Genomic DNA, 434,768 nt, shown 5'->3' on the forward strand with positions numbered 1-434,768 from the left:
GAAATAAATTGTTCCTATTACTGTTAACATGAAACATGTTTTGTGGCACTTTTTTTAAATTTTGAATTTTTTAACTTGGACTTTTACTAACATTTAAGATAGTCTCTGAACTTTTGTTATAGTAGGGCTAGTTCAATAATACACTGTTCTGTGAGTAGGTTCCACAGAAGAGTAAAGTATTTTTAAGAGATTTAGACCACAATAGAGAGATTACATCCAGTGTTTACTAAGTGGAGTTAAAAATGATTAAAATATTATTCCTGCCTTCAAAGAACTTATGGTTTTTCTAGAAAAATATAGCCCATATATTATTAGCTACTACAGAACAGAAAGTGATTAGATACTAAATAATTCAGAAAAGAGAAAATGTTATTTCCCTGGGGAAATAACATTTTCTAGGGTCAGTAGGTTTAAGTGGTCCCTTAAAGCAATGTTTCCCAAAATGGAATCCTAGACCTGAAGATAAAGAATTAAGAGTTCCTTGATACTTTAAAATTTTTGTTTTTATTTTAATGACAATATTCAAATTGTTTTATAAGTCACAAAAACAAAATTTTTTTCAAAGTGATAATTTGCAACTGAAAGAACTCTTGATAGAATTTGTCCCCAGTTTTCTCTGTCAGTGCTTTTCAAACTGTGGTCTATGGATTCCTGCCTGTCAGAAAATGTATTCTCTGGAATCATAAGAATTTTTTTTTTACATTTCTCAGATTTGAGAAACACTGCTTTAAAAGATTGATAGGATTTGAATATGTGGGTAAAGGAAAAGAAGCTTCTGATGAAAATCCCTTCTAGACATTGAAAATGTAGTAAAGAAAGGAAGTTAGCACAGCACTGACAGTGGCTTCTTGGGGAACAATCAAGTTCAGCTTGGGCTGGAGCATCAGATACAGGAAGAACAGTATAAGATCCAGAAAGGTGGGTCAGGTCCAGAGGGTCTTTATGCCAGGCTAAGACATAGAAATTTTTTTTCCATATAAATTGGAGTTTTTAGTTAGTACAAAGTAGTGTTTGAAAGGAATCAAACTAGAGTGAAGTAAATGAGCATGTGTTAATACTGACCTTAGCTATTACTGTTATTTGCAATCATTTCCAATGGAGCCAGCATGGTCTTTCTTCCCCAACTCCATGGAGTTGGTCGACGGTTGCACTAGGGTCATAGCGGAGGTATACGATAGACCTGGGATTAGACACAAAGATCAAGAGAGCCAAGTCCAAGGAGCCAACCTGGGGCATATAACCAGAAACTACCCTTATAGTGGCACCTGAGATCAAAGACCAGGATTCCAGTTGAGAAGCCCAGAAGTATTGGACGGCAAAGCCCCGAGTAAAACAGGAAAGAAATCAGGACATACATAGACAGCAAATCAAAAGGCCACCTGAAACCAGGAAGCATTGACGAGTAGTCCCTAGACAAAACTGTGAGAAGTAGGCCAAGTTTATTCTTAGTGACTCTGGTTGACAATTAAGCTGTTAGTTGATGATGGCTTAAGCCTGTGGTTCTGGGCCAGAACACGTGCATCAGCATTATCAATAGAGCTTAAAAATAATAATGAATGTACCAAACCCCCAAGCCCAGAGTACAGTGATACAGGAAAACTGCGATGAGCCTTCGACACCTCATTTTTTAAAAAGCTGTTCAGATGAATCTTAAATAATGCTGATTATGAACTATATGCCTAAAAGTATAAGAATAATGTATGTGTCTAGCCTCTAGTAGTACTCAGTAACTAAAAATTCACATAACCTTCGAGTATTACATTATCTAAAACTCCTAAAATCTGCAAACTAAAGGGGAAAAAAAACTATAAATGTGGCACCAATATAGACAACAGCGAATTTCATCATATGCTTATTTAATTGTTTGAATTCAACTATGTTTGACAAAAATGTAAAATGAGAAAGCAAAATAATGCCAGAGACTCTCACTGTTCCACTCTGTGAGCTTAGGCCTTGAAGGAAGCACAGATGGAAACATGAATCTCTTCTTCACCTAATCTCTGTGATTCTACAATGTGATTCCAGAAAGATTCTGGTTATATGTAGGCTTATATCTCTAAAACAACCCATCATATGCAAGCCAACTATTTCATCAGACTCAACTGAAGAAACTGAGCTCTTGCAACGCTAGAGGGGAAACTAGTTGGAGTAGTATGTGCTAAACCCTGTCCTGGGGCAAGCTGAGGGATTAGGAAAAATTTTTCTGGGAGGACATTGGTTGGAAGAAGTATGTGGGAGAAAACATGGTCTTTGCTGCTGTTTTTAAAGGAATGCTGCCCAAATGCTATGGCTCCTGATTTAAAAGGGAAGGAATAAATTATACAAAACCCTTAAAGATTAGTGACTCTGGCTTAAACAATAGCCTAAATTGTTGAAATGGAGCTATTCTAACAGAATTAAGAACTGACGAATTATATTCATTTGTAGGAGCCAATCAGAGCCTTTTAAATTATTTTAAAACTAATTAAGCAGGGTAACACAGTTAAAAAATAATGATGTGCCAGTGACTTGGCTTATGGTATCTGGATGTGCCATCTGAGCAGAATAATCAGATGAACTTAGTGTTCCTCATATGTAACCTAACAAAGTTTCTTTTGGCTGTCTTACCATTCGTTTCCTCAGTTGTCTGCTTTACTCTTTGAGACCACAACAGTCAGTGATGTTGAGAGTTTGAGAACATCAGACAAACGTGAAGTGATAAACAAAAAACATCAGATGTGAAATTATGCAGCAGAAAGTATTTGAAAAGTATTTGAATAATACATATATAAGGAAATTTAATTTTGGTCATCCTAATTTATGATGTTATATAATACCAATTACATAATTGGTATTAATCCTCGGGGGCCGGAGGGTGGTTGGAATGCTACTAGAGACTACTGTTAACAAGAGGGACTTCCCTAGTGGTCCACTGGCTAAGAATCCTCACTCCCAATGCAGGGGGCCCAGGCTCCATCTCTGGTCAGGGCACTAGATCCCACATACCACAACTAAGACCTGGCACAGCAAAATAATAAAATTTTTTTAAACGGAAATTAGACCTTTCCAACGAGCAGTGTTTCACAGTAATAGCTGAAGACTTAGGCAACTCAAAATGAGTATTGAAAATGAACATATCCAGAATGAGAATTAGAATCACAGTGGAACAGTTTCTCTATCAAAGGAGCCTAAAACATAGCAGTAATTATGTTTACAGATAGATAATGAAAATACACTCATAAGTCAGCAGACCCCAGATAGGATACAGCAAGACCTGTCTTAGAGGATTGTTTTAGAAATGCAAGATAACACACCATATTTTATCAATTCTGAGACACCATGGGTTCTAAGACATGGTCTTAGAACTGAGTAGATGCAGGCAGAATCATGATACTGTGAGATTAACTCCATCTTGTGTCATGTAAAGTGAATATCAAACGAATGGTAAATATAAATTCTAACAAGAACCAACAGTGTTTATTCAGTCATTGGTTCAACCAATATTAATTGAATATGTGCAGGAGCCAGAAATTTAGCAGTGGATAAAACAGAAAGGAAAATGCTTGCCCTTATGAAGTTGACATTCTAGTGGGAGAGGGAGGCAGTAAACAAGGTAAGTATATGGTACCTTCACTCTAACTGCAACGGAGGAAAAATAGAGCAGGAAACCTAACAGTGTAACAGAAGGGGGAGGGCTGCAGCGTTGGACACGGAGAACGGGGAAGACATACTGAGAAATGACATTTGAGTAGAGACCTGAAAGAAGCCAGGGGCAAAGCTGCGCAGGTATCCAGGGGAAGACAGAGTTTAACGATTTACCTTACTGAAAACATTTATGGTTTGAAACAGTTAAGGTCTCATCTGTTGGTAAGTATGCTTTGCTGATATACTTAATAAGTATTCTTATAACAAGTAGTATTAATAAAAACTATTCTTGGCTGATACTTAATACATTCTTACTAATAGTACTGCTCTAATTAATTATAATAAAAATTCTTTGTTCATATAGGTTCTCCTTGACAGGCAGAATATCAATTATTCATTAAATATTATTGAATATTATTGAGAGATTTATCTTAAAGTTGACAGGTACTGTTTCAGATTCTAGGGATTCCGTGTTAAATGAGATAGATCTACTCCCAACCCACACAGAGTTGCCAGATAAAATATAGGACCCAAGGTTAAAATGGAATTTCAGATAACACGTCATTTTCTAGTATAATTATGTACCTAATATTATGTGGAGTATACTTATGCTAAAAAAAAGTATGTTTTCTCATCTGAAATTCAAATTTAAGTAGGCATCCTGTATTTTTATTTGCTGAATCTGATCTCACTGAACCTACAGTCTGACCTTCTGGAAGCAGAGATGAGTAAATAAAATTAGTATACAGTGCACATGCTGTATAACCTGGGAAGCCATAAAATGGAAGACACTGGGACTCCAAGGGTGTGGAGGAAACCTGCCTGCCAACCAAGAACGTTCATCCCTAAGAGCAAGAAATAAACTTCTCTGTGCTTGAGCCATGTGTTTTGGATCCATTTGTCCCATGGTCATTTTGTAACACTGCCTACCCTAATTACCCTAGTGGTCATTCCTGAAATTGACTATCGTGGTCAGATTGACTCCAGAATCAGAAGTTGTCATGTAATGTACCAACAATTAATTTAAAACGTAAGTAAACATTTACATTTTGTAAATAAACAGGTAAAAATACTTGTACTGTAGTCATCATTCTCTCAGGTGCTGGTTTTAAAAAACTGGGGTGCCTGATGTGGGGTACAAACCCTTCAGTCGCTCAGTCGTGTCCAACTCTTTGCGACCCCATGAATTGCAGCTCGCCAGGCCTCCCTGTCCATTACCAACTCCGGGAGTTCACTCAAACTCATGTCCATCAAGTCGGTGATGCCATCCAGCCATCTCATCCTCTGTCGTCCCCTTCTCCTGCCCCCAATCCCTCCCAGCATCAGGGTCTTTTCCAATGAGTCAACTCTTCGCATGAGGTGGCCAAAGTACTGGAGGTTCAGCTTTAGCACCAGGTCTTCCAATGAACACCCAGTACTGATCTCCTTTAGGATGGACTGGTTGAACCCCGTTACAGTCCAAAGGACTCTCAGGAGTCTTCTCCAACACCACAGTTCAAAAGCATCAATTCTTCAGCGCTCAGCTTTCTTCACAGTCCAACTCTCACATCCATACAAAACCATAGCCTTGACTAGACAGACCTTTGTTGGCAAAGTAATGTCTCTGCTTTTATATATGCTATCTAGGTTGCTCATAACTTTCCTTCCAAGGAGTAAGCGTCTTTTAATTTCATGGCTGCAGTCACCATCTGCAGGGATTTTGGAGCCCAAAAAAATAAAGTCTGACCCTTCACTCCTCAGGAATAAGCACACTCATTCCTCTTTTTTCCTTTTCACTGCAACATTCCCTCCTAATCAGAGGTCGCTGCGCCAAGGGCGGGATTTACAGTGAGATTGTATCTCAGCCTTTCCTACCTGCTTCAATGTGGTTTCTCTCCGGTTTGCCTCATGTGAAGGGTTTGCTTTGCCAGTTTTTAGGTTTTTTCAGAGGAAATTATTCTAAAAACAGCTGTAGATAGGTTGTGAGGCAGTGAAATCAAGATCTTCCTATGTCACCATCTTGGACCAGCAAATAAAAATACAGGATGCCCACAGTCGTCATCCTAACAGGGCTCTAAATCTGAGTATTTTCAAGGCAGTCATGAGGGACATAAGAAAATTACATTATTTGATGGTTTCCCTAAGCAACTAACGCTGTACATTATTTCCAGCTACTAAAATATTATACAATTTTTTTCTTTCAAACAGTTGTAGAATGTAAAGACAGGTATTGTAGGCTCCAAAAATTACAAAAAATACGACATGATTTCTGATTTCAGAAAGTGTAGGGCCTAGCAGAAATAAAGACAGATAATACTAAGCAGAATATAATTAGTGCCAAAAGTGCAAATAGTATCTTCAATTGAAGTGAGAAATTCATTCAGACTAGAGAAGAGGAAGCATTTTTTTCAAAGCTTTACGGTTTTCTATCTTTATTTTTTTTGTTGTTCAAAGGAATTTGTCGAAAATTTACAAAATGCAAAAATAACAGAGAAAACCAGAAGTCACTTTTAATCTCACTACACAGATATAGCCACTGATAAATTTTAGTACATATCCCTTCCTTTATATTTTAAATAAAATTAGGATCCTTTACGTATATTTTTCTAGCCTGCTTTTTCTCCACCTGATATAATGTGGGCATTTTCCACTAATGTTTTAAAATATGACTTTCAATAAACGCACAGTATTCCATCTCATGGATGTATCATGATTTATTTTCTTATTACTAGATATTTTATTTCCAGATGTTTTAGTTTTATAGATAATTCGTCACTGAACAGCCCTAATCTTTGTAATAATTCAACAGCTATTATTTGAACACTGTTGCTGCTCTGGATGTTGGAGATATGTTGGTGAAAAAACAGTTCCAAATTCTTTCCTGCCAGGGGGAAAAAGAGGAGAGACAATAAATATGTAAACTCTGTGCCTTGTGAGATGCTGATAAGTACTCTGGAGAAAGATCAAGCAGGGAAGAGGAATAAGTAGTGGGGCTAGGTGCTTGTCTTTTAAACCCGTGCAATAGAGATAACTAAAACATGGAGTAGAATTTGATAAATGCCAAAACAGATACAAAATGCAATGAAGGACATTACCTAGTTGGTCAGGTCAGGAAAGAGAAACCCCTCAAATCAGCAGAGAACAAGGTAGACACCCAAAGCTACAGCAAAGAGAATTTCTTTTTTATAAAAGTTAATGACATACTAAAGTGAAGACTGAATAAAAGCTGTTAGATTTGAGGAAGCCACTGTTGACTTTTATAAGGAATATAAAGACAGAAGAAATAAGATGAATTAGATCACGGGGGATTTTAGTGAATGACTGAAGGCAGAGAATATAAACTTCTCTTTCTGAACTGAAAAAAGAGGATGGGATGTTAAGCTCAAAGGACCGAAGAGAACATTTATTTTAAAGTGAAGGAAAAACCTGAACATGTTTTTAGGTAGAGAAAAAGCAGGGGTAAACTGAAAGTGTGAGAGAGGTCTGAGGGTGGGGTAGGTGTTAGCAACAGGAAAGGACAGGCTCGGGAGCACAGGTGGGAATAACAGGGCATGAAAGAAGGTGCACTGACTTCTCTGAGACCAGAAATAATGACAAGACTGTGAACCATGCCCAGCCCAGTGCTCAGTGCGATGGTAACTGACAACTGGCTGCCCAGACATTTGGTCAAAGATTCCCAGTGTATGTGAGCGTGTTTTGGGATGAGAATATTTGAATGGGTAGCCTGAGTTAAGTCGATTGCCCTCCCCCAAGTGGGTGGACCTCATGGAATCAAAGACCTGAATGGAACCAAAAGGGACACTCCCCTAGGAGGAAGGACCTCTTGCCAGACTGCCTTGAGCTGGACTTCAGACTTTTCAGTCTTCCGGCTCAAACCAAAACACGGTCTTTTTGGGTCTCAAGCCTGCCAGTTTGGGGACTAGAACTGCACCATGGGCTCTCCTAGGTCTCCACTTTGCTGACTGTGGATGTCGGGACTTCTCAGGCTCCATGATCCCCTGAGCCAATTCTTTAAAATCAATCTCATTCTCTCTCTCTCTGTCTCTGTCTCTCTGTGTATGTATATATATGTGTGTGTGTGTGTGTGTGTATATATATATATGTATTTTGTGTTCTGTTTCCATTTGTTATTCCTCTGCAGAACCCTAATGTGCCAGTTCAGCCTTCAACTCTGGGCAATAGTGAAGGATAAGGAAGCCTGGCGTGCTGCAGTTCGTGGGGTAACAAAAGTGGTTCAGGACTTAGCAACTGAACAACAGTGTGCCAGTATATGGCAAATGTTTCGTCTGTGTTGAATGATAAAATCAATTATAGAGAAATTCAAAGGAAAGAATAAATACTGAGGGAGCCATGGGAAATGGATGGTTGCCCAAGCCAACCAGTGATACTGACGGCCAAGTAAACACTCCAGGGAAATCCCTTCATTGGCTGCTGCTGCCGCTTAGTTGCTTCAGTCATGTCCAATTCCGTGCAACCCCATGGACTGCAGCCTGCCAGGCTCCTCTATCCATGGGATTCTCCAGGCAAGAATCCTGGATACGGTTGCCATGCTCTCTCTCCTCCAGGAGATCTTTCGACCCAGGGATTGAACCTGGGTCTCCTGCATTGCAGGCAGATTCTTTACCAACGAGCTACCAGGGAAGCCCTTTCATTAGATAATATGGACAAGCAAGCAGATCTTCTGAGCTCTTCATGGGCAAGGATTCTAGAGGGCAGGTAGTCAGCCTCTAGGACATTCAACAAGCATTCCTGTAGGTAGTCAGAGCTCTGAATCAGGAATATGAAATCAAGGGAATGGGAAGAAAACAAGCATTTCATCAACTACTTGTGCAGGCCCTCTGCTAGCACTTCCCATGCCTGCAAGATGAGTGTTCTTCCTTTTTCAGAAAAGGAAACAAAGACCAAGTAATATTAATTAAGATAATCCAAGGTCACAAAACAATAGACTCAGAACCTGGATCTGATTCTGGAGGCATTATCCAGGGCAAGCCTGACAGTTGTCATTGACCCGTCTATGGGAGTTGGGGCTTAGGGACCGGCTTCCAATCCCTGTGCAGACTGTAGGAACTGGGATTGTTGTTTATCTAAGTCATATCTGACTCTTTGTGACCCCATAGACTGTAGTCTGCCAGACTCCTCTTTCCATGGGATTTCCCAGGCAAGAATACTGGCTGCTGCTGCTGCTGCTAAGTCACTTCAGTCATGTCCAACTCTGTGCGACCCCATAGACGGCAGCCCACCAGGCTCCTCTGTCCCTGGGATTCTCCAGGCAAGAATACTGGAGTAGGTTGCTATTTCCTTCTCCAGGGGATCTTCCCAACCCAGGGATGCCACCCACATCTCCTACATTGCAAGTGTTTTCTTTACCACTGAGCCACCTGTGAAGCCCAGGAACTGAGATACCTGGATCAAAAACAAGTCAGAGACTTGGACACAGAGGAAAACATAAAGAAGCCAATCAACAAAATATAGTGTAAGGAAGAAATCTGCTCATCAGAATATAACTGGAAGGATAACGGGGTGAGAGCTTCTAAGATATCTGTAACACTTTAATGTTCAATTCGCTAGTCTCCAAAGACTGGTGCTCTTAAACAGTGTGATTCTTTTGTATCAGAGATAAGTAAACTGAGGTCCAGGGTTAAAGATACCTGCCCAAGTGAAAATATATTGTAATAAAATTAAGGGAAATGTTTCAATAACCCCAAACAATTGGACCTTCCCATAAATACATAGTATTTAAAATCCAGGATTCTCAAAGCACTTTTAAATCAAATCATTAACAATTCTGATACCTATGTATCAAATTATTGTCCTATTTTCTATCAGCTAGGTTGCCTCCTCTCAAACACTAACTGAAAGGTCAACATTTTCTTTGCAGGTGAATCAGTTGAGAGTTGCATTCATCCGTGAATAAGAAACCTGAAAAACAAGGGTTATTTTTTTCACCTGTGTCAGTGGTAGGCTGTCCAGGCAGGCCTCATTTGTCCACTCTTTAAGTTTTATAATGTCATTAAGAACATGAGGCTTTCTCGGGTTTTTGTTCAGCCAGCCTTAATGTGTGCTTGTCAACTGGTAATGAGCTATTTCCACCTCATGCATTGTAGGTTTACTTTGGTAGACGTGATGGGAAGAAGAAAAGAAAGCATGTCAGCTGAACTGGCTTTCCCTTAGAAAAGAGATTTTTCTGGAACCACCCTAATAATTTCCTCTTAGAGCTGACTGTCCAGCTGTGTTCCACGGCCACTGTCACCTGTGCTGTGGCTGTACTAAGAGATGGGAGGGCACCCCATCGCCTCTGTAGGACTGTTGCCAGGTTAGGAAGAGCATGTGTGTGGCATCTACATCACGTTCTTGGTTCACAGTAGATACTGAAAAACCGGCAGCTCTTATTTTGTTAGAAAAAAATGAAATGAGTAGTGACATTGCCAAATTTCTTCCACAGTAATTATGAAGAAATGTAGAAATGTTTTCATACATGTATAGAATCCAATGTGGTAATGACATAATTTTCAGTAGTAAAACTCATTTATACTGAACTTCCGTTTGGCACTAAAATATTGGTATGCTGCTGCTGCTAAGTCGCGTCAGTCGTGTCCAACTCTGTGCGACCCCACAGACGGCAGCCCACCAGGCTCTGCCGTCCCTGGGATTCTCCAGGCAAGAAATATTGGTATGGCAACTTTTTAAAACTCATTTGATTAACCAGATTATCATTCTGGACACTAGTCAATAGTTTGTGAATATATGCACTGTAGTCTCAAAAGTTTTACATACGAATGACCTTTTTCTGTCTTGTGTTTCATGAGTTGGGAAGTATTTGTTTATTGTACTTTACTGCTAAAAATGTATTTTGGGACTTCCTCAGCGGTCTAGTGGTTAAGACTCCAAGCTCCCAATGCAGAGGGCATCGGTTTGATCCCTGGTCAGTTAACTAAGATCCAGCATGCTGTCTGGTATGGCCAAAAAAAAAAAAGTATTTTATCATAAGTAAAGCATGTTCAAATTGGTAATACGTTGAGAGAATAACATCTGTTGGACCATTAAAATTTTACCACATTTATTTGTATTATTCATACATTGCTAAATAGAGATCATCACTTTAAAAAGATGTCTCTGTAGAGATCATTTGGTTTCTGGTTTCAGTTGCAAGAATTTCTAGTTTGCTATAGGCATTGCCAGTAGAATGGCGGTACCAGAAGTTTTATATAAGGTACTTGATTTTTGTGAAGCAAGAAGAAAAAAGAGAAATACGTACTTCATAAGAAAATTAACCATTTTCACATACAAAAACTAAAAATATTAGCAGAATTTCATAGATATAAAAACACCTAGAGCTAACATCTGCCTCATACATATGGTTTCCATGTACCAGTCAATCCCATGATAAAAGCTGAAGTACAATCCAATATTGCATTATATTGAACTTTGATGATATAAATTGCTTTGAAATAGTAGGCAAAAAACAAACTTCACATAAAACCTTTGTCTAAATATTTTCTCTAAAATGAGTTGGATACGGGGGACTTCCTTGATGGTCCAGTGGTTAAGATTCAGTTCTTCCACTGCGGGGGCATGGTGAGGTCAAAAACAAAACAAGAATTAAATATGAAAGGGGTATGTGTGTGAGAGATAAAAAGAAGGGGATGTAGCCATTTAAAAGTGTATCTAGGAATCATTATGCTTCATGTTTTACAAATACTTTTATCTCTCAATCTTTACAACAACAACAACAAAAAATCTTTACAACAACCCTGAGTAGTTATTTCCCCAGTAAGGGGATCACCTGGAGGTATCAGAGCGTCCTGAACAGGGACTGAGAGCTGGGCTTCAAACACTGAGCAAACTCTGCAGCCTACATCGACTCCTCTAGTCCACGCCCTAAACACGAGACTGTCTCATGAATGTGACTTCGCCTCTCAGTTTTTTCATAGCAATTTTGTGACTTTTGGGGTTCCTTCATAGTTCAGTTGGTAAAGAATCTGCCTGCAATGCAGGAGACCCAGGTTCGATCCCTGGGTCAGGAAGATCCGCTAAAGAAGAGATAGGCTACTCACTCCAGTATTCTTGGGCTTCCCTTGTGGCTCAGCTGGTAAAGAATCCACCTGCAGTGTGGGAAACCTGGGTTCAATCCCTGGGTTTGGAGATCCCCTGAAGAAGAGAAAAGCTTCCCACTCCAGTACTCTGACCTGGAGAATTCACAGAGTCAGGCAAGACTGAGTGACTTTCACTTTCACTTTGTAACCTTTGATGTTAATAGATGTATTGTGGTTTTAATATTCAGATCTGTGAAATGTAATTTTGGTTCTAGTTTGCTTTTCAAAATACAACCCAAGACAATACAAGCAATGTAATATGAAGAAATGAGTAATTAGATGGTGAATTTAACCAGTTTATAAAGTTTGAGCCCACGCTTGCCCTGGCTTGCAAGACTTTTTTCTCTTTAATTACCAAAATACTTGATTCAGTTATCCAGTTAATTTTATATATGTATGTATATCTTCAAATTGCATTTTTTAATTGCCATATTCCACCAGGAAGTATGTACATGCTTTTTCCTTTTGAACTTTTTCTTGCTATTTTTCCCTTTGCTTAGATTTACCCCATCATCTATAGTTAAGCCTGTTTTATAGGTTTGTGTGCTTCTTTAAATTATTTCTTTAATTCCACCTGTTCCCAACTTCAATTCAGCATACATCCTGCGCTTACCTATAGTACCTGTGTCAACAGTATTATTTCATTGGCAACACTGTCACCACTTGAAGTCAGTCTCAGTTGTGAAAACGAATTTGTTTAGGCCTAACAGCAGCAATGTTGAGAAGATATTTTCAATATCTTTTGTAAAGAACTGAAATAAAACACGAGTCTCCCTTTAAGCCACTGGATCTTTTTGCAGACATTAAAAAATTTAAGTAAAGTGCACTTCATTTTTCTCACTAATGCATCCAAGAAGATCCTTTTATACTTTAAAGAGTATCATTTTCACTTTTATGAAGAATTCTGAAACCTATTAGCTACTCAGATCCAATAGTTTTTTCCTTCCCACAGATTGGGCTGAGCAAACTGCCCTGGCAAGAGGCCACCAGAAATTCCAGTTGCAGAAGACTGTAATCTTCCTTCACAAAAAGGCCTGGAAAGTGCCGCTGCTGCTAAGTCGCTTCCGTTGTGTCCGACTCTGTGCGACCCCATAGAGGGCAGCCCACCAGGCTCCTCCGTCCTTGGGATTCTCCAGGCAAGAACACTGGAGTGGGTTGCCAGTTCCTTCTCCAATGCATGAAAGTGAAAAGTGAGAGTGAAGTCGCTCAGTCTTGTCCGACTCTTCGCGACCTCGTGGACTGCAGCCTACCAGGCTCCTCCGTCCATGGGATTTTCCAGGCAAGAGTATTGGAGTGGGGCGCCATTGCCTTCTCCAATGCCCTATTCCTCTTAAACATCTCTAACCCTTACTCAAGAAAAGGGCAAAGGTTAAGTAAAAATGTTTGGCATAGTCGATTTCTTAAGAATAATAAAAATGCATACTCACACTATGGATAAACTTTTTAAAGTATGTTCTGCCTTATTTTCTGAGGTATAAAAATATTTTAAGGCAATTTCAATGAATCAGATTTCAAGAAACTACTAGAACATCTTTTGTGAGTTGCTTTCATTTTGTCTGAATTATGATATGTATTTCAACACTGCTCTACCAGAGTATGTAGGTTTGTCTGTCACTTCACAGCTGTCAAAGGGAAATTCTTATTTTAAATCTCTATATCATCATTGAATAGTTCTAATAATAAAAGGCCTAAATTTTAGGTCCTCAGGGATATCAAGGTATCTCATCTACTGTGTTGTTCAAGCTCTGGCAGCATGTTGTAAAACAGATATGTAATAAGCAATAGAGGGTAAGAACAAAACCTAACATTGTTACCTGGTGTTGATAGCACCTGAGATGTTGAATAAGATTATATAATATTTTGTTTAAGACAAGTAGGCTATTTTAATAAGTGAACCAAACTGGGGTGGGGAATTCCAGATATATCTGTTTCAGAATACATCTTATCATTGACCCCTTTTCCTCCTTAAGTAAATGTATTCCTCCTCCTACGTAGCTCAGAGCATTGTCGTAACATTCTTGTGAAAGCAGTCATTTAAAAATGGAGTTCACACAGACTTAAGATAAGGAACTTATGGTTGGGGGGATAGGGGGGTTGGGAGATGGAGGGAAGGGATAGTTAGGGAGTTAGGGATGGACATGGATACACTGCTATATTTAAAAATGGATAACGAACAAGGACCTACTGACCACATAGCTCAATGTTATGTGGCACCCTGGGTGGGAGGAGGGGAGTTTGGGGGAGAATGGATACATGTATGTGTATGGCTGAGTCCACTCACTGTCCACCTGAAACTATCTCAATGCTGTTAATTGGCTATACCCCCAATACAAAATAAAAAGTTTAAAAATAAATAAATAAAAATTACACAATACTATACTAGCTTTCCCATTAAAAAAAAAAACAAAACAGAGTTCAGAGTTCACACTGCAACCTTGTTAAGGTGATCAAATTGTGTGATGACCTTGGAGATAGCTCCAATTGAACAAAGTCTAGTGAAGTGGATCTAGCATAGCAAATACAAAACCCCCAAGCTTCTTTTTATTCTACTAAATATTTGTACTTGTTATGGTTTCCCTGAGGAAGGGTTTGGTGCTGGTAAAAGGGCAACAAGCCTGATGGTCTGAATTTGACAGCCAAAAATAAACATGGAAAAAATCCTGACTTTCAGATGCATGACTCTGAGATTTGGCCAGGCTGAAGTCACTTACCTTTGCACTGTAAAAAAAAAAAAAAAAAATTGCTAGATGGGTAAACAGAGTGTATCTTACTTAATAATGACTATCAAACAATCCAAGATATTTTAGGCTCAAAATTGTTTATTCACAAATAATGAAGAGGAGCATTAGAAACACACCTACAAAATTACCTCATGTTCATCACCTGATCCTTTTCTTTCCCTATCAGTTGTGCTGCTGTGTGTTCTTAAAGTTATAAATTTATAAAAATGTAGGAAACTTTTAGACAAGTTGTGAGATAGAGAGATGATAGAGGGAGAGAGTGTGTACGTATGTATTTTTATAAACATTTTTCCCCTAGTCCTTCTCAACTGGAGATGTTGACCTGGGAAGCGTTTGGAGATGAACGAGGGCGCTTCTGAATTCTCAGTGGTGGTGGTGGATGTGTCAGACAGCGCGCTGCTGCCGTTCAGGGCCAGAAGCTGGGGGCGTGAAACGTCCTGCAAGCGTGGAGTGTGCACTGTGAAGAAGTACACAGATAGGAGTGCAGGTGCTCCGAGTGGGCCGCAGAGCCACACGGCTTGAGTTCGAACCCAGCTTCTGCCTGTAGGATCTTGACCATCTTAACTAAGCGGTCTCAGACTCAGCTGCCTCATCTGTAAAATGAACACAGTGGTCATCTCTGCCTCACAGAATTCTGTTGTAAGGATTAGGCAAGTTAAAATATATAAAGTGCTTGACACACGGTAAGCTCTCGATGCTGGCTACGGCTACTACAAGTTCACTCAGGTCCTTCATTTTATGTTAATTGGAACTGGTAAGAGAATGAACAAATACAGTTTTTGAAACCCGCACCTCCTAAATTTAAAAATTCTCAGTCTGGAATCCATGATGTAGTAGAAGATATTTCTTGATGATGAGAGTCATAATGGAAGCACACTTTCAATCACTAAATGTGTTCAGACGAAGCAGTAGGAGAAGGTTAAGAGTAGGAGTGGAAAGCATTCTCAGGTCAAAGAAAATTTGTGTGGGCTGTAAAACAGTGTAAGCAGACACTCTACAGGGTGAAGAGATGCAGGGGAGGTCTGGTCAAATTATCACTGTGAGTTTGCACAGTGGTGATCAGAGCTGATGAGATGCAACCAAGAAGAGGTTATTACTGACCTAGGACCATGAGGAAAAATCAAATCCAGATCACAGTCAATTTGGAGGGTATCTGTGGAACACACTACACTCCCGTGGGGTCTGCAAGCCAAGAGCCTATCAGTGCAGACTGTGAACATCCTGAATAGTTAAATGCTTCTTTCTGTAAAAGAGGAGACTTCTCACTCTGCAGTTAATCTTGGATTTGTTGTTTGTGCGCAAGGGCCTTTCCTGTGTAATACTCATTTACACTATAATTCAGTATTTGAACATGTAAAGTAAAAGCCACTGAAAGCCAGTTTTACCTCTATTATTTATAAATCTAAAAGTGAGCATTAATCTTAGTGTTTTATACATACATACATTAAAAGAAACCACTGAATCCAAACAAGAATGAGGTTAGTGCCTGTGGGAAGAACAGAATAGCACATCACAGGTGGATGTAACACATTTTTCATAAGCACAAATTAAGCAGCCTGAAACAAAAAGATAAAAGTAAACCAACCACCCTTCCAATTTCCTAAATTGAAGTTCTGTCAACTGTCAGATGTTTAAAGTGATGATTCAAATGATCAAATGCTTTAATCAAAAATAGAATTGAGTATTAGCACCATTAATAGAAAACTTCCCAAAATAGCAATAGTAGTACTATGTTGATTCATTCTCTTTCAGAGACTGAGTCACAAAGTATAAAGTCTAGTAATTTGGAACCGATGACAAACTATCCCATTTTCCCTGTGTCTTTCTTGGTTCCTCTTCCTACTGTGTAAGTCTTCACACTGCTGAAGGTCCAATAGTTCTCCTTTATGTTCTCTGGCTGCACACTTGCATCTCACACACACACACACACACAGACACACTTTTTGGAGACTCCTTAGAGTCATCTTACTGGCATTACTGTGAATGTTTCTCAAACCTCTGTCTGATCATCCTTTCATTGCACTCCAGTCGTAGTGTTTCTGAAGGCTATGAGATATCGCCAATGAAACACAAAAATTCAACTGTAGAGACTTCCCTGGTGGTCCAGTGGCTAAGACTCTGAGCTCCCAATGCAGGGGGCCTGGGTTCGTTCCCTGGTCTGGAAACTAGATCCCACACGCCGTAACTAAGAGTTCACCTGCTCTAAAAGATCCCATGTGCCACAGTGAAGACCTGGCACAGCCAAATACATCAATATTTTTAAAATTCTACCATAAAATTCACATATTTTCCCCTCACATCTCACACCCATCAACACATCGGGTTTATTTTCCATACATCCAAACCCTGACCCTCTCTCTTGGCCTCCCGCGGGTCCACACCAGCATCAGGTCTTCCTCCGTTGTCCCAGTGGCCTCATCACCGCCATCCATGCTTCCACCCTTGCTGCGCTTCACTCTCCTGGACATAGGAGGCGAGTGGTGCTTTTAAAACAGAAGTCACATCCCAACACAACTCTGCACAAACCCTCCACTGACATAATTTCCCTGCAAGAAAGTGTGCTATCCCACTTCTGACACTGGGTTACCTGAGGAAAGCTACTTAACATCTCTGAGCCTCTACTGCCTGCTGGTAAAATGAGGACAATGATTTTCTTATTGGTGTACAGGGAATATACATGTTCGTTGTGACAGGCACAGCAGAGTGTGAAAACTGTACTTAATGCTACTGATCTCTAGGGAAGCCTGTGTGGCAATGAAATGAGCCATAGGATGTTCTATCAAACTCAGGAATGAGGACAGATCTACAGGGTCAGGTGGTAACTGAGAACCTCAGAGCATAACCACTCTGTGACTCTTAAGAAGGAGCCCTCGAGGAATTAAGTGTAAGGCAAACTCACAACCAGAAGATTAGTCCAGGACAGAGAGTGCTGATAGGACCCAATACTCCAGATCCAGGTCATCTACTTGGATGGTGGGATGCAAGTGATCACTAGTATTTTAAGTAGAGAGAATGCTCAGGTCTGGGAGTTCCAACTTCTTCCCTTCAGTAAGTGAACCCTGGAATTTTAGTCGAATACATGGACACTCAGAATTGATCCCATCCCCTAGCTTTCCTTGCCTCTGAGTGTTCCCTGGTCTTGGGATGGGAGCAGGAGGAATGTATGTAATTTTGAGGGTTGTAACTAAAAGAGCATGTCTTCCAACCCCTTTTCTTCATTTTGCTGCTAATTCATGGGGTCGAAAAGAGTCGGACATGCCTGAGCGACTGATCTGATCTGATCTGATCTGATGATTAGCTATCTTGGATCCTGATAAGGACCACATTCTAAGATAGTAGAGAAAACAAGATCGCCAAAACTTGTGTTAGGACAGCCAAATTAATATATAGCAGATGACAGGATTGCCTGTTAATTATCTAGCAGCAAGATTTTTTCAGAAGTAACTTCGGTACAAAGGACAGGTTATAACCTATGGACCCAGTCTATGCTGTCCCTGGGAGGCGCCAGCCCTGGCCCCTAGCTGTGACCTCACACTATTCCTGGACCTTATGACCAACAATGGCTGAACACTGCCCCAGCTAGAGCTACTGTGACTGAGTTTTCTTCTAAGGTTTGACGCACAGGGCTATCAGGGCTGACTCTGGACTCGTAGATTCTTTCCTAGACAAGCTTGATTGGGTGGTAGTGTGTGGTCACAGTCCTTAGCTTTGTTCCAGAGGCTCTCTCCTGACTTCTGATAGAAATTAAGACCTGGAGTCTTAGAATTCAGAGACCACTATCGTGAATAAGGAACAACCTATTGGTCCTATACATCACTGGAATGACATCCGATTTAATGCTGTACAGATCTTTGGGAGTCCCTTGGACAGCAAGGAGATCAAACCAGTTACTCCTAAAGTGAATATTCATTAGAAGGACTAATGCTGAGGCTGAAACGCCAATACTTTGGCCATCTGATGCAAAGAGCCAACTTGTTGGAAAAGACCCTGATGCTGGGAAAGATTGAGGGCAAGAGGAGAAAGGGGTGGCAGAAGATGAAATGGTTGAATAACGTCACTGACTCGGTGGCCATGAATCTGAACAAACTCTGGGAAATAGTGAAGGAGAGAGGAGACTGGCATGCTGTAACCCATGGGGTCACAAAGAGTCAGACACAACTTAGCGACAGAACAAACCCAACAAGAAAAGTCATTCTCCAGCAAGCATGGACTTTAGCCTGAGGTCAGCATTCACAAATTCCATATGCTAAAATTGAAAACAACTTTGTTATTAGATATTTTGAAATTCACTTTGGGTACCACGTGCAATGTGTAGATTTTCTCTATACTGCCATAATTCCAAAACTGATATATTCTGTTTCTGTCTCTTGTTTTAGGGGATATTTTTTTTACTGTGCTAAAATATACATAAAAATTTGTTTCAACCAATTTGAGTGTATAATTCAGTGGCAGTTAAGTACAATCTCACTGTGCAACTATCACCACTCTCCATCTCCAGAACTTTTTTATCATCCAAAACTCAAATACTATAAGTATTAAACACTAGTTCCCCGTCACTCTCACTTCCCAGCCCTTGCTAACTACTACTCTACTTTCTGTCTATGAATTTGACTACTTTAGGCACCTCAAACAAATATATAGGGTATGCAATCATACACTATTTGTCCTTTTCCGTCTGGCGTAGCTCATGGTTCATCCATATTGTAGCATGTGCCAGAATGTCATTCCTTTTTAAGGCTAACTAATATTCCACTGCATGTATAGACCACATTTTGTTAGTCCACTCATCCATCGATGGATACTCAGGTTGCTTCCATCTTTTGGCTACACAGAACCTTTTGCTGCTATGAAGATGGGCGTACAATATCTTTTCAAGGCCCTACTTTCAGTTCTTTTGGATATGTATTTAGAAGTGGAATTGCTGGATTAGGAAGTAATTCTATGTTTTTTGAGGAACCACCATACTATTTTCCATAGCAGCTGTACCATTTTATATTCCCATAAGCGATGCACAAAGACTCCAATTTCTTCACCCCCACGCCAATATTTGTAATTTTCTGGGTTGCTGTTGTTGTTTTTATGACAGCCATCCTAATGGGTATGAAGTGGTTCCAGTTTCACATTTTTAACGTTCTCAATTAGAATTTCAGAAACCCCTACCAGTCAGTACTGGTTTGCATCTTCTACCCTGACTGTATTCTTCGACAAAGTGGTTAATTAGGGAGTTCACTGCGGGATGGACTTTCAAGGTCACATTTGTCTATCGGTCTTTACATCTTAGTCCCCAAAGCTGCTTCCCCCATTTTCAGCCAAATATACTTATCTTATTTCATCAGTTTTACATAGTACATGTCTGAGTAAGATTTCACTTTATAAAAGAGTTCCTCAACTTAAAAGAAAAATTTGAAAATATGGTCCATACTCTCTAAGGTTCAGAAAAATTAAGTGATTTTCTGAGGTCTCTTAGCTCAGTAGTAGCAGAGTCAGAATTTGAACAGAAGGAGACATCCAGTGAGACAGAAGGTATGCCTAGTAGCAGTCATATTATGTGTGCATTCTGTCAATCATTCATTCATTTCTTCAACATATGTTGCATATACAATTTAACTGCAAGATTCATTTACAAAATAGACTAGATCAGTTGATTTTTGTTGTTGCTGTTGTTTAGTCGCTAAATCGTGTTCGACTCTTTTGTGACCCCATGGACTGTAGCCCGCCAGGCTCCTCTTTCATGGGATTTTCCAGGCAAGAATTCTGGAGTGGGTTGCCATTTCCTTCTCTAGGGGATATTCCTGACCCAGGGATTGAACCCACATCTCCTGCATCAACAGGCAGATTCTTTATCACTGAGCCACCTGAGAAGCCCAGTTGGTCTTTATATCCCACCAAGTTACCAAGGAGAGTGGTAAGGATTCAGAGGAATGAAACATGCTCTGATAAATACCATCATCTTAGCAGACAAGAAACCAACAATAATAATGAAACTTCACCCCTTCCTGCCAAGGGAATTACACATAAGAGATATATAGTTATAATGGAAAAGTACTGGGATAATTCTTTCTAGAGGGAGAAAAGTATCATAAGTCAAAATTCAGGGATTTCCCTGGTGGTCTAGTGGTTAAGAATTCACCTTCCAATGTAGGAGACCCGAGTTTGATCTCTGGTTGAGGAACTAAGATCCCACCTGCTTCAGAGAAACTAAGCCCACCCACTGCAAATACTCAGCCTGTGAGCTCCAGAGCTCAGCTCTTGGAAAGCCCGTGTGCCTCAACAAAGATCCCGAGTGCCACAACTAAGACCCGATGTGGCAAAACAAGTAGTTTTTTTAATAAATCAATATTTAAAAATAATAATGAATATTTCTGTGAAATGCACTACATTAATACTGATAGAATAGGAAACAGTTGAAGGAGGTATAGGCCATGCATGTAAGAAGCTTATAGTATAATAAAGGCCTAAGACAGTCTACAAACAGCCATGAGCAGAGTGACAAATACTTGAAAGACCAGGGTAAAATCAAAGCACTGAAAGTTTTTTTTTAAGAGACTTAAAGGAGAGAAAGACCCTATTTGGTTAGGGAAATCCAGAAAGTCTTTGTAAGGGACTTTGTAAAAGAGAGTCTAAAGGAAGAGGACTATGGTCTATTCTCTGAAAGGTACACAGATGTTGAACAAGCAGATCTTGGGGAATCAACAGAGGGAAGGCCAATTTAAGTAAAACAAAGTACATGCAAAGACACGAATGGGGAGGATTATGAGCTGTATCCCAGAACAAGCTGTTGAGAATAGGTTGTATATGGGCTAGCTGCAGGATAAAAGCCTGAACAGATGAGTTAGGAACACATGGTGGAAAGAGCCTAGAATGGAAAGCTGCAAAGTGTTATGTTCTACTAAACAGAAAGTGAAGGGGAGTCATCAAAGGCTTCTTAGAGCACTGGTTGTGAGAGGTAGGTTATGTGGACAAGCAGGTTCTCTGGGCCTCAGGTTGTCACATATGCTTCATGCCCTGCTACAAGCACTGCTTTAGGAATATTTATCTTACAGATTGTTCCCTCCTCTCAAATGTCAAGGAGAACAGAGGCAAAGATGATGGCCATATTAGTGTGACAACTTGGTGCAACAAACTCAACTATCTGTACATTAGATTGGGTACACAGTGGACAGGAGTTAGGGTAACAGTTAAGAATTTATTACAGTAGTCCAGGTAAAATGCTTTTAAAGACCCCTAACTACAACCTGGTCATGAGATTGAACACACAGCAGAAAAGCACACTTGAAGGAGAAGGTAGATGACTTTGCAACCAACCAATGGGGAAAGGGAAAGGTGAGGAAAGGCAGGGCACAGAGAAGCATGACTGAGCCTGCAAGACTGAGTCCCTGGGCAAGGATGATATTTCCAAGTGATGTAGTATGAGTTGGGAGGAGGAGGAGCCAGTTAGGGGCTGAGGTTGTGGAAGATTATGCTGGATTTGGGATCTGCGGATTTCAGAGTACCAGTGGCCATTCGGGTCAAGTTGTCCAGCAGGCAGTTGGATTAGGTGGAGGTCACGCTACATTCCTAGAGATTGTGCAAAGTGGTGAGCATTATTTAACCTATGGAGCAAGAGGTCTGCAGGATGCCCTTTGAGGATGAAGCCTTGAGAGGCTTCATCTTAAACCTGTTCTTAAACCTGGGGGAAAAGAGTCATGGAGACTCTTTAGTCATGGAGACTCATATAGGGGTAAGAAGGAGGTCAGCCATGCTTTGTGAATCCAGGGGTGTCAGATAACTTATACTAGTTCCTCCAGATTCCCTCTCCTGCTTCCTACTTTCTGCTCTCAGGCCCAAGTATGCCCCATATGGCTCTGTGTCTTTGGCTTTAAGATGTGTTGAGTCAAAGGGGAGTCTAGCAGGAGACACAGAGGAGGGAGGAGAGGGAGAGGTTGCCTTGGACTGGCTGTGATCTCCTCACTGCTTCTCTCAAAGTATTAGTACCTGCTATGCATGATTCTCCTTCCAGGCTCTGTAACTTTCCCTCACCTTGTCCCTTGGGGCCCAGGAGTGATAACTATTTGGCTGCTGCCATTTCTGAATTCATCCCACACCTTACGGCTCCCTTAACTCTACCTTCAGTTTTGTACTTAGCTTTTTATAACATTTATAACACTTAATAAGTTATCCTAATTTGAGTGTTCTACTTGTTTCCTGTTGGGACCCCAAATGATATACTTACTATACTTTAATATTAACAGTAAGTGTTAACTAGGGGTATGACTGGGAACACTGACATTGTCCTAACCCCTATCAATAGCTCCTTTTTTTTATAGGAATCAACAGCAAAATTTAATTTCAGTAAGTGTTAACTAAAGGTATGACTGGGAACACTGACATTGTCCTAACCCCTATCAATAGCTCCTTTTCTTTATAGGAATCAACAGCAAAATTTAATTTCAGCCATAATTCTACCTAGTTCTTCAACTCCTACTCAGAAATTGACATGCAATTGAATAAAGGGGACCTTTGCTAATCAAACTAAGCTGTTGTTCATTGTTTTTACTCACTAAGTCATGTCTGACTTTTTGTGACCCCACGGACTGTAGCTCGCCTGGCTCCTCTGTCCATGGGATTTTCCAGGCAAGAATACTTAAGTGGGTTGCCATTTCCTTCTCCAGGGGATCTTCCCGACCCAGGCATCAAACCTGAGTCCCTGCATCTTCTGCATTGGCAGCTTTATGGCTGAGCCACACCTAGGCCTAAAACCATTAGCACATTTTTGATAAAGATGTTGACTGATACATGAAGAAAGTAAACACATAGATAAGAGGGAAGCATCCTTGATTCTTGATACTCTCAAGATGGGCACAACTATCAGTCAAACGCTCTAGGAGTAAAAAAGAATCCCTGCTCTTTGGCTGTCTGAAACACTTAGTCTCTCCAGGAGGTCAATGGCCAGCCATTGTTGACAGCCGAGCTTCTCACAAGCTTCTCCACTTTCAGAGCTGTATCTTACACTGATTTCTCCAGCTTAAAGACGACTTTGAGGACAAGAATATCCGATTCCATATATCTACCTGAATCAACCCTAGGGGCCCATGGAAACAGATGAATTCAGGATTTAGTGGTCTTTTTAAGCCTCTAAATATTGGAAATATTTCAGTTGTGAGACTTATAGAAGGGGGACTTCCCTTGTGGTCCAGCGGCTAAGACTCCACGTTCCCAATGCAGGGGTCCAGGTTTGATCCCTGGTCAGGAAACTAAACCACAGCAAAGATCGAGGATCCCATATGTTGCAACTAACACCTGGCACAACCAAATACATTTTTTTTTTTTTAAGAAGAACTATAGAGGGAAATTTCAGTAATTCTGGGGTACAGGGAGCCTGGTTTCATTTCTGAAACTTCATCTGTCCTTGCAGTATAAAAAAAATATCTGAGAATGGGGTTTCGTGGCCTTGGCAGGGAAAAGTTTTAGATTTCGAGAGAGAAGGAAGGAGTCTGAGTTCGGAAACATGTCTAAGTGGTGAATAAGCACAGGCATTGAGGTTTTTAAGAGCAGCTGGGTTTGGCAAATATGAGGCTGTTCCTTCTCTCCCTTTTTGTTTTCTTCTCTCCTTTGCATAGTGAGGCAGGCTTCTGCGGTCTCTGAGTATTTCTCTGGTCACTGGTCAGACCCGCAGGAGAGCTTCTCTGATTCTGAGAAACACCTTGAGAATGAGCTGTTCCAAGAAGCTTCCAAGCCTTTCAGCATGGCAGGACCAGGGGTGGCAGATTTCTGATGAGAGATGGTCCTGCTTTCAGGGCTCTGCATCAAAAGTCATACGGCTGGCAGATGCTGCTAAAAAAGCAAGCACATTCCATTCAAGGCAGTGCTTCCAGCATACTGCAGCTGAAGAAGGGACATACTCTGGGTTAGAGCCAAGGCTGAGTGTTGGAGAGTGACTTCAGAGGTAAAGCTTGACCTCTCTCCCCTTAAAGAGGAAACTACCAGGAAGGGATTCTAAGCCATGAAACAAGTCACTAAGGTTGCTTTTACTATCCCCAAGCTCATGTCTCACAAAACTATTGTTAATCCTGGTCTCACCATGTAGCTTTAGGAATGAACACACTATCCTATGATGGGTATGTTTTAAGTTATGTCTTCTATGCATTTAGTATCTTCAACAGAAATGCACATCAAGATTTGCTATAAACAATCCTGATGAGGATAATCAAAAGTTGTGGCCACGTGACTTCCTAGTTTTCTTTCACTTTGATTTATATCTGCTGTGTTCTTTGAGATAACAGAGACTCCTATTTATTACTGCTAATTCCTTGACACAGAATCCCCCTGAAGGATATGTATCATTTCCCTTTTCTCCCAAACATACACGCATGTTAAAAATCATTCCCGTAAGTGGGGAAATTTATAGCAAACAAAAAATTGCTGCATCAGTTCAAGTTTTCAGAGAAATCCTGAAGGGACTGTACATTTAGCTAAGCTGTACAACAACGCGAGGCTAATTCTGGGGAAGAAGGAGGGAAAGCGTTGACTAGGAAAATGTAGATGGCAATAATTGGACAGTCTCAAAATGACAGCTCTGTGACATGAATGCAGAGTCAAATTCATTTTATTTATCGTTTATTTATCTTTGACTGCCTTGGGTCTTCATTGCTGCACGCAGGCTTTCTCTAGTTGCGATGAGTGGGAGCTTCTCTTCATTGTGGTGTGCGGGCTTCTCATTGCTGTGGCTTCTCTTGTCACCAAGCGTGAGCTCAGTAATCCTGGTGCACAGGCTTAGGTGAACCATGGCATGTGGGATCTTCCCAGACGAGGGATCGAATTTGTGCTCCCTGCATTGGCAGGTGGATTCTTAACCACTGGACCACCAGGGAAGCCCTAAATTTGTTTTTAATAATAAAATGTCTCATCTGCATTGTGTTATTAGGTCTGAGACAGTGCTCTGAGCACCTGCCATTGGACTATCTGATTTGGTCCTCACGTTAACACTCTGAAGTGTGGGTACTGTGGTTATTTACATTTGCTAGATGATGAAACTGTGGCCCAGTCACACAGTTTGCAAACAGTAGATCAAGTATTCAAATTTGGGTCTGTCTGACTCCAACATTTCTCCAACAAATGTATTTCATTTCTCCAACAAATATAAATTGGGCACCCACTCTAAGTCAGGCATTGGTAACAGGCAGACAGTGGTGTCTGTCTGCAGGACATTTATAATCTAGTAATGGTGATGAACGTTAATCACATATTTGGGTTGGAATTGTCATACACACCAAGAACAAATGGTAGAAGAAATTCTCTTATATATTGCAAAACCCAAGGTAATGCCTGTGTTGGATTCCCAAGAAATACTGCTTGAATGGTGGCCTAACCCTAGTCTTGGTAGAGGACCAGGAAGGCTTTTCTAAGGTCTTGAACCTTGAGACTTGAAGGATGATTTGGGCTGATTGGGAGGCAGGAGAAGCTTGCCAGAAAGCAGTGTTTTAAGCTGTCCACCTAAAGTACTCAATTCCAGGAAGAACCTTAGCAGTTAGAAGAGATACAAAGTAGTCCAAAGTTGAAGCATGGAGGGGTGGGCAAGTGTAAGTGAGGGTCAGTTCAGTTCAGTTCAGTCACTCAGTCGTGTCCGACTCTTTGCAACCCCATGGACTGCAGCACACCAGGCTTCCCTGTCCATCACTAACTTCTGGAGCTTGCTCATACTCATGTCCATTGAGTCACTGATGCCATCCAACCATTTCATCTTCTGTCGTCCCCTTCTCCTCCTGCCTTCAATCTTTCCCAGCATCAGGGTCTTTTCCAATGAGTCAGTTCTTTGCATCAGGTGGCCAAAGTATTGGAGTTTCAGCTTCAGCATCAGTCCTTCCAGTGAATATTCAGGACTAATTTCCTTTAGGATGGACTGGTTGGATCTCCTTGCAGTCCAAGGGATTCTCAAGAGTCTTCTCCAACACCACAGCTCAAAAGCATCAATTCTTCAGCACTCAGGTTTCTTTATAATCCAATTCTACAGTCCAACTCCAACTTTATAGTCCAAGGTTCAAGTGAGGGTAGCCAAGGATAAACTATAAAGGTAAGAAGGGTAAGCTATCCAGGGTCATGTCGCCATATAAAGATTTGGACTTCCCTGGTGGCGCATACATAAGAATCTGCTTACCGATGCAGGAGACACGGGTTCAATCCCTGGTTCAGAAGGTGCCACATGCCTCGGAGCAACTAAGCCCATGCACCACCACCTCTGGGCTCGAGTGCTCCAACTATTGAAGCCCACATGCCTAGAGCCTGTGCTCCACAACAAGAGAAGCCACCGCAGTGGGAAGCCTGTGCACCACAATGAAGAACAGACCCTGCTCGCCACAAGAGAAAGTCCAAGCAAAGCAACGAAGAGCCAGTGCAGCCAAACATAAATGGTTTTTTAAAACAGATTTTAATCTTGATTCTAAGAGCAACAGGTTTCCAGGTGATATTAATAAGGAGAATATCACCCATGGGTTTCCACTGATCATTCTTGCTGGAGTGCAGTAGTGGGAAGGTCAGTTAGAAATCTGTCACCATGGTCCAGACTTGGACTAGGATGATGGCAGCAGAGAAGGGGAGAAGTGAGTAGATACTTAGGAGGCAAATCCCTAGAAATGAAGGATAAGAGTGGGGAATTGTGTCCATCAGGGTGCCTGAATTAGTTATCTATTGCTGCAAAACAAATTACCTCAAACAATAAGTATTTAGTATCTCGCATAGTGTCTTGAAGGAGAAGGCAATGGCACCCCACTCCAGTACTCTTGCCTGGAAAATCCCATGGATGGAGGAGCCTGGTAGGCTGCAGTCACGGGGTCGCTAAGAGTCGGACATGACTGAGCGACTTCACTTTCACTTTTCACTTTCATGCATTGGAGAAGGAAATGGCAACCCACTCCAGTGTGCTTGCCTGGAGAATCCCAGAGACGGGGAAGCCTGGTAGGCTACCATCTATGGGGTCACACAGAGTCGGACACGACTGAAGTGACTTAGCATAGCACAGCATAGCATAGCATAGTGTCTTGAAAGTTCAAAGACCTGGGAGCAGCTTACCTGAGTGGCTCTGGCTCAGTCTTTCATGAGGCTGATGCGAAGTTGTTGGCATGTGTCACAACATTCTTAAGTTTTCAATGGGGCTAGAGGATCTGCTTTCAATCTTATTCACATGATTGACTGCAGGCCTCAGTTCCTTACGACATGGGGAATGCTTGATGTGAAGGCTGGTTCACTCCAAAGTGAATGATCAGAAAAAGAGAGAGTGTGCAAAGTGACCAAGAAGAAAGCTGCGGTGTTGTTCACGAGCAGTCTCAGAAGAGACACGCCATCACTTCTGCCACCTTCTACGGTTAACACACACCAAGTCTGACACGATGTGGGAGGGGACTACACAGGACATGAGGGGACTGCACAGGAGGCACAGCCTGCTAGGGGCCTCCTTGGAGGCTGATTGCCACTGTGCTCATTGTGAAAAAGACAGCACTTTCAAATGAGGGTAATTTGAGAAGTTGTGTCTATGTAAGAATCGTTTTGTCTTCTTACACAGGGACAATTTACAAAGGTGTATGCAAGGAAAAGAAAGACCACAAAGGAATAAAGACCACACTGGAAGCAGTAGAAGCTGTTATCACCCCCTACACCCAAGGGCCAAGAGGAGGGAGAGGTTGCTGGAACTCCGAAGGTGAGAGAATCACGGACAGCAGGCCCACCTTGAGAGAAGCTGAGTTATTTTGTCAGGCGACATGGCCAGTCATGTGCCTGGACATGCAGGGAGCTGACTGCTACCACCTTTCTCTAGCTATACATTCAATGACATCACATGGGTAGCCACGTAGGTTTTGGTTGGTAATATAGCAGAGATCCTAGTGAATAATATGAACCAGAACTTGTTTTTTTTTTTCCTTTCAGAGACCCAGTTGTTAAACATTTACAAGCACACTGCTGGACACAGCCAGCCTGAGGCAACCTCTCAATGTGGGAACTAAGAAAACTCACACTCACTCTCAAGTTAGGAGGAGGACCAAACTCAACCAGGAAGCCAGAGAACACAGGGGCCTCTTGACTCAATTAATTGCTCTTGACTTTCTCTACTCAAACCATCCGCTGGGGGAGACGGCAAGTAAAGGAGGGTGGAGCGTGGATCCAGCACACAAGGCTGCGTATCAAGTAGGATTCTCCAGCTCCGTCCGTGAACAACCATGTAGATGGCGATTCAATTCACTGGACACTTAAAAAAGACAAAGTATCACTTGTCACAATCTCTTTTAATTATAAATTTGTACCCATCCATATCCCTCCTGCTTCTCCACATCAGTGGGGGTAACTGGCAAACAGCTGAAAACTGGATTTTCTAGTAGAGTCAGAGAATGAGTTCATTTTTTTGTTTAACTTTTTTAAATAATAGAAATTGACTCTAATTGAGAGAATTTATTAGAAAAGTGTGAGAGAGCTCAGAGAACTGAAAAAGGACTTGAAGAACGAGGCTCACGAAGGCAGAAACAGGGCAACTCTGAATCACCCAAGTGGTAGGAAGTAATCAATGATCTCAGAGCACCTCTGATGAAGAAAATCCTTCTCCAATTTTTTTTTCCTTTCATAACAGTCCTTGAGTTATTCTGTTCAAGATGCACTGTCGGAGGGCTTCCCTGGTAGTCCAGTGATTAAGAATCTGCCTTGCAATGCAAGGGACACCAGTTCCATCCCTGGTCTGGGACAATCCCACATGCCACAGAGCAACTAAGCCCATGCACCACAACTACTGAGCCTGCGCTCTAGAGCCCAGGAGCCGCAACTACTAGGCCCACGCATTGCAACTACTGAAGCCCACGTGCCTAGAGCCTGTGCTCCACAAGAGAAGCCAATGCAATGAGAAGCCCACACACTGCAATGAAGAGTAGCCCCTACCCACCGAAACCAGAGAAAGCCCTCATGCAACAACGAAGACCCACCACAGCCAAAAACTAAAATAAATATATCTTAAAAAAAAAAAAGATGCACTGTCCTAGGGTAAAATTTGATTGGCCAGCTTCAGTCACTAACTACTCTTGGCAAGGAGAAGCCAAGGGTTCCTTAACAGGTTCACTGGGACTCACAGTAAGGAGCCAGGAATCCCCAAAAAGGGATTCATAAATAAGAACAGGACGGTGAATGGATGCTGGGAAGCCAAGGAGCAGCACATGTCCACTTCAGCCTGGGACGTGACTTTGCTCCAGGGTCCCTCCTCATTTGGCAGGTAGGGAAAAGAACAACTTTCAGATCATTACTGTGGAAGTAACGAGGAAATAACTGTTCTTTAAAAATCTCTAGGCATAATGTCAACAGTTCAGAAATGTCACACGATTTGACATTAAGAGAATTAATCTTGAAAAATCACAGATATGTAAATAAATGTTGGAACTAAAATAAATAGCATCCTGAAAGAAAAGCTGAAATGTGCTGATGCTTTAAAAGGAAGGTCAGATGCCAAATATCAAACCTGATGAAAAGATAAGTGTGTTCCAGTTGCATTCAGAGGAAGTGGAAAATCTAGAGTTAAAACAAAAATAGGCTGTAAGTACTGGGAGTCTGTGGGATGTTTTCTGGTATACCTCAGTTGTAACTATGAGCTAAGAGAAAATGCTTGATATTTAAGACCATGGGTCCCCTGACGTGCACTGCTCTGCTCTCTTATCCACTCATCTAAGCCCTGCTGTCAAGACCCTGCACACATGTCTTCTCTCAGAGCTTCCTGGACCAGCTCAATCCAGCCCAATTCACAATTAAATAGCACTTCTTGTTCCATGCACTCAGCACTTCCTAAATGTCCCCATAGGTTGTTTCACATCTTCTGATGTGTGTGCATCCTGATCCTCACCGAGTCCAAGAATGTTGGAGGCAGGATCTCTGTCTTATGATGATAATAAGTTGCCTGTGGAGCTTTAAAGTAACTTTTTAAAGCTTTGATCTTTCTTCCCTTTTCTAGTTCCTCTTCTGCCTTTACCCTGAAAGTGAGGACCTTAGCAAGGGTTTGCCTCTTCTCCCTCCTTTTTTCTACCTCACAGTGTTCTTGAGAGAAGTAATGAAAGCATGCGTGTAAGAGCCCAGACTTACACCCACGTTTTAATTTTGTTTGCTGGTCTTTCCCCTGTCAGCCAAAATCTAAGTGCATAGGAAGATCCTTGAAATGGTTACTAATATTGATGGTATTTGTTTCGTTCTGCACGTCATTCCTCAATGATCTCATCCACTTGGGCAGTTTCAGCTGTGATCTTTAAGAGGGTGACTTGCCATCTGCCTTCAGCTGATTCATCTTCCAAGCCCTGGGCCCATATTTCCAATGGGAAGTTCTGTAAACATCTCAGACTCAACACATCCTGAACTGAGCTCATCTTTCCATACAAACCTAATCCTTCTTTTTACTGAGGTACTTGATCACAAGTTATAACTGAGCTAGATGTGACTTCAGCTTGAAATACCAGAAATGTTCTAGCTCCAGCATCTCCCACTCAACTCTCTCCCATCCAATATCCTAGTAGAGAATACCTTGTGTTTCTAAAGTTCTTTTTTCTCTGCAGCCCCATATCTGACTTTCATTAAATCTCAACTGAAACCTTACAATAATGTCCTGGCTAGTCCCTCTATCTCTGCCCCGCCACCTCAGCCCATGCTCTACACTGTCATTAGAGTTCTTTTCCTACAAAAATGGTAAGATTTTATCAAAGACCAGCACCCTCCCCACATACATCAACGCTTTTAGTCGCCTTCTTACTGCATGTAAGCAGTCAAAGCTGTCCAACGTTTTCAGCCCCCACCAAACTTTCTAGCCTCATCTCCTCTGCAAACTCCAAACCTAATGCCGCCGCTATTTCACATTCCCAAAATATGCCCTCCACTGTCACACCGTTAATTCAGTTAGAGTTGCTTCCATTGTCTTCAATAGTCTTGCCATCCAGGATCTTCTTAATCTTACATCTTCTAAACCGCTTTACGAATTTTAACAGTTAAAATCAACGGTTCTTTTCAAGTAGTAAATACTCATTACCAAGAACTAAAAGTGTGTTGGGGAATTTACATACATGATCACAGGAATCCTCACCACAATTGAGTAAGCTGGGTATTACATGACCACAGTCCCTTACCCAAAGTCACGAGGTGAATTGTGCTTCCAAATTTAGGATATCTTGCTTTTTAAGAAAGACGATAGAGTGGACTGAGTCTCAGTTTCCCTATTTGTAAAGTGGAAAGGGTAAGAACTAGCGCGGTACTCACCTCGCGGAGTTGTTGTGAAACACGCAATGTGTTCCATCAGAAAAGTGCCTAATGAAATGGCCTTATTCAATGCATTTTGGGAATCTATTGACTTGTTATAATTCATAATACAGCAGCTATGAACAATGCCTTGGTAGGAAAATAAATGCATCAACTTGTATAGTTACCTAATTTGTATCAGAAAAGTAACCTGGATGGTAATAAGAGCCTTCATTTTGCTGGAAGTTGTGTTTCTTTTTCTTTCTTTACTTTCACTTCCTTCTGCTACTTACCACACCCTTTACTCAGTGTTTCCTACCAAAATCACAGGCCTTCTGCCACTGCAGTAAAAAACGGTTTCTTCAGTTTTCTGGCCCTGGAGAAGGAAATGGCAGCCCACTCCAGTACTCTTGCCTGGAAAATCCCATGGACAGAGGAGCCTAGTAGACTACAGACCATGGGGTCGCAAAGAGTTATTATTAATACATAATTTTCTCTGGCCAAAAAAAAAAAAGAAAAAATTATACAAGATAATTATTCCCTTCCTCTCTGACAAAAACACTTCATGATGATTGTGCTAATTTTAGGAAGTCATGAAAACACTACTAACAAACTCATCTCCTTTACTCTTCAATGGGATGTAGACAAGATCAAGAATGTAGTGCTGGCAGGGACCTTGAAGTTCAGCTGGTACATATGATCTGGGCTTATTTAATTATCTAGAGGCAAATCTCGTTTTATTGCACTTCTCAGATTTTATGCTTTTTACAAATTGAAAGTTTGTGGCTACCCTGCGTTGAGCAAGTCCATTGGCACCATTTTTCAAAAGGCATTTGCTCACTTCATGTTTCTGTCACAGTTGGTAATTTGCATAATATTTCAAACTTTCATTATATTTGTGTGGTGATCTGTGATCAATGACCTTTGATGTTACTATTGTAATTGTTTGGGGCACCATGAACTGTGCCCACGTAAGCGGGCAAACAGTTGATATATGTGTATATTCTGATTGCTCTATTGATGGATTAGTCCCCCATCCCTTTTCTCGGGCCTCCCTATTCTTTGAGACACAACATTATTATAATTAGGCCAATTAATAACCCTACAATGGCCTTCAAGTGAAAAAAAGAATTACACACCTTTCACTTTGAAATTGTCAGCAGGGTGACAATATACAGGCTATTTGTACTCTTTTCCCAATATTGAACCAATCCGTTGTTCCATGTCTGGTTCTAACTGTTGCTTCTTGCCACGCATACAGGTTTCTCAGGAGGCAGGTAAGGTGGTCTGGTATTCCCATCTCTTTAACTTTCCACAGTTTGTCGTGATCCACAGTCAAAGGCTTTATTGTAGTCAATGAAACAGATGTTTTTCTGAAATTCCCTTGTTTTCTCTATGATCCAATGAATGTTGGCAATTTGATCTCTGGTTCCTCTGCCTTTTCTAAATCCAGCTTGTACATCTGGAAGTTCTCGGTTCACTTACTGCTGAAGCCCAGTTTGAAGGATTCTCTTGATATGCTGAGTTATACTGATCGATGTCCAAATGTTAACCAACCTTGCATTCCTGGAAACCATCCCATCCCAACCACTTGTTCATGATGTATTATCCCTTTTTCTTATTGAATTTGATTTGCCAAAATTTTGTTAAGGATTTTTGCATCTATGCTCATGAGGAATATTGTCTGTAACAGTTTTCCTTTCTGTAACATCTATGCTTAGTTTTGGTGGTAAGTTAAGCATTGGCCTCATGAAACGAGTAGAAAATTATTCCTTCCTTCTATCTTTTCTGAAATAGTTTTTGAAAATTTGTATTATGTCTTCCTTAAATGCCTGATAAAATTTATCAGTGAAGCCATCTGAGCCTGGAGTCTTGTTTGTGGCAAGATTTTAAGTCATTAATTCAATTTCTTTCGTAGGTGTTAAGATTATTTGGGTTTTCTACTTCTTGTTATGTCAGTTTGATAAATAGTGTCTTTCAAGAAAGCTATTTCATCTAAATTGGACAATTTACAGACACAAGTTGTTTATAGTATCTCCTTTTATCCTTTAAGGTCTGTAGACTCTGTAGTTGAGCTCCCTCTTTTATTCCTGATGTTGCTGATTTGTATCTTCTCTCTTTTTTTGGCCATGCTGTGCAGCATGCAGAATCTTCCCCAGCCAGGAATAGACCCTGGGCAGTGGAAGATCCAAGTCTTAACCATTGGAGTGCCAGGGTTTCCTGTACCTTCTTTTTCCCCCCCATTGATCTTTTCAAAGAACCAACTTTTGGTTTCATTAATATTCTCTGTTTTTGTCTAGTTTTGAAGAAGGAATTCATAGGGCCTGGACTCCATCTTCTCTGGAGAAGGAAATGGCAACCCACTCCAGAACTCTTGCCTGGAAAATCCCACGGACGGAGGAGCCTGGTAGGCTACAGTCTATGGGGTCGCAAAGAGTCAGACATGACTGAGCAACTTCACTCACTCCATCTTAGGCCTGTTCATGCTGATCATGCTCAGCCACCTTTCCAATGGACTCTGAACTCTGTGTTTAGTGCCTATGAAAACAACAACAGAAGGATAAGACCCCCTCCAGACAGGGGAACCTTGAAGATAGTATCTAGGTTACTCATCGCCTAAGAGAAAACATACACTAATCACCCCTTCCTCCAGACAGGCCATACATTTTTCTGTATCTATCGGAGTGTAACCTCGGGTTTATTGATTATTGGTTAATTGTTTGACTGTTTGAGCACATGAGCACATAGCACGTGAATGATGGGGTTATTGGGATTGTATTTTCCTTGGTTTATGTAAGTCTCAAGGAATTTGGAGTGGGGGGTTCAGACACGTACACATGGGGTATAAAAGATTTTCACAAATGCTGGTCGGGGTCCTTGGCTAAGAGGAGACTCTGCCTTGGGCCCGCTGGTGTAATAAACTGCACTCCACTATCTGCATTGTCCTTCTGAGTGAGTTTGTTTCCCGGAATGCGTAGCTACAACATTTTCTGTTTCATTGATTTCTGCTCTTTCTTACTCCTTTCTTACTGCTTACTTTGAGTTCGTGCCAAGTCGCTTCAGTTGTGTCCAACTCTTTTTGACCCCATGGACGGTAGCCTGCCAGCCTCCTCTGTCCATGCGATTCTCCAGGCAAGAATACTAGAGTGGGTGGACCTTCTCCAAGGGATCTTCCCAATCCAGGGATCAAACCCGCATCTCTTAGGTCTCCTGCATTGGTAGGTGGGTTCTTTACCACTAGCGCTACCTGGGAAGCCCCCTTAATTTACTCTCATTTTTCTAATTTCTTTTCCCCCACCTTTACTAAGATAGTTGACATATTGTGTAAGTTTAAGGTGCACACTATTTTAAAATTTTCTTAAGGTCAAAACTTGGATCACTGATTTTAGATCTTTTTTCTAACAAACATTTAAAGCAAAAAATTTCACTCTGAGTACAGCTTAGTAGACAAATTTTGATATGTTGAGCTTAAATTATCAAATAATTCAGGATATTTTATTTCCCTTGTGATTTCTCTTTGATTCAGGGGTTATTCACACATATGCTCTTTACTTTCAAAATATTTGGTGCTTTTCTCTTTATCTTATTGTTATTATTGCTCATTTAATTCTATTATGGTTAGAGAACACATTCTGTAAGATTTCAGTCTTTTGGTATGTATTGGGATTTATTTTATGGCCCAGGATATGAGCTGTCTTGGTGAACATTCCTTGCATACTTGAAAAGAATGTGTAGTCTGAAGTTGATGAGTACATTATTCTATAAATGTCAGTTAGGTTATAGTGTTGATAATGTTTTTGAGATCTTCTACAGCCTTACTGATTTTTCTGGTTGTTTTTTTCTATCCATTACTATAGAAGTATTTAAAAATTTCCAACTGTGTTTATGTATTTGTCTATTTCTCCCTTTAGTTCTATCAGTTTTTGCTTCATGTATTTTGAAGTTCTATATATACAATTATGTATCATAGCAATGCATAATATCATTATAAAATATCTCTATGCCTCTTATAAAACTTTTCTTGAAGTCTATTCTTTTATTAATGTAGCCAGTCTAACTTTCTTATGTTTATATTTTTAGATGCTTTTACTCTACTTATGTTTCTGTTTTTAAAACGTGTCTCTCACATATAGCAAGTAATTGGGTGTTGCTTTTTAAATTCAGTCTTACAGTCTAACAATCTCTTCTTTTTGATCAGAGTGCTTGGCCAATTTAATGTAATTGTTAATCTGATTGTATTTTGGTTTACCATTTTGCTGTTTGTCTTATCTTTATTATTTCTTTCCTACCTTCTTTTATGTTAAACAACTATTTGTAGCATTTCATCTTAATTCTTGTATTGACTTTTAAGCCATATCTCTTGGTATTCTTTCTTTAGTGTTTGCGCCAGGGATTACAATCTTTCATTTCTCCCAATCTGCTTAGAGTAAATGTTAATTTAACTCTCATGTTGAAACATAGGAAACCTGTATATAAATATTGAGAAATGGAGTATTTCCTGCCATATCAGAAAACAAGGATGTCACAGTCATCAGTGATCCTAGTCCTCCAATGTGAGCTTCTGAGCCCTAAGGCTCTCAGGAAGAATACCTGCGATTCTACAGCCAGCAGGACTGCAGTCACTCCTTCTGTGAGCCCCAAGGGAGCTCAGGATGTGAAAAACATGGGATACTGGCTCCAGATAGCCGAGATGCATATGAAAGGAATGAGCCCAGACTCTTACATCTTCCCATACATAGAAAAGGGCTAAATTCCTTAACGTGGGTATCTGGGTTTTTTTTTTAACTTCCTTTAAGTCCTTTAACAAGAGCTTCCCTTGTGGCTCAGCTGGTGAAGAATCTGCCTGCCGTGTAGGAGGCCTGGGTTGGATCCCTGGTTTGGGAAGATCCCCTGGAGAAGGAAAAGCCTACCCACTCCAGTATTCTGGTCTGGAGAATTCCATGGACTATATGGTTGCAAAGAGTCGGACACAACTGAGCGACTTTCACTTGGGATATCTGGTTTTCTTTAACAATAATCTTTTGATGTTCAGATTACCTGCCCTTTGTTGCAAAACTTCTATATAACCCGGTTCCTACTCTCACCTCCTCAGAGTGGTTCTTTCAGGGTCACTTGAGATGTTGTTTCCTGGGCTTGAAGTCCTAAAAATTTCCACCAAATAAAACATAATTCTCAACTTTTAAGTTGTGAATATTTTTTAAGTCAACAATATATATAAACATATATAAATCTATATGTATTATAAACCAAAGAATACTAGACCCCAAGTTTGTGCTCTACCATTCCTGATTGATGGTGAGATATTCAATTTTAAACCATACCTTAATAGTTATAATCTAACCCAAGAAAGTCAAAACCAATTTCTCACTGGATTAAGAAATTTTCTAAAAAAGTTTGTGTCTTTATGCCATTAGAAAAGCTAGTAATGGGAAAACCTGAGCAGCTCACTGAGATTTATTCCTTGACTCTGAAACAAACATATGGAACATTTAAATTTCAAAGTTGAAAGAGAATTAAAAATCCTCTAGTCACACTCTCATTTTATACACAAAGAAGAGAAATCCAGACAACTAACATCACATACATCCATTTATTTAGTAGTTTACTTAAAATTTCACATTCTAAAAACATTTATTAACTGCTTCTTTGTCATTACAGATATAAAAGTGAGTAAACACTAAAAGTCATTGAATTGTATACTTAAAATAGGTGAGTGTTATGGTAGGTAAATTATACCTTATATGAAACTGTTGGGTTTAAAAATACATATATTTATTTATTCATTCAGGCTGCCTTGGGTCTTAGTTGTGGCATATAGACTTCTTAGGTGCCTACTTGCCCCACAGCATGTGGGATCTAGTTCTCTGATCAGGGATCAAACCCAGACCCCTCATTAGGAGCTCGGGGCCTTAACCACTGGACCACCAGGTAAGTCCCTGAAACTGTTTTTCAGTTCAATTCAGTTCGGTCGCTCAGTCGTGTCCGACTCTGCAACCCCATGAACCGCAGAACGCCAGGCCTCCCTGTCCATCACCAACTCCCAGAGTTCACTCAAACCCATGTCCATCGAGATAGTGATGCCATCCAACCATCTCATCCTCTGTCATCCCCTTCTCCTCCCGCCCTCAATCTTTCCCAGCATCAGGGTCTTTTCCAATGAGTCAGCTCTTTGTATCAGGTGGCCAAAGAATTGGAGTTTCAGCTTCAACATCGGTCCTTCCAGTGAACACCCAGGACTGATCTCCTTTAGGATGGACTGGTTGGATCTCCTTGCAGTCCAAGGGACGGACTCTCAAGAGTAAAGTTCAGTCCATCAAGGAGTTCACAATGTAAGATAGGCATAAACAATTACAAGAAAATGTGAACATGCTGTAACAGACCCGTATGCTTAATCACGTAACACTGGAGTACCCTGGGGCTCAGGCTTGTACCTCCTGTATTTTCTTTCTACAACCACTCCCTTCATGATCTCATTCACTGTCATGGCTTTAAATATCAATTGTATGTTGATGACTCCAAAATTTTTATCTCCAGCAGATGTCTCTCCCAAACTCCAAACTCACTAATCCAGCTGACAACCTGACATCTCTCCTTTAAAGGCCGTGTATACGTGCAAAGTCATGTCAGTCATGTCTGACTCTCTGCAGTGCTACAGACTACAGCCTGTCAGGCTCCTCTATCCATGGGATTTTCCAAGCAAGAATACTGGAGGGGGCTGCCATACCCTTTTAAAGGGGATTTTCCGAACCCAGGGATCAAATCCGCATCTCTCATGTCTCTTGCACTGGCTGGCAGGCAAGCTCTTTACTGCTAGCACTACCTAGGAAGCCCCATTTAAAGGCTCAGTTCAGTTCAGTTCAGTTACTCCGTCGTGTCCGACTCTTTGTGACCCCACTTTGCTTTCTGCCATAAGGGTGGTGTCATCTGCATATCTGAGGGTTATTGATATTTCTCCCGGCAATCTTGATTCCAGCTTGTGCTTCATCCAGTCCAGCATTTCTCATGATGTACTCTGCATAGAAGTTAAATAAGCAGGGTGACAATATATAGCCTTGATGTACTTCTTGCCCGATTTGGAAAGAGTCTGTTGTTCCATGTCCAGTTCTAACTGTTGTTTCTTGACCTGCATACAGATTTCTCAGGAGGCAGGTCAGGTGGTCTGGTATTCCTATTTCTTTAAGAATTTTCTACAGTTTGTTGTGATCCACACAGTCAAAGGCTTTGGCATAGTCAATAAAGCAGAAGTAGATATTTTTCTGGAACTCTCTTGCTTTTTCAATGATCCAACAGATGTTGGCAATTTGATCTTTGGTTCCTCTGCCTTTTCTAAATCCAGCTTAAACATCTGGAAGTTCATGGTTCACATACTATTGAAGCCTGGCTTGGAGAATTATCATCTTAAACTCAACATGTCCAAAAACAAATTCTAAACTTCACTTCCATATCTGCTCCGTCCACAATTTTCATCATTGCAATTCATTAATAGCTTCATCTTTCCAGTTGAGTGAAGTGAGTGAGTGAAAGTTGGTCAGTAGTGTCCGACTCTTTGCGACCCCATGGACTTATATAGTCCATGGAATTTTCCAGGCCAGAATACTGGATAGGGTAGCCTTTCCCTTCTCGAGGGGATCTTTCCAACCCAGGGATCGTACCCAGGTCTCCCACATTGCAGGCAGATTTTTTATCAGCTGAGCCACAAGGGAAGCCCAAGAATACTGGAGTGGGTAGCCTATCCCTTCTCCAGTGGATCTTCCTGACCCAGGAATCGAACTGGGATCTCCTGCGTTGCAGGCAGATTTTTTTACCAAATACTTTGGCATCATCTTTGACTTATTTCTCTCATTTACTCCATCATGAAATCCTACTAGCTCTTCCCTCAGCATATATCCAGAATCCAACCACTTCTTACCATCTCCCCTGACACAATCTTGGTCCAAGCCACAATCTTCTCTTGTCCAGATTACTGCTTTGTCCTCCAACAGTCCATATTCCATAAATCAGAGGAACCTTTAAGATTGTAACTCGGATAAGTCAGTTTTCATATCAAATCTTCCAAGGATTTCCTATCACATTCCTAGTAAAAGCCAGAATCCTCACAATGGCCTCCAGGACCCTACAAAGTCTTGGCCCCCATATCCACTCTATTATATCTTTCTGATCTAGTCTCTACTACTGTTCTTTCTGGCTTCCCTGGTGGCTCAGACGGTAAAGCGTCTACCTGTAATGCAGGAGACCTGGGTTCGATTCCTGGGTTGGGAAGATCCTCTGGAGAAGGAAATGGCACCCCACTCCAGTACTCTTGCCTGGAAAATCCCATGGACGGAGGAGCCTGATAAGCTACAGTCCATGTGGTTGCAAAGAGTCAGACACGACTGAGCGACTTCACCTCACTTCACTTCACTGTTCTTTCTGCTCACTTTGTTCTAAGCACATGGGCTTCCTTGTTGTTCCTCAGATAGTATTGGCAAGCTCCAACTTCAGGGCCTTTGCACTGGCTATTCCCTCTACCTGAGCGCTATTAGGTATCCCCATTTCTCACTCCTTCAAATCTTGGCTCATGTGTCCTCTCCTTACTGAAGTCTTCCTGATTACTCAATTTCAATTTGTAATCAATTTGTAACCTCCAACCTAAAACTGATACCCTTGTGCAGAGACTTGCTATGCTCTTCCCACTCTATTTTCTCCATAGGCACTTATCAGTTTCAATATACTATGAAAAATGCACTTATTTGATTCATAGTCTATCTCTATTAGGCTAAAAGCTCTATGAAGGAAGGCTGTTCCAAGCATCTAGAACAATAGGAATTCTATAAAATATTTGAAAAACTGAATAAACATGCCTTAGAAAAGAAAATGAGTATGTTTCCTTCTTCAACTAGGCCAGGTTTTTTTGTCTGGGTTTTGGGGGAGTGGGGGAGGGGAGCTGTAGCTAAGATGGAGGAAAAGGTTGCTGGCTATTAAGCAAGAGTTAACTGCGGAAGTTGTAGTTGAACTTAGTTATGAAAGATGATCAGGAATTTTCCAGACCAAGAAGATGGTGAAGAGTATTCCAAGTAGAAGGAACAACATGTGCAAGAGCAGAACATTTTGCAAATTTATGGCATGGTCACAAAAGGCCAGAGAGCTGGGTAGTTTCTCCATATACCAGGGAAGTATGGAGCAGGGAAAGTGATTTGGTGGGTCCAGAGAGGAGGCCTGGAGGGCTAGTCAGAATCAATCATGAAAAATGGAGGCAGATTCAACCCTGGTCTCCCAACTCTCTTCCTAATGCTATATTCACTGCTTTATACAGTTTCACTTTTCAGTCTAAAAGTTATTTTTCTTTTAGATATTGTAGTCTGATACCTTTACCACCCACATTTTCCTTTATAAATAAATATGCATTCATGATCCAGGACTGTGAGATTTATGGTAGGTGATTATCAAAAAATACCCACATTTTAAAAAGCAAAAAGCTGAAAGGGTGCTTTGAAATAGATTACAGATTTTTTATTACTTATATACAAAATACTGAAATAATCAAAACTTCCAAAGAAATGACAGTTGGTGTATTAGAAATAAAACTCTATAGGAAAAAAGTATCTGTAATATAACACAGAGGGCTGTGGAAACAGATGTTAAGTTTTCAGGGGACTGAAAAATATCCTCCAAATTTTTTGGTAACTGGCAACTGTTAAATCAACACTGATATTATATTGACTATTTATTATGTATCTGAATTGTTAAATTAGGAATGAAGAATAGGAAACTGTATGCAGTAAACTGATCATGGACTATAATATCATGTTTTATTCTTAAAAGTGGTATTTCTTATACTTCAGTTCTCCTTAACTTGATATGTAAACTGAAGATCCTGTACCTTTCAAACTTCATTAGAATTAAGTATTACATATTAAAAATATGCAATGGCAGAACAATTATACATATATTCAACAAATATTTGACAGCCTACTATGAGCAAAGAATACAATTTGGTTTTAGATTCCAAACACAAGACACAAAAGCAAGTAGCTATTTCTCTTTTCTTAAAATAACCATGAGGAATACACGGATCTATAGTGTAGAGAACAACCATTCAAATGAATCTGCAAATTTACAGTCTTGTTCAGTTTAAGACAAAACAGTTGTGAGAATCCACCTAAAGCCCTACGGAAATCAGACCACTCCCATTGACTTGTATGCACAACTGACTAAAACTTTGTTGAAAGCTGTATCTGCCTATATTTGCCTTCCAACAGAGATGTCACTTAACTTCCTTATACTGTAGTGAACTCAGCCTCCATCTAGCCCTTGGGAGCCTGAACCACTGTAATATGACCAATTTTCTATGCATTAACATATACGTCCGTAGTATTTTTTAATTGCATTTCTTATAATATATAGCAAGAGCCAATAGATATTCTGTCACTTTGACCTAGCAACTCTACTCCTGGGAACTTATCCAAAAAGAACTAATTCCACAGAAGCAAAAATCTAGATGCACAAAATCTTTTATTACAAGGCTACCTATAACAGCCAAAATCCAGAAGCAACCTAAATTTCTGTAACCAGAAAATGATTTACAAAAGTATAATACATCAACAACACATCCTATTATGTAATCACTGAAAGCCACAACCATGAAAACTGCAGAAACTTCAAAAATATTTTTGATAAACCTGAAATCAAAAGGCAGTAATTTTTCACATAGTACTGTAACTATAAAGGTATAAACCAGATCTGTGTATGAAAGATTAGATGATAAAGTGGAAAAATGAAAACAACTGTGTTGGGATGGAGGAATAACGAGTTTGTTTTACTTATAAAAATGTTTCAAGTTTCGTTTTGCATCAGCTTTTCAACTAAAGATTATGCCAAGCAGAATCAAGTCACACCAGGTGGATATGTCCAAATAGATCACACATAAAAGCTGATTTTTTATGGAATTGACCCATTTGTGTTTTCCTTACTATAACCATCTCTGTAGTATCATCATTTTTACCATTGTTTTCAACCTTGCAGAGCTGTTTCCAATAGACACATGTTGGGCCTCATCTCAAACCTACCAAGTCTGGAAGTGAGGCCTGGGCATAAGCATTTTATTGATTATTTTTAAAAATTGAAATATAGTTGCCATCAATACTATGTTAGTTTCAAATGTACTATATAGGGGTTTGATATTTGCATACATTACAAAATGAGCACCATGGTCAGTTTAGGAACCATCTGTCCTCATAGAAGTCATTACAATATTATTGACAATATTTCTTATGTTGACTATCACATGCCCTTGGCTTCTTTATAACTGGAGGTTGCACCTCTTAATCCCCTTCGCCTATTTTGCCCATCTCCCCACCCCTCTCCCCTTTGGAAACCACCCATTTGTCCTTCACATCTGTGAGTCTGTTTTCATTTTGCTTTGCTTGTTGGCTTGCTTTGTTCTTTAGAGTATTTTAAATCTATCTCCAGGCAATTCTGAGATGCAGCTAGGGTCAGAACCACAGATATCACTATGTAAGAGAACCAGTGACCTGAAAGGCAGCCTTTTGTGAAATTAAAAAAAAAAAAGCTTTTTAAACTACATTTTAAAGAAAAAACAAAAATTATAGTCAATGTTCAGGTGACATTTTCAATTTTCATTCCCTGGGATGTAGGAAAATGTAGCAAATGTGTTCACACAGCTACAACCCAAGGCATGCTTTCCTGAGGTCCTCAGAGCACACCAAACCAAAGGAGGAGGATCCTGGAGCCATCCCAGACCCGATCCTCAAGGCAGGACTCCTGTGGCCATGGTGACCTTGTAACATGGCAGCAAGTGGCTCTTGGGAATTTCCCAGAAGGCAAATATTTCTTTCTTCATTAAATTTATATGGTGTTCAAAACACTCTACGCGTTCCCTAGTTTTCATTTTGATTTCTAGCAATTTTCAGATACTCAGCTGCTCCCTGCAGGCGCATGAAGCTCTGTTGCCTCCAGCATCCCCTATGGCAGTGTCAGTAGAGAAGGGAGAGCTTTCTGGAGGCACAGGAGAAACAGAGTCCACCACAGTCCTCTCAGTTCTGCCCTAATGATGAGGCCTCTCAATCTACGTCTTCCAAAGTGAGCACCTTGCAATACATTCTCCTGTTGGCTAGTGGTGCTTTCCTTTCCTCTTTGATTTATAGGTTCTATGAATGGGCCATTATCTCAGAATATTAGAAGTTGGGAGGAACTTGCCCCAATTCTTTTAAGTTGAGAAAACCAAGGTCCAAAGAAGATAATGATTTTCCCAAGATCATATAACTTTGATGAGGCAAAGCTGCTTCCCTGCCTTAAAGTACACTCTTACTATTATTATCAGGAAACTTCTACGACCAACCCACAGGCTGCAGGGCATGTGCCTGAAGTTGTTCTAATAGTGAGGACAGTTGGCAGTGATTCACCCACATTCTCTTGCCCAGCCACCCTGTGACAGGTAACACATATCTGAGACATCTGCTGTGATATATTGAAATTGTTCAGATGGGTTATCCTGGGAGGGAAGCTAGGAGAGACTGAACCTCTGACACTGGCCCTGTTAACACAACTCCTAAGAGGAGGTGGTGTTTGAGTAGAAAAGGAGAGGCAAGAATTGTTTGTAAGCCTATGGACGTACCTTCCCTGGTGACTCAATCAGTAAAGAGTCTGCCTGCAATGCGGGAGACCCGGGTTCAATCCCTGGTTCGGGGCAATTCTCTGGAGAAGGCAATAACAACCCACCCACTCCAGTATTCTTGCCTGGAGAATTCCTTGGACAGAAGAGCCTGGTAGGCTACAGTCCATGGGGTCACAAAGAGTCGGATACGAATGAGTGACTAACACTTTCACTTCACTTTCATGTACCTTAGATTGCATGTCAACCACTCACCATAAAATACCAAGCACAAGTTAAATAACAGGATACAAGGCTTTTTCAAAATTTCTATATTCAGGCAGTTGCCAAAACATGACTGAGATATAGTCTATATTACCTGGAAGGATTTAATATTTGGAATTCTATATCTACTTTTGTTAGAGAAAAGATTATAGAATGTTTCTGCACAGCAGCCGACTTAGCGCCATATTGTTGGATGTGGCACTGACAGGCCAGACTGAACTGTGTCCTCCCTAAATTCACATGCGGAGGCCATGTGACTGTGTTAGAGATAGGGCTCTGAGGAGATGGTTAAGGTTAAATGAAGTCACCATCTCTGATCCCACACCCACTCCAGGATTCTTGCCTGGGAAATCCCATGGATAGAGGAGCCTGGTGGGCTATAGTCCACGGGGTCGCAAAGAGTTGGACACGACTGAGTGACTTTCACAAGAGACACCGGGGCTCGCTCGCTCTCTCTGCCACGTGAGAACACAGCAAGTAGGCAGCCATCTGCAGGCCAGGAAGGTGTTCTCATCAGAACCTCACTCTGCCTGGACTTGCAGCCTCCAGGACTATGGAAAATAAAAGTGTGTTGTATAAGCTACGCAGCCTATGATATTTTGTTATAGCAGCCTGAGCAGACTGCGACAGGAAATCTCCAAACATCACATGGACTCTCTGGGCTCGGTGTTCCAGACTCCCCAGCGTGGGCCCAGGAACACCAGGTGCTCCCTGCCCAGACCGCCAAATGTCCAGCTTTGGTTGGGAGAGTCCAGAATCAGTAACAGTAGTGTAAGTTCTGCCACCTTTGCCAGCTGTTCACAAGCAGGGTATTATGGAACTAGGTGCTTTCATATATAAACAAGAAAGCACAACTACACACCAGTGAATGCAATCACTCGTTCAACAAATAGTCACTGAATATCAACTATGTGTTGGGCACACAGGCATAAGGGATATGGTGGTAAACAGAACAGACGAAACTTCCTGTTCTCAGACAGCTGATCCTCTCTTGGGAGAAGATAGATGATAAATGAAATAAGTAAAATATTAATATATGATGTGCTAGATGATAAGAAAATTAAGCAGCAAGGAGGCTAAGGAATTCGCGGTGATTCTCAATAGAGATGTCAGGGGACATCATCTCACTAAGAAGGTGCCAGAGGAATAAAGACCTGAAAGAGGCAAAGGAGCAAGCCAAGCATATGTCAGCAAAAGAATATTCTAGAATGGTAGAAAGGACTGAGCCATGTTGTCAAACACCAAGATGGGCAGTGTGGCAGAGAGAGGAACTGGGGTGAGAGAGATGGTGTACAGATCACGCAGAGCTTGTCAGCCAGTCCATTAACTTCGTCCTCTACTCTGAGCAGAGCATCAGTACAACCTGCTTTACATTCTACCAGAATCTCTCAGGCTGCTGGGCTGGCAAAGCTGCTGTGGAGTAAAAGCTTGGAACATATGCTCTATTGGCCTCCTAGGGCTGTTGTAACCAGTTACCACACATTGGTGGCTTAAAACAGAAGTAATGTATTCTCCCACATTTCTGGAAGCTAGAGACCTGAAATCAAGGTGTCAGCACCACTGGTTTCTTCTGGATCCTCTGATGGAGAATCTGGCCCATGCCTATCTCCCAGCTTCTGGTGGTGGTGGCAACCCCTGGCATTCCTTGGCTTATAGCCACATCACCCCAATCTCTGCCTGCATCTTCATACGACCTTTTCCCCAATGTATGTTTCAGTGTCTGAGTCCAAATCTCCCTCTCCTTTCTCTTATAAGTACTCTAGCCATCGGATGTCGGGCCCAGCCTAATCCAGTATGACCTCATCTTAACTAATTCAATCTGCAAAGACCTTGTTTCTAAATGAGGTCACATTGACAGTTCCTATATGGACATGAACTGGAGGAGATATTATACGACTCACTATACATACCTGACATTAAATACTTCATTTAGGCTTATAATCTGAGAAAAACCAGCCTTTAAAAAAAATTCAATGCTAAATATAGATCCTACTGTTTATAAGAAGGAAAACATCATGTGAAATACTGGTAGATCCTTCCATAAGATGGAACTGGCTGAAAACAAATTATAAATAAAAACGCCAAAGTCCAGGTCTGAGGAACTAATCTGTTGGTTTTCTTTTTTTTTTTCCCCTAAGTAATAGTAAATTTATATGAACATGCACATATAAAAAGAAAACCAAAAAAGGCTTTCCACAAAATTACTTTCATTAATCACATTTTTAGCCCTGGCTCTGGAAGTGAGTGACCTTGACTCTGGCAATAGGGTCAGCAGTTCTGAACTCAGGTCTCAAAGATAAAGGTAGGGATGTTGTTGTTGTTGTTGTTTAGTTGCTAAGTTGTGTCCGACTATTTGTGACCCCATGGACCATACACAGCCTGCCAGGCTCCTCTGCCATGGATTCTCCAGGCAAGTGTACTGGAGTGGGTGGCATTCCCTTCTCCAGGGGATCTTCCTGACCCAGGGAACAAACCCAGGGCTCCTGCATTGCTGGTAGATTCTTTACTGACTGAGCCACCAGGAAGCCCAAAGGTAGGGTAGGGGGTGCCAATTCATTCCTGGTGACTCAAAAAAAAAAATTTGTTTTAAAGTTTTTATTTACTTATTTATTGATTTGACTGCATCTGGTCTTAGTTACACTGTGCAAACTCTTAGTTTTGGCATGTGGAATCTAGTTCCCTGACTAGGGATCAAACCCAGGTGCCCTGAGTTGGAAGCATGGAATCTTAGCCACTGGATCATCAAGAAGGTCCCTCCTAGTGACTTTTAAAAAAGGGACATGTTTGTGTCCCAGGAAACAAAAGTGTGGGATAAATTCAACCTCTGTAAATAAAAATAATCAAATTCTTAAGTACCACATCTCTTCCCCAGGCACATCCATTTGCCACCCTGCTCCACAAGGCCTTTGGAATCCAGTTCACTGAGGTTCAGGAAAAAATCTTAGGAGCGAAGGGCAGCAAGGGCAGCATGGTGCTTTGCCTCCTTTACCTGCCCGGTTTCCTGCAGCCAGCTGGGCTTCTCAGATGGCCTGGTCTCAGCACATTTTTACACGGCTGAGTCTACCTCAGAATAAAGTCATGGAATGTTTCTGGAGAAGCTATTCAGCACAGGAAGCTGCTTCGAAGCCACCAGCTAGTGATGTCTGGTGATCACAGGAATTCTCTCTTTTGTGTATTTCAGTCTTTTACACACACATACACACACACTTCACAGTCTTTAATGCATCGCCTCTTCTATACGCCACCCCCAACTCTTCTGGTCTAGCTTTTCCTTTTTTCCATACCCTCTCCCCACACATGAGCATTCGGTAACAGCCCCTCACCCGCCGCCAGTACCTAACCTTCCTGAACACCTGCACCACCGGCCTTTCCACGCGTGGAATGCTGTTCACCTGACACAATCCTGCCCCTTCCCATCCTGTGTGGCACATGGAGCTGTAGCCGGACCACACCTCAAATCAAATTGCCTCCAACATGGGCTCCATACACAATTCTAGGCCTGTTTGGGGGAGAGGCACCCGCGAAAGCCCCTATCTGTGTAGACAGACCTCTGCTGCTTCTCTCCACAGACAAGCCACTGCCCCCAGAGCCCATACTATTGGTATTTTAATATTAAGGCTAGACGGAAGCACAGAAGTGTGAAAGCCCAAACCTCAGCGAGGTAACCACTTTCATTGAAAAAATTTTTTCGGCATACCTTTTCATTAAGATTCACCCTCTCTTGACGAAATATCAGTTAATTCCCACCTTTTTTCTAATTTTCCTGGGTCTCACTGCCATTTTCACGTTGTCCTGAGTGCTCCCCCTGGAGAGAAGCTTGGCCTGCAAAATGCAGATCTGAGGAACTGAAGAAAAACGAGAGGCGCGGGGAGAAAGACCCTCTGCACAAGTTGAAGAGGGGCCTGTCCTGGCCACAAGATGGACAGGAGGATCAAGGAAGACGATGTGCTCCCCAGAGTTCAGCTGACTGAGAAACGGGCGCCGAGAGGGTCCACGAGGACAGCGGCACGATCTTCCTATATTTCTGCCAGAGGAAAATGGTCTCTTGCACCACGGGACTTATAAAATCCGGGTGAGCGCCCCCAGCGCAGAAAAGATCTGCTGGGAACTCCCTTTCTAGGCGCAGGACCCCCCAGGTAGGAGAAGCGCATGCGCGAACACGTCACGTGGTGTGCGCTTCAGACGGATTAGCTCCAGAAGCGGAAGTGGTTCTAGAGGCCTCCGGGGAGCTAGAACTTTGCAGCAGAGAAGTCTGAATATGTTTTTCTTTAGTATGCCACAGACTAGGGGCCAGTTATTTGGAGCATACTTAGAATTTAGGATGAGGTCACAGAGAAACTGCCTTAGTTTGCATTGAGTCCGTCTCAAAAAGAAATTTATTAAATGGTTAGGTCAGAACTGTGCTGAATCAAAAAGACTTGGGAGGATTCGTTCGTGAAGTACCATGTGTTGGCTTTAACTGGGTTCTCGTTGGCACTAGTCAACTGCAAAAGACATTTTGAGAAGCATCATATGTTAACATAAACAGAAAATTAGATTTTCTTGGGGAATCCTTATTAGTTTTGTTAGGTAACCGGGGAAGGGTCTAAGAAGGAAAAATACTTCGAATTTTCAGATACACAGGTTGAAGTATTTAGCCATGTAATGATGTTTGGAATTTGTTTTAGAATATTTAAACTTGCTAAATCAAAGATATGGGGTAGGGACTTCCCTGGTGGTCCAGTGGTTAAGAATTTGCCTTCCAGTGCAGGAGATACTAGTTTGGTCCCTAATTGGGAAATTAGATCCCACGTGCCAGAACTAAGATCTGGTGTAGACAAATAAATTTATAAATAAAAATAAATATTAGAAAAAAGATGTTATCTGGGGTTTGCTGTAAACCATTCCGGGGAAAATGTTGGTAGGGGAATAGATTAAAACAAGATTGAAGATTGATATTGCTAAAGCTGAGAAATAGGTTCTATTCTCAAATATTTTCGCATGTTTAAAGTTTTCATAGTGAACATTTGAAATGTACAACTTTCAATAGTGTGATTTAGAAAAAACCAAACACTATTGAGAGAATACTATTTCAATACATTAAGTTGTTCACACAAATAATAAAAATCTAAAATATAAAAAAAGATTCAGTCTCTTTTGCCCTCCCTTTGGTTTCATGCTTTTTCCTTTAAATGGTAGCATATTAAATACATTGCTGTATGCCTTGCTTTTTAATATATCTTTATGGATACATTGAAGAAGAAGTTGGCAACCACTCCGGTATTCTTGCCTGGGCAATCCCATGGACAGAGGAGCCTGGTGGGCTACGTATGGTCCATAGGGTCAAAAAGAGTCAGACACAACTTATCAACTAAACAATTGATGCATATTTTACATATGATATAATTCACCCATTTCAAGTGTAATTTTCAGTTTTCTTTTGCAAATTACCAAGTTGTGCAGCCATAACCATAAGGCAGTTTTCCATTTTTTCCATCACTTCAATAAGATCCCTCAGGCCCATTTACGATTACCCCTCTCCACTCTAACCTCCCTCAGGCCCAGACAACCTCCTTTGCGTCCTGATTAGCAACTGTGATAAAAATAATTCTTAGTATTGTCATCAGAGTCTGAACAGACTTGGCCAGTTTCCATTCCATCAGAGGAACTAGGCATTTCACAGTGGACTATGCCACATGCCGCAACTAAGTCCACCTTTTAAACTCCTGAGGTGAGGGAGACCCTTTTCCTCTGGCTGGGATACAGGACGTGAACAGTTTCAGGTATTGAAACAGTGTTCTCTCTGTAGTGTTTGGTTTTTCAAAATATAAATCACACTGTTGAAAATCATACATTTCAAACTTTCACTATAAAGATTTCAAGCATATAAAAATATTTGAGAATAGTACCTAAGCCCAAGGTAGATGTTATGGTAAAACTGCAGGATGGGAGAGGAGAGAGTAGGCCATGGGAACACATTAAATTGTGCTTGAACCTACAGGCTCTTTTGTCCCCAAACTATACCATAGGGGCTTCCCCCTAAACCAGCTTTGCCAAGAACAGCCTTTTAAAAAAGTTTTGAAAACTGAACGTCCCGGGTGGTCCAGTGGTTAAGAATCCACCTGCCAATGCAGGGGACATGGGTTTGATCCCTGGTCTGGGAAGATTCCATCTGCCATAACTAAGCCCCATGAACCACAACTACTGAGCCCGAGCGCCTAGAGTCCATGCTCTGCAGCAAGAGAAGTCACTGCAATGAAAAACCTGTGCACTGAACTAGAGAGTAGCCCCTACTTACCGAAGCTAGAGAAAGCCCACGCACAGCAACGAAGGCCCAGTGCAGTCAAGAAAACTTTAATTAAAAAAAAAACAAACTTGAAAACCAAAGTCACAGGGAAAATGACTACATGCCCAAATCTTCCATTTTCTTTAATTTTTAAAAAAGTAATTAAAAAAAAAATCCTGGATGATTGCAACCAAATAGGTTTTTCATAGGTAGAAAACAAAAGTTGCGATAAAATGACCGAATCACTATCCTCAGGTATACAGGAAAACACCTGCCACTGACTGTTTGGAATTTTTTTTAAAGAAAGGAAAAAGTCAAACCAAACAAAGGAATCAAAACTCACAGAAATCAAGTTCCAACTCCCATCAAGACTGTTTTGAAGAGCAGAGATCATAAAATGGAAAGAAAGGTGAACAAATCGAGTTGTAAGGCAATTTGATTTACAAAACAAACAACTCTTGCTGCCTGTACTTTCCTCAATGCTCTTTGAGAGGAAGAACACAATAGATCCTCAATGCAGTTAATATTTGCCTAAAGAAGTAGTAAATAAATGAGGGCCTATCATTTTCTAAGCACTATGCAAGAAATTTAAGGATCAAAAATGACAAAGATCTTGATCAAGAAATACAAGTACAGTGAAGAAGAAGATACATAAGCAGATAATTTCTATGTAGTGTGATAATCACTGAAAGTAATTTCAAGGTATAGAGATAGCTCAAGATGAACAGTAGTGAATACAGTTGGGGAAGGAGGAAATGATTAGAGAAACTGCATGTGCTCATATTCTCCAGGAAAGCAATGACCAGGAGAATGTTCTAGGTAGAGGAAATAGCTTCCCAAGTGGCTCAGCAGTGAAGAATCTGTCTGCAGTGCAGGACACACAAGAGACTCAGGTTCGATCCCTGAGTTGGGAAGATCCCCTGGAGAAGGAAATGGCAACCCACTCCACTATTCTTCCCAGGAAAAATCCCATGGACAGAGGAGCCTGGCAGACTACAGTCCGTGGAGTCATCAAGAGTCAGACAGGACAGCACAGCAAGTACTTTTTAGAGGAAATAGCATTTGCAAAGGGAGTGAGTAGTTCAGTCTAACTAGAGCATTAAATGTATCAAAATAGGTTTCTCCCCAGAGCCCTGGGGCAGAACCAAGGTGAAGGAAGTCCTGGGTGAGGTTAGAAGTGGGAAGCAAGAAACAGTTTGATGGTCAAGTCAAAAAGGTCGATGGGAAGTGAGAACTGAACACAATATAAAGGGTTTTCAACAGAGGAGAGACCAGGTAGTGTGAGCAACAGAGTGCGGAATAGTGGAGCAAATTTCTTGTCCTAGTTTATGTGCAGGAGCTCAGAACTAAGGATGTAGAAAGGTGGCAGGTATTGAAGTCACAGCTTTGATGGAATGAGGTGGCAGGTGAAACTATGTGAAAATTGTGGTAGGGCAGTAAATGTATTAGTTAGAAGGAAAGGAATGCTCTTCAAATATTCTGTTCAATATTCTGTGGATAAGGGTTAGTATATGGGTAAATGTGAACTTGGGGGGGATTTCCCTTGTTGTCCGGTGGCTAAGACTCCATGCTCCCAATGCAGGGGGCCCAGGTTCAATCCCTGGTCAGGGAACTAAGATCCAGTGCAGCTATATATATATATATATATATATATATTCTTCAATGTGGACTTGGCTGAATTTAAACAGCATCTCATAAACCAATAGAGAAACAAAGTAAAAGAGTAGGTATCAGGATTGTTTAGATGGGCTGGAAAATAAAAAGTGAAAGTGATAGGTACGTAGTCGTGTCCAAGTCTTTGTGACCCCCATGGACTGTATCCCACCAGGCTCCTCTATCCATGGAATTCTTCAGGCAAGAATGACGGAGTGGGTTGCCATTTCCTTCTCCATAAGATGGGCTTCGTCAGGATAAATTACCATCCTGTCTGATATACTTACAGACAGATCTTTGTGGATAAACCTGCTAACCCCACACAGATGTCTACTTTGACTCTAAGAGCAAAAAGAGTAAGAAATACTGCCTCTTGGAACACACTGGAAAATCTTTACTTAAAAGAGAGACAGCCTCTTCTACCCCTAAATTTATGTCACATTGCTCTTGCTACACAGAGGTCCTTTGGCTGACAGGACGTGGTACATATCCTCCTTTACAGGGTTCTTGAAAACCTTTTCTCAGTATTGGCCAGGATTTAATGATATAAACTGTAGTTGAGACTTGCCCAGACCAGAACACCACAAGATATGTGAATCATAGCTTCCCACTATCAAAAGGCATGTGATACACTGGTCATTGACCCATAACCTAAGAGAATATCTTTCTTGCAAGTGGAGAATCCAGTATGACTTTCATTAGAGTACAGAGATAAAGAGCTGGGTGTGGGAGCAGGAGCCTTAGGAGTGGGGGACAGAAAAGGGGAAATAAAATCTCTGACTCAGACAATAGTGAACTTAGAGAGAAAGGGACAGTCTGAGGTATGAGATTCAAAAGGGTGGACAGAGAGCAAGACCCAGATTACAATGGAAGTGGAGACCAAGAAGTCCCCCAACTGCGGTAGGCAGCAGAGGAAGGTTGCTAGAGACTCCTTTGGTCAAGTTCGAGCACAATTTGGGTGCTACCAAAGACACTGTTGTTGAAGATTTTCACCACGTATTTGAGGCTTGGAAAGCAAACTTAAAAAAAAAAAAAAGTTAGCTTAAGATATCATTTCACTAAAAAGATCTGGAGAATATCAGAAACCTTTTAATTTGTTTCAGGGGGAAAAAAAGTACAAAGCAAGTGATCTATTTCTGTACAAAATTGTCCTAATTCCAGAGAAATAACTTCAATGTCAACAAATCTCGTGGTCTTTATAAAGTTCTAAATTAATAAACTCCAGCTTTCCTGATAGCTCAGACAGTAGAGAATCTACCTTCAATGCAGGAGAGCCAGGTTTGATCCCTGGGTGGGGAAGATTCCCTGGAGAAGGGAATGGCAACCCACTCCCAATATTCTTGCCTGGAGAATGCTATGGACAGACCATGAGGTTGCAAAGAGCTGGACATGACTGAGCGACTCACACTTTGACTTTCACACACACTACACACACACGTGGCCAAGACAGGCCATAAATTTGAATCAAGGTCTAGCTTTCCAAAATAGCAGAGCCAAGTAGACAATCTCCTTGCAGAATTCTTTAAAAAAATATTTTTAATTTATTTGTAAAGTTTTTTATTTTGCGTGGGGGGTGACAGGGGAGGGAATGTGAGCATGTGCCATCCATCTCTATGACGCCATAAAAACTCGTAGACAAGATAATCACGTGGTTCCTTCGACTGTGAGATAACAAACCATGAACAGTTCTGTTTTCATGTGGATGTGCTCTTGATAAAGGAAAGACATTGAGGACTAGGTGACGGCAACTCAACGGTTATGTTAATGTCTCATTCAAGGAAAGGGAAGCAGGAAAATTCTGAATGCGACTTCATGATGAAGGTATAAAGTTGGCAGTCTGGGGACACAGAGTACTTATTTGCTTTATCTCAGCATTGCTAGAGCACACACTAACAATGGTATTCCACTTCTGAAATTCCACTGGTTCTGGAATTCCAGCAAAGGTCCCTCCAGGTCATTGTGTTCTCGCTGATGGGAATTGGGGAAGGCACTGCCTTTTCTTTGCATCATAAATTGTTTAGCAAACTATTCTTAAAAGCCAAACAAAAAAAATAATAAAATTCTATGGAAATTTTCTTGAGCTCTGATTTAATGTTTCCAATTTTTTTTTTTTTTCTGAACAGAACATCCTTAAAAATGAAAACTCAGTCAAAGCTTCAGCTAGTTGATCTTTTGGCAGGTTGAGAAGTCATGATTCAAACGGAAGAGCAGTCCCTTGCATCACCCTACTCACCCTGAGCCTGTAACGGAGACAAGACGGCCTGCCCTCTGGAAAAGGGACACCACCACACTCTGGCACATCTGCTTGTTCAGAATGTTCCCCAAATGTTAACAGCTGCAGCTGGGCCTACCAGGGGGATTCTTCAGTGACACAAAAAGCCTTTCATTCCAGTTCTCAGTGCTATTTGTGATGTTCAGATTCTTCCGTGGTTACTGTTATTCTTGAAGATTGCTTCTGGTTTGGAGCACTAATTAAAACCTGGGGCTCTCTTTTCCCTAGATCAAAGTAGTATTGTGCCCACAGAGAGTGGTATATAAGTACACTAACAGAGCTTTGGCACCGATAATCTCCCAAGTGGGAGGAAAACACCTGAGCTATTCAATACAAACCCACATTTTTAGTAAGTGACATAGCATGTCTCATATTTTCAAGTTTATATCCTTCTAATTTCAAGTCTTCATCCTACTTTAAATGTGCGGATTTTCTTTAATCTTATTAATGAAAAAAGAAACTATTAGGGAGATAAAAAGTTTAGCATTTTTCAGGGTATGCTTTGGGGATATTGATTCATTCACTTTATACCCCTTGGTGACATAAATGAAAAAGGATATCAAGCTAACTTGGAAATTCACAGAGTTTTACCCTCTCAGGCTTCTGAGCAATTAATTAGAACAACAGGGAAGCCTTTCATGAAAGCTGTATCTTCAGGCTCACCCTCATGTTCTTTTATCTGAACATACCGTGTTGGTTTCTAATTTCTTTTCTTTTTCTTGCTCTTCCTCCTTGTTAATGTAGGTTAACAGCCAATCAAAAAGCAAAGACATTTTCTAATATTAAGATTATGAAGCATTTAACATGATAAACTACTTTCCTAATTTCAAAATACTGCTTTTATGCAGAAAAAAATATCATCATGTAAGTTGCCCTCTTCAAACTGCAGTTAATATGATAATTAATTTCTTTGATTGTTCATTATCAATACATTTTATTGAGTTCCTAATGGGGTCATAGCAGTATGATGTGCTGCTGTGCTCAGTTGCTCGGTCATGTCTGACTCTTTGTGATCCCTTGGACTATAGCCTGCCAGGATCCTCTGTCCATGGAATTCTCTAGGCAAGAGTACTGGAGTGGGTTGCCATTTCCTACTCTAGAGGATCTTTCTCACCCAGAGATCAAACCCATGTCTCTTTGGTCTCCTGCATCAGCAGGTTAATTCTTTACCTCTGCACCATCTAGGAAGTCCATGCTCCTTTTTTTTTTTTTTTTAGGCTATGCGGTTTTACTTGCAGCAGGCATGATCTTCAGTTGCTGCTTGGGAACTCTTAGTTGCGGCATGTGGGATCTAGTTCCCTGACCAAGGGTTGATCCCAGGCCCCCAGCATTGGGAGCATGGAGTCCTAGCCACTGGACCACTAGGGAAGCCCCTCTATGCTTCTTTTGGGCCTGATATAAATCAGGGATCTATCAACAAGGGTCTTGTTGACCAGTGGAAAGTCATGTGGATGTGTGTGAAACATCATTACCAAGGTAGTGTTAGGTTTTGTGGTGGGGGCGGGGGTGTGCTCTTCCTCAGAGGCTGAAGAAGGGAGGGTGCTATTCCCCAGATGCTGGGAGTGATGATGACCCACAGCCTTCAGTGAAGTCCTTCTCCCAGGATTGCCCTCAACCCAAGACTGCCTTCCCCCAAAGATTATGCTCTGTCCCTGGAAGCAGAATTTATCCAATGACTGGTGGATTAGAGAGTAGGTGTTAGAGGTTTCAGGCCATGGCCTCGAGTCAGGATAACTCAGAAGGACCATCCCAGTTCCAGACAACCTGGAAGTTAAGTCACTCCTCCATCTGCCCCACTCTGTTCTACTCCCCAGGGCACTTCGCTGTATATTCCAAATGTATTTCTTTTCTTTAAAATTTTTTTACTTATTTATTTCCTTTTAGCGGCACTGGATCTTTGTTGCTGCAAGCGGGCTTTTCTCTAGTTGCAGTGAGCAGGGGCTACTGTTCGTTAAGGTCCATGGGCTTCTCACTGCCATGGCTTCTCTGGTTGCAGAGCACGGGCTGTGGGCACTCAGGCTTCGAGCAGTTCGGGCTTGCGGGCTCTAGAACACAGGCTCAGTAAGTGGTGATGCACATGCTTAGCTGCTCTCAGGCATGTGTGATCTTTCCGGACCAGGAATCGAACCCGTGTCCCCTGCAGTGGCAGGCAGATTCTTAACCACTGAACCACCAGGAAAGTTCCCCCAATAAATTCCTTGCATGCAAATTTGTCTCAGAACCTGCTTGGCAGGGAACCCAGCCACAGCAGCATCAAATGCTGATATAATGAAATTAGGATGCCTAAGTTTTGGTCTTGCGCCTGCCACTGTGGGGAGTAACCTGTCTCCACCTCCTTTAAAAAGAGACTAGATCTCCAAAGAGACATCTCTCTAAAGGTCTGAGATAATGGTCACAGTAAGCACTCAATCTTGACTGTTCTCAAAATTATAACTAATGTCAACTGAAAAGAATGTGGAATCAAAAATCAATGACCAGGAATCAATTTCAATTACTAATTTGCTTGGCAATACAAAATAGTTTTCCCCAAGTTATCTCCTTGACGACAGAAATACTCTTGTAAATCATCTCCAGTCTGAGTTTAACTCAGCAGCTTTCATTCCTTTCTTTTCTCTGCCCAGGTTTCCAGGAGCCCAGGTAAATCCACTCAGTCATCTCCTCTCTATCTGGAACCAGATCACTGATTGCAAAGAGGGTTTGTAGAAACCATCCAGAGTCAGGTATTTCAGAATCAGACAACATTGTGTTAGTATTCTCAAGTGGAGAAATTTTAAAGGGACTCCTTAAAAACAATTCAATAAATATAATAAGGGAAAGAATCATACCAATTTAGTAAGTGAAATATATTCAACGAGTCACAATATGGGGCTTCCCTGGTGGCTCAGACAGTAAAGAATCTGCCTACAATACAGGAGACCCAGGTTCAATCCCTGGGTTGAAAAGATCCCCTGGAGAAGGAAATGGCTACCCTCTCCAGTATTCTTGCCTGGAGAATTCCATGGACAGAGGAGCCTGGCGGGCTATAGTACATGCGGTTGCAAGAGTCAGACACAACTGAGGGACTAACACACACACACACAGTCACAATATGTGACGCCACTGCTTAAAAGTCCTAAGTCCTTTGTTTTTCACCATCCTCTTAGATTACATCTTCGATGTAGGTATTGTTAAAGCCATTGCAGTACCTGCCCTAACTCTATCCTCCTTGGTAGGTGTCTTAACAGAACATAAACTACCCTGAGAGAGGCAGGGTGTCAGTTCCTGCCACTAGCACCAAGGTGTTCTTGACCTGAGGATAAAGTCTTTTACAGTTTCACTTTGTTTCTTTATTTTCTCCTCCCTCCCCTTCCTTTACTGTTTTATCCATCCTGCTTTTTGGTCCCTCCCTCTGCGGTAAAGCATCTATCTACAATGTGAGAGACCCGCTTTCAATTCCTTGGTCGGGAAGATCCCCTGGAGAAGGAAATGGCCACCCACTCCAGTATTCTTGCCTGGAGAATCCCATGGACAGAGGACCTTGGTGGGCTACAGTCCATGGGGTCACAAAGGGTCAGACGCAACTGGGCGACTTGACTTTCTTTCTTTCTTTCCTGGTATTCCTCTTGTCCTGCATCTTTTCCTGTAAGGGTGTGCTTTACGTACCACATTCAACCACTGTTACTGGGATTATTTCTGCTCTTGTTCTGCCTGTTGTCCAGCTTGTCTACGTGGTGCTGAACTCATTTCCAAGTGCCCATCTCAGCATGAGGCTACCATCTCCTGGTGGTGTGGGGAAGGTTGGGGTAGTGAGCTATTCTGAGATGAGGTGTGGGGAGGTGTGATCAGGTGTGGGGAGGTGTAGAGAGGTGTGAGGAAGCATGGGGAGGTTTGGTTAGGTATGATAAAGTGTGGGGAGAGGTGGCAAGGTATGGTGAGGTTTGGGAAGGTGTGGTGAGGTTTGATCAGGTGTGGTAAGGTGTAGGGAGAGGTGGCAAGGTATGGTGAGGTTTGGGAAGGTGTGGTGAGGTCTGGGGAGGTTTGGTCAGGTGTGGTAAGGTGTGGGGAGAGGTGGGAAGGTTTGGGAAGGTGTGGGGAGATTTGGTCAGGTATGGTGAGGTGTGGGAAGGTATGGTGAGCTGTCAGGAGGTGTGACGAGGTGTGGTCAGGTGTGGTAAGGTATGGGGATAGATGGGAAAGTTTGGGAAGGTATGGTAACCTATGAGAAGGTGGTGAGTCAGTGATGCAGTCTAAGCATCTCGTCCTCTGCTGCCCCTTCTCCTTTGACTTTCAATTTTTCCCAGCATCAGCATCTTTTCCAATGAGTCAGCTCTTTACATCAGGTGGCCAAAGTATTGCATTGTGGTTCTATTTTTTCTAAACTGACTCCATGTGCAGTGGGAGAAACTATAACCTGCTCTGGAAAACCTATCTTTGACCAAAAAGGCCTAGCTTTCTGGCAATACTGTCTGGTTACCAGTTGACCCTGGGAAACAAGCCCATTCTCTGTGCATGTAATTTGTCTCCCTCCCATAGGGAGGGCTTTACATTAGGGCTGAATCTTGGTGGTGTACATTCTATGCATTTGGACAAATGTTGAATGACATGTATCCATAATTATAGTGTCAATGTAAGTTCATCAATTGTAAAAAACATACCACTCTGATGGAGGTGTGTGTTGTTTTTGTTCAGTCACTAAGTCATGTCTGACTATTTGTGACCCCATGTACTTCAGTATGTAAGACTCCTCTGTCCTGCACTATTTCCCAAAGTTTGCTCAAATTCATGTCAATTGAGTCAGTGATGGCTGTCTGGGGAGGCCTTACAAATAGCTGTGAAAAGAAGAGAAGCGAAAAGCAAAGGAGAAAAGGAAATATATAAGCATCTGAATGCAGAGTTCCAAAGAATAGCAAGAAGAGATGAGAAAGCCTTCTTCAGCGATCAATGCAAAGAAATAGAGGAAAACAATAGAATGGGAAAGACTAGAGATCGCTTCAAGAAAATTAGACATACCAAGGGAACATTTCATGCAAAGATGGGCTTGATAAAGGACAGAAATGGTATGGACCTAGCAGAAGCACAAGATATCAAGAAGAGGTGGCAAGAATACACAGAAGAACTGTACAAAAAAGATCTTCACAACCCAGATAATCACGATGGTGTGATCACTCACCTAGAGCCAGATATCCTGGAATGTGAAGTCAAGTGGGCGTTAGAAAGCATCACTATGAACAAAGCTAGTGGAGGTGATGGAATTCCAGTTGAGCTATTTCAAATCCTGAAAGATGATGCTGTGAAAGTGCTGCACTCAATATGCCAGCAAATTTGGAAAACTCAGCAGTGGCCACAGGACTGGAAAAGGTCAGTTTTCATTCCGATCCCAAAGAAAGGCAATGCCAAAAAATGCTCAAACTACCACACAATTGCACTCATCTCACATGCCAGTAAAGTAATGCTCAAAATTCTCCAAGCCAGGCTTCAACAATACGTGAACCGTGAACTTCCTGATGTTCAAGCTGGTTTTAGAAAAGGCAGAGGAACCAGAGATCAAATTGCCAACATCCACTGGATCATGGAAAAAGCAAGAGAGTTCCAGAAAAACATCTATTTCTGCTTTATTGACTATGCCAAAGCCTTGACTGTGTGGATCACAATAAACTGTGGGAAATTCTGAAAGAGATGGGCATACCAGACCACCTGACCTGCCTCTTGAGAAATCTATATACAGGTCAGGAAGCAACAGTTAGAACTGGACATGGAACAACAGACTGGTTCCAAATAGGAAAAGGAGTACGTCAAGGCTGTCTATTATCACCCTGCTTATTTAACTTATATGCAGAGTACATCATGAGAAATGCTGGACTGGAAGAAACACAATCTGGAATCAAGATTGCCAGGAGAAATCTCAATAACCTCAGATATGCAGATGACACCACCCTTATGGCAGAAAGTGAAGAGGAACTCAAAAGCCTCTTGATGAAAGTGAAAGTGGAGAGTGAAAAAGTTGGCTTAAAGCTCAACATTCAGAAAACGAAGATCATGGCATCCGGTCCGATCACTGCATGGGAAATAGATGGGGAAACAGTGTCAGACTTTATTTTGAGGGGCTCCAAAATCACTGCAGATGGTGATTGCAGCCATGAAATTAAAAGACGCTTACTCCTTGGAAGGAAAGTTATGACCAACCTAGATAGCATATTCAAAAGCAGAGACATTATTTTGCCAACAAAGGTCCGTCTAGTCAAGGCTATGGTTTTTCCAGTGGTCATGTATGGATGTGAGAGTTGGACTGTGAAGAAGGCTGAGCGCCGAAGAATTGATGCTTTTGAAGTGTGGTGTTGGAGAAGACTCTTGAGAGTCCCTTGGACTGCAAGGAGATCCAACCAGTCCATTCTGAAGGAGATGAGCCCTGGGATTTCTTTGGAAGGAATGATGCTAAAGCTGAAACTCCAGTACTTTGGCCACCTCATGAGAAGAGTTGACTCATTGGAAAAGACTCTGATGCTGGGAGGGATTGGGGGCAGGAGGAGAAGGGGACAACAGAGGATGAAATGCTTGGATGGCATCACTGACTTGATGGACGTGAGTCTGAGTGACTCACGTGACTCACGTGACTCTGGGAGTTGGTGATGGACAGGGAGGCCTGGCGTGCTGTGATTCATGGGGTCGAAAAGAGTTGGACAGGACTGAGCGACTGAACTGAACTGATGCCATAGTCTAAGCATGTTATCCTCTGCTGCCCCCTTCTCCTTTGACTTTCAATCTTCCCCAGCATCAGGATCTTTTCCAATGAATCAGCTCTTTACGTCAGGTGGCCAAAGTATTGGATCTTCAGCTTCAGCATCTGTCCTTCTATTGAATAATCAGGATTGATTTCCTTTAGGATTGACTGGTTTGATCTCCTTGCTGTCCAAGGGACTCTCAAGAGTCTTCTCCAGCACCACAATTCAAAAGCATCCATTTTTTGGCCCTCAGCCTTCTTTATGCTCCAACTCTTAACATCTGTACGTGACTATTGTAAAAACCATAGCTTTGACTATACAGACCTTTGTTGGCGAAGTAATGTCTCTGATTTTTAATACACTGTCTAAATTTGTCATAGCATTCCTTCCAAAGAGCAAGCATCTTTTAATTTCATGGCTGCAGTCACCATCTGCAGTGATTTTAGAGCCCAAGAAAATAAAATCTGTCACTGCTTCCATAGTGGTATCCCATTCTTTCAATTCATATTTAATTTTAAAGTTATTTTTAATTTTTAAATTAGGGCTCCTCCTAGTTTCTCTCTACATATGTTTTGTAAAACAATAATATTTTAAAAGAACCTTTATCATGATTGAATTAAAGGTGATGTTTGTTTGTTGAAAGCCTAACTCAACAGTGATACAGTAGATATTCATTAAGTGTTCAACCAGGCCTCATTCACCAAGAACTTTGGCATCTGGATCTTAGGCTCTGTCTTCATTCCAATGTCTGCCATTGACCTAGGCAATTTTCCTGTCATATAGTTGACCTACTCAGCACCCTAGCCTCCAAGTTCAGCTAAGGTTATCGAGCTACTCAAATCTAGCTCCACTCCTATTGGCTGTATGACCTTAGACAATAGTCTGCCTTGCCTAGAACCTTTAAAGCCTATAATTCCACTGCCTGGATCAATCTGGTTGTAATTCCAGTCATAATTCCAGTCTTATCTTCTGTGCCTCTGTAACCATGCAATTAGCATATCCATTGCAAATCATCACAACTGTAAGTTTATGACCTCCAACCACAGACAAATCCTCTGCAGTGCTATGCAGTCATCCTATGTGTCTTTAAACATCCACCTTCAACCTAAATTTCTAGATGGTGATTCTAAATCTTTACCACTCTCCTTATGACCCTTCTGCAGAAATCATCAGCAGATGGGAACTCCCTCCAGCACTTGCCCTTCTATCCAACTCCAAACATATCTTCGTTTATCCCTATCCTGCCCTCCTTCCAACTCATCGAGAGAGTGTTCCACCACTTATGCATAGCTACTCTGGATACCAACCTTTCTTATCGCCTCTGATGTTTTAGTCTTTTCATGTATCCATTCTACACTGTATCCCCTGTCTCTCTCCCTCCCTGCTGCTTTCTTCCCTGGACCTGTGAATGTGCTTATTCACTCAGTCGTGTCAGACTCTTTGCGACCCCATGGACTGTAGCCCGCCAGGCTCCTCTGTCCATGGGCATTCTCCAGGCAAGAATGCTGGAGCAGGTTACCATGTGCACCTCCAGGGGATCTTCCCAACCCAGGGATCAAACCCAGGTCTCCTGCATTGCAGGGGAATTCTTTACCATCTGAGCCACCAGGAAAGCCCAGAGCCTATGAATAAGCTCATGCTTTTTATCTTTAAAGAGAAAAAAAGGCCTTCTACCTTCTACACAAACTCTCTTTCCATTCACAGACAACCTTCTGCAAAGCCCAGTCTATGAAATCATCACTGCCTCTTTACAATCCTCCCTTTCACTACTTTACCCACCTTGATCTGGCTTCCAGCCCCATCTGAATTGTGAACCTATCCCCACAGATGGCAGAGGTGACATCCCTATTGCTCGATCCAATATAACTTTGATATACACACTGTCTCTGTGTCATTGAGCATTGACCACAGTTCTTTCTAAAGTCCCCTCTTCTTCTTTGGCACCTGTGACATCACTTTCTCCTGATTTCCTGCTTGTGTGTGTGTGCTTAGTCACTTAGTCGTGTCCAACCCTCTGTGACCCATAGACTATAGCCAGCCAGTCTCCTCTGTCCATGGGATTTCCCTGGCAAGAGTACTAGAGTGAGTTGCCATTTCCTCCTTCAGGGGATTTTCCTGATCCAGGGATTGAACCCTCATCTCCAGCATCTCTTTACCACTGAGCCACCGGGGGAGCCCCATCAAGATCCATGCAAGCACACAAGCTGGCGATCTGAGTCTGATACTCAGCTCTTGTTCAAATCCTCTCCTTTTGTCTTCTATTCTCAATTAGTAAAGGGCTTCCCTGGTGGCTCAGATGGTAAAGAATCTCCCTGCAATGCAGGAGACCTGGGTTTGATCTCTGGGTCAGGAAGATCCCCTGGAGAAGGCAATGGGTCCAGTATTCTTCCCTGGAGAATTCCATGGACAGAGGTCTGACCATGTACTATAGTCCATGGGGTCCCAAAGAATTGGACGTGACTGAGCAACTAACACTTTTTAAAAATCTCTTGAATTTGTCTCTTTCTCTCCAGTTCCTCAACTACTGCTCCATCATCTCCAAACTGGGCTGGTCTCCCTGACTACAGCTTTGTCTCTTTCTAGTCTGTCCTTCGTAAGACTGCTGGCAGCTGTCTTTGCTTGTTAAGGTAGCTTTCTCAGCAGAGTCTCAATCCTCAGCTTAGAGTCCTTAAGTGGCAAGAGTGTGTCCTTTGGGTAGTACTTACCTAAATTTATTTTACTTAATCTATTTGTAATCTATATATTTTATATTAAATTTATAATTGTAAAATATCAGGACAAGTTTGGTAGAGAACTATGGAACTCCCAGTCTAGAATCTCTTTCTCAGAATCAGGCCAGTTACTATGGCACTCGAGAGTTTTGTACTTAATAGTTCTCTGTTGCCAGTTTGATGAAATACACATGATATATCCATACAATTTAATGCTTAAATCAAATAATTTAAAATATATTTATTTCAGTTATACAAAAAGTTTAAAGTTCTCCCTCTCTCTATTTAAAAAAAAAGTTTGTCAGTACTTTTAAAAAATTATTTTATTTGTTCATTTGGCTGTGCTGGGTCTTCGTTGCTGCGAGGGCTCTCTCCAGTTGTACTGCACAGGCAGCTTCCCGTGTTTCAGAGCACAGGCTCTAGAGTGGGTTTCGGCAGTTGTACCACTTGGGCTCAGTCAGTAGCTGTGGTTCCCGGGCTCTACAGCACAGGCTTAGAAGTTGTGGCGCACAGGCACAGTCATCCCTCAGCATGTGGGACCTTCCCAGACCAGGGATTGAACCCGTGTCTCCTGCATTGGCAGGCTGATTCTTTACCACTGAGCCTTCCCTAGTGGGAAGATAGGATCCAACTCTTCTCATTGCTCTGGTATCTGATGTGAAAGGCAACCGGTTTAGTAATTGAAACACCAGGGAAATACTGAGTGAATGGGGACAGCAGCAGAGTTTGTATTATTTGTTTATGATTCTTTATATCTAAATGAGAAATCTTTCTCATTTGCCCTACCGATCCTTGGGTCTGAAGGAGAAGGAAGTAGATAGTAGCGGAAGGACCCAAATCTGTGCTCATGCTAAATATATAGTTTTTTTTTTTTTTTTTTTTTAATTGAGATATAATTGACATACAACATTATTTTCCTTTCAGGTACAGAATATAATGATTCAGTATTTTTATGTATTGCAAAATGACCACCACAATAAGTTTAGCTACCCATCACCACACATAGTAACAAATTCTTTTTCTTATGATGGGAACTTTTAAGATTCCCCTCGCTTACTAACTTCTGGGTATATAATAGAGTATTATTAACTATGGTCACCGTGTCTATATTTTAATCAGTATAACTTTTTCAATTCGTTATTTTTTTCGTTTATTTTTAACTGTACTGGGTCTTTGTTGCTGCTCAGGCTTTTCTCTAGTTGCAGAGAGTGGGCGCTCCTCTGTTCTGTGGTTCGCGGGCTTCTCGTGGTGGCTTGTCTTGTTGCAGAGAACTGACTCTAGGGTGCAGGGAATTCACTGGTTGAGGCTTCTGGGCTCTAGAGCACAGGCTCAGTAGCTGTGGCGCATGGTCTCAGTTGCCCCTCAGCATGTGGGATCTTCCCAGACCAGAGATCAAACCCTGTGTCTCCTGCACTGGCAAATGGATTCTTTACCAGTGAGCCACCAGGGAAGCCCCTTAATCAGTATAATTTTTAAATATGTTTTGATTTCTAATATGACCATTATCCCCTCTTTACTTTTTTTTTTTAATACTTATGTGGATCTTAGTTGCAATATGCAGGATCTTTAGTTGCAGCATGTGGGATCTAGTTCCCTGACCAGGGATTGAACGCAAGCCCCCTGTATTGGGAGGCCAGAGTCTTAGCCACTGGACCATCAGGGAATTTCCTTTACCTTTTTTTAAAAGACCATATTAAAATAAATTAAAAGACCACATTACCTTTAATTTTAACCCTCCTCTTGCTTTTCAAAATGTCCATTAGACTTATATGTTTATGCTAAATAATTCTTAGGTCAATAAAAAGAAAAGAGGTGGAGGGAGAATGGACATTCAGAATTTTTTTTATTTTGTTTGCCAAAAAGAAGACTGAAAAGCCATTTAAAAAGTCTTGAAGTGCTAACTGTAGAGCTTAAAATTCACTCCAAAAGCCAAGATCTCCCAGCTTTGAATTCCAGTTCCACCTCCCACAAGCTGGGTAAGCTTGGACAAGTTTCTTAACCTCTATGTGCCCTCAGCGGTAACACTGGGATAATCTTATTATACCGACTTAAAGTCCTGTTGTGAAGAATGAATGAGTAAATATATAAAGCTCTTGGCCTGGCAGGTAGTAAGTGCTTAGTAAAAGTTTTTCTTTTCTTTCCCTTTTTTAAGAACTTTTTTTGGCAGCCCTTTGCCACATGTGGGATCTTAGTTCCCTGACCAGGTATCAAACCTGCATGCCCTGCATTGGAAGGCAAATTCTTGACTACTGGCCCACGAGGGAAGCTCAGAAAGTGCTTGGTAAATGTTAACTCTTCTTAATGCTTGCTTAGAACATACACACCACGAAAACAAGAACTTCTGTTTTGGCCACAATCCTATTGGCAGCAATAAATATTTGCAGTTCAGTTCATTTAAGTTCAACAAATATTTATGTGTACTTCTGACATGCCAGACAGACCCCAGAGATGCAGTGATGAGTAAGAATTAAGCTTAGAAAGGAAGGTAGAGTTCTCTCTCCACTCTTTCTTTGCAAGTGCTGTTCCCTCTTTAATGTTCCCTGCCACTTCTTCACCTGCTTAATTCCTACCATTCATCCAATTCTTAAAACTTTTAGTTCAGACACTATATCCCCACAGAAAAGCTTTCCTGACATCCCAGGATGAGCAAGGAAACTTCCACAGCCCCTGTGGCAACATCTGTCCTGTTCTTAGCAGATGGTGATTTGTGTGTTTCCCACTGACTAGTTAGTAACCAGAGGCAAAGAAGGTGGATCTCAGCTCTGTGGCCTCAGTGCCCAGCCCAGGCTCTGCTATGTTATATGTGTGAAATGTATGGTAAAGAAACTAATGATGACGAAGAAACCTGGCAATCTTTCCAAGACGAGGGGACTCTTTTTGAACAGTTGTGCTATAGCCTTGGGATTTCCAGGTGGCTCAGTGATAAAGAATCTGCCTGCCAATGGTTCAATCCCTGGGTCAGGAAGATCCCCTGGAGGAGGAAATAGCAACCCAATCCAGTATTTCTTCCTGGAAAATCTCATGGATAGAAGAGCCTGGCGGGCTACAGTCCATGGTGTCTGTAAAGAGTCAAACACAACTGAGCACCTGAGCAGGCACACACGCTGTAGCCTTAAGAAGCGAAGATGGGACTTCCCTGGTAGTCCAGTGACTAAGACTCCCCGCTCCCAATGTCCAGGTTTAGTTCTTGGTCAGGGAACTAGATCCCACGTGCCACAACTAGGAGTTTGCATGCCACAACTCAAGATCCTACAGGCCACAACTGAGGCCCAGCCAGTCAAATAAATAAATATTTAAAAAAGAAGAAGAAGCAAAGATATGTGCTGCCCCGCAAACCTTGACTTACGAAATGTATAATAACAAAATAGACACAGACTCACAGACATGGAAAGCAAACCTGTGGTTGCCAAAGGGTGGGGAAGGACAAATTTGGGCTATGGGATTAACAGATGCAAATTGCTATGCATACAATAAATAAGTAACAAGGATATATTGTGTAGCATAGGAAACTGTGGCCGTTATCTTATAATAACTTATAATGGAGTATAGTCTGCAATTATAAAAATAATGGGATCCTTCTGCCATGCGCCTGAAAATAATATAACATTGTAGATCAACTATACTTCAGTTAAAAAGTTAATAAAAATAAAAATGACATAATAAGCCAAACTTTGTAAAATCTCCTTTTGGCCTAGGTACTAAGTTGTTCTGAAAGTTACATAATAGGAAATAACTAAGTTAAATGGAGAAAAATGAAAATAAAAAGTCACTGTTATTTCTGTGATAACCAGGTAAGCCAGTAACACAACCTATTTGGAAAGCCTGACAGGTGACTAAAAACTTGGGGCCATTTAGATACACCAGCATCCATGTTACTCCTTTATAAAACTGTAGGGGAGAGAGAGGAATTTTCCTATGTCAGAAGTGTTTTATAGAATACCTTTTAAAATGATAAAGGTGGGAGGTCCCTGGCGGTCCAGTGGTTAAGACTCTGCACTTCCAAAGCACAGTGCGCCGGTTCGACCCCTGGTCAGGAAACTAAGGTCCTATTTGCTGTGTGGAATGGCCAAAGAAACAAAAACAAATACATTTTAAAAATAAATAAAACGATAAAGGTGCTAAAATGTCCCTGGTTGCTACGGCAAAACAATAGATATGAATTAAAGTAAGCAAGTCATCTGGACTCATTGGAGGATTAACTGCAGTGTTTTGTTTGTTTTTTTATTTTTTTAAGTGCAGTGTTAATGTCTTCAGTGGTGAGGTTTACCAGAGACTCGAGCGTGCCTGATCTCTTAGCATCGTGTCCCACATCAACCTTCTCTTCTTCCAGTATTCAGAGAAGGAAAGACGGCTAAAAAGGGTTCCTTCCGCGGAAAAAGCCTCCAAATTTCTTTCCTGAGCTTCCTCACTTACTGGTGATCTTCCCTGTTTTCCTCCAAGGGAGGCACCTCCCCCATCACACATTCAGCCTCATTTCCAAAGAGCCAGGATCCCTTTGCCTTCTCCCCACCCAGCTGGAAAAGCCTGTTCGATCTGGAGTCAGTGAGGAAATCACCATAGAAGTAAAAATGGCCCGGAGAATTTAACATGTGATCCTGAGTTGGGCTGTTAGTATTTTAATAGATGAAGTCTTAAACCAAGAAAACGAATTCCCGGTGTTCAAAGTTTCAGGCATCAACAAGCAAGGGGTGGGAGTGGTTTTGGGGTCTTGCCCGTGGCAGCTGTCTCCTCCACGGACTTAGATGGCTGATGTCTCTTTTCAGTCTCGGTTTCTATTTTTAAAGAAGTGTCTCTTTCCTCTTCCATAAAAATTTGCCTGGGGTTCTGGCCCATAAAAACATTGCAATCACATGCAATGATTTGAGCAAAACCACAGTTATGAAAACCTCAGGGTAATCTCTCAACCAAATACTTCATATTATCCGAAATTATCCAAAATTAATACAGTTACCATCTCCCCCTTCCCAAAGCAGAGCAGAGGGAAAGGGGTTTTGAATTGAACACTCTTCGCTCAGTTAAAATCATTCTGGAAAGAAACCAGCATTTGATCAAGTTTAGACAAGACTCTTTTGGTTGTTGTTGAAGATTGTGGCAATGGTTTCATATTAGGCCTTCTTGCCCCTTTCCAATTTGTTTACAATCACTGCTCCCTCCCCAGGGGATTTGGAATGAATCATCAACTTTTCTTTTTCAAGTACACTATTAAATTAGGCTACAGCCTGGAACCAAACATTTGTTCTTACAAGCATTTCTTTCATGTCATCAGCTGTAATGGAAACCAGAAATTCAGTAGGCAGGCCTTATCTCTAGCAAAGCAGAAGGACGGACATCTAGGCCCACACTTCTGCTGTCATACACCATTTGGACAAATCTAAAAATCATATCTAAGGGCTGGAGAATTCATGCTGGAATTAGAAAAGGCCAACTTAAATTTATTTGAAAATTCATAATTTCTTGTAATTCAGAAGTGTCATTCATATTGAGTAAGAAGTTAAAAACAACTTCTTCCTCTGACTTTCAATCTTATGTAAGATGTTTTTTAAAGGATAGCCACACTTTAAAATAAACAGTGGTTTTTCAGTTCCAGCTTCAAGAACTTAAAGATGCTTTCAGTCTATTTTTCATTTCAGAAGACAGCAATTGTTGAATACAAAAATATCTAATTATAAAAATAGCTACCTTTTAGTGACATGTTATTATGAAAATCAGACCTTCACCAAAAGATGTAAATGAAATAACACATGAGGTGACCATTTATCCATTCAACTAAGGGTGTTATCACTAACCTGAGGATTCATGATGCAGCAATAAACCAACAAAAACCCCTGTCTTGTGGAATTTTATATTGAAGGGAGGGCTAGGCAGGATAGATTGTTAACATAATAAGTCAATAAATGTACAGAGAAACATATACATGTGTATATGTTGTATGAAATACATGTGTATATGTTGTATATGAAATGTGTAGAGAAAACAGAGTGGGAAAGGAGATTAGAGAGGGGTGCCAATGGGAAAAAAACATGGTTTTAAATAGGAGGGTCAAGGAAGGTCATAGAGAAATGTGATTCAAGAAAAGGACTCCAGGCAGATGGGAACTACCAGTGCAAAGACCCTGAGGCAAGAGTACCTGGCACACTGAGGGACAGCAAAGAGCCCCTTGCGGCCTGTGCAGAGGAAACAGACTGGAGGATCTGAAAGGATTAAGTCATAGAAGTAGGGCTGGGTTGAGCACATTATATAAGGCTTTATGGGGCATTGTGAAGATGTTGGCTTTTACTTTGAATGAGGTGGGGAGCCATTGGAAGATTTTGAACGCAGACGCAGCATGTGTGCTAAGTCGCTTCAGTCGTGTCCAACTCTTTGTGACCACATGGACTGTAGTCCACCAGGCTCCACTATCCATGGGCTTTTCCAGGCAAGAATACTGGAGTGGGTTGCCATGCTCTCCTCTGGGGGATCTTCCTGACCCAGGGCTCGAACCTGTGTCTTAACACTAGCACCACCTGGGAATCCCAGAAGTGATGTGACCAGACTTAAATCCTTAAAAGATTATTTTGGCTGGTGTGTTGCAAATGGATTTTAAAAAGAGAAGGATAGAAAGAGGAAGACTAGCTGGGTATATACTGGACACTCTGGAAATATTAATACTTGTCTACTACACACTGAATTTTTACATTAAGTTCCTTCTTCTTTTTTTTTTTTTTACTCATTTCAAGTTTTAAAAACTTGCTTCAATAACCTAAAAGGAAAAATAATCTGAAAAAATATATACATATGTGTGGACTTAGCAGGCACGCACACATGGATAACTGAATCACTTTGATATCCTAACTTTGAAACTAATACAATGTTGTAAATCAACTACACTTCAATTAAAATAAATGAAAGGAAAAAATCGCAGAAAAAATTGATTCATTTCTTTGTTTTCCATGTTATTTGGGATTGCAATTCAAACTTGAAAGCAGTACAATTGCATTTCTTTGAAACACTGAATACAGTTCAGACTTTTCACCATCGAGTCAAGCTGGTCTCTCATTTAACTTCCTCTTTCCCTTTCCTTAATTTGGGCAAAGAATGAAAAATAACACATTCTCTGAGAGCAGAAACAACTACAAATCAACAGAAGTAGACAAGAGTAACCTCTAATACTAATGGCTGTATTAAGTGTTTGACATGTACTAGGCACAGTACTAAATGTTCAACACGAATTAGTTCATTTAATCTTTTGTTTAAATTTATGTTTTAATTGGAGTATAATTGCTTTACAATGTTGTGCTAGTTTCTGCTGTACAACAAGGTGAATCAAATATATCCCCTCCCTCTTGAGCCTCCCTCCTACCACCCCCCATCACAGAATACTAAGCTGAGCTCCCTGTGTTATCATTTAATCTTGAGAATGACATGCTGAAGTAGGTACTGTTATCACTCCCATTTTCACAGGAAGAGAGAAGTTAAATAACCACTTGAGGTTACACAGCTGGCAAACGGCCAGGCCTGGATTGGGACTAAGGCCATGGGACTCAGAATCTGTGACCACCACAGTACATTACTATTACCTCCTAGCCGTCCACAGAAGTGTCCACGCTGAGAGACGGAGAGACAGGGAGGATCTCAGGAAACTTCGGAGAGTGATGCTGTAAAGTAACAATTGTTCACTCGGTTTTATCGTGGTCTGTATGGTTAGTGAGGACTTCTCTGGTGGCTCAGTGGTTAAGAATCCACCTGCCAATGCAGGAGTGGTGGGTTCGACCCCTGAGTCTGGAAGTCCCCTGGAGTAGGAAATGGCAACCCACTCCAGTAATCTTGCCTGGGAAATCCCATGGATGAGGAACCTGGTGGGCTGCAGTCCATGGGGCCGCAGAAAGAGTAGACACAACTTAGCAACTGAACGACAACAAAGTATGGTTAATGAACAAGTGGCATTTCTGTTTATAAATCAGTCTTCTGTGAGTTCAATCTGCTTCAATCAGCACCCTCCTCCCCTTCTGCCTCCCAGCTTCCCTTCCCAACTCCCCACTACCACCACTGCCCTCCCCAATCCCCCCCCACTGCCTGGAGCTTTATCAGTCCCGGGGCTGGACTGCACCCACTCCACTGAAGGTGCCACCTGCACCCAACAGCCAGCTCTCCCTCATTACACACCACAGTTCCAAGGGACTGTTCAGAGTTGTTTACAGCTTAATACAAAGGAAATGGCAACCCACTCCAGTCTTCTTGCCTGGGAAATCCTGTGGACAGAACAGCCTGGGCGGGCTATAGTCCACGGGGTGGCAAAGAGTCAGATATGACTGAGCAACTAAGCACACAAAATTATTCAGGGAAAGGCTAAAGTATTTTTATGCCATGCTTTTGATTTATTTAGGTTTCTTCCATCTATGTAAAGAGATTTAGTACACTTTGGGAATTTGATTTGTCATTTTGCACTCTGGTTGTTTGTTGCCTCTCAGGAATGTGTGGTTCTTATTTTATTTGCCATCTGAGGTAGGGAAAGCTGAGGTGGTGGACATTTATATTTAGTGCAGTTAATGTGGCATAGATTCCAGATTTATCTCTTGCTATAACTTGATGAGAAAATGGATTTGGAGTTTAAATAAACTGGTAATGGATAATATTAGAAAAATGCCGAAGAGTTTTCTCAGCTGCTTCTCTTTCTTTTTTGTGAACAGACTTTTTATCAAGTCTTTGCATTCCATCTGATTCCTTAGGGCTGCTCAGCACATTGTTGTTCTCATGTAAACATTTGATATATTTTGCACATATTGTGTATGTATATATGTATGCATTGCATAAGTAGTATGTGTTTCTTTTATTTAAAAAAAAATCCTGTTCTTTTATAGAATACAGTAGTTGCTTGCAGGGAAAGGAATGTGGTGGCTATGAAACAGGGCTGAAAAGGAAATTTTATTCCACTGTATATATTATTTTCTACCTTTTGAAATCTACATGATATTTGTGAATTATCTCTTCTAGTTCACTAATTGATTTACTTTTAAAATTAAACTATTTAAGATGAAAAGAAATTAATTCTTTCCTTATGTAGTGTCAAAAACATCATATTCTTTATGATGAATTTATTTTTTTAATTGGAATAATAAACTACTTGATAAACACTGTTTTAGGAAAGTATTCACCTCAAATGACTATCAGATAAATACTGTATGATCTCATTTTTATGTGGAATCTAAAAAAAAAAAAGAATCATACAGACAGACTGGTCATTGCCAAAGGTGGGAGTTGAGGATTTCCCTGGTGGTCCAGCGGCTAAGACTGTGCTCCTAATGCAGGGGGCCTGGGTTCGATCTCTGGTCAGGAAACTGGATCCCGCATGCTTCAATGAAGATTGAAGATCCTGCATGTTGCAACTAAGACTCAGTGCAGCCAAATAAATAAATGTGTTTTTCGTTTTTGTTTTTAAATAGGGGAGTTGGGAGTGGGTGAAGGGAATCACAAGGTACAAATTTCCAGTTATGAATGTCCTGGGGGTGTAATGTACAACATGGTGACTGTAGTTAATAATGTGAGTGAAAGTTGCTCGGCCATGTCTGACTTTCTGTGACCCCATTGACTGTGACCTGCCAGGCTACTCTGTCCATGGAATTCTCCAGGCAAGCGTATTGGAGTGGGTTGAGCTACTCCAGGGGATCTTCCTAACTGAGGGATCAAACCCAGGTCTTCTGCATGGCAGGAGAATTCTTTACTGTCTGAGCCTCCAGGGAAGCCTGTAGTTAATGATACCGTATTGCATATTTGAAAGTTGCTAAGAGAGTAGTTTTGCAAAGTTCTGGTCACAAGAAAAAAAAATTTGTAACTATATGTGGTCATGGAAGTTAACTAAATGTTAACAGTGTTGATCGTTTCACAATAGCAAATCACTATGTTCCACCCCTGAAACTACTGTAATGTTATATGTCAATTATATCTCAGTTAAGGGGAAAAAGATTAAAGTCCCCATGACCAGACAGCAGACAGCCAGGTGGGAATCTCAGTTCTGCTACCTTCCAGCTGAGCATCCTCAGATACACTGGGTAAGTGCTCAGTGCCTTAGGTTTTACTTGTCTGCAAACTGAAGATATGGGGTCTCTACTTCACTGGGTAGTTGTGGAGTTTAAATGAGTCTTATGGGTAAACCTGGTACATAGTTAAGACGTCTTAATAAATGTTATTACCTTCAAAACAAACAAAAAAACCCCCACAAAATTGTTTTAACCAAAGGTTTCATAAAAAAGATTATGGAGCCTCCCTCTAATAAATATTAAGCTGTATTCAGTTTCGTTCAGTCACATAGTCATGTCCAACTCTTTGTGACCCCATGAACTGCAGCATGCCAGGCTTCCCTGTCCATCACCATCTCCTGGAGCTTGCTCAAACTCACGTCCATCGAGTCAACGATGCCATCCGACCATCTCATCCTCTGTCATCCCCTTCTCCTCCTGCCTTCAATCTCTCCCAGCATCAGGGTTTTTCTAATAGAAATATAGAAATTTTAAATTCAGTAGAAGTTTTAACAATATATTCTTAAAACAAAATTTAAAGAGATTTTAAAGCAAAATCATGTTTCTTCACCTTGTATCAATAGCAGCAAAATACGGACACAGTAGCAGATACTGAAAAGCGGAATAGTGGGCAGTGTCCTACTTAGTGGTGGCAAGACTCTAGAAACAGTCCATTTAAAATGAGAAAAATATGAAGATGATGTGATCACCACATTTAAAAAAAACTGAGAAGACAAAATAATAAATACAAATATTGTCAAGGAGAAAGCAAAGCTATCATTTGAACATTGTATTATCCACTTGAAAAAAGAGAAATCCATCTAATATATTAGAAACAATGTTAGGTGGATAGTTACAAGACTTTAAAATTAGTCAATAGACTAGGAGCTGGGACAACTAGGTATCCACATGCAAAACAATGAAACTGGACAGTTACCTCACACCGTACACAAAAATTAACTGAAAATGGATCATAGCTCCAACAATCAAGAGTTAAACTACAATACAAAACTCTGAGAAGAAAATGTAGAACTGAATTTTTATGACCTCAAGTTTAGCAATGGCTTCTTAGAAATGATACAAAAGCACAAATGGCAAAATAAAAAATAGATACATGAGAATTCATCAAAATTAAAACTTCAGAAAACACGTGGGACAGAGGCTCAAGAAGGCTGGATCCATGTATAGTTTTGGTTGATTCACATTGTATGCGGGAAACTAACAATATTGTTATACTTCAATTAAAACTAGATTTTAAAAAAGGGCCAGGTCCCTTTCAAAAAAAAAAAAAGACACCATCAAGAAAGTGAAAAGAAAAACCCACAGAATGGAAGAAAATATTTGCAAATTATGCAACTGATTTATTTGATATTCAGAATATATTTTTAAAAACTCTGGCAACTCAACAATAAAATGATAAATAATCCCATTAAAAATGGGCAAAGGACTTTTCTCTAAAAAAAGATATAGTAGTCCCCCTTTACTTGTGATTTTACTTCCCACAGTTGCAGTCAACCATGGTCCAAAAACATTAAATGGAAAATTTCAGTAATAAACAATTCATAAGTTTTGACTTGCTTGTCCTTCTGAGTAACAGGATGAAATCACCCTCTGTCCTGCTCCACCCCATCTGGGATCATCCCTATATCCAATGTATCCTGCCCATTAGTAACTTAGGCTTAGTAGCCCTCTCGGCTATCAGATTGACTGTAGTTTATCAAAGTGCTTGTGTTTAAGTGACTCTTATTTTATCAATACTTCATAATAGCCCCAAAGTGCAAGAATAGTGATGCTGGCAATTAGGAAATGCCAAAGAGGAGCTGTAAAGTGCTTCCTTTAAGTAAAGATGAAAGTTCTTGAATTAATAAGGAAAGAAAAAATATTTGTATGCTGAGGTTGCTGAGATCTAGGGTAAAAACAAGTCTTCTATCCATGAAATTGTGAAGAAGGAAAAAGAAATTCGTGCTAGTTTTGTTGTTCCACCTCAGATTGCAAAAGTTAGAGTCACAGTGTGTGATAAGTGCTCAGTGGGGCTTCCCTCATAGCTTAGTTGGTAAAGAATCTGCCTGCAATGCAGGAGACTCCGGTTGGATTCTTGGGTCAGGAAGATCCCCTGGAGAAGGGATAGGCTACCCACTCCAGTATTCTGGCCTGGAGAATTCCATGGACTGTATAGTCCATGGGGTCACAAAGAGTCGGACACGACTGATTGACCTTCACTTTCACTTTAACACAGAAAAGGCATTAAATGTGAGAGAAAGGCCACATTCATGAAACTTTCATGACAGTTTACTGTTATAATTATTCCATTTTGCTATCAGTAATTGTTATTAATCCCTTGTGTGCTGTGCTGTGCTAAGTCGCTTCAGTTGCATCCGACTACTTGAGCCCACCAGGCTCTTCTGTCCATGAGGATTCTCCAGGTGAGGATACTGGAGTGGGTTGCCATGCTCTTCTCCAGAGGATCTTCCCAACCCAGGGATCGAACCAGTCTCTTACATCTCCTGAATTGGCAGGTGGGTTCTTTACCACTAGCTCCACTTGGGAATCCCTGATCTTTTTATACCTTCCTTTTAATTTTGCTGTGAACCTAAAACTGCTCTAAAAGTATAGATGGTTCCTAAATAGGATGGTTTGACTTACGATTTTTCGACTTTACAAAAGTTTGAAAGCAATACATATTCCATAGAAACCATACTTGGAATTCTGAACTTTCCTCTTTTCCCAGATTTGTGACCCTCTCCTGTGACGCTGCCCTGTGATGACAAGAGTAAATAGCCAACACACACACAACAGTGCTACCCAGACGCCCATTCTGGTTTTCTTTTTTTCTCCCTTCTGCACCCATTCTGTTTTTTACTTTCAGGACAATATTCAATAAATTATATGCTATATTCTATGTTTTATTATTAAATCAGCTTTGTATTAGGTGATTTCGCCCCACTGTAGGCTAATGTAAGTTTTCTGAGTATGTGTAAATTACGTTGGGCTAAGCCATGATGTTCAGTGGGTAGATGCATGAAATGTACTTTGGACTTGGCAGTATTTTCAACTTACGATGGGTTTACGGTGATGTAACCCCATTGTTAAGTTGAGGAAGATCTGAATATATGGAAGAATACATATGTGAGAATAATGGACATTTTGAAAAAGAGGCGACATTAAAGATAATACAGTCTTTAAAAACCTACAAAAGAGATAAGGGTCATATCGGATATAAAAACTCATTATAAAGCAATATTGATTAAATGTGTAGTATGGGCATAGGACCCACAGACAGAACAAACAATCAGAGTACAAAGTCTGGAAGCAGGGACTTCCCTGGTGGGGAGACTCTGTGCTCCCAATGCAGGGGGCCCTTGTTTTAGCCCTGGTCAGCGAACCGGATCCCACAAGCCACAACTGAAAGATCCCACAAGTTTTAACAAAGATCCCTTGATAGTCTCACAACTAAGACCAAGCACAGCCAAGTAAGTTTTTAAAAAATAATAATAATTAAAAATAAGTAAATAAAATAAAGTTATTTACAAATTTAGCACACATTAATGACAGCATTTCAGCTGAAAAGAAAAAGGATGGATTATTTTAGAAGTTTGGGATATTTGCAGAAATAATAGGAAAAAAATAAAGTTAGACTCCTACCTCACAGATACAATCAAAGTTTAGTGGGCTAAAGATTTAAATGTAACAGAAGTTTTCAATGAATCCATTAATTGCTAGCAGAAAATAGAACTTTTCTTAAATTATTTATATAATCTTGGATACAGAATGTCTTTCTTTTCAGCATTGCAATATAGGCAAAATTATAAAGAAAAAAAATTGACACATTTAACTACTTAAAAAAATCTTTATGCCCCCCAAAATTAAAGTTAGAGAAACCAGAGGAAAACTGGTTACAGTATAGTTCTATATGTAGAATACAGACAGATGTATGATAAATAAAGACAGGGCTCTTAAAACTCAATAAGATAAATATTTGAAGTCAATATTTTGTGTTCAGAGGCCATAAGCAGATATTTCACAGAGGAAACAATGTACATGATCAATAAACATTTTTTAAAAATTCAGACTCTCTAGAATTCAGAGAAATGCAACTAAAAACAAAATCCTACTTTTCATCTATTAGATTAGCAAAGATGAAAAAGAGTTACATACTCAGAGTGACAAGAGTGTTGTAAAGAAGATTCTCACCCACTATTGGTGGGATTAGAAACTGAAACAATTTAGTGGTGAGTTTTTAAAAGGCTTAAATATGTAACTACTCTTTGATGCAGAGATCCCACTTATAAGAATTTGTCCAGCTGCTGCTGCTGCTGCTAAGTCGCTTCAGTCGTGTCCGACTCTGTGCGACCCCCATAGACGGCAGCCCACCAGGCTCCCCCGTCCCTGGGATTCTCCAGGCAAGAACCCTGGAGTGGGTTGCCATTTCCTTCTCCAATGCATGAAAGTGAAAAGTGAAAGTGAAGTCGCTCAGTCGTGTCCGACTCTTAGCGACCCCATGGACTGCAGCCTACCAGGCTCCTCCATCCATGGGATTTTCCAGGCAAGAGTACTGGAGTGGGTTGCCGTTGCCCTCTCCTAGGGGGAAAAAAAGAACTTGTCCCAGGAAAATAGTTATTTGTACAAAGATTTATTTGCAGGGGTGTCTGCCTACATATTGTTTATAAAAGTAATTTTAAAGGAGAAAATATAAATGCTTCATACCAGGATATTGATTAAAGAAGTTATAATACGCCCATATTATAAAATGGCATGCATCTTTTCATTATTTTAATGGTGTATCTATTGACATGAGCAATATTTATTACATACTGGTAAGTTAAATTATAACATGGCACGAGTATATTTTACAAAAATTGTAATCACTATTATATGCACTGTCTTGGCAAAAGCCTGGAAGAAAATAAACCAGCAACATTGATTTTGGTTTATTCTGATGACAGGATTATGGATACTTTTTCATTTATCCCATTTCCATTTTTCCCCTAATCCTGTAATAAAATGATGATTAACAAAGAATGACAAAATTCAAAAGGAAATAAATGGAGAAATAACTATTACAAAATAAAAGAGGGTGCTGAAGACAGTCTCTTTGTGACTAAATCTCTGAATATAAGTTAGGCTACCTGAGTGCTATGGAAAAAAAAAAAAATCCTCTGGATTTCACCAAATGCTGACATGAAAGGGAGAGAAGAATCTGAATATTCTTTGTGAAATCCTGCCAGCATGATGCTATTTTAAAAATCATACTAATGGTCATAAAGGATCTTGAAGGGTAAAGGCTAAATAAATTATGATAATGGAAATGAATTAGCAGAAAGAATCTATGAGCTGAGACTTGTTGTGTGTTTGCTAAATCAACTCAGTATCAAAGGCCTGTTGTTTTGTTTTGTTTTGTTTTTTTAGATGCAGCCACATAACCCCTGCTGGGGAATTCTTAAGAAGAGCTGCCCAACTGGCTATTTCATTTCATGATTTACTGGTTATTTTTTCCAAGAATATTCGGACTGAAATAGGACTGCCTGTTGTTATATGTCTTTAAGAAATAAAAATAAATGCTAGCAAAATAGGATCAAAACTTCGTTCTCGCTATTGTAACACGTTCAGAGATCAGTTATAAGGAGCAAAGAGACTACTCTCTGTTACAGACAAAAAGCTGTGGGGCCAAACAGATATAAGGGAGAGTTTTTTCCTCCCACAAATGTATGTCCGACATGTGCAAAGTGCATAAAGCTATTCTCTATTTTAGGCATTTTCCACTATATTTACTTTTTATGCTGTGTCTTAATCTACACAAAATGGAGAGAAATCTGCACAATTAGGTTATTTTTTTTATTTGAATATGCTATTAACGAAGTCTCCTGGTGTCTTAAGTTGGGAACTAGGAAATAGACTCTAAGACAGAGATTATGGGCAGAAAGTCCATTGAGAACGACACGCATAAGGGAGCCAGGGAAGCAGAATAGGGGCAGAAGTTTGGGCTTAAGTGATCTCCTGGGGAGTTGGGGAGGTGAGACAGCTCATCCAAGTTGTCTTGTGGATAAACTGATGACCAAGAGGATTGGATCTTTGCAGTCTCCTTCCTTCATACCCATCGCTCACTGCCTTGGAAAGCATTCTAATCTTCTGCATTGCAGGCCAATTCTTTACCACTGAGGCAACAGGGAAGCCCAAAAGTGTCTTAATCTTGAGGAGAGCTGCTTTCTTCAGGCAAGTCCTTGGGAAGACTTCAGATCAGATCAGTCGCTCAGTAGTGTCCGACTCTTTTCGACCCCATGAATCGCAGCATGCCAGGCCTCCCTGTTCATCACCAACTCCCGGAGTTAACCCGACTCACGTCCATCTAGTCAGTGATGCCATCCAACCATCTCATCCTCTGTCGTCCCCTTCTCCTCCTGCCCCCAGTCCCTCCCAGCATCAGAGTCTTTTCCAATGAGTCAACTCTTCTCATGAGGTGGCCAAAGTACTGGAGTTTCAGCTTCAGCATCATTCCTTCCAAAGAAATCCCAGGGCTCATCTCCTTCAGAAAGGACTGGTTGGATCTCCTTGCAGTCCAAGGGACTCTCAAGAGTCTTCTCCAACACCACAGTTCAAAAGCATCAATTCTTCGGTGCTCAGCCTTCTTCACAGTCCAACTCTCACATCCATACATGACCACAGGAAAAACCATAGCCTTGACTAGACGAACCTTTGTTGGCAAAGTAATGTCTCTGCTTTTGAATATGCTATCTAGGTTGGTCATAACTTTCCTTCCAAGGAGTAAGTGTCTTTTAATTTCATGGCTGCAGTCACCATCTGTAGTGATTTTGGAGCCCAGAAAAATAAAGTCTGACACTGTTTCCACTGTTTCCCCATCTATTTCCCATGAAGTAGTGGGACCAGATGCCATGATCTTCATTTTCTGAATGTTGAGCTTTAAGCCAACTTTTTCACTCTCCACTTTCACTTTCATCAAAAGGTTCCTCAGTTCCTCTTCCCTTTCTGCCATAAGGGTGGTGTCATCTGCATATCTGAGGTTATTGATATTTCTCCCGGCAATCTTGATTCCAGCTTGTGTTTCTTCCAGTCCAGCGTTTCTCATGATGTACTCTGCATATAAGTTAAATAAACAGGGTGACAATATACAGCCTTGGGAAGACTTAGTTGTAAGCTAATAGCAGCCAACACTTCCAGCGGCTGGGGGTCTGAAGGTCTCCAAACTGAAGGGGGATCTGCGCTGCGTGGTATGGACTGAATGTTTGTGTTCCACCTACCCCCAAGCAATATGTCAAAACTCTAATCCCAAGTTGGGACATTTGGGAGGTAGGTAGGGTTAGATTAGGTCATGAGGATGGCATCATGGGATTAGTACCCTTCCATAAGAAGAGGGAGAGACACAAGTGATCGCTCTCTGTTTGGATGAACCAAGGAAAGCCATGAGAGAGTGTAACCAGGAAGACAGCTCTCACCAGAATGTGGCAACTTGATCTCAGACTTCAGCCTCCAGAACCCTGAGAGATATATGTTTCTTGTTTAAGCCATAGTGGTTATTTGTTTGGGCAGTCTGGACTTTTAAAGACACTATTGCATTGCAGCAAACACTATTACTAGTAACACCCTAATTTATATTAACATTGCAACATTTCCCAAGTTGTCCTGCTCAGGTAAACATATGAGAAGCAAATTAATAGTTGAAGGTAGAATTCTTAAGAAAGTAGCTCTGCATTTTAACCAAAAAGTACTTATTTGACTTCGAGAGTAGTGAAGTAGGAATAATCATTACTCTCTTCCTCTTGCCCTGTTATCAATCTAGATTATGTAGCAAGTTACTCTGTTAATAAAGAAGTGAACTTAGCACCCTAGAGAAGAAAGTTTGAATTATGTTTGTTTCCCTGTGTTTCCGTTACTGCACAGTTCTGTCCTTTTCCATCTTATTTTGGAGACTAAAAGGGGCGCTTAGGGACTTCCCTGGTGGCCCAGTGGTTGAGACTTCACCTTCCAATGCAGTAGGTGCAGGTTCAATCCCTGGTCAGGGAACTAGATCCCACATGCCCGGCAGCCAAAAATCCAAAGCATAAAACAGAAGGAATATTGTAGCAAATTCGATAGACTTTAAAAAAAATCCCAAGTAGGGGCGAAGACCACTTAGAGCAGGCTGCTTACATTTCATAGTAAATAGTGCAAAAGGTTTTCTATTTTTAATTTATTAAAAAAAATTTTTTTTTTTAAATTTTGGCTGTGCCATGTAACCTGTGGGAGCTTAGTTCCCCCACCAGGGATTGAACCTGAATCCAAGTCCCAGCAGTGAAAGCCCCCAGTCCTAACCACTGGACCACCAGGGAATTCCCAACACTGAACATGCTTTGATTTGAGTTTTATCTTGAAAAGTACAATAAAAATTGTGAAACTATGTTTATTTTTATTTACCAAAATATAGGCCATAAAGGTCTGTCTAGTCAAAGCTATGGTTTTTCCAGTAGTCACGTATGGATGTGAGAGTTGGACTATAAAGAAAGCTGAGTGCCAAAGAATTGATGCTTTTGAACTGTGGTGTTGGAGAAGACTCTTGAGAGTCCCTTGGACTGCAAGATCAAACCAGTCCATCCTAAAGGAAATCAGTCCTTAATACTCATTGGAAGGACTGATGCTGAAACTGAAACTCCAATACTTTGGCCACCTGATGCGAAGAGCTGACTCATTTGAAAATACCCTGATGCTGGGAAAGATTGAAGGCAGGAGGAGAAGGGGACGAAATAGGATGAAATGGTTGGATGGCGTCACCAACTCGATAGACATGAATTTGAGTAGGCTCCAGGAGTTGGTGATGGACATGGAAGCCTGGCGTGCTGCAGTCCATGGGGTCACAAAGAGTCAGACATGACTGAGCGACTGAACTGAACTGAACTGAGGCTATAATGATCACTACAGGCTCACTCTTAGAACAAAGAATAAGTCAAATGATTGACTGGAATTTTTGGACATAATTTTTTCCAACCAAATCTTATAGCACAAATGACATTTCCCCTTTATTTATGCAGCATGTAAATGAATGTGAACATTTAATCAAATGCTTGAGGGTTTTACTGATCCTACCATAGTCTCTCAGTCCTTTAATTAAAACTCGTGGGGAGTTGGACTCATCTTTAGAAACATCTCTGCTGTCCTCATTCTTCCGAATGTTTCTCTCTAGTTGTGGACGTTTTCACTTGAACATCCAAGAGACATATTCATCTTCAAGAGTCCAAGACAGACCCTTAGTTCTCAGTCTTCCCTGTCCCTTCCCCACCTCTATCCCATCTTCTCTTCTCCAACTGCCTGAGACTAATATGAGGAATTATCCTTGATTTCTTTTTTCCTTCTCTCACAAGTGACGTCCAGTTCATCAACACGTCCAACTGTTTCTGCACTCCCAACCCGACTCCTTCCCACCGCCTCCACTGCTCCATTCCAGAACCGTCTGCCCCTCCCTGAGCCATTTCACCACCTTCCTAATGGTCTGCCCGCTTCTCTTCTTTTCTCCCTATAACTACTTGCCACAGAGCAGCCAGAATGATTTTTAAATGTATTTAATTTTATTAGGCACAAACTTTTACATGGTTCAAAGCTTAACACACTATAAAAAGATAAGCCCAGAGAACTCTTGCATTCCTCACTCCAACCTTCAAATGATAGTTATTTCCACTGGTATCTTATTGTTTCATCCTTCTAGGATTTTGAAGGCAAATGCAAGCATTTGTACAAATGTATCTCTCACCTTATTACGTAATAAAAGGTAGCCTATCATGTAGACTGTTCTATGCTGTTCTAAATCTTGCTTGCTTTTTTTCACTTATTAATAGTTCATCCTAGTGCTCTTTTCATATTAGTACATAGAGGTCTTCCATATTTGTTTTTCCTGAAGCTTATGACACTGCTGTTTATTGAACCAGGCACCTTTTGCTGAACAAATAATGCAACAATGAAAAGTCTTATACAAGTGTCATTTCATACATGTGGAGCTGTGTCTGTGGGGTGAAATCACAGAAATACAATTGCAAAATCACATATGTTAGTGTATTTGCCAGTTTCAGAATGAAAATTTTACAGATAAATCTGTCACTTCCCCTGCTTAAAGGCTTCCCCTAATTCTCCATCCCAATCAGAATAAAAACAAAACCCCCCCTGAGGCCCACAAGGCCCTCCTTGATCTGATCTTTGCTTACGTCCTCAATATCAGTGTCTTTTCCCCTCCTTCACTGTGTGCTACGCCTTCTTTTATCAACCTCATGAAATTATCTTCCGTGAGATGTGCAATTTCACTTTGCAGTTGATTTCCATTGTGTTTGGATCAGATGGTCATATATGTGTAAAACCCAGTCATCAGCTTGAGACTTGACAAAGGAATTGTCCTAGAAGGGGAAAGCGGATGCTAATGTTTAATGGGGATGAGTATTACATATATATATATGTATTACTGTGGATTTTTTTTGGCTGTGCTGGGTCTTCCTTGCTGCGTGTGGTCTTACTCTAGTTAGGGTGAACGAGGGCTACGCTCTAGTTGTAGGGCTCAGGCTTTTTATTGTGGTGGCTTCTCTTGCCATGGAGCACAGAAATGCTCTAAGTGCACAGGCTTCAGTAGCTGTGGCACGTGGGCTTAATAGCTGTGGCTCGCTGGCTCTAGAGCTCGGGCTCTGTAGTTGCCCTGCAGGGGTTTAGTTGCTCCACAGCATGTGGAATCTTCATGGACCACGGATTGAACCCATGTCCCCTGCATTCGCAGGCATATTCTTACCCACTATACCACCAGGGATGTCCCAAGGCGGGTATTTATAAGTAGTCACTTAATAAGTAAACATGTCTAAGTTATGATTTTGGTTTTCCTTCATAGCTTCAAACTTCAGGGATTCAGATAATGAATGCTGAAATAATGAGGACTTTCTATCATGTCTTAGCTGTGTGACCACAGATTCTAGACACATAAAGGTGGAAGTCTAACCTTACAGACAAATGCAACACAGTCAGGAAAGAACAGTGGGCTCGAAATGGCAAGTGCTGTGTTCTGCCACCAAGTAAGCTGTGGGGGCTTAGGCAGGTCGTTTCATCTTTCTCTGCCTCATTTTATATGTATGAAAAGGAAGAAAATGGAATTCATCATGAGTCTCAACCTTTTCACTCTCCAGAGATTCCTTTTATTACCCCCACTCATTTTTATAATATGTTGAGAAATTTCATCTGCTGAAATTTCTTTGTTGTAATTTATGTTATAATTTTCATTGTTCACTGTTAGCATGTTCATTGTGAATTTATCAATAATACATATGATTTCCAATTCTGCTCAGCATTAAATAATCAGTTAACATTGGCTGAGTTGATATATTACCACCCAAAGCAAAAAACTTCACATTTTCATTTGTCTGGATAGCTCTATCTTGTTTAATTCCTAAGACTGGGAAACTATGGACCTGCCCGACAGTAAGTTTCCTTACCAGTCTGGGAGCCAGTGTTGTGTATACTCATCTAGTCCAGAGGATTTTTTAGATGTGCGTCATGGAACCCTTGGACTGAGAGCAGCAGTGAGGATGGGGAAGAGGGAGGCAAAGCCAGGAGTCTTAGGGTCCCCAAATCTATTTTATCCAGGGTACCTCCAGTTTTTTTCTGTCCTATATATTGTGTTCTGCTTGCTGCTGCTGCTGCTGCTGCTAAGTCGCTTCAGTCGTGTCTGGCTCTGTGCTACCCCAGAGACGGCAGCCCACCAGGCTCCCCCGTCCCTGGGATTCTCCAGGCAAGAACACTGGAGTGGGTTGCCATTTCCTTCTCCAATGCATGAAGGTGAAAAGTGAAAGTGAAGTTGCTCAGTCGTGTCTGACTCTTAGTGACCCCATGGACTGCAGCCTACCAGGCTCCTCCATCCATGGGATTTTCCAGGCAAGAGTACTGGAGTGGGGTGCCATTGCCTTCTCCGTGTTCTGCTTAGAAAGGGTTCAAATTATTAAAAATATTTTTTTTTCACATGGGGGTAATTTTTGTTTGTTTGTTTTTGGCCATATCACGCAGCCTGTGGGACCTTAGTTTCCTGGCCAGGGATCAAACCTGAGTCCCCTACATTGGAAGCATGGAGTCTTAACCACTGGATCACCAGGGGACTCTCTACACTATTAAAACTAATTTGAAAAATACGTCAATCAAACTCAATTATATACATGAGGATAATGAGGGACAGAAAAGTTAAATGAAATTTACCCAAGGTTACAGAGCTAATTAGTGGCCAAATATTCATTCAGTCAATCAACACATACTTCTTGAACACTGTGGAAAGAAAAATTATAAATATGAAACTTTGATTCAGTCTTGGTCTGAAAACAATCTGTGGGTTACAATAAATGTTTGATCAGAAGCATTTGAATGAATTTCGTTTTCATAAAGTGGTGGAGAATTGACATTGATGTGTGTGTTACTACTGTTCAGTAAGACAAGGAAGAGAGGACAGGAGAATATTTGCATTCTGGTGACCACAGGAGAGCAAGGAACAAAGAGCCCTGTTAGAAGACAGGCCAGGTGGAGTCCTATTTCAGTTTCAATCCTTAGGGGCTCTGTCTCTGATTGTCACACTATTGCTCCTTTTAGAGCCCACAGAAGAGGAGCCAAGAGCCCACCCCGTCGCCAAGATTATCCATAAAGTTTTTATTTTGTTTCCCAGATTCATCATGTTATTCTCGCTAAGCGTGGAAAAACTTATATGAAATGTGTTAAACTATAAGATAAATTTGAAAAAGTCAATTGATTGAATCTGTTCAACTTAAGCTGGTAATAAATTCACTGGCTTTATGATAGCTTGCCTACGACGGAGTATTAGGTAGGTTCTGTTTTCAGTTCAGAAGCTACAGGCACTCTGATTCTAGCTTTCTCCCTGCAAACAATTTGAAATAAAGGGTGTCATTGGCAGATTCAAAGACAAACATGACACAAAGCCTCATTATTTCTCAGCACCAATCAAGAGTCAGCCATTCTTCTAGGCATCGTGGACACAGCAATGAATGTGTGCAAAGAGTTTCCTGCTTCCGTAGACCAGATTTCTTGGTTTCACCAGGCTCTCAGCTGTGGCATGTGGGATCTTTAGTTGCAGCAGGTGGACTCTTGTTCCCTGACCAGGAACTGAACCCAGCCGCCCTGCATCGGGAGCAGGGACTCTTAAGCCACTGGACCATCCGGAAAGTCCCTAAACCAGATTTCTCCTGATTTCTAGTTCAGTGCTATTTCTGTCACATTATACAGATGGGAGACTCATTCTGCTCTTTTGCAAATACTTGTAATTACAGAGTATGCGTATGTCTTCTTCACATTATTTATTCATTTATTCAACAAAAATTTACTGAGTAACTTCTATTACCAGACTCTCTGTGCTAAGTGCTGGACACCCTGACATGAATTAGCTCTCCAGGTGCTCACAGACCTATGGGAACACAGACTTGTAGACAAAGTTCAAACCAGCATAATAAGTAGGATGGAGGGAGAGGAGCAAGGTACAGACGTACCATGTGGCAGCAACTGATCAACTCCCTCTTGTGTGACATCCAAACTTGGATAGGAAAGGTTAATAGAGGATTCCCAAGCCAACCAAGTATGGGAGTAGGAATGACTTCTACAAAGGTACAGAGACAAGACAGAACATGCAGATTCTCAGAACTATTTGCTGTTTGGTATTGATGGAGTTTGAAGCATGAGATGAATGAGAGGCAGGACATTTTTTTTTCTCAGGTTTAAAATGTCTTATTTCACGTCTACCTGATTAAAAAAAAAAAAACTCAAAAGTAAACATTATAGAAATGGGGAGGCAGGAAATTGACAAAATCTCTATGTAATGGCCTCTGTTTTCTCTATGAGTTAAGAGAAACAGCTTTTTTTTTTTTTGGAGACTAAGGAAGGCTGGTAGGAAGTTTGAAGAGAGGCTTAAAAGAGTTGCTGAATTGCTTATAAGATAGAAAGGATTAGGGAAAAAACTGAACGTCCATTAATGGCAGACTGGCTCAATAGATTATAGGTCACTCAAGTGGTGGAATACTATACAGACAGGAAAAATGATAGCCATGGACATGAGAAGAGGTATAAAATATCTTATTTAGTAAAAAAAAAAAGCAAGATGCAGATCTGTGTGTATTACTTTAACTTTTACATAAAAGGCAGTGGGAAATTAAAAATATTTTCTTACCTACATAAATATATCTAGAAGAATGCCTGAGAAAGAGACAGCTTTGGTTAATCATGGGAGGAGAAGGTGGGTGACTGAGGTACATGGTGGAGGCAGACACTTTACACTGTATAGTCTTGAATTTTGGACCACAGCAATGTGTCATCTATCCAAAGATAATATAAAAATGAAATCTCTAAAATGTTTTTAGTAAAATGAAAAAGAATACTTTCTGAGGGCAACGGAAGACAAAACTAAATTTTGGCGTCATGGCTACATTCCTCTGCAACCCAATACTTATGACCAACTTAGGAAAATACAAAGGGAAATCTTTATTTTCACCAGGAGAGCCTATTCGGGAAAGGTGATTTTTTTGAATCCTGGAGATCAGAGCTGGAGAGAGTCTATGGAAAAACCTAACCAAGTCTTCTGGCTTGGCCCTTTTGCAGCCCAAGCTCTCCAACCATGGCTTCTTCAGCTCATCTACAACATCACTTTGGTTACATCCAAGCAGCCCTCCACAAGGGCTTCCAATTCCTTTACTGCACCTGTTGGTACAAAGTGAATTAAAACAGAGCTCTGCTCTTCAGGAGCTGGGAAGTTAAAGGGCAATGATTATTACATGATACATGAACAAATAACAAACAAGCCTAACATTTTTGCACGCGAGTTATCAAATCAGGTTCATTCTCTCACAAGCAACCCCTTTTATTGCTAAACAAGTTCTTTATATACTTCAGGTACTGTCTACTGACCACATGGCACCAGGCAGGGGGGATGCAGTGATGATCAAACCACCGTCCCCGTGTCTGGGACCACACAGGGCAATGACAGGGAGAAACTTGAAGAGAACATCACCGTAAAGTGTGGTCCGTGCTATCAGGGAGGCAGGAATGGAATTCTGTGGGAGCCCAGAGGCCAGAGCAAGTAATTCTGCTTGGAAAGAGTTAGGAAGGGCTTCATGGAGGAGGACATCTGTAACCCAAGTTTTAAATGAGGCACTGAAGTTGAGGGAGGTTGAGAAAGACATTCCAGGCAGCACAAACACAGTGGGGAAAGGCAATGCAGCTCAGAATAACATGGTGCGTTCGTGGGTACCAACCCACTTGTTCTGACTCTGTGGCAGGTGCTTTTCTGGGAATGGCAAGCATCAGGTCTGGAAAGGCAGGTCCAGACAGGGTCACAGTGTCTGGTGTGCTGGCCAAACAAGTTTATACTTTGTCGCGTCAGTAAAACACCATGTTCTCAGCCGACAGGCTAGTTCAGCACTTTGCCTTTAGTGTCTAATCCGTTTGGAGTGGGTTGTCTTCTCTTGGCTTCTATAGTCTTGTTAGAGGTGGAATGGGGATGTGGAAGGCAGATTTGTAAACTTAGTGTTACCTTCCCCATTCTTCCTTTTTACTCTTCTGACACATCTAATTAGTCATCGAAGTCTATAACAATTCTGTCACAAATGCATTTTTTGTTTTTTCCTTGGATCAACCATTTAGTATGCATTTACCTGTGACAGGTAAGGATAAAGGATAAACGATAAAGGCTTTGTATAAACCCTCTTATTCAACCTTAAAATAGCTCTGTGATGTCATATTTTAGTGTTCTTGGTAACAGGCAACAGTTGTCTTAAACAGAAAAAGGAATTTACTGGAAAGGTATCAGGCAACTCACAGAATTTATAAGAAGGAAGAGGACTAGGTTCAGAAATGAGCCAAGGGAAGAAGCACAGCACAAAGCTGGGATCCAACCTCAGCAACAATTCCCAGCACATGTCCCGTCATGCCTCTGGATGCTAAGCTCACCACAGAGGCCTCAAAGATTCTCAAACTGACCACAGTGCCTTTGCATCACTACACCCCACCCCCCACCACCACAGAGAGGAGGAAGAGTATCTACTGGCTCTGCTCAGAGTCTGAGGAACAGCTTCCCTTTTGGGCTTCCCACTCCCATTAGGATTCATTCAAATTAGGAAGGATGTTTAGATAATTTGGGCTTCCGTGGTGGCTCAGTGGTAAAGAACATGCTTGCCAATGCAGGAGACAAGAGTTCAATCCCTGGATCAGGAAGATCCCCTGGGGAAGGAAATGGCAACCCACTTGAGTATTCTTGCCTGGAGAATCCCATGGACAGAGGAGCCTGGCAGATTACAGTTCATGGGGTTACAAAGAGTCGGATATGACTTAGCAACTAAATAACAACAGCAAACACAGCAAAAATGATACACACTCTTAAGTGCAATTTGTGGATGAGGGAATAGACTTAGAACAGGTAGGTTAGTCAAGTAATTCAGCTAGTCAGTCGGGGAGCCAGGCTTGGAGCCCGAGTCAGCTTGTTTGCAAAGCCAGAGTGTGATGCAGTCCTCTGCACTGCCTTTTCTAAAGCATCCCAGCTCAGTTTCACAACCCACACAGCGGTCCACGCTCCCATCACCTCGTTTGCATTACCGCCTCCTGCCTGATCTCCCTGCTTTGTGCTCCCTCGTCTCGGTTCATTCTCCACGCAGTTGCTAAGATAATATTTTTTGAGTACCATCCACATCACGTCAACCACTTGTTTAAAAATCTGTGACTCACCCCTTCGAGAGCCTTTCCTGATTAATATCATTCCACACTGATCACTGGGTAATCAGTCAAATAATGTTGCTATAGTGCCAGCACAGAAGTATAATTTATCCTGTACTAGCCTATCCTTATTAATAGTCTCTAGCTATTCCATTGATGTGTGACTCTGCTAAGGTCAGAGAGCCTGTCTTCTGCTGCTTTTGTGACTCTGATGACAGATACTAGGATCAAACACTGGGACTGTCCTTTTATTGAATCCTGGGGCTCTCCAGGAGAGTTGCATTACTATCATCAATATTATCATTTGCAGAGTACTTCTCGTTGGCTAGTTCATTATTAGCCTCCCTGACATTTCCCCAATGTCTTATGCTTCTCAGCTATGTATACTGTGCCCAACCTTGAGAAAGTGTGCTGCTGCTGCTGCTGCTGCTGCTGCTAAGTCGCGTCAGTCGTGTCCGACTCTGTGCGACCCCATAGACGGCAGCCCACCAGGCTCCCCCGTCCCTGGGATTCTCCAGGCAAGAACACTGGAGTGGGTTGCCATTTCCTTCTCCGAGAAAGTGTGCTATAAAATGGCTAATAATGCTATCAATTTTATTTCAGCTTTTGGAAACGTTCTTTACTCCGCCTTCAGAGACTGTTAAATTGAGGAAAGGTACAAGGTGGCATGTTTTTTTTCTGGGAGCTGGGAGGGGAGAGGAAATAGTATGGATATTTAGAGCATGTCCGTCCATTCCAATTCGGAATAATAAAGGTGGTATAAACGTGGAGCACCACATGCAGTTAGGGAACCTGGTTGGCCTGGTGACCAGTCTGAAGTTTGTATAGGAAAACCTCTTGCCTGGTTCCTGAACAGCTTTCATACCAAAACAGAGCAAGACCTTATGGTCCTTTCCTCCCATGCCCTCTGCCTAACTTTTGTGTGTGGAAAAACTTTAGCCAAAAAATAAGTTTAATCAAGGAAATGAGAAAATGCAAAAACAAAGGAAAACAGTCAAGGAGACCAAGTAATAATAGTTTAGTTATTAAGCATAAACAAGGCCCTTTAGTTCCTTTTCCAGGGCTATAGATAATACTCTGAGCCATATCCTGTGAGCTGTCTCATAGATACTGAAAAACCCACCAGGTGGAGGAAATTAACTCCATGATGACCAGACTTACGTAGCCATGACATAAGCTGCCACAGTTCTGAGAACTGACCTCAAAAAAATGGAAACAAACCGATGCTGGAAGCGAAGCCTAACTGTACTTAAAACAGTCACTGTGATGCTGGTGAGACCACCTATGACCAATTTCAAGATGACTGTCAGAGCTGACTGCTGTTTTTGTGTGTAGCTGCCTCCCTCTGTCTATAAAAGCTCTTGCCTCCTGACTGTAGGCAGGGAGAGTCAGCCTCTGGACAATGCTGACATCCAAAATAAAGCAAACTTTCCTTTCCACCAAAGTGGCCTCTTTATTGCCTTTTGAGCAGGGAGCAGCTGCAATGTCACTGCATTTGAGGTTTGAGGGGGTAGAAGGTGGGGGATGAATGGGCTGGAGAGGAAGGCAGGGACCAGATGATGACTGTTGTTTCAATTTGAGAGACGTGGAAAGCTCTCAAAGGTTTCAGGCCGTGTTAGGGAGTAGCAGGATCTGATGTGGGTTTTTGAAAGATCACTCTAGCAGTGACGAAAAGGGTGGCTTGGAGGGAGCAAGACTGGGGCCTTGAGAACAGGAAACCATGACACACCACCACTTCCTTCATCATTCCATTCAAGGGCACAGGTTATAGCTCCTTTTTGCACGAATCTCAAAAGAGAATCAGATTTAAAAAAAAACAAACTTAATCTGTAAACATACGATAATATCTAAAGTCTTCAGGATTTTATTCCCTGAAAGTAAGGATACATATTTTAGATACCCATAAAATTCTTCAGGGACTGAATGTAGGAGATCAAAGTTTGGATTATACTATTTCGTCTGTCAGTAACATGTTGGCCTCCTTCTGTTTCTCAATAGAACGTCTAGTTTGTTCCACATTCCCTCTGAACTCTTCTTATTTATTTGTTAATGTTCTCGTTGCTTGAGTTTTTTGTTTCTGCTTTTTTCTCCCTAGAGACAGAATGGCAGTTGAAGACAGAAAAATGTTGAGTCAATTGGCACAAAAGCCCTTTTCCCATGGTATCTCCTCTCTTGAGGGAAATTAAACTGATGGTAACCAGTTTTACTCAAGAGGAGGGATCTTTGGTAACAAATATTTGTCCCGATCTTTTTGGCCTCTAGTATTAACTGCCAAGCAAATTCTATTGATAGGAGACATACAGGTATGTGATTCTGCTCCATTTCACTTTAAACTGTTCTGAAAAGATATTAAGATTTAATCTTTCTGCTTGCTTGTCATTACTGAGCTTCTTCATGCCCAGCACTGTGCTTGGTACGAGGGACAGTACAATATGAGAGGAAAAGTGAGTCTCTGCTTAAGTCATACGGACTTCCCTGGTACTCTAGCAGTTAAGACTCTGTGCTTCCAATTCGAAGCGCACTGATTTGATCCCCGGTCAGAGAACTAAAATCCCACATGCCAAGAAAATAATAAAAACTGGAGGGGGGAGTGGGGAATGGGGTGGCGTGTAGTATAATAAATTAATTCTGAGGATAAGTGCTTTTCCTAATATCAAGTCACTGAGGCCTAAGCAGTAACAGTGTCCACATCTAAGACAGCTGTGTTGTTACTTAAGTTTATGAGTTTTAAAAAGTGATCAGATATATACAAAGACTTTCAGATGCCATTCTGCCCAGATTCTAGACCACAGATCTTCTGTCAAGGTCTTTGAGGACAAAATTGATCTAATTCATTTTTTTTTTTTTTTTTTTTGGCTGCACAGCGTGGCATATGGGATCTTGATTCCCTGACTAGGGGTTGAACCCATGCCCCCTACAGTGGAAGTGCAGATTCTTAACCACTGAACCACCAGAAAAGTCCCTGAAGATTTCATTCTATATTAACAGAATCATTTGTCTTTCTCTAGTGTATAATTTTAGATGGAAAATGGAACCAAACTCAGGCATTTATAGAAAACTGTGTAATCCCCCATCAAAGTTGCCATAACATATACAATGTCCATTCCATAAACTGTAGTTATATGTGAGAGTTAGAGACGATTCCTTCAGATGAATAAACCATTTTGTCCAAATGGCAATAAATTTCACCCTCTCCCCCTTTTCATTATTTCCTATGAGCAATGTTTATTCTCCAAAGATCCCATTTGATTTCTACATACATTCTTGTAAACATTATTTGATGCAGGAGATTTATAGCAAAACTGACTGCCTACCTGTGCACCAGAACCTGAGCATAGACCTGACCTTTATTATTATTTTTTAATATAAATTTATTTATTTTAATTGGAGGCTAATTACTTTACAATACTGTATTGGTTTTGTCATACATCAACATGAATCCGCCACAGGTGTACACGTGTTCCCCATCCTGAACCCCCCTTCCATTTCCCTCCCCATACCATCCCTCTGGGTCATCCCAGTGCACCAGCCCCAAGCATCCAGTATCATGCATCTAACCTGGACTGGCAATTCATTTCACACATGATATTATACATGTTTCAATGCCATTCTCCCAAATTATCCCACCCTCGCCCTCTCCCACAGAGTCCAAAAGACTGTTCTATACATCTGTGTCTCTTTTGCTGTCTCGCATACAGGGTTATTGTTATCATCTTTCTGAATTCCATATATATGCGTTAGTATACTGTATTGGTGTTTTTCTTTCTGGCTTACTTCACTCTGTATAATAGGCTCCAGTTTCATCCACCTCATTAGAACTGATTTAAATGTGTTCTTTTTAATGGCTGAGTAATACTCCACTGTGTATATGTACCACAGCTTTCTTATCCATTCATCTGCTGATGGACATCTAGGTTGCTTCCATGTCCTGGCTATTATAAACAGTGCTGCGATGAACATTGCGGTACACGTGTCTCTTTCAATTCTGGTTTCCTCGGTGTGTATGCCCAGCAGTGGGATTGGCAGTTCTATTTCCAGTTTTTTAAGGAATCTCCACACTGTTCTCCATAGTGGCTGTACTAGTTTGCATTCCCACCAACAGTGCAAGAGAGTTCCCTTCTCTCCACACCCTCTCCAGCATTTATTGCTTGTAGACTTTTGGATTGCAGCCATTCTGACTGGCGTGAAATGGTACCTCATTGTGGTTTTGATTTGCATTTCTCTGATAATGAGTGATGTTGAGCATCTTTTCATGTGTTTGTTAGCCATCTGTATGTCTTCTTTGGAGAAATGTCTGTTTAGTTCTTTGGCCCATTTTTTGATTGGGTCATTTATTTTTCTGGAAATGAGCTGCAGGAGTTGCTTGTATATTTTTGAGATTAATTCTTTGTCAGTTGCTTCATTTGCTATTATTTTCTCCCATTCTGAAGGCTGTCTTTTCACCTTGGTTATAGTTTCCTTTGTTGTGCAGAAGCTTTTAATTTTAATTAGGTCCCATTTGTTTATTTTTGCTTTTATTTCCAATATTCTGGGAGGTGGCTGACCTTTATTTTTAAGCCAAAATCTTAACACATCAACTCCTCTTCTCTGCTTGCTCACTGGACTCTAGAACCAGCAGTCCTCTAATGACAAAAGCAAGATATGAACCAGATGGAGTTCTGCCCTTGACTTCACAAGGGAGTTAATCACACCCAGAACCTGGCTCAGAGCAGGCACTGAACAAATATTTGCTGGAAGAAAGAATAAAGGACGATAATATCTAAGGATTTGTGAGCTTGAGTTTTTCTTGAGCTGATCGAAGGACTCTGATAGACTTAAGACCCTCGAATGACAAGCTGGGGATGTTATAGACTGGTTTCTGCTTTCAGTTGCTAATTTGTTGAGACCCACCCTGTTCTAGGAATAGTAGCCTCACTTCTTGACCAAATGCACTTGGGGGTTCCTCTGTTCTTGGTCTCTTAAGGAGCAAGTTCACTGGTCAGTCTCTGCCTCTCACTTCAGCCTAGGTCAGGTGTAAGGGTGGTCTGTGGTGTTACTAGTAAAGAGAAAGCCAAGGGGGTACAGAAACGCCCACGCTCTTCCTCCTCCTCTTTTCTCTCACTATTTCACCCTAACCGCCACCATTCCCCATTGGTTGTTTCCCACTTCCCCCTCTTTCTATTCTGTCCTCTTAGTTCCTCCGCGGAAAACTCCAGAGGAGTTGGTTTTCCTCTGAGATATAGATGAATCTAATTCTTGTTTATTGCTGGCAGGAAGTCAAAATGATATTTCCACTTTGGAAGAGAGTTGGGCAGTTTTCTTACAACAATAACATATTTTTACCATACAATCAAGCAACCTGGCTTCTTAGCATTTAGCCAAAGAAGTTGAAAACTTATGTCCACCCAAAAACCTGAACATGGATGTTTACATCCAGCTTTATTGATCGTTGCCAAGCAATGATCAGTAGGTGCCAAACCAAGATTTAGTAGGTGAATGGTACATTCAGACAATGGAATATTATTGAGTGCTAAAAAGAAATGAGCCATCAGGACATGAAAAGACATGAAGGAACTTAAGAAAAGCATATTGTTAAGTGGAAGAAGCCAATCTGAAAAGCGTGTATACTGTATGATTTCAATTATAAGGCATTCTGGAAAAAGCAAAACTATGGAGGCAATAAAAAGTTTAGTGGTTGCCAGAAGTCAGGGGCGTGGGGAGAGTGAATAGGCAGAGCACAAGTAATATTTAAGACAGTGAAACTATTCTGTATGACACTGTAATGATGGGTACATGTCATTATATGTTTGTCCAAACCCATACAATGTACCACACTAAGAGGGAACTCTAAGTTAAATAATGGACTCTGAGTGATAATGAGGTGTCCGTGTCAGTTCATCAGTTCTAGCAAAAGTACCGCTGCGGTGGGGGATGTTAGTAGTGAATATAGGCTGTACGTACGTGGGGATGGAGGACCTAAGGAAAATCTCTATACTTCTTGCTCAGTTTTGCTGTGAACTTAAAATTGCTCTAAAAACTAAAGTCTATTAAAACCATATAGTTAGAGGACAACAGTAAGTAGTGAGTGTTAGTCGCTCAGTCATGTCCGACTCTTTGTGACCTCATGTCCTGTAGCCCGCCAGGGTCCTCTGTCCATGGAACTCTCCAGGCAAGAATACTGGAGTGGGTTGCCATGCCCTTCTCCAGGGGATCTTCCTGACCCAGGGATCAAACCCAGGTCTCCTGCATTGTAGACAGATTCCTTACCATCTGAACCACTAGGGAAGAGCAGTTAGATGATACAGATATATATTAATAGATTAGATATAAATAGATAAAATTAGATATAATTAGATAAAATTTAATGAGATATAAATTAGATAAAATGAGCCTTTACTTCAGCCCTTTGGGTACATGAAAAACTGTTGTTAGCCCAAGCTTGCCTGGGTTAGAGAGAAGCAGGGAGGATTGAAGAGGAAGAGTAAGAAAGAAGCCGTGCAGAAGCCTTTGCTAGCTTCCAGCACAGGTGAGTAGGGAAAAAGTCACAGCCTGTGTTCTGTTACTCAATGGGCCGCACACACACACACACACACACACACAAAGACATTGGACTGATCAGAAATGCTGGATGCTACCAGTTGAAGAGTGAGCAGGCTGGCTAGTCTCTCACTCTGAGAAATGTAAGGCCATGGGAGATCCCAGTGCTCTATATCTTGGATCACTTTTCCTGTGCCCTTCCATTGGATTCCCAGGTCTGTGTTTTCCAGATTACTCCAGTCATTGAGGGCCATCTGCATTAGCAGCACCTGAAATGCTTTATAAAAATTCAGATTCTCAGATCAAGCTCCCAGGAAACCAAATTCAGCCATTCAGGGATAGTTCAGGAACTTTCAAAAAGTGCCCAAGGCACTCCAGTGCATCCGGGTTTTAGGAGCGAAAAAGAAAGACCCTTGCCGCAGGGGTCCTAGTGCCTGCTACTGGGAAGGGAATGGGGAAGGGAGGAAGAAAACAAGGGAGGCGGGATGTTTATCTGATGTTCTGGATGCCATTTAAAAGATACACTTTTGGATAAGCATCATTTGTATGGAAGCGCTATGCCAGGGGACTGTGATTTTTGCACTATAGGGATTTTGTGAGCCTGCCGAAAACCCACCAATGCATAACTGAGTCAGCAAGAAAGTTCAGAGTTCAAAATAATAGAATCTCTGTTCTCAGATTTTTACCTTTTGAAAAGTTGGAACTTTTGCTGAAAGATGATGTTGCCCTGGCTTGTGACCCAGTTCTTTTTTTCTTTTAAAAATTGATTTATTTGAAAAATCAAAATTAAAACAATTTTATTTATTTAGCTACACCAGGTCTTAGTTGCACCATGCGGGATCTAATTCCCTGACCAGAGATCGAACCTGGGCCCCCTGCATTGTGAGTAGAGCCTTAGTCACTGGGCCAACAGGGAAGTCCTCATGATTCACTTCTGTGAATGAGCTTTCTCCTTCGTTTTGAGAGCAAGTCGTCATCACCACCCCTTTCCTGCTATCCCTGTGTTCTCCATGAGGTTCCCTTCCGAGTCCTTCTCAGCTTCCCCCACTTCCTCGAGAGCAGCCCCGTGCCAGACCCTGGCCTGTTCTCTCAAATGAATGATCTTATTCATTTCACAACAACCCTGTGAGGTTGGGGCTGTAATTATTCACATGTTACAGAGGAAGAGAGGGGGGATCCAGCAGATTCAGTGACTTGCTCAAGGACACGCTGGTAAGTGGCTCCCCTCCTACCTTGCCCTCTAGTTCTGACACCTAGGACCCCGTCTAGGCCTCCTGGTCATAACACCAGGCCTTCAGATCCAGACCCTGTATTGCTTTTCTAAGTTGTCGCTGTAGATCTGAATGCCCTGCTCTTGAACCCAGTCCCGGAGGTGGGTGTCCCAGCTGCTTACTGACTGCCTCACAGGGCAGTATCCCAGACCTCTGTGCGTCTTTCCTCAGATGAGGCCGGATGCCCAGATCGCCACTGCGTTAGTGAAAGCCCCGCTCTTTTCTTGTGTTTCTTCTGTGATTCTCACACGGCTTCCACATGCACACTTCCGACACCAGCTATGTGGGGTTAGTTTCCCATCAAGCAATTCTCTGACCCCCGCTGGGTATCCTATATTTTAACTCCGCTAGTTAAATGGATAGTATCTATAGCACCAGTTCCCACAGGTTAAGGGCTCAGTCCCATGAGACTGCTTCAGATGCCCACTGCAAATAGTAAGTCCCCAGCCCCCGACCCCCAACTTCTGTCCACTTCGGCTGTAAACCAGAGGTTCCTACCAGCCCTCATCTAATTCAAGGGATTTGCTAGAGGGGCTCACAGAACTCAGGGAAACACATTTACTATTTTATTAAAGGATCTGATAAAGGATACAGATGAACAGCCAGATGAAGAGATGCATAGGCTGAGGTCCGGGAGGGTGCTAAGTGCAGGAGCTTTGGTCCCTGTGGCGATGGAGATCCATCACCCTCCTGGTGTGATTGTGTTCCCCAGGCTCACTGAACCCCTCTACTCTTGAGAGTTTATGGAGGCTTCCTCACGTGCTGCTGTTCAGTCACTCAGTCGTGTCCAACTCTTTGAGACCCCATGGACTGCAGCACTCCAGGCTTCCCTGTCCTCCACTATCTCCCAGAGTTTGCTCAAATCCATTTCCACTGAGTTGGTGATGCCATCCTTCTTATCCTCTGTGTCTTCTCCTTTTGCCTTCAATCTTCCCCAGCATCAGTGTCTTTTCCTCACATAGGCATGAGCAATTATTAACTTCACTTCCAGCCCCTCTCCTCTCATGGATGTGGGGGGTTATGGGGTGAGGAAGGGGATGTGTCTGCAAGTTTCTAAACATAGCTTGCTTTTTCTGGTGACCACACTGATTAGAACAAGAAATGCTCCTAGTGCTTATCACTTCGGAAATTGCAAGGCTCTTCAGAATTCTGTGTCAGAAACCAGGGCAGAGACCAATATATATATATTTCTTACTATTTACACCTGCCCAGCTTTCTGTCCCCAGACTATGTTGCTGAGGTTGAAACAGAAAAATCCATGCTGTTTACTATTAGGAAAACTTTGACTCCTCTCTGAGCCTTTTCCCTGGATGACCTTGTTCCCTATAGTTGGCCATCCAGGAGTGAGGAGTCAATCCAAAAAAAGTTGCCTTGGTCCAATTATTAAACCTAATTCCGTTCTTTTAATCCTCTCCTAAAAGTTCACCAGATGGCCGATACCAAAATTGGGTTGATTATATTCTTTGCAGCCAAAGATGGAGAAGCTCTATACAGTCAGCAAAAACAAGATTAGGAGCTGACTGGGGCTCAGATCATGAACTCCTTTTGACAAAATCAGAATTAAATTGAAGAAACTAGGGGAAACCACTAGACCATTCAGGTATGACCTAAATAAAATCCCTTATGATTAAACAGTGGAAGGGACAAATAGATTCAAGGGATTAGATCTTATAGAATGCCTGAAGAACTATGGACGGAGATTTGTGACATTGTACAGGAGGCAGTGATCAAGACCATCCCCAAGAAAAAGAAGTGAAAAAGGCAAAATGGTTGCCTGAGGAGGCCTTACAAATAGCTGAGCAAAGAAGAGAAGTGAAAGGCAAAGGAGAAAAGGAAAGATATACCCATTTGAATGGAGAATTCCAAAGAATAGCACAGAGAGATAAGAAAGCCTTCCTCAGTGATCAGTGCAAAGAAATAGAGGAAAACAATAGAATGGGAAAGACTAGAGATCTCTTCAAGAGAGTTAGAGATACCAAGGGAACATTTCATGCAAAGATGGGCACAATACAGGACAGAAATGAAAGCAGAAGATATTAAGAAGAGGTGACAAGAATACACAGAAAAACTATACAAAAAAGATCTTTATGAGCCAGATAACCATGATGGTGTGATCACTCACCTAGAGCCAGACATCCTAGAATGCAAAGTCAAACGGACCTTAGGAACCATCACTACGAACAAAGCTAGTGGAGGTGATGGAATTCCAGTTGAGCTATTTCAATTCCTGAAAGAGGATGCTGTGAAAGTGCTGCACTCAATATGCCAGGAAAATTGGAAAACTTAGCAGTGGCAACAGGACTGGAAAAAGTCAGTTTTCATTCCAATCCCAAAGAAGGGCAATGCCAAAGAATGTTCAAACTACTGCACAATTGCCCTCATCTCACATGCTAGTAAAGTAATGCTCAAAATTCTCCAAGCCAGGTTTCAACAGTACATGAACCATGAACTTCCAGATGTTCAAGCTGGGTTTAGAAAAGGCAGAGGAACCAGAGATCAAACTGCCAACATCCACTGGATCATAGAAAAAGCAAGAGAGTTCCAATAAAACATGTATTTCTGCTTTACTGACTATGCCAAAGCCTTTGACTGTGTGAATCACAACAAACTGTGGAAAATTCTTAAAAAGAGATGGGAATACCTGACCACCTTACCTGCCCCTGAGTAATCTGTATGCAGGTCAAGAAGCAACAGTTAGAACCAGACATGGATCAACAGACTGCTTCCAAATAGGGAAAGGAGTACAACAAGGCTGTTTATCGTCACCCTGCTTATTGAACTTATATGCAGAGTACATCATGAGAAATGCTGGGCTGGATGAAGCACAAGCTGGAATTAAGATTGCCAGGAGAAATATCGATAACCTCAGATATGCAGATGACACCACCCTTATGGTAGAAAGCAAAGAGGAACTAAAGAATCTCTTGATGAAAGTGAAAGAGAGTGAAAAAGTTAGCTTAAAACTCAACATTCAAAAAACGAAGATCATGGCATCTGGTTCCATCCATTCATGGCAAATAGATGGGGAAACAATGGAAACGGTGACAGTATTTATTTTCTTGGGCTCCCAAATCACTGCAGATGGTGATTGCAGTCATGAAATTAAAAGATGCTTGCTCCTTGGAAGAAAAGCTATGACCAACCTAGACAGCATATTAAAAAGCAGAGACATTACTCTGCCAACAAATGTCCGTCTAGTCAAAGCCATGGCTTTTCCAGGAGTCACGTATGGATGTGAGAGTTGGACTCTAAAGAAAGTTGAGCACCAAAGAATTGATGCTTTCGAACTGTGGTGTTGAAGAAGACTCTTGAGAATCCCTTGGACTGCAAGGAGATCAAACAAGTCCATCCTAAAGGAAATCAGTCTTGAATATTCATTAGAAGGACTGATGCTGAAGCTGAAACTCCAATACTTTGGCCACCTGATGCAAAGAACTGACTCATTGAAAAAGACCCTGATGCTGGGAAAGACTGAAGACAGGAGGAGAAGGGGACGACAGAGGATGAGATGGTTGGATGGCATCACCAGTTCAATGGACATGAGTCTGAGCAAGTTCCAGGAGCTGGTGAAGGACAGGGAAGCCTGGCATGCTGCAGTCATGGGGTTGCAGAGTCAGATACGACCGAGTGCCTGGACTGAACTGAGAAGCTCCGTGCCCTGCTGGAGCAGCAGCCCCCTTTCTGTTTTCAGTGATATCCAAACTGTCGCCTGTGGAACTCTGTGAAAACTTGTCAAGAAGTACACAGACATCTTCGAAATTTTTAGGTGCTTTTGTCTAAAACCAATTTTCCTGAGGATGTGCCTGCATTTATATCAGATGTTCTCCCATTTCATAAACTTTGTTGTTGCTGTTGTTTAATCACTAAGTCATGTCCAACTCTTTTGCGAGCCCATGGACTGTAGCCCACCCGGCTTCTCTGTCCTTTGGATTTCCCAGGCAAGAATAGTGGAGTGGATTGCTATTTCCTTCTCCGTGGGATCTTCCTGACCCAGGGATTGAGCCTGCGTCTCCTGCATTGGTAGGTGGATTCTTTAACACTGAGCTACTTGCTTTGCATGGAGTTGAAAATGGCAACAGAAAGATACTACTAAATATTGAGTCGGGGAAAAACTTTTGTACTGAGATATAATTGACACATTATTTTCAGGTGTACAATATCATGATTCAAGACTTGAATATATTGTGACATGATCACGCCAAGTCTAGTTGTCATCCACCACCACACATAGTTACAACTCAATTTTTCCCCGGCGATGAGAACTTTTAAGATTGACTCTCTTGACAACTTTCAAATATGGATTTCAGTATTGTTAACTATAGCTAGCATGCTGTACACTACATGTACACTAGGACTTATTTTATAACTGAAAGTTGTACATTTTTGACTCCCTTCACCCATTTCATCCATCCTCTGATTTCCTGGAGGAAACTTTAATGGTCAATAAGGCAACTTAACCCACAGATCTTTCTGGTCTTCCTTATAAGTATTCCTGATAAGAGAGAAGAAACAAGGGTATTTTGACTTAAGACGTTTTAGATTCTATAAAGTAGACCACAGCAATGCATTTGTCTTTTTGAATTAATGTTTTCATTTTCTTCAGAAAAACATAGAGGTGAAATTGCTGGATGATGCAGTAGTTTTATTTTTGTTTTTGAAGAATCTTCATACTGTTTTTCACAGTGGCTGCACCAATTCACATTTCCACCATAAGTGCACAAGGATTATGCCTCCTTGCCAACACTTGTTATCTGTTGTATTTTTGATAATAACCACTCTGACAGGTGTGAGGTGATATTTCATATGATATTGAACTCAACTACAGCTAATAATCTGTCTTACAAGATATATTTCATTTTATTTTTATAATTTTCCTCGAAATGCTTATTGATAATTATTTATTTGAATGAAAAAATGAAGTAAAATTTTTTTCTGACAGAAAGTAAGCATAATTTCCCTGATTCATCTGACAATAGGATTTAAATAACTAGGCTACAGGGTGATCTTCTTCTATAAAAATCTGCTGTTCTCAAAGTTGGAGAAAACTATATGTAAGCATGGGATGAGATAAAAGCACTTTATTAAAAAATTGTGCTAGTAAATATATACTCAATTTAAAACATTAAAAAGTTCCCAATTCTTTTTTAGTATATATGGTTAAACAAAATGTCGTTAAGTGACAAAATAACAGATAAAAATAGCAGTTATATAATATGTTTTGGTATATTTTAATAAATGTGCAAAAATTCGTTTCACAAGTCAGGTGGTTTCCAATATTTTGCTTTAAATAAAACCCATGAAAGCATCATAGAATCTGTCAGTAATTCATCAAAAGTAATATTGGATAATAGACAACTATAATTCATATAGCATAAAATTTACCATTTTAAAGTGTACAATTCAGTGACTTTTAGAATATCCATAAATTTGTGCAATCACTATGATAATTTTAAAACATTTTTATTATCTGAAAAGAAATATTGAACATTCCTTAGCCATCAAAATTGGTCCCCCTTCCTTCTTTCCCCCCCCATATCCCCCTATGCTATTAGCACTTACTAATCAGCTTTCTGGGTCTGCAGATTTGCCTATTGTGGGCATTTCATATAAATAGAATCTTACAATATTTAATGACTACTTAACAACATGCCTCCTGATGTGCCAGGTACTATTCTAAAAGGAATACAATGATAAGCAAGCAGACAGTTCTCTCCTTTCCCAGTGTTTCTCTTCTAGAAGAGGAAGACTAAAAAACCAGTAAGAAACACATGATTATCTTGGGCAGAAGTAAGTACTGGGAAGAAAATAAACCCAGGTGATATGCTCGGAAGTGCTATGAAGAGGTAGGGTTCATTTGGGAGTGTAAGACTGTTTAAGTAGCTAACATTGGAGCTGAAGCCACTGTTTAAGCAGCTAACGTTGGAGCTGAAGCCTCAGTGGTGAGAAGAAAGTAGCTGAAAGGTGAACCCCGTTGGTGCAAAGACTACCAGGAGGAAGGAGGTTGGTGTTTCTGGGGATTTCCAAACCAGGGCTTGGAAACTACTGAGCAGAAGAGGTGAGCTTGTAGAGTCATTTCATGGTAAGTGCAATGGTAAGGAGTTGATGTGTTTGAATAAGAGGAGGAACTGATCTGGTTTATATTTTAAAACAAAATCCTTCTGGCTACTGTGATCAAAATGGATTGTATGGGTTCAAAAGAAGAAACAGAGAAAGCAGTTAGACTCCATGTGGCAGTAGAGGCCAGAGATTATGGTGACCTAGGGTGGAGATGATACAAATGGAAAATTCAAGATACATTTTGGAGGTAGAGCTGATAGCGCTTGTTAATGGTCTGGATAGAACTGTGAGAAAAAGAAAAGGATTAAGGATAACTCCTAGGATCTTAGTTTCGAACAACTACATGAAAGATGTAGTAGATTTAAAGCTACTGTTGGGAATGTTTGCAACACCTATTAAACAGTTAAGTGACAATGTAGAGTAGCGTTAGATATGTGAGTTCAGAAATGTGGTCAGGGTAGAGATTATTACTGGAATCAAGAGCATATGGATGGTATTTAAAACCATTGCGGCAGGCTGAATAATGTCCCTTAAATATGTCTATGTCCTAATTCCTGGAAACTTAAAGAACCTATCGTGTATGAAAGCAACTTTAAAAATCTGTCACTTGTGCAACTTCTCTGGTAGTCCAGTGAGGAAGACTCTGCACTCCAATGCAGGGGGTCCGGGTCTGATCACTGTTCAGGGAACTAGATCCCACTAGTCGCAACTAAAAACGTACCTCGTGCCACAACTAAAACCCTGTGCAGCCAAATATAATCTGTCATTTGTAAGTCTAAAAACCACCACCCAAGGCAGGTTTTATTATCCTACATTTAGTAGATGGTCAACTAGAGGCTCAGAGAAGTGGAATGCCTTGTTCTAGGTTGCAAAGCTGGAAAATACCTCAACCTCCCTTCAAGTGCCTTACAGAATTTCTATGAAGTTGGAAGGTGGTAAAGAGACAGAGACCTATCACCTTGGCTGTGCCAAAACTTGCCCTATAAGACAGGTATTTCTACAAGGCCCATCCCGTTCTTTGTCCAGCTCTGGCATATTCTTTTTCTCCCCTCCAAAGCCCTTGCCAGCCCAGTCACACCACATAGACCAAGACCATTCCTCAGCCGGATCGATAACTGTGGGAGGCCTAATGGGGTTATCACATAACCAACGACCCCACAAGCCAGGCCCTGTGCCAAGCAACTGACATTCATTCAGTCATCACAATAACTCTCTCCATTGTTTCCAGTGCAAGCTAGAAGGGAAGGATCACTGGGGAATGGGAAGAAGGACCAAGGAGCATGGGTGCCTGAGTTCAAGTCTGGGGGGTGCTATAGGCCTAACTTGAAGCTACAGTTTAATTATGGGCTAGTAACACAGCCATCTAAGAAAACGAGGAGGTTGACAACACAGGTCATCTCTTAAGCTCCTTCGAAGATGCTTGCATGAGGTCTTTTCTTCCCCGACTCCTGGCGCTCCACTATTAAGGGCAGTGGCAGGAGTACAGCGATAGTCCGCTCCACCGAGGGCTGCCCTTTGGTTCTCTGTCTTAGAGGACGGTGCAGGCGGTGACTCCGAGGCCACCAAGCTCCCCAGGCCAGGAACGATAAGTAGGCGATAGGTCATCTCAGGACAAGGGAAAGGAAGCTCTGAAGAACTACTACTCCCAGGAGACCACGGGGTACCACTCGCCGGCCCGAGGCAGATGCGTGTTGGGAGCAGCTAAGCATGCTCGGTGGTCAGGCCCCCGCCCCGCGAGGGACAGATAACTCGTGCGCATGCCCAACCTCGCGCCAACACGTTCAAGCTTCTTTCCTTCCTGCGGGATTCTTTTCTTTCCGGCCTCGCCCAGGCTAGCTTTTCCCCGCCCCACCAACGCCCCCTTTTCAGGGATTTTTGCGGTGGGCGGGATACCCCAAGCGCGTTCCCAGGAGTGTGTACGCGCGCGTTCCCGGGAGATGAAAGAGGGAGGGCACTAAACACTGGGTGTGGAAGGTGACCAGGGGACCGCGGGTGACGGAAGGCGCCTGCGCTCTAGAGGCGGTGCGGCAAGGCTACGGGAATGGCGGAGGAGCGGGGCGGAAACGGCCCCAGAGGACTGGCGGCGCACGCGCATTGGGCCGCCAGCGCCCCGCCCACTTTGTCAGTTACCCCTCCTCCTCCTCCACCACCCTCCCGGAAGTGCAGCCGCCCTCGCGCCCACCAGCGGCCACCCCCTGCGGCAAGCCCCGCCCCCATCGGCCCCGCCCCCCGACTCTCCACCCCCTCCCTCCGGTGGTGGCGCCGGGTTGCAGCGCCGGTCGTGGCGGTTTCGTCGCCCGAAGCCGGGAGCGCGGAGTCGTCCCCGGGGAAGGCGGCCAGGCTATGATCGCGGGTCCCCGGCGGCCCGCTCCGGCCAAACAGAGTCTCTGTCTCAGCTGGTGCCTGCGCTCGAGCGGTCGTCTCAGCCCAATCCCGCGGCGCAGTTGGCGGCGGCGCCCCCGGCGCGCCCCCTCCTCTGATGGCGGCAGAGATCCAGCCTAAGCCTCTGACCCGCAAGCCGATCCTGCTGCAGCGGGTCGAGGGCTCTCAGGAGGTGGTGAACATGGCCGTGATCGTGCCCAAGGAGGAGGGTGTCATCAGTGTCTCGGAGGACAGGTGAGAACCGCTGCCCCCTCGGCCGCGAGCAGGGGCGGGACGGGCCGGCGGTCCCCGAAGCCCGCTTCTGGGGCTGTGCCTCCACGTCGGCGCGAGGGCGAGAGCGCTTGCCCAAGTTTTTATTCTAATGCGCATCCTGCTGGTGCCGGTGTCCAGCCGCGCAGTCGCCGCTGCTGCGTGGCTCCGGGACGCGGAGCCGGGACGGCAGCGTTCTGTTGGGGCTTGCTCGGGTGGCGTCCGCCGGGGCCAGGGTGGCCCTTGGACTAACGGTGCGCCGGCCACTGGACCTTGGTCCAGCCCTGAGGACAGTGGAGGGAGAGGGAGGCGCTGCCCGGCCCTGCAGGTGTGTGCGTGGGGAGGATGCTCAGAGCTCTGTAAGATAACTAAGGGGTTTTGAGAACTCTGGTACAGTTCTGAAGGCTCCAGACGGAGGAAAGCAAATGCCACTCCCTTCGCCCAGACATTCTCACCGAATCCAGATCTCCCAGACATCTTCCACTGAATTCAATAAATATTGCAAGTTGTGAAGAGTATCTGGGCTTGTGCCCAGAAGGAGAGCTGACTTCTCTCCTTTGCCCTATTTAAGCTCAAGGGGAAGCTCCTAGAACTTTTGGAGGGACCACTGCTGCAAATAGCTCTGGAGTTCCTTCCCTTTGCTTGCTTCCTTTTTTTTTTTTTTTTTGCCTAATTTTGCTTAATTTGCAGAAGTAGAGCCAGTTGTTCTGCCTGTAGTATTCTCCCATGTTTTTTAGACAGTGCTGTTTTTTTGTTTGTTTGAACTTAATGTCCTTTAATATGCAAAGATTATGCAGATGAAGCTCATTTCCAGAGGAATGAAGCTTAAATATAGTAGTAATAGTTTTGATCTGGAATTGTTGCTTTTATAGTTTCAACTCGTATTCTACAAAATGTCATATTGTAGAGGTGTATGACAAGGAGCTTTAGCCTTTAAATGGTAGATAGGTTTTCTTAATGTAATGAGGTAAAACATATTTTTTCTTGGTGACTTGTAAAATTTCAGGCAAAGAAAGGCGAAGCAACAATGTGTTCATACCGTCTTTATAGTCATTTCAGTGCTTTGCATGCAGTGTGGTCTCAAAAAATGTTTCTGACAGGTCTATTCATATCATAGATTCTTCAGTATAATTAGGATGATTACATATTAATGTCATATTTTTCTCTACATCGTACTCCATAAGATGGCCAAATGGTGCCTGATTCACTTCCTATACAGATCCAAGGGAAAATATTGTAAACATACCCCAATGGCAAGCAGTCTGCTAAAAACAGAAGAAATTCATGGGCTGTAATGGAATATATGGATGTAGAAACCACTTGAAATTCACAGAGAAGGCTTAAGAGTGTTTAATTTTTCCACAGAGGCAAAATTCTACTAAATAGGTTGCTTTTGGACCTAGAAATTCTTTGTCACAGAATTGTGTTTTTTTAAAAGAGAATATATCGATAGACGTCACTTTCCCTGTCTTTAACTACTGGAGATGAAACTGCTCATTCTAATTGCTGTAGGAAATTCATAAGTAAGTTTGTTGAATCAAGTAGGAGAGGGAGAAAGGTAATTAAAACCTAAGTGGCTTTAGTATTAGTTTTGGAACTTTCTACTTTGAAAGTAGAAGTTAGTTTTCCTAGTTTTCTTTTTTTTAAGTGTTCAAAGGGATCTTAGAGATTATTTGCTATAACACCTTCATTTTACGGTTGAGAAAATTTAAGCCAGAGCATTTATCTGCCCAAATTCATGTACCTGGTGGTGAAACCAAGCTTGGCTCCTGGTTTCTGATTTCCATCTCACTGTTTATACTAAAGGAAACAACTTCAGTTGGGGGTACATTTTAGAGTATTTGGAGACTCTGAAGTAGCATATATGAAAGAAAGTGAAGATGCGTTTCATTTGATTATGGGACAAAATGACTGCAGTCTTTAGCTATATATTAATTTTTACTCTCTCAGTTTACAATGTAAGTAATAGAAAATATTTTATAATGCAGTTAGTGTTAAAATAGTAAGTCTAGGATTTTTCTTAATGTATTTTCTTATTACTAAGGTCAACAAGTCTGTGTTTCTGTAGGTCATATAGTCACATGTGACAAGAACTTTGTTAGAGCTCAGTTTCAATCATGGCTTCCATTAAAAGAGAACTGATCTCTATTCTTTCTTTTCAAAAGCTGGTGTCACTGTCACTTGACGTAATAGTAAAGATATGAAGATAGAATATTGGATTTTCATCAAAACCTACCAAGCCATTTCCATTTACCACTTCAGCTAGACTCTAGTAGTTTTCATTCCTGAACTGTAAGGTTAAACCACAAAATAATGTCCTAGTTCTGAATGACAGTGTTTCACAAGTCCTTTTGAAACCTTGGTTTTCCTTTTTGACTTCTGATTCCTAATAGCCTTTATGATATCTTCGAAAGCAACATTTTCTATCTTTTTAAACAATGTTATTGGTGCTTGTTGTCCATTTATCTTCTCCATGAATTCCCTAAGGTGCTATGTGCGTCTTACTCATTGTAATATCTTAAGGTCTAGTGTGGTGGCCGGCACATAGTAGGCCCTCAATGGATATATATTGATGCCTGATCTTTTTGTTGTTCCTGAAAGCACATCTTAATTATTGTAGACATTTCACTGATATTTGTTGGAATGAATTTTATGAAAACCAATGGCAGTTTTGTGTGGACAGATGTTCGGAAAAGGATTGGACTGGATGGCCTTGAAAGATGCCTTAAGGCGCTTCCCTGGTGACCCAGTGGTTATGACTCCGAGCTTCCACTGTAGAGGGTACAGGTTTGACCTCTGACTGGGGAAGATCCCGCATGCCACACCGACCAGCCCAAAGTTTTTAAAAACATGAAGAAAAGGTGCCTTAAAATTTTGAAAGACCATGCATTGTTCGTTCATTGTGTCAACAAACATTTAAATGCCTTTCCTGTGTTCCATGCACATATGCACACTTCATTGGTGAAAATGACAAGGTCCTTTCAAGGTGCTCATAGTTTAGTGGGACGTCAGAGTGTGTGTGTGTAATTTTAGAAGAAAATAAAACCACAACCTCCAAGATTTAGTTCTGAAAAGAGAATTTTTACATGAGGAAGAATAGCTGGGTTCTACAGCCCTTCTTGTTCCTTAAATCGTACTTACTTTAGGGGATTCTTTTGTTTGGGCTGTAATACCACTTTCACCCTAAGGCTGCTGTCCATCATGGGTTGATAATATTTTAATCTTCAGGACCAAGAGTGGCTGAAAACCCTTATTTTCAGTTCATCTGAGCACAGTTAAAACAGCCTGCAACTTTACTTCATACCAAGGGAGAAAACATATGGAAATTGAAGAAATATAAAAATGGGATTTCCCTGGTGGTCTGGTGGTTGAGACTCGGCACTTTCACTGCCGTGGCCTGTGATCAGTCCCTGGTGGGGAACTCTCACAAGCTGCGGCCAAAAAAAAAAAAAAGGAAGAAGAGATAAAAACAATCTGACTTACAAGTATAGATTTCTGGTATCATAAAATAGAATTTGTTCTCAGAACTCACTGGCCTTATCTGAGCCTGTCTTTGCTTTGGTTGTAGCTAGATTCCATCTCCAAAGGATATGCCCAACTTGGGTCCATTGGGCTCCTCATTTGCTGCTTCTGCCTGGACTGTCTTTTCTGAGTGAATGTCATTTTAGCATGCTTTGCTTAGGAGTTTCCTCCCAGACATTTTGGCTGTATTTTGATCTAGACCACTCTCTAGCTTGCAGCTTACCAGGGTGTGTCCAGTGGAGCCTCTTCAGGTATTGAAAGCTAGAAGAGACTGCTCCAGGTGGTACCCAGCCTAGTCCAGATCTTTATCTTTGTAAGTTCTTTATATGCACATCTTCACACAAGTCAACAATCTTAGCATTCACACTGAGTTTCAGTAACTCTAGGTAGTTACTATTAAACAGTTATAGGAAATTGTTCCTTCACTAGGAGTGTATACCCATGCAATGGGTAAAAGTGGGTCAGGTTTTTATCCTATATAAAAGAGATGTGTTGAAGAGGGGATACCACCCAGTGGGGTTGTTGAAGAATCTCCTCTGCTTGTAATGGTTAGAGAAGAGACCAAGGAACCCTCTTCCAGATGGGTATTGCAGCATGAATAGGAGTTCATGTGAGAAAGCAAGGGTGTTGTAAGGGGCATTCTAGCTCGAGGGGGGAAGAAAAATCTCCCCGTGCATTGAGAAGCACTAGAATAGACTGGTTAAGAATGTAGTCAGGACTCAGTTGCTTGGTTGTGTCTGACTCTTTGTGACCTGATGGACTTGAACCTGCCAGGCTCCAGCAGGCAGCTTGAATTCAGAACTCAGCTCTGAGTGTCACACTTTGAGGAATCTGGAAAATTAGTGCCTCCAGAGGAATAATTATGATAGCAAACATTCTAGAAATGAGAAAAGAAGAGAAGCAAAAGGCAAGGGAGAAAAGGGAAAGATATACCCAAATGAATGCAGAGTTCCAGAGAAGAGCAAGAAGAGATTAGAAAGTCTTCTTTAGTGAACAATGCAAAGAAATAGAGGAAAACAATAGAAAGGGGAAGACTAGAGATGTCTTCAAGAAAATTGGATATATCAAGGAACATTTCATGCAAGGATGGGCACAATAAAGGACAGAAACAATAAGGACCGAACAGAAGCAGAAGATATTAAGAAGAGGTGGCAAGAATACACAGAAGAACTATTGAAAAAGGTCTTAATGACCTGGATAACTACAATAGTGTGGTCACTCACCTAGAGCCAGACATCTTGGAGTGTGAAGTCAAATGGGCCTTAGGAAGCATTACTATGACAAAACTAATGGAGGTGATGGAATTCCAGCTGAGCTATTTCAAATCCTAAAAGATGGTGCTGTGAAAGTACTGCACTCGATTTGTCAACAAACTTGGAACACTCAGCAGTGGCCACAGGACTGGAAAAGGTCATTTTTCATTCCAATCCCGAAGAAGGGCATTGCCAAACAATGTTCCAGCTGCCGCACAATTGTGCTCATTTCACAGGCTATCAAGGTAGTGCTCAAAATCCTTTAAGCTAGGCTTTAGCAGTATGTGAACTGAGAACTTCTGATGTCTAAGCTGGATTTAGAAAAGGCAGAGGAACCAGAAACCAAATTGCTAATGGTTTAGAAACCAAATTGCTATGATCTATCCACTGGATCATAGAGAAGGCGGCAAGGGAATTCCAGAAAAACATCTACTTGTGCTTCACTGACTATGCTAAAGCCTTTGACAGTGTGGATCACAACAAGCTGTGGGAAATTCTTAAAGAGATGGGAATACCAGACCACATTACCTGTCTCCTGAGAAGCCTGTATTCAGATCAAGAAACAACAGAACTGGACATGAAGCAATGGACTGGTTCAAAATTGGGAAAGGAGTTCATCCAGGCTGTATTGACACCCTGCTTGTTTAACTTATATGGGGAGCACAACATGCAAAATGCCGGGCTGAATGAATCAGAAGCTGGAATCAAGCCTGCCGGGAGAAATGCCAACAACCTCAGATATGCAGATGACACCACTCTAATGGCAGAAGGTATAGAAGAACTAAAGAGCTTCTTGACGAGGGTGAAAGAGGAGGGTGAAAATGCTTGTTTAAAACTCAGCATTCAAAAAACTAATATTATGGCATCCAGACCTTGGAAGGAAAGCTGTAACAAATCTAGACAGCATATTAAAAAGCAGAGATAGCACTTTGCCAGCAAAGGTCTGTCTAGTTAAAGCTGTGGTTTTTCTGGTAGTCAAGTTCATATGTGAGATTTGGACCATAAAGAAGGCTGAGCGCCAAATAATTGATGGTTTGAAACTGTGGTGCTGGAGAAGACTCTTGAGAGTCCCTTGGACAGCATGGAGATCAAACCAGTCAATCCTAAAGGAAATCAATCCTGAATATTCATTGGAAGGACTGCTGCTGAAGCTGAAGCTCCAATACTTTGGTCACCTGATGGGAAGAACTGATCATTGGAAAAGACCCTGATGCTGGGAAGGATTGAAGGCAGGAAGAGAAGGGGATGACAGAGGATGAGATGATTGGATGGCATCACTGATGCAATGGATATGAGTTTAAATAGGCTCCAGGAGTTTTGGTGATAGACAGGGAAGCCTGGGGTGCTGCAGTCCATGGGGTTGCAGAGAGCCAGACAAGGCTTAGAGACTGAACAACAACCACAAACATTCCTAAAACCTCTGAGTGACAGAATTTGAAACTCTTCTCTGGATAAAAAGGCCTGAGGGTGTGGTGGTAGGGTGTGATGGAGAAGGCTGTGGGGACAGGCCTGCAGGGGGTGAGGGTAATTGGGAGGGACAGTGGAGAACTGCCACCTTGTATGCCACTTGATTAAGGACCAGTTTAGGAACATCATTATCTGTGTTCTCTGTAAGCCCTAAGGGGTTAGGACCATATGGTGGGTAATAGGGAGTCATATTTGATCTCAGTAGACGGTCTGTCCTCCAGTGCCATCTTGTTCAGTCGCTCAGTTGTATCCGACTCTTTGCGACCCCATGGACTGCAGCGCGCCAGGCTTATGTGTCCCTCCCTGTCACAGAGGAGATAGCCAATTTGTATATTATGTTCATTGAATGAATTGATGCCATGGCTGATCTATCAATTGTTTGGAATGGAATGGGCCTGAGGAGGTGGTGTGTTTCCTGAAGTAAAGATATGTAAGTTGAACCTGAGAGAAGCTGGAAAGAAAGTGAAATTGGTAGTCACTCAGTCTTGTCCAACTCTGCGAACCCATGGACTATATCTCACCAGGCTCCTCTGTCCACAGAATTCTCCAGGTAAGAATACTGGAGTGGGTAGCCATTCCCTTTTCTAGGGGATCTTCTCGACCCAGGAACTGGACCCAGGTCTCCTGCATTGCAGGCAGCTTCTTTACCACCTGAGCCACCAGAGAGAAGGTTAGCAGCTTACTTTGGGACTGGCTAATGTTACAGCAAGGAATAGGAGTGGGAAGGGGCTGGAATGAGAGAGCTTTAGGATTTTAAAAAGTCTTTAAGGCCTTTTTTCCCCCAACTCTGAACTACTCTAAGAGGCCATGAGTACTTGACTGTTTCTTCTTTATATTGAGTATAGTTGATTCACAATGTTGTGTTTCTGCTGTAGAGCAAAGTGATTCGTATACATATACATATGTCCTCTCCTTTTTAGATTCTCTTCCTAATGGGTCATTATTGAGTAGAGTTCCTTGTGCCATTAAACAGAGGCTTGACACACTCAAAAATAAAAAAAAGTTTCAGTTCAGTTCAGTGCCTCAGTCATGTCTGATTCTTTGTGACCCTGTGGACTGCAGCACGCCAGGCTTCGCTGTCCATCACCAACTCCCAGAGCTTGCTTAAACTCATGTCCATCGAGCTGGTGATGCCATCCAACCATCTCATCCTCTGTCGTACCCTTCTCCTCCTGCCAGTAGCAGTAGGTTCTTATTAGTTATATGTTTTATATATAGTAATATGTATATATCAGTCCCAGTCTCCCAATTTATCCCTCCTCCCCTCCCCGCCTTAGTAGATAAGATTGTTATCTGCATCTGTGATTCTGATTTTAAGTAGGTTCATTTGTGACTGTTTCTTGAAAAGATAATGTTAAAATATCATTTGTAAATCCTCACACTATTGGCTCATACCATTGATTCTTTTCATTGTGAAATTGTACTGTCTTGGTCCTCTAGTTGAAACCGTTAGTTTCATTTAATACATTGGCTCAGTTAGTTGAGCTCATGGTATTTTATATACCATGCATTTTATAACACTTGAATTAAAATTTTTCAAATGCAAATCAACATTTTTCCCAATGTGCAAACATAGTTCTGAAAGTTGAGGACTTTCTGGAATGAGGTCTCTGGAGTGAGGTCTCTAAAGTTGACAAAATTGGAAGCCATCTGAACTGTTTTTTAGTTTGACTAAAAAGGTCTGTCTCATAAAAGCTGTGGTTTTTCCAGTAGTCATGTGTGGATGTGAGAGTTGAGCTATAAAGAAAGCTGAGCGCCAAAGAATTGATGCTTTTGAACTGTGATGTTGGAGAAGATTCTTGAGACTCCCTTGGACTGCAAGGAGATCCAACCAGTCCATCCTAAAGGAAATCAGTCCTGAATATTCATTGGAAGGATTGATGTTGAAGCTGAAACGCCAATAGTTTGGTCACCTGATGCAAAGAACTGACTCATTTGAAAAGACCCTGATGCTGGGAAAGATTGAGGGCAGAAGGATAAGGGGACAACAGAGGATGAGATGGTTGGATGGCATCACCAACTCAATGGACATGAATTTGAGCAAGCTCCGGGAGTTGGTGATGGACAGTGTGGCCTGGTGTGCTGCAGTCCATGGGGTTGCAAAGAGTCGGACATGACTGAGTGACTGAACGGAAACTTCTTTTTGAGTATGTCAGGCCTCTGTTTAATGCCAGAAAATTAGTAAACTTTCAGCTATGCACCAGAGACTCATCACTTGCTGCTAGTAATTGCTGGTTTCAAGGTCCCCAAATGGGAATCTGCCCCATATGATTTTGAAAATGAGACCTTTACCCTGAATTCAGAGCATGTGGCAGTCTTCATGCCAGCAGATCTGTCTGGAAACAGGCTGCCTCTGGGTCTCTAAAGGTCAAAATACAGATTGACTTTTTTTAATATTTAAAAAATTTTAATTGGAGGATAATTACTTCACAGTGTTGTTGGTTTCTGCCATAGAACAACAGGGATCACCCTTAAGTTCACGTATTTCCCTTCCCTTGTGAGCCTCCCTCTCACCTCCCATTAGTTCAGTTCAATTCAGTCGCTCAGTTGTGTCCGACTCTTTGCGACCCCATGAATCGCAGCACACCAGGCCTCCCTGTCCATCACCAACTCCCGGAGTTCACTCAGACTCACATCCATCGAGTCAGTGATGCCATCCAGCCATCTCATCCTCTGTCGTCCCCTTCTTCTCCTGCCCCCAGTCCCTCCCAGCATCAGAGTCTTTTCCAATGAGTCAGCTCTTCGCAGGAGGTGGCCATAGTACTGGAGTTTCAGCTTCAGCATCATTCCTTCCAAAGAAATCCCAGGGCTGATCTCCTTCAGAATGGACTGGTTGGATCTCCTTGCAGTCCAAGGGACTCTCAAGAGTCTTCTCCAACACCACAGTTCAAAAGCATCAATTCTTCGGCGCTCAGCCTTCTTCACGGTCCACCTCTCACATCCATACATGACCACAGGAGAAACCATAGCCTTGACTAGCCGGACCTTTGTTGGCAAAGTAATGTCTCTGCTTTTGAACATGCTATCTAGGTTGGTCATAACTTTCCTTCCAAGGAGTAAGCGTCTTTTAATTTCATGGCTGCAGTCACCATCTGCAGTGATTTTGGAGCCCCCAAAAATAAAGTCTGACACTGTTTCCCCATCTATTTCCCGTGAAGTGATGGGACCAGATGCCATGATCTTCGTTTTCTGAATGTTGAGCTTTAAGCCAACTTTTTCACTCTCCTCTTTGACTTTCATCAAGAGGCTTTTTAGTTTATAAGGGTGGTGTCATCTGCATATCTGAGGTTATTGATATTTCTCCTGGCAATCTTGATTCCAGATTGTGTTTCTTCCAGTCCAGCATTTCTCATGATGTACTCTGCATATAAGTTAAATAAGCAGGGTGATAATAGACAGCCTTGACGTACTCCTTTTCCTATTTGGAACCAGTCTGTTGTTCCATGTCCAGTTCTAACTGTTGCTTCCTGACCTGTATATAGATTTCTCAAGAGGCAGGTCAGGTGGTCTGGTATGCCCATCTCTTTCAGAATTTCCCACAGTTTATTGTGATCCACACAGTCAAAGGCTTTGGCATAGTCAATAAAGCAGAAATAGATGTTTTTCTGGAACTCTCTTGCTTTTTCTATGATCCAGCGAATGTTGGCAGTTTGATCTCTGGTTCCTCTGCCTTTTCTAAAACCAGCTTGAACATCAGGAAGTTCACGGTTCACGTATTGCTGAAGCCTGGCTTGGAGAAGATCACTATGGGAAAGCTGCTCAAGGAGGTTCCCTAAGGAGGCTCAGCTTCCAGTGATCCCCGAACTCCTGACGATTCTGAATTTCCTACTTAATTTACACGATCAACGCAGATTCTATCCAGGGCCTAAAGATCTTAATCAGGGTACATTCATCTGGATATCGCAAGGTAAGGGGAGATGTTTTGAGAGACAGTTTGAGAGACAGTTCTGACTCCTAAAATGAAGCGTCTGGGATTGTGAGATCCTGGCCAGCTATCTTGTATTTCAAGTGTTACTAAACTTACTTTGAAACAAGAAAAATAGGCTTTAAAATATCATAGGGCAGTAGCAGTCAGATAAGACTTTGGAGAGTTGATCTTTTTCCAAGCAAACGAAATCAAAACTTTAAAAATGGAAAAACTGTTTTTTCCTTGCTCAGCATCTTCCCCTGGCTTAGTTTTCACTGTGAATTTAGCTTTGAGAGGGAGAGATTTTTTGTTTGTTGTTGAAAGCCATTTTGATGTCATTAAAAAGTAACAGCTTTGGAGAAATTAAAACAGTACCATTTAGAAGTCAGTAAGTAAATTGTGATTTAAGACTATGTTAAGTATTGATCTACTGATACCTGGAACCCTAAACTGAAAAGTGAAAGTGTTAGCTGCTCAGTCGTGTCCAACTCTTTGTAACCCCATGGACCAGACAGCACGCCAGGCTCCTCTGTCCATGTAATTCTCCAGACAAGAATACTGGAGTAGGCAGCCATTCCCTTCTCCAGGGGATCTTCCCGACCCAGGGATCCAACCCAGATCTCTTGCATTGCAGGCGGATTCTTTATGTTTGAGCCACCACTCTAAACTGAGTTATATGCAGAATTACTTACCTGAAAAGAAAATGTCCATCAAGCCAAACTTTTTTTTTCTCAACTACAGTATCAGAATTTGATCTCTGATTCCTCTGCCTTTTCTTAATCCAGCTTGAACATCTAGAAGTTCTTGGTTCACATACTGTTGAAGTCTAGCTTGTAGCATTTTGAGTATTACTTTGACCAGAGATCAAATTGCCGCTATCCATTGGATCATAGAAAAAGCAAGAGAATTCCAGAAATACATCTACTAAAGCCTTTGACTGTGTGGGTCACAATAAACTATGGAAAATTCTTAAAAAGAGATGGGAATACCAGACCACCACCATACCTGCCTCCTGAGAAATCTGTATGCAGGTCAAGAAGCAACAGTTAGAACTGGACATAGAACAACAGACTGGTTCCAAATTGGGAAAGGAATACGTCAAGACTGTATATTGTCACCCTGCTTATTTAACTTATATGCAGAGTGCATCATGTGAAATGCCAGGCTGGATGAAGCATTAGAATCAAGATTGCTGGGAGAAATATCAGTAACCTCAGATATGCAGATGACACCACCCTAATAGCAGAAAGTGAAGAGGAATCGAAGAACCTCTTGATGAAAGTGAAAGAGGAGAGTGAAAAAGCTGGCTTAAAACTCAGCATTCGAAAAACGAAGGTCATGGTATCCGGTCTCATCACTTCATGGCAAATAGATGGGGAAACAATGGAAACAGTGACAGACTTTATTTTCTTGGGCTCCAAAATCACTGCAGATGGTGACTACAGTCATGAAATTAAAAGATGCTTGCTCCTTAGAAGAAAAGCTATGACCAACCTAGGCAGCATATTAAGAAGCAGAGATGTTACTTTGCCGACAAAGGTCTGTCTAGTCAAAGCTATGGTTTTTCTGGTAGTCATGTATGGATGTGAGAATTGGACTATAAAGAAAGCTGAGCACCAAAAAATTGATGCTTTTGAACTGTGGTGTGGGGAAGACTCTTGAGAATCCCTTGGCTAGCAAGGAGATCAAACCAGTACATCCTAAAGGAGATCAGTCCTGAATATTCATTGCAAGGACTGATGCTGAAGCTGAAACTCCAATCCTTAGGCCACCTGATGCAAAGAACTGACTCCTTGGAAAAGACCCTGATGCTGGGAAGGATTGAAGGCGAGAGGAGAAGGGGTCGACAGAGGATGAGATGGTTGGATGGCATCATCCACTCGGTGGACATGAGTTTGAGTAAGCTCTGGGAGTTGGTAATGGACAGGGAAGCCAGGCGTGCTGCAGTCCATGGGGTCACAAAGAGTTGGACATGACTGAGGGACTGAACTGAACTGGAAAATTGTTTCAGAGGTGTAAGCAACAAATAAGACCAAAAAGGAAAACAGAGTCCTCTACTTGTCTCTTGCCAGGGAGTGCTCTTTGTGCTCTCATGTGTCTTTAATTTAAGGAATCTTGGAAAAGAACTGAGACTGGGAGTCTGATCCCCGCTGAACCCTGCATTGACCTTGGGCACCTGGCATTTCAACACTGTAAACATTAGTTCTCCTTCTAGCAAAGGAGAGTGCAGCCTGTCTGTGAGTATGGCACTGTGATGACCCCACATCGGGATGAGACAAATGTAAAGTCTCCACACCTCCATGATCCTAAAACCTGGAGCCGGAGAAAGTGTTCAGAGGGGGCAGGCTTGCCACAGGCTTTATGAGATGGTGTAAAATGATGCTTTCCGGAGTCTTTGGCTGGTAGCCGTCCTTTATTCCTGGATGAAATATTAAAGAGGCGTCTGTTTTGTATCGATGCCTAATACCTAGTTGAACTGGATTCTCTACATTCTTATTTCCAGATGAATCCTTCAGTTTGAAATATCAGTACTAAACAGTTTAATCCTTCAGTTTGAAATATCAGTACTAAACAGTTTAGCTCTGAGTGGTTTTCTGGGCCCTAAGTCAGGTCCTGAATTGCCTAGAGTAATGCTTTTGAAACTTTTTGGACCATAAATCATAGCAAGAAGTATATTTGCATTTGCTACTGGAGATTCATAGACAGGGACATATAACACACATGTATAACCAGGACAAAAATTTGGTTAAATGGTATCCTTTCATTGTGACATGCACACTGATATTTTGTTTTGTCGGAGCCGTCATAAAATCCTAGTTGTGACTCATGCAGATGATTTCATGACTCAGAATAGGTTGAAAACACAGTTTTTTTTTTCTTTAAACTGTTTATTTTGTGTTGGGGTATAGCTGATTTGGGATAGTTTGAGGTGAACAGTGAAGGGATTCAGCTATAGATATACATGTATCCATTCTTCCCCAGGCTCCTCTCCCATCTGGGCAGCCACATAAAATTGAGAAACTGTTGGAAGTTTTGTACACTCTTTGTCTGTATGTAGTTTTGGTTTTCTAGGAAATAGAAATACATTAGAGTTCAACTCAGGGACGTTTACCCACCAGCCTACCTCACCCCTGACCTGTCTTGCTTTTCTGAATTTCCATAGATTAGAGAATTGACCTTGTCTCATTGGAAGCCTCCGGGTCAAGAGATAACTAACTAAGCCCTTTCAGCTGAAAGCCAAAGAGAGTTCAGAAGAAACCAGGAGTGCAGCAAATTGAACAGCTGTTGAAGTAGCTGTGTTTTGGTTTCCTGTGATGTGTTCATTTATTACTGAGTTAGGACTCAGAAATGATACATCTCATCTAAGTTATGAAAGTCAGTACTAACCTCTCTATATGACTGACTGTGCTTTTCTTTTTAGCTGGGTGGATATACCTGTGATATGGAGCTATTGGGGGATTTTATGTGTTGTCTATTAGTTATTAAATTTTTAATCTTTTCCTCAGTTTCTAAGGATCAGCTTATATTTTAAGTAATTATTATAATTACTTAATCCTCTGAAGGGTGTTTATATTTTAAATAAAGATAATATAACCATAATAAAGAATAATCACTCATGTATCTCTCAGAACAGACTATGTCGTATGTATTTCCCTCTAGCAGTTTTCCTAATGTAACTTTCAAAAATAGGACTGTAATCATACACTTTTCTGTTCTTGTCCCCTACTTAAAATTGTGCCACCAGGTCCCTAGTCTTTAATCATTTTAAGTGGCTGTATATCTTTCCTTCAGTATTCACCCATATTTATTGAATGCTTGTACTATATGAATTTGCTCCTGGAACTCACCATGAACAAGACATCCTACTTTTGAGGTATTGATTACTAGGGGACAGCATTGACGATTATCCAGCACCGACTGTCGGCTGTTTGTTTTCAGATTTTTTAAATGTTATGATGAACCTTGTTGTGTGTGGAGCTGTTTTTCCTTCCAGATTTTAGGTGATTTCTTTGGGAATAATTGTAAGAAGATTGCCATATTGCTTTCTGAAAGGCTTGTGCCACTTTATAATATTTACAGTGACACAGGAAGTATTAGTTTTCCAAATCTGAACAGCCACTGGTATTATTATTTAAAATTTTGGGGAAGGAGGTTAAATTGGGACATTGGGATGGACATATGCACATTGCTATATATGTAATAGATAACTAATAAGAACCCACTGTACAACCCAGGGAATTCTATTCAATACTCAATAATGACTTACATGCGAAAAGAATCTAAAAGAGTGAATATATGTCTATGTGTAACCAATTCACCTTGCTGTACACCTGAAACGAACACAACATTGTAAATCAGCTGTACTCCAATAAAAAAAAAAATTTCTTCACAATTTACTTAATAAATTATGGCACTTCATTGATGTTTAATTTGCATATTTGGAATGATTTATGAATATTTTTCTGTTTGCTTGTTTACTTGTTAATTTTTCCTTTTGTGAATTGTCTGTTCCTGACCTCTGTTTCTCCTGGTTCTCCTGAACAATTGTTTTGTTTTTTGTATGTATAGATATATTTTATAAATATAGTAAGAATACTAACCATATCTCTTTTATATATCCAGATATGTCTTATACTGTCCTGTTAGCCTTTTTATTTTTTATATAGAAAATGTTCACTCTTATTTAACTATCTATCCTTTTCTTAAATTGAAATTTCTTCCATCATTCCTAATTCTTTACCCAGAGATTCATTGAATATTCATTTGTCTTTCATCCTAGTCATAATTTGGTGAAAATATAACTTTTGATGTGTTTCTTCTTTTGTATGTTTCATCCGCATGGCTTATTTATTTTACCACTAGAGATTTGTATCTCTTAATCTCCTTCACCTATTCCACCCTCCCCACTCCCTTACACTTTTATTAATTATTGTAGCTAATGAGTTGTTCTTGCCTCTTTGCCATTATGTATCTATAATAATAGCTGGACTTTCTTTAGCCTGGTCTGCGAGTTAATGGGAAAAGCATCATTTGGCTCTTTCGCAAACTTCAGGATTTCAGAGTCTCTTTCTGCATCTGTGAATTGAGAACAATGATTCCTCTGAGGATTGTGGGGAGGTTTACATGAGATGACGTTCCTGTAGCACCTGGCATTGTACCTGGAGCATGGCTGGTGCTCAGTACAAGTTGGTTTTATTTTTTATGTATGGTACCACCATGCCTGTTGTCATGGTTTCATTAAGGCTTGACTATTTTAAGAATCGCCTTGGATACACAGAAGTGGGGCTGTGGAATTTTTGGTGGTTTGCTTTCTTATGGTTGAGTCCCTTTGTCCTTTCTCTAGATGTATCAAGGTGGGTTACTCTGTCATCTTTTTACTGCCACTTCCCAAGCTTGTCCTCCCTGAAAGTCAGGGGTCAGGGGAGGTGTGTGGCTGGTGGGTGGCGGTCCTGTGTTCTCTTTTGCAGACTTTTCTCTCTCTCCATTTGCCATCTTGTTCTGAAACGGTGTGTTCACTGCCCCCGTTGGCCTCCTGGGGGGCAAGGGCAGTGTATCCTGGGTCTTCCATGGGGAGTATTGGGTTGGCCAAAAACTTTGTTTGGGCTTCTCCGTAGATGGCGCGGAAAAACCCAAATGAACTTTTTTGGCCAAACCAGCATATTGAGGTGGTGGTTTAGTCTCTCCGTCTTGTCCAAGTTTTTTGCAACCCCATAGACTGACTGTGGCTGGCCAGGTTTCCTCTATCCATGGGATTTTCAAGGAAAGAATACTGAAGTGGTTTGCCATTGCCATTTCCTCCTCCAGGGATTTCCCCAACCCAGGGATCATACCTGCATCTCCTGCATTGGCAGGTGGATACTTTACCAACTGAGCCACCCAGGAAGCCCGATATATTGCAGTAGGGATGAAATTTTAACTACCCCCAGTTTAGCTGTCCTCCACCAGAAGACTGGACATTATAAATTGGCAACTAGTGGGCTGAGGTCCACCCTCAAACAGATTTTGTCTGTATGTGCTATGCTCTTAGAAGTTTGAATTGGTAGCCAAGTTTTAAAAATCTGGATTTCACATACAAATCCAGCTTGTTGGCTTCTCTTGACAAATGAGAAGATACAGCCGGAAGTCCCCCTCCTGCAAATCCCTGCTCTGCCCACTTGGCCCTGAGAGGCCACGCCCACGCTACCCCTGCTGCCTGCTGCCAGGAAAACAGTGCATGGTAACCGGAGAGCTTTCTTGGCTTCCTCTGAGTCTGAAAGGTATACTTCCCCTTTTATGGAGTCAGTGCTTAGAGGTTTTCTTTTCTTTTTTTTGGTATTTAGAAGAAAGAGGAGAAATTGAAAGATAACCAAAATGCCTATATTTCTAAAAAATTAGGTGGGGGTGGAGGGAGATAATTAAGACACCTTTATAAGAGAACCTGATGTTGCACACAGTAAATAAATGTATAAATAAAGAGAAGTATTGGGAAATTAGGTGTGGCAACCTATCCCTTTCTGGATGCCTTGTAACATTGTTTGGGGCCGGGAACCCAAGTCCCAGAAGCCTGGGTTTGACTCAGTAAGCTTAATTAAACTTTATTTTTGGGCTTCCCTGCTGGCTCAGTGGTAAAGAATCCACCTGCCAATGCAGGAAACACAAGTTCAAACCCTGTTCCAGGAACATCTCACATGCCAGGAAGCAGCTAAGGCCGTCAGCCACAGCTGTTGAGCCTGTGCTCTAGAGCCCAGGAGCTGCTGCTCCTGAAGCCCATCTCTGTGGGCATTTCTGCTTTAGCGACTGAAAATTTTTCTCTTGTAGAACTGCTCTAGGGATTAGCAATGCTCCGTGGGGCCGCCTCCTGCTCTCCTGACAGCTGCGTTCCCTCAGCTCACTCTAAATGTAAACATACTCACAGGCATTGACATTTTTCTGATTACCCCTCATTCTGGGATGCTTATCACTGTGTTTCTCAAGGCCTCCAGCTCAGGACTTAGAATGTGGTAGGCAAAACTGGGGCAATAGAGCCTTGTGTTGTGTGTTACTTTACAGTGAGGCCTCCCCCAGTTTATAGGTGGTGGTTTACTCAGTAAGTCGTGTCCGACTCTTGCGACCCCATAGACTGGAGCCCACCAGGCTCCTCTGTCCATGGGATTTCCCAGGCAAGAATACTGGAATGGTTTGCCATTTGCTTCTCCAGAGGATCTTCCTGACCCAGGGATTGAACCCGTGTTTCCTGTATCTTCTGCATTGCAGGCAGATCCTTCACCTGCTGAGTCATCAGGGAAATCCCTGGTTTATAGGGGTCACTCTGAAACTAGCTGTCAGATAGCACTAGGTGGGTAAAGAACCTGCCTGCCAATGCAGGAGAAGTAAGAGATGTGGGTTCGATTCCTGGGTTGGGAAGATCCCCTGGAGGAAGAAATGGCCACCCACTCCAGTATTCTTGCTTGGAGAATCCCATGGACTGAGGAGTCTGGTGGGCTACGGTCCATAGGGTTGCACAGAGTCGGACATGACTGAAGTGACTTAGCACACACGCACGCAAATGGTGGAGTGTCTTAGGTTTTTTTGGTACTGTGAACAGAAATCAACCTGGCAGGAAGCTCAGGTATCTTGCAGAATCCAAGGACGGGGATGGATTCAGGCCGTAGGAAGGGAACTAAAGACTGGAACCTCGCTGCTGCTCATGGGTTTGTTTGTATCTGCTTCATTCTTTTCTCTTGCTCACACTGGCTTCCTGTGTTTCTTACTTAGTCCACATGGCTGTCAGCTGCTCCCGAGTTTTACATGTTATAGTCTAGATGAGCAGAGAGAGATGATGTCAGGCTCCCAGTCCCAGTTGCAGAATTCCTGGGGAAGGGACTTACTGGTCCCCAGCCAGGTCATCTGTCCATTCTAGGGGAGCACTGCTGCAGGAATGTAATCACTGCTGCAGCCTGGGGATGGGGAGTGGAGGGCAGGTCTCATCAAAGAGGGGCTTCCCAGGTGACTCTGGTAAAGAAACCACCTGCCAATGCCCTAGCTGCGTGTTTGATCCCTGGGTCCTGAAGATCCCCTGGAGTAGGAAATGGCAACCCACTCCAGTATTCATGTTTGGAAAATTCCAAAGGAAGTCTGGTGGGCTATAGTCCATAGGGTCGCAAAGAATCGGACAAGATTAAGCACGCACATGCACTCTCAGCAAGAGATGTAAGGTCAACAATCCAGCATGTGCCCACCGCTTGGGTGGGGCAGGGCGGGGTGGGGTTGTTGTCCTGGTAGCCGCAGAATGGTGAACTCAGACTCTTGCTTTTCTCGTGATTTTCACTACCCTCTTTTCCTTGAGGTCTGCTCGTGTATATAGCCCTTGACACGTTCAGGTAGACATTTCTCCTCACTGCTTCGTTGGCTGATTTGACATGTTGACTGCTGCTTTCCTCTAGTGAATATAAAGTGAGGGCTGGGTAGACATTTCACAACTAGTGCTGAGCACAAAGCTATTGTTATTTGAGAAATTTCAGCACTGATAAGTGGACCCCATGTGGTGACCATATTTCTAAACTCCAAAACACATGGCAATGTAAAAGATTTTTTTTCCTGATGGATGAGTATAGATAGATGGATGAATATATATGGATGGACCGATGAATATGTATCGATAGATCAATGAATATATATATATATGTAGATAGATAAACAATATATTTTGTTATACATTTAGCTAACTGAAATTCAAAAATGACTTGAAACTAGACTGCTGAGCACATAAGGACACTGTCTTTATCCTATTTCAGGGAGGAGGCTGAAAAAACTCCAGGATATTAATGGTAATGAATAACAGTTAACATTTACTGAGTACCTGCCGTGTGCCAGACTCTGTGTTAAGCCCTCTCTCTGCCTTTTCTTATCTAACCCTCCAAATGATTTTAGGAAGCTAGTATTTTACTCTTATTTGAAAGACAGGGATCAGATGCAGCCAAGAAGCAGCAGAATGGGGATGTGCATGCCCCTGGTTCCTTGGACCCCACAGCCCTTTCGTTCATCCTCCCTGTGCTACATGAGCCCTCAGAGGTGTAGAGGGACCAGTGAGGAGCCTCCACGGACATCACAGCAGGCTGAACTTGGTTTTTCAGAGGAAAGCTAGCAAATCAGCTAACCAGTCAACAAGTGACAATACAAATTAAGTGAAAAAAAAAAAAAGAGCAGACATCCTTTTTGCATCTGTGCAATGCCTTCTTCATCTGCTCTAAGTATGGGTATTACAAAACTGTAGATATAACTATGAATGATATCAGGAAGAGCTATGCATTTCCTGATGGACAACAGGGTCTGTGAATGATGAGGGCCTTTTGGGCTCCGTGGGTGTGTTTATAGGCTGATCCTTCTCACATAACTGGACCTCTGGAGATAGGTGGTCCTTGTCGCTCTTTGTCCTGCCATCTCCAGCATGTGGCTTTCATCCCTGTGGTTGCCCCATGATTGAAGATGGTTCTTTGGCTTTCAGTGTCACATGTGGTCATAAATCCATCACAAGGCCACCTAGCTACAGGGGAGGATGGTACATTTATTTATTCATTGATTGATTTTTAACACTTTTTTTTTTTTCTTTTTGGTCATGCCACATGGCATGCAGAATTTTAGCTCCCTGACCAGGGATTGAACCTGCACCCTTTGCATTGGAAGTGCAGAGTTAACCACTGGACCACCAGGGAAGTACCAACACTAACAAATTTGGATACTGGGAAGACAAATAACTAGTGTGATCTCAAATGAGACCATTGTCTAGGTGAACTGCGCTGTACTCTTTGAACCAGTGTTGACTTTAAGCTTGGGAATAGCCTTGTCCCCATGTGGGGTCCATTTGAATTTTGTAGCCTGTTCAACTGGTGACAGCTTCTCCTCCTCCTCCCAGCTCTGCCCCTTCTGCTTAAAGCACTGCAGGACTGCCTTTGCTGCTTGGAACGGCTTCCCAGATTGGCCAAATGCTGGAATCTAAATCCTAGTATCAGGATTAGAAATCTGTGGTTTCTTAAAATCATGGATATAGGCCAGGGACTTTTAAGCTTTATTGTTGTTGTTTAGTTGCTAAAGGTATTTAACTGGTCATGGACCACCCTCATGTTCATCAATTATTCTGGCAAACAGAAAGACTATCAGGAAGTTTCCCCAATTCTTGTAGGCCTTTTAGAACCACCTGAACTCATTCATTTGCTCTTCTCATTTAGAATCAGATATTGAACTGCTGGAAGAATTTGTAATTGTCCAACCAGTGGGTGCTCTCTCACATAAACAGCTGTAGTGTAGTTTCTACCAATATGTTTTTTAAAATTTATTTTATATTGGGATATAGTAGACTTTATTTTTTTGGGCTCCAAAATCACTGCAGATGGTGACTGCAGCCATGAAATTAAAAGATACTTACTCCTTGGAAGGAAAGTTATGACCAACCTAGATAGCATATTCAAAAGCAGAGACATTACTTTGCCAACAAAGGTCCGGCTAGTCAAGGCTATGGTTTTTCCTGTGGTCATGTATGGATGTGAGAGTTGGACTGTGAAGAAGGCTGAGTGCCAAAGAATTGATGCTTTTGAACTGTGGTGTTGGAGAAGACTCTTGAGAGTCCCTTGAACTTCAAGGAGATCCAACCAGTCCATTCTGAAGGAGATGAGCCCTGGGATTTCTTTGGAAGGAATGATGCTAAAGCTGAAACTCCAGTACTTTGGCCACCTCATGCGAAGAGTTAACTCATTGGAAAAGACTCTGATACTGGGAGGGATTGGGGACAGGAGGAGAAGGGGATGACAGATGATGAGATGGCTGGATGGCATCACTGACTCGATGGACGTGAGTCTGAGTGAATTCCGGGAGTTGGTGATGGACAGGGACGCCTGGCGTGCTGGGATTCATGGGGTCGCAAAGAGTCGGACACGACTGAGCAACTGAACTGGACTGAACTGATAGTAGATTTCCAATCTTGTGTTAGTTTAGGTATATAGCAAAGTGACTTGTTATGCATATACATGCAATCTATTCTTTTTCAGATTCTTTTCCCATATAGGTTATTACAGAGTATTGAGTAGAGTTCTCTGTGCTATATTTGTTGATTATTTATTTTATATATAGTGCTGTGTGTTTGTTAGTCCCAGCCCCCTAATTTATTCCTCCTCTCCTTCCTCCAGCTTCCAAGATGACTTTTTTTCCCCTCTTGTTACTCTGAGTTTGTTCTTGTCTTTAATTCTAGCATAAATTGAGGCAATTCTCTTCAAACTATAAATCAAAAGCACAGGCAGAGACAAGAGAAGGCAATGTTGGATGGTAAAGAAAGCCAGATAGATCGGCCTGAATTGAACCCCAGCTCCTCCACTTACTAGCTGTATGACTCATCTCATCGAGGTTAAAATCATTTTTAAAATGTGTTGGTGTGGGGCTTCCCTGGTGGCTCAGTGGTGAGGAATCCACCTGCCAATGCAGGAGATGCAGGTTCGATCCCCGATCCAAGAATATTCCACATGCCATGGAGCAACCAAGCCTGTGTGCCACAACCATTGAGCCTGTGCTCTAGAACCCAGGAGCCACAACTGCTGAAGCCAGTGCGCCCTAGAGCCCTTGCTCCGAAACAAGAAAAACCGCAATGAGAAGCCTGCGCACCGCAACTGAAAAGTAGCCCCTGCTTGCCGTAACTGGAGAACAGCCAAAAATATTAATGAATAAATAAAAAATGTGTTAGGGCGCTCGTAATTATTAAAGTACAGAAAGAGTTGTGTGTAAAGGTTCTGGTGCATGATAGGATTTTTAGATGTTAGAAAACGCATTAATTCAGGGGTTTCCCTGGTGGTTCAGGGGTAAAGCATTCGCCTGTGATGCAGGAGAGGCAGATTCAATCCCTGGATCAGAAAGATCCCCTGGAGAAGGAAATGGCAATCCATTCCAGTTTTCTTGCCTGGGAAATCCCATGGACAGAGGAGCCTGGTGGGCTACAGTCCATGGGGTCGCAAAGAGTCAGACATGACTTAGCGATTAAGCAACAACAAGGGCTTCGACTCTGCACTCTCAATGCAGGGGCATGGGTTTGATCCCTGGTCAGGGAACTAAGATCCTGCATGCTGCAACTAAGAGTTTGCATGCCACGACAAACATCAAAGATCCTGAGTGCCGCAGTTAAGACCCGACACAGCCAAAATAAATAAGTAAAAATAAATATTGGAAAAAGAAAATACATTAATTCAATTGATATCTCCAGTTCAAAAACTTAGGAGATTTGGTGTTTGGCATAGTCTGAAGCATAGTGTCCGGCACATTACAAGCACTCAATAACTAACTCTGCATCAAATTAATAATCCAAGAATTTATGTAACTCTTTGTCAAAGTGGAGAAGAAATTCCCTAGGGGTAAAGTTGTTACTTCTGTTGCTTATTTATCTTCAGTTATACACCCGGGTCAGGTATTATTATAACGGATTGTTTGGGAAACAAGCACTTTGTAAATGTTAGTTATTATCACGACCCAGAAACTGGATTCTAAAGTAATAGAGCAGGAGATGCACCTGTCACTAGCAAACTGTCATTTGACCTTCTGTTAACAAAATATATCTTGTTTATGTCAGCGGAGTATGAGCGAGACGGTCACAACAGGCCTATAAATGTGGTATTGTAGTTAAGAGGACATGGAGCCCCTTTTGTATTTGGAATCATTTTGGTTAAAAAACATTGCAAATAAATATAACTCACAGTATGCCACTGTATTTTCAGTTTTTGGATAAAATTAGTATATACTTCAGCTGACAAAATTGAGCTGTTTGCCAGCATTGTCATTCTTAATTTATAATTCAAAGTACCTACCTGCATACAAAGTAGTCATTTTTCACCGTTTAATTCTAGTGGTTGTTAGTTTCTTTCCCACTGAATGGACAAGATAATTTATCTTGCTCTAATAGTCTGTGGCAGAAAGCAGAAGCCCCGCAGTGCCGGTGTTCATGTAATTCAGTGACTTCAACTATGTGAAATGTAACTAAAACCTAGAAAATAAGTAAAAGTGACCTGTAGCAGTCAAAATGTGATACAGGAACCCTGCTCCCTAAAATATGTATATTTTCTTCCTAGACATACCCTTCAGACACGTACTAATATACTGATGTTATACTGAAATGTGTTAATAGTTACTGAAATACCATATTTCATTGACTTGAAGATCCACGTTTTTTTCCTTTAAACGTCAGGATTAGTGGTTTCAAACAACATTAATTGTTTGCATAAGGTTCAGTGAGTTGGCTGGGGTGGTTGGTAGACCTGCCTGGACTTGTTTACATGACAGAAAGGCAGCAGCTAGAGAGAAGGGGAGCTCCAACCTGCAGGTACTTTTTCAGCTTCTGTTTGAGCCACGTTTGCTAATGTCTCACTGGCCAAAGCAAGTTGCACAGTCAGGCCCAAGGTCAGGGAGTGGGGTAGTAGACTGCCTGTTGATGCGAAGGGCAGTCACACCACAGACTGTGGCCACAGACACTGAGATGGGAGGGGTTTCTGAGTGTATTTTTTGCCAGCCATCTGCCATGATATTGCAGTGAAATCATAGTGTTTTATCTTTCTCAGTCATAAATAATGTATCTATGATTGATGATAGACTTGATTAAATAGGGTGTATATATTCAGTTTTTGATAGAAACAATTCATACTGAATGTCAGAATTTAAAATAATATAGAGGAACTTCCCTGGTGGTCCATTGATAAGGAATCTGCCTTCCAGTGCAGGGCACATGGGTTCGATCCCTGGTTGGGGAACTAAGATTCCACATGCTGCAGAGCAGCTAAGCCTGAGTGCCACGATTACTGCGCCCCCACACCTCAGCTAGAGGGAAGTGTGTTTGCGGCCGTGAAGAGTCTGTGCACCGCAATGAAAGATCCTGCAAGTTGTAACCAAAAATTTTAAAAGAAAATTAATTAATTAATTAAAGGGGCTTCCCAGGTAGTGCTAATGATAAAGAATCCACCTGCCAGTGCAGGAGACGCAAGAGACGTGGGTTTGATCCCTGGGTCTGGAAGATCCCCTGGAGTAGGAAATGTCACCCAGCTCCAGTATTCTTGCCTGGGAAATGCCATGGACAGGGGAGTCTGGTGGATGATAGTATATGGGGTCGCAAACAGTCGGACACGACTGGGCGGCTAAGCACACACATGAGAGTTAAAGTGCTTCCTCATTCCCTTTTCCCCACATCTCAAATCCTAGAGGCATCCATCAAGGACAGTTTGGTGTATATTTGGTGTGCTGGGCTGAACAGGGGCCCCCCAAAGATGTATTTTTTATTTTATTTAAAAATATTTATTTTAAATTAATTGTTTGGCTGTGCCGGGTCTTAGTCGCCAGCACTCGGGATCTCTGATCTTTGTTGTGGCGTGTGGGATTTTTCAGTTGTGGCATGCTCTAATTCCCTGACCAGGGATCGAACCCAGGCTCACTGCACTGGGAGTTTGGGGTCTTAGTTGCTGGACCACCAGGGAAGTTCCCATTTGAATTGATTTAAACCACTGAGTTTGTTGTAGTGGTTTGTTACAGCAGCAAATGCACATGTCTATTTAATTTTTTACTTTTAAAGGAATACTTGGTTATTAGCTAGAAATTCAAATAAAATGAAAGGGTAGAAAGTAAAATCCCCGATTTTCTTCATCAGGTATTCCTACTGTTAATAGTTTCTTATGCATTTACACGACTTCAGGAGTAGCCGTATTCATTCTTTCCTTTTGATACAAATAAGATCATATCAGACATGCTTATTTCTTACTCTGCAGCTTGCTTATCTAATTATAGTCTTGGACATATTTTTGTATCAGAATAAGGTGATCTGCCTCATTCAGTACTGTAGTTTATCATTCCCCTATTACAGAAGACTTATGCTTTTCTTTCTTCTGTTACAAACAATGCTGCAATGAAGGATCTTCAATAAATCTCATTGGCTGTTATCTAAAAATATAATTGCAAGCAATTAAATTACTACCTGAATGAATGTCACTGTGTGTGTGTTGGTGCAAGTGCATGCTACAATAAGGGTGGGGAAACGTGTGATGGTGGTGATGCTTTAGTCACTAAGTCGTGTCTGACTCTTGCAGCCCCATGGACTGTAGCCCACCAGGTTCTTCTGTCTGTGGGATTTCCCAGGTAGGAATACTGGAGTGGGTGGCCTTGTCCTTCTCTAGGGGAAATGTATATCTTCCCATTAAACTTTTCGCATATGTGTTATTTTAACTTTTTTTTTAAGTTGTGAAAAGCACCTAATACATAAATGTATAGTTAAAATGTACTATCGGAAAGGAAATACCCTTGTCAAGAAATTGAACATTTCTGATCCAAATTGGAAAAGACACGTGTCCCATTGTTCATTGCAGCACTATTTACAACAGCTAGAACATGGAAGCAACCTAGATGTCCATCGACAGATGAATGGATAAAGAAATTGTGGTACATATACACAATGGAATATTACTCAACCATGGAAAGGAATGCATTTGAGTCAGTTCTAATGAGGTGGATGAACCTAGAACCTATTATACAGAGTGAAGTGAGTCAGAAAGAGAAAGATAAATATCGTATTCTAACACATATATACAGAATCTAGAAAAATGGTACTGAAGAATTTATTTACAGGTCAGCGATGGAGAAACACACATAGAGAATAGACTTACAGACATGGGGAGAGGGGAGGAGAGGGTGAGATGTATGGAAAGAGAAACATGGAAACTTACATTACCATATGTAAAATAGATAGCCAATGGGAAATTGCTGTATGGCTCAGGAAACTCAAACAGGGGCTCTGTATCAACCTGGAATGATGGGATGGGGCGGGAGATGGGAGGGAGGTTCAAAAGGGAGAGGATGTATGTATACCTATGGCTGATTCATGTTGAGGTTTGACAGAAAACAACAAAATTCTGTAAAGCAGTTATCCTTCAATAATAAAAAAAAAGATATATATATAGAGAAATTGAACATTCCTGGCCTCTAGAAGGACCTTGTATGCCCTTTCTTGATTTACAGCCCCCAGAGGGAAACAGTATTCTGACTTTTATTACTGCCATTTACCTTAAGTAGAACTCTAACAAATTTGGCCATCTGGCTCTCAGAAAATTAGGATTGTGATCTAGAAAAGAATATATACATATATGTATAACTGAGTCACTTTGCTCTATACTTGAAACTAACACAACATTGTAAATTAACTATGCTGCTGTTGCTGTTAAGTCGCTTCAGTCGTGTCCGACTCTGTGCGACCCCATAGATGGCAGCCCACCAGGCTCCCCCGTCCCTGGGATTCTCCAGGCAAGAACACTGGAGTGGGTTGCCATTTCCTTCTCCAATGCATGAAGGTGAAAAGTGAAAGTGAAATTGCTCAGTTGTGTCCAACTCTTCGCGACCCCATGAACTGCAGCCGACCAGGCTCCTTCGTCCTGGTCGTGGGATTTTGCAGGCAAGAGTACCGGAGTGAGGTGCCAAAAAAGAACATTAGGATTGGTAAGGGTTGGTGGGGCTTCCCAGGTGGTGCTAGTCGGGAAGATCCCCTGGAGGAGGGCATAGCAACCCACTCCTGTATTCTTGCCTAGAGAATCCCATGATCAGAGGAGTCTGGCGGGCTACAGTCCATAGGGTTGTAAAGAGTCAGACATGACTGAAGCGACTTAGTGCAGCAGCACTAGCAGCAAGGATTGGTGTAAGTGTACAACTTAACAGTTATCCCTCAGCATTCGAGAAGGATTGATTCGAGGACCCTTGAGGATACAAAAATCTGCGGATGCTCAATCCCTTGTATAAATGGCACAGAGGGACTGTCCAGTGGCTAAGACTGCACGCTTCCAATGCACCGGGCCCGGGTTTGATCCCTGGTCAGGGAACTACATCCCACAAGCTGCAACTAAAGACCCCACATGTTGCATGTAAGACCTGGCACGGCCAAATAAATATGTATATTTAAAAATGGCATAGAATTTGCATGTAACCCACGCACATGCACCTGTTCATATCATCCCGATTACTTACAATACCTAATACAATGTAAATGCTCTGTGAATAGTTGTTGGTGATTGGCGAATTCCAGTTTTGCTTTTTGGAACTTTTGGGGAATTTTTTTCTAGTCCAAGGTTGGTTGAAACCCATAGGGTGGAACCCACAGATATGGAAGGCCAACTATCCTTGTAAGATTCCCAGAAAAATATATAATGTCAAATCTGCTTTTAATGGACAACAATCATGGAAAATATCTTTTTGTAGGTTTGTTCTTCGGATTCTTCAGTTGTCTGTGTTGCGTGTGTATTTGATTGTTTTTATTGTACGTGTATCAATGCCATTTTAGCTCTACCCTTTGCAAGTATCACTTTTAGAAATGATGGCTGAAACGTGGTTCTGCTTTTTGGCCTTCATCCAGAACTCATGAGTGGAGAAGAGCAGCAAAGAGGAATCTGGTTTGATGGTGAGAGCCTGTCAATTTCCCCCCCTACATTCATGATTTTAGTTTTGAGTGGTATGGAAAGTAAGAGAAGTCAACAAAAGCTAAAGCCATTATAATTGATTTACAATTACTCATGGTGTGATAATTTCATATGTTCATGATGAAGAATGCTTGTGTTAAGAAATAGTTATGTAGTTAAGTATGGACAAGGTAGGAATTTTGCTTTGTTTGCTGTGTTATCCCTAGTGCTTAGAGTAGTACCTGGTACACAGCAGGAGCTCAGAAAATACTAACTATAGAAGTATATATATATATAGGCTGTAAAACCTACTGCTGATGCTTCGTATTGACAATCTGCAGGTATTTGGAATATGTATATATATTCATAGTAGTTCAAGACCTCACATTTTATTATTTGAATGGTGGTCATTATTTGTTGTTGTTTAGTTGCTAAGTTGTGTTGGACTCTTTTGCCCCTCTATGAACTGTAGCCCGCCAGGCTCCTCTGTCCATGGGATTTCCCAGGCAAGAATACTAGAGGGGGTTGCCATTTCCTTCTCAAGGGGATTTTACTGATCCAGGGATGGAACTCTTGTTTCCTGCATTTGCAGGCAGGTTCTTTACTACTGAGTCACCTGGGAAGCCCTGTGGTCATTGTTTGCTGTGTAGTGACTTTTTTAAAAAAGAATACCCTGTATTTTGAGTGAATATATTTCATCTGAGATTTTGGGGAACTCTGCTTCCTCAATACACAACATTCTCCTTGAATGAATAATTCTTTAAAAAGCATATTATACTGTACAGTTTTTTCATGCTTTATCACTTGATCCTTACTACAGTACTTGTGAAGTACGGGATTCCTGACATTTGATTATCTGCCTAGTTGTCTACTTCATTTTTTCTTGCTGATGGAACCCCAGTTTTGCGCAGGTGCTCACCCCTACCCCACTGTGACTCCGAACTAAATTTTGATCAGTTTAAGCCTGTTATGAGAAGTTCCTTGCCTTTGCCAGGGATTGGTTTAGAAAGAGGCATGTGACCCATTTCTGGCCAGTGATGTGAGAGGGAAGGTCTGCTGGCAGAAGGCCCCTCCCTTCCCCACCTGCCTCGCTCCACACACACACAGGGAAGAAATGAGCTCAGTTTTTCTGCTACTTGTCTGGACTGGATGTGACCACTTGGAGCTGTTTTAGCAGTTTCGAGACTACAAGCAGAGGTAGCCTGAAAATACGCTGGATGCTGAATATGATGGAAGAGAAAGATGGAGAGAACCAGCTACCAAATGAACCAACCCTGGAGCAGGCCTGCTACTTGACTTCTTATTACCTGAGAATAAATTTCCCTTATTGAGAACATCCTGATATTGGTATCCTTATTGCCCTTTTACAGGCAAGGAAACTGAGACTCACAGATCTTTAAATAGAATGATCATCGTTAGACGGCTGACTTCTCTGTTGAAGCCGGGAGAATTGAAACGTGTGCTCTGGTTCCTCATCCAGGGCTCTTCCTGTTCCATGTGCAGCTTCTCTGTCAACAGCCCTGCCTCCCGGTTGGGAGGGAACTGGATTACCAAATTTAGGTATTTTTGTTTGAAATGCATTTTAGATAGTTCCTAGTTATTTTGTGGTTGATTACTTGTGACAAATACTGCTTTGAAATTCTCATGGATATTGTAATCTGCCTTCTTACCTTGGCTGACATAATTGAAACTTTATTTATAAATTAACAACTTTTACAATTGAAGTAAAAAAAAATTTTTTTTTACTGTTTTGCATATATACATTTCAAAATGTTTTTTTATACTCTGCCTGAGTTTGTAGATAGGTATTTAAAAAATTGTGTTAAATTCTGAGAAGTGATACGGTTCATCTGTAAAGGAATTAAAATAATCATTGACCAGCCTATTGGACTGAATGGGAGTAGGGGCTGGCTGGCTGGCTTTGGAAGCAGTATTGACATTTGTTAACGTGGAAAGGTATGGCTGACCGTATTCATGATGTTCTTTGCGCTACCATTTACAGACTGTCCTTGGACTTTCTTTTGTGTCCAATCCCGCTCTTCCCTCATCTTCTCTTCCCCTTACGGGTAGAGAGGGTAGAGAGAGTGATCAGTGGCCTGAGGTATATTCCTTCTTATTGCAGAGCCAAACTGGGCAGTGTCTAATCTGAGGAAAGGAGCTTATTCATAGTTGAAGAATTCAGTTAAAGCATATTTAATGTCATGTGAAAGACACTTTGATGGAGGAAGATTGGGTGTTTTTGAAAAGAAAATGATTCTTGAATGAACTTACAGTTATTAGTGGTGAATAGTTGTGGGAAGGATAGACTGGGAGTTTGGGATGCACATGTACACAGTGCAGTATTTTAAACAGATAACTGATAAGGAGATACTGTAAAAAAAAAATATTTGAAAAAAGACAGTGAAAAATAAAATTATCTTACAAAAAGAAAAGAAAGGTTTTCCTGCTGGAAGCGGTGACTGAGTCCCTTGCCTCCTGGAGACTGTGGTGTGTGTCTGCCTCCTCCCCTTCTTTCTCAGGCGGAAGCGACGGCCATGTTGCTAAGGACCTCTGTGTGGGGCGGAACCTGCTCTTCTCTTGGCCCTTTGGCTCCTTCCTTGGGGCTGGAGGGCTGACCAGCTGAAGTGAGCGGACTAAAAATAGGACCAGTTCTTTAGCAGAGTGGCTGAGTTCCCTCAGCTTGTTCTTTGCCTTCCTAATCTAGTAAAATATAGTACGTTGAAGAATCTGATCTTGGAGAGTGGTGGGATTTTCACTGGGCACCTTCCAGAATATTTTCTTAATTCTTGATTTCACTTAAAACTACAAGTGAACCCAAATTCTTGAGAATTACTAATGACAAAAATTAAAATTCAGTTTTGTATAATTATTAAGAATATCTTCAATGTATGATCCCCCCCACCATTGGAAAGCTTTTTGTCCTTAAAACTTTATTTCACAACTAGAATGAGCTGTGTGATGTCCTGATAAGGGTAACTGAACACCAGGATTAGCACAGGGTGACACCATATGTTGGTGATTATCAACTTCTCCTTAAGGGTCCTCTTGGACTTCTGTTTGAAGTGCTTAATGATTTGATTTCTCCTTTTAAAATTAAATAAACATGTGAGTGGAGAACTTCCCTTCAAACCAGCATAGCTGTTCTTCAGGAGACTATCTGGAGCCATGAAAATGGAGAGTATTTTAAGATCTATATGAAGATATTTGGCTTCACCATGACATGTAGTTTGGGTATTAACAGAAAACCTGCTGCAAATAACAGAAAATGTGACTCATTAATAGTCTCAAACAAATAAAGGGGTTATTTTCCTCTTGTTATTAATGTGAGAAGTCCAGAAGTGGGCATTTCACGATTGGTCAAAGCCATCAAAGACCCAGGCCTCTGCCTTTCCATTCGGCCATCTTTAGTCATCTTGTCACTTCGAAGTCTCAAGATGGCTGCTCTCCAGCCAGCATTGCGTCTGCCTTCCAGGCAAGAAGGAGGAGGAGGGCAGATGGCAAAAAGGCATGTACCAGCTGTGCCTGTTCTCTTTCAAAGAGCTTCCTGGAAACTCAGTTCAGTGACTTCTGCTTGCATCTCATTAACCAGAACTGTATCATACTGTCGCCCCCAGCTGTACACGAGGCTGGGAAATGCAGTTTTTTGGTGGGGCAGGTTGGCATGCTGAACACAATTGGAATTCTGAACACAATTGGAATCCTCTCAAGATAATTCAGATTATTCTAAGAGGACTATTTTGCCCCTAAACTAATGAGACTCGGGAAAAATAAAATAAATGAACATTAATTGAAAGCCTACTGCATACTAGACGCTGTGCTAGTTGCTTATGGGTGGGTTTATGTTATTTAAGCATCAGCACTCAGAAAGGTCATATGCACATTTATTTAAAAGGATAAAGTAAGTTCAAGGTGGATTTATAGAGGATTCATTTTTAATTTATTCTTTGTGGCAATGTTCTTGTGTTTAACCTATTAAGCTTGGAATTAATGTAAAGGACTATATCTTGAAACCCAGATACTATAATGGGGAATTTTTACAAGTTTAATTATATTAACTTAAATCAATGTGTTGAAGCATCCATAAATGGAGGCTTAGAGAAAATATTTGCAGTATAGATGAAAAGGTCTTAATATTCATAATAGATAAAAGCTTCTACAAGTAAATAATAAAAATTCACCTTATTAGAAAATGAAAAAATATGGAAAAGCAGCCATTTCTCTGAAGCAAATAGTCTGAAAAAGTTCGGAAAAAAAGCAATGCAAATGAAAAGAAATACTGAATCACTATGTCTTTGATCCCCAGCTTGGCAAATACTTAAAAAAACTGATAATAACCAGTTTCACCCAGATTCTGGGGAGAAAAAGCACTTTTATGTACTATTGGCAGTAGTGTTAGATTGATACCATTGTTTCAGAGAGCAGTTTGGTGTTATCTGTCAAAATGTGAAATGTACGTACCCGCTGACTTAGCAGGACCCCTTCTTGAGATAATGACATGATTTTACAAAGATGTTAATTGTGGCATTGCAATTAAATATAAATGTGGAACAAGCCAAGATGTTCATCAGTAGGGACATGTTTAAATAAATTATGTGATGGCCATACAATGTAATTATTTAACTGAAAAGTTGTCTGTGGACTATTAAGTAGTAATAGTAACCACTATTACTATATAAGTAATAAAGTATTTAACATGTATACTATTTTTGTGATACCTCTCCCTTTAAAATAAATCTATATATGTATACAAAAGAATTGGAGTAAGAGGTCTGACGATTTTTCACTTTTTATATGTAGACTTTCTATGTGTAGATATTATTTGAATTTTTTTGCAAGAGTGAATTACTTTTGTGTGTGTGTACATATTTTGCAAGGATGAATTAACGTTTTTTGAAAACCAGTAGAGACTTTTTAAAGCAGGATTAAAAAAAAAGGAATGTAAGCATTTTAAATTCTATAAAAATGCTAAAATGCTAATAGTGATTTTTATGGCTTGTCTTCTGGAAGTTATGGGGGAGCAGAAGGGGGCAAACAATGTGGTAGGGAGAAAACGGCCTGGATTAGTGAACAACCCGAATGATACAATATCGGAAAAGACATAGTATGTATCTTTCAATTACCTTGTATAGGACAGAATAGGCTAGATTATATTGCAGTGACAAACAACCTCCAAATCTCAGAGGCCTATGCCACAAAGATTTATTTCTCACTCATGGTTCATGGCTATTGAGAGCTGTTGATCCCTGGGTTGGGAAGATCCCCTGGAGAAGGGAAAGGCTACCCACTCCAGTATTGGCCTGGAGAATCCCATGGACTGTATGTAGTCCACGGGGTCGCAAAGAGTCAGACAGGACTGAGTGACTTTCACTTCATGTTTCACTGTGGGCTCTGCAAACAGAGTTGGGTTGGCTAACAAAGCCTCCATCCACTAACTTGGACAGTGCCACTCACCGCGTCGAGGCGGGGACTTGGCAGATCCTGCACTGGCTTTTATAAACCTCTTCCCAGAAGTGAGCCACCTCACTTCCACTTAACATCTCATCAGTCAAAGCAAGTCTCATGGTCATGCCTAAATTTAAAGAGGCTGGGGAAGAGCATCCTACCACGTGCTTGGGAGGAGGAGCACTGGGGGCTTTGGGAACACCCGGATGACTCTTACAGCGCTTCATAGGGGAACTATAAGATGAGCTTCTATAACAGTGTCTGGCACGTACTTATGTTTTTGTTTTAATGGATAAAGTAATTTACGTTAATCTAGATGGATATCTTAAGAAGTGTGTAAGAAATGACTTGCATATATATTGAATAACAGGCATTTGTTGACTTCACATTCCACTAAATTTGCTAAGTATAAAAAGATTTGTTTGGGAACAGGTACTTTTTTTTAAAAAATTGAGGTATAGTTGATTTTCAATATCTTATTAGTTAATTTTGTATGTAATATATTGTATGTAGTTGATTTTCAGTGTTGTATTGAATAATGTATTATTCAATATTGTATAAATCAGGTGTACAACATGATTCAAAATTTTTATCGATTATATACCATTTAATGTTATAAAATACTGACACTATTCACTCTGCTGTACAATATATCCTTGTAGATTATTTCTTTTATACAGAGTAGTTGGTACCTCTTTGTTCCTGACTCTCTTGCCCACAGGCACCTCCCCACAACCACTAGTTTGTTCTCTATGAGTCTGTTTCTATTTTTTATTTTATTTTTCACATTTCACACATGAGTAGTAACATACAGTATTTGTCTTTCTATGTCTACTTAATTCACTAAGCATTCACCTCCAGGTGTCCCCCCATTGCTGCAAATGGCAAAAGTTCATTCTTTTTAAGGACTGAGTAGTACCCCATTGTGTATGTGTACCATCATGACCCATTCATCTGTTGATAGACACTTAGGTTGCTTCCATATGTTGGTAATTGTAAATAATACTGCTATGAACATTGAGGATACATGATGCATCTTTTTTAATTAATGGTTTCCATTTTATTCCGGAGAAGGCAGTGGCACCCCACTCCAGTACTCTTGCCTGGAAAATCCCATGGATGGAGGAGCCTGGTAGGCTGCATCCCATGGGGTTGCTAAGAGTCGGACACGACTCAGCGACTTCACTTTCACTTTTCACTTTCCTGCATTGGAGAAGGAAATGGCAACCCACTCCAGTGTTCTTGCCTGGAGAATCCCAGGGACGGGGGAGCCTGGTGGGCTGCCGTCTATGGGGTCGCACAGAGTTGGACACGACTGAAGTGACTTAGCAGTAGCAGTAGTACACCCAGGAGTGGGATTGCTGGATTAGATGGCAGTTATTTCTGGTTTTTTGAGGAACCTCCGTACTGTTTTACATGGTGGTGTACCAGTTTATGTTCCCACCAACAGTGTGTGGATAGGTACCTTTAAGATTTTGTGATGATTTTTCATAAATATTTTGAAAATCCTCCTCCTTTTGCTCATTCTAACTCTATGAAGAAAGTGTTTGTTATAAAGGAAATTTCTATGAGGCTTTTGGTGTATTTTTAAAAAACTCTAATTTAGTTAGGTTTTAATTTATATAACAATAAATTCCTATTTATAGTATCAGGGATGCATTTTATAACAGGAACTCTTTAGCTATGCTATTGGCTGAGTGGGAAGGTACATTACATTAACAGAAAGGACATCTTTTTCCACAACCCCTTATACTCTTGAAGTCCAAGGGCAGAGTTCTTTTTATGTTTTCATTTTTTAAAATTTTTTGTTTACCATGGATTTTTTTTTTTTTTTTTTGGCATCAATTTTTGTTTTTTGGCCATGTCCCACGGCATGCAGGATCTTAGTTCCCCAACCAGGGATCGAACCGCCCCCTGCAGTGGAAGCGTGTAGTCTTAACTACTCGACGACCAGGGAAGTCCCCCTTAGAGTTCTTTACTATTGTGATGTCCATCATTTAGCCAGGAAGCTAAATGGAGTTCCTCTTCTTTCTACTCTTCCTTCCTTTCCCCATAGTGCATCCTGTTTTCTCATACTTAAGCAGACTTTTCAGGTCCTTAAATTTCTCAGGATGGGGTAAGATAAGACAAACGTTTCTCCTAGAATCTGAGAGGAGGCAGAAAATCCCTCCTGCTGTTTTCATCGAATGGTGGATTGAATCTCAAGAAATCACAAGAAATGTGTTCAGAGCCTGATATGTTTGAGATGTAGGCCAGCTTTCTAGGCCTTCCATTTTCCATGCTAACTTGCTTGATTGCTTGGTTTTATTTTTCTCAATTCTCTAGTTGTTAAATAGAAAACGTGCTTTGCTCTTTGTGTTAAGGAAATTGGATGATAAAGGCTGAAGCTGCCCATGTGTTTCTGTTTAATGATAGTGTCTCCTGCCATTAGTCAGCAGTCTTGGCACTGACTGTAGCACTCCAACACCTGTGAAGAGAGCAGTCATACCTCAGCTGATGTAAGAGTTTGTGGTGCCTCTTAAATTCAAGTGACAAGCACTTCATGAACTCAACAGAATTTTGTCTTGTCCTCAGGCCACTTGGGCTTAGTGCTACGTTTTGGCAGCGCTTCCTTGACAGTATCAGTAAAGAGAGGATATGAAAGATAATTAACATTCTTTTTGAGCACGTGGACTGTGTGCCAGCAGTGTCTTATTACGCTGGGCTCATTAGCAGTGTGCTCTAGGCCAACAGATGGCCTGTTTCTAAGACTAGTTAGTACCAGTGGCACTGATAATAAACTAAGGCTCAGCAGTACGGTGCTCTGCTGCTGGCCTCCGGGCTTCCCGAGGGCAAGGACTGTATCTCGTTGCATCACCGTGTAGTCCCACAGTGTGCGTCAGTCAGGTCAGTTCAATGAGGGGTTCCCCTGATGGTTCAGGGGCTAGGACTTAACGTTCCCAATACAGGGGGCCCCGGGTTCAATCCCTGGTCAGGGAACTAGACCCCATGTGCCGCCTCTCAGACCCAGCGCAGCCAAATAAATATTACTTTAAAAACAAAAGGTTACTTCAGTGCCTGTGTAAGTGGATGGGTGAATGAAGGAACCAGTGGACATAGTCAGTGGAATCACCTGGCCCCTAATTTTGAAGAGCTTCATAATTTGAAGAGCCTCATGATTTACAAATCATTAATGGATCTTGACATGGTCGATGGATGTGGAAATGGAGCATAACACCGCCTGACTGTCTTGTATGAAAGGAACCTGCCTGTCTGTCCCCGTCGTTCATGACATACTGTGCCCAACCCACACTGTGAGTATGTCGCATCAGCCTGTGACTAATTAACCCATATTCTCACAGAACGTTGCTGGAATTTCCCTGAACACAGAACATCCCAGTTCTAGAAGGTGGGAGGTTTGCCAGCACAAAACAAGGAAGGCTCCTCCCAGCCCGTGGCCACTGTGATCCTAGGAGAGGGCGTGGTGGAAAGGAAGGAGCTGTGCCCCGTTCCTGTAATCTAGACTGCTGGAACGTCTGCGCCTTCCATCAGACTAGAGAAGCAAACAAAATAAGTGATGCCTTTGGCCTCTCAAAACATGACCTGGGATGGTGAGCAGCAGAGCTCCAAGCGCGCAAAAGCAAACGTTACTGCGCTTTGTCTTGCTGACATTCATTCTCTCTCTCAACCCTGTCAGTTCCTTCCTTCCTCACAAGACCCACTTCTTCCAAAAGCAGGCAAAGAAAGAACTCCAGCAGAGAGTTTGCTTTAGTAGAGATTCTCCTTCTGGCCCTTCCAAAATTAAATAAGGAGCTCAGTTCCCTCTAATAGGACTGGGGACTGTTTTCATTAAACAAACCATTTTAAAATTTTATTTAAAAATTCATTAAACAAAAATTTCAAAAACCATTCATTCTATGGTTTTTCCATAGAATGTGAGAGTTGGACCATAAAGGAAGCTGATGCTTTTGAACTGTGGTGTTGAAGACTCTTGAGAGACCCTTGGACTGCAAGGAGATCAAACCAGTCAGTCGTAAAGGAAATCAGTCCTGTGTGTTCATTGAAAGGACTGCTGCTGAAGCTGAAGCTCCAATACTTTGGCCACCTGATGCAAAGACCTGACTCATTAGAAAAGACCCTGCTGCTGGGAAAGACTTAAGGCAGGAGGAGAAGGGGACGGGAGAGGATGAGATGGTTGGATGGCATCACCTACTCAATGGACATGAGTTTGAGCACGCTCCAGGAGATAGCAAAGGACAGGGAAGCCTGGCGTGCTGCAGTCCATGGGGTCACAAAGAGTCAGACAGGACTGAGCGACTGAACAACAACAACAACATCCTATTGTGGGTAATCAAAATAAGGATGAGAAAAAACAGTGGTGACTTTCAATACACACAGGCAGAGAGAATGGTTCCTTGTTTCTAATAGTCTGTAATAATCGCCCTTACAAGCCCCCTCCCGGTCCAGAAATGGGGGAGGAGTTTAACCATGGTTCAATCCACTACAGTTAGTGTGATGTAACAATTTTAGTAGCATTTAGGTAAAAGCTCACTTTGAGACATGTGAAGTGTTTTGATTCTTGTATTTCCCCTCCCTCTGCATTTCTCTCCAAGATGGCATCTGGTGAGGTGGAGGTGGGGGTGGAGGGGATGTGTAGACCCACCTGGTGACCTCTGGACCCTTTCTGGCTGTGCCCTGGAGCAGCTGCCCTGGCCCATCGCCTGGGCTGGAGGTGGCCGAGGGTGGCGTCCCTCCCTGGAGTCGGCCGCTGAAAACTCTTGCTGGTGGAACTCCTGTTTTGCTTGTCATGCTCCGTCACGCCTGGTGGGGCTCTTGGCGGGCTCCGCTGCACTTTGGCTCTTGCAGGCATGTTTCCCCGCTGGGTCTCTGCCATGTTCTTCGTCCAGCTCACAGCCTAGCAGGCTGACACCACCTTCCCAGGTGCTCCGGCGGCCTTCTGTCCACCCCAACCCGCGTCTTAACTTCCATCCCACATCCGCCCAGGCAGGATTTTCTGGGTCTTCTGGAAACAAAAGTCAGGTGAAAGTTAAATGCTGGCCGTTGTTCTGTTTGCCTTTGCTCTAGCAAAGTTGACTTTGCTGACTGACCCTGGTTTGGTGGGGTGGCCTGCGGGGCAGTCTTTCCCCAGAATCCTAAACGGGAGGTGGAGAGAAGCCCCCGCCCTCTCACCTGCCAAGGCGGGGAGGTTGGCACACGCTTACCCACCTCCTTCTGTGATTCCCGCTGCCCCTCTTTCCCACTTCCCTCTGTACCAGGCCTCCCTCCTATCCTCATCCTGTCAGATCCTAACTTCCTTCCCTGCTCCCCCCGCCCCCTGACTGTGTCATGTGGCTTGTGGGAGCTTAGTTCCCCAACCAGGGATCGAACCTGGGCAGTGAAAGCGAGCAGCTCTAAAAGTGAAAGTCGTGTGGTCATATCTGACTCTTTGCAACCCTGCGGGATAGTCAACGGAATTCTCCAGGCCAGAATACTGGAGTGGGTAGCTTTTCCCTTCTCCAGGGGATCTTCCCAACCCAGGGATCAAACCCAGGTCTCCTGTATTGGAGGCGGATTCTTTACCAGCTGAGCTACTGCACCGCCAGGGAACTCCCCCAGAACTTGCTTTCCATGTAAAACTCGATGAGCAAGTCCCATTGGCTTCAGTATGTTTACTGAAGTTAAAGGGATTTACAAAAGGACCTTTTCTCAGAATAAAGCCTGGAATTCCTACTGCGAAATCCTATGCTCCTTACCTTGCCCCCCTCCCCGCCCACTCCAATTCTGCCCTAACAGAAGCCTCACTGAGCCAGACAGTTGCCTTTGATAGGTTGGGGAGGGGAGGTGGTCATGTTCAGTACAAGTAATTAATAGCATGAAAATACTCTCTTCATTAAGTGTATAAGAATTAAAGGGATCTTATTATTATTGAGACTTCCCTGGTGGCTCAGATGGTTAGGAATCTGCCTACAAAGCAGGAGGCCTGGGTTTGATCCCTGGGTCGGGGAGATTCTCCAGAGGAGGAAATTCTACCCAGTCCAATATTCTTGCCTGGGAAATCCCATGGACAGAGGAGCCTGGCGGGCTACAGTCTATAGTCATCCGCACGGAGTTGGATGCAATTGAGCGACTCAGTTTTATTTAAGACTACTTTGAATCGAAGGGTCTGTGGACTTTATATCTTCAACAGAGTTGCAAATAATAAAGTGGGTGCTGCCTCAACTCTCTGCGTGAAAGTTTTAAAGTACATGGTGTGATGGTGGTCAGGCCCGTCCTTTTGTGTTCCCTCAGGCACACAGGGCAATTGCTATTAGAAAAAAATACAGAGATTAGATCAGTTCTAGAGTGACTACGTGGTACCAGTGACTCAAAATCTTGGGTGGAGGGGTTAAAAGAAAAAAAAAAAGAGCTTGAACATTAATACGATGATGATGAAACTGCCCCAGTTAGTAATACAGTAGAATTTTCTGTTTTTAAATCAACAACAACAACAAAAAAACAGACTTCCCTTGATCCTTTTTTCTTAATTTTATCTTTTTGCTCAATTTAATTAGATATGGAAAGCTAAGAGTGTGGCAGCGGCGGGGGGGCGGGTGGCGAGAGAGAACGAGAATGATGGGTTATTTAGCTTCATATAAAACAGTGCATTTTAGGTTTATAAAATTGCATTGAAATTGTACGTCATTATTATTTCCTGTTTCACTAGCCGTAGGATTAACCCCAAACACATTTATGCCGTGCTTTCTCCCCACTCCAGGAGGCCACATGCTAGCTGTGTGGGGCTTTTGTAGTATTTGCCTCCTTGAAGATGGTATTTGAATTGTAAAAGGATGTTTAAGTGGAGCACTTAACATTCCTCTCTGAGTTCCCAGTCCCTTCTTCTTTAGTTAGTTTCTTTGTTTTAATTCAGTTCAGTCGCTCAGTCACTCAGTCGTGTCCGACTCTTTGTGGCCCCATGGACTGCAGCACGCCAGGCTTCCCTGTCCTTCACCAGCTCCCGGAGGTTGCTCAAACTCATGTCCATTGAGTCGGTGATGCCATCCAACCATCTCATCTTCTGTCGTCCCCTTCTCCTCCTGCCGTTAATCTTTCCCAGCATCATGGTCTCTTCCAATGAGTCAGTTCTTCACATCACGTGACCGAAGTATTGGAGCTTCAGCTTCAGCAGAAGTCCTTCCAATGCATATTCAGGACTGACTTCCTTTAGGATTGACTGGTTTGATCTCCTTGCACTCCAAGGACTCCCAAGAGTCTTCTCCAACACCACAGTTCAAAAACATCATCTTTCTTTATGGTCCAATACATACATCTATATGTGACTACTGGAAAAACCATAGCTTTGGTGTGTTTACTAAAAAGACGTACAACTTGAGAGTTGCGAGTTAAGTTTTATTTGGGGCAAAATGAAGACTGCAGCCTGTGAGGCAGCATCTCAGATAGCTCTGAGAGACTGCTCCAAAGCGGCAGCGGGGGAAAGTCAATAATTAAGGTTTTGGTGAAGGGGGAGTTTAATACCATGAAGCACTCATTTTACGAAAGGTTTTTTGTTAGTCATGAGGATCTGATGTCACCATGAAGGGATTTAGCGCTTCTCTAGACATGAGCCATGAAATTAAAAGACGCTTACTCCTTGGCAGGAAAGTTATAACCAGCCTAGACAGCATATTAAAAAACAGAGACGTTACTTTGCCAACAGAGATCCGTCTAGTCAAGGCTATGGTTTTTCCAGTAGTCATGTATGGAGTTGGACTATAAAGAAAGGTAAGCGCCAAAGAATTGATGCTTTTGAACTGTGGTGTTGGAGAAGACTCTTGAGAGTCCCTTGGACTGCAAGGAGATATCTCCCACTAGTCCATCCTAAAGGAAATCAGTCCTGAGTGTTCACTGGAAGGACTGATGCTGAAGCTGAAACTCCAATACTTTGGCCACCTGATGCGAAGATCTGACTCATTTGAAAAGAAAGACCCTGATGCTGGGAAAGATTGAAGGCGGGAGGAGAAGGGGATGACAGAAGATGAGATGATTGTATGTCATCACCAACTCAATGGACATGATTTTGAGTAAACTCCAGGAGGTGGTGATGGACAGGGAGGCCTGATGTGCTGCAGTCCATGGGGTCGCAAAGAGTCGGACATGACTGAGTTACTGAACTGAACTGAGATATGAGGAAATGCGAGGATTGAGGTCACAAAATCTGTTCCTAAAAGCATGCAACTATCTAAAGACCTGTCCCACCAGATTCCCTGTAGCACAGAGTGCCTCACTCCACCCTGAACTCCCTCAGGGGTTGTTGAAGGTCAATAGCTCTAAAAGCTTGGGATTCAATCTCCGTAGAGGCAGATGGCAAATGCCTTTGTAGTTCAGTCGTTGGCAGTGCTCTTGGTAAGTGCCAGTTTGTAGTTGACAGTCGGCAAAGGAATGTCTCTGCTTTTTAATATGCTGTCTAGGTTGGTCATAGCTTTTCTTCCAAGGAGCAGACATCTTTTAGTTTCATGGCTGCAGTCACCATCTGCAGTGATTTTGGAGCCCCCAGAAATAAAGTCTGACACTGTTTCCACTGTTTCCCCATCTATTTCCCATGAAGTGATGGGACCAGATGCCATGATCTTAGTTTTCTGAATGTTGAACTTTAAGCCAGCTTTTTCACTCTCCTCTTTCACTTTCATCAAGAGGCTCTTTAGTTCCTCTTCACTTTCTGCCATAAGGTTGGTGTCATCTGCATATCTGAGGTTATTGATATTTCTCATAGCAATCTTGATTCCAGCTTGTGCTTCATCCAGCCCGGCATTTTAATTATTGCTCCTTATTTCAGTCTTGTGAATCTGTCTAAATCTGTATAAGCCCACACCCACTGTCTTGCAGCCACTGCTCCCATGATAGCCCTCTGGTGGGTAAATGATTGTTCTTTCCTGGCCAACAAGCACACATTTACAGTATCCTGTAGCTCAGGGGTTCCTGGCCTCCAGGATCTAATGCCTGATGACCTGAGGTGGAACTGATGTAATAAGAATAGAAATAAAGTTCACAAGGAGTGTAACACGCTGGTTTCATCCTGAAACCACCACACCACCCCGCTGTCTGTGGGAAAATTGTCTTCCACTAAACCAGTTCCTGAACTGAACTGAACTGAAACCAGTCCTTAGTGCCAAAATGGTTGGGAACCAAAGCTATAGACCACTGGTTGGTTCCAGAGACAGCTGTGCAACAGCTAAGCTGCCCTACGTATATGCTAAGTCACTTCAGTCGTATCTGACTGTAGCCCTTCAGGCTCTTGTGTCCATGGGATTCTCCAGGCAAGAATACTGGAGTGGGTTGCCATGCCCCTCTCCCTCCTCCAGGGGATCTTCCAAACCCAGGGGATTGAACCCACAGTTCTTATGTCTCCTGGCGGGTAGGTTCTTTACCACTAGTGCCACCTGGAAAGCTTCCAAGTTTTAAATTCTAAACCTGGGGGAAGTCAGTAACATGAAAATTAACCAGTAGGAATTTTAGGGTAACGTTCATTCATTTGTTCATTTACTAAACATTGTGAACAATATGCTTAGTACTGTGCTGGGCTGTGAGCATAAAAACACAGGACATACCATTCTTCCAAAGCTCACAGAGGCACCAAGGTAACCAGTTACAGCAGAGAAGTTAAAGTAGAGAAAAGTGATCCAAATTGCAACACTTCCGGCCAACAGCACGGCTTGTGGGATCTTAGTTCCCCAACCAGGGGTTGAACCTGCACCCTCATTAAAGCTCAGAATCCTAGCCACTGAACTGCCAGGGAAGTCTCTAAATTGCAACACTTTTAAAAGTAAGGGTACACTTTAAAATAGTTAAGATGGTAAATTAAAAAAATTTTTTTAATTGGAAGATAATTGCTTTACAATGTTGTGTTGGTTTCTGCAGTATGCAGCAACTGGAATCTGTAATTGTGTATATAGATCCCCTCTGTCTTGAGCCTCCCTCCCCTCTCCCATCCCACCGCATATTGTATGTTTTCCTTACAATTGAAAAAAAGAAAAGGGTTAGTAGTTTTTTTAGGCTAGGACCACAGGCATACACCAGGATAGTCCTGGGCGAGCCAAGTGAATGGATAGTGTAAGTCAGAGCTATGCTAGAAAGATGGAAGGGTCACGGGGTGGATGGGGTTGGTGGGGAGCAGGGAGAATGAGTGGAAGGCGAAAGCACACTGGCCTTACTTTCCTCATCTGTAAAATGGGTATGATTATAGCATCTAATCCTGGGGGTCTTCATGAAGATTCAGTGAGTTAATTCAAGCTCCTAGAATTCTGCCTAAGAGTTCAGGATATTTTTAAAAGTCTTTCCACCCATTTTTCAGTAACCACCTGTTACTTTCCTTGGTTGTAGATTTTTTTTTTTTTTACACAGTAACCTCTCAATAGGTGTTCGTGGTTTAATCTTTTCTTTAAAAAGTTATTTTACTTTATGCTTTATCTTTTGACTGTGCTGCATGGCACGTGGGATCTTAGTTCCCTGACCAGGGATCAAACCTGTGCCCCCTGCATTAGCAGCACAGTCTTAACCACTGCATTGCCAGGGAAGTCCCTGTGGTTTAATCTGTAGAACTCATCTAGTCTCATCAGTGAAGCCTCTTTTAATCTTCAGAACTCATCTAGTCTCATCAGTGAAGCCACTCCTCTCTCCAGCATGCCACAGGTCAGAATGCACATCCTGCAGACATTTGGAAGCTATCTTATTTCTCATCCCCTCTAGAAATTCAAGATATACTCTGGTTTCTGTCCTCCCAATCTTGTCATCATTTCTGTCTTTCCACAACAGGCAGTTTTATAGGCAACTCTTCGTAAAGGAATGGACCCTTGTTTAATGTAGAGAAGTAATTTTTTCACCTCCCACCCCATGCTTTTAAAATAAAGGGTAGAATAAACAGAAATAATTAGAAGACTATGCTCTCACTGTCACCTCATATTCCTTTCAAGAGCAGTCTTTGAAGTGGCTGAACCCCATTTTGAGATAGCGTAATTAGGGACGAAGGATTAGAGCAAGGATCAGGTTGGGAGACACCAACAGAAGTGAAACTGATTCATTTAATCAGAGACTACTCCAGGCACCTGCCTTTCTTGGGGTAGCTGTGGACAGATTACTGCCGGGTTCTGATAGGATGAATTTGCTAAAAGCAGGAGTTCAGATTTCATCACAGATACTCTAACCCTGTATTTCAGGCCTTGCCTGATTGTTATTCTCTGTTCCCAAGAACTGTGGTGTGAGCCGTCACTCTTCCACTTTTAAGACTCTTGATTTGCTTGTCATGTTCCATTCATTGCTGGGAGTGGCAGCAATCTTACGTGCTGGGATCTTGAATCTTGAACAACGGCCTTAGGCCGCCTTCATTCTGCTTTTTTTTTTTTTTTTTAATTTTATTTTATTTTTAAACTTTACAATATTGTATTAGTTTTGCCAATATCAAAATGAATCCGCCATTCTGCTTGTTTTAATTCCACTGGTGTTCAACAAATATTAGTTGAGTTCTTGATTGTATTAGGCACTATTCTAGGGAGGGGATACTATTTTGGGGGAGAAAGAAACAATGATCGTAATAGGTAAGTAAAGACAGTGTTGCAAAGTAATAAGCACTGTGGGGAAAAAAAACCAGAGCAGAATAAAAGGACTGGGAATGCAGCTGTAGGGGCAGGGAGGGAGTTGATATTCCACTTTTTTATAAATGAATGGTGAGGATGGTCCTCACTGAGAAGGCAGGATTTGAATCAAGACTGGAAAGATGAGGAGGTTAGCCATGGGGCCATCTGGAAGTGAGTCTTCTTGGCAGAGGGAACAGTTGGTGCAAAGGCCCTAGGGCAGTGGTCGGTGTTGGTTTTCCTGGTGGCTCAGACAGTAAAAAATGGTAAAGAATCCGCCTGCAATGTAGGAGACCCGGGTTTGACCCCTGGATGGGGAAGACCCCCTGGAGAAGGGAATGGCTACCTACTCCAGTACTCTTGCCTGGAGAATCCCATGGACAGAGGAGCCTGGCAGGCTACGAGTCAGTCGCCAAGAATCAGACGTGACTGGGCAACTAACACTTTCACTTTTCAATTTCAGTGTGGCAGGAAGGAGAGTGCTAAGAGATGTGGCTGGGGACTGTCAAAGGGTGAAAGATTGCATTGTGGACCATTGAGAAGATGTTGACTTTTAACTGTGGTAAAATGGGAGCCATTGCAGAGCTTTGAGCAGAGGAGGGACGAGATTTGACTTGTTTTAATAGTATCAACGGCTGTTGTGTAAGTGATAACTAGGTTCTGGGTGGGGCTAAGTGAGGACAGAAGCTGGGGGCCAGATCGCAATAGGAGAGGTGATGATGACTGACCTGTGTGATGATGGCAGAGGTAGTGAGAGGTGACCTGGATTCGATCCCTGAGTCGGGAAGATCCCCTGGAGGAGGGCATGGCAACCCGCTCCAGTACTCTTGCCTGAAGAATCCCATGGACAGAGGAAAGTGTCGGGCCACAGTCCATGGGGCCACAGAGTTGGACACAACTGAGTGACTTTCACTTATGTAATAAAAGAAAAAAATGTATGTTTATCTTAAAAGTAGTCATCTGTCCTTAAAAAAAAAAAAAAGCCAAAGATATTTATGACATACAAAGCAAAATTGTTTTACCCCACCCATGGCAGCCGCCACTCATGTTTGGTACCTATTCTTCAGTAAGATTCATTTAAAATATTCCTCAGTTTGGAGGACTTCAGAATTTCAGTACAAAAATGTCAGTCACTTATAGGATAAGTATCTCTGGACTTGAGAGCTAAGCACAAATATTATCGAGGCCAACTAAAATCCTGTGGAATTCAGCCAGGATGAGGCAACTCAGGCAGGGTATGGCCAGCCCTGGCTGAGGGCAGAATGCTGACAGCGCATGGTGAGGTGCAGCCAGAACTTCAGAAAGGAAACTGGTATCAACGGAGGGAATTTTCACCTGATGCAGCATTTAACACTTAGCCCTCCAGCCAGTTCCTTCCTTTGGATCAGCACTGTCATACCTTGCTAAGAATTAGTGAATTCTTCAGTCCTAGCTGGGGGGCCCAGAGTCCCCTGGCCACTACCTCAGACCTGCTCCCACCAGCAGCCTTCTGGGGAGAGTCTGCGGGGAGACAGATGCTGAAGGGGAAAGAATATTCTAGAATTTCACTTGAAAATCTCCAACTCCTAAGTAAGTGATGGAATGAGACCTGAGTTTGTCTTTAGAACATAAAATTCTTCCACAGTACAACCCAGATCTTCTCTTGTTCTTGACAAGTACTTGTGACAGCCTTGCTCTGTGGAAGGAAGACAGAGATACACCAAGCGTCTTCTGACATGCAAGGCTCATTAAATTGCTCCTTCCTCTTTCTCTGCTCCAAAGGCTCCTCTCCAGTGGCTCCAACCATTAATATTGATGGACAGTGAAATCGTTGTTGTTGTTGTTGTAAATTGTAGATGTTGATAGTTTGTTTAATTTTGTATATGAAGTATACTGCATTTCATAATTTATGTGCAGAATGCAGCAGGACCTAAAATAAAATGAAACCGGCCTAACAACAATTTCTATTTCAGTGAAGTTTTGGTTCACAGTTTGGTGTTTCCACATTTCTCTCTTCAGTGCCTCCTGTCACGTTACTGAAGACAACAATAACCAAAAAGGCAAAGATTAAATTCCATTCCTTGTGGTTGGAGAAGAGGAGACAGGATGACCTTACTTGATGGACCAGATGAAGGGCACGTGCCTGCTTTACTCTGTCATGATTTAACTGAATGGAATTTTCTTCCTTGAGGCTTTGTAATGTCTAAAAAGGACCTAAGAAACTGACTGACCAGCATTTTAAAAATAGGCTCATCACTAGAGATAGAGCAGCAGGATAAATTCTTTGCAGAGTTTAGCCCTCTTCAAAAGACATCTTTGTGTGCCCAGTGGAACTTTTCTGTTTATAACTGTGATTTTTTTTTTTTTTTTTTTTAACATTTTGACTACGATCTGAGTTCCTCTGCCAGGGATAGAACCTGCACCCCCTGCGTTGGAAGGCAAGTCTTAACCACTAGACTGATGAAGGTCCCCGCTGTGATCCATTTTGATGGTTTTAAACCATGCCTTGACAGTTTCCTTGTGTATCAGATTAGGACTTTCTCTAGAGTATTTCTCATGTATTCTTCGGTTTTGAAGTTGAAATTCTGAAATTCACATTTGTAGTTTTAAGCTATGGAGAAGCAGTCTTGGAAAATGCCTATGAAGTTAGCTGATTAAGTGATTCTCTAGGCTGGGAAGTAACTGACACACACCAAATGGATTGTGTAGGCTTCTCTTAGCCTGCTTTGGTCTAGATGCTTATTTTCTCTACAGTAGCTTTAGGAGCACAGATGGTTACTGGTATTAATGCAATACCTAAAAGAGTTGGAGCCCCTTGAAAACTGATGCAGTCTAACCATGAATTTGTTTTAATGTTGTCTTTATGAAATATGAGATGAATTGGGGGTAGATTGTATTTAAATTTCCCAATTTAACATGATTTTCGGAAAGGCTCTTGAATGATGGGATTCCTCATGGCAAATGCTCTCTTTAGCTATTCTTACTATTCTGTGTTTATCTGTAAAGTTTGTAGTCAGTGTCATGAGATAAAGGCATGTGAAAGGGAACTGTTACATTCTGTACAGATGTTACACACTACATAGAGGATAATCATTAACGACATAACAAGCTTTTTATATAAAACTATTGTGTGCGTAGTGGAGAATTAGAAAATTCTTACATACAACACATCACTTTAAAAGAGTTCTATTTGGAAAGCAAGGAGAACATACTTATGCCATTATGGCCAAGGAGTATTGAGCCCTTTTCTTCAGTAGTTCTTCTCTTTTTCTTTATATATATATATAAAGAATATATATATATATATATATAAAGAATATATATATATATATTCAGTTTATGCACATATTACATTCTTTAAAATATATGGAAAGTACAAAAGTCTGTAAAGCAGGATCCCACCATCTTGGAACAACCAGTATTAAGAGATTTTTCTTAACTCTTATTTTCTTCTGATTTTAGTATAGTTAAGATCTTTTAATATACACAGTCTTCTCAGCCTTGTATTCACCTGTCATGATTTCACTAGCACAGTGAAGGTGATAGGGTGGAAATATGAAGCCTGGCCACTAAGGATTTATTTGAGCTATTGAATCAACCTGGAACTGCCTGCCTTCTGGTCTTTTTGTTTAAATCTCTTTGATTGGGTATTCTGTTATTTGCAGCTTAGTTCGGTTCAGTTCAGGCACTCAGTCGTGTTTGACTCTTTGCAACCCCATGAACTGCAGCATGCCAGGCTTCCCTGTCCATCACCAACTCCCGGAGCTTGCTCAAACTCTGTGTCCATCGAGTCGGTGATGCCATCCAGCCATCTCATCCTCTGTCGTCCCCTTCTCCTCCTGTCTTCAGTCTTTCCCAGCATCAGGGTCTTTTCAAATGAATCACCTTCACCGTCGCATCAGGTGGCCAAAGTATTGGAGCTTCAGCTTCAGCACCAGTCCTTCCAATGCATATTCAGGACTAATTTCCTTTAGGATTGACTGGTTTGATCTCCTTGCACTCCAAGGGACTCTCAAGAGTCTTCTCCAACACCACAATTCAAAAGCATCAATTTTTCGGCGCTCAGCTTTCTTTATGGTCCACTCTCACATCCATACATGACTACTGGAAATTTTGCAGCTCACATCATCCTAAACTGAGGGAACTGTCTTGCATTAATTCATGCTTTCCATGTATAATTTCTTTTATAAATGTGAATGGAGAATAAATGTCTACAAATGGAATTTCTGAGCTATATTCAATATCTTGTAATAACCTATAATGGAAATGAATTTGGAAAAGAATATATATGTGTATAACAGAATCACTTTGCTATACACCTGAAACATTGTAAATCAACTATTGGAAAGTGTGTGTGTGTTAATGGATCAGTTGTGTCTGACTCTTTGGGACCTCATGAACTGTAGCCTGCCAGGCTCCTCTGTCCATGGGATTCTCCAGGCAAGAATACTGGAATGGGTTGCCATTCCCTTCTCCAGGGGATCTTCCTGACCCAGGGATTGAATCCTGTTCTCCTGGATTGCAAGCAAATTCTTTACCATCTGAGCCACCAATCAACATATTTCAATTTAAAAAAAAGAAAAACAATACTCCTTTTAACTGGGAGTGTTATGTCCAGTTTTTGTTCTAATTGTGGGTACTTTTAAAGTTTGTAAGTATCATTGGAGCAGTATCTGTGGATTCCCTTAAAACATATGCTTCAGCACATTCTTTCCTTCCTTCCTCTCACCCATGAATTTTGTTGAAATAATTAGAAATGTTTGTCCACACTTTTTTTTTAAATAATTTGCTCCTTCAGCATCCTTGTTGATTATTTCTCTCATGATGTCAACAATTAGCATACATAATTTAGACCACTCTAGTTTCATTAGTTTTACTGCTCACTACTACTTCTTTTATACTTCTGTATGCCTGCACTTAAGATTTCTATACTCCCTTAAGATTTTTTTTTCCCTGAAAAGATATGTGGAAAGTATATTTTTGAGTCCTTTTATGTCTATTAATAGCTTTCTTCTGCTTTATAATTAATGATAGGTACAATATTATAATTTAATAATAAAATAAAATAATTATTTTCATAATAATTAAAATTTTCAAATTCTTAGACCACAGTCTTTTTCCTTCTAAGTTCTGGAAATCTTACTCCTTTGTCTTTCACAGCCAGTATGGCAGCTGAGAAGTCCGATGTCCATCTCATTCATATTCCTTTTTCAGTTTTTATTTTATTTGGTGTTTAGTGGTATGTTTGTTTGTTTGTTTTGGGCTGCACTTTGCAGCATGCAAGAATCTTAGTTTCCCAACCAGAGATCAAACACATGCCCACCCATGGCAGTGAAAGCAGAGAGTCCTAACCACTCATCTGCCAGGGAAGTTCCTCTTTTGTATTTTTATCTTGCTTTTTTAAAAATTAATTTTCCCCTCTTTTTTATTTTTTAAAAATCTTGGTGGAGGTTCAGATTTTATTGAATTTTTCTCCTCCTGACATTGAGAAATTTGGGGAATGTGTGGATCTTTTATGATTAATCCTGTCAAGTTCTGAGTAGATCATTTTAGTCTGAAAAACTCATTTGTAAGTTGTTTCTTTCTCCCATTATTTATTTAATTACTACTTCTCCTTTACTTGTTATTTTTCCCTTCTGTTTTATTTTCTCTTTCTGAAATGCCTGTAATACACATATTGGATCCGTTGTGGAGGTGCTGTCATTTTTCACTGATAGTTTCCGCTTGGTCACTGTTTTCCTGTGAGTTCTGGGAGCTTTCACTGAACAGATCTTCACAGGCTCCAGAGTGGTTTTCTGCGGTAGCCAGTCTGCATTTCAGTGCCTCTGTTCTTCCGGCCACCAGTTTCACTTTTACCTTCAAATACTAGTTTCTATTCTTTTTTCATTTGCCTTTCATTTTATTAGAGATTCAGTGTTTTGAATCTCCCTGAGAACGTAAATTTCAAAATTTGTAAAGTTGTCTTGTTTCTTGCCTTTACCCTAACTGTTCAGAATGTGCCTCTTAAACATATGAATCTCTCTAATTTGTTAGCTTCTCTGCTCATCTGCCAAGTGAGGTCTAGTTTGTTCCGTGTTGGTAACTGAAATCTGCTTTGTCAGAGACTCTGTAGGTCTTTGTTCAGTTCTTTTCATTACCAGCAAAAAATAGGGGGAAAAGTTAGATGCTTGTAACTTCTCAGCAGCAGCTCGGAGTCCTGATAGCCTGTGTGGGGTAAGGCTGGAGCTGTGGGCAGAGGGACACAGCTGCAGGGCAGAGCCCTGCTTTGTTGCAGAACAGTCTTCCTTTTGTGTTGCTTTGGCAGCTCTGAGCCTACTGGGGTAGTTTCCCTTCCCCCGAGTAGCTGCCTGGTCTGGCACCCAGGCAGAAGCTCCAGGGTGGCTCTTTGTCCAGCGCTGGTCTTGCCCACCTCTACTTCAGGAGCTGTCCACCGGCTGTAAGAGGGGAGCTGGTGGACTTGGCCCCTCTGTGTGTGCGTGGAGTGATTAAGAGTTTAAGCCTGAGTTTTATAGGCATTGTATTCCAGTCTCTGGCTTGGCTGCTGTGTTGTTCAGTTGCTAAGTCAAGTGTCCAGTTCTTTGCTACCCCATGGACTGCAGCATGCCAGGCTCCTCTGTCTACGGGTTTTCCAGGCTAGAACACCGGAGTGGGTTGCCATTTCCTTCTCCAGGGGATCTTCCCCACCCAGGGATTGAACCCATGTACCCAGTACAAAATAAAAAGTTTTTTTTTGTTTTTTTTTTTAATGATCCACATTAAAAAAAAAAAAAGAATGAAAACCATCTCTGTGGGCTGGACCCCTTTTTGTGTTTCTAGTACTGATCTTGTTCTGTGATAAGCACTCTACATGCTTTTCAAAATGAAGGAAATGTAATACTTTGGCCTCATAATGAACAAAGATATTTAAAATATCATGGATCCAGGTAAGGGTCAATTAAACTTCTGTAAATTTACAATACCTTTTAGCATCATCAGAGAGGAAAAGGCTGATGTTTCTCACGTGTTCGGTACCAAAAAAAATAACTTTAGAGCAAGGAGGACTTTTTTTCTAAAATGTTTATGTACTGATCAACACAATCAAGTGTGTTGTGTTTGGATTAAGTGGGTTTCTTCCACACTAAAAAAGCAGAGTTGGAGGAGACGGTAGGGAAATATATATAGTTGCCCCGACAGGAAGCCCTAATCCTTTTCAATGGCATAAGAAGAGTTGAGAGATAAATTATGAAGTGATCATCATTTTCCATGCCAGCCTGTAAGAACAGCAGCTTTGTGTAACTGAGGGGATTTCACAGAGCAGCATGTTTTTTTGTCTGCTGTACCTCTAAGCGTATTAGATGTATCAGATCCAGACCTGAGTAATGCCCTGTGCAAGGTGCTGTAAATGCCTGTCAGCCATTTTCTTGGGTTCCTGCTTCCATTGTTGTCTAAATCTAGGTTTATTTGTCCTGCTGCTCTCATAGTCTGTTTTATTTCTCTTTCTGAGTGGTCAGACGACCTCAGGAATAGTGTGGTGGGTAAGTGAAAGTGTTAATCGCTCAGTCGTGTCCGATGGGACCGCCGTGGAGCCTAGCTCGCCAGGCTCCTCTGTCCATGGAATTCTCCAGGCGAAAATACTTGGGAGTCAGACTGCCTGAGGGTAACTCCTGGCTTTTTCCCTCCAAAGGGAAACACATTTCCTCATATCTGAAATGGAAACAAAAATAGGACCTCCTCTGCATGTTTGTGAGGATTAAGAAGTGAAGGGGGACTTCCCTGGTGGTCCAATGGTTAAGACTCTGAGCTTTCACTGCAAGAGGCTCAGATTTGATCCCTGGTCAGGAAACTAGGATCCTGCATGCCGTGAGGTGTGTCTAAAACAAAAATTAAAAAATGCAGAGTGATAAAAAATAAGTCTCTAGTAATATCTGCCTCTTTTTCAAAAAAATAAAAGAAGGATGCAAGTCACAATGTGTCTTCCATAGAAGGTGCTCAGGGTGTTTGTCTCTTAGTTCGGGAGAGAGAAAGATGGTGTCCCTGGTGTTTCTTAAAAGGGTACTAACCCCATTCCTGAGTGCACCACCTGCATGACCTAATTACTCCCACCTCCTAACACCATCACAGTGAAGATGAGGATTTCAATATATGAATTTGTAGGGAATCCATTTATTCGGAGGAATCTCTTGGGCTGCAGTCCATGGGGTCACAAAGAGTTGGACATGACTGAGCACACACATGCATTTAATTCTGAACCGTTATTATTATCCCTTCTACTACTTTTAGCTAGCTGTCTCAGATGGTAAAGAATCTGCCTGCAGTGCAGGAGACCCTGGTTTGATTCGTAGTTTGGGAAGATCCCCTGGAGGAGGGCAGAGCAACCCACTCCAGTGTTCTTGCCTGGAGAATCCCATGAACAGAGGAGTCTGGTGGTCTGCAGTCCATGGGGTGGAAAAGAGTTGGACGTGACTGAGCGACTAACACTCACTTTCACTTTCACATTTTACCTTACCGTAACCATACCACTGCTCTCCATTTCTCTGCTAGGGTCCCCATATCTGGGCAGTGCCAGAGTGGAACTCTCTTCTCAGACTCTGAAAGTTCCCTTGTACATTTTAATCTGGCTTAACTCTTAATGGAAAGGATTCTCACCAGAAGTTTCTCCTTCTTTTCTGCAAAGTGCTGGATGCCCACCTTTGTTTCTATCAAGGAGCCTGACAATTGTCTGTTGGGTAGTTGTTGCTATTTCTTGAAAGAGTTTGGCTTTTGCTGGGTTTTGCTCATGTTCAGGTCCATGGGTCGGTTAGCTTCAGCAGTCTTCACATTCACATTCATGCATGCACATTTACACTCACATACTCTGACTATAAGCATGCTTTAGACCGAAAACTTCGTTCTTTTATGATTATCCTTTGTTATCTGAGATAACATCTGGCCATCATTAACTGGTTATTATCAAAACAGACCTGTAGGGCATAAGCAGTAAAACTTGGGAAGTGACATTCCCAGAAGAGAGGGGCAAAGAGCTAACTGACCTTGACCCGTTTAGGCCGGATGGAATACAGCCAGTTCTTCGGCTTTGTGTTCTGTCTTCTTAATTACAGACAGCAAAATCATTGCAGCAGTTACCCAGGGTCAGTTAATTGAAAGGACTCACTAAGTATACTTACTTAAGGCTTTGATGGATAGAGTACAGCAGGAGAAAGAAAACACAGGTAAACATCAGGGAGGTCTGGAACATTCCAGGGCCTTTCTTTGCACGGAATACTTTTGTTTTTGGATCATGAGCCTTTAAGACCATGTGAGGTAACTTGGTCTAGACAAATAGATCAATGGAACAAACAGGATGGAGTTCAGAAAGAGACCCACACACATACATGGCTAATTGAGCTAATTGATTTTTAACAAAGGAGCAAAGGCAGTTTGGTGGAAGGATTCTTTTTTCAGGAAAAGGTGCTGGAACAGTTGATACCTGCATACGAAAAAAAGGAACTTTCCATGCCTCATACACATACAAAAATGAACACAAAGTGGATTATAGACTTCAGTGTAAAACCTAAAGCTGTAATCTTCTAGCACAAAATCATTGTGACCAGAATCTGCATTTTACAAAACTGCCAGGTTATTTGTATGCACATTAAAATTTGAAAAAGACTGCCTTATAAAGTGCAATATAAAGATGAGTACTAGTTGTACAGGTGGCGGGGGTTGGGGGAGAAAGACAGGCTTCAGCAGAGGGTCAGCACCCTCAGGGGCATAAAGATCTGATGAGTGAGGTCAGTTTCATTGAATGAGTTCACACGAGAGTTTTCAACAGAGTGCAGTGGAAATTTTTTTAAAAGGACAATATAATGTGCTTTTTGTTTCTAAAATTAAATTTATTCAGATTTTAGAATTCTAAGATCACGCTCTTTTTGTAAAATGAAAGCGCTCGCAAAATGTAGATTTTGCTTTTGTTTGAAATGTTTTTTTTCTTGGCAGAATAGAAACCTGGTAAGCCTGTATTTAATTCACCACCCTTTCAGGTTAGTGAGTTAGAGGACTAAGAACAGTTTGGTAGGGTATTGGACAGATGGGCCAGCGAAACGGACGGGGGTCAGATCCTGGAAGACCTGTTAGACCATAGAACCGGACTTGATCCCCACATCTTTGAAGGTTGTGACATAATTGGATTTGCATTTTAGAAAGTTGACTTCAGTGCCCGGTTGAAGGGATTAGAGAAGAGTGAAACAGGAGGAGACCAGGGAGGAGTTTCTCGAGGGTATCAATGCAAGTGTGACCAAGCCGATATTATAGATAGTATAGAGACAACTAACGGGTGTTAGTTACATTAAGGAGGTAGGATTGACAGGGTTTAGCAGTGTATTGGATGGAAGAGCAGTGTAGGCAGCAGAGAGAAGACTTTAGTTCCACTAAGGAAAATTGGCAGGAATTAGCAGCCGACTGGATGGAAGAGGTAACTTTACATAATTTAAATTATTCTCTGACTTTAAATTTTGGCCAATTTAGTATAACTAAGTAAGTGCAAGTCAGCGCAGTTCTCCAAACTCTTATATGGATTGATTTAAATGACTCTAGTGTAGAGTGATTGAGCATCTGTGCAGTGTAGTCCCTCAAAGACAAAGAGAAACTCATTAAAATGAGATCAGAGAGTTAATCCATCTTCACACTTAAGTACTCATTCATGAAAAGCTGTGTGAGTCAGAAAATGCTGATTTCATTCATTTTATTACAGATATAAGTCCTTGGGAGAATGCTGGCTAGTAAAAATACTGGATTCTGCTAACCTTTTCAGACTTTTTTTTGCAGGGATTAATTTTACATAGCATGCTTGCTTTACAGAATGGTTTTTGGTGGAAGGTCTACATGTTATGTTAGCCTTAGTTCAAGATTCTTATGAATTTCAGTATCTTTTTGCAAATTAATGAATTCTTAAAAAAATTTTAGAAAAGACTTTCATTTCAGCTATTATCTTACCTGACTTCTCTCCCACAAAAGCAAAACTGAGGGTTGACTGGTAAACAGAAGGTTCTGGGTTTCTGGCTTGCTCTCTTTATTTCATTAGTTTCCATGTAAGCTTTTCTATCGGCATGGCTTAAATCCAGCATGTTTTCCAAGGGCAGCCAAGCTATAGTGAATTACTTCCGGTAATAGATGTTTCTTCAACCAATATATAAAGAAATTTTGCTGTTTTAGGTTCATCTACACCTTTTACACCATGTACTTTGATACATCAAGGAAATTCTGCAGAAGCTTATGGGGAGGGTTTAATATGAAAGGAAAGTTAATGTGATTTTGATTTATGGGATTTATTAACATTCATGAGTATACATTATGTATCTCAAAAGCCCACAGGAAGAAAGGTTGATTATAGGAAGAGAGGATATCTGTATACTTTGGTTTTTCAAGAGAGCATGAGAATTTTTAACCATCCATGCTAAATCATCACTTTACATCAAGCAGAATTGTAGAGGGCAGTAGCTACTGTTGTATGTTTATTTGACCTGACAGAGTAAAGATGTATTATCATTGTCTTTTTGATTTTCCTGTTTTATCCCTCCTTTGTACTACTACAAAGCATGTCAGATGCATTTAAAATTTGTGAGAAGTATGAGTAGCCTTAGTTACTTTATAAAATAGCCTGGATTGTAAGGGCTTTTATGATTCCATCCAGAAACTGACTACTTGTTTCTTTGTCATAATGGATAGCAGATGGATGTTTGAAATAATGTAGATTATTTAATGTGGAATCTGAATTCATTTGTGCCATTTAGTGTTTTCCAGTAGTGAGGAGAATTTAATCACCTAATGAAATACACTTAAGCACTGCAGAAAATAGACATTTTACCCACTCTACTAACTTCAAAGCAGTCCATATGCTATTACTGTCTCCTTTATCACTGACATACGCTACTGTGATTTATATATTGAGAATATTTAACATGAGAACTCTGAAAAATTTTTCTAGAAGGATTATTCTGAGATATTGTACCAATGTCTTCTTGGCGTATACGTTTAAATAATTTATCCCAACCGTTTATACCTATTCAGGCATAACTTTTCAAAGTTGTTCATTCATTTTAGAGATCCACGAATTGTTATCTATTCTCTAGAAATAAAAAGTGTTTCATTTGCACGTGATTTATTGATACCTACAAGTGATATTAAACCAACACAGATTGCCAAGTGGACGACGTTCAGTACTGCTTGAATTAATATGCACTACTGTTTCTCTAGTCATAAGCTCTCTGTATTCCTAGAGGAGGTCATGCCTCTCTGTTACGTACAGTTATATACAGTTGTTGTTATGAGTCAAGGCCTCAAGATTGTTAATAATTTATTGTGGACAGTTTCAAACATATACAACACATGAAAATGACAATGTACCCATCACCCAGCTTCAGTATTCAGTCTTTTTTTTTTTTGGTAACTCAAGCATTTTATATATTCTTAAAAGTGTTATTTATTCTTAAAAGTGTTATTGCAGTCTAGTTGAATGATCAATCTTTTGCCAGTCTTGTGTTATATATCTCCACATTCCGTCCTTTGCTGGGTAGGGATGCTGGAATTCACTTTAAACGAATTCTGGATTAATGTCTTGTTTCACCTGTTAATGTCATAAATGATAAGTTGTTTCACATTCCACAACACGATTATCATACAGAGTTGAATTAATAATTTCTTAATATTATTTAATATGTTCAAATTTCCCTAATTGAATATATATATTTTTTAATGGTTGATTTATTCAAAGCAGTATCCAAACAAGACTCACACACTGAGTTTAAGTATTTTTAAAATGTAATGTATATATTTTTGATCACTCCATGCCTCACGTGGGATCTTAGTTCCCCAACTAGGGATCAAACCTATTTCCCCTGTGTTGGAAGCACAAGATGGTCAGGGGAGCCCCAGGACAACAGAGTTTTGATGTGATTTTTCCCACCATCTTCCTCTATAACTTTCATCAATTCTTTAATTCCTGTAGATTCCTAGCACCTTCACACAGTCATTGGGAATGGTTATGTTTTTGCTTCATTCATCTTAGGGTGTTTTGTAAAGGATAAAGAAAATTAGAGAAAGGCAGACAAAATGGATGGACTTTATGGGTTCTGCTGTACTCTATTTAATTCATTAGTGGAAATTACTTCCCAAAGCCATGTTCTGCTCAACTTGTGTCCATCTTATTCAAGGATAATTTCCAGTCACCATTGAATTATAAGAAAATTGTATCGAAAAATGTATAGGGATGGTCAGAAAGCTCATTCTGGTTTTTCTGTAAAACAGTATGGAATTTTTTTTTTTTTTCTTTTTCTTTTTGGTCTAAAGTTGTAGGGTATCAGGAAAATAGTAGAATAGCTGAGTTACAGTCACCGTCATGATCTGATCAGTTCAGCCAGGAAAGGAAATAACTTAAGATCTCCAGGATTCAAAAGGAACTTTTAAGGTTAAAAACTGTACTTTAAAACTCCCTTATTAGAGTTTTGGGGCCTGGGTTCCTGGTTGGAGAGCTAAGATTGCACAAGCCGCTGTGGTACAGCCAAAAATAAAAGAGTAAAATAGTGGCTAGCGGCATCTGTCGCAATCTGCCTTCATCATCAGCACGCCTCTCCGGGCTGGAAATATTGTCGTTACCTTTGACTCTTTCTCCTTCCCTTGTTGATTCCTTCTTAGTCACGTATCTAGGATTTGATTCTTCCTCTTTATTGCCCTTATTCCCCTGACACCACTGTATTCTAACATGTAGATCCCCATAGCAGGCTCTCACTGGTCTTCCAGCCTTTAATTTTCCTCCTGTCTAATCCAGGCTGCTCACTGCCAAAGCAGTCTTTTGAAAAACACTTCCCTGTCATTATCTAACTTTACCTACTTACTCCTGGTTCAGAAACTCTCCTTTGTTACTTTTTTCATAGGTTATCAAGACTAATTCTTCCAAACCCTGAGTTTAAGTTGAATCCTGGAAGGGTACCCTTCTGCCCTACCCTGCCGGAGTGAGCAAGTGTTCCTTTTATACATTCTTGGCCAAGACGCCCTCTGCAGACCTGTTCTAAGTAAAGCCAATCTGTCCACAGCTGATCTAATTGCTGTGACCCCGGCCGCTCTATGAAGACTACAGTTTCTGAGAGAGAGTCTTTCTGCTGTGTTTCTCTTTTTAAAGCTTAAAAAAATTGTTTTGTTTATTGTGGAAATATTAATAGACAACCATTTGTCTATTTAGCACATAAGTATACACTTGAGGGGCATTGGGTGTGTTCACAAGTCGCGCGGTCATCATTACTATCCGTTTCCCAAATGGAAATTCCATACCTGTTGAGCAGTAACTCCCCACCCTCCCCTCCCCTAGCTCTGATGTGTTTTGTTTGTTTGTGAAATTTTTAAAATTATTTTTATTTATTGGGCTGCATGGGGAGTCTCTGTCTTCACTGTGGCATGCAGGATCTTCAGTTGCAGCTTGTGGGATCGAACCCAGGGCCCCTGCATTGGGACTCGGAGTCTTAGCCTCTGGACCCAGGGAAGTCCCTCTGCTGTGTCTTTCAGGTGTAAAATTTTTGGCCATTTTGCTACCTGTGGCTGCCTTGAAAGGGAGTAGTTTATCTTTCTACAGATTCAGAAGAGCGGCAGCCAGGGGGATCCTGTGTGAGTCATTGCTCTTTCAGTCATTAACTCCCTACTGAGCGTTTGGCTGTAGGAAGAGTGGTGAGTGGGACGACAGGCCTTCCCACTGCGTACACAGTCAAGAACAATATTTAATTCTATATTGTTCCTCTAGTGATTCCATCACATGCCTCCTGATGAGTGATATTGATGAACACTGTCATATTGTTGACTTGCTCAAACCAACTGCTCAAGGCTTGTGCTCATGAGTCTCTGTCCTGTGAGGGGCTGTGACTTAGGAGCAGATGGGGTCTCTGATGCTAACTAATATCCAGAAACTGCCCAGCCTCAGAGCTCTGGGGCATTCCTGGTGCTTCCCTGTGGGCTGTTCTTCACCATCGCACTGGGAATGTGTTCATTTTTTTCTCTTTTCTCTTTTTCTTTAATGTATCTTTATGACCTTTTCCAAGCATCTCTCTTATGCTAAGTACTGTATGTATTCAAAATTAAAGTACTGTAGGTATTAAGAAAATCAAAGATAAAAATATTTAAAGATAAACATTTTGAAGTCTTTAAGAAATTACTTGTCCAGTGGGCAAAGGACTTGCTCACCGGCATTGATGGCTAATGTAACTGTCCTTACATTGGCGAGATACGGTGTGATCCTGGAGCTTAATTTTGCCCAGGAGTCCCAAAGGCTTGTAGGGGAATTATGCTCACATGGGAGAGCAGATAGCCAGGTAACAGTTGTTATGGGGAAGGAGTTTTGAAAATGGTAAAACCCACAACTGTGCCAGGGCAGGAAGGCTGTGCTTAAACATTAGCCACTGAGTTAAATTACTAAGAAAACAAAATATGCAAAACAAGTCTCCACTGCAGGTAAACTATTTGCAGATACAGAATAGTTTACCAGTAATAAAAGGACTCAGGGGCTTGTTTCTCTCAAGGCTCTTACTACTGATTGATAAAGATATCAATTACCTGTATTTCATGTGTGTTTGTAATCTCTCCTCTGACATCTGGGTTTGTTTAATCTCGTTTGGAGATTTCATTTTATAGATTTTTAAAAAGCAATGACAGGAGATCCAGGAGATACGGGTTCGATCCCTGGGTGGGGAAGATCCCCTGGAGAAGGAAATGGCAACCCACTCCAGTATTCTTGCCTGAAAAATCCCATGGACAGAGGAGCCTGGTGGGCTACAGTTCAAGGGGTGGCAAAGATTCGGACACGACTAACACACACACTCACACAGAAACCAATGAAGATATTGCCATTTGGTTGTGACTTTTAAAACTCTAAATGTAAAGGCTTTGGCGACCTTTGGTTGAAGATAAATTATCCAGCTGGTTAAAATGCCCTGGGGGGATTGGCTGTGGTTAGCGCCCCTTGATGAAACACAAGGCTGTAAATGATTGGAATGACTGTTTTGTTTTTAAAGCAGGAGTACCTTTCAAAGCTCAAGGTGTTGAACTATAAAACAGCCACATCTCTTCTCCAGCTGCTGATTGCTAGGTTCCTACAGCCATGGGAAAAGAAGTCCAAGTGTCTGTGGTTCAGCAGAGTTGTTTAGGTCCGATGTAGTGAGCTGGTTAATACTTGGAACTGAGCTGCCTGGCCCTGTGGTCTAGAATCTGGAGAGCTCCCAGCTTGAGCCCCTGTCTCTGAAACCCCCCGGCCGCCTTCATTCAGTCCACACAGCAGCCTCTGTCTATCCTGGGAAAAACCCTCTATACAGAAATACACAGTGTTTTGTAGAAGATTTGATTTAGTTTCTTTACTCCATGTGATCTGAATGCATATAATGAGAATCTCATAGTCGGTTCTTACTACGAATAACCATAGGGGGAAAAAAATCTTTCAGCTCTGTTTTCCAAGAATCTCCACGACATTCTCTCTGCATTAGAGGCATTTTTTTTCCCCCTTGAAGCAAGTCACTGTGAAAACTACCAAAAGACATTGACTCACATCCCCCTGCTCAAAGTTCTCTTAGTTTGCAGATTGATAGGGATTGCCTTTGTTAGTAAGGAGGTTGTAACGTGTGATCTAGTAGAAAAGTAATCCCTGAAAATTCAGGGTCTTCAAAACACAGTAGGATTCACTCCCCACCCCTGCACCTCCACCCCAAGTGGTGGCAAAAATAACAATTGTCCCCCTGGGAAATGAAGCTCATCGCTATGGTAACTAATGAAGGTTGCATCATTCTAGGGCACATTCTTAAAAGCCTGGATTTCGACATGGGTAGACACCCCGTCTTATTTTACCCAGTAGCTTAGCAACCTGTGGTCTCCTGGTTGTCACCACCTCCAATCTTCCCTCTTCCTACAGAAAAGTGACCTATATAGATGGTTTTTTATTGTGGGCACTGTGAATTTGGTTCAGTCTTAGGTATGTTTATAGTGACCTTATTTTCTGGACCAAAAAATTAGGACACGTGCGGGTTCTGAGAAGTAAGGGGCTTTTCTCCTACCTCCGTGGCAGCCCTCGCTGAGGTCTTCACGGATCTTTTTTGGTTCTGCATCGCTTAACTTTTGGTGTTATTCATGGCTTTGTCTTTAGCTCTTTTTCTTCACTAATGACTTACCTACTGCTTGTGTGTGGTGACTCCCAGATCTTAATTTTCAGCTCAGGCAGGCAGGTAGGTAGTTCACTAATTCAGTCTGCAGGCTCAGCAAGTTCAAGATGAAGTCAGCATTGCCCTCCTCAGGAATCACCTATTGAAGAATGGCAGCACCATTCACACAGCCCCCCACCTCCAGACAGCCCCCGGGGCCAGGTGCTTCTACAGCATTTCCCGGGGGCCAGGTGCTTCTACAGCATTTCCCGGCATGCTGTGTGTGCTCAGTCCGTGTCTGTGCAACCCCATGAACTACAGCCCGCCAGGCTCCTCTGTCCATGGGATTTCCCAGGCAAGAACACTGGAGTGAGTTGCCATGCCCTTCTCCAGGGGATCTTCCCCACCCAGTGTTTCTGATCTCCTCTCTAGTCCAAGGCCTCCTCCTATTTTGCTTGTTGTTCTGACCACATCCTCCAGTGTGGTTACTTTAGGGTAACCAGGCTTCTCCAGGCTTCTCCTGAGCAAACAAAAATATTCGGAGTTTGTGGCCGGCTGCTCACCCTCCATCAGCTTCCCAGCATCCTCAAAGTAAAATCAGACTCTTGAGGGTGGCAGAGCTCTCGAAAGCTTCATCCACCGCCTCCTGCCCCAGCTCTGTCACCGGAGTAAGATGCTCCCGGATGCTCCTGGACCAGTGCGGGCTTCTCCCTGCCGTGGATCTAGTGCACAGCTGGCATTTGTTTGTTTTTGTGCATTTCATGTACTAGTCCCTTTTGTTGTTGTTCAGTAGCTAAGTCGTGTCTGATTCTTTGCGACCCCATGGACTGTAGCACGCCAGACTCCTCTGTCCCCAGCTGTCCCCTGGAGTTTGCTCAAATTCATGTCCGTCTCACCCTCTGCCACCGCCTTCTCCTTTTGCCTTCAGTCTTTCCCAGCATCAGGGTCTTTTCCAATGAGTCAGCCCTTCGTATCAGATGGCTAAAGTATTGAAGCACCAGCTTCAGCAACAGTCCTTCCAGTGAATTATTCAGGGTTGATCTCCTTTAGGATTGACTGGTTTGATCTCCTTGCTGTCCATGGGCCTCTCAAGAGTCTTCTCCAGCACCATAGTTTGAAAGTATCAATTCTTTAGCACTTAGCCTTGTTTTTGGACTAACTCTCACATCTGTACAGGTTTTTAATAAAATGATTGTTGAATGAATTAATGATCAAAAAGTCAATGATTGGACTTCCCTGGTGGTCCAGTGGTTAAAATTCCTCCTGCCAGTGCAGGGGACTCGGATTCCATCCCGGGTCTAGGAAGATCCCACATGCTGCGAAGCAACTAAGCCCACGCGGCTAGAGCCTGTTCTTTGCAACAAGCGAAGCCCCCAGTTGCAACAATTAGAGAAAGCCCACTCACGGCAATGAAGACTCAGCATCACCAAAACAAACAAACAAAAAAAAGAGGTCATTGATTGAATGTGTAAGTGCACTCGTGGGGCAGTGGGGCAGAATTCCTAATTTCGAAGATTTTAATAGTTTTAGAAAACGCAAGTTGTTCCCATCCCGGCAGTTCATTGTCCCCACCAGGATAAGTGGACTTAAAGATGGCTAGAATGTAGAACAGAGGGTATATTCCTGGATAAGATGTGGAAGGGTGGACCTGGTGTGGTGCCTGGCTGTGTATCTCTGTATAAACATGCACACACACACAGACACGTGGGCAGATACACATTCAGCAACCGTGTCCAACTCAACTCCACTGGCAGCATCTGAGTATTAGCACTGGTCAAAACAAGAAAGTCAAACAGAAACCTGTGAAAATCTCATAAAGGAAGCAACCCCCCCGCCCCACACACACACACTTGATTGTACCCCTCTGTGTGATCATAATGGCTGCTGAGCTGAGGGCTGGCTGTGAGGAGTATACATCTGTCCTGGCTGAGGTTGTAGCTCAGACAGGCGCTGGATTCCGTTCTTTGGAATAACTTGGAGTGGGGGGAATGGGAGGCAGCCTGGGAATACCATTCCCTTTCTTATTTCTTTGGAGTATCAGTGGATGCTGGCACTGAGAAGGGAAGGATTTCTAGTCCCTTCCCATCATCTCAGCACAGTGTACAGATTTTTCGGTGTCAGCCCAACTCAGTTGCTGCCCTTCTGCCTGAGTTCTGTGCAGGTATAAATAGAGACTTCCTGACTAGGACAGGTGACCAGAGGGAGGAATTTTTGACCGGTCTTTCTTGTATGTCACAAATGATGAGCACCAGTTGGGGACCTCACATGGGGCTTGGCCCTGGGGCAGATGCTAAGTAAGATAAAATGTAGTTTCTTCTGACTGTATTTAGAGCTCAGTCATGGAGCCAACCAGCTCTGATCATAGGGGAGTTTTTGATAAATGCACAATTTATCTAACATCTATTTTAACCTTAAATTTTTTTTTAGGTCTGAGGAATAGTATTTCAGGACCATATTTTAAAGTAATTTTTACTTGTTGAAATGTGGTCAGCTATGTCCAAGGTATTTTCAAAATAGCCCAGCTGTTCAACTTACTGAGCCCCACTGGGGGGGCCTCATCTTGCTAGTTTTGAGATGAGCACTGCTTCTCCCCGATGTGTTTCTGCCTACCGCTAAGAACTTGGGGGAGAAGAGGCCAGGGGAGAAGAAAACAGGACGTGGCAAAGTGGCCCGGGCCGTGCTGTGTTGGTTTTCTTCTTCACCCCAGGACTTTGCGTGGGCGACGAATGCAGTTTCTCTGCATTTCAGCAGGTCATGCATTTTTTCTTCTCCAGGACACTGACCTCTACTGGTTTAACTCTGACTCTTAATCAACAGCTGTTATTTCTTAAAGATTTTTTTTTTTCAAAGAAAAAAGTTTTTTGTGTTGCTTTCAAAATATAATTTGCGAAAAAATGAACACTTGACTTACAGGCTTTGTATAGTGGAATTTACATTTATCTAAGAAATTTTGAGCCTTCCAAATCGTGCTTTTGACCTCTGGGATGCAGTGTCTTTTTTTCCTTTTTAAACTGCTGTTACAACTCTGAATATAAGAGAACAGGTGTTTTTATAGCATTTTATTTTTAGATTGTAAAATTTATCAGTTATCAGATACATGTTCATGTAAGGAAGCGAACATGTTAATATTTAGTGAAGACAACACAGAATTTAAAATAACTGCATCCGCTCACTAGTTACGGATAAATCACTTAAGCTGTGTTGGGCTTATACTTTTGTCTCTGAAGGATGGTTTCTGTTTCATAGGGCTTAAATGTATATGCAAAGTGTTTGAGGGGCTGTTATTTCTGTAGAAATGTTTGTTACTGTTATTCAAATTAAAGCTAATATTATCCTGCTACCTTTTTGACTTGTACAGCTATTTTAAAAAACCTTTAACCAAGTCTGTGCTAATTGTGTTGATTTGATGTGTACCTTTTTAACCAGGATTTTTAGGAACACTGTTACTTTAAAAACAAAAACGTGTGTGTTTATATATTTTAAAAATAATTTGTGCTTCTGAAAGACCGTTGGTTCAGCTAACACTAGAAGAGTGTAACGACCTTTGTGCTCATAGTGTAGCTGCTGCTGTGGACTTCAATATTCACAACCTAAAAGTTGAGAGTTATGTTTTATTTGGTGGTATTTTTAGGACTTCACGCCAGGAGACAGCATCTCAAGTAACCCTAAGAGAACAGCTCCAAGGAGGCAGGGGAGCAACCAGCTTATATAGAAATTTTACAATAAAGGCAGATAGTCTGAACATCAGATGATGATTGTTAATGAAAGAAAACCAGATATCCCAGGTTAACAAAGTTAGCACTTTTCTACGTATGGGAACATGCAAGAGTCTGGGCTCACTGAAATCGTTCCTTTGATATTGGCTATCGGGAGTCAGTATCCTGTGTCTTCACATCCTGAGCTTCCTCAGGGCTCACCGTGGGGCATGGCTACAGTCTGATGCCTGATAGATGGCAGGTATTTTTTCCTTCCTGAGTTCCCTCAGGGCTCACCAGCTCACCATCAGCAGTGGCAGCAGTTGCTAATGGCTGTGGCATCCTTGTTTACTGATTTAGCAGGAAGTTAGTGACTGTGCCAAAGCCTTTGACTGTGTGGATCCCAACAAACTGTGGAAAATTCTTCAAGAGATGGGAATACCAGACCACCTGACCTGCCTCTTGAGAAATCTGTATGCAGGTCAGACAGCAACAGTTAGAACTGGACATGGAACAACAGACTGGTTCCAAATAGGGAAAGGAGTATGTCAAGGCTGTATATTGTCACCCTGCCTGTTTAACTTCTATGCAGAGTACATCATGAGAAATGCCAGCCTGGATGAAGCACAAGCTGGAATCAAGATTGCCGGGAGAAATATCAGTAACCTCAAATATGCAGATGACACCACCCTTATGGCAGAAAGTGCAGAGGAACTAAAGAGCCTCTTGATGAAAGTGAAAGAGGAGAGTGAAAAAGTTGGCTTAAAGCTCAACATTCAGAAAACTAAGATCATGGCATCCGGTCCCACCACTTCATGGGAAATAGATGGGGCAACAATGGAAACAGTGGCTGACTTTATTTTTCTGGGCTCCAAAATCACTGCAGATGGTGATTGCAGCTATGAAATAAAAAGACCACTTGCTCCTTGAAAGAAAAGTTATGACCAACCTAGACAGCATATTAAAAAGCAGAAACATTACTTTGCCGACAAAGGTCCGTCTAATCAAACCTATGGTTTTTCCAGTAGTCATGTATGGATGTGAGAGTTGGACTATAAAGAAAGCTGAGCGCCGAAGAATTGATGCTTTTGAACTGTGGTGTTGGAGAAGACTCTTGAGAGTCCCTTGGACTACAAGAAGCTCCAACCAGTCCATCCTAAAGGAAATCAGTCTTGAATATTCATTGCAAGGACTGATACTGAAGCTGAAGCTCCAGTACTTTGGCCACCTGATAAGAAGAACTGACTCATTTGAAAAGACCCTGATTCTGGGAAAGACTGATGGTGAGAGAAGGGGATGACAGGATGAGCTGGTTGGATGGCATCACCGACTCAATGTACCTAAGTTTGAGTAAACTCTGGGAGTTGGTGATGGACAGGGAGGTCTGGCACGCTGTAGTCCATGGGGTTGCAAAGAGTTCTTGACACGACTGAGCAACTGAACTGAACTGATTCCATTTCTCAGGCTTCCCAGGTGGCACTATCGGTAAAGAACCTGCCTGCCAGTGAAGGAGGCGTAAGAGACGTGGGTTTGATCCCTGAGTTGGGAAGATCCCCTGGAGGAGGAAATGGCAACCTACTCCAGTATTCTTGGCTGGAGAATCCCACGGGCAGAGGAACCTAGAGGACTACAGCTCATTGGGTCTCAAAGAGTCAGACGCAACTGAAGTGACTTAGCACCTAGCACCACCACCATTCCCATTTCTCAGTGCCTTTATCTGTAACTCACATGTAAGAAGCTGCTCCATGTGTAATCGAAACTCAGATGATCTGTAGTAACTTTAAACTCAGTATACTGAAGTGAAACTCGCCTTGTTTTCCTGCCTTCCTCTCCCCGCCGCCCGCCCTTTGTTAGGGAGCAGCTCTGCACAGCCTAGTGGTGTCTGAAGGTGGATGCCTGGTTCACCCTGGGGCTCTGTGTAGCCCATGACATTAGTGAGAGCGTTTTTCTCAGGTTGAGACTTGAACCTCAGTCTTCCAACTGAGATCACTCACCTGGTGTAAGGAGATAATGAAGCTCAGGTCCTTGATGTCTCATTGCAGAAAGAATTCAGTGGGAGACGAAGTGATAGGTAAGAAGTGGATTTATGTAGAGAGAAACACACTCTACGGACAGAGTGTGGGCCATCTCAGAAGGCAAGAGCAGCCTCAAAATGTGGTCTGGTTAGCTTTTATGGGCTGAGTGATTTCATCGACTAATGAACGGGAGGGTTATTTCAACTATTTTTGGAGAAGGGGTGAAGATTTCCAGGAATGGGGCCACTGCTTTTTGGTTTTTGATGATTGGGCTCGAAACTGTCATGATGCTTATGGGTGTGTTATTCAGCGGGCTGATGTGTTACAATGAGCATGCTATACTGAAGACCTAGGTCTAGTGGAAGTCAACTCTTCCCCAAATCTAGTCAGTTTCTGTCATGTCCTCAGGGTATGTCATTCTGTTCAGGGTTATGACCTACCCCCTTCCTTCCTGTTTCATTAATAATCATACCCACCTCTTGAGATTCCCTTGGGCAGCAAGATCAAACCAGTCAATCCTAAAGGAAATTAGTCCTGAATATTAACTAGAAGAGCAACTAAAGAGCCTCTTGATGAAAGTGAAAGAGGAGAGTGAAAAAGTTGACTTAAAACTCAACATTCAGAAAACTAAGATCATAGTATCTGGTCCCATCACTTCATGGCAAATAGATGGGGCAACAGTGAGAGACTTTATTTTGGGGGCTCCAAAATCACTGCACATGGTGACTGCAGCCATGAAATTAAAAGACGCTTACTCCTTGGAAGAAAAGCTATGACCAAACTAGACAGCATATTAAAAAGCAGAGACATTACTTTGCCAACAAAGGTCAAAGGTCAAAGCTAGAGGTCGCAAAGAGTCTCGACGCACATGACTGAGTAACTGAACTAAACTGATTCACTGGAAGGACTGATGCTGAAGCTGAAGCTCCAATACTTTGGCCACCTGATGCAAAGAGCTGACTCATTGGAAAAGACCCCGATGCTGGAATAGGTTGAGAGCAAGAGAAGGGGACGACAGAGAATGAGATGGTTGGATGGCATCACCGATTCAATGGACATGAGTTTGAGCAAACTCTGGGAGATAGAGAAGGACAGGGAAGCCTGGTGTGCTGCAGTCCATGGGGTCACAGAGTCAGCCACGACTGAGTGACTGAACAACCAGGAAATGTCTCAGGATAACCAGCCTGTTGGGGATCTGGATGCCAGATTCTTTTATAGAACCAAGAGAAAAGTGGTGAGGAACCAACGTCAAGAGGCAGAATGGAGAGGGAGAGTCAGTGAGGAAGTAGAGTAAAAAGGGCCATTGGTTTTTCAAAACATCTCTGAGAATGGCCAGCCTTTCTAAGGGGTGTGTTAATCTCTTCTTTTCACAGGTGGACAGGGTCAGATTATCTCCCTGTGAGCTGATCAAAGGCACTTTAGTTAAACACTTAGGCAGAGGGGCAGGGTCCTCTGAGGCAGGCTGTTGCCTATAATAACAACAGCAATGAAAAGCAAGTGAAAGGAACAGTTCCAACTGGTTCTTTGGTTCCAATTGGCCATCCAGTTGTTTCTTCTCTGCAACATAACCCCCGGACAGCCAGGGAACTCCCTCATACTTATTTTCTAATGAGGGAATGAAATTGTGATTGAGCAGGACTCTATGGGGCCTTCCCAGGACAGAACCCTGCCCTGTATCCTCTGCTTTAGTTCCTCTCTGAAATACTTCGATAATAGTATCTGATACATACATACCGAGTTTTTTTTTTTAATAGATGTGAAAACTCCCACCAAATGGAAGATGTTACCTGCTTGATGGCCATGAGCTCATAACCCACATAATCACTTTCTATACATAATGGTTTGCATCTACTAACCCCAAACTCCCAGTCCACCCCTCCCTCACTTCCCCTCTGCCTTGGCAAACACATGTCTAGAAACGGAATGTTTTTAAATATTATAATGTGGTAACTGAAAGTCACAATCCCCCTCCTTTATAGAGATTGCTGTTGTTACTTGTTGAATGGTGCAGTTGTCTGTTTAGTGACTTTTCCAAGCTCTTTCTGCAAAGACTGTATTTCTTGTTGTATGTGATCATTGAAGTTTCTGTTCTTCTGAGGTCAACCAGTGATTTCATTAAGGAGAAAAAGGTCTTCCTTCCCTTTAAATTCTTTTGGCAAACACTGCCCTGGAAAGCCCTTCAGACCTAGAGAACTGAGAGAAAGGCCAGTTTCTTCTCTACTCCCTCAGTGAACCACTCGGCAAATCAAAACACACATCCCCCAGATTTGAAGGGCAGGGTTCCAGCACCCTGGTACCTGCAAGCCACTCTGTGAACACGAGCCACAGTCCCCACAGCTACCTGCTATGTGAATGGGACATGCATGATGGTAGCTGCAAGTAAGATGTGACATTTACTGCCACAAACCTGCTTCTTCATCCGGCATTCCCATGGATGCGCCAAGTGTCTAACTAGACTTTAGAATTCTGAAACAGTGATTCTGACAGTTCTTCCCAGCTCCATAATTGATTTGGTACAGGGACTGATTCTTGGAACTTCCTGTTCTATCATTTTCCATGATGGCACTCATGGAGATAATAGTCTCCATATTAAAATGTATTGGTGTATATTATGAAAAGAATTTAAGTGAAGGCTGATTAGGTGTATAAATAATGTATTTATTGAATTATTTCTTAGGAATTATTTTCCATTACACCTGTCCATCTCACAAATTGGCTGGTTGACCGAAAAGATGGAATTCTACAAGTGTTTGTAGTGGTGTCCTGATACATCACTACATCGACTCTCGTGGCCACACAGAGAAAGGGCACGTCCTCGTTGTGTCTGTAGTTAGTCCTTTCCTCCTATTGGGCGACCCACTGATTAACTGGGGAAGAAATCCAATACAGTTTAAAACTTAGTCTAAGGTAGTGACTTAAACAGTCTATTTAGATATTGTCCAGTTCTCTCTGAGATAAAAATGCTCAGTGTCCGCTTTTTACCCGGGATGGTGTGAGGGTATGGGGTGAGAGTTGTGGGGTATAGGATCTCCTGGCAGCCATGGGGCACTGTTCATTTCCCTTGGTTTGACATTGGCTACTCCCTCTGGTCTCTGGGGCAGGGTCCCTTTACCTCCTTGTTGTGTTGGCCCTGTGGGTGGGTGCTGGTGTAACCTGTGGTAGGGCCTTTCTGGTTGATAAGAACCTAACAGTATCCCCTGACAGCATCATTTTCTCTTTGACTCCTCCTCTCCGAGCTCTCGGGATGTCTTGTTGTTCAGTCACTCAGTCGTGTCCAGCTCTCTGTGACCCTATAGATTGCAGCATGCCAGGCTTCCCGGTCCTTCACAATCTCTTGGAGTTTGCTCAGACTCATGTCCATTGAGTTGATGATGCCATCCAACCATCTCGTCCTCTGTCCTGGACGTCTACCACGTGGGTAGATGTCCATCTGGTGTGGACCCTCATCCCCCACCTTGTTGCAGGATTGCCCTGTTCCCTGGTGGGTTCCACAGTCAGTCCTCTAGCTTAGTAATCTGAGTCTCAAGAGTTTTATCATTGCTTGACCGTGTTTGGAAAAACCCTCTTTGAGACAATGGCCTAGCTTGTAAGACTGAATTTACCAGTAAGCCTTCTTTGTGTGTCAGATGTTGGATATTGCTTCATTATCTCTTCCTGTGTTCTTCCCTAGTAAATCCCAGTTACTGCCCAGGGAGGTGAATGCTTCCAGCAGACTAGGGCAAAGGCCATATACTCCCAGAGCAAAACAACTACTAGAATAATTTTCGAACACTGTCACATGTGGGTATATAAATACATATGAGGATAAAATTTAATTATCCTTAAATATTTAATTATAAAACAGTCATGTAGTTCTAAATATATGCAGCCTTAAATTTAAGGAATATAGTATCTTTAGAAAAGCGTAAGTGGTGTGTATGTGCACATATATATAATGTGCGTGTGTATATGTATATATATAGTTAGGATCTATATATTCATGTGTTGTATAGAGATATGTTATAAACAAACATGTTATACATATTTATATGTGATATATATTATTTAATTATAGCAATATGACTTATGTCATGTACACACATGGAGTTGCCCCTTGAACAGTTGGAGGCATTGATTCTCCGTGCAGGTTAGAATCTGCATATAAGGCTTCCCTGGTGTCTCAGTAAAGAATCCACCTGCCAGTGCAGGAGACACAGGTTCGATCTCTGATTTGGGACGATCCCACATGCCTTGGAGCAGCTAAGCCCTGTGCACCCTAACTATTGCGTGTGCCGTAGAGCCCGGGAACCACAACTTCTGAGGCCAACGTGCCCTAGAGCCCATGCTCCACAACAAGAGAAGCCACCACAGTGAGAAGCCCGCACACTGCAATGAAGAGTGGCCCCCACGCGCTGCAACTGGAGAAAAGCCTGCGCAGCCACCACAGTGAGAAGCCCGCACACTGCAATGAAGAGTGGCCCCCACGCGCTGCAACTGGAGAAAAGCCTGCGCAGCCACCACAGTGAGAAGCCCGCACACTGCAATGAAGAGTGGCCCCCACGTGCTGCAACTGGAGAAAAGCCCGCGCAGCCACGACAGTGAGAAGCCCGCACACTGCAACGAAGAGTGGCCCCCACGCGCTGCAACTGGAGAAAAGCCTGCGCAGCCACCACAGTGAGAAGCCCGCACACTGCAACGAAGAGTGGCCCCCACGCGCTGCAACTAGAGAAAAGCCTGCGCAGCCACCACAGTGAGAAGCCTGCACACTGCAATGAAGAGTGGCCCCCACGCGCTGCAACTGGAGAAAAGCCTGCACAGCCACCACAGTGAGAAGCCCGCACACTGCAATGAAGAGTAGCCCCTACTCGCTGCAACTGGAGAAAAGCCCGCGCAGCAACAAAGACCCAACACAGCCATGGATAAATAGATCAAATTATGTTAAAAAAATAAAATCTGCACACGACTGTATAGTTGGCTTTCTGTATCTGTGGTTCCACATCTGCAGAGTCAACCATTCATGGCTTGTGTAGTACTGTAGTGCATTTTTGGTGAAAAACAATCCACTTATAAGTAGGCCTGTATAGTTCAAATCTGTATTGTTGAGGGTCCACTGTATGTATATTTAAGACCTTCTGTCAACTTTCCCATGACCAAAAATAGTGTGATTTAACACACCCATTTCTTTTGTTGCAGGACTGTACGTGTGTGGTTAAAGAGAGACAGTGGACAGTACTGGCCAAGCATATACCATGTGATGCCTTGTAAGTATCTGGATCTCTGTCTTTAAGAATCAGATGTGGACCCCAACTCCCCTTCCTTTCCAGATTGCCTGCTCTGTGTTCTCTTGAGTAGAGATGCATGAGGGTTGGGATTATCATTATAATGGAAAGGACCGTATTATATCATTTTAGCTCTCTGTGTAAAATGAGAAAATTGTTTTGAAACTGACTGTATATACACGGTTTCTGAGTAAGATTAATGGAAGGACTTCAATACCTTGGCTCCCTGATTACAGTTGTCTCCCTCTCATTTCCAACTTTTTGTTTAACTTTTTTGTAAAGTAGTTCCTTAGACAATTCAAAATTTTGTCCAGTGATTACATTTGTGAAGTAAACTTGTTCTTACATTATTGTTCTATTATTTGTTCAATTCAGGACATTCAGCGTTGAACATTCAGCTCTCAAAAGGATTTGCTGTGGATTGAAATGTTCTAATTAGAAGTCTGTCTCATTTCCCCAAAAGCTCCTATGAGAAATATGTCCTTGCACTGATAAATAGTGAATCTTTCAAATATACTTTTTAAAAAAGATGACTAATTCTTAGATTTTCGAACTGGCAGAAGTTCCCCTGCGGGGAGAGAGCTGCTGCCCGTGCCCCACAACCCCCTCCCCAGATAGGAAATTTCCTTATAGGCTATGGTTTTATCAAAATTAATGAAGTTTGGGTATCTTATTCCATATTTATTTTAGTGTAATTATTTGAATTCATTGTCAGTCATATTACTAAACATTTCTCTTACTCCCCTTCCTGCAAACCTTAATTGAAATTGTCATACTAGAAAAATGCCCTGGGCTTGTCGTCTGGGTCTCTGTACCCTTTGGCTTCCTGCAATGTGCACCTCTTTCCTTGATACCAGTATCCCTGTTTGAGTAGTACATGCCACGACATACAAGCCAGAAAAATTCATGCTGCACTATAGATGTGCTAAAGCTTACGCCTCTGGCAAAAGAAGACTGTAATAACTTAAGCAACAATTTTGCGTGTTTATGAACAAATACGTTATTAAGGATGTAATAGATTTCTGTGATTTCAGATTTATCTTTGAGGTTTGCATTTCTTTAGAATTGTAGTGAATAGATGATAACCGTGTAGTTGAACCAAGTATCCCACTCTACATTATCAAAAAATAAATTTATAATTCAGTATAGTAAGTCCCCTACATGCAAATGAGTTCCATCCTGAGAGCGCGTTCTCTTAAGTCCAGCAAAGTTAGCCTAGGTACCCAACGAACACAATCGGCTACATAGTACTGTACTGTAATAGGTTTATAATACTTTTCACACAAATAATACATAAAAAGCAAACAAACACAAAAAATAAACATTTAATCTTACAGTACGGTGCCTTGAAAAGTATAACAGTATAGTACGACCGCTGGCATGGGGGGGCACGTTTGCATCTTTGAAAACTCGCAACTTGAAGGTTTCGTATGTAGGGAACTTACTATGGTTAGATTCTCACCTTACTGGTTGTGCCTCCAGCAGACGCCAGTGCACAGCAAAGACCCAAGGTGAACTTTCTTTTTAAGTCTTGGCAGTGATGGGGCCTTAGGTAAATGGAAAAGGAAAGGAATTCTATGATTGATTTTTTTCCCCCTTATTTTTAAGTGGTATAACCAGTCTTACCTACGGCCTTTTGCATCACACTTGACATAATCTCCAGCAGGATGAGCTGGGGAAATTCTGTAGTCCAGCAAATTGAAGTTGACCCCAGAGTCATGTAATTTCCATGTGACTATGAAGACAGGAGAGGCCAATGTGGGCAGAGTGACGAGGGCTTGGGGATGGCGCTTAAGGAATCTCATTGAGATAGGTGTTGACAGGAACCTCATGAAGATGCGGGATCCTAAACAGTTGCTTACCAACCACCCCCACTCTCCAATACACACATCCATAAACATCTGATGTCACTCTTTAATGTTCTCTTTACTCAAATATCACGGAGGATACAGAGAAGCCTCGGTTGCATGTTTGTGCTTTAGTAAGCTGTATCCGTGAGTGACTAAAGAAAGCTGCTATAGCTCTTGCACCCGATATAGGCACTCAGTAAAGAAGTACTTAGTGCAGACTTGAATCTGCTAACAAAGATGAGTTTCCCTGAGAGTGTTATCATACATTTTCCTAAGTGACCGAACGTGATCTTTGAGAATGACCCTCTAATTATTTTGCCTGTGACTGTCTACGAAAGGGAGTAAAGAAGGGATTACTTTGCTGTCAACTTGTGGTCTGTGGACCGGCAGCATCAAGGTCACCTGAGAACTTACTAGAAATACAAATACTGGGCTCCACCTGAGACCTACTGAATGAGAATCTGCATTTTAAAAGATCCTGAGGTGATTTGAATGCCTTTTATATTTTGAGGTTGCCTTTTGGCATTTTCTCCAACATGCAGGAAATGGTTTTTCCAGTAGTCATGTGCAGGTTGAGAGTTGGACCATAAAGAAGGCTGGACACCACAGAATTGATGCTTTCTAATCGTGATGCTGGAGAAGACTCTTGAGAGTCCCTTGGACAGCAAGGAGATCAAACCAATCAATCCCAAAGGAAATCAACCCTGAATATTCATTGGAAGGACTGATGCTGAAGCTGAAGAATACTTTGGCCACCTGATGCAAAGAGCCAACTCACTGGAAAAGACCCTGATGCTGGGAAAGATTGAGGGCAGGAGAAGAAGGGGGTGACAGTGGATGAGATGGTTAAATAGCATCATTGACTCAATGGTCACTGACTGAGTTTGAACAACCTCAGGAGATAGTGAAGGACAGGAGAGCCTGGCGTGTTGCAGTCCATGGGGTCACAAAGAGTTGGACACAACTTAGTGACTGAACAACCAACATGCTGATCTATTTACGTATGTTTATATGAACACATGTGAAGGCTCATGCCTGTACAGTGTTGATTTGTAAATACATAGATATAAGTACACATTCTAGTTGGTCAGATATTTACTGTGCACTGACTCTACACAGGCCATCAAGCTGGATGCCAGAAGACGCAGGTGAACGGCGGGTGAGTGGTCAGGATAATTTCCATAATCTTTCATTGTTGGACGATCCCGTCTGTCGTGGAGGGTGAAAAGAACAGAAGCCTGTGTTCTTCACAGTTGATCGGAAATTGGCTTCTATATTAGGGATCATACGCATTCAGATAACATAGGAACTGATCTCTGAGCAAGATCTTTTCTTTACCTTAAGAGAGGCAGAATCTTATTGCATAAGGAAATAGGCTACATTTTCATGTCATTTAGAATGTATTCATTTATGAATTTCCACTTTTTTTTTTTTGGCAATCCTTTCTACTGGAAGTTGTTTTGTTAAGAGGTTACTCAATATTGTCCTTAAATAAGGGGTATGTGGTATTGGTTACAAAGGGGCTTCCCTGGTGGCTCAGATGGTAAAGCGTCTGTTTGCAATGCAGGAGACCTGGGTTTGATCCCTGGGTTGGGAATATTCCCTAGAGAAGGAAATGGCAACCCGCTCTTGTACTCTTGCCTGGAAAATCCCATGGACGGAGGAGCATGGTAGGCTATAGTCCATGGGGTCGCAAAGAGTCAGACACGACTAAGCGACTTTAATTCACTCACTAAGTGGAAAACTACAGTTTACTAGAGGCTATAATATGGACACCACAAGGAAATATATTGGGAAACAGTGGAAACAGTGTCAGACTTTATTTTTTGGGCTCCAAAATCACTGCAGAGGATGACTGCAGCCATGAAATTAAAAGACGCTTACTCCTTGGAAGGAAAGTTATGACCAACCTAGATAGCATATTCAAAAGCAGAGACGTCACTTTGCCTACAAAGGTTCGTCTAGTCAAGGCTATGGTTTTTCCAGTGGTCATGTATGGATGTGAGAGTTGGACTGTGAAGAAGGCTGAGCGCCGAAGAATTGATGCTTTTGAACTGTGGTGTTGGAGAAGACTTTTGAGAGTCCCTTGGACTGCAAGGAGATCCAACCAGTCCATTCTGAAGGAGATCATCCCTGGGATTTCTTTGGAAGGAATGATGCTAAAGCTGAAACTCCAGTACTTTGGCCACCTCATGCGAAGAGTTGACTCATTGGAAAAGACTCTGATGCTGGGAGGGATTAGGGGCAGGAGGAGAAGGGGACGACAGAGGATGAGATGGCTGGATGGCATCACTGACTTGATGGACGTGAGTCTGGGTGAACTCTGGGAGTTGGTGATGGACAGGGAGGCCTGGTGTGCTGTGATTCATGGGGTCGCAAAGAGTCGGACACCACTGAGCAACTGAACTGAACTGAACAAGACAGATAAGACCATATTGTGTGTTTATAGTCGTACAAGAAAAGTAGTATTCCAAATCCAGAAGAAAACAGAGATAATATCTTGTATGTGCAATATATGATTTATTTGCTTACTTTGTCCATTAAAATACCTTTAAAAAAAGTTGAACTCATAGAAACAGAGAGTAGAAAAGTGGTTGCTAGGGGCAGAGAGGTGGCAAATGTAAGTTCAGTTATAGGATGTGTGGAATCTGGGGATCTAGCGTAAAACATGGTGACCTACAGTTGATAATATGTATTGTAAGATTGAAATTTGATGAGAGAGTACAACTTAAATGTCCTTACCAAAAAAAAAAAGAAAGAAAGAAATATGTGAAGTGAATTAAAAATGCATTAATTTCGCATATATATGGAATTTAGAAAGATGGTAACAATAACCCTGTGTACGAGACAGCAAAAGAGACACTGATGTATAGATCAGTCTTATGGACTCTGTGGGAGAGGGAGAGGATGGGGAGATTTGGGAGAATGGCATTGAAACATGTATAATATCATGTATGAAACAAGTCGCCAGTCCAGGTTCGATGCACGATACTGGATGCTTGGGGCTGGTGCACTGGGATGACCCAGAGGGAGGGTATGGGGAGGGAGGAGGGAGGAGGGTTCAGGATGGGGAACACAGGTATATCTGTGGCGGATTCATTTCGATATTTGGCAAAACTAATACAATATTGTAAAGTTTAAAAATAAAATAAAATTAAAAAATGCGTTAATTTGATGGCAGGAATCCTTTCACAACATATATCAACTCATCACTTTGTAAGCTTCAAATACCTTATAATTTTATTTGAAAATTATACCTTAATAAAGTTGGAAAAAAATAAAGTCACAGAACCTGAAATATCAAACACTGAAAAGAAAAAAAAGCCCTTTTAATATGGTGTTTGTCACATTCTGAGTAGGATAGTAACATTTTATAGCATTGAGAAGCATTTGGAGTTGATTGCAGGGAAGGGAGCAGAAGACATTAGATGAGCAAGAAAGAATACTGAGGGCCAAGTTTGAGGGCAAAGAGTGAGCCTGAAAGGCAGAGTGTGATACGACTGCATGAACTTCAGAGAGTGGCTGGTGAGAGAAAGATGAGGAGCAGACGCATTGTAATCAAAAAGCCAACCACTGCTTTGGAGACATCCTCATACCCTGTCTTTTCTGAGACGTTCCCGCTTCCCTGGGCTTCCTTGGAGGCGCAGTGGTAAAGTATCCGCCTGCCAGTGCAGGAGACTTGGGTTCAATCCCTGGTTCAGGAAGATCCCCCGGAGAAGGGAATGACAACTCACTCCAGTTTTCTTGCCTGGACAATCCCATGGACAGAGGAGCCTGATAGGCTATGACTTGCTTCCTCTCCAGGAGGGATCTAGGAGAAACTAGATTTGCCTGGTTAAGGCTGTTTGCCCCTGAGCCAGTCCAGTTTTCCCAGGAATTTAGAGTTTGGAGTGGGAAATGCTAGTCTCCACATAGGCTGGTCCCGTGAGCTGGGAACACAGAAATCCAACAGCTTTGTGGCATTTGTGTGCATGAAGGAAGTGTGAATCACTTGGCTCCAGAGGGAGAGAAGCCTGAGCAAGTGATGCCTTCAGGTTTTCTTCATGCTCTGAACTCCCAGGCTTGACTCTGATTCTGCCTTGAGTTCAAGAGGTCCCTCTGTCTTACTGCCATATGCCTGTTTGCACTGAAGTCCATGTGTTCCTGCTGCTTGCCGCTGCAAGTGTCTGACTCAGCCTCACCCTGAGTGTATCCCTCCCAGTTCCTGTCTTTTCACTTTCTCCTGCATCTCTGTGATCGTTAAAGAGAAAATACTGAGCCACGCAGTCCAGTAGGTCCCTATTGGTACTTCTGAGGTTTTGAGCTGAAAACAGTATGGGAAAAGTGAGGGCAAGTAAAGATGAAAAGCAGAAAGAATTATCTTGTTTAATTTCTTTGGACAGTGCATTCAATGATTTTTAAATGTTTCTTCCATGCCACACACTGTGCACTGTGCAGTGTGCTAAGAATAAGATGTTTGTTTATTTTTATTTTGTTTTGGCCATGCTCTGTGGCATGTGGGATCTTAGTTCCCTGAGCAGGGTTTAAACCCGTGTCTCTTACATTGAGAACATGGAGTCTTAACCACTGGACCACCAGGGAAGCCCCAGGATAGAGTGTTTAATATGGGAGATGATTCCTGTCTTCATGGTATGTACAGTTGGGTTGGGGAGCCAGACCTAAAATGAGTACCACGGTGCATGGTGAGTTTTAACAGAAGTAGGTGTAATGGGCACATGGTCACAAGAGGTCCCTGAGAAAGTTCCATTTTATCTTTTTAGAATTTATTTATTTTTATTTTGGCTGTGTTGGGTCTTTGTTGCGATGCACAGGCTCTTCGTTGAGGCTCACAGGCTTTCTCTAGTTGCAGTGAGGGGGTCTATTTTCTAGTTGCAGTGCACAGGCTTCTCACTGCGACGGCTTCTCTTGTTACGGAGTCCAGTTAGGTGCGTGGACTTCAGTACTTGTGGTGTGAGGGCTCAGTAGCTGCAGTTTCCCGGCTCTTGACGGTCGGCTCTTGTGGTGCATGGGCTTAGTTGCTCCATGGCATGTGGGATCTTCCCAGACCAGGCATGGAATCCTATGTCCCCTGCATTGGCAGGCAGACTCTTAACCACTGGACCATCAGGAAAGTCTGGAAGGTCTATTTTAAACCCTGCTATCTGTAGAGAATTTGGGGTGACTGATGACTTGTTTTTTAGTTTCCTCTAAGCTGATGTTTGGCCACCTCATGCAAAGAGTTGACTCATTGGAAAAGACTCTGATGCTGGGAGGGATTGGGGGCAGGAGGAGAAGGGGACGACAGAGGATAAGATGGCTGGATGGCATCACTGACTCGATGGACGTGAGTCTGAGTGAACTCCGGGAGATGGTGATGGACAGGGAGGCCTCGTGTGCTGCGATTCATGGGGTCGCAGAGTCGGACACGACTGAGCGACTGAACTGAAGCTGATGTTTATGGATGAGTGAGAAATAAGAGTATGTCCTTATCAAATATTCTTTCAAAAATAGTATCTTCCTGACATTATCTCACCTGGTAGCTGGAAAGTAGCCTACTATGACAAGATCAAGTTATAGCCTTCCCAGCTGGGACCTGCCTGACCTTGAATACCAGGGAGGAACCTTCCTGAGGGTGCAGAGTTACGGTTTTAGTTATAGCTGTAAATGTGATTATTTGTTACAGGCTTCTCATAGATACCATTTCAACCACTATATTTCCATCTTACCACAGAGGGGAAAAGGCAGAGGAACCAGAAATCAAATTGCCAACATCTGCTGGATCATCGAAAAGGCAAGAGAGTTCCAGAAAAACATCTATTTCTGCTTTATTGGCTATGCCAGAGCCTTTGACTGTGTGGATCACAATAAACTGTGGAAAATTCTGAAAGAGATGGGAATACCAGACCACCTGACCTGCCTCTTGAGAAACCTATATGCAGGTCAGGAAGCAACAGTTAGAACTGGACATGGAACAACAGACTGGTTCCAAATAGGAAAAGGAGTTCGTCAAGGCTGTGTATTGTCACCCTGCTTATTTAACTTATATGCAGAGTACATCATGAGAAATGCTGGGCTGGAAGAAACACAAGCTGGAATCAAGATTGCCGGGAGAAATATCAATAACCTCAGATATGCAGATGATACCACCCTTATGGCAGAAAGCGAAGAACTAAAGAGCCTCTTGATGAAAATGAAAGAGGAGAGTGAAAAAGTTGGCTTAAAGCTCAACATTCAGAAAACAAAGATCATGGCATCCGGTCACATCACTTCATGGGAAATAGATGGGGAAACAGTGAAACAGTGTCAGACTTTATTTTAGGGGGCTCCAAAATCACTGCAGATAGTGATTGCAGCCATGAAATTAAAAGACGCTTACTCCTTGGAAGGAAAGTTATGACCAACCTAGATAGCATATTAAAAACCAGAGACATTACTTTGCCAACCAAGGTCCGTCTAGTCAAGGCTATGGTTTTTCCAGTGGTCATGTATGGATGTGAGAGTTGGAGTGTAAAGAAAGCTGAATGCCGAAGAATTGATGCTGTTGAACTGTGGTATTGGAGAAGACTCTTGAGAGTCTCTTGGACTGCAAGGAGATCCAACCAGTCCATCGTAAAGGAGATCAGTCCTGGGTGTTCATTGGAAGGACTGATGCTAAAGATGAAACTCCAATACTTTGGCCACCTCATGCAAAGAGTTGACTCATTGGAAAAGACCCTGATGCTGGGAGGGATGGGGGCAGGAGAAGGGGACAACAGAGGATGAGATGGCTGGATGGCATCACCAACTCGATAGACATGAGTTTGGGTAAACTCCGAGAGTTGGTGATGGGCAGGGAGGCCTGGCGTGCTGCAGTTCATGGGGTCACAAAGAGTCGGACATGACTGAGTGACTGAACTGAACAGAGGGGAAAAAAACAAACAAGCAAACATGAAAAGCACAGGCATTCCTGTTTTCATGGTTGAGTTATTTCAGATTTACTTTACCAACTAGCTTTGCTATTCATGGGGTCAGACAAAGGAGTAGAGGAGAGAGAGTGCAGGCAGGAGCCGGGGTGGCAGGTGTTTGAGATTTTTCTTACTCTGCAGAGTTGGGTATCATGTCTGGACCTTTCTTGCCAACACTTTCCCCATGGAGAAGAGTTAAAGCCACTTTGCTGCCAAAGGTACAGTGAATAAGAGTTTAAGAGGGTCAGAGTCTCAGGACTGAGTTGAGGATTGGCAATTGGAAAACCTCTGTGGATTCTGTCACTGCCGGGACAGACAGATGGAACTTACTTTGGCTCCTAAGTGTTTATGCATTTGTCCCCGAAGCAGAACAGAAGATGGCTCTTCAAAGGTGACTACAGATAAAAGGCATACCCAGTAAATAAAATGACCATTTTGTAGGATCTTCAGCTCTCTGCCTTGAAAATCCCATCTGGTGGGATGGCATTTGCCCGGGCTGAGGCTGTGGTTGGGCCCCTTCAGTTTTCCTACCAGTGTGGCCGCTTGACCATTTGCTCAGCTAACTTTGAAGTATAAGAACTCTACTCAGTGAAGTAAGTCAGGCAGAGAAAGATAAAGACCGTATGATTTCCCTCTTGTGGAATATGAAGCACCAACAAATAAAATAAATGAACAAACCGAATAAAAATAAACGCATAGATATAGTGAGAACAGATTAGTGGTTACCAGAGGGGAGGTAAAATGCGTAAAGGGGATCAAATGCGTGGTGACAGGTGGAAACTAGATTTTTGGTGGTGAGCACGCTGTAGCAAGCGTAGAAATGTTGGGGTGGCCAAAAAGTTTGTTTAGGTTTTTCCATAACATCTTACACTACCCTATGTAACGTTATGAAATGTATGTAATGTTATAAACCAATGTTACCTCAATAAAAATAAATCTAAAATTTTTAAAACTTTAAAATTTAAGTGAACACATAAATAGTAGTTAAACAATAAAGTGTAGGAACTCTAGTCCTCACTAAAAGCCTTCATTTTGAACTGACTGTTTTTCCAGTTTTATGTATTTTTGCATCAGCCTGGTTGAGAGAAAGGCTGTCTATTGTTTGTGATGTGTAGTATAAAGGATATATATGCAGTCGATTATTCATCTATATTCTGAGAGTTCCTGCTTCGTGTTGTCCTTCTGCAGAAATGCCTGCATTCATTGGGCTCTCAGCCCATACTGCTGTGTGTACACATGAAATGTTTTATCTGCCTCTTTAAACAAAATTTTATTGGAGTCTAGTTGATTATTTTGTGTCAGTTTCAGGTATACACCCAAGTGAGTCTGTTACACAAATACATATATCCAGTCTTTTTTAGATTCTTTTCCATATAGGCCATTACAGAGTCCAGAGTAGAGTTCCCTGTGCTGTGCAGTAGGTCCTTATTAGCTGTCTGCTTTACATACAGTGGTGTGTATATGTCAATCCCAGTCTCCCAGTTTATCCCTCCCCACTCCTCCCACCCCGGTGCCCATAAGTTTTCTGCATCTGTGTTTCTATTCTGTTTTGTAGATAAGTTCATTTGTACCCCTTTTTGTTTTACATATAAGTGATATCACAGGATGCTTGTCTTTCTGTCTGTTACTTTACTCGGTGTGACAATCTCTAGGTCCATCCAAGTTGCTGCAAATGGCATTATTTCATTCTCTTTTATGGCTGAGTAATATTCCATTGTATATATGCACTACATCTTCTTCATCCACTCCTCGGTTGACGGACACTTAGGTTGCTTCCATGTCCTGGCTATTGTAAGTCGTGCTGCCATGAACATTCATCTGCCATCATGCTCAGCGCCCCTTTGAAGAAACACTAAGGAAAATGACTTTTCAAGTAGGAGAGCCAGAAACCCTTGGCTTTCTCTAAGGCAGAACTTCTCATCCTGTGTTAACAGCATCCTGGGATGATCCAAATGGATTTCGGGCCCTGCAAATTGATCTGTTTAGTTGGGCAGGAGCAATCCAGTTATGGGGCCCCAGCAGTCTGTTCCATTTCCTCCAAGCTGTTTTGCTCATATCTAAGTTTCTGCGTGATTCGTGAGGCGAAAAAGGTTAGGAGAAGCAACTCTATGGACCTGATACATAGTCCTTATAGGTAAGGTGAAACATGGGCTCTGTTATATTCCCAACAGATCTTTCTTTGGATTTTCTTTCTTGGATTTGATATATTTTCCTCAGTCAAGACTTTTTGCTTATTTCTAGCCTTTTTTTTTTTTTTTTTTTCGTATCTGCTTTTAAAGCCATTTTCAATTCTTTGTGAAATGAGGTAGGGAATGCATGGAGTAAGTTATCTTAGTTAAGACAAATGAGAGATGCAGTTTGAACATACCGTTTGCATTAAATTCTGATAAAGATGCATTGTTTAATATTGGAGTGTTCATCATTGCTCGTAAGATAGCATTGTGCCGGGTAGGAAACTGGACTTTGATTTTCATGTTTGCTGCCGATTTGCTGACTCACTTTGGGCAAGTCCTGTCATTGTCTCTGCTCTGAACCTGACAGATAAGCTGTCCATTTTCTGTTTCTCAGATTTGCAGAAATATTTTGGTTATATGTCAAGTAAATATTTGTAAATTATTTTCAAGTTGTTGGTGTTTAGCAATATACACTGTCTTTGCTCATCTTAACCCAGAGGGATTTAGGAAAGATTGGCTGATTTGTGAGGTTGTCGTTGGATTGGTGTCGCATCTGTTGGAATTGTAGTCTTAGAGCAGCTTGAAATTGAGGATTTAGAAAATTAAAATGATTAATGTGTTCATATTGATATACTTACATTTGGGATGGAAATGAGTTAGTCTGTAATTTTCCCATTGGTGAGGTCCAAGGCTGGGGACGGTGGCGGTGGTTTGTGCGCTGTCCTGCCCTTTCTGCTGGGTTTATTGGAGTTTTGGGGGAAATTCACGTGGGAAGATGAATGACTGAAAGTTATTTAAAATAATGAATTTGGTGTTTCTGTTTTTATAAGATAGTGCTTGCTTGGGTGAGTTTTAAACAGTATGTTTAATTCAGCTGAGGAAGTTTGTTGGCTGTGGGGGATGTGTATATAATTCAGAAATGCTCATCCTATTGTTTAATTCATATCTTATTTCACATAACTTCTTGGTTCCTAATTGTGGCATATACTGCTCCTTTGTTGGTTTCTTTTTGGTATAGGTTGTATTATAGAACCATGTGTAGCAAATGACTTGTTTTTATTATTCACATTTTCCAAAATAATAATGTAATCTGATCTTTTGATTTTCTGTTTACTAAGAAGAAAAAGTGCCCAAGGAAGTTTGATATTTCACAGAATTGAAGAAGAACAGATTATCCAAGCTAAAGATAACAGATATTAATTAATCTGAGTGATTATAACATTTATTTACATACTCTGATTTTCATCTGACAGAGTAAAGCTTCCTATAGTCAGATCACTTTACTGTCACTTAAAACTTGTCTGGGAGAAAAAGGGACCACTGCCCATTCACCGTCATTTTGCTGATGTTACTTAGACTAAATTAAAACAAAACCAAGGGTTAATTTTAGTTGAGTTCATAAAATATTTGATTTAAATGAAAAATGCTTTTTCATGCTAGGCAATTGAAGTCCTAAATATAAGTGTTCTTAGTAAAGTAAAACATGGGCCGAATACTGTAAACCTAATAAATATTATTTTGTGACACACAGCTGAATGAAGTAGTGTCCGGGAATTAATTAAATTGTTGCTTTATGGTGGTGGGGTTCTCTTTGTATGCCTCTCTAGTCAAGGCCCTCCTATTGTAGAATCCTGACATTTTGTTTGTTTGTTTTTTACTTTATTTTTAATTGAAGAATAATTGCTTTACAGTATTGTTTTGGTTTCTGCCAAAGGATCCTGACATTTAACTTAACTAGGATGCCTTTAAATACCTGAAGTTTTATTCACAGAGTACTGTTCCTTATTTAAAGTTCCCACCAGCACATCCCAAGAAGATTAGTGTCTCCTGCCAAATAATGCCTTTAGCATAGTAAAGCTGTCAGAATGATGGAAATCCACAGTTCAACCTTCACTGGAACTTGTGTTTATTTGAGTAAAGTTCAAATGATCAGCAAAGGACAGGAAATAAATTAGTCATAAAATGAAAGAATTACAGGTTTAAATGATAGAAATGGGTAAACTTTCCCCAAAATAGAAGTATTTTGAGAATGCCTCCTCTCAACTTACATTTTTTTAGAAAGCAAGAGCAATATTTCTTCTTAGATCATCCATGGGATAAAGATGTTAGAAATCCAATTAGCCAGTTTCTCTCTAATCCATTTAATTTTTGCTCCCTTGAAGTTGACATTGGTTTCTTGTGTTCCCTTTGCTTAGGGCTGATGCGTGGTCAGCTGTTCAGTCGTGTCCAACTCTTTGTGACCTCCATGGGACTGTAGCCCACCAGGCTATCAGTATTTTACCCATGGAAAATCTCTGTTCATGGAATTTTCCAGGGAAGAATGCTGGAGTGGGTTGCCATTTCCTTCTCCAGGGGATCTTCCTGACCCAGGGATCGAACCTGCATCTTTTGCATCTCCCGCATTGGGAGGCAGATTCTTTACCACTAGCACCATACAGGCTCATATCCTGAGCTTTTCCCCCTTCAAATTATATGGTCATTAATATAATCACCCAGACTAGGGGTTCTCTTTCATTCTCCCTAAACTTCAAGTTGAACCCCTGCCTTAAACTACCAGATTTCATTTTTAAAAAACAGTATTACAGAAGTGTTTAAAGATAAGATTTTGACAGTCCACCAAGGTCTAAAGTCCTGACACTAATATGAGAGAGTATTATTTCCCATTACCCACAGACCTCTACAAATTTCTTTCCTGTCATATTTGTACTTTTCATGGTCTTGCTTCCTAAAATTTTGCCAAATATCCTTCTTTTGAGTGTCGTCGGAGAAGGCAATGGCACCCCACTCCAGTACTCTTGCCTGGAGAATCCCATGGACAGAGGAGCCTGGTGGGCTGCAGTCCATGGGGTCGCTAAGAGTCGGGCACGACTGAGCGACTTCACTTTCACTTTTCACTTTCATGCATTGGAGAAGGAAATGGCAACCCACTCCAGTGTTCTTGCCTGGAGAATCCCAGGGACGGGGGACCCTGGTGCGCTGCCGTCTATGGGGTCGCACAGAGTCGGACACGACTGAAGTGACGCGGCAGCAGCAGCAGTCCCAGACTGAGTAGGGAGATGGCCAGTCTTGATCAGACAACTTGGAAAATGAGACTTCTCTTGTTTCTTCATTAAAAAAAAAAAAGTTAATAATTCTATTTATTTATTTATTTGTGGCTGTGCTGGGTCTTCAGTGCTGCTCAGGCTTTTCTCCGGTTTTGGTGAGTGGGGGTACTCTCCGGTTGTGGTACCCGGACTTCTCATTGCAGTGGGGTTCTCTTGCTGCAGGGCACAGGCTCTAGGTCGCACCGGCTTCAGGAGCTGTGGCATGTAGGCTCACTGGTTGCAGCTCCTGGGCTCTGGGGCACAGGCTCCATAGTCGTGGCACACGGGCTTAGTTGACATTGGCATGTGGGACCTTCCTGGTTCAGGGATCGAAACCTGCATCTCTTGTGTTAGCAGGTGGATTCTTTACCACTGGGGGTGGAAGCTCCTTCCCGTATTTCTAGATAAAATGTATTTCAGCCAGCCACTTTGCTTGACGATTGGAGAATGCATGTTTAAGGTAGGCGAATAGAACAGTCTCTCAACCAAGTTCATCTCTTACATGAACTTTCAGCCGTCAGAAAGACCCAATTATTTCTTCATTGACTGGAGAATTATTAGCTGTTATAGCTGAATTCTTCTTTGTGAAATATCATGTTTTTGCAACCTGGCTACAAATATTGTGTCTAAATCATATTTTGTTTCTTTATTCCCTTATTCTTCCTTCTGCAGGATTCCCTCGACCATGTGGTCATAATTATTACTTTACTGTGTCTTATTATGCTTCCTCAGGCAATCTTGCCCTTTGATATTTTTTTGCATGGATGAATAGGGGCTTACTGTATATGGACCATGGCACTAGTCTTTCAGAGGTTGCTTTTTCAATTAATTTCTGGTTAGTTGAAGTTAGAAGGATCTCTGTGTCAATTTATCTACTCCCTCAACCCCAAAATGGAAAGACACTTACTATAACAACAAATGTGGGCATCGATATTTCTTTTTGTTTTTTAAGTAAGGTGGTTTATATTTATTTTTTTTAATTTCGGTTGCTCTGGGTCTTTGTTGCCTCTTCGGGGCTTCTCTTGTGATGGGGAATGGGCTTAGTTGCCCTTTGGCATGTAGGATCCTAGTTTTTCAATCCGGAATGGACCCTACATTGGAAGTCAGATTCTGAATCACTGGACCACCAGGGAAGTCCCAATATTTCTTTCAATCCACTTCTTTCCTCTTTGGCCCTGCATCGCCTGTGGGTAACCAACCCAGGGCCTCTTCCTGTGGGAATGTTATAATCAGGAAGTGGTTTGAAAAGCATCATAAGACTTACATACTGAAAGTCTTCACACACACACACACACACACACAAGTTTTTTGCAGGGGTTTTTTTGGTGTTTTACCATAATGCCTCTTTGAAAGAATGTTTACACTTTTGGGGGCACCTGGGAGGTAATATCTCAGTCTCTGTCAATCCCCCCCACATGAGTTCTATCATATGGGTTCTGCAACAACAGAACTTCTGTTAAAGCTTCTTTTACTTACTTAGGTTTTTTCCCTTTTGCATTCTGAAGGCATTTCTTACTATCAGTATAAAGTGATGTGAACCAAGGAGGTGACATTGGGGACAAGTTTTATATTATGGCTCCTATATATAGTTGGTGTCATAATCCATCAATTCCTTGATGACAGCTATAATATCGTACATATCATTGCATCAAATGTCTTGAACATAGTAAGCGTTCTAAATTTTTGTTGAAGAATGACAAAAAATTTAGTTAATGGGGATAAAATAAGGAATAACAAAATAGCAGTGTTGATTTAAGGGTAGCTTGCGCAGTATTGTGGAAAAAAAAGTCCTTTAAATCACATTCAAGAGATCAGTGGGTTTTCTAATTATTACATAACCGGATAGGAACTTTCAAGTAAATCATAGGAAATACTTTTACATGGTCAGGGAGGCAGCTGAGTGATGAGATTTTTCTTTATTATGTGTAGCCACTTGGACTGCAGTCCAATTTTGCTTCATATATGCATACTTATAATAAATTGTTAGATATTTAAACTTTTTAATAAGAATAGCAAAATAATAAGTAAAGACCATGTTATAGAAATACTCATGTCTCTCAAACTTAAGAACTGTGTTGAGTTTTTCCATGTGTATTTTTACGTATGTGTCCTTTATGTAGTACTATAATCAGTATAATTTTTTCTTTTGCTTTTTTCAGCTAACATGATAGTTTTCCATGGAATCATTAAATTTTAATCCTGCACACATGTTATGGGATTATGAGACCTGGCATCTTAGCATGTGTGTAGAGATTTTGCCAACAGAGTTTATAGGCCAAAGATGAGTAAGACTGGCTTTCTTAGGGCAGCACATTAAATATTGTTTGATTGCTTTTCTCCCAGCAGTGTTCTTTTGGGAGTCTAGTTTAAATTTGTGGCTAAAGCAAAAGAAGATATTCTGCTATATTGGTGAAAGTTTTGGTGGGGGGGTATGTTTCTATTTATTAAATATATCATGTCTCAAAATTAGAAAAAGTAAGTAGTTTTTGCAGTTCAGAGGATTTTGTTGTTGTTGGTCATGGCCCTTGTATAGAGAATCAAAAAGATGTTACCAAGTGTTTATGAAGTGGTTCTGTTAGTAGAACTTGAAGTGTGTGTGTGTTTTTTTTTTTTATAGTTTAAAGGTGTTTGAAAATAGGACTGTGTGTTTGAAATCTGTCTTTGAACCTCCTTTAGCTTTTTTTTTACCCTGTGTGACCTTGGTTAAGACATCTAATCATAACTTTAAAATGTGAATAAAAATATTTGATGTTGATTATGATTTTGATGATGGGTAATTCATGACCTGTAGGGCTACTGTGAAAAATTATGTTGAGGACGTCTATGGCAATCCAGTGGTTAAGACTCTTAGCTTCCAGTGGAGGGGAAGCGGGTTTGGTCCCTGATTGGAGTACTAAGATCCCATATGCCATGTGGTATAGCCAAAATAAATAAAAGAAAAGAAAAATGAGTGTAAGTTATGTTGAGCTTTGTAGAGCACCATTTCGATATGAAATAAAGTTGTCAAAAGACCCCCATTCTTACTAGTAAGCATAGAGAAGGGGCTGGGAATTGGAAACTGACCTGGCAATTTGGGGTTTCCAAGCCTGCTCCCTTCACCCAGGCGTGGTGGTAGCGAGGGGGTCAGTCCCACCCGGCAGGGAGGCCCCGTCCAGGTCTGGGTGAACTGACTCACCTGACTTCTTTTCTCTGGAGCCTGGCCCTGTGTTGAGCTGGTTTTCTTTTAGATTGAGACAAAGCCTCCAAGCCTTTCCCCAATTAGCAGCCTCCTGCCTCTGCTTTGAGTACTGACAGTAAAAGACTTCTGTTAGTCCACATGCCACAAATCAGTTCTGAATTAAAAAAAAAAAATAGATTTCTGTTCATTTGTGTGCAGGGCAAGGAGGGGGACGGAAATAAGATCTTTCTTTTATGTCCCTAGTTCAGAAAAAATGGATTATTTCCATTAAAGATGGGGTTTTCATGGAAGAGAGAGGTTGGTGACAGAAGGCTCACACAGCGCAGTGTTGTTAATCTACTCGAGCAAATTTAGACTGGTATTGACAGAACAGGCAAGACCATGCGCCTTGGAACCTGTCCAGTTTGACTGTCTTACTTGTTACAGTCGTTAAAAGGATAACTGAAAAACTCGGGGTTAGTGGTAAAATTATTGTTTTTACTTTTTGTGAGCGGGAGTTCTATGAACTGTTTGTCAGGAAATAGTGGGGGGGCGGGGAAAGTAGCCACACACTTTGAGCTAGTCAGTCACTCCTGAATCCACGAGCATCATCGTTTTGTTAATTTCATCAACATGTTCATTTCTTTCAGCTCCATGTTCATGCATGTCTTTTAACCCGGAAACAAGAAGACTGTCCATAGGTCTAGACAATGGTACAATCTCAGTAAGTACCCGTAAATAAGATTTCCAGTTGAAATACTTCCCCCTCCTGTGGACTATGTATATGTGTATTGTGATGAAAATTATTTATTAGTGGTTTTTTTTTTTCAAATTAGCAAATTAATTTTCTTGCCAAGTTAAGTCGAAATTGCAGTGCAGCAAATACTGGTAAGGTGCAGGGAGAGCTGTCATCAGTATCAAATGCCAATGACATTCAGCTTGATATACATGTTCACCTTCACGGCGGTTAGAATAGGGGCATTATAAGGCCATGGGGTGAACTACCTGGTTCTGGGGGTTGGCAAGAGCAAGCTGTGATGCCAGCAGCTTTGATGAGATGGTTAAGCCTGGCGCCATATGTGGCCCCATGTAAGTGACAGGACATGAGGAAAATGCTCTCCTAGACCTGGGTGTCTGATCTCAACTTTGATACTTGATGTTGACCTCCTTCTTTCTCCTGCTCCTTGGGGTCTTCTTTACTGTCCTCTAACATGTGAATAGAATTCTGTCCATTTGTACAAGTTTGTTAAGAAAGCACAGGACCTAGATTTAGTCTGTTGAGTAGATCCAGATAAACATTAGACCCATTGGTTAGAGATCTTGAGGGAACTGAATGATCAGAGATTGGAATTTCAGGTTTTACGACTTAAATCATCTTTTTATATATTTATTTTCAACTAGTATATTAACTAGTAACATGGTTGATCTGGTAAATTCTCCAGTGTTGTCTTTACTCGTGGGCAAGAGAGGCCCTGCTCTGGGACCTGGGAATTAGAGGACCCCTCTCTGGCACACCTCCCCACAGGATGAAGGATCTGAGGGGCCAGAGGTTGTGTCCAGCCTCAGCCCTCACTCCACTCACACCCATTCTCTGGGTACTTGACTCTGGAAACTTCCTGCCCCCAAAGAGCTTAGGGCCTGCTTGTAGGGCCTCCATGGGCCTTTTCCCTGGATCTGTCCTGAGGAGGATAAAACTAATAAGTGTGCCCTTAGCCTGAAGGGTGGTTCAGGGGCAGTGATTTGAGGTGGGTAGGATGTCCGCATGGGTGGACAAGGCCCCTCAAGGTGTCGGTGGAACTGGGGGAACTGGGAGTGGAAAGGGGCCTGGGTTGGCCCTCTCCTGTCACCGCACTATGACAGGGAACTTCAAAGGGCCTAAAAATTCTGACTTTATACCTGTGCCTCCAAGTGGTTGAAGGTATGTTTGTCTAGATTGGAGGAAGAGACCAATTGGAGGAAGAGACCATATCTAATAGTTTAACTTAACTTAAAACTTTTAACAAATTTAGATACGTGGAATGTGGGTCTTCCTTTCTGGTCTTGACCCAGCCCTGCTTCAGGGTCTGAAGAGGTGAGCCTGACATTTGCTATTTGATCTTTAGTGAAAACATTTGTTGGGTGGTTGTTATGGAAATTTTAAGAATATTTTAACAATATTGTTACATATAACAATCAGTCCTTTGCCAAATATTTACAGAAGTCCTATAAGAGCTAATGCATTTGGGAGGTCTGTAAACCCTGTTCCTTAGGATGGAATTGAAGGTCATGATACAGATTGTTGTCTTTTTTAAAGAGAGCCATTTGTAACAAGTGTGGTGTGTGCAGTATAAATTTACTTTTAAAAGGCAAGGAGAGATAATTGGATTGTTCAGTGAGCTGAAGTTTCATCACAAGAGAAAATCTGAAAAGATGAGCTGAGATCCATTTATTGCCAGCAGTTCATGCAATAGTACGTGTGACACTATCTGTGAAAAACCTTCTCTGTGTGTATAGCATATAAGAGATTCTTTGCATTTTGTGAAGTCAGTATTGGGGATTGATGGGTGCTGATAAATTTGGCTTTGAAGGCAAGACAGGTGAGCAAAGTAAGTTCTGGAGAGTTCTGGCTATTTATTGAATCATTATTCCTTTAGTAAATGAGATTGACAGAAAACTGGATCATAGTGAGGAACTGGACCAAAATGGTTCTCTGGATGTGTCAGCTTGGTGTCAAGATACCAAATCTCATCTTACTTGATCTTCTAAAAAAGATTAAGACTCTGGCTTGAATGAAATAATTTCCTTAAAATTCTCTCTTGTATATTGCTGAAGAAGATGAATTGTATACCCTACCTGTTTTCATCTGAAGAATTGTAAAGAGTTCTGTATTAGGGAACAATATAGTGAGAGAACAGGGTGTTTAATGTTCAGAATTCTCATTGATCACTACAATACGAGGTTCTTTACTAAAAATACTTACAGAATCTCACCTATTGAATAGTTTACTTGCTGGACATGAGAAATTCTTTTCAGAGACCGTAAATATTCTGTTTCCTAAATATACCAAATATATTTTAGAAGAAATACTATTGGTTCACTTACTTTAAAACACAGAAAGTAAATCCTTATTTCACTTTATTTTGCTGCATAAAAGAGATTGAAGAGGCAGTTAACCTTGTGTAACTGAGCAGTGTATTAAAAATGAAGTAGAGGGCTTCCCTGGTGGCTCAGTGGTAAAGAATCTGCCTGCTAATATAGGGGGAGACACAGGTTTGATCCCTTATCCGGGAAAATCCCACATGTTGTGGGGCAGCTAAGCCTCTGAGCCACAACTATTGAGCCAGTGCTCTAGAGCCAGGGAGCCACAGCTACTGAAGCCCCCATGCCCTGGAGCCTGTGCTCCGCAAGAGAAGCCACCGCAATGAGAAGCCCCACACCGCATCTAGAGAGTAGCTCCCACTCACCGCAGCTAGAGAAAAGCCTGAGCATCAGCACAGACGGAGCACAGCCAAAAATAAACAAACACATTCTTTAAAAAAATGAAATAGAGGTAACACAAAGAGAGACCATTCTTTCAAAAGTTTGGCCACAAAAGGAGAGGGTAGGAGAGAGAGAGTGAGTGCTAGAGCAAGGTGTGATGGTAGATGAGCACCCAGAGGGTCCAGAACAATGTGGAGAATTTAGGTTTGGGAAAGAGTGGGGAGACTTAATTTTTAAGGTAGGGAAAGACAAAGGCTGTTTTGAGATATAAGAGAGAAATGACCTTTTATTTTTCTCGTGAAGCAGCAAGTTAGATCACCTACTGAGAGAAGCAAAGCTGAAGGTGGTTTATTTTCATGTCCATAGCTTTTGTTCTTTCTGATCGTGTAGCCCAGAGCCTCCTTCCACCATCCTGGTCGACAGTCCCAGTTATCTCTCAAGGTCTTGTTCAAATGTCGTCTTTTCTCTCTTTCTTTTGTTCCTTTTTTCTTGGACTAGTGGTTCCTGAGGCCTCCCAATTAAAATTTATCACATGTAATACTCGGTCGGTTAGTTACATCATACTGCTTATTTAACCTATTTTGTGAAAAGTTTTAAGTCTGTCTCCTCCATTAAAGTGTTCACTAAGAAACTGGCCAGTATTTTATCCATCTCCTCTCCCATTGGATCTTAGCTAGTGTGGTTCTTTGTAGTACAAATTAGGGACTCAGTGAATAATTTGTTAAATAAGTTGTTGACTAAGTATATATCTGATCAGATCAGTCGCTCAGTCGTGTCCAACTCTTTGCGACCCCATGAATCACAGCACGCCAGGCCTCCCTGTCCATCACCAACTCCCGGAGTTCACTCAGACTCACGTCCATCGAGTCAGTGATGCCATCCAGCCATCTCATCCTCTGTCGTCCCCTTCTCCTCCTGCCCCCAATCCCTCCCTCCCAGCGTCAGAGTCTTTTCCAATGAGTCAACTCTTTGCATGAGGTGGCCAAAGTACTGGAGTTTCAGCTTTAGCATCATTCCTTCCAAAGAAATCCCAGGGCTGATCTCCTTCAGAATGGACTGGTTGGATCTCCTTGCAGTCCAAGGGACTCTCAAGAGTCTTCTCCAACACCACAGTTCAAAAGCATCAATTCTTCAGCGCTCAGCCTTCTTCACAGTCCAACGCTCACATCCATACATGACCACAGGAAAAACCATAGCCTTGACTAGACGAACCTTTGTTGGCAAAGTAACATCTCTGCTTTCGAATATGCTATCTAGGTTGGTCATAACTTTCCTTCCAAGGAGTAAGCGTCTTTTAATTTCATGGCTGCAGTCACCATCTGTAGTGATTTTGGAGCCCCCTAAAATAAAGTCTGACACTGTTTGCACTGTTTCCCCATCTATTTCCCATGAAGTGGTGGGACCAGATGCCATGATCTTTGTTTTCTGAATATTGAGCTTTAAGCCAACTTTTTCACTCTCCTCTTTCACTTTCATCAAGAGGCTTTTGAGTTCCTCTTCACTTTCTGCCATAAGGGTGGTGTCATCTGCATATCTGAGGTTATTGATATTTCTCCCGGCAATCTTGATTCCAGATTGTGTTTCTTCCAGTCCAGCGTTTCTCATGATGTACTCTGCATAGAAGTTAAATAAGCAGGGTGACAATATACAGCCTTGACGAACTCCTTTTCCTATTTGGAACCAGTCTGTTGTTCCATGTCCAGTTCTAACTGTTGCTTCCTGACCTGCATACAAATTTCTCAAGAGGCAGGTCAGGTGGTCTGGTATTCCCATTGCTTGAAGAATTTTCCAGTTTCTTGTGATCCACACAGTCAAAGGCTTTGGCATAGTCAATAAAGCAGAAATAGATGTTTTTCTGGAATTCTCTTGCTTTTTCTATGATCCAGCAGATGTTGGCAATTTGATCTCTGGTTCCTCTGCCTTTTCTAAAACCAGCTTGAACATCAGGAAGTTCACGGTTCACATATTGCTGAAGCCTGGCTTGGAGAATTTTGAGCATTACTTTACTAGCGTGTGAGATGAGTGCAATTGTGCGGTAGTTTGAGCATTCTTTGGCATTGCCTTTCTTTGGGATCGGAATGAAAATTGACCTTTTCCAGTCCTGTGGCCACTGCTGAGTTTTCCAAATTTGCTGGCATATTGAGTGCAGCACTTTCACAGCATCATCTTTCAGGATTTGGAATAGCTCAACTGGAATTCCATCACCTCCACTAGCTTTGTTCATAGTGATGTTTTCTAAGGCCCACTTGACTTCACATTCCAGGATGTCTGTCTCTAGGTGAGTGATCACACCATCGTGATTATCTGGGTCGTGAAGATCTTTTTTGTACAGTTCTCCTGTGTATTCTTGCCATCTCTTCTTAATATCTTCTGCTTCTGTTAGGTCCATACCATTTCTGTCCTTTATCGAGCTCATCTTTGCATGAAATGTTCCTTTGGTATCTCTAATTTTCTTGAAGAGATCCATAGTCTTTCCCATTCTGTTGTTTTCCTCTATTTCTTTGCATTGATTGCTGAAGAAGGCTTTCTTATCTCTTCTTGCTATTCTTTGGAACTCTGCATTCAGATGTTTATATCTTTCCTTTTCTCCTTTGCTTTTCGCTTCTCTTCTTTTCACAGCTATTTGTAAGGCCTCCCCAGACAGCCATTTTGCTTTTTTGCATTTCTTTTCTATGGGAATGGTCTTGATCCCTGTCTCCTGTACAGTGTCACAAATCTCATTCCATAGTTCACCAGGCAGTCTATCTATCAGATCTAGACCCTTAAATCTGAGAAATAGATTTATAATATCTGTATTATAAATGTATAATCATAAGGGATTTGATTTAGGTCATACCTGAATGGTCTAGTGGTTTCCCCTACTTTCTTCAATTTAAGTCTGAATTTGGCAATAAGGAGTTCATGGTCTGAGCCACAGTCGGCTCCTGGTCTTGTTTTTGCTGACTGTATAGAGCTTCTCCATCTTTGGCTGCAAAGAATATAATCAATCTGATTTCGGTGTTGACCATCTGGTGATGTCCATGTATAGAGTCTTCTCTTGTGTTGTTGGAAGAGGGTGTTTGCTATGACCAGTGCATTTTCTTGGCAAAACTCTATTAGTCTTTGCCCTGCTTCATTCCGTATTCCAAGGCCAAATTTGCCTGTTACTCCAGGTGTTTCTGGACTTGCTGCTTTTGCATTCCAGTCCCCTATAATGAAAAGGACATCTTTTTTGGGTGTTAGTTCTAAAAGGTCTTGTAGGTCTTCATAGAACCATTCAACTTCAGGTTCTCCAGCGTTATTGGTTGGGGCATAGACTTGGATTATTGTGATATTGAATGGTTTGCCTTGGAAACGAACAGAGATCATTCTGTCGTTTTTGAGATTGTATCCAAGTACTGCATTTCGGACTCTTTTGTTGACTATGATGGCCATTCCATTTCTTCTGAGGGATTCCTGCCTGCAGTAGTAGATATAATGGTCATCTGAGTTAAATTCACCCATTCCAGTCCATTTCAGTTCGCTGATTCCTAGAATGTTGACATTCACTCTTGCCATCTCTCGTTTGACCACTTCCAATTTGCCTTGATTCATGGACCTGACATTCCAGGTTCCTGTGCAATATTGCTCTTTACAGCATCGGACCTTGCTTCTATCACCAGTCACATCCACAGCTGGGTATTGTTTTTGCTTTGGCTCCATCCCTTAGTATATATTAATATAGTTGGTTGTAATAAGTACCTGCTTAAATTCTGAGATAGTTTATTTGTACAGTTCTCTTGCTATTCAAAATGATTTTCAGAATGGAACTAACTTCTACAGGGGAAGAAGTTATGCCAATAATTTAATTCATCCTGCATTTGAGTTTTCAGAAACGCCTTCTGTTTTAATGTTGAAAGAAGTCAGTCAGATTGTGCTAACTGCTATTCATGATGAAGTGGGACTTAAAAATTTTTTTCTGTCATAATGCCTTGTGTATTCTAATCAGCCAACAAATATGTAAATATCAACTGTGTGCAAACCCTTCTGCTCAGCTCTAACATGTGACTCCTGATGTCAAAGAGCTTGTTCAGCTTGGGGCAGAATGAAAAGTGAAGTTATGAAATAAATATTAATAACACAAAGTAAAAAAAAAAAAATACAGGAGGAGTACCACCACACTGGTAAACGTGATGGTGGCAAGCCAGTGAGGTCAGAAGAAAGTAGTGGAGAACAGTCTGGGGTGGCTCCATGGAGACTGATAAAGATAGGAAGGAAAAGGTATTTTAGGCACAATGAATGGCATGGGGGCGTGGGGGGAACTCATGCTCATCTTTATATTTTTCCTTCTTCATCCAAACTGTTAGGAGGAGTCCCGTAGTAGTCCAGTGGTTAGGAATCTACCTGCCAATGCAGGGGAAATGGGTTCGATCCCTGATCTGGGAAAATGCCACATGCCTTAGGGCAACTAAGCCTGTGCACCCTTGAGCCTGTGCTCTGAACCAAGAGAGGCCACCACAATGAGAAGAAAGAGTACTGCAATTAGAGAGTAGCCCTGTTTGCTGCAACTACAAAAAGCCTGTGTGCAGCAAGGAAGACCCAGTGCAGCCAAATAAGTAAATAAACTAACAACAGAAAAAACTTAAAAAAAAAGAAACCCAAAACTGTTAGGGAGCCAAGAGTTTTATTAAAATCTTGCCAAGATAAATACATAGTCACTGGAAAGTTTTTGAACAAGGCCCCAAGTTTATAAAATCTCTGTTCTTTGAAGATGAATTTCATATATGTGTTACAGGAAGTTTGATTATGATGAGTGGAAAGGATTGCTTGGTATAGTAATGAGCATTCAGAATAAGAGTTACTGTATAAAAGTAAATGATATTGACCATGTATGGATTTGATACTACCGTTTGGGTAGTTCTTGTGGTTACTACAGTCTTCGAGTTTGTATCATTTATCCAAGGGAATGAAAAAGGAAAGAGAACCTTTATTGAGCGTTACTGTGTACCAGGCACTCTGCATGCGCGTGTTCAGTCGTGTCTGATTCTTTGAGACCCTTTGGACTGTAACCCGCCAGGTTCCTCTTCCTCTGTCTGTGGGATTTTCCAGGCCAGAATTCTGGAGTGGATTACCATTTCCTCCTGCAGGGGATCTTTCCAACCCGGGAATTGACCCTCACTGCCTGCATAGCAGTCAGACTGCTTATCTGCTGAGCCACTGGGGAAGGCCCATCAGGCACTCTGCTTTACGTATACTCCCTCATTACAGCTTCAAAGTAATTCTATGATGTAGGTGATATTACTCACAGTTTTCGGATAAGACTGAGGCCTAGAGAGTTCACATGCTTCCCGGCTCACTTAGCCAGGAAATAGCTCCTAGTGGAGCTGGGGACTCTGTGTGCCTTGGAGCCTGGGCTTTGTCCTCACCCCACACTGCTGGTCAGGAGCCATTCCTGCCTCTGTTCAAGGCTTTCCCTCCTGCCTGTTGCCTCTTTCGGTTATGGGTCTGTTTGCTTCACCTGACTGTCATCTGCCTGAAGGCAGAGGCCACGAGCTTCCGTGTTGTTTCCTGGGCCACTATGGAAACTTTGTGAAAGGTCTGTTGAAGGAAAGAGCGAGGGCATTGCAGTTCCTGCCACTCAGGATGCTACAGCCACAGTTGGGCACTTAACCAGAAGGATAAAATTACTCTCAACAGTTGATGTGATGAGTGCACCTTATGTTTAAATGACAGGTTTAAGCGTATAGAAGAATTTGAGGTCCATACTCTGCTTCCTGAAATTAGTAAGATAGATACATGAAGCAAACAACTGAAAAACCTAAATAGAAATATTATGTGTTCCTGAAAGTTTGTGAGACTGCTGGAATCCTTGCAGTTCCTTGCCTGGTAGATGGGTCACTCCAGTCCCTGCCCGCATCTTTTTTATTTTTTTAATTAAGGGTTATTTTAAAAAATGATTATTATTTTTTATGTTTTGGTCATGCAGTGCAGGATGTGGGATCTTAGTTCCTTTACCAGGGGTCAGCCCCTTGCCCCCTGCATTGGAAGCTCAGAGTCTTAACCACTGGACCGCCAGGGAAGTCGCCCTGCCCACATCTGCACATCGCCTTACTCTCTGTGTCTTCACATGACCTTCTTATAAGTCATTGGATGGAGGGCTTACCCTCATCCAATATTATCTCGTTTTAACTAATTATATCTGCAGAGACCTTCGTTCCAAATAAAGTCATATTCTGAGGTTCCAGGTGGATATGGATTTTGGGAGGACAGTATTCAACCCAGGCAATAATGTTATTTACAGTGTCCTAACACTGTAACGTCCTAATGTTATTTACTGTGTCCTAACAGTTGCTTAGGAAGCAATTTTGTGAATGTATAAAATGATGCCTTTGGAGGTATCTAAAGATATTAATGTTCAAACTGGATTTAGAAAAGGCAGAGAAACCAGAGATCAAATTGCCAACATCCATTGGATCATCAAAAAGCAAGAGAGTTCCAGAAAAACATCTACTTCTGCTTTATTGACTACACCAAAGGCTTTGACTGTGTAGATCACAACAAACCAAGGAAAATTCTTAAAGAGATGGGAATACCAGACCACTTTATCTGCCTCCTGAGAAATCTGTATGCAGGTCAAGAAGCAATAGATAGAACCGAACATGGAACAATGGACTGATTCCAAATCGGGAAAGGAGTACATCAAGGCTGTATATTGTCACCCTGCTTATTTAACTTATATGCATAGTACATCTGCTTATTTAACTTATATGCATAGTACATCATGAGAAATGCTGGCCTGGATAAAGCACAAGCTGGAATCAAGATTGCCAGGAAAAATATCAATAATCGCATATATGCAGAGGATACCACCCTTATGGCAGAAAGTGAAAAAGAACTAAAGAGCTCTTGATGAAAATGAAAGAGGAGAGTGAAAAAGTTGGCTTAAAACTCAACATTCAGAAAACTAAGATCATGGCATCCAGTTCCATCACTTCATGGCAAATAGATGAGGAAACAGTGGAAACAGTGGCTGACTTTATTTTTTGGGGCTCCAAAATCACTGCCGATGATAATTGCAGCCATGAAATTAAAATACACTTCCTCCTTGGAAGAAAAGCTATGACCAACCCTAGACAGCATATTAAAAAGCAGAGACATTACTTTGCCACAAAGGTCTGTCTAGTCAGATCAGATCAGATCAGTCGCTCAGTCTTGTCCGACTCTTTTTGACCCCATGAATCGCAGCACGCCAGGCCTCCCTGTCCATCACCAACTCCCGGAGTTCACTCAGACTCACGTCCATCGACTCAGTGATGCCATCCAGCCATCTCATCCTCTGTCGCCCCCTTCTCCTCCTGCCCCCAATCCCTCCCAGCATCAGAGTCTTTTCCAATGAGTCAACTCTTCTCATGAGGTGGCCAAAGTACTGGAGTTTCAGCTTTAGCATCATTCCTTCCAAAGAAATCCCAGGGCTGATCTCCTTCAGAATGGACTGGTTGGATCTCCTTGCAGTCCAAGCCACTCCCAAGAGTCTTCTCCAACACCACAGTTCAAAAGCATCAATTCTTTGGCGCTCAGCCTTCTTCACAGTCCAACTCACATCCATACATGACCACAGGAAAAACCATAGCCTTGACTAGATGAACCTTTGTTGGCAAAGTAACATCTCTGCTTTCGAATATGCTATCTAGGTTGGTCATAACTTTCCTTCCAAGGAGTAAGCGTCTTTTAATTTCATGGCTGCAGTCACCATCTGTAGTGATTTTGGAGCCCCCCAAAATAAGGTCTGACACTGTTTGCACTGTTTCCCCATCTATTTCCCATGAAGTGGTGGGACCAGATGCCATGATCTTTGTTTTCTGAATGTTGAGCTTTAAGCCAACTTTTTCACTCTCCTCTTTCACTTTCATCAAGAGGCTTTTGAGTTCCTCTTCACTTTCTGCCATAAGGGTGGTGTCATCTGCATATCTGAGGTTATTGATATTTCTCCCAGCAATCTTGATTCCAGTTTGTGTTTCTTCCAGTCCAGTGTTTCTCATGATGTACTCTGCATATAAGTTAAAGAAACAGGGTGACAATATACAGCCTTGATGAACTCCTTTTCCTATTTAGAACCAGTCTGTTGTTCCATGTCCAGTTCTAACTGTTGCTTCCTGACCTGCTTTTCCAGTAGTCATGTATGGATGTGAGAGTTAGAGTCTAAAGAAAGCTGAGTGCTGAAGAATTGATGCTTTTGAACTGTGGTGTTGGAGAAGACTCTTGAGACTCCCTTAGACTGCAAGAAGATCAAACCAGTCAATCCTAAAGGAAGTCAGTCCTGAATATTCATTGGAAGGACTGATGCTGAAGCTGAAGCTCCAATACTTTGGCCACCTGATGCAAAGAGCTGACTCATTGGAAAAGACCCTGATGCTGGGAAAGATTAAAAGGCAGGAGGAGAAGGGGACGACAGAGGATGAGATAGTTGGATGGCATCACCGACTTGTTGGACGTGTGTTTGAGTAATGGAGTTGGTGATGGACAAGGAAGCCTGGCATGCTGCAGTCCTTGGGGTCACAAAGAATCGGACATGACTGAGTGACTGAACTGAAAGATATTAAAAGAGGACAATTCAGAATCCCTGTGGGGGACAGAAAAGATTAAATTGAAAGGGACCTTAATTCTTCTATCTAATGCCACCTTCCCCTAGATTATTGTAGTTGTTTAGTCGCTGCATTCTGTCTGACTCTTTGTGACCCCATGAACTGTAGCCTCACCAGGCTCCTCTGTCTGTGGGATTTTCCAGGCAAGAATACTGGAGCAGGTTGCCATTTCCTGCTCTGGGGATCTTCCTGACCCAGGGATCGAACCCAGGTCTCTTAGTCTTCTACATTGGCAGGCAGATTTTTCACCACTGAGCCACCAGGGAAGCTCTTCCCCTAGATTAAGTGATGTATATTGGGTAGGTCACATGTCAAGATAGTGGTGACAGAGCTAGGACCTTCTCGACCCCCAGACAAATTTTTTTCTAACCATACCAAACCAATTTCTTCACACATCTAGGACAGCGTGATTGCAGTGAATTGCCCCAGGATGATCACTAATGAATTGGAAGCTTGTGTTATTCCATGAATTTAGTCATTGCTAAAATAATTCTTTTAAAGCATTTGACTGTTTACTGTAACAAGGTGTCATGGATGAGTTGTTAATCACTACAGGTTGTAATAAGCCTGCAGGGGCTGAATCCAAAGGGTGAGGTCACGTTCTGTGGGGATGACAAGTAACCCATGTATAAAGCCCTTCAGCTGTACCCAAGCTTAGTGTACAGTCAGGACACTCCTTCTGGTGGGAAAGTCATCAGAAAACCTTCACCTTGATCAGCTCAGACACCACAGTGCTACAGCCAACTGGCTCCAGCTCATCAACCATCATGGTGCATTTCAGGATTTGTACTTACAGGAGAATTGATGTCACTTCTGGAATTTCGCTGCCTTCTAAGAACTTCCCAGGTGGTGCTAGTGGTAAAGAACCCACCTGCCAATCCAGGAGACATAAGAGACCTGGGTTCGATCCCTGGGTTGGGAAGATCCCCTGGAGGAGGGCATGGCAACCCACTCTGGTATTCTTGCCTAGGGAATCCCATGGACAGAGGAGCCTGGCAGACTATAGGCCATATGGTCACAAAGAATCAGATATGACTCAACACTCATGCACAGGATTGCTGGTATGACACCATGCATGAATAATATCCTGCTCATGAGCTCAGTGGAGGCTAGATTTGAAGAAAGTTTCAAGAGGTCCTGTGTTCAGAGACATGTAGATACATAATCTTCCGGGCTTCCTTTGAAACTCTCACACAGCTTATGATTACACTAGCTTAACTTATGATTCCCTCATTCTCCCATGGTTTCTACCACAGAAGACCATCTTTTCTGAGTTGTTTCATCATTCTATGACCCTGGACTTCTGGTGTGAGGAGTTCCTTTTATAGACTGTTAAGTAGCCATTTGGGCTTCCCTAGTGGCTCACTGGTAAAGAATCCGCCTGCCAATGCAGGAGACTTGGATTCAGTTCCTAGGTCTGGAAGATCCCCTGGAGAAGGAAATGGCAACCCACTGCAATATTCTTGCCTGGGAAGTCCCATGGACAGAGGAGCCTGGCGGGCTACAGTCCATGGGTTCGCAAAGGAGTTGCAAGACTTGGCCCCTAAACAATGAGATAGCCATTTTCTTCTGAATTTGTGCTAATAAGTTATAATAAACTTAAATATGTAAAAATATTTAAATATCATCATTAAATACACATCAGATCAGATCAGTGGCTCAGTCGTGTCCGACTCTTTGCGACTCCATGAATCGCAGCACGCCAGGCCTCCTTGTCCATCACCAACTCCCGGAGTTCACTCAGACTCACGTCCATCGAATCAGTGATGCCATCCAACCATCAGTACTGGAGTTTCAGCTTTAGCATCATTCCTTCCAAAGAAATCCCAGGGCTGATCTCCTTCAGAATGGACTGGTTGGATCTCCTTGCAGTCCAAGGGACTCTCAAGAGTCTTCTCCAACATCGCAGTTCAGAAGCATCAATTCTTCAGCGCTCAGCCTTCTTCACAGTCCAACTCTCACATCCATACATGACCACAGGGAAAACCATAGCCTTGACTAAGCGGACCTTTGTTGGCAAAGTAATGTCTCTGCTTTTGAATAGTTGCTTACAGTTTATTCATACAGTATAATTCACTGAAGGTGGTTTTGTCAAAGAAAACTCTGACAGTGGGAGTATTTGTTTGGGTCACAAACCTTGGAATCTCTTAAGAACAAGCCTGTCTCTTCCTATTATGTCATCTTATAGGTAGTTCAGTTCTCTTTTGTTCAGTATCTGAATGTTATCTTAAAAGCTTGGTCAAGTCGTACTGAATGCATATGCCAAGAGCACTCTTTGGCCCCCGATTTTTTCATGGCACCTCCATTACAATTATGAACTTTTGAAGGTCCCCTTGATCCCACTTTTAGACCAATTCTGTAGCATGAATACCCGTAGGAGCACCCAGATCGCCCTGCATTTTAAATCAGGTGCTAAGAAGATCCAGTAGAGTGTGTAGTAGGTTGAAATCATTTATATGTTCCCTACAGGAGGTATCTGCCACAAAAGGTGGCCTTATGAGGATCATTATATTACTATTTTATTTATTTTAAAAAAGTTTTTTTAGTTGTGCTGCTCAGCTTGTAGGATCTTCTCTGACTGAACCTGGGCCATAGCACCACCGAACCACCAGGGAACTCTCCATATCCATATTACTATTTTATTTTATATTTTTTAGAAATGACTTAAAAATTATGACTTTTTTTGTTTTTAATATTTATTTGGCTGCTCCGAGTCTTAGTTGTGCCTTGTGGACTCTTAGTTGTGCCATGTGGGGTCTAATTCCCTGCCCAGGGATCCAGCCCGGGCCTCCTGCATTGGAAGCATGCAGTCTTAGCCACTGGACCTCCAGGGAAGTCCCTTCTATTTTAGAAGGTGATCATCTTATCCTGGCCACATCAAACAGTGTATCTATGGTTCAGAAAGGAAATAGCTAGGAATTGATGAGTACATTATGTTCCAGTTACTTTCCCTTTGTCTTATTCCATAATAATTTCTGCCTACGCCTGGATCCTTCCCACTAGCTTTTTTTTTTTTTTTTAATGGCTATGCTGGGTCCTTGTTGCTGCACTCAGGCTTCCTCTGGTTACAGTGAGCTGGGGCTTCTCTCTAATTGCTGTGCTCGGGCTTTTCACAGCAGTGGCTTCTCTTGTTGCGGAGCACGACTCTTGGCACTCGGGCTTCAGTGGCTGTGGTGCCTGGGCTTCACTGTCCCCAGGGATGTGGGATCTTCCCGGACCAGGGATCAAACTCGTGTCTTCTGCATTGGCAGGAGGATTCTTTACCACTGAGTCACCAGGGACGAACCGCGCCCCCCACACCCTACCCATTAGCTTTTAAACTCAACTTTCTTGTTATTAAAAACAAAGTTTGTTTTTTAAGAACAACTCACTTCCCTGTTCACAAATGGTCTCTCTCTCTTCTCTCCTTATTATCGAACATCTCCAAAGACTTGTCTGTCGTCTCCTTCTCATTTCCTCCCTACCCCGTCTCGACTGAAAGCACTGCAGTCTGGCCTCCAGTCTCATCAATCAATCCAAACAGCTCTGACTGTGGCTACAAAAGATCTCTCCACGTGCATCTGCCTGACGGACGAGTTTGCGTCCTCATTGCGTGTGACCTCCCAGCAGCATTCTGCTCTACTGTTTCTTCCTGAAATACTCTTTGTGTCTATCCACGATACAGATCCCTGCTGATTCTCCTCCTGTTTGCTGTTCTCTCCTCTGTTTCTGAGCTCGGGACAGCTTTGGTTCAGTGTTGGGGTTTCTCAGCATTTGCCCTCCCAGGCCCCTGCTTCTCTGGGCAGCATTGCCCATGTCAGGGCTGCATTTGCTGCCCATGTGATCATAAAGTCCAACTTTCAACCTCTATCCAGACATTTTTTCTGAAATTCCAACTTCCTTCTTAATGTTTTCTGTCGAATATCTCAGAGGAACCTCAGATTCACCAGGTCTAAAATCAGACTCCTGGGGCCTCCCTGGCAGTCCAGTGTAAAGATTCTGTGCTTCCACTGCAGGGGGCGTGGGTTCAATCCCTGGTTGGAGAACTAAGATCCCACAGACTGTGTGGCATGCCCCCCCCCAAAATTTTTTTCTTTAAAAATTAAAATATTTCAGTAGAGTTATTTAAAAAAACAAAAACAAAATCGGACTCCTTTTATTCCACACACACCTGGTGTTTCCAGTGTCCCCTTTTTAAGTGATTCTGTGTGCGTTGCTCAGTTGTGTCCAACTCTTTGTTTGTGACCCTGTGGACCCCATGAAGCCTGTGAGGCTTCTGTCTCCGTGGAATTCTCCAGTTAGAAATCCTAGAGCAGGGAGCCATTCCCTTCTCCAGAGGATCTTCCCAACCCAGGGACCAAACCCAGGTTTCCCGCATTGCAGGCAGATTATTTACCATCTGAGCCACCAGGGAAGCCCCAGGCAACTCTGTGCATGAGCCAGGGCTCTTTGGATTTCCTTTTCTCCCCTTCTCTGACTCTGTCCAGCCCATTATTTGTGAGTTTTTCCCTCCTGAATACCTCTCAGCTCCCCACTGTCACCACCATCATCACCACCCCATCATCTCCCTGGAGCCCCGCATTGGTTGTTCCAGATGTGCTCTGCCTCCTCCAGCCTGTTTTCCGTATGGGAGCCAGAAGGATCTTTCCAGAATACACATTTTATCTCCACATACCCTCTGTCCAGCCTCTCTCGGGCTTCCCCTTGCTGTTAGCACCCCGGTCAGAATTCTTCCCATGACCAGTCTGCTGGCTCTGGCCCTGCCCCCCGCAGCCATGCTTTCCGCAGTGCCCTTCCCCCTGAGTTTGCGTCAGTCTCGGGTCCTTGTGCCCGGCCTGTTCCCTCCTTTCCCAGAGCCTCTGCCTGGGGCGTGCTTCCTTCCTCCCTTTACCTTCTCATCCTCCAGATTTCAGTTCACTTTTCCTTTCCTTGGGGGCATCATCCCCGATCTTCCAACAGTCCATGTCCCCAGATTATAAGTGTTCATAGCACTGAGCACCCCTCCTTTGTAGCCATTGTCAGAGTTTCTGTTTTATGCCCATTCGTGTGATTATCTGATTATTGCCTGTGTCCAGTATCAGCTCTGTGAGGCGGTGGCTGTGTCCGCTTGACTCTCTGTTACATTCCTGACATAGTAAAGTGCCTGGGAATTGGAAGTGCTTTGCATGTAATCTTTAAAAATGTTTCTTAAAATATTTATTTTGTGTATTTGGCTGTGTTGGGTCTTAGTTGCAGCACTCGGGATCTTTCATTGCAGCACACAGTCTGTAGTCGTAACACACAGGCTTAGTTGCTCTGAGTCATGTGGGATGTTAGTTCCCCGACCAGGGGTCACACCTGTGTTGCAAGATGGATTCGTAACCACTGGACCACCAGGGAAGTGCCTGCATATATTTATAGACTTAATTAATGTGAGTGCATGAATTAGCATAGTCCGTCAGGTTGACAGTGCAGAGGTTAAGAGCACAGGCTCTGCAGTCAGACTGCCGGAGTCAAGTCTCAGCCTTGCACCCATAAGCTGGGTCACCATAGGCAAGTTGCTTTATTCTGTGTGCCTCAGTTTCCTTATCTGTGAAGTAGGGATAGTAGTTGTATCCATTTTTCAGGGCTCTGATGAGGACTGTCTGACAAAACACATAAAGCTCTCGGGACAGCGCCGGTATGCAACAAGTCCCCGTCAGTACTCGAATGCTCCTTATCGACATCATTGTCACTCGCAGAAACATCATCAGTTGATGGGAACCAGTAAGCTTTGGTTAGAATCTCTATCCTGTGGATTTAGCAGGCCAGTTTCCAGGGGAAGAAGGGTCTTACGGCAGCATGCTCCTTAGGATGCTTCCACTCCTTCCTGGTCCCGTCTTCCATCTTAACCGCATCATGACAGTAATTCACCAGTGACTTCTAAAACACGGGCTGTCAAATACTGTAAAAAAAAAGTTTATTATCCAGGTTACTACCATTTGTCACCCTCAGTAGAAGGTGGAGCTCTGAGAGGTGACTGAAGATTGAAGAAGTTGTAGCAGCTCTCTCGTCCCAAGAGTCACCCTTCCTCCAGTGGATGGAGCGAATAGGGGAGGACAGGTGGCCAGCCATCAGGTCACTTTCTGTTCATTTGGGAATCTGGATTTTATAGGCCAAGATTTTCAGAGAGTTGTCTGTGGCCCTACATGGTTTATTTCAACACTGGGAATCAGTCTCATATCACAAATCTTTTCACCACTTCCATCTAGAGTACGAGAATCGTCTTCTCTGTGAGCACACACGTTTTGCCATTTGTTTGGTTTTGGCTGTGCTGGGGTCTTCATTGCTGCATGCGGTCTTTTCTGTAGTTTCAGTGCGTGGACTTCTCACTGGGGTGGCTTCTCTTGTTGCAGCGCACAGGCTCTAGAGTGTAGGTTCAGCAGTTGCAGCACGCATGTGGGATCTCCTCAGACCAGGGATCAAACCCGTGTCCCAAGTTGGCAGGCAGATTCTTAATCATGGGATCACCAGGGTAGCCCAGTATTTTGCTACTTTTTATTCTGAGTTCTCTCTTACACAGACTATAGATCCCAACCACAGTTCTCATATCTCTGTCACTGAGTTGTCAAAGTTCAAAGCCCAGAGGGGCTGAGGTGGCATTTCCATGTCCGTCACCTTTGAAGGCTTTCCTCCCAGGCACCTTGACAGCACCAGAGTCGTGAAAAATAGCCCTTTAAGCACCAAATGACATTTATTCCTTCGCTATAAAGCTTGAGAACTCACTAGAGCCAGTGTGTGCGAAGGAAGCCCTTATTCTTTTCCAGTCCCTACGGTGGCTGGCTGCTGCACCTGGTGTTACAACACCTCCTGTTCGATCGGAAGCGGGCTGCCCCCGACCATGGAAGCTTATGTTAGCAGAGAGGGGAGTAGCATTAGGTCTTTCCCGGCCCCTGGGATGCAGCGCTGGTGTTCACTGGTGGGCTTGTGTTTCTTTGTTCCACTGTGATTGGATGCTACTGGCCTAGGGTGGTAGTAACTCAGAGGGGTTTTTGTTTCCAGAGTGGGGGCCCTCCCTGTTTATTTAGCTCCTTCAGTACCGCACCTTGAACGCAGGCGCCACAATCCACTCATCTCCATCTTCACCTCCTTCAGGTGGAGGAGTGGTAACTCTGCTTGCTCCCAATTACCAGTGCAGGTTACATGTTTATAAATACTCATTTGGTGTAGGAAGAAAATGATCGGTATTAGACCATCAGCTCATTGAAGCAGCAGACACAGTTGCAGAAAGACTGCTCCCCATATTTGCACAGCTTCTCTAGCGGTTGTAGTCACTCAGGTCCAGCTAGTTTCCAGGACTGGTTGTTATTCAGTCGCTAAGTTGTGTCTGACTCTGCGAACCCCATGGACTGCAGCACGCTAGGCTTCCCTGTCCTTTACCACCTCCTGGAGTTTGCTGAAACTCGTGTCCATCGAGTCGGTGATGCCATCCAGCCATCTCATCCTCTGTCCTGGCCTGGGGAGCGGAGAAAACCATACGGCAGATTCTTCCTGCCAGAGCTTGTCTGTCATGGATGGGAGAGAAAGGAGCCAGAAGGGTACTTGCAGTTTGGTGGCGTGGCTGGGTAATTTGTGGGCTGTTTGAAATTTAGTAAACCCTGAGTTCTCTCCAGATTTCCTCACCGGCTCTTCGTTCTCTAGCAGAGACTTAGATACGGATGCTCCCCAGGGTTCTGCCTTGTGCTACCCACTCTTTCTTGATGGCTTAATTATCGCACACCTGCAGCTTTCAAGGCTGCAGCCCAGTCTGTCCTCCTGATGTTGAGCTCAGACTCCAGCTGCCAATTTGGCATTCCTACCTAGGGGTCTCCAGGCCACCTCTGATTTAGCATATTCTAAATAGAAATACTTCCTTTTTTCCAATATATGCTCTTTTCCCATATCCCTTCAGTAAATGGCATCATCATTAGCCATTTGTAGCAGCAGGCTATAGTCCACAGGATCACAAAGAGTCGAGCACAACCGAGTGACTAACAAACACACACAAGTAGCCCCAACCAAAAATGAGTTATAATACATCCACCCGTGTGCATGTGTGCTGAGTCACTTCAGTTGCGGCCGACTCTTTGAGACCCCATAAATTGTAGGGGTCCTACAGTTTATGGTCCTGCCAGGTTCCTCTGTCCATGGGATTCTCCAGACAAGAATACTGGAGTGGGTTGCCATGCCCTCCTCCAGGGGATCTTCCCAACCCAGGAATCGAACCTGTGTCTTTTATGTCTCCTGCATTGGCAGACGGTTCTTTACCACTAGCGCCACCTAGGGAGCCCTGTAATGTATTTGTATTTCCTCTCAAATCTGAGGTCGACCAGTTCCCTGGCCTGACTCACTACCTCAGCACTGCCTCCATACTCGCCCTTTGTCTCTTCCCAGGAGGATTTTGCAGGTTTCTGTCTGCCGCAGCATTTCCCTGGACTTTTGAAGTAAACTCCAGGCCGGTCCTCTTGTCTGTTGTTGCAGCCTCTGGCTACTCTGTCATCAGATATCCGAAGTTCTAGTATAATTAGGCCACTCCTCTGGGTTTAAACTCTCCATAACTTCCAGAAAAATAAAATCCAAACTCCTTGATTCCTGCCCACTTCGCCAGCCCCATGTATCACCACTCTCCTACCCAGGTTTCAGCCTTACTGCTTGCCCGTGTACGTGGAGTCACTTTGCTGACCTCCTGCCCTGAGAAACTCCTCTCTCATCTTTAAGCCTAAAGCCCCAAACATATTCTTCTGAGCAGGTTGCATGACCTCCAGGGTAGGTTAAAAGGCTGTTTTTAAAAAAAAACAAAAACAAAACTTGTAGCACACGTGGAAGTGAAAGTCACTCAGTCATGTCTGACTATTTGTGACCCCATGGGCTGTACAGTCCATGGAATTCTCGAGGCCAGAATACTGGAGTGGGTAGCCTTTCCCTTCTCCAGGGGATCTTCCCCACCCAGGGATGGAACCCAGGTCTCCCAGCCACAAGGGGAGCCCCACATACACATCCTCAATCCGTTGGGTTTTGTTGTTGTCGTTTGTTTTGTCTTTGGCCATACCCACAGCATGCTGGGTCTTAGCCCCCTGACCAGGCACTGAACCCACGGACCCTGCAGTGGAAGCTCAGAGTCCTCACTCCTGGTCCACCAGGGAAGTCCCAAAAGGCTCTTAAGAGTTTCCTAACACTTAGTGCTAACTTCTACTTCAGCATGTGTGTGATAATTATTAGTTCACATGCAGATTTCAGCTATATGATTATGTATTAAATGAGACAACACCTATATAGCTCCTAAAAGTGCCTGCCTGGTATGTAGGACATATTTAGTAAGTGCCGATTCCCTTGCTTTCTTGACCTCCCTTAGCCCAGCCGTGTGCAGGCAGGAGCTGTGTTCTGTCCGTGGGTGTTTCCAGGACCCAGTCCAGAGCTGGAATGAACTGGAACGTCAGCAGGAGTTTTCACATGAATCAAAACTAGACTGGTTGGTTTCTTCCGTGTTTTTACCCAGAAGGCCTTGCTCCTTTCATTTTCGTTCTTATAATCTAGTCACCCTCACAGAAGCCCTCGTTTCCCGCCAGCTCTCTGATATGGTGGAAGCTGGCGTTTTATTCTCTTCCCTGCCTTTGTCAGGTGGAGCTCGTTTCCCGCCAGCTCTCTGATATGGAGGAAGCTGGCGTTTTATTCTCTTCCCTGCCTTTGTCAGGTGGAGCTCACTCTGGATTTGTGGGGAAAATCACTGTTAACTCACTGCCTTCGTATAGCCAGGGCCAGACCTCCTGGTGACTGAGGTATGAGCTTGGGTCCCAGAAAGAACCGCATCTGACTTCCAGCCCTGTCATCTTTTAGCTGAATAATGGTGGATGAGTTGGTTCCCTTCACATAAGCCTCAATTTACTCACTGTGGACTGGGAAGAATAATGCATCCCTATGGGGTTGTGGCCACCTCATGCGAAGAGTTGACTCATTGGAAAAGACTCTGATGCTGGAAGGCATTGGGGGCAAGAAGAGAAGGGGACGACAGAGGATGAGATGGCTGGATGGCATCACCGACTCGATAGACATGAGTTGGGTGAACTCCGGGAGTTGGTGATGGACAGGGAAGCCTGGCGTGCTGCAATTCATGGGGTCGCAAAAGAGTCAGACACGAATGAGCGACTGAACTGAACTGAATGGAGTTGTGAGGATTACATGAGATAATTTATATAAGGGCCTCAAAAGCTGGTCCTTGTTATTTATACAGCAGAAATTCTGTACAAGAAAAGATGAATTTGAGTTTACGTTTTGATAATTTTTATCTGAAATTAAAGCGTATTAGTTTTCATGCAGTCGTTTGCAAAGATAATATTTTAAAAGACTTTTTAAACCAGTTTGTTTCTGGTGAGCACCATTTTTGCCTAGTAAAACTGACGTTACGGGGATTGGTTTGGCCAAAAAGTTGTTCAGGTTTGCCCATAAGATGTAATGGAAAAACCAGAATGAACTTTTAGGCCAACCCAATAATTTTTTTTTTCCAGTTTTACTGAGAAATTGACATATGTCACTCCATAAGTTTAAGGTGCAGAGCATGATGGTGTGATTTACATATACTGTGGAACAGTGACCACAATAGGTTCAGCAGACCTCCATCTTCTCATATTACAGATACAACAAAAAGAAAGGAAAGGAGAAAAAAAATTGTTTTCTCCTTGTAATGTGACTTAGCGTTAACTCTCAACTCTCATATAGCATTGTTAACAGCAACTAATGTTTGCTTTCTACTTTTGCTCATTGCTTGCTACCTGCATATTTATTGGTTTGAATAATGTTCAGGGCTAAAAATTTGTGAATTTCAATCCTGAAAAAGCTACTTAAACTTTTTAGCATTTAACATTTAGCATAGACCCAAGTGTCGAGCCTGGGTTGTGCAATCAGTTATGCCTGTGACCTTGGATAAGTCCTTTAGTTCCTCTGGACTTCTGTTTCTCTATCTAAAGAATAAGTCATTGTTCTAGGACCCTTACAAATTCTAAAATTTCAAGAAATCCAAAACTTACCAACCAAAGATCCAGACCTCTTTCACCAGCTGCTTTCATAAGTAGGAACCATAGTTGGCAGCCTTGGCTATCAGGCTAAACTTCATGACATCAACCATGAGCAATTTTCAATTTCAGTGGCAACTTTTTTGTCCAGAACAACATGGTCAAAATTTTTGAGCTTTTCTTTTTTCGTTTAAAAAATAAGCATTAACAACTAGACTTTATGTAAACTGGTCTCATGTAATTTGCTGTAATATTACAGCAGGACTTTTATGGGGTGTGGATGTTGTCTTCGGTGTTCAGTTCTTTGCACTGTGAACAGTAATTGGGGCCCCGAATACTTCAGTGACTTTCTTTGTGTGATACATCGGTGTTCTGGCTTCAGATTTTGGCCTTGAGCAGGATGTTCCCCATTCTTTGAAGCATTTGTCTTTAAGATTCTGAAATTTGCCAGAGGCAGCCTTGGAAGTGGTTACATTCAAATTTGTGTATCTTTCTTCTTTTACTTGCTCTCTCCCTTCCTTCCTCTTGGGAGAGATACTATTGAAAAACCAACTGGATCTGGTTACCTGCACTCTGTGTTTGGGGACTAGGGTGGGAAAGCACAAAAACATTTTATTATTGAAGTTAAAGAAAGGTGATAACGGGTAAACAAGCACCCAGGCAAACCTAGAGAGAGAGTAGCGTTTATGTGCTCACAGACCTTGAAATTCTGTTTTGTGTCTAAGCCTGTATTGGAAGGAGAATTTATTGAAAGAATTTGTAAATGCATTTGTGTTTCTTTGTAGGTGATATTTTGAATCTAGAGAGGCTAACAGCTGCTGTTGCCATACAAACCCCAATTATCTTTTCTCTTGCTTCAAATGCTTCCTAGTAATGTGACATGTTAGTCTTCTTAGAAATATGACTAAGGGTTTCTTACAGTTGAGAGCTGGGGGTTTGCAGCTAAAGGATTGCTTCTCACCACTTCTCAAAATACATATGATGAAAAAAGATTAGGGCCATTAGGCATTTCATGGAAGGTAGAAAAGGCTTTTACCCTCCCAGTTCCTAGGTAGAGGGAACGTTCCAACATTTGGTAGCCAGCAAAGCCTTTTTTCATAATGTAAAAACAAAAAGGAATAACTCAATTCTCTGGGCAGATTGACAGAATCTAAAGTGAAGGTTAATCAAAACCAAAAGTCAGGTCAGTCCCTGAACCCATTGTCCTCACTGTAGTCTGTGAGGTCAGAGCTGTTCAGTATTTTCATAATAATTCTAAGATGGTCTGTTCGCCTTTTTATTTTCATTTTCTAACAAGTGTGCAGATTGAATGCAAAAGCAGAGACCAACAGCCAGCTATCTTCTGTTAATGAGATTTGCAAAAATGGAGAACAACGCCATGCTTTCCACTTAAATTTTTTGTTTTGCACAACATAGATATTTTTGTAAAGAATGTTATTTATATTGCAGTGTAACAAATGTAATGTTGTTATTCTAATGAATTAATAGTTTACAGTTTTCTCCACTTTAATTTCTATTATGGGGGACTTCCCTGGCAGTCCAGTGGTTAAGACCTCCCCTTCCAGCGCAGGGGGTGCGGGTTCAATCCTTGGTTGAGGAGCTAAGATCCCACATGCCTCGGGGCCAAAAAAACCAAAACATAAATAACAGAAGCAGTATTGTAACAATTTCAATAAAGCCTTTAAAAACATTCCACATCAAAAACAAAATCTTAAAAAATTATGATACTATCAATAGATTCAACCCACGGGGTCCTCGATAATTTTTAAGAGTAAAGGAAACTAGAGACTCGAAAGTTGGAGAACTGCTAATTAAACAAATAAACAATTAAGGCACGAACTCCAAGCCAGTGATGGCTAAAATGTGGAGATAGCCGTGAGAACCTGGGAATCTTTGAATTTTGGGGTTCTTGTACAGAAAGGAAAAATAAAGCACATATTGAAAGAAAATCCAAAGAGAGAGCAAGATGTACTGGTAGAGAGAGGCTGAATGAGAACCCCATGGGGGAGACACAGACTCCTTCACTCCTCATTCCATGGACTAGTGACCTTCTAGAGCGGACGCTTGGCTCAAAGGCTGGGGAGGAGGGCCCTTATATGGGCCGGCTAGGGTCCTAGAGAGAAAAGGTAGTTAGACTGGTCAGCTTCCTGCCTTGACTTTGAAACTGAAGGTCAGTGGGTGAAGTTGAAGCTGAAAGGTCACATGGAAAAGGGGCCGGAGGGGCTGTGATGGCCACATGCAAGCTCTAATCACGAAGGAACAGAAGCTGAGTTGTTGGATGGGTTGGTTGAGAAAGGATAGTAGATTGCACCCAGAGGAAAAAAACAGATAATAGAGAGGCTTTGAGCCTGCAAGAGAGACAGGAGGCAAGTGTGGCTTCAGTGGTTAGTGTTTCCCCGTTACAGCCTTTGTCTCTTTACAGTAAATCCTCTTCTTTACTGGCAAACCAAAAGAGCCTGAGTGAAAAGTAGAGAAACACAAGTGTACAGATTACAAGGACCAGCACAGTTTATATGATTAAGATATGAATTTAATTCTGAACCACCTAGTAGCCAAGGGAACAAGGATTCACTTTTAATCATGAAGCCAGATAATAAAGAAGAAGGCAGCTATAAGGGTCATGATGAGTTTTCTAACACTGAGTTTATAATCAATCACCTTCTTATGTATGGAGGTTCCTTAAAAGATTAAAAACAGAATACCATAGTCCCACTTCTGGGATCCAGAAGTCCCACTTATGAGTATATATACCTAAAATAATTCAAAGCAGGATCTGGAAGAGAAATTCACACCCACGTGTTCATGGCAGCATTATTCACAATAGCCAAGAGGTGAAAGCAACCCAGATGTCTCTTGACAGATTAAAATTTTAGAAATTGGTATGTACCTATAATGGGACTTCCCTGGTGGCTCAGATGGTAAAGAATCTGCCTGCAATGTGGGAAACCTGGGTTCAATCCCTGGGTTGCAAAGATCCCCTGGAGGAGGGCATGGCAACTCACTCCAGTATTCTTGCCTGGAGAATCCCATGGACAGAGGTACCTGGCGGTCTATGGTCCATGGGGTCGTAAAGAGTTGGACACTACTGAAGCAACTTAGCACACGCAGAACATATACATATAATAGAATATTATTCTGGCTTCTTAAAAAAGGGAATTCTGACCCATGCTACAACATTGATGAACCTCAAGGACATTTTGCTTTGTGAAATAAACTAGTCACAAAGGGACACGTACTGTGTGCTTCTCCTCATGTGAAGTATCTAAAGTAGTCAAAATCATAAAAATAAGAACTAGAAAGATGCTTACCAAGGACTGGGGGGCAAGCTGGAAATTAGGTTTAATGGGTATAGAGTTTCTGTTTCGTAAGATGAAAAAATTTCTAGAGCTACGTTGTGCAGCAGTGTGAATATACTTTACACCACTGAACTATACATGCTGCTGCTGCTAAGTCACTTTAGTCGTGTCTGACTCTGTGCGACCCCATAGACAGCAGCCCATCAGGCTCCCCCGTCCCTGGGATTCTCCAGGCAAGAACACTGGAGTGGGTTGCCATTTCCTTCTCCAATGCATGAAAGTGAAAAGTGAAAGTGAAGTTGCTCAGCTGTGTCCGACTCTTAGCGACCCCATGGACTGCAGCCCACCAGGCTCCTCCATCCATGGGATTTTCCAGGCAAGAGTACTGGAGTGGGGTGCCATTGCCTTCTCTGGAACTATACATGCAATCCCCATCAATTTACCAGTAATATTTTTCACAGAACTAGAACAAAAAATTTCACAATTCATATGGAAACACATAAGACCCCAAATAGCCAAAGTAGTTTTGAGAAAGAAGAATGGAGCTGGAGGAAACAACCTTCCTGACTTCAGATTATACTACAAAGCTACAGTCATCAAGACAGTATGGTACTGGTATGAAAACAGAAACATAGACCAATGGAACAATATAGAAAGCCCAGAAATAAACCCATGCACCTATGGGTACCTTATATTTGACGAAGGAGGCAAGAATACCCAATGGGGCAAAGACAGCCTATTCAATAAATGGTGCTGGGAAAACTGGACAGCTACATGAAAAGAATGAAATTAGAACACTTCCTAACACCATACACAAAGATAAACTCAAAGTAGATTAAGGACTTAAATGTAAGACCAGAAACTATAAAACTCTTAGAGGAAACCATAGGCAGAATGCTCAATGACATAAATCAAAGCAAAATTCTCTGTGACCCACCTCCTAGAGTAACGGAAATGAAAACAAAAGTAAACAAGTGGGACCTGATTAAACTTAAAAGCTTTTGCACAGCAAAGGAAACTATAAGCAAGGTGAAAAGACAACCCACAGAATGGGAGAAAATAATAGCAAATGGAACAACTGACAAAGGATTAATTTCCCAAAATGTACAAGCAGCTCATACAACTCAATACCAGAAAAACAAACAACCCAATCAAAAAGTGGGAAGAAGACCTAAACAGACAGTTCTCCAAAGGAGACATGTAGATGGCTAACAAACACATGAAAAGATGCTCATCATCGCTCATTATTAGAGAAATGCAAATAAAACCACAGTGAGGTATCACCTCAGACCAGTCAGAATGGCCATCATCAAAGTCTTCAAACAATAAATGCTGGAGAGGGTGTGGAGGAAAGGGAGCGCTCTTGCACTGTTGGTGGGAATGTAAATTGTTACAGCCACTAAGGAAGATGGTGGGTATGGAGATTCCTTTAAAAAACTAGGAATAAAACCACCATATGACTCAGCAATCCCACTCCTAGACATACACCCTGGGAAACCAAAACTGAAAAGAACACATGTATCCCATTGTTCACTGCAGCACTATTTATAATAGCTAGAACATGGAAGCAACCTAGATGTCCATCGACAGATGAATGGATAAAGAAGTTGTGGTACATATACACAATGGAGTATTCAGTTCAGTTCAGTCCAGTCGCTCAGTCGTGTCTGACTCTCTGCGACCCCATGAATCGCAGCACGCCAGGCCTCCCTGTCCATCACCAACTCCCGGAGTTCACTCAGACTCACGTCCATCGACTCAGTGATGCCATCCAGCCATCTCATCCTCTGTCGTCCCCTTCTCCTCCTGCCCCCAATCCCTCCCAGCATCAGAGTCTTTTCCAATGAGTCAACTCTTCGCATGAGGTGACCAAAGTACTGGAGTTTCAGCTTTAGCATCATTCCTTCCAAAGAAATCCCAGGGCTGATCTCCTTCAGAATGGACTGGTTGGATCTCCTTGCAGTCCAAGGGACTCCCAAGAGTCTTCTCCAACACCACAGTTCAAAAGCATCCATTCTTCAGCACTCAGCCTTCTTCACAGTCCAACTCTTACATCCATACATGACCACAGGAAAAACCATAGCCTTGACTAGATGGACTCAACCATAAAAAGGAACACAACTGAGTCAGTTCTAATGAGGTGGATGAACCTAGAACCTATTATACAGAGTGAAGTAAGTCAGAAAGAGAAAGATAAATACTGTATTCTAACACATATATACGGAATCTAGAAAAATGGCACTGAAGAATTTATTTACAGGGCAACAATGGAGAAACAGACATAGAGAATAGACTTACGGACATGGGGAGAGGGGAGGAGAGGGCGAGATGTACGGAAAGAATAACCTGAAACGTATTACCATATGTAAAATAGATAGCCAACAGGAATTTGCTGTATGGCTCAGGAAACTCAAACAGGGGCTCTGTATCAACCTAGAGGGGTGGGGTTGGGCCAGAGATGGGAGGGAGGTTTAAGAGGGAGGGGATGTATGTAAACCTATGGCTGATTCATGTTGAGGTTTGACAGAACACAGCAAAATTCTGTAAAGCAATTATCCTTCAATTTAAAAATAACAATTAAAATTTTAAAAAAAAGTTAAAAAAATTGTTAAGATGGTTAATTCAATATCATGTATTTTTACCACAAGAAAAAAGTGAGTCACCTGCATGTAAATGAATGATTGAAGCAGTAAGTTATATATTTGACAATATGCAAAATGAGAAATTTACCAGCATTGAACTTCCCAACAAGATTTTGGTTTTGGATCAATTTCTGTTATGGAGGCATATGCAAGAAGAAGACATTTCTGTTCCCAACCAGAACTGTCGTACCTCTGTGATCAAGAAACATCATCCATGTCATGTATTCTGTCCTCAGTAATGGCTTTGCACAGGCTCATATATAAGGGTATCTCAGAGCTGTATGCTTTATAGCACTTTTGCTGGGTAGTTAAGCTCATGATATTCCTCCCTTTATGCTCCATCGTGTTGGCTGAGTTGAGATCCTGTTTCTTTCTTTATTTTTATTTTCTTGACCATACTGCATGGCATGTGGGATCCTAGTTCCTCAACTAGGGATTGAACCCATGCCCCCTGCATTGGAAGCTTGGAGTCTTAATCACTGGACTGCCATGGAGGTCCCAAGAGTTCCTGTTTATTTTTTGAATGATCTTGCTGGATAGTTGGACTTTTTTTTTTTTTTTTTTTAGGAGGGAGTGGAAAACCTATACAGAGACTCTGATTAAGTTTTCTTTGTAAAAATTAGATTTATCAAGTATTAAATCAGTTTATATGTTCTGGTATGCAACAAACACAACAAAGACTGAGTAGCGAATTATCTAATTTTAGACATTTCTATTCCCTTGAGTCGTGCTATATTTTAAGAAATAGATCATTGGCAAACTTTCAACTAAAGCAAGAAACTTCATAATTTATATTTATATATATATGTGTGTGTGTGTGTTTTATGTGGAAGATACCATGGTTCTATTATTAGAATTCTTCAGAATCTTTTTCATTGAACCTTAATAAGTGAGCAGGTGGACTTAGTGCTTAGTCCAGGTGCTTAGAAGAGTGTAACATTCACTCACTGTATAACTCAGAGAGGAGTGTCAGGATGACTATGGAAACAGTAAAAGAGCCAAGCTCATAGCTTTCTGATTTAATTATTATTGATTGTTCAAAAGGTCTTATATTTTGCAGTGGTTTAGCATCACTGAAAAATGTGGGGCGGGGGCAGCGGGGAGGAGGAAGAGAAAAAAGAAAGAAAGAAAGAAATATATTGGGTTGGCTAAAACATTCCTTTGTGGTTTTCTCTAAGATGGTTTGGAAAACCGTGAAGAAACTTCTTGTTGTTCAGTTGCTCAGTTGTGTCCAACTCTTTGCAACTCCATGGACTTCAGCATGCCAGGCTTCCCTGTCCTTCACTATCTCCTAGAGTTTGCTCAAACTCATGTCCATTGAGTTGGTGATGCCATCCAGCCATCTCATCCTCTGTTGCCCCCTTCTCCTCCTGCCCCCAATCTTTCCAAACATCAGGTCTTTTCCGATGAGTCTGGCCAACCCAGTACTTGGCACAGAGTTGGCGCCTGCTGCCTTGACCTCCATACAAAGTTTGGGTGTTTTTGCAGGGGTGCAGACACTTTCTTCTAGCTCCTGGGCCTGCCTATGCTCCTGTCATGCCTGCCTGATCCCTGGATGGAATCAGAAGCTGTAGCGTGGCACTGTCCATCATTTCCTGCATTTCCCAGAAGAATCCAGGACGTCCCTGGAACGTGTGTTGTGTAGGAGTCTCAGAATGACTAAAAGAAGAAAACCAAACATACCTTTCATTTGAGTGAACACAGAAAGTACTGCCTGTTGACCTCTTCCTTAGACTGACGAAAAGCTGAGGAACAACTTGACTTAGGTGAAGTGACCTCTGTAACCGCACAAGAGCCCTGGCATCCGCAGACGAATGTTTATAAACCCACAGAAAACAGTCGTCGTTCTTGTGAAATATGCCTTCGGAGGGTTGAGAACGGTGTGCATGTACCCAAGCGCGGGCCTCATTGACATGCTTTAATGACGGCATGTCGGCAACTCTTCTTTTCAGTATGATGTGGCCCAAAGAAAGAAATGTTACCATCTGACTGACTGATTCTGCAGGACATGGTTTTCATAGGAATTTAAAGAGACAAAGGGCGGAGGGGAGGAAAATTGACAGATGTACAGAGAAGCTGATTAGAATTGCTCCATTTTTATTTTTTTGCTGCATGCCCAGCCCAAAGCGCTGACCGTCAGTAACGGCCCTTAACATTGGAACGTAACCAGTCTTGCCGGGTTTTCTTCCTCTTTTCTTCTCTTTCCTTAATTTGATCTGAAACATGCCTTCTTCCTTTCCTACTAAATCTTACCAATAGAATGGTGCTTCCGTCCGCCTTGGCAGTTACGATGTGTTAAACGTCCCATGTAACCTCATACCCTGTCCTGTATTGATCGTCTCGCTGTAGCTGCCACAAATCAGGATTTTTACTGGGTCCATAATGTGATGGACCCAGGGTCTGTGATATCACTGTTTTTCAGTTTTAGCCCAAAAGCAGCAACCATAAATCTATCTTTTTTTTTTTAACTTGGTTTACCAAGGAAAAAACAAACAATCACAGAAATTAATGAAAATCTAAATATGATCTCAAAAAGCAGCATGTGAAACTTTGTTGAAGAAAATTATCCAATTTTGTGAATATACATAAAAGAAGACTTTTAAATGTCACTTCTTCCTGAAGTTAGAGATTTAGTAAAATTCCAATCAAAATTTTTAATATGATATTTAATTTTTGTCAAAAAAAGGTTATTATAATGATCATCTAGCTACATTTTTTAAGAAGAGAAACTAGGAGACACATAGCTTCTGTGTTAAGACATATTTTATATCTGCAGTAATTAAGTCATTTTCATTTTGACACAAGAATAGAATAGCAGATCAATAGAGCAGAGTTAGACAGCTCCCAAACAGACCCAATTATGTGTAAAAACATAAAACAGGCTAAAGAAGACATTATAAGTCAGTTGCAGATGGGAAAAGTTTTTAAATAAATACTGCTAAAGCAATTGGTTTGCTGCTAAGAAAAAGATCGATTTTAATCTTCACTTCATGTCCTACACCAAAATAAATTTCAAGAGCCTTAAGCAGCTTTAAACATACAAAATAAAGCTTTAAAAAAGAAAAATAAAAAACTAGAAGTAAACAGAGTGAGCAGTATACAGTCTCTAAGAGGAAGAACATATAAGCTTAAAAGAGTGGAAATCACAAAAGAAAATATCATATTTGATTAACATTTCAAAATTTCTCAATCTGAAAAAGCTGCTTAAATACAATTTTATGAAAACAACAGATGAGTTATTTAAAATATGATAGAGTATGGATATTATCTTCAAACTGTGATGCTATGCTAAGTCACTTCAGTCGTGTCCGACTCTGTGCGACCCCGGAGACGGCAGCCCACCAGGCTCCCCCGTCCCTGGGATTCTCCAGGCAAGAACACTGGAGTGGGTTGCCATTTCCTTCTCCAATGCATGAAAGTGAAAAGTGAAAGTGAAGTCGCTCAGTTATATCCGACTCTTAGCGACCCATGGACTGCAGCCCACCAGGCTCCTCTGTCCATGGGATTTTCCAGGCCAAGAGTACTGGAGTGGGGTGCCATAAGCATATAGAAATAAATAACAAAAACACTAAAATGCTATAGATAGCAGAAAAGTCAAAGAAGAGGAAATAACTAAAGTCTAATAAGTATTTTAGAGTGTTAAACATTTTTAAATTATATTTTTACCTAAGCATAGCAACTTTAGAATATTATTTAAAATTCATATTGGCTAGAATTGAATAAAATAGATTCTCTTTAGACACTGATGGAGAGGACATATTAATACAAACTGTTTAGAAAAAGCACTGGTAATATGCAGTGAGAGCTTTAGAAGTATTTGTGCCTTTATAGCAATAATTTCATTTCTGGAAAACCATTCAAAGAGACTCATCATAAAAACAGACAAAGATCATTTATAAAGATAGTCTTGTTTTTAATAATAAAATATTTTAATAAAATAATAAAAATATATTTTAAAATAAAAACTGGTGTTTTAGAAATTTAATGGTCAGAGACTAATTAGTTGAAATCTCAATATAGTCTTCCAATGGAATATTATGTAGCCATTAAACTTGTTTTCAAAGAATATTTAGTAACACGAGAACTACTTCAGTAGTACTACTACTATTCCAATTTAATGTGTTCTTATGTATACCAGGGAAAAGGTTGAAAAAAATAATTAAAATATTAACAGTATTTATCACTGGTAGAATTATAGACAATTTAAATTTCCTCCTTGATACTGTTCCACAGTTTTCATTTTTACTTGTATGATAAGAAAAATAAATAGTAAAAATAAAACAGTTCTTTAGTCTGCTTATTTCTGAATTTGAAATTCAACTAGATAAAAAATAAGTAAAAATATAGACTATTTGAAATTTTTCATCAAGTTTCATTGGAAGGATATACAAATAAATACAGAACTTTGGATAAAACACATTTTTTTCTCATCTACAAAACACTTACAAAATCATTACTATCTTCACCATGAAGAAAATCTTAACTAAATTCTAAAATGTAAAAATGTTACATGTTTTCTGAATATAAGCTAATAAAATTAGAAATTAACAACAAAAAACAGCCGTAAATATAACTTCTCATAAATTAAGAATTTTTTTCTAAATTACTCCTCATTTAAAGAGGAAATCAACATATAAATGATATATTTATTAATTCATAAAATAACACTGAAATTGTTTTAAAAGCAGCTGCTTTGTATCAAAACCTATGGAATACAGTCAAATCTATACCTTGAGAATTTTGCCATAAAAAAATTTTACTTTAGCATAAAGATGTATACATGTGAACCTAAGCATTCAGCTTCATTTATGAAAAAGTGATAAAGTAAGCTAAAAGAAGGTTGGAATAGAAAATTATAAAAGTAAATCTTGAAATTAGAGATAGAGAAAACAAAAAGACAGTACATAAAACCAAAAGCTGAGTTTTAGGAAGTACTGATAAAATAGACAACAAATTCCTAGCACATGTCATTAAGGAAAACTATAAAGATAAAAAGCAGATGATATTAAGTGTAAGAAAATAGATACAAGCATATTATATTTATAACCACCTAATTTTGCTGTAATGCAACATACATGTTTTTAAAAATTATTGGATGATGCATGATCACAGGATAAAAACCATAGGACATATGGGAAAAATTGGGTGTGGGAAAAATTGGGGCACGTTACTCAAAAAATTTTTCCAGAAAACAAAGTTTTGTTGGTGATATTTAAGAAATGAAGATAGGACACTGGTTAAAATGCTAGCATAGTTTTTATGCATGTGTTACATAGTTGAGGAATCCATAAACGTTATAATATATACATAATTTTACCTGGAAAAGACACAAAGCTTGCATGTGGAAGTGGACTTCAGAAAGGTCACAGTTTGTGAGTTATTTTGAATTAATGGAGGAGGTTAACTGAAATCAGAAGGCCAAGTTTTAACAGCAGATGAAGATAGGTGTGGTTCTCAGGCGGTGATACCCTGAGGTAGACGGTAGATGTTTAAGGGATGAGTGTGTGTGTGTGTGTGTGTGTGTACTGTGCGTTCCTGTGCAGCTCAGTTCAGCTGGGTTCAGTTTTCTATGCTCACCTAGTATTTCTGGAGGACAAAATCATGCGTAAGCACCTATGAAATCAGAGCTACGCTCAGATCATTCCCTAATATACCAATCCTGTTGAAACTAATTCATGTTTTCAGCATAAGTGGTGTAGCAGAACTGCCTGTATAAGAGAATGAAAGAATCAGAAGACGATATTAGTTCTGTAGTAATATATTTGAAAATTTGAAAATGAATGATTTTATAACAAAATATAAATTAATAAATTTGACTCGAGAAGTAGAATGCTTACATGGATCAATAGCTGTAATTGGAAATTAGAAAATTTTACGTAGACATGTCTGTGAAGAAGACATACAGATGGCCAAAAATCACATGAAAAGATGCTCAACATCGCCAATTGTTGACATGCAGGTCAAAGCCACAATCAGGTATCACCTCACACTGATCAGAATGGCCATCATCAGAAAATCCACATCAGTAAATGCTGGAATGGGTGTAGAATATAAATTGGTACAGCCACTATGGGGAACAGTGTGGAGGTTTCCTAAAAAAATAAAAATAGAGCTTCCATGTGATCCAGTAATCCCACTCCCAGGGGCATATATCCAGATAAAACCATAATTCAAAAAGATACATGCACCCCAGTGCAGCACAATTTACAATAACCAGGACATGAGGCAATCTACAATGAACATTTAGAATAATGTTATGGATAAAACATTAAAATGGATAAAGAAGGTGTGATATACATACACACACACACACACACACACACACACACACACACACACAATGGAATATTACTCAACCATAAAAAGAATGATATAGGACAGTGGAATATCACTCAACCATTAAAAAGAATGATATAGGATTTCCCTGGTGGCCTAGTGGATAGAAATTTGCCTACCAGCGCAGGGGACACAGGTTCGATTTCTGGTCCAGGAAGATTCCACTTGCCACAGAGAAGCTCAGCCCATGAGCCACAACCACTGAGTCCACGTGCTACAACTACTGAAGCCCGAGCGCCCAGAGCCTGTGCTCTGCAATAAGAGAAGCACAAAATGAGACGCCTGCGTCCTCCAGTGAGGAGTAGCTCCCACTTATCACAACTAAAGAGAACCGGTGCAAAGCAACGAAGACCCAGCACAGCCAAAAAGAAAGAAAGAAAGAAAAATTTTAATGTAAGAAAAAAAAGAAAGAATGTCATTTGCAGCAGCATGGATGGACCTAAAGATTTTCACTGAGTGAAGTCAACTTCTTATTGCACAACTCAGACTGAAATTGAACAAAGTAGGGAAAACCACTAGACCATTCAGGTATGACCTAAATCAAATCCCTTATAATTTTACAGTGGAAGTGACAAACAGATTCAAGAGATTAGATCTGATAGACAGAGTGCCTGAAGAACTATGGACAGAGGTTTGTGATATTATAAAGAAGGCAGTGATCAAGACCATCCCCAAGAAAAAGAACTGCAAAAAAGCAAAATGGTTGTCTGAGGAGGCCTTACAAATAGCTGAGAAAAGAAGAGAAGCTAAAGGCAAAGGAGACAAGGAAAGATGTACCCGTTTGAATGCAGAGATCCAGAGAATAGCAGGGAGAGATAAGAAAGCCTTCCTCAGTGATCAGTGCAAAAAAAAATAGAGGAAAACAATAGAATGGGAAAGGCTAGAGGTCTCTACAAGAAAATTAGAGATACCAAGGGAACATTTCATGCAAATGTGGGCTCGAAATGCAAAGATGGGCTCGATAAAGGACAGAAATGGTATGGACCTAACAGAAGCAGAAGATATTAAGAAGAGGTAGCAAGAATACACAGAAGAACTATACAAAAAAGATCTTCATGACCCAGATAACCACGATGGTGTGATCACTCACCTAGAGCTAGATATCCTGGAACGCGAAGTCAAATGGGCCTTACGAAGCATCATACAAACAAAGCTAGTGGAGGCGACAGAATTCCAGTTGAGCTATTTCAAATCCTAAAAGATGATGCTGTGAAAGTGCTGCAGTCAATATGCCAGCAAATTTGGAAGACTCAGCAGTGGCCACAGGACTGGAAAATGTCAGTTTTCATTCCAGTTCCAAAGAAAGGCAATGCCAAAGAATGCTCAAACTACCGCACAGTTGTACTCATCTCAGACACTAGTAAAGTAATGCTCAAAATTGTCCAAGCCAGGCTTCAACAGTACGTGAACTGTGAACTTCCATATGTTCAAGCTAGATTTAGAAAAGACAGAGAAAGCAGAGATCAAATTGCCAGTATCCATTGGATCATAGAAAAAAGAAGAGAGTGCCACAGAAACATCTGCTGCTGCTGCTGCTAAGTCACTTCAGTCGTGTCCGACTCTGTGCGACCCCGTAGATGGCAGCCCACCAGGCTCCTCCGTCCCTGGGATTCTCCAGGCAAGAATACTGGAGTGGGTTGCCATTTCCTTCTCCAACAGAAACATCTACTTCTGTTTTATTGACTACTGCAAAACCTTTGACTGTGTGGATCACAACAAACTCTGGAAAATTCTTGAAGAGATGGGAATTCCATCTGACCTGCCTCCTGAGAAATCTGTATGTAGGTCAAGAAGCAACAGTTAGAACTGAACATGGAACAACGGACTGATTCCAAATCAGGAAAGGAGTACATCAAGGATGTATATTTTCACCCTGCTTATTTAATTTATATGCAGAGTGCATCATGCGAAATGCTGGGCTGGATGAAGCACAAGCTGGAATCAAGATTGCTGGGAGAATAATTGATAATCTCAGATATGCAGATGACACCACCCTTATGGCAGAAAGAGAAGAACTAAAGAGCCTCTTGATGAAAGTGAAAGAAGAGAGTGAAAAAGTTGGTTTAAAACTCAACATTCAGAAAACTAAGATCATGGCATCTGGTCCCATCACTTCATGGCAAATAGATGGAGAAACAATGGAAATAGTGAGAGACTTTATTTGGGGGGGCTCCAAAATCACTGCAGATGGTGACTGAAGCCATGAAATTAAAAGACGCTTGCTCCTTGGAAGAAAAGCTATGACCAACCTAGACAGCATATTAAAAAGCAAAGACGTTACTTTGCCAACTAAGGTCCGTCTAGTCAAAGCTATGGTTTTTCCAGTGGTCATGTATGGATGTGAGAGTTGGACTGTGAAGAAAGCTGAGCGCCAAAGAATTCATGCTTTTTAACTGTGGTGTTGGAGAGGACTTTTGAGAGTCCCTTGGACTGTAGGGAGATCCAACCAGTCCATCCTAAAGGAAATCAGTCCTGAATATTCATTGGAAGGACTGATGCTGAAGCTGAAACTCCAAATACTTTAACCACCTGATGTGAAGAACTGGCTCATTGGAAAAGACCCTTATGCTGGGAAGCATTGAAAGTGGGAGAAGGGGACGACAGAGGATGAGATGGTTGGATGGCATCACCGACTTGATGGACATGAGTTTGAGTAAACTCCGGGAGTTGGTGATGGACAGGGAAGCCTGGCGTGCTGCAGTCCATGGGGTTGCAAGGAGTTGGACAATGCCTGAGCGATTCAACTGAAGTAAGTCAGACTGAGAAAGACAAATACCATATGATATCACAAACAAACTTACAAAACAGAAATAGAAACACAGATGTAGAAGACAAACTTATGGTTACCAAGGGAGAAAGGAGATGAGGAGGGATAAATTGGGAGATTGAGATTGACATATATACACTACTATATATAACATAGATAGCTAGTAAAGACCTATTGTATAGCACAGGGAACTCTACTCAATACTCTGTAGTGGCCTATATGGGAAAAGGATCTAAAAAAGAGTGGATATATATATGTATATGTGTAACTGGTTCACTTTGCTGTCCACCTGAAACTAACACAACATTGTAAATCAACTGTACTCCAATTAAAATTAATTTTAAATAAAGAAATTGGAATATCTGTCAAGAAGCTGCTATTTTTTAAAGGACTGGGAGTTCCTGATTTTATAGTTGAATTCTAATTCTTCAATCTGAATTGTTCATTATATTCCAGAAGATTTTTTAAAAGTTGTGTGTGCTCAGTTGCTCAGTCGTGTCCAATTCTTTGCAACCCCATGGACTGTACCCCACCAGACTCCTCTCTGTCCATGGAATTTTTCAGGCAAGAATACTGGAGCGGGTTGCCATTTCCTGCTCCAGGGGGTCTTCCTGACCCAAGGACTGAGCCTGCGTCTCTTTCCTCTCCTGCATTGCCAGGCAAATTCTTTACCGCTGTACCACCCGAGAAGCCCTCATACCACAGTTGATCTTAGCCAAAAGGCCGAAAAGCAGCCTTTTTAAAAGGTAAGATGCTTAATTCATTTTCTGAAGGTAAAGTGTGCCAGATACTGCTTTAAATATTTCATAAATATTAATTAATCCTCACTGCAGTCTTATGAGGCTATTACAGAGAAGAAAACTGAAGCACAGAAATCCTGAGTAACTTTCCCAAGATCATGTAACTAGTACATGTTTTAGCTGGGATTTTAACCATACAGTTTGGTTCCAGAGCCCGAGGTCTGAACTCTTACCTACCCTGTTCTTTGCTACCTTTAAACTAAAACTGAAGGAAGCTAGCTAGCTCTCTGGTTCCGCAGTGACTCTGAGTTGTATGAAGTACACCCCTTGAAAGGCCTAAAATCTGACTTCCCCCAGGGACTGCTAACAAGGAATAGGCAATGCAGCCTTCTAGAAGGAGGGGGAGGGGGAGTTTGGTGAGAGTTATAATCAAATTTTAAAGCAAGGGAGCAGAGAGTTGGTAGATAAATTCCCTCTTTACCCCGCTGTCCAGTGGGTTCTTCCAAAGTCTGGCATTTGTTCTGTCTGTCCAGAGACCTGCTGTGCTCTGGAGAACCAGCTGGGCTTCTTCATAAAGCACAGCCCAAATTAGTGACACGCCATTCATCTTTTTCTGCCTCACTTTGCTTCTCCCTCACTCAGACCATGGATACCACATCTCCAAACTAAGAAATAGCACTTAAGTTTCACCTCAGACACAACTTTTTAGGAAACCAGGCTGCAGCAGAATTTGAAGATGAAATTCCTAAAACAAGAAGTGTATATGGCAAATAAACATAGAAAAAGTGCTCTGACTCATAAGCCATTAAGATCATGCATATTAAACCATAGTGATAAAATAGACAATTTTATCTAGTTTATAAATATTAACAAAATATTTCTTTTACATTTATATAAAATATATATTTATATTTATAAAATAAATAATTGTATGTTAATTTGGCAAAAATTGAAAAGATGAGTAATATCTAATGCTGATTAGATATGGGCAAGTAGGCTTTTGTATGAGGGCCAGATGGTGGGGAAATGAAATTCTGCATACTTCTACAAAGTGATCTGGCAGAGTGTATTCAAATATTAAGTGTACACAATCTTTCAGCCAGCATCTTTGCAACATATGCATTAGTTCATATGTTTATACATTTGAAGACATTTCTTGCTGTATTGTCGTGATAGTAGAAAATAGGAGACAAGCAGAATGTCCATTTAATGAAAGATATTTGAAAAAAATATGGTATATCCATATTTTGGAGTGTGTTTTGCCCTGGAAAGATAGTTCTGATATACTACAAATGAAAAGAACAAATTATAGAATAATGTATATAATATGATCCTATTTTTATACTACACAAGAAACCAGAAAAAAAAAACCTATATGTTTACATAAGGGTTTTCTGTAGGGTGATAAAAAACATGTGGAAGGATACAATAGACTGTTAGCACTGTCTGAAAGGATTGAGATAGAGAGTGGAGATAATTACTAACCTCTTCCTTATATATACTGTGTGATTTGTATGCTCATCTATTACAGTGAACATTAAGACAGGTGTGATAAGAACCCAGCAGCTTTCCCTAAAATCAAATTTCAGGCAAGGGCAATAATTCCTTTTCAACCTTGATTCTTTCTTATGATTTCTTTTTAACATTGTTCTAAGAGTTCTCTAGATAAGGGAATAAGATTTTTTTTTTAAAAAAGGAAATAAAATGTATATTGACTGGGAAGGAAGAATTAAGACTATCTTTGTTGCAGATAACATGATGATCTATATAGAAAATCTCAAAGAATTGTAAAACAAAAACCAAAAAACCCCAAAATCTCTTGGAACTAATAAGCAGTCTTATTGAGGTTTCTCACTGGAAAAGACCCTGATGCTGGGAAAGATTGAGGGCAGGAGGAGACCAAGGGCAACAGAGGATGAGATGGTTGGATGGCATCACTGGCTTAGTGGACATGAGTTTGAGCAAACCCGGGGAAATAGTGAAGGAAGGAAGCCTGACAGGCTACATACAGTCCATGCGGTTGCAAAGAGCTGGACATGACTTAGCAACTGAACAACAACATTAAGATTTCAGGATTCAAGGTAATATACAAGTCAGTCATTTCCTGTGTACCAGCAATGAACAAGTAGAAATTGAAATTTTAAAAAAATACCATTAGCATCCAGAAAGATGAAATACTTGAGTGCAAATCTAACAAAATATGTAGATCTATATGAAAAAAGCCACAAACCTCTGGTGACTTAAAGAAGAACTAACTAAATAAAGAGGTGGTCCACGTTCATGGAAAACTCAGTATTGTCAAGAGGTCAGTTCTTCCCTCTTTGATCTATGGATTCAGTGCAGTCCCACCAACCACCCAGCAATCCTTGGAATTTACCCAAAGGAGTTGAAAAAGTATGCCCACACAAAAACCTGCCTGCAGTTGTTTGGTGGTGGTTTAGTCCCTCAGTCGTGTCTGACTCTTTGCAACCCCATGGACTGTAGCCCATCAGGCTCCTCTGTCCATGAGATTTTCCAGGCAAGAGTACTGAGGTGGGTTACCATTTCCTTCTCCAGAGGATCTTCCCAACCCACATCTCTTGTGTCTCTTGCACTGGCAGGCAAGTTCTTTTCTGACTGAGCTAGGAGAGAAGCCGCAGCTGTATTTGTAATTGCCAAAACCTGGAAGCAACCAAGATATCCTTTAGTAGATGAATGGATAAGTAAACTGTGGTACATCTTGTCAATGAAATATTATTCAGAGCTAAAAGAAACGAGCAATCAAGCCAAGCAAAGACATGGAGGAAATTTAAATGGGTATTAATGAGTAAAAGAAGCCAGCCTGAAAAGGCTGCTTAACATGATTCCAACTGTATGGCCACCTGGAATAAAGCAAAATTTTGGAGACAGTGAATAGCACTGTGGTGCCAGGGATTAAGCAGGAGAGAAAGATGAATAGGCAAAACACAGAGGACTTTTAGGGCAGTGAAAATACTCTGTATGATACTCCAATGGCAGACATAATGTCATTTTACATTTGTCAAAATCTACAGAATTTGAACACCAAGAGTGAAGCCTAGTGTGGACTTGGGGTGATAATGATGTGCGATATAGGTCATCAGGTCTAACAAGTGTACCACTCTGGTGGGATGCTGATGAAGAGGGAGGCTATGCATGTGTGGGGACAAGGGCTTTATGAGAAAATCTGGACTTGGGGTGATAATGATGTGCGATATAGGTCATCAGGTCTAACAAGTGTACCACTCTGGTGGGATGCTGATGAAGACGGAGGCTATGCATGTGTGGGGACAAGGGCTTTATGAGAAAATCTGTGCTTTCCTCTCAATCTTGCTGTCAATCTAAAAATGTTCTTAAAAATTAAATAAGGAAGGATAGAAAGATGGATAAAATAATTTTAAATGTGTATGTCTTTTATTAAAATTAATTTACTTATTTTGGATCGTGCAGGATCTTTAGGTGCAGATTGCAAACTCTGGTGGTAGCAGGTGGGATCTAGTTCCCTGATCAGAGGTTGTACCTGGGCCCCCTGCATTGTGAGCATGGAGTCTTAGCCATTAGACCACCACGGAGGTCTCTGTTGTTTTAATAAGGAAAACTGAAAATAATATAGACATTTGTCAACAGAAGAACATTCCAGTATATCCTATACAGTCGTTAAAAAGACTGAAGTTGATAAGTATGTACTTATCTGGAACGATGTACATGATTTGTTACCAAAAAATAATATTGTTAAATGATACTAATATTTTGTTTTATTACATATTCCAGTAATACTTTTCATAATAATTATCTCTGAGAAATAGTATCATAAGGAGCTTTTAAATATTTATCAGTCTTACGTTTCCTAGAATAGCAAATTGTCTGTTTGATCAAGAAAGTAATAATGAAAAAAAATGCTGACAGTTTCTGAAATTTTCTCCATGATTATGTATCTATTTTCATAGGAAAAACAAATGAACAAGAAATTAAATTCACCTATCCAGTGAACTGAGAATTTATTATATTTGTATATCTTAACCCTAAACACAAATCTACATCAAGCTGTTTTATTTTATATCCTGCCTGTTTCTGATAGGAGTTAATGTACCTTTTGCCCAAGCTAAAGAACCCTTTCAGTGTATTCAAAATAACATATGCACGATAAGAACTCAATGAACACTTGCCCAAATAGCAGTTGTCTTTAAGAAATACATTTTGTGTGTATGATAGGAAATTTGGGATGCTCTAAAGTATGGGGATGCTTTTGAACTGTGGTGTTGGAGAAGACTCTTGAGAGTCCCTTGGACTGCAAAGAGATCCAGCCAGTCCATCCTAAAGGAGATCAGTCCTGGGTGTTCATTGGAAGGACTGATGCTGAAGCTAAAACTCCAATACTTTGGCCACCTCATGCGGAGAGCTGACTCATTTGAAAAGACCCTGATGCTGGGAAAGATTGAGGGCAGGAGGAGAAGGGGACAACAGAGGATGAGATGGCTGGATGGCATCACCGACTCAATGGACATGGCTTTGGGTGAACTCCGGGAGTTGGTGATGGACAGGGAGGCCTGGCGTGCTGCAGTTCATGGGGTCGCAGAGTCAGACACAACTGAGCGACTGAACTGAACTGAACTGAAAATATGGGGGCACAGAAATAGATAGCTAGTGGGAAGCTGCTGCATAGCACAGGGAGCTCAGCTCAGTGTTCTGTGATGACCTGGAGGGGTGAGATGGATGGGGGTGGGAGGAACCTCAAGAGGGAAGCAATATATGTACATATAGCTGATTCACTCTGTTGTACAGCAGAAACTAACACAACATCGTAGAGCAATTATCCTCCAGTAATAAATATAAATAAAGAATGGGGCCCAGAGCTGAGCTATTCTTGCCAAGGATTAGGGGTGGTCGTGAACCATTGCTCAGATACGTACGTGCCTTTTTACCCACACTTACAAGCTCCTTATGGGAAAACTACTTGACTTCTCTAAAAATTAGTCTGCTCTCTTCAATTGTGAGCCTAGCTCTTCAGAAACCAGAAATGAATATTATGCCACTCCTTGAAGGAATAATGAAACGAATTTAAAAAATGACAAGTTGCATAATGTTATTACTGAGAAAAACATGGTGAAGAAAATCCATTTGCAGATAAGCTTCTTAAGGAGGGCTGGGGTGGAAGAGTCAGTACCCAGAGGGACTTGGTTAAGGTGTTTATCCTCTCACATCACCTTCGACTTTACCTTTGTGGCACCTAATCATGCACCTCTGAAAAACCACAGAAACCGTATGAACTCAGTAAATACCCGGATTGCAAGTCACGCGTCTGTGCGTCTGTCCTCCTACCGCCTTTCTTGAAGTCATCAAGGAGCAATCCAAATGTTTTGAAAAGATTCATTGTTCTGTTTTTCAGTTCCCATAAAGACATCATCAGTTTATTACTCTTGGCGGTTTTCCTTGTATTTGACAACCTATTGTTTAAGGATATATGGAAATATACTGTTTAAGAATGCACTGGGATGACCCCAGAGGGATGGTACGGGGAGGGAGGGGGGTTCAGGATGGGGAACACGTGTACACCCGTGGCGGATTCATGTTGATGTATGGCAAAACCAATACAATATTGTAAAGTAATTAGCCTCCAATTAAAATAAATAAATTTATATTTTTTAAAAAAAGAATATATGGACATCTCAAAATTTGAAATGCTGCTTTCAGATTTTGCATTTGAAAGAAATTAAAGGACTCAAAACCTGGCCTGAACTTATATACCTCTGACTGGCTTCTACCTATGGGTCTTTGTTTGTGCTTAGGTGAAGTATGCTAACATAAACACAAAATCACCTCTTCTGTGTCTTCACAAAGAGTATGTATAATGTGTTATATAGAAACTGATCATTTTGAGTAAATTTGAAACTGAAACTAACCTCATCAGATTGGGAGACACCTTTTACATATTTTGTTTCCACTATTTATTGACTATGTTTTGCATATCCATTTTTTCACTGTATCTTGACTCTCTACTGTGCCAAAGCACTGTGTCAGGTCCTCTGGGGGCACAGGGATGAGTAAGATGCAGCCTTGAGAAGCTTGTTATACTGGGAAATAAGACTGCTATTGGAAACCGAATCTTTAAAATAGCTAACTTATTTTCTTAGTAGATCATTACCATCCTGTTTGATCTCTGGCCAGAGACTTGCAAAATTTCAGCTGTGGTACCACCGAGAAAAAATGTAATTTGAATCGGATTTACCTTCAAAATTGGCCTGGATCAAAACTCTGAACTTGATCCAGTTTTCTTCTGATGTATACTTAAAAAAAAAAAATTAATTTCAGAGTTGTAAGGTTAAAAATTACGATAATTGCATTGGATCATAATTATGATTGTTACTTTTAGAGAGGAACAGAAAATGCTGAGTTGATTGGCAAAATACTAATGTTAGATGTAATTCAGTGATGATGTTTGCTTTATACAATCCAGTTTTTACCAAACATGTTTATTCACTTAAAGAATTTATTTTTGCTTAATATTTTCCTTCTCTTTTGTAGGAGTTTATTTTATCAGAAGATTATAACAAGATGACTCCTGTGAAAAACTATCAAGGTAGGAATTAGAGTAGTGTTTTCATTGCCTTAGACTTTGAAATGTTCCTTGACGGCTTCCGTGGCCACAAGAGGGGACTTAACTTAAAACAGTCGCTGGGAACAAAACACCGCAGTGCTTTGTGGTGAATATTATCCCGGTTTTGGAATCAAGAAGCAGAGGCCCAGAGAGATTGGCTGACTGGCATGTAGTCCCGTGGCCGGTACAGTTGCAGAGCCGGTTGCAGAACCAGTCCAGTTCCCATGTGACTCCTGTAGCCATGGCCTTTGTCCTTGGTCTCCCTGCTCCACCCCACTGCCTGCAGACCCTGCAGCAGACTTGGAGAGTGGGGCCGGGCTCGGGAGTGAGCTGCTTCCCACGGAGCTCGTTCCAGTTTTGGTTAACGGTTGTAAAGGGTTCATATTGTCTCAGGGAAGGCGTTCGGGTTTTATTGTGTCTTCAACATTGGCATTGTTCCATAGACCATTTACACAGTACAGATCAGGAGCAAGTTTTCACTAAGGAGTGTTTCCTCCAGGTCAACAGTGGCAGGGCCCAGAACATTAGAAGTAGACCTTGGAACATTTAGAGGTCATTTCATCCACATCTCATGACCTCATTCATGATCATCCGGCCTCTCCTCTTGAGGTATCCTTAGACATAGCAACCCTTCCTGATTTTAGAAAATTCTCAGCATTAAGTTCTTCATTTCTAGATGTTGAGCAAAAATTCATTTCCCTATGGGTTTATTCTTTTTTTTTCCTTTAATAAATATTTTTTTAATTTTCTTTTGAGCCTTTTATTTTGCATTGGGGTCTAGCCCATTAACAATGTTTAGGTAGCTTCAGATGAACAGTGAAGGGACTCAGCCATACATATACATGTATCCCTTCTTTCCCAAACTCCCCTCCCATCCAGGCTGCCACATGACATCGAGCAGAATTCCGTGTGCTATACAGTAGGTCCTTTTTGGTTATCTATTTTAAATATAGCAGTGTGTACATCACCATCTCTATTGGTTTATTCTTTTAGTTTTTTTTAATGTATCATTGATCATTTATTGAGTACCTACTGTGTTCCATTAACTGAAAATTATAATAGTGAACAAGGCATGCATAGTATCCATGCATCCCCCATGAAAATAGAATCAAGTAAATCTAAACACAATTAAAGCAGATCAAATTCAGTGATATAAAAAAGGGAAGTACATCACAACCAAGTGAGGTTTACTCCCGAAAAGAAAGAAAAGCAGGGACAGGTGTTTGTATGTCCATATCGTAGCTGCCTTATTCACAATAGCCAAGAAATGGAAACAGCCTAAATATTCACAGATGGATGAATGGGTAAACAAAATATGGTTTATCAATACAGTGGATTCTTATTTGGCCACAAAAAGAGACTGAAGTGCTGATACCCGTTACCATGTGGATGAACCTTGAAAACATGCTGAGTGAAAGAAAAGACCATACATTGTGTGATTACATTTATATGAAACGTTAAGAATAGGAGAATTCATAGCCACAGAAAGTCAGTTCGGGGTTCCTCAGGGATGGGACTAAGGGGATTGGAGGTATGGGCTTCTTTTGGAGGTGATAGAAATGTTCTGGAAATAGAACATTTCCCATAATGATTGCACAACACTGTGAATATACTAAAAATCACTGAATTATACACTGAAAAATGGTTTAAATGGTGGATTTTATATAATGTGGATTTTTATCTCTATTACCATTTTTAAAACAATCACTTTTAAAACAAATACCAAAAACAAAGACATTACAAGAAAGGAAAACTACAGCCCCAATTCTCTCATAAACTTAGATGTTAAAGTCCTAAAAGAAATACTAGCAAATCCAGCAACATGTAAAAAGAATTATACATGATGACCAAGTGGGGTTTATTCCAGATACGCAAAGCTGGTTCAGTGAAAATCAGTGTAATCAGTCATGTCAAAAGCCTAAAGAAGAAAAATCATACGATCATATTAATTGACACAGAAAAAGCAATCAATAACACCTGATTCTCACACATGATCTAAACTCAGCAAACTACAAATAGACAGGAACTTCCTCAACTTGAGAGAGAAACAACTGTTAAAAAAACAAACTATAGCTACATCATGCAGTTGACTCTTGTCCAACTGCAGATCGGGAAGTGCTGTAGTATTTACTGTTGAAACATACCTGCGTATAAGTGGACCCATGTAGTTCAAACGTGCCTTGTTCAGGGGTCATGTGTACATAATTGTGAGAAACTAGATGTTTCCTCCCTAAGATGAAGATCGTGGCCCCCGTTTAACAAGTACAGCCAGGCTTCGAGCCTAGGTTCCTGAAGCTTAGCGCTACGTATGTATCTTCAAATGGTTTCTTTTTGAATAAGAGAATTCTGTCATCTTAGAAAGAGTATGTGCTTTGAGTTTTAGGGTTTGTTTTTTGTTGGTTTTTGTATTTTCAGTAGTCATAGGCAGCCTGACAGAGAAAGAGAACCAACTTTGGCAGAGAGACTAGGGTTTTAATTCTATCCTTGTCACTCATTGATTGTATAGCTTTGAGCAAGTCACATAAGATTTTTGAGTCTCTGTTCTCCTCCTCAGACATAGGATGGTAGCTTGGAGTGCTGTAAACTCCCTTATCTTCCCACTGTCATCCCCTTGGACTTAGAAAGTAACCGGAAGAGGATCAACGGCGCCTTCTTGAAAAAAGGGAGCAAGGCGCTGAGGGCCACATTCTGCCTGAAGTAGGCTTGAAAGTGAATCATTAGAGAGTCAGCTTTTATTCCACCATTGGTGGGACTTAAATTGGGCATTTGATGACACAGACGTGACAGGAGTTTCTCTAGGAAGTCCCATCCTTGAGTTTAAAACAATGTTTTGATCTTGATGGTGGCCAATTCTCTGAAAGACAGGTACTGTGTAGAGAAGTTACAATATTATTGCTTCTATGCCCCTTCTAAATCCCTTTAGACTCTCCAGCTTCAGATGTCAGATTTTTAAACATCAGGCATTTGGTGAAATGTCTGTCCCAGAGGGATTCACTGTGGTTCTGGCCGTACTGTTTGGTCACCAGTCTAGAAGGGTGATCTTGCCAAAGCCAGGTTGTGTGTGTAAAAGAAAGAGGCCCCCCAGCTTTGCAGAGTCATTACAGTGACTGAGTGAGAGAATATCTTTCAGTCCTTGGCACTTGTTAGACGTTCAGAAATTGGCAGTGATATTGTTACTGCCGATAGAGCTGCATTGATCCATCCATGTCTCGTCCTATTTTCATGATGAAAATGGGAAGCTGATGTCTTCTCTGTCACCTCGTCACACTCAGGATGTCTCCTCTCACCCACCAGGCTGCCACCTCCTGGGCCCAGGTAGCCTGGTAAGGTCCACGTTCTGAGACTTCAATCTTTGTTTATTCCGGTCAGCTCTGTTCAGTGGCCGTGGACACCCCCATACCTCTCCCCCTGGAATTGTATAAGAAGAAGAAAGAAAATATTTTACTGATTTTATTTGGTACTTGAGAAGCCATGAGACCTTGACCAAACTCCTCGACTTGATCCTGCCTCAGTTTGCCCACATGCAAAGCAGGGAGAGGGGGTCGAGGGCGTGAATGGTGTCTTCTAACTCTGAAGCTCTGTGATGCAATACTTCTGTAATGGCGGCGCCCTTATTCCTGAGCGACCCTGGGAAATTTGCTCCCATTATCTCATTATGTATACTTTGATGTAGGGGATATTTTATTCTTTTTTTTTTTTTTTATGTGGCCCTTGAGAATAATTCTGCCATCCTTTCCAAGCTCCAAGCATTTGATTTGTCATGGAAGATTCATCTAGAACTTTGTTGTGGGTTTCAAAGCCAGCCTTCATCAAAAGGAGGACAGTAATGCTCTTTGCTTTTTTTCTTAAGCTTAAATAAACTGACCCAGTAACTTACTAGGAGAGTGTCGTTCCTAACGTGTTTTGCAGTCACAGTGATCTGGCTTTCTCTAGACCAGCAGTTCTAACAAGTCTAAAAGAGGTGACCCTTGACCCTTGGGTTATTGGGAACATTTTCTTATAGGGACTCGGATGTGGTCTTCTCTGGGGTCATGGCTGTACCCCTGATGAGAACCACCATTCCAGCTTGCATTTGCCATGATGATCTACTGTTTAGCTTACGCTGGGGCGGGGGAGGAGACAACCTTGCACCTCTGTGGACCATGCTGCCGGGGACCAGCCCCGGCTGATCCAGGGTATTCGAAGGAGAGACGGCGTAGGCGAAGATCAGGAAACAATTGCTTAATTAAATGTTAATTAAGGATATAAAGAGTAATAGAATGAGGATAGCTCAGTAAAATTCAGTGAAGAAAAGAGGCTGAAATAAGGATAGCTCAGTGAGGAAATTCAGTGGAGAAAAGAGGCTGAATAATTCAGCCAGAAGGTAAGAGAAAGAACGACATGGGGAGACCAAGTTTCGGTGAACAAGGCCCCGCACTTTATTTTCCAAAGTAGTTTTTATACCTTAAGTTATGCATAGAGGATAATGGGGGAAGGGGTAGAGTCTTGCAGCAAGCCAGGCTTTCTTCCTGCAAACTTATCATATGCAAAAGCTTAGGTGATTTGCATCATCTTCTGGGCCCGGAGGCCTGTTAACATTTTAAGACCCTTTCTTCAGAAAACTTATTTTTCTCTAAAGGTGATTGGTCAGGAGCCACCCTCCAAAAGCATTAGATAAAGTTGCATTCCTACAGAGCAAAGGTATGGTGGGCTATAACAAGAAAAAGAATTAACTCAAGGGTCCCAGGTTACAAACATTAAAGCTACTACTTACACCAATTATATTAATCAATACACTGCCAGGGACACAGCAGGTAAGGGATATGGAAACTTAGCAGCAAACATTGGCCCAACAAATGAAAATCCCTTCACCAATACAATTTCTAATCAATCTTTTAACTACTCAAAAGAATCTGTGTTTAGACAGTTTAGAACATCTCCTGCCTCTCACAGTTGGGAGGCTCTGAACAATCACATGTGGCCGGAAAAACCTATTCAGGTAGGCTAGAGGATTTCCAAAGGAGTTTGTAGGTTAAAACACTGTCACACCCAGGAATTATTAACTGGAGCTGTAAGCTAACTCTTTTTTCAGAGAGGTAGTGGGGGACAGCCCCCCGTAAAGTCAGAGGTGTAGGTGAAAGCACAAAGCAGAAAGTAGGCAGACTCTGGTTTTGGGGGTAGATGCTCGAGAATTTCCAGGCGGACTCCTGAAGCTCGATCCCGCCTTTGCGTATGCCGAGCCTCCTTCCTCATGACCTTTGTCATGGGCGGAGTTCCTCACGCTGTGATAGAATTCCAGTTGAGCTATTCCAGATCCTGAAAAATGATGCTGTGGAAAGTGCTGCACTCAATATGCAATATGCACTCAATATGCAATATGCCGGCTCCCGGCACCATGCCTCATTTAGAATGCTTGATGGGTTGTTTTCTTGTCTCTTGGTTTTCAGCGCATCAGAGCCGAGTGACGATGATCCAGTTTGTCCTGGAGCTGGAGTGGGTGCTGAGCACGGGACAGGACAAGCAGTTTGCCTGGCACTGCTCCGAGAGTGGGCAGCGTCTGGGAGGTTACCGCACCAGTGCTGTGGCCTCAGGCCTGCAGTATCCTTTGCTGGACAGAATCCCTTGGTGGGAACTTAGCTGTTGACTTCTTTCTTTCATGAGCATTCTGGGTATGTGCACTTTGAAGGTTTCGTGTTTTATTTGCTGAGCTGCCCTTCTGATTAAGATGCTTATAAACTGTCCTAACACGTAAATTGTCAGGGGTCCTCATGTAGGCGGGGTAAATCAATTTCGCCTGAAATAACAGTCCCTGCCGAGCAGGTTGTGGGTCTGCCGTGAGCAGAGTCTGACGTCTACGCAGCACACAGCCCAGATTTGTGAGCCTCAGCTGTCAGAAAGATTATGGAACACGGAGATAATGCAGTCTTTTATTTTTGTACAGAAATAATTTACACATAGGTATTAAGGTTGAGAACCCTCGCATTTTGGTGCCTGGCAGAAGAACCACAGGATCCCTATTCATTTTAAGAATATTTATTGAGAAGCTGCCATGCTGGGACCAGCGTAGGCTGAACACGGTAATGCTATGTACGAGTCTTTGTTCCAGGTGCCAGATTTTTCCAGAATGTGTAGAATGATACTAACTCTTATCTCCCAAGCTTCCAGGGTCCGTGTGCTCACTGCGCATACCTGCTAATGATGGGTGATCCTCACATCCAGCGCTCTGGGCACTTGGGCCTGACAAGTGTGAGACCTGGATGGGTGATGCTACCATTGTAAGAAGGAAGGGGCCCTGAGTTTCTTCTTTCAAAAGCATAGAATCTCTCCACCTTCTGACAAATGAGGAAACAGTTAGAAACAGATTACTTGTCTGCAGAAACAGGATGAAAGAATAAGACTTGCTTTCAGATTTTCATCTCATATTTATAAAATGCCTGTTCAGTAACTTGCAACCATCTGGCAGAGTACCTTGCTGTTTCCTTGCAGACATGTGGCAGTTGTTGTATTTGTGTGTGTGTGTGTTTAGGATAGTGTCACTCTTATTTTCCTACTGGAAGGGCAAGAGGAAGAAACCGAGAGTGGCCATATGGAAAGTTTTAAAAATAGCAAGTTACCAAGAAGACCAGAAGCAAGGGTGAGGAGGAATGGAAATCGAGATCAACTTATCTTTGAGAGGGTGGCTGATAAAAGAAACTCCATGCTTTACTTACTAAAAAGCCAGTTCAGACAAGCATAATGCTTGAATTGAAGTACATGATCTCTCCTGCCAGTAGATTAATGATTTCTTGTAGTGCTTAGATTAGATCTCCCCGAGAGATCATCCGTCCAATTTCTCATTTACAGATGAGCAGCTACAGCCCAGAGTGGATCCCATGCCTCTCTCTGCAGCCCCCTAGCTGGTATGAAGGAAAATCACCACCACAACCCAGGTCTTCTGCTGTGGACTGCTGGGTTTTCCCAGCAGTTAAACTGCATTACCCCTTTGAGAAAAGAACCAATGGCATCAATATAATTTGTTCTTAACATTCTGGCTTCTCTATCACTAGCCAAGCCTAGTGATGTATCTTCTGTATCACCTAACCAAGCCGGGGAGCATAGAAAGAAATACAGATCTTGCCCTTAAGAAGTTTATTTTTAAAACAATCTGAAAATGGGGGGAACCCCATAAATACACAGAATTAAACTTGTCCTGACTCTTATTATAGTCTTTGACTCATCTGTTCAGGCATCTCCAAAGGTCATCTTCATTTTTCAGCTGTTTCCTTTGGCCACACCATGTGGTTTACCAAGCAGAAAAAAATCATGTGATTGGCTAGCAGAAGCTTTGATGTGTAGTGAAAGCCTCAGGCTTCCTTCCCCCGTGCAAATGACCATTCAGTCCAACCTTGGAAGGGAGCTGCAATACTGCAGAGATGCCCTTCCAGAAAACTCCCTCCACCTCCCTAGCTCCAGTTCTGGAGTCACAGTGCCAGCCCTAGCTCCTGGGAGCGTGTATCTGCCTGGTACTTTCCCAGTGCCGTGCCCTGATGCATAACGACGCTGAATTTGCCAGTCTCATCCAGGAACCATGTGACTTTCCCAGGCTGCAGGGCTTTTCCTGGGAGCCGCCTGGTGCGTAGATTGCTAATAAGCCACCCATACAGCATTAAGGTTCACTTAAAATCCAGTTTTTAAACCCATTTGTTTCATGGGACCCCCCTCCTCCACCACCTCGCCCCCCTTGTCTTTCTGCCGTCTTCTATACTTACAGGGTTTTTTTTCAGGGGCAGGGCGGGGGTGGTTAGTGATAATGAAAAGAAGATCTGTTGAAATAACTTAAAATGTTCAGAATAATATTATGACCCCCATTTCTCTTCATAGTGGACGCTGGTGGTGTAGATAAAAATCTTCTACATATAAATTCATTCTCTCCCATCTGCATCTCAGTCATTCAAACAAGCCAACAGTGATAGGATAAGTCAGAGGGAATATAGCCTTTCTCCTCTTCTTTCGGGCCTCTTTGCGAAGTAAATATGCAAAGAAAGTAACCAAAATCCAAGTAGAGAAACAAAGGATGACAGGACGACTGACCAGTTCACAAATTGAATTATCAGGTTTGAAATCACCTCAAAATCTTTGTTGCTTTGGCTGAAGATCTGACGCTTCAAGTATTAAGTGAACTACCGTTTTGTGTGTGTGTGTTCAGTCGTATCCGGCCCTTTGCAGCCCCGTGGACAAGAGCCCACCAGGCTTCTCTGTCCATGGATTTTCCAACCAAGAATACTGGCGTGGGTTGCCATTGCCCCCTCCAGGGGGTCTTCCTGACCCAGGGATGGAATCTCCTGGGTCTCCTGCATTGGCAGGTGGCTTCTTCACCATTAGCACTGCCTGGGAAGCCAGACTATCCTATTACCAACAACAACAAGGACAGTAACAATAAGGAAGTGAAGGAGAGGAAAAAGAAGAAAATATCTTATATTTGCAGCCCCTGAGTGTTTACCTAGTGCTTCTATATAACGTTACTTTGTTCCCTAGCAAAACATAAAGACCTAATTCTCAATTTTCAGAGTAGAATGCATCAGAGAGGCTCAACAGGTTAAGAGACTTTCTTGAGGTCACGTGACTGTTAACCTGGCAGAACCAGGATTAGAACTTGGGTTTTTAAGTCTTTGAGCTAGCCCTGGGCCCAACTAGATACAGCAGAATGGAGCTGTTTCCCCAAGGTCCCAGGGCAGGTTGACTGTTTTCCTCCCCTACCTCTGTTGCTGGTCTTTACATTGATCTAGCCTCATCCTTCATTCTGTCATTGGACCAAGTTTTGGTCACATCTGGTCATGCTTCCAGAAAAATAATTTAGGTACTCTGCATCTTAAGAATTTATCCATGTTGGAGATATTTCCAAGGTACCACCCTCTTCTGTTTGTTCCTGTTTGGGAAAAGAATACTGAAAAGCTATTAAGAGTATCTTGATTTTCATATTTCCTCATGTCACACTAAATTCCAGTCACTCTGGCTTTGAGGTTTTACTATAATTTTATTTTAGGCCTCTTCCAAATAGCTTGTGTTACATCCATGTATGTGTGTGTGTGTGTGTGTGTTATTTCCCCAAAGTTGCGAAGACAGGCATCTGTTTTTTCATCTGTGTTCTTATAATTAATCAAGATAATTAAATTTAAGGCGATCTTATTCTTTGTAAATCCTAATATTGTTTTATGTATACCTGATAACTTTTCTCCCTATTCTTGAGACCAGGAGAATTTGCTCTACTTTGTTCTCCTTTGCTTAAAAAAATGTCTTAATATGAAAATTTTAAAACTCCGTATCAAATTGAAGAAGATAGTGTAGTAGACACTCATGTACTTACTGCTCCAATGCACTGTGGGTCTTCTGTCCCTATCTGTCTGTCTTTTCACTGGAGTAGTTTAAAGCAAATTCCAAACCTTATGGCTTCTTATCCTTACACACTTCATTATGCACCTCTCAAAAATATGAATCTTTTCCCAATAACCACAGTGCTGTCATTACTCCTAAAGTTGACAATCACTCCTTGATAATACTGAATAATTGATACATTTTCAAGCTTAACATACTGTTTCAGAAGTGGCTTTTTGCAGTGGATCTGTTTGAAATCAAGTCCAGACAAGGTCCGCACGTTGGAGGTGGTTGCTGCATCTCCTGAATTTCCCAGTCTTCCTTTCAGATTTTTTTTATTGCCACTATACGTTTGTTGAGGGGACTGAGTCAGTTCTCCTTTAGAGTCTCACGTTCTGAAGTGACCTCTGCTTCCTCGTAATGTCATATAACTTGTTCTTCTTCCTACCTTTTCCCCTAATTTTTCTGTAAGCTGAAAGTGGCCTCTGATATCTTGATTCAGTTCGGATTCAGCTTTTGGGCAGAACACTTGGTATTTGTACCGTGTGGTTCATTCTGCTCCTCATCAGGACACACAGCATGTCGGGTCATCACCCTTCCAGTGACAGCAGGATGGATCGGTGGTTCTGGTAGTGACAGCGGGGTCCCTGCAGGGCACTCTTCCCCATCAGCCTGTCCTTTATGGGTTCATCCACTGCTTTTCTTTTCCCAAATCCGGTCCTTTCATTAGGATTGCGAAAGGGTGATTTTGTAATCCTTTCATTTTTTTCCTACATTTATTAGTTGGATTTCTTCTATAAAGTAGAACTTTCCCTCATTGACTACAGCTGTTTGGTTATCCTGAAATACAATTAGTATAGGAAAAGCAACATAAGTTCTTAATTATTTCTCTTTAATTGCTCATTTTTTAGAGCAGACATTTAATGCCCTAGTTACCTTCAGTAGAGATTTGTTTTTTGAGCATTATTATAAACTCTTGGTTTGGTTTTTAATGATATATTCAGTATATTTCAGTAAACTGCTCCTCTTTTCCCACTTTCTTTCTTTTTAAAAATTTTTTTAAAATTTATTTTTTTTTCTTGGCTATGCCAACCAGCTTTATGAGATCCTACTTCCCTGACTAGGGATCAAACCTGGGTCCTTGGCAGTGAAAGTGTGGAGTCCTAACCACTGGATCACCAGGGAACTTGTTCCCCTTTTTTTTTTTTTTTTTTTCCTGATGCTCATGTTGTCCCATCTTTGGCCAGTAAGAGCCACATTATTTTGCCTCCTGTGTCTTTTTGATAGAACCCCACTCGCCTTTGGTAGCATTTTTGTTTTGTTTTTTTCTTACCAGACCGCAGCAGGTTTAATAGCGGCCCCAAAGATATGCCCAAGTTGTAACCCAGAACCTACAAAGAGGACCTGATTTGGAAAAACAGTCTTTGTACATGTGATTGTGGTTTTGAGATGAGATCAGTCTGGATTAAGGTGGGCCCTTGTTTGTGTTCAGCTGCTCCGTTGTGTCAACTCTTTGTGACCCCATGAGCTGTAGCCTGCCAGGCTCCTCTGTCCACAGACTTTTCCAGGCAGCAATCCTGGAGTGGGTTGCCATTTCCTACTCCAGCATTTTTGTTTCTTGACGCAACATGTTTTAAGCTCGTCTGGTATTTTCCCGTTCCAGCCCTGGAATCAGCCGTTCCTCTTAGTGAGGAACAGTACTCAGATATAGCTAGGAAATAAGTGTATGTGTATTTTTTAAAAAGGAAAACAAATCATCAGTTCACATAATATTTCTATTTCAGATTTCACCTTATAGAGTTTTTATTTCATTTTTGTACTTGATTCTTTTATCTTGGGCTGAAAACCTTAGTTCCTAAGCATCAGCATAATTCCTTATTTTGCTTTTCCCATGGTATATTTAGGGCTTCCCTGGTGGCTCAGTGGCAAAGAATCCACCTGCCGGTGCAGGAGACTTGAGTTTGATCCCTGGGTTGGGAAGACCCCTGGAGAAGGAAACGGCAACCCACTCCAGTATTCTTGCCTGGAGAACCCCATGGACAGAGGAGCCTGGCGGGCTACTGTCATGGGGTTGAAAAAGTTGGACATGATTTAGTGACTGAGCACTAGCATGGGATATTTGTTTCAAAATAATGATACAGTATTATAATAACAGGACCACTGAATGAGATTTTAGTTTTTTTTGCTGTTTTCTTTGTCCTGAGGATATATTCTACCAAGAATATACAGTTAAAATACTGTGTTTTAAAGTGATTTGAAATAATTATGTTAGCTCTGTGGTTATATCAGGAAGTTGATAGTAGCTGTATTCATTTTTCTTTGTTGTCAATTTTGGGGATTTTTTTTAATTATAAATATTTTTCATATGTAAAATAATTACAAGATTCCATCATGGAAATGACCTGATGAGAGAAAATTCTTACTACCACCCTCATCTGCTCAGTTTTTTTCTCCCCTCTCCGTAGGCAGCCATTTAAATTTTTAAAAATTTTTACACTTAAAAATGTTTTTCGTTAATTTTTTTGATTAAAAAATTTTTTTTTTTTTTAGTTTGTGTGTGCCAGGTCTTAGTTGTGGCACTCAGAACCATTAGTTGTGGCATGCAGGACCTGGTTCCCTGACCACGGATCAGACCTGGGCCCCCTGTTTCGGAGCCCAGAGTCTTAACCACTGAACCACCCGGAACGTCCCGACGGCCATTTTGATCAATCTTAATTTATCTTTCCAGTGTTTCCTTTCATAAATATAAGCACACACGCGCGCGCACACGCGCGCGCACACGCGCGCGCACACACACACACACTTTCTCTCTTATATTTCCCTTTTGCTCTTACACAAAGGTAGGGTAGCATGTAAACTCTCACATACCTCGGCTTTATTTCCCCACTTAATAAAATACCCTGGAAATTATTCCATGTCAAGTTTCCTAGCTGTGTCAGGTTCCTTTGGCCGAATGTATCGTAGTTAATGGGTTTCCCAGGTGGCCACTAGTGGTAAAGAACCTGTTGCCAGTGCAAGAGACATAAGAGACTCAGGGTCGATCCCTGGGTCAGGAGGATCCCCTGGAGGAGGGCATGGCAACCCTCTCCAGTACTCTTGCCTCGAGAATCCCACGGACAGAGGAGCCTGGAAGGCTCTGTAGTCCATGGGGTGGCAAAGAGTGGGACATGACTGAAGCGACCAGGCACGCATCATATTTTCTAAGTCCTCTTTTGATGAACTTTTGGATCGTTTCCAAACTTTAGCTCTTACTGCGTTATGGGATATCATTCCTTATTTTGACCACTGCATCTCTGGGGCAGATCTGTTCAAGTAGCATTGCTGGGCATTCCCAACCAGGGATGGCTTTGGGTTGTTACTGGAGACCAGTCACATAGGCAGCCTCTTCTTACATGGACCAGCATTCCAGGCTCCCAGAAGGAAAGCAGGTGTTTGGCACAAATTATATTGTTTACACAGTTAAGGCACAGTCAGCCACTATTGTCTGTTAAAGTGGTGGGAACGCTCCCAAAATCCAAGTTCCCAGACGCCATGCCAATCTTGAAATAGCAGCCTTTCAGAGGATACCAGTCAGGCCTGCTAGGTTTTTTTTTTTTCCTGCAAAGTACCATTTTCATTTCTTCAGCTATCCATTCATGTGTCTTGCCCATTTTTTTTTTAAAACTAGGTTTGTAGTCTTCTTCCTAACTGCTCTTTTTATATTAGAGATTTGGACCTCCTGTGGCATCAGGTGCAGATATTTTTTCCAGTTTGTCTTGTGCCTTGTTTATGGTATTTGCTTGTTGTTTGTGTTTTTGAATCATAGCTTTCCCCACTCCAAGGTTAGAAGGAAACTCTCCCATCTAGAACTTATATTTTTCATTTTTTTAATTTAGATCCCTCATTAGTTTGAAGTTCATCCTGGCATATAAAGAAATACAGATCCTGTTCTATTTTTCCAAATGACTGCTCAGTGTGTGCCGGCTTTATGTTTCACTCATCTTTTCCTTGTTCATTTGAAAAGCCAGATTTTTATCAGATATGTACTAAATTTCTACATGCTTTGGGGCTTATTTCTAGACTTTCTATTCTGTTCCTGTGGTCTGTCTATTTAAGTAGCACACTCAGTTAAAGAGACTACAACATGTTTTAACATCTAGTAGGGCTAACCTCCCCCAGTCACAATACCACATTACTCTTATTTTCAGAGTATTCTTGGCTCCTCTTGCTTGCTTATTTTTCTATGTGAACTTTAGAATGAATATATCCAATTCTAAGGGGAAAAATTAATTTTTGCAGGGATTATATTAGATTTATAAATTCATGTTGTCAGAATTCTCATCTTTATCATGTTGAGTCCCACTGTGCAGTAATACAGCATGTCTTCTACTTAGTTACTTCCGCTTTTTGTGTCTTTCAGCATTATATCCAGGTTCTCCTCGTGTGAGATTTGCACCTTTCTTTTACATTTATGCTTTTTTTTGGTGGGAAGGTGGGGGGCAGTCAACCCATCCACTCACTTTTGAGAAACAATCCTTAATGCTTACATGATAGATTTGATGTTGAAACCCGGCACGTGTTCATTGGTGACCAGTCAGGCCAAGTAACCATCCTCAAACTGGAGCAAGAAAACTGCACCCTGGTCACAACATTCAGAGGACACACAGGTGGGACTGAAAGCCGACCCTCCAAGTGCTGCTCTCACACCGACTGTCCCCTGCCGCGTGTTCTGATATTCACATGATGTGCTGTGAAAGTGACGAGGTACACTCTGGGCCTGTGTGATGGTAACACGGGATAGATGTAACTGATTGCAGCATGATTCAGTATGATGGAGGGTCAGAAATGTTCTCCATCGGTTCAAACAAAAGAGCAAACAGTCTGTTTCAGCAGTGGTGGTGATCTGGTTCTTTGTCATGTTATGCTGGAGAAAGCCGTGGTGGGCAGATATTAAATGAGACGTCGTTTGAGGCTGTGTGGCAACTGCACGAACCCTGGAAGGACAGCTCGGTCTGTGCCCTCCTTGGAGCAAGGAGATGGTGGGTGGGACAGACTTCTACTTCGAAGACAAGTGAAATGAAAAATAGATTTCTCACTGGTAGCTAGCCTACATAAAAAAGGAACAGGTTCCTCTTTAATTTTCCTTACTCTGGAGCTCTTTTCAAGACCCCTTTATGTTACTGGCCTGCTCAAGGTCATTTAAGCAGGGTGATAAACTATACCCACACTTAGCCTTTGAAAGACTTGGGTAAACAGTGATGATTAATTTTTTACTCGTGTTTTTAACATGTGATGTTGACCCTGGAAAATGAATCATTGCCTGTCCGTAGTTCTTAGCAAGCTTTTGTGTCTTCTGCGGTTTACCAGCCCACTGTTCAGTGTAGAACAGAGTTAATATGAGTCTAGATGTCTATAAGAACAAAAGTAGGTGAATGAGGATGTAAAATGGGATAGTACCTAGATCATAAGGGATTTCCTGAAGGCAAAAAGAGGAATGCTGTAAAGAGAAGATTGAATCTAGGGGAAAGATTCATCAAAGATCATCTTAATTATCTGTGCCTTAGGGAGGAAGAACACACAGAAACCTCCCTTGTGGGTAGAACCCAGGTCTCTTCTGATTGGATTTCTCTTTTTAGCCACCTTTACTCTGACCTGACAGGGACCTGAAACTGCCCCGTGTCGGGACTGTTTCCCCGCTGACCTCGGTCTCCTGATCTGTGGCTTCCCTAAGCCCTGTCTCCACCTGCGCTTGCTCTTGTCCTGGGGGAGGAGTCCTGCTTTGGACCCCTCATTCCCCAGCGTCCTTGGGCCCATCTTTCCTTCTGTCCCCCTCGCTTCAGCTGTGCATTCCCCAGCATTCTCAGTTTGGGGCTCCTTGACCCCCCTCCTTGGTAAATTTAACCTGGGATTCAGACTCGTGCACTCGTCTCCTCGTGCAGTCAGCTGCGGGGTCTGCCGGGGGTCACGGCCGGAGCCTCTGCCGACCGTTACCAGAGCCATCCCTCCAGCCCAGACCCAGGGGCTGCCTCACAGAACCCGGCTCCATACGCAGGACACCCCTCCTCTCATTCCCTCGGCAGCTTTTTTAGACCTTCCCCACTCTCCCCAGACCTCGCTCAAAGAAAAACAAAGGTTATCAGAAGCTTTCTTAAAATGTTTGGTTCTTGACCATCCCATCTTCCCTCCACAGTAAGCCAACTTCTCCTCCTCTGCCTCCTCATCTCTTGCCCTCCTGCCTCGTGCTGTCCTCGGCCCCAGGCTCTTCTTTCTCAGGGTCTCCACGCTGCAGGTTAATCCTTCGGTCTCCCTTTTGACCAACTCTTTGCAAGTTACTAACATCGAAACTTTTTTTTGCTTCTGGGGGAAAAAAAAACTAACAAAACCCCTCTGATCTCATCTTAACAGCAGTGCTGCTTTTTTATTTTTTTAAGTTGCAGTGAAATGTGCACAACCTAAAATTGACCATTTTGACCATTAACCTTTTTTTTACCTTTTTTAGGGGGGTGGGGAGGGGTTGTGCCATGCAGCACACAGTTCCCCGACCAGGAGAATCACTGGGAAGTCCCCACTTTGACCATTTTTAAGTGTGCAGTTCAGTGACAGTAAGTACCTTCACACTGTTGTGCAACCACCACCACCCAGAACATTCTTTATCTCGTAAAACAGAAACTGTGCCCTTGAGACACCAACTCACTCCCTGCCCCAGCCCCTCCCCCCAGGCCCTGGCAACCACCATCCTGCTGTCTGTCTGTCTGCATTTAGTGACTCTAGGCACCGCACATGAGGCGAAGCCTACAGATTGGTTGTTTTGTGACTGGTCTGTTTCACTTAGCATAGTACCTTCATGTTGGCACGGATTCTTAAAAGACTATCATTTTCCCCGCTGCTTCACTTTCTTCCCTCCCACTGGCTTTCCTGCCACCTGCAGTTTGGCTCGTTCCGTCACTCCGGTCACACTGCTGTCCCCGAGGTGGCCAGTGGCCATGCTTTAAACTCTGTCCTACTTAACCTCTCGGTAGCGTTTGACATTGTGGCCATTCCTTCCTGCTGCGACTGCCCTCGTTTGGCTTCTGAAACACATTCCGTCTCCGTTTGAAGCCTCTGAGGGCACTCGCTCCTCTCCTTTGGGGTTGTACTGGGGGATTCTGCCGGGACCTCCTGGGCTCTCCCTGGTTGACCTTGGCCACCACTCCCAGTCACAGAACAAAAAGGGATAGTCATCGTTCTCAAATTCCTCTCTACCCAGTGAGTGAGGCTGAAGCTAAACAGTGATTATAGTGCCTGGTGGCAGAGTTGGGGGAGCCACACCATGCTTGTCCATGAATATGGAGCGGGCACCTCGCTGGCACAGGAGTGGGAGTTGGTCAGGGAAGTCTCCCCAGGGGAGATGTGCCTTGGACCTAAGAGCTTAGGGGAGGAGTGAGAGTTGAGTTCATGAAAGAGAAGGAAGGAGAACAGTGCAGGCAGAGCAAACCAGCAGAGTCCAAGGCCTGGGGATCTGCAAAAGCCTGGTTCTCTTGGGAACTCCTACTAACTCTTTGGCTGGAACACAGAGTGTTGATGGTCGGGGGAGGGAGAGGGGAGAAGGAAGCCAGAAAGGAAATGAGAATCAGTTCAGATCACTGAGAGGATTATCCTGACATCAGGGAGAAATGGTTTTAAGTGAAGAAGTTAACCTGGTCGGATGTTTTTTTTGTATACTAATTTAAATAACATTATTCATAGTGTCCATAAAGTGAAACAACTCATGTGTTCATCAACTGATAAATGGAGAAATAGAACATAATATATCCATACAAGGGACTATTACTCAACAATACGAAGAAATTGTTGATATGTGCAATAATATGGGTAAACCTTGAAAGCATTCTGATAAGCCCAGAAGCTTCACCCCAAAGCAGTAGCTTCATTTTGCCTCTCCCCATTCCCCATGCAAAGAAAACCGTTCCTTTGTTTTTTGCCTACTCTGGAATTTTCATATAACCTGATTGGATGTTAAAAGATTGCTCTGGCTATAGAGAGTGATATGATGGAAAAGCCGGTAGGAAACTTTCCTTCACAGTGTGGCCGCAATGATGGGAGAGCAGGGAGTTGATGGACCCAAGGTAAAGTTTTAGGCAGTTAGCTCAGCAGGTATGGTGATGAACTGGAGAGTTCCCAGACTTGGTTTCGGCAAAGGTGGCTTTCAGCCCAAACTTCTGACTCTTTAATAGTTAGACGTTGTCCAGAGCACTGATCTGAGGGCTCAGAGTTCAGTATTGCTGCCTCCAGGTCAGAAAAGAGGCAAGCAGCTGCCTCTATTTGTGAGATGAGCCAGGGGGTGGTCCGAGGGTTTGTTTCATGTCTTCCAAGTTGACTTCCCTGGTGGCTCCGACAGTAAAAGCGTCTGCTTACAATGCGGGAGACCCAGGTTTGATCCCTGGGTCGGGAAGATTCCCTGGAGAAGGAAATGGCAACCCACTCCAGTACTCTTGCCTGGAAAATCCCATGGACAGAGGAGCCTGGTAGGCTACAGTCCATGGAGTCGCAAAGAGTCAGACACAACTGAGCAACTTCACTTTCACTTTTCTTTCTTCCAAGTTAGTTCCATGGGCTTTCCGGGTAGCACCAGTGATTAAGAACCTACCTGCCAATGCAAGAGATGTAAAAGACGTGGGTTGGATCCTTGGGTCAGGAAGATCCCCTGAAATAGGAAATGACAACCCACTCCAGTATTCTTGCCTGAAGAATCTCATGGGCACAGGAGCCTGGCAGACTATAGTCCATGGATTCGCAGAGTCGGACACAACTGAGAACCTTGATATTGTATCTTATCTTTCTGAAAGAGGGCAAAATATTTTCACGTGATTTCACCAGGAAGTATCTTAGAGGAAGAGAGGACATGGCCCAGAAAGGTCATTATCTAACCCAAAGGCAAATAAATTTAGCAGGTCACATTTCTTGTTGTTGTTTACTCACTAAGTCATGTGCGGCTCTTTTCAACCCACTGGACGGTAGCCTGCCAGGCTTCTCTGTCCATAGGATTTCCCAGGCAAGAATACTGGAGTGCATTGCCATTTCCTTCTCCAGGGGGTCTTCCCGACCCAGGGATCAAACCCATGCCTGCTGTATTGGCAGTCAGGTTCTTTACCGCTGAGCCACCAGGGAAACCCCGATCACATATCTAACTTATCATTATTCCTAGACAGTAGTACCTACCCAGTCTCTATCTCCCGTCTGGCTACAGCACTGCTGATTCATTTATAGGTAGTATCAGGGTGTCTGAGAGATTCCATGATGATTCGAGCATTGTGAAGCTCTTCCTATGTAGTAAGTCCATCTGGGCCTTGGGAGGTCCCAAACTCAGCCAGACACAATTGTGGACAAAGGGTCTATGAATGGAGAATTAGCTTAATCACCTCATTCCTTTACCCCCCAAAGACTTTAAGATGAGCCCAGATTCATTAAAGGCTGGTCTTTGGGATCTAATCAGTACAGATTCAAACTCAGAAGCAGATAAGTTCTTCAAATATGTGTACGGAGTCACAGCCATTCATCCATCACTCTCTGTCACAGTGCAGAAAGTCATAAAAAAATGTGAGTTAGTGATGGAATCTGCCTAATAGCCGTACCCGAAGGCCAAAACATGGCATTTACTAACCCATGGGGATTTAGTAAACTGACTTTATATTCTTACGCTCCCTCTGCTGGTTTTATTTCTGGAACTAAATGCCAACTATCATAGTTCTTTGATATTTCTGCAGAAATTAGAATATATTTCTACCAGGAAGTCATATACTGATTTGAACAAAGGGAAAAAAATCAGATTTTGACCATTGAAAATTAATAGTATCCATAAAATCTTTTTTTTTTCTTCTAAGAAATTTTTTGGTTAGTATGAACATATTGGAAACAGGAGGGCTTGAATGTGAACCTGCCAAAGTATACTACTTAATGGAAAATGAAATACAGACTTGTTCACTGACTGTTAGAAGTCTTGAAAGTAAAGTTTAGCTAAACAAAAATAAAACAAGAGCAGGCAAAGTTCAGTGCAAATGTGCACGTTCATATCATTAATTTGCAAGTTTAATTTTCGTTTGCAATGGAGGCTTTCACACCCAATAGACATGGATTTTCATCGAGAGTCAGTCAAGTCCTAGGGTCTCCATGTGACAAGGGCTGCCACACATTGGTGAATAAACTCAGCCTAGTGCTTGCTCTGTTCAACTCCCGCTCATGCAGTATGAGCCATTCAACCAATAATTGGAAATATGATGTGTGTAGCAAATGTTCTGAAGCCCCAGTGCTGCACATCGGCTGCTTTAGGGGCAGATAACAAGAAAGTTTCTTCTCATCCACAGAGTTAAAGGAAGGTTTCTAAGAAAAGTGGTGTTTAAACAACACTGTAAGGAGACTGATAGCTCAGTTGGTAAAGAATCTGCCTGCAATGCAAGAGACCCTGGTTCGATTCCTGGGTCAGGAAGATCCACTGGAGAAGGGATAGGCTACCCACTCCAGTATTCTTGAGCTTCCCTTGTGGTTCAGCTGATAAAGAATCCGCCTGCAATGCAGGAGACCTGGGTTCGACCCCTGGGTTGGAAAGATCTCCTGAAGAAGGGAACGGCTACCCACTCTAGTATTCTGGCCTGGAGAATTCCATGGACTGTATAGTCCATGGGGTCGCAAAGCGTCAGACACAACTGAGCGACTTTCACTTCACTAAGGAGACTGGGTGGCGGGAACATTCCAGACCCCAGATGTATGAAGCCAGTTTGAAGCCCACAGTGGGTAAGTGTGAATGGAGCCCATTGGCCCCTGTGGAGAGCCGGGCATGAGGGATACAGGCCAACCTTCTAGGCAATGTGACATCTTTCTCAGGCAGTGGGAAAACAGCGGTGGAGCTGAGGCAGGGTGGTGACGTGGTTTCCATGGTAACAGATCCTGTGGTAGCAGCCGGTGGGGGATTGAGTGGGGAGAGTGTATAGAAGGAAAGCTACTGTTGGAGTGCATGGATAGGGAGACTCCTGTCTCAACCGGAAGGACAGCATTGGGCGTGGAGCTAAGAGCAGGCATTTGAGGTCTGTCTAGGAGAGAGGGGTCAGCAGTGCTTGATGATTGATTCAGGGAGGTGTGGCTTCCATGTTTCTGTCTGAAACATTCGGTGGCCAGTGGTGCCATTTCCGGAAAACGGGAACGTTGGCGGTGACAGCAGGTTCAGGAGGGAATATCATGGTGCTTTAACCCGAACGTGACCAAGCAGCACGCTGAGGAGGTGGCAGGGGGTCAGCTGGAGGTCCCCTTGTGGATCTCAGGACGAGGTACAGCCTAGAGACTAGAGCAGGTCTACCTTTCCAGAAACACCCACCCCTGCAACCTGGAGGGAAGAGCAGTAACCGAAGGGTCCGTACTTTATTCAAGGACTCCCTTGGATGGCTCTCCTGCAGCCTTGCTTCACCCACGCAGCCTCACTGAGCAGGTGTGATTGGGACCCTCGTGGTGAGGTACCTGGTCATACTGGTAGACACACACCCGGCACTTGCGGGCCCTGACTTGTGACCCTCCACTTCGCCTGTAGCTTTTGAAAGATATATTGTCAGCCTCCAAAAATTAGTTCCCTAAGCATTTGGTACCATGTATTTAATTCCTAAGTGTTTATACTCTGATCTGGTGCCATGGTTGGGAATTTCTTCTCACTAAATCAGAATGGTGAATAGAGTTTTATGTATAAAAGTGTTCATCTTAGCAAAATTTATAATAGTGAAGAGTTGAAAAATCTAACAGTGAGTGAAATAAGGTGCATCCACATGCTGGAATATTATGCAGATTTACGGGAATGCCCTGTTAGTCCAGGGGCTAAGACTTCGAGCTTCTGATGCAGGGGACCCAGGTTCGATCCCTGGTCAGGGAGCTAGATCCCACATGCCACAACTAAGACCCGGCACAGCCAAATAAGTAAAAAGACACTTGTTTCACCATTAAAAAAAAAAATTCCATTTATGAGAGTATATACTAGTATAGACAAAACCTTGGCTTTTAAGAGTGAATTCATGTATGTTCAGTTACTCACGTTAGTCACGCTGTGGAGAGCCAAGGCGGGGAGAAGCATATAATAAAACACTGGGTGGGATGGACAGAAATCTGGAGTGAAGTACAATCACATGGAATAAATGATTTTTTTCAATTAAAATATCAGAAACTCCGGAAACCCACAACCACTGCAGTTTTGGATCTCATTCTTCATCTTAGTTATAGGTCACGAAGGATGAGGAGAAGGGTCTGGGTGTGGATGGAGTGGGAGGTGTGCGTGTCTGCACTGCTCGGAAAGGTGGACTTGCTGAGGGTGGGTCACTCTCCCTGCTGCCAGAGGTGTCAGGCGGAAAGCCCTGCTGCTTATCCGGAGGTCTGTCTGCTGATAGAGGCAGTGGTCTTCTCAGAAGGAAGCTCCCACCCCAAGGTGCTCCTGAAGCTTCTGTCCTGAGGGTTCATTGCTCTCATGTCCTGTCCTCCCAGGCTCTGCCACTTACTTAATGGGCCAAGTGAGTAAACATTCACTGACCCTGTGTGCTACACTTGGTCGCTCAGTCGTGCCCGACTCTTTGTGACCCTTTGGTCTGCAGCCCACCAGGCTCCTCTGTCCATGGGATTTCTCAGGCAAGAATACTGGAGCTGGTTGCCATTTCCTCCTCCAGGGGATCTTCCCAACCCTGGGATCGAACCCAGGTCTCATATGTCTCCTGAGTTGCAGGTGGATTCTTTACCCACTGAGCCACGCGCTGTGCTTGAAGACAAAGCTATAGGAGCGAAGTCTGCAGTGGGGACAGATTTGTAATCCAGCAGTTTGATCCAGTGCGTGATGACGGCAACAGAGCATGTGATGTGTCTCACCTAGATAGGAGTGTTGGGGGAAAGGCTTCCTGCAGGAGAGGGCCTTTGAGCTGCTCCTTGAAGAGGGTGGTAAAAGGTAGGACCTCTGCACTCCAGGCAGAGGGAGTAACCACGTCTTGTGAGAGAATGGCTCCACCAAACACCCTGTGTGTACATATTTCATCCTCAGAACTAACATTGTACATTTATGTTGGCGTAAAGTGTCTTGGGCTTCCCTGGCGGCGCAGATGGTAAAGAATCCGCCTGCAATGCAGGAAACCTGGGTTGGATCCCTGGGTTGGGAAGATCCCCTGGAGGAGGGCATGGCAACCCACTCCAGTATTCTTGCCTGGAGAATCCCATGGATAGAGGAGCCTGGAGTGCCACAGTCCAAGGAGTTGCAGAGTCAGACATGACTGAGTAAGTCAGCACAGCACAGAGTCTCTTATTTGGTTTGATTATATCCATAGAGCTTAGCACAGTGCCTGCCTTATAGAAGATGCTCAGCGCATGCCTGTTGAACTGATTTGAAGTGAATGCTGTGATTTTTTGATACAACTGATAAGCCAGCCTCCAAAAGAGATCCCGTTATAAGGCTGTTTACATAGAGATGGGATAGGAACACAAAGTGATTTTTATTATATCTCCCCAGTTGCATCCTGTTTCCTGTCTTGCAGCTTCTCCTTCCTTCTTTCCGACTCCTATTAAAGCCTGTGGTGTAACACTCTGAGCCCTGGGAGGGTCTGATGAATATGCTGCAACTTGCTTTAACCTGGTTATCTCTCTTCCTGCCTCCATTATCAAGAACTCCCCTCCCCTGCTCTGACTCCTTACAGCCTGATGTAATGTGGAAAAACTAGAGACTGATCTTATTTCTGAAATGTAGTTGATCTCATGATGGCTGCTGAGATAGCATGGGGACGTGGTGGTCCCCGCTTCGGGCAGACTCCACGAAGGACGCCGTCGCCGCGATGGCCCAGATGAGGCCTCCTGCGCTGTCATCACAGCACGTGTTGATGGCGTGTTTCCCGTGTCCCGGGCACTGTTCATTCTAGGCGCTTCTATATGTTCACTGGGCTCTCGCAGGAGCAGACGAGCGCACGTGCTTCTACTCTGCCATCTTGAACCAATAACTCATTGAATCTTAACAAAAGTATTATCATCCCTCTTTTATGGATGAAGCTTCTGAGGCTCAAGAGTATTAAAACAACATCCCCGAGGTGCTGTTATTTGAATCTAGAATCTGGTTCCAGAGCCTTGGCACTTCTGATACTGGAAACAAACTTCAGTTTCTTCACCATCAACCATTCTTGTCCCACAGTCACCAGCAAAGAAGGCCCAAGGGCCTGCTTCTCATAGCACGGTGCTGGTCGGTGTTGGGGTGTACTGGTTAGGGGGAGCTAATGCTATCTATCACTTGGCACATAGAAAGCCCTATTTAAGTATTTCCATGTTTATTTGGACAGAACACACACAGCCCGGCCAATGACGTCTTTAATTAAATAAGCCAAGTAGATTTCTTGCTCATGTGACAGTCCAGCGCAAGCGTTCCCATTCTTTTCTATATGGTGATTCAGGGTCCCAGGCTCCTTCCAGAATTTCTGTGTGCCCCAGGGTCTTGCAGTGCTCTGGGAGAAGTTTAAAGAGAAGGAGGAAAAGGGCCATCTAAACTGCCCAGGCCCGGAATGGATGCGTATGACTTCCACGTACTCTCTGGGTTCCCTTGCTGAGAACTGGTCACTGGTCCCCTAGATGCAAGAGGGGCTGGTACCTGGGTCCCTGCAGGACCACAGATTTCCAGGGAAAGCTGTATGTACAGAAGGGGGGATGTGGATTTCGGAAGACTGTTAGCTGACTCTGCCATGGATATTTAACAAAGTGAGTCACTTGAGTACAGTTGTGTGGGAATAAACATTTTGCACCATGGAATCCATATCCTGAAGTATTACATTCTCGGATACTGAAGGAAGGTTAAAAAGGAGGGTATATAGCATTCGATAACGGGGAGAGAAGGCGAGTTATAAGGAGAAAATATTCAGCTTTCAAAGGCTTAAGCAAGCACAGCTGAGGAGTTCCAAATAAGATTTGTGGATACGAAAAAAAAAAAAAAAAAGATTTCTTTTTCTTTTTTCACCCACGCTGTACGGCATGCGGGATCTTAGTTCCCCCGAGCAGGAATCAAACCTGTGCCCCCTGCAGTGGAAGCTCAGAGTCTTAACCACTGGACGCCAGGGAAGTCCCGAAAAAAGATGTTTGTGTCTTCATTCATCTGCTCCTTCGTTCTTTCAACAGATACCACCAGAGCCTGCCTGCTGCTGGCTCTGTGCTTATTGTGGAGACGGCGGGTGGGGGCGAGGGGCGGGGGGAAGAGCAGGGGAGGGGGGAGGGGAGGGGAGATACAGAGGGTGGTCAGCACAGGTGTGCTGCTGGGAGTGGTGTGTGTTCTTACAGGGATAAGAATACATACAAGTGGCTTGTTGTGCAGGTACCAGAAGAAGCTATTAAGCATAATCTAGATAGTGGGAAAAAATATCTCCTCAGACATTACATGAGAGAAACTTTCCTAAAAGCTTTTAGAGTGCAGTACTTCATTAGAACAGATTGATGATCTAAAGAAGAAAGTGTCAGATTGCAATAAATAAGAAGCAATTGTATGTTCTTTTGAGAATATAATGTTTTTCAATAAAAATGAGTAAAAAAATGAGTCTCACATTCTGAAGTATTCATAAGCTTTGTGCTCATCTTATCCAGAAGAAGTTGCTATTGTTCTTACTAGGCGAGGAGTTTGATTTATGGTGGGAACTGCTGGGGAAAAAGATCTGTTATAATATGTTACAGCCACGCCCCTGGAGCAGTGCTGATAGATGGCCGTCTGTGCTGCACACGACAGTGTGTAGAGCAGCCCTGTGTGCCTGGCCCGGTCGCCCTTACTGCACACGCGTGCAGCAGGCAGTGTTAAGCAGATATTAGCATCAATATTAGTGGTGGTCATCGTATGACCATCGTCCCCAGTTTACAGAGGAGGAAACTGTCGCTTGAAGATGTAAGTAATCTTCCCAGAACCTATAAGTTTAAATTCCCCAGGAGAGAAAATACATTTTAAATTCTGCCTAGCAACATCTGTATTCAAGAATTTTAAAACAAAAATAGCATGGTAAGAAACCATATTCCAATAAAAATTAATTTTAAAAGGAAAAGAAAAAAATCATTGCACTTTTAAATTAAAGAATGAAAAATCTAATTGAATTTTTTAAAACCCCATTTATTTCTCATCTCCTGTTGGCGGGCTGAGGGGTAGTCAACAGCAGCTTGAAAAAATTTGGTTAATAGTTCCGGACAGTGCAATATTTTCCATGCTTAGAACCATGTCTTTTTTTTTTTGAAGGTCAATTAATTGCCTTTTTCATTTCCCTTTAGTTTTTACAGTGTTTGATTTTTATGGTACATTAAGTTTGGGGGAAAAGATGCACAAAGCGTGGGACTTTTATTCTTGGGGCCAATTTTTTTTTTCTCTTTGGGGACTTAACTTGTTCTTTTCAACAAAAGTGTATTATGTGCCAGGAACTGCCCTAGATCTGAACTCCCTTGCTCTCACAACTTGACGATGAATAGCGTTGTCACTCAGTGCTTCGTGGCCAGCTCTGTCTGTTCTCTCAGGTGGGGTGACTGCTCTCTGCTGGGACCCTGTCCAGCGGGTGTTGTTCTCGGGGAGCTCCGATCACTCTGTCATCATGTGGGACATCGGTGGGAGAAAAGGAACAGCCATCGAGCTCCAAGGACACAAGTAAGGCTGCCGGTGCTTTTTTATCTTATTTTATGCTTTTATTTCTGGCTGTGCTTCTCAGCTCGCAGGATCTGAGTTCCCCAACCAGGGATGGAACCTGCGCCCTCAGCAGTGAAAGCTTGTAGTCCTAACCACTGAACCACCGCCAGGGGATTCCCTGCTGGTGTTTTTACAAAGAACTCTGGGAGAGGACTCCAGGCTGAAAGCTAGAACAGAGGCATGCAAGGCAGTCTCCGTGCCCAGAGCTGAGCGTGGGAGTAACATGGCAGGGACGCAAATGGCCACTTTGATTTATATCTGTACGGAAATATGTTTATTTATACCCTATTTTAGTTCACAGATGATTTGAGAGTGCTTACCAAAAAGCCATAAAATAAAATAATGCCAGTAAAGAAGTAAAAGGCAAAAAGGAGGACCAGGGAGAAGACCATAAGAGTAAATGTTTGAGAGGAAGGGCAAAAAAAGAGCTTCAAAACACAAGCCTCGAAGTCCTACAGAATTTCTGTAATTGAGTTCAAATGTGGCTGCAAGATTACTGGCAGCTGAAGGAGAAAAGGAGCGATCATATCCTCACCTAGTACATTCTGTCCTTCCCCGGACAGTTCCTGAGAACTCGCCTTAATTCATATCAGACTGTTCTTCCTTAAGGGGTGGATATCAGGAGGCCGAGGGGAACGGCAGAGAAAAGCTTAGTGCTGTTCCTGGGAGCAGTTCTCACACTTCGCCTGCTCAAGGAATCACTGAGGAAACTGCGAAGTAGATGCCTTGGCCCCGTCCTCTGAGGTCCTCACTGGTCTGGAGCTGAGGGCGCCGTGTCGTCACAGGCTCCCTGGGCAACTCTCTTGGGGACCCTTGGGCCTCACTGAGTCATCCTGCTTGTGCCACCCACAGTGCCTGGAGGCCAAGCCTGATCCTGTGGCTGGAAAGAATCTTCTATCTGCTTTAGAACTCCAAAGCTAATCCGAATTGTTTTTAACTTTTAAAGTTTCCAGACATATTAAAGATGACTCTAATATCCACTTCCCTGAGCTGGCTGGTTTTAAGTGGCATTAGCTCTGCTTACAGATCTGTCTGGAAACACTAGTTTTAAAAACTTCTCCCTGGGATTTCCCTGGCAGTCCAGTGGTTAAGACGTCACCTTCCAACACCAGGGCTACAGGTTCTATTCCTGGTTGAAGGGATGAGATACTACATGCCTCATGGCCAAAAAGCCAAAGCATAAAAACAGAAGCAGTATTGTAATAAATTCAGTAAGGACTTTAAAAATGGTCCCCAGGAAAAAAAAAAAAAAACTCTTAAAAGCAAACAAACTTCTCCTAAGTAGTTAAATTTATAGTTTGGAGTTATTAAATATGAGCTAATTCAATTTGGGGCTTCTCACATCGTTCAGTGGTAAAGAATCCGCCTACCAATGCCAGGGGCGCAGGTTTGACTACCTAAGCCTGGAAGATCCCCTGGGGTAGGAAATGGCAACCCCCTCCAGTATTCCTGCCTGGAGAATCCCATGGACCGAGGAGCCTGGCAGGCTCCAGTGCATGGGATCACAAAGAGTCAGACACGAACGAGCACACACAGACACAATTCAATTTTGGAGGGCCTATGCACGGACCATTATTTTTTGCGTTAGAGTTCAGTTTTAGAGACATAGCTATTAAGCCCTTCTCTCCCACATGAGAGAACAGATCAGTTGTCTGGGGCTACACCTGGCTTGTGGAGCCACTGGGACCTCAGTATCAGGTCCTTAAAGGAACTGTTCCCTTCTGTTTCTCTCCATGACAAAGGGACACATATAGAGGTCACGTAGAAGGAACTGACGTCATCCATGTAAGTGAAGAAAAAGAAAAGCCAGATACAGCCCTGCCTCACAATGGGTTTAGTCGCGGTGGACTCGGAGACCCCACGGAAGAATACTGGAGAAGGGGCATGCCATGCCCTTCTCGAGGGCGTCTTCCCCACCCAGGGATTGAACCCGAGTCTCCTGCATTGTCAGGCAGGTCCTTTACCTCTGTGCCACCTGGGAAGCCTTGTTTCATAACACACGGTTATTATTTAATCTGCCGAGTAATTCCTGCAACTTGGGCTCCTTCAGAGAAATAAAATACAGGCTTAGAATGAAGATCAGTAATGCTTGTTGGACTCATTCAGATTAGCTCATAATTAGCTTTATTTTTACCCAGTGGTTCATAAAGAGTGCTGGCAGGGCGAGGGTCAGTTCTCACCGCCAGCATCTCTGGGTGCGGCGTGTCCTCAGGCAACACGTGCTGGGAAACCTTCCAGTTGGGTAAGAAAGGAAAAGGCTATCAAGTGGAGATAGAGTCTCTCAGTCCCGGAGTAATGAAACCTAAACGAATAGGTCTTCCAGTTTCTAAGACATACTGGCTTGGACGTTGCGAAAATGAAGCAGACTATCCTTGGAGTCCACCCTGACGTCCATCCTGGAGTCCACCCTGATAGGATATCACACCTTGGTGGGGCGGGCAGGCTGGTGAGATCCAGAGCTGCCAGGCAGAAGTGCCTTGAATAGGAAGGCCTTGACCTGGTGTTTATTTAATTTAAGTTTAGTAATAAGGTGGAGTGTGTGAGGGGCTCCTTGTCACCGGTGGCCTCAGAGGGGTTACCCTGTTGTCGCCGAAGCAGGCGAGATGCGCTTCCTCAGTGTCACTGAGTTCACTCTGTGAGAGCAGGTCTGACACCTGAGCTGGGGGAGGGGAGCACTGGAGCCACAGACAGGAGGAGCATGGGGCTCACAGAGAAGGGCCCAGGACGTGCGGCTGGAAGGACAAGGCCCACGTTTCACAGCATCCGTTCCTTTGCCCTGAAAATTGACCACTGGATTCATGTTCAGTGATTCTTGTATTTGAGTAGCACCTAATTCAAGAAGGAAATGGCAGCCCACTCCAGTGTTCTTGCCTGGAGAATCCCAGGGACGGGGGAGCCTGGTGGGCTGCCGTCTATGGGGTCGCACAGAGTCAGATACGACTGAAGCGACTCAGCAGCAGCACCTAATATTTTGTCAAGGAGTTTTCAAAACACACAGACACCTCAGTTTAATCTTATAGTAACCCTGGGAAAGAGGGAGGTCAGATACCTTTTTTTTTTTTAAATGAGAATATTGAGCTGTGGGCTTCCCAGGTGGTGCTAGTGGTAAAGAACCCGCCTGCCAATGCAGGAGACATGAGACATAGATTTGGTCCCTGGGTTGGGAAGATCCCCTGGAGAAGGGCATGGCAACCCACTCCAGTATTCTTGCCTGGAGAATCCCACGGACAGAGGAGCCTGGCGGGCTACAGTCCATGGGGTCACAAAGAGTCAGACACGACTGAGGTGACTTAGCACACATGCACAAATAGAACTTCCATCCTCAAAGACCCCAAAGCTGGTAGCTTAGGACTCCCAGATCAGTGCAGTGGAGAAAGCTTCTGGAACCTTCTTTGTAGTCTGTGCTAGGCCCTGGCGGGGGGAAGTGGACATTGAATAACACACAGTCCCCACCACGCCCCATGGTGTTTTCTGTCACCATTCTACTTCAGAAGGCAAAGACTTTCTGCTTAGGTCTGAGGCTGCTCCTTGCTCGCCTACAATTCCTCATTTCCCTGCCTTCCCTCAGGATGACCGTTGGCGGCCCGAGTTCCCATTCGTGGACCAAATCCTTGAGTTCGGGCACCGGGGAGAGCAGACGGAACCTGAGGCCCCCTGCCCCTTGTGGTGGGGAGACTCCCTTCCCCTCTTCTAGAGATGTCCAGCTGTGGTGTGGAGGGACAGCTCCCTATGGCTTCCATCCCGGGTTCTGAGCTTTCACACCATCCTTCGGTGGGGAAACGTGACATTTATGTAGTCAGTTTGATTTGATGTGTAAAAAAATCCCATCAAAGCAGAGAGAGCTTTAGCACAAGTAAGTGATTGATGACAGTGAAAATGTCTCCAAGTCCAAGGGAAAAAAGCTAAGAAAGTATATTTCTCTAGCACAGTATTATCTGCATTTGAAGCATTGTGGTACTTGTACTTCCTGGAGCAAGTGAAACATGAATCATGGGCAAGCTCTGTGGAAAGAAGGCAGAGACAAAGTTTTCCACTTTCAGGGACCAGTTACATTTTTTTGAGAATCAGTTACCAGTTAGATGGATATGATCGAAGCATAAACCTGGACATTTATTGTCCCAGGCCCACTTTATCAAATCTGATCAGGAGACTTGGACTTTTTATATTCTTCTATAGTATCTATCATTTCATGACCAGGTTTATGATCACATTTTTTCTTTCAAATAGTGTTTTCTTAGGTCTCTGAGACTTGCTAGCAATTTAATTTAGTGGTAACTTGATTTGAAGCACATATAAGGAACTTGCCTGGTGGTCCAATGATTAAGACTCCATGCTTCCAATGCAAGGGGCCTGGGTTCAGTCTGTGGTCAGGGAACTAAGAGCCCACATGCTTTGAGGCCAAGAAATAAATTTAATAAAGTTCCTTCATAACAGTGGGCCAACACTGGGGGCTAGATCGTGTGTTAAGCAGCTTTTAAAAAATGTGTATGTGTGCTCAGTCATGTCCGACTCTTTGTGACCGCATGGACTGTATCCCGCCAGGCTCCTCTGTCCTCGGGAGTCTCCAGGCAAGAATACTGGAGTGGGCCATTTCCTTCTCCAGGGGATCGTCCCAACCCAGGGATCGAGCCTGCGTCTCTTATGTCTCCTGCATTAGCAGGCAGGTCCTTTTACCAGCTGAGTCACCAGGGATAATAAAATAAAATTAAAAATGAAGCAGAGGCAAAGGTCTGCGTGGTCCCTTGTGGTGGATTTCCCCACCAAGACTGGGATACACAGACTGCCTGAGGCTCTGTCACAGCCACAACCCACGGCACACACGGCCTGTGTCTTTGCATCCTCTTTCCACAATCCCAGCTCAGGGTTTCTCTTTTCCTGCTCTTACCACAAGGAAGACTTTTGTTATCAGCCTTCTCAAACTCTTTTGGTAAAGCAATAGGCAATTCATCAATAAATGTGCACTGGGAGGATTTGTGCTTTTCTCTTGTATTGAAGTCACGAAAGGAAGTAACATTCTCGCCTTCAGCTTCTTCTGGGTTTGGAGGAGGAGATCAAGGATGAATACGTATGAAAGCTTTCTCTCCATGCCCATCTGAGATTTAGAAGCGCTTCTTACTGTCACTGTGGAGAGTTATTAGGGCCGATGGAAAGAGATGTTTTTTCTATTTTTAACTATTTAGCTAAACACGTAATAGATCAAAGTATTAGCAACTAGTGTTCTCATAGGAAAAAAAAAAGTTCTCACAGAGGGTAGAGTTCTCTCCTCTGTAGAGGGTGGTGACTGAGAACTACCTCAGAGTCAGGCCAGGCTGTGTGTGAGGCAGCTCTTCAGCTGCAGGCTCTGTAGGCTTGGACAAGGCACCTCATCTCTCTGACCCTCAGTTTCCTCATCTCTAACATAAGTGTAATATGAACGAAAAGCCCTCAAAGGTTGTCAAAAACCGTAAATAATATAATGCATGTAAAATAATCAGCACAAGATTAAGGGGATATTAGTGACACTTGTTAACATCATTCTCATTAAGAAAAATGATAATAATCCATAAATCAAGCCTCCAGATAAGATGACTGTTTCTCTCTGATTGTGGTGGTGGTGGTTTAGTCGCTAAGTCTTGTCCGACTCTTATGACCCCATGGACTGTAGCCTGCCAGGTTCCTCTGTCCATGGGATTCTCCAGGCAAGAATGCTGGAGTGGATTGCCATTTCCTTCTCCACGGGATCTTTCTGACCCAGGAATCAAACCCAGGTCTCCTGCATTCTTTACCAACTAAGCTATGAGGGAAACCCCCCAATTGTTGCATTTCCAGTGGAAATATTGCCACGTGCGCCTACTCCTTCTTTGCCTGATATGTTCAGCCGATGTTCACTTAGCTCTGTCTACAGACGAGACTTTGTATTGGGCTCTTAGGACCCAGAGGTGACTAAGAAAAACAGACCCTGCCTCTCTTGAGCTGCCCTGGATGTATGAAAACAAGGGAAAGGTGGACAGCTTGCCTTTGCACTAGGAAGTAGGTAGCCTCCTGATCTGGATCTCAGGAGATGAATAGGTTCTCAGAGTTCTTAGGATCAGACAGAACGGCAGGAACTCAGGACAGTGTTTTCAGGTACCTGGAGGCCTCTCAGTGTGACTTGCTCCCCGACCTCCCCTGCTCCTTGGTGGCAGTTGTGCTTTAGGTGATTTAGTCTCTCAGTTGTGTCTGACTCTTTGCGACCCCATGGACTGTATGTAGCCCTCCAGGCTCCTCTGTGCATGGGATTCTCCAGGCAAGAATACTGGAGTGGGTGGCCATTCCCTTCTCCATGGGATCTTCCCAACCCAGGGATCCCGAACCTGAGAGTCCTGCATTGGCAAGCAGGTTGTTTACTGACTGAGCCACCAGGGAAGCCACCCCTCTGGTCCTTGGAGGTTTGGAAAATTCATGAAGGTGGGAGTTTCAAATCTAAGAGCCTGAGATTTCTGGAAGTAGGTGCATAGCTGATTAGATTTCACCAAGTGGGCTGAGACTTTCCATACTTTGGACAGTTTCATTTCTTTGGTATACAGTTAAGCACCACCCCCTACTCTTTGGGGATGGAGGAGGACCTAAGCTGACATTTAGGTAGATGTTAGCCTGTGTCTGAAAATCTGCTCCTATAGAGAATATGAAGGCTTCGCTACCCTTTTCTCTTAAGAAGCATTAGACTCAGGACCAGCTTCAGGGCATGTGACCTCTGCAGTCGCACAAGGCCTCATGCTTAAAATGGCCCCACCCTTGGTTTAATGCTCTGCTGTCATTATCTTGTAATTCTTTTATTTTAACAAAGTGGGGTCTTTATACACTCATAAGAGCATTTGCAGTGCAGTCCACGGAATGCTCATTGATTAAATAATAACCAGTTTTAAGATGCTTTCTAGTATCAGTGCTACCATGATGCCAGATGAAACATGAGTGCAAGAGGAAGGTATCCTTCACTCTTTTATCACCCTGGATCTGTAAACCTGGGAATGTTTCCTCATCTTGTTTTTAACTGCAAGGTGGTTGTATTTTGAATCCTTTAATCAAGAAGCCCCGGAGCAGCTTTATTACAAGGCTTGGGATTCCGCATTCATCATTGTGTTCTTCTGTGTGGGAATATTAACAGGACTGGAGTCCCATAAATTATGTATCTCTTGCTGAATGTTGCTGCCAGCTATGAGTGGCAAAGCAGTTCCTTCTGTAGCTTATTTGGTTTTGCAAGATCATTGATATGTATCAAGGTGCCTTAACAAATGAATTGTAGTTCAGATCACTGGGTGGTTATGAGTCTGTTCAACTAGATGGATTTTCCTTCTTGCCCCTGAATGTCACAATGGCATCAGTCCATCCCCTGAAATGTATGAAGCATTAATCACAACCAGGAGAGATAGAAAATTGACTTTGTTTTTTAGTGAAAGATTTTATATTAGTCATTAATTAGTAAAGGAACTAGTAAGATGTTACAGCCAGTTCAAAGGGAAATTCAAAGAGTAGAAACATGAAGAGGCAATGGAGAGTGCTGAAATGCATTTGTATTTTCACAACTGACTTCTTCCATGGGAGGAGCCGGGCATGGGGATTCATTGCATCTTCACTGGATAAGATTCATTTGCAATACTGTCAATTTCCTACAGTTTACAGAGTTATAAAATAGCACAATTAAAGATAATAACTCTGACTCCCACAGAGGCAGAAAACACAGAAGGATGTGTCAGATTACACTTGATATTCCATTGAAAAAGATACCCAGCAATCTCTTTTTACCCATTTCCAAGTTTTTGATCTGAGAGATCCTCCCCTCTTCTCACCTGTAATCATAATAATAAGATTATTCCTGGTCATAGAAAAACAGCTGGCCTCACAAAGTTTGACCTCATCATTTGCATTGGTGCAGTAAGAGTATTAATTAACCTATAGGCCATCTTAGTTGGCTTTGCAAATATGGAGATGTATGGTATTAAGCAACTATTAAGACCATGAAATTTACAAAAGTTTTTATAAGAAATCTTGGATTGGGCTTTTCAGAGCCTCTGTTATCTGCTATTCCATGGCTAGGTGGGCTGCCGTTTATGGGGTCGCACAGAGTCAGACACGACTGAAGCGACTTAGCAGCAGCAGCAGGAAGACAAGCCCAAGAAAATCATCAGTGTTCACCTATAATACTTATAACTTTGGTTGAATTCTTTGAGATTTTCAACATTTGCTAGTTTCTTGGCCTGGTAGCTTTCTTAACACCTGTAATGCCAGGACCCTGCAAACCAGGTACAGGACCAGTTTTCCTTTCGGGAAGCAGGACCACTTCCCAAGGCATTGGCCCCCTTAGTTGCTAAAGAGGCTACTCATAACTGTAGGTAAGGGCTTGGTTGCCCAGTGATATCCTGTGGATAGATTCTAATTAAACCTGTAAAATATTGCCATGAAAATCAAGGTGACAAAGTAACAGTTTCTGAATTCTGGGGGGTTTCTGAGAATTGGATATTATTCTTAAATGTTTAGATTTAGCTTACCAAAGCAGACTTTACTAAACTGTAGGTTCAGTTCAGTTCAGTTCAGTCGCTCAGTTGTGTCCGACTCTTTGCAACCCCATGAATTGCAGCACGCCAGGCCTCCCTGTCCATCACCATCTCCCGGAGTTCACTCAGACTCACGTCCATCAAGTCAGTGATGCCATCCAGCCATCTCATCCTCTGTCGTCCCCCTTTTCCTCCTGCCCCAATCCCTCCCAGCATCAGAGTCTTTTCCAATGAGTCAACTCTTCTCATGAGGTGGCCAAAGTACTGGAGTTTCAGCTTTAGCATCATTCCTTCCAAAGAACACCCAGGGCTGATCTTCTAGGTTAGAGACAGCCTAAAAAGTAAGAGAAAAGGCATCCTCATAGATCAAAAAAGTAGAATGTTAAAACAATAGCAACAGTATTCTAGACAAATAACGCCAGTAAAATTTCCCTCTTCAGTTCATTTGGTCCTGTGTTGTTAATTCTTGTTCTGCTGGATGTTGGTTTAGCAGTCTGCATTTGTAAATCCATTTACATCCAGACTAAAAAGAGTCCTGAAATCCAAGGAAATCCTGACTCAATCCATATCCCAGGGCATTTGTAAAGCCATCTACTTCCAGACTAAAAAAAGTCCTGAAATCCAAGGAAATCCTGACTCAGTCCACTATCCCAGTTTACAGACTGTTATGTCAGTCTAGTATTCTTTGCCTAAAGAATCTTTAAAATGCCAGTATTTAAAAGTACCTGGTGCATAGAATTGTTTTCCTCAAAATTCTGAGATTGTCCCTTCTGGCCTGTAGCTTGTGACAAAGCCTTCAGGCAAGCATCAAAATAATACAAATTTACCTGTAGATTATAGAAACTTAATGGATATTTTTTTACTGTGATAATATCAGAATTGAGAAGAGTGAAATTCTCTACTGATACTCCCTACATAACTATTTCCTGAGCAATTGATCAGTGTTTTCCCTGAAGGTAAAAGCATATTATGGACAGTGGAAGCATTGATAAAGCTCTAGGGTCTTGGCATGTAATATACAATCTCAGAAATATATTAATAATCTTTTAGCCATACTGACTTAACCTAGGGAAGACTAAGCATCTTCTCTAATCTGACAGCTCTTCCTATGCAACTCTTAGAATAGTAACACAGTAAACAAATTGATTTTTTTTTTTAATACCATCTCTATTTTTATGAGGCAAAGGAAACAGATGTGTAATTTTCCAGAACCCCGCTTGGAAATCTCAAAGATAGTTTTAGGTGTAAAAAATATCCTAAACAATTTTTTCCCCAAAAAATATAGGGCTCAACCTGGGAAGGCAAAACCAAAATTATTGTCAAAGGATACTTATCTTTAGATACTTAAGATAGGAGCACAGGTGCCTAAAAAAAACAATACTTGGCTATCTATATAATCAGAGTAACAAGAAGACTTGGGAAATAAATACAGAAAGCAGTACAGTCTTAAAGAATGTAGCTCTTTTTCAAAAGAGGGCCCTTGTTCTTCTTTTCATTCCTTAAATAATCAAGAACTTTTCAAATCAGCATAAAGCTGTGAAAAGGATTTTGGTGAGACAAAATCTCTGCTAGCTAGGCAGATTCTATAGAAGGTAAGGAATATCCTTTTGCATTGTAGTCCAAGGCATTAATCAGCAAACTAAGGAAGCAAGCCATCAAACCCAAGGGAATTATACCAAGATTTTAATGTATTTTGCAGCTTTTTTTTTTTTTAAGACTCCCAAGTATTATAAATCAAAGCAAGCAAAATTCACTTTCCATGTTTTGTCCTTTATTTTTCTCTTTGATATTCTGGAACAAATTTATATTTTACTTTAAAATTGCCTTTTTCATTCAAGCTCTCTCAAAAGTATAAAATGGAGTTTTCCAGAGGCTACATGAGTGACATCATAATGCCCACAGAAAGAGATGAGTGTCTGGCTCTCTCCTGCTAAGCCAGACATTAGAAAGACTTGCATAGATATTAAACAATGCCATTTTGCCTTCAAAATATTTTGTTTTGGAAAATACATTTTTCCCAAAACATATGTTATTTGGTTAAAAGGGAATGGATTCATCATTGCTGTTTTCCGATGGATCAGTAGTTTAAAATTTTCTCAGATTGATTTCAAGTATATTGATAGTTGTTCAGTTGCCTAGCCGTGTCCAACTCTTTGAGACTCCACAGACTGCAGCACGCCAGGCTCCCCTGTCCCTCACCAGCTCCCAGAGTTTGCCCAAGCTCATGTCCACTGAATCAGTGATGCCATCCACCCATCTCATCCTCTGTCATCCCCTTCTCCTTCTGCCCTCAATCTTTCCCAGCATCAGGGTCTTTTCCAGTGAGTCAGCTCTTCACATCAGGTGGCCAGTTATATTGATAGTTACCATCAGGCCACTTATATTAATAGTTACCACTCACTTAAACTAAAGCTCTTTGGTGTCCTCAAATAAGACTTGAGAATGTAAAGGGGTCCTGAGACTAAAAAGTTTGAGAACCACTGCTTTAAAACTACTCTCTCGTTTTTTCCCCTCCCCAAAACTACAACACAGACACAGTTGTATTTCCTTCTCATCATTGCACCTGGCATCATCTCAGTCACCCATTTTAATTCTAGTAATTAACCAAAGTAACTAACTTATTTTGTAGAGAAGACTGGGAGGACAGAGGATATGGATAATTGAGAACTTTCCATCATAGGGAGCATCTTAGCACAGCTCATGAAACGTGACGTCAGCTTCTCCTGCAATGTACGTCACTTTTACATCCCTCTAAAATGGTAAAAGAAAGGAACATGTTCATTTGACATGACTCATCTACGTTATGTTGGGCTTCCCAGGCGGCACAGTGGTAAAGAATCCCCCTGCCAATGCAAAAGACGCAGGAGATGGGGGTTCGATCCCTGGGTTGGGAAGTAGGAAATGGCAACCTGCTCCAGTATTCTTGCCTGGAAAATTCCATGGACAGAGAAGCCTGGCAGGGCAACAGTCCATGGGGTCAAAAAGAGTTGGACGTGACTGAGCAGACACGTGCCTAAGTTACAGTCTCTCTGTAGCACATAAAAATAAGCAAACATATATAATCTTAAATATTATGCTGTACAGTTGAAATTTCAGTAACTTATTTAGAAATGATCAAGACTTCCCTGGTGGTTCAGTGGTTAAGAATCCACCTTCTAAAGCAGTGGACACGAGTTCAATCCCTGGTCGGGGAACTAAGATCCCACATGCCAAGGGTCTACTGAGCCCTCAAGCCACAACTAGAAAGAAGCCTTAATGTTGCAAGGAAAGATTCTGAATGCCCTAAGGCCCGATGCAGCCAAAAATAAATAGATTAATTTTTTTTTAAAAAGAAAGAAATTATCCATTGTAGGTGTCTGGTGACTTAACCAGTTAGCTCAACTTACTGTGATTCCATTGTAAATTACCCGAGATCTTGGGAATTATCTTTAAGTTGGTATGCTTAAAACATAACTGTTATCTAAAGTTTATGAGAAAAATTATTTAATTGAACATGCTTATTTTTCATAATCTTAAATATTATATAGGCATAATATTAGCTTATTTGACCACTTATCCTATATAAATTTAGAAGAAATCAACCCAAGTAAAGCAAAATGTACATTTGCATTATATTTAACATTAACAAAGCCAGAAAAAGACATGGCTGTGTTTTGAAACTCATCACACTAGTCATTTGCCAAAGAGTTAGTTTTGTGAACTTGGGAGTCTTAAAATATCACTGAGTTAGATAGTATTTTCTGTAAAATAATTTTTATTTTTAAGCCTAGTAAATTTAAAGCTTTAGGGATTTAATTTCCTTATTTTCTGTGAAATTCAGAAATATTCAATTTATATAAACATTTGTTTATCTTTATAAGCAAGTGCTTATAATTTAACAGGTACCATAATCTAATTTATTGACACCTTCAGAAATAGGAAAGTGTTCCATACACAAGAGGTAAACACCCCCTGAATTTCAGACACAGGCACACAGAGCTTAACAGCTTCAGTCCTACAACTGGAGGCACGAGTCAAAAGAAAACACAAACACACACACACACAAAATCACCAATCCACATTTCACAGAGTTATTCTCCTTCCCAGTGAGCACAGAATTCTCAATTAATTTGAGCTCAAAACAGAAGAATATTCAAACAAAAACCGCCAAGAAGCCAGACTCCCCATTCTTTATCTCCCAAAGTGGAGTAGATCTCTGTCATCTTTTGGTGGTGGTCACTAAATTGTCAGACCCTTAAACTGGATTCCCCACCAAGAGGGAATAATTTGTCAGCCATGTACGAACCAGAAAGAAAAATAAGACACAAACTGAGGGAAGAGGGCATGAGAACTAGAGAGAGACACTCAGTGAACTCAAGTCTGTTGCTGCTGTGGATTCACCCCGGGAGCCGTGCTGGCGCCTCGCGTCTTAGGCAGCAGTTACCTGGCTCCATCAGGTGCCCGATGACCTTACAAATATAACATGAACAGATGGCACAGATTTTATTTAATTGATAATTAAGGAACCAGTACGATTATAAGTAGTTCAACAGCTTTTTTCCTTAAGTGTTGGTAATTGACAGAGACCACCTCTTCTTGGGGCCTTAGCATCTCACATGAGCATTTTAAAAACTCGAACTATGGTTGATTTATCATGTTGTGTTAGTTTTAGATATACAGCAAAGTGATCCAGTTATACATATACGTATATTTGTTGTTGTTTAGTCGATAAGTTGTGTTCCACTCTTTTGCAACCCCATGGACTGTAGCCCACCAGGCTCCTCTGCCCACAAGATTTCCTTGGCAGGAATACTGGAGTGGGTTGCCGTTTCCTTCTCCAGGGATCTTCCCAACCCAGGGATCAAAGCAGCATCTCCTGCGTTGGCCAGCAGGTTCTTTACCACTGAACCATTGCTGCTGCTGCTGCTAAGTCGCTTCAGTCGTGTCCAACTCTGTGCGACCTCATAGATGGCAGCCCACCAGGCTCCCCCGTCCCTGGGATTCTCCAGGCAAGAACACTGGAGTGGGTTGCCATTTCCTTCTCCAATGCATGAAAGTGAAAAGTGAAAGGGAAGTTGCTCAGTCGTGTCTGACCCTCAGCGACCCCATGGACTGCAGCCTTCCAGGTTCCTCCATCCATGGGATTTTCCAGGCAAGAGTACTGGAGTGGGGTGCCATTGCCTTCTCCGAGAGAAGTATATATATATATACCATGTGCTATACAGTAAATCCTTGTTGTTTATTTTATATGTAGTGGTGTGTATCTGCTAACCCCATAATCATAATTTATCCCTTCTCCACTTGCCCCTTTGAACATAAATCACAGCAATATTTTCTTAGTCAGTGTCCCAAGGCCAAAGAAATGAAAGCAAAATAAGCAAATGGACCTAATCAAATTTACAAGCTTTTGCACAGTAAAGGAAACCATCAATGAAACGGAAGCACAACCTATGGAACGGGAGAAAATATTTGCAAAAGATGCAATCAACAGAGGCTTCATTTCCCAAATATACAAACACCTCAGACAATGCAACATCAGAAAACAAACAACCCAATCCAAAAAATGGCAGAAGACCTAAGTAGGCATTTCTCCAGAGAAGACCTACAGATGGCCAACAGGCACATGAAAAGATGTTCAACATCGCTAATTATTAAAGGAGCATTTTGACTAATTTTAAATGTTGCAAATCTCAAGTACTCTCCCAGCGTTAGCATGTGGACCATTCCATTCCGGTCTCCAAGGTCTGCTCTTGGGTGCCACTCAGGGGTGAGCCTGCACGAGACTCACCGCCAGGCTTCCTGCCCTCAGGGCTCTCCCTGCCCTCGGAACGGTCACTGACTCTTCTTGCTTCTTCGGCAGTGACAAAGTCCAGGCCCTGTCCTATGCACAGCACACGCGGCAGCTCATCTCCTGTGGTGGTGACGGTGGGATCGTGGTCTGGAACATGGACGTGGAGAGGCAGGAGGTAGGTTCACAGAAGGCTCGAGCCACCCTTCCATGGCCACCAGGCTGGGCTCTGCACCTCCGACTCCGCTGAGGAACGCCTCAGCCTCCCCGCCTGCTCACTTTCTTTCTTTTTTTTTTTTCCGGTTGTGCTGGGTCTTCGTTGCTGTGTAAGCTTTTCTCTAGTTGCGTCTAGCTGGGGCTACTCTCTACTTACTGTGCGCGGGCTTCTCATTGCAGCGGCTTCTCTTGTGGAGCGTGGGCTATAGGGCACTCAGGCTTTGGTAGTTGCGGGACTCGGGCTCTAGAGCACAGGCTCAGCGGTTGTGGTGCACACAGGGGCTTAGTTGCTGTGCCGCATGTGGGATGTTCCTAGACCAGGGATCGAACCCCTGTCTCCTGCATGGGCAGGCAGATTCTTTACCACTGAACCACCAGGGAAGCCCACTTTTTTCTTTGAGAAAACCATGAAAATAAGACATGTTATGTCAGAAAATCAGAAAAACAATAATAGTAAAATAAAATACAATTCTAGTATGAAAGGAGCTTCCTTTTATAAGCCCCTCACAAAGTTGCACATAATACTCATGCAGTGGAGATTCGTAAGGAGGCTGAGACTAAGCTGTTTAGACTTCAAATCTGTTGCATGATTTACAAGTTCAGAGGAGAAGAAACATTTATTTTCAGGTAATTACAGCCGTTCGGCTTAAAGTGCACTATGAAAGCAGACAACTTGGCCCTTTATGTTATTGGGGGAAATGGCGGCTGGTGTGTGAGAAGTGGTATTTGATGAAGAATCCTAGTTTGGTATTAATAGAAATATTAGAAATAATTTTTTGTGTTTATGAGTCATATTCTAAACAGTTCTCCAGATATAAATATTTTTTATTTATAAAAATTTGTCATTTTTAAGCATTTATTTAAGTTTTGTTGTAACATTCTTTTTTCTTTTTTTCATTTACTATTTACACAATTTTTTATTGAGATAAAATTTACAGAACATAAATTTTGCCAATTTAACCATAACATTCTTTTTTCGATGAATTTGCTTTTTCATCGTTCAGCATCATAACAGCTGGTTTGTTTACTGAACGTCCCCTTTGACAAGTACTTTGAAGTTAACCATTTTCTCATTTCCCTAGATTAATGCTGGGTAAATTTTCCCTTTGACCATGTGTGTTCTAATCTGTGTCCTCAAAGGATACAAGAATTAGAAGAGCAACACTTTAAAAATTAAACAAAGGCCATTTCCCAACTTCTTTCCACAGCCTCACCCCAGTCTCATTTCAAGAGAGTCATTGCCGTTACCCACAATGCTGTGCCTTTCAAATGCCAGTAATTAAATGCTTAAGAAGATTAAAGTTTGATTTGCTCAAACTGTAAATCCACAGGAGTTCTATTAGTAACTAATTAAAATGATCCTTTCAGTCAGGAAGTGAGGAATAGTGGATTATTGCTTTTGAAAATACAATCTGGCCCTATTGGCATAAAGACAGCGTGTGCCGGCCAGGTGCATGGCGGCCTGCTTTGGGTGAGGGACAGTCACGCCCGGTGTGCCCAGGCTTCTTCCCAGGCCTGACTGACCAGACCCGGGGAGGGGAGCCGCTGGGCTCGTTTCCCTGTGTGCACACAGCCTCTGCCCTCGGTAGACAGAAGTCCAAGGAGGATACCAGTGCACTCTCCAGAGAAGGAAACCAGGCGGTCGGTCGGTGGGCAGTCCTTGGAGCCATCTTGCTCCAGTGATGCCTTTTGACATGCAGATATACGGGCACTTGGTACTTGTTGACTATTGTAAATCTTCTCGAGTGATTTAAAGCTCTAACTGAGCCGTGGTGATGGTCGCATCCATCTTTCGCGAGTGTCATATATGATAAGCGTGCAGCCTCCCAGGTGTGTCCGTGGGGCTGCCTACCTGTGGCAGGTGCCGTGCGGCGCCCAGCTCGGGAAGCCTGAGATGTAATGAAGCTGTCCCTGACCCGAAGGGCTGGTAGCCTTTCTGGAAGAAAAGACGTGGAGGGGAAAGCTTCCGAAAACGATTCGATGGTATAAATAAATCAATCACAGTTGATAGAGCATCAGAGCTGGGGCTTGTCACCATCGGCTCACCTTCCAGCGAAGGGTTGTGGCGAGAGAGAGAGAGAGCACTCTGACCAAGACGAAACACAGGAGTGGTCACATGCAGAGCAATGGACGCAGAGCGGATGGGGTGGCGGCCCTGAGGGCGGGCAGGTGGGAGAAGGCCTTGAGTGGCTGAACACAGATCTGTTTGACATCTTGATGTAGGTTAAACGTGTGTTTATACATTTAACAAAATCTGATTTTTTTACAATTTTATTATTTTTTAAGTATATATAATACACGTTCTTTGTAGAAAAATTACAGTGCTCGTTAACAAAGAGAATGTCAGTTACTCAGGGTTGCTGCTGAGTCGCTAAGTCATATCCCATGCTATTGCAACCCCATGGACTGTAACCTGCCCGGGCTCCTCTGTCCATGGGATTTCCCGGGCAAGAACACTGGAGTGGGTTGCCATTTCCTTCTCCAGGGAATCTTCCCCACCCAGGGACTGAAGAATCTAGTGGATTCTTTACGGCTTGGCCACTGGGGAAGCCCATCCATGATATCACCACCCAGAAATATCACTCTTCACATACTGGCAAACATCCCTTCTTACATTTTTCTCTGCAGATACACATGTTAGATTTTTCTTTTTTTGACGAAAAAGAGAATCATATTACACATGCTGATTTCCCCCCCCTTTTCAGAGCCCTACTCTCAGCTCCCTCCTCTTAGACACCCACTAACATATTTTATACACATCCTAAACCTGCATGCTTCCTTGTAAAATATGGGTGTGTGTGTGTGTTTTGTAAATCTTCCTTATTTTCCTACATCATAACTGTTCTGAAAAATCACAATATAGATAAGTCTTTTAGGGGTAAACTGTTGTCTTCAGCTAAGAAACTTTGTATTATTTTATTGATCTGTCTTTACATGAATTAGGGCATGAAAATTACCAAGCAAGTTGAAACTTACTTCTTTCCCTCAGGTTTTTTTTTTTTTTTTTTAATGTATTATCATTCTTTCTGTATCCTTGTCATTGCACTCTGCATTTTTAATTTTTTCGGTCATGCGGTACAGCTTGTGGCATCTTACTTCCCTATCAGGGATATGACTCAGGCCCACTGCATTGGAAGCTCATAGTCTTAACTACTGGACCACCAGGGAAGTCCCTTTTCCTCAGTTTTAATAAATAAACTTTCTTAAAGTGTCACCTTTTTGCTTTCTTTTTTTCCTCCTGAGAAAATATATAGCTTTAGGTTTGTTTCTGCTTAAAGCTAGGGGAGAACTTCCCCAGGTTCAGTTCCTGGTCCTGGAAGATTCCACGTGCCATGGGGCGACTAAGCCTGTGCACCACAACAATTGAGTCTGCGCTCTAGGGCTGGTGTGGAGAAGGCACTGGCACCCTCTCCAGTACTCTCGCCTGGAAAATCCCACGGATGGAGGAGCCTGGTGGGCTGCAGTCCATGGGGTCGCTAAGAGTCGGACACCACTGAGCGACTTCACTTTCACTTTTCCCTTTCATGCATTGGAGAAGGAAATGGCAACCCACTCCAGTGTTCTTGCCTGGAGAATCCCAGGGACAGGGGCTTGGTGGGCTGCGGTCTGTGGGGTCGCACAGAGTTGGACACGACTGAAGTGACTTAGCAGCAGCAGGGCTGGTGAGTTAACAACTACTGAAGCCCTAGAGTCCATGCTCGGCAACAAGAGAGCGGCCCCTGCTCGCTGCAGCTAGGGAAAGCCTGTGCAAAGCAATGAAGACCCAGTGCACCCAAAAATAAATAAAGTAAATTTTGACAAAAGAATATAAGGATTCTTTTTAAAATAAAAAATAAAGGTAGGGAAATGGACTAACCCTGCTGACTCCGACATGACAGTGGGCTAGTGCTTTTTGAGTTCCCACTGTGGTCGGGTCCTGTCCCCCCAGCACATGTAGCTGCATGCCAGTGTAATAAGCAGATGTATATAATTGTACACAGAGAGAATATAATTGTGTATGATCAGAGTATGAGATAATTGCATATGATCAGAGACTGTGAGATAAAGTCCTAAACCAACATAGCTGTCTGTGGTGTGGCCTCTACATCCAACCCCTCCAGCCTCAGCCCTTTACACCCTCTCCCACCCCCAGCCCTTCTCTCCTCACCCCTACACTGCGCTCCAGCCATCCTGCCCTTCTCTCAGCCCTGCCCTCTTTCAGCCCCGTGTGCCTGGCCTCCTGTCATCCATCCCCAGATCTCAGCTTGTTATCATTTGTCAGAGACAAGTCCTGAACCCCAGCCTAGATCATCCTGTTCTCATAGCACTCTGTGCTTCTCTGTCTCTGACCTTTGATCCTTCTACTGTTTCACATAATGAAAGTGAAAGTGAAGTCGCTCAGTCGTGTCCAACTCTTTGCAACCCCATGGACTGTAGCCTACCAGGCTTCTCCATCCATGGGATTTTCCAGGCAAGAGTACTGGAGTGGGTTGCCATTTTCTTCTCCAGGAGATCTTCCCAACCCAGGGATTGAACCCGGATCTCCCGCATTATAGGCAGACGCTTTACAGTCTGAGCCACCAGGGAAATTAACTACTATTAATATGATTATCATGTTTCATCTTCCCTGATAAATTATAAGCTCCATGATGTTAAATTCTTTTTCTTCCCCACTACATCCCCAGGACCTGACACGTCACGAGGCATTCAGTAAATATTTTTTAAATGATTGAGAAATCACATGTGTTTCTTAGAGACACATCCTGACTGCGTAAGTTTCAGCAGTGTCGATGCTTCCGCGATCCTCACTGCTTCTCACTGTCATCTGTTGTGTGCTTTGTTTGGCAAGACCCCTGAATGGTTGGACAGTGATTCCTGCCAGAAGTGCGATCAGCCTTTTTTCTGGAACTTCAAGCAAATGTGGGACAGTAAGAAAATCGGCCTGAGACAGGTGGGTGATATGCTTGCTTCATCAAAACGTTATCACCTAGAAATAACTTTACCTTGTGATCTTGGAAGAAATAACACCCCTGGGTGGGAGCTGTGATGGGGGTAAGTTATTCTCTTGGAGTCACTTTCTGCTGAATTTATTCCCTTTCTCTACTGAAGCTCATTCCTACTGGATTTAGTTTCTGTAGTGACTTGTTCCCAGTAGTTAAGTGATATGATTTTAGAATTCTAGTGGCATCTAGTGAAATATACCTTAAAATTAGAGGGGCCGAGCTTAGCTCAAATGGTACCAAACCATGAAATTATGTAAGTGATACTTATTTCTCTTTAATTTCACTTTCGTTCCTTCCATCTTAGTTTTAGTTATTTAGATCTACTTATAAGACAGCATTTTCAGCCTGATTCTATGGTTGGGTTTGGTCTGCCCCCCGGGGAAATCAAATGCCAGTCCACCCAGCTTGAGCACGGCCAACATGTAGACAGTGAATTGAGCCTGGTTTCATCCCAGTTCTTCTTCACCGAACAGCGTGATCTCTGGAGGTGGAACTTCCTCCGTAAACCCTCCGCACACCCGACACCATTAAGATAACCCAACTGGGGGAGGTTCACATTGATGATAACTGGAAAGAACCAAGACTGGGGAAAGGGGCGCTTGGGGCCGTGGCACAATCAGATTTACTTCCTAAACAGTCCTCATTCTGAGTAAACAGAATCCAAAAAGAAGAGCCTCTGGCACGCGCTTCCAACGCGCTGGGGCCCTCCCGTTGAGCATCCGCACCTGGAGGCTGTGGGTCACACCTGGGCGTACCTGGCGCAGCGGAGGCGCACAGGCGCAGTTGAGCACGTTTTCTCTTCCCTCCAGCACCACTGCCGCAAGTGCGGGAAGGCGGTCTGCGGCAAGTGCAGCTCCAAGCGCTCCCCGATCCCGCTGATGGGCTTCGAGTTTGAAGTGAGGGTGTGTGACAGCTGCCACGAGGCCATCACAGATGAGGAGTAAGTCACAGCAGCCTGCGGAATTGTCAAGGTTAAGGGACGAGGGCAACCCGAACGCTGTACCGAGCCCCGCAGCCATGAATAATGGCACCCTGGTTTCTGGTGGTTTCCAATATGGACCGTGGCAGGTGGGCAAAGCCCTCCTTTCCATCAGGAGGTGGTGTCCCCTTGTGAGGCAGGAGGAGAGAGTGCAGCGCTGAGAAATCATCTCTGTGCTGTTGTCAATCCCAGGGGTGTGTGCATTGAAAATAGATGTTCTTGGAGGAAATCCTCTGCCTGCTCATTTACTGGAGAATTGCCCGGGAATACAGGAGCCTGAGCTTCACTGTTAGCCGGAGCTGGTATCTTTGCAGGAGCGAATAAGCCCACGGGCCCCAGAGGTTTTATTTTCCAGAAAAAGCCAAGTCTCTTCTCCTCAGAGTCTTGTACCACCAGTTGCCCAGCTGCTGAATCTTGCTGGTTGGCCTTGCCCAATAACCCAGAACCTGAGATTACAGTGCTTTTTTTTTCGTGGGGGATGGGGGGTGCAGATCCATGTTGCCTTTTTCTTTTCTTTCTTTAACATTTAAAAAATTTTCTTGGCCATGCTGCACAGCACTTGGGTTATTAGTTTCCCAACCAAGTATCGAACCCTCACCTCTCCCATTGGATGCTCAGATTTTTAACCACTGGACTACCAGGAAAGACTCCATGTTATCTTTTTAATGTTAGCTGTTGCAAACTACCTTCCATGTAAACAGAGTGTTCTTCACCAAGTGTCCCTTTTAGTGAATTAGAATCTCATAGGGGACTTGTCTGCCCAATTCTCACCGCCGCCACCACCACCCCCGCCCCCATATAATGTAGTAAAATCATTTTAAGTACTAGATGGATGTCCTAAAAGCTGCATATAAATAGAAACATATTTCAGATGCACTCAAGGAGGTCAGCATTTAGAGGAAATTCTTGGCAAGTTAATAAAACAAAACATTCTTTTGCAGATAACCCTCATGTTAATGGAAATGTTTTTTATTCATATTTAATCACAGCAAATATAAATTAAGATGCCCTTGCATAAGTAAGCACTTATGTTCACTGATTATTTTCTGCTCATCATATGTGATGAAATTAATAAAAGAGTGCTTCTCATTAAATTAGGGAGCTGCGAGAGACTTTAGGGATATTCCTGTTGAATTCTTCATTAAAGACACAGATTCAGAGGGTCTAAGTGACTACAGATTAAACCTAATTCTTTAGTTCTAAATATTTTAAAGCAATCATCATTTTTAGGGTACTGAAGATCTGTTCTCCAGATTGAGCAATTAACAGCTGTCTCAGAGAGCCCACTGCTGAGGAGTGGGAACTTGAAACATGATTAGAAAACTGCAGCCTAATCCCCTATGTTGCTGTCCCACACCACTGGTTCTTCTGCCTCTTCCCCATGGGTACATTTTGCATTGCCTCTAGAGCATCTAGGCAGTTAGCAGCCTTCTTACTAAAAAAATGCAAGGCTTGAAAAAATAAAAAGCAAGTAGCAGTGTTTGTTTATATATTGTTTTACTTGTTAAAGCATTAGAATGCCACAGAAAAACCCAAGTCTGCACTTATACCAGGGTAAAGAGGAGAAAAAATAAATAGCCCTTAGATGAAAGTGGTAGTGTCTTAGGCATTTTAACAAATGTGCTTTTTTAAAAATGAAATAGACCAAAGTAGACTTTTATCAGCAAGTCCTTCTGAGATCAAACTTAGCAAAAGCACAGTGGGTTATTTTAAAGATTTGTTAACAGCACGGGTGGAGAATCTCACAGACTCAGTCAGAGCAACAAATTTCTCCAGAAAGTTTCTAAAGAAACTTCAACATCTCTTGACCATTTTGGACCGTCTAAGAATCCTTTCATTCTTTTCATCCCCAGGGAATAAAAGTAGTTCTGAGGAGCATCTCTAACCGTGAGGTCGTTTGAGCCATTTGGCTAAAAATTAGAGCTTACTGTCACTCTAGATCTTCTTCATGTATATACTCTGCCTTTCACTTCTGGAAACTTCCTTTGCTCCCTCCAGACGTGCGCCCACCGCGACCTTTCACGACAGTAAACATAACATCGTGCACGTGCACTTTGATGCGACCAGAGGATGGTTACTGACTTCGGGAACTGACAAGGTTATTAAGGTGGGACGCCATCGTATTTTCGAAGCTTGCTGTCTTTGTCCTTGTTCAGTCACTCAGTTGTGTTCAACTGTTTGGGACCCAGGGGACTGCAGCACACCAGGCTTCCCTGTCCTTCACCATCTCCCAGGGCTTGCTCAAACTCATGACCACTGAGTCAGTCCATTTCCATCTTTGGCCCTAAGTAAATGTACAGAAGCATCAAGACTATGTGAGGTGAGCTCAGAAACTTTCTCTTAAAGCTTACCCTGAGCAATGAGCATCTTTGAGAACCTGTTACACGCCATGTACAGTCACTGGCTATACACGCCAAAATGAGACCTGGCCCTCCCCTGAAAGGAGCCGCTAGTCTCCTGGGGACATACTCTTAAGAAGACAGTTAATTATTATTAACATGTTATTAACATATTAATTATTATTAACAATTATTAACATGTTCAGCAGCCAAAAGAGTAAAACGGATAAGGGTTACTGGGAGAGTTCAGGGGAGGAAGATGGTGCTGCTGGCCTTGGCTTTGTGAGGACAGAAGATTTTGAGCCGAGCATTGGATAAGGCAAAAAGTAATAAACAAGATCTTTTCCCAGTGAGATCAGTTAATCCAGAAGCAGTCCTCCAGAGCCTCTCTAAGAATTGTGCTAGGCCATGTGGATTCCCTGCCCGAGCCAAAGCCCAGGACTAAAGAGGCCATGCCCACGTCATTCTCTGAGGCTCCCAGTGGCAGAGGCTCGCCTGGGTTCACTGAGCCCAACTTCCTGGGCTCTTCTGGTTCCTTCGTGGAGGCAACTGCAGGATAAGGTGGTTAGAATAACCCTCTTTGGAAGCCACCAGTCCTAAGTAAATTCTGGGCATCTCGCTTCCTTTATTTTTGAAATCGAGACATCTCGTAGAACTGTTTGGAAGATGAGATGAGATACAGAAAGGACACATCTGGCTACCCATTTGTTGCCTTATAGTGTTACTTCCCTTCTTCCTTGAATAAATCTCATCTGCCTTTATTCTCCATCAGCTGGGTTAAAACTTCCAGCTGCCTTTGTCCTTTTTTTGAGGATTATGTTGAACTTTTTGATGGATAAGTACTACTGTATAGATTTATCCATGATGCTCATATAGTACTCAGTTCCTTGTTAAGTTAAAAAATGCACTTGAATTCAATTTTAAGGACTCCTTATACACGTTATATGGCTTCTCAACCCAGTTGAATGGTAGTTCATCAGCGCTCAGTTGCTCAGTCGTGTCCCACTCTTTGCAACTACCCCATGGACTGTAGCCCACCAGGCTCCTCTGTGCGGGGGATTTTCCAGGCAAGAATACGGAAGTGGGTTGCCGTTGCCTTCTCCAGGTGTTCATCAGGGATCTTTTTCTTTTTACAGTTGTGGGATATGACCCCAGTCGTGTCTTGATGCCCCTTCCAGGCGCCAGAAAGACAGAATTTACTCAAGAAACGGTTGTTCTAACCCCAATCACGACTGGAGCAGTAAAGCAGATGTGCGAGTGGTGGGAGAGAAGCCGAAAAGCTGAGCTGAGCTTGCGCATCGCCTGCACACGTGGCGGTGAGCGGTCAGTGAGCTCTTGTGAGGGAACTCTTTCAACTTGTTCATACAATATAAAAAGAGGATATTTTTTTAACAAATGGTTTATACAGTCTGGCTCTGCTCCCTTGTTTTGAGTATACCGAAAACTCAGTATGGGGTGTTTTCAGTTTTATATTTGTTGACACTTGGTTTTAGCTGTTTCTTTGTGTGTCGGAGAAATGAGGAGTGTATAACTATTCAGGGTACTTGGGGTCATTGTGAAGTAGTTTCCGTGATCCTCTCCCTTGGGCACATATCCCGTGGTCTGTGTCTTCCCCCAATTCAGCTTCCTCCACTGTTCCCCAGAGTGAACATATTCACAATTTATTTGCAGTGTGTCTACTTTCGTAGGAGTCCCCCTCCGTTGAGAGATCTGGAAAACCATCCTTGTGGTTTTCCCAGCTGATTTCTTAAATTGCCCGAAGGATGATCCATTTGTAATGTCTAGATCTTACAAGAGTGGAAATGACCTTATGTTTCTGCCTCAGTTTTTCTCTTTCCCACATTAAAAAAGAAAAAAAAAAATTGCTGTGAGAAAGCCACTCTTAGCCACGGAAGTAGATTATCAAACTCAGACCTTGAACTCTCAGTGCCTGGATCCTTTCTAACTCAGTGGGAGCTTTCTGAGCCTTTTGGGTTTTAGTTTTATTGACACAGCTCTCCTTTGCTCTTGATATTAAAAACAAGCAAAACGAAACAACAAAACCCTGTGTCCTTCAAGAATAGTGTCTTTAAGATCTGTGGTTCTGTGTGATATCACCTCTGAACTTGAACATGTTCATTGCTGTGAGGTTGTATGCTGCTTTATCCCTCACTGTCTGTATTTGCTTCCCCTTTCAAAACCAGATATTTAAAGATTTTTATCTTCGTGTATTTTATCAGAACACTTTGCACGCTTTAATACTCCAACTGTGTGATCTGAGACATAAAAGGTACTCAGGCCTACAGCTCATGCTGTGTGTTCCAGTTGGGAATGTACAGAAAAGAGGGGGATGGGAGGCTTTAGGAAATGAACCTGAAGAACCCTGATTTTAAGGGAATCCAATCAACTTGATAAACTGAGATATTCTTGTGTGTAGAGACCCCATTTGGCTACTTATTTTCAACCTGTAAAAGTAGAATTTAAATGAGCAGCAGGCGTGTGCTTTGTGCCCACCTCCTTCTCGGCACTTTACCTGGACCACCTCATTCATCCCTCACCCGTCAGGAGCATCAGGGGACCCCTGAGTCCTTGGGGTTCACACAGTTACACAAAGCCTTGCAGATCCACAGGCCAATGACTTGCCCTTCCCTATGTGAGCCCTACCTCCGCAGGGTCTTGTTCTCTGCTGACTTGACAATTGAGGGTGGTTGTAGTTTCTCCCCTCACGATCATTTATTACTTTTCTAACTGGGAGAAGGACTCCCAGCCAGACTTGGATAACCGCCCCCTCACCGCCACCCCAACACCGACCAGCTGTGCTTCCTGGTGACAGACCTCCTCGAGATGGTTCTGCTGCTGCAGCTTTGGGGCACAGGACAGTGGGTATGCCCCGTGCAGCCATGGTGCAGGACAGCCATGACCTGGGAAATCAGGGCAGATCAGCCCATGTGACCATACTCTGAGGCTGTGGACACAGACACACCATCCAGCAGCAGTTACCACTTGCCACTGAGCTGCCCCTTCCACCCTGCCCTTGCTGGCCATCAGTGAAAGCCATTATAACTCACCTGAGTCTCTTCTGCATGGTTGTGAGAGAGCTTTAAAAAGGGAATTCAATTTAAAATATTCAAATATCTGTTTTGTAGTTTACTGCTAGAACCTGGAGCCACTTACGGAGTTGTACATGATAAAGAACGATGTGGTAGACATGAGTAGTAGAAATGAATGGCTGTCCTCTCCCTTCCTTTGAGCATGGCCCGAATACAGAGAGGCAAACAGTGTCAGGGAGGCAGTGGGTCAGGTGCCCAGGAGACCCGACGTGGTTCCGAGTTGGGTCGAGATGAGCTCGGATCACGCCAGGGAAGCTGATTGTCCCCGTTGGGTCACATGTGAGCCTGTGATCACTCTGGTCTGTGAGCCCGCCCTTCAGTCCACCCGCCTCCCTCCCAGCGAGGCTGTGTCCCCAGCCCACGAGCCGCTCAGAGGCGGAGACCAGCGGCCACACCTCCTGGTGGTGAGCGTCGCGGCCAGCGACCACAGACGCGTCAAGGTACCCATTGCTCTGCTCTTTCATTTCTCCTCATCCGTGTAGGTGCTTTAGTTCGGTGAGAAGCACTTAGCATGCCAACTGTGTGTGTTTATAATACTGTGAATCCTGGAGTATTACATTCCCACCACCATTTGTGTAACTCATCGATATGTGTTGGTGTTGGGGTGCCTTCCAAGCATTTTATGGAATAGAGGCTTCATTCATTAGGAGCAAAAGCTGGCACCAGCGCTTGGCTTGTCTCCTGTCTGGGTTAACTTTCATCGTTCTTGTTTTACCCCACTGGAATTGCACTTTATATATATATATAATTTTTCTTTCTGCTCTATTGCTTCAACACACAGAAGCTCTGGCAAGTCAAGCCTAACTCGATCAATGCTGGGAAGTGGCACCCCGTACATACATGCTTGTGCCTTTTATTTGGTGGGGCAGGACCAATCCCATGCTCCGTCTCTCCAGAGAAATGACGTTCCTGGACCCTTTTGCTGCCTGGGTTGTCTCCACAACAGCACAAGTGGTTTTAGATGAAGTACTTGGAGTCATGTGTCTTTTTTTTTTAATGAGGTCAGTCAACCATGGTGTGTTTCTCACTGGATTGTTTGAATGTTATGCAAAGAATCGTAAAATCACAGAACTGGAAGGGACTCTTCAGGCCTCTAGAATGTTCCAAGCACAGTCACACCAAGCAGTTAGATATAGTTGAGGTATCGGCAAGGGGAATCTATAAGAATTTTGGAAGAACAGTTTCTTTTGAACGTGAACTCTTAATAGCGTGAGTGCGAGGAATGACTTCGAGGCTCAAGGCAGGGAGCCCTCAGAACTGGGTCTGGTCCTCTCGCCGCAGGCAAATCTGATACCTCCTGTGGCTCCGAATGGGTGGGCTCGTGCAGCAAGGTAGTCACTGCAGGCCTCCATCAGCCTAACCCACTTCCTGCGTTCGCCCCTCTGACCTCGCCAGCCTCTCAGTTTAAGTGGGATCAAGGGCACTGAAACTGCATCTTGCCCTCTGCCTGCAGGGGGCCCTGGCGAGTCTCCTCATCGCCCTTCCCATGAAATACCGCCTTTTCCTATTTTTGATACTCATTTTTTCAAAAGCCGAATTTATTTTTGCTTGACATTAATCAAATTTTAAAGCCTGGATTTTACCTTTTAAGCAAGGGTCTCAGTCTGAACTATGTATCAAAGTTACCAGACATAAATATCCATTAAATGAGATCCCTTTGGTTTTGCCTTTTCACAGTAGTTTAATTCTAAGTGACCTTGTCCACTAAGATTTCTGTTTTAAAATGAAAAAACATTTTGCCAATGCTTTTGGCATTTTCTTTCTCCTCTAGAACAAAGTTAAGTCGCATTTTTCTGGATGTGAGGGTGGCTATCTATCAACATGACAGGGAAACACAGAGATTAAGTCCATCCTGAGCACCGAGGGATCTATATCACCCTTGAGTCTCCTAACTCTCATAGTCCAGCCCTTTGCTGAGTGTCCACCACACACCAGCCTTTGAACCAGGCCTGGGGTCAGGAGGTCCATTCTGTGGCTTGGGCAGGGGCCACACAGACGAGTTGGTGTTCAGTCGCTCAGTTGTGTCCGACTCTTTGCAACCCCTGGACTGCAGCATGCCAGGCTTCCCTGTCCATCACCAACTCCTGGAGCTTGCTCAAACTTATATCCATGGAGTCAGTGATGCCATCCAACCGTCTCATCCTCTGCCATCCCCTTCTCCTCCTGCCTCAATCTTTCCCAGCATCAGGGTCTTTTCCAGTGAGTCAGCTCTCTGCATCAGGTGGCCAAAGTATTGGAGCTTCAGCTTTAGCATCAGTCCTTCCGATGAATATTCAGAACTGATTTCCTTTAGGATTGACTGGTTTCACGTCTTTGCTGTGGCTCATTTCTGTGCCACGTGGTGACTCTGGTGACAGAGGGCGTGGGGTCCCGTCCCAGGATACACAGGTGCTCGTGCACCCACAGGGGAGGGGAGAACCCAGAGGAAAGAACTCCAGAGCTGAGAGTTAAATGAAGAGTTGGAGTGAGCTGAGGAAGTACCTGAGTTTCCAGGCTGTGGAAGCAGTGCCAGCAAAGGCCCAAGACCTGCACCAGCCTGGCACTGGGGTCCCACCTGTGGTTGGAGCTCCAGAGTAGCGTGTGTGCAGCTGCAGTCCTGGAGCCTGCGGTCCTCTCATCACTATCAGATGGATGCTCATGGCCGCAGGGGGAGGGAGGCAGCCCACAGTTCACCAAGCACCTTTACCCAGAGGCTTGCCAGACGAGTCCAGTCCTCCCGCAGCTGAGGCCAGTATCAAAGTTACTTTTTCTTTGGAAACACCTGGAATTATCTTAAAAAGGACCCCTGGTTAACTAATTTTTGAACTTTGTTGTGGGGGCACAGCCACTCACCGGAGGCCATGAGGTGGGGCTGGAGACCACTGCTTGCCTGGTTTTGGTCTGGACGAGCTTGTGAGCTCAGTCGCTAAGTCATGTCCCACTCTTTGCGACCCCATAGACTGTAGCCCGCCAGCCTCCTCTGTCCATGGGATTCTCCAGGCAAGAATACCACAGTGGGTTGCTACTACCTTCTGCAGGGCTCCCTCTCCACCCAGGGATCAACCCCAAGTCTCTTACATCTCCTCCATTGTCCAGCAGATTCTTTATCACTGTGCCACCTGGGAAGTCCCTAGATGAGCTTACAACATACTAATCCCATTATTCCCTGGCTGCTCTCCTTTGAAAAAGGACAGCCCTTGACCTGTGGAGGAGGCCATTCTGGACAGCAGAGGCCCCGCCCACATGTGATCTCTCCGTGAGCAAGCAGGCCACTGCTGTCCACATTTGCCTCTGGCCTTCCATCGCTCCTGCAGCAGTGGGTCGTCTCAGTACAGTGTGGTAAATGTGATAAATGCTCACGGCAGGGGCACTCGCCAAGGGAAGGGAACATTTTTCTCAATTCAGTGACTGTAAAAGGGCTCTGTAGACCCAGCTGTGCAGAGCCCGGGGCCTCCCCATCCCACGGTGGGCCTCGGTCCTTCCTGGTACTTGTACTGCACCCACGGGCCTTTTTCCTCCAGTGCCCAAGTATCGCATGTCTGTAACTTAATTCAGGAACATCTATGTTCGTTTTTACACTTGAACTCAACTTGACCATCAAGAACTAGATACACACCAACCCTTAGGTTTTTAGTTTGTCATTTTGCCTTTCAAATTTATCCCTTCCACGGAGAAGCCTGTCTGGGCCTAACACAAGAAAGCAGGGTGTAAAATTAGATCTGTCCAGCACTGGAAGGGGATTCCTCCGTTGTGTTTCTTAAGCCAGGGAATTTTTGAACAGCAAGTCCATAGCCCCTTGTCTATTTATAGTGGAAAAGATGTGGAAAGGAGATTAAAAGTCTTGAGGAAAAGTTGAATTCGATAATCATGCTTAAGATCCCTTCCAATCTGTGATGCTACGATTCTATGACTGTTGTTACTCACTGGACTAATCTGACCATTACCAGTGACCTGCCTGCTCGTGGCTGACTTAACTCAGGTAAATGGGAGTGTGCCCCACTGCCTTTGTCTGGTGTCACATCAAGTAAACCGCTGCCTGTATTTTCCCATCTAGAGCCCAGGAGGTTTGAAAAAGGTTGGAGAAGGCAGAGGTCAATCATGGTACCATCTCATTAAAAACAGATACCTCAGAATGTTCACCTCTGTGGATCCAAGTGTATCTGACTTTCTTGGGAGAGAAAGGGAATAATTGCAGGTTGGCTTAAAGGTTAGATGTGGAATGCGACCTTGATATTTAGGATCCTTTCTCCTCCCCCTACACCCCCCGGCCCCGTCTTGGTTCTCTGGGAAGCATGAGAGAGTAAACTGTAACACAAAAATGGGAAATGGTTTGAAAGAAGTATTTCTCTTAAAAACACTCTTCCCTTCATTTAAATGGATGGCCGCCTTATGTTAGTAGCATATGAAGTATGGACCAAAATACTTGTGTCGCTGGTTACCGATGTATACTTACATATTTGTGTTTTACGCCATCTGCCTTTTTTTTTTTTCAATGTACTGTCATTTTGCAGAAGAAAATACATGAAAAGTACAAAAATTGTTACTAACTGGACAACTGGGAAGGTGCTAGCCCCACATTCATGCCTGCCTCCCACTGACTCCATAACCAGGGACAAGGACGCTTCCATCCTGCATGCCCATCAGCCTGCAGCCCAGTCGGAACCTGGCTGCCACGGCATGTTGCTTTACAAAATGTCTTGTCTTTCTTTATGAAATGAGAAAGGGGTCAGGCTGAGAATGTCATAAGCCCAAAGCTGGAAGAGGTTTCTCAAATGTGGTTCTAGCTGAACCCCGCTGGCATCGCCACGCCCTCTACCACCAGATTCCACCAACCAGACCAAGCAGTCTTGACATTGACTTCCTGAATGTGACTAGGTGGGAATGAGCCAGGATTTCCCACAACGTTAAATGTCTGCTGAATGTTGTGAATGTTCCTGAACTCTGCTCACTTTCCCTCTGTGCTTCCCTCTAACCAAAATGTGTGTGTAGCCATGACCTGTGTCAAGACCCAATGCAAGCTACCGCCACGGTTTAAAATAAATCTCTGTGGAAACCTTCCTGTGGTCATGTTATTGTTGTCGAGCTGTGCCCTGTGATCACATGCACCCCAGCAGCCCTGCGTCGGTATTCACCAGGGCTGGCTGAGTGGTCCTTTTTATCTTTCACATAGTGAGAAAAAAGTGAAAGTCACTCAGTTGTGTCCAATTCTCTGCGACTCCTTGGACTGTAGCCCACCAGGCTCCTCTGTCCATGGGATTCTCCAGGCAAGAATACTGGAGTGGGTTGCCATTTCCTTCTCCAGGGGATCTTCCCAACCCAGGGATTGAACCCGGGTCTCCTGCATTGCAGGCAGATTCTTTACCACCTGAGTAACGAGAGAAGCCCACATAAGGCTGCTTTAAGTGTGGTTGATAAGCTTTCCAAATGAAGTGAGAGAGGACTCAGGAAAAAATATAGCCAGGAAAAGCCTCTATAAAAACTCATGAGATCCAGGACTTCCCTGGTGGTCCAATGGTTAAGACACCAAGCTTCCAATGCAGGGGGTGTGGGTTTGATCCCTGGTCTGGGAACAGATCCCACAGGCCACGCGGCATAGCCTGCCCCCGCTGACAAAAAAAAAAAAAAAAATGCATGAGGCCTATTTATGGATAAATTTGTGAAGCAATCAATGACTTGTGCTGTGCTAGGTCGCTTCAGTGGTGTCGGACTCTGTGCGACCCCATGGACTGTAGCCCACCAGGCTCCTCTGTCCATGGGATTCTCCAGGCGAGAATACTGGAGTGGATTGCCATGCCCTCCTCCAGGGGATCTTCCCTACCCAGGGATGGAACCCACATCTCTTACATTTCCTGCCTTGGCAGGTGGACTCTTTACCACTAGCACCCCTTGGGAAGGGCCAGTGGGTGGGGCAGCTGAATGGCCCCCTCCTCCAGCCTGCCTGTCAAAGCACAGCCCCACCCACACCCAGCACTCCAGCGCCCCCTACTGTCCTTCAGGAAGGGAGAGATGCAGGCTGGTGGAGCCGGTGCTCACGGCCCTTCCAGGCAGATCCACCAAAAAGCCCCTTTCTTGGAGCTCTCTGGCTAAGAGCCCGATCTGAGCACCTCAGACACCTCCGAGGCCCGGCATGGTGGGACTGGCTGAGCTGTGCCCGCCCCTCCCCGGGTCCTCCTCCTCCGTTGATGCCGAGTTATGTTCATTTCCCCTTGAACTTCCAGAGTGTATGTAGAGCTTTCCTCCGGAGAAGGCAATGGCACCCCACTCCAGTACTCTTGCCTGGAAAATCCCATGGACGGAGGAGCCTGGAGGGCTGCAGTCCATGGGGTCGCTGAGGGTCGGACACCACTGAGCGACTTCACTTTCACTTTTCACTTTCATGCATTGGAGAAGGAAATGGCAACCCACTCGTGTTCTTGCCTGGAGAATCCCAGGGAAGGGGGAGTCTGGTGGGCTGCCGTCTATCGGGTCGCACAGAGTCGGACACGACTGAAGTGACAGCAGTAGCAGAGCTTTCCTAAATCTGTTCACCGATTGTGTTAGAGCTCTCCCTGTTTCACTAAGACAGAAAATGCAAATAATTTAAAAGTTTTACCGAACGGCAACACCAGATTGCCAAGTGCATAATTGAAGCCGCTTCTAATCTTAGCACCTGTAAACCAGGCCTCCAGTGACTGCTTGTAAATAAGCACTGACCCTTGGTTCCGCCTTGCCCCTGAAGCCTCAGGGCCAGGCCAGGGCAGTGTAGCATCCCCTCCTTCCCCCTCCCGGACCTGCTCCCCTGATACTGACAGTGACACGGAATCTTTAAGAAAATCACACTCACAAATCAAGGAGAGATTTACACAGAAGAAGCTACTGCGGAAAATGAAGGTTCACTTGCTCTCAGCCGCAATCATGTATTTTAAAATAAAAGTTTCCATCCTGGACTCCTCATTGCTACAGGGGGTAATCTTTAGGGGTTTTTTTCTCCCCCCATGAATTTTAGCACACTTGTCAGTTAAATGCTGATGTTAGTAGCTAACACGTATCACGTCTTTATGACACACCAGGCATTCTGCTAAGAGCATTACAAGTGGTAACTCACTGAATCGTTACAACCACCCCATGAGGTAGGGAGCACTCTAATCTCCACTGACAGGGAAAATGAGGCCCCCAGAGGGTAAGTTAACCCAGCTTCGGTCCCATGAGGCGGTGGTGAGTCAAGCTTTCAGTACTAGGCTTTATATATAAAGAACAGGACTAAATTCTGTGACTCCTGACGGAGAGGAAACCAGCTCAAAGCACAGCCATGGAAGATGGGCCGGTCTACGGCGGGGCAGGAGCAGTGGGGTCTCCTCGCTGGCCACTGGTCCGCACCTTGCCGTATTTCCTGAGGCAATTCCGGCTCCTTGTTGGGTCTAGCCTGGGCTATTTAAATCTCCGAGCCAGCTCTTCCAAGATCTCAATGAGTTTCTCCTCTTCGGCCGGTGAGGACGATGTCCTCGCGAGAGGCAAGTGTGTGGGCGCCGGTTTCCGGTCTGTAAACGTGAGAGAGAAACACAAAGTCACGAGCGGCAGGGCCGGGCCTCGGGTCAGTTGTGAGCGGCCACTGCCAGGGGTGGGGGCCCACACGGGAAGGGGGTCGGCCACCCCTGCGCTCAGGGTCCGAGGGGACAGTGAGGTGCTGCAGAAGGGAGGCTGAGGCCGGGCGGCAGGCTGAGCGCCGACAGCTGGCGACAGGACTCCAGGGGCTGGCTGGCGGCGGGCAGGGTCCCCAGGCCTGGGTGCTGGCTGGTGGGGGTCGGGGACCCGGGAGTGTGGCATATTTGGTCTGGCAGGTGATAGTGAGAGAGGGTACAGCCACCCTCCTGGCCGCCACAGGGTCCCCAGAACTCCATCACAGCTCACGCAAGCGTGGCCACCTCCGAGGCGGGAGGGGAACCTCCACCTTCTTTCCTCAGCCTGCCTGCTCTTAGATCTGCCTGTTGGGATCCCGCCTGGGTAGGGAGCAAACGCTGAACAGATAGCCACCCCCAGCAACAGAAAAGCAGAGATTCACTCCCAGGCCCTGGGCTCCGGCAAAGGAGCTTCCAGTCTCCGAGGTGCCCCACAGGTCCAGCCGTGCCCAAGACACTGAAGTCAGGGGTTACAACCCCAGGACTTACTTCATCCTCACAGGACCCACTGAGTTCGGGAAGGCGGATGCAAAAAGCCGGGAGTGCAGAGCCAGAGGTGAGGCCCTTCCCAAAATAACAGGCCAAGGAGCCGTCCCCCGAAGGCAGGCCAGCACATCAAGGGGAAGGGCGACAGCCCCTCCCCACATGACCGGGGAGAGAGGAGGGTCCACCTCCAGACACCCTCGGGCTGTGGTTCAGAGAGAAAGTCACCTTGGAAGAAGCAGCCGCTGGGCTGGGCGGTGGCAGCGGGGGCAAGGGCCAGCCACAGCACCGTGTCCGCGCCCTGGGCCTCGGAGCGCAGCCTGGCCCCCAGCCTGGCGTGGAAGCCCGGCATCGACAGCCGCACACCTGCGGGGAGGCACACACAGGGCCGTGAGGACAGCGCCCTCATCCTCAACCGAGTTGGCTGCTTTAATACCAAAATAACCACGCGGAGTTGGAATGAGATCACCAACTGCCCTCTTTCCACTTCAAAACAGTGTTCATGCAGGCTGTCGGCCCAGACAGGCCTGTCCCCTGGGAGCAAAATCCCCTGGACCTCCGGATTCCCATCCTGAGAAATGAGGGTCACACCTGGGGGCAAAAGGGGATCAGACTCCCCCCGTCCTGGGGGACCCATCTTCTCAAGGCTTCTGATCCTCCCAGGATCCAGGCTGAGTGTCCTCCGGGCTGTGAGAGTGTTCTCTGCTTTTTCAGCGAGGCGTGTTGGAACAAGGGAAGGGACTCTTTCCTCCCTCTCCCTCATCCTCCCCAGCACTGGCTGCAGACTGCACCACCCCACACACACACCCCCATTTGCCCACAGACCTCGGGGAACACAGAGTCTTTACAGTTAGCACTCTGGGAAGCACAACTATTCTCTCATGAAGCCAAAGAAAGAAAAGAAAGCAGAGAAAACAACATTGGAGAGATGTAATGAGATCAGAGGATTTCAGAGAAAGGATCATCTAAAACAAAATTTAAAAATAAACGTTTTTTTCTTTTTCCCTTTACAGAAACAGTACTTGCTTATTGTGGGAAAATTAGGGAATACTTCTGATGAGTAAACAGCAGGCATTTGAGTCCCCCGTTGGGCTTCCCAGGTGGCGCTAGTGGTAAAGAACCCACCTGCCAGTGCAGGAGACGTAAGAGACATGGGTTCAGCCCCTGGGTCGGGAAGATCCCCTGGAGAAGGGAATGGCTACCCACTCCAGCATTCTTGCCTGGAGAATCGCATGGACAGAGGAGCCTGGCGGGCTACAGTCCATGGGGTCAAAAGGAGTTGGACACGACTGAAGCGACTTAGTGCTCACACACACATCATACCACTCCGGGAGGACGAGTGTCTGTGGGCTCAGGCCCTTCCCCAGCCCTCCCTCTGGACACTGAGGCCCAGTCAGCAGCCTCTGAGAAGCCCAGTCTTGGCCCTGTGACCTGTGGACCACAGATGGCTGACCGCACCCTGACCCAGATGCTGGACTCAGGTGGTGACCTTGGAGCGCAGACTCGGCCAGCGCACAGGTTGATGTGAGGACCGTCAGGGTGATGTCCTGCGGGGATGAGAGGCTGGTGGTTCTCCACTGGCTGATAGAGCTACCTGGTCAGGCAAGGCTGGGCACGTCTCCCACCAGGAAGTGACACAAGATAAGAAGCCGCCCTCTCCCAACAGCCCTGGCCCGAGGGCCTCCTGGGGTGCTCGGCGGAGGACACCCCCCCTTTCCATTTACAACAGGAGGCTGCCAGATGTCCTCAGCTCCCCCCACCCCCAACTGGCAGGCGGGCCTGCTGCACCTCCCCCCGCCCGGTCTCTGTGGGATGCAGTGGGGCACGATGCACCCCCTTCTCCATGGGGACGTAGGTGTATCAAAAGTAAGACCAGAAGGCTCTAAGGTCTGAGGGCCCGATACCTGCATTTAATGAGATAGCACTGTTTGCTTCCCATAGACATTTATCCGCAGCAGTGTTCAGGGCTGAACAGATGTCCCGTGCAGGTGTTCCCTAATTTATCAACCTACTCTCCAAGCACCAGTGCTGGGACGAGCAACCTCATTTTCCACATCTCTTAGGATGAATTCCAAGGATGTAGATGCAGATATTAAGGCCTCTGCTAAACCAGCTTTCGGAAGGTGACAGCAAGTGTATGAGAGTCTGCCTCTCACTAGACTGTGGCCGGGCCCAGCCGGGACGTCCCAGCCCCTCTGTGTGCCTCAGTTTCCCCAGATGTAAATGGGCATGGTGGTAGTGCCCACCCCAGGAGGGGGTGAGGGCACAGGCGATGGTATGGAGACAGCGCTGGGAGCAGCTCTGGGCCCTCGTGTCCCAGGCGTTCTGCCAGGGCTGCTGTTTTCAGTTCCCTTGCTGGGGGAGGAGGAAAGAGCTACAGAGCCCAAGTGATACGCCGAGGTCTCAGAGGTGGGAGGGACTGACCCCGCAGAGAGTTCTGTTCTCCTTCCCTCTTTTTCCACGCTTCCAGAGAATTCCACCTGCCCCCTTGTGATTGTTACTTCCCCTTGTGCATTCACTATTTCAAGAAACCCGGGCAGTGGGAAGGTGGCCTGGCCTATCCCCACGTCCCCAGCATCTCCCATAACACTGGGTGTGGACCAAGCACCCTCTGTCCCGAGGGAGGGGTCCCCAGCCATACCCCAACCCAGGCGCCACCCACTCCCTGGGCCATGCACACGTGGGGCAGACTGACCACACCAGCTCTGCCTCTGAGGACCAGGCTTCTCCCTCTCCAGTCCCAGTCTGCCTGGCTCCCGCAGAAACGAAGCCATTCCTCATCCTCCTGATACCAGTTCTAGGTCATTCCTGGGGAGAGTCCGTCCTGCGGCCGCCCAGATATTTTTAGATGAAACGTGGGCGGCAGGGAACTTAAAGACCTACCTGGGGTGTCGACCCAGCCGGGATGCATGCATGAGAAGTGGATGGCCGGGTGCGCTCGGGCCCACCGCTCCGTCAAAACCACCTGCTGCCTCTGGACAGGGTGAGGGTGAACAGATGGGAGGGGGAAGCAGGGGGGCTGAGCGTGTGCAGAGCCCCCGTCCCCCGCCCTCCACAAAGTCAGATCGCAACTTCCTCTAGAATCATCGGCTCTTCACCCAGCGAGCTCTGGCTGTGACCCAAGGCTGCGTCCTGGCCCCGCCATCTGAGACGCAGACAGACCAGCAGCAGGAATGAGGCTGCCGGTGGCCTGGGGGCTTCGCCCTCCCTCCCCCGAGGAAAGTACACCCACAGCGCCCTCTCGCTGTTACCGTATCTGCTGCTGGACGCGAGTGTGGTGGGAGCACAGAGCACCCCCGGCCCCGTGCCCTGCAGGCACTGAGTGGGTGTCTGCGGACACGTGAAGGAACCTTGGAGTGTGGGAACCGTCCTGAGAGGCTTAGAGAATGCATCTGCTGCAAATTTCTTTAAAAATCGCCAAGTACCCCCACATAAAGCCTCAGCTGTGTGGAGGCCACTGCCCCCTCCCAGGGCGGTTAGATTACATTTTACAAAGAGCTCCACCTGGGCCCCATTTATGGAGTGAGTGCTTTGTCCCCAGGTTCCCCAGAAAATCTGTAGAGAAGCCTGGTGCCTCTGATTGGTGGGATGTTGAGTCATGACAAGTCACCCACCAGGAGCTGGTCTGGGGGTTGGTGAGCGAAGGTGGGGCAGAGAACCGGGGTACAGAGGGAGGGGGGTGGGACAGGACTCCTCTGTGAACAAGAGGGAAAGCTGTGGGCGAGGGCAGCTTCACAAACCACCAGGGAGCCCCCCACCAGGTGAACTGAAGGGCAGGAACGGTGAATGTGGCAGGTATACAGTCGGCTCCTAGAACAGCTGTGATAAGCTGAGACACAGAACTTTCTGTTCCGAGTGGCCATGAGACCAGACCTCTGAGCTTTCGTGTCTTCAGAACTGGATGTGCATCCCCCTCAGTGGGGCTTCCCAGGTGGCGCTAATGGTAGAGAACCTGCCTGCCAGTGCAGGAGACATGAGAGACACAGGTTCGATTCCTGGGCCGGGAAGATCCCCTGGAAGAGGGCATGACAACCCACCCCAGTATTCTTGCCTGGAGAATCCCTTGCACAGAGGAGCCTGGCGGGCTACAGTCCATGGGGTTGCAAAGAGTCAGACACGACTGAAGCAACTGAGTGCATACCCCACAAAGGGAGCCAGAAACCCAGCACGGTTCTGGTGGTATCCATCCAGCCAGTGAGCAGGGGCTGCCCAGGGGGAGAGAAGGGACCCCCTGGGTCCATTTCCTCTCTGAGCCACGCAGGACAAGGAGCCTCTGCTGGGTCCTGCTGTGGGGATCACCTGCTCTCACCACCCTCCTTGTGGGTCTGAGATATTCGGGAAGAGAGGTGGCAGCTTTTGTGGCTCCTCCTTGGGGTGAGCTGAAGCCCCGCACCTCCACCCTGGTCCAGGCAGAGCTGAGCTGGGCTTCTGATGGAGAAGAGGATTCTCTCTCCTGTGAGGGACATTCAGGTGCTCTGGGAATTAGATCCAAGCCATTGTGTATCCCAGAATAAGCCTTCCATGGAGAAGAGCCCAGGAGACCGTGTTGAGAACAGCCCCTCGCTTACTTTGTTCTGTGCATAGACCATGGTGCCATCGAACGCTGTCCTTTCTGACTGCGGGTCATCGGTGTTCAGTTTCTGAACCAACATTCCTCCAGAGGACACTGTTATCTGCAGTAAATGGAGATTTGTGAAGAAAAGTTCGTAATACCTTCCCATCCCCCTTCTCCATGTATCTGTTTCTTATTGCTCTTGCGACAAATGACCACAGACTAAGAGGCTTACAAAAGCGCAGGTGGATTCCCCCCAGCTCTGGAAGCCAGAGGTCTGAAATGTGTCTTGTGGGGCTAAAATCGAAGTATCAGCAGAGACCTTCTGACAGTTTGAGGGGGGAATTCCCTCCTTGGCGTCTCCGGCTTCGGAGGCCACTCCTGGGCCTCGGTTTGTGGCCGTACCACCCTGACGACCTCTGCTTCCATCCTCACGTCTCCTCTGACTCGGGCCCTCTTCTGAGGACCCTGGGGCTGCACTGGCCCACCTGGATAATCCACGAAACCCACCCCCCATCTCATGATCCTTCACTAATCACATCTGCAGAGTCTCTTCTGCCAGGTCAAGGTGACACAGCCCCAGGAACTGGGACCTGGACCTCGGGGATCCAGGGAGGTCATTATTTGCCCCCCACACCCCCCACAGCAGAGAGAAGGCAGCCTGCATAAACTGCCCTCTTCCTGACTTCTCTCATTTCTGTCATGTTAACCCATTAGCTGTTAACTCCATAGCTGTCCCCTCCCACTAGAGTGGCAGATTCTCCAGGAAATATACCCACCCACCCCTGCCTGCCTCCCCAGCTCCTCCCTTTCCCAATGCTTTGCCAACTCTCGGATGACTTTGGGGAGGAGACTTTGGTGAGGGCTGGGGTTTTGAATGTGGCCCTTTGCATGGCTCTGCCTCCCTTTTCATGGGCTCTGTGTGCAACAACCCAGCCAGGATGAGAGGCAGGAGCAGGGGATGTGGAGGAGCCCCTGAGAGCAAGAGGGAGCTGGGTTGACAGCCGGCTCCCAGGAAGCCTCTACTGCCAGAAGGGGCATCCTGGAAGCCCAGGCCGTGCCTCCGGAGCTCCGCAAGTATGCATGTCCATGGGACAAAGCCCCAGGCCGACCCTCACCTAGGCCTGGACCCCTGCCCGCTGCATCAGCAACTCCCCAGATCCACCTGGATGCTGCCTGGGCCGGCGCACCACTGCCGGATCTCAGGTTATCAAACCTCAAGGCCTCTGGACCCTGGGGGCCAAATTTGGCCCTGACTGTGGACGTGGACAGCACGCCCCCACCTCGGGACAGTTGGGGCCACAAATGTAGGACCACTGATTGCCCATCCGGGACAGAGTTGCTGACTTACAAGACATCCCCAAAGTCAACTCACCACTCTGGGGTCGTGTTCTTTCTCCAAGACAGGGATCAGGGCGGTTGTGAGAACATATACACCTGGGGGGCACAGAGCATTCGTGAGGTCTCAGGGGCCGTCAGGGGCTGGGACCCCTCCTGTTAGATGGCCCTGGGGTGGAGGCGAGGTGGCGCCCTTACCTGACTCCTCCAGGTGAGCGGGCTGCCTGAGCCGCAGTCTCCTCCTCTTGGAGGGTTTTTATTTCAGCATGGAACCAGCCCTGTATTGCCATTACTCACTAGCCTGTCCCTTCTCCAGCCTCACAGGGGTTTCCTTTCCCCAGGATTGGAACAAAGATGCCTTAGAACCTCAGACACCAAGACGAAAAGATGTCCACACCAGAGAAAGAAAAAAAGCAAACTGCACAACAGTCTGTGAGCCCGCTTTGAGGAGGAAAAAAAAATGTATATAGACACACGTGTTCATTACGTCTAGCCTGTACATGGAAAAATATGAAGCGGAAACAGGACACGCAGCAACACGGCTCAGGCCCCAAGGGTGGGATTAATAAAATATTTCCTTCCTTTACTGGACATTTCTGTACGGTTTGAACTTGAATATTTTTACAATGAGCATAGCATCTTACGATTATTTCTGTAATCATAAAGCCATATATATAACATTTTTAATGAAATGAGGAAGATACTGTTGAAGTGTTATTTGACATGGAAAGATATTCACAGTATACGGAATGAAGCATTATACAATGGCAGGAAGAACAGAATTCCATTTTTGTGAAAAAAGGTGTGTCAAAATGAGGAGAAAGTATCTGCAAGGATGATATTTTGGTGCGCTAAAATGTTTAAAATGCTTCTCTCTGAGTGGACAGTTATTATGTCTAAATGTTAGTCTCTCAGTCATGTCTGACTTTTTTCAATCCTGTGGACTGTAGCCCACCAGGCTCCTCTGTCCATGGGATTCTCCAGACAGGAATACTGGAGTGGGTAGCCATTCCCTTCTCCAGGGGATCTTCCCGACTCAGGGAAGGAACCCCAGTCTCCTGCATTGCAGGGGGATTCTTTACCATCTGACCCACCAGGTTATGTCTATGTTCTTATGTTTATCTGTATTTTTTTTCCCCAAACAATGAACATATATTACCTTTTGTTACAGGGTGGTGCGGGGAGGGGGAGCAGGTTTAAATGAAAGCCCCGGACTCTTTCCTGAGTCACTCCTCAATTCCTGCCTGACCAGCTCTCCCCACCTGGAGCCCAGCACGTGTCCCACCCTGCACCCAAGCTCACAGGAGCAGCCTGGCACTGTGGGGAGGGCACTGGGGGAGCCAGCAGTCTGGATTTGAGTCCTGGTTGGCACCTGCCAGCGGTGCGACCAGGGGCAGGTTGCCGGACCAGTACAGCCCGGGTTTCTTGCAAAAAGGAGACGACAGCTGGCGAGCCCACCTCCTGACATCAGAGGGTTTGTGCCTGAGAACTGGAATGCTCTCTGTGGGCACTGGTTGTTGCCATTTTCTTTATCATTATTACTATTAGTATTAGCGATTCTCAGTTGTGCCTGTCACCTCACACAGCATTCTCAGTTCTCCATACCCCAAATCGTTGCTGGAGGGGCCAGCCTTGTTAATATTTGTGCTTGTTTGTTTTTAATATTCATGATTTTTAATGTCTGGTGAATGCTGGGCCTCCGACAGCTGTTCGCCTCCATGCGGTGGCCTTAAACCCTTCCTTTGCATTCACTGCTGGTGACTCTCTCTCTGATTTAATTTGTGAGAAGTAGAAAGGACTTCTGCCAAAAGCTATCAGCCCTGCCATGACGGATAGTCATAAATGACTCCTTGGCGGAAAGGAAAGGAAAGCTGGAAGCAGGTTCCACGCGGAAGGCTTCACCCTCTCCCTGAGAGACTCCACTGCTTCCCTCCAGGATCAGACTTGCTCACCCCGCTGACCCAGCACACCTCCAGGATAGATGAGAGCTGGGGGGCCCCTTTGCGTCTCTCCCCAAAGCCCAGGAAACAGTGATGTGTTTTGTTTTCTGCTTCATCCTCTGCGAGAATATGCTGTATCCATTTAGATGCTAGTAGAGTTACCCTGTGGGGTTTCCCTGAGCCACCAGGGAATGGTAAAGAATCTGCCTGCAATGCGGGAGACGCGGGTTCAATCCCTGGGTCAGGAAGATCCCCTGGAGAAAGGAAATGGCAACCCATTCAAGTATTCTTGCTTGGAGCATTTCATGGACAGAGGAGCCTGGCAGGCTACAGTCCATGGGGTCACAAAAGAGTTGGACACGACTGAAGGACTGACACTTTCACATTCAGAGTTACCCTGTAGGAAGATTAGCTGGGCCACTCATCCTCAACTGTAGGGCACAGCCAGGTAGTAGGTGCTTTCTAAAAACTCCTGGAGAAACTACAGTTTTTAACAACAGGCCTTCCGGGGCCTCTTCTATCTTAAAAAAAAACACAACAGATCTCCTTGCAGGTCATCGCAGAGTGCTCATCTCAGTGCTGAGTGAGGACCTAGAAGGGGAGGATGGTTGGGGGAGGGGAGGAGATTCAAGAGGGTGGGGATATGTGTGCACCTATGGCTGATCCATGGTGTTGTACAGCAGAAACTAACAACACTGTAAAGCGACTACACTCCAATTAAACAAAAAAATCTCCTTCATTCCAAGTTCCCCACCCTACTTCCTGGGGCCCAGCTACACCCCTAAGCAGATCTGAGCCATCATGCACGTTTTTTTGCCTCCTGGGTCTCCAGCTTTATGATTTCAAAACACACGTGTCACTCTTCACACGCAGCAAGCGTTTCTCCCCTCTCAGAAGGAGATGAAGCCTCTCTTTCCAGCCATAAGCAATTTAGAATCCTCCAGCCTCCTAGCCTCCCTTCTGAGGCCCCTCCTATGTACCTTCCACATCTTTTCAGGCCAGCAAAGAGAAACACAAGAAAAATCTGCGAAATGCCCCGTATAACTTCCTTGTTCCTATTCCCTCCTGCCTATAAAATTTCTAGCCTTGTACAGCTTTTTCAGGCCCCATCTACTGCTTAATGGATGCTCCCCAAAATTATCAATCTCTGATTAAAGCCAATTAGAACTTTTTAAAAAAACTGCTCAATTAATAACATAAAAATGTATAAGTAATATGTATGTATATATTTGGGGTCCCCTGGTGACTCAGATGGTAAAGAATCTGCCTGCAATGCAGGAGAGCCAGGTTCAGTCCCTGGGTGGGGAAGATCCCCTGGAGAAGGGAATGGCTACCCACTCCAGTACTGTTGCCTGGAGAATCCCATGAACAGAAGAGCCTGGCGGCTACAGTCCATGGGGTCACAAAGAGTTGAACACGACTGAGTGACTAACACTTTCACTTCATGTATATATTTATATATTTTTTTAATGAAAAGAATTGGAATTAAGACAATCCCAAAGAGGTTCTGTGACTTTTCCAAGTTCCCAGCAAGTCCATGCAGAGTGGAAAACAGATGGCAAATCTTTTTTTCTTTTTAATCTCTTTCCTTGAATCATTAAACCACAGAGTCCCAGCCTACTGAAATGCCAAGGGAGTAGGAACGATTCCCTTGTCTGCAAGTCACTGTTCCCCAGGGATGAACTTGGCGCCAGGAGCTCCTCGCCCAGCTCACAGATCCTACCACCAGCCCGCTGTGAACACAGGCCCCAAAGCCCTACAACGCTCCAGGCTCCCAATCAGATTAAGCAGAAAACTCCTCCACCTGGCATGGTGGACTTCTTCCGGAAATGTGCCCCCCCACCTTGAGGGGTGACCCCCGTATCCTGTTTATCACAACACACACCGAGTCGTGACCCTGGGCCTGGCACTGTCGTTGAGCCATGTGGCCTCGACCACATGGACAGAGCAGACTGAGTTAGAGGTGACCCCGACCTTAGCAGGAGACCCGGGTTCAATCCCTGGGTCGGGAAGATCCCCTGGAGAAGGAAATGGCACCCCACCCCAGTATCCTTGCCTGGAGAATCCCATGAACAGAGGAGCCTAGTGGGCTACAGTCCATGAGGTCCCAAGAGTCGGACACAACTGAGCGATCAGCACTTTCTCTTCTTCCTGACCTGAGCTGTGCCAGTCGAACTCTCCCTCCAAGCATGTGTACACAAGACCCTTGACTCAGCGGCCCCCATATTTGGCCCTTGGGTATGGACAAGCAGATACAGGGAGGGCTGGGACGGAGTCTGTGGACAGCGGTCCCAGAGAACGGAAAGTTCGCCCGGTCCTCATGCTCTCCTGTCCTGTCCCTGACGCCCCTCCAAAGCCCAGCTGTGCCTCCACCACTGAGTTCTATGAAGGCCATCCTTGCGTCCCCCTCCAGGAGATCAATTCTGTTTAGTCAGCTTGTGTGGGTTCCTGCTCCTGGTAACCAGACAATCGCTGAGACACTGGGCTTGTCTTAGCTAGAAAACCCACCCATTTGCCTGTGACATCAGCTCATGGGAATATCCCTGGGAAGGCACAGGCAGGCTCTGCTGGAAATGGCTGTGGGTGTCTTTGGCCATTTCAGTGCTATCAGGAACCAGTTCTGTAACTTCTGTTCCTCCGAGACTGACTAGCTAAGACCAGGGACATTTGGGGGATTCTGAGCTTTGATGTGGAAAGAAAAAAATAAATAAATAAAAAGGAGAAGCTATTTTAGAGTCTGGGCTCCTGGGGGAGGCAGGCCTGGGTGTAGGGAAGACACCTTCAGCCATGCGATAATGTGCCCAAGCTGAGGCTGCTCCCAGTAATAAGGAAAGTAATTCATTATCATTATGACTCATTAGTATTTTAAATTTACACAATGCCTTCCTTCCAAGGAACTCATTATGTCGATGGAAGTTCATTACGAGAAGGAGATTTGGGAGTGGATTTATGTTGGACACAGTCTTCTAAATACAGCAACAAGGACCTTTATGACATGGGTACATGACTTGAAGCAAATCTCTCTCTATAAGCTAATTAGCAAGGGATGCTAAACTGTGTCAAGCCGGGCGATGCTGGAGGACAGATGCGTAGTCCTCTTAAAGCGTTCCAGAAACCACAGTTCCATCCAAATATTAAATTTATGGGGCCCCTGAAACCATACCATAGCATGGGTATGATATATTTCAATAGCATTAAAATAGTTGTTTGATGAGAAAAATATACTGCAGCGTTCACACTTAGCACAGAGAACTGATTGGAGATTCTATTAAAAGAAACCTTTAAAACCAGCTTGAATTAAAGTCATTTTGGTTACTAGGTGGGTATATTTGGGTCCATGCTTTACCAGTTGTACTATCTGCTGGGGAAAATAATTGTCCTTCTACCCCTGGGAAGTTACTGGTGTGCATTTTAAAGGAGCAGACAGCTGCATGGTGAATACCATTTGGTACTTGTCCCACGGGTACAGTAACACAAACATCCCACAGTGAGCCCCGGGGCCTCACACACTCACTTTACAAATTATATAAAGACCATTTCAAAGATCATATTACGGGGAAAGCTGGCAGCACAGAGTCCCAGAGAAAATGAGGAAGCAGGACCAAGCTGAGTCCTGCTCTCAGTAATAAGGAAGATAATTCGAGTCATCAATTTCCCGTGGGGCATTTACTCTTGGTTTGGGGTCAGACAGCATGAGGGGGAGTCAGATCTTTTCCCCGTGCCCCCAACCTCAACTTCCCCCTCTCCCTGCCACTTCCAGTTCCACGTTTTAAATACCAGTGGCTGCATGTGTGCTAAGTCGCTTCAGTCGTGTCCAACTCTTTGCAACCCTATGGACTGTAGCCCACCAGGCTCCTCTGTCCATGGGAGTCTCCAGGCAAGAATCCTGGAGTAGGTTGCCATGCCCTCCTCCAGGGGATCTTCCTGACCAGGGATTGAACCCGTGTCTCCTGTGTCTCCCATACTGCAGACAGATTATTTACCCCTAAGCCACGGGGAAGCCCCTTTAAATGCCAGACCCAGTACTAAGTACTGTGAGGGATCCTCGCCTCGAGGTGTTCATCAGGCATTAACACGTTATCATGTAATGAACCTGCAGTGAGGTCAGTGCTGTGCAGAAGTGTGTGGACTGCTGTGAGCACATGGGGTGGGGTGGGGGTGCGTCAGAGCCACAGTAGCGACAAGATGACGTCTGAGCTAAGATTGAGAGGAGAGGCAGAGTGTGGGAGGGGGCAGGGGTGGGAAGGAGGGTGACCAGGCATGGGGTACAGTCTGTGCAAAGAGCCTTGGGGTGGAGGGTTCACTCAAGGGTGGTTGAAGCCGAGAGCAGCCAGAGAGCCTTGTTTAAACGTGGGGACAGACCTCTGTGAGCTCTAATGGGAAGGAGCCATCTGGGGGTGGGGGTGGTGGTGCCTGGCACCTGTCTTGGGCTCCAGGTCACCCACAGAGGTGAAAATGTCATCACTTCCTTGTCCTCCCCAGGCCATCCGAGGTCTGAGCCTGAGGACTCGTTGTTTAGTGGCTCAGTCGTGTCCGACTCTTTGGGACTCCGTGGACTATAGCCCGACAGGCTCCTCTGTCCATGGGCCTTCCCAGGCAAGAATACTGGAGTGGGTTGCCATGCCCTCCTCCAGGGGATCTTCCCAACCCAGGGATCGAACCCAGGTCTCCTGCATTGCAGGCAGATTCTTAACCCCTGAAGCCACCAGGAGGCCCGTGCCTCAGGGTGCTGGAGGCTAAAGCAGTGTTTCTGGTGCAGGATGACTGAAGCTGCTCCCTGCTGTCACATCTGAGAGGGAGACTGTTGCCACTACCCCTGGGACCCAGTGAAAGGCCCTGCTTTACAGCAGGGAGAGCGCAGGCTCATTAAAAGCATGAAGGTGCTTAATTGGGATTTTGTTTTTAAGATTCCTCAAATGAGCACTTGCTTGAATGGCTGTGGGTAGCACTCCTTGAAAAACACCATGGAACCCCAACCAGATCATCAGACAAGGTTCTGAGCCCCCAGGACAGGATGGGGCCGGGCACCTTGCTGGCTCCCTGGATTGGGGCCAGTGCTCCTTGGCTGGGAGAGTACGAGAGTGGTGCCCACGGGGTCCTGAGAAAGATCACTCCAGCCTGAGCACTGCAGCAGCTCAGATACCACCCTGGAGAGGCAGGCAGGGCAGGTGCGCGGGGGGCAGTGTCCAGGCACACCATGGCCCGGGGGCTCAACTCTAGAAGGTTTTTCTGCCTCATCCCAAACAGCCTCGATAGCAGCAGAAAACCAAAGCCGACGGGTGAATGACCTCTGACTTCTGGGACTCTGACCCCGACCTCTGCGCAGCGCTGCACTGCATGGCAGGGGCCACTGCGTGTCCTCCTCGCCAGCTGACAGTGCTGAGCACCCGCTGTCCCCAGGCCTGAGCCAGGTGACCTGTGCTCTAAGCTAGAGAGAAAACTGCCCTTTCTAGGAGCGCATGGATTACCAAGGAGGGCACCTCAAATCCATCGCAATGAAGGATCTGCTTCTTACCAAGAAACAGACTCACTGTGCCCAGAGCTAAGATGCTGTCCTTTCTTTTTGCTTTATCTTATATATCTGTACATACAGTAAAACTCGTGTGTGTGTGTGAGTGTGTATAGCTCTCTGCGCCTTTGCCAATGCAGAAGGTTGGGTAACTAACTATGTATTACATTGTAGAGTGATTCAGAACCATCCATCACCCCAAATATTCCCTCACAGCCACCTGGACCCTTTGTGGTCACACCCTCCTTGCATCCCTAGCCCCCAGCGACCACTGATCTGTTCCCAGTCCCCAGAACGTCATGTAAATAGAATCGTATGATGCGTCCTTTTGAGTCTAGCTTGATTTTCACCAATGCACTGAAGATTTATCCACATTGCTGTAAATGTCCTTGTTTTGTTCCTTTTACTTGTGGCACAGCATCCCATGCTGTGGAAGTACCACAGTTTATTCGCCAGTTGAAGGACAGCTGGGTTGTCTTCAGTTTAGGGTGATGAGGAATGAAAATAAGGTAGCTATAAACATTCATGCTCATGTTTTTGTGTGAACATCTGATTTCTCCTGGGAACATAGCTTCCAACTCCTTCTTTAACCCTTGCCTCTAGCCTGTAAAGGTATCATGATCCCATTTTACAGAATGGGGATGTGAGGCTTGGGGAGGTTGAGGCAGTTTGCACACGTCACAGGAGGAGCTGGATCACAGGCTGAGCTCCTCGTAAGGGCCAGGCAGTGCCTGCCCTCAGTGACTCATGCCCTTTACTAGAAACCACCTATTGATGGGTGACTTCTATGGTGCTAAGACAGAGTCACAGAGGGTGCTCTGGGAGCCAAGAGCAGGGGCCCTGGCCAAGCTCCAGGCTAGGGGTGCTCTCAACCGAGTCGCAGAGAAGTGAAAGTGAGCCAGGAAGGGGACATTCCAGGCAGAGAAGCCTCAGAGATAAAAGCATGGAGGTCATGGGCTGACTGGGGGCTTCCCAGGGGGTCCAGTGGCTAAGACTTTGAGTGCCCAAAGCATGGGGCCCGAGTTCAATCCCTGGTCAGGGAACTAGATCCCACATGGCAGCAACTAAGACCAAGCACAGTCAAATAAGTAAATATTTTTAAAAATAATAATGCACTGGCAGAGGATCCATGTTGGGAAATAATGGAAATATGTCTGGGCGGATAGGGGAAGTACAATAACAAAGGACTGCAATTCCAGATTCAGGGATTTGGGTGTTACAGAAATATTACCTGACATTGCTGTACTGCTTACTATTCCCAGGTACTGTGTCTCTCTGGGAATCTTGACAGTTTGGGAGCTGGAAGGTTTCAGGAACCAAGGATTATTGACAAGTGAGAATGCCTGGTGCCAAACACATTCAGTGTCTGAGGCCACATCCCTCAGAAGTACTGTTCTCTGCTTTCCTGGGGTCTGGACCCCAGATCCCTTCATGGATGAAAAGAGAACTTACTGTATAGTCACTGAAATTGTTTGTGTGTCTGATTCGCCCATTGCACCAGGAGTCCCTATAATTTCTGAATCCTTAGCACTGATCACAGCTTAGTGTGTGCTCTATAAATGTTTACTGAACGGACAAAATATTTTGCTCATTAAACATTTCAGGCTAATAGTTAACCACATCCTTAACTCAGAGGACTCATTTCCAAAGAATTAGAATATAATAAAACAGACCCTTGTTGCAGATTATTGTTTGACCATATTCACTCCCTCTTCTCCACCTTCCTGGGAGGAGTATGTTTCCCTGACTCTTGATTCAGGGCTCTGTGAAATGACTTGTTTTAGTGGTTAGATGTTAGCAGATCTGCTTGCAAGGTGCTTGCACACTTGGGCTTCTGCTCTTGCTGCTGGAACATACTCTGGCCAGCCTAATGGTCCAAGGAGGATGCAAAGATTTGGAACATAATGTAGACCCTATTTGCTCAGATACCCTGCTGAGCCCAGCTGAGGTTAGTCCACCCAACAGACCTGCATAAGAGTTAGCAAGAAATACATGCTTATTATTGTGTTCCTCAGATATCTGGGAGATGGTTGTTACGTAGCAAGAGCTGACAGATACAACCCTATAGCAAAAATGTACCAACTATAATTTTATTTAGGAAGGTGAGTCACAGACTCTGGTTTCAAACTATTTCTGGCCCAGTTTCCTTGTCTGTGAAATCTGTAGAGTTGTCAGGAGGACTGAATGAGATAATTCAAGAAAAACAGTACAGCCCTGGCATGTGGAAAGTGTCCAGTGTGTACATTATTACCATTAGTATCATCACTATTAAGGTGGGGCTTCCCTGGTGGCTCAGCAGTAAAGAACCTGCCTGTCAATGCAAGAGATGAAGGTTCAATTCCTGGAAGATGGGGAAGGGTCAGGGAGGGTGAGGAAGATCCTCTGGAGAAGGAAATGGCAACCCACTCCAGGATTCTTGCCTGGGAAATCCCATGGACAGAGGAGCCTGGCAGGCTACAGTCCATGGGGTCGCAAAGAGTCAGATGTGACTTAGTGACTAAACAACAAAAACATATTAAGGTGTTTCTGGACCCTGGGTCCCTGCTTTCAGTAGCAGTTCCGTGGATCTATGCCAGCAGTAGAAAGCTCCAGATAACAGAATGTGAAGTGAAGAGAATGTGAACGTTTACTGCACACTGATGTATGTATGGGCTTCCCTGGTGGCTCAGTGGTAAAGAATCTGCCTGTAATGCAGGAGCCACAGGAGACTCAGGCTCGATCCCTGGGTCACGAAGATCCCCTGGAGGAGGGCGGCAACCCACTCCAGCATTCTTGCCTGGAGAATCCCATGGACAGAGGAGTCTAGCAGGCTACAGTCCATAGAGTCGCAGAGTCAGACATGACTGGAAGCAACTTAGCACGCATATGCTCGCACACACGATGTATGTATGGCCTTTCAAAATGACCTCAACTGAACTTCCCCACCTTCTACTAAAGGGCTGAGGCACCCTGCCTGTTTATTACAGCCAATTAATTGGTGACACAGCAGTTCTGGAGGACGTGGACAGCATCCTCATCTTGCGCCCCGTGGGTGAGAGGGGCAGAGATGTGGGTGAGAGTTTTAATCGGCTCGAGCTCGGGCTGTGGCCGGCTGCCAGCACAGCACTCAGCCAAGCGCCACCACCCCCTCCCCACATCTGTCTTCCCTCCTCGCAGACTCTTAATGCCGCTGAATGCTAACAGGCAAAATGTATATGCTTGGAGAAGACCCAAAACCCAGGAGCAAGAACAGCAACCCAACAGAATCTGTCTCATGAGATCACTTCACCTCCACGCTTCATCTCCCCACAAAGCTGCCCCAGGCAGTTCCTTTTTGTTCCCCGGGAGAGTGAATGATGAAAAACCTCTCCAGGCCCCACCCACACCCACAAAAGGAGAAGGAGAGTGATTTCCAAACTGTATCTAATTCATGTACTATGATATTGTCACGCAGAGCCACACACAGTCACAGGTTCTGACAGCATCTCAGTGATCCTCCACCAAACCTAAGGGTTTCCAAACCCTTAGAACCTGGTGATAAATTCTGCAGATGCTAGTATTGTCTTGTCCTCAGGGTTATCAGGAATCTACTGACGTCTGCCTGAGGACTGGAGGTATTTCTATCGGCCCAACTGAATCTTAGAAAACAGAAAACAACGTAACCCGTGTTGCATAATCGGGCTGAGAAAACATGTTTCGTATTAGAAAGGCAGCCAGCAATTTCCTAGGACTCAGACATAGGTCTGAGCTGTCCATTGGGCTCGGGACCTGCTCAAGAATAATAATATTTGAACCTCCTTGTATCTCCTCATCTGTGAAGCAGAGAGCCGTCTACCTGCCCTCCCGTCACTGAACTGCCTCTGTGTATATTGGACTCCATCTTCCCCTCTGGAGAGGATGAATAAATATTAAGCATGAAAATTATCAGGCTTCTCAGAGAAGTTGGAAAGATCAATGTTTCTAGCACAAGTAGGAAATGAAAATGAAGAGATATCAAGGTCCTTGGTAACAGACCCGATCCATACAAAAGTACAGCATAACCAGCTGTGTAATGAAAAAGGCAAAAAATAAAGGAAGTTCCCTGGCAGTCCAGTGGTTAAGACTCAGCACTTTCACTACTGTGACCTGAGTTCAATCCCTGGCTGGGGACCTAAGATCCCACAACCCATGCAGCTCAGGGAAAAAAAAAAAAAAGGCAGTCTTGGAGTCCATCAGATCTACCCACATTCTCAATCAATGCAGATTCCCAGGGGGTCCTCTAAGCAGTGCCCCAGCCCTACACCATGCTTCCCCAGCATGGCAGGTCTCCCCACTCCCAGACTCCCTTAGCCCTTATTTCACATTAAAGCAGTTTCAGATCTGAGGAAGGAGATTCTGGGGGAGAGGCTGGCAGAACTGGTCCTGGTTATGAACATAGGCTCTGGAGGCAGACGGACCTGGCTTCAAATTCTGGCTCCTCCACTTGACCTTGGGCAAGTTACACAAGCTCCCTCAGTCCTAGCTTTTCCATCTGTAACTGTACAGGCAGGAATACCTCCACTACAGGGCGGTGCTGCGGGTTCAACGACGTGTACACATCCCCCGCCCCCACCCGGGCCTAGCATGCAGCACACACCCAGTGGAATGGAGCGGGGTGCTGGACGGGTGGGTGGGAAGCAGCAGAGCTGGCTTCGTCTTGGGCAAACCCTTGTACTTTTTGAACAGAGGAGCCCCCACTTTTGTTTGCCACTGGGCCCTACAAATCACAAAGCTGATCCTGGGGGTGCAGCCGACCTAGGAGGCCAGCTGCTAGGACCCCAGGAGTCCCTACCATCCAGGAGAGTCAGAAGGCAAACCCTGGCATGACCCCACATTCGTGTACTTCTGGTACTTTGGGCAAGGATACAGCATTTGGAACAAAGCAGAAGATGGGAACATTTTGTCCTAAACCTGCAGCGTTTCATAGCAAGCTCCCAGAGATTTGTTTAAAAAGAAAGAAATGCAAGCTCAGAGCTTCAGAGTGGGCAGAAGGGTCCTTCTCCACTCCCTATGTTCCCCTCCTCCTGGAGAGAGCACAATGAGCAACCTCCTTCGGCCCCTTCCTTCCCCCATCCCAAGGAGGTGAGCATTCTGATAATAAATGTAGTACATTTGGGAGCAAGAAACTGGGCTTCCTGGGAGGGGTTGGTGGTGTCTGTCTGGGATTATCCAGCCACAACAAAGCCAGCAAGGCTGTCTAATTCTGGGAGTTCAGCATTAAGGAAGCCATCTGGCTCTCACCTGAGCCACACCCTTCAACCAGCCTCATCAGCAACAACAGTGACTTAGGGCTTTCATTCATTATTATTCTACTCCTCACACTGTTCAGTTCTTGGGTGGGAAGAGGTTGCTATCTAATGGTCACCCTCAATGACCCCAGGAGCCACAGGAACCCCCACCATTCATCTTGTGACTTAGGATTAATTAAACCGGTTTATTAAAAGCCTCACTTCCTCAGAGGAAGCGGTATGGTCACCGGGGAGAATCTGAGATTCATTGCCTCTCCAAGGTGAAATCTCTCCAAGGCACTGAAATCGTCTACAGACGGTCCCCAATTTACAACAGTTTGAATTAAGATTTTTCGATGGTGTGAAGGCAATATGCATTCCTTAGAAACTGTATTTTGAATTTGGGGTTTTGAACTTTTCCTGAGCTGGTAATAAGCGGTAAGACGCTCTCTCAGGATGCGCGGCAAGTTCCCAGTCAGCCAGGCAATGACAAGAGTGAACAGCCTGCACATTTACAGCCACTCTGGGCCAGAAACCGCTCTGTTTTTCACTTGCAGCACAATATTTCATAAACATGAGGAATTCAATACTTTATTATAAACTAGGCTTTGGGTTAGATGATTTTGCCCAACTGTAGGCTAACATCAAGTGTTCTCAGCCTGTTTAAGGTTGGCTGGGCTGAGCAAGGATGTTCTGTAGGTTAGGTGGATTAATGCATTTTCAGTTTACAACATGATCAACCTACGCATGATGGGTTGACTGGGACCTAACCCATCCCAAGTTGAGGAAGATCTGTATTCCAGACCCCTTGGTTCAAGGAGAAAAATCCAAAGAGCCTAAAATCCTGGCCCCTTGGTTCTCAAACTTAAGTGTGCATCAGAATCGTCTGGAGGGCTCATTCAAACACAGATTTCTCAGCTCCATCCCAGTTTTGGATTCAGTGGATCTCGGGGTAAGGCCCAAGAATGTGCAAATCCACCGAGTTCCCTGGTGATGGTCCAGGAACCCCACTTTGAGAATCACTGACCTGGCACAAAACGCGTTGGCCGGTTATTACAGAGCAGGGTCTGGAACCCGGGGGTCCTGTGTTCCAGGTAAACGAACGCCTTTCTAGGTCCATGTTCTTGTCTTATGGCTGCTCCTTCCTCAGCCCTGGCCGGAAGTTCACTTTGCTGCAGTTTTCATACTTGCCCTCTCCACCTAAGGTGACCCTGCCCTCCTCACCAAAGTCATGTCTATAATGAGCCTTGAGCTTCCCAGGAAAAAACCACTTTAAGAATAGTATTTCTGGCACTAACACATATTATAAAAAATAAGACAAGAGTGTTTTATGAAGAAAAAATAATGCATTTAAAGATAAAGTGAATACAATCAAGCTACGCACCAAGAACTCCAAAAGTTTATCACTACTTTTCTGATCCTTCTACAGTTTCTGATCCTTCTCCATTTATTTTGCTAAAAATAAATAAGAGAACCGCTTACACTTACCCAGAGTGTTGGTAGCAAAGTTTTTTTCGAGTCCGTCTTCTGTGAGCTCTCTCTTATTGACCATGCAACCTGCATTATTGATCTAGAAATTACAAATTTCAAAATAAAGGAAAATAGGGCCAAGGGACCTGTTTCCACAACCCACAGCCCCACGCCACCACTGGTCACACATGTGTAGGATGACAACTCATGTTCTGCTCTACTGTCTCTTCACATCAAAACCAGGTGTGCAGCCGGCTCAGCCATGGGACTGTGCAGAGACCTCCAGTGACTACGGCTTGGCCAGGCAACCTAATTCACAATAAAGTGCCCTGGAAATCTGTCTAGACCAATGCTATCCAGTACAAGTATGTAATTTCAAGTTTTCTAGAAAGTAGTCACATTAAAAAGGTAAAGAGAAAAACAGCTTCTCAGAGTGATCTGAGGTGCTGTTTCCCAGGCTGCAGTCCTCATTTTGCCCCAAATAAAACGTAACTCACCCAGAAAATAAATAAAAACATAAAAAGAAACAGGCAGAATTGATTTTAATAATGTATAATATTTAACTCACTATATCTAAAATAGTAGCATTTCAAGATGTAATCAACATAAAAATGTAATCAATATAAAAATGTTAGTTTACTTTTGTTTTTTTTTTTACCCTAAGTCTTCGACTTTGGTGGATTTTTACACTGATGGAACATCTCAGTTTGAACCGGCTACATTTCAAATGCTCTGTAGCCATATTGGACAGTGCAAGACTAGACTTGGGTCTGAACGAACGTTGTGGAGCACACGAGAAACAATCTGGGCAGAAAAGCAGCTCAGCTCAAAGCAGAATATGTGGGAGGAGCAGAGGGACAGCAACCCACCTGAGTCTTCCAACTTTCTCCATGGAGCAACTGACTGTGATGCTAAAAGATTTGGTTGTCTGCAACAGGTGTTCTTTTGGACTAAGCTTTTTAATTTCCCCCGAGCCTCTAATTTTAATACATCAATCCCCAAATCTACAGAGTTCAAGAATGGCAGTACACAAATCATTTTATGAAAAAATGGAACCTTTCCATCACCCCCAAAGACCCAGTATAGGGTCCCTTCCTTTACTCACACATCCAAGCAACACGGTTAGAATGAGTCTAATGAGTGAACCTGGTGACATGAACAGGCCTCCCCATCAAAGAGTCTCACTAACGTGTCGCCGTAAAGATACATACACACACACACACACACACACGCATGCACGCACACGCACACACACACTCTTCATCCACACAGAGAAGAAACACACATGCATGAGTTTTATCCCCTACTTATGTTTACAAAGCTCACCAAGACATTGAGGGTATGTTCCTGCTTGAAATTTTCAACAAATTTCCAGACTGACTTGGGAAGAGACAGGTCCACAATATGCAGAAAGATGTTCTAAACCAGAAAACAAAAGAAGCTTTTTTAAAAAATGTACTTTTTTCATTAAAAAGCATTAAAAAAAAAAATCATTTGGAATGATATAAAATGGAAAGTCTCACTGCTCAGAAGTACATCATTGTTCACAGTTTCTTATGAATCACCCAGGAATTCTTCAAGTACATACAACATTTATACATACATGTTTTAGGCATTATATATAAACATATATCTATATACATACACTAAGCATTATATATACATATACATGTGTATGTGTAGTCCTTTTCCATATAAATAGATGCAGACTATACATTGTTCTATATCCTTCTCTTTCACTTAACATGTTTTAGAGATTTTTTTTCTTAAATATAAATCTACCTTATTTCTTTTAATGGCCACAAAACATTGCATAGATGTGTCATAGTTTCCTACCAATCATGTGGGGGTTTTTTTGTCAATATTTTGTTCCTAAGAGAATATCTAGGGCACATCAGAACTATGAGATGACAACTTCCTCTGTGACTCAGTCCTTGCTTACAATGTCAATCCCAGCCTTGTGCTATGGTTACCTCTGGACACAGCCCCACTCCCCCACCCCACCCCCTGTAGACTCACAACTCCCTGATGGAGGAGCCACATCAAGGGCGCCCTATGCCAGTGGTGCACACACAGCCATGCATGTAAACGAGCAATGCACTTTGGCTGTTGGGCCCTTTTTCCCAGCACATAAATGAAACTTGCATTCTCAGCACCCACTGATCATCCCTGAGTTCAACGTCACTGAACGTCGCTGAGGCTCAGTGTCCCTGAACTCTAGCAGGCGTCAGAGACTTATCACCAACCCAGGGCAGAGATTTCTGCTGCTGGGAACTGACCTCCAGACAAGCCATAAAACCCATGATAAAGCAGAATTCAGTGCCCTGCCTCCGTTTCCCCAGCAACTGAGCCACTGAACCCAAGGAAGAATTTCTACTGATCTTAAAACATGTTGCCTCACCCTGAGACAAAGGCTCAGAGAATGAGAAACGTTATCATGACTCAGAAGGCCTGTAAGGAGCTTGAATGCCGTGTTCAGCTTAAGTCTGCCATAACTGAGTCTTCCTCTGCCTTCAAGGGAGAGGAAAAGCACTGTCCGTACAGGATTACACTCTTCTCAAAAGTCTCTGAAGGCCCTGGCCCAGCCAGAGTGAACACGAGGCTGTTGACTCACACCAGAGTCAGCCATGAGCCTCTCGAGGGCAGGCCAAGTCCGGACACCTAATCCTTTCATTCCAAGGCCTTCCCCGACATCTCTGTAGGACCCCCCTCCCACCCTGCAGGGCTGCAAAACACTCACACAAAATCCAGGTTTGAAAACCAACAAAATTCAAGTGAGCTAAAATCAGTTTTACTCTGATCATCCCACAGTCTCCTTGAGTTTCCTAGAAGCACCCAAGGCATCTCAGAATTAAATAGAAGCAGCAGCAGGGAACAGGGAAATCAGCCATGAATTCTGGTGAAATGAAACATCCTGAAAAGGTGCAAGGAATCATCTGGCTCCCTCTGCGAGAAACTAGGAAGACAGAGGTGCCCAGAAGAGCTCAGCTGTCCTCTGTGACCAGGAGAAGGAACCAGCCAGGTGCTGGTGTGTAAAAAACCCAGGGGCCCGGGTTGGACCTCTGGCCTGGAAACTAGATCCCACATGCTGCAATAAAGAATTCGAATGCCGCAACTAAGGATGGTGCGTGCTGAATGCAACCTGAACAAAATAATATCACTTCTAATTTTCAGATGAGGAAACTGAGGTTCAGGAAAGCTAAGCGCACTGTCTAGCCCCCAAGGCTTCAGTGAGGGCAGAGCCCAGCTCCTCCCCTCGTCCCCCTGACAAAGCTTCACAGACAGAGAGGAGCAGCTGATCCTGGGGTTCCCTCCTCTGTTCTGTGCACCTGCTCCTCCAGCAGCATCCCCATACCCACTGCTGCTCTGTCCGCCACCTACAATTGAGGGGCCCACAACTCCAAGTTTTAAGCTTTTAAAAAATTGTTTTTAATTGGAGGATAATTGCTTTATCAACAATTTGCCAATAAAGGGCTGTCTAGTCAAAGCTATGGTTTTTCCAGTAGTCATGTATGGATGTGACAGTTAGACTATAAAGAAAGCTGAGCACCAAAGAATTGATGCTTTTGAACTGTGGTGTGGGGAAGACTCTTGAGAGTCCCTTGGACTGCAAGGAGATTCAACCAGTCCATCCTAAGGGAAATCAGTCCTGAATGTTCATTGGAAGGACTGATGCTGAAGTTGAAACTTCAATACTTTGGCCACCTCATGCGAAGAGCTGACTCACTGGAGAAGACTCTGATACTGGGAAAGATTGAAGGCAGGAGGAGAAGGGGATGACAGAGGATGAGATGGTTGGATGGCATCACTGACTTGATGGACATGAGTTTGAGTAGACTCTGGGAGTTGGTGATGGACAGGGAGGCCTGGCGTGTTGCAGTCCATGGGACTGCAAAGAGACAGACGTGACTGAGTGACTGAACTGAATTGCTTTATAGTGTGTTGGTTTCTGCCATACAATGCCATGAATCAGCCATAAGTATACAACGTCCCCTCCTCGTGAGCCTCCCTCCCACCCCTCTAGGTCATCACAGAGCAGCAGAGACTGGAGGCACTGAGTCAGTGAAACCACACCTCCAGGGATGGGCAGAAGGTATCGCCAGCCCTGGACCACCGAGCTCTCAGGGAGTGCTGGAGACCACTTACACAGATGCAAGAGGAGAGGATTTGCCGGGGGTTTGTGTGTGGGGATGGGGCAGGCTGCAAGCTGCGGGCTCCCTCTCTGCACCCCAGGAAACACGCTGGTTCCTGCTTTCAGTTTTTCCTCCCAAAGATGGTGCCGTTGGGTATAAGGAGGGCTCAACAGCATCAGCAGAACCATACTGGCATCTTTTCCTATATAAATCCACTTGGTAAAGAACGTGGCCGAGCCCACAGCGGGCTGGAATCCAGGCAAGCCCTCCCCTGCCCGTGGCCCGAGATCAGTGTTCCCATTACGTCCTGCAGCAGCGCCACCCGAAGTTACCGGCAGGCAGCCAGCCAGCCCTCCAGCTCAAGAACTGCAGCCCCCAGATCGCGGCCCCACTTGCTGACGCAGAGGAAGGTTTAGAGACCTTCGTGCTCACGGCCACCACGAAGCTTCCCAGGGCATCTGATGGCGAGAGGCTGCCAAGTCAAAGGGAGAAGGACAGCCTCTTGCCTTGAAAACGTTACTTCCAGATAAAGGATAGCCCTCATGGGCAGAGGCAGAATACTCCATTCTAGACTGGGGCAAATTTTTTTCCTCCTGGCCACGACCCACGCCTGCAGGAGTGGGGCGCCATCCGCCCCTCAGCTGTGGGCAGCACATGGAGAGGCAGCAGGTGTGGGGGCTGCCGGAGGAGTGGGTGTACAGGACAGAGGAGGGAACTCCAGCTGGGCCTGGAGGCAAGACACTCTCGGTGGATGTGCAAGGGGCCCGTGGTCACTGCCGGCCAGCCTGCTCCCCTCCCCGGGACCTGGGGTTTCCACCGGGGCCAGCTCCTCGGGGAAGCAACTGCACAGGTACACAGACCCCACATCCAGGCTCTGCTTATGCTAACGCTCTGCCTTCACCGGCCTGCAAGCCTTAGGTTTTCTTTTAATTTTTAACTGGAGGATAATTACTTTACAATGTTGTGTTGGTTTCTGCCATACAACAGCATGACTCAGCCGTAAGTATACAATGTCCTCTCCCTCTCGGGTCTCCCTCCCACCCCTCATCGCACCCCTCTCGGTCATCACAGAGCACCGAGCTGAGCTCCCTGTGTTACACGGCAGCTTCCCGTGCTGTCTATTTTACGCATGGTAACGTATATGTTTGGGTTTCCCTGGTGGCTCAGACAGAAAAGAATCTGCCTGCAATGCAGGAGACCTGGGTTCAATCCCTGGGTTGGGAAGATCCCCTGGAAAAGCAAATGGCTACCACGCCAGTACTTTTGCCTGGAAAATCCCATGGACAGAGGAGCCTGACTGGCTATAGCCCATGGGGTCCCAAAGAGTCGGACGTGACTGAGTGACTAACACGGCCACTTTCAATGTACATGTTTCCACCCTACTCTCTCTCTATCCCACGCTTGCCTTTCTCCACTGCGTCCACAACCCTGTTCTCTGTGTGCGCATCTCTATTCCTGTCCTGCAAATAGGTTCAGTGAAGTCAGAAAGAGAAAAACAAGTATAATATAACAAGTGTAATAACACAAGTATATGGAAGTCTTGTGCTTTGTACACCAGGGGCCCCACACTCTGATTTTGCACTGGGGCCCTGCAGATTATGTAGCCTGTCCTGGTTCCAAGTGTCAGAGCAGGAAGCCCACAGAACGGTGAGCCAGCTTTGAACACTCTCGATAGGAAGCGGGTCTCATCAAGGCCGAAACGTCATTTGCGGTCCTTCTTTATCCGAAGGCCACCGAGTCGGTTTACAGCTTGGCTCACCCTGAGTCCCCTGGACATGTCTCAATGACGCGGCCTCCTTCTTGGGGGAGGGGTCCCGGCAGGGCCCTGTCTGTGTCATGTCGCCCAGGCAGGCCTTCACTGGGGGAGTTGGGGTCACTGCCCCCATCACCTGGGTCGGGCCCAGCCTTTGAGAAGCGCGGCTCCAGCTCTGATGGCTGAGGCCGCCTCCCAAGCAGAAGCGTGAAGAGAGCTCTGCCAGCTCGGGTGCAGGAGCGTGGCCAGGAGTCCCACCCCCACACCGCCGTGCCCCGCAGGCAGGAAGCCCCCCGCAGGAGGGGCAGAGAGCCGCTCACCTGGTTCCCACTCTCCCGGATGATCTCAGCTTTGGCACCTTCCGCTCGGCTGTGATCTCGACAAACCAGGTGAACTGTGCCACCTGGTGGAATTCAAAAAAAGCAGCCGTGAGGGACAGCCACAGTGACAGCCCTGGAGACGAGCTCTTCCGAAGGCAGGATGAACACACACGGGCTCACAGAAAGAGGACCTGATACGGAGACTATTCTGGAAGATCTGGACAGATGGTCCCCACAGTCACAGCAGCCAGTGGAAAGGAGAGAGTGGTCCTGGAATCCATGCTCCTGCCTACCTGGGGTGACGGTGCAACTGGGGCAACGTCCTGATTTTCTTTATGGGTCTGAATACACCAAGGATGAGCTTCCCTGGTGGCTCAGGTGGTAAAGAACCCACCTGCCAATCCAGGAGACCTAGGTTCAGTCTCTAGGTGGGGAAGATCCCCTGGAGAAAGGAATGGCAACCACTCCAGTATTCTTGCCTGGAGGATCCCACGGACAGAGGAGCCTAGCGGGCTACAGTCCAGGGGTCACAAAGATCAGACGTGACTAAGCACACACACACATATATCAAGGATAAGAAGGGTCTGTCTTGGTCACACCCGCATCCCTAGCATCTCATGGGGAATCTGACACACTGGTCTCAACCCAGCTGCCCTTTAGACCCACCTGGAAAGTTTTTAAAGCTCCCGGCCTAAGGATGGTTTAAAAGCTCCCCCAGGTGAGTCTAATGTTCAGCCCAAGTTGAGAAGCCCCTAATATGTAGCCAGAATTTAACAAATATTTACTAAATGGGTGAATCCATAAACGGCACTCAAGACTATTCCAGCAAAAGTCACACCATCATCAATCAAGGCTTATTTAAAGGGGAATGCCTTGGCTGCGGCAGTTAAGACATAAGCATTATGGACCCTGCTTTCCTCACCTAAAACACCCGGCTTTATTAAATAGGGTCTGTTGCACAGGAGGCTCCAGGCAAACCACATAACAGCCCCTCAGCTTGATCCTCCTCCCAGCTCTTCAGAGTACCTCCCAGTTGCTAAGATGCAGTTAATCTTCCCCCTGCTTTGACAGATAATTAAATACAGCTCCAAATGGCACAATACTCCCCTGGAAAATGCCTAACTTTGGAGAGAAAAAAATCTCAAGCATCTTGAAAAGTGATAAATTCCAAGGTTTATTTCCCCAACTTCTGCCAGAACATCCATTTCTCCAGGAGAAGGGGCTCTAGAGAGGCATGGCTGACTCTTCTAGCCACCACAGTACTGTTGAGTGAGCCGGGACAGTTGAGCTGGGGCAGAAAATTTGTCATTTACCTGGAGGAAGACTTCAGCTGATTGAATAATGTATGGGCATCCAGAGAGCCTCTTTCTAGATCCAAGCTTAGGGAGGAGAGAGAGGAGACAGTTTCCAGCTGCTCAGACTCCAGAGACTGGAAACCAGGAGCAGCAGGAAGGAATAAGGAAGTTCACTGCACCCCGCCTCCCGTTATTCTGGGGGCTCTGTTCTCAACTAGGGTCCACAGCCAAACTGCGACGGATTCCCAGTCTCTCTCCCACCCCATCCCCCTACCCCCATTCTCACTGAGGAGACAGGAACTAGGGACCAGGTGTCCAAGTTTTGTGTTTTTTTTTTTTAAGTCTCCACTGGTGATTCGGATGCCTAGGGTTAACTGGAGCCCCTTACTGTTCTTAATCAGAAAACACTGCCATGTGGACGGGACCTCAGCTCTCCTGTGAATGAATGAAGTGTTGAGGAGAGCTTCCTCCGGTCACTCACTCTGTCCACCTCTAGTCTGAAGCTTAATGCAGCAAAGGTCCGTCTAGTCAAAGCTACAGTTTTTCCAGTAGTCATGTACAGATGTGAGAGTTGGACCAGAAAGAAGGCTGAGCACCGAAGAAGTGATGCCTTCGAACTGTGGTGCTGGAGAAGACTCTTGAGAGTTCCTTGGACAGCAAGGAGATCAAACCAGTCAATCCTAAAGAAAATCAGTCCTGAATATTCATTGGAAGGACTGATGCCGAAGTTCCAATACTTTGGCCACCTGATGCAAACAGCAGACTTATTGGAAAAGACCCTGATGCTGGGAAAGATAGAAGGTGGGAGGAGAAGGGGGCAACAGAGGACGAGATGGTGGGATGGCATCACTGACTCCATTGACATGACTTTGAGCAAGCTCCAGAAGACAGTGAAAGACAGGGAAGCCTGGCGTGCTGTAGTCCATGGGGTCACAAAGGGTCAGACATGACTGACCGACTGAACAACAAGAGAAAGCCGGCAGCTGTGCCAGTCAGCACGGGGTCCCTGTCCAGGGTGCCTGCCTGTGCCGGCTGGGGCCTTCCTGACCCGTGTGTGACACAGGGCCCTCTCCCCAGTGTGGACTGGCTGCAGGCTGCCCTTGGGGCCCAGCACACACACGACTTAGCAGGCTGCTCACCTCGCTTGGCGATCTCCATGGCGGTCGCTTTTCCGATGCCGCTGTTCCCCCCAGTGACCATGAAGGCTCTTCCGGGAACTTGGACCTCCAAGTCATCAGGGACAAAGTCCTTGGACGCAGACTCATAGCCACTCCTGGAAGCAGCAGACCCACAGAAGGAATGGACATTAAGGAGCAGGGAACAGAACCTCCTGCAGTGAGAAGGCCCAGTCCTGGGCTGGGCGCAGTGCTCTCCCCACACATCAGACAGCCCCTTCCGCCCTGGGACCCCGCTCTCCTCCCTGGTCTTGTGAACAACACCATCTTCTCAGAGCCTATACCATTAGCTTCCTGAACTTCTGAAAATACCTGGAGATTCCAACAGTTTGGCAGCTAAACTATTTTTCTCTGCCTCTAATACCAGGGGGTGCCCCTGCCCCTTAAAACATTCTTTGACAGGTTTTCTTATTTTTATTTTTTGGCCTTTTCCCCCACGTTGGGGCAAATGGAGAGGAGCTCAGGAGACCAAGAGCATCATGCCCACTGCATCCCAGGACAGGTGTCCCTCCCCAGGTATAGAAGGACCACAGCAAAGTGGGGAGATGTGCAATTTGGGAATGAAGAGGGGCAGGTGCAGTTATGTGAGGGCTGAATCCCTTGGAGGAAGCAAGGCTCCTTCAGGGCCACAGGGTGTGTGCTGAACACCTCGAGGGGGCGCCGTTCAGGTCATAATGATGGCCCATTTGCATCAGGACAAGTTTCTGCCGGATGACAGCAAAGCACAATGAGAAGGAGGTGCTTTTTCCAATTGGCCCAAAGGTATCATATTGGTCAGAAACAACTCTGGGGGACTTCCCTGATGGTCCCGTGGTTGAGCCCATGCTCCCAATGCTGAGGGCACTTGTTTGATTCCTGGTCAGGGAACTAAGATCCTGCATGTTTCGTGATGTGGCCAAAATAAATAAGTAAAATGAAGAGATAGAGAAAGAAAGAACTCTGAATTCTTCAACTGCTTCTCTCTGCTCTTTGAGACTCCTCGTCTACCTTGACTATCCTGAAAGTGAAAGGAAGTCGCTCAGTCGTGTCCAAGTCTTTGCGACCCCGTGGACTGTAGCCTACCAGGCTCCTCTCTCCATGGGATTCTCCAGGCAAGAATACTTGCAGTGGGTTGCCATTTCCTTCTCCAGGGGATCTTCCCAACCGAGGGATTGAAGCCAGGTCTCTTGCATTGCAGGCAGACGCTTTAACCTCTGAGCCACCAGGGAAGCCCTTGACTGTCCTAGTAGTCAATATTTCCTGGTTACAGAATCGGCTGGGGGAATGGAGAGGGGTTGGCAGGAGACCCTGAGGTTAGAGCTCCCCACACACCGGCAGGCTAGGGGTCTCAGCCTGTATCTCTCGCCCAAAGAGCTGATTCCCTGCAACATAGAATGCAACTCGTTTCCCCTGGAGGTTCTGGAAGGTGCCCTGTGCCCTTCCTATGCCCTGTTTATGCACAGACTGCCAGCAGCTGGTCTCCTGCCCCACATCCTAGTATAGCACAACTGCCAACTACATGCCTGGACACCGGTGAAGAGGGCCAAAGAATGTTTATGAGCTCAGGTTTGGTCTGAAGTCATTGCCACAGGGGCGGTCATTGCCCCTGGTCTCACAGTCAAGAGACCAAGAAGAATGTTATTGCTGCTGTTCTCACCATCTGGAACTCTTCCAGACATCCGGGGCAGCTTTTCATCGCCTCGGCTGTGAGCAGCCCACTTAGTGGGGCAAGCAAGACTTCTGACTGTTCCAAGGCTTCCTGAAAGGCTGACTTGAAACTGAACGTAATCTCAGTCATAAAGCCTTTGGATCCAACAACCTGGATTTAAATCTCAGCTCTGCGTCCTAACAGCTGTGCCGTCTCCTGTGTTGTTTTAACCCTTTTGAGCTCCAGTCTTTTCATCTGCACAAAAACTTCTTGGGCAGCCTAGGTGAGATAATTATGTAAAGCATCTATCATATGCTTTGAATAAGTTAAGAACTCAATCCCAGGTGACTCAGTGGTAAAAAACCTGCCTGACAATGTAGGAGACATGAGTTTGATTCTTGGATCAGGAAGATCCCCTGGAGAAGGAAATGGCTACCCACTCTAGTATTCTTGCCTGGAGAATCCCATGGACAGAGGAGCCTGTTAGTACTATTAGTATAATAATACTAATATTATTACTAGTATTAATAATAATATTAATATATTTCATGTTCAAAACAGCTCATTTGCTTGCTCCCCTGCCCCTTCCCTCCCCTGCTCGCCCACTAGTCCTTCAAATCATTAGGGACTCCGAGAGTAACTTAAACTATAACCAAAGATGAAGCTGGAAGATTTGTTTTGCCTCACGGGTGGACATCCCAGAATCACTGTGAAAAGATTTTCCTGCAAAGGAAAAGAGGTTTCTTGGAAAGAACCCAGGATCAAGGAATCAGTGACGAGGGGCCCAGGCAGGAGAAGGCACTGGTGGGGAGGGAGAGAGAGCTTTCAAGAAGAGCAGGCCACAGAGAACACACCCCAGGTATGCCCCACAGGGACCAGGCCCCAGACCCCTCCTCACAGCTAGAGGAGACTCTAGCCTCTGGGTTACCACGTTGATCCTATTAGGGAGTAAGGTTTGCTGAGGGTGGCTCCTGCGGATTAAACGTCTTCCTCAAACTCCAGGCTGTGAGCCAGCTGCCAAGTGGGTGGAGCCAGACTGGCCTACAGGACACGTCATAACTCCCTTTGTCCTCTGTCTTCAACACTGGGATTCCACCCTGATCCACTCTGATCCAATCCGATGTTAATAAGATTTAGCTTTTTTCTTATCCTCCTGCCCTCTCTTTTTATTTTTATAAACTCCTCATATCAGTTCTTATTTTTCAGATGCAGAGAGAGGTAAATGACTTACCCAAGACCATGGGATGGTAGGTGATAAAGCCCACAGGGGTTTCCATGCTCTCTACACTGAGCCTAGGAGTGGAGCTCAGCCTCACCAGTGGTGCTCAGAAGAGTGGTCCCCAGACAAGCAACATCAACATCACCTGGGAATCTTTCTACAGAGCCGGAAATTTCAGGGTGAGGCCCAGCAATCAGTGGTTTCACATGCCCTACAGGAGGCTGATTCAAGTTGAGCAATCGCTGTACTTAGTGTTTCCTGAACCCCTGAATGTAAGAGTCGCCAGGAGGCAAGGTCCTCAGCACGCTTCCCCCATTTACCCAACACGGAATTTGCTAAGGTTCCACCCACACCTGCTAGGTGCTAACAGTCAGTTGTTTTTTAATTGCCCCTGGTAATTCTTAGGTTCAGACAAAGTTAAGGAAACTGTGTCTAGATCCTGCTGCCTAGGGGCCCAATATAAGGAAGCTTTATAAAAATCCTGGTGTGCCAAGAAAAAGCATTGTAAACCCAAACTACAGACTCTCATTGGAATCAAAGTAAGGTATTGTCTTTCCCTCCAATTCACAAAATGCACAACAGCAGGGAAAACCACCTAAGCTTACACCCCTCCTACCCCACAAAAGAGTCTGGGGAGAGACTTTCAGAAGTCTGCTTTCCTATGGGACAGGAAGCTGACTCAAGCTCTTCATGCTGCATTCTGTACAACCTGGAAAGATCCCACAAATAGTGGTCACTACGAGTACACCCCTTTGAAAAAGAGGAGGCCATTGTATTCACCTAAATTCAGTGGGTTAGGGTTGACAGCTACACTGTTGCAAAGAAAAGCCAATTCTGAGTCCTTGATAGATCTGTTTCTTTGACTTTAACCTTCCTTTCTCATTGCTTTTGTTATAATCATACATTATGACCTGCCCTTATAGTTGTAGTTTAAATTATACAGGGAGCCCTGCCCCTCTGCCTGAAGAGATTAACACATACCTCCTTCCAGGAGATATTTGCAAGATAATGGTTTTTACTTCCTCAACTCCTCCCCTTCTCTGTCCTATAAAAGAACCTCACACCCAGACCCCAGACAAGATGGTTATTTTGAGATATTAGTCTGCCATCTTCTCTGTCAGCTAGGCTTTCCAACTGTGTTCCTGGTTAATGGGCCTGTCATTTGGCAAGCAGACTGAAAGTGGACTCAAATTTGGCTTAGCCAGCCTAGAAGCCTTGCTGCTTGTGGCTACCTGGCCCCGGGTATGTATCAGGGAATACTGGGGCAAGGCCTTAGCAGCTGCTGGAACTATTTGTTCTGAGGATCTTCCCTTCAAGATTTCCTGATGTGGCACCAGCTTCCCCAGTGCCCGGCAGTTGAGGCAAGAAACTGACATTGATGGGACTAAATTTTGTAGGGTAAGTCTCTCCAGTGTGCACGCTGGAAACATACCCCCACCTCAATTTGGGGTTTTCCTTTAGGGGACAAGCCAGTTTGGTTGGGGTACCCTGTTGGGGGGGGGAATTGTTGTTGGACTGTACCTGAGCTGGAACTGGTTCACTGGGGAACTAGTTCTCATGCGGGTAAGCCTATCCTAGTTGGAATTAGTTCATTTGTTTTGTAGGATACGTTTATTTACCTGATTTGGGAACCTGCCCAGTTGGAACCAGTTTATTGGGGAACTAGTTCTTGTGGGGTATCTACCCTAGTTGGAATTCTTTGATTTGTAGGGTAAGCTTGGGAGTTGGGGGCCAATTTGTTGGTGTATCAATGCTGCGATTTTTTTGTGGAATTTTTTATATTGGAATTGCTATTCATCTTTTGTGTTGTGGTGTGGTTATACATTTAAAAATGGGAAGTATTCCATCTATAAATGGGAATTACTCCATCTATCTTGAAGGAGAGCCCTTTCGGGCATATATTGGATAATCGGGCAAAATAATGTAATTGTAAGCCTATGACTATGCTACTATAATAGGGTGTGGACCCCATATATGTTAGGATCAGAAGAGCAACGGACCCTGAATGGCTCACTCAACTATTAGGTTATCTCACAGTTAGAAGTGTTTTGCAAAAGAGCAGGGAAAAGAGATGAGATTCCACACATAGGAGCATTCATGCTACTGCATCAGGAGAAAAAGGAGTCGGAGGACTACCACCTTATCGTGCAGAGGTCTCAGAGAAAACCCAACGGGGTACACAATGGGGTAGACGAAAGAGCTTAAACAAAATTTGAGAGATAAAACAAAAACCAGCTGAGGATCCATCACAGTTTCTAGAAAGGACTTATCAAGTTTATAGGTGCTACACAGATATAGACCCTGAGGCCCCTGAGAATGTAAGGATGATAAATATGGCCTTCACCAGGCAAAGTGCTCCAGAGATTAAAAAATTATAGAAATTAGATAGTGTATTTGAAATCCTTCTCAGTTAGTAGATGTTGTTCTTAAAAGTATTCAACAGCAGGGAACAACGACAGAAGCAAGGAGATGTGAAACGGAATGAATACAGGTTTTCTGGTAGCAGCACTAAAAATGAGTAACCTAAGGAGGGTGCACAGTGGCTCAGTGGTAAAGAACCTGCCACCAATGTAGGAGATGCGGGTTCAGTCCCTAGGTCAGAAAGACCCGCTAGAGAAGGAAATGGCAACCCACTCCAGTATTCTTGCCTGGAAAATTCCATGGACAGAGGAGCCTGGCAGGCTACCGTTCACGGGGTCGCAAAGAGTTGGACACGACTGAGCGACTGAGCACACATGAAACCTAAAGGTAGGCCACCACTGGGGAAGGAAGAGCATGCTGACTGCAAGGGCAAGGACACTGGAGAAGAGATTGCCCTAAACTAAGACAGGAGCCCCAGGTCACTCTGACAGTGGGGAACAAACTGATTGACTCTAATTGATACCACTCTCCTTTGTAAATTAAGGGCTCGAGTAACATTTCCTCAGAATAGCTTGACATCAGGGTACCACCAGGGCCTTTTTGATCTCGTGCATTTGGGGACTATGGCTCCAACTTGGGGAGCTTCAGCTCCATTTGGCGGGGCTTTGGCTCAAATTTGGGGTGTTCTCCCTGTGAAGGGAAATAAGGTGCTTTGGACAAGGGTCACAAGCCTAGTGGGACTAGGAAGTCACATTTGGGGCAGTTTTGCCATTTGACTCTGAAGGTGACTTTCTGGCTGGCAAGGTTTTGGTTTGATTTGGTTACTTTGAGCACAAAGATTTCTAGTACTAATGGCTTGAGCTAAAATGGGAAGCACTTCCTCTAAGGTTCCACTCCCACCTGGGAGCCCCTTGGGAAGTTTTAAATGACTGGCTGAAATCTAGGCAAGATCCTCAAAAGTGTTTGTAAATAGGTTACCGAAATGGGAAGCCATTGGTCTGACTAAACTAGGCATAGCTGATATTTACAGCCTAGCAGGATTTTTGGAAGAGAACTTCTCCTCTAAGCTAACTTTCCAACATAGGTAAATGGGTATGTCAGTCCTTCAATATCATTCAGGCAGCCACCTAATTCTTTGAAGAAAAAAGAAAAAAATAACTGTCCTGGTTTTAGGACCAGAAGTATGGTTCCAAAAAAGAATCCAAAACCCACTAATCGTTTTACCACTCCCAAGGCCTTCCCTGTTTATCTTAAGAGGGAGTTTGTAAGTATTAATACAACTTAGCAACTAAAAAAGAACAACAAAGGATTATAAAGGGGAAATGAAGTTATCCTGAGGAAAAATTGTATCTTTGCAAATGTTCTACCTGGTCTTCTCAGGAGCCCGTATCTCCACCATATTTTTAAAATGCAAATTTTGAAAAAGAGAGTAATTTGGACTTGCTTTCCATAAACATTAGTAAAAGGAATTTAGCCATCTAGACAAGTGAACTTAATTTATTCCCTCTGCCAGAAACCCAATTTTAATCTGACCTCTTTTGTAGACTGATGGGTTTTACATTGCTGTACCCAACTCAGGGCTGAAATCTTGAAATGAGAATAGAATTTGGCTTTTCTCTGTTAGAGAGACAAGTTCTGTTAAGATGTCAAACTACCTTTGATAACAGATTTTAAGTTCTTTACCTTTTAAGTGATCTACTCTGTATTTGCCTTTGAAATCTTTTATTGTTACTTTGGCTAAGTGAATAACTTGTTTCACGGTGACTTACAATCCTGTTGTGTTTTAAAACCCTTTTGATGTTGTTTTGACAAAACTTACCAAATCAAATTATAATAAAGTTTCTTTGACCTCTAGCAAAACCTCTAGCAAAAGGGCTTTTGAAACACCCCGAAGAAACATTAAACTCATTAGGTTCACTTGGTATCTTAAATTACAATGGGAAGTGTTATCAAATGAGTAATAAATCTTCTTTGGTTATATTTTATGGTAAATGATATTCTAGAGATTATATGAAATTTTGATGTGTCCTGCTAAAGTATTATCATCATAATTCTGGTTATTATCTGAAAGTGTGGCATGTCACAGCAGTAACTTAGGTGCTTTAAATGTGGCTTAAGTCTTTTTTTATTATAGATAGTTATGATTTCACTTTGATGCCATTGCAAAAACTCCTCCCCTTCAAGAAGATTTATAAAAAGGACTTTTGGATAAATGCAATTAATTCTAATGGCTTCACACAGCTGTTAACAAAAAGGATTAGTTACAGGGGAACTGAGTGAACTGGTAGATATGGTTACAGTTTTTGTGGTTTCTATATAAAGAAAATTACTGGTTTAAATCTGTTTCCCAGGGGTAACGAAAATCTTCCCCTTAAACTAATTAATCATTGTTCTAACTTGGTCTTTGTTTTCAAATTGTTTGTGCTTTGTGCCTCCTTGATGCACCGTCATTGTCAATTTCACTAACTGCATTACTTACATCTTGTCTAATTTATAAGATTGTTGTCTCTTACAATACCCAGGGTGTAATCAGGCCTTGAACAAAACTTATATGGCTAAAAACATAACGTAAAAATCATTGTAATAGTGTAATTCTAAGTATGGGAAGAAGCAATGGGAGGGAAAATGTCTCCTGGATCATAATCAGGCACAAGATCCAGAGAATCTTTCCTTATTGATGGGGGTCGAATCCGAAATTTAGCAGCTAGAGTGGCATATCAAAGAATTTTTTCCTGATCTGGGATGAGCCTTCCAGCACTGTGGGACAAGATTTGATCGTGAACTGTCTCCCAAATACTGGTCAAATTCCTGACCAAGAGGGGAGGAGCTGAGAAATGGAATATTTCCTGCCATATCAGTCATCTGCAATTGGAGCCTTCCAACATAAGCCAGTGAGCCCTGAGGAAACTCAGCCTATGAGAACACAGGATTAACTGCCCCAGATACCTGAGGGTACATATCAAGGAAATAATTTTAAAGAGCCCTGACTCTTGCATCTTCCCATACATAGAAAAGCCCTAAATTCCTAAACTTAAGATGCTGCCTCTGGGTTTGAACTTCAGTATGCTACAGATGTAAAGTGGACATTATCCAAAGAGGAACGAAGAAAGACAAATCTCAACATCTGGAACACTGGCAACGGGCATGGATGGCTGCGAACACTCCCCAAAAGATCCATCTGATGAAGCAGATAGAACACTTATCACCCTCTTTTTTCCAAGATTGTTGAAGGGACAATGATAGTGGTAAATATTGCAGGGAAGAGCCAATTCTGACTCCATGATGGATCTGTTTCTTTGACTTTAACCTTTGTTTTACATTGCTTTAGTTATTATAATCCTACAATGATCTGCTTCAGGGAACCCTTCCCCTCTGCCTGAAGGAACACCTCCCTTCCCTGAGGTTGGCCATTCCAGGAGATATTTACAAGATAATGGTCAGTATTTCCTCAACTCCAACCCCTCTCTATCCTGTACAAGAACCTCACATACAGACAGGCAACCAAGGTGGTTATTTTGAGACTTTAGTCTGCCATCTTCTCGATCTGTTGGCTTTCACAATAAAAGTCGTATTCCTTGCCTCAACATTTTCTCTCTGTTAACTGGCCTCTGTATAGCGAGGAGACTGAGCTTGGACTCAGTAACATTTCCCACATTTTCTGCAGCACTGCCCCTGAGGAGGGTCTGCACTTTTTCAAAAAACACTTCTGCAAGCCGAGAAGGGAAGAACAGCAGCTGTCTCCCCTTGGAAAGATGCCTGGAGTCCTGGGATGATGGAAATTTGCCCAGGTAGCCTTGCTGCTGCTGCTGCCGCTGCCAAGTCGCTTCAGTCGTGTCCGACTCTGTGCAACCCCATAGACGGCAGCCCACCAGGCTCTGCCGTCCCTGGGATTCTCCAGGCAAGAACACTGGAGTGGGTTGCCATTTCCTTCTCCAAAGCATGAAAGTGAAAAGTGAAAGTGAAGTCGCACAGTTGTGTCTGACTCTTCGGGACCCTATGGACTGCAGCCTACCAGGCTCCTCCGTCCATGGGATTTTCCAGGCAAGAGTACTGGAGTGGGCTGCCACTGCCTTCTCCCAGGTAGCCTTAGGAACTGATAAAAATACTGATAAAAACTTAAGGCAGGGAAGAGAGGAAGTCTCTTATAGAAGAGGGTTGCATAAGAGAAGAACCTGCAGGATTTTTTTTTTTTTTAAATAAAATATCAATCTAGGCCCCAGTGCACATCAATTGAATCAAAATGTCCACTGGGAGGGCCTGAAAGCTGATATCCTCAACAATTTTCTGCCGGTAATTTTTGGTTTCAAACAGGGATGAGAACCACTGGGAGAGACTAATTCTAAGATTAAAATCCACCTCCCAGAAGTGGCCACCCCTCAAAGACCACAGTGAGGGGGCGGGTCGACTGGGGCACAGCCAGGGTGATCACGGGGCGATTGGCGGGGAAGGGGGGAGCGGGGCGGGAACCATCAAGCAATGTTCAACAAGCTCACACTGGACGCGTGGTCTACACCCGCCCTGAAACTCGTGCCCGGAATGTTCCAGCTGGAGGGAGCGGTCACAGTCCACAAGCCGCATTTTATTAGTAAGGACAAAAACACATCCAGGAAAGTACTAAGCGGAATCTCAACTAGCAATTTAGAACTAACCCCTTCTGACGCCGAAAACAGCCCCAAGGAGACAAGAGCCAGAGCACGCCCAAGCGGGGTGTCCAAGCAACGCCCAGGAGGCTCGCAGACCCCTGGGCCGCCTGACGTCAGTGGGTGGAGCCCCGCGAGTACAAGCCCCGCCCCTGGGGGCCAGCCAGGCCCAAGAGCGCCCCCGGGTTGGGTCGTGGCTGCAGCAGGTGGGCTGCCGGCAGGCGAGCGCCTCCGTCGCTCGGTGGGTCCGAGTGATCGCCGGGGAGTCGCGGGCGCGTTCCCGCTCATCCCGCCTACCCGCGCCGAGGCGGGCCGCGTGACGGCCGCCGGGCTTGCCCGCCCCCGGGCCCCGGGCGCCGGCGCGGTACCCCGCGCACCCTTACTTGGTGTATTCGCGCAGCCCCTTGGCGAACCACGCGGCGCTGCGGTAGAGGAGCATGGTGGGCAGGGCGCCGCACGCAAGAGTCCTGCGGCCCCGCGCTCCCGGGCCCCTGCCCCGCCCTTCCGGGCCCGCCAGCGGTTACATCATCGCAGTTATGTAAACGCCACGGCCTCCGGGGCTGGTCCCCACTGGGAATGCGGCCGGGTCTCGGTACTATACGGAGCGCGCCCCCCACGGCCCAGCCCTGCCCTGCCCTGCCGCGGCTCTGGAGAGCGCCCCACTCCGGCCCGGGCCTCAGAAGGCAGCGGGGAGGGAGGGCAGACCCTGCAGGGAGGGTCCTCGTGGGGTGCAAGCCGGCGTCAGTACCTGTTGGGGGTTACCTGCCAGCTGGGTATCACTGGGACGCAGAGCTGGCACCGAAACACACCTCCTCGAATCTGATGACCCAGAAAATGGTGTGGACTCAAAACGAGGAGGCTTACTGATACTGAAAAGATGCCTCCATCTGATGGGTTTTAGCATAGGGGTTACTGAAAAACTAGTATTTTCTAAGTTTCCACCTATCTTATTTCACCAAATACTTGCAGTAACTCAGCGGAGGGACAGTGCTTCATCAGCAGGTGCGATAAGTCTGTAAGGTGCTCACAGTGACCCGCCTGGGGCAAGGCAGACTAGATCTCCCTCCTGAGAGGTGAGTCTGTCTCCGAAGTACAGGCTTTTGCCACAGTTCTGCAACGTCATGTAATGTCAGGAAGGAGCCCTTTATCGCTTTCAAATCTTCATCCGCCTCCCCAATCCCCCGAGGCCAACTAAACACACAGTGCAAGTGGAAAGAAAAAAAAGCATAATGGCTATGCCAACCCACACGCTAGACTAGTCAACCCAGCCCACTCTGGGCCCCTGTTACGTAGGAGTCAGGCACCCTTGTCCCCATCTGACCTCCATCTCTAACTCCGTTAGGAGAGCCTCACTCGGTTAAATTCTATACTAGTTTACCAGACTCACCCAGAGACTGAGCCATTCTTACATAAGATGTGCAGAGACCAGCTGGTTTAATGGCCTCATTACCTACAGTAGAGGATATAGGTTCGCTGCCCCCTCCCAAGTGGGCGTATTTTTAATTCAGGATACCTTTTGAAATACATTTCCCCAGAACAGCTTGCTCCTCTGAACAGGACTGTGAGGTTCCCCTGCATTGCTCATCTTCTTGCCAGAGTGATGAAAAGGAGTTTAAACAAGTGGCATTCTGCAAAGCCACCCAGCCTGATGTGACTTTTCAATGCCAGTCAGGTTGGACCAGGAAAGCATTTTGGACCCCCAGAGTTACACAACTGCTTTGTACCCTCGGCTTTGTGTCAGTGATGGAAGAGGTACCAGTCTGTTCAAACTCACCACCTCAGGAAATGTGCTTTTGGCTCACAGAGCGGGTGAGACGTTCTTGTGAACGACACGGTGTATTGAGGGCATCAGCAGCACCTTGTTGTAAAAGGTTGGGTGGAAACCGAGCTCTCTCAACCTGCTGTGTACATCCCGGTGTGCTGCAGACCTACTCTGACTTAGTTTTCTTATTCGCATACAGTGGGGATGAATATGTTCACTTCATGGGGCTGTTGTGATGATTAAATGCATTTGTAAAGAGCTCAGCAAAATGCCTGGTTATGGTCAAAAACTGTTCATTTCCTGCCCTAAGTTTTCTTCTCATTCTTTCCCTCCTGCATTGCAGCCACCCCGTATACATTCCATGCATGTTCTGTTAGTGCATGAAGCATGTAATATTTACCCTCAAATCAACAAGTATACGCTAGGGACTGCGCTGTACACAATTCATAGGGGGTTTTGAGAAAAGACAACCCACATCTCAGAAGGGACCTCCGTTCTTCCCTGGATGACAAGGAACAAGAAAGAAAGGACAGGATGGGATTTGTGGGAAAAGGGTCCAGTTTAAGGACCTAGCTGAGCTGGATTTTGGTTCTGTTTTGTCACTGATTCTCAGTGTGGCCCTGGGTAATAGTGATAAAATTTATGGCCACCTGATGGGAACAGCCGACTCATTGGAAAAGACCCTGATGCTGGGAAAGAGTGAAGGCAGAAGGAGAAGAGGGAGACAGAGGATGAGATGGCTGGATGCCATCACCAATTCAATGGACATGAATCTGGGCAAACTCCAGGGGATGGTGAGGGACAGGGAAGCCTGGCATGCTGCAGTCTGTGGGGTTGCAGAGTCAGACACGACTTGGTGAATGAACAAGTCCAAATGTTGTGGATTATGTCACTTAATCCCTACAATGACCTAGTAAGGTTGCTCTGGCTATCATCCCCATTTTACAGATGAACAAAACTGAAGCTTAGAGGGGAAGCCCCTTGGCTGAGGTCACGTTTACTGTGAGGTCACAGTAAATGCACCCTGGAGCCAGGATTTGAGCCACGCAGTGCAATTTCAGAGCCAATGGCCTCTCAGCAGACCATACTCTATGGGGGCAAGTCACTTAACCTTTCTGGGCCTCAGTTTTCTCATCTAAATGAAAAGGACATTAGAGAGATGACATCTGGGGCCCCTTCAAGCTCTTTCTATGACTAATAAGAGAATTACACAAAGATATTAAGTAAGTTATGCCCAAGGTGCTTTTAAAAGGGCAACATCCAGTGGGTATCTTTGCTTCATTTCAGGCGGGGAGAAAGCCTGGAAGATATCTCTTCTCTGTCTCTAGTTTCAATTTGCTAGTCAAAAGCCACACAAAGAAATCACCCTCCAAAGCCTCCTTCTAATTGATTCAGAGCCCTGAAGCTAATTTTGACCAAACTGGAAGGAGAAGCAGAAGGTGAGGATTGAGAAGTCCATGGCTTTCTGCGCCAGAGATATACATGATAGGAGGTCTGCGTGTATATACACACACACACACACGCACACACACATACACACCAGTGTTTGCATCTCTTCCACTGAAACTCAGTACCAGTTTCTCCAACCCAGTTGTCATGGCAACACCAGCTGCCAATGAGATCATGGAAGACAAGGTTATAATGGCAGTGCTGCCTTAATATTTTACCTGGCAAAACCACTTAGATAATAAGATGAATAACCATAAATCATAAATCCACGGGAAGCCCAGGCACTGCTCATTGTATGTGTTTAGGGTGCACTTGGGGGTGGGGAAGAGAAGTGAAAGCAAAGGGAAGGAAACGGAAAGGAACGAGGGAGAGGCAGGGGGCGGGAAGAAGGGTCTCTGATGCTGCTCCCAGTTATTCCTCAGTGTCCAGACCTTGTCTATACATGGATTAAGCAACCGGTCTCTTCTGCATTCACGAGAAGGGATGGGGCCTCCCAGCCTGACTGACAAAAGGCTTACAAGAAACCGAGGCTGTTTTGGGGGGTTCACACTAAGACAGGAGAGAAGCAGCTCAGGGGTGACGTGGCAGACAAGCCACCCACTCCGGCACCCAGCAGGAGGCAGGACCCCCTTAGAACCGCCTTTGTGGTTATCTTCCCAAGTCCCTTGATGCCCCCTGCTTTTACGGACGTGCTACCCCCAAGGCAACTGTCTGTTGCCCATCTGAACCAACTCCCTGAAGAGCAAATCCACTGATTTAAGGGTTTTCTTCCTTTCCTGGCAACTAATCATGGGGCGGCAGGGGGCAGGGGGATGTCATTTGGTAAGAGCTTTGTCAGTGGGGAGGGAGACTCTGCTTACACCAAACACCCTTTTGTGCCTTTGAATTTTGTACTGTGTTCATGAATTCCTTATTCAGGTCGAAAAACAGGCACTCCCTGGTGGTCTAGTGGCTGAGACTCCATACTCCCAGGGAGCCCGGGTTTGATCCCTGGTCGGGAAACTAGATCCCACATGCTGCAACTAAAGACCCTATAAGCCAAAACTAAGACCTGGTGCAGCCAAATAAATTGATCAAATAACTATTAAAAGGTTTATAACTATAATGAGGTCTTCCCTCATAGCTCAGTCGGTGAAGAATATGCCTGCAATGCAGGAGACCCGGGTTGGATTCCTGGGTTGGAAAGATCCTCTGGAGAAGGAAATGGCTACCCACTCCAGTACATTTGCCTGGAGAATCCCATGGACAGAGGAGCCTGGCGGGCTACAATCTACGGGATCGCAAGTGTCCGACACGACTTAGCAACTAAACCACCACCAACTATTAAAAAAAATACGATGGTCCACCTTCATTCTCCAGCCCTGTCCACCCTCCAAGAACCAAACACATGGATGAGATGGGCCAAGGGCAGGACAGTCGTGACGCCTGGGTCCATCAGTCACCCTAAGTGAATGAACAAAGGAAATGATTTCCGGCAGACGTGGCTTATGTTGGTCTGAAACTCTCATACAGTCTGTTTCTAGGGCTGCTTCCTGGCAGGCAGGTTCTGAGTGCAAAAGTTTTCTCCAGTGAGGCTCAGGGGCCAGAGGTAAGTGCGCTGATGCTCTAAGGGGTTGTTGTGCCTGGCCCTGACCAGTGACTCCCAGGACCGCCTGGTTCTCACTGCTGGGTCCAGACAAGGGCCACCAGGGGCAGGGAGAGGGTGGCAGACACACAGTGACAAGAGCTGGGGTCAAAAGTCGGAATATCTACATTCAGCCCTGATGCCTCTTCAAAGGAGACGCCCCACGTCCCTGAGCCTAAGTCTCCCCCAAACCCCACTCCACCCGCCCAGTCCTTGGGCCGTAGGAATAAGGATGGAATAGAGGACCTTTTCTCTTATTTAATAAGAGCTTATACTCCACTTGCCAGGTACCAAGCACTGTTCTAAGCTCATTTAAAATGAGCAGCCTGCAGCACAGAGAATTTCAAGGCATGTCCATGACGACACTAGAATCTAGAAAGGACCAGAGCCAGGATTCCAAGCTGACAGTCAGGATCTAACCTTTTCTGTAGGGAAACCCCCAACACGTCTCCTGGTGGCTTCTCTTCAGTTTCTTCTTTAAGTCATGTGTCTGTGGAGCTGGAAGGGCTTCCCCAATGGTCCAGGGGGTAAAAAATCTGCCTGCAATGCAGGAGACACGGGTTTAGTCCCTGGGTCAGGAAGATCTCTTGGAGAAGGGATAGACTACCCACTCCAGTATCCTTTCCTGGAGAATCCCATGGACAGAGGAGCCGGGTGGGCTACAGTGCATAGGGTAGCACAGAGTCAGACACGACTGAGCACGTGGAGCTGGAAACCTCCCCTACCATCTCCTTCCTCTTTTGGGTTGGTTGATTGGTTCCTATGTTGACTGGGTGGCTTCGAGTTCCCAAAGTTCTGCCAGCTACCCTCCCCACCTCCACACCCTCTCTCCCTAAGTTAGAGGCACTTGGAGACCAAAGATGGGTCTCAGTCAACTAAGACTGAGACTGGGCTTGAGCCTGTGAACACATGTGCCCTTACATAGGCATGGAATGACTAAAGGGCCCTGCCCTTGCCAGCTGTTTAATCCTGGGAAGGTTTGAGGAATGCATGATTTTATTTATGTATTTTTAAATTGTGGTCAAAATATATGTATCATAAAGCGTACCATCTCAAATTTTTTGTAAGTGTACAGTTCAGTGGCATTAAGTACGTTCACATTGCTGTACCACCATCACCACCATCCATCTCCGGAGCTTTTCATCTTGCAAAACTGAAACTCTGTGCCCATTAAACATCAGCTCCGTCCTCTCCCTTCCTCCCAGCTCCTCGAAACCACCATTCTGCTTCCTGTCTCTATGAATCCAACTGCTCCAGGGACCTCCCGTTGAGCGGAATCGTATAGTATTCGTCCTTTCATGACTGATTTATTTCGCTCAGCATAATGTCATCAATGTTCATTAATGTGGCAAATGTAGAATGTTCTTCCTTTATTAAGACTAAACATCTGTGGTAAAGAATCTGCCTGCCAATGCTGGAGACGCAGGTTCGATCCCTGGGTCAGGAAGATCCCTTGGAGGAGAAAATGGCAACCCACCTCAGTGTTCTTGCCTGGAAAATCCCATGGACAGGGGAGCCTGGCAGGCTACAATCCACAGGGGTCACAAAGAGTCAGACACGACTTAGCGGCTGAACACACACACACACGAGTCCATGGGATGTATACGCCACATTTTGTTTATCCATCCATTCATCCCGCAAAGGACACTTGTTGTTTCCACCTTTTGCCTAGTGTGAATAATGCTGCTGTGAACACTGGTGTACAAGTATCTTTTCAAGACCCTGCTTTCAATTCCCTTGGGTATATAACCAGAAATGGAATAGCAGGATCATATGGTGTTCTATTTTTAATTTTTTAAGGAAGCTCCGTGCTGCTTTCCATAACAGCTGCACCATTTTCCATGCCCACCCACAGTGCACAAGGGTTCCAATTTCCCTACACCCTTTCCCCCAACGCTCGTTATTCTCTGGGTTTTGCTGTTTTATAGTAGCCATCAGAATGGGCGTGAGATGCTATCTCTGTGGTTAATTGTGGCTGTTAAATATCTTAAAACACATTTTATAATTCCTGAGATATTCAGTCCTGCCTCCATTGTGTATTCATTGCCTAGCACATCTAGTTATCTACTTAATCAAACGCACAGTCTCACTCTCTATTGGAGGGGCAGTTTGCTCCATACAAAATGTGGTTTTGTGGCTGTGAATAACAGAAACAAATCAACTTGTTTCCCTCTCGTCATTTTTAATCCACTGCTGGGGGCCACTGAGCTGCCCTCAGGTGGGTCTTCATCTAACCGGCTCCTCAGTCCTCTCACAGAGGCTTCGGGTTCAGTCAGGCTCACGTGTTTAGCACGAGGAGGGAAATGACAACTGCTTTCTCAAACTGAGCTCTCAGTTGTTCATTTGGCAAAATAAAATGTCAAATTACTAGTGTTTCCATTTAGATACACAGAAATGATGGACCCTGCCAGTTACAGAGGACGTTAACTTTTTAAATGAGTTTAAAAAGTTTACTCATCATTTTTGAGGCAGATCTCTTTGCATTGATGATGGGAAGAAAGTCATGGTGTATATGGAAAAAAGCAGGTTGCAGAGAGGTATGAATAATGTGATAGAAATTATATAAAAATCACATTCATACTTAAAAAATACACATAAACATGTTCTGAAATGAGACTAAAAAATGAATGCGGGTGACCTTTTTGGGGACTAGAACTAAGAGTCAGGGTAGGGTTTGAAATCTTTTACGCTTTTATACCTTTTGACACTACTTGAATGTTTAGCCGTGAGTGTGTATCACTTCTATAAAGAAAATAAAGTTTTAGAACAGTCATTTTAGGAAAATAAAAGGGCTTATAAAAGGGATTCTGCTGCTGATTTATCTCCTGCCTTCAGCTGTGGAGACACAGCTCTGTCCTGGGTCAGGTTTCCTGGAGGCAGAGCCTGCAGAGGAACTTCACTTAATGCGATTTATTGAGGGGAGTGGTCTCAGGAGAAACCCAAATGCAGGACAGGGGGAAGCACAGGAAAAAGGAAGAAGTCCGGGAAGGGTGTGGCTTCTGTGAGGTCTGGCTTGATCCCTCGGGGAGCTCTGGAACATGAACGACAGCAGAGTTGGATCTGCCCTGAAGCTGGGATGTCCTCCTGTCCCGGTCAGTCCTTAGCGATGGACAGTCACCGTGTATGTGTGTGCGTGTGTGTGTGTGTGTGCATGGGAGTGTAACTCATGCACAAGTTGGCTCTACCCAGCTGATGGTGGGCTCCAGGAAAGGCTGCAGGTGTGAGCCATTAGCTGCCGCACCTGCTGCAGCTGGGGCGGCCCCACTGGGCTGGGATCCCAGGAGCTGAGCCCCAGCGCCCTGCCCAGTGGACTGGGAAACTGGCTGCTTTATAAACAGACTTATATACCATAGATTGAGTTGCAAAATGCCTTTTTTGTGTGTGCAGCTATGGAAAAGCACAGGCTACAGGACATTCTAAGGCTGAAATATTCCTATGAAGAGATAAAGGGCAAAAAGAAAAATTGGCTTGGAAGAATTCAATCAGACTGCAAGATTTTTGCAATTGTGGGGGGAAATCATTAGAAGGAGGTCAGCGCTGTCAACCAGGGACAGAGCTGTTCAGGAAGGAGACAGCAAGCAGTCTCTCCTGGGCAGCGATGCTTGGAGGGTGAATTTCATGGACAATGTATACCTTATCATTGATTGTATCTCCCCTGCTGCTTTGGTGGTTAAGTTCAAATCCAGACTTGAAACCAGGACTAAGTAACCCAGGGAATAAGCCAGCGAATAAAGGCTGGGATGGAGGGGGTATACTGCAAGGTCCGAAACTTCCTGGGCTGCCTTGGCGTCTCTGAGCCTCACAGAGGCCCAGGGTCCTAGCTGTGAGTTCTCTGATTTCACCAGATCTACCCACTGCCCAGTGGGGATGGCTCCCCATCCGGCGAGTGCCCTCCATCAGTCAGACTGGCCACACCCCACCCTCTCAAGTTAACAGGCTTTACTTCCCTGCCAGCCTGTGTAATTATTCACACAAACCAGTCACATCCTCCTGCGGCTCTACAGGTGACCCCACCCTCTTACAGGACTCCTTCCGTGCCTGTGTGTCTACTTTGTTCCTGTATGCAACCTCCACGTGGCACCGCATGGCACGCCATGGCCTTCTCCCCAGGCTGTGAGTATATGTGACTCAGAAAAGGCTGTCAGTCTCATCTGTTCAGTGACAGCTGCTGTATGCTTGGCCACCTTAGTCAGGGTAAGGGACCCCTTTCTCACCAATGGAATGAAGAGGAAGCGATCAGAAGAGAGGGTTTTAAGAGACTTCAGGAGTGATGAAATTTGTGGAACTTACTGCCACACTTGGTATGTACAAATCAGCAGAAAGTCCCAGCTGCCTTTTCTTTTCCTATGAAGTGGAAGTATACTTCCATACAATGCAGTAAGAAAATTTTAAACTTTAAAAGTTAACTGATTTAAGAAACTGTTCCAGAGAAAACAATAGAAGATTGTATCTGAAAACACTCACCACCTGAATGTAAGCTGGGGCAGCCACTATGGAAAACATTATGGAGGTTCCTCAAAAAACTAAAAATAGAGCTTCCATGTAATCGAGCAATCCCATTCCTGGGCATGTATCTGGACAAAAATATAAACAAAAAAGATACAGGCACCTCTATGTTCATGGAAGCACTATTAACAACAACCAAGACATGGAACCAACCTAAATGTGCACCAGCAGATGTGATACACACACACAGTGGAACACCACTCGGCCGTATAAAAGAAGGAAACAATGCCGTGTGCAGTAACACGAATGGAACTAGAGACGATCACACTAAGTGAAGTAAACCACACAGAGAAAGACAACTATCATAGGGTATCACTTACCTGTGCAATCTAAACTATGACACAAAGGAACTTTTAGCAGAAACAGACTCACAGATACAGAGAGTAGGCTTGTGGTTGCCAAGGGGGAGAGGCTGGGAGAGGAATGGACTGGGGATTGGGGGTTAACAGATGCAAACTCTTATATACAGAATGCATAGACAACAAGGAAGTACTGTATAGCACGAGGGAACTATATTCAATATCCTGTGATGAACTATAGTGGAAAAGCATAAAAAAGAATATATGTATGTATAACAGAATCACTTTGCTGCAGAGCAGAAATTAACATTGTAAATCGACTATATTCCAATTTAAAATATTGGAATATATGTTAAATATACTCCTCCTATTTCCCTTTTGTTAAAGAGCAAAATGCCGTCTCCCAAGATAGTCAAGATAACCTGGCTACTATGATACCAGCTGACCTGAAAACAGAATACTGAAATTCAATCTCTGAGAAAGATGCATTTTCTTCTTACTTTCATAATCATGAAAAGAAAAATGACCACTAGAATCAGTAAGAAGAATTTTCTGTCAATTCATTTTTCTAGAATCTCCACTACAAAACCCTCCATCTGCTTGAGGATTATGAGCTCCGTGGAGCAAAATCTGCCTATGACAGGCCACTGATGGTCGCTGTCTTCCGAGTGCAAAGTCTGCACCCGTGGGGATCCCACTGGTTTAAGGACAAACAGAGCCCCAGGGCCTGGAGGATTTTCTCCCTGGGGGCATTCAGGGGAGGCGCTGAGGAACAAACTGTCCCAAGTTCATTTCTTCACCATGCAGATGCCCACAAGGAAACCAAAGCACAAGATACAGTTACACAAAAATGGAGGTTACTGGCTACTCTGCTTCATCTCGCGCTAAACCAGATGGAAACGGTGTGAAATACTGAAAGGAACGTCTTGTTGCCCTCACGGTCACCGCCAGCCTGGGGCTGTCCTGGGCCAGTGTGTGCCTCTTGTGTGGCCTGGGGGGCACACACATGTGGTACTCTAACCCACGGAATCAGAATCAGTGGGGTCCCACACATGACAATAGCTGTGGGCTGTGATTCTGCCTCTTGAACAAACCCATGGGTAGTTCTGACGTTCGCTGAGGTCTGAGACCCACCAGCGTGGCTGACCCCAGTGGAAGAATTCCATTTTACTGTGTTCAGCTGCCATCTCGATAGATTCAGGCAAGGAGTAGGATCAAGATTTTTTTTTTCAATGTGGCAAAAAGAATTAAGTGATTTCAGGGTACACTTTGTTTTTGCTGCAGACTTTTCTCAGAAGAGAAAGTCTGATTATCCCTCCTTGCCATGTGGATCTCTTCTTTGAGTTTTCATAACATCCAGAAAGTTCAGCTGTTACTGTGTTCATTTACCCAGAATACCATTGCCTTAGGATGCTTGGCAGGGACGGGTAGCCATGTTCTGGGTCAGCCTCGGCGCTTCAGTATATATGAATACCTACACTTCATATATATGTGTGCGTGCTAAGTCGCTCAGTCGTGTCTGACTCCTTGCAACCCCATGGACTGTAGCCCACCAGGCTCCTCTGTCCATGGGATTCTCCAAGCAAGAATACTGGAGTGGGTCACCATGCCCTCCTCCAGTGATCCTGACCCAGGAATAGAACCCGTTATCTCCTGCGGCTCCTTCATCGCAGGAGGATTCTTTACTGCTGAGCCACCAGGAAGCCCGTAAGTATATATACTTCAGTACACAGGTATAGATACTTAAGGTATAAGCAGTGTATTAATAGAATGTCCGCCCTCTAGGCCTTACTAGCCATCACTACTGTGAGCTTGCCACGCTCTTCTTCTATCAAGAGCCCAGATGAGGGAAATGGTACTAATGGAATCAGTTCAAGGGCCTGCAGCCATCACTTCCTACACAGTGTGGACATCGTCTCTGGATTAAGCCAGACTTTCAGAGAACCACAGTCGTGGACATTTGCCTTGGCCGTGAACTTCTTTCCTGAAATGTGTCAACCATCATCACCATGCCTTGAGTGAAGTGAAAGGGTTAGTCACTCAGTCATGTCCAACTCTTTGCAACCCCATGGACTGCAGCCCGCCAGGCTCCTCTGTCCATGGCATTCTCCAGACAAGAATCCTGGAGTGGGTAGCCACTCCCTTCTCTAGGGGATCTTTTTGTCTCAGGTTTCTTTACCGTCTGAGCCACCAGGGAAGCCCTCACCATCCCTTGAGGGAGGCCCTAATACATTACCAGTCAAAGCCTGCTAGTGTGGGTGAACGAATCACCTGAGTCACCCAGGGTCCCTTCCATGCATTCATGCACAGGAGTTCTCTGGGATCCATTTGTTTCAGAGCAACTGTCTGGGTCCCTCACCCATGGAACGTCTTGCCTGCTCACAGGCCCTCTCAGGCACCCAGCACAGAGACAGCGACGTGGAGACACAACAGAAATGGCACGGGCACCACAGATGAGCGCAGGAATTGCAAGTTGCAAACCCTCTGATCTTCCTCTGTGACTCGAAAAGAAAGTTAGAAAATACCCAGGACTGGGGTGGAATAAAGGCTCTCCCTTCTTTGCCCAGCAGAGGGCGCAGCTAGCACCCTCTTCTTAACCCAGGAGGAAACCAGGACCAAACGTGATTCCAGGAGACAGATGCCCCCAAACTCAATGAGCATGCTCCATGGGACTCATGCGTCCTTTTCTCTTAAAGTCATGGAGAGGAACGAGCCCCTCTTTATTTGAGCCGACATTTATGAAAAAGGGAGGTGCCCCACACTGGTGGCCACTCAGGAATTGGTTTGATTATAAAGTTTGCACACACACAGCAGCCCAGCTCCACATAAAACCAGACAAAGGCTGTGACACGTGACAGAATCTTCATCTAGAATTCTAAAGCACAGGGGCTCCCCCTACCCTAGGGGTGACACCCTGACATGGTACCACAGCTCCCAGGAACCTCATCTCAAAACAGCGTCAAGAGGGTATGATAGCGGTGGCTGTTGTGTCATCGTGGACTTCCAAACAAATGGATTTACAGAAGACTTCCAAACCCTAGCCTGGCATTAAGTAGATTTGCTACCGTGTAGAATTAAAACTCAGAGACCAAAAACATCTACATTAGTGAAATCGCATGCAACCCAGCCAAAAAACACACACCACTGGTTTATACCATCAGCAAATCAGAGAAGTACGCAGATAACCAGGAGCTTTCCAGGTAGCACTAGTAGTAAAGAACCCGCCTGCCAATGCAGGTTAGACATAAGATACATGGATTCGATCCCTGGGTCAAGAAGATCCCCTGGAGGAGGGCATGGCAACCCACTCCAGTATTCTTGCCTGGAGAATCCCGTGGACAGAGGCGCATGGTGGGCTACAGTCCACGGGGTTGCAGAGTCAGGCAACACGACTGAAGTGACTTAGCACACACACACACAGATAACCAGGGAAAGAAGCAGACCCAAGGCCCAGCAAAGGATCTGCAGGAGCAGAGAAAGCACTGAGAAAGGGACACTCTGTCTGCGATGCCCAGCTAGCGGTCTAGACCAATGCCGAGCGGGAATCTACTTCTTTGACCTTGGCAGCTTTTACAGCTGTCTTTGGGATGCTGTGCACCCCCATCCCCACCCGACAGAGCAAACCCAGCTGATCTGGGGGTGAGAAAGATGCTCCTTAATGTTCCCCAAAGGCAGCCAGACTCATTAAATAAGAGCACTCTTCTCATAACAAAAGCCACCATAGCAAGGAGAGATAAAATGTGTCTTGTTTGAAAGTCCGTGCTCTTTCTATAACTTCAAGGTGCCCATGGCTGAATAACAGCCCAGCAGGGGTGGCAGTAACAACAACAAGCCTCGCTCTCTTCACAGTCACTGGAACTGCAACTGTGATTTGAAAAGCTCTCCCATTCTTTGCCTTATCCCCTCAAAAAAAAAAAAAACCTTTGAAAACTCTTATAAGTACAAAGTTGTCACTCTGAAAAGAGCAAAAGTGCCTTTCCCAGACCCAGGCGGGCAAGCATTTGTTGAGTCTGCTAGAATACTCAGCATTTTGCTGGTAAGATCTTTGCAGGCGTTGAAGAAACCAGCAAACTCTCCCAGCAGCTTGCCCTCATGGACTCTCAGATGTGCCCAGGTCCTATGCGCTCACTCTGCATGACCCCTGAGTACCACCACCCACCAGCAGGCTGACAGCATGACCCCCGAGTAACACCACCTATAGGCCGACAGCATGACCCCCAAGTAACACCACCTACAGGCCGACGGCATGACTCCTGAGTAACACCACCCACCTACAGACGGATGGCACCCAAGTCTGCAACTCCATTCCTGAACTCCAGGCTCATGAGAAGCTCCACTGGGCCTCCTCAACTCAATCAGTTGCTGGGTTAGAAATCTCTCCTCTGGGTTTCCATGATTCTTAAGTATGTATTTCTACCATGTCTCTCACATTCTACAGTAATTGTTTATTTATGAGCCTTTCTAGGAATAAGACTTGCAGCCTGGCTGGGAGGCAGAACATTTCCATAAGAAAAGGGAAGTGAGGGCTCAGAGGGGTCTAGAGAGCTACTTGGATAAAGCTGATGCATTCAGGGAGGGCTTCCTGGAAGAAGGAGTATAGTCCGAACCCCAGTGAGCAGAGAAAGGTAGGAATGGGAAGTGGGATGGCAAAGATGAAGGGTGGTGCGTTTGGGCAACTGGGGAAACCCAGGTGGAAGGAGCGGGGTGGCTGAAGAAGACTAAGAGGTAGGGCAGGCATGGGGGCACAGGAGCTCGACCATCGCTGCCATAGAAACCCAAGAAAAGCAACCTCTTGGCTTCGGTTTCCTCATCTGTAAGCTTGGAGCTGACAGCGCAGCTTAGGGTTCAGCTACTCAGCACCCTTTCCCTTCCGAGCAGGGCCCTAGCCTCTGGGGAACTTTCTCCACAATCACATGTACAGAGGGTGTATCTGGGGCACTGTCCTCCCTGGAGGTGCCTTCCCCACCCTGGGGCCGCCTGGCACCCAGGATCCAGGGACCTGGCCGCCCTCCCAGGATGGGCTGGTAGGCACCTGGCACCCGGAGAGGGAAACCCTCTGGGGCTCAATCACTTCACTGCTGGCTCAGAGCACCTGGCCAGTCCCTAGGCCCAGGCTTTCTGGAGCTGCCTGGTTCCTTCCTCTCACACCAGCCTCCTAACAGCCCTTCTAACAAATTACCTCTCAGGTTAGCTGGAAATTTTGTTCCTTATGTTCAAAAAATCCTTTCTGATACAAGAGTCTGCATCAAAAGGGGTGAGGTGGGAACTGAATTGAGTTCAGAACGAGGGCCAAGCCCTTAGCACGGCATCTGGCACATAATAAGCCCTCCCGGCTGGTAGCGATTGTTACTGAGAAGTGGAGGCCTGGAAGATGGGGAGGATTGTTAAGCAGAGAAATGGCCAGTAAATCAGCGTTTCAGATTCTTTCAACATGGCACTCAATAACAAATACACTTCCTGTCACAGCCTAGCAATCAGGTGACCAAACGTCCTCACTGGCTCAGGGAGTCCCGGTTTATGCTGTTCTCCTGGTGTGATTATTATCAGAGATCCCCTGTACTCGCAACAGCTCAACAGTGTTCCAGTTTGGAAGGTAAATTACTTGGTCAACATACCAAATACACACATGTGCTTGTATATTACACAATACTTACTTGGCATGCTAATATTTTATATTCTTTTTTTTTTTTTTTAAGTGGTCATGCATACATGTTCAGTTATGTCTGACTCTTTGTTACCCCGTGGACTATAGCCTGCCAAGCTCCTCTGTCCATGGGATTCTCCAGGCAATACTGGAGTAGGTTGCCATTTCCTCCTCCAGGGGATCTTTCTGACCCAGGGATCAAACCTCCGTCTCCTGCATTGGCAGGCAGATTCTTTACCAATGAGCCACCTGGGAAGCCCTTTTAAGTGGTCACAACCTACTAAATTCATTTCTTGATCTTCTAATGGGTCATGACCATCAGTTCTCTTAGGCGACCCTGGGAAATGTCCAAGCTCTTCTCTGCAGCTTTCTCTTCAACACCATGGAATAAGGTGGTGCCATGGAATACGGTGGTGCCATGGAATATGGTGGTGCCAATACGGTGATTCATTTCAGAGAGGATGCAGTGTTCCAAGGGGGTTAAACAGAAAACACGGGCCTCACTAGTAAACCTCTCTGTCGGGGGATTCTATAGACCTGTTGCTATTGTTCTCGTGGTTATGGACTTACTGTCTATTGCCTCGCTATGATGAGCACAAAAATTTAATTTGGCTTCAAACAGTTTTCGATTGCCAGGGAAAAAAAAATCAATGCTGCTTATTAGGGCTCTCGTTTGTTCATTAAAATAAATTACCTTTGGGTTCTGAGCTGACTTTCATAAGACAAAAGTTTGCTGTTATTAAGAGGAACAGACTCCATGGATGGTAACATCTCTAAAGGAAAGTTCTAGTTTGCAGCCTGATTATGAGGTGAGAGAGGGTGGGGCAGAGGTAATGACTGCTGAAAACTGTTCCTTGTTTTGAGCATCTCTATGGCACTTAGTCCATCAGAGCTTTCCCCTAACACTGCGGGGCCACAGGGGATATGCAGCACTATTGATCCAAGAGCCTTTGGGTCTCCTTGGAGCTAAACCGAGCCCCAGGTAGCCTTCATCGGGATGTTAAGAGAAAGGATCGTGTATTTATGCATTCCAGAACACTGCCCAATGGGTTTCCCAGGTGGTTCAGTGGTAAAGAATCTGCCTGCCAATGCAGGAGACGCAAGAGACACGGGTTCAAGCCCTGGGTCCGGAAGATCCCTTGGAGAAGGAAATGGCAACCCACTCCAGTATTCTTGCCTGGAAAATCCCATGGACAGAGGAGCCTGGTGGGCTACAGTCTGTAGGGTCACAAAGAGGTGGACACGACTGAGCACGCACACACTAAGACTGCCCAGCAGACAGCTGCCAAAAGAGGAGGGCGTTTAACAGTGAGGTGGACTCAAACCAAAAAGGCTCTAAATCATATACATTTCCCAACACAGAGCAGAGCTTGTAGCTACTGATTGCATATGAGGACAGCCATCTTGAAGACATTCTTTTGATGTCTCAGATTAATATGATGACCAGAGCCACCGGGCAGCCTCTTTTAAAGGCCCCAAGCACCAGAAGGAAGCTGGAAAAATGAATGCTTGTATTTTGCAGCTTTTGATATGGAAAGCTTGGATGGTTGGGAAAGGTCATTGATAAATGGAGGTGGACCTCAGGTATTTTAGACCTAAGGTGCTTTTGGCAGCTGTGACATTTCTGTGGGCTAGGAATTTTGAAAACTTAACTGCAGGCTATGCAGGACCTTTGATATTTCCTTTTCCATCACTATTCCTGTTTCACCATATGTCAATACTACCCAAGAGCAAATCAGCTCTCTAGACTGACATAAGCTTGAGAGTCACAGACATCGCCCCTAAACATCAGAGTTTAATGTCTGACTGATGACTGCAGCTAACGAATTCCATGCTAGTCAGTTGAGAACTAGGAGCTATGGTTAAAAACAGACATTAGGAACTGCTAAAATCAAACACATTTTAACCAGATGCAATCTGTACTTCCTGACACAAGAAACTTTTTAAAAAAGAAGCAGAGAGAAAGGTCGTGATTACAACTGAATTCAATGGTATAAGTAGTTGGCAGTGGGTAATTTCTCTGCATCAATGATTGTCAGAGGAAAGCCTCAGCTTAGCACACTGAACTCAGAGCAGAGGAGGGAAGCTTTGGGTGAATTACTCCTCACCTGGAAAAACCTGATCCTACTGTTTCAATAACCCTGCGCTTAGGAGGAAGCTGTTCTGTGAGTGGTGGTGGTGGTTTAGTCACTAACTCTTGTGACCCCCATGGAGAGTAGCTCGCCAGGCTCCTCTGTCCATGGGATTCTCCAGGCAAGAATACTGGAGTGGGTTAAAAGCTGCACTCCATGGTGCCTGTAAGCTAAATTTCAATAGAAACTACAAACGACGGACCCGTAGACTTTGCTTTTAAGGCCCTGGTGATCCCAGAGGAACGAGGGACTGTATGGGACGGTCCTCCAAAAACTTCATTCCTGCAGAGGGCAGAGAAAGGGAAGTTGAGAGAAATGCTTTCAAGAACACGATGCCCATCAGGAAAATGAACCGAACATCTGCAAGAGCCAACATGTTAATCACACAAACCGAAGCTTGATCCCCTGCTTGGAGAATCTGCCCAGTCTCCCAAGCCACCCAGTCTTCAGGGTACTTAGTGGATGGACAGAATGGCAGTCCACAGGACATCAGAGCTGGGGCTAGACATCACTGTACCATTTGTCTGGGTACTAACTGGCTACAGGTCTGCTCTGCTTTTATGAAAAGCCAGCAAATGATGATCCATATTTCTAATGATGCATTCTACCAAAGGATCCCTTTAAATATCCATGTGTCTTGATGGGCTTAAATAAGATCCAGGGTTTCCCTGGTGGTCCAGTGGTTAGGAATCTATCCCCCAATGCAAGGGACACGGGTTGGATCCCTAGTCAGGGAGGATCCCACATGCTGCGGAGCAACTGAACCCTTGCACCATAACTGCTGAGCCTGTGCTCGAGGGCCCAGGAGGCATCAGAGTCCACGTGCATCTACAGTCCATGTTCTGCAATGAGAGAAGCCACCACAATGAGAAGCCTGAGCACCGCAGCTAGAGAGTAGTCTGCACACAAAAACCCAGCATAGCCAAAATTTCAAAAAATAATTTAAAAATAAGATCCAATTTATGGGTCACATTCCCACAGTGTATCCACTGTGTAATATAAGGGTCCCATTTACTCTGCTTCCAGGGCCCACAGGGCAGCGTGGAGCAGGCAGAGAACTCTTCCTCCGTGTGCAGAACCTGGTGCTGTATTAGGGGCAGGCACCATATGATCCGGAGAAGGCAATGGCACTTCAGTACTCCTGCCTGGAAAATCCCATGGGCGGAGGAGCCTGGTAGGCTGCAGTCCAGGCAGTCGCTAAGACTCGGACAGGACTGAGCGACTTCACTTTCACTTTTCACTTTCACCCATTGGAGAAGGAAATGGCAACCCACTCCAGTGTTCTTGCCTGGAGAATCCCAGGGACGGGGGAACCTGGTGGGCTGCCGTCTATGGGGTCGCACAGAGTCGGACACGACTGAATCGACTTAGCAGCAGCAGCAACCACATGATCACCATTGACTAGTTCAGCCACCCGACCCACCCCCACCCCCACCCCCAGGTGGGACAGGAGTTTACTGACATATCCTTCGCCACCATATTGGAAAACTATCAAATCAGCCCAGACTCACACCCTTCCTTATGGTGATTCTTCTCCCCATGGCAATGTTTTCTCTCAACTATTCTCAGGCCTTTGTCTCTAGGCCTATTTAACCAATGGTAATATGATGCATTGGGTGTTAATTCTAGAAGGTCTTGAAGGTCTTCATAGAACTGTCCCAGTTGAGCTATTTCAAATTCTGAAAGACGATGCTGTGAAAGTGCTGCACTCAATGTGCCAGCAAATTTGGAAAACTCAGCAGTGGCCACAGGACTGGAAAAGGTCAGTTTTCATTCCAATCCCAAAGAAAGGCAATGCCAAAGAATGCTCAAACTACTGCACAACTGCACTCATCTCACACGCTAGTAAAGTAATGCTTAAAATTCTCCAAGCCAGGCTTCAGCAACATGTGAACTGTGGGCTTCCAGATGTTCAAGCTGGTTTTAGAAAAGGCAGAGGAACCAGAGATCAAATTGCCAACATCCGCTGGATCATTGAAAAAGCAAGAGAGTTCCAGAAAAACATCTATTTCTGCTTTATTGACTATTCAAAAGCCTTTGACTGTGTGAATCACAATAAACTGTGGAAAATTCTGAAAGAGATCAGCATACCAGACCACCTGACCTGCCTCTTGAGAAACCTGTATCCAGGTTAGGAAGCAACAGTTAGAGCTGTTAGGACATGGAACAACGGACTGGTTCCAAATAGGAAAAGGAGTACGTCAAGGCTGTATATTGTCACCCTGCTTATTTAACTTATGTGCAGAGTACATCATGAGAAACGCTGGGCTGGAAGAAGCACAAGCTGGAATCAAGATTGCCGGGAGAAATATCAATAACCTCAGATACGCAGATGACACCACCCTTATGGCAGAAAGTGAAGAGGAACTAAAGAGTCTCTTGATGAAAGTGAAAGAGGAGAGTGAAAAAGTTGGCTTAAAGCCGAACATTCAGAAAACGAAGATCATGGCATCCGGTCCCATCACTTCATGGGAAATAGATAGGAAAACAGTGGAAACAGTGGCTGTCTTTATTTTTCTGAGCTCCAAAACCACTGCAGATGGTGACTGCAGCCATGAAATTAAAAGATGCTTACTCCTTGAAAGGAAAGTTATGACCAACCTAGATAGCATATTCAAAAGCAGAGACGTTACTTTGTTAACAAAGGTCTGTCTAGTCAAGGCTATGGTTTTTCCTGTGGTCATGTATGGATGTGAGAGTTGGACTGTGAAGAAAGCTGAGTGCTGAAGAATTGATACTTTCGAACTGTGGTGTTGGAGAAGACTCTTGAGAGTCCCTTGGACTGCAAGGAGATCCAACCAGTCCATCCTAAAGGAGACCAGTCCTGGTGTTAATTGGAGGGACTGATGTTGAAGCTGAGACTCCAATACTTTGGCCACCTGATGTGGAGAGCTAACTCATTTGAAAAGACCCTGATGCTGGCAAAGATTGAGGGCAGGAAGAGGAGGGGACGACAGAGGATGAGATGGCTGGATGGCATCACTGACTTGACGGACGTGAGTCTGAGTGAACTCCAGGAGTTGGTGATGGACAGAGAGGCCTGGCGTGCTGCGGTTCACGGGCTCGCAAAGAGTCGGACACGACTGAGTGACTGAACTGAACTGAATATGATGCATTATTTAAACTATAAGAGTGACTTCCCTGGTGGTCCAGTGTCTAAGACTCCATGCTCCCAATGCAGGGGCCTGGGTTTGATCCCTGGTCAGGGAACTAGCTGGAGAAGCCAATGGCACCCCACTCCAGTACTCTTGCCTGGAAAATCCCATGGATGGAGGAGCCTGGTAGGCTGCAGTCCATGGGGTCGCTAAGAGTCAGACATGACTGAGCCACTTCACTTTCACGCATTGGAGAAGGAAATGGCAACCCAGTCCAGTGTTCTTGCCTGGAGAATCCCAGGGACGGGGGAGCCTGGAGGGCTGCCATCTATGGGGTCGCACAGAGTCGAACACGACTGAAGCAACTTAGCAGCAGCAGCAGGGAACTAGAGCCCACCTGTTGCAACTGAAGATCCCAGACGCCACAACTAAGGCCCAGCACAACCAAATAAATTATGAAATAGAAATAAATATTCTAAAACACTAGAAGGAAATGCCCATCACCCTCAGTCTGGGTCTGAGCACACGTTCTGGCTGTGCAGAAGCACTGACGGCTCAGTACGTGGCCCTCACATTTCCCAGCCCCCTTGTGGGTATCCAGAGCTGGGAGACTCATTTCAGCCAAAGGACTGTGGGACATTTGGGGGCCAAAACATTTAAAAACTGACTCATGATCCTTCGCTTTGATCCTTCCCCTGCTTTGACCCACTGGAAACCGTGGGTTGAGATGGTCAGTGCTCAAGACTGAAGCAGCTTAGAGCATGACATCATCACATCACTTGCAGGAAGCCCTGGAAAGGCTCCTGACCCACACCAGAATTTGCATGAGCAAGAAATAAACCTTCATAATCAACAAGGACCTACTGTACAGCACAGGGAACTCTACTCCATATCCTGTAATAAGCTAAATGAAAAAATAACCTGAAAAGAATGGATATACGTATAACTTAATCACTTCGCTGTACACCTGAAACTAATATATTCAGTATAATAGATGGGGAAACAGTGGAAACAGTGGCTGACTTTATTTTTCTGGGATCCAAAATCACTGCAGATGGTGATAGTAGCCATGAAATTAAAAGACGCTTACTCCTTGGAAGGAAAGTTATGACCAACCTAGACAGCATATTCAAAAGCAGAGACATTACTTTGTCAACAAAGGTCCGTCTAGTCAAGGCTATGGTTTGTCCAGTGGTCATGTATGGATGTGAGAGTTGGACTATAAAGAAAGCTGACCACCGAAGAATTGATGCTTTTGAACTGTGGTGTTGGAGAAGACTCTTGAGAGTCCCTTGGACTGCAAGAAAATCCAACCAGTCCATCCTAAAGAAGATCAGTCCTGGTGTTCACTGGAGGGACTGATGTTGAAGCTGAGACTCCAATACATTGGCCACCTGATGTGAAGAGCTGACTCATTTGAAAAGACCCTGATGTTGGGAAAGATTGAGGGCAGGAGGAGAAGGGGACGACAGAGGATGAGATGGCTGGATGGCATCACCGACACGATGGACACGGGTTTGGGTGGACTCCAGGAGTTGGTGATGGACAGGGAGGCCTGGCATGCTGTGGTTCATGGTGTCGCAGAGTCGAACACGACTGAGCAACTGAACTGAATTGATTCAGTATAAAATTAAAATTTTTAAAAAGAAACAAACTTTTGTAGTATTAAGTCACTGAGGTTCCAGGATTGATTTGTTCCTGCAGCATAAAGTTACTCTGACCAATGCATTTGTCACCAGAACCCACGAAAGTGGATTCTCACTGTAGAACTAAAGACTTCTATTTAATGACATTTAAAGTTTTAGCTTTGATTTGACATTTTCATTTCCCATGACGACTTTGGTACTTAAACAGAGGGAGTAAACCGTTTTCTTATGACTATACCTTATTTCATTGAAATAAATAAAGATTTCTAAGTATTCAGAGACCTGCAAATTCAGGGTCCCAGAGCAAAATCAGATACACGCATTGTGTGTATCTCTGTCATCAGCCTACAGAGGCCTGCCTTTCTTGGCATCTCTAATTTAACTGAAGACATTATTAGATGGAAATATTTTCCAAGGCTCAAGACAACCTTTTTACACAAAGATCTTTAAATACTGGATGCCAATGTTGTTGGGTAGGAACTGCCTTTCCATTCAAAACCCAGCTGTGAAATGAACATGAGTAATGACTGATATACCTGCTCACTGCTAATGAATAAAAACAGCTGCTGCTCACAGGAGAGTCAATTAGCACACAGATGGCTTAAAAGGATCCTAATAAATTTAATAAAAGCATCTTTCCTCCCCCGTGCGCCTCATGTGCTGCCTGGGACCTCGGGATTTTGTCTGACCGGCAGTATCACAATTACCCTCTTTGGGCTTTAGAAGTCTCCCCAGTACATTTGGTAGAACTGCTAGATATAGTGATTGGGGGGGGGGCATATTATGGAAATTTTAATAAGTATTTTTACTATTTTTATTGTGATAAAATATATATCATACAATTTTGGGGGGCTACTTTAAATGTAGCACTAATTACATTCACAAACTTGTACAAACATCACCACTATCAATTTCCAAAACTTGTTCATCACCCCCAAACAGAATTATTAAGCAATAATTCCCCAATGCCCACTTCTGGTGGTGGATGCAGTGATTTTAACATAACCTCTATGGCAACTGGCTTTGTGGGGTCTTGTCTCATTTATGCAGTCATGTTAGAGGGTGAATTGTTTCAGTTTGCTGTTTAGATAACTGAATCGCAGCCTTTTGACTTGATAAAAAACCTCTGTCTTTCACTGAAAGATTTTGCATGGGACATTTTCTTACGGGGGACTCTTAAGCAGGGTACATCTTATACCTTATAAACTCTTCTTGCTAAAGCAGAGACATATAATACATGTTCATTTTCGAACTGTCCTATAACAATGACAACTTCAGGGCCTGTTGAAGTGGCTGAACTGTTTGCCCTGACACTAAATGGCCCCAGACTACTTGGCTATACGAATTCTGTCTGAATTTGAAAATTTTATTTTGTTCTTTTATTTCCTGTCAAGCTGTCAGCTTTCACTTGATACAAATCTAAGAGTACTATTTTTGTATTCATTTCTGTTTTGTATTGTTGCTTTTGTAAACAAAAAAAAAAAGCTGAAATGAAATTCATGTAACAGAAAATGAACCATTTTAAAGGGAACAATTCGGTGACATTTGACATATCCACAATGATATGCAGCCATCGCCTCTGCATGCGTGTGTGCTCAGTCGCTCAGTCATGCCTGACTCTTCATGATTTCATAGATTGTAGCCCGCCAGGCTCCTCTGTCCATGGGATTTCCCAGGCAAGAATACTGGAGTGGGCTGCCATTTCCTTCTCCAGGGGAGCTTCCTGACCCAGGGATTGAACCCTCCCACTTCCTCAACCTTTCCTCACAGTTCAAACTTCTGAGTGACTGAGATCATTTAATGGAAATATTTATGTGTTCATTCAGTAAAAGAACGCATGGAGTGCTGACGATGACCACAGCCTGAGATTCGTCTTTTCACAGGGCTCCACGTAGGAGCATAGGGACTGGCAAGGGAAACCTCTGGTCCAGTGACCCCCAACCTGGGCAAGAGACACAGGAACCATCTAAACAGATTTTACAAAGCAGATATCTGTCCTCAGTGTTCCCCAGGGCAGGGTCTGGCACTCTGTCCTTTCAAAATGTTCAGCAAGAAATTCTGCGTGACAAATATGCTCTTGAGAGTCCCTTGGACTGCAAGGAGATCCAACCAGTCCATCCTAAGGGAGATCAGTCCTGGGTGTTCGTTGGAAGGACTGATGTTGAAGCTGAAACTCCAATACTTTGGCCACCTGACGCGAAGGGCTGCCTCATCTGAAAAGACCCTGATGCTGGGAAAGATTGAGGGCAGGAGAAGAAGGGGACAACAGAGGATGAGGTGGTTGGATGGCATCATCAACTCAGTGGACATGAGTTTGGGTAAACTCCGGAAGTTGGTGATGGACAAGGAGGCCTGGCATGCTGCGGTTGACGGGGTTGCAAAGAATCAGACACGACTGAGCGACTGAACTGAACTGAACTGAATATGTGTCCGAAAATCATCAGCTCTTCCTAGCACACATTTTGGGGTTTTTGTTTCGTTTTGCTTTCTGACTGTGCAATGTGGCTTGTGGGATCTTAGTTTCCCGACTGGGGCCTGAAGCCCGGGCCACAGCAGTAAAAGCGCTGAGTCCTAACCACTGGACTGCCAGGACCTTCCCATCAAACATTTTCTGTTTAAAGATGAAGCACCATCATCCCCTGGCTGACCGAGGGCATCCAGCAGCTCACCTGTGAAGGCCATGGACAGCAGCAGTGCCAGGAACGTGAAGAGCAGAAACACAAAGCAGGCTTTAAGGAGAAGGACTGCATGTGGGTGAGAACACAGAGACTCTCCTTTCCTTCCCACTGCAGTTTACTTACATGTTGCATGAAATCTGCCCTTTCTATCAAGACAGCAGACGACGGCAGGGGGTAGGAGGAGGTCTTCACTTGGCGGGGCTTCCATACCAGAGGCAGGAGTTCAAGCCAGGACTTGCATCTCTGAGACAGCTGAATGTCTTTTCTGATCTGGCTGCCAATTCCAAGGCCCAGCTTTCCTGCACGACCTCTCCAAAGTGACAGCTTCTAGAAAAGGAGTTCATGAGCTGCTGCTCTGCCAGGGCCAGGATGCCAGGAGCCATTGGCATTCATAGAGCCAGGCAGGATCTACCCTGTGCTTCCTGGGCACCTGTACCCACTGCAGATGGCTCCTCCCTGCCCTGCATAAGGTTCTCTGACAACTCACTTTATCACTTAAGGAATCTGCATCACGAAGTCGTCTTCTTCCCTTCCATTTATTTATGGGTTATACATCCCATAGTGTTAAGTGTCAGTTGCCTAGCCATGTCTGTAGCCCACCAGGTTCCTCTGTCCATGGAATTCTCAAGGCAAAAATACTGGGTGGGTTGCCAGTCCCTTCTCCAAGGGATTTTCCCAACCCAGGGACCAAACTCGGGTCTCCTGCATTGCAGGCGGATTCTTTACCGTCTGAGCCACCAGGGAAACCCATATATCTCATAGTATCTGATATGATATTATTTATACTGTTCTGGTAAAAACGAAATACATACACATGTAAGAGCTATGAAACACAAATAGTGTCATTTTGGTGATTCTACATCTGCATTAAATGCTCTTATAATTGCATTTAAAACTGTCATTATAGGGAATTCTCTGGCAGTCCAGTGGTTAGAACTCAGTGCTCTCATTGCTGGGATTCTGGGTTTAATTCCTGGTCAAGGAACTAAGATCCCACAAGCCAAAAAAAACCCACAAAAATCTGTCATTATATAATACTAAGGTGAATGATAAAATTTATGCTACTAACTTTATTTTTAAATACTTATTTATTTGTTACAGCATGTGGGATCTAGTTCCCTGACCAGAGATTGTACGTGGGCCCCCTGCATTGGGATCATGGAGTCTGAGCCACTGAACCGCCAGTGAAGTTCCTATGCTACTAACTTAAAATTGTTAGTAAAAAATTTTCTTTTTTGTTTACTTAAAATGACATTAAATAGCAAATGAAAAATACTATGACAGATCCAAAGAGCTGCAGAAGAAAGGGAAAAGCTTTCTCTTTCAATACCTTGAACAGTTTTTTCCCAGCTTTTTGAACAAGATGCTCTGAGATTTCATTCTGCAGCTGAGCCTGGCAAGTCCTGGGGTGATCTGTGGATCACGAGGGACACAGCACTGCTGGCCATGTGGCAGATTAAAGGGAGAATGCCATTAATCTATCCGTATCTGTTTTAGTTCCCGGTTTACAGTGGGGGTTGAGGAAGAAATTTGTTGCTGATACATGATAGAAAAGCGGGAAGTGGGTAAATCCCATCTCTATTCCCGGCCTTGGGCTTGTTACCAGGATGATAAAGTGATCAGCATCCTAAAAAGATCCTTCACTGCTCTGCGAGCTTGTGACAGATGGTGCCACCTGGCCACATGTGTAAGCCAGGTGTTCAGTGACACAGGAGCTCCTGTCATGCAAGCCTCCTGCCTTGGAGCAAGGCTGAGAGAGGGGGCTGGGGCAAGAACATCCCTCAGGACCACCCAGAGGAGAGCATGAGGACCTGCCCCCTGGGTGTGGCTGGGGCTCACAGCCCACTCCACGCTCTCCAGCGTTGATAGCTGAACTCTTCACCCCTGAGGCTTCCATGTCCTCACTTAAGGCACGAGCATAATTATAAGACTCTCCTAGACTTGTGAAAATGATTAAATGTCCTAAGGCACGTAAAGCACCTAACACAGAGTCTGCTACACGATAAATGCTCTGTAAGTGTTGGCCCTTATCATCATCACCATTATTCTCCTCCACTATGATGATGGAAGGGGTGTTGTTTAGCCGCTAAGTCGTGTTAGGCATGTGGCTTCCCGGTTATCTCAGACACTCCCCTGCCCCCAGCCCCAGAGTTCAAATAGAGAACTGAAGAAACGATGAAGGAGGGAGACCTGGTGTGTCCCATGGGCTGGGAATCAGCCGCCACGGGAGACAAGTAAACCCACCCTCACTCCTGAGCGCATCCGCAGCCCGGCTTCATTGGCGCCAGCCTCTGCATCACCACCGCCAAGGGCTCAGGCTCACTTCTGCTCTCACCCTGGGACACGTGATTCTCAGATTCTCTTTGGCCACTCTGGACCCAGGAAGTCAGAATCTCTGCCAACGTGACCTGGGAATCTGCATTTCCAACCAACTCCTCCGGGGACTGTGAAGCAGGCGGTCCACCCATCATCCCATCCTTTTTATAAGCGGTGGCTGGAGAGTCTTCAGCCCAGTCTTCCTTAGAGCCTGTTTGCTCAGGGAAGTGTGAGGTGCTGGGGCCACGCTGGGCTGTGGGATTTCACTGGGAGGGAAGTGACCAGCATGACCCACACGGGGGCCTCTTTATCCCTCAGTGCTAATAAGGACCACCCAAGCCACAGCCAGGGATTGGGATGCCCGCCCCTATTCCCCTGCATCCCAGGAGAGCAATTGGGGTGATGGACACCCTCTAAGACAGTGACTGAGTTTCCCACTGACTTTGCTTGGGCCAGGACAGGTCACCGACAGCAATGACCGCCTCTAATGAACACCGCCATGCCTTCAAGTTTACTAAGCACCAATTCCAGTGTGGCTCAGGGTGCCACATCCTGGTTTCTGATGAAATGAGTTTCCATCGAGTCTGTTTAAAAGAATTGAGTGAAACTGCTAAGTCAACCAAGAGTCCTAAAAGAGAAGACAACTCAGGATTAATGGTGATAGGAGGACATCAGAATTGAGATATTCAGGGAATCTAGGAAAAATCGGTACTGATGAACCGATCTGCAGGGCAGGAATAGAGGTGCAGATGTCGAGAACGGACTTGGACATAGCGGGGGAAGGAGCGTGGGACGCACTGAGAGAGTAGCTTTGACGTGTATACACTGCCACGTGTGAAACAGCTCGTGGGAAGTTACTGTGGGACACAGGGCGCTCGGCCTGGTGCTCTGCGATGACCCAGAGGGGTGGGGTGGGAGCGGGGAGGGAGGCAGGATCAAGAGGAAGGGGATATATGTATCCTTACGGCGGCCTCACTTGTTGTACAGCAGAAACCGATAAAACATCGTTATCCTCCAATTAAAAATTTAAAAAATTAGATGTTAGCAACCAGCTATCCCTCCAAATACATGACCAAAAGTATCAAAGCATGTTTCCAAGGGGGAATCTTGGTAAGACAAGTGGGTGGCTTCTGGCTCAGTCTGCTGTCCAGGATTTCTGGAACCTGGTGCCTTTGAAAAACAAGCGTATCCCCTGCTCTCGGGCTTAAATTGTTTAATGGGCAAACTGCAACCAGGACCTGGCAGTTTTGTCTGCAACACCACCTTCTGGGGACTCCACTCAGCTACCAAACACCCTGGAAGCGACTGGCAGAGAGTTCAGGAGGATAAACGAAGTCCTCTTTCCAAACTGCCCTCTCATTTCCTTGCATCTTTAAAGGCACCAAATCCTCAGTCACCCGTGCCACTTCTGTCCTCTTGGTACATCCAGGGACTCTCTCTTGGCCTAATTTTTTTGCATTCTTCCCTCTTCTCTATCCCCATGTCAACACCTGCATCGTCCTCTCACCTGGCCTGTTCCATAGCCCCCACTAACTCACCAGCACAGACCTCATGCCCCATCAGGGAGATGAGATGGGTACCCAGGAGCCAATACAAATCAGTGTGTGAGAGGGGCCACCAGGGGAGTGCAAAGAGGTACAGGCACCCAGAGGAGGGAGGGGTCCTGAGGAAATCAAGGAATGCTTCCAGGAGGAGGTGTAGCGGCGTTGTATAATGAGTGAATGGACAGGATTTTGACAGAGTGGCTTTTCAATCAAAAAGAAAATCCTACAGGAAAACATTCAGGGAAGAAAAGCTCAAGGTGGTTCTGGGGAGAGGCAAAGCCCCCATTTGGCTGAGTATAGGTCCTCCAACAGATAAGTGAGAGATACAACTAGAACGAGGACCTGAGAACAGGGAACGTTTCCAATCAACCTCAGGGCATTTGCATTTGATTAGGAAGGTAAAGGGAGTGGAGGACATGGAGCTGCGAAGTGACATGAAGTCAAATCATTTGGGAAAACCTGGACCAGTGGGGTGGTGATGGGGCTGAGAGACCAGTGAGGAGGTTGATCTGTAGTTCAGCCAGGAGGGTGATCTCAAAATGCAGACAGGGCAGGGAATTGAACACCAGTGAGATGTGCTGATAAAGGAAAGAAAGGAGCAGAAAAGCACTCAAGTGCTAAGGCCTGTGTGCATGCTAAGTCGCTTCGGTTGTGTCTGACTCTCTGGGACGCTGTGGACTGTAGCCCACAGTAGGTGTGCCCAGAGGTGAAGGGGGCTGTGGACCCAGAGCCGTTCTGGGGAATAAAATGTCAGGGTGTGCCTGAGGAGGGTGAGATGGGGGGTGAGGGCAGGCATATCAGCGAGAGGAGAAGCTTGTATTAGGAGCTGGTAGGTCATTCACCCATCCAGGCATTCAGGGGACACTCGCTGTGCTCCTACTGTGTGCTGGGCACTACTGGAGGTGCTGGGGGTGCAGCAGTGAGTGAGATGTCCTTGGAGGAGAGGGAGGTGAGGAGCTGGTGGCCAGATGTGGCTATCAGCACGTCAGGGTTGCCAGGCACCGATCCGCCATCCCCTTGTTTTCCTGACCCATACTTCAGTCCACTCGACCCTCTGCTCAGGGTGTTTCTGAGTATTATTGCTCTAAGATAAGTCGCTTAAGACTTCCCACGAGGTTGCCTTTATTCAGACATCAGTTATAAACAAGACCGGACATCTCACCTGGAGGTCAATGCTTTCATTCCAAGGAGCCCCGAGGTCTCCAAGTATATCCCAAATGTCAGGTCCTTCCCCTCCAGAGAGCCAGCCGGGAGCATCCCCAAATGCTGCGCTACCAGCACTGAGGGTGCTGACGGTGACAGCGGGTGGGGTGTGTGTGTGTAGAGATGGAGGCGGAAGTGAAGACGGAGGAGGAGCGCACACCGCCCGCTCAGTGCGGACCTGCTGGCAGGATCATCCCTGGCAGCGCTGATCCTCTGCCAACTCACCAGCAGGGTGATCCCGCCAGCGCTTCGTGCTCCAGGGGTTACAATGAGATACGGGGCTTCTCTTCCCTATCACTTTGCTTCTCAGACACTCAACACTCAACACTGCGTCACACTCAAACCTGCCTTGGTACCCACAGGAGCCCCTCCGCAGCAAGTCGGAGTCCATGGGATGGGAGACGGGTCACCTGGAACCAGAGGCAAGTCACCAGCGCCCTGCCAGGGTCTTCCTCACATCACTGCATGTCATCCCCCAGCTCCCCAGAAGGTACAGAGAGAACTGAGAGTCAGATGGTTCACAGGCTCAAAGCCGCTTAGCTACCGAGTGGTAGAAGTGGGATTTGTAATGAGGCTTCTGTGACTCTATTTGAAAACTGGTCTCTTTGACTTCCAAGCCCAGTCTCTCCCCCTTATCCCAGGGCAGGAGGAAAGGGGAGGAAATCCAGAAAGGAAGGGCTTCCCGGTGACAGTCAAGAGCAGCAGGAGGTGGGCACACCTTCCCTATCAGCGCTGGAGGTGCGCGGTCATGTTTCACCAGGTAAGGAGTATCGTGCCCATTCCACAGATGAGAAAATGGAGGATCAGAAGAGTTAAGAACTTGCTCAAGGTCACACAGCTAGATGAGAACTCAGGGGTCATCAGCTCCAACAAGCTTGAGAGGTTTGCCCTCACTCGACCAGAGCTAGCTCGCACAGTGTGGAGAAGACAGGCATCAGAGCAGAGCACGAGGGGGCCACATACTCTGTCCGCGGAAGGCAGTGCTGGGGGAGTCCCAGTGAGCACGGGCAGATCTGCCTCCTCCTGCCTTTCGGGCAGCAACCATGGAAGACATGTGTGCGACACCTAGTAGGTCTTCAATATACATCTAATGCACGATCCTGCGAACTGCTATGCAAACATCACGAGGATTCACCCTTTCCACAATGTCCTTGCAAAAACTGTCACCTTGGTGCCCCGACACACAGAGAATCGGGAACAGCAGCCTCCTCTCCATCACTGACCTGCTTTTCACCAACAGACATGAAGCTAGACCAGACTGCCGGCCTCATGTGGCTTGCCAGGGGCACACCTCTGTCAAACAGAAAGGGGGTCCCCAGTCGTGGACAACTGGCAACTGAATGAATTAGATTTTTTTGTTGGTGTCCACACTTGTTGGGGCTTCCCTTGTGGCTCAGCTGGTAAAGAATCCACCTGCAATGCGGGAGACCTGGGTTTGACCCCTGGGTTGGGAAGATCCCCTGGAGGAAGGCATGGCAACCCACTACAGTATTCTGGCCTGGAGAATTCCATGGACTGTATAGTCCATGAGGTCACAAAGAGTCGGACACAACTGAGCGACTTTCACTTTCCCCTTCACACCTGTTGAGGTCAATTACCACAAGGGTGCCATGTAAACTAAACCACTAAAACTCCATCGAGAAAAACAACTGTCCTGTATCCAAGGACGAACTCAACTATCCCAAAGGGCAGGAGGAGTTTTAGTCCAGCATGGCAGCCAAGAATCTGCCTGCAATTCAGGAGCCAGGTTTGATCCCTGGGTCGGGAAGATCCCTGGAGAAGGAAATGGCAACCCACTCCAGTATTCTTGCCTGGAAAATTCCACGGACAGAGGAGCCTGGAGGGCTACAGTCTGTGAGATCACAATGAGTTGGACATGACTGAGTGACTAACACAATTCAGGGCTTCTAAGGGTCTTTCCTAACCTCACTCTTCGAGGTAAAGAACTGGTATGTCCCCCTTTATGCCAAAGAGCTTGCTCTGAATCTCATCATCTTCTGGGGTGTCTGGGGGAGAGAACCCCACTCCCCAAGTCCCCGTAAACATTACAGAACACATCCCTAACCCCTGCACACCTCTCTTTCTGCCTCAGCTCCTGATGGGCGGCACCCCTGCCCTCAGACAGTCCTCCAGAGGTTTAGGACTGGTGAACTTCATAGCTGGGAATACCACTGAGAAGCTGGTGGAATTTCCTTCTCAGGGGTTGGTGTGGACTTTGCATCTAGCCAACACCTTCCTCTTACATCATAGAAGGGAAATAACAGAGGGAGGAGAAATAAGGGTAAACTGTTCCTATTTGTGTGGCAGAGTTGCCACAGATGTATGTGTGTGTGTGTGTTCAGTCGCTCTGATGCTGCTGCTGCTAAGTCACTTCAGTCGTGTCTGACTCTGTGTGACCCCATAGACAGCAGCCCACCAGGCTCCCCCGTCCCTGGGATTCTCTAGGCAAGAACACTGGAGTGGGTTGCCATTTCCTTCTCCAATGCATGAAAGTGAAAAGTGAAAGTGAAGTTGCGCAGTCGTGTCCGACTCTAGTGATTCCATGGACTGCAGCCCACCAGGCTCCTCCATCCATGGGATTTTCCAGGCAAGAGTACTGGAGTGGGGTGCCACTGTTCAGTCGCTCAGTTGCGTCCAACTCTTTGCGACCCCATGGACTGTAGTCCATCAGGCTCCTCTGTCCATAGGATTCGCCAGGCAAGAATACCGAAGTGGGTTGCCATTTCCTCCTCCAGGGGATCTTTCTGACCCGTGGATCAAACCCACGTCTCTTGCGTCTCCTGTGTTGGCAAGCAGATTCTTTACTACTGTGCCACGTGGGAAACCTGCCACAATGTGTAAATTTCCATTAAAACAACATGTGAACCGTTCCTAGTATACCTACAGCCCAAGCTATTCCAGTGGAAACCATGTGTATTTGTCTGTGTTACATCATAACAAGACACATATTCGCACGTGGGCCACTAAGTAGGCTAAGAGGCACATGCTTTAGTCTGTGAACCTTGAAGAAAAAATAAAAAACAATGTAGGGATGCAGAGAGATTTTTAAAAATTTAAATATCCCAAGTTAACTGCTTTCTTGTGTGTGTGTGTGTGTGTGATTAGGTGTGCTTCTTTTTTTAATTGAAGTACAGTTGATTTACAATGTTAGATTAGCTTCAGTTATACAACATAATGATTTAGTATTTTTATAAATTATACTCCATTTAAAGTTATTATAGAATATGGGTTCTATTTCCTGTGCTGTACATTACATCCTTGTACCTTATTTATTTTATACTCACTTGACTGCTTTCTTTAGTCACTAACTGAAAATAATGGTAGAAACATCCATTTGGAAAACCAGTGATATCTTTACTGGTTATAACATCAGACCCAATGAGACAAGCCAACACCAGGTATGAGATCCATCTTATAAATGAGGCCATTCTCATTCCAGTAAGCCCTTTACTTTATAAACTGGCAAGACGGATGAGAAGTAAAAAAGACTGATGTGTTGCTACTTCTGTCACACCTTAAAGAATGTTCCCTGGGAGACAGAAGGCTCTACATGGGAACTGAGCTCTGACCCCAAGCTAGAAAGAGATGGCGTTCCCATGCAAGGCTGCAAATGCTGGACAACAGACTTCGTAAGTGATGTTCAGCATCACACAATGATAGGAACGAAATGTTAATTAAAACAACCATGAGTATCAGCTTTCACGTATCGGATCGGCAAGATGAGGAAACAGTTTAGGATTCTAGTGAGGGGAGAGGGAGACAGCTCAGTGCGTCGTCGGTGGGAATGTGAAAAGTGCCACTTCTTTGGAGGGTGATGACAAGCAGAGCGGGCAGGGGGACGTGTCCAGCGCAATCCCATTCATGGAAAACTGTCCCCACGTGACATACACGCGTAGGAAAAGACAGAGCACACCAGTGAGCCGTGGTCAGTAACCATTTCCAGCGGCGGAAGCAGCCACAGCAGGACCCCGGGGCGGGGCAGAGGAAGCAGTGGAGGCGGGTGTGCAAAGCTTGTTTGCTTCTACTTTATAACCTAACACTGCTTCACCTTTTTACCCAGGAGCAGGTTTGCTTCTATAATTTAAAACATTCAAGGGACTTCCCTGGTGGTCCAGTGGTTAAGACTCCACACTTCCACTGCAGGGGCAGCAGGTTCGATCCCTGTTCGGGAAACTCAGATCCTGCATGCTGCACAAAAGTGAAAGTGAAAGTCTCTCAGTCGTGTCCGACTCTTTACAACCCCATGGACTAAACAGTCCAAGGAATTCTCCAGGCCAGAATACTGGAGTGGGTAGCCATTCCCTTCTCCAGGAGGTCTTCCCAACCCAGGGATCAAACCCAGGTCTCCCACATTGCAGGCAGATTCTTTACCAGCTGAGCCACTAGGGAAACGCATGCCACACAGTGCGGCCAAAAAAACAAAAACAAAATACAGAAATAATTCATACAGTTTAACAGCAAAAAGCAACCTGATTAAAAAGTGGGAGGTTGTGAATAGGCATGTTTCAAAGAAGACACGCAGATGGCCAACAGGTACACGGAAAGATGTGCAACATCATTGACTGTCAGGAAAATGAAAATGAAAACCACAATGAGATATCACCTCACACCTGTGTGAATGGTTATTATCAAAAAGACAAGAAATAACAAGTACTAGCCAGGATGTGGAGAAAAGGAACTTCTCACACACTGCTGCCTGGAACATAAGTTGGTGGAACCAGTGTGGAAAACAGTACGGAGTGCCCTCAAAAAATTAAAAATAGAAATACCATAGGATCCAGCAATTCCACTTCTGGGTATTTATCCAAAGAAAACAAAAACACTAACTCAAAAAATACATGTGCACCCCCAATTTCACTGTAGCATTATTTATAATAGCCAAGATACAGAAACAAAAAAAGTCTATCAATGGGCGAGTGGATAAAGAAATTGTGGTATATGTACATCAGAATATTATTCAGCCATAAAAAGAAGGAAATCTTTCCATGTGTGAAAACATGGATGGACTTCAAGGGCATTATGTTAAGTGAAATCAGTCAAACAGAGAGAGACAAGTATGATCTCTTATATGTGGAATATCAAACAAACAAACAAAAAACCCAGAAGCTCACAGACACTGAGAACAGATTGATGACTGTGGGAGAGAGGTAGGCTCTGGAAATGAGAAATAGGTGAAGGAGGTCAAAAGGTAAAAAGCAAACAAACAAAAATATGCTATGAAGATCCATCCACTAGTACAGTAGGAACATGCAAAACTCAATCACACGCTCCCCTGGCCTTTCAAATGGAAGCTCTTCTAAGAGAGGGTGGATCCCTCATACACAGGAGATGCTCAAGAGATAGATCCATGCTAATAAGGGTGGTAAGGACCATTTTAGGCAAGCTCTAAGCTTTCTAAGTACTAAGAAAATTAATATGTTTCTTGTTTGGTAGAAAGTTTCCCTATTTGGTAGAAATCTGACATAGGAAGTGACTTCCGGAGTGGGCTGGGTAAGCCCCTTCTCTCCAGTGGGAATCAACAGTGACTTGTGTCCGAGTGGTAGGACTGTTTGTCTCTAATTTGCTTCTGCATCAGTAAGAGTAGTGATAACAGCCCCTGCCGTGTCTTCCCCTAGAAGTCCAGTGATGATAAAGGGTATTAATTGATAATAGAAAATTAATTGGTAGTAGTCACCAAACAACATTCTTAACACACTTTCATTTTTCAGTCCAGTTGTTGTATCTCAGTGGTAACCAACCAAGGGTAATTCTGCCTCCCAGGGGATGTCTGGCAATGTCTGGAGGCATTTTTGATTGTCCTCACTGGGGTGAGGATGGTGGCTAGTGACTCGTGGATGGAGACCAGGGATGTCACTAAATATCCTGCAAAGAATGGGGCAGCCCCCCAACAACAAAGAATCTAGTCTAAAATGCCAATAATTACAAGTTTTTATAACTAACATTTACCGTTTCAGTATTCAGATTTATAAAATACTACTTTATTTTAAACCTCTGGTTTGTGTTGATTACAAATGGGCACCTGCCATTGGACCCTGCCATCTGCCTCTACAGGGATGAGATCACGTGCTGCTGACCTTCAACACCCCGAGAGGAGGCCAGGGTGGAGAGCAGAAATGAGGCAAAACTATACTTGAGGAAGTACTGGCAAGACAAGTCTTCAGACAGTTAAATATTTTCAGGGGCCGATCCTAATTCTTGTGTCTCCTCGTATCTTCATGGTGATGACTGTTCCTTGTGGCTAACAAAAGTTTCACGAGACTAGAAGAAACTTTTGGAAAAAATGTGCTTGACTGCATGTACTCCCCCTTCACCAAATTACATGTATACTGACCTTCCACCACTATCTCTGGAGCAGTCTCTCAGAGCTCTCGCTTCCTGGGTAGCTCAAACGGTAAAGAATCTACCTGCAACGCAGGAGACCTGGGTTCGATCCTGGGTCAGGAAGATCCCCTGGAGAAGGGCATGGCAACCCACTCCAGTATTTTTGCCTGGAGAAGTCCATGGACGGAGGAGCCTGGTGGGCTATGGTCTGTGGACTCGCAGAGTCGGACAGGACAGAGCAACTAACACTTTCACTTTCTTTCACCCAGAGCTATCTGAGACTCTGTCTCCTGGGTTGCAGTCCTCACTGTGCCCCAAATAAAACTTAACTCTCAACTCTCACATTGTGCTTTTTTTTTTTTTTTTTTTTAAGCTGACATTTGTTTCTTAACAGTGAACCTGTATCTAGAGGTGCCTAAGTTTTTCTTAACATCTAGCACTTCAACAGTATTCAGCATTACTGATGTTCACTTCAGAGCCCCAACCTGGGCACATTTTTGACTCGGTGACTGTGGTTTTCATTAACTGACTTGGTAAATTAGGCTGTTTACCTAAATTAGAGGTGAGTGGAAACTCAGCTCAATTTGGCCTGGTTTTGAATAACATTAAACGTTAAACCTTAACCACCTCCATACCTGTTCCTCCAAAGACAGATGTTAACCTGAATTGTTGAATATTTCCTACAGATGTTTTGGGTGCTCAGGACACAAATCCTTTATTATCTATAGCTCTTTATGTATCTTCTCCATTTCCCCTCCTAACCATTCCATCCTGCATGAGTTCCGTGGAGGTAACTGCAAACCTACTGTGTGCCAGAGTGACCCACCACTTCCCTAGGAGTCCTTCAGTGTTTGGTCCCTATGAAATGGAAAATGTCCATCCTCAGAGCTCTACACACACTTTTATCACGACCATGTCCAAGTCACCTGCTCAGAGACCCCACAGGGCCTCTATCTTCATGCCCAGTAGTTACCAAACTGTTTCTAAGAACCCAGCACAACTTGCTCTCACCCTGAAGTTCACTGTTCCTTTACGACCATTCTTTTCCATGGGAAAACCCATTCTCTTTAGACTCCATGAAGATTAAGTTTCCCTTTCTCTCCACACAATTAAGAAACAGCACTTTCACATTGTAGTCATTTTCTTTCCAGGAAGCACAAATCAGCACATTGTCATCTTCCCCTGAACAATTCTGAGAAACCATCTGCTAGGATTCTCTCTCCAACTTGAAAGGCTGCACTGCGCTGTCTCCACTCACCTTTTGAGCTGATATCAAAGAGCCAGATCCAGGACCAGGCTGACCTTGGCCACTGTGGGGTCGGGGTGGTTGGTCCAAGTCTACACCTGATGGACTTCTCTTCACCTGCGGGTCCATCTCCGTGCCGCACGCTTCCTTTCTCTGTCTCTCATCTCAGATTTCTCTCCCGCAGCAGGACAGCAACTCCTGGCTTCTCCCTGGGAGGGAGAGGTTTATCTCTGTTTCCACCCTCCACGTGCGGAGAGCGCAACCCCGCCACCGGCTTCAACATCTTGAAGTACTTCCCATGGCCGGAAGGGGGCAGCAGCGCAACCCCAGGAAGCCTTTTAAAGACGGGCTGTGACAGAAATGGTATGGACCTAACAGAAGCAGAAGATATTAAGAAGAGATGGCAAGAATACACAGAAGAACTGTACAAAAAAGATCTTCACGACCCAGATAATCACGATGGTGTGATCACTGACCTAGAGACAGACATCCTGGAATGTGAAGTCAAGTGGGCCTTAGAAAGCATCACTACAAACAAAGCTAGTGGAGGTGATGGAATTCCAGTTGAGCTATTCCAAATCCTGAAAGATGATGCTGTGAAAGTGCTGTACTCAATATGCCAGCAAATCTGGAAAACTCAGCAGTGGCCACAGGACTGGAAAAGGTCAGTGTTCATTCCAATCCCAAAGAAAGGCAATACCAAAGAATGCTCAAACTACCACACAATTGCACTCATCTCACACGCTAGTAAAGTAATGCTCAAAATTCTCCAAGCCAGGCTTCAGCAATATGTGAACCGTGAACTTCCTGATGTTCAAGCTGGTTTTAGAAGAGGCAGAGGAACCAGAGATCAAATTGCCAACATCCGCTGGATCATAGAAAAAGCAAGAGAGTTCCAGAAAAACATCTATTTCTGCTTTATTGACTATGCCAAAGCCTTTGACTGTGTGGATCACAATAAACTGTGGAAAATTCTGAAAGAGATGGGAATACCAGACCACCTGACCTGCCTCTTGAGAAACCTATATGCAGGTCAGGAAGCAACAGTTAGAACTGGACATGGAACAACAGACTGGTTCCAAATAGGAAAATGAGTTCATCAAGGCTGTATATTGTCACCCTGTTTATTTAACTTATATGCAGAGTACATCATGAGAAATGCTGGACTGGATGAAGCACAAGCTGGAATCAAGATTGCCGGGAGAAATATCAATAACCTCAGATATGCAGATGACACCATCCTTATGGCAGAAAGTGAAGAGGAACTAAAAAGCCTCTTGATGAAAGTGAAAGTGGAGAGTGAAAAAGTTGGCTTAAAGCTCAACATTCAGAAAACGAAGATCATGGCATGTCGTCCCATCACTTCATGGCAAATAGATGGGGAAACAGTGGAAACAGTGTCAGACTTTATTTTTCTGGGCTCCAAAACCACTGCAGATGGTGACTGCAGCCATGAAATTAAAAGACGCTTACTCCTTGGAAGGAAAGTTATGACCAACCTCGATAGCATATTCAAAAGCATAGACATTACTTTGCCAACAAAGGTTCGTCTAGTCAAGGCTATGGTTTTTCCAGTGGTCATGTATGGATGTGAGAGTTGGACTGTGAAGAAGGCTGAGCGCTGAAGAATTGATGCTTTTGAACTGTGGTGTTGGAGAAGACTCTTGAGAGTCCCTTGGACTGCAAGGAGATCCAACCAGTCCATTCTGAAGGAGATCAGCCCTGGGATTTCTTTGGAAGGAATGATGCTAAAGCTGAAACTCCAGTACTTTGGCCACCTCATGCGAAGAGTTGACTCATTGGAAAAGACTCTGATGCTGGGAGGGATTGGGGGCAGGAGGAGAAGGGGACGACAGAGGATGAGATGGCTGGATGGCATCACTGACTCGATGGACGTGAGTCTGGGTGAACTCCGGGAGTTGGTGATGGACAGGGAGGCCTGGCATGCTGCAATTCATGGGGTTGCAGAGTCGGACACGACTAAGTGACTGATCTGATCTGATCTGATCTGTGGTTCTTGCCTGGAGAATCCCAGGGATGGCAGGGCCTGGTGGGCTGCCATCTAATGGGGTCGCACAGAGTCGGACACGACTGAAGTGACTTAGAAGCAGCAGCAGCAGCAGTGGCACTTCAGTGCTGAAGTTATAATTCACTGGTTATAAATTAGTCTTGGAAACATTCCATTTCAGGGCCTTAAGGTTAGTGGGTGGTGCAGGCATGTCTGGCAGCCTCTTCTTTTTGCTCTCTGCATGCTGGTAGCTTATGAGGAAAAACAGACTGAACACAGAGAAGGAAATGGCAGCCCACTCCAGCGTTCTTGCCTGGAGAATCCCAGGGACAGGGGAGCCTGGTGGGCTGCCGTCTACGGGGTCGCACAGAGTCGGACACGACTGAAGTGACTTAGCAGGAGCAAGGTCCTTCAAATGGGTTCGGGACCAGAGAAAACACCTTAAGTGATGGAGGACGATTGTGATATGGAGAAGAGACAAAACCTATTCCGTGTCAGGTCAGTCCAGACTATGGATCTGAGACAGTGGAGTTACAGGGAGGCAGAACTGTGTAAACTTTCTAACCCTCCTTGTCTTGGATTTGAAGAAGGCTATTTTGTGTTACTGCAACAGGTGAGCATCAAGTAGAAGTTTTCCACTGAACTTAAACTTTCATTCTGATGAACTCAACTTCTTTTAAATTTATCACAAATCTGTGAGGCTCTTTATTAAAAAGCAGATTCCTGCCCCACTACCCTAAGATTCTGAATCTGTCAGTCTGGGCTTGGGCCCAGGAATCTGCATTTTAAACCCTGTTATGTCTCCATGGACCCTATTTGGAGAAACAGGGGAATTCTAGGAGGCTAAAGGCCTAAATGACTACAGATATTATCATGTGAATAAAGGCCATCTGTTAGCAGAACTGAATTACAAATTGAATTGAGTACAAATTTTATTATGCATGTTGTTCTGTGGAAGCCTCGAGGTGGCCTACTTAACGGGGCCCTGCTGGTGAAAGTGAGTTCAATCATTCATTGCTTAAGCAGTGCTCACTCAAGGCAAGACACTGTGAGTAAAAGGCTTATTTTATAAAATCCACTGTATCCCATAAGGAATTTTAATTCAAAAGTGTAATAAGCTAATGAGTATATGCCTGAGTTTAATTACAAAGGAGTCTGTGAGTTAATGAGGGTATGCCTGACTTCTTGACAGAAGCCATGGAAATGAAGGGAGATATTAAAGTTGGCCAAAGACCAATTTGTGCACCACATAACGAGCAATCGGGGAACCAGTCGAAACCAACCCCCCTGTTCCCAAGTGTTAATTCCCACTGGCTTCCCCCAGATCCTGCAGAGGGCTTTTTTTTTTTTTTTTTTTTGCTGCACTGAGTCTTCATTGCTACATGGGGACTTTCTCCAGTTGTGGTGAGCAGGGGCTACTCTCTGGTTGCAGTGCTCAGGCTTCTCACTGTGGTGCCTTCTCTTGTTGCAGAGAACAGGCTCTAGAGCCCAGGTTCCGTAATTGTGGCTCACGGGCTCAGCTGCTCCGAGGCATGTGGGATCTTTCTGGACCAGGGATTGAACCCGTGACCCCTGCATTGGTAGGCAGATTCTTAACCACTGGACCACCAGGGGAATCTCAGAAGGCTGTCTTTTATAGTGTGTTATTCTGAAACAAATTAGTTCTGTGTAATCATTCACATTCTTTTCAGGCTTTCCTTGCTGAACTGTCCATTCTTCTATTTGAATTTTTTTTATTTTTCCTATATTCACCAACTACTAATCCTGATGGCTTCCTAATTTGAGAGAAACCATCAGGGTCCCTCCCTTCAATGTCCACCTGAATCAGAAAGCATCTTCAATAGATACTCTCATTTTCTTTTTGAGTTTTCTCAGCACAATTTTCCTGAAGACAATTTAAGAAAAAAAGAGAAGCAGAACCTATGTCCTGAATGAATTTATAGAAGAAGGATGGAAAGACAGTCAACTCAAGCCATAGTCTGGATGAACCTTGAGCATATTATACTAAGTGAAATAAACCAGTCACAACAGTACAAATTCTGTATGATTCCATCTATTTGAGGTATTTAGAGCAGTCTAATTCACAAAGACAGAAAGCAAAATGGTGGTTGCCAGGAGCTGAGGGGAAGATGGGCTGGGGTGGCGGGTGTTTAATGGGTATAATTTCAATTTTGCAAAATAGAAAAGAGTTGTGGAGATGGATGGTGGTGATGGTTGGACAACAATACAAATGTGCTTAACGTTACTAAACTGTGCACTTAAAAGGTGGTCAATTTTATGTTACATATATTTTATTGCAATTTTTATTAAAAACCCTGGGTCTAGCAGAAAAAATAAAGACAGCCAAACCTTCAGATTCTAAGGGTCCCAAGGAACTGGGCACCTGCCTAAGATGCTCCACAGAAATACTGGGGTGACCTTGAGCCCCTTTTTCAGCGGTCCCAGGGGCCTGTAGGGAGGATATGAAGACCCACCCCTGAGAGACGGGTGCCTGCTTCCTGAAAGGTCTCAAGCCTCAAACCTTCCACTCGGTTCTAGCTGGTGCCCTAGAGCAGGCTGGGGAAAAGGAACAGCACCTGTGCTCAGGTCACTGTTCAGGCTGCCGAGTCCAGGAGCACATCAACATCCCCAGGGCCTGGATCGGGGTTGGGGAAGGCGCATATCATATGATATCACTTACATATGGAACCTAAAATATGACACAGGGACTTCCCTGGTGATCCAGGGGCTAAAACTCCACTCTCCCAATGCAGGGGGCCTGGGTTAGATTCCTGGTCATGGAACTAGATCCCACATGCTGCAACTGAAGAGTCTGGATGCCACAGCTAAGACCTGGGGCAGTCAAATAAGTAAAACTACACTGTAAAGTACATGACACAAATGCACCCATGTCTGAAACAGAAACAGGCCACACAGAGAACAGACGTGTGACTGCCAAAGGGGGGGAGACGGGAGAGGGAAGGACTGGGAGCTTGGGATTCGCAGATGCAAGCTGTATACAAAATGGATTAAACAACAACGTCCTACTGTATAGAACATGGAACTATCACTTTGCTGTACAGCAGAAATTAACACAACATTGTAAATCAACTATACTTCAATAAAATTGTTTTAAAAAGAGTTGGCCCCTTTTCCTTCGTGCCCACCCCCAGTGGACCCTGAACACACTTCTGGCGCCTTTCGCACTAGTATTGGGTTGTTTCCATTTTGTCTCCATTTGCACACTGGGGGCTCCTCCACTCTAAACACTGAGTGAGCACAGGGTTTGATGCTTAATTAGCTGCTGCTATGTCGAATCAGTCGTGTCCGACTCTGTGCGACCCCATAGATGGCAGCCCACCAGGCTCCCCCATCCCTGGGATTCTCCAGGCAAGAACACTGGAGTGGGTTGCCGTTTCCTTTTCCAATACATGAAAGTGAAAAGTGAAAGTGAAGTCGCTCAGTCGTGCCCGACTCTTAGAGACCCCATGGACTAGAACCTACCAGGCTCCTCCGTCCATGGGATTTTCCAGGCATGTGTACTGGAGTGGGTTGCCATTGCCTTCTCTGGCTTAATTAGCTAGCCCTCAATAAATATTTGTTGAATAAATGAATGATTGAATCTTACTCTGATTCCTATATGTGAATTCGTACTTATGAATCCTATACATGAAGATTTATCATGTATAACAGATTTTTTTTTCAGTGTGAAACTGATGCATTTTCATTTCTCTTAACTTACAATGCCTTAGGAAGAACTGAACAAGTTATCAGTGTTCAGATTATCTATGATTGCACGACTGCTCCAAGTGGCAAAAAAACAGCAATGATCATTTATTATTACTATATCTCTCAGTCCTGGGGGTTAACTGGGCTCAGTAGACAGATGGTGGCTGGCATTGCGGTCATCAGTAAGCTTCGTCATTCACATGGATCATGGTGACTGATACTCGCTGGGGCTGGGGCTCAGCTGGGGATGTCAGTCAGAACACCACATGTGGCCTCTGCATGGGCCCTGGGCTTTTTCCCAGCATGGAGGCAAGGATTTAAGAGCACATGTACTAAGACAGGGAGAACCCCAGGAATCTGTAAACTTGTTATGATTTAGCCTCAGAAATGGTGGTTTGCTGGTAAATGTTTGACAACCAGTTCCGTGTGTTTGTGTGTAATTATGACTGTAGCATTTGCTGGCTTCTGTGGGTGGGGCTAAAGAACACCCACCTGCCAAGGAAGAGACACAGGTTCGATGCCTGGGTCAGGAAGATACCCTGGAGGAGGGCATGGCAACCCACTCCAGTATTCTTGCCTGGAGAACCCCATGGACAGAGAGGAGCCTGGCAAGCTACAGTCCATGGAGTCACAAAGAATCAGACATGACTGAAGTGACTTAGCATGTAGCACATGCCATAAATAATCCCACCCTGGCTATTTTCAGGCTACTAACATGACTCCACTGGGCATGGAGCTGGGGAAAGATGTGCACGATTGCTGGCTTGCAGGCACAGGGGCTCCAGCACATGACAGCCCAGCACTCACATGGCACCACTTTCTCTGTGCCCTGTTGATTGATCCAAAGACCCACCCAGGTTCAAGGGGGAGGAGACAGGCTCTGCCTTTTGACGGAGCATTGGCGAAGTCACAGTATAAGAAGAGAGGAAGGCATGAGGGATCCTGGCAAGGCCATCTTTGGAAAATCCAATCTACTGCAACCACCAAAACCAAAAAATCCCAAGGAATGCACAGAAAATGTGATGTGCACACAACCTCCAGAGGATAGGCTGGTGAGTAAAGTCTGTCTTTTGCTGGAAGAAGATGCGACAGAAAGGTAAGAGCGAAACCTCTCCTGGGGTAAAACATATGATGGTGAGGAGCAAAAGCACAGAAACAGAAGCAAAAGCAGAGATATACAGAGAGAAAATCTGCAAGGGGAGATCCTTTCTCCTGCTTTGATTTGAAACTCTAGAACTTCATTCATTCAATAACTGTTTATTCCATGCCAGACACTGCTGGAATGAAATAGTAAACAGAACAGAAATCCCTACTGTATCAGTTTTCTGGAGTTGTCATCACAAAGTACCATATGGGTAGTTTAAACAACAGCGATTAATTTTTCTCACAGGTCTGGAGGCTTGGAGTCCAAGACCCAGGCGTCAGGTCTCCTTTCCTCTGAGGTCTCTCTCCTTGGCTTGTAGATGCTCATCTTTTACTCTCTGTGCTTTTTTCTTTTTTGGCTACACTGGGTCTTTGTTGCTGCATGTGGGCTTTCTCTCGTTGTGGTGAGCGGGGGCTACTCTTCACTGTGGTGCACAGGCTTCTTACTGCGGTGGCATCTCTTGTTGCAGCTCTCAAGCTCTAGAACTCAGGTACACGGGGCTCTGATGCTCCGCAGCAAGTGGGATCTTCCCAGACCAGGGATCAAACCCATGCCTCCTGCATTGCAGGTGGATTCCGCCAGGGAAGCCCCCTCCCTGGGTCTTCAGGGAGTCTTCACGCAGTCTTTCCTCTGTGTGTATTTGTGTCCTAATTTCCTCTTCTTATAAGGACACCCATTGTATTGGATTAGGGCCCGCTCTAATGGCCTCCTTTTCACGTCATTAACCAACCCACTTCAGTATTCTTGCCTGGAGAACCCCATGGACAGAGAAGCCTGGCAGGCTACATACAGTCCATGGACATGATTGAAGTGACTTAGCATGCATGCATGCTTGCGATCTACCGCTTTACAAAGAATGATCTCCAAATACAGTCACATTCTGGGGGATTAGGACTTCAGCATATGAAATCCAGGGGCACACAACTGATCCTGTAACACCCTCATGAAGGTTATGCTCCAGGACTCCACATCATGTTCTTTTAGCGACATCATGTGGCCGAGGCCATAGAAATGGTGGCAAGGGATGCCCAGAGGAAAGCCTGCAGCATTGACATGGACTTCAAGGTAGGATCAACTCTGTGGAACAGTTCAAGCTCCCCAGCTACCCTGTGGGAGAAGGCGATGGCACCCCACTCCAGTACTCTTGCCTGGAAAATCCCATGGATGGAGGAGCCTGGTAGGCTGCAGTCCATGGGGTTGCTAAGAGTCGGACTCGACTGAGCGGCTTCACTTTCACTTTTCACTTGTATGCATTGGAGAAGGAAATGGCAACCCACTCCAGTGTTCTTGCCTGGAGAATCCCAGGGACGGGGGAGCCTGGTGGGCTGCCGTCTATGGGGTTGTACAGAGTCGGACACGACTGAAGCTACTTAGCAGCAGCAGCAGCAGCAGCAGCAGCAGCAGCAGCTACCCTGTAGATCAGGCTGTTGCTATTCTCCAAGTTAGACATATTCTGACATAGTTTTTCACCTCCCTTTCCTGTTTCCCTCATCCTCCTCCCAAGAACCCTTCCCCACTAGACCTCAGGCTCTGCTTCTAGACAACTTTACGTATATAAGATAGTCACAGTGCATTACGTCAAAAGGCATGTGATAAATGGTTGACCCATACTTTAGGGTATTAAATTAACCTCTGGATAAGAATGATAGCCTGATCCGTCCATCATACAATGGTATACTTCTATATTCCACTTAGACATAGAACCTGATTCATTATCTGGGACAGTACAAATGTCTAGTTTCCCCATCAATCATTTATCTAGAGGTTTTCAAAATTATGAAAATGTCCAAAATATCCTTATGTATGTGAGATAGTAGCTTCTTTCTGATTCTATCACTCCTTCTATATGTATCAGCCAAGGTTCTTCTGCAAATTTTTCCCATATCAACTGGGACTGTTTTTGGCAGCATGGTCTATGGTTTCTAAATGAAAGGCAGCATACATTGTTCATTCTTTCAACTGCCCTTTCATTTTCAAATATTCCTTTAATTTTCTAATTTTCAGAGTAGTTAATAGCCTTAATTGTACTTTCAGTGGCGACAAATGAATTTTTCTGTATGTTTAAATCATTAGTATCATTGCAGATTCATGGATTTTAGAGACTGAATAGATTTCAATCAACCACAAGCATTATTCTGTTTGAGGGTCAAATTCTCACAATTTTGGTCAGTGGGAACCTACTCAAGTTGGCTCCTTTAGACATGACAAGAAAACTTCCCTGATTTCTGGGAAAACTTGCCTCAGGTTCTCTTTGTTCCTTCCTTTTCCTGTATCTAGAAATAGTCATTTAACACTGGCGCCCTCGTTCCTCTTGGTAGGGGGATGGTATTAGAGGCTAAGGGAGATATTCATGGTTTCTGGAATACTGTTGCTGTTAGTCCATTACGATAAGCAGGGGTATACATGCATATGCTTAAAATTGTGAGTTCATTAAAAATTTTAAATTTAACACTACATAGCATTTTATTTTACTTCCTTGAAATTATAATCGTGCACCTTTTCTCTTACATTGAAAACTTGATTCCTAATGTTATTAACACAATTACTTAGATGCTGTGTCATATAATAGAAAGTTTCAAAAATAACAATACCAACACTGCTAAAGAAATAAAACAACCAAGGCAAGATTAAAAATTTCTTTGTAGCTCTTTCCAAGAATTTTTTTTGATGTGGACCATTTTTAAAGTCTTTATTGAATCTGTTACAATATTGTCTCTGTTTTATGTTTTGGCTTTCTGGCCAGGAGGCATGTGGGATCTTAGTTCCCTGATCAGGAATTGAACCCAAACCCACTGTACTGGAAGGTAAAGTCTTTCACCACTGGATCGCCAGGGAACTCCCTCTTTGTAGCTCTTTTTATCCTTCAATATATCTCACTAAGGAGTTAGAGTCAAAATATTGTGCCCTAAAGTCAGTTGAAATAAATCCTTCCTCCTCTGTGTGTTTATGGTACGATCAGATATACAGTTATGCTCATGTGTTTGTTTCCAATATTAATAATTTGTTCACAATTATTTAAAGACCAAAACCTTCTAGAAGGATATTCACAAAGAAGTCTTGCTTCTACCCCTGCCTCCTCCATTGTTTCCCTCAAAAATAACCATTTGTATTAATTTGGTGTTTTCCTTTGAGTATTTCTTTGTGCCAATGTAAAGAAACACATAGGTATACACTCTTATTTTCTTTCTTACACAGTATGTAGCAGTATTCTGCACCTTGTTGTTTTTCTCACTTTATATATCTTGGTGATCTCTTCATATCAACACACTGAAGCCTTTGCCCAATTTTTTATAGCTGCATAGTACTCTGTGTGGCCATGCCATAGTTTAATCAAGCTATTCCCGACTGCTGGAAAATTGGATTCTGTACAATCCTTTTGCAGTCACAAATAATATCCACAAGGAATTAAATTAGCTTTTACAAGTATCATTTTGTACTTGTATAAGTGTACCTAGGGCTTCCCCAGTGGCTTAGAGGTAAAGAATCCACTTGTGATGCAGAAGACATAGGAGCCATGGGTTCAGTCCCTGGGTTGGGAAGATCCCTTGGAGGAGGACATGGCAACCCACTCCAGTATTCTGGCCTGGAAAATCCCATGGATGGAGAAGCCCGGCAGGACGCTACAGTCTACAGGGTCACAAAGAGTCGGACATGGCTGAAGCGACAGCATGCACGCACACGTGCACACACATGTGTACCTGGGAGATAGACTTCTCGACATGGAATTGCTGAGTCAATAGATAAGTGTATCTATAATTCTGCTGGACACTGACAAATGTACCTCTATACAGATTGGAGGTGCTGGATTCCTACCAGCACTGTAAAGGGGGAGCCATCTTCTTACAGTTTCACTAACAGTATATTGTCAAATTTTTGGATTTTTGCCAATCTGATAGGAGAGAAATGCAATGTTTATTTTCAATTTCATTTCCCTATAACTGAGGTTGGAAATATTTTTCATATGTTAAAGAGCTATTTGCATTTGTCTGCAATAAATTTATTCACATCCTTTGGTCATTTATATATTGGGTTATTAGTCATTTTCTGCTCGATTTCAGAAAGCTCTTCATAAAATGAGCACTGTGGATAAAGCAGGAACAAAACAAAGTCTGCCTTCACAAGGCCAACTTCCCAAGAATGATTCCTTTCTATGACTGTGCTGCCAGGAAGAATTCTCTTCTTTCAACCCAGAGACTGAGGCCATAGGCAATGATGATTAATGAAGTTGCCATTGCCATCATTTGTGAGCAATTTTCCAATTTGACCTAATTTTCCAGGAAAATAATCTATGTTCCTAAAGGAATAAATCAATTTCCAAAAGTATAGGAATGTGAACTCATAAAACTATAGAAAATCATGTTCTCAGAAATATTTATAGAAATGAGATTTTATGATATATTCACATGAAAGGGCAAGCCATAGAACAGTATGCACAGCATAAAAACAACTGTTTAGAGTCTATCTAGCTGTAAGTGCAGGAAAAACTTTGGAAGACACTACCCCAAAGTGTTTGCAGTGGTTACCTCTGAATATTGGGATTATGGATGATTTTTAATTTTCTTCATCTTTGTTCTATTTTCTAATATTTTCTTTTTACCACGAACCTGTATTGCTTTGAAGACTAACAAGATCGACAACACTGTTTTTTAAATAAGAGTATTGAAAAAAATTTAAGTTAAACTTTACGTCTTGAGTGAAAAGGAGCAATTGATTTGGAGCAAAGTATAAGAAAGAAAAGCTTATCTTTTTCAATAATGTGAGCTCACTGATGCTGAGGATCAATTTATTTTTTAGTGCCCATTCACATTTAACAATAGTAATCACATTTACTATTTGCTCCAGAGACTTTAAGATTTACTTAGAGTAATTTTATGAATTGTGAATCACTGAGGATCCCAACATTTTATGCAAGAATACCACCAGCTCATCTAAATCACTCTATTTCAACTTCAAATTTCTAATCATTGCCTGGTCACTTCTGGGGCACTGAGACCAGGTACCTTAGCCCTGTCCTTACTTTCTCCATCTTCATCCCATGCAACCATCTGATAACCTGTTGAGTCTCTCTTCGAAATATTCCTTGTAGCATCTACATCTACTCCCCTCTGACTCCCCAGCTAAAATACTACTCATGGTTCAGATTACTTCCATTATTACAGTAACTTTCTGCATTAGAAAAGAATGGTTAAAAAGCAATGAATAAAGAAAGAATTCAACCTTTAAGCCTGGGAAAAGGAGACCTTAATCCAATAAATTAAAAAATATATATTAATGAAAAGGCAGAGGATTCCTACACAAATAAAGGAACAAATTAGAAGCACAGAAGTCCAAAAAATGAAGAGGAAATAGGCAAACTACCTGAAAAAGAATTCAGAATAATGATAGTAAAGATGATCAAAAACCTTGAAAACAAAATGGAGAAAATGCAAGAATCAATTAACAAAGACCTAGAAGAATTAAAGAATAAACATACAGAGACAAACAACACAATTACTGAAATTAAAAATACTCTAGAAGGAATCAGTAACAGAATATCTGAAGCAGAAGAATGAATCAGTGAGCTGGAAGATAAAATGGTGGAAATAACTTCTGAAGAGCAGAATATAGTAAAAAGAATGAAAAGAACTGAGGATAGTCTCAGAGTCCTCTGGGACAATATCAAATGCACCAACATTCGAATTACAGGGGTCCCAGAAGAAGAAGAGAAAAAGAAAGGGTATGAGAAAATTTTTGAAGAGATTATAGTTGAAAATTCCCTCAACATGGAAAAGGAAATAGTCCATCAAGTCCAAGAGGCACAAAGAGTCCCATACAGGATAAACCCAAGGATAAACATGCCAAGACACGTACTAAGCAAACTAACAAAGTCTAAACACAAAGAAAGAATATTAAAAGCAGCAAGGGAAAAGCAACAAACAAAATACCAGGGAAACCACATACGCTTAACAGCTGATCTTTCAGCAGAAACTCTGCAGGCCAGAAGGCAATGGCAGGATATATTTAGAGTACTTAAAGGGATAAATCTACAACCAAGATTACTGTACCTGGCAAGGATCTCATTCAAAAATTGATGGAGAAATAAAAAGCTTTACAGACAAGAAAAGTTAGGAGAATTAAGTACCACAAAACCAGCTTTATAACAAATGATAAAGGGACTTATATAGTCAAGAAATACAAGAGAAGGAAAAAGATCTACAAAATCAACCCCAAACAATTAACACAATGGCAATAGGAACATATATATCAATAATTACTTTAAATGTAAATGGATTAAATGCTCCAACCAAAAGACAGACTGGCTGAATGGATACAAAAACAAGACCCATATATACGCTGTCTACAAGAAACCCACTTCAGACCTAAAGACACATATAGACTGAACGTGAGAGGATGCAAAAATATATTCCATGCAAATCGGAAGCAAAAGAAAGCTGGAGTAGCAATCCTCATATCAAACAAAAAGACTTAAAGATTACAAGAGATAAAGAAGGATACTACATAATGATCAAGGGATCAATACAAGAGGAAGACATAACAATTGTAAATATCTATGCACCCAACATAGTAGCACCTCAATACATAAGAAAAACAATAACAGACATAAAAGGAGAAATTGACAGTAACACAATAATAGTAAGAGACTTTAACACCCAATTCACACCAATAGACAGGTCATCAAAACAGAAAATTAATAAGGAAACACAAGTCAAATGATACATTAAATGAGATGGACCTCACTGATATCTTCAGGACATTCCATCCAAATGCAGAAGAATACACATTCTTCTCAAGTGCACATGGAACATTCTCCAGGATAGACCATGTCTTGGGTCACAAATCAAACCTCAGTAAATTTAAGAACATTGAAATCATATCAAGCATCTTCTCTGACCATAATGCTATGAGACTAGATAAAAACTGTAAGGAACACAAACACATGGAGATTAAACAACACATTTCTAAATAACCAACAGGTTACTGAAGAAATCAAAAGGGAAATCAAAATATTTCTAGAAACAAATGACAATGAAAACACGACAACTCAAAACCTATGGGATGCAGCAAAAGTAATTCTCAGAGGAAAGTTTATGGCAATACAATCCTACCTCAAGAAACAAGAAAAACATCGAACACACAACCTAACTTTACACCTAAAACAACTGGAAAAAGAAGAACAACAATAAAAAAAAAAAACCAAAATTAGTAGAAAGAAAGAAATCATAAAGATCTGAGCAGAAATAAATGAAAAAGAAAGAAACAATAGTAAAGATTAATAAAACTAAAAGCTGGTTCTTTGAGAAGATAAAATTGACAAACCTTTAGCCAGATTCATCAAGAAAAAAAGAGAGAAGAATCAAATCAACACAATTAGAAATGAAAAAGGAGAGGTTACAACAGACAATGAAGAAATATAAAGGATTATAAGAGACTATTATGAACAAAAATGTGGCAATAAAATCAATAACCTGGAAGAAATGGACAGATTCTTAGAAAAGTTCAATCTTTCAAGACTGAACCAGGAAGAATATAAATTATGAACAATTTCATAATTTATGAAACCCAATTACAAGCACTGAAATTGAAGCTGTGATAAAAAATCTTTCAGAAAACAAAAGCCCAGGACCAGATGGCTTCACAGGAGAATTCTATCAAACATTTTGAGAAGAACTAATGCCTATCCTTCCAAAACTCTTTCAAAACATTGCAGAGGAAGGAACACTTCCAAACTCAATTCTATGAGGCCACCATCACCCTGAAAACCAAAACCAGACAAAGACAACACAAAAAAAGAAAACTATAGGCCAATATCACTGATGAACACCGATGCACAAATCCTCAGCAAAATTTTAGCAAACAGAATTCAGCAACACATCAAAAAGCTTATACACCATGATCAAGTTGGGTTTATTCCAGGGATACAAGGATTCTTCAGTATACACTAATTAATCAATGTGATACACCATATTAACAAATTGAAAGATAAAAACCATATGATAATCTCAACAGATGCAGAAAAATCCTTTGAAAAAATTCAGCACCCATTTATGATTAAAACTCTTAAAAAAATTATCATAGAAGGAACATACCTCAACACAGTAAGGACCATATATGATAAGCCTACAGCTAGCATTATTCTCAATGATGAAAAACTGGAAGCATTGCCCCTAAGATCAGAAACAAAACAAGGGTGTCCACTTTCACCACTATTATTCAACATAGTTCTGGAAGTCCTAGCTACAGCAATCAGAGAAGAAAAAGAAATAAAAGGAATCCAGATTGGAAAAGAAGAAGTAAAGCTCTCACTATTTGCAGATGACACAATACTGTACATAGAAAACCCTAAAGAGAGTATCAGAAAATTACCAGAGCTAATCAATGCATTTAGCAAAGTTTCAGGATACAAAATCAATACACAGAAATCACTTGCATTTCCATATACTAACAATGAAAAATCAGAAAGAGAAATTAAGGAATTAATCCCATTCACCATTGCAACAAAACGAATTAAATATCTAGGAATAAACTTAACCAAGGAGACAAAAGAACTGTAAACAGAAAATTATAAGACACTAATGAAAGAAATCAAAGATTTACATAAACAGCTGGAGAGATATTCCATGTTCCTGGGTAGGAAGAATCAATATTTTGAAAGTGACTATACTACCAAACACAATCTACAGATTCAACGCAATCCCCATCAATTTACCAGTGACATTTTTCACAGAACTCGAACAAAAAATTTCACAATTCACATGGAAACACATAAGACCCCGAATAGCCAAAGCAGTCTTGAGAAAGAAGAATGGAGCTGGAGGAAACAACCTTCCTGACTTCAGATTATACTACAAAGCTACAGTCATCAAGACAGTACGGTACTGGCATGAAAACAGAAACATAGACCAATGAAACAAGATAGAAAGCCCAGAAAAAAACCCATGCATCTATGGGTACCTTATAATTGATGAAGGAGGCAAGAATACACGATGGGGCAAAGACAGCCTCTTCAATAAACGGTGCTGGGAAAACTGGACAGCTACATGAAAAGAATGAAATTAGAACACTTCCTAACACCATACACAAAGATAAACTCAAAGTAGATTAAGGACTTAAATGTAAGACCAGAAACTATACAACTCTTAGAGGAAACCTTAGGCAGAATGCTCGATGACATAAATCCAAGCAAGGTCCTCTATGACCCACCTCCTAGAATAATGGAAATAAAAACAAAAGTAAACAAGTGGGACCTGATTAAACTTAAAAGCTTTTGCACAGCAAAGGAAACTACAGGCAAGGTGAAAAGACAACCCTCAGAATGGGAGAAAATAATAGCAAATGAAACAACTGACAAAGGATTAATTTCCAAAATATACAAGCAGCTCATACAACTCAATGCCAGAAAAACAAACAACCCAATCAAAGAGTGGGGAAAAGACCTAAACAGACATTTCTCCAAAGAAGACATACAGATGGCTAACAGACACATGAAAAGATGCTCAACATCGCTCATTATTAGAGAAATGCAAATCAAAACCACAATGAGATATCACCTCAGACCAGTCAGAATGGCCATCATCAAAAAGTCTACAAAAAATAAATGCTGGAGAGGGTGTGGAGAAAAAGGAATGCTCTTGCACTGTTGGTGGGAATGTAAATTGATACAGCCACTATGGAAGATGGTATGGAGACTCCTTAAAAAGCTAGGAATAAAACCACCATATGATCCAGCAATCCCACTCCTGGCATACACCCTGAGGAAACCAAAATTGAAAAAGATACATGTATCCCATTGTTCACTACAGCACTATTTACAACAGCTAGAACATGGAAGCAACCTAGATGTCCATCAACAGATGAATGGATTAAAAAAAATGTTGTGGTTCATATACACAATGGAATATTACTCAGCCATAAAAAGGAACACATTTGAGTCAGTTCCAATGAGGTAGATGAACCTAGAACCTATTATACAGAGTGAAGTAAGTCAGAAAGGGAAAGATAAATATCATATTCTAGTGCATATATATATATGAAATCTAGAAAAATGGTACTGAAGAATTTACTTACAGGGCAGCAGTGGAGAAACAGACAGAAAGTAGACTTGTGGACATGGGGAGAGGGGAGGAGAGGGTGAGATGTGTGGAAAGAGTAACCTGGAAACATATTACCATATGTAAATTAGACAGCCAACGGGAATTTGCTGTATGGCTAAGAAACTCAGACAGGGGCTCTGTATCAACCTAGAGGGGTGGGGTGGGGAGGGAAATGGGAGGGAGGTTCAACAGGGAGGGGATATATGTATACCTATGGCTGATTCAGGTTGAGGTTTGACAGAAAACAACAAAATTCTGTAAATCAATTATCCTTCAATAAAAAATAAATTTTAAAAAAGCAATGAATTAGGAATCTTAGAATGACTAAGTAAGGGGACAGGATGGGTCTTGTTGTTGTTTTTTTAGTCTTTAAGTCGTGTCAGACACTGTGACCCAATGGACTACAGCACACCAGGCTCCTCTGTCCTCCCGTATCTCCTGAAGTTCGCTCAAATTCATGTCCATTGAGTCGGGTATGCTATCTAACCATCTCATCCTCTGCTGCTCCCTTTTTCTTTTGCCTTCAATCTTTCCCAGCATCAGGATCTCTTCCAATGAGTTGGCTTTTCAAATCAGGTGGCCAAAGTATAACCACTGACTTGTAAACAAGTCACTGAAAAGCAGTTTACTGAAAAGCTCTATCCACATGACTTGTCTTTATCTGACCTAAAGCAATGCTTAGTTTATGCAAACAACTCTAGTCTACAGGCATTTGTCCAAAAAAAAAAAGGAATGCCATTGTTTAATATCACAGCTGCCTGAGGCAGTGTTACTTAGCTTGGGCTAGTAAGAGGCTGCCCCATAATAATAACTGGAGAATAAGATAGAAGCCTTATAAAGAATTCTGAGATATTTCTGGGAATCTGGAAGGTCACAAGCGTGTGAGTGTGCACATGCCTCAAAAAGTGAGGAGGCTGTAATTCCATACCTTAGATTGACCTTGAGGTCCTGCAGAAGCAGGAAGTGAAAGCTAAGGCAAGGATTGTAAACAGCCTACATGAGCATTGAAGGCATGTCCCAACACATGCATGCACCTACACGTACACACACACACACACACACACACACACACACACACAAAGGAAGGGAGACTAATCAGTTCAAGAAGAGTTCTTAGTTCAATTATTAGCTCACCACTAAGCATCAAGCAGACTTCAGTGGCCACAGGCAACAAAAAATACAGACTTTATAGAATTAATCCAGGAAAAGTCACTAAACAAATAGTAATAACAACAAAAACACAACAAACTTGATGAGGGGGAAATCTCATTTCCAGAATTATCACATTATAATATTTAAAATTATATTATTTTACATGTTCACTTTTTAACAAAAACTGTCATGACATGCAAAGAAACAAGAAAGAATGGCTCATACTCAGCGGGGAAAGGGAGTCAATAGAAACTATGATTCTGAGTTATTTTCTTTTTGGTTAAAAACTGTCTCTGAGGAAGTGCAAATGTTAACTTACTAGACCAAGACATGAAACAGCTGTTATAAATGTGATCAAAGGACTAAAGGAGACCATGCCTAAAGAATGAAAGGTAAGCATGAGAATGATGTATCAATAAAGAAAATGTATTTTTTTGAAAAGAACCAAATAGAAATTCTGGTCTTAAAAATGAAAAACAGAGGGGCTCACAGCAGATTTGAACTGGCAGAAGGAAGAATCAGTGAACTTGAAGACAGGTCAATTAAGATGATCCAGTCTAAGCAACATTAAGGCGAAAGAGTGAAGAGAAATGAACAGAGCCTCAGAGATTGGTGGAACACCATCAAGCTACATATGATACGGATACATATGTATGATAGGAATCTTAGGAGAAGAGGAGAGAAAGAGGAAGAAAGGATATTTGAAGAAATAGCCATAAACTTCTCAAATGTGAGGAAAATCTGCATCAAATTTCTACACCTAAGAAGCTCCACAAACTTGAAGCAGTACAAACCCAAAGAGGCCCACATTTAGACACATCGCAGTCAAACTGTCAAGAGAGAGAGAAAAAGAGGGAATCCTGAAAGCAGCAAAGAAATGATTCATTACATTCAACCCTCTCCCCACTCCACTGAATGTTATTTTCTGGAAGACTGCTCCTGGACACGATCCAGGTAGAATGTGAGGTAACAATCATTTGCAAGCATCAACAATGCCAGCCTATTGATGAAGTCAAAGATGGAAGATGAAGTCTTTCCAGGTTCTTCCTCCACTCTTTAGAGTCTCTCATTTGGGGTCCCATCTGGGCCCTCTCCACCCTGTGAGTGAGGACTGAGAGGGAACAGAGGGGTCTTTGCAAACAGTGTTAGGGGAGCCTGTCAAAGTGACATCACTAGAGATCTGATGTGACAATGACTGCCTGCCCTCTGAGGGCTGCAGAACTTGCCCAGTTGGGAAACAGCTAAGCAGTAAGTAACTGTTGGCTTTAGATTGGGTAGGGTTAGTTATAAACATAGCGATATATAACATTTCCTTTAAAAATAAGTTCCTAGCCTTGACTTCGGAGAAGGCGATGGCACCCCACTCTAGTACTCTTGCCTGGAAAATCCCATAGATGGAGGAGGCTGGTAGGCAGCAGTCCATGGGGTCGCTAGGAGTCGGACACGACTGAGCGACTTCACTTTCACTCTTCACTTTCATGCACTGGAGAAGGAAATGGCAACCCACTCCAGTGTTCTTGCCTGGAGAATCCCAGGGACGGGGCGGGGGGGGAGCGGGGGGGCTGTGGGCTGCCGTCTATGGGGTCGCACAGAGTCGGACACGACTGAAGCGATTTAGCAGCAGCAGCAGCAGCCTTGACTTATAAGATTGAAAATTAGAGATGTGTCTTTGACTCATGTTTTTATACCCATATAGACACATTTACAGTTTTATATTGTACTTTATACCTAAATGGGCAAACTATGTATTTAACATGGTACTTATTTTATCTCTTTCTCAAAGATAATTGAAGTGGTAATAAGGAAAACTTTGGAGATAAATTTTTTCCAACATTCTAACCCAGAAAGACTGCCATTCAGTCAGCTGATGTTTAGTGAACATCTATTATGTACCAGACGTTGTGCTAAACACAGCATAGACAGATGGGAGATGAAGTGTTCCTAGCAGGACGGTGGCAGGCGAGGCGAGGGTAAGGTGGGTAGGGAGGACGTTTGCACTTTCTGCATTGGGAGATGTACGGGAAATGCCGCAGAAGAAAGACAGAGAAGCCTGCACAAATGTTTATTGTGCAGGGGACTCACTGGGGACAGACAGATCCCACACAGAAAAGAAGACTTTTGTAAACTTTGTTTTGTTGTCTTCTGAAAAATAGATTATTGTCTTCAGTGACAATGTCCAATGTTTCTACATTTGCTTCTTCCTGTGGGTGTCTATATTTTCCTTTAGCTGTAGTGTTGCATGAGGAGGGAACATTTCATTTGAAATTAGCAACCAAGTTGCTAAATATTTTTGCTAACAGTCCAATGCTGGATACAAACGTCATCTCTCCCTTTCTCACATACACACAGGCACACACGCACACACACACACACACTCTGGCTATGTGTTCTTTCCTTCTCCCTCACTCCCTGCTCCTGAATCAGAGAGTAGAAAAAGAGGGAGAAAGTCTGTAAATCTCCTGAAAGGACTCATGATGCTCCATGGTGTTGTGGTGCTTGGCAAGGCCCACTGTGTGAGGCCAGACCCTGGAGGATGCTTCCAGAAAGCTCAACGTTGAAATCCAAGCCCTTGTCCTCCCTGCACTCTAACTGCTGTCCCACATTCAGACCTTTTCCTCATCTCTAGCCCACCTTTGTTGCCAGAATTTCTGTGGATGGTTCCGATACCTGATACATCAGATAACGGCAGTGTGTGGATGTCTCCTCCCCTCCTCCCTCATTCCTTCCGTCCTTCTTTCCTCCCTGCTATCTTTATTTCTTCCTCCCTCCCAAGCTTTTATCTCACTATGAAATACAGAGCATTTACTGGAGTATATAAAATATCCGTAGACAACTTAGCACTTTTTAAAAAATAATGATACACACGCCAGTGCCACCAAATAAAGAATTGGAATATGACTACTAGCCCCTCAGAAGCCCACTTATATACCCACCCAATCACGACCCCTAGTATCCTACTTCCCCAACCCCTCCCTCACACGCAAGTAATTACTATCTTTAAAAAAAGTTTTTTTTATATTGGAGCTGATGTGTTAGGTTCAGGTGTACAGCAAAGTGATTCAGTTAGACACACACATATCTCTATTCTTTCTCATATTCTTTTCCCATCTAGGTTATTACAGAATATTGAGTAGAGTTCCTTGTGCTATACAGTCAGTCTCTGTTGGTTATCTATTTTATGAATGTGTGTGTTAGTTGTTCAGTCATGCCTGACTCTTTGCAACACTATGGACTGTGTAGCCCTCCAGGCTCCTCTGTCCATGGGATTCTCCAGGCAAGAATAATGGAGTGGTTGCCATTCCCTTCTCCAATTTTACACATAATGGTGCCTATATGTTAATCCCAACCTCCTATATAATTACTATCTAGAACTGGACATGGAACAACAGACTGGTTCCAAATAGGAAAAGGAGTACGTCAAGGCTGTACATTGTCACCCTGCTTATTTAACTTATATGCAGAGTGCATCATGAGAAACTCTGGGCTGGAAAAAGCACAAGCTGGAATCAAGACTGCTGGGAGAAATATCAATAACCTCAGATATGCAGATAACACCACCCTTATAGCAGAAAGTGAAGAGGAACTAAAAAGCCTCTTGATGAAAGTGAAAGAGGAGACTGAAAAAGTTGGCTTAAAGCTCAACATTCAGAAAACTAAGATCATAGCATCTGGTCCCATCACTTCATGGGAAATAAATGGGGAAACAGTGGAAACAGTGTCAGACTTTATTTTTTTGAGCTCCAAAATCACTGCAGATGGTGATTGCAGCCATGAAATTAAGAGACGTTTACTCCTTGGAAAAAAAGTTATGACCAACCTAGATAGCATACTGAAAAGCAGAGACATTATTTTGCCAACAAAGGTCCATCTAGTCAAGGCTACGGTTTTTCCAGTGGTCGTGTATGGATGTGAGAGTTGGACTGTGAAGAAAGCTGAGCACCGAAGAATGGATGCTTTTGAACTGTGGTGTTGGAGAAGACTTTTGAGAGTCCCTTGGACTGCAAAGAGATTCAACCAGTCCATTCTAAAGGAGACCAGCCCTGGGATTTCTTTGGAAGGAATGATGCTAAAGCTGAAACTCCAGTACTTTGGCCACCTCATGCAAAGAGTTGACTCATTGGAAAAGACTCTGATCGTGGTAGGGATTGGGGGCAGGAGGCAGAGGGGACGACAGAGGATGAGATGGCTGGATGGTATCACCAACTCGATGGACGTGAGTTTGAGTGAACTCTGAGAGATGGTGATGGACAGGGAGGCCTGGCGTGCTGCGATTCATGGGGTCGCAAAGAGTCGGACATGACTGAGCGATTGAACTGAACTGAACTGAACTCTCTTGCTTGTCTCTTTCGTGTTATCCCCTAAGTATACTGCCCTAAATAATAGAATTTAATTTTGCCTGTTTGAAAATTTTCCTTCAAGGTCTTTGAACCAGCTTCTTTCTTTCAGCATTCTGTTTACAAGGTTCATCTACATGGTCGCATGTAGCTATGCTCTCCATTGTACGAACAGACCACTACATTTGAACTCCATGTTATTGCTATGGTCACTGAATTGCTTACATTGCCGAGCCCTCTGAACAGAACTGCTTGAACATTCCTGTGCACATAACCTGGACATAGTTCATAAGTTTCCTCAGGGCACATATCTGGGAGTGGACCTGCTGGGTCATAATGTGTCATTATTATTCACTATTACTGGCTACCGTGTTAACAGTTCCTCTTTCCCACATCCTAGAAAACATTGCGTCCTCTTTCACATCTTGGTTTCAAACTTATATTCCCAAAATAGACCCTCCTACTAAACTGACTCCTGTAGGTCCAAGGGTTTGATCTTCTGTTTCCCACATGGCTTGTAACAGAGGACATCCCCATGTGTGGCCCCCTGCTTTGAGCACACCCATCAGAAGGTGATGAGCAACTCCCCAGCGAGAGAGCCAAAACCTCAGATATATTCTGGTTGATGTAACACAAATAAATCACTATGTGACTGTGGCACTTGATTATTTAAAAGCAAAACAAAACTGTCATATGTTATAATTGATCATATCACACTTGTGTGCCCTGACATCCTAGTTGAGAACCACTGACCCTGTTGGCCTGTTATTTCAGTGGCCTTGAGCATTGAATGTACTGACCACCTCTTCAGCCCAAAGCCATGATCATCCACCATCTTTCTCTACCAAAGCTTGTCCCTCAAAAACACAACCAGGAGGACAAAGAGAACAATGGTTAAAATTTCCTAATAATGAACCCACCTACCCTGTTGGTGGGAATGCAAACTGGTACAGCCACTATGAAGAACAACAGGAAGGTTCCTTGAGAAACTAAAAACAGAGCTAGCATGTGATCCAGCAATCCCATTCCTAGGCATATATCCAGAGGAAAACATATTTCGAAAGGATACAAGCACCCCATTGTATCCTTGCAGTATCACTGCAGTACTGCTTACAACAGCAGGACATGGAAGCAACCTAAATATCCATTAACAGAAGAATGGATAAAGCGGAAGTGATAGATACATACAATGGAATATTCAGTTCAGTTCAGTCGCTCAGTTGTGTCCATCTCTTTGTGACCCCATGAATCACAGCACGCCAGGCCTCCCTGTCCATCACCAAATCCCGGAGTTCACTCAAACTCACATCCATCGAGTTGGTGATACCATCCAGCCATCTCACCCTCTGTCGTCCCCTCTTCTTCCTGGCCCCAATCCGTCCCACCATCAGAGTCTTTTCCAATGAGTCAACTCTTCGCATGAGGTGGCCAAAGTACTGGAGTTTCAGCTTTAGCATCATTCCTTCCAAAGAACACCCAGGGCTGATCTTCTTCAGAATGGACTGGTTGAATCTCCTTGCAGTCCAAGGGACTCTCTTCTCCAACATCACAGTTCAAAAGCATCAATTCTTTGGCACTCAGCTTTCTTCACAGTCCAACTCTCACATCCATACATGACTACTGGAAAAACTATAGCCTTGACTAGATGGACCTTTGTTGGCAAAATAATGTCTCTGCTTTTCAATATGCTATCTAGGTTGGTCATAGCTTTTCTTCCAAGGAATATTACTCATCATAAAAAGGGATGAAATAATGCTATTTGCAGCAACATGGATGTCCCCAGAGATTATCATACAAATTGAAGTAAATCAGAGAAAGACATATATTATACCATTTATATGTAGAACCTTACAAAAAAAGATAAAATGAACTTATTTACGAAATAGAAACAGACTCACAGACTTAGAGAACCAACTTATGATTACCATGGGGTAAGGGTTGGGGGGAGGGATGGGTTGACATGTACACACTGCTATATATAAAATAGGTAACCAATAAGGACCTACTATGTAGAATAGGGAAATCTGCTCAATATTCTGTAATAACCTAAATGAGAAAAGAATTTGTAAAAGAATAGATACATGTAAATGTAAAAAAGATGTAAGATTAAAAAAAAAAAAAAATCTCAATAGTGCCACACAGACTCGAAGCCTTGCCCTCTGGCATGCTATATTCAAGGGTGTGTTCTTTCCCGTGCCCCCACAGGGTTGGACCAGCTGACCTGATCCTGGCCAGTGGCCCTGTCCTCCATCACAGCCATCCCGCCATCCAGGCCAACCGGGACTATGTTTCCCTTCAAGGTGAGAAAATGGATGGGGCTTGCCTGCTTCCGCTCGCTGGTGGTCTCCTCCTCCAGCATTCGCCAAAAGAAACTAATCCACAAGCTCCAGGAAGAAAAGGCCTTCCGCGAGGAGATGAGACACTTCCGGGAAAAGATCGAAGACTTCCGGGAAGAGATGTGGAATTTCCGGAGCAGGATGCGTGCCTTCCGCGGTGAGATCTTGGGCTTTTGGGAAGAGGATAGGCCTTTCTGGGAAGAGGAGAAAACCTTCTGGAAAGAGGAAAAAGCCTTCTGGGAAATGGAAAAATCTTTCCGGGAAGAAGAGAAAGCCTTTTGGAAAAAGTACCGAATCTTCTGGAAGGAAGACAGGGCCTTCTGGAAGGAGGACAACGCCTTGTGGGAAAGAGACCGGAACCTCCTTCAGGAGGACAAGGCCCTGTGGGAGGAAGAAAAGGCCCTGTGGGTGGAGGAGAGAGCCCTTCTGGAGGAGGAGAAAGTCCTCTGGGAGGATAAGAAGACCCTCTGGGAGGAGGAGAATGCCCTCTGGGAGGAGGAGAAGGCCGCCTGGGTGGAAGGGGTTGTTCCGGTTGTGGAGCAGCAGGTGCTGGAAGGCGGGCACCACCACGTCAGCGGCAGGCCCCGATCACCAGCCTCCTCCCGGGGTAGGGCGTGAGCGCAAGAGGCACTGGATTGGGACTCAAGTGGAGTCACACTCAGGGTGACCCCCACATGCCTAAAAAAATATGCTCTTATTTGTCTCCTGGCTTCAAAAGATCTAATAAAGTCCTGAGGAGAGGTCTGGAAAACCAACTTTTGTAGGGAGGGCCAGCTGCATCTATCTTCCCAGGTCCTGTGATTCTCTGAGGTCACTGTCACATCCTCCATGGGCTATAACTGCTGTCCCTAGGGCTGGGGCCCCGGCAGCTCTGGTGAACCCGGCAGGAGTGGGTGGGTGTGAGTGGAGGCCCTGGGCTCGCCTTGAAAGAGTCAGAAATGAAGTGGGGGCAGGTGCTCAGACAATGACAGCGAGAGATAGGGAGGACCAGAGAAGGGCAGAGACATCTCTGCCTCTGTCCAGTTCTGAGGTAGTCATTTCTTCTCCACTCTGGGCAGTCTTGCCTGGCAAAGGAAATGGCAACCTACTCCAATACTTTTGCCTGAAAATCCCATGGATGGAGGAGCCTGGTAGGCTGCAGTCCATGGGGTCGCAAAGAGTCGTACATGACTGAGCGACTTCACTTTCACTTTTCAGTTTCATGCATTGGAGAAGGAAATGGCAACCCACTCTAGTATTCTTGCCTGGAGAATCCCAGGGACAGAGGAGCCTGGTGGGCTGCCGTCTATGGGGTCGCACAGAGTCGGACACGACTGAAGCGACTTAGCAGTAGCAGCAACTGGGCAGTCTTGGAGGCTGTAGTGGTGTTAACATTTCATTCGTGGGTTTTCCTCACCTGGCAGGCTATTTAGACACAGACAGCATCCCTTAATGACTCACCTGCTCACCGTTCCAGATTTCCACCAAACTTCGCTTACCATTCTCTGTAGCATGAGAAAGGGGTGTGGCATTAGGCTGAGGCTCTAGAGCTCCGCCCACTCCCCTTTTCTGATGCTGGAATAGTTGGACCAGGTGAGCCCACCTGCAAGGTGTAAGGTAGACCTCCTGCCCCATACTCCTATTAAATACTCAGGTCTCAGGTACCTGTGTCTCTGCATTATCAATCCCTTCCTTTGTGTTTCCCTTCTTCCACTCAATTAAAATTAAAATGCCCCAGGGAAGTAGAACACTAAATGAATGTACGCTAATGTGAACAGCCATTTACACACCCAGCTTCTCTTCTGGTGTCAGATTACATATATGGGCATTGATATGGAAGGGCCCAGAAGGTGAGTAGTAAGAAATGTCAAGGCCAACACCTCTTGCTGCCTGGCCCTCACTCTCATTCATGCAGCCACTTACGTGCCTTTGTACATCCTTTACTACTTGACAAGCACGTTCACACCTGCCAGCTCATGTAACCCTCCTCACAACTCTGTAGGTTGACAGGGAAGGTCCATTAACCCATTGCACATGTGAAGAAAGAGACCTGGAGAAGCAGAGGGACTTCTGGTTGCGAGCAGCAACCAGAAGGTCCAGGAGGAGAACCCACACTGTCTGCCAATTGGTCCCATTCCTCTTCCAACACAGCCTGGGTTATAGGATGTGGCTTTAGACCAGTTCAGCCAATGATAGTGTCAGAGCTGGATGAGACTTAAAGCGCTTGGGGACTTCACTGTGGTTTGGGGTGGTGTTCCAAAAACATGGAGAGAAGAGGACAGAGTCCTTGGGGACTTCACTGTGGTTTGGGGTAGTGTTCCAAAAACATGGAGAGAAGAGGACAGAGTCCCCTTGGGTGTGCTGAGCAGACATCAGGGTACCAGGAGAGTGGGCTGACTCCATGAGCAGCTTCCATGGCTCCGTATCACTGTGGGAAAGCTGGGGTTCCTTGGAAGGCCGCTGATCCTCAGGAGTCAGGGCCAGGGCCCTGGGATCCGCCTTCTCCTTTGCCACACACCCAGACTTGCATCCTCAGGTATCAACAGGCAAAGATGTTAGTAAGCGGAGGGAACAAGACGCTGGTGTGAAGACAAGGGAGACAGCTAGGGACCCTCACTGTGACTGAATGGATTGAGAGCAGATTAACACTGCTGGCGGACAGTCTGAGGATGAATAATCAACTGGTGAGTAGGCAGAAAACTGAGCAAAGGGAAGAAAGCAAGTGTATAATAAAGACATGTGCAGAAAAGGAAAAACCACAGCAGAACACTACACGCCCAGCTATGACCAGCATTTACATAGTTAAATATCAACACTGATTGTGATCTAACCACAGTTACAATGCACAATATTGGAATAAGAGGAAGGATGGGAAATCTCCTTTTTTATTGTGGGAAGTCAGGCTTCCCAGGTGGCGCTAGTGGTAAAGAACTCGCCTGCCAACGCAGGAGACGTAAAGAGATGCGGGTTCGATCCCTGGGTGGGGAAGATTCTCCAGAGGAGGAAATGGCAACCCACTCCAGTATTCTTGCTTGGAGAATCCCATGGACAGGGGAGCCTGGTGGGCTACAGTCCATGGGGTCACAAGAAGTTGACATGACTGAAGCGACTTAGCATGTAGCATATATTAGTCCAACACTGAAAATGCAAAAAGCCGTGACAGAGCATATTATTTACAGCAGTGTTTCTCGTACTTTAGCCTATATCAGCCACACCCTCTCTCCAGCAGCCCAGAACATCTCTCCTTCCTGGAACTTGAACTCCTTAGTGACTCACCTCTGGCACCTGTCACACCTGGAATCGGGAGGGTTCTCCTCCCCTCAGCCTTCACCTTTGCTGACAGGCTCACACTCATCCTTCAGGATCAGCCTGGTATCACTTGCCCTGGGTCACCCTTCCTGACCCCGTCATCTGAGTGGGGATCCCTCTGGGTGTCTCTCACCACTAAACCCCACCTGGCACAGCACTCACTGGTCACACAGGCTGTCCTCGCTGACTTTTTTGCCTGAATCCTCCAGTAGACTATAAAGGTTAAGAGGGCAGAAACAATGCATGTCTGAAAGCTCTGTGGCTGCCCTGAGATCCCAGGATCCCAGCACCTTTGGAATACCCTTCTCATGTTTGGAGAGTTTCTCACCTTGTATGAGAAGGCCAGAAATGTATTTCCCAGCCTCCCTTGCAGCCAGGGCTCAGATATGCGACCCAGCCTCCACTCGTCACTTGCATCCATGCCAGACTTCAGTGAAGAAAAGGAGGCCAGGCAGAGTCATTGTGTGACAGTGGCAGGAAGTGAGTTCTCAGAGGCAGCAGGGCTGAGGTCCTGGCCAAAGGGTCCCTGCCTGGGACAGTGGCTTGAGCCTCAGGCCCAAGCCCAACTGCAAGGGCCATAGAGAACTATGTTCCCGGCAACATGCCTAGCTGTGTAGCCACTAGCCCCACTTCCCTGACTGTTGGGGAGGTTCTGTAAGCAACCTAGTATATTTCAATAAATACTCTGATAAACTAGCTCGAGTGTGTTTTGTTTTTTAACTGAGTATCAGGACAAGATGGAGAGTAACTGTCCTGCTTTAGGCTTTATTCCCAGTGCCTAACAAATCTTGGGCACTTAGCACTCAATACCTATTTAAGGATACATATGAATGAGTGAATGAATGGATGGATGAGGGAGAACAGGTCCCCTGGATTCAGTGCCCCGACCCCTGACTTCCCGGAGGGGAGGCACGTGCATGGCGGTAGATGCTTCCAGCCTTGCCCCTTCTCAACTAGGAACCATACATCCAGGTTCATACCCAGGCCATGCAACCCCAGACCCCAAGGAGAAAAAGGACAAACAGCCCCTGTTCTGCAGAGAATAGCACCCTGAAGACATATGACAATCTCTTTCACCCCAGAGAAGGGGAAACCATATGGGTGAATTCTCTCACTCCTGCAGGTGGGTACAAGCACACACCACCACTTACTCTTCTTATTTTTAACTGAATTTTTTATTCTTATGTATTTATTTTAATTTTGACTATGTTGTGTCTTCATTACAGTACAAGGGCTTTCTCTAGTTTTAGTGCATGGGCTTAGTTGCCCTGAGACATGTGGTATCTCATTTCCCTGACCAGGGATCGAACCCACATTCCCTGCACTAGAAGGCAGATTCTGAACCACTGGACCACCAGCGAAGTCCTGTTTTCTTTTTTATTTTCTTTGCCCATTGTGAGCCCCACAGCTGGAAAGGCTGGTTTTGCTCATGCTCAAGGACTGTGTGGTGTGTGCCCGCCTCACTCCTCCTCCATGTCTGAAATGAGCTTTGGGGAACACAAAACCATGCTTAGCAACAGCCTGCCTGGGGATCGATTGCTAGGGGGTCACTGCACACCACGATGTGCTTTTTGCAGAACTCAGAGCTGGTTGCTTAGCAACGAAATGAGATGCTGGTTTAACTAGTTCTAGATCTACATTTTCCTAATCAACACAGGGAAAAGACCCGGCCAGCCTTGAGAAGAGAGAACGTTTGTTCGTTGTGGATGAGCGCTCACTCTGCTTTAAAAGTTGGCCAAAACTTTAGTGACTACACAACAACAAAGCACTGCCCACTGCGTTCGTTACAACTCAGCTAATCCTCACCACAACCCCGTGAGACGGCACCAGCACTGGCTTTGATTACAAGTGAGGAAACTGAAGCACATGGAGCCCAAGGTGATGCAATCAGTAAGAGGTGGAATGGACATTAGAACCCAGATTGTCTCTGCTCCAGAACCCAAGCTTTTGTCAACTAAGTTAAAATGCCCCCCTCTGTAGGCATTCCAAGATGCCTCTGCCTTAAAATAGTTAAGGCAGAATGGACATTCTTCAGCCACGTAAAAAGTTAAGCTGCAGGGACTTCCCTGGTGGCATAGAATCCACCTGCGAATGCACGGGACATGGGTTCAATCCCTGGTCCAGGAAGATTCCAAATGCCACAGAGCAACTAAGTCCATGCACCACAACTCCCAGAGCCCATGCTCCTAGAGTCTGTTCTCTGCAACGAGAAAAAAGCCACCACAATGAGAAGCCTTCACACCTCAACAAAGAGTAGCCCCTGCTCGCCACAACTAGAGAAAGCCTGAGCGCAGCTACAAAGACCCAGTACAACAACAAAAAAAGTTAAGCTGAGTTTAACATACTCCTTTCATCTTAAGAATGCTCATCCAGAGAATGACCTGGCTTTGATAGCCAGCCACCCCCTCTCCCACCCCCGACGCCCCGCATGACACATCACAAAGAAGATATTCTAATGACAGTTCCTTTGACTCTCCACCCACATGTCACTCTCCAAACCTGGCAGAATATCAACCAGATTCTAATGTGACCCAGGGGACACTCTTAGCCCCAGTGTCCCCAGCGGGTCTGACCTGGTTCAGGGTGATGGGAGGCTGTGACTCGGGTTGAGGAGGTGTGGGGGCAGTCTGGCTGAAGAGAGAGAATTGGGAGGAAAGAGCGCCCTTGCGGGAGTTGTTAGCCTGGGGTGACCACACCCCTCTCCAATGCCCACAATCTCCTGGTGAGACTCACCTGGCACCCAGGTCACCCTTACTGAAAGCCCCAGGGAACAAGACATGTCTCTTTCTCCTCTGCCACAAAGATCCATTTAGACCCTACTCCAAAACCTCAGCCTTTTACCTTCCACCCTGCCCTTCCTGCATCCTGGGTGTTCAGGCCAAGGCACTTCTATTCTAGCTACTTTTCGGCATCTGCCTTTGATCTGCTGGGCGGCTGCCTCCTAGCCCAGGTCTCTTTTTCTAAGTTGGAGCTTCTTTACTCCTTTTCATCCTCAGCTCCTTTCCCTCCTTCTAGTTTGTTCTTTGCAGCTCTCCTGGGTTGGGAGGTGAGGGGCCCCTGGAAAGAAAGAGGCAGGTGGGCGATCAGGCACCACTTGTTCTCTTGGGTTTTGGAACATCTCCCACATCCTCCCTAGATTCTACCATCTCTTCCCAAATTCTGTTTCCTTTTAAAAGTCCCTTGGGTTGAATTTTCCCTTGACCTGTGGTCAGCAGCCCATTGTTGTCCCTCAGGCAGGGGACCAGGGAGCTGTGAAGTCATTTCATTAGCATATGTGTCACCAGTTTGAAACTAAGTTTAACCATGAGGACCAGATATCCCATTACATTCTTAATGATCATTACATATGTAGCAACTTACACATTACAAAGATTATCCTGTTTGTGTCTTGGGTGATAACCCAGTTAACTTTTCACATCATTTGCATTTCTTTCATTATTTACTGTTAAATTTGCATGTCTGATTCTATTACTGTGTTGTCTTGTATCTTCAAGTCCAAAATTGAGTCACTGGCTGCAAAGTGGCTTGTTGAATGCAATGTGATGGAATGGAGATGACGTTTTAGAGAAAACAGGTGGTGAGAAAGTGGGTTATGGAGGCTATGGAAAAATCTCTGTCTAAATTTGATATTGAATATTGGAAAGCAATTAAAGGTTTTTGTCTGTTTGCTTGCATGTTTTTTTATGTGAAAATTTCTTTTTCTATTTATAGTCCCAACCAGCTTACAGGAGATGGGATTCTATCAAAAAGCAACATTTATTGGCAGAATAATCTGGTGAGTTTGAGATACAAGACAGCAATTCTTTGGGATGCTAAGAGGAAAAATCATCGGAATTCTTAGCTAGTAGTAGCTCTAGAATTTCTGTTCTTCAGGGCATTGGAGATTTAATTGGCACAGAGCCCAGGAGCTAAATCCCCTTCTTCCAGCCAAAACTTGTCACCCACCATCGTTTCTAGGGCTAAACTGAGAGGCAGGCAGGGAGGAAGAGATGGAAGAAAGAATGAAACACAGGCGGGCTCTGTATGAGTGGGGCTGTATGACCCGTCTCTACTCACACTGTGTGGCTCAGGACCTCAGAGTAATATATGTAAAATACCAAACTCATAGCAGTTCCTCAATAGCTGTCTACTCCCTGCCTTTTCTCCCCCTACCTCACGTAATATGCCCCATTACTGAGAATCTGCCTGGTCCATCTGTTTCTTCAGCTCCTTGTGCAGACCCTGGCTGATAGTAAGTGCTCAGTAAATGTGTGTGTGATAGAATAAGCCATAATTTGCTAACACTTCTACCAGCTTTGAACCTTAAGTTGGTTTTAAACTCTTCTTCTTTATCAATATCACTATAATGAATATATTTGTTCCTATTTTAGATATGGACTCAAGGAAGTAGAAATAGTGGGTCAAGGGGTAAGTTTCTCCCAATTATTTTCCTATGTGTCTGTATTAATTGATCATTCTGCCAGCCTTGTATAAATGGCATTGGTTTTTCTACCTTCTCATTAACCTTGGGTATTTCCATTAAAAAAAAAAAAAGATGCAAATGGGTGAAAATGGGACCTTATTCTTTATTTTAAATTTGACTTGTGAAACTGAACATTTCCTAATGCCTGTTTACTAGTTTTATTTCCTCTTTTGTGTGGGTTGTCAGCTCACATCCTTTGTTTATTAAACTACAGGATTTTAAGCATTTTTCCTATCAATTTGTATATTTACAGGCTAAAGATATTAACTCCTCTTTTGTTTGCTGCAATTCTTTTTCCACTCTGCTGTTGACTGTGTTATTGAAGTTCTGCTGTATGATTTTATTTCTGCTTTACCATGGTCAATTTTAATTTTTAAAAAGCTTGCAGTTGTATTTTTTTTTTCCTGGAAAATTTACACTTAGAAAGTTTTTCTTCATACACAGATTTGGTAAATATTCATTTCTATTTTCTTCTGGATTTTCTCCCTCCAATAGCTTGTTGTTAAGTGTGTAACTCTTGAATGTAGATGGAATTAAATTAGTATCTGGTGTATGGAGAGAGATCAGGGCCAGAGATAGCTTTCTGAATTGCTAATTAGGAATTCCTTAACAATGTACTAAATAACTCTTCCTATCTCTACATGAAGCCTCCTTTGTTATATACTAAATTTATATGTAATATGATTTTTGTGTCCCTTCCTTCTACTTAACGTTTTAATGCATTGGTCAGAATTTCCAAAAGGACGTTATATAAAAATGGTAACACTGGGCTTCCTGGTTAGTTTTTGGTACTAATAATGGGCTGATTTGAATTTACTCAGAGATCCTGGGAATTTAAGGCCTAGAGTGAACCTCCTTTAGCTAGGCAAGAGAGGCCCAGTCACAGGATCCACAGATCGCAAATACCAGCTGACAAAACTATTATTATTATCTCTATCTTGTTAGAGATTTTTGACCTTTGTGACTGCTTTGGTCACAGTGAATTACAGGAGAGGAAGTGCTGAGCAGAACTGGGCCTCCCAGTGAGATAAGAGATAGACAGGCTCCAGGCTGGACATTTACGACTAAGCCTCCTGTTTGCATTTCCTGAGAGGAAAGGTAGGTGGGCCCCAGCTGAGGAATTTACAATCAACCTCCTGTTTACAAATAGACAGTCCTTGTCTCTAGTAAACATCTCAAGATAATAATCATGGCAAGGACAAAAAGGGAAAAAACAAAAAACTGAGGAAAGGATTAAGGGATCTCCCCTTCTCCCCTTTTCATGTGCAGAAAGACTCCATGTGGGCCAAAAGTCGAGGGATAGTGTCAGGCCATGATGAGTCCCGCTCTTCCCAGCAGCCTTCACTTCAAGATCCATCTTGGCTGAGGTGTGTGTGCACAGCCGAGGGGAGGGTCCGGAGACAAATTAACCAGGGTGGGGACAAAGCAAGACTGGCCTGAGGGAAGAAAAAGACCGGTAAAACTGCACCCTTGGAAAGGATTTAAACTTCCCAAAGACGTGATTCTCTCTCTCTGAGCTCGCCCACACACCTTTCCACATGAACTTTTCTTTTCAATAAACTTCTTACTTGACTCTTTACCTTCTGTCCCCTTGCCTGAATTCATTCTTGAGTAGGCAAGCAAGAACTAAGGACTCTAGCCCTAACTTCTTGCCCCTGTGATCCAGAGGTTAGGACTCCCGATCCGGGAAACTGAGACCTTGCTTCTAGCTACCGCTCACTGCTGCTCACTGCAAACTACGCTTTAGTGCTGCGGGTGTCCAAAATCACCAGGACAGGAGCTGGTGAACACTTCAGCCTTGGTCTGACAGAAGAGAGTGTATAGGGACTTCCCGGGTGGTCCAGTCGTGAAGAATCTGCCGTCCAATGCAGGGGACTCGTGTTCAACCCCTGGTCATGGATCTAAGATCCCACATGCTGGGGAGCAACTACACCCCTCACCACAACCAGGGTCTGTACGCTGCAGTGACCGATCCCACAGAACACAACGAAGATTCCGCGAGCTGCAACTGAGGCCTGACACAGCCAAGTGAAAATAAGATACAGAGACTGTGTAAAGGCAAGAGGTCTTGGCAAGAGCGTCTCCCGATCACATGGCCTGAGAAGCAGAGCAGACCAGCCCAGGGCACAGAGAGAAGCAGAGTGAGAGCCAGGGACACCAACCCCCACTGGTTTATGGTTCCTGACGGTCCACGTCTGGGCTGCTCTATGAAATGCTCTGCTGTCCTCATAAGACCTTCTCCTTTTTTACTTAACTTAGTTTAAGTGATTTCTATTTCCTGAACCTGAAAAAGGTCCCATGGAACAAGACTCACCTTCGTGAGCGACCAGAGGTTTTGCTGTCTCCACTGTGGACCCAACGAGCCAGGTACTGCAGCTGTTGGCAGAAGCAATCCATCAAACGAAGGGTTGGGAACATTGCCGAGATGACTCTAAGGAGTTTCTGGATCCTCTGAACCTGCAAATGGAGGATGCAATGATCAGAAAATTCTAAGATTCAGAGCAAGCCTTGGAACATGGGTGACGTTGTGATGTTTTTGTGTGTGTGGTCAGTCGTGTCCGACTCTTTGCGACTCCACGGATTGTAGCCCACCAGGCTCCTCTGTGTATGGAATTTTCTAGGCAAGAATACTGGAGTGGGTTGCCATTTCCTTCTCCAGGGTATCTTTCCAACCCGAGGATCAAACCTGTGTCTCTTAAGTCTCCTGCATTGTCAGGCAGATTCTTCACCACTGCGCCACCTGCAGTGAGTGGCACATATAAATGCAAATGAAAAACATGTCCTTCATAGTCTCACCACCCACACCCCCACCACACACACAATCCTTCTCTTTCCATCAGGAATTTTGGGTCCCCTGTTTTGTGCCAGACGCTAAGGAAGGTGAGGCAAATTTTTGTATGTACTAAGAGAATGCTTTGCAGGGGGGAGCTTTGTAGTGTCTTCCTAAAGAAGCAAAGGAAATAAGGGGGAAACAGGGCATCAAGTCCGTATGATGCCTCAACTGACAGCCTCACTGACAGCACTGAGTCTGATGCTCCATCCACCTCGTGGCTTCACTGATTGTGCAGTGAAGTGGGGATGGGTGGTCAACAAAGTCGTTTCCAAGCTTTCATTTGATCTGAGAACACTAGTAACAGATGGAGGAGGCAATGGCACCCCACTCCAGTACCCTTGCCTGGAAAATCCCATGGACGGAAGAGCCTGGTAGGCTGCAGTCCAAGGGGTCGCTAGAGGCGGACATGACTGAGCGACTTCACTTTCACTTTTCCCTTTCATGCATTGGAGAAGGAAATGGCAACCCACTCCAGTGTTCTTGCCTGGAGAATCCCAGGGACAGGGAAGCCTCGTGGGCTGCCGTCTATGGGGTTGCACAGAGTCGGACACGACTGAAGTGACTTAGCAGCAGCAGTAATAGAACAGGTATGGGTAAAAAAATAGAGTCTGTAGTGTTCATGGGTGCTTATTTCTGGAAGGCAGTAGGCAGCTGCAGTAATTTCGAAGTTGCTAGATTGTTGACTTTTAAATTCTTCCACCCAAAACAACTCTAAGCTAAGCTGTGAACAAAAAAGAACTGAGAATTACTCAAAATACTTGAAGAGACTGCTGTAATTAGTATCCTCCTTTCTGGATGTTATTACTCTGAGGCATGGGTTTACAGTAGTAAAACATTTGGAAAGAAGAATTTGTTGGTTTTTAGAACCTGATTGGGATGTCCAAGACATTGAGTAATGAGGGAATAATTTCTTTTTTAAGTAATACTTTTTGTTGTACAAAGAAGACCCTTGAGAGTCCCTTGGACTGCAAGGAGATCAAACCAATCAATTCTAAAGGAAATCAACCCTAAATATTCATTGGAAGGACTGATGCTGAAGCTCCAATCCTTTGGCCACCTAATTCGAAGAGCCAACGCATTGGAAAAGACTCTGATGCTGGGAAAGAGGGAGGGCAGGAGAAGAAGGGGGCGACAGAGGATGAGATGGTTGGATGGCATCATCGACTCCTTGGACATGAGTTTGAGCAAAGTCTGGGAGATGGAGAAGGACAGGGAAGCCTGGTGCGCTGCAGTCCATGGGGTCACAAAGAGTAAGACATGATTGAGCGACTGAAGAACAACAACAAACAAAGAAGAAGCAAAGGAAAAAGTCAGCCGGCACTCCACCTCTGCATGGCAATCCTGCTCTAGTGAAAAGAACAACAACACAGTCCTTCAGAACTTGGGCAAGTGGGGAGACCTAGAAACAAACTAACCACAACAGACCCTTCCTGGACCAAAAAATAGAGTGGGAGGGAGAGAAATTGGGGGCAAGAGATTAGATTTGGGAGGCATCCTTCCCCACCGCTCCCCCTGGGTCCTGAGATAGAAGGAATCTCAGGTCAGCATGAACTTGAGTTCATGAAGCCCCCAAGAGAAGCCTGACAAGCAGCCAGAGAGAGGACGATGCTGGTGAAGGAGGGTCTCCCACAGATTCCCTTCTGTGCATGTGGTGCCTTCCGGCGTGCAGGTGAGGGCCCAGAGGAGGTGTCACTGGGGCCATGTCTCTTTCAGGAGGGCTCTGACATGGCAAGTGGGGAGGTCACTGTTCACACTTGAACTTCAGTGATGGGCCAGTGCTCGGGGAGCTCACTGGCCTCCATAACACAGTGGTCATTTAGCCGCCGAAATCAAAGGAAGACAACCCCGCTCCCAAACCATTATGATGTTCTTTCTCTTCAATCTTCTTGGAAATTTCTATCCAGGAAGGAAATTTACCAAAGGAAAAACCCTGATATCTGTTTAGAGTTTGTAAACCACTTTCAAATTGATTCTTTCATTTGATTCTCTCCCACAAAGCCTTGTCTAGTGCACTGGGATCACTTGACTCAGCTAGCAGACTTAGATTTGCCAAAGGGCACATAGATAGTAAAATTTAGCAATTTTTGCAGCAAGCCTAGGTTGTGTTCTTTCTGTCTCCCAACAGTTTTACTAAGGAGTTTATGCTATTTTATGGGTTGCCCCAGAGCAGGAGTTTATAAAGCTTGCTTGGCAAAGGCTCAGGGATTCCAAGTCTGTGCCCGAGGGTGCTCGGGTGGGGAGGGGTGAGAAGGTGTTGGGGTGGTGGCCCTGAGGTATCTGTGTCTTGCACTGTGTGTTATTTTCCACAGGAAGACACCATCTGCAGAAAGGATTCTGCAGTGGTCTTATTAATTTTCAAATCCCCATCTTCAAGTCCTTAATAGATGCTCAATTAACATGCTTGGAAAGAATATTTAGAGGGCAAGAGGGTGAGCTTGATCATCGTTGTTGAGGAGTGGAGCAGTGAACAGTGAATGGAATGGATCCGAAAATAAAAGCTTTGCAAGGGCCATGATTAAAAAAAAAATCTGTAAACTTGGCTTAATCAAACTGAAAATCTGGTGGATCAATAACGTAAAACAGAAATCATTTTTAGGGATTTAGCTTTCACCCAGCAGCAATACAGTCTCTCTCTCTTTTTTTTAAGGATAAGTAACATCTTATTTATTTAGTCAAAGCTGTGGTTTTTCCAGTAGTCATGTATGGATGTAAGAGTCAGACTATAAAGACAGCTGAGCACCAAAGAATTGATGCTTTTGAACTGTAGAGAAGTTCTTGACAAGAACGTCTCAAGAAGTTGTAGAAGACTCTTGAGAGTCCCTTGGACTACAAGGGGTTCAAACCAGTCCATCCTAAAGGAAATCAGTCCTGAATAATCATTGGAAGGACCGATGCTGAAGCTGAAACTCCAATACTTTGGCCACCTGATGCAAAAGAACTGACTCATTGGAAAAGACCCTGATGATGGGAGAGATTGAAGGTGGGAGGAGAAGGGGACAACAGAGGATAAGATGGTTGGATGGCATCACCAACTCGATAGACATGAGTTTGAGCAAGCTCCGGGAGTTGGTGATGGACAGGGAGGCCTGGTGTGCTGGAGTCCGTGGGGTTGCAAAGAGTCGGGCACGACTGAGTGACAGAACTGAACTGAACATCTTATTTTTGTTCCCAGAGGTAGAATGGGGTGAAGGAAATTTGGGTCAAGGAGGGGAGATGAGAGACAATCCTTCCCAGTCTCGTCTGAGTCCTATAGCAGCAACCAGCTCTGGGGAAACTAAGGAAGAACAGAATTAGTCTTGGGCTTCCCTGGTGGCTCAGTTGGTAAAGAATCCACCTGCATTGCAGGAGACCTGGGTTTGATCCCTGGGTTGGGAAGATCCCCTGGAGAAGGGAATGGCTACCCACTCCAGTATTCTTGCCTAGAGAATTCCATGGACAGAGGATCCTGGAAGTGCTACAGTCTATGGGGTCACAAAGAGTCAGACACAACTGAGTGACTAACACTTTCAGGATTACTCTAAGATGCTTGGGAAGCTGGGATCTTTTATTCCCATAAGCCATCTATAGATCTATTGGTTTGTGTCCACTGAAGCCTGGAAGCAGGAGTATCCAATCCCCAGGACTCTGCATTCTTCATCCCCACTGTCATCTCGGGCTTCCCAGGTGGCCCCAGGCGTAAACAACCTGTCTGCCACTTCAAGAGACCCAAGAGACGTGGGTTCGATCCCTGGGTCGGGAAGATCCCCTGGAGGGGGAAATAGCAACCCATTCCAGTATTCTTGCCTGGAGAATCCCCATGGACAGAGGAGCCTGGAGGGCTACAGTCCATGGGGTCGCAGAGAGTCGGGTACAACTGAAGCAATTTAGCATGCAGCACTCACTGTCATCTCAGGGACATCCACTGAACCCTCTGAGTACCTGAGTACACCAGACTTCCAGGGCAGGGAACAGCTCGCCCAGGTAAGCAGTTCACCTGCCTACTCACTTTCAGACGCATCTCTGTTCCCCTGTTCCCCTCAGATTGTTGGGGGCTGGTCGAGTTCCTGTACCCATGCCTTTCATTAGGTTGGGCCATGAGAGGCATAAGTGAACGATGAGAAGAATTTGGTATACCCCAGACCATCCTGCCCTCCACCCTTTCCAGCCTTGCCTTGGGCAGTCGCTATACCTCTGGCAGAGACCACTGGTCCTCCTTGGACCCAGGTCTGCCTCGTAGCCCCTGCCCTGCTTCCGCTCCTTCCTCCACCACCACCATGGCCTTCCCTCACCCCAAATTGCAGCTCCTGCCTGGCAGCCAAAACCCTGGGGTCCCCAGGCAGTCCCTACCACACAGCTCCAGCTTCCAGCTCCTGGGGTCTGAGGACTCAATCTCCTCCCTTTGTTCCTCCAGCCCTAGGAGTGGTAGCAGTTTCCTGAAGCTGTTAATCTCTGGGTTATCTCCCCTGTCACTACCGGCCCCCAACTTCCCCTCAACCCCTTTCAGCACTTGCAACCCCATTATAACTAGCCTGCTGTGTTAATTCCTTCTCCTAAACTCTCTGCCCTGGGGTCTGCCTTCTTGACTGCTCCCAGACTAAAACACAGCTTTAGCACAGTCAGTGGGCACATGCTAAGTCACTTCAGCTGCGTTCAACTCTTTGCAACCCTATGGATTATAGCCTGCCAGGCTCCTCTGTCCAAGGAATTCTTCAGGCAAGAATACTGGAGTGGGTTGCCATGTCCTCCCTTCAGGGGATCTTCCTGACCCAGGGATGGAACCCGCGTCTCTTATGTCTCCTACACTGGCAGGGGGGTTCTTTACCACTGAGCCACAGGGAAGTCATAGTGAGTGTTCTCAGCTAATCTGTTCATCTCTCTTTCTATTCTCTGACAAACAGTGAAATTCCACCCCTCCTTCTCTTTGAATTGTAAGCACACACTCAGTAAACACCCACCCATCTTGCATCGTGATTGAACACCCTGGCAGGGGCTCTGCACCCAGCTGCCTTTTTCCAAGGGTCCACAGAAGGGAAGGCCACTAAGGAAGACCTTTGTAAAAACTATTTATTTATTCATTTATTTGCGGCTGTGTTGGGTCTTCACTGCTGTGTGGGCTTGTCTCTCGTTATGGTGCGCATGGGCTCAGTTGCCCTGTGGCGTGTGGGATATTGCTTCACCAGGGATAGAACCCATGGCTCCTGCATTGGCAGGCAGACTCTTTCTTCGCCACTGAGCCACCAGGGAAACCCCAGAAAGACCTTTTTGAGTGGAGGTTAGCTTAACATGCTTTATTTGCATTACTCAAACGTTTACTTAGGGGATCAAGAGAGTTTAAACTGTGTCTGTTGTTTTGGCATTCTAAAAAGAATTTGTTCGTATTAAATGCATCAAAAGCTCTGTCTGCCTCAGTAAGAAAGTAGACACAAGAAAGGATCCCAAATCAGAAAGTTTTCCACAGGCAGAAGAATCTGCCTGCCAATGCAGGAGATGCAAGAGACGTGAGTTCGATCCCTGGGTTGGGGAAGAGTCTCTGGAGTTGAGAATGGCAACCCACCCCAGTATTCATACTTGGAAAATTCCATGGACAAAGGAGCTTGGCAGTCTACAGTTCATGGGGCTGCAACAAGTCGGACATAAATGAGTGAGCGCACACAAAGACAGACTAAGAAGAGGTAAAAAGTTCCATAGGTGCCAGAGAAGACATCAGAGTCCCGGGTCAGAGACAAAGGACTTTATTACTCATGGCACAGCAAGCAACATAAGCTTCAGGCTCCCTTGTTTCTCAAGTACTGTAGGGAAATATGCAGTGGCCCAGGCAGATACTGAGCACACAGCGGGTTTATGTTACAGCAGAGAAAGCCTGAATTCAAGAAACCCACATTTTTCAAAGGGACTGCAAGCTGACCTACCCAACGTTGAGACCAGAGAGACACATTATCTTCATTCTCCCAGATACCAAGAAAATCTGCCCCCTGCCCTGGAAGGAGACACTATTTCTGTCTCCCAAGGCAATCTGCTTTATAATCTTCTGTAAAAAAGATAGTTGAAAAGATAGTCTGATGAGAAGTACAGTACTCCCAGCTCATAAAACATGTCAAAATACAAAAGACGCGTGGAGAATTTTCTCCTAATACGCTCCTGGTTAAGAATCACCAATGAAGGATATTGTTTCTGAATCTAAAGGCGGTTCATTTTTCAAACAATTAATTGACAAATGAGCTTTTTTCAAGATTAATTCATTAATCTGGCTGTGCTGAATCTTAGTTGTGGCATTCAGGATCTTTAGTTGCAGCATGCAAACTCTTAGTTGCCACATGTGGGATCTCGCTCTCTGACCAGTGATCAAACCCAGGCCCCCTGCATAGGGAACATGGAGCCCAAGCCACTGGGCCACCAGGGAAGTCCCAGTCAAATGAGCTCTTTTCATCCTATATTATGAATTGTGCAATGGGCCACTGCCTTATGGTTGAGCTACCACAACACAAATCTAGTTTATTTCTGTATAAAAAATAAACACCAGGTTCAAACTTGCAGCTGTAGGAATACTGTGAGGGTTAAATGAAACAATACATGCAAAATGTTGGCACATAGCAGGCAATAAAATTTAGTTCTTCTCTCTCTTCTTCTACGCTTTGCCTGCTTCATGGCCTTGCCTGAAACTGTCCTGGCTGTGCATCAAGAATAGCTCAGATTTATGTCTTTTTCTTGCTACTGGTGGCTCTGCTGAAAGGAGTCCATTGAAGCCTTTAAATGAGTCCCAAGAGAGGCACCCAGCCTTCTAGAAGAGCAATAAAAATGACTGAGCAGCCGGCAACCTGTTAGCTGTGATTTTATGAGCTGCCACTCACTCGACTCTCCCATTCCTCCTGGCTTCTTTTCCCACTTCCATCCCCACCCATTCTGTTGGCCTTCTCAAGGCCACCTTCTAGAGACTGTTTACACTCTGTTCTCCACAGCCACAGCTCTTGTTGATTCACTCAGCAATGATCTGCAGACGACAGGATCTCTTATATAGAAAAGTCTAAGGAATTTCACTAAAAGAAATATCAGAACTAATAAGCGTGTAGAGTGAAGTGACAGGATACAAGATCAATACACAAAGATCAATTGTATTTCTGGAAGGCAGCCATGCTGTCCACTATACCACCAACACGAAAGAGATGAAAGAGGCATAGCCCATTTTCAAGGTATTGTGAAAAGTACTGATGCAGAAGGGGAGAATCTTGGACTTTATCTGCTGGGGAAAAGGATGACATCATTAGTTGGGTTTCTTTCTTTTTTTTTAAGCTGAATTCTTTTTTTTTTTTTTAAGTCTTTACTGAATTTGTAACAGTATTGCTTCTGTTTCATGTTTTGGCTTGTTGGCCAGGAGGCATGTGGGATCTTAGCTCGCTGACTAGGGGCGGAACCCGTGCGCCCCTCTGCAATGGAAGGTGAAGTCTCAACCACTGGATCCCAGGAAAGTCCCTAAGCTGGGTTTCTGAATCTCCTCACTGGTAACCTTTGGACCGGATCATTCTTCATGGTAAAGGGTGGTCCTGGGCATCTCTGGGACTTGATGCCGGCCCTTAGAATAAAAAATGCCTCCATTTGAAAGACAGTCTGAACAGAAGTGCAATGTTTCTTGACCTTGGTATTGCTTTTGCTTAGTTGCTAAGTCCTGTCCAACTCTTTGTGACCCTGTGGACGGTCACCCTTCAGGTTCCTCTGTCCATGGGATTCTCTAGGCAAGAGTACTGGAATGGGTAGCCATTTCCTCCTCCAGGGGATCTTCCCAACCCAGGGATCAAACTGGGGTCTCGTGCATTGGCAGGAAGATTCTTTACTGCTGAGACACCTGGGAAGCCTGCCTTTTGATGTGGGAGAGGTCAAGATCACATCTGGTTGAGAACCCTATGAGAAAAGGGAGACACTGCGAAGCAATTGGCAGAGAAGATCCCACACAGAAAAAAAGTCAAGCTGAAGGTGGTTTGTGCAGGAAGAGATTGTTCTTCTCTGGAAAAAAGAGCCATCAACAGGAGTAGGCCCTAGAAACAACAACTACAGAGGTTCGATTTCAGAGCATCTGGATGCACTGGGACCACGGGCCTCCGCTCACCATGCAGGCTATACCAGCCGCAGACCATCCCCCAGTCAGGGAGACGCTTTGCCCTCTTGAGACCCTTTTGTTCAGACAGCATCTTCTTCAAAGTGTACAAAGGAAAACCTGGATTCCTTTTTAGCAACTCTCTGAGATTCCGCCCCCCCCCCACTCTGGCTGGCAAGCTACTTCTGAGAACAGAGCAAGGAGGGGTAAATAACAGAGTCACCCCATCCTCCAAGCTGGGAAATGGCATCCTGAAGTGTAACCACTGCCCCCGGTCCCCACTGAGTCCCTGTAAGAAGCCTCTGAGTTCTAGGAAATGCACCATGTGATCACAGGCTATGCATTTAAAAGACTGCACTCTGGTTTCCAAAGAAACAGGATATTACAGTGAGAGATTGTCCTCATTATCCCTGGTTAACATCCGTGTGCATCTGAGGACAGTGGCCCACGGCGCTGTGCTGAAGAGGGATTTAGCCAGGACTCAGCCTTCTTTGTGGGGGCAGCGTCACTTGCTGGGGTTGTCAAGCAGACAGGTGGGTGTCTAGCTCAGACTCTCAGAAGCAGAACAAATGACTCACCAGAATGAATCTGTGGCTGCACCTCAAAGGTGATTTGGGGTCTGGAGTTGAGAGCTAGCTTGGCTTTTCTCACGCTATGCATTGTTAAGGGACTGAAATCCACTCCCTGCAAGTGGTCGGCCGAGCTGGGGTTTTTGGATCAAAGGCTGGGCAGAGTTGTGGGCAGGCAGGCCATATCTGGGGGGGTGTCAGAGCACTGTCCCCTGAACTCCTCAGTCTCTAAGGGGACTCTCTGAAGCATCTGATTCCAAGGGCGAAATACTCCCCCAATGAGCACAGCTGACAGAAGAGCGGGTAATGGGGACTGCAGTGATTCCCTGAAGCCCCCACGTGAAGTAGGGGTGGGTTTGCAGGGTGCCTTATGCATGGGCTCAGAGCACTTCCTAGGGCCCCAAGCTAACACAGACACCCCAGTGAGCCCCTGAGACTCCAGAGCCTCAGTGTCCTCCTATGAAAACTAGGGTAATGACGCCTACAACATAAGGATTGTGAGAAAGAATATACAAAGAAGTGCTCCAGGGGCCCTAAAACGGGATATGAACGGTGGCTGGTATTGGCCCAATTCCGCATGCTTTACAAATGGCACTTTCCTAATAAAGCATCTGTGCTTCTATGTGAGAAGTCACAGGGTTACTTTACCTCCTAATGAGAAAATAAGAGCAGAGAGCCTGACCCCAAGGCATTCAAGCAGTTGGCAAACAGGCCCCAGGCTCCCTGGCAGAGCAGGCTGGTACATCCCGGGAGGCGGGGCATCAGCTCAGCGTTATGCCAACCCTCCCCTACACGTGCAGGAGGTCCCTGCGGTATTGGTGGTGGTTGTTCAGCCGCTGGAAGGTAGTTTTATAAATAAAATTCAAATTTCTGTATTGACCTTTGCTTTATTGAAAAGCTGTTTACTTAGCTACTCCCAAAGGAGACAGACGGATCATGCTTTCCGGATTTACCCCTCTAGGAAAGGGCAGAGTGGCTCGCCGCTGCCTAACACGATCCTCAACCACCCCACCTGCAGCTGAAACACACTAAGCCCACCCCCAGGAGGAGACCCAAGGTGCTCAGAAGGGCGCAGGCGCACAGTGAGCACCCCTCTTACCTGTCGGTCCAAGCAGTCCTGCTCTGCGCACCTCCGTGAACACGTGTGATGTATCGTTTTTCCCTGAGTTGTTGTCTTGGTGCACACGCACACACCTCCACTCACCCAGAGGGCTCGCTCCACCGGACAACGACCACAGCGCCCAGCAAAAGGTCCTTCACCTACTCGGTGTGTTGTCGCAGCTGCGCAGATCTTTGCCGGAAACCCATCAACCCCCGTCCGGGAGCAGGAGTGTCCTTGCTCAGAACCTGCCAACCTCCCCTCCACCTTTAGCAGGAGCGAACACACATCTTGAAGTTAACGAGTCCAGAGATAAGAAGCCAAGCTTCTTGTGTGTGCACGCAAAGGAAAAACCAGACGGAAGCTGCTGGAACCAAGATGGCAAGGAATCTGACCTGAAACTGATCCCAGTTCTCATTATACGCTGATCTGCCTATATTTGCCTACATAAACGACATACCTACCTCTGGCCAGGACCGGACATTGAGGACCAAAACTGGATAACAAAGGGGTGGCACCCCGCTTCCTTGAAGAAGCCCTGTCCTTCCCTCCTCCCCCTGCCACCTCCCCAGACTTATGCGTGTACCTCCCCATCACTAGCCTCACTCCTCCTCTTGTCTTTACTCTTTAAAATTAAGTAACTCTCGCCAGGTGGGTGGAAAGTTGATCTGAGAACTTAGTTCCCGATTCTCCGTTCCTTGGCCACTTCAGTTTGTGCTGTGTTGAGCTTGGCTTTGGTTTCGGTTTCAGTTTCGTTTGTTCGTCCCTACTCAGTCGCTGACTCTGCGACCCCATGGACTGTAGCCCACCAGGCTCCTCTGTTTATGGGATTCTCCAGGCAAGAATACTGGAGTGGGTTGCTGTTCCCTTCTCCGGGAGATTTTCCTGACCCAGGGATTGAACCCCATCTCCTGCATTGCAGGCAGATTCTTTACCCTCTGAGCCACCAGGGAAGCCCACTCTCTGCTGGAATCTAACAGAAAAAGAAGCCTACCCCACGGGGAAGCAGAGATCCTCGTTTGGGCTAGGGCCCAAGCAGGGGTTATATGACTTAATTCGGTACCAAATGTTCTATAATACATATGTATTTTTAATTTTTTATTAATTTTTTGGCCATACAGTATGTGGGATCATAGTTCCATAACCAGGAGTTGAACCTGTGCCCGCTGCATTGGAAGCTCAGAGTCTTAACCACCAGACCTTCAGGGAAGTCCCTGTTGTATATTTTTACTTAAATATTCAGTTTCTGTGGTCCATGGTTTTTTTTTGCAAGGCACCAGTTTGCTGCTCTGAGACTGCGACTGCACTGAGCTCTGTCCTGACTGTGGACGATTCTACTAAACAAAAGTTACTTCGTGCCACTCCTCTGCCCGGACGCCGCTGCTCACTCAGAGCAGCCCTCGGGCCCCTGCCCTGCTCCTTCCCACGTTCCTGCCTCCCTGGCCTTCTGGTCTGTCCCTGAACACATTAAGTGCACTGCCTGAGCTCATGCATTTACCATTTCCTGCACTTGGGACCTGCTCCCCACCCCACTTCCCTCTGCCCCCGCTGCCTCATTTCCTTCGTCGTTTTCCATCACCGTCTGACCCACACCACAGATCTACTTGTGTGTGAATTGTCTCCCCCTCCCCATCATTACATAAAGGCCCAAAGGGATGCAGTTCAGTGGCTTGTACTCCCAAGAGCCTGGACCTGTGCATGTGGCAGGTATTCAATTAATATTTAGAAATGACTGAATAAATGAGAGGGATACAGACCTCCTGTGACCTGTGTTCATGCTTTTTGTGTTGCTGCCTGTTACTGCCCTGTGAGCAGACTTCTCTGTCTGCTGTGGGGACAGCAGCCTCAGGTGTAATCTATTCCCTTAAAGATCAGCACCAGCTGACCTGATACACTAGCTGTGTATCCCTGACACAGCTCCCAGTCCACAATGCCTTCACAGGAAATGGATCTCTAGCTAGAGACTGGATGGGGGGAGGGGGGATTGGAAAGAGGGTTTACACGTGCATCCTTTGGCCATACTTTAAAATAATCTCCCTTTAAACTTATCTTGAGAAATTTGTATGCAGGTCAGGAAGCAACAGTTAGAACTGGACATGGAACAACAGACCGGTTCCAAATAGGAAAAGGAGTACGTCAAGGCTGTGTATTGTCACCCTGCTTATTTAACTTATATGCAGAGTACATCATGAGAAATGCTGGGCTGGAAGAAGCACAAGCTGGAATCAAGATTGCCGGGAGAAATATCAATAACCTCAGATATGCAGATAACACCACCCTTATGGCAGAAAGTGAAGAGGAACAAAAAGCCTCTTGATGAAGGTGAAAGAGGAGAGTGAAAAAGTTGGCTTAAAACTCAACATTCAGAAAACAAAGATCGTGGCATCTGGTCCCATCACTTCATGGGAAATAGATGGGGAAACAGTGGAAACAGTGTCAGACTATTTTTGGGGGCTCCAAAATCACTGCAGATGGTGACTGCAGCCATGAAATTAAAAGACGCTTACTCTTTGGAAGGAAAGTTATGACCAACCTAGATAGCATATTGAAAAGCAGAGACATTATTTTGCCAACAAAGGTCCGTCTAGTCAAGGCTATGGTTTTTCCAGTGGTCATGTATGGATGTGAGAGTTGGACTGCGAAGAAAGTTGAGCGCCGAAGAATTGATGCTTCTGAACTGTGGTGTTGGAGAAGACTCTTGAGAGTCCCTTGGACTGCAAGGAGATCCAATCAGTCCATTCTGAAGGAGATCAGCCCTGGGATTTCTTTGGAAGGAATGATGCTAAAGCTGAAACTCCAGTACATTGGCCACCTCATGCGAAGAGTTGACTGAATGGAAAAGACTCTGATGCTGGGAGGGACTGGGGGCAAGAGGAGAAGGGGACGACAGAGGATGAGATGGCTGGATGGCGTCACTGACTCGATGGATGTGAGTCTGAGTGAACTCCGGGAGTTGGTGATGGACAGGGAGGCCTGGTGTGCTGCGATTCATGGGGTTGCAAAGAGTAGGACATGACTGAGCGACTGAACTGAACTGAAACTTATCTTTGTTCTTTCTCCAAAGTTCCTTTCTAGGCAGGCCCCAGGAATAATCAGGTCCCTTCCAAGGAGCCTGTCCCCCACAGACTGGGTAGGCACCCCCAGACCCTGGGCTTCCCAACAGAGTGGCATGGACCACACTGCCTGCACGTCTGACTCCCACACTGGCTCCTAAGCCACTGGAAGAAAGGAGAGCATCCCCATGACCCTGTGCCAGGATGGCACATTTAATAAATGCTTGTTGAATGAATGAGTGGCTACGTGAGCGAATGAAGCAGGAGAAATGCTATGGATTCTGTAAAGCAGAGTGATGGGAATGACTATGAGAAAGATGTTCAGAGTTATAAAATCCACCCCTCCGGGCCCAGGGTTCTGGTCTGACGTTCAGAACTAACAGGTGCCCGTTAAACAAAGCTTTTCAGGGAAACAAATCTCACAACTTCCCTCTCATCCTCCCTCTGGCCACAAAGGCTGTTGATTCAGACACCAAATTAAGAAATAGATGAGTAGACAAATTGCACTGCCAGGGCTTCGTCTGTTTGTTGTTGCCCTGAAGCTAATGTTTCTGTGGATGCATCTGAGGTCATCTCCTCCCTCTGCTCTTGGTCTTCCCTCTTCCCCTAAAAGGTAGAGCCAGGGGGCTCAATCCATTGCCAAAAAAAAAGAAAAAATCTGAGACATAAAATCTTGAAAAAATAACCAAGGAGCTAAGGAAAGTAGTTTGCTTTTACCTGTAGCATTTTGAAATTTGCAAATGATTTTTTAAAAGATTGTACTGGCTCCAAAGAAATGGGAGGGCTGCCCCCTAAAGGGGCAATTCAGCAGAATGAAACTTTGGGAATGACTGGAATTATATTGTCTGCCTGCTCTCTCTGCCGCTGACAGCAAGTGCTTGGTGAGCAGGTTCTACATTTCTCTTTCTCCGGGTGTGCAGCTGCATTGCAGGGGTAGCTTCGAGTCACCCAAACCAGGCTGCACCCTGATGGGGAAGTTAGAACCTCTGGGCTACAGTGCCTAAGGCAGGGCCACCCCGTGTCTGCAGCCATTATAGCACAAGTCCCTCTGGGGCAATGCTGAAAAAAAAAAAAAAAGGCTCCGGAGAACTAGGACATTTAGAAAACCCAGCCCGACTCTATTTGTTGGCATTTTCTCCCGGAAAGATAGCTTCCCTGATGGCTCAATGGTTAAAGAATCTGCCTGCAGTGCAGGAGACACAGGGTACTCCCGGGTTCGATCCCTGGGTCAAGAAGATTCCCCGGGAGGAGGGCATGGCAATCCACTGCAGTATTCTTGCCTGGAGAATCCCCCATGGACAGAGGAGCCTGGCAGGCTACAGTCCATGGGGTCGCAAAGAGTCAAACACAACTGAGTGATTAACACACTCTCCTGGAAAATGTATCTACGGGACAAATGTCTGAAGTCTCTGAAAAACAAAAAAATCACTACACATGCTCTAAAGACAACAAAAGCACCGGAACGTGTTGCCCTCAGGTGAGTCTGTGGTAATGAAGCAGCGTGGCTGTGATATGGGGTGCGCGAGGGAGGACTGGGACAGGAGGAGAACGCCAGTGGCTGTCAGTCTGCTGTACGGCTGCAAGCACATGAAGAGACACACTCAGGCGAAGCGGACATCTGCCAGGGAACAATTAGCTGTGTCAAGCCCTGAGCCTCTGCTCCGCGCTCTGCAGGCTTTGAGATGCTTCCAGATGTCCCTGAGTTTCAGCGCAGCATCTTAACACACAGCAGGAAGAAGGAAGCCGGGGGCACAAGCTGAAAAAAGTACCCACTTGATTATCAAGTTCAGCTTAGTCCAGGGATAAGAACCACTTCCAAGGAGCTATGGGGCCAACTTTAGTAGGGTCATGGAACGTATCGTAGAACGCCTCGTTTAATCCCATAAAACCCTATGAGGTGGGTCACATTAAGCCACTTTTATAGGGCTTCCCTGGTGGCTCAGCGTTAAAGAATCCACCTGCAATGCAGGAGACCCAGGTTCAATCCCTGGGTCAGGAAGATCCCCTGGAGAAGGAAATGGCAACCCACTCCAGTATTCTTGCCAGCTGGGTGGTAGAGGTCAGCCAGCTCATGTTCATCACAATGAAAATGCCAGGGTTCACCTGCTCTCTTGCCTCTCTTAAAGCTGCATGCAGCATACAGCGCCAACCCCAAGGTGGAGAGGACCCTTAGATGTGCCCGTCCTGGCACCTGGAACTTTTGTGACAGTCCCTTGGTCCTTTTCCCCCTCAAGTCGTCTGCCACATTTAATGCACTGACAGTTCCCTCCTCACACATCCTCTCACAGGGGATTCCCTGGAGGTCTAGTTGCTATGACTCCGTGCACCCAATGCAGGGGGGTGTGGTTCAATCCCTGGTCAGGGAACTAGATCCCACATGCTGCAACTAAGACCTGGTACAGCCAAATAAATAAATATTTTTTAAAAGAAGCTTTACTTTAAAAAAAAAAAAAATCTTTCTTAGTGTCTGGAGAGTTCAGAAATACACACTGTATAAAGGGTGGAATGATATGACGTCTGAGATTTTCTTTAAACCACTTCAGCCAACCAAACAAGGGGGAAAAAAAAGAAAAGAGGAAACAGAAGAAGCAAATGTGGAAAAATCTCGACAGTTATTGAGTTCAAGGAGAGGTTCAGCCTGGGTGTAAGGGGATTCCCTGTGCTAGTCTCTGACACTCTTGAGCAGTTGACCTTTTTCATTATAATTTAAAAAATTTTTTCTTTGCTGGAACTCCTGCTCACACATCCGTCCTGGCTCTGTTCCTTCTCTTTCTGTACCTTCTCCCTTAAAAATGTGTTTTTCCCAAAGTCTTTGCTCACTTCTTCTGAGTCACAACTCTATGGGCTGGGCCTCCCTGTTGCTTTACCTGAGTTCTCCGTGAAGATGCCCTGACTCTATAGCTTCAGTCATATTTCAAATGTATGCATATCTATATCTATCTATATACATTCATATATATACGTATCGAGGGAGAGAACTATAACAAAACTCCAACCTATCAGCTAATCAGCACTGATATTTTGTCATGTGTTACGTTAGTCGCTCAGTCACGTCCTATTCTTTGTGACCCCATGGACTGTAGCCCGCCAGGCTCCTATGTCCATGGAATTCTCCAGGCAATAATACTGGAATGGGTTGCCATTCCCTTCTCCAGGGAATCTTCCTGACCCAGGAATTGAACCTCGGTCTCCTGAATTGCAGGCAGCAGATTCCTTACCGTCTGAGCCATCAGGGAAACCATATTTCGTTTGTATTTTTAGAATCAACGTTTTCCAAATGTCGTTAAAGATCCTAACACCCTAACACACCTCTCAGACTCTCCAGACCCACCTCTCTTCCTTGTCTCCCCAGAGAAAACCTCTGTTCTGAACCCAATGTCTCCAGACTGTGTTTACACTGTGACTACATAAGCCTGCATTCTATGGAACTGTTTTGTAAATTTACAGAAAGCAAGTTCACTGTCTGTGTTTGTAACTTTTTTCCTTCCACATTGTGTTTACCAGGTCACCCATATTGATACAGGAAGCTCCGGTTCATGCACGGTGAATGCTGCAGAGTATTTCAGTAGATGACACAGCACAACTTTTCTCCTTATTCCCCTGTGGATGGACATCCTGGCTGTTTGCTGTACATACAGTGCAGCGGTGACTGTCCCGAAGTTCTCCTTGTGTACACAGGTACAAGTGTCCACTTTCCACCGTGCGTCACATACCAACGGCCCTTTAACACGTTACGGTGCTTGTTTGCTTTTCTTATTGCCCCACTCAACCCCAAGCAGAGAGTACATTCTTATCTCTATGCTATTTTTTTAGCACATTATGTGAAAGTGTTAGTCGCTCAGTCATGTCTGACTCTTTGTGACTGCATGGGCTGTAGCTTGCCAGGCTCCTCTGTCCATGGAATTCTCCAGGCAAGAATACTGGAGTGGGAGCCATGCTCTTCTCCAGGGGATCTTCCTAACCCAGGGATCAGACCCGGGTCTCCTGCACTGCAGGCAAATTCTTTACTGTCTGAGTCACCAGGGAAGCCCATTCATACCTATTAATGGATTAACTAAAGGGGAGGGAGGCAAGAGAAGGGGAGGGAGTGGGGAAGGAAGGAAGGAAAAAGGAAAGGAAGGAGAGAAGGAAAGAAGGAGGCAGGCCATAGAAGTCTCCATCAAGGTCAGGATCAAAGGACTAGGTAGCCAGTGGCACTATTTTGTGGAAATACAGGTATGAAGTTGGCAGAGAGGACTCCATGAGGCATTTTAATCATGATTTATATGCCTGGGGTCAAAGAACACCCTCTCAGCGTGCATTATACTCAGTGGAAAAATAGAGTTGTCTCTATTTTACACTAGTACTTAAACAGACTTCTCATAAAAGCCAATTAAAGACTAACTTGGATAGTTTTTCAGGTGAAGTGAAACTACATTGTCTTAAACCAGCTAAGCCTAGACAGAAAAAAGACAAGACTTTGTCAATTTAAAAAAATAAAAGAGCCATTTATCTTACCAGCAGAATGAGTTTAGCCAGAGGAATTTTAATTTGGGAATGCAGTGGACAGCTAGGAGATCAAACCAATCGATCCTAAAGGTAGTCAACCCTCAATATTCATTGCAAGGACTGATGCTGAAGCTGAAGCTCCAATACTTTGGTCACCTGATGCAAAGAACAGACTCTTTGGAAAAGACCCTGATGCTGGGAAAGATTGAGGGCGGGAGGAGAAGCGGGTAATAAAGGATGAGATAGTGGGATGGCATCACCAACTCAATGGACATGAGTTTGAGCAAATTCTGGGAGATGATAGGGGACAGACAGGCCTGGTGTGCTGCAGTCCATGGGGTCACAAAGAGTTGGACACGACTTAGTGACTGAACAACAGTGATGCAGCTTTGGCAGGCCACAGGCAAATCCAGACAAGAGAGCTTGCTTTTATGGAGGAGAGGAGGGAGCTGGGAGGGGCACGAGAGGTCAGGCAGCTGGCAAAGGGGTAGGACTGGCCCCGGGAAAGATTCCAAACATTGTGCAGGAGGGGAAGCCAGCTCAGAGAAAATGGGACTGAAAGAGAAGGACTCCCTCCCTCCAGCAGGCTAGACTCAGAACCACACACTAGGCTGCTGTGTCTGCCAGACCTGGGGCAGGGGAGGCTAGTTTGGAGAAAGAAAGACAGAAGGAGGCTCTGGGGAGTCGCAGTAGTCATGTACAGATGTCAGAGGTCACTGTTGAGTCATCCCACCGTGTGTGTGTGCTCAGCCGTATCTGACTCTTTGCAAGCCCACGGACTGTAACCTGCCAGGCTCCTCCATCCGTGGAATTTTCCAGACAAGAACACTGGAATGGGTTGCCATTTCCTACTCTAGGGCATTTTCCCTTCCCAGGGATCAAACACCAGTCTCCTCTGGCTCCATAGCAGGCTCCATTAGCACCACCTGAGAAGCCCTATATTCTGCACAGCTAAGTGCAAATTTGAGGAGGCGCTGAAACTCTGGGCTGCAAGGACAGATATAAACACATCATGTTGTTGTTCAGTGGATAAGTTGTGTCTGACTACTTATGACCCCATGGACTGCAGCACGCCAGGCTTCTCTGTCCTCCACAATCTCCTGGAGTTTGCTCAAATTCACGTCCATCGAGTGAGTGATGCTATCCAACCATGTTATCCTCTGCCACCACTGGAGAGCCACCCAGTGCCAGGGCTGAACTCCACCCTCACATTCTGACCCATCGCCTACATTTTCAATAAGATGATGCTTAGTTTGAGTTTCCAGATAGATCCAAAACAAAACAAAACAAATGATCAAGAGAATTGGGTCTCTGGCTGCAGACTAAGTTGTTTTGGTCAGAGAGACACCTGGTGGCCCTCGAGAGAAACCACACGGTCCTGCCAAAGGACACTTGCCCCAAGCACGGCACCAAGGAATGGCGGAAGAAACCCAGCTCCTTCTGCTATAGAGAGTACCCAGAGTCACCTTTGCAGGGAGGGGGTGGGCCAGAGGGGCACACGGAACTAGGGCTTTGTGGCTGGAGGGAGTGGGTTCAAACATCCACCTGGATTCTGTGTCCTGGACAGTCAGCTTGACTGTTGAAATGGGCAGGGAGGTAAAGAGCTCCTAAGGCCACTGTGAGGGCCAGCTGAGCTGGTAGTGACGGACTCGATGGTGGCACCCACGGTATTTGAATGTTGCTTGTCCCCTGACCTTACCGGGACCCGGTAAGGGATCAGTTTCACAACAGGTCCTTCCCGGGACCCCTACAGCCACTGTGCTCAGATGGTTACAATGTGATCAGGGAGCTGGGACCCCCATGGGCAGGCAGGCTTTGCTCCCTTAGTGTCCCAGCGCTGTCCACCCACAAAGCACACCCCTCAAGACATCACGTCCATGGGGTTTCCTTTTGTTGGGTGGGGGTATTATGACAGCCTCTTCCCCGCTTTGATAAATTTGTACACGCTTACATTATTCCTATAAGCGGTTTCATGTTTATATCAGCAAGAAATAATCACCATTTCCTTTTTGGAGGGAAAAAACGTTAAATTTGCATCAGTTCTTATTTTCATTTAGCCTTTGGATGGCCTTCCATCAGTTTGGGTTTTCCATCTTTTTGAGTAGAGTAAAAAGACTCTGGGATTTCACAGCATTATTTAACGCTCTCATGTTCTATCCTGTAATTTCAGCCTCTGTCATTGTCTTTACACAAAGGAATATGGCAGACAAGCAGACATCTCGCTCTGGAAGGAACCCAAACAGTGGTGTTCATGTCTCTGCCCAAGCTAAGGTTGAAAATGAAGAAAGGAGGTGGTTTCATTCCTAAGAACTCCACAATTCTTTCCAACACCCACTCAGCTTTCCCACACATCAAGGTAATCTGAAAGGGAAACTGAGGGTCAGCAAGAGTGGTTCCTGAAAGCATTTCTTTGTATGTGCACCCCTCATCTTTTTTCAAAACAAAAGATGCAGTGATAAAAAAGGTTGTCTGTGTATAAAACTTTATTAACTCGGCAAGAATTTTATATGTATTAGGGAACTTATCTGCTGATATATCATTAGGAATTTTTCAAAGCAAAAAAAAAAAAATCCTATAATTCAAATAACCTTTTTCTAATTCACCTATTTGATTGGCTGATTTGGGCTTATGATGGATATTCTTAAAATAAAGGTCATTTTGGGACTTATCTGGTGGTCCAGTGGTTGAGAATCTGCCTTCCAATGCAGCGTATGCAGGTTCAGTGTCTGGTTGGAAACTAAGACCCCACATGCTGCAGGGCAAGAGCCCACATACCACGAAGATAGAAAGCCTGAAAGATCTGATGCAGCCAAAAATAAATACACAAAATTAAAAAAATTAAAAAGTCATTTTCATTATTCCATCTTAAGCTAGCAGAACAATTTGGGAACAGAACCATATTTTGACATGTAAATTTCCAGGTGCCATTTAAGAAAAAAAGAAAAACTAGAATCATTACATTCATTTAATAGGTGATCCTATCACAGTCTTTCACTTATCTCTCCCTGGTGCTCAGATGGTAAAGAATCTGCCTGCAAGGTAGAAGACCTCAGTTTGATCCCTGGGTCAGGAAGATCCCCTGGAGAAGGAAGTGGCAACCCACTCCAGTATTCCTGCCTGGGAAATATCATGGACAGAGGAGCCTGGTGGGCTACAGTTAACGGTGTCGCAAAGAGTTGGACACGACGGAGCAACTAACAAATGTTAATAGAGATCCTTTCATAATTTTTCACTGAGGTCTTAAAGACTGAAAAGTTTTCAGGAATGGACAGATGTTATGATTTATTCTGGTGCATGTGGAATTCTATCAGGCAAATTTGCTCAAGTTTTAGAGGACAATCTGTTTTCTAAAGGAATGGACTCCCTTGTTCAGGTGGTATCAACCTTCCCTTTCCACAATGGGACGTGCATACGACAGGAATTCCCACAGCTGGGGCATCCAGAAGAGGGGCCCGGCACACCTGGCATGAAGTCCTAAGGGCGCAGGAGGGCACTTAGCACAGCCCGCGCGTGACTCTCCGGCTGTGCCTCCCACTGAGCCCCAAGACCATCACCTCGAGGGGGAGCTCTCCCCATCCGATGAAGGATTAAGTCACCAGCACGCCCACGA

General features: G+C 43.8%; 3 protein-coding genes across 4 annotated transcripts; 2 read left to right on the top strand and 1 right to left on the bottom strand.

Annotated features, from left to right (window-relative positions):
* The first annotated feature begins 106,887 nt into the window (after positions 1–106,887).
* On the top strand, positions 106,888–299,424 carry WDFY2 (WD repeat and FYVE domain containing 2). Its single transcript, XM_005908956.3, has 12 exons — positions 106,888–107,274; positions 179,846–179,913; positions 197,769–197,842; positions 242,460–242,514; positions 247,959–248,109; positions 256,396–256,508; positions 268,342–268,468; positions 282,857–282,962; positions 287,829–287,930; positions 288,792–288,922; positions 290,960–291,068; positions 292,437–299,424. Exons 1-12 carry the CDS (start codon positions 107,138–107,140, stop codon positions 292,464–292,466), a joined length of 1,203 nt encoding a protein of 400 aa, XP_005909018.2. The 5' UTR covers positions 106,888–107,137; the 3' UTR covers positions 292,467–299,424.
* A 1,809-nt stretch (positions 299,425–301,233) lies between these two features.
* On the bottom strand, positions 301,234–341,600 carry DHRS12 (dehydrogenase/reductase 12). Of its 2 annotated transcripts, XM_070380352.1 has the most exons (10): positions 341,447–341,600; positions 331,181–331,314; positions 328,747–328,829; positions 323,867–323,959; positions 322,559–322,640; positions 308,434–308,495; positions 307,075–307,179; positions 305,390–305,480; positions 302,735–302,872; positions 301,234–301,885 (listed from the first exon to the last, which is right to left on the bottom strand). In XM_070380352.1, exons 1-10 carry the CDS (start codon positions 341,500–341,502, stop codon positions 301,776–301,778), a joined length of 954 nt encoding a protein of 317 aa, XP_070236453.1. In that variant the 5' UTR covers positions 341,503–341,600; the 3' UTR covers positions 301,234–301,775. The 2 variants fall into 2 exon arrangements, with proteins under 2 accessions (XP_070236453.1, XP_070236454.1); XM_070380353.1 differs by lacking the exon at positions 302,735–302,872.
* Positions 341,601–403,250: 61,650 nt separating this feature from the next.
* Positions 403,251–403,919, top strand: CCDC70 (coiled-coil domain containing 70). Its single transcript, XM_005908952.3, has one exon. The coding sequence runs from the start codon at positions 403,251–403,253 to the stop codon at positions 403,917–403,919; it is 669 nt and encodes a 222-aa protein (XP_005909014.2).
* Positions 403,920–434,768: the final 30,849 nt, after the last annotated feature.

This window comes from Bos mutus, chromosome 12 (assembly GCF_027580195.1).
Source record: "Bos mutus isolate GX-2022 chromosome 12, NWIPB_WYAK_1.1, whole genome shotgun sequence".
NCBI lineage: Eukaryota > Metazoa > Chordata > Mammalia > Artiodactyla > Bovidae > Bos > Bos mutus.

Coding starts and splice junctions, on each gene's coding strand:
- WDFY2 (XM_005908956.3), top strand. CDS start 107,138: ATGGCGGCAGAGATCCAGCCTAAGCCTCTGACCCGCAAGCCGATCCTG. Junction 282,963..287,828: donor TGGACGTGGAGAGGCAGGAG/GTAGGTTCACAG, acceptor TTGTTTGGCAAG/ACCCCTGAATGGTTGGACAG. Junction 291,069..292,436: donor GAACTGACAAGGTTATTAAG/GTGGGACGCCAT, acceptor TTCTTTTTACAG/TTGTGGGATATGACCCCAGT.
- DHRS12 (XM_070380352.1), bottom strand. CDS start 341,502: ATGCTCCTCTACCGCAGCGCCGCGTGGTTCGCCAAGGGGCTGCGCGAA. Junction 305,481..307,074: donor TGGTCTATGCACAGAACAAA/GTAAGCGAGGGG, acceptor CACCCTGTCCAG/AGGCAGCAGGTGGTTTTGAC. Junction 302,873..305,389: donor CGGCTGGGTCGACACCCCAG/GTAGGTCTTTAA, acceptor GCCTCCCCGCAG/GTGTGCGGCTGTCGATGCCG.
- CCDC70 (XM_005908952.3), top strand. CDS start 403,251: ATGTTTCCCTTCAAGGTGAGAAAATGGATGGGGCTTGCCTGCTTCCGC.